The sequence below is a fragment of the Chlorocebus sabaeus genome, chromosome 9 (assembly GCF_047675955.1).
Source record: "Chlorocebus sabaeus isolate Y175 chromosome 9, mChlSab1.0.hap1, whole genome shotgun sequence".
In the NCBI taxonomy this organism is placed as follows: Eukaryota; Metazoa; Chordata; class Mammalia; order Primates; family Cercopithecidae; genus Chlorocebus; species Chlorocebus sabaeus.
The window spans coordinates 51,128,438-51,613,014 of NC_132912.1; the positions used below are offsets into that span (position 1 = coordinate 51,128,438).

The window sequence follows — 484,577 nt, forward strand, 5'->3', positions numbered from 1 at the left end:
CACACTCAGGATTAAGGAGAAAGTTTGGGATAAATTTTTTTTTTTTTTCAGAGATGGAGTCTCACTCTGTCACCCAGGCTGCACCCAGGGTTCAAGCAATTCTCGTGCAGGTTCATGCCACCACTCCCAGCTAATTTTTGTATTTTTAGTAGAGAGGGGGTTTCATCATGTTGGCCAGGCAGACCTCAAGTGATCCGCCTGCCTCGGCCTCCCAAAGTGCTGGGATTAGAGGTATGAGCCACTGTGCCCAACCAGTGATAAGATGTTTCAGGCACATAGGGAAATTGGACTGCAGGGCAGATATACACAACAGTAGCTGTTAGTTTGGCCCTGTAATTAATTGATGCTTAGTAGACAAATACAGAATCTAAGAAAACATAGAACAACTAAACATCAACACTCTTCAAAGGAAGATAACAGAATCCAGAGTTTCTATAATATATCATCCTCAATGTTTAAAGGAACAATACCAGGCAATCAAAGAAGCAGGAAAACATGATTCTTAACAAGAGAAAACAGACAATAGAAGTAAACTCATGATAATCCAGATGCTGAAATTAGCAGTCAAGGACTTAAACAATTATTATAAATATATATATTTTTTCAGGTAAAATTAACAGAAAGGTGAATAGGCAAATGGAAAGTATAAAAGAGTCACATGGAATTATTAGACTTTAAAAATGCCATATCTAGCCCAGGTCTTTGCACTTGCTGTTTCTGCTAACTGGAAAGCTTTTTCTCCAGATTCTCAAATGACAGATCACTCTCTCCACTCAATGTTCTTCCCCAACATCATTCTGCAGGGAGACCTCCCCTGAGAACACTTCTTTAGTAGTATATTCACTTACCACGCTGTATTTATCATGAGGGCACTTATTGCCACTGGCATTATGTTACGTATTTATGCTTCTATCCATCTATTTTTTTTCATCCTCCACAGTAATGCCAGCTTCTTTAGGACAAGGATTTTGTCTTTTTCACTGTCAGGACAGTGCTGGGCAGAAAGTAGGTGCTTAGTAAACATTTGTTGCTATTCCATTAAAAATATCCAAATAGTATAAGCAACTATAAAAATATTTTTATAGAAATAATTTGAACATCCAGATAAAATGCATTATTTTCTTCCCAAATTTAAATGATTATGTTTGCTCAAAAAGAAGTTGGGCCTGGATGTGGTGGCTCACACCTGTAATCCTAGCACTTTGGGAGGCCGAAGAGGGCAGATGACCTGAGGTCAGGAGTTTGAGACCAGCCTGGCCAACATGGTGAAACCCTGTCTCTACTAAAAATACAAAATTAGCTGGGCATGGTGGTGTGCACCTGTAATCCTAGCTACTTGGGAAGCTGAGGCAGGAGAATCACTTGAACCCAGGAGGCAGAGGTTGCAGTCAGCTGAGATTGCACCACTGCACTCCAGCCTGGGCAACAAGAGCAAAACTCCATCTCAAACAAAAACAAAAACAAAAACAAAAACAAACAAACAAACAAAAAAACCCCCAAAAAACGAAAAAAAGAGATTGGGAAACTAGTTAGGATAATTACCATAGGTAGTTAGCGCCTAAATCTTCATCACTGAATCTCTATCAATTCACTGTCCCGCTAACAGTCTAAAGCAATATGCTTTCCCGCATGCTCACCAATGCTTTTTGCCTTTTAAACATTTTGCTATTTTTTTCTTAATTGAAATCATTTCCAGTGATTTACTCAGTCTTTTGTTGCATGCCATTTCTAGTTTTTTGTTACTGTAAAACACATGTAACAAAAATTCTTGTGTATATTATTTTGGCACAGACATAAGAATTTTTCTAGGGGCAGATAGAATTTTTACTACTAAAACTGCAGTTTGCATGTGGCATGCCCAGTGTGAAAGAAGTCTGAGCATTAGTGTTACTGGGGAGCCTGGTCTCCAGGGCTTCTGGAGCACTGGCATTGGAACGGAAGCACATTCCTCTCTGGCCTCTTTGAGTTTACACCTCAGGTTTGGCTCTGATTGTGCCAAGCTGGTCTTGGAGACAGAGAGGTCAGAGCTGCTTCTGCTGCTTCTATGGGTGAACTTGGTTGAGAGAGCCCCCAGATAGGAAAGCAACATGGACAGAATGAACTGTGAGACCAGAAAGGCAAACAGGGTAGCAAGGTGGTGAAAACAAGCTAAGATTAGAGATCAAAGCCAGCCCAGTGTCTGAGTGAAGTGAAGGTGGGGATGCTGCGACCACAGCCATAGGCACAGGCATATGTTAGGCTCAGGGGTCTGTGGGTATTGAGAGAGTCAGCGGGGGAGAGCCAAGGTGTATTCATTGCTCTTCTCTTTCTTGGGAATAGCTCGCTTAGAGATGGCTTTTATCCCCACTACCTGGGTGAACAGATATGGAACCAGCCTTCAGTCAGGATAGGAATCTCTAGGAGCAACAGCAGGCACTGCATCCAGAAACTCTTAGCTCTCCATGGTGGTCATGGATCTACTATGGCTCAGCCCTGAGGAGTGAGCAAAGCTGTAGACAAACACATGCAGGGTTTTATGCCCCTGAACCCTAGGGCGCTCCTCCTTAAAAAAAAAGCCCAACACCACTGACACCACTTCCTAGGGAAGGAATTGGGCAGAAGAGCTGCTTGGCAGGAAGGGGATCTGCCTTCAAAAAGAGTTTCCATAAGTTCCAAGGGAGTGAAGCTTTGTAGAAAGAAAATAATGTCCAAAGAGGGATTGTTTGGGGAAGTTTTGCCACTTAAAACCCTCAATAGCCCTTCAAGGAAAGATAGATTCCAGCCAGGAAGGGCATGAGATGATCTTAGGCAAGCTAAATGTACTTTCTTTCAGTGACTTTCTAAATGGGCATGGTAATGACTCACTCAACATTAGAGAAGAGATGGTAAAAAGGGGAGGAAGAAAAGAACAAAATCAGAGGGTGGTGACAGGAGGTGACTTTGACACCTGGAACCTGCAGGCGGGGGCAGGTCACATTCTCAGACATCACCTGGGGGCTCAAAGGGAGCCCCTCTTCCACTACTCCATTCTGAGTGGGGAGCCTGTGCTGTCATCTGAAAGCCATGAGGGAGAACATTGCAAGGTCATATTTAGGCCCAGGCCAGTTGAGAAAACTTGTGGGTGTACTGTAACTTCTAAGCTTCAGCAATTGTCTACAGAACCAGTGAGGCATTCTGTCCCCCAAGAGGAAACATCTCCTCAATTAATGATAATTTACAATATGTGCTTAGCATTTCCCTGGCATAGTTTGAAATAACCACTGTAGACGTGCATTCACCTTTGCAGGATGGAGACATGGTAATACCAAGTCTGGGCTCACACTGGTTCTTTATGGGGCTCTGCTGCTCAGAGGAATTGATGGATGGTGGTGACTGGAAGAGCTGTGGGCTGGGGCAGGTGTCCTGGGCTGGGGAGGGCAGAAGAAGGCATTGGGAGGGCTCAGGTGGGAACAAATGAGGATCTGGCTTGCTGGGATGGAAAAAGCCTGCACTCTGTAGATGGACATGGGCCTTTGGCTTCGACGTCTGCTGCACAACTCAGCAGCTCTGTGACCTTTGAGCAAATTCACCCAGAAAATGGGAAAGAGGGGTTCAAAAATCATCTGCTTCAGGACTGTCATACTTGATGATGTAATGAAATTACCACCCCATTTAGAAAGTCACTGAAAGGGAATGGTTTAGCCTGCCTGTGGCAAGTCATGTCCATCCTGGCTGGAATCCATGTATTCTTGAAAGCATATGTGCTCTGCACCTGGTTGGTGGTAGGTAAATGTGACTGTTTTCTGTTCTACAACCATGGGGCTAAGAAGACAGTTCTGGATGGGCCATCCCTCCCAGCAGCTGGAACAGCTAATTCAGGTCTCAAGTGTCTGAAGCGTCAGTCATACCCAACTTTCCCCAAAAGGGTTGGAATTCTTGGCCACACTCCCTGGGGCAGTCCCCATAGCTGGAGACTCTGCCCTGGCTTCCCCCACAGACCCTCTCCAGCCAAGCCCACTCCTAGGGTATCTCATCCTGAAGCCAGGCCTGGAGCTTGCTTGCCCAGCTGGCTTTGATCAGGCTCACTTTGAGCCACATGTCACTGTCTTCATCTGTTATTGTTTATGTTTCCTTGCAAACAAATGTCACATCTTTCCCAGGAGCCTCTTCTCAGCCAGTTAGGTTTTAACCCCTTGTGGTCAGAGGCAGGTTTCCACTCCTCAACCTAGCCCCTTTTCTGCACCCAGTGAACGGAATGCTCTGGGACTCAAAGGCTAATGTCCATTCAAGGGATCCAGGCTGAGAGACCTGTCCAGGGGACTGGCGTGGAGCATCTTAGGACAGAGTGGCCAGGAGTCATGGGGCTTTGTAAAATCTTGCTGTGGGCCTATACGTTTTTTTCCAGCCTCATTTAACCTTTAAATAAACCCAGAAGTAATTTATTGCTTCTTTGCTTACGCAATTATCATAGAAACATATTAACAAAAGGATGGGAATCTCTTTTTCGTACAAAGAAATGTTTCTAAGGCTTGTCATGTAAAATGTCAGACTTTACGTGTGTGTATGTATACATGCATGCATCTTCTAGGTTTTATATAACTGGGCTTATTTGGTACATGCTTTTAATCATAATATTGTGAACAGATTTTCCCATGTGCTTTATTCACTACATTGCATTCCATTGTTTAGTTGTTCCATAATTTACTTAACCTAGGAGTTCTCAAACTCTAGCAGGCACCAGAATCAATCCAGGGAAGGCTGATTGAAACACACATTACCAGGCCTCACTGCAGAGTTTCCCAACCAGCAGGTCTGCCTGCTGTGGGGACTGGGAATTTGCATCTGTAACAAGTTTCCAGGTGAGGATGATGCAACCAAATCAACTTAGCCCAACCTCCACCTCAGGCACTTAGGTTGCCTCTGAGTTCACTCTCATACACAATGCTGTGTTGAACATGGCTGATGAAAACGGGCTAAGAAAGGCACACTTTTAATTTACTAAGGGGTCAATTTCTAGAGGTAAGATTGTCAAGACAGATGGTACCATAGGTTTAAAGTTTTTGCCACCTATTGCCAGAACATTAGTTTCAATTTATTTTTCCAACAGGGGGCACCAGTTCTTGACCTCATGTTGATTTAATTCTTGTTTTTCTAATGAGAAGTGCCCACCACATCTAGCTAATGTCACTGAGAAAGCTAGGTTCCCACTCTTAGAGCTGTGTGAACCCAGGAAGCCCCCTCATCTGTTTGAGGCTCAGTTTCTTCATTTATTAAAGGGGAAAGAACACTGCTTTGCCTGCCTGTCTGGGCTATAGTGAGAACCATGAAATGATGATGGAGCACCCTTCCTAAATTGCGACTTGTATTCTGAAAGATCAAAATAAACACTGCTATATCAACTAAGACAGACACCAAGGTTAAGGAAACAAAGTTGCCTCAGGTTAGGGTTCAGGGCCTGGCTGGCATGGGTAACGTCTATATTCCTATGGCTCCAAATTCCCTAACAATGGCACTATCAGACCCCTCCCAAGTCTGATTTACAACCCAGTCACTACAACTCTGATTGCGCAGAGGATGCCCTTACCAACATTCTTTCTTGATAAACAATTTTCAGCAGCTTACAGAGGCTGTGCGCAAATTGTCTTTGTGTCCTATGGTTCACCTTTTGTCTTAAAAAGCCAAATTCTACCTTCTTTTAATGCTAAAACCCTGCCCCAAAGTGAACATGGGATGTATGTGACATAGATGTTTACCCACTGTGCATGCACTTGACTCTCCTCATAAATATGTACAGTTATCTCCCCAAACCTGCTGCATACATAGGATACCAGCCTTGTGAGCCGTAAAACCCAAACTACCCTTCCCCTCTTCGAAGAGACAGCATCTTGGTACTTGCCAGAGACCGTCTCTTTACAGTTCACCAACTGCTATCACCAATAATGATCTCCTTTTCACTATTTAGTGATCCTGGTGGTCTTTTAGATGACAGACTCATGTACAGGTGGGAGGGTTCTGAGCATTTCCCTGACCAATTAATATGAAGCCCATATGATGGGAACTGTTCTAGAAAGTTAGCATTATTGGGGAAAAGGTTGCTTGAGGGCTTATCTGCACAGCCACAACTGTTGGCTCAGGTCATCGCCTATGGGAACTCCCAGTAATGTGATGGTAAGTATTCAACCACTTGCTCCTGGTCGGGGAGGGGTAAGCCCTTGGTTTTAGCCTTTGCTTATTACCATGGGGTAAATACTCCCACCAAGACCTCTAACAAGCTGCCACTGTGTCTTAAAATATAGTAAAATAATTAAGAATTGGAGTGTTTGAGTTTTTATTACTTTCATGTTTAATATAATTTATTTAATTATAAGTTTATACTATTTTTAATTTTGATAATGGCTGTGTTTAACAACTGGCTTGCAAAGTTCTTGAAAGATTTAACAACTGGTTCTCATTAGCAAGTACCAGCTGGCCCCAGCACACTACTAGATGCCCCTCTTGGCCATAAACTCATTAAAAATGTAAGTCACTATGTCATTCTTGTGGAGGAAAGGTTACACTGGTTATATTGACTTTCATTTTTTACATGTGACTGAGGGCTACACATTGATAATCTGAGTTAGTTGGATTCCAAATGTTTGACACTTATATTTTAAAATAGTCCTAGGCTTCCCAAGGATTGAACTTTGGGGTCCTGCTAAGACATCTGGTGCTCACACCACGCAGCCAAACTCTCCAACACACATCTCCCGTCGAGACAGGCCTTGCAACATGGGGGAAGCAGGCTTTGTTTCCAGAAGCTCATCAATGAGGTCTTGAGAGATCAGTTTCCAGTTGCTGCTATTCTGCCTTTTAATTTTCTTGGTTTGGCTTTATTGTGATCGATTTAATTTGCTGTGGGTTGGGTGGTGGAACCTACTGTGTTGCTGCTCCTGATCACGTCACTGCCATTTGTGGCCTGAAATTTCCCAAGAAGCCAACTTGAATATGTGAATTCATTGTGGTTCAGATAAGAGCAATTTACATCGCTTTCACTAAGGCAGGTAAATAATAGAAAAAAATAACCTTTTGGTTTGTTTGGTGATATTTTACTGTAATGTATCATGACCTGTGAATTTGTGCTATATAAATAGCTTAATAGATGCTGTTTCCAATAAAGTAAGAAGCATTTGCTGAGTTATCTTCAAAACAGGAAATTATTTCAAAAACATGAATCCAAATTTAAATATGCAGATGCTTATAGTCCTGTCTTGCAAAAATAATTCATATTTTCTCCCTTCTCATTTTTGTCATATTTGTTGAATTCCTGAGAGCCAGGGTGGATTTGGGAGAGTTTCTGAGGAGAGCTGCCTTTCCCTTAGAAGGGAGTCCCGGCTGACTGCCTGTTTCACACCATGGCTGGCAGGTCCCTTTCCTCCCTGGACATGGATGGCCATGGTGCTTGCTAGTCAGGTGGGAGCTACACTGCTCGGCCATCTCTGGCCACTCCCTGTTGTGCTGCGGATGTGCCAGCTCAGTTCTGCTCCACTAAAGTTATTGCCTCTGAATGTGAGATAGTCACGTAAACATGCTGGTACTTGGAGCAGTGGAGGACTGTTTGAACCAGTAGAGCAAAGCTCACAGGCCTAGAGCAAATCTTACAGGCCTAGGGTGTGGTGTGTGTGTGTGTTTGTGTATTTGTGTGTGTTGGGGGTAGGGAGGTGTGGTGGGGGTGACCGATGGGGTGTTGGAAACCAATGCCCCAGCCAATGTTCAGTCAGTCTCACTGCACTGCAGAGAGCATGACTGAATGGACTGCTTCCCCTCTGGCTGCTAAACCTTGGCCTGGGGCCGTTCTTGGAAAGTTTCCTGTGGGAATTTGATATGGCCGGATCCAACCTTCCCAGAAGCTCTCCACCCTATGCATACTTTATTCCAGGAGGGCCAGGGATCCATTCAAGACTTTGGGTGTTGTGCGGGAGAAGGGACAGTTGCTGGCCTCCTCGGGACACTGGGATCATTCATTAAACAATTGCATCATCTCTCTGCAGGACAGGCTGGGAAGAAGTATCTTCAACCATGCCTTTGAAATAGCTATTCCAATTGTGGGGATTAAAATAAATCATCCCAGCTCTGCTCAGGAGTTATCTGTGAACGTATTTGCTGCTTTCCAGTCACAGACATCCATTCGTCTTGGATGTGGGCTAAAAGGAACATGGAATCAAGCACAGCACACTTTGACATCAACATGACTCACTGTTGGCCTCTGGGTCCTGGGGTCTCACCCTCACACACTTAGACATCAAGGTGACTCACTGCCGGCCTCTGGGTCCCAGAGTCTCACCCTCCAAGTCAGAGCTGTGGGCCATACTGCAGGAAAGTTGGCTCAGTAGAAGACAGGAATGGTTCCTGAGGGCTGTGTCCAGCGTGGCCTGTGGTCAGCCCATTTTGGACATAGACGGAAGACCCCTTTCCCTAGAGCTCCCACCGTGGTTCTCCAAGAACACACACAAGATGTGGCCAGTGCTGGAATCCTGTGGGATTCTGGGCTCCTGAGTCACGTGCATGGCATCCAGCAAGGAGTCTTTCCTCTCAGCTGAAGCTGCCTTTCCAAGGGAGTGTGCATTGGAAGAAGACGCTTCTGCGTTCAGCAACCGTGTTGAACATTCACAGCCCTGCTGGGCCAGAGCTGAGCAAAATGCAGCAGGCTCTGGGCCAGGTGGGGCTCTGGGGCCTGGAGTACAGCCATGCCACACCTGAGGACCCAGCCCCAGGGACCGGCTCCCTCCTGGTTCCCTGATGAGAGGGAAGGCCTAGGCTATTTGTGTGGGCACCCTGAGGTGAAGGCCAAAGCCCAAGACAGCGCCAAACAAACCCGCCAAACGATCAGCCTGTTATTATGTCTAAAGAAAAACAAAAGCAAAACTGCCTTTCCCATTTGCTTGGGGGAGCTGAAGAAGAGTCCTCTGGATTACATTTCCCTGTGCCTGAGCTGAGCCTTCTGTGGTCCACTGACTCACTTCTTTTAAAATAGTTACAAGAAGCAACAGAAAATGAACTCAAAAGATAGTACTTCCCTACTCCACTTCTCAGTTTGTCTGATAGCTTTTGGCACTTTCTCTGCAGCCCAAGCACAGGATGAGGTCATCCCTAAGCCCTGAGGACTGACCTTCACAGGGAAAAATTCCCACTCTGAACACCACCAACCTCACTCCATGCAAACCTGCTGCGCAGCGTCCGGGCAGCTTCCCGCTTCTCCCCGGCCTTGGGTGTTAAATCTGATAATAGGAGAACTTTGGGAGGGTGGCAAGGCACCTGCCCCACTAGAGCGGCCCCACTTTCGGTGTGGAGAGAAGAGCAGGAGCGGTGCCCACTTGCAACACCTTTACACAGTGGCTCTAGCCACAGAAATGCCACCATTAAGACCGAAGCACCACCCCTTGGCAGGGTGGACAGACTATTTCTGGACTCCCAAGGACCCCAGAATGAATGATGTGATTCTCCCCACAGCCCAGATCGGGACGCAAGCCAAGCTCTGGAATTAGAAGTGAAGAGAGACACGGCCTCTCTGCTTCCTGCTGTGGCTGTGGCCGCTTTGTTTCCTGTTAGCCTCCTCAGCTGGGAAAAACAGAGGCTGGGAAGAGTAGGTTTTGGAATAAAAGACTAGAAAATATTCCAGGCCTCTTGGATGAGGTTTAGGACTCGCATGCAATGTGTGCAAAGAACTGGCCAGGAGTCAGAGCTCCAAGAAAGTGCTGCGTTGGTCCTTTTGGGGTTTGCACACCAGCCCTGTTGGCTGCAGCAGTGAGGTGTGGAGGTTCCTGGCAAGGATGGAAAACCCACTGGAGAGCTGCAGGGGGATGGGTGGGAGCCATGTGTGGGTGGTCTCAGCTGAGTATCTGCATGGAGCAAGCAGAGCGGCTGGGGCAGAGGCTCTTCCCATAGATGGAAGCAGCCCAGAGGCCACGTGAGTGAGGAGGACAATCGCTCACCATCGGAGGGTCTTCACTCCAAGCTAGCCCCAGGGAAGTAGCCCACAGGAAACATCAGAGCAACCTGGCCATGCAGCCCTGCCCCCAGGCCTGAGATGGAGGCCGCTTCTCCCCTAGCTCTCCCACCCAAGGCTCATCGAACCCCTCTGAATTGCCAAGCTCCCTATCTCTAAGGGGAGTTCACAGTGTATAATTTTTCAGAGGATTAGGAAGAACGTTTATAGATTGTGGGGAAAGAAAAACCTGACTCAGGGACTTTGGAAAACATTGGGCCCCAAATTGTAAAGCTTTTGTCTTTACAAAAGCAACTGTATGTAAACATTGCAATCTAATAAATTGTTTCCTATGGGGTAAGGATGGGAACCATCCTCCCAAGTTGTCCTGGGAAAACCACAGGGCTCGCCTGGCCCCCAGGTTTCCCTGACTGGGCCAGGAAGATGCACAGAGCACAGATACTGGTCAACCAACTAGCTCATTAGAACATATTTACACATTAAAGGGAAAATCAAAGTCCATTGAATTACCATGGCCTGTAACAAATTGCCCCAGAAACTAGTGTGTAAAACACCTTTTTTTACACTCACAGTTTCTGTGGGTGGGGAATTCCAACAGTGCACAGAGGGGAGGGCTTGTCTCTGCCTTGTGATGTCTTGGACCCAGCCGGAAGACTTGATGTCTGGGAAGCAAAATTATCTGAAGGTGTCTTCACTCACACACTGGTGGTTGATTGAGACCTTTGCTGGGGCTGCTGCCTGGAATACATCTATGTGGCCCCTCCATGGGGCCTAGGCTTCCTCACAACATAGTGGCTGAGTCCAAAGGAGAGGGGAGACGGAACCAGGAGGAAATCACATCTTTTATGACTTGGCACTGACAGTCACAAAACATCACTCTTGTGCATTCTGTTGATAGAGGCAGTTACCAAATCCACCCTAGTTTAGGAAGAGGGACCCTGTCGTGCTATCAGAAAAGCATGTGGGTTGTGATATAGACTGGTGTGGCCATGTTTGGAAAATTCGGTTTCACACAGCCCCACCTAATCTTTCTCCTCTTTCTTGAGGTCAATGTTGTTTTCTCTTGGGTGTGATTATTTTCAGATCTCCTCTGTGCCTTTTGATACATAGACAATATAGATTTGGTCAGTGCTTTTGGGAGAGTGTGTTTAATTTTTACACAAGTGAGGCCATCTATGTATTCCATGTATCTTGTGTTTTCATTTAACATGAATTCACTTATCAGTATGTATAGATCTCTTTCTTTTTATTGTGGTGTAGTATTCCACAGTTCGGTTATGTTGTAGTTTGTTTATTTTGATGGATCTTAGGAGTGTCTCCTGTCTTTATTTCTATTATACACAGTGCTGCAATAAATATTTCTCTAGGTGCTGTTTTATGCACATAGCACATAATATGACTGTTCCCTAGGAAAGAGATGATAGATGATAGTAAACTGCCTAGGAAGCACCTGCCTACTTTTAATTTTAATGGGTACCACCAAACTTTTTGAGAAAGGTAAGGTACACTGTTCCAATAGAGAATAAAAGTGTTCATTTCCTTATGTCCTCACCAGCACTGGGTATTGTCCATCTTTTTAACTCTTGCCTATCTCATGGGTGAAAAATGCTATACTGTATACCACACAGTATACCACACAGTTTTAAGTTGTAGCTCCCTTATTACAGTGGGACTCAACATCTTCTTAAATGTTTATCAGCCATCTGTATTTCTTCCCCTGGAAACTGCTTGCTCATTTGCTTTTTTTTCCAGTTCCACTGAAAAGCAGAGGGATGCAAATTAAAACAGTGCGTTTTTTAAAGCAGTGAAATTAGAAAAGATGACAAAGATTCTCAATGCTTGTGAAGATTAATATTGTTTAAGTTGAGAAAAACCACCTTATAATTACAAATGTTAACATATTTTCTTTCTACACATTTTTCATTAAAACATAAGCTCTGAACCATTATGAAAATATTCTTAATTGTTTTACATGAAGTGAGGCCAAAGTTGATTAAAAAAATAGCAAATATAATTTTTCAGCATCATTTGTTGGCTGAGTCTCCTTTCCTCTCAGACTTGCTGTTTACTTTGCTGCTTAACAGTTCTCCATGATGTCATCTCTCTCTGAACTGCCTTCCATCCCCCAATGACCTACTTATTTTCTGTGCTGGCTGCCTCCTCTTGTTTTTGTAAGTCAAGTCTTTGTATTTATTTGTTAAAAAAGGATGCACTTACACTATTTCCTCTTTTAGCCAGGGGACATAGTCTCCTGTTTAGGTCAGGTGTGACTTTCATGGCTCAGTAGAGCACCCTGGTGTCTTCCTCCACACAGTGGCCTCACATTCTAGACGGGAGGATATTCCTAGGTGCTGGGTGTGTGTGGGGATGTTGGTGTTGCTTGTGGAATATTGGGATTATTTTTAATCCATCACCTATTTGAACTGTTTAGTATTTGGGATTCAAAGGAATAGAGTTGATGAGACTGACCAAGGGTGGGAAAAGATTAGCCACAGAGGGAAGTGGTAAGAAGCTTGTTGGAGGAAATGAGTGAAGTGCTAGGGTGTTACAGAGCAGAGAGATGGCAGGTGAACATTTTATCAGGCTGATTGGGGCTGAAGTATGGTTTGTGCAAATGGAGAAGTAAGAGGCAACTCCCAGAGCCCTAGCTGGAGAGAACCAGCCACCTTGGAATGGCAGAGATCCAGGGAGCACAGAGGAGGCAGCTCCCAGAGGGAGTAACGCCTTTGTCAGCCCAACGTGTTCATCAGCTGTTTACTCATTATTTCCTGAGTGTTTGTTAATATGTAAAACATTGTTCTAGACACTAGAGATATAATGAGATGGAAGGAAGCTTACATCTAAGGAGGAGAAGACAGATACAGGTAAACCCATGAGATACACACACAGACATTATATAGAGCCTAGGGTGGTAAATGCTTTCGTGGAAAAATAAAGCAGGGTAAGGTGACAGAGAGCTGTGGGGCCAAAGAAGGCTCTTTTCCTGGGGGTGCCAGGCAGGCTCCTCTGACCAGGTGATGTTTCAGAGGAGACCAGAAGGAGTGGGAACCACACAGGAACCTAGGGGAGAGCCTGGAACAGGCACAAGGAAGAGCAAGTGTGAGAGCCCAGAGCCCATGAAGGGAGGATGCCGGACGTGTCCAGGAGCAGTGAAATGTCTGGAGTCACAGGAACTGAGCAAGGGAGTGAGTAGAGGAGATTGGAGGGGTGGGGTTGTGGAGGGCTGAGGAGCCTAAACAAAGTCAGTGTGGGGACTTGAGACAGGGGAGAGAAGGAAAGGTTTTCCACATTGGGAAGCAGGGTCATTTGATGTTGGCTGATGACTGTATGTATGTGAGCCTATGTATGGTTAATTAATCTGGCATGAGTTTGTGTGCATGTATGTGTGTGTGGTTAAGTAAATACGTGTGTGAATTTGTATGTGTGAGCATGTTATGTGTCTATGTGAACACATGTACATATGTTTATGTTACTGTGTGTGCCACATGTATTACAGTGTATATGTCTATCTGAGTGACCACGTATGTGTTTCTTTGTGTGTGAGTGACATAGTTTGGACATGTGTCCACTTCAAATCTCATGTTGAAATTTGATATCCAATGTGAGAGGTGGGTCTAGTGGGAGGTGTTTGGGTCACGGGGACAAATCCCTCATGAAGGGCTCAGTGCCATCCTCATGGTAATGAGTTCTCAATCTTAGTTCTGTCAGAACTGAGTGTTGAAAAGAGTCTGCCACTTCCTCTACTCTCTCTTCCTTCCTCTCTTACCCATGTGATCTAAACACACCTGCTCCCCTTCCCCATTTGCTGAGAATGGAAGCTTCCTAAGGCCCTCACCAGAAGCAGATGCTGGCACTATGCTTCATGTACAGGCTGCAGAAACATGAGCCCAACACACTTCTTTCTTTCATAAATCACCCAGCATCAGGTATCCCTTTGTAAGTCACACAAGTGGACCAAGTCAGCGGTTCCATGCATGCTTAAGTGTGTACAAGTGTCTCTGTGTCTCTGTGTTTGTGTTTTTATGTGTGTCTAAGTAGTTAAGAGTATGTGTGTTTTGTGTTTGTGCATGTCCATGATAATACACAAGACAGAAAAGGTCCCATGGGGAAATGAGAACATGTTGGGAAGCCTCTCCTGGTATCCAGGCTCAGCCTCTGCCCTTGCCATGGGTCACAGAACAGACCAGTGCCATCGATGAGGTCACACAATAGAGCTAGGATCTTAGCGACCATGGGGAGCTCAGTGTCCACTCTGGCTGGGGCCAGCTGGAGGGCTTCAGTACAGCCCCAGCCAACTCTCGTTGAACAGCTGGAGCACTGAGACCCTGGGCACTCATTTCAAATCATGAAACGCCACTTCACGGACCACAGGGGAGAACAGTCACCCACCGATGGGACCACCCTCAACTTGACCAGCCCTGAGTCCACTGAGGAGAGTGTGGAAGTGTTCTGGCCAGGTAGGTCAAAAGAAAGGCCTGGAAGGTCAGCCAGCTGTGCTCCCTGGGAAGGAAGCCCTGATGGGAAGGGACAGTGCCAGGTCGCCTCCTGATACTGTTATCAAATGGTTGTGTTGACCATAAACGTAGATGTGGAGGGAAAGGAAATTGATATTTATGGGACACTTGGTATGACTGAGGCTGTTGTGAGTACATAAGGTGTTTTCAGGGGATATGAGGATGAAAATGTAAAATATTTATAATTATGTATTTATTTTAATGTGTATTTGAGAAAATAACACGTCAAATTTAGCAGCGAAATAAAAAATTCCTTTATAACAAAATGATGAAAGTTAATCTAGATCATCAATTTGAAGACCACTGGGATGTGCCTGTGGGCAGCATCTAAGTGTCACACCAGCTCTGGGGGCCCAATGGCTCCACCACTCATTCAAACTCCGTGCCTCTGTTTCCTACTCTGTTGAATGGGAATCCTAACAATATAATTTCTTAGGGTTGTTTTGAATATTAGAGGAGCTAACACTTGGCAAGCACTTCCATGGCGAGAGGGACACAGTAAGTGTTGAAGGAGATGGTGAGATGGTCCCCTCTGGGGAAGGTGAAGACAGGTCACAAATGTTGAAGAGGACGGTGGGTCTGGGTGGCTTGGCCACATTTAAAAAACATTGTTTCTTAAATGGGCTTTATTGAGGTGTCTTTTATGCACACAGACTTCAGCAATTTTAAATGCACAATTTAAAGAAGTTTGACACATGTACATTTGTGGAACCATCAACACAATCATGATAAAGAAGATTTTCAGAACTCCTAAAAGTCCCCTTGTGCCTTATTATGGTCAGTCTCCCCTCGACCCATCCCCAGCTCTGGGCAACCACTGAGCTGTTCTCTGTTTCTAAAAATTTGCCTTTTCTAGAATGTCATCTGAATAAAATCATATACTACGTGGCCTCTTTTTTTTCTTTTTGTTCACATTCTCTCATGACTACACAGCCTTTTTAATTGGCTTCTTTTATTTAGCATAATGCATTCAGGATTCATCTGTATTGTTGCATGTCTCAGTGGTTCATGGATTTAACAGGTTGTATCATGTGGATGCACCTCAGTCTGCTTACCTATTCCCCAGCGGATGGTCCTTTGCTTGGTGATTAACACATTATTTGATCCTTATCATCATATCCCTAATGTGTATATAACTGTTATTCACCGTTTAATGGTCTTTCTCAGTTGAGTCAAGGATTTGGTGATTGCATTCATACATTATTCAATCATTACCGCACCCTATGAGGTAGGTATTATCACCATCTTCATTTTATCAGAATATGGGCAGAGGGGGTGGTGTTTGCCCAAGAGCTCCCAGAGCCTGTACCCTTTCAGAGTCTGTGGCTCCTGAAGGTAGATGTGGCATTGATCCCTTGGGGGGCACTGATGATAATGTCCTTCTGCTTCTCAGGGACTATACAGAGAGAAGCGTCGTCCCCACGGCCACGGCCTGCCATTCCGCGGGAGGAGGGCCTCTACTTCTCTGCCAGGGCCCAGGGGATGCTGGTGTGGAGCAGCTCCCCATCCTCAGAGTCCTCCGAGTACCAGTCCTACTCCCAGTACCAGTCGTGCTGCTCCTGCATGTGCGACGAGGACAGCGCTGCTCCGCAGAGTGTGTGTGCCTTCTACACGCACGTGCAGACCGTGCAGGGTGTGGCGGTGGCCTGGGAGACCGAGACCGGCTTCGAGCCGGTCAGCCGGAAGCCCCGCATCCATGAAGCCCAGTTCATCAAGAGGCAGAGGCGGAATGGCTCCTCCTTCGAGATGGCTTCCAACACCGATCTGCGCTGGGACCTGGAAGCCTGCAAGAGCAACTGCAGCCCTGAGCCCGCGGACACAGAGCTGCTGGAATGCTGCCTGCAGGAGTTGCGATCGCCCCCGGACTGGCTGGTCACCACCAACTACGGGCTGCGCTGCGTGGCCTGCTGCCGGGTCTTCCCCTCCCTGGACGCTCTGCTGGAGCACGCCCAGCATGGCATCCGGGAGGGCTTCAGCTGCCAGATCTTTTTTGAGGAGATGCTGGAGAGAAGGCGGGCTCAGGGCCAAGCACATGACCAACAGCTGGAGGAGGAGCAGAGTCCTTCAGACAACAGTGAATGTTCCCGGCCCCAGGGTGAGGTGCTCCCAGCACAGCAGCAGGAGAAGCAGTGAGATGGAGGGGAGATACTCACCCATGCCCTCACCTCCAGTGCCTGGGACTGCTCCTTCCCCAGCCAGCAGTATCAGAGCCACTAGGGCAGTGAGAGAGGACCAGGATCCGGAGGAAGGAAAGGCATGGGGTGTAGAGCAGGGAGGGCCAGGAGACTGGAAGGAGCCCCCTTCCTGTCCTGGGCACAGCATCTCCACCAGGGTCCATTTCAAAATCCAAACCCAAACAAGAGGGCTTTGAGTGTTTCTGATGGTGGGCACAGCATCTGAAACCCGCAAACGCATGGCCAGAGGGATTTCTATTTTTGCCGGTGCAACAGGCAGGTCCACACTTGCTAAGTAGATGTGGGTCACAGGACAGCCAACTGCAAAAGACTCTTCAGCCCTATTTTTTTCACTGTTATGAATCTGTCATATGCCCTAGTTCTATGTCTTATGTTATTGGGATTAAACTTGAATAACACGAAATTGAATGCAGTGAATAATTGAGTGAACACGCTGTCATATTGGACACGTGGGAAGTTGCCATTTCCATAGGTTACAAACTAGCACAAACACCTGGAGATAGGCAGCTTCTCAAGGTAGAGCAGGAGGCTGGGGATGTCCTTCCTACCTATGAGTTCATCTATGTCAACTACACATTTTTAAGAGTTGCCACGAAATTCATCTTCACCCTTCTCCCTGTCTCGGGGGTCTGCATTCATTCAAGAAAAATTAATCGTGGTCCACTGTGTGTGTGACATGCTGATGGAAGACATGCTCCAGCCTCTGTTGCTTCCGGTGAGAGACAGTTAGAAGGGGCAATTGCAAGGCAAAGGGATGAATGCCATCAAGGAGGTTTGGGGAGCCTAGATGAGGGGCCCCAAGTTCAAGCTGTTTGATCAGGAGAAAGAACTTTCCAAAAAAGATGATGCTCCCAGGGGCTTAAAGGAAAGGCTAGACCAGGGTTCCTCAATCAGCACTGTTGATCCTGCATGCTAATTATTTGTTGCGGGGGCTGTCCTGTCTGCTGCAAGATGTTTACTGGCCTCCCTGGCCTCTACCCATCCGAAGCCAGCAGCATTCCCTGCCCCACAGTTGTGACAATCACAAATGTCTTCAGACATTAACAGATATTCCCTAGGGACAAAATCACCCCAGGTTGAGAACCACTGAGCTAGACAAGAACAAGGCCACGAGGAGAAAAAACAAACATGATACATTTGGGGAACTGCTAGCCACTTGATCTGGCTGGAATGCTGGGGCTATTTGTCTCTCATATAGTTTATAAAGATGTGCCAGGCACTGAAGTAGACATGGGGAATAAGTGAACAAAGGGAACAAGGCAAACATGGATGCTGCTCCGTGGAGCTTATAGCCTGAAGGCATGCATATAAAATAATTATGAAAGTTTCCATTTCATGACCTAAAGTGTCCTGTGTGGCTGGGCCTTTGCTACTTTCTCCACACCATCTCTTAGCATTCTGTGTCTCACTCACTGTGCTCCAACCACATGGGCCCCTTTCTTTCCTTAAAGGATTCAGGTGTTCGTGCTTCAGGGCCTTTGCCCTTGCTGTCTCCCCTAAGTGGAATGCACCCTTGTCTGTCTCTTTTCTGGCTGTCCCCTTGCTCATCTCTGAGGTTGCAGCTTAAATATCTCTTTTTCAGAGGGTCTTTTCCCAATCATGCTGCTGTAGCATATGCCTCATTCTAAGTGTGGATGGTTTTAAGAAGTGACATGGTCAGATTTATGTTTTAAAAATCTCACTCCATGGTGTGTGGGATATAGATTGGGATAGCAGCAAAAGAAGAAAATGAGAAGTGGAGAGATCAATTAGGAGGCTGTTGAGGAAGTCCAGGCCAGGAATGGTGGTGACTTGGACCAGGCTGTCCCAAGCCAAGAGGGAGAAGAGTGGATGCCTTCAAGACTTATTTGGGGAATAGAATCCAAAGGCCTTGGGGAAGGGTGCATGTCAGGGTAGAAGAAAGGGGTTTGTCATGGTGGATTCCCAGGTTCCTAGGAGGAGCAAATGTGGGTGGCTGTGCATTAACTGATATGGGGAAATTTGGAGGGTGGTTTCAGTATGAGTGTGTGTGTGAGTGTGTTTGTGTGTGAGCATGCATGTCTGTGTGGGACATGCATATCAGCATGTGTCTGCTTGTAGACATACAGGCATAAGTGCTGGGAGGCAAGTGACAGAGGTGAGTTGAGACATAGTCAGTTCTAAATGCTAATGGCACATCTGAGCAGAGATGTTGAGTGGGAAGTTCATGTTATTTAGAAGATAAATCTAGATTGGAAATGTAAATGAGAAAGTTAACTGCAAATAAATGGTACCATACTGAAAAACCACAACAGTGGATGGATGACACTAACTAGGGTGCAGGGGTAGAGTTAGGGTGTGCCCTGTGAAGTAGGGAGGAATGGAGTGAGAGCATTTCTTAGGAATTTTCTTCAAAGTCAACAAAAATAAGAAAAGATAATTTTCAGGAGGGTAAGCAGTGTCAGATGCTAGGGAGAGTTGGAGTGAGCTGAGGACACAGTATATTTCATTTGACGCACGAGCTTGCTGACAGTTCTGATGAGAGCAGTCTCAGCAGCTGAGAAGGGCAGAGGTCAGACAGGCACTGGTCAGCAGCAGACACAAAATAAACTGCTGGAGGTAAGCATTGGACATCTCTGCAGGCAAGTCTGTTTAGAAAGGAAAGCAACAATGGCTGTAGCTGGACAAAGATGGGGGAGAGAGCAAGTGTATGCCAATGGAAATGATCCAACAGAAAGGAAGAGACAGATAAGGTGGAAAAATGGGGAAATCTAAGGTGAGGAGCCAAACAGGAGAGAAGGGGCTGAGCTGACATGGAGAAACCGACCTTGAAAAGGGTGGCTCTGAGCTCCTTGTTGCATGCAGATGGGCAGTTAGTCACATAGAGCTTTGGAGTCAAAATTAGGGAACTTGACCATCCACCCTGAAAACTACAAGGAGCCCTGGAGAAATCTGAAGTCAGATTTGCATTTGTGAAGATCACTGTGGTGAAAAGGGTCAAGAGTGGATGAGAGCCAGCATGGTTGGTGACAAGGGGTTCAGCTAAAGTGTGGGTGGCAGGGTGAGTTCAGGGGAAATTTAGAAGACTGAACCATAAAGTGTGGCTAGTGTGTGATGAGGATGGTGAGAGGAAGGAATTCGGAATGACCTCTAGGGTTTTTTCTGGGTGGCAAAATGTCGGAGCCATTTGCAGACAATGGAGAAGGAGGAGGTTTGCTTGGGATGCTGGTAAACCCACTTTTGACTAAGCTGAGTTTGAGACAGAAACATTCAGAAGGGGGCTAGTCATAAGGGTATGGAGCTGAGAAGAGTGGTCGTCCACCTGTGTGTGGTGAGCTGTGGCCATGGTGCTTTGCAAGAGCTTCATGTGGGATGCATTCCTTCTGCTGGTGCAAGTGCAGCAGGAAGCCATGAGGTCATCTTAGAAAGGGCATAAGCGGTGGGGATGATACCTTATCAGCCTTTTAAAGGTGCAGCAGAGGCCACAAACCTTTTAAATTTGGTGTCAAAGGAGCTTGAGGATCAGCAGGAAGTAAAAAGAGCCCCAGCCTCATGAAACTCTTCTCGGAAGAGCTATCTGGTATTTACGGGGGCTTCATAGGCAGGTAGAGTCCAAGGGACACTGTACGGGAAGGAGAGGCTGCTAAGCCAGAAATAGTGAGTACTAAGGAGGAGAATAGTTTTATCTTAAAAAAATCAGTATGGGAGGGAATTGAAATGAGGCATGATATCTAAGCTCTGAAATTTCAGAATTTAAGAGACAAGTGTTTTTAAGTGCTAAATTCTGTATTCTAAGGGCAAAGCATCGTTTTAAACTCTTTATGAATATTAAATCATGTAGTGCTCTCCACAGTCCAATGAGGTGGATCCTATTATTGTCCGTGTTTTGTTGGTGAGTAAGCAAAGACCCTACAAAGGTCATATGGCTGGTGTACACCAGCCTGGCTCCAAGCCTATGTTCTAATTGTCACACAGAGATGCAAACTTCAGTGTAAGGACAGATGCAAGGTATTTAGGAAAACAAATATGTCAACTGCACAGGCTGCATTTTCTTTAGATTAAGTAGCAGCAGCTGCAGATCAAGGGAAACATGATGAGTGTTCAGGAGAAATGAAATACGACAGCAACCTCGGGTAAGCAAACTATTCATGTAAAGGATAACTTCAGCTGACATGGATGGGGAAGAAGAGAATAACATTATTCTTAAGGTAATGACTTGTTCTTAAATTATAACTGAAACTCAACTGAGTTAAACGTTCATTTGTGGTTTAGACACATAATTTTGCAGATACCTGGGACTTCATCGACAAGAGTAAGGGAAATCTTTCCAGAGGTGTCAGATCTCAAACTTTTAAAATTATGAACCATTTTAAACCCTTTATTTTCCCAAACCATAGAAGATGGAGCTCATGTTATAAAACCTACATAAACCTCATAACAAAGCCTGAAAAAGATGGCACTAAAAAGGTAGGCAATATGTCGATCTCACTTATTAACACAAAATAATAACTAATCTAATTTAACAGACTACAAAAACAGTAATTCACCATGACTGGCCTGGTGTGGTGGGCTCATTCCTGTAATCCCAGCACTTTGGGAGGCCAAGGCAAGTGGATCGCTTGAGCCTAGCAGTTTGAGACAAGCCTGGGCAAAATGGCAAAATCCCATCTCTACAAAAAACAAAAAATACAAAAATTAGCCAGGCATGGTGGTGTGCATCTGTAGTCCCAGCTACTTAGGATGAGGTGGAAGACGACTTGAGCCTTGGAGATTGAGGCTACAGTGAGCCATGATTATGCCACTGCACAATCATAGTCAAAACTATAGTCAAAGAGTTCTATAGTCAAAACTGTAAAACTCTTAGAGAAAACATGGGTGTAAATTCTGAGAATTGAAAACATATGTCCACATAAAAATTTGTACATGAATATTCACAGCAACGTTATTCATAATACACCTAATTAACCTAATACAGAAAGTAAAAACAATCATGTTTATCAAATGATGAAAGAATAAACAATATATAGTATGTCCATACAATGGAATATAATTCAGCCATAAAATGAAGAACTGATTCCGTGTTATATACAGATGAACCTTGAAAACCTGTGAAGTGAAAGAAGCCAGACACAAAAGGCAACATAACGTATAATTCTATGTCAATGAAATATTCAAATAGGCAAATTTATAGAGACAAAAAGCAGATTAGTGGTTGCCAGGGATTCAGGAGAAGGGGAGGAACGGGAGTGACTGCTAACAGGTATGGGATTTCTTCTTAGGGTGATGAAAACATTCTGGAATTATTGGCAATTGTTACACAACTTTGTGAATATGCCATAAACCACTGAATTGTAGTATGTGAATTGTATCTCAATTTAAAAGACATATAATAACTGTAACAACCATTCCTGTAATAAGTTCCTTAGAAACTAAGAATAAGATTTTTTTCAGATAATATAGACTATCTCAAACCAAAGAGCAAAATATCTACATGTACTTCCATTAAAATCAGATAAAAGATGTCATGTATTACAATTTTTATTTGACATTGTTCTGGAAGTTACAACCAATGCATAAGATATGAAACAAAAATGTTATATACAGTAGACAGAAAATAATTTTCAGAAAAAGATAATACACTTCGAAAGTGCAAATGAATTAACTAAAATTATTGAAAAGATAATCAAAGGATCGATATATAAGATGGAGTTCAAGAACTTCCTTTTATATTAGACATGACTAATTAGGAAATAACATGGAAAATATTCCATCCACTAGATAAACAGCTATTAATGGAAATATTGCAAGAGTGATGAAATGTCTAAGTCATTATTTCTAGTTGGTAATTGTTGATACATTTTATTTCTTCTGTAGTTTTTATTATTTTGTATTTTCTGTATTGATCAAGTACAGCTTTTAGAATAAAAAGGCAATAAAACATCTAATCAAGCATTACTTTGTGTGGACCTATACTCTTAGCTACTGGGGAGGCTGAGGTGGGAGGATGGCTAGTACCAAAGCAGTAGAGGCTGTAGTGAGCTATGATTGCAACACTGCACTTCAGCCTGGGTGAAAGAGCAAGACCCTCTCTCTAAAAAAAAAAAACAAACAAAATATTACCTTAGTAAGAAGTGACTTTGGGGACTTCCTCAGTTCACACTTGTAGTCTGCAAGACATATTGTGAGAACCCCAGCTCTTAACTTCTTAATCCTTAGTTCTTCAGAATTAAATTAGCTTTAATTTTAAGAGCACTTTATAATAAATGATAGCCCAGCCAACTCAAGGCAATTAAATTACATCGTTCTTTTTGAGATGTGTCCGCATTGTTTACCAAGGTTGAAAGCCATGAGAGGAAGATCTTGAGAGAGAACCAGGGTGGGAACTCAGTTGAGAGAGGGTAAAGATAATTAGTCTGGGGATGGGAATAAGATGGCATCAACAGGACCATACAGGAAGAAGTGGAAGCTGAAGTACAATGAAGGAAAGATGAAGTTCAATAAGGCAGATAGAGGTGGGAAAAGAGAAGCGGCAGATGTTAAGAATAACATGCAATGCTTTGACCTGAAATGTGACATCACAATGGGGTCCTGGAAGAGGGATTGTGGGGGAAAATGAGGGTCATGTCAAAGATGGTGGAGTCCTGACAGACCTTTCATGACAGTTTCTGTGGTGCTCAGTAATAGGTTAAATTGTGTCCTCTCAAAATTTGTATGTTGACGGCTGGGCATGGTGGCTCAAGCCTGTAATCCCAGCACTTTGGGAGGCTGAGGTGGGCGGATCACTTGAGGTCAGGAGTTCGAGACTAGCCCTGCCAACGTGTTGAAACCCCATCTCTACTAAAAATACAAAAATTAGCTGGGCATGGTGGTGGGTGCCTGTAGTCCCAGCTACTCAGGAGGCTGAGGTGGGAGAATCACTTGAACCTGGGAGGCGGAGTTTTCTGTGAGTTGAGATCGCACCACTGCACTCCAGCCTGGGCAGCTGAGTGAGACTCTGTCTCAAAAAAAAAAAAAAAAAAAAAAAAAAAAAGAAAAGAAAAAATTCATATGTTGAATCCTAATCCCTGGCACCTCAAAATGTGACTGTATTTGGAGTTAAGGCTTTTAAAGAGGTAAATTCATATCAGGGGGCCTAAACCAATATGACCAGAGTCTTTATAAGAAGAGGAGATTAGGACCCAGGCACATATAGAGGGAAGACTGCATGAAGACACAGGGAAGAAGACGGCATCTGCAAGTGGAAAAAAGAGACTCAGAAGAAACCAACCCAGTGACGCCTTGATCTCCGACTGTGTCACAAAACTGTGAGACAATACATTTTTTATAGTTTAAGCCACCTGGCCTGTGGATTATGGCAACCTGAAAAACTGAATATAGATTCTGAAGAGCAGGAGACAGAGACAGGAAGACAGCAGCCACAAAGGCTCAGGAAGGTCCATGTTCCAGGTAAGGGAGCCTTCCCAGGCGGGGTCCTTAGGGGCACAAGCACATGGTGAGCAGTCTGTCCACATTTGTTGATGTAAATGCTGGTAACAGCATAAATGCATATGGGAGCAAGCAACTAACTTTTGGCAAACACAGGGTGGTCTCTGGCCTGAGCACAGAGGGTGATGTGGGCCCCTGTCAGAGGGTTTTGCAGAAGGAGCCAGGTGTGTGGGCATGTGGTGCTACTTTCAGCCTCAAATGCTTCCCTCCCTGTGACCAGGTCTGACCAGAAGGTCCCACAGAAAAATGAGCCGGGTACAGGGACAAAGGGGATGTGCTGAGCTGTAGAAAAGACAGAGTAAGGAGATTCATGAAAATGTCGGGTCTACAGCTCACAGCCTGGGTACCAGGAGCCAGAGCCCATGTGTGCACGTGTGTGTGTACATTTTTATGTGTGTGTGTGTGTGTGTGTGTGTGTGTGTGTTACCTGCTGCTCTGCACTGGGCCATGCTGACATCTAGACTGGGCCAAGCACAAGGATCCTGTGAAGAGGCTCACAAATGACTCCTGACTCCTGATGATTTATGTACCGTCTGCTGCTGGACTTGCTGCAGCCCTTCCGAGCACACCCTCAAGGACTACTGAGCCGGGATGCCATTAGTCTTGGGAAAAGAGAGTGAGAATTTCCTAAAGCAATGTTTGGCAAACTTGACTACTATTATTTTGAAAGGCCAAGAAACATTCCTATGGAGCCTGCCTTGACTTCAGTTATTGATGTGGAAATAAAGCAGCACAAACACAAACAGCTAAGCTTATAGTTACTTTACAAGTGCAAAACAAAAACCAAATGTGTAAATTAAACACAATTACAAACAGCAATAAAACTCAAACTAACAACATTAGTTTAATGTGACTGTGGGTGTTTGTGAAACCAGTTTGCCTCTTCTGTGAATAGGGAACTGAATGCCATTCAGATTCTCCTGTGGGGTGATAGGCTCTCACGCCAAGTGCTGGGAAGTGAGTCAGAGCCTCACAGCAGTCGCATGCTGATAGAGCTTGATGCCTTTACTTCCACGGACGTCAAACTGCCACCTGTGTCAGACTAGCTCATCCTAGACTTCGGTTACAATCCATTGCTTCTGTAACACTTTTAGTCTAGACTTGCTCTAAGCTGGGAATCTTTATGTCTCTGTAGAGGACTTACAGAGGTCTTATTCCCTTGTTTCTAAGTTATTAAGAATGCAGAATGGGAATTTCCTGAAGCCTAAGTCTTCTGCTTGGATTCATAAAACATCAGAACTGTATTTACTATAACATCTTTGACATGGGAAGGAAGCACTTTAAAATTAATAGTACCTTACAACAGATGAAATAATGTAATATGTATGATATTGATCAATAATTATATGATGCTTATGAGCAGCATACATGTAAAAACATTGAGATATCATAAAAGTCATAAACAAGCTTTTACTTTTAGGTTTTACTTTGAAAAAAAATGAAAATTTACAGACGTTGCGAGAATAGTACAATGAATTCCATATGCTCTTTATCTAGATCTACCAACTCTTCCCATTTGCCTCTTTCTCCCTGTGTCTCTGTCTCTCTTTCCATATATATATTATACAATGCATATTATAGATAAACTTATTGTTACTTTTGCTGAACCATTTAAGAGTAATTTACATTCTATTAACACCAGACACTTCAGTGTGGATCACCTAAGAACAAGTGTAAAGGCATTCTCTTTCAAAATCACCCCAGGAAATGTATTGTATGTAGTATACAATATAGTCCATTTGCCAGTCAAACCAATAACGTCCTTTTTAGCATTTTTTTCCTGATCTCACATCAAGGATCTAGGATCATACATTTCATTTAGTTGGTAAGTCTTTTTAACCTCTTTTACTCTGAACAGTTCTTCAGCCTGTTTTTCGCTCATTGAATGTTCAATGAAAGTAGCAGGTATGGACTGAGATTTTAATCTTGTATATCAGTGGTCAGTTCTAAGATGTTTTCCTTGTGGTCAATTTTATAGACATCTGTTCAGTTCCTAGTCTCTCCCTCATTCCAATCCCCTCCTTCTGGAACCTTCTAGGAAACTGGGGCCATGTCTTTCCGTCTCCTGGGAACTCATCCAGGTTGCTGAATCCAGCCAGCCTGCAGAGCCCTTGGCATCAGCTCACAATCACCTCTATCTATTGGGGTCACCAATGGGGTTGTTTAGAAGCTATTTCTATCTAGACATCCTGTCAGGCCTGTAGCTTCACATTTCCGTACACTTCGGGAAAAACACTGCATTCCGTATCCATACTCCTTCCCCAGTTGTGCAGGGGGAAGACAGTGGTGCAGGTTTCATGTAAACTCTGCCCCAGGGGCTTTAGGCCTATGTTTCTGATTGGATGGGTGCATTGTCTGTAACCACGATTTTTCCTCTTTCTTATCCTTTCCCTGCTCTCTCAGTCACAGCTGAAAACCTCTTTTGTCTAGAGTGAACTCTCTTTCAGTGGCAATTCAAGCATGTAGCTGACTGCTTTTAGCTGTAAAATGCTTGTGGGAGGAGCAAATATTCAAAATTACTTTTAGAAATCTAGACTGAAAACGTAACACATGGAAATCTGCTAAACACCTTGGAAGAGGGGGGGTTGCTTTTGCTTAGTGTTCTTAGTTTAGGGATATATTTGCTCTATGTAAGGTCCATTACAAAACCATGCCGTATTCTTCCATCTCTGACCCAGGTTCTAACAATTGGATAATGAAAGAGGAAACCCCCCAGCCTGCCAGGTGATAGCAGAATGCACTTGTTTGAGAAAATCTGGATTTCTAAGATTCTTTCAGGGGCAATTGGTAGAATCCAGGATTAGTTGAGTAGGCTTTCCACATAGCTGAGTGTCCACAGGAATCTGGATCAACTTTAGAATGGTTTGAACGCCTGTCTTTTTACGAGGTAAATAAAAAATATAATTGGATTGTATTATTCTTCCGATTCAGTACAAAGTAAGACCTGATAGAGCCAAGGTATGGACAAAGAAGTCTGTGGAGGATTTTCAAATGGTCCTAAGCTTGTGAATGAGTGAGCAGGCAGCAGAGCTAAGAAAACTATCTGGAAGGCCTTTGCCAATGTAGTCCAGAACAGCTGAAAGGCCAAGTCTTATCCGGGTCACTGACTCTGTCTCCCATGAGGGCTAAGTATATTCCTTTGTTCCTGTGTTCATGTAGCAAAGGTTTTACCAGGATGATCAGTTAAATTATATGGGAAGCTAAAAAGTACCAGCAGCGCACACAGCTGTAAAATCAGCACAATGTTACCTGTAGCAGAAGTGCAAGAAAAGCACTTTCTAGCCTCAAATCTCTGGCACAACCCAGTTTTGGCAAAGACGAAGCAAGTCAAGGGTGGCAGGTTGAATTTCTGCTTCGTTTTGCAATAAGAGTTGGATATTTAGCAATATACAATGACCAAAGCAGGAGTTGCCCCCTCCAAGGGTGGCCTACACATCTAACAGGTCCCTTCTGCTTTCCACCAACTGGGAGAGTAAATTGAGACTGGCAGGTTGAGGTGGGAGGTTACCAAGGACACCACATGACCCTGCCACTTCTCTAGCTGCTCTTAGTACAGCCATGTCAAGATGCCATTTTACATGTGTCACCTTCCCTTGACAAATGAAATTCAGAGAGGTTATGCTGCTCCAGACCCAAGGCTGTTGCCCAGCCAGAGCGGGTCACAGGTCCACTTTCAGAACCAGTGCTCCTCTTCAGACATCCTTCCTCAGTCTACCAAGCACTGCCCCAGGCTCCAGGACTGAGTCAACAGTCTGCAGTCAGAGTCCAAGTTCCCAGTTCAGACATTTGGTGCCCCACAGAACCTTGTATGGATCCCTGGTCTTCTCTGAGCCTGAATTTACTAATTTGTAAAATGAGGCCTAGGACATCATGCGGTGGGACGTGAGGCTTGTTTGCTCATGCATGCAAATTGGTTTCCAAACTCCGGTCTGGAAGCCTCATAGGAATGTTTGCATTCCTGGGCTGTAGGAGTCCATCTGACCCCAGTTCTAGTCCTCACTTCTTGTCTTTGGCATCACAGCCAAGAACCTTTGTTGCCAACTCACTATCAGGTCCTCAGGCCCTTCCACCAACCCAAATGATAGATGGGGATGCTTTCTCCAGCCTGGCTGCCTTGATGGTCAGTTCAGTCGCTGCAGGGCCTGGTCCACAGATGAGTCTCCCAGATGGAAGATCCCATAGGGCCCGGAGACCTCTGGAAGTGCCTGGGGTTCAGAGATGTCACAGAGCCTTTGCACCCACTGGCCTGGGGTGCCTGAAGGGGATGGTCCGTCTGGGGAATGCCCTGGGGCTCACACTAGTGGGCTGCACACTCTTTCCATGCCACCCACACCTCCTCATTCCCTTAGAGGGAAGGAGATGAGGGCCCTGTCTCCTCCTCCTCCTCCAGGGATCCACTCCCAACCAGGGCCCACCTGCTAGCTGCTGCTACCCCTCACTGGAACTCCACAAAGACCTCTCCTGATAGACACACACAGAATAGACCTAACAAGCACTTTTCTTGCTTGGAGATGGGATAGGCTCAGACCCTTAGTTTAGAACAGTGCCAAAGAGACCAGGCATTGGCTCAGAGTGACGGGACTCGGTGGCCGTGTGACCTGGGTCTCCTTCATGTGGCTGCTTCTGCTTCCTTATCTATAGTAACAATAGTAGTGGTCACTGACATTCGTGAATCGGGTGCTGGGGCAATGCCTTAATGGGAATGGTTTCACTTGGTCTTCCTAAACACCCCACGAGGGGTGGGCCCATTTCCCTATTGTACAGGTGCAGGAAACTGAGGCACATGGAGATTACGGAACTGTCCCAGGGCCTGACCCTGGCGGGGTTCAGTAGCATCGGGAAAATCACTTTAGCCTAGGTCTGGCTGAGGGCACCGTAAATAGGCACTTCTGTTAACAGTTTCCACATATTATGGGCTGGTCTGTGTGGACCCTTTCAGTTTTCCAAGGGTCAACACCTCGGACCTCGCCTTCCATTTCAGGGCAGCAGAAGGGGCTTCTCCCCACTCAGCGTCTTCTTGGCTCCCAAGGGTCCTGTGGAGTAAGCGCTGGAGGCCCAGGGCCAGCGGGTGAGTCTCAGGCCAGAGGTTCCCTAGACGCGCCCCCACCCCTTGGCTCCCAGATCCCGCCTTCCCTTAGGAATAACTGCATCTGTGGGCAGGGGACCAACGGTTGCCTTGCAGCAGTGTGTTCTCCGAGTCACCAGCGATCACCTTGCAGAACCTCAGTGTTCTCATCTGAGAAATGGGGCTGGTGAAGGGAGACGCCACAGATACTGGAGCTAACCAATCGCGCGGCTGCTCCCGCGCCCGGTGCGGGCCTCGGGACCCAGCAGCCCCGGCCCTGCGTGGCAGGCGGCCCAAGGGGCGGGCCGGGGGCGGGCGCGGGCGCGGGCGCCGGGCGGGCTGGCGGCTGCCGGGCCAGGCGGCGGCGCTCTCCCGCGTCACAGCGCCGGGCGGCGGCGGGGAGATGCGGCTGCTGGCTCTGGCGGCGGCCGCGCTGCTGGCGCGGGCTCCGGCCCCGGGTAAGCGCAGCGGGGCCAGGCGGGCGCGGGGAGGGTGGGGGCCGGGTGGCCGCGCCGGGGAGGCCGGGGCTCCAGGCCTGGTGGGGAGGCCCCTCCGGGCGCGGGCGAGGGGCTGCGCTGTCACTGTAGCCGGCGCGCTCCGGTGGGCTCGCCGCGGTCTGGCGGGCGCGGCGGCGCCTCCCCAAGGTTCAGAGGACGCTTCCCGGGAGCGCGGTCCCCGTCCCGACCTCGCTTGGGGCTGGGCACTCTCGCAGCAGCCGCGATCTTCCCAGCGGCAGGCCCCGAGGGGAGATGCAGCAGGAGTGCAGCCGAAGTTGGTCGTTCGCTTTCCTTTTTTCCACAGCAGTCAGGACACACAACTCTTGGCAGGTTCCTCAGAGCAGCAACTTCCCTTTCATTCTCTTTGGAGAGTTACTCCGAAGACAAGTCAGGAGCGGCTGGATCTGCCTTGGCCAGGAGGTGGGGAACGGGGACTTGCTCATGGGCCTTTTGAAGTGACCAGGCCTGATGAGAGGGGCATCCACGGCTGGATGCAGCGACGCCTCTCCCACCAGCACCTTTCTTTGAGGACAACTTCTTGGTCCACACTAGTGGCTTTCTTTCGGGTTTTACTGCTGCCACTTGTAAGTGGCTTAAGAATTTTCCCTCTTTTTTCCCCAGAGCCCTGTCCGGCTGCCTCAGGACAGTAGGGGCCGTACTGGCTGGAATAATAGTAATAATACAGGCATCGATGGTCACTTTTCCTGGGTGCCTATCTGGGCCTATCTCATTTAATCACAACAGCACTTCCAAGTAATCATGACTACAGCACGTTTATATATCCAAGTATTAAAAAAACAAAAACAAACAAACAAAAAAAACAAAAAAACCCCATGAACTTGATTAATCTCACCAGTAACCTCTGAAAAAGATGCTATTATTATCCCCATTTTATAGATGAGGAAACTGAGGCTCAGGCCCATGAACGGACTTGCCTTAAGTCACTAGGCTTGTAAGTGGTGGAGCTGGGATTTGAACCCAGGAAGCCTGGCTCTGTGCTCTGTTGATAACCACTAAACTGTGTTGCCATTGTTTTGAAAATTAGGAAACTGATTCTCAGAAGTAAGTTTCCAAGAGTGATCTGGGTACCAAGTGGTAGAGCTGGCATTTGAGCCAGCATTAATCCATAGATCCTAGTCTGAGGAGGAGGCACTTGGATAACAGTGGGAAGAAATCCATCCACTGTCCCCCAGCTATGAAGTGCAGCCAGGCTCCCAGTGAACCTGAAATCCTTGCTGCAGGAAATGTACTTCTTCCCGGTTGTCACTGTCTTGGCTGGAAAAATGAGAAGTTTGCCTTGGGTCGTGGGCAGGGCCAGTTCTCGTGGTCTCTGTGGCGTAGCCAGCAGTCAGTGGTCCTTCCTCTCCCAGGCTCCATGACCACCTTCCTAATTGCAGGAGCTGTCAGAGTGGATGTCCCAGAGCTTGGCTTCTGCTGGGGATCAAGGGCATTCTCACATTTCCAGGGACCCTTGGGAGCCTTGAGAGCTGGAATTCAGGATCCTTTAGAGTCTGGCCTGGCTGTGCCCAGGGTCAGCCCTGAGGAATGAAAAGAGCTCCTGCTTGTGGGACGCTCACCGTGTGCCACCCATTCTTCTAAGTGCTTCGTTCATGACTCCTCACCATGATCCTGCTGGGAGGGGCTGGCAGACCCATTTTATGCATAAGTACAGCTTCTTAACTGCTGCACTTTTCTAACTCTATTTTGGGACTGAGCAGGACCCTAGTGGTCACCTAGTCCCATGTCTCATTTTACAGGAAAGTAAACTGACAGACAATACATTTACTATAGCAAATCTGTAGGCTTGAGTGCTGGCTGAGCTGTCTTTGAAGCAAGATGGCCTAGGTTCGAATTTCAGCTCTGCCACTTACCATGTGAGCTTGAACAAGGGCTTAGCCTCTCTGTATGTCAGTCCTCTTGTCTATAAAATGGGAATAAACAGAGTATCAGGATAAATTGAGAAAATACATATAAAGGGCATCGAGTTTGTACCTGGCAGGTATTAGCCTCTATCATTGGGCAAGGTGATATTTTTATCCTGGATGGAGCTATTTTCAGGTGATAGGCTAATGTGAGTGAATAAGTCTTCATGGGCTAGGTCTGGTATCACCTCTGCTTAGTGCTCAGTAAATACTGGCTCCTGGTGCCAAAGACTGTTAAGTAATACAATTGTATTTCTTTCAGAGATTTAGCTGTATGAATTCAGACTATCCTTTTAATAAGAAAGCTCACTGTTGCTGATCAGTACTGATAGTTTGCATTCCTTATAAACTTAGAGGCTCTGGTCTCCCTGAAGTGAGTGGGTGCAGTTTCTTCAGGCAGAGAGGAAGTGGGAGGCACAGAGCCACCAACACATCCCTCACCTGCTCAGAACTGAGGGACTGTGCCCACCTCTGTATCCCAGATGAGGCTGGTGCCTTGTTGTGTTAGCTGTCCTTGCTCCTCTGCACCTGGAAGTGGCCATCTCCCACTTCACAATGAGCAGGTTGTCCTATTCAGCTACAAGGGTGTCCTAGGCTGTTTTCAGAGTTGTGTTAGTCCTTTTCATGACATTATTCAAATATAAACAAGGGAGTTAGACACCTTAACTTTTATCCACAGGAATTTGAGATTCATCTACAAACATAACCAGCTACATCGCTTGTGGGATCCAGTGTCAAATGAAAATGTGAGGCTCCTTGTTAAAATGTATTAAAATTTCAAGATAGTAACAGCAGAGATTAAACCATGCTGGGGGAGTGAGGCCTTCCAAGCATGGGGTACTGTGTGCCTGCAGGTCATGGGCCCACGAAGCCCACTGTACTCGCAGGACAGTGTGCATGTCACTTTCTATTGCTCCCACCTCCCCAGTCTCAAGGCATGCAAACTCTATCTGTATTTTAAACGTGCTTTTGCATTGGCACCTATGCTTACAGTGAAAGGCATTATTTTCCCATTTTTCAGATGAGGAAACTGAAACTCCAGGAGGCTCACACCTAACAGAATCAGGTTTCCAGCCTGGCTCTGTCAGATGCCAGCCTCTGGCTCTCTACCCAGCCCTTGGCTCTCTGCCCAGCCCCACCAAGCTGCTGCTTCTGTGTCTCATCGTTTCAGCTACCTGAGAAGGCCTGGGACCATGAACATCCCAGTGCTCAGCGCATGTGGTGCCCAGGACTACCAAGTCCCAGAGCATGTGCTTATTGGAGACATGGGATTCGCTGCAGCAGGAATCCTGTCCCTCTGTTTGTATCAGTCTCTTCCCTATCAGTTTTGTTATGTTCCTCCTTTAAAAAGTGGCCTTGGGGAACCTGATTGGGGTAGGGAATACCTTCTGAGGACCATGTGTTGGCAAGGGTGTCTGTCAGGCCACAGTCGGGTACAGTTCACCAGGATGAACTGACCTTTCCATTTCTAGCCTGTACGGGGTCCCTCCTGCCTCATGACCTTTGCAGAGGTGGGGGTCCCTCTTTGGAAGATCGCTCCTTGTTGCTGCCTTGAACTTTATTTTATTAGTTCCAACTGAGTCTTCAGCTCAAGCTCACATCCCCAGAGTCCCTTCCCCTGACTCCGAAGTCTAGATCAGGATTTTGCCATGATTTTCTTAAACCCTGCACTTTTCTCTGTGGCACGTGACACTGTAGTTATATTCTCCCATGTCTTTTCCCTAATGAGTGACTGCCTTACCCACTGGACTCTCCACTGCACAAGGTCAGGAATGTTGTCTTCTTCTTTACAACATGCCTGCTGCATGAGGCTTAAGCTGGAGGAAGCAGGAACTGTAAGAGGTACAATGGGGAGGGGGACGATGGGTCTACCTCCCACCTCAATTCTCCACAACACAGGGTCACAAAACAAGAAGTTAATTTCTTCTTGGGCCACAGTGACTTTGGCAATCTTTCCTAGGCCAAGAGAGGGAGGATCTGCCCTGCCTGGCTGCTCCTTCATCTACCTGGTGGAGAAGGGGGCGAGTGACACCATCGGGTCCTGCCCCTCTGACATGCCAGGCATGCGTGGACTGTCATTGAGACTGAGATCCAGAGGGAAGAGCCTGGGCTCCTGGGGGCCCTGCACCCTTTCTCCTGCCTCTGGATACTGGTGCACCTACTTCCCCTTGTCCTGTCCTCTGATTGCCATTGGTGTTCCCTCTGCTGAGCCCTATGGTCCTGATGACTGTAGGGGGAGATAACGGACTACCTCTCTCTTAGTATTGAAATGAACACCCAACTGGCTCACATTTGCCAGCCCCTGGGTGCCCTAACTGCATTCACTGTCCTCCCTCCTGCCTTGCCCCATCTCACAGTTGCCTGGATACATGTGCCACCCTTGCTGGGTTTAAGGCAGCCACGTCCAGGGCTGGGGAGGAGAAGAATGTTACTTAAGGCACCCAGCTTTGCTGAGAAGGCTTATCACAGGCACAGGGACCCCACAACCTGAACAGCTTGTGTCCTCCAGAAAAGCTTTCAGACTTGGCAGGGGCCTGTGGCCATCAGAGTTCTAACCACACCACCCACCTCCTGGCGCTGAAGGTGGCAGGTAGAGTGCTGGAATGAAGCTTGCTGTGAACAGGGCTGGATTAGTGTGCTTAGACTCATAACAAAGTACCATAGGCTGGGGTACTTACACAACAGAAATGTCACATTTTGGAGTCTGGAAATCTGATCAAGGTGCTGGCAGGGTTGGTTTCTCCTGAGGCCTCTCTCCTTGGCTTGCAGATGCCACCTTCTCCCTGTGTCTTCACATGGTCTTCCCTCTGTGTGTCTGTGTGCTCATCTCCTCTTCTTATAAAGACCATTGATACTAGATTAGGGCCCAGCTTAATGACTTTATTTTAATTTCATTACTCCTTTAAAGACCCTATCTGCAAATACAGTGCCATTCTTAGGTCTTGGGGCTAAGGCTTCAACATATGAATTTTGGGAGGACACAATTCACCCATAACGAAGGTCTTTGCACTTTGGTTGAAGAAACAGATGCTTGTGCCATTTGTAAGAGAATATGGGGCAGAATGAAGGCAGGGAGGTGCACCAATAGAAAAAGAGGGTTCATCCTGGGAGGCTAGAGCATAGTCCTTTCCCTTTCCTGGGAGCCCCTGACCCTGTCCTGAGCCGCAGAAGTGGAAGGTTTACTAGCTTGCCTCCAGGATGGAATCTGGTCTCCCTTGGGGACTGGAGCACTTGGCACATCCTTCTGGTTTCAGTCACTATAAATAATCCCTCTTCCATGTAGCGTTAATAGGAGGATCCTGGGGCGTGGAGTCCCGGCTGCACTCTCATCCCACCCATCTTGTTTCAATTTCCTGCCTTCCTCAGCTCTCCTGGCCTCTACTGGGAAGCTCTCGAGGGTGGGGTGGGGCTGGACTTCAGTTCTGGAAGCCAGCTGCTGCATCATTGCTGGTCTCTTTGCCTGCCCAGCCCCTGGCAGCTGTTGGAGCTGGGTCAGCCAGTGTCCCCCAGCTGCTGCATTCCTCACCAGGGAGCTCCTGCTGTGGAAGCTGTGTGGACTTCACACAGGGTTTCAGCAGTGAGGAAGAAATGTCTTCTGACTAATTTAACATGACCCATGGGCCAGCTGCCTGCCAGGTGGGCGAGAGGCAGGGGGACTGGTGGGGCCAATTCCTCTTCATTTGCCTTGCAGGAGGGGCTTCTGATGACAGCGGGATTGCTACCAGAGTGGGTCCCTCCTTTGGCTACACGTTAATCTGCAGCCCTAAGTATCTCCCAGGCTGGCTTTGTCCTGCATCCCTGTAGACATAGAAGACCTCATACCCATCCCGCGGAGAGTCCAGCTGAGCCTTAACCCTTTTTTTCCTGAGCTCACTTCCATATATATCAAAGACTTTGGCGTTTTAATCCCTGGGGAACTGTGAATGGAACCTTGAATGACAAAAGGGACTTTATGGGTGTGATGAAGTCAAGGCTCAAGGAATTACCCTTGAATATACTGTGGGCTAGTGCTTGTCTTCTGAGAGATGAGAAAGAAAATTAAGAGAAATGATCCTCAAATCATCTTTCTTGAGGTGTTCAGTTATTAAATCAATAGTTGAAACTATATAGGAGGACAACCTATTGCCTGGATTTTTACGATGAAGAATAGTTTGTATCTACCATCGCTCCCCCAGCCCACCGCAGGGCCGCCTGCTTGCTGTCCCACAGCCTCCTTGTCAAATGTTCAGATCTTGCTTGATTTGTTTCTCCTCTTTCCTTCTTGCTTCCCTGCAGCACTGCCCAGGGGTCAAAGCTTTTGGTGACTGTGACATCTGGGGCCCAAGCCCTCTTCTGTTACCAGATGGTGGCATTTGGGGACTGAAAGCTGTGCTTTGGGATGACGGTGGGATCACCTGCTTGTGTGGAAGGGTAGAGGCGAATGGCTTCCTGGAGTGATACATGGGGCAGTACAGGGGTGGGGACATGGAGCTTGGTGAGAAGACAGCCCTGACTGGGCAGAAAGAGGTTCCAGGCATCCTGTGCAAAGCGTCTTTTCTTGGGCCCTGCCTGCCAGAGTGCTGTGCCATGAGCACCGGGCAGCTTGGTCACACTGGGTATTCCAGGGTGCACCATGAATCATGGCTCCTGGGAGAAGATTTCAGCACTCAGCCTCTCTGAGGTCTGCTGGTCTGGGTGGTGGAGTGGGCGCTGGGGTGGCTCCATCACAGGTCAGCTCAGGGGCAGAACAGTGGCTGGGAGTGGGCAGTCCTCAGACTGGTTTTAACTGAGGAACCAAAGGACAGGAGGTTGTGGATGGGGCCTGGAATTCCAAAGTGTCTTTTGGAGTATTGGGAGAATCTCTCATCCCTCCTCTTCCTGGGGTTCAATCATTCTTTACTCTTGCTCTTCAACTCTGAGAAGATGGATCCTTCAAATCGGAAATCAAGCAACCCCTGTTGTCCCAGCTCATACCCGACCTTACTACTCATCTGCCCTGGGTACAGCTGAAATAGCGGAGGCGGGGAAAAGAGCCCAGCTTCCTGGTGGACAGGCCACCAGAGAGGGGGCCCTACCCTGTCCTGCTCCAGGGTGGCTCCCCACCCACAGCATGGCTGACATCAGGCCAGGGACAAAACTGATAAAGGCAGGCCTTGGGGAGGAGCAGGGGTCAGGTGGTGAGGTGTGGAAAGTGGTGGGGGGTCAGATGTGGGCTACACATTTTTAAGAAATTCCAAAAATCTAAATCTTTTATGTGAAATTTGAATTTTAAATGTCAGCAACTAATTACAAAATTTTGAAAAATACTTCCGGGTCAGGAAGTCATTGTTTAGCATCCCACATGGACAGGGTGGTCCCATAGATGAGACAGTGGGGGCCCACAAAGGCTCACCCCCAGAACAGCCCCTCCGCTAGAGAGGTGAGGGGTCGTCTGCTTCTCTGGCTAGGCAGAGCACCAGGATGTCCAGTGTGTGGAGGCATTCCCCGGCTCCTCGACTGTGGACTGCCCACAGAGGGACTTGGGGCCCTCCTCATCCTCTCTTTTCCCCTTTTTCTCTGCAGAGGTCTGTGCGGCCCTCAATGTCACTGTGTCTCCGGGGCCCGTGGTTGACTACCTGGAGGGACAGAATGCCACTCTCCTCTGCCACGTCTCCCAGAAGAGGCGGAAGGACAGCTTGCTGGCTGTGCGCTGGTTCTTTGCACACTCCTCCAGCTCCCAGGAGGCCTTGATGGTGAAGATGACCAAGCTCCGGATGGTGCAGTACTATGGGAATTTCAGCCGCAGCGCCAAACGGCAGAGGCTGCGCCTGCTGGAGGAGCAGCGGGGGACGCTTTACAGGCTCTCTGTCTTGACACTGCAGCCCTCTGATCAAGGGCATTACGTCTGCAAAGTCCAGGAAATCAGCAGGCACAGGAACAAGTGGACGGCCTGGTCCAACGGCTCCTCAGCCACAGAAATGAGAGGTGAGGGTCTTGGTCTCCCTGGGTAGAGACGATGGCAGGACAGGTCAGTGAGCCCCCCTTTGCAGCCACCACCCAGGGGTTCCCGGGTTGGCTCTGTTGCACTAGAACATATCTTGTGGGCCTCTGTTGGTCACAGACATGAATCATGCCGTGGGATGAGGGTAGATCTTTACCTGGACACTGGCTAATGCGCTGTGTAGACACAGAAGTGAGAACAGAAAGGACCAAGTGCCTGCCCCAACATGGCCCAGCCCCCACTCTGGGCAAAGCCTTTTATGTATCTGAAGTTGGACTGCTGTGTGCTGTCAAAGGTAAACAAAGCTGGACCTTGGTTAAAGGGGTCAGGACAGATTTTATTCAGCAGTAGCTACTGCAGTAGAGAAGAGAGCCTGGCCTGAACTGGACTCAACTCTGATTTGTGCAGACGTGACTACTTGTTTTAAAAGGAGAATGAGTGAGTGGGGGGTAAGTGGGGACTCAGTAGAGTCAACGAGGTGTGAAAATTGCGAAAAGCAGTAGGGAGGGTTTTGGCTCATATGGAGCCATCTGGGTTTGCTAATGTGCTTATCGAAGTTTGGCTTCTACCTTCTCACAGAGATGGGGAGATGGGGGTTTTGTTTTCAGGTATTGGCTGGAACAAGCAGTAAATGCTTTCGGCAGCCTTGAGTTTTCTCAGGCAGGCACTTTCAGGAGGTCATTGTAGGCAAAGGCATGTGGCCTTGAGCCATTAGAAACTATGTTAGTGTTTATTGGAGTCTTTAGGCCAAGATTGAGGCTTAGTCGAGAAGGAGCACCGAGGAGCCTGGCTGGAATTTGGCTAAGGAGGGCATCTTTGCCAGTGCTCAGCCTCCCATCCAGGTCTGTGCAGGCTTGATGGCTTTGGCTGAGGGGTGCCAGGCACCCATGGAGGAGGCACGCGTTGGGAGGTCTTGCTGTGAGTCGTCAGGCCTGGGAGCAGGGCAGGCTGGTTGCCCAGTGGAACTGATCCAAGCTTAGGCAACAGCTAGCCAAGAAATTCATGAGGAAGTGGGCAGAGGACCAGGGGTAGCCCTCTCTTCCTGAAGGCAGATAGGAGGGATGGGCAGCATTTCTGCAATGTCTCAGCTACCAAGTGCCATATTTTGGGGTTGTCATTTTTTTTATCACCAGTGTTTCTATTCAGGAAGACACCTCTCACAGTTTTAGTAAGACTTTCTATTGTGCACTAAATTATACCTTTGATTGATTTGAAATTGAATTTAGTTTGGCACAAGATCAAGAGGATCACAAAGTACAGCTGATCGTCTCAAATACGAAAAAGCATCTAATTTTATTGTACACATATAACAAAATATTCAAGGTCTTAAGTGATGTTGTTTTGATAAGCCTTTTTAAAGGACAAAACTTAGTTGTGTAAAGTATTTTTAATGTCCTATATGAATAAGGGACATAGAGTAAAATAATTTATATACAGAGTCTTTACAGTAGTTCAATTTTACTTGTCTTTGGAGTTTGCTTGTTGTAATGTTTATAGGTACAGAATGATGTATTAAATAGAATGTGCAATTTTTTTCCTTGAGCAAATTAATTCAAGAAAACCAGTGACTATTGGCTTATTATTTTCACATAGAAAACAAGACATCAGATCATCAAGGGCTGGGCCAAGAACCCACTACAAATACCACTTGGCTCTGAAACACAAGATCTTATATATATATAAGATATATATATGATATATATGATATATATATATACACACACATATGATATATATATGGTGTGTGTGTGTGAATTGTGTTGTTTTTGGTCTTTGTGTCACAGTGTATTCTGGAGTCATAGATGAAATCTCTTGGCAGTGATGACATTCTACCACATAAAACATATAAAAATTTTGCTACCTTCAAGTAAGCAGAGTTATCTAGCTAGTTGGTTAATGTGAATCTCATTTCAGTAAGTGAAGCTGGGTTCAGTCTAGAACATTTGTTTGTTCCAAAAGCATGACGTAGTTTTTAAGACTTCACTGGAAATAAGAATCTCTTTTCCCCCTTCTTCTCTTGCTCCCCACTTTCCTGCCCTGGTCCTCTGGTTTCTCTTTTTTCCCCTCCTCAGCTCCCCTTCCCTTCACTTCCCACCTCTTTTCTTCTTCCTCTTTCCTCTCTCTCTGTCTGTCACTCTTTCTCTCTCTGTCTCTCCCTCTCTGTCTCTCTCTCTCTTTCTCTCTTTGTCTCTCTCTCCCTCTGTGTCTCTTGTTTCTGCCTGTTTTTCTATCTCTCTCCGTCTCTGTGTCTCTCTCTCTTTGCCTGTCTCTCCCTCTCTGTCTCTGTCTCTCTCTCCTTCTGTCTCTCTCTTTGTCTTTCAGTCTCTCTGTCTTTCCATCTGTCTCTGTCTCTCTCTCCCTCTGTGTCTCTCTGTCTCTCTGTGTCTCGGTCTCTCCCTCTCTCTCTGTCTCCCTCTGTCTCTCTCCCTCCGTTATCTCTCTGTCTGTCTCTGTCTTTCTGTGTCTCTGTCTCCCTCTGTGTCTCTCTGCCTCTCTCACTGTTTCTCTGTCTTTCCTTCTCCTCTCTGTGTCTCTCTGTCTTTGTATCTCTGTCTCTCTCTCTCTGTCTCTTTCTCTCTCTGCGCGTGTCTCTGTCCCCCTCTCTCTCACTGTGTCTCTATCACTGTATCTCTCTAGCTCTCTGTGTCTCTCCACTTCTCTCGCCCACTCCCCTCTGACCTCTCACCCAGAAGTAGTTCTACCCTCTCAACAGAGCTCAGCCTCCCTTGCCATGTCTGCTCTGTCTCAACCCCTGGGCAGGGCCATGATTTGCTGATGGAAAGATTCAAAACCTTAGGAAGCAATGACCATATCTTCTAGAACATTCTATTTAGGCTTCCAGGGCACTGTTCCAAGGCAGTTAAGGAAAGACAACCCCAAGCAATGGCCTGAAACCAGGCAGGCTGTTTGGTTTGGAGCGTTTCCGCACCAGGCCGGGGCTGTTCAGAGCCTTGGCTGCCTGTTCTTCCTGGGCAGGGCCAGGAGAGGCCCACGACTCTAGCCTCCCAGAGCACTTTTCCCGGGGCCCTGGGCCTTGCTCCTCTCCAAGGGCCTTATTTTCCTAAATCTCCACCTCATGTTCATTGTTGTTGTTGTTGTTGTTGTTGTTTTTGAGATAGTCTCCTTGCTCTGTCACCCAGGCTGGAGTGCAGTGGTGTGATCTTGGTTCACTGCAACCTTTGCCTCCTGGATTCAAGCAATTCTCCTGTCTCAGCCTCCCAAGTAGCTGGGATTATAGGCATGCGCCACCACACCCAGCTCATTTTTGTATTTTCAGTAGAGGTGGGGTTTCTCCATGTTGGCCAGGCTGGTCTTGAACTTGTGACCTCAGGTGATCCACCCACCTCGGCCTCCCAAAGTGCTGAGATTACAGGTGTGAGCCACCTTAAATGGAAAACAAAAATACAGAACAACAAGGATGAGAGGTTCTGTGGGTTAGAATATCAAACAGGAACTCTCGGGGGGTTTGAGTGCCCCTGACCTCAGCCCCGGGGTCTCTCTTGTCTAATCTGCTCATGTCACCTCCCCTCTTTCAACAGGAGTCTCCAGCCATCCAGTGGAGAGGGGAGCTTTTCTTGGGATTTCCTTTCTAATACTACCCCACTCTTTGCCCTTCACCACAGACTTAATCATCGTCTCCTTCCTGCACAGTTCTTGATGTGAGATACAATTGCTTGTCTTTCACTGGAAACTCCCAGAAAGAAAGGCTGGTGCCCGGTCTCTCCTCATTTCTGTCGTGAGCACCTCACCCAGCACATGGAGGGTGATTCGTGATGATATATTTAAAGAATGATTCCCAGTGCAGAGAAGAGCCATAGGAATGTTGGCTTTTATTATCTGTCCTGATTTCCATATGTTGGTTGTTTTCTATTGCAAAAGTAATATAGTGTAATATAGTTCAATTATAGAAAACATGGAAAAATACTGAAAGGGTTTAAACAAGAAAATAAAAATGCCTTACCATATCTCTACTCAACTTAACATTTCAGTGCAAATCTTTCCTGTCATTTTATGCAAACAAAAATTTAAAACCTAATTTCAGTCTTACTGTAAAGAGTGTTCTGTGACTGGCTTTTCTGATATTACTAAATAGTGTGCACATTTTCCCTTGTTAAATATGCTTCCAAAACATTATGTTAATGGTGGAATAATGTTCCATCATGCAGATGGACCACAATTTAGCTTCCTACTTATTGTTACTGGACATTTAAAACTGCTGTAAATCTTTGTCAATAAATCTCCATGAATATCCCTGACCTCAGCATAAAGTCCTGGAAATAAGATTGCTGGGTCCAAAGATTGACCCAATTTAAAGATGGACACAATTTCAAGAAGTGAATTGACCTCTAAGATAGTTTATAAATTTATATTCCCACCAGCACTGAAAATGCCTTTTCCCCATGGATTGGTCTACCTAAGAGTGTTGGTTAATTTTATGTGTTGACTTGACTAGGCTGAACGATGCCCAGATAGCAGATAAAACCTTATTTCTGGGTGTGTTGGTTCTATTTCTCTGGGATCCCAGACTAATACAATCATATATACTTTTTGAGGAGGATGATGATAACAATGAATGCCTGCAACAGTGCCTGGCACACAATTGATCCTCAATAATACTTGATGAATGCATAAAATGTTCTTTGTCAAGTGTCATTAGCACGTGTTGCTGTGGATGACTTTGAAGTAGGCATGACTTGGTGGATGTAGTCACCCTCTCTGGGATGCCTCACTTCTCTTTCCCTTGACCTATTCCAATCATACATATTTTTTGGGGTCCCACATCCATCTTTCCTCTTCCGTCAATGCCTTCTTTGGGCATGCCAGCCCATGGAGTGCTCTCCCACTGGCAGCATCTTGTAGCTTCTGTTTTTAGCACTGTAGACACAACATTATGTGGTCATGCCACTGTTTTTTAGGCTGCTGCGGCACAAGGATGATGTCAAAAATATTATACATAAAAGAGTTGGCCAGGCACGGTGGCTCATGCCTGTAATCCCAGCACTTTGGGAGGCTGAGGTGGGTGGATCACTAAGTCAAGAGTTCAAGACCAGCCTGGCCAACATGGTGAAACCCCATCTCTACAAAAGTATAAAAATTAGCCAGGTGCAGTGGAATGTGCCTCTAATCCCAGCTACTGGGGAGGCTGAGAAGAAAGAATCGCTTAAACCCAGGAGGCGGAGGTTGTAGTGAGCTGAGATCGTGCCATTGCACTCCAGCCTGGGTGACAGAGCGAGATTCCATCTCACACACACAAAAAAAGTCAAACAGCACAAAAACTAAAATGTGCAAATATCTTTCTCCCACCCACAACCTAATATCCCCAGTTCCACTCCCATCCCCAGAGATAATCATTGTCAATAATTTGGTTTAAATCTTTCAAATCTCTCTCCTACTGACATTCATACACACACACACACACACACACACAAACACACACACATGCAAACACACATGTATTTTAACAATAGTGCATGTATTGTTTTTTAAGTTGTTGATGATATTACATGTATTCTTTTGTAACTGGTATTGTATAGTGATACAATACCAAACTGTACCCAATCATTCCCTCAGTGATAGACACTTAGGAATCTTCCAGTGTTTCACCAACATAAACAGTGCTTCAGTGAAATCCTTGTACATCTTTCCAAGTATATCTCTTAGTTAGATTCCTGGAAAGGGAATTGTTGGGCCTAAGGCTAAGCATATTTAAAATTTTTGTAGACGATGCCAAAATGCTATTGCTGAAAAGACTTTACAGATTTATACTCTGACCATCGTTGCATGATAATGTCTATTTCCCTGAAGCCTCTTTAACAATCAATATTATTAATCTTTTCCATTATTTATCACAATAATGGGAAAAACATTTCATTGTTTTAATTTAGATGATTATATTCAATACAATACAGTGCAATTTAATTTCTGTTTTTGTATCCAATTATTAGCGAGGTTGAGCATCTCTTCACATGGTTATTCATAGTTCATTTATTTATTCTGTGAATTGCCTGGCCATAACCTTAATAATTGGGTTGCTGTCTTTTTTATATATGTGTACGTGTGTGTGTGTAGATCTGATCATTAATTTTTCAGCTGTAACATATGGTGCAAAATTTTCTTCCTGTTTGTTACTTTTCTTTCCACTTTGTTTACGTTTTCTTTTACCATATAGATATTTCACATTTCTGGGTACTTATGTAGTCAAATTTGATACTTTTTCCTTTGTGGCATTGTTTTCTAGTGGAATTTTTTATTGAAGTGTAATCTACATTTCAATACATTGTACATGATACTTTGGTTCTGTATCGAATCTTGGAAAGGATTCCCTGCCCCAAGCTTATAAAAGTGTTTTCCATATTTTTCTTTAATATTTTTAGATGATTAAAAGAAAGGTTTACTCCTTTATCTCTTTGGAATCTGTTTTTTTAATATAAGATACATAGTAGCTAATTTATTTTTTCTTTACAAAAGGGTAAAATGTTATCCCTACACTGTCTGTTGAAGAAATATTTTTCTAGCTTGAAATGTCACATTTTTCATAAGCTAAATCCCTATATTTAAATGAAAACTTTGTACACTTCACCAATATAGCACTATTATAATTATTATAGAATAGGGTAAATATCCTCATTATTTTTAAAATTGTCTTAGCTATTCTTATATATTTTGTTTTTCTTTAAGATGATCTTGAAGATCAAACTTACCCAGTTTTGTAAAAATTATGTTGGGGTTTGATTGGGATTTCATTGGCTTCTGAAGTTACTTTGTTATGGGCATATTCATCTTAGACATCTTTATGATTTTAAATGTTCCTATCCAGGAACTTGTTGTATTCCTTCCTGTAGTCAGGTTTTTTTTTTTTTTTTTAAGTCTTTCAATACAATTTTTTTTCACATGACTCTTGAACATTTTTATTATGTTTACTTCTAGGTATTTTATAATTGTAATTAGGGTATACCATCTCCTGCTATGCAGACACATATATGTGAAGCTTTTAAATTGGTATTGCTGGTATATAGAAAGTTTGACTTTTGTTGAGTCATATTTGGCAACATAACAAGTTAACTTATTATTTCAGATGTGGTGTTTCTCAGTTGCATTTCAGTGGTATCTGTGAATTAGTATCTGATTATTTTCCTAACCATATTGCATTGGCCAGTACTACCTGTACCCTTTTTGTATGACACTACTGTGAGTTTTAACCTACCATTTGGGTTTTTATCTTGACCACATCTTTCCATCTAGCCTATATAGCTACTCTTAGAGACTGTCAGTTGCCTTATTAAAAGCCAGCTTTGAGGCAACCATGGCTTTTTCATGATCCTTACTGGTTAACCTATCACAAAAACAATTGGGATTGCCCTAATAATATCTCTTAGGCTCCTTTCCCTTTCCCTTCTTTTCCTTTTCCTTTTCCTTCCTTCCTTTTTCTTTTTCTTTTTCTTTTTGATGGAGTCTGGCTCTGTCTCCCAGACTGGAGTGCAGTGGCACAATCTTGGCTCACTGCAACCTCCTCCTCCTGGGTTCAAGCGATTCTCCTGTCTCAGCCTCCCGAGTAGCTGTGATTACAGGCACCAGCCATCACACCCAGCTAATTTTTGTATTTTTAGTAGAGATGGGGTTTCGCCATGTTGGCCAGGCTGGACTCGAACTCCTGACCCCAGATCATCCGCCTGCCTTGGCCTCCCAAAGTGTTGGGATTACAGGCATGAGCCACCACGCCTGGCCTTCTTTTTTAATTTCTTAAAACCCTCATTGAAAAATCCATTCCAGAAACCTGTCAGAGACAGATGAAAAGTCCACTAACCTATAGCTTTTAGAACTTATTTGTCTCTCTCTCTTTTTTTTTTTTTTTTTTTTTTAGCAAAACACTTGCATGCCTCTAGCCATGTGACTCCTTTTCCATTTTCCAGGTTTCTTGCTTTTCCTTAACTGGAGTTTTTTTTCTAACCTGTGAATGGTCATCACTTAAGAAAGGTGAAGGGGTTCTTCTCTGAGGAGGGAAGGGATGGGAATGTGGTGAGGGAGCCCACTGGCTGCAGAAGGTCATTACTGGAAACACTCACCTGTGGGGATGTTGAATAGAGTAAACCTGTGGTTATTACTGGGGTGCTACAGCCATACTGCCATGAACACTGATTAAAATCTCTCAGTTTGGGGGTTGAAATTGTTTATCCATATTACAGTGGAGTCAAGTCTGTGATCACAACACCAGTCCATATCACTGGGACTGTGAGTTACTTCTTTGAGTAGGAAAGAAAGGGGTGTAGGCACAGGAGTGCTGGGGGATTGCCTATAACCTGGAGCCTGTGGCATTCATGCTGCACCCCTAAGATGGTTGCCCCTTATGAAGTCAGCCCGTGAGCCGCGTGCTTGCAAAATGCTTTATGAATATCATGCAAAATAAAAAATCAGAAGGAAAAAAACCAAGATCAGTCCAAATAAGCAGCCCACCCTAATATCTGCAGTGGTCGCTGCTTTGCTTTGCTATATGTTTCATTTTACCCAAAATCTGGGTATGTCCTCGAGTATTCATGCATGGTAATAAAAAAATAAGTACAAATTGTTTGAAAAAATATACATGAATAAATGAACTCCTGGAGGGACTTCTGAAAGTGTTTGGCTAAGACGTACACACTGTGTTAATTTTGAGCAGGGCATAAGCTGCTTTTATGTTTTGTTGTGCAAATTGTTAAAATATGGTATAGAATTGGGGATTTTGAAGCATTGGGAAGTATTAAATTGGGGTTTATCTGCAAACCAGGTATGTGGAAGATCTGAGGGTGGTGCTCCTGGGTGCACCAAGGGTTGTTGGTGTCATCATGGGGCACAAAATCATACAACAGAAATGAAGAATGAAAGGGACAGAATCTCTGGAGAACAGTGGAGCCATGCCTGGCTTTTTCACAGAATCTCATGCCAGATGAACTTGCTGATGTCGTTTTTATTACCCAACAGTAAAAGGAAAGGCAAAGAAAAAGATGCAGTTTCTTCAATTGCCTGTGCCATGTGACGATTTCACTGGGTGAGAAATCCAGCTTAGAGAGAAAATGGATTCAGAAGTCCTAAGTGACACATGGCATCGGAAACCCCTGAAAAGGTTTCTAGTGGAAATCATGAGGGTCAATGTTAGGTTTGATTTCCTTTGATTGTTTTATCAATGACATTGAAAAAGAAGTCCACATCACCCTAATGAACTTTATAGAAAATGCAAAATTGGAAAATGTTCTCAACGTCAGCGAGAAATAACACATAATAAAAATGATTCCAGAGCGGTAAGAAATATAGGCAGGAAATAACAAAATGAAATTCAATTTGAAAAATGTCACAGCAATACATGTGGGGAAAACAAATCTCAAGCATTGCTGGATAGGCACAGGCTGGGGGGCAAGGTGGGGGCGGGGCTGCAGGGAGGCTCTCTCTGTGAAAGGATTCGTAGTAGTAACAGCAGCAAATCAGCCGTGCATTTGCAACATGAGACTGCATCTCAACAGCTGGAGTCGTTTCCATCCACGTACAAATCGACCTGGAGCCCCTGAGAAGGAGGCAATTGTGTCGTAGGTACTACACTCGTGAGACCCTACACAGTCAGCTTTGGGAAGCTCATTTCCAGACAGATAGATTTAAGCGAGAGAAGAGAAGCAAATGTGATGAGGAAGTGAGCAACCCCCTTCAGAGACAGCATCCATTCTATCGAGGAAGCTTTGCTCGGCTTAGTGAAGAAATACCATCGGAAAATAGTATTGATGATGTCCAGCAGCGCTAGGTGGATTCATTTATCCCTTCACTCAGTGTGCGTGTTATCAAACACCTACTGCGTGCCAGGCTGTTGGAATAATGGAGATCCAGAAACACATGGGTGGATCCATCTATAGGGGTGGCAGACACACAAACACATGGGGTTTTGCAGTGTGAGTGCAGGGGACAGGGCACTGTGGGAACACACTGGAGGGTCCCTGAAGAGTTGAGGGAGAGGGCAATGTTAGAGATGACCTTGGTGGTTTATGTGGCGGCGGCGGCTTTGGGGACTCTGCATTAGGCCTGGAAGCTTACAAAGCATTCCAAGCCTCTTGAATGTTGGCTCCCTGGTGCATGAATCTGGGGGGAATCAGATTAGAGGAGAAGGAGGAAGTGGGGTCTTTTGTGGTTGCATGAGCTTGAAATGATGGAGGACTAACTCTGGCAGTAGGAATGGGGAGACATTGAGAGGTCAGATGTGAAGTCTTTACTGACTGACTGGATGTGAATGATGGAGCGAGCTTTGGGATGACACCGAGGGGTCTAACTCAGTAAATATGTGTAGCAGCTTTCTTATTTATTTATTTATTTATTATTTATTTTTATTTTTTATTTTTTTTTGAGACGGAGTCTCGCTCTGTCGCCCAGGCTGGAGTGCGGTGGCCGGATCTCAGCTCACTGCAAGCTCTGCCTCCCGGGTTCACGCCATTCTCCTGCCTCAGCCTCCCGAGTAGCTGGGACTACAGGCGCCCGCCACCTTGCCCGGCTAGTTTTTTTTGTATTTTTTAGTAGAGACGGGGTTTCACTGTGTTAGCCAGGATGGTCTCAATCTCCTGACCTCGTGATCCGCCCATCTCGGCCTCCCAAAGTGCTGGGATTACAGGCTTGAGCCACCATGCCCGGCCCTAGCAGCTTTCACTCATTCATCACCAGCAGGCCAGATGCAGGTGTAGCTTCACTGCAGGTGAAATGTGATGAAGTGGAGTGCATAATAATGCCCTGCCCAGCCCCAAGGCTGGTGAGGAAGAACAAGGCCTGAGGGCTGTGTGCCCAGCACTGTGGGGGCATGTAAGGCTGAAGGAGGTGGCACAAGGAAAATGGGATGAGAATTGAGGGAGCATGAGCAGGGGGTTGGGGTGATTTCAACAGGAAGGTGCACTGCTCAGCCATGTCTCCTTCTCTCCAAGGTGTGGCTTATTTACATTGAAAGTGTCCAGGGCATACTGAATTGGAACTTGTTTCATACCTGGCAGGCATCATAGCCTAGTGTTGGGATTCCCAAATGCTCTTGTTTCTCTATGCCCTTAGGCCAGAGAACAAAACAAAAACAAGAACCCATGCAAACAAACAAAGACCAGTTAACAGTTTTGCTGAAGTAGTTGAGTCACAATTTTAGGTAAGTATTGATATGCAGACAGCTTGTTCTTGTCCTCTTTAGGGTAAACTCCAAGGACACTTTTGAAATGAGGTGATGATTTCTTATTTTAGGGGGCCAAAATGTCTCATATAAGTAAAAAATAATATATAGCTAGTTATGGTAAATATCTTTTCAAATAATGATACTTCCTGAAGAAAAGCACTTTGCTTTGCTCTGTGTTGCACAGGCTGTGTCCGCCCATGTCCGCCCTGCACGCTCAGTGCTGCCGGGCCATGTGCTGAGTCTCAGGCCTGCCCTTGATAACTTCAGCTGCTGTCTTCTTGTTTCTGGCAGGTCTAGGGCCTGATTGCCCCTCTACTCACCCTTGACCCTTTGTCACCAAGTCTAAGACGTTGCGATTTGTTTTCTGTCCTTTTTTTTTTTTAACCTTCCTTTACTCCCCAAACTTTGGGAGTCTCTCGACCTTTGTCCCTCCTCCATTGTGCTTGACATCCCATCACCTCTAGACGTTTCTCCCTTGGGGACAGATCTGGCTTGGTCCCTCTGGAAGCACAGATTCTGTAGACTTGCTTAGCAGGAGGAGGCCCCTGGTGGGCATGGGGCAGGGCGAACCCTTAAGCTTGCTTCCTTCTTCAGGTGCTACCTGGAGAGATTCCAAGATGAACCATAAGTGTCCAAGGGGCTCCTGGTGAAAGATGGGCCCCAGCTGTAGCCCCGAGTGCCACGTGTCCTAAGGTTCCTGTGGAAAACGTTGAGACAGGTTTGCAGGGCCATAGCCTGAGTACACTTCATGGGCCTTCACCCCAGGGCGTGTGTGCTGCTGTTGTTCACAGGAGTGATGTAGTCATTCGTTTGAGGCTCCTGCTCTTAGGGAGGCCATAGCTTTGATCCCCACGACCTCAAAAAACATGATCTTTAGCCGGGCACTGTGGCTCATACCTGTAATCCCAGCACTTTGAGAGGCTGAGGCAGGTGGATCATGAGGTCAGGAGTTCAAGACCAGCCTGGCTAACACGGTGAAACCCTGTCTCTACTAAAAATATAACTATTAGCCGGGCATGGTGGCAGGTGCCTGTAATCCCAGCTACTCAGGAGGCTGAGGCAGGAGAATCACTTGGACCTGGGAGGCGGAGGTTGCAGTGAGCCGAGATGGTGCCATTGCACTCCAGCCTGGGCAACAAGAGCAAAACTCCATCTCAACACACATACACACACACACACACACACACACACACACACACACACAGACACACGGTCTTCAATGGCTTTTCAACCCAATCCTACAACCCACAGATTCAGAAGCACTCTTAACATTCTGAGCCAAAATAAATCTTCCTGCTTTTAGATCGAGTGGTCTTTATCAGCAGTGAAAATGCTAATAATAGAAGCAGTTTGCAAGAGATATCTCCTGCAGTTTAATTGTAATTCACTCTAAACCCAAATAGTGTATTTTAACAAGCCAAATTGTTATTTCACTTAAGATTATGTAAGTAAGGTTTAAATATGGAGAGTGGACAAAGCAAATGGAAAAAACTCTGCCACCCTAAAAGTATCTGGGGGCAAAGATGAAATTATAATATGATTTCTCATCTGACTGTTTAACCCCAAAATGTGAGAGGAAATTTAATGATTAGATCTGAAGTTACTACCACAGGGAACTGATACTTCAAGTTTTAGTGGAAGAAATTAACGAAATAATTCCTTTTTCTCTGGAGACACGGAACAGATAATTAGGAATGAGATTTACTAAACATTTAGGGCTTCTGCTTAATTAAGCAAGCACACATCATGGTGTTTAAAGTGTCAACAGGTCCAGACACTCAAAGGGATCAAATTGACAACTAGAGTGTAATTTAAACACCACTTTAAACAATTCTTCATCATACCTACCCTCATTCCAACTGCCATCATCTTGGAAGAGTCTAGATGAAACATTTAATCTCACAAACATGCAGGAAGCCCCAGTTTATGAGCCTGTCATCACTGTGCCTTGCCCAAAGAGAGGTACAGATGGAGATGTTTGATGCCTGCCCTCCTGGGGCCCCAGACTCAAAATGTATGGGAGAAGTCATGGTATAGATATGGTTATAGATTTAATAAACATTATGGAGGTAGCAAGCAGGAAGAGTGTGAAAGGGCCAGATGAGGGGGTGAGGCTGACATAGGAGTAAGGGAGATGAGGACATATTGCTGGGCCATAGGAGAAGGTCACATGGAGGATGTGGGACTTCGCTTGGGGCACAGGAGAGCTTCAGCAGACAGGCGTGGCTGTGCTGTTTCAGTAGAGAGGACAGCCTGCTCAAAAGTGTTGCAAGAGGCCAGAGAGGCATGCAAAAGTAACTCAATGAACTTAGATATGTTTGCAGTTGGTGGGGGACAGGGGTTGGCAGCAACAAGAGGAATGGTTAGAAGGATGGACCCGGTCAGGGAACTTGGTACCAGGGACCCTGCCAGAGTCTTCTGAAGTGCACCCTCACATGTTACGTGGTGCATGTACACAGAAGGGGCCCAATGATGGCTTTTTAGACGGAGGAGTGAATGAGCGATCCAAACTCTGGTACCAATGAAAATGGCAACTAGGAATGGAAAGTAGTAGCAAGTGCATATGTAGCCCTATCCTGGACTTGTGTGTGTAGAGGACCAGTGACCAAGCCCTAGGTTTCAGTATTTCCTAGCTTCTCACTGGGGACATAAAGATGGCCTTTGTGCTCTGTAGCTCCTTCACTTTCAGGATGTGGACTTCTTTTCCAACCACCTTCCCATGGGAAGTCTATTTGATTTTTTTGTTTGTTTGTTTGCCCTTTTGCTTGGTTTGCTGGAATTTGTCTTGGACTGAATGCGTTAGGAAAGGGCGGCATCCACTAGACAAAGCTGGAGCTTCATTGTTTCTCATCAGCTGCTGCCTGTAGGTCACTCAGAGGTCCTACTGACATATATGGCTTTATTCGAGCCCCAGGGGAGACTGCCTTTGACCTCAATCTTGGAGAGGTAAGGGAGAAAGGAAGCAATAGGCCAGCGCCTGAGAGCGGGAACAGAGAAGGTCTCTGTGTCTCTCTGGGGCTGCAGTTGCACGCCCCCTGCCCCCCAACCCCCTAGAATGTTGCTCCAGTTATAAACAGTAAGGACACAGCTACATTTTAAGAGCTGTTTCCTTGGGAACCATCCCATCTATCGTTGAATAAGAAAGGAGTATGAACTGAATACATTGCATTTGAATTTGGGACAAAGGTGTTGGCTCATCTTTGTTTTACTTAAGAATCTTTTCTTCTGCATACTTCACATCACCATCCTCTTCCAGCCCCTTTACATTTTCCTGTCCTATCAACCTGTGTAAAATGCTGCCTGAGGGAACTGGGGTGGGGTGGTGCTTGCTCTCTCCTGGTGCAAATTAGCAAGGCCTACTTGCCTGGGATCAGGCTCCTAAACTTCTGCCACTTCCTTTCAACTTGAGGGAACTTAATAATCATCTTCTGTTTAAGAAGAATCACCTTCTGGTTAGGAATCATCTTCGGACTTTCTGCTTCCATCCTGTAGGAAACTAAACTCCCAGAGCCCATAAAATAAATCATGACAGACACAAAGCCTGCAGCTCCAAGGCCAGAACTTTATGGAGAAGTTAACCTCTGCAGCCAGGTGTGCTGGTGCAGCCCCACTGCTTCTGAGGCTCCAGGGGAAGGACTGTTGCTGGACAGCGTAGGACCCCCTGACCCTGGCCCCTCTCCTAGCCTTCCGGAAAGTAACGATGTCATAGTCCTGGTAAGGTGGCCTTACCCCGCTACATAACATTCTTTTCATTCATTCATTAAGAGTAACTATGACTTGAACTATGGGCCAAGGAGGATTCTAGAAAGTGAAGAAAACAGACACAGATAATGAACAAGGTAGAATAAGGCATGCTCTGGTGCACAGTGATGGATTTTAAAGCCACACATTCCATAGAGGAAGGGTGTGAAACAGATCACCACTGGAGGAAAGCTTCAATTCAAATTGTCTCCAGTTTCCAAGACAGGCAGGTGACACCTTGGGAAGACACATCCATCCTTACACATGTTCTGTTCTTTTCAAAATCATTGTTTCTTGAAAGCTCTGTTCTGCACATCATTTTCCACATTGAGACATGCTATTTAAAGGTGCTCTTTCAGGGTCCTTTTGAAATGGGAAAAGTTCCCTTATCCCCTAGCAGTGCATGAGATGGGGTGTGGCTGGCTTCTTGGGTGCCCCACTGCTCAAACTCTTAGGGGACCATACAGATGGGCAGGAGCTGTGGGGCTCCGACCCCACTGGCAGGGTCCAGGGGTGAATGTTTATAGCTCCTGAAGCCCTAGTAGGCATGTGTTATGGTGCGCTCTCTTACTTTCCCGACTATAGGTGGCTTGTAGCTCAATTAGACCCTCCACCTTGTGTCAAGGACAGAGGGCTTTCTGTATCCCAGGTTCTTGCCTTGGTGTACTGGAAGAATCAGATCACATGTGAGCTTGGAGAGTAAGTGCAGTTTTATTGAGTGCAAGTAGCTCCCAGCTGATGGGGAGGTAGAAGGGAGACGTTTTTCCCCTGGAGTTGGGCTGCTCTGTGACCCCAGCTCTCTTCTGACTGCCTCGGCCAAACTCTGCCTGGTGCCTCGTCCCACTGGTTGATGACCTGCCTGCATGCGATGCCTGTCTGTGTGCTCTTCTGCCGGTATGCTCTGCTTCATGTTCTCTGGACTACCAAGCTGCTTGCGTCTTCTTCCGGTGATGTGCTCCTCTTGATGTCTGACCGCATCTGTCTCTGCCTTGCTAGGGTCTCAGGTTTTATAGGCCCAGGATTGGGGCGTGGCAGGGCAGAGTGGTCTTGGGAAATGTAACATTTGGACAGGAAATGCCTGTCCGCACCTAGGTCCGTAGGGGTGCAGCCCTAGCCAGGGACCACGCCCTCCTCTACCCAGCATGCTCCTTCCCCCTTTCCATGTTATTCAAAGGGACTACACTCTTCCTTTCCCAGCACTCCGGTATCACTTAGTAGATAACACTTCTGTGGCAGGGTCACTCCTTATCCTTATTACTCTTGTTTTCCCTGGATTAAATAGAAGAGACATTGGTTTAGTTTAGAGTTCTAGACCCTCTCCTGGATTGGACAGGACACTGAGGCCCAGGGCCTGGTTTCTCAGAGCAGGAATCTCCTCTCCCACATCTCCTTGTACTCACTTCCCATCTTTCTTCTAGGAGTGCACATGACAGAGACTCTCCAAGTAGGGTCCTCTGGCCTGGAGCCTCAGAATTTCCTGAGAGGTGAACTCCCTCGTCAGGCAGAGTCCCAAACCCTCCCAGAAACTCAGGGGCAATGCCTGGGAGTCTTCATTTTAACAAGAGCCCAGTTGATTCTTCTGCTCAGTAAAGTTTAAAACTATGGCTTTAGGGCACTAATGAAGGCAGCACCTGCTAAGATCAAGATCTGTAGAGTCAGGGAGAAGGCTTCAGCTAGCCTGGCCAGTGTGGGCACGGAAAGGGAAGGCACATTTCCTGAGCCCAGCTGCCCGCCTTCCCGGTACCCTGGCTCCTGCTCCCTGCTGCCTCCTTCTTCCCCTTGGCCCGCCAGGGACCCACCACTTTCCTCTCAATCGAATCCTGCATTCTGGAAGGCTTTCCGTCTCAGAAATGTGCACCCGACTTTGGATATAGCCTACAGTTGCAATTTAAGCTTTGTTAATTGTAAGATTCTTTGTTAAGGGAATTAGAGGCACCAGTGGGAGAGAATTTCAGGAGAAATGGAGCCTTCCCAGGACCTCTTGGAATTTTTGACCATCGCTTTCGTGGATGAGTGAGGTCAGTCTAGACAAAGCATGTCAGCATCCTCAGTGAATGGAGGACCCCAAAAGAACCAGAGGCCCCTTGGCACCCAGAGGGCATTGTCACACGGTCTTGATGTGAACTCACCTGTGAAACATGCCCTCCCCAGGGAAGTTGGCAGGGTGTTCTTTCCAAGGCAGGAATTAGGACTCTCGGTTTTCACACCTCTCTGAGTGATGGTTTCCCCCCAGGTCCCATCAAAGGGGACTTGACTGAGGCTCTTTCTTTCCAGTCTGGTTCCTCTAGACATGTGACTGATAGAATTGGTTTGTCTCAGTACCTCTGGGCTACATTCTTCCAGACTGTTTGATCCTGTGGCCACTATCTTCAACAGAGGGGCAGTGACATGATGGATTTCATAACTTGTCCCTTGTTAGATTTCATCCTATTCTGCACTCCTGGGGAGGCCCTTGAGTGGCCCGTAGCTCTGTCATCAGGGCCACTGCCTCCCTGGAAACTCTCATGGACTCTGCCCATTGGGTGCTAGAGTCCCAAGGCAATGACAAAGCAGTCAGTAGGTTAGCTGACAATTTAGCTTCTGAGCACGCATCACACCTCCCTCCACTGTGAGACCTGAACCATCAGACAGACATAAAAACCCACTTTAGCTCCAATACAGCTGGACTGAGATAGGTGGCTTGGCACTGAGGGGTTCCTTCTGCTTCCCTGGACAGTTTTCCTGCCTGTTCCCCTCTCCCCACCCCCTACCCCAGCATGGGGACTAGAGGCCTGCACACTGTGGTCCTTGCACTGCCCCCATCATGGTCTTCCTGGACACAGGACGGATGGGAGAGGAGTGTGCGCAGGAGTGGTCATAGGCAGGGTTCTGTGAAAGGCAGGGCTGGTGTCACTCCCAGCAACTGGGGTGATGCGACTGTCCCAAGGGGCCCCACATCATTTGCCCCCATGCCAGCTATTTGCTGGGAGACCAGTCTCAGAGCACAGGGTGGGACAGAGGCTACTTGGAAGAAGTTCTTTACCATGTTTCTCTCACCCAGAGAGGAACTGTGGTCAGAAGCTCCTGAATCAGGAGCTTTTCCTTTCCCACCGGGGGTGAGGGAGGTGGTGAATGCAGACGAGAGGGCAGAGAGAGGCAGCATCATTCCAGTCCTGCTCCTTCCCAGGAAGGGATGGAAGTTCCATTTTTCCTCCCCATCATGAAAACCTGAGCACAGAGCAGCAGAGGACCCTGTAGGACCACTGGCTCGTTCACCAGCTGACTGTCATGCGCTTGCTTTCCTCTTTGGGGGATTAGGCTGGGCACTCCTTTAACCACAAGCAACTGTCAGGAGGGCAGGACCTCCATTCCTCTGAGCTGGTATGTAGGAAGAGTCAGCAAATTGGTACAAGAGGCTGTTGTCATCTTCTTTCCAATTGTCTGGGAGTCCAGCTGGATCCCAAGGTGAGCCCCGTACGGCAGAATGGGATAGATTGATTGACTCTTGCTTAAGGCTCCAGCCTTCTGATTGCTGAACTCATTGGAAACTGTTACAAAAATGCTGTTCCATCAAGAGATTTGCATTTTTACTTCCACAAGCCTTTGAGCAACATTAGTAATCTATGGTTGGAACATTTGCCACTTGTTCCTTAGTCTTGCAAATTTTTTTCTCAAAGCATTCCATCCTCTTCAAGCCCGTCTACCCTACTGGGGCCTCTTCCACTCTGCACCTGAAGGTTGACCAAGGTGAATTTATATTAGCTGCTCACAGCTGTGCTGAGGAGGGCAGCGTGTGTGTGGAGTCAGGAGACCTGCTGATTGTCCACTGCACAGCCCTTGCTGTTGGCCTGGCTGCATCTCACAGCTTTGTTTCCTTATAGTCTGTGGACTCAGACCCCTGGTTTGACAATGTATCAAATTCACTTTGAGATAGCATAGGATTAGCAGCTGCAACAAGATACTTATGGGAGAACCTTGGGAAAATTCCCGAAGCTCTGGCAGGGTCCGTGTAAAAATTTTTCTTTCTTGTAGGAACAAGTAAGATTAGGACTGGTGCTGCTAATCATCAGATGCCAAAATTGCTGCACGGTCCTGTGAAAATATCTGCACTGCCGGGGAATGAGGAGCATCCAGTGATTCCCTGCATAGGGTTAGTTTAGAATCCCAGTTTGTTAGCTGTTTCAACACATGTGTCCATAAATAGATTAGGGAGAGCTTGTTGCTTTCTATCCTAAATAAGGGAAAGGGAACTGTAATTGGATTAAATCAAGAACCCACAATTTCTGACCCTGAAAGGTACATAAAAAATGACCCGAAGGCACCTGTTGGTTAGAATGGCAGCAGCTCATTCAAGCTGTAGAGATTTAGACGCAAGAACAGGGAACACTTTCTTGTTGGTCATTTGGACAATTGAAGAGTCACCCCCTGAGGCAAAGGACTGACAACAAAGGACCATTCTGAGGTTGGGGGGAGGGGTGGAGGTTAGAGCAGTGAATAAAACAGGTGAAAGTCCTTGTACTTAGACAGCTAGTGTCCTTGTGGATATGGGCTCACTAGGTCTCAGGCACTGTTCTTAGCACTTCACACACATGAACCCCTTTATCCCCTGCATCTACTCTGACATGGGCATTTCTCATCATCCCCATTTTACAAATGGGTAAAATAAGGCACAGGAAAATTAAGTGACTTATCCAAGGACATACAACTAGCAAGTAGCAACTGAGTCTTTCAACCCTGTGAGCATGTGTGTGCCAAATTTTAAAAGGCATACGTTTCACCCAGGGGATCTGGGCTTAAAAACAGATTCTGATTCAGTAGATCCGGCGTGGGGCCTGCCATTCTGCATTTCTGAGAAGCTCCCGGGTGACACTGACATTGCTGGCCCGTGGACCACATGTGTGATAGTAAGGGTCCAGGCCATGATGGGCATCCTTGGTCTCCTGGAAACCAAGCTCCTTGGAGATATATGTGTATTGTTCATCTCCATATTGTCTTCATCAGGACCTTCTTATCCTTATCTAGGCTTGATTAGCTGAAGCCGTGGAAACCCAGCCAAGCTTTTTCAGGAGAGAAGCGGGCACAGTCTAAGGATGCAGAGCTCATGGAATGCAAGGAGAGTAAACACAACACGCCAGGCCTTGTGGGGCCTAGAGTGCCATTGAGCCTTTGGTCTCTCATCTTTCCTCTGCTGTGCGGGTTCTAGCCTCTGCTCCATTCTGCTCACCTGTTTTCCAACATAACCACCCACAAAATCCACTGGCTCTTTCAATCTCAGGGCTCACAATAACCACATGCACTCTGTTTCTTATTTTAAGTGCTTGAAGGGGGAATCTGGCAGTCAGTAGATTACAGGGGCTATGGGTATTAAGCAGGTCGGGGAGGTTGGGCTTGATGGACAAATTGTCTGATATATCTTAGATCACATGCAAGGTCAGATATTCACTAAGAGCTCCTTCCTGGAAATCTAGGTTGCTTTCTTTGGGAGGAAGTCAGAAAGAAATAGATAATTCATATATTTTACCAAGCACCTATCAGCTACCCGGCAATGTACCCAGTGATAAGGATACAGAGGTAGAAGATATAGCCACCACTTTTTAAATAATTTAAGTTCTGATGGCAAAGGAGTTCTATGATCAAGGCAAACTCTCAGCAGAGCAAAGCCCTCCTTCTGAGAACAATTAGGAAAGCTGAAAATAAAATCTATCAGCACTTCTGCTTTCTGATTCACATATCTGCATTTCATAAATATATTTATATTATATAATTACATAGTTATATATGTGCATATATATCTAGCTATCTTAATTGTTCTCTGAAGGAGTAGATAGGTAATTAGATCACAGAGAAAAACAGCAAAGTGAGCTCAGTTGCTGGAGATGTTTAACTCTGAGAAACTCACTCTTACTTAAGCAGTGCTAGTTGAAAGAAGCTATGGAGAAACTGACAACCAGGATGTTTAGGAGGTGAGTGAGTTTTTGGCAATTCTTAACTCTAAGAAACTCACTCATACTTAAGCAGCGCTAGTTGACAGAAGCTATGCAGAAAGTGACAACCAGAATGTTTAGGAGGTGAGCTAGTTTTTGGCAATTCTAACAGTGAGATAAAAATTAGGAGGTTGTGGTAAATACCCCAGGATTTTTACTGGGGAACCCTGAAGGACCAAATGAACCCTGAGTAAGGGCAAACCAGAAATAGACCAGACTCTATAAAAACTGAAAGCCTCTCAACAGTTCAAACCCTGATTAGATTAAAGTGACCATTCCCCCTACTCTAACTTCCTATCAGGGAACCAAAATTTTATCTAGAGCCTCCATGATTTTCTATATACAATGTCTGGCATTCAATTAGAAAAAAGTTATTAGGCATTCCAACAGACAAGACCCAAAGCAAAAACAGATAATAGAAAGGACTCTATGGGAAGTGCAAATATGAAAGTTTATCAGGCATAAACATTAAAATAATATGATTGATATGGTTACAGAATTAGATGAAAAGCTAGAGAAATTCGTTAGAGAACTGAGATATCTACAAAAGAATTAAACAAATAATATAGAACTGAATAAAAATAATAAATGCAATTAAGAACTTAATAGAAGGGTTGTACAGAAGGTTAAACACAGATGAAGAGAAAATTCTTGATTTGGAAGTTATATCAATAGCAAATGTCCAGTGCAAGGCCCAGAGAGACAAAAGGAAGGAAAATTCAGAGTTGAAATCATGACAATAATAATACAAAAGTTTATGGGAGAGGCAGCAAATTGAATTTAAGTTCTAGGCCATCTTTGCCATATTTCTTGCCTCTTGTAGTGATTCTATGTCCATTCAATTCTGGTCCTAGATTCTCTGTCTAGAGCTCTTCATTGTGGTAACCCCTGAGCACATGCAGCTGTGTAAATTAATTAAACTTAAATAAAAGTAAAAATTCAGTTATATTTGGTAAGACTGGCTATGTTTCAAGTATTCAGTAGCCACATGTGTCCAGTGGCTGCTGTATTGGACAGTACACATATAGAATGTTTCAATAACTTCACAAGGTTCTATTGAACAATAATCTTATTCCCTGATTTTTTACATCATAGGTAAAGATCATTCTAGATCTTTACCTATGATGATGTTACCCCTGTGCATGGAACCTTTCCATGGGTCCAGACTCCTTTAATGTGATGTTCAAAGTTTCACACAGTGTAACTCAATTCTGTTTCCCTGCCTGTTGAAAGCAGGCAACGTGAATTCAGTGATCTACCATTACCTGAAAGAAGACAAAATGTTCTCACAATCAGATGCCTGTGGCTCTGTGGGACTGTCTTGCATGGAGAATGGTGCTCAGAGCACTAACTTTGAGTCATCCGATGACTTCAGGCTTCTCTATCCAGGAATACTGGGACAAGTATGCTACATTTTAGAAAGACTCCCACTAAAATGGTAAAATAAATCATGTATTAATTCTTGGGTTTCCCACTGGGAACTTCTTATTCTTCAAGTCTATGGGGCAAGTGGGGCTTTTACTGAACTGCATCCTGAGCTTGCCATTTACTGGCTTTTAAACATGGACAACTTACTTCACCTCTCCTGTGCCCCGGGTTTCCCGGCTGTTAGGTAAAGTCCTTGCACCCGTCCCTAACATGTGAGTTTTGACAACTAAATGTGGTTTTGCAAATGTAGAAATTGCTTTATAAATGTAAGTGCCATGTGTACATGTAGCATTATTTTGTCATACTGTGCTGTTTCTTTTTTGTCTTTCAGTCATTTCCCTCAAAGCTTCTGAAGAGTCATCCTTTGAGAAAACGAAAGAGACTTGGGCATTTTTTGAAGGTAAAGCTTGTGTATTTCTTTATGATAAGATGCAGCCTCACTTTTAGACAATAGGAAGGAAATAGAATATCAAGAAAGGATCCTAACTTCTTAGTTTTTAAGTTGTTTTCTTGGTCTAAACTTACTTAAAGTAAGATGGAAATCCCTGACAGTATCAGCCCACAGTTTTGAAAGAGTAGAAGTTAAAGCACCAGTCCACATAATTTTTGTTTGTTTGTTTTGTTTTGTTTTGCTCCAAAATTCCTACTGCCAGGTGGTATTAGGGAGGAATCCTCAAGTGATATAAAAATGATAAATACCTCTACTGTGACTGCATTTTATTTCAGGTTGCTTAAGGAATTTGGGGTTCTAGAGACAGTTTGCAATCCTTAACCAAGTAATTTTCAACCCATGCTAGAATCGCTCATGGAATGTTAAGAACATGAATGCCTGGACCACATCTCTAGAGATTCTGATTTACTTTGAAGTTGTTAAAAGCACCAGATGATTGCAGCATGCAGCCAGGCTGAGAACCATGGCCTTGGAACAGTGGTTCCCAAAGTGTGATTGCAGACCAGCAGCATATGCATCACCTGGGAGCTTGTTCCAAACGCACCTGGCTGTGCCCTGCCCCAACTTACAGAATCAGAAGCTCTAGGGATGGTGCCTAAGAAATCCGGGGTTTAACAAGACATCCAGGCATTTCTGATGCACATTCAGGTTTGGGCCTTAGGGCAGGGGTTGTCAACAGTGGGTGACTTTTGCTACTCCAGGGGACAGTTGCCAATGTCTGACTGTATCTTTGGTTGCCACAGCTGTTGGTGGTGCTCCTGGCATCAGTGATAGGGGCCAAGGATGAAGCCAATCCTACAATGCACAAGATAGTCCCCATGACAAAGAATTTTGCCTCCAAATATCCAGAGTGCTGAGGTTGGAAAACCCTGTCTTGGAGTAAGGAAAGTTCAGAGAAATTATTGTCATAAAGTGGGTGAGGATTATGATCATAAGAAATGGAAGAATACACTTTGTGAGTTCTCTGGCAGAGCCTTGGATCAGTGAAAGGCTGATTAACGTTCAAAGGTGGTCAGGAACTTTGTAAAGATTATGTCTAGTGACGGCACAGCATTTATTGATGAGGAATGATCTAGCCAAAAGGCTCTAAGGAGATGCACATGTCTCGGGGCCTCACCTTCACCTTTTGTTAACCCACTGTATGGTCTGACAGGAGGGCCAGCCTTAGGGGAAAGGTACTTGCTTTCAAGCCCACCCCTTCCAATACCTAGTTATAAAGCAGTAGTCTGAAACACATTCTGTCTTAGGAAAATGTAACTTTTATTGTGAACATCGTTTGCAAACCATAAGGTGTCACCCACATAGGCCTCTAGGATTAGTTGTTTAGTTTTGTAGTCATAAATATTTTGTTTATGAGATTGCACTCATGAGAATCCAACAATGATTCTTTGTATTTCCTGATGTTTCTCTGCATTTTTCTAGTTGCCTTTTTCTTTATTTGATGACTGTCTCCTAGTAAAATAATCCCCATTTCCCCCACTCAGCCTCTCATTAAGAGAATGCCTACTCATTGACAAAAAGATGAAAATGACTTTACTTCTCATAGAGTGAAGCAGTAGTAAGGGCAAGATTTACCTTTCTAGGTTACTATTTAGTAAAATTGAGGCAACCCCATTGATGTTTTGCCCCATGTCTCTGGATATCTGCTCTGTGACCAGGCACTGTGATGGGTTGGGGTATGGAGAGGGCCTGGCTGTGGCAAGGGTAGATCATTAGGGATGTGACAGCTGGACCCTATATATCATCAGATGCATCAGAATCTCCCAGGGAGACTTCAGGCTCCAGCCTCTGAGGTTCTGGTTATAACATTAGGAAGGGATCAGAGAACTTTCAGGGCCACAGGTGATTCCTATGCAAAGTGGTCTGAGGACCATCCTTTGAAAATACTATAGTACAAAAACAAGACCATATATTTGGAAAGATTGTGACGTTTAGACCCAACATACCCCAGAGCATAATCAGCATTTCTAAAACCCTTTGTGCAATTAACAATATCTCATAATTCATGTGCAGCTATATAATGTCAGGGTTACATCCGACCTAACTCTCTACATGAAATCTGTAGCCCAATATGTGCTCTCTTCTCAACAGAATCAGGCCTCACCAAAAGCAGAACTGGCATTCTCACTATGTGTAGCGCCTGCCTCAGAGCAGCTGTTTACAGAGCAATCTTTTCCTATGATTTCGGCAGCAGCAGCATCTCCATACTTTGCTTTTTTAAACCCAGCTGTAGCTTTGGCGAGGTTAGAGGCACAGTTGAAACTCCCTGGCGCATGATCCCAGGCCTTTTGCCCTTTTGTTCCTGGACGGGAGAGCTACAGTAGGGGTTGTGGATGGATATCCATCCTCCTGGGGCTTAGTTTGTCCTGGCTGTGAGCCCACTGCACAAAAGAGGCATTGATTGTCAGGCCTCTTTGTGAGATTCTGGAGTGAGTTAAAAGCCTTTGGGGCTATCACTCAGGTGTTTCACCTTGAGCAAGATGGTATTACAGGCTGGATTAAAAAATAGAAGTACAGAGCCTTCTGTCTCAAACTGTCATCTCCTGACTTTCCCATTTGCCCTGAAAATGTACAAGACTGAAACTGACTTTCTTGATTCAGAAGGCAGGGGGAGAATGGGGTTCCTGGACTCTGCTGAGGAGCACTGGGGTCACTCTTTTTCAAAGGAGCACTGAATACCCCTGCCGGTATCAGGGTTGCTGGGCAACAGGTGCCATCTGCCTGGCCCTGGCTTGGTGGGACTGTTTGGGAGGGCGGGAGCTGGCACACTGACATTGTGCACCCCAGTCTTGGCCTCTCTCTGCATGGGCAGCTGCTCCAGCCTGCCAGCCCTGCCATCTGCTTCAGGGAGGCCTGGGCATTTTCTGCATGGCAGCTTGCAGTTGAGTCTAAAAATGGCAGTGATGCCTTTGGAAGTTCAATGGCAAAAGACAAAACTGTAAATGATTTCAGAGAAAGGGAATATAGCATGATTTTTAGAATTATTGTTGGCGTGCAGGTATATGTGGTATTTTTTTTCTTTTTCTTTTCCTTTTTTTTTGAGACGGAGTTTTGCTGTTGTTGCCCAGGCTGGAGTGCAATGGCACGATTTCGGCTCACCGCAACCTCCGCCTCCTGGGTTCAAGCAGTTTTTCTGCCTCAGCCTCCCGAGTAGCTGGGATTACAGGCATGTGCCTGGCTAATTTTTGTATTTTTAGTACAAAAATTTGTACTAATTTGTTTCACCATGTTGACCAGGCTGGTCTCGAACTCCCGACCCAAGTGATAGGCCTGCCTTGGCCTCCCAAATTGCTGGGATTACGGTCATGAGCCACCATGCCCGACCATATGTGGTATTTTAAAAGTGAACTCCAGATTTGATTAATTGCAGATATTTTGTTAAGCCTTTGTTGAAAGGTCTGGCTTCAACCTTTCAGTGAGCATTATTTGGCCTAGTCTGAGTTTTAAAACTTTTGAGCCAATATTTTATAGAGAGATTTTTACATAAAAAGGTAAAGGATGAATTGGAAGATCTGGCACCACTGGGCGGGCATTCCAGCCTGAGAGCAGTGCCCTGGAGCTGAGTACGGAAGGGCTTTGCATTAGCTGACATGGCAGGAAGGCGACTGCAGTCGTAGGAGTTTGTGACCCTGGCTTCAATGGCTCAGAGTTTAACGTTGTTTGCAGAGAACACCCAGGGAGGGGGTTTTTCATGTTTTGAGTGGACACAGCAGGGTGGTTGTCTTTATGCAACAAAAGGAATGCTTGTAACAGAAGGAGAAAAAAATCCAACATAGGCATACTGGTTGCTGCTCCATCAAGGGGAAGTCAGGTGGTCTTTCTGAGCTTTTCTTCTCCTGCAAGGCAACACTTTTTACAGCTCTGTAGCTTCAAGAGCAAAACAGAGAGTGGCTATGACCAGTCCTGTGTGTATGGGGAGCCACACGCAGGCAGGAGGTGCCCGCTGGAGGGTGTCCATAACTGGACGCCTATGTGTTTGGCGGCCAGCTGAGCCTTCTGGAGTAGCCAGATGTTTTCTGATTCTGTAGCTCTGGCTGCCTGTGGGGAGCCCCCTTTGAGCCATGTTGAGGAAGCTGTGATCTGAAACTGTAGCTTGGGCCTTTTGAAGCCCCTCACCTCCTGCCAGGGCAGAGTGGGCCCCAGATGTCTGCAGCATGCTGTTAGGGACGCTTGGGGAGAGATGACTGCCGTGGTTCTCACGTGCAACCTTGTCCCTCCTGGGTTCCTGCCGTACTGAAGGGAAGGAAAGAGCTCAGATGAAGAGGTGAGCTTGTGGATCAGCTGCTGTGCTCCATATCATGGAAGCTTTTGTAAGACAGTTTTTCTCTCCATTCCGTGAATAAGACTAAAGGCAAGTTTTCCTGCCTTTGGGTCTGGGGACCATATTTGCATAGTCCCTTCCAGGCAGATGCTGTGTTCACCTGCCTGAGGTTCTGTCTGCCTGGTAGCATGACTGTGTTGTTCACCATCCTTTCCTGCCAGCAAGGGCTCTGCTATCTTGTTCTGGAGTAGTTTGCTCACCAGTGTGGAAAGGCAGGACTGGCCATGGGTTTGCTGTGTTGTGGCCATCCTGTGCCCTGGGATCCTGTGACAAATCCTGGTCTGTGAACTTTGCTCTGTCCCCGAGTTCGTCATGAAGTGTCTTGTCCAGAATCCAAGAGTCCTGTTGCTGAGTTTCACGCTGTTTAAATGGATGCTGCAGCCTCTCTCCTAACTCTGACCCCTCACAGAGTTCTCCACCCTATTAATCTACAGAGCCCACACATCAGAGACACAGGCATTTACTAGAAAAGCAGTTTTGATTTTTAGATATGTGAGAGCTTTCTCAAGCTCCTCACATCCCATCAGCTTCTGGACCTCTCTAACCTGACTCTGCCCCCACCAGCCTACTGACAGGGCTTTCCTCCAAGACTTTCCCAGTAACTTCCTAGGGGCAAAACCCAGTGGATGTTTTCCAGCAGTTGATGCTATTAAGTCATCCTTCTTACAATGCTTTCTTCTGGGCTTCCAGAACTCTCGCCTCAGCCCTCCTCTGCATCCATGACTAGCTCTGGTCCTTTGTAGGAGACTTCCTTCCACACACCTGCCCCTCTCCCTTAAATATTAGTGCAGATGCACCCTTCACCTGCTACCTTGCCCTAAGGCACTTTCTACTTATTTTATTTTTAGTCCAGACATCTAAATTGCCAAGAGCAGAAATCTATTCAAACTAGCTTATGCAAAAATCCTGACTGCCTTAAGAACACGGGAAGATCTCATGGACTCCAGGGGCAGAGGTTGTGCTGGGCCTCCCTGGGGCCCAGGCCAGGGAGGGGAGAGTCAAAAGGAACCTGAATGTCTGATTCCATTTCATGACTCCTTCCCTCTCATTAACCATAAGCCTGACCTGCTTCTCCAGGCTCTCCCTGGGAGCCAGCCACTTGCCACTCCCAGTAGGCTTGCTTTTTCAGCTTAAGCACTTAACTAACTGTTTCTCCATGCCCCAAGGGCTTTACAAATGTGCTTTTCTGTTGACTCAGCTATTCCACTTCTAGGAACTTAATCTTGAGAACATATTGTGAGAGTTGTACTAAGGTTTAAGTTCATGAGTGCTCACCATAGAATTATTTATGATGGGGAACAGGTAGAAACACTTTGAGTAGCCAATAGAAAGAGGTTGTTAAATCACTGCTGATATATTGATATGATAAACTTTCATCATATTTTTCAAAATGATTCTGAATCCTTTTTGAAAATAATTTATTGAGAAAATGGGGTAAATTGAAAAAAAGATATGAAAGTGTATGATCTCAATTTTTAAAAGTTATGCATATTCATCATAAAGTATACCAAATATTTATTAATAGTAGTTATCTCAGGGTGACAGGATGGCTGATGACTTTTTTTCTATATATTTTTGTATTTTTTGTTATTTTAAATACAACTCAATGCAGAACTCTAGTCCTCTTGGAAGCTTCTCTCAGCCTTCTGAGGCTGGGCTGGGTCCCCCTGAGTGTTCCTGGTATTGGACACATGTTCTTATTGTTACACTTACTAAGTGGTCCTCTATTTCTTGAAGAGAAAGACTTTGTATGTGCATTTTTATCTTTCTTGTACTCAGGAAAGTACTGACCATGATTGATAGTAAATATCTGTTGGTTGTAGAAATTTAAGTCAACAGAGAAACATTTTTGCTAAGTTCAAACATTTGTTAAGTTCAAATAAATATCTGCGTCATTTTTATTCAAAGATAGTTAGAATAATGTTTTGGCTTCCCTTTTCACTTTCTGAGCAGCTTGGCGTGTATTGATCAGATTAGTGATAAAGTTGACTATTAAAGTTTAAGAAATGTAAGTATACGTAGCTGGGCACTGAGGCTCATGCCTGTAATTTTAGCAACTCAGCAGGCTGAGGCGAGAAAGTCCCCTGAGCCCAGGAGTTCAAGGCTGCAGTGAGCAGTGAGCTGTGCATCACTGCACTCCACCCTGGGTGATGGAGTGAGACCTTATTTCTAAAAGAGATGTATGTATGTGAACATGGTTTAACTGTTGAGATTTATACAACTTTTTATTTTGAAATTATTGTAGATTAACATCCATTTCTGGCCAGGCATGGTGGCTCACGTCTCTAATCCCAGCACTTTGGGAGGCAGAGGTGGGTGGATCACCTGAGGTCAGGAGTTCAAGACCAACCTGGCCAACATGGTGAAACCCTGTCTCTACCGAAAATACAAAAATTAGCTGGGTGTGGTGGCATGGACCTGTAGCCCCAGCTACTCAGGAGGCTGAGGCTGGAGAATTGCTTGAACCTGGGAGGAGGAGGTTGCAGTGAGCCGAAATCATGCTACTGTGCTCCAGCCTGGGCCACAGAGCAAGCAAGAAAAAATCAATTTCTAAAAAATCATACACAGAGATCCCTTGTACCAGTTTGTGTCCTTTACCTAATGTCTCCCAATGATAACATTTTGCAAAACCGTGAAGCAGTATCACAAACAGGATATTAACATCCATATAGTCAAGATACAGTCATAATTAGTGGCCCTTGTAGCCAAACCCATTTTCCTCCTACCACCACCCCCTTCTTAACTTCTGGCAACCACTCCTCTGTTCTCTATTTCTATAATTTTGTCATACCAAGAATGTTACATTGATGAAATCATACAGTATGTAACCTTTTGGGATCTTTTTTCCTCTCAGCATACTTCTCTGGAGATTCATCCAGGTTGGTGTGTATGTCGGTAGTTTGTTCTTTTTATTGCTGAGGATGCTGTGGTGTGGATGTACCACACTTTGTTTAACTATTCACTTGCTGAAGGATATCTGGGCTGTTTCCAGTTTTTGGCTACCCGACATACATGTACAGTTTTCCATGTGAGCTTAAGCTGTCATTTTTCTGGGACAAATGCAAGGAATACAGTTTCTGGGTTGAATGGTTGTTACAGGTGTCTCCTTTGAGAAAGTGTCAAGCTCTATTATAGAGTGGCTGGGCTGCTCTACGTTCCCACCAGCCATGTCTGAGTGACCCCGTTTATCTGTATCCTTGTCAGCATTTGGGGGTGTCACTGGTTTTTATTTTAGTCACCCTGAAAGGCATGAGGGATATTTTATTGTAGTTGCATTTTGCATTTCTCTAATGGCAATAGAAGTCAAACATTTTCTCATGGGATTGTTTGCCACCTGTACATTCTCTTTAGTGAAATGTCTGTAAGTTTTTTGTTTTTTGTTTTTTTTTCATTTTTCTAACAGGATTGTGTGTTTTTTGCTGTTGAGTTTCAAAGTTCTTTAGAGTCTGGATACCAGTCCTTTGTTGGATATGTGGTTTACAAAAATTTTCTCCCAGTCTGTTTGACTTTTCATCCTCTTCATATTGTTGTTTACAGAACATAAGTTTTTAATTTTGGTAAAGTCAAGTATAGTATATCAAGTTTTACTAATATAGATGGTACCTCTGGTGTCAAGTCTAAGAACTTTGTCTATTCTTAGATCCCAAAGATTTTTCTTGTGGGTTTTTCTAAAGTCTTCTAGCTTACATTTTACGTTTGGGTTTGTGGTTCATGTTGAGTTAATTTTTGAATAAAAGGTGAGGTTTGTGTTATTTTTATTTTCTGCTAGTGGAAGTCCCATTGACCCAGCACCATTGATTGAAGAAACTGTCCTTCTGCCATTGAATTACTTTTGCACTTTTGTCAAAAATCAACTGAGCATGCCTGTGTGGGTCTATTTCTGGGCTCTCTGTTCTGTTGCATTGATCTGCGTCTGTCCTTGCACCAATACCACACTACCTTGATGACTGTAGCACTGATATTTCGAACATTCCAATTCTGATTGTTCTCTTGCCAGCGCACTTCTCCTGCTGCGACCCTCGGGAGGCTGACTCCTGTGTCTGTCCTTGCCTTTCAGATATCTACGTGTATGCTGTCCTCGTGTGCTGCGTGGGGATCCTCAGCATTCTGCTCTTCATGCTGGTCATCGTTTGGCAGTCTGTGTTTAACAAGCGGAAATCCAGAGGTAAGAAAACAGATAAGGTCATGTCTGGGATGGGAGCACACCCTGACCACAGACAGGCGGAAGATGCTAGGCAAAGTACCACCTTGGTGGAAAAGTGCATTGTGAGTCAGGGATTATTTATCTGTGATTGTGGGCAAAGTGAGCAAGCTATGTTTCCCCTGGACTCTGCTGAAATACATTGTGGCCATCATTGACATCACTGAATTTCCCCTTTCTTGGTTTCTGAGGCCCCTTCCTGCTGTCAATCTCCCTGAAGAGTCTGTGGTGTCAGATGAGCCTAGGGTTGGATTTTGACTCTGCTGTTTGAGGCTGAGGTTTGGGGCAAGTTCCTGAGCCATTCTGAACGTGAGTTTCCTCATTTATGAAAGGGGATTGATACCTGCTTCTCTCAGTGGAATGTTCTTATGAGCGTTCACTTTCAGGCAGGTGGCACTTGGGAAGTCTTCCCCATTTTTTTTTTTTTTTGAGACGGAGTCTTGCTCTGTCGCCCAGGCTGGAATGCAGTGGCCGGATCTCAGCTCACTGCAAGCTCCGCCTCCTGGGTTTTCGCCATTCTCCTGCCTCAGCCTCCCGAGTAGCTGGGACTACAGGCGCCCGCCACCTCGCCCGGCTATTTTTTTTTTGTATTTTTTAGTAGAGACGGGGTTTCACTGTGTTAGCCAGGATGGTCTCGATCTCCTGACCTCGTGATCCGCCCGTCTCGGCCTCCCAAAGTGCTGGGATTACAGGCTTGAGCCACCGCGCCCGGCCTTCCTGACCGGTCTGAGAGTTCCCTTCCATCTCCTTTCACTTTGGTGTCCCTGTTTCCCTGCACTCTGCCCTCAGCCCCTTCCTGCCTTCTGCCTTGCTTCTCAGGAAAGCGTAGTTCTCCTGACTCTTGTATCTCTATGAACACTGCCTGCTTTCTCGAGAGTCCCTGATGCTCCTCAAGCCCCAATTTCACTTGCCCAGCAGCTCCTGCTGGAGGTCTCCTTTGAGAGCCTCTCCCTGTATCCCACTTCAGAATCTCCAAAACAGCTGGGGACACTGTGACTCCCAGAGATGACCAGGGTAAGAACAGAGCTCTGGAATTGCACCAACTCCGGTACCAGTGGCTCCCTCACTTACAGGCTGACAACCTCCCTCTGTGCCTGCCTTCCTCATCTGCGACATGGAGGAGGCAGGAGTGCAACAGTCTCAGGCTCATGGTGAGGACTAAGTTACCAAAAGAAAGATACTAAAACCCGTAACACAGGCTCCAGCAAATGTCCTGCTTTTACGTTGACATACAGCTCTAACTATACACAATAATTGTCACTATTAGCTTAAGGTCATAGAGCTTAGAAATGTTAGATTCAGTTGTCACGGCTTGAGGGGCCACTCCAACAGTGACTCTGTGCAGCATTAATGCAGGGTGTGGGCAAGGCTAAGGGACAATGAGAGAGGTGACACATACAACGACAAGTACCCATGGGATGCTGTTTCCATCTTAGACCTTAAGGGACAAGGGGAGGGGAGATTCCTGGAATGGACCATGCAATAGCTGCTGCTTTGGGAGAGGTGTCGCCATCAGGGGCCTGCAGAGAGGAACTAAGCTCCTGACAAACCAGGAGGCAGCTGGGAGGGAGCCAGGATGGTACACTTCTCAGGCCCTCTCCCCTCCCCACTTGGATCTCCTGTTGCTATTGCCCTTGGTGCTACCCACCAGAAGCCAGGGGGCCAGGAGCAGGAAGGTGCCTTCAGGGCTGAGCAGGGTAGACAAAGGTGGACGGGGATCCAGAGGACAGTGGAGAACTCCAGCACACTCAGCAATCGGCGATGGGGCAGAGGCTGTAGCATGGGTGTCTTTCTTCTGGAGCCTGTGCTCTTCCACCAGCCTCTGCATGTGTCTCTGTGCTGTCCTTCAAAGCCAACTCCAGGGCCTTCCCCTAAATCCCACATCAGTGGCAACGCAGCCTTTTTTCCTGTTCTCAACCCCTGAATACTCTTGTGAGCTTGTGGCATGTTGCACTTGTGCCTTGGCATGGGCCTCCCTTCCGGAGGACAGTGTGTGAGGCAGGCACCACACATTCAATTCATTCTCCTGGAATTTGGCTCAGGACAGATGCTCAGCACATGGTGGACAAATGGGTTTATTTCCCACCTGCCTTGCTCCCAACTCTTGGAGGGTGGAAGCCATATAGGCAGTTTCCAAGCTGGGTATGCTCTGAAGGCACTTTTGCCTGGGTTCAGGAGCATGATCGAGAGTCTTCATGGGCTACGGGCCCTGCTAGACCCTAGACAGGGTCAGGGAAACAAAGCAAGGCCAAGAAGGGCACACCGCGACATGTGGGAGCACCTGGCATCCTCCTCCAAGCCTCACAGAGAGGCTTCAGAGAAGGGGGATCCCAACTGCCTCATCCCCACTGAAGTGGGCCTCAGATGGTCCCATGTGTACCTGTGCACAGTGCCTGAAAGCCCTCCCCAAACCCTAGCTGTCCAGAGCGTTGTCTGAGTACCCATTATGGGCCAGGAACCTCATGTGGCCTCTCCATGTGCTTATGTGACCCTGGATGAGAGCCATACCGCACTTATCTGACAGCACAGCTGAGGAGCTTGAGAAGGCCCTGAAACCAAGGAGTGGTAGGGTGAAGTTGGGCCCCAGTCTCTCAACTGTTGGAGTGTGGAAGCCACATGGGCAGTTTCCAAGCTGGGTTCCCAAGCCTCCCATGTTTCTAGTCAAGAAAACCTTAGCTATTAGGGGGCTGACCTTGCCAGGGGAATTTTTCTTTAGCCTTCCGTGGGAGTTGTTGCTGAGGCTCTTCCAAGATAGCTCTAGCTGGTGCCTGCAGCTCCCAGGAGTTTGGTTTTGGTTGATTGCAACTCCCATTGGCAGACCCAGTAGCCTTGGTAGGGCAGGTCTTGCCCTATGTACCTCTAGGACCAGGCATCTTTCAACTCACTGTGGGGCTCAGGATGGAGGACAATGCATGATGGGCCTGGGCAGTCTCCTTCAGCTGGGCCCAGGAGTCTTAGAACAGCCCTGCCCAAAACTTCAGGAGCAGACCATTCATCTGGGAACCTGCTCAAATGCAGATTCTGATTCAGGGTGTTTGGGGCAGGCCTGCAATCCTGCATTTCCAGCCAGCTCTGCTGCTGGTGTGGGGCCACGTTTGGAGTAGCAAAGCCTTAGAGCTATTCTTCTTACCTCTCTCCCACCAAGCATCCTGCTTTTACAACATGCATTTTGGAATGATCTCTACTATTTTAAAATGAAATTCATAGATGAGCTATACTATCTGTACCCCCTCAAATCAACTTAATGCTTTATAATTAAAGGAGAAATAAGAGGAAAGTAATTTATAACACACTGAGACAAATTCTAGTATTACACCTCTTCTTTTAATCAGTGTGAATTTCGGAGAAGATAATAATCCTTTATATTTGACGCTTGAAATGAATGCAAGGTAAGCACCTGTCTGTATATGCTAAGACTCAACATGCAGGGGACAGGGGTCAGCATAGACAGACACAGATGGGCCCTAATATCCAGGAGAGGCACTGCCCATGGTGATGGGATTCTTAACATCCCAACTGTTGGTAGGATTTTTAATGAAAAAAGACACTCTTTGGCCAATTTGCAAACCCTTTAAACATTCATTGTGCATTAACATGGAGAAAATACATACCTCGTGTTTCTATGTAAATTGGACTTAGCTTCCAGGCTCTCATAAACAAGTTTCCTCTTTTTTTTTTTTTTTTTTTTTGGAGACAGAGTCTCGCTCTGCCGCCCAGGCTGGAGTGCAGTGGCCGGATCTCAGCTCACTGCAAGCTCCGCCTCCTGGGTTTACGCCATTCTCCTGCCTCAGCCTCCCAAGTAGCTGGGACTACAGGCGCCCGCCATGTCGCCCGGCTATTTTTTTTTTTTTGTATTTTTAGTAGAGACGGGATTTCACCTGTTAGCCAGGATGGTCTCAATCTCCTGACCTCGTGATCCGCCCGTCTCGGCCTCCCAAAGTGCTGGAATTACAGGCGTGAGCCACCGCGCCCGGCCAAGTTTCCTCTTTTCTATGTGAATGTCAGGAGGGTTATTCAAAGTCTATAGGAGAAATCTTCATTTGTGGACTTTCCTATGTATCACAGATGTCAAGCTTCCCTGCCACTGCCTATCAATGGTCAAGGATTGTCCCCAATCAGTGCTATAATCAGAAACATCCCCTGAGCATTCCAAGTTGTCCTGTGGTTGGGGGAAGGGCAGGATTTTTCCCCCTGGAAACCATGGGCTTTGAACTGATTATTCCCAGATCCACTGAACTAGAGGAAACAAGGCCTCTGGGACCCCGTGGGACAGGCTCAGCAGATGGACTCATGGTGCAAATGGGACACTGTCTGTGAGTGAGTCTGCTTCTGCCATGCTCTGTCTGGGGTGTAAGTGGTCACATCAAGTCCCTGTGTCCTAGCTGAGAAGGTGGGGACATGCAGAACAGTGGCGAATTGCTCAGATATTGCTCAGGACCCATACCCCACTTCCTCTGAATCTAAGCCCTGTGCCTTCCACTGCAGGGCCACAGCAGAAGCTGTTCTCCCAGAGTCATGGCACCACCACAAGGGTTTCGAGGGTGTTCCTTCCCCTAAATGGTGCCTAAGAAAGTGGCTCAGGCTCAGGTGGTGTTCCAGAAGCAGATTGGCTGGTAGATTTGCAGGTAGATCTGCATGGATCTGTAGATCCATGAGGCCTGGACTCTTCCTAACTTTTTTCTCTATGAAATTTAATAACAAACATGATATGATAGGACAGAAAAGATGGTAAATATGGCCTTGTTTTAAGATGGTCAAAGACTTATTTCCTGACTTTGAAGGTGTAGCTAAGAATAATTACCTTTGCTGTCAACACACACTGGTAATCCCAAAATGTTCAAGGTATCTCTTGCTGAGTAACAAATCACCCAGGAAGTAGTGGCTTAACACAACATTTATTTGTTCAAGATTCTGCACTGGGCTGGGCTCAACTGGGTGGTTCTTTTGGCAATGTCACCTGGGTCATCTGTGTGCCTTCAGTCACCTGAAGTTGACCAGGACTGGAGATCCAAGGTAGTACCACTTTCAGCCCTGGGACCAATCTCTGAGACAAATAGGACAGCAGGGCTGGTGACATTTCTCTCCCTGTGGTGTCACCAGCAAGGTAGCCATACCCCCCGATTTGCTCCAGGCTCCAAGGACATACCTAGACTGCACACTGGCACTGTGTCACTCTCCCACATTCTATCAATTACAGCAAGTTATGAGGACAGGACAGATTTAGGAAGAGCAATAGTGGTGAGGAATGTGTGGCTGTCTTTAAATCACCACTCAAAGAAGACTTTATTGCTGTCTCTTCTCACTGCCAAGCTCAGTGGGAAGCAAGGGAGGCCAAGCAAGCAAGGAACAAGTTTGAGGAGGAATAAGGGATACTGCCCAATCATTCCTGGTGGCTGGGCCATAATTGCGACCACCTGTGGGGCCTGAGGATTGGTGGTGCTGAGCTGTTACCCCAGCAACCAGCTGGTTCCTGAGGAGCATGGTCTATTTGCATCTAAGCAGGTTTAGAAGGGGTTTGGGTCGTGGGGCTGACAGTGATTCCAAAGTCTCAGGCTCTAGCACATGCCAGAGCTACAGCAGGCACAGGGCACATCCCCCCTTGTCAGGCTGCACCCCAGGATGCTGCTCCTTTTATGGATTATCTGAAGGTGGCCATGGCTCTCATTGCAAGCAATCAAGCATTTGTAGACCAAGCCATGTGTGTCCAAAGAACCCACTGATCCTCAGAAATGACATCACTAAAACCTGCAACACTCTTAACTTTCAAATATAACATTCTGTCATTTAATGCACTGCACTATAACAAACTTTGCATTACCTCAATTAAAATTAGTAATACAGCTATACGCTACTGAGAACAGTGCTTGGTTTGAGGAAGATACAGGCCCTTGTTCTGTTGATGGTTTCCAAGCTCTCTATGCAGTTGTATGTTTGTTGGGCTTCCTTCATTCTGATCACATGCAGGAGACCCAACCCCTGCTGCATGTGTGGGAGCTGAGGGCATCAAGGTATGCAGGGGTGCTCACACACATGTGGACAGGAGAGCTGAGCCCAGTACCTGCTCTCCAGCACCCACAGCAATATCTAGCTGGAAAGAGGACATCAGAGTAGCTGGTTCCACTCCGGATGCAACCCCCAGTGGAACCTTGAGATAAACACAGCCCATCCCAGGAGCAGGAGGCCATAGGCCAGCCCCTCTTCACTCTCAGCCTTGCTGCTTCTCTGCCCTCACCCCAAACCTGACACTGCTTTGCCTCTAAGGGCTCTCAACATTCACGTGAGCTGGAGCTGATTGCACACATATGTTGCTTGCCAAACACAAACATGCTTTCCCCTTTCCTCCCGAGCTGTGAGTCTCCGCCCTTGCCCTTTGTTGTGCCCGCAGTGCCAGGCACCTCCTCCCAGAGCCTTGACAGCACTGAGTCACCCTGGAAAACACCAATCCTGGTGGCCCAGGGCCCAGCCTGGAATTATTCTGCTGGTTCCTCAATCATACTGGTTTCCAAAGGCTTTTGCTTCTTCACGAATTAGTCCTGACCTGCTGCCTTGGAGTGGCTCCAGCAATCCAACCTTCTGTGTCTGAGCTTTTAAATGTGCAGTTTTTAAGGCACCAACTTGAACTAGATAGGAAAGAGGAGTGGCCTGGCTTCTTTCTCTGTACTCTTCAGTGTGAGCTGTGACACTGGTTGGTTTGCACAGATTGTGCTAGAACTGGAAACAGAACCTCCCAAGGCTTGTTAAGCACCCATGCCTTCCCTGTCCCAGGTACACTCTGCTTCTCCATGAGGATGAAGCTAAGAGCCTGTGGCCGTTCCTTCCAGAGATGCAAGAAAAGGGAGCTAGGGGTTGCATCCCACTCACAGCCAGACTCAGGTGGGGAGGAGGCCTCCAAGCACAGAATGGGGTGGCTATGGATGAGGACCCGAGGATGACCTGGGGCCTTGGAGAGGAGGAAGGACTCACTCATCTGGAGTCAGATACCTGCACAGCTGGAGTGAGATCTCTCTGGTTCTTCAGTGGGTGCTGGGAGGCTCGGTTGGCTGTCTCGTCAGGCCCCCTGAGCACCCATCTTTCCTTTGTGGGGGTTGGTTAGCCTCCCCGGAGCACTGGACTTGGAGCCTAGATTCAATGTCGCTTATTTACATAGTGGGTCTTCTGAACTCCCACTCTTCTCTAACATTGGAATGAAGGTTCCTCTTACCTCTTGGGGCTGTGGGAGTTACTTTCTCTGTGCTGAGTGACTGCCCTTTCTGGCATGGGCAGCTGCAGGGGCACCTTCTCATGTGCAGGGCTCATCCTTCCTGGGGTGCCCCTTCACCATTGTCAGCCCAGCTGCTCAGAGAAGTGAAGGCCCTTTGCCTGCTGCCCCCTAGAAATATGTCAGTCATAGAGGTGATCTGACCATTTTTTAGTAGTCACATTCAAAAAGGTAAAAAGAAACAGGTAAAATTAATTTTAATATTTTCACTTAACCCACTATATCCAGAATATCATTCCAACAGTATCTATAAATAAAGGTGATGAATGAGATGTGTGATATTTCCTTTTTTATGCTCAGGTGTAGCTTCATCATCTGGTGTGATCTCATACTCCAGCACATCTCATTTTGGATTCATCACATTTTGGAACTTGATAGCCACTTGGAGCTCATGGCTGCCATGTGGGACTATGGGACCCTGGACAGACAGCTGTGCATGCTGGTCCTTTGCATGTAAGAAATGTGACCTCTAAGTGGCTTTTTGTGCCAAAGGGGCAGGAGATGGAGGACTTGCTCCTCCTTCTCAGCTTCCCACTTGGTGATAGAGGTGGTCCTGTCCTTATAACTGTAGGCCTGGAAGGTTGTCTGGGCAGGACTAATTCCTGGAGGGGGTTGGGCTCTGGGGCCTGACATGGTGGAGACAGGGCTGTGTGTAGTAAGGGGTGCACCCTGGTCCTTTCTCTCCCACTGGGGAAATGCAGGCAGGGGATGTGGGTTGAACCCTGAATGAGGGAGGTGCTTTCTCAGGCTGCAGGGCTCCCTGCCTGTGCTGGGCTGCAGGAGATAGGGAGAGTACTGTGGTCCTTCACTCTGAAAATGCTCCTAGGTTCTCACTGTGCATGACCCCTTGCAATGCCGGGGTTGCCACCACATTCCTTGCCTCGAGTGCAGACACTTGAGGGATAGAGCAGAAACATCTATGGGTCCTATTGCAGGGCCTGTGCAAAGCCTGGAGGTCAGAAGATGTAGCCAGGGCATAGGGGTAAGATGGGTAAATATCAACCGTGCCTTGGAGGTCCCGACACTGCTACAGGGCCTGATAAAATGAGAGTAAGACTGCCTCCACCTCAAATCACCCAGCTTGGGGTAGCAGTGGTGATAGGGACAGGTCTAGATGGGGAAGACAGAGCCTTCAGGCTGGACATGCCATCTGGGAGGTTTGCCTTGGGGTGAGAGTGTGAGCAGCATTGTCCTAGCTGAAAAGAAGAAGAAAGGGTGGGATGGTACGGAGTGCCCCAGGGCCTGCTTCTTCTTATCAGGAGAGGTTGCAAAAATAAACCTTCCTTTTAGAGTCTTCAGAGTCCTAAAGATCCTGAAATCACCATCTGAGAACACATCCTGAGTGTTCACCTCTGTGCAGGAGGGTTGCATGGAGCCGGAGCTTCTAGGTCAAGTGCCTGGGTGCCAGGCCACAGCCCACGGGATGTATTGGCTCCATTATGCACCTTTTTTCAGCTGTTTGTCTTCTTGGTCTCCCCCACTTTCTAGTGGGTCTCCTAGGATTGCCTCCCACATGAACTCTTGACACTTGAATCTTTTTCTTACGATTTCTGCTTCTGAGGGAGGCTAAGCTGGGTTGGCACACTTAGGTAAGTATTGATAGCACTAATTATGCAATGCATATTTAAGGGTGACTCTGGGTGGAGTCTATTTTTCAGTTGCCTGTGAACCTCATCTTTGATATCCAGAATCACTTTTGGTCGTATGGGCAGTCCCTCTTAATGGGACCATCAACCCCACATACATGCCACCGAGACCTCACAATGGTGCCTCAGCAAGCACTGGCAGGGGTGCATCTCCTGTACCCTGGCACTGTCTGGCCTCATCAGGCTCCTCGCCCTTCTTAGTCAGCTTCCTGCCTCCGGGGAATGCTGCAGCTACTCTACTATTCACTGCATTCCTGATCTCCAGGCTGCTCACCTTGCTACCCCAAGCACTGGACTTGCCAAAACACTGGTCAGCTTATGGGATTATCTTGCGTCCCAGTCCCGTCTCTGCTTGGCTCCAGCTGTGGCACAGTGGTCTGGCCATTTCTTCTGTGAGACTCTATTTCCCCACCTGCAGGACCCCTGACGCCAACTGCCCAGTGTCTCTGAGAATGGTGCCGAGTACAATCGGTCCTCCCTATCCACAGGTTCTGCACTGAGGATTCAGCTAAACTCCAATAAAAAATATTTGATTAAAAAAATTAAAAATAACAATACAACAATACAAATAACGATGAAAAAGACAGTGTATCAACAGTTTACATAGCATTTACCTTGTATTATGTATTACAAGTAATCTAGAGATGATTAAAAGTGTACAGGAGGATGTGTGTAGGTTATATGGAAATACTACTCCATTTTGTGTAAGGGTCTTGAGCATCTTTGGATTTTGGTATCCTTGGGAGGTTCTGGAATCAATGCCGCAAAGATATGAGGGATGACTGTAGTTACAAGAGGGCTCTGGAGTCAGGCTGCCCAACTTTGGCCCTTCCCAGGTGTATTAGGTTGCTAAGGCCGCCACAGCAAAGCACCACATACTGTGTGGTTTTGACAGCAGAAATTTATTATCTCACGGTTTTGAAGGCCAGAAGTCTTGAGATCAAAGTGTCAGTGGGATTCATTTCTCCTAAAGCCTCCCTCCTGGGCTGTACAGACTGCTGCTCTCCCTGTGTCTTCACATGGTCTTCGCTCTGTGCCTGTCTTTGTTGCAGTCTCCTTCACTTTTAAGGACACTAGTCAAATTAGATAAGGGCCAGCCTAATGGCCTCATTTTAACTTAATTACTTCTTTAAAGACCCTATCTCCAAATACAGTCACGTTCTGAAGTGCTGGGGATTAGGCTTCAGTTAGGCTTAGTGGAGGAGACGTGATTCAGCCCATAACATCACCTGAGTGACTTTGGACAAGTTTATTAACCTCTCTGTGCTTCAGTGTCCTCCGCTGTAAGATAGAAATAATGACAAGGCTACTGTGAAGATTGAATTAGAATACAGAGCTGTAGTCTTCAAACTTTTTTGCTTGCATAGTTCCTAAAATAATTTCAAAAACTATGCACTCAATCATTTTTTTGTTGACATCTAAACTTTTTCATCATAAATGTAAATTGTTGCGAAAAATGTAATTTCCATCTTTGACATCTTAAAAACGAAATGATTGATCCATCTTTCTTTTACATCTAAATGTCTTAAATTTAATGATTGTCTTCATATATTTAAAGCCATCATGAGAAAAAAAGACCTACCCAAACAAGCTTTAACTGTTAAAAATTTTGTATCGTTCCTTCTCCTTGAATTCTTATCTTCAATACACTTCCCCACAAAATTTCATCCTACTGTAATACATCTTTTGTTTTGAAGGTTCTTTATTTATTACCCTATTATACTTATCTTTAAGATAATATGTGTGTACAAATTTAAATTAATAATTTTTTAATTTCCTCATTTCATAAGTGTTAAAATATTTTTTAGATTGACTTATCAATATTGCACAATTAGTGAACTTTGGAAAATTAGCATAAGATTAATCAAAATGACATAAACATATCACAAATTTAGATACATAATTAATAACCATAAGAAGCAAAATTCATTGGGAATGCATTTTTTATTGAAATTGATTTTTATTTTTACTTTGTATCCCTTGTATGAATTTTTTAGCAATAAAATTTGCTATCAATTTTGTTAATAGATGTTAGCTCTGAAATACTTCAATATCAAGAGAGTGTGAATGAATGAATGAAATTTTCTTTTACTCCTCAATTTTTAGAACTGCTTCAAAGGTATATGTCAAAAGTCACATCATGATTTATCATCCAAAATGATTTTTAATACTCTACCAGATGACAACTGGATTAGGTCATTATTCAATCCTTGTTGAAAGCAAAGTATTAGAAACATCCCCACCTTGTGAAAGATTTAGTTGCCTAGTTAATAATTTGCTTTCTTGACCCAGATATTAGTATTTTACATCAATTCTTGTTTGATGCCCCGTTTACTTTTCAATCTGGGACAAGTCTCTAGGATGCTGTGCTTTGATTTTATGAATAGAAAAGGGTGATGTTAAAAGTGGGGAAGGGAAATGAATACAGCCAGACCTCAGGCATGTTCTAAGAGAATACATTCTTAGGAAAGAATACCATGTGAGTTGAGCATGTGGAAACTGATTCCTTAAAACTGTTTTTCTGAAGAGTACCCAAGGGTATGCAGACCATAGACTGAAGACCACTGATCCATATAATAAACTTAGAATAGTGCCAGGGACACATGAAATGTTCAATAAATACTAACTATGGTTGTTATTATCGTTGTATCTATTGATTATCTAGTATACAGTAGGTGCTCAGTAAATGGAATACAGAAAGAGTTTAGGTATTCATAGAAGGTTAAACCAGATAAACCTGTAAAGCTCCATTTGAAGCTGAGATTCTCTTGTCTTACTTTGGAACCTGCATAACAGATCACCCCATATGTAATAGCTTAAAGCAACTATTATTTGCTCTCGATTCCACAGGTCACCAATTTGGGCTGGGCTTAGCTGAGCATTTCTTCCGCTGGTCTCAGCTGGAGTCATTCATGCAGCTACAGTCTCTTGGTGCATCACCTGGGACCTGGTTGTTTTGGTCCTTTGGTGGAATAGCTGGTGTCTGCTCTGTGTAGACTCATCTTCCAGTAGGCTAGCCAGACTTCCTCATGTGGTGGCAGAAGAATTCCCTGCAACAAGAGAGAGAGGGCAAACCCCATAGCACTGGTGTCTTTTACACGTCTGATTGTGACACATTGGCTAATGTTCTCTTGACCAAAGAAAGTTCGTGTGGCCATGCCCAGAGTCAGTTTGGGAGGGGGTACACATGGGTGTGGACACATACAAGGAGGTGTGATTCACTTGATCCACTGTTGTAACAATCTACCACACAATGCAAGGGTGCCCCTGGTTGTTTCAGCTTTACCTCTATTTGAAGTAAATTCAGCTGTGAACCTCAGAGTGGACACTTGCTGGATTATATGTCCGGGTATTCTTACTTTTCCTCTGCAGCCAGAATCATTTGGTTTTCCTCAAAGGGACCCACTGTAGAAGGAGGTTTTGGTCCAAGACTGTTTTCGCGAGGGCCTCTTTTTAGTCCTGGGAGAGCATTAATCAGAGAATTCAAAATCATTTTACAAGAAGGAGCTTCTAAATGGACAGATTATTCCATCTGGCCTCAAGAGGGCTTTCTTATGACTCAGGCAGAGCTTAGAGGCTGGGTGACTGTATCACTCCAGGACCCCAACACAACCTGCCTTGGCCCAAAATGAATGCCCAGGAAGTCTGGGGTGTATGGCTTAATGCCTGTCTAGATCCCTGGCTGGGACATATCCAGTCACTGTGGTGTCCATGTGATGGCTCTGCTGTGCTCTTCCAAACAGAAGTATGCAAGTCTTGAGAGTTGGCTGGTATAGCACCAATACCTGAACAACACCTGGCTCCCTGCATTTCCTGGTGATTCCTGGAGCATGTGTATCTGAAGTAGCATTGGTTTACCATCTCCTATTATTTTTCCTTTCACAGTGAGACATTATTTGGTGAAATGCCCTCAGAACAGGTAAGAATATTTCCTTCCTTTTTTCAAACAACAATTTTTTTCTCTTTGCCATTTAACTTTCTTTTGATATTACCAAGAAATTGATTCAATTTGTAGTTTTACCTAAAGGTCTGCATATTTGTCCACAAATATGCCTACAAATGTGTATCCTGCATGCATTTGCATGTTTCCAAGGTCTATAGTCTGGTTGTCACCCCCAGGGATCCAGAGAGCATGTAGCCTTTGCTGGCCCAGCAGGCTTGCTGGAGGAGGCTTGGTGTGTGGTCCTGCAGAACTGCTCCCCAGTTTAGGAAGGGACTCACACCTGGTCTGAACCACTTTGATACATTTTGACCGCACACACCCCTAATTTTCTTCACCAATGCTGACTTATTGTATACCCTGCTTTTAGCTGGTGAGACACACCTTATAGGAAACATAATAGTTGTAAGAGATACTGCTAGATTCAAAGTGTTTAAAAATTTGGAACTTCTGATCCAGACAAGATGGCATAGGTCAATTTCTTCCTTCTCTTCCTTGCTGAGTAAAGCTTTAAACTTTGGAAATAACATAAGAGATAACCAAATGAAGACTTTGAAAGGTGGTGAAAAGAAGGTAAACTGGTTTGGGATCCCAGGACTGGAGGAGTAACACAACTGTAAGACATCTTATGTTTTCCCATCCAATAGCAGAAGGTCACCCAGACTTGCTTTTTTCCTACTCCAATCTAGCAACAGAAAACATTCAGGTAAGCTCATTCCTCCCCTGGATCGAAGGGGAGTTCCTCTGAAAACCTCAAGTGACCCCAGCATCAGCTGCAAAGAGGATGGCTCAGGAGCTCCCCCCACAATGTGCGACAGAGGAAGAGCTCACTTTTTCTTCCAGGCTGACTCCCTGCCTCAACCAGGTGACACCAAGGCTTCAGGGAAGAGCCAGCGAGAGGCACCTAGACACAAAAGTGGCCCAGCAAGGAAGCTTCTTCATCTCCATGGGTGTGAGGCTTCTCTCCCCTACTGAAAAACATCCAGCTTCCAAATCTGAGGAAACTCTCTCTGTCTCCTCTGGCAGCACTGACAGGGCCCAGTGGCACCATATAAACCAAACAGACCAAAATAATACTGTAAAGGCTCTGAAAATGAAAATGCCGTTGGAACTATAGCCCATAGAAGCAGACCAGGATTACATGATAAACCTACAAAAATAAGAGATTTAAATAGGACCTGGGACCTTCTGACAAGATACTATAAAAAACCAACCATCATTTTAAAAACCACAAAAATCACAACTTGAATGAGAAGAGATAATTGATCATATCAACACTGAGATGAATCAGGTATTGGAATTATCTGACAAAAATTTTAAAGCAGTTTTTTTTTTCTTTTTATGAGATGGAGTTTCACTCTTGTTGCCTAGGCTGGAGTGCAATAGCGTGATCTCAGCTCACTGCAACCCTCCTGGATTCAAATGATCCTCCTGCCTCAGCCTCTCAAGTAACTAGGATTATAGGCACCCACTACCATCCCCAGCTATTTTTTTGAATGTTTAGGAGAGATGAGGTTTCACCATGTTGGCTAGGTTGGTCTGAAACTCCTGACCTCAGGTGATCCACCCACCTCGGCCTCCAAAAGTGTTGGGATTGCAGGCATGAGGCACCACGTGCAGCCTTAAAGCAGTTTTTATATAAAAAAAGATTCAATGATAATTCAAATTATCTTAAAACAACTGACAAAATTAAAAATCTCAGCCAGTAAAGAGAAGTTATTTTTTTTAGAAAAAAACAAACATATGGAAATTATAGAACTAAAAAGTACAAAAACAGAAATGAGAAACTCACTGTTTGGGCTTAATAAGAGAGTGGAGATGTCAGTGGGTAGTTTGTGAAGTGGTGAACAGAGCAATAGAATTTGTCTAATCTGAACAACAGAGAAAATAGACTAAAAACAAACAAAAAATGAACAGATCTCAAGGACCTACAAGACAAAAGATCCAACATTCTATCATCAGAGTTCCAGAAGAAGAGGATAAACAGAGTAAATCTAAAAAAGTATTAGAGAAATAATGCCTGAAAACTCCCCAAATCTGGCAAAAGACCAAACCCTATAGGTTTCAGAAACTGAGTGAATGTCAGGCATGATAATCTCAACAAAATCCACTTGAAAACACATGATAATTGAACACAAAACAAAGTTGAATGACAGTGCATTTCTGCTCTGAATCCATGGAGGGCAGAAGGAAATGGCACATTTTTAAATACTGAAATAAAAGAACTGCCAACCCCAAATTTTATATCCAGCAAAACTATCCTCCAGGAATGAAAGGGTAATAAAGACATTCTCAGAAGAAGGAAAGCTAAAAGAGGTTGCCACTAGCAGACCTACTTTAATGACTAAAATACAATCTTGAAACAGAAAAAAATGCTGGAGTCTTGGGAAGGAAGAAGGAATAATGGAAAGAGCAGGAATAGCAGTACATATGGTAGACTGTTCTTTCCATGAATAGTTGTGAGTTTTAAAAATCACATTTGAGGATTTAAATAAAAATTATAGAATTGTCTGATGCTCAAGACAACACTGTTTAAAAGTGAGTGAGGTAAAATGACCTAAATAGAAGTCAAAAGTCCATTCAAAGCAATGGAATGTTGGTGCCAGTAGACCGTGTAAAGTCACATATGTATATTGTAATGCCCAAAACAATCACTAAAATAACTTTGTAAAAACAATACACTCAGAATCGCTATAGATAGATCTTAAAATATGTGCAAGTAACATAAAGAAACAGAAGAATGAGAACTATAGGAAATAACCAGAAAACAAACAATAATATGGTAGCCTTAGTTGCTGAAATACTATTTATTTTAAATGTAAATTGTCTAAATACATCAATCAAATTGCAGAGACTGGCAGGGTGGATTAAAAAAATGACTGAACTGGTATGCTTTTTATAGGAAATTCACTTTATACCAGTGACATAAGTAGATTGAAAGTAAAAGAATGGAAAAAGATATAACATGCAAACAATAAAATAAATCAGGTGTGGATATACTATAGCTGATAAATTGGACTTCAGGGCAAAAAACCTTACTAGAGGCGAAGACTGACATTAGATGATGAAGGCTCAATCCATCAGAAAGACAAGTTTCCACATGAGTACACATCAAACAACAGAACTGCAAAATTTAAACAGCAAAAACTGAAAGAGCAGAGAGAAGAAATAGCTAAATCTATAGTTTTAGTTAGGGCCTTCAATTACTTCCCCTTGTCTACTGATTGACCTGCTGTAGATAGAAAATTAGCATGGGTACTGAAGATCTAAACAACACAATCAACCAATGGTGCCCAATTGAGACAGATCAAGCACTCTAACCAACAGTTAAAAAAACACATATTTTTCAAGGCTACATGGGACATTCATCAAAATAGACCATATCCTGGGCTGAAAAACAACCCTCAACAAATTTAAAATAATTGAAATAATAGAGAATGTGTACTCTGAGCACAGTGAAATCAAACTTGAAATTAGCAACAAAACGACTGCAGGAAAATCTCTAAATGTGGAAACAGTTTTTTGTTGAAAGTGACAAGCTGATTCTAGATAATATATGTACATTTAAAAAAATAACAAAGTTGGAGGACTTACAGTTCTTCTGTCCAAAACTTATTCTAATGGTAGAGTACTGGAGACACTGAAGTATCGATATAAAGTATATAGATCAATGTAGCATAATTGAGAGTCCAGAAATAAATTCTTATATTTATGGCCAACTGACTTTTGACAGAGATGGCAGGACAGTTCTAAAGGGAAAGCTTTGTCCTTTTGACAGACAGTGCTGGGTCACATGGGTATCCATATACAGAAACATGAACTGAGACCCTTGCCTCACATTGCCTCCAAAATTAACTAAAAATGGATCTTAGACCTAAGCATAAAAGCTAAAATTACAACATTTCTAGAAGAAAGCAGGAGAAACTCTCTGTGACCTTGGGTTGGGCAAAGTGACACTAAACACAGGATCCATAAATGAAAGAACTGATGTAATTAAAAACCTTTGCATTTCCAAAGACACCATTAAGAAAATAAAAAGATAAGTAAGCCCCATACTTGCAAATCAGATAAACCAATAAAGAACTTGTTCCTAAAATATATAAAGACCTCTCACAACTCAATAATGAGGTGACAGATAACACAATTAAAAACGGGCACAAAATATTTCAATAGATATTTTCCTATAGAAGATATCCAAATGGTGAGCAAGTACCTGAAAGATGTTCAGTGTCATTAATTGTTAGGGAAGTGCAAATTAAAACCACAATGTGATATCACTATACTCCCACTACGATGGCTATAATCCAAAAGACAGACAATACCAATTTCTGGCAAAGATGTGGAGAAATTGGATCTTTGTACATTGTTGGTGGGAATATAAAATGTTGCCACCACTTGGGGAAAAAACTTGGTGGTTTCTTAAAACCTTTAAGTTACCCTATGACCTAGCAATTCCGCTCATAGGAATCTACCCAAGAGAAAGCATATGTCTCACAAAAACATATATGCAGTTGTTCATAGCTGCTGTGTTCATGATAACCAGAAACCAGAGACAATCTAGATATATCCATCAACTCATGAATTGGAAAACAAAATTAATATATCCACCCAGTGAGGTACCACTTAGTAATAGAAAGGAACACACTGTGTATGGACCAAAGCATGGATGAGCCCCAACAATACTAAGCGGAAAAAGTCAGATGCAAAAAATTATGTATATATGATTCCATTTTTATGAAATGCCTAGAAAAGGTAAATTTATGGAGACAGAAAGTGGATTAGTGGTTTCCTAGAGCTGAGGGTGGGAGTGGGGATTAGCTATAAATATACAAGATGGAACCTTTAGGGGTGATAGAAATGTTTTAAAACTGTATTGTAGTGATGCATGAATCTAAAAGCTATTGAATGGTACACTTGTGATCAGTACATTTTATGGTACATCAACTATGCCTCAATAAAACCATTTGTTTCTTTTTTAAAGCATATGTCCCAATAAGGTCCCCAAGACTAGGGTGATTCTGGCATTTCAGACTTGGGTAATGGCTAGAGATGGTCAGAGCTGTGGATGATCAGCCTGCCAACATGCTCAGAATTTGCTTTCTGTGATGATTTTATCTGCCCTTTTGTGTCTAGCAAGCAGCCTCTGGTGACTGGGGCCCCTCTTTTTTTCCTTACAGTTGCCCGAGTCTGAGCTGGGGCTGACTGAGGCTAGAAGTACAGCAAGGGTGTCATCCCAGCCTGGTGGACGTTAGAGTTTGATCTCCCCTCAGCCCTGGGATAACTGAGGTCAAGATGACCACAGAATCTTGTTCAAAGGCTGCCTCCTTCTCTGCCAGTCATGCTGGGCACTGTCAGGTTGGTTGGGTGTCTGAGTGGCAGTTCTCCCTATGAGCAGTCTCCTGTTGGGTCAGCCAACAGATTTGCCTCTAGAAAGCCTGCATTTACTCTACCTCCATCCCAGGACCCTGCTAGGGCCAGGCCTTGACCCATAAACCTGGTAGTCAGCTCCTGGCCAACTTTGCATTCATTTTTCCCGATTAGAACTTCATGCCTGTTGGACTTAGTGCAACCCAGACTGGCTGCCAGTGCTACTGAATTGGTCAATTCTTGCCTTTATGCCTGGCTTTAGCGTGAATTGTGCTCTGCCTATGTAGCCCAGGCAGCTCCTCCTGTCCCTGTTGTGCCAGGAACTCCCAGGTCCCAGCACCCTCATCTGTTTGCCTGCTCTGTGCTGCTGCCATGGGCAAATGGGGCCCTGGAGTCTTAAGCTGTGATCAGGAAGAATCCCCTTCTCTGGCTTCTGACCATTTCATCCTAAGGGGGAACAGACAAAAAGCACAGGGTCAGGATAAGAAGCCTGGGTTGAAAGCTCTCAGGCAGGGGAGGGGAAGGGCCTTCAGAAGAGACCATGTGCTGACTTTGAGGCTGTGGTCACTGAATGAGGGGCCTTGCCAAGTGACCGGGCCAGAACCTGGAGACTCAAGGGAATTCCATGACTTGCTAAGAAAAGTTCAAACGGAAGGAAAATAAATCTCATCTTGAATGTTTATTGTCCCTGAAGTTGTAAATTGCAGTCTCTTGGAGGGGTGGCCCTGACCTTCAGGAGTGGAGACTGTTCCTTTCCCAGGGCAGAGTGCTCTGAGGATGCAGAGCAGAGAGCAGGGCCTGAGTAAACGTCTCAAGGATCTATGAGGTTAAATGTGCCCTTCCCGGGGAGGACAGCCCTGAGAGCAGCTCAGCTGGAGGATATAAAATTGCTCTAAAATTCCTGGAAACCCAGAGTGAAAATGAACTGCCCCCAGTTGCACAGAGCTGTGATGCAGTCCATTCTGCAATACCTCTTCAGTGGACCCAGATGCCTTCCTTCCTGCAGGGGCAAGTTAAAGAAAGTTGTGGAGAGGACTGAAGAGGCACCACAATGGCAATTCCCAACCAGGATGTCTCCTGGCCTTTTGCTTCACCTCTCCTTATGGGGTTGAGACAATAAAGTACTTGCCAATGAGGGAAAGTATAGTGCAGCAATGAATGGGACAGAAAGTCAAGGCAATGGAAGGAGAAGCAGCAGGTATAGTTATGGAAGCTGAGGATGACTGCAGAGACATTGCAGACCCCTGACTTCTAGAGGTCCAATGGCCTCTTATTAGAGGCATCTATTTGTGAATGCAAACCTCACCAAAATGAACAGGCTTTACTGTGATCAGTTGTAGGGTCAGATTAATCAGTTGTTTCCGGAGCTTTTCTGGGACACATGTCAGAGTCAGGTCATTCTCCTCCTGAGTGAACCTTCAGTCTCAAAGAACACCAGAACTCTAAACAGACTTTTGCTGTGCCCCAGCCATTTCTCATTGTTGCTTGCTTGGATTTTAACCCACATGCATGCTTGTGCCCTCCCTCTGCCCACATTCACCTGAGCAAGCACGGTGGTAAGGATGGGGGCAGTAGACTCAGGGATGGGGTCTGCCTGGCCACCTCTCTCCCATGCCCCCCCAGTCATTACTACCTTGTCATGTCCCCACTGAACCCCAGCACTCAGGCCCAGTGTCCTTCTTCCACAGCCCTCCAGGCAGCGGTGGGAGTGGGCAGGGCAGGCCTATGAGATGGAGTTGGTTCCTGGCATAAAGAACATGCACCTGGATTCTGACAGCTTAAGTGTCAGGTCAGGTTGTGCCACTTGGCAGCTTTGTGACCTTGGGCCACTTACTCGGCCTTTCTGGGAATGTTTCATCCTCCACAGACAGGCACAGATTTGCCTGTTGTCACTGTCACTAAGGGTTTCCATAGGAATTCGATGAGAGAACAGTGGTCTTGGACTGGTGCAGCCCAGCTCTACCAGATTTATTTCTCATTCTCAGGAAAACTCTGCAAGGCACAATTGGTTCCCCCAGACTAAGAGCATGGATGAAACTGCCAATGATTAGACCAATGACTAGCCCTCTGTCATTTACAAACCTTCTGAATCCAGGTTATGGCTTGGTTGTTTGTCCCCTTCAAATCTCATGTGGAAATGTAATTTCCAGGTTGGAGGTAGGCTTGGTGGGAGATGTTTGGGTCATGGGGGTGGATCCCTCATGAATGGCTTGGTCTGTCCTTATAATGAATGAGTTCTCTCACCTGATGAATTCACACAAGATCTAGTTGTTTAAAAGAGCCTGGCCCCTCCTTCCTCTTTCTCTTGCTCCCTCTCTCGCTGGGTGATAAGCAGGCCCCTCCTTTGCCTTCCACCATGATTGGAAGCTTCTGAGGCTCTCACCAGAGGCCCAGAGGCAGATGCCAGCACCATGCTTCCTGCACAGCTTGCAGAACCATGAGCCAATATAAACCTCTTTTCTTGATAAATTACCCAGTTTCAGATATTCCTTTATAGCAACACAAATGAACTAATATACCAGGCGACAGAAAAGCTGGCTCAGATGGTTTTGTCCAGGAAGGAATCTTGCAGGCTCACCTAACTAGTGATGCTACAGTGGGCAGATCTCAGGGCAACTCTAGCCAGAGGGACAAAGGGTCATCAGGGTGGTGGCTTCCAGCCCCTGCCCTTCTCTGGGAAGTGCTGTGTCCAGGTGGTGATGAGAATCCAGGCCAGGCAGGCTCCCCTGAGCAGGGACAGGTGCCAGCAGGGGTCAGCCCACATCCATCCATCCATGGCCTTTGTGAATGAGTCATCTCTCTTCCTAACCAGCAAGCACAACCCGGCCATTAGTGGAGCAGCCTCCAGCATGGACTGAGGCTGAGCAGGCAGTGGGGTCTCCCACTCAAACACAGCCTTACCCCTGGCTGGGCAGATGCTGAGGAGTCACCTCTCCCTGACATTATTACTAGGACACAAACCTGCGATCCTGTAGAGCACCACTAAATTATCTGCTGATCTCACCAGCTAGTGTACAAAAATGTTAGCTCAAACAAAAATGCCAGCCTGGCAAAGTCTCTGCTGTGGACTTCATGAAGCCAGCAGGGAAATGCAAAGGAAGAGCTTCCCTCGCAGCTGCAGGAGCTTTTTGTGGCTCTAAGGATGAGCTTCTTGGGTGATGTAAACCATTTATTGTAAAGGTCATGGGGACACTGTGGACAGGGAGATGGCTTGGCAAATACCTCACAAAGGAGCAGCATTTATTCTAATGCTGTGCAGAGGATGCTTGCGGAAATATCATGGAGCAGATGCAGCAGAGAGCGCAGCTTTGTGATTCACAAGGATCTGGCGTCCTTTCCCAGTGCATCGGCACTCACTTAGGTTGTGGAGAATACTGCCTTGTCCTGCTTCCGAGTCAAGGACTCAGAAAGCAGTTTCTGTGGTAATAATGATGTATAATAATGCTGATAAGGTCATGATAGGTGACTCCCTATAAGCACTTAGTATGCTCTAGACACAATTCTATGTGCTTGGAACATGTCACCCACTTGATGGAAAAGAATCATTTCAAAGGGTCCCTGTGAGTGGGTGGCACCATTCATCCATCTTGAAAGTGAAGTTCTGCAACTTTTAAGCAGCTCTTGGCATATGGCACCAATTGACTGTGTGTTTCTGTGGCAGGGAAAGCTGCTGGAGCAAGTTCAAAAAGCCTAAGGTGAGACATTGGGGAACTCGCCCTGTTTGCATGAGTTCTTGGCCTTTATCAATGGCAGCTGACCCTGGGGAGAAGGGGTACCTACAGTTGTTACTATTATTCATTTTCCTTTAAAAGATGACAACAAATTGGCACCATAGTTGTGGAGACCAATTCCCCTCCTTCAAGATTCTGCACATAATGTTCCGGGCATGGGGTTATGGGGTGGTGAGTGTGTTGTGTGAAATCTTGGAAGGAGGCCATAGAGCTGCTTGGAAAGGAACTGATGGATCCCTCCCTCCATCTGTGTCAGGCATCTTTCTTGTCAGAACCGAGATAGACAGGCAGGAAGACAGGAAACACATGGACGTTTCTGGAAGTAAAATAATCAGCTGAGTGACACCTTTCAAAGACGTGTGGAACAAGAAGAGCTCAGGGTGCCTGGAAGGATGTTGGGCGGACTGGAGCCAACACAGCTCCATTAGCTCCATGCACTAAGGGTTTCTGAATGGGGTATTTGGCTTGACAGCGCCTGTTCACTCAATCCAGCTGCTGTGTGTCATAGAGCAGAACTGCCACGCCTTTGTGGGACAGAAGCTTCTTTTGGGAGGTGGCCAGGCCGGAACCCGGTACATCTTACAGCAAGGCTTCTGCACGTGCGACGTCCTGCCTGCCCCTGTTGGAGACAGAAAAATAGCCTTGCTCTACAACGAGCTCCCACAAATAGCACTTCTCTCTAATCAAACAGCTCTCTAATTTAGAGGGAGTTTCCGGGCGGGCCTGTTTTCTGTCTTTCTTGGTTTGACTCACTCCAACAAGGCTTGCTCTGTTGTGTCAGAGACAAAATATAGCCCTGTTCCAACCTGAGATGTCGAATAACTTTTCTTGTAAGTTAATCATAAGGTGGACTTTCTTAGCCAAAAATTCCGACCAGTTCTGCTGGCTCAAAGGGAGAAACAAGATTCTGAGAGAGTGTCTACCCTATGTCAATGTGGTGATTCATTGTCTAAATGAGATCAAATTGTCAAAATATGAATTAAAATTAAATTTAGTGCAGTTTTACTGTTTCGAAGGAAAATTATGATGACAAAGCAGGTGTTTTCCAGCTTAAGGAAATCCTTGAACATGATGTTACAAGTACATAAAAATGATGTTCCGGAAACTTCCATTTTATATTAAAGAGTTAAAAAAATAAATCCAGCCGGGCGTGGTGGCTCATGCCTGTAATCCCAGCACTTTGGGAGGCCGAGGCAGGAGAATCACGAGGTCAGGAGATCGAGACCATCCTGGTTAACACAGTGAAACCCTGTCTCTACTAAAAATCCAAAAAAAAAAAAAAAAAAAAAAAAAATTAGCCGGGCGTGGTGGCGGGTACCTGTAGTCCCAGCTACATGGGAGGCTGAGGCAGGAGAATGGCGTGAACCTGGGGGGCGGAGCTTGCAGTGAGCCGAGATTGCACCACTGCACTCCAGCCTGGGCGACAGAGCAAGACTCTGTCTCAAAAAAAAAAAAAAAAAAAAAAAGAATCCAAAAAGAGAATAGGAAGTGGAAATACTATTTGATTCTACACTGTGCAAGGTATAGTTGGGGAGACTACCCAAGTTTTCAGGCAAAGGAAGAAAGGAAAATGTCAAAAGATTTTAGCAAAAACAAATTTAAAAACTGTACATTGAACAAAAAGCCAGAATTCAAAGGGAATTGGGAAAACTATTTACAATAAATATGTCCAAATGGTGTAAAAGTTGCTTGCAAACATGTAAGAAAAGCTCAAGATCCTAAATCAAGAGTAGAAATCAAGAAAATCCTAAATCAAGATCCAAAAAAAAAAAAAAAAAACAAAACCTAAATCAAGAGAAGGAGCTATCCTTACATCATAAATGAGAAGACTGCTTAGACAAACATGGGAAGTGTTCATTCTCACTAGAAATCAGAGAAATGCAAATCAAAAAGGGATCAGCTTTTTCTTCATTAAATGAGTCATTTTTTAAAAATTGACAAATGGTGTTAAAGAGGGTGACGTAGGTATTCTCATTTGTTGAGTGGCATAGCTGTGCTGTAGTACTAACTTGTCAAAAATCATTTTGACAGTAAGTATTAAATAGCCTTGAGAATAGTCCTTTTCCATGACCTAGTAATTCCAGCTTTAGAAATTCAACCCCAAAATGAAAGTCTAAGAATAAAAAACCATTATGCACAAATACATTTTTAGCAGTGTCATTTCTATATTAAACGGAGAAAGAAATGAGATGTTTAGATGTTAGGGAAATGGCTAAGTAAACATCGGCTTATTTCCTCACTGGAATAGTATGAGACTATAACAATATGAAAAATTTAGATTAAGTAAAAATAAAAATACAAAATTATAATATGATTAAAAAACACTATATATGAACAAGGAAGGGTTGAAAATTTGTATCTACACACAAAAAACTGCACATGGGTGTTTATAGCAGCTTTATTAATAATTGCTAAAACTTAGAAGCAGCTGAGACGCCTTTTAGCGGGTGAATGCATAAACTGTGGTACATCCAGATGACAGAATATTACTCAGCGCCCAAAAGAAATGAGCTGTCAGGCTGGGAGCAGTGGCTCATGCCTGTAGTCCCAGCACTTTGGGAGGCCAAGGCGGGTGGATCACCTGAGGTCAAGAGTTCGAGACTAGCCTGACCAACATGGTGAAACCCCATCTCTACTAAAAATACAAAAATTAGCTGGGCATGGTGGCAGGCACCTGTACTTGGGAGGCTAAGGCAGGAGAATTGCTTGAACCTGGGAGGCGGAGGTTGCAGTGAGCTGAGATCATGCCATTGCACTCCAGCCTGGGTGACAGAGAGCAACTATCACAAAAAAAAAAAAAAAAAAAGAAAGAAAGAAAGAAAATGAGCTGTCAATCCATGAGAAGACATGGAGGAAGGGTAATTGCATATTGCTAAGTGAAAGAGGTCAATCTGAAAAGGCTGTATAGTGTATCATTCCAATTCTGTGATATCCTGGAAAAGACAAAACTGTAGAGACATTGAAAGATGGCTGGTTGCCAAGGGTGAGGGTGGTGGGAGGGATGAGTAGGCAGAGCACAGAGGATACTTAGGGAGCAAAACTACTCTGTATGATGCTATGATGCTGGGTTCATGCCAGTATAAATTTGTCCAAACCCATAGAATATGCTGTACATCAAGAGTGAACCCTAAGGTGACCTGTGGACTTTTGAGGGATACTGATGTCTAATGTAGATTCCTTAGTTGTAGCAAATGCACTACTCTAGTACAGGATGTTGATCATGGGAGAGGCTGTGCATGTGTGGGAGTGGGGACTATATGGGAAATCTATCTTCCACTCAATGTTTCTGTGAATGTAAAACTTACTTAAAAGCAAAAGCGAGGAAGAGGAAAAAGAGTGAAAATATTTATGAAGGTTGTGTTTTGGTTATGACAGTCTTATTTTCTTTGGTTTCCATGCCTGTAATTACTCCTTTTAAACATGAGCATGCATTATTTTATATTGGAAATAAGAAAATAGGCATTTCAAGAGTTTATGAAACTACAGAGTGAAGCTGAACACATGGTTGTATATGTAAACAGTTCTGAGAATTTCGGATCCCTTGTTTGCTTTTGTTGGTCAAAGTTTTGTAAATTCACATTCTTTTTGGCTATTTGTGCATTTACACAATTGACCCTATACTCTAAAACTATGACCAGTTAGAATCTCCGTTCACAATAAAAATAAGGCATCTTTGGGGACTCTCAGTGGGAATTGTATTCTTGGAATTTTTCCCACAACGTGTGATTCAATTTTTATTTATTTTTAAATATCTAGGACTATTATTAGAATAGCCTATCTCTTATTACCCGTGTGTATATTTATTTGCATTTAATTATAAACATATCCAGTAATGATTCTCCCTGTCCTGTCTCACATCTGTTTAGTTCCTTAGCACCCCCATTCTAGGGAACCACTATTTTTAAGTTCTTGTGAATATTTCTGGAGCTTCTTTAAGCTTGTGTAAGCAAATACTAATATATATTCTTATTTCCCCTTATTTTTATGTAGAAGTGACACATTTTATACCTTGTCCAACACCTAGCTTTTCCACTGAACCAATGCATCTTTCCTTATCAGGACACATGTAGCTTCTTCGTCTTTATACAGATGACCCCATGCACGGATTCACCATAATCTACTCAACTAGTCCCCTGCTGATGGAAGATGGGCTGTTTCTAATCCATTGCTATTATAAACAGTGCTGTAATGACTGATCTTATGCACACAACATTTCCTACATGTGCAAGGATATCCATAGAACGAATTCCTGGAAATGAAATTGCCAGGTCAGAGTCTAAGCGCCTGTAATTTTGATAGATGTTACGAAATCATTCTCCATCGGGAAGGGTCACACTGCTGCCAGCGATATTTTTGAGTGCCAGATTCCCTGCACCCTTACCAAGACTGCTTTGCCTCACATTTGACTGCAGGCATTTTGATTTGGGGAAAAAAAAAAAAAAGTCAATGTATTTTTACTGGAATTCCTCTCTCCTGAGGGAGCTTTAGTGTGTTTTCATGTATAAATGAGTCTTTCCTTATGTGTAAAAACTGCCTGTTTCCCCCCTTCTTTTATTTTGTTGATTGGGTCATATTTTTATGGATTTCTAGAAATTCTGTTTGTATTAGGGAGATAGCCTGTCTTGAGACCTGGACTTACCTAGCTGGGACATGTACCTGAGGACAAGAGATTATAAAAGGTACTTCCTTCCCTCTGGATTACTGGAGTGAATAGGAAGCATTTGAAAGAAGATGAATGGTCATTCAAGAAAGTTTGCGAACTCCAGCCCATGAGTAGCACCGAGAACAAGTTTCATATCGGAGCATTGTATGTTTGCAGCTTTCCTATTTGCTGCTTACTAACAGTGTCACTTAGAGCAATCATGTAGCCTATTTAAGCCTTGTCCTCCTTACCTGTAATGTAAAAGGCTTATCTTCCCGTCCCTTTGGGTTATGGCTAACACATATTAAGAAGCTGATACTGCAGTAATTACACAGGGTCAAGGTAGTTGGAAACACTCCCAGCACTCCTCAAGGTGAGCTCCCTTCAACTGTCCTAAAGGTAAAGGTGCAGCAGGAGAAGAAATCTCCGGCAGTTGCAGGGGACCCCAGACACGTCCAGGTGCAGTTCCCCAGAACACTTTCCCAGTTGCTGGGGAGATGTTTGCCTTTGGATTATGAACCACAGAGATGTGTGCAAGGAACTTTGGTTTTAGGGAGCTCAAGCAGAAGCTTCTAGTGGCATAAATAATACCGCACTGGTGATGGAACCAAGCCAACCTATGTAATCAGTTAAACCAGGTGTCAGCCTTCAACCCATGCATCCCTAGGCAATGTACACAAGCTAGCCCTGGGTCCCTCCAAGGAATTTGGAACTGTAAACAGCACATTCATTATAAATCACCAACTGGCTCAACTCATTCTTTTTATCTTGGCCAAAGATCAGTACCAGACTTCCAGACCCCCCTGGAGATGAGCACAGAATGCTTCTAGTCTACCCATATGATAACCTTACCTTACACAGGTACACAGGGAGCACTCAGAAACTATTGGAAGCTATTGTGGGTTTTTTTCCCTTTCTCTTTTGCAACAAATCTGCCTTTGGTTTCACTGGAAACTTTTTCTTCTACAGCTCAGGGGAGACTGTCACTAGCGTGACCAGCTTGGCCCCACTACAGCCCAAGAAGGGCAAGAGGCAGAAGGAGAAGCCTGACATTCCTCCTGCAGTCCCTGCCAAAGGTAAGGAGCTGGCCTGCAGTTTTTTACTTGGAAACTATCATTATTGATCCATGTGGGTCTGGGGTTCCGTGTTGGATTACGACAGGGAGCATAGGCAGATGGGGAATATGACATGACATTTAATGATTGTATAGTCTGGACCCCCACCTAGATTCTGGGCATAACTGGTGCTCAACCACTTCAGCCCTTAACCCAGTACTTGTGTTGGGGGTGGAGGTGGAGGAGGAAGCAAGGGCCTAGCATAGCTTTAGCAGGGGGAAGATCAACATCCACAGATAATTCCAGATTGTGTTTCACTTTGAACTATTAAAATGTACCACACATGAGGTGGGGTGGTGGGGTGGGATGAGGAAGTCTTCTTGGTTCGTTCAAGGGAAGAAAGGCTCTCTGAATTTTTAAAGATATCGACCAGGTGTGCAATTTATTTCACATTTGCTCTGGGTATAAAATGAGGGCTATCCTGTGATTCCAGTTATGATTTAGAGCAATGTAAGTGAGAAAAATAGGTGTTTCTGGAGGAAAGAACTGCAAGAGTATTAGGAGAACCAAGACTGATTATAGATAGTTCCTAAAATAACTGGTCAATTTAGGAGATATTCATACCTCAGCAAATTTGAAATATAGTTGGGGGAATACAAGGGTTGCCTAAATGAACAATTCTATCCCTCAACTGTGACTTTGCAGGCTGTCCCCTAGGTACACATCAAGCTCTGTGGGGAAGCCAGTGGTGGTGAGGCTGAGCACACATGGAGTGGAAAGAGGGCTGGAGGGTGTGTTCGTACTGTAGGGGAATGAAAAGCATGGACCTGGGAGGGAAGGGAGTAGAGAATGCCTGCCTAGGCCAGGCATCATACTGCTTGATGTAATTCATTCCACAGTAGCTATTATCCACCCTTACAAAAGTTGAAAGTGAGACTTAGGTAAGTGGTAGAGCCTTACTTTCAATGCCAAGTTCAAATCCTAAATGGTTCAAGACTAGTGACTTGACACAGTGGGAAGGGCCTCACTTTCTTTTTCTGTCAAGTGGGGACAATAAGACCCTCCCTGATGACCTCACAGGGCTGCTATGAGGATCAAGAGTCACTGTGATCAGCGCTAGTGTGTGGCTAGGACAGAGTCTCCCAGGGAAGGTCCCGGCTTCAGGCTTCACTGGATGCATCTGGTTCTCACCTGCACACCTGACATCCATGTGGCTGGCAGAGTTTTATCCAGAGTTCTTTTGTTAACCTTGCTGAGTGAGATGACGACATGTTCAAAGACTAGGGGAGGATCACCCCCACTGAGGGGAACCTGCTGACACCTAGATCTGAAAGTTCTTCCATGGGACCAGGAAAGGGTCTGAGACCTCTCAGAATATGTCCCTGATGCTCATGATGTGTGGCCACTAAGTATTCTGGGAGGAACCGCAAGCTAAACCCTTGACCTACTTCCACAGCTCCGATAGCCCCCACGTTCCATAAACCGAAGTTGCTGAAACCACAGAGAAAAGTCACCCTGGTAAGTAACCATCTTCTGTATTCCTTGTGTAAACCTCAGACACAATTCAGATTCCAAAACGGTGCCTTTATTAACTCAAAACATGCAGAAAGTTTTAGAAACTTTTGTCCCCAAACAAAAGCATTCTCTCTTCTCGGGTGTCAGCTTTTGAGTCAGCCTTTCTCCATACTTAGTTCCCAGAGTAACTCTTTAAAAATTCAAATATTTTCTATTATAAATGCTCTGTTTTAAAAGGGAGAAAATCCATATTCAGAAATGTATAAAATAGAAAGTGGACCTGCTTGCATACATGTACCTGATAATTACTCCAAAGAGACTGCTGCGTATGTTTTCCATAAAATATGTCTTAGCTTTTGATTTTGAACAATTTTAGATTTATGGAAAAGTTATAAAGCTAGCACAGAGAGGTCCCATGTATCTTCATCCACCTTCTCTTAGTGTTGGCTTCTTACATAGCCATGGTACATGTATCAAACTAAGAAATTAACATCGGTTCATTGCTATTAACTACACTTTGGACTTAACCAGATTTTGGTCTACCTGCTAATGTTCCTTTTCCGGTGTAGGATCCAAATCCAGGATCTCACATTGCATTTAGTTGTTACATCTCCTTGCTTTCCAACAATCCAAGACAGCTCTGCAGGCTGTCTTTTTCTTTCATGGCCTTGACACTTTTGAAGAGTAGTGGCCAGTGATTTTTTGGAATGTCCCTCAATTTGGTACTCTCTGAGGTTTTCTGAGCATCAGAAATGGGGTGTATTAGTCAGTTCTCACACTGCTATAAAGATACTACCCAAGACTGGGTAATTTGTAAACAGGTTTATAAAAAGGTTTCATTGACTCATAGTTCCTCATGGCTGGGGAGTCCTCAGGAAACTTACAGTCATAGTGGAAGGGGAAGCAGACACATCTTACATGGAGGCAGATGAGAGAGGGTGTGTGTGAGCACAGTAAAAACTACCATTTATAAAACCATCACATTTCATGATAATTCACTCACTTGTCATGAGAACAACAGGGAGGAAACCACCCCCTAACCCAATCACTTCCGTCCCTTGACACGTGGGGTTTACAATTCGAGATAAGATTTGGGTGAGGACACAGAGCCAAACCATATTATGGAGTTACGGATTTTGGGGACAAACAGCACAGAGGTGGAGCTCCCTTCTCATTGCATGGTGTCGGGGTGCATGACATCAATATATCTTGCTAATGGTGATGCCCATCTCGATCACTTGGTTAAGGTGGTGTCTGCCAGGTTTCTTTACTATGAAGTTACTATTTTCTCCTTTCCAGACTCTATTTGTTAGAGGCCAGTCCCTGAGTCCAGTTCACATTCAAGGTGAGGAGAGTTAAGCTCCACCTTAAGGGAGGCGTGTCATGAATTTGTGGATATGTTAAATCCACCACAGTAATTCATAAGAATCTTAGGGGAGATATGTTAAGGCTTGCAAATATCTTGTTTTTCCTTGAACTTTTGTCCACTAATTTTGCATTCATCAGTGGATTTTGCTTGCAGCAGATTTTACTATGGTGCGCTAAGGATGATTTTCTATTTCCCTTAATCTTTCTAGATGTATTATTTGGAATTCTTCTATAAGGAAGAGTGGCCCCCTTTTCTCATTTGTTTATTATTCAGTAATTCCTTGATATCAGTATGGATGCATGGATATTTATTTTTTAGTTTTTAACTACATTATTATTTATTTTGTTGTTAATATTGTTCAGCAGTTAGTTGTGTGTGTGTGCATGAGAGAGAGAGAGAGACTGTCAAAGCTATGTTAAAGTGTGTATGTACTGCAAAGGGCCAAGACAATCTTGAGAGGGGAGTGCAAGGTGGAGGATTTATATGCCAATTCTCGATATCTACATTAAAGCAAGTGTTAGTAATATAATGGGGTATTAACACAAGGGCAGACAAGTAGACAAAAGAACAGAATAAGGAGCTCCAAACACAACTGCATAGGATTGTCATTTGATTTATGACAACAGTGACATTGCAGTGCAGTGAAAAAGATATTATCTTTTCAATGTTTGGTGACGCGTTTGTTGGATATCCATATGAAAAAAAGATCTATAGCCCCTACTCTACACCACACACAAAAGTTAACAGGAGATGGATCATACACATAAGTATGAAAGGTACAAACAAAGTAAAGCTTCCTGAAGATAGCATTTCTTCCTAATTTCAGAGTAAACAAAGATGTTTTTAAACAAGACACATAAAGCACCAACCATAAAGGAATGGATAAAGAAATCTGGGATATATTAACATTTAGAACTTCTGTTCTAATTAACGATACCGCTAAAATAATGAAAAGGCAAGCTGCAGATTGGGAGAACATATCTCTATGCATATATCTACCAAAGGTTTCCCTCCCACTCTCCCTCCTTTCTTTTCTTTTCTCTAATTTTCCTTCCTTCCTTCCTTCCTTCCTTCCTTCCTTCCTTCCTTCCTTCCTTCCTTCCTTCCTTCCTTCCTTCCTCCCTCCCTCCCTCCCTCTCTCCCTCCCTCCCTCCCTTCCTCCCTCCCTCCTTCCCTCCCTCTCTCCCTCCCTCTTTCTTTCTTTCTCTCTCTCTCCCTCTCTTTCCTTCCTTCCTTCTTTTCTTGTCATGATTTTCTTTTCTTTTCTTTTCTTTTCTTTCTTCTTTCTTTTCTGAGACAGAGTCTTGTTCTGTCACCCAAGCTAGAGTGCAGTGGTACTACCTCGGCTCACTGTGGCCTCCACCTCCTGGGTTCAAGTGATTCTTGTGCCTCAGCCTCTCAAGTAGCTGGGATTGCAGGTGCATGCCACTATGCTAGGCTAGTTTTTGTATTGTTAGTATAGTTAGGGTTTCACCATGCTGTCCAGGCTGGTTTCAAACTCACGGCCTCAAGTGTTCCTCCCACCTCGGCCTCCAAAAGTGTTGGGTTTGCAGGCATGAGCCACTGCACCTGGCTGGCCTGACAAAGGTTTCTTACCTAGAACACATGAACATCTACCAATGAATAATAAAAAGACAGCACTACCAAAAAATGGGCAGAAGGTTTAAATGCGCACCTAACAAAAGAAGATATGCAAATAGCCAGTAAACTCATAAAAAGTCCGTAACCTCATAGGCATCATGACAGTGCGACTTAAAAGCATAAAGCCAGTTCACATCCACCAGGATAGTTAAAATGAAGTACTTGTGCAGTTTCTTTTTTGCCTGTATTTCTCTGATCCATTTGGAGTTTAGAAATGGATCCAATCTTATCTGTTTGTCAGACTCTTTTTTATTTTACCTTATGCCTTCTATTTCAACAATCATTATTTGCTAATTTCATCACCGTATTCTAAACAATTATATGAACTTATTTATTCCTCTTTTTTTGAGTCCAGTGTCTTTCCCTTCATGACCTTTACTTGCCTTTCCATTTGAGCAATTTGCCTGTGAATGGAATTCTAGATTCATAAACCTTTTCCACTAGGTGCAGAGAAGTAGGATAAGCACTTCATAATGCATTTCTCTGAACTTCCTGTATTGCTGAACATAAATGCCAAACTCATGACTGTCACCTATTATTCCCTATATTATTCGAGCCACATAGGTAATTTAAACTTTCTAGTAGCCACATTAAAGGAGTGAAAAGTAACAGATGAAACAGATTTTAATGATACAGTTTATTTAACTTAACATATCAAAAATATTATCATTTAGTCATGTAATCAATACAGCAATTTTTAATTACATATTTTCTATTATTTTTATTGTGCTAAGTCTTCAGAATCCAGTGTCTATTTGACACTTACTGCACATCTTAATTCACAGGCACAGTTCCAGTGCTTAGTAAACACATTTGACTAGTGGCTACCACATTGGACAGTGCATCCCAGAATGATCTAGTCCCCACTGCTTCTTTGACATAATTTTTACTACCATCCCTCTCTCTTGTTTCCCTTCAGCCACACTAGCCTCCTTGCTAATCCTTAAATATACCAAACATGCTCCTGTGTCAGGGCCCATGTACCCACTCTCCCCTTTTCCTGGAACGTCCTCCCCAGGATCTGCCCATGGCTTATTCCTCACCCCCTGTGATCTCTGATCAAACATCATGTAATGAAGGAGCTGTCCTGATAGCCTATATAAAACACTACCCACCTTGACATATTTTGTGTTTATATCTATTAATCATCCATCTCTTCTACCAGGCTACAAGATCCATGAAGGCAGGGAGCTTGCCTGCTCTGGTTCCTGCTGTATTCTTCATGTTTAGAAATGTGTTTAGAGCAATTGATATTTGTTTATGATTCTGCACACCAGCCCTGTTGAGTAGGTTCTGTAATATTACATCCATAGTTGGGTGCATGAGCCTCTGAGAGTCAGTAAAGTGAGAGATGGGTGACTTATCCAAGGTCACACGGCTGTGGGTTGCAGTCAGGGCTTAATCCGAAATCTAAGGTTTTCACCAGCACGTTGGAAGCTTTGCCTCAGTGCGGAGTCTGGGCCTGGCTGCTCTCTATGCATGATCCTGAATGCCTGTGTGGCTTAGCCTTGCTCCTGTCCTTGCTGTTCTGTGCTTCACCTGCTTTTTAAAGAGAGTCTTCTTTTGCCTGCAGTAAACTGTGGGTTCTAGTAGACTTTTCATATAGTGGGTTCCATTTGGTTCGTGTTATAAAAAAATCCTCATCAATTCTACTCTGTTGACTGTACCATATGGTTCTTAAATGTAGCAGCAAGCCTTTTGGCTTATTGACCATTGGCACTCAGTGGGCTTTTGGAAACTGTGGAGCATAAAGGCTAAAACAATCAATTTCCCTTGGCCTTGGAGCATCCCGGTTCTCACCTCTGACATTCAGTCTCCTGCAGATAGACAGGCTAAGTTCACTGTCCTCTAGACTGTGTGCAGCACTGCACATCTGGGTGTGTGTGTTTGTTTATGTAGCTCTTTTAGATATTTTCTTTCTAATTCTGATATTTAACAACTACCTCAAGAGTGACTACAGAGTGACTACATTTAATTTCCCCACCTTATGTTCTCTCTAAGTTGCTCAGGACTTATTGTTTCTAATCCAGTCTCTTACCCCTGCTAATAACAGAAACAACTGTATATTGAAGTTTCATTGATGTGTCCCAGGGATAGATCAAAAAAGTGCTTTTGGCATGTGATCGTATTGAATTCTCACAATTAGATTTTTCCATTGCCCCCTACAAGCTTTGCATGTGAGAACAAACAACATTCAGTTTAAGAAACATGATCCATACCCATAAGGTGTAATGTCATCAGTCTTCAGGAAACAACTTTCCCCAGTGCATAGCCTGGGTGGACCCACCTCTAATTTATCCATTAAACATGAAAATCCTTTGTGTACCTCTTGGGTGCAAAATGCTATCTTAAGCAATTTTTTGCAACTTATAAAAATATCAGATGCAACAGAGGTTTCAAATATAGTTCTGGTCCTGACTACAAGTTTTTTGTTTTTGACTTGTGTGTTTGAGCTGATGTGCTTCTCTGGGTGGGGACTTATCATAGGAAATTCTCAATTTTCACAGATAATTGATTGGGGCGGTTATATGCATTTCAGAAGGATTCTTTATTTTATGGAAGTATTCTCAATAAAAGTTCTTTAAATAACAGGTTTTCCCTTGATCATTTAAAATATGAAGAAATTGGAAGTTTTTATACCAAATTTTCCAGAAACAAGGTCAATCTGGAAACTAGTTTACACCTATAACAATTCATAATAAAGACAAGAGCTGACCTCAGCTGGGCCTCTATCTGACCATTAGTTTAGAGTCAAAAATATCAGGCCTAGCATCTGCAGGTTTTGATGAATATCAAGATTTATTTTCCCAGGAGGCCAGCATTGACCTCAGTCTGAGTTTGGTCGATATTTATCTCTTAGATCAATAAGTCTTGATGGTAGCTAAAACAAAAGTCAATAGCCGCCTGTTGACTCACACAAAGTTAGTGGATAATTTAGAAAATAACTTGGAGACATCTTATTTTGGGGGGCCTGGTACCAATATAGGTGTCTAATTCTGTAATGGTTCCATGTTGCCCCAATCTCTGTAACACAGTGCTTCCTGCTGTGGTCCTAGGCCACAGAGCTCCCCAGCCCCTCTGTCTAGAAACCAATCTGACCACCTCCACTGACTCATTGACAAGAAGTGGGAAGACTCACAGGGAGAATCTCCATTTATCGGGCACCTATTGTGTGCCACCTGCCACATTAGATGATTTATAGGCTCTGGGTGAAAAGCATGTATCTTTGTGCCTGCAATCTCCAGACCATTAACAAGTGGGAATCTTTTCTTAGGTTTCCAAGACAACATTGCATTTTGTAAGAAGTGTGTACTGTAGACATTAACAGTAGTCAGAAGTTTTTTAAAAATGGTAGGACAAAAGAAGAAAAAGGTGAGTCCAGGCATGGTGGCTCATGCCTGTAATCCCAGCACTTTGGGAGGCTGAGGCGGGCCGATCACCTGAAGTCAGGCGTTTGAGACTAGCCTGGCCAATATCGTGAAACCTCGTCTCCACAAAAATTACAAAAAAATTAGCCGGGCGTGGTGGCACGTGCCTGTAATCCCACCTACTTAGGAGGCTGAGGCAGGAGAATTGCTTGAACCCAGGAAATGGAGGTTGCAATGAGCCTAGATCATACCACTGCACTCCAGCCTAGGTGACAGAGTGAGACTCTGTCTCAAAAAAAAAAAAAAAAAATGAAGAAGAAGAAAGTCATTTTAGACATTTTAAAATCAAGGTATCAAAACTGCTTTTCCTTTTTTTAAAAATAAAACAATCAAACATAAAAACCTGCTTTCAAAGTTCTGCTAATCAGATAATGAGGCCACGTGGATCACACAGGCACTTTCTATCTGACAGTGTGACCAGCTTGTCTAATAAACATTTGCAGTTCCCATATGTCAGTGCTCCCTCATCCCTTTGGGGTGAGGCATTGGCCCAAGCATCCCTTGAAGCCTCCTGGGGCTGTAGGAGCTAAACCCTCCCCAGCGAAACTTCGGAAGCCTTGGAGCTGATTCACACACATCCAGGAAAAGCTGTCATTGCTTCCTTGTTTCAGAAGACACTGAGAAAGTCAGAAGTACATTTGATCTATTTTTATTGCTTTCGGTCAGTTATTGATTCAGAGGCCAAGTAGGGGAACTTTTCTGTGATGCGGAAGCAAAACCTCAGAGTTAAAGGAAAAACAGCCACAGGACACAGGACTCTTACCTGAGTTGGGAAGGAGGGCAGTCAGCATCTCAACATTAACTGGAAAGTGGCAAGTGTCAATCTAGGGGTCGAATGAACTTGGATAGGCTCTTCCATGCCTCGTCATCAACCATGCCCTCCTCCACAAAGGGTCACCCACACCTCACCTGCAAGTCCTCCCTCTCCATAATTAAGCCCTAGGGTAGCTGAGGGGGTCAGGCCACACCTGTTCTTTAGGGAGAAAATGATCTCTGTGAGCCAGAGACGAAAGACATGGAAAACCAGGAGCGCCACAGGCTTAATCACTGCACATTTCCCAGGGGAGCGCTTGCATCCTGTCTTCCCACTCTGATCCATCCTCTGCATGGCTGCTGGGGGATTTTTCTAAAACACAGCTTCATCCGTATCATTTCCCGTTGTAAATGGCTCCCTCTCGCCTCCAGGATGAGGCGGCTTCCTGTGAGTAGTGGCTGGCCCTCGTCATAATCTGCCTGCGCTCCCTCAGGCCAGCCCACCCAGGACCCTCGTCCTGCTGAGACCCCAAGCAGTCTAGGTCCTCTGTTCTCACCCACGCCCACCTAATCCTCCCGTGGAGCTGCTCCTCAGCTCCAAGATGTGGCTCACTCACCCCTTCTTTTTGAGGCCTCCTCACCTCTGCCTCCCACTTCTCTGGAATCTAGGTTGGTCTCAGCATCCGAGTGAGTTGTGCCTGTTCATGTCAGTGACCTGCTTGTAGATAGTTCTTGGGGTACTTTTCAGTTCCTCTGTCCTGGGTGCCCCCTCATGGTCCACCCACCTCTGTACTTGCAGGTGGTCGTGAGAGGCCTGGCCCCCTGGTTGACTGATTTTACCCCTGGCTGTTGCTTCTCCCCAGGTGGTCAGGCTGCCTCCCCCTCCTCCACTGCCCTAGAGTGTTGGCTTCTCTCAGGCTGTCTTCTCCTTGAACACATTCACAGGCACAGCAGCCATCTGTGCAGCCCATTGGTCCCCTAACTGGGGTCCTCAAGCCAATTCCAGAACAACTCTTCTGACTGTTGACCAGACACTCCCCTGGAGGGCCCGTGGGCACCTCAAATCCACCATGACACAGGCACACACGGAGCTCATGGCCTGCCCCACACCTCAGTGTGCATGGGATATCCCACCTTAGCCCATGGCATTCCCAACCAGCAGCTAAATTATGGTAAAATACACCTAACAGCAAATGTACCATCTTCATCATTTTTAAGTGTACAATTCAGTCATGTGAAACACACTCCCATTGTGGTGTGGCCAATCTCCAATGTTCTTTTCATCTTGCAAAACTGAAACTCTGCACTGAAGAAACACCCCCAGCCCCACCCACCCAGCCCCTGGCTTCCACCATTCTACTTTCCGTCTCTATGAATTTGACTGCTTTGGCGACCTCATAGAAGTGGAATCCTGCAGTATTTGTCCTTTTGTGACTGGCTTATTTTGGTTAGCATAATGTCCTTATTCATTCACGTTGCTGTGTGTGTGAGAATTTTCATTCTTCTTAAGGCCTAATAATATTCTATTGTATGTATACACCACATTTTTTGTGTCCATTTATCCCTTGGTGGACAGTGGAGTTGCTTCCATCCTTTGGCTGTTGTGACTAATGCTGCCATGACCATGGTGTACAAATACCTGTTTGAGTTCTTGCTTTTAAATCTTTTGGTTATATACCCAGAAGAGGGATTGCTAGATCAGATGGTAATGGCATTTTTAGTTTTTTGAGAAACTGCCACGCTGTTTTCCAAAACAGCTGCACCATTTTACATTCCTACAAATAGCACACAGGGTTTCAATTTCCTCATATCCTCACCAACACTTGTTAGTTTCCTTTTTTTTTTTTTTTTTTTGATAGTAGCTATTCCTACTGGATGTGAGGTGGTATCTCATTGTGGTTTTGATTTGCATTTCCCTAAAGAGTGATGTCGAGCATCTTTTTATGTTCTTGTTGGCCATTTGTCTATCTTTGGAGAAATGGCTATTGGAGTCCATTGCCCATTAAAAAAAATGAGGTTATTTGATTTTTTGTTGTTGAATTGTAGGAGTTCTTTATATATTGTGAATTTTAATTCCACATCAGTTACATAATTTGCCAAAATTTTCACCTGTCCTGTAGTGACTTTTTCATTCTGTTAATTGTGTCCCTTGATTTCCAGAAGCTTCAAATTTACTTGGGAACTGGTTTTAAGTCAGGGAGAACCAGTCCTACCCCTAATGATGTCCTCAGCAGGGAACCTGGAATCACTAGAGTGCCCCTTTGGCCAGTGTATATGGAATGAATGATGAATAATGTTTGCATGGGAGAATCTGTGGATTGAACTTAGTCTGAGTTCTCCCTGCTCCAATTGTGGGCCAGAAGGCCAGGCACCGCCTGGGAGCTTGTTGGAAAAGTAGAATCTCCAGCCCTGACTCAGACCTACTGAAGTGGAACCTGCAGTTTACAAGGTCCCAGATGAGTATGATAAACAGTAAAGTTTGAGAAGTGTGGCTCTGAATAACTTTTCAAACTAAGTAGGCACCTCTGGTAGGGTCAAAGCTGTCAGAATCCAGAGTCGCTTCCACCCACCTCCAGAGAAGACTGTGCTTTCACTTTAGTAAGACAGGTCAGGCCCCTGGGGAGAAAGGGAGTTGTCTTATCTGTCAACAAAGAGAAAACTAAATATGATAACTCTAAAAGTCCTTGTGACTCTCTAATTCCTGCAGACCTTTCCAGAACAGCTCATCCGTACGTCAGCCAGGTATATGTAGCCTTGCCCCATGATCTCCTACTGTAGCACTTGACCAGATGACCAAGATTTACTTACCTGTGATTCTCTCCAGCTTACAGTCCACAGTAAACCTCCCTCTTCTCACGGAAACCCAAAGATTAGAGCGCTCAAAATGGACAGAAAGGAAGTAGTTCATTCATCCTAGTTCAGAGAGACCCTGCCGTAGGAACCTGCCTCCTCTGTAGCGCTGTTGAAAACCACAGCATGGCCAGCCCAGGGCTGAGATGCCCTGCCTTGTTCCACATCTGCCAGGTGTTGGGAAGAAGTTTCCTCCTCCAGCCCCAGTTTTCACCATTGAGAATGTACTGCCAGGGCCAAAAAAGAATTTGTCTCTTATCAGTAGCAGAAAAAGACTTTGAAGCACATTAGAAAGCAGTGATAGAATTCTGAGAGGATTTTAATAATAACCCAAGTCCCAGCAAAATTATTTCCAGAGGACATGCATTTCAGGTTTCTTGAAGGATGTTTATAATAAGCCAGAGAATTTCTCTTGTTGTCGTTAATGTGCTAGAACTGGTTTCAGTTAAATTTTACATGAAAAGGATATATTAACCTGCATAAAATATGTTCATAATCTCAATTTAAAATTAAAAAGAAGAAAAAAAGCCACAACCATATGTACAATATATTGCCCCAAGTAAAACCTTGGGAAAAAAATACAAACTTTGCTTGTATCACATTAGTACCATTTTTGCAGAGATAAAATTTCTATGCTCCCCTAGGTACACATGCACAGCCCATTATTGTCACGGGGAGTTATGTATGTCAGCTGGAGGAAAGAACGGATGTTGAGGCTTCAGAAGGGATGGGCATGCGGAAAACAGAAGCCATTTGCTTTCATGGCTTCCTCCAGTCTAGAGAGAGCAGGTGTCTCAGCCTTCGGTAAGCCGGATGTGATCAAGATCATACCTCCCCAACATTGAAAGTGAGAATATCCTGTATCAGGAAGTCTGTTAACCTTGACAGAGGGCTGTCTTCCCTGCAGGCCACACAGTTAGTGCCAAGGCCCCTCTACTGCCTGCCCCTGCCAACACTTGCCTGGCAAGAACCAGGTCACATGCTTCTCGCTGTGTCAGAGACCAGTAGAAATTCACCGGGGCTCCAATTTTGTTGAAGATGGGCTAAGTGACACAGTTACTTTCAAGGAGTCCTTTTTTTTTTTTTTTAGGCAGAGTCTTGCTCTATTGCCCCGGCTGGAGTGCAATGGCCATCATTACTCACTGTAGCCTCAAACTCCTCAGCTCAACTGATCCTTCTGCCTCACCTCCCAAGTAGCTGAGACCACAGGCACGTGCCACCACATCTGGTTTTTTTTTTTTTTTTTTGTAGAGCTGGGGTCTCGCTATGTGCACAGGCTGGTCTCAAACTCCTGGTCTCAAGCGATCCTCTCACCTTGGCCTCCCAAAGTTCTAGGATTACAGGTGTGAGCCAGTGCCTGGCCTCAAGAAATGTTTTAAGACTGGGTAGCTCCTTAAGCTCTCCTTAGGCCTCCCTTTTGGGAGACAAAGGGAATCCTACTGCATATTGCTACCAACAGAGTTTGCCCCACTTTGTTCTAGAAGGGTAATGTGGCTTTGTGCTTTGAGAAGGAAGGTGACTTTGGAATTGGCCCCCTCAGGACCATGTGCTTCTCCTGTTTAATGCATCATTGATTCATTCATATTGCTTTCCCAGTCTTCTATTTATTAATTCCTCAATAATTGTTGAGCACTGACAGGCAGGGGCCAAGGTGCCAGAGAGGCAGGAGCATGAGCCTGGGAGCCACCTGACCAAGATGAGCAGGTACAGGGAGATACGCTGGGCTGGAGGATGGCCTAGGCAGGAGGCAGGCCTGCACATCCAGCAGGCCAGCCCATGGGTGGCCTTTCCTGGTTGTGCAGCCCACCCTGGTCCCAGGCGTCATGGTGGGGCTCCACTCTGGGGCAGGCTGTCCCCATGTGCCTGCAGGGACTGTCCCTCCCTGCAGAGCAGTATCTTGTTTTCCATCTCAGTATAGCTGATTTGCTGCCGTTATTGGGCACTTCATTTCTGAGATCATTGCACTGCTGGGAAATATTTTTTAAAACTTTTTCTCTGCGTTTTATTTTTGAAATCTCATGAAACAATATCATTTCTGCTCACATTTTCAAGCCTATTTCATTTAAAACTTCAGTTTTGAGCACAGAGTACCTCAGAGTTACTAAAAGACTTTTTCAATCCCACATGGAGAATACTAGAAATGAAGTGCCATTTTGGAAAGACAGATAAACATCATCAACATATCTGTAATATCAAGCTAGGCACCCAAAATATCAGGAAGAAAATTTCTACGTGAAATTCTGAGTTCACAACAAACTGATGGTGCATTTAAGGAGATTTTTTTTTCTAGCCAGAATCAATTCTAATTTATTATTATAACTTCTTAAAATTAAATTTATGAATTTCCAAAGAGCACATGTGGTCTCCAAAAGATAATAAGACACAGCCTCATAAATTTACCGTGTGTTCATAGAAAGATGAAGAATAAAAATTAATTCAGTCATAAGTGCCCATTGCCAACATTGCGTTCAACATGAATTTAACAAATAAGCAGGCATGCCTACTGCTATTTTAGATTTGGTTTTAATGCTTGGTTTGTGCCCTCTACATCATGTCTATGACCTAAAACTACTGTGATGGTGATGATGGTATTGATGATGGTACTGATTATGGTGATGGTGATGATAGTGGCGATGATGATAGCGATAGAGATGGTGATGATGGTGATGATGGTGGCAGTGATGATAATAATGGTGATGATAATGGTAATAATGATAGTGATGACAGTGATGGTATTAATAATGGTAATACTGATGATGATAGTGATGATGATGGTGTTGGTAATAATGGTGGTAATGATGATGGTACTGGTGATGATGGTGACAATGATGTGATTATGGTGGTGATAATGGTAATGGTGATGGTGGGAATGATGGTAGTGATGATGAAGAGGATGGTGATGATGATGGTGGCGATGGCGGTGGTAATGATGATGATAATGATGATGATAATGATAATGCTCACCCTTCCATGGCACTTCCCACATGCAGACACTGTTCCAGTGCTTACCAGGAGAAGCACCCCTTTAACTTTGAGACAACTCTTATTGTCTCCACTTCACAGATGAGTTAGAGGATGCACAGGAAGGTAAATACTAATACAAGGTCTCCCACTAGGACATGACAGAGCTGCTCCAACCAGGCACTTGGCCACAGATCCCTGTTCTGCCCCACTGCACTCTGAGCTCTGATGCCTTTTGTCAGAAGTACTCAGTAAAGTCTGAGTCTTTGGGTTTTCAGGGTGTTTTCTGTCTTGACCTCATTGGACAGTGGTAGAGAAGTAGGCTGGCAATCAGAATCTCCTTTTGTTAAAATAGAAAGTGAAATTATTCCTCTAAGTGGTCTCTGTGAGGAGTTTGGCATATATTATTCTATTTTTTTTTGTATATACAAGTGTAGATCCATATTTATGTATATATTCCCAATAGGTATATACAGTCCACCCACATTTAGTGTGGGTCATGGCTACAGATTCTGACAAATCCATTTCTGTGTACCAAGTTTGCTAAAAATGGGAATGATTCTTTACACAACATTCACAGGTTGAATTGTTTTCTTATTAACAATATCTCAGGCACATCTTTCTACATCAGTACATATAGATCTACCTCGTTCTTTAATTACTGCAAAGTGTTACAGTATCATCATTTCTTTAACCAGTATCCAACTCTTAGCCATTTAGGTTGTTCTAATTTTTCACTCTTAGAATGTATGCTTTGGTAAATATCCTTTCACATATAACTTTATGTGAGTATTTCTGTAGGAGAGTTTTTTTTTTTTTTTTTGAGACAGAGTCTCGCTCTGTCACCTAGGCTGGAGTGCAGTGGCGTGATCTTGGCTCACTGCAAGCTTCGCCTCCCAGGTTCACGCCATTCTCCCACCTCAGCCTCCCGAGTAGCTGGGACTACAGGCACCCGCCACCACGCCCGGCTAATTTTTTGTATTTTTAGTAGAGACAGGGTTTCACCATTCACAGGATGGTCTCGATCTCCTGACCTCGTGATCCGCCCCCCTCAGCCTCCCAAAGTGCTGAGATTACAGGCATGAGCCACCGCGCCCGGCCAGGAGAGATTTTTAGAAGTGGGATCATTACATGAAAGTATAGCCTTATTTTAAATTTTGATAGAGTCTGCCCAATTAACTTCCAGAAGTATTTTCCTATTTTATTCTCCCACGGAAAAAGAAAAAAAGAAAAAAAAAAGAATCAGTAGCCACTTTCTCACACCCTACCCAATGGAAGATTGGAAGATATCCTCTCTCTCTTTCTCTCTCTCTCTCTCTAGTGATCAATCATCTATCTATATCTACCTATATTTTAAACTAATAAGTTAAAAGCCATGTGGAGATTTTAGATGACTCCAAGCAGTAGAACCCAGGTGTTCTACTTCTTGGTAGAGTGTTGTCATGGACCCCCTAGAGAAGCTAAAAGAAAGAAGAGTTTCACTGGAAAGAGGAAAGTGTCCCTGTCTACATTCCTGAGGCCAGGCAGATTGGGGTGGGGGTGCTAAAAGACAGTATCAGACTAGTTTTCTTTCATTTTGTCTTTTTCATTCCTTCATTCAAAAATGGCTGCCTGAGTCAGGTGTCTTTCTAGGAGCTGAAGTTGCAGCCAGCAGCATCCTCAACCTCTCTCATCCACTAAAGGGGGCACATACATTGGCACCTTGAAATTAGCTGTGGTAAGGGTAGTCACACACGAAAATTGGAAAATATTGCTCACATCAGAGCTTCCTTTCCTGTCAAACCTGTTGTCTACACTTATCCACACGGCCCTGGTTGCAGCAGTAAATAAGCGACAGTCACTGCCTTTGGGGAGCCCAGTGGTGTGGTCAGAGGCCAGCTCTACACCAGCCCTGCTGCTCACTAGCTGCTAGCTGCATGCTCGCCACTTCACCTTCGTCTCGGTACATGTCGAATGAGGGTGATAATAAGGGTACCTTCCACATAGACTAGTTGTTGTACTAAGTAAATATTAGGTGCTATTGTCACATTCTTTAGTGGAGGAAGACAGAGGCTACCAAATGGATGATACCTTATAATGCCAAGGAGTGATCTGTGCTCTGAGGGCAGCAGAACAGGGCAAGGGGAGCTGGGGGTGGGGGGCTGCATTCAATGGGGAGGACATCACAGTTGAGCAGAGACCTGAGAGTGAGAGAATGAGACACATGGCTCTGTGGGGAGAACATCTCAGGTTGGGTTGAGAACACAGCCTGGGCAAAGGTCCTGAAGTGGACCCTGAATGAACAGTGCCATCTGAGGTGTGTCCAGGAAACACACAGAAATCCATGCAACTGGAGCCCTGGTCAGCAAGAGGGATATGTGGAGCAAGCCAAGGTCAGAGGCAGGCACAGGACAAGGTCATGAAGGATCAAGACCCTTATCCATGCTGATGTCCTGATAAGAATTCTGGATTCAGAATGTGATGAGAAACAACTGGAGAACTGTGTGCAGAGCAGTGAGTGACATGATTTGACTTATTATTTAGAAGGATTGTCTTTCCTACCAAAAAAAAATATAAAATAGCCAGATGTGTTTGACCCTGCTCTGAGACACAGTGGTGTTCCTTAGCGTTTAGCACATAATACTTTCCAAAATGTCTCAAAATGTTTTCTTCTTTCTACCTCTAAATATTTCAAAGCAATGGACTGTTTAAACAATACTTGCTCATCATCTATAATGCAAATAGTAACAACAGTAATAATCAAACACTTGTATAGCATTTCTCCAAGCACATTACATGTTTTAATGCATTTAATCCTCAAAATAACTCTATAGGATAGTTACTATTATGAGTCCCACTTTGTAGATAAGGAAATGGAGGAACAAAGAGGTTAAGTACCTGTCACAGCTAGTGAATGGCAGTCTTCCTGTCTCTGAGAGCACATGTTCCTAAGCAGGCCCTGGCACAATTAGATGGGTCTAGGAGAGTGTTAAAGACTGTGGTTGATCAGAATATTGAGTGTGTTCAAGTTTGCAAATTCTCAGCATGAACATCTATGTTGAAGTAGATAACCAAAGGCTCCCTTTTTTCTAAGCAAAAGCATCTTCTTGAACAGTACTGCCAGTAACAGTACTTTGAAAGTCAGCTGGGAATTCAAACATCTATGGTCCACAGGGGAGAAGAAATGAATGACCATGTTAGACCATGGAGCGGTTGCTGTGAGACTTTGAAAGTTCCAGGTATTAGGACTCTCCCCAAGAGCACTGTCTATAATCACATTTTAGCTTCCAAAACATATGTTGGTGAAATTGACAGGCATCTATCTGTCTGATAACTTGTAGAAACTTGAACCAATAAGATTTGGCCTTGGGCCTTTCTATGCCAGACTTAGCAGGCTCCCAAAAGGGTCACCTCTGCCTGTCCTCAGAGCAGTTAGGTGGTGACTTTCTGTCATGTCACATCCATTCTGAGGACGCACTTTGCTGAACATCCTGTGTACTTTTTTTTTTTTTTTTTTTTTTTTTTTTTTTTTGAGACGGAGTCTCGCTCTGTAGCCCAGGCTGGAGTGCAGTGGCCGGATCTCAGCTCACTGCAAGCTCTGCCTCCCAGGCTTACGCCATTCTCCAGCCTCAGCCTCCCAAGTAGCTGGGACTACAGGCGCCCGCCACCTTGCCCGGCTAGGTTTTTTTTTTTTGTATTTTTTAGTAGAGACGGGGTTTCACCGTATTATCCAGGATGGTCTCGATCTCTTGACCTCGTGATCCGCCCGTCTCGGCCTCCCAAAGTGCTGGGATTACAGGCTTGAGCCACCGAGCCCGGCCCATCCTGTGTACTTTTTAGACTCAAGGACTTGAGGTGAATTTGCTCTGCTCATGATTTCTGAGTGAGTTTATCCCAAAGTGTCACCGAACGTGGAGAGGACGTGCACATCTTCATATCCATCCAGGACTTCTCTCCTGAGCTCCAGACCTTTTCCAGTCCTCCCACTGTCCTAGAGCATGCTGGGTGACTGGCCCTCAGTCCCTGGGTGACCATGCAGAGGTGGGGTAGAGGGGGAATCTGGCCAGATATGATCTCAAGGCTCATTTGTACCTGAAGCTGCAGAGTAGATGGGGCATTTGGTGTCTCCAAGAGTGCCTAGGCCCCATGTGTCTCTGGACCCTGGGTCAAGGCACACCTAAGTCAACAGTCACAACAGAATGCTAGATTTGGGAGTGCAACTGGATTCCAACCCTCACCTCTGAGTGAAGATCTACTATGAGTTATGCTGCTAGACCCAGAGGTCCCAGTGGACCAGTGGCCTCCACTCCAAGGAGATGGTGAGAGTAGACCTGGTGATGGCTCTAACGATTACCTCTGAAAATGCCCCTGGATGTCTCCAGTAGCCCTTGGACACTCAGCCTCATATTTTCACGTATCCAGCAGACAGCTCCGCCCAGGGGTCTGCTGCCACCGCACACACAGCCTGGCCCAAACAGAGCCTTGCAGCCTTGTGGCCTGCATCCCATGCCACCCAGAGGTGCACTGGGAACCTGGGGGTGAGGCTGTGGAGAGGGGTGCAGGGTCCCCTGGAGGCATTCCAGTGAAATTCTTTCCTTCCCCTCCATCACTCTCTCCCACCAGGGACAGCTCCATGTTTCTATCTTTGGGAAGTCTTGGGTTCTGTGGCCTCAAGTCCTCTGTTTCTCCACACCAAGCCAGGGCTCCTGCCTCTGATAAGGATGGGGTCAGTTCGCTTCTACCCCAGCTTCCCCTTTAGTTGGAGCTCATACTGCCTGCTGAGTGGTGAGGGACTGTTCCAAAACCTCAAATATTTTATGCCAAGGGATGTTCACTATTTTCCCTGTTGGCATCCCAGGCCTACTTCTTGGGAAGGGACTGCTGTCTGCCTGTCTGCTCACCTGGATTCAAGGCATTCACATCAGAGCATAGACACTGCCTCTGAACGTGCACTTGCAATGCCTGGGACTGCCCACGAGCATCTGGGAAGGACTGACTGCCTCTGAATCCAGACACCACCTGTAATCCAAACTCCATAATCACCAGCCCCGCCTCACAGGGCTGGTATGAGGATGGAGTGAGATGGTGAAAATTAGTTAGCGTTTTCTGAGTTCTGTTCTCAGAAGAACCGATTCTCAGCCACCACATTCTGCTACCTCCCAAAGCCACTTCTGGATTATGTCCTTTGTCTTGGAAAGGCATTTCTTTTGTTTCTTTATTTTTATTTGACATATACATCATAAAACTCTATATTCTCTTTTCATAATAGGTTTAAATAAATTTGCCAATCAACACCCATGATCCTTGAGATTGAGTCAAGCTCATATCCAAGGCATGTTGGTGATAGTAGGACTGATAGGCTTCACAGCATACTTTTCTCTCCTGAGTTGGGTCCTATGGAGACCCATTGAGGACCCTCTGTCGAATTGAACTTTATGAATGCACAGCCTCAAGCTCCTTGGTGGCTGTAGTTATGTGTGCAGTGGTTGCTGTTAGGGGAGAGTTTGTTTTACCAGTTACTCTGTTGAATAAAAAATGAGCACTTATCTTGTAGGGAGAAGAGGAAGTCTGCTCCTGACAATTTGTAATTCTCTCATGGGTAAATAGATTCCTGATAGTGCAGCTCTGTGGAGCTGCAGTCACATTTTTAAACTCTAAGGTGACGTTAGCATAAACATTCCATGTCCCAGTTATTGATCTGTTGCTGTGATAATGGTATTACCCAATTGAACTTTTGACATTGAGAGAACTTGCAGAGGCTGCAATTGCATTTTTCTTTTATTCCTGTGACTTAATTCAAGTTACACATCTAACTGTGGATCTCTGTGAAAAAGTGTTGTTTTGCAGGAGTCTGCATAAGAGAATACTAAACCTCTCTCTCTTAGTAAGAATGTTAACTTCCAGCTTGAATTATGGAAAGACACCTACAAAATGAAATACTCAGAAACTACCCATTAAGAACTTAAAGTGTGTTATCTTCCAGAAAGGTGCACAACCTCAGAATTCCTTGAGGTTGACTTTTTTCACATTAGCCAAATAAGATTGTTCTTCCCCATGATTATCACCCTCAAACTGGGGGAAAGGGGGTTTGTATTAGAGGTGGGAGATTCAGCCCAGAGGCTGCTACCTGCTGTTATAGTACCTCATCGTTAGCAGAACAGAAGGCTAGATAGGCCATTGCAAGCTCTGAAACTTGCAAACTCACTTTGTGATGACCAGAGTCCAGGAAGTTTCATCACTGCATTTCCTAATGCTTCTGAGAGGAAGCTGTGCTATGTGAGAATTTAATTTAGCTCAGCAGCCATCCAGGAGCAGTTGAGTTCAAGTCTAGGACTGGAAAGTTCCTTAAGCATCAGGAAAAGGTAATTACCACGCCACTGACACCTAGAACAATGGCTACAAGAAAAAAAAGTGCTGACAAGGGTGTGGAGCAATGGAAACACTCATGCTTTGCAGGTGGGAGGGCAAAATGGTCCAGCCTAGACAAATAGGCAGTTTCTTACAAAGTTAAACATAACTTACCATGTGGCCTAGCAAACCCACTCCTGGGTATTTACTCTAGAGGCATGAAAACATCACACAAAAACCTATATGTGAATGTTTCTAACAACTCTATAACCACTAAAAACTTGGAAAAACCCACAAGTCATCCAGCAGGTGAGTGGATGGCTGGCTGCTGCATGTGGAATACTCTACCAACAGAGAGGAGCAGACAGTCATTGCTCGCAGCAACTGGGATAGATCTCCAGGGAATTATGCTCAGTGAAAAAAAGCCAATCCTAGAAGGTAACACACTGTATGATTCTTTGTACGTCACCTTGTCTAAGAGACAAAACCATAGTGGCAGAAAACAGATCTGTGGTTGCCAGGGGTCAGGGCTGGAGGGAAGGTGGGACTGCAGTGGGGTGGCATGCAGGGGTGATGGAACTGTCCTGAGACCTGACTGTGGCAGTGGTTACAGACATCTATACCTGTGCTACAATTCTTAGAACTGAACACCTAAAAAGTCCATTTTACCCATGGCATTTAAAACAAATAAAATGAAACTTTGAGAAACCTCCATTATGTCACTAGAGACACTGCAGGAGGTGTGAGTGGAGCTGTAATCCTAGGACTGAGTCTGTGGACATACGTTGGTGAACATGCCTGCAGTGTGGGGGGTCTGGCACACATTTGAGAACATAGCTTAGGAACATGCATGCTTAGAACATTCTTAGATGTTACTTATATAAATGAATGAGTTCGTCATTAGTTTGTTGTAAAATGCCTTCCTTCACTGGCCAGTGAGCAGTTCTGTGATGGAGATCATGGTCATGAGAGAGGGTGAGACAGAATCCAAGTAGCTCACTGTACAGGGTCAGAGGACATCACAGGTACAATGAGCAAGGAGAATGTGGCTGCCAATGGCATCAGTGTCAAGGCCTTCAGAGGGCCTGGTGGGTTTTGAAGGAGTAGGGGTCCACCTTGTGTGTGACGGGCAAGAGTTTCATGCGGAGGGGATCAGCTTAAACAAACCTATACTCTCCTTCCTTGTTAGAGAAGTTTCAGGGAGGAGCCTGGAAGGAGGACTGAGCGGATCACGTGGCTCTTTTGCATCCATAGCGTAACCCTTGGTACTTTCAGCAGTCACAGGATGTGCAATGTAAAGAAACCCCTTCCCTCAGGGCTTTGCAACCTATGGCATTCATTGCTAGAGAACCTCTGATATTCAAAGGACAGGTCAGAAACATCTGAGGCAGGTAGCAGCGGGTTCCTCTGCTATGAGGGAATAAATCTTCTGGCCCAGTCCTGCCCCTGTCAATACCCACATCCTGAGCCTCACCATCCTCTCCCACCATGGGCTGGGCTCTCTTTTTCCACACGGAGGGCAGCAGGCAGCAGGCTGCCACCATGGCTGAGTGGGACCCAGAGATGAAACGCCACCACCTCCCAACATCTGATCACTCTGCTTAGCCCTGGGAGTGTGAATTCCCAAAGCCTTGGTTTATTTTATGTATTTCACTTTATCTTGAAACAGATTGGTTTTTATTTGTGTTTTAGAGCAAGATATCTAGACATAGGACAGGTCCCTTGCCCGTCTATATGGCACCTTTAGGTAGGTTACAAAAAGGCACCCATCTTAATAGACATATTAAAGAAGAGCTCCCCATCATGGTGGGAACAACTCTGGCTCCACAGAATGTCTTGGGAGAGCTGAGCATGGGGTGAATTTCAACCCTCAGTCACTTAAACCTGGAGACCCTGGGTAGGCCCAGGGCCAGTCCAGTGGTTCATTGAGGCAGCAGAGACTAGGCTCCTCGGTCTGTTTTCTCTGCCATCTTGAGCAGGTTGGCTTGGTTTTCATTCATGTTCCTGCTCTGTCTTAAGATCTAGTTTGTTTTTCCCTGGAAGAAGTGAGGCTGTGCCCAGGGAAGTCCGAGCATGCAGACCTAGTATGATCACTTCCCTAGGGCAAGGAGCCCTTTCCTGTGGGATTTTTCTGTCTTCTACCTCGAAACCTCAGCCCAGTCTCTTCCTGAGGTGGGGCTGCTTCTGCATGCCATTTTGTTTCTCCTTACATTCCCAGCATGAAACATGCTAACAAAAGAAAAGTGGCTTCAGAGAGAGCTGCAGAATGGCAGGTGGCACACAGGGCTTGGGGACAGAAACGACCTGACTCTCGGCACTCACAGCCTCTGTGTGCTCAGCTGACTGCAGGATCTGTCTCGGCCCCAGGTTCAGTTCAGAGGGCAGGAATGTCCTGCAGCTGGCCTGTGTGCCAGTCACCTGGCAGCCAGGTGCATTGCTCAGATGGAGGCAACCACACCTGACTGGTTTCCCTCTGTTAGCTTCCCTCCCCTGCTGGAGCCAGGTGCCCTTCATACCAGTCAGCATGGCAGCACCTGAGTCCCCATTGCACCCTTTCCAGAAAGCTGGAGGTGGGCATGGGCTGCCAGCACCCCAGCTAGATCTGTTGCGGCCCAGGGTCAAGGCCAAGGCCTGGCCATGGCGGGCCAGGCAACTGGGGATGGGAGGTGTGTAGGGGGGCAGGGTACCATGTGAGGAAGTCCTAGAGCCTCTCTCCTCCAGTCCTGCTCCTCACTGAACCAGGGATAAATGTATCAGACCTTTGTCCCCTGCCTTGCCTCGGGGAGGGTGCTCTGCTGCTGACATAAATGCCTTAATCTCTTATATCTTCCCACCCCATCAGGTAGTTCTTCTCATCTCCCCTTCAGGAAGGCTATTTTCTCTTCTTCCATTCTCTTCTGTCCTCACCTTGACTTATGTTTTCATTTGCTAGGGCTGCCATAAGAAAATACTGCAGTCACACAGTCAGGGCGGCTTAAACAACAGACTTTATTCTCTCACAGTTGTGGAGGCTGGATGTCTGAGCTCAAGGTGCTGGCAGGGTTGGTTTCTCCCAAGGTCTCTCTCTCTCCTTGGCTTGAAGATGCCGCCGTCTCCCTGTGTGGTCTTCCCTCTGTGTGTGTCTGTGTCCTCATCTTCTTAGAAGGACACCAATCAAATTGGATCAGGGCCCATCCTAATGGCCTCATTTTAAGTTAGTTACCTCTTTAAAAACCCCATCTGCAAATAGAATCACCTTCTGAGGTCTTGGGAGTTAGGGCTTCAACACGGGAAATTTGGTGAACGTGATTCAGTCCATAACAAGTAATTTCCTAGAATCTGTTCCTTACCTGTCAAAAGATATCCAGGGCTACTTAGTTCACAAATTCTTGTTAACTTATGAAGCATTCAGAATGTGCACATATGCATGCTATTTTAGTTGACCCTAGAGAGGAGGTGATGCCACTGAAACACTGATTTGTTCAGCACACACATGTTTAGCACCTTTTATGGGGCAGCCACTGGGCCAAAACATTACGTAGACCTAATTTCAATCCTCATAATTGTCCAACAAAGTAGGTATTATTATCTCTGAGCTCCAGTGATGGAACCGGCCCAAGGTCACACAGCTGACCTTTAAACTAAGATCCAAATTCCTCCTGCACCCATGATCTGCAGTCAGTCCCAGGACGATAGCCTCAGTCACTCTCCTCGCCTCTTCTCCATGAACACTTCCATTGATCTGAGAGTTAGGAGAATTTCCCTTTATTGTAGACTTCCTTTGATGCATCAGTACTTGCCTGTATCTGACCCCCCATCCCCTCTTGCTCATAGAATGCCCCTCCAGACTTACTTATGGTTTCTCACTGGCTGGTAGTTTTCTCCCTGGCTGGTAGTTTTCTAATATAAAAAGTGAGACTAAGGGTCCATGAAACAATGGGTTTTAGACACACAAGATACCAAGCAGCTGAATACAACAAATGCCAGGCCTTTATTTGAGGAATAGAAAGAGAATCTGACCAGGAGTCACCGCAGGTTAGGTGAAAGGGAAAATAAAGTAAAACCAAACAGCCCCAGGAGAGAGGAAATGGCCAAGTTGCTTCTCACATATGCAGAAAGTTCTAGGGCTTTTTCTAAAGGATTCTGCGAGGACTTCCCAGCAGCAGTTGGTTCACTCTTGCTGCCTCTTTTCCAGTGATTACAACATCCAGATATAAATGTAAAGCTCCGTCCCGGTCTGAGGCCTGGAACTCCTCCTTCAGGCAGTTTCCTTGAGGTTTTCACTGGAATTTACAGTTGTAAGAGTGTTCGTGAATAGACAGTTCAACACTGTTGAAGCTTCTATCCTAAGTTCCACAATTTGTACTAACACTCCACAACGTTCTGTACTTCCTGCATCCCCCAGAGTAGGGTAGGGACTTGAAGAGAGTTATTTTGAGGGCCAGTGGCTACAAGGAAGTTAACAGAAGTGCTTCCTCATTCATTTTCAGAGGCGCTGGGAGTGATTCCCTAGCTTCAATCCAGGTTGGGTTTGTCTACTGAAGATAGCAATAAACTTGTATCATCTGAAATAAAGGTGGGGCTTTGCAGCAGGCTCCTCGTCAGGCTGTGCCCCATTGCAACCACCTGCTTTAACCACTGCTTTCTGCTCCTGGTTCTTGGTTTTACCACCAGTTTTTTAGTTTACCTAGTCTTACTGATGTGCCAGAAATTTTCTCTAAGCTTCTCCTCAGATGCACCTTAAACCTTCCACTGAAACTTTAGTGCAAAGAAAGGTAGTTTGGTGAAAACCAGTGAGGAATATACATTTGCCCCTTTCATTGGCCATTAAGAATTTATTTCCAGTTAAACAAGCTGGGAAATGTAATTAGGCACATGGCTGATGTGATAGCCAAGTCTGCATGCCAGAAAAACAATAGGTTCTTTAAAGATGCCAAGGACTGATATTATGCATCTTATCTTGGAAACTATACACTTCACAGTTCTGAGCCTCCTGTGAGCTGCCTCATATCTTCAATCAAATTATTATATTCCAGAAATATGCATAAGGGAAATGATTCTACACATTTTATGGTGGGTTGTTGCTTGTAGCAGTAATTGAAGTACCTTTTCCACTTATGAAAGTACTAATTTTATTTGTTTTTATTGCTTTTCTAGATGCAATTATTTATTTAGTGTGCTTTGGCTTTATTAAATTATGTTTACTATAGGAACATCATAAAAATGTATGAAAACAACACATCAGCCAAGCCAGCCTGGTGACCTGTATTGAGAGAGCTAGTGTTATTTTTCATATCCAAACGTAATGGAATAACTTAAGAATAAACAGATAATCTACACTAGAAAACAATGCAATTTCAAGGTAATGTAATAAAACACCTGGACAATATGATTTCATAAATCTTGGTGCTAAAATTTACATGAGTTGAGTTTTGTGGGCTTATTTGAGGACACATGGCATTTCTAAATGGAATCATTATAGTGGGAAATGTAATTAAACCAAAAAGCGAGAACGTAAACAGGGTTTTTGTTGCTTGTAAGATATGGATGACTAAGAAGCAATGTAAAGACTTTTGGTGTCAAAAGGCAAGCAGAAGGCTCTCATCCCTATAAATGATCTTAACTTTGAAATTGAAAAATTGCTAGACGATTTGTTTAGGTCACTTGGTGGTCGCCTCCAGCAGAGGTGCTGGCTTAAGGAATTCTTTGTAATTCTCCTTGTGTATTACTTCCTGTGCCTTTTAGGGTGTATCATCTCAAAAGAAAAGAAGTGTTTTTGCTTTTGGCATTCTTTTTAAGAAACTTAAATTGAATGAAGATGGTTTAGTTGTTTGGAATTTCCACCAGATAACCAGGAAATAGGCATACAAACTTTTTTAAAAAAGTAAATCAAACAACAACAAAACCAAAGCCAAAACCAAAAAACCCTAAGTCTGACATCCTTATAAAAAGCAGAGGTGCTTAAATGAAAATGATTGTGTGACTTTAAATTCATGACCAACTTTTATTTTTCTAATTACGGATTAAAATTAATTAATGCACTGTTTAAATACGTGTGCCTACTACAAAATCCAAAAGGTAGCAACAAATGTACACAGTGAAGGCTCAGTCTCCCTGCAGCTGTTCAGGTTACTTCCCTAGAAAGAGCTATGGTTAACGTGCTCTCCATTTTCTGAATGAGTGCCAAGAGTTCCCAGGATTTTCTAAGTATGTAAAATATGTACCCACATATTTACTTACATACCTGCATACACACGTATTTACACAGGATATGATAGTGAAATATAAAGTACACATATAGCTCCTCCTTCATTCTTAAAGACTGCACTTAAAGTATTGTGTTATACGAATGCCACCATCTCCTACTGATACCTATTTAAGTGTTTACAGTTATTTGCTTGTACCAAGAAAGATTCCCACTCATAGTAAAGGAGAGAACCTCTATGTTTTGTCAACCTTTTTTTTTTTTTTTTTTTTTTTTTTAATGTTTGGCAACTTGAAAGACAAATAAATGATGTCTAAGTGTGACTTTAAGTCTCGGTTTTCTGATTATGAGAGGGTGAGTATCATTTCATCTGTGTCCGAGATGCTTGCATTTTTCTTTCCCATGAACTGCTGGTCCTGTCTGTTGTCCTTTGCTGAATTTGCTAGTGGAAACTTGCTTATTATCTTTGTTGAATTGCAAAGCCCTTTGATATGAGCTGTAAATATTTTCCTCATGTTTTCAGTTGTTTTTTGATTTTTAGAGACGGTTTTGCCATGTGTAGCATGAAAATATACACACATCTTTTTTTCCATTGCTCCTGGATTTTGTGTCATATGTTAAAATAATTTCCATACTTGGAGGCTATTTTTAAAAAAAATCCCCACCTATTTTCTAGTACTTTTATAGGTTTATTTTCCACATTAAAATTTTTAATTCATTTGGAATTAACCTGGGGTGAAGAATGATATAAGGATGTGATTTTATTTTTTTTTCTTAAATGGCTTTCCAAGTATTCTAACAGCATCTATTGAAAAATAACTTTTAGGTTTAATTTTTAATATTGCTAGATTTGAATAACCAATTTTTCTTTATTTTAATAATGTTCCTTAATCATATTAAGAAAATATATGTCTACACCTACTTCATTCAAAAATTGTTTTAAACAAAAATATGTTTTTAATTGTATTAAGTACCTTTCTAGCATTTATAATCATATGCCTTTTCTCTTTTGATCTATCACTATTATGAATTATATTAATAGACTTTTTGATATCAAACCATCTTTGCATTTCTGGAATAAAATAAACTTGAATATGATTATCTATCTTTTAATGTACTTCATTCTCTCTGAGTAAATTTAACTTAAAATTTGTGTTAATAAATGATATCCTCCCTCCCTCCCTCCCTCCCTCCCTTTATTCCTTCCTTCCTTCCTTCATTCCTTCTTCGCTCCTTCTTCCCTTCCTTCCTTCTTTTTGACAGTACATTCAGATTTCCTGGAGTTAATGTTTATAATTTCTATTTCTCTGGAACATTATGCATTTTATCCTGTATTTAGAAGTTTTTTCAGTATATTCAGCAAACTAGTCTTGTTTAAAAAAATTTAAACTTCCTTCATTTAGTTTATATCTCTTATTTTTTATTTTATTCACTTATGCTTTTTTTGTTTTTATCTTGATTAATTTATTTTTCAGTTTATCTGTTTTACTGGTGATTTATGCAGTCTGAGTTTATTTCTATGAAGTTCTTCCTTCTGCTGTTCTTTATTTTGTTCCTCTTTTTCTAACTCCTTGAGTTGGAGGCCTGACCCACTTAATTCATGTTGTTTAGCAGAAGTATTTCAGGCCATGGTTTTCTCCCAGCACTGCTTCAAATGTAGGCTTTAGGTTCTGGCAAGGAATAATTTCCTTAGCATTATTTTCAAGATATTTTGAAATTATAGTTTTATACTAAGTCATTTATAAAAATTTCTAGGTGGTGGCATTCTAGTTTTGTTATTAATTTTTAGAATATTTTTTGTTTCCATCTCCACCTTTTTATTTCCCTTTTGGTCAGAAACCATTAGATACATTGTTTTTACTCTTCAGCATTAGCTTTGTGTTTAGTCATTTTTTTGTGAGTGTTTCATGTTAACTTGAAAGCAAATCACAGGATATCACTGCAGGACATAGTGCTCTATAGAAGACAATGAGATCTATCTTATTAATTATGTTATTGGATACTATGTAGCCTCTTAAATTTCTTGTGCACTTACCCTTCTCTGAATCCCAAGATGCTATGAACATGCATGCTTGATGAATGAATGTGTGATGTAGAACTCCTGTGGTCAGCTAGAATTGTGTTTTGTTTTCTTTTCTTTTCTTTTCTTTTATAGCCAAAGATTGCTGAGGAAAACTTAACCTATGCTGAGCTGGAGCTGATCAAACCCCACCAGGCTGCCAAAGGCGCCCCCACCAGCACTGTCTACGCCCAGATCCTCTTCGAGGAGAACAAGCTGTAGCACCGCATCCTCCTCCAAGGTTCTATTTAATGCCTGCCACCCAGTGATTTATGAAGCCTTGGAGACAAAGCCCTTATTTCTGTATTTTCACTCGTGCCTTCTGAGTGGTGGGGAACCCCCTTTTCAGCCGCATTCTGGGTGCCTTCGAAGAGGTACAAGGCTGCTCTCCCCAAAAGAATAGGGGCCACAGATCTTGACAGATCTCCCAGGACAAGATGTGCCCGGGCCTGAGCCCTGAGTGTAAGGACTCTGATCCTGAGAGCAGCCAAAGAGATTTTCTGCTGAGCCAAACCCCTTCACATTTTCCTCCTCTTTCCCCAGGTTTTCTTTAAAATCGTTTTTAAATCTTAATTTTACTCTCTACTCTTCCTGTATCCGTGATACAAGCTCATAGTATATAGCTAGAGGAAATGCCATTATGGACCCAACTGTAAGATGGCACATATGTTGGTTTTCCAAGGATCAGATGGCATTGCCAGCGCTGCCTGATTGCCAGCACCGCCTGAGATGACATCTCTTGTTTTAAATAGATGCACTGACCCTGAAGATTAAGGCCAGAGGGGCAGACTGACTAGAAGTATAAGGTCTGTCTCTGAATGCCATGGTGCCCACCTATGAGACCCTGAGGTCGCAGGACAAGAAGAACACCATTCTAGAGGGCTTTCATCCCTTTGGCAAAGTGGACCTGTAGTGATAGAGAAATGTACTCTCTGAGAAGTGCTTACTCACCCTTTTCCAAAGGAGCAGAGGTGTTGGCCATCAGGAGCCACACTGGAGTGCATGGGCCTCTTCACTGTGTGCCAAGCTCAGTCACCTCTGATTCAGCGCTTGAGGGTGTCTGCTGCCGGGTGCCCTCAGGGTAGGGGAGTGGGAAGTACACGCCAAGCTGAAAAGCGTATTCTGAAGACCTTCCTCTTGCCAAGTGCCTTGCCCATTGCAACCTTGTGTGTGAATTCTAATGGGTTTGAATGGGGGTCAGGGGTGCATGGGGAAGTTGTTCTGTGGACCTGTGGGACACAGGCATCTTGGACTCACTGGCAGAGAATCCATTCTGGAAGCATCATCCTGTCAACTGCGTTATTGAGGACATTTCTTGATGTGTGAGTGTAGTCTGGGTGGCTATTTACTGCACACTATAGGAATCGTTTGACTATGTAGTGGACCATTTGTATATGATAAATTATCTATTTTAAACACAGCTGGGATATGAGTTGTGCCCTCTATATAGCTGTGTGAACTTGACTGAGTTTCTTATCACCTAATGATCTCAGACTCCATGTTTGTGTAAAGATGACTTAACTTCCCATAGAATTCTTGAGGGTAAATTGGGGTAATGAATCTTGCCAGGTTCTAGAAACTGTAAATTGCTACATAAATGCTCTGTGTTGACATTCATGCTAAAGCCAGTCTGCATTTTCAAAATGAAAATTTCTTCACTATTTAAGGCTTTCATTGCAATAACTTTAAAAAGCAAATATTTGTCCACCAACTTAGCCCTACAGTAATGCTCCCAAAGACTCATGAAAGTTTATGGTTTATTGGAAAGAATCCAAATTGGAAGCAGATATTGATTTTCTGGGAGCGAACCAGTCTGCCTTTACAAAGTGGAAGTTCACCCTCTCTGGATGACACCTGCGTCTCTTTCCTCCCTCTCTGCCAGATCTCAAAGGCAGTGTATAAACCATGCAGCTTTTGAGGAAGAAAGACCAATTTGGAAGAACTCACTAGAACTTCTTTGAGCATCTCTTTGGGAGGGGAGGATATATGGTTAGCACACCATTTATATCATAATTATCACTGGGATTTTTAATTTTATCATGGCAGTGTTCTGACAGATTTATAGTGTTTTGAGGGCAGAGGATGATCTCTTAATTTGCCCAAAGAGCCTTATGGGTTAGTGGGGCCCTGGGGGTACCAAATGGGAAGGAGAGGGGGCACATGAAAAGGAAATGGTGGGAAGAGGACAACGGGCCAGGAGGTAATATCTTGCCAGGCCCCTTAGGCCTCTGCAGAATGGAAATGGACTTCAGTCACCCCCAAACCCACTCACTTAAATCCAAGGAGAACTTAGGGTTATTATACATGGACAGGAACACATTCTACCAAGAACACGGCTCTTGAGAGCTGGTAGCTCCCAGTTAGAGTCGAACCAATCACTGTTATAGATTGAATCCAGCCTCTTTCTCCCAAACTGTGGTCATCACTGCACAAATCCACACTAAGGTATGTGAATGGGGACCTGTAGTTTATCTTCTCCTACTGAAAATGCTGCCCAGGGGAATCTTGGAAGCTATGGACAGCATCCAGGCAGAGCTTGTCCCACTGTCATCTCCCGAAGCAAACACCCAAGCTGTGCTCAGAACTAGAGGCCATGGATGACTTGTATCTGGTGCTTGTTTGAGAGGATACATTGACATTATTGCCATAGTAAGCTTAAAAAATGTGCCCACTCATTCATTCTTTATCCGTGGACCACTAATCATGCATTGTCATTTCCAAAGATAACACATATCGTTGAAATAGAAATTAGGGAAAGTTCGTCAAATTTGTTTTTACTATAAGGCATCAACGGTGGAAACTATATATGAGTAATTTTCAAAATGGACCATTGCTTATATGTTTAAATGAAGCTAAAACAAGTATGAACCCATTGCTGAGTGCAGTGGCTTCTTTCAGGCAGAGAGCAGATGCTCTCAGATTTGGTGGTGAGTTTTGGCCTTGGCATGGTTGGCATGGAGTTATCACAGGAAGCCGGGAGGTATAAAGGGGCATCCACCTGGGTGAAACTGTCCTGCCAAGCCAAAGCCCCGAGGCCTGCCCTGAAGCAGCTCTAGTGGAGCAGAGACCTGGGATTCCTTAGATTCACCTCTTTATGAATGTACCGCCACTCTGTTAGCTCACGGGGAAAATAAGGAAAAACCAGGCCTCCCACCTCCTGACTCTTGTGAGAGTGAAGACAACATGGGGCATTTAGAAAATACATTTTTAATGTATGATAATATGGGCTGGCCCACACAGCAATAAGCCCAAAGACCCCCTCGCTTTGGGGATTATTCATGGCCCTGCTCATCACAACCTCTGATATGCATGACTGTAACCTAGGCTGAACCAACAATGGAACTCATGCCAGAAATGGTCCCAAGCATGCATGTGGCCCTCTAGGATAATCAAAATCCTGGGGAGAAAGAAATCATCTTTGCCTTGGGCAGTGAAGCTGGAATGACACAAATCTATCTGTTGCCACATCTCCTGCCTAGTGGAGAAGCCTTGGAAGGCAACAGACACTGAGCAAGAAGCAGGGAGGAGAATGTCCTGGAAGGGCAGGACTCCACCCCGAGTCCCTAACATCCCCAGACTCTTCTCTTCCATAAACTCTCTAATTACCCTGCTGTTTAAATCCTGGTTTTGGTCAAGCCAGTCAGGTTGCATACAGAATTTGAATACAGTATGCATCAAAGTTGCTTCCCAGAACAGGAAGCAAAACAAACAAAAAAAACACACTGATGTCAGTACCCAGGGTGCCCAATTAGGGCACACCCAGTGGCTGCATTGCAGCCTGTGAGCTCCTGCTGAACTGTGCACCCTGCTGCCTGAGTGGGCCCCACCCTGGGCTTCTCAATGGAGAGCTTTCGATGGGGGACTCCAGGACTGATGCTCTCCCTAAAGAAGGGAGGCCTCAGGTTTGGAGAGGGACACCGTCAGGACCAGAGGAGGACTGAGGGGCGCTGGCACCAACAGGTGGAAGGGAACAGTGTAGTAACACAGAAGAGCCATGCCACATGCATGCTGGAGGAAGTCTTTTTGTGTCAACCTAAAGCTTAGGCTGGCTTCCATGTGGAACATGACATCTTTCCAGTATCTCTTATCCTGGAGACTGCAGTAAGACCCAGGTGACCCAGCTCTGTGTCATTTGGAGCCCATTACAAGGTGAGGCAGCCACATGGTGGGGACATTGACCCCACCCCAGACCACACTCCCATCTCCATACATAGGATAGAAACTGTTCATCAGGAAGGAAAACCAAACAGAAATTCATGGTCTAGGGGCGGGGTCTGCATTGCGCATGGCCATGCTGGGTTGGAGTGGCCGTGGGGTGTCCAGATAGATGGGCACGTAGACTAGTGCTTTCTAAACCTTAATGCATGCACAAATCATCGCGATCTTATTAAAATGTAGACCCTGGCTGGGCACGGTGGCTCACGCCTGTAATTGCAGCACTTTGGAAGGTTGAGGCGGGTGGATCACGAGGTCAGGAGATTGAGACCATCCTGGCTAACACAGTGAAACCCCATCTCTACTAAAAATACAAAAAAAAAAATGAGCCAGGCGTAGTGGCGGGCGCCTGTAGTCCCAGCTACTCGAGAGGCTGAGGCAGGAGAATGGTGTGAACCCAGGAAGTGGAGCTTGCAGTGAGCCGAGATCGCGCCACTACACTCCAGTTGGGGAACAGGGCGAGACTCCTTCTCAAAAAAAAAAAAAAAAGGAAGATCCTGGCTCAGGAGGTCTGGGATAGGACCTGGGATTCTGATTTGCTAACAAGCTCCCAGGGATGTTCATGCTTCTGGTCCCTGAACCACACTTTGAGTGGCAAGGATGTAAACTGTTAGAAATATGGATCTGGTGCTCATTGCAGGAAAGGGGGTGTCCTCAGGGCATAGGTCACAACCGAAGCCCTGACAGTGGGCAAGATTCCCAGGGAGAGGCTGCCCACGCACTGAAGAGGGGAAGGGCTGGGCCTGAGTGTTGGGGAGCACCCATGCTGGCAGGGATGCAGCAGGTGAGGAGATCCAGGTGGAGATCAGAGGACAGTGACAGTCACAGCAGCAGGGGAGAGCCAGGAGAAAGCTGCGCTTGGGGGTCTCTCAAAGGAAGAAGGGCTCTGCGGTGTGAACTCTGCAGAGGGCAGGGAGAATAGAGGTTGAGCCTTTGCTCATTCTGAATTAATTGATTACTCATTTTTAAAAGTGCTTTCTTTGGGAAAAAAGCATTCCCCAGTGCACAGGGCTAACAGACATGGGCGCTGAGCTGTGTCTGGTCTGCTGAGTATATTTTCCCCAAAGTAATCCTCATCTTCTCAAGGGGTGGGGATTTGGACAAGACTCTTCCTGAACACACAGCGTGGTGGGGAAGGGTGGCTGTGGAAGTTTTCTGTTCCTTCTGTTGTCACGGGTGAAAGACGACTTGGTGCCCAATTTCTAATAAACACAACGCTATTAGCGTCACTCCAATTTAGTGTCTGATTGTTAAATGTTAATGTACTGCACTCTACAGTCTTAAATATAATTAGAGATGTTTACAGCTTTGGTTAAATGCACATTGTTCTTCCACATTAAACTTTATTACAAGTGTCCTCCATCAGCAACGAGGAGAAAGCTCATTAGTAGGTGGTCTGTATCGGGTTCTGGACCGTGCTAAAGGGATCAGCCTTCTGTTTTCCCTTATGACAGCTTTCTAGATGCTGGGAGCAGCCAGGGTGATTACTTCCTGTATATGTGTACAATTAGTATCTCAGACTCCTGGGTCTATGGATGGATCTCAGAGAAGCCAACATCACCCAGGAATTTTTATGCAGACGTTTGTGTTGTGTGTGTGAGGGTCTGATGTTCTCTTCAGTTTTCTAAAAGGGGTCTGTGGTCCACAAAAGATGGAGACTTTAGAGAGGGTCCTAAACCACTGTCCTGCCCACGATGGACCCAGAGAACATCATGAGGAAGCTGGGCAAACTATGGAGATGGAAAGGTACCTGCCAGCCTGGCGACCTCCCAGCCTGGCAACCTTCCAGGCATTCTAATCCTAAAACTGCTCCTTGCACTAAGCTCTGGCTCCAGGAAGCCTCTCTGCTCCCACCCTCACTCCTGTTGGCTGGAGGAACCCTGACCTCTTGCAGGGCTGATCTTTGGCTCAGCTAAGGATTGGGGCTACCCAATCCTCCCCTTTTTGGGATCTCCTCCATCTCTTTTCTCCCTCAGTCCATGTGTGGGTTCCCAGGTTCTCACAGTACCCCAGTTCTGAGTGCCCTGTGACTGCACCCCAGCCCATTTCAGAGTCAGTTTGGAATCCCTTAAAATGTTGTAACTGAAATCGGGTTCTTCTGCTCACTGCTTGGAAGCCAAACTTGAGAGACAAGATTTGGTGGAAGGAAAAGCAGGCTTATTCAAGAGCTGGCAGCCTGAGGAGCTGGCGGACTAGTGTTGCAGAGACCATCTCAAGTCAGTACAAATTCTAGGCTCTTTTTATGTTAAAAACATGACCAACAACTGCTAACATCTGGGCACCAGCGAGGGTCGAGGAAGTTGGAAACTCCTTTGTCCTTGGTCAGATCACAAAGCTCCTATACCTTCAACGAAACATAGTTGTTACATACTTCTCCTTTAATCTCAGAGTTAGTTTCAAAAACTACATGATTACTGTTTTTGCGTTTTATCTCAGTGCCCTAAAATTATCCTCGCCTACGTGCAGGAATGGGTAAGGGCTTCCTTAATTGAAAATGGAGTTAGTCGTGTTAGTTCCTTTGCTCTTCCATTCTTACAATGTCTTGTTTCTGCTTCTCCTCATTCTTCCACCTCATCAGGATTCATTTCTAGTTTCCTTGGGGTTCTCCTTCACCATGTAAGCCCTCATCTTTTTTGCATCTTCAACTTCTCCTTCCATCTGCAAAATGACAAGCATTTCTCAACCTGCACAGACCCCTCGCAAGCCACCATTCTCCTCTCGTTCCTTCTCTCCACAGCCTGAAGTCTACACTGTCTGCTCCCTGCTGTCTGCCTCTTGCCTCTCACCCTCTGCTGGCTACCTTTGCTCCCCCTCCCCTGAACTCAGCTCTGCCTAAGCCCTCTGGGGTTCACTGCTGAGCATGTGTTCTCTTGCAGAGAATGTCTTATTTCTGATCACCGTTCAGCTGTATCCTGAGGACCCCACCTCCACAGCCCCTGTGCAGCCCTCTCCTGAGCTCCACATCCATCCATGACCTCCCCTCTTGCAGCTGCCTCATGACTTTTGGAAGTACACACCCAATACTGAATGCATCAGAGCACCCTGCACCCCTCGATACCCAGCTATCCTGGTTAGGGTTCTGCCGCTCACCCCATGGCTAAAGCTGCAAATCTAGCATTGGAGATATGGGCCACCAGCAGCAGCAGCAGAATCACTGCTGACTTGTTGAAAATATCAGGTGCCTGGCACCATGCCAAGTACATTTTCTGTCTTATCTCATTAAGCCAACGGTACTCTACCCCAGTTTGCAGATGAAGAAGCAGAAGAGCTCAGCTAGTGGGCCCAGGATGGCAGAGCTGGACCCCTCCTCTCTCCTGTCCATCTCCCCTGCATTCCGGCACCTCCCCATCGTCTCCATTCGCACAGCTCCTGCTTCCTGTCAACGCTGATCACCTCTCTCATGGACCACCACTCTGACCCCTGACCTGTTCCCTGCCATTTAACCCACGCTCTGACATGCAGACTGGCTGAATCACCCCTGCCCGACATCCTGCCCTGACTGCCCTCAGGATGCCCAGCACCTCAAGGAGTATCAATGCCCCTCATACCTGGTTCCTGCCTACCTTTCTGGTTGCACCTCTTGCGGTTTCCCCTCTGTGCTGTTGACCCAGGCCTTGGTGGCTGTGAGCTGCCACCTTGGAAGCCCAGCCCAGTGTGGTGTGGAGCTTCATGGTTGCAAGAGTAGGCCTGTGCTGGGCGTGGGCGTGTCCCATGGCAGTGGCAACAGTGGCCATGATCACAGCCCATGGTGCTCTGCGAGCAGGCCTTGGGACTGGTGAGATCCCCACGGGCAGCCAGCCACCCAGCCCTGTCTTCAGCAGCATCTGGAACTAGAAGAGCAGGAAGCCCAGGTGGGGTCCCATGCTCTCCCAACCCCCATCACCACCGACACAGCTGCTGGCTGTGATGGCAGCCCCTGTGGCAGCACAGAGCTGGCAAGTTCAATGGGAAGTGCCTCAGCCCTCAAGAGGCAAGCAGCAGGTGAGCATAACAAGGACTGACCCCAGGGATACCTAGGAAGACACCTTCTGGGCATTCTTTGACATGTTAATGGAGGGACAATCAAAGAAAGGGCAGGGCCAGCTTTGGTGAGGGAGTGGGACTCAGGAGACTCTCTGCAGTGGCAGATATTATCTCTGCCCCAAGGTAGCAGTGCAGGCCTTCCCAGGTGCCAGAAGATGGTGACTTGGTTTCCAGGAACATGGCCTCTCTATGGAGTGTCCTCACTAAAAGAGACACTAGAGGTTGTCTACTTAAACTCCCCTTCTGTTCCCCACCATTTACACAAAAGACCACGATTTAAAGGAGAGTTTAGGTCACAGAGATCCAGGGTGGACATCAGGATCTGGACTCAGGCTTTCTCTGCCCCTTCCATAGCTCCTCATGCCCTGGCTCTTGTCTGTGGCCTCCTCGGCCAACCCTGGAGGACAGCCGAGGCCCAGCCTTCTCCAGCAGGGCTGGATGGGAGGATTCAGTGGCAGGTGGCAGCTGGGCGCCTCCCGCCGAAAGAAGCAGGCTCAGCCATTCCGGGGGTGGGAACTGTCTCCTAGATAAGCTTAGCTTGCTCAAGGGACGTTTCAGAGCTCAATGTCAGTTCCATAAATCTTTGCTGAGCTCCTACTATGTCAGACACTGAATTTACACAGTATTCATGTGTTCACCTAGAAGCAGTAGGCAAAACATCCTATGATGGTTACTGTTGCCGGAGTATCTTCTGTTTGCCAGACATGGTGCCAGGGACTGCATGGCAGCCTTGAAAGGCAGGTGGCATCATTGCTACTGGATAGCTCTGAGAAATGAGGTTCAGGGTCATCATAAGAGATTTGCCAAAGGCCACACTCTTAGTTGCAGAGTTGGATTCAAACTCAGAGTTTCCCGGTACCAGTCCTGTGTTCTTCCTATTATGGCATAGGAAAAATGAGTTATATCAGAACCAAAAGAGATTCTGGTATAAGAACCTAATGAGAATTAATCCCAAGGTGCCCAGGAAACTAAAAGGAGGAAGTGTCTGTCTGAGTTGAGCACTGGTGGAGGGGCAAGAATCTGCCAGGAGGCAGAGGGCAGGGACTTTCCTGGACTATGAAGACCAGCCAGCCCTGATCAGGGAGTGGGACTCTTCTGGGAAAGCAGGCCTCTTCTGGGGAAGTGCTAGGTCCCAAAGAGCAGGAGCATCTGGCCCCTTGGTGGCCAGCCCACCTCGGGGACTGTAATAAATAGTGGACCCAGAAGCTACCTGGGAACTGAGATGGACCAAAGGGATTTCAAGTAGTGAACAAGCGAAGAGGGCTCCGGTGGCTTCACACTGTCTCTCCCAACCAGCTCACAAGGTAGTCTTGTCCCAGGATGAAGAAACTGAGGCCATTTGGAAGTTAGAATACATGCTACAGTGAAAAAGGATACTCTGGTATGCCTATGGTGCAGCAAAAAGAACAAAAAGATTTATTGCAGAGAAAAGTTCTGTACCTTAAGACCTCACTAAATCCAGGCATTCTTCACACACTCATCCCCAGTGAAGGGGGCTGGAGGGCCCAGTTACTTCTAGCTTCTATTTGTTTTATTTTGACAGATTGGGCATCTATATGCAAATTATTGTCCCCACGGTTGATTCCAGATATCTGAGTAAAGATGGAGACAGTTGCTAATATACAATCTCCTGTTTATTTCCAGCTGACCATTGACAGCATGTGACTGGCTGGAAGAGATGTCAATGAGGTTATTCACCCAGAGTTTGGAACTTCTTGAGTTAACAGACATGGGTGTGCAGAGACGCACTGTTTTCTTGACCCCTCAATCCTGGAGGCTTCTCCTGTCTATCTCAATCTGGACAGCAACCATGCTACTTGGGGCTGACACCACCTTCTGGGGGCATTTCCTGAAAACCTGCAGAGAGCCTTGGCTTCCACCTGTTCTTCACATGCACCTGCCCTCCATCATAGCTCTGTCATAGCTCAGCTGGGTTTGTTGTTGTTGTTGTTGTTTTGTGTCTCCTCTGCATTCTTGCACATTCTCTTCCTAATCCAACCTTGCTCCAATCTCTCTCTGTTTTCATTTCATTCTCTGCCTCTCCCTCTCTCCCTGTCTCATTATTCTATTTGCAAGTAAGACGATAATGTGTGTCACATGCAGGTTGTAAACTAACCGAGCGTTCCAAGCTGTGCTCTCTGGCTTGGGCACCAGGCTCAGGACTGGATTTCCCAGAAGGGGCTTGGTATCTGGAGTTGTCACGCCATTTGCTTTCTCTTGCTGCAGCTATGGCTTTTCTCACTGTAGTGTGAGCATCGGCTTTAGGGTCAGAAGCTCTGGTCCAAGACTCGAGTCTGTTTTCCATGGCTCTGTGTCTTTGAGAAGCCATTTGAGCTCTCTGACCTGCAGTGTCCTCATTTGAAAAGTGGGTAGGGCCAACAGGACTTAAACAGTCACCTTCCCATCTGGAACAAATCCGTATCCAGGGCAGAGGGCAGGGTTGGGTGAGGATGTTGCAGGGACATGGAGGGCTGCACCCCAGAGCCGAGCTGTCGCATAGTCCTGGAGCTGGGAGTGGTCATGCTGGGAGGTAGAGAGCCCAGGGTTGGCTCCCTCATCAGCTTGCTCTCGCCATGGCTTGGAGATAAAGCCCTCTGCTAATGTCATATGACCTATGTGAACACACGGAGCACTGTGCCCGTCACAGAAGCCGTTCCACAAGGGTCAGCTCCCATCATTGCCGGGGACCTTCCCTGACACTGGCGATCAGTCCCCAGCTCCTAGCAGGGCTTATCTGGCAGGGTCTTCCTTCCTTAGACTGTTCTTGCCTTTGGAGAACAAGGTCATTAACGGATGGCTTTCTTCTCTCCTGGGGACAGTGAGGGCAGGCCCTGCCAGCTGGGTCACCACACTATCCCTGCTGCCTGTCAGAGCTACTACCTCACATTGCTTGCGGAGAAGGACTGGGAAGGTGCTTTGAAAACTAAAAAAAAAAAAAAAACCACAACCCGCAAGGCAGGAATTTCTTTTTTTTTCCCCTACAGATTTTTCTAACTAAAGGCATCCAAATTCTCTACCCCAAACCACCACATTGTCCAGAGCTTCCACAACTCAGCAAAACACACACACACACACACCCCACACGGCTATATTTATCCTGTTGGCAGCCCCCTCTGCCAGTTTCCATCAAAGACCAGCCTGAAATAACATGCTTGTCTGGGGGTGGTGACATGGCTGAGGTGGCTGGCGGCACCCTCTGCTGTGGTGGGGCTAGGGTGGCCTTGATGGGAATTCTGAGTGTTCACACCTTGGGGCCCTGCAGAGGCTCCTTCTCTGTGAAACAAGAAAGCTGGTACATTTTTACAGAGAAACACTGGACCACTGTGGACCAGGGAGCCAGCTCAGGGCTAGTCCCATACACTCAGTTCAGCTATCCCCAGCAGCATCTAAAGGTACCCCAGGCCAGGCGTGGTGGCTCACACCTATAATCTCAGCACTTTGGGAGGCCAAGGTGGGTGGTTCGCCTGAGGTCAGGAGTTCGAGACCAGCCTGACCAATATGGTGAAACCACATCTCTACTAAAAACACAAAAATTAGCCGTGCATGGTGGCATGTGCCTGTAGTCCCAGATACTCAGGAGGCTGAGGCAAGATAATTGCTTGAACCCAGGAGGTGGAGGCTGCAGTGAGCCAAGTTCACCTCACTGCACTCCAGCCTGGGCAACAGAAAGAAAGAAGAAAAATCAATAAATCAATAAATCAATCAATAAAGGCACCCCAGTCAGAAAACCACAGCTAAAATCTTGAATCTGGAGGAAATGTCCTCAACTTCCTAAGAATAAGCCTGGCCTCAGTATCTAGATAGTTTCAGGCTACTGTGTACAGGCTTGAATTGAGTTTTAAAAAGCAAAAGACAAAATGTTATTTCCCCAGATGCAATCCCAGCTCTGGAGCAAGGTGTGAGAGTCACTTATGTTTGTAAGTTGCTTATAGTTTGCAAAGTGTGTTCCTGGTATATTTATTTTTCCCCTGAATTCAACACATACGTATTTTAAGTACTCTCTCTGAGGAAGGGCCAGGAGTTGGTCTAATTTCAGCCCACTCTAGGACTTCCTAGCTATTTAACGAAGGCAGTGGCGTCTCCTGCTGTCTCCTTATACCCAGACAGGCTCACCCCCTCAGGCTGTTCATCCATATCAAGTTGCCTTTCATCCTCCAGTGACGCCACATCACTGTCTGCCCTGCAATCTGTGATGTTCAGACAGGCTCCGTGTTTTCTTCTGAGTAACTGTGTGGCTCTGCAGCTCACACACTGACATCTCGAAACAGAGAGAAGTGGAGCTTTTAAACATGCACAAGCCCAAGTCAAACCCATGCAGAACAGATGACCTTGCATCCATCCTCTGAGCGCTCCAGTACACTGCATGTGCCCCTGCAGGGTTGCCCCCGCTAGGATGCATTCCTGGGTTGCCCCCGCTAGGATGCATTCCTGATTTTTATTTTTTGTTTTTGGGATTGTGGTAAAACTTACATAACATTTACCATTTTAACTGTTTTCAAGTGTACAGTTCAGTGGCATTAAGTGCATCACATTGCTGTGCAACCACCTCTGCCATCCATCCCAGAATCTCTCCATCATCCCAAACTGAAACTCTGTCCCCATTAATAACTCCTCATCCCCCTCTACTCACCAGCCTCTAGGAACCACCACTCTGCTTTCTGATTCTTTTTAATTTATTTTAAGTTTCAGGATGCATGTTCAGGGTGTGCAGGTTTGTTATACAGGTAAACAAGTGCCATGGTGCTTTGCTGCACCGATCAACCCATCACCTAGGTATTAAGCCCTGCATGCATTAGCTATTTATCCTGATGTTCTCCCTCCCCTACCCCACTGACAGGCCTCATTGTGTGTTCTCCTCCCTGTGTCCATGTGTTCTCATTGTTCAACTCCCACTTATGACTGACAACATGTGGTGTTTGGTTTTCTGTTCCTGTGTTAGTTTGCTGAGGATAATGGCTTCCAGCTTCATCCACATCCCTGCAAAAGACATGGTCTTGTTCCTTTTTATGACTGCATAGTATTCCAGTGGTGTATGTGTGCCACATTTTCTTTATCCAGTTTATCATTGACAGGCATTTGGGTTGATTCCATGTCTTTGCTATTGTGAATAGTGCTGCAATGAACATATGCGTGTATGTATCTCTATAATAGAATGATTTTGTTTCTATACATTTGCCTATTCTAAGTGCCTCATGGTAGTGAAATCATATGGGATTTATCTTTTTGTGCCTGGCTTATTATTTCACTTAGTATAATGTCCTCCAGGTTCATCCATGTTGTAACATGCATCAGAATTTCCTTCCTGTATAAGGCTAAATAATATTCCATTGGATGTATAACCACATTTTGTGCATCCATTTATTTGTGGATGGACGCTTGGGTTATTTCTGCTTTTGGCTATTGTGAATAGTGAGGCTATGAACATGGGTGTGTAAGGACCTTTTTGAGTCCCTGCTTTCAAAGGGTGCGTGTTTCCTAAGAGTCATTTTGTCATCATGCAGCACATGGCCTCTCATAGACCCAGTGCCCTATAAATGCAAGGGGACTTCAAAAAGTTCATGGGAAAATTGAATATATATATATGTTTTTCTTTTATTTTTCAAAATAAACTTTATTTTTCAAAATAAACTTCATCAACATCAAGATACTTTTGTAAATGGTGATACCAGCCATTTAGTCCATCCCTAAAGAAATGAAGATCCCAGGAGTTTAGCCATGTCAGTGCAGTCTTTTTTACCTTATTAAATGAAAATAAATGGATGCACTTTACATATGTTTTAAGATTAGGAAAGAAAAAGAAATCAGAAGGAGCCCAATCACGGCCTAATGATTTCCATCGAAGCTGTCACAAAATTGCTTTTGTTTGATGAGAGGAATGAGCAGGAGGTCTGCCGTGGTGGCAAAGGACTCCCTGGTAAGCTTTCCCGGGTGTTTTTCTGCCAAAGTTTCATCTAACTTTCTCGAAACACTCTCATAATCAGCAGATGTTATTGTTCTTTGGCCCTCTAGAAAGTCAACAAGCAAAATGCCTTGAGCAGCCCACAGAACTGTTGCCATGACCTTTCCTCCTGACCCGTCCACTGTTGCTGTGACTGGTCCACTTCCACTTCTTGGTAGGTGTTGCTTTGATCATGCTTTGTCTTCAGGATCATACTGGTAAGGTCATGTTTCATCTCCTGTTATGATTCTTCAAAGAAATGCTTCAGGATCTTGATCCCACTTGTTTAAAATGTTCATTGAAAGCTCTGTTCTTGTCTGCTGATCACAACGGTTTTGACAGCATGGAGTGGAGTGTGCTCAATTTTAATTTTTCTCAGAGTTGTATTAGCTGAGACAGTGGAGATGTCTATGATGTTGGCTCTTGTTTCTGCTGTTAATCGTTTGTCCTCTTCAATGAAGGCCCAAACGAGATGGATTTTTTTCCTCACAAACTGATGCGGATGGTCTCCTGCTGCAGGCTTCATCCTCAACATCGTCTCATCCTTTCTCAACACAAGTTACTCATTTATTAACTGCTGATTTCCTTGGGGCACTGTCCTCATAAACTTTTGGTAAAGCATCAATAATCTCACCATTCTTTTACCCAAAGTTCACTATAAATTTGATGTTTGTTCTTCTTCAATTTTAGCAAAATTCATGTTGTTCTCAAAGGGACTTTTTTCAAACCGATGTCTGATCCTTCTTAGTGTCTCAAACTAGATGCTGTTCAAAAATATTATAATGAGTTATTATGACTTTATTTTGATACAAAAAATTTAAAATGCATCATAGTTTTTTCATCATAAGCATTTTCCACGAGCTTTGTGAAGACCCCTCATGTGCCCGGGCTACGTCATTGCCATTTCTCGCCTTTCAGGAGCATGGGGTCCCACACTGTGGCAATGAAGACGTCTTTGGAAGTCAATGTTCTCTTTGAGGGACATTTAGAAATTGTGATATATTAAATTAATGATAACCAAGGATAAAATTTAGTGACTAAATTAGTCACCAAATTATGTATCTAATTTGTAATTAAGGCCATTCTATTTATCTAACTCAATGATTAGGGGGAATTGAAGTGGCTTGAATGAGAATTGGAAAAAAGCTGCAATATTTGGTTTTCATAGTAGAACATCCTAGTAGTCGTTTGAGGTCTGAACCTGATTTGGATCCTTGAAGCAATGCCATGTGAGCCCTGAGCAGGGAGGGGCTCAGGGGTCTAGTGAAAGTGACCAGCACGTGTCAGGCCCCTGCCTGCTCGGTACAGCTGTCCCAGCATTCTTACCCAGCTGAGCCTCTATCCCAGGAGCCATTGGCCTAAATCTATCCATCCCGATTAGCCCAGCAGGGGTGCTCTTGTTTAGTTCATTGAGAGGGACCCTAAAAACCCAAGGATTTAATAGGCTGCTGGAGTTCAGGATATGGCAGAAGGAGGCCAGGGGCTGGTTAGCTACAGTGCGGGGCTTAGACACCGTGTGATATTCTTAGAATATCATCTTGAAGCATTTCAGCCACTTTCTCGCTGTTTCCATCTTCTTACCACTCTGAGTCTTATTCTCACCTATGAAATGAAGAGGTTTCCTCTTGGGCTGTGACTAGGCTCAAAGAAGCTTGCACAGCAAAGGGCCACGCAGCCTGCCGGGGGCCCACTCCGTGCTCAGGGCACAGCCTTAGGTGCAGATCTCCCTTCCCAGGTCTGCTAGCCGCACCCCTGCTGCTTCACTGCATGTGGCCAACCTAGGGCCTCAGTTTCCTCACCCACAATGCTCTGACAATGATGACATCCTTGAAGACTTTTCTGAGGATGAGGCAGAACTGCACAGTAAGCCCCTGCCCAGGGACCAGTCCACAGCCGGTGTGGGCTGGGCAGTGGTGGCTCTCCCTAGGCAGCCGGGATTCTGGGTGTTGGAGGCTTTCCTCTGCTTCCCTGTGCTCCCTGGGTCTTAATGGCTGCCTGGGGCCTCTGGCGGGGGCTGCCGGGTGGGAGTCTCCCCAGTAGACTTCTGCTCAAGCGATGCTAATTGTGCCTGAGAGAACGGCTCACTAGAGTGGAAAATAGTCCTCATATATCTAGCTGAAGACGATAATGACCTTTTAAATAACAGAAGCAATTTTATTTCAATACCTCAATTACTCTGAACTCTCAAATGTCAAAGTGCTCGGCACTTTCAAAAGAGCTTAATATAGACATTTATAGCACTTAGACACAGCTAGTTTCTTATCTAACCTAATTATGTGTTGTACAGGAAATGGCGAAGCTCACCATCTGTGTTATTTTTCATAGTGATCCCCACGCACGGCCCTGGGCTCTGCCTGGAGTCGGCCAGGAGAGTTTCTCCCCGGCAGAGAGTGCTGCTGCTCTGGGAAGAGGTGTGGTTGGGGCTCTGCCAGGGGCATGACCTCCAGCTACAAGAGGAGAGGAGGTTAAAAGTGGCCCTCCCAGTTCAGTGAATATCAACAGCACTGCGCCCTGACTCAGGAGAGCTCTCACTTGTGTGGGGTGTGAGGGCCCCTGGGACCAGAGGAATGGCCAGGGAGGAGGGCCAGGGTAAGCTGAGGTGGGGTGGGTGGGGGTACTTCTGCCTTGTTGGGAAAAGCCAGGAGCCACCTTCCCAGGATGCGAGATGGAGCGAGGCCAGGATCACCTGGCATGGCCGGCAGCACCTTCTGCTCCTGCATCCCACTGCTGTCTGCCTTTCTCCATGTCTGCACCAGAGGCCACCTGGGTGAATGGCCCTCTGTGTCCCCACCATTTCCTCTCTGATCTGGTTCCTGACACTCTCCATCACTGTCTCGAATTGCAGCCGCCTCCCTGCTGCTTCTCAGAATGGCCCCTGCCCCAGGACAGGCACTGCTCACTTCAGCGCCTGGAATCTTCTCCCAGGACTCCCACATGGCCATGCCCTCTTTTCTCCAGCTCCCAGATGCCACCTGTTGGGGAGGCCGTCTCTGACCACCCTACCACATTTTCTCTCCCCAGGGCTTCCTCGCCCCTTCCCTGCTAGTTTAGCGTTTTGTTTTTCTTCCTTAGAGTGGCGCCTCACATACAAGGTTTGATGCCTCTGTAATTTTTGTCTGTCTCTCTAAGCAGAATGCAAGCAGATTGCAGGCTAGTGCTTTTGCTTATTACTCACTTCGGTATCTCCAGTGCCAAGGCATAGTAACCACTTAATGAATACATGTTGAGTATATGGTGTATGTGTGAAGGGAGGGAGGGAAGGAAAGAGGCCACCACTCCAGGTTGTGATATCTGTGAAGGGGCTGGGCAGCCCAGCACTCCAGCCTGACCATGGTGGGTAGCTGGGTGACAAGCATGCTCTGCAAGGCCACTTTCACCACTTACTGGCTGGGCCAGGCACCCAGCTGGGGAAATGCATGCATTTCACACTACACATTGTCATCTTCTGACAGGACTGGGTATGCTCACTGACATTTTACAGATACAGAAACTGACGCTTGGAGAGGTCACATAGGGTTCCACGAGTTCCTCAGCTAGAGATAGGCAAAGCAAAGCTGGGACATGATCCACAGTCTGTCCTGCTCCAAAAGCTACATCTTAGCCAGGCTGCGTGCTCCTGGCTGGTGTAGCTGCCGTGAGGTTGCCCATCTTGGCAAGGCCCCCTCTGGACCTCCTGACTTCCAGGCCTCCTGTGCCCTGCCCAGGCCTTGTCTCAAAAGCCCCCCGACACCGCAGCAGGCAGGCAGCAGCCCCCTGCTCCCAGCACGCTGCCTACTCTGTCTCTTGGCATCTCTGTCCTTCTCTGCCTGGCTTCTGCTTGCTCACCCATGTCCAGCTCATAGGAGCTGTCCCCTGGCATATGGCACAGCACAGGGCTGGAGACGCCCCTGCTGAAATCGGCCACGGCAGAACTGTCTGCAATGACCGTTACCCTGCCCTTGGCAACATGCTTTGTAGTGCTGTGGAGGCCTCCTTTCAGTTTGTCGTTCATTCATTCTTCATTCATTTATTCGATCTGCCTTATGGAGTACCCTCATGGGGCCAAGCCTCGCTAGGCAGAACAGGCAGAGAGATGTAAACAGGACGTGATTTCTGATCTTGAGGCCCTCACAGACGCATTGGGGAGTTGGAGAGCATATGGACATGGTCAGTTAGTGCCATGGTGCAGACCTTCCTTTCCCTGAATCCTCTTCCCCCACAACTCAGGTGGGATGAGGAGCCTTCCTTGGGCAGATTATGGGAAGAGGTAGGGCAAATTCTTATGCCCCCTGTGGAGAAGATGCCACCTCCGCACACCCAGGCCCCTCCTGAGGGAGCCGGGCCCCTCCGCTGGTCCATGACCCCTCTGACCCTGCAGCAGGCTGGGCCTGGCACTGGCACTGCAGCAGGAGGCAGGCAGGATCCCCCATGTTGGTGGTCAGACTGTCCAGGGGGAAGCACACACAAAGTACCACCCCACTCCTTACCCCTGCTAGGCCATGTCCTATTCAGGTGGCCTGTGTGAGGGCAGTGGGAGCACAGGTGAGAAAGGGGCAGGGGAGGAAGAGGGAGGGCCATGTCTCAGAGCCAAGGAAAGGACCCTGGAGCTGAGTGTCCCACCTGGAGGCTCAGCACTGTTGGAATTCCTGACCAGGACTTGGAGCTCTTCGCGGCAATACGGTGTCAGCGGGGGAGACAGACTCCCTGAATCCAGGCCCTCTCAGCTTGGACTTGGCACTCAGCATCTCTGAGCATCAGTTTCACTGGCTGCAATGCATGAAGATGAGATGAGATAGCATGCATCTGCACCCTTCTGCCCTGCAGCTCCCAGTCCTCTGATGGGCACCCCTCACCACCTTCCTGGTATGTCCCACATGTCCCATCTCACGGGGCACCAGTTCTTGCACAGCACTCCTCATTAGCTGTGAGCTTTTCATTTTATCCTGGTCTGCCTCTAGGACTAGATTGTAAAATCTTGTGAGCTGGGGCCTTATCTGCCTCATTCACCCTTGTATCTTGGCACCTAGAAGACTAGATGTTTAATAAATAATTATGAATAAATGTAGAACGAATGGTGGAGTAGGTTGCTCCTGCAAATTATTTAGAAATGTGTGCAGATCAAAGCTCCAAGGAGCCTAGGTCAGGGAAATACCGTGAGTGTTCTCTTTTTACACCCACAAAGTGAGGCTCACAGGGAGACGAGGGCTTCTGTACAGTTCCCAAGCCCCAAATCTCCCTGAGGTGTTGCCCAGGTTTGTCAGTTAAAACAGGATCTGGGGCCAGTCTAATATTGTCCACACTTGAAGCAGCCTGCAAAAACAAAGCAGTAGGAAATGACAGGCTCTGTTGCAAACCGGAAAGGCTATCTAAGCCTCTCCAAGGCTTTCACCCCTCAAGTAATGACTCTCACTGTGTAGCCCAAACAGAAGACACTTGCAGGCTCTGCCTGGTCCCCCAAACCACCAGTTTGTGACCCTGCTGTGGTTCTGGGGCCCCAAGAGACTGGGAGGCTGGGTGCCTCTGCCCCAGCTGCTGGGGGTTGTCACCATTGACCACCGAGACTAAAAGGACCAGGTGAACAATTGGCCAATCCCTTGCTCACCACAGGCATCTTAAGAACTGAGACCCTGCAGCGCTGGTGAGAAGGATTCTGCTAACTCTCACCATGTGATCCCAAAGTCCCCAGGCTCTGCCAGGGAGCCTTGAGGGAGGGATGGGAATGTCCCTCCTCTGTGAGCTGTATTCCCTACTGTAAAAGGGCAGGTTGTCCAGCTAGGACCCTGCAGTTCTAGGACATTGTCTGGGGGTGTCCCATGCCCTCAGGATGCGGTTTTCAGGATCCTGGAGGATGCTCCATCTTCCTTGTGAATGTCATGTACCTCCAGCCCCTTGAGGACCCCACTTTTGCACTGGGCCTGCTGCTTGAGCCCTCTCTGACTGCTCTGCATGTGCCCTTCAGTCTTGTTGAGCCCCAATCACACTGTGTTTCCAATGTGGAGAAGGCGCCTCTCCCCACCTGGAGCTGACTTTGCTGCTTTGGTCCCTGAGCTTGTCCCTGAGCCTGTGCCCAAGGCTTTCCATGCTCTTCGCAGGATTGCTCTGGGAACTTATCTGAGAACAGGGGCTAGAAACCACAGTCACATTTCAATATAGCCCCAAAGCTAAGAATGGCTTTTGTATTTTTAAATCTTTGGAAACACATCAAAAGAAGAATGATATTTTGTGACGCGGAAATGATGCAAAACTCTAAGCTCGGTGTCCGCAGTAAATAGTGGCATCAGGACACAACCGCCCTCCTTCACATATGCATTCAAGTGTTGTCTCTGGCTGTTTTCATGCTCTAAGGGCAGTGTTGATCTTTCTGGAAACTGCCAAACTGTTTTGCAAAGTGTGTGTATCATTTCACATTCTCATCTGCAGTAAAAAAGAGTTTCAGTTTCCCCATATCCTTGCAAACAGGATGGTCAGTCTTTTTCATTTTAGCCCTTTTTATAGAGTTGTAGCATGTCATTTGGTTTTAATTTGCATTTGTCTGGAGATAATTATATTGAGTAGCTTTTCATGTGCCTGTTTGCCGTCTGGATATCTTCTTTAGGAAGTATCCGTTCAGATCTTTTGCATATTTCTTCTACTGTGTTGTTTTCTTGTTACTACATTTGAGAGGTTTTCAATATAATCTGCATACAAGTCTTTGGTTAGAGAAATAATTTACAAATATTTTCTCTCTGTCCATGCTCAACTTTTTCTTTTGTTAGCAGTGTCTGTGATGTAAAATATTCAGTGTCAACTTGATTGGATTGAAGGATACAAAGTATTGATCCTGGGTGTGTCTGTGAGGGTGTTGGCAAAGGAGATTAACGTTTGAGTCAGTGGGCTGGGAAAGGCAGACCCACCTTAATCTGGGTGGGCACAATCTAATCAGCTGCCAGAAAATACAAAGCAGGCAGGAAAACATGATAGGAGAGACTGGTCTAGCCTCCCAGCCTACGTCTTTTTCCTGTGCTGGATGCTTCCTGCCCTCGAGTCTCAGACTTCAATTCTCCAGTTTTGGGACTTGGACTGGCTCTCTTTGCTCTTCACCTTGCCGACAGCCTATTGTGAGACCTTGTGATTGTGTACGTTAATACATAATAAACTCCTATATGTGTGTGTATATATATAGATATATATAATAGTTTATTATTTATACATATCCTATTAGCTCTGTCCCTCTAAAGAACCCTGACAAATACAGATTTTGGTACCAGGAGTGGTTCTAGAGGAACAGAATATTAAGGATGGAGTTCTTTTGTGGCTTTGGGATTTCTGGAGTTGGCTGCTTAATATGAGTAGACCCAAAAATGCTAAGGACTCTACTTGTAATAGTGTGGAGAACACTGATAGTCCTTGGCTTGAACTGTTTAGAGAGTTATGCAAAATAAATGTATTTGACACTCCTGATTCACTGCTCATGAGAGCCAAGGAGTTTAGTGACTCTATACATAATACATTTGACTATATGTGGAAAACCAAGGAACGTAATTAAGCTGGTTGGTTGCTCCTAAGTCCAGAGGATAAAGTGATGAATGCAAATGAATTCAGGGATTCTGCCTCCTGGCTTCAGAAGCAGATACTGAGCCTCAAATCTGTTAAGATTGCCCTGAGTGAAAGTCTTATCTCTTGCAGAGAAAGAGCTGAAATTATTGAAAAACAGGAACAAGCTCTTCTTATGCAAGTGGGTGACCTGCAACGAAAGGTGCATGCACAGCCTCACCAGGCATCTACTGTTAAAGCAAGGGCATTGATTGGAAAATAATGGGACCCTGCAACTTGGAATGGGGACATGTGTAAGGACCCTGATGAAGCTGGGGTCACTGAGTTTGTAAACTCTGATGAATGTTTCTTGTCAGAAGAAATGGCTTCCCCATCCACAGTAGTGGCAACATCCCCTCTGACCCATGCTGCCATCAGCCTTTCACCTTTGTCTAAGTAGATAAACCATGCACTGCTTGAGGCAACAATGAGGCCTCCCATGAAGCTGTTGCCAGACAAAAGAATGTTGATTTCCCTCAGGAACCACCTGCAACACCCTTGTTTGCTTCTAGACCTATAGCTAGACTAAAGTCCTGGTGGACCCCCAGAGGTAAGGTTGAGAGTGTGACCCTTGAGGAGGTGCACTACCCTGGAAAAGAATTGCTTGAGTTTTCTAACTTATATAAACAGAAATCTGGAAGGAGGCATCAAAATGGATATTAAGGGTATGGGATAATGGTGGAAGGAGCACGGAGTTGAATCAGGCTGAATTTATTGATTTGGGCCCACTAAGTAGGGACTCTGGTTTTAATGTTGCAACTTGGGGAGTTAAAAAAAGGTTCTAATCGTTTATTTGCTTGGTTAGCTGAAATATGGATTGAAAGATGGCCTACTGTGAATGAGCTGGAAATGCCTGATCTCCGTTGGTTTAATGTAGAGGAAGGGATCCAAAGGCTTAGGAAGATTGGGATGGTGGAGTGGATTAGTCACTTTAGATCTACTGATCTAAGCTGGGAGGGTTCAGAAGATATACCCTTGACCCATGCCTTGCAAGATAGATTTGCAAGGACAGCACCTGCATCTTTGAAGAGCCCTGTAATTGCTCTCCTATGCAAGTCAGATCTAATGGTGGGAACCACAGTCACTCAACTACAAAATTTAAATACAATGGGAATAGTTGCATCCCGAGGTGGTGGAGGCCAAGTGGCGGCACTCAACCGTCAAAGGCAAGGTGGGTGTAGCTACCATAATGGACAGCAGAGGCAAAGCAACAATCAGAATAGCCTGACTCGTGTAGAACTCTGGCACTGGCTAATTAATCACAGTGTTCCTGGAAGTGAAATTGACAGGAAGTGTACTGTATTCCTACTTAATTTATACAAGCAGAAAACTTCTATGGACAAAGGACTAATATGAGTTACAGAAACAAAGAATCTGCCTCTCAATCAATTTCCAGACTTAAGCCAGTTTACAGACCCATAACCCCTTGAATGAAGGGAGGCTGAGTCCCCTTGAGGAAAGACCCCACTACGTTACTGACAATTTATGCAATAAGTCTTTCTCCCATCCTTCCCCAAGGAGACCCCTGGCCTTTTACCAGGGTAACTGTGCACTGGAGAAAGGGAAATGATCATATGTTTGGGGGACTACTGGATATTGGCTCTGAGCTGACACTGATTCCAGGGGACCCAAAAGATATTGTGGTCCTCTAGTTAAAGTAGGGTCTTATGGAGGTCAGGTAATTAATGGAGTTTTAGCTCAGGTCCGACTTACAGTGGGTCCAGTGGGTCCCCAGACTCATCCTGTGGTCATTTCCCCAGTGCCAGAATGCATAATTGGCATAGACATACTTAGCAGCTGGCAGAACCCCCACATTGGCTCTCTGACTGGTAGGGTAGGGCTATTGTGGTGGGAAACGCCAAATGGAAGCCATTAGAGCTTCCTCTACCTAGAAAAATAATGAGAAAAATAGTAAGTCAGAAACAATATTGCATCCCTGGAGGGATTGCAGAGATTAGTGCCGCCATCAAGGACTTGAAAGATGCAGGGGTAGCGATTCCCACCGCATCACTATTCAATTCTCCCATTTGGCCTGTGCAGAAGACAGATGGATCTTGGAGAATGACAGTGACAGTGGATTATTGTAAGCTTAACCAAGTGGTGACTCCAGTTGCAGCTGCTGTACTAGATGTGGTTTCATTGCTTGAGCAAATTAATACATCTCCTGGTACCTGCTATACAGCCATTGACTTGGCAAATGCCTTTTTCTCCATTCCTGTCCATAAGGCCCACCAGAAGCAATTTGCCGTCAGTTGGCAAGGCCAGCAGTATACCTTTACTGTCCTATCTCAGAGGTATAACAACTTTACAGCTTTGTGTCATAATCTTATTAGGAGAGACCTTGATGGCTTTTCACTTCTGCAAGATATCACTTTGGTCTATTACATTGATGACATTATGTTGATTGGATCCAAAAAGCAGGAAGTAGCAAACACACTGGATTTATTGGTGAGACATTTGCATGCCAGAGGATGGGAAATAAATCTGACTAAAATTCCGGGACCTTCTACCTGAGTAAAATTTCTAGGGTTCCAGTGGTGTGGGGCCTGTTGAGATATTCCTTCAAAGGTAAAGGGTAAGTTGCTGCATTTGGCCTCTCTTATAATCAAGAAAGAGGCACAATGCCTAGTGGGCCTATTTGGGTTTCGGAGGCAACACATTCCTCATTTGGGTGTGTTACTCTTGCCCATTTATCTAGTGACCTGAAAGGCTGCCAGTTTTGAGTGAGGTTCAGAACAGGAGAAGGCTCTGCAACAGGTCCAGGCTGCTGTGAAAGCTGCTCTGCCACTTAAGCCATATGATCCAGTGATCCAGTGGTGTGTGAGGTGTCAGTGGCAGATAGGGATGCTGTTTGGAGCCTTTGGCAGGCCCCTGTAGATAAATCATAGAGGAGGCCTCTAGGATTTTGGAGCAAGGTTCTACCATCTTCTGGAGATAACTACTCTCCTTTTGAGAAACAGCTCTTGGTCTGTTACCGAGCTTTGGTGGAAACTGAACTTTTGACTATGGGTCATCAAGTCACCATGCGACCTGAACTACCTATTATGAACTGAGTGCTTTCTGATCCATCTAGCCATAAAGTGGGTCGTGCACAGCAGCATTCCATCATCAAATGGAAGTGGCATATATGTGATCAGGCTCCAGTGGGTCCTGAAGGCACAAGTAAGTTACATGAGGAAGTGACTCAAATGCCCATGGTCTACACTCCTGCTACCCTGCCTTCTCTCCCCTAGCCTGCACCCATGGCCTCATGGGGAGTTCCTTACGATCAGCTGACAGAGGAAGGAAGAGAACCATCACAGATGGTTCTGCATGATATGCAGGCACCACCCAAAAGTGGACAGCTGCAGCACTATAGCCCCTTTCTAGGACATCCCTGAAAGACAGTGGTGAAGGAAAATCTTCCCAGTGGGCAGAACTTTGAGCAGTGCACCTGGTTGTGTACTTTGCATGGAAGAGAAATGGCCAGAGGTGCAATTATATGCTGATTCATGGGCTGTAGCCAATGGTTTGGCTTGATGATCAGGTACTTGAAAGAAGCATGATTAGAAAAATGGTGACAAAGAAATTTGGGGAAGAGGTATGTGGACAGACCTCTTGGAGTAGTCAAAAACCGTGAAGATGCTTGTATCCCATGTGAGCACTCACCAACGAGTGACCTCAGCGAGGAAGATTTTAATAATCAAGTGGATATGATGACCCATTCTGTTTCTGTGGACGCCACTCAGCCTCTTTCCCCAGCCACCCCTGTCATCCCCCAAAGGGCACATGAACAAAGTGGCCATGGTGGCAGGGATGGAGGTTACACATGGACTCAGCAACATGGACTTCCACTCACCAAGGCTGACCTGGCTATGGCCACTGCTGAGTGACCAATTTGCCAGCAGCAGAGACCAACATTGAGCCCTGTATATGGCACCATTCTTCGGGGTGATTAGTCAGCTACCTGGTGGCTGGTTGATTTTATTGGACCTCTTCCATCATGGAAATGGCAGAGGTTTTTCCTCACTGGAATAGATACTTACTCTGGATATGGGTTTGCCTATCCTATATGCAATGCTTCTGCCAAGACTACCATCCGTGGATTCACAGAGTGCCTTGTCCGCCATCATGGTATTCCACACAGCATTGCCTCTGACCAAGGCACTCACTTTGTGGCTAAAGAAGTGCAGCAGCGGGCTCATGCTTATGGAATTCACTGGTCTTACCATGTTCCCCATCATCCTACAGCAGCTGGATTGATAAAACGGTAGAAATGGACTTTTGAAGTCACAATTACAACACCAGCTAGGTGACAATAAATTTCAGGGCTGGGACAAAGTTCTCCAGAAAGCTGTGTATGCTCTGAATCAGTGTCCAATATATGACACTGTTTGTCTCATACCCAGGATTCACGGGTAAAAAAATCAAGGCGTGGAAGTGGAAGTGGAAGTGGCACCACTCGCCATCACCCCTAGTGACCCACTAACAAAATTTTTCCTTCCTGTTCCCATGATATTACGTTCTGCTGGCCTAGAGGTCTTAGTTCCAGAGAGAGGAGCACTGCCACCAGAAACACAACAACAATTCCATTAAACTGAAAGTTAAGATTATCACCTGGACACTTTGGGCTCCTTCAATAGGTTAAGAAAGGAGTTATAGTATTGACTGGGGTGATTGACCTGGACTATCAAGATGGAATCAGTCTACTACTCCATAATGGAGGTAAGGAAGAGTATGTATGGAATACGGGAGATCCACTTGGGTGTCTCCTAGTATTAGCATGCCCTGTGATTAAGGTCAATGGGAAACTACAACAGCCCAATTCAGGCAGGACTACAAATGACCTAGACCCCTCAGGAATGAAGGTTTGGGTCACTCCACCAGGAAAAAAACATAACCTGCTGAGGTGCTTGCTGAAGGCAGAGGGAATCCAGAATGGGTAGTTGAAGAAGGTAGTCATAGATACCAGCTACAACTACATGACCAGCTGCAGAAACGAGGACTGCACCTGTCATGAATGTTTCCTCCTTCTTTTGTTAAAAACAAGTTTGTGCATGTATACACTTGTACTAAGAAAATATCTTCATTCTATTTCCTTTTTCTTTAACATGTGACATAAGATTTATTGACTTCATATCAGCATTTAAGTATTGTTAACTTCATGTAGTAGTATTTGGGTTGGGGATTAGTGTGTTTCTGATTGTACAAAGGATAGTTGTATTATGTTAGGTGTAATTATGAGCTTATTGTTCTTTGTATTTGAAGATTATGTGTGATATCAGGAGATGTGTGTGGGTTCAAGTTGACAAGGGGTGGACTTGTGATGGTTAATAATGAGCGTCAACTTAATTGGATTGAAAAAAGTATTGATCCTGTGTATGTCTGTAAGGGTGTTGCCAAAGGAGATTAATATTCGAGTCAGTGGGGTGGGGAAGGCAGACCCACCCTTAATCTGGTGGGCACAATCTATCAGCTGCCAGAAAATATAAAGCAGTCAGAAAAATGTGAAAGGCAAGACTGGCCTAGCCTCCCAGCCTATGTCTGTCTCCCGTGCTGGATACTTCCTGTCCTCAAACACTGGACCCCAAATTCTTCAGTTTTGGGACTCAGACTGGCTCACCTTGCACCTCAGCTTGCAGACGGCCTATTGTGAGACTTCGTGATCATGTAAGTTAATACTTAATAAACTCCCCTTTATATATATACACACACACATACACACACATATATGTATGTGTGTGTGTGTATAGATGCATATATGTATGGATATGTATACATATATGTATGTATGTGTATATATACACATATGTGTGTGTGTGTGTGTATACATATCTCATTAGTTCTGTCCCTTTAAAGAACCCTGACTAATACAGTGTCTTTCAATGACCTGGAGATCTTAAGTCTGACAAAGTTCAATTCATCATTTTTTTTTCTTAATTGATGATTTGAATAACTCCAGTTTACAAAGAAGTTTTCCTAGGTTTTCTTCTAGAAGTTTTACAATTTTAGGTTTCACTTTTAAGTCTACAATTTATTTAAAATTAATTTTTCTTGATGGCATGAGGTGTCAGTCACAGTTCTGTTTTTGTCATTGCACATGGATACTCACTGTTCCTACGCTGTTTGATGAAAGGGCTCTGTCTTCCACTGTATTTCCTTGGCACATATTTCAAAGTCAGTTAACCACACGTGGGTTTGTTTCTGGACTCCATTCTGTTCCATTAATTTCTCTGTCCTCAACATCAACAGCACACTGTCTTGATTACTGAAGCTTTCTAATAAGTTGAAATCATGTAATGTAAATCCTCTAACTTTGTTCTTCATTCAGTGTTTTTAGGCTCTAACTTATTCTAGGCCCTTTGCATTTCCATATGAATTTCAGAATCAGTTTGTCAGTTTCTACAAAATAGCCCATTGTAATTTTCACTGGGATTAGGTTGAATCTGTAGCTCAATTTGGGGAGAACTGACATCTCAACAATATTGGGTCTCTTAATCTATGGTTACGGTGTAGCTCTCCATTTATTTAGGTCTTTGATTTCCCTCAACAATGTTTTTTTAGTTTTCAGATTATATGTATTTTGGTCATATTAGTCCTAAGTAGTTCATATTTCTGATGTGTTTCTAAGTGATATCAAGAGTTTAGTTTCAATTTCTGACAGTTTTTTGGGGCTGAGATGTCCTGTGAGCTTAGACGTGGGGCATGAGGGAGGGGCATACTCAGAGATGTCTCGGAGGTTTTCGGCCTGAGCAACTAGTAGAAAGATACTTCCTTCCTGATGCTGACCACACGGAGACTGGACATACATGATCTTATAATAATGGTTATGATACCTTTCATTGTCATTATTGCATAACTGAGCACGTTCCAAGTTCCAGGCACCGGATTCCCACCTCACATGTAATTTCTCCTCAGATCCTCACAAAAACTCTATGAAATTGTTCTCTGATTACTGTTTTGCAGAAGACACTGACGAGCTAGTAGATCAGCCAATTTCCCCCAAAGTTACCTAGCTCTTGAAAGAAAGGCAGGCCTGGAACCCAGGGGTCAGCCTGTAGACGTGCACCACAGCCTCGTGCCTCTTTCTCCCGGGTGCAATGGAAGGCATGGCGTGACAGGTGGGATCAGTGGGTCCTTTTTCCACTCTGGCTGAGCTCACCTAGCTCAGGTGGACATACCTGGAGTCTCTTCTAGGCCATCTGCTTTCCAACAAAACACATGCCTGCCCCAGGATCTTGGGTTAGGACAGATCTCCCAGAGTATGGCTCAGGGACCCCCTAAAGTACTATGAGATGGTTGTAAGGCAGGCATAGACAAGCATTTTTTCTATCCAAAAGACTGAAGTTAATGACAAATACTAAGAATATTGTTGAGCAGATGATGTCAAAAAATCCTGAAGGTGGTATGGGAATGAGAAATATTTGGTGAACATTTGAATGACGAGGCAATGCCTCTGAGAGGGGAGAGAAGAAATGAGAAGGAAGTCACTATTCTCTTACCAGGCCCCGTACCATAAACTACATGTATACTAATAACCATCATCATCATTACCTCCTGAGCTCCTGCCCTGTACTAAGAACTTGACACAGAGTTATCTCATTTTAACTTTCCAAGCAACTTATAAAGTCAGTAATTATTACTTCTATTTTATGAAACAACAAGCATAGGAAAAGGCAGCTGAGGCTGAGGGTGTGCAAAGCCCCAAGAGCCTGGAGGTGCAGCAGAGGGTACTGTGAGAGCAACTGGCCTCCTGATGCTCTCTGCAAGAGGAGGAGGAGGAGGAGGAGGAGGAGGAAGGCTCTGCCTTGAGGGGCTCTGAGGCTGAGGCTGCCTCATGGAGGGGCCTAGTGGCCTGTGCTCCCAGCAAGAATGAGCCTTGCTGTCGTGGGGGGCTGTTTCCTATAGTAGTGAGCTCCTTGTTGCAGGAGGATTTCAAGCTGGCCTCTATGACACAAAGATTCTGGTGCATTTTGTTCTATTTTTCAAAAGCATATGAACCTTTTCTTCTTCCTTTGTGTTTCATTGTGAGGTGGGGAGAGCCAGCTGTTCTTGACATCCAAGGCTCCAGGCAGAGGCAGGCTGTTTGGATTTCATTCTGCCAGTGGCCCACCCTAAGGAACACAAGGCCTTAGGTACTTGGTACTGCAGCTTCGGGATGGGGAGTAAACCTGGAGCCTTGACCAGGGTCTGCCACTGACCTGCTACGTGACCTTAGACAAGTCCCTTCCTTTCTCTGGACCCTGGCCTCCACATGTGCAAAGTGGCAGTGTTAGAGGGTCTGTGTGTCTCCTGATGGCCAGAGACTCTGGAAAGTTATGTTTCAGGCATCTGTGTCCAGACAGCCTCTCCCCATCAGGCTCACAGCCTGGCTGGGAACAGGTATGCAGTGAATCCTTGTTAAATACTAGTGGATACATGAATGAAGAATGAATGAATGAATGAATGAATGAATGAATGAATGAATGAATGAACGAAAGAATGAATGAACAACCACTTGGATGGATAGTTAAGATAAAGTCACCACACTGATTTTAGTGAAAATCCATTGGTGCTTAAAGCCTGGGCAAAGGCCACAGGGATGCAAAGTGTGTGCTGCATGATTTGGTGGCACATTCCACTTCCAAGTCATCATAGAGTTGTGTATTTATGGTGGTGCATTTCTGGCAAAAGGCAGTAAAATGTCGTGGACAAGTGGGGTCTCCATAGCAACCAGTTTTGGGGCAGAGATCTCAAATCAGGATACAACAGTGTTCTTTGAGCCTTCAGGGTCTCGGGGGAAGGACGCAATTTGGAGGGTCTTCCTGTTTACTAAGAAAGTCATGAAGGTGCTTCAGGCAGCATCCAATAAGAGAACAATTGGAAACAACACAATCACATGTGAGCTTGCCCACACACACACACACACACACACCCTGATCCGGGTATGGGATGTGGATGTGCACCCAAGAACTTACTAAAGCAAAACTGATTTTAGCTTAGAGAGATTTGATTTTATGCTAAACAAATTTCATCAGGATTTTCATATGAAGAGCCTATTCCTCCCCATATGTGCCCTGCTTGGCTGCATTTTAATGTGGTTAAATCCAATCTTTGAGTTCTCTGTAGGCCCCATGACTGGGTTCTCAGGATACGACTCTCAGCTGCTGACTGAGTTTGGGGGAGGAAGTTGCTGTCACAGGGGCTTCCAGAGGACTGAACTTCTCTCCCAGGATCCCTGAGCTCAAAGGAATGGAAGAAGAAGACCCGTGTGGGGTAGGGGCTGTGGTTCCCATGGGGTTGTCATGGAGGTACACAGAAAGCCCTGGAAACTTTGTCAGTGGCACAGAGAGCCCCACATGGTCCCTCCAAGAGCTTCTGCTGTTGAATTTCAGTTCATTGAATACAAGCAATTCGTGGGTCACACACTGAGTACTTATGCGAATCCCAGGCCTGCTGACAAGGCACCATCCTTCCTGCGCCTAAGAGGTCCAGGGAGCAGGACGGCCAGACTTAGCAAACGCAAATGCAAGACACCTGGGAAAAGTTGAATCTCTGATGAGCAACGACTACTTTGTTAGCATCAGTATGACCCAGTCTGACCAGGCCTGTCCAGGTGGAGAGATGGGCACAGCTTTAGTGTGCGGCCCGCCTTGTGGGTGAACTCACCTCCCAGAGGGACTCCAGCATGCCTGGATGCTGGTCTCAGGCAAGCACAGTGGTGCCTGAGATCCCTGATTTCCTGGGTACCCGCAGTGGGAAGGATGCCCATCAGTCACCCTGGGCTGCCCTTCCCTGGCCTCTTAGAGGACGTGAAAAATGCAGAGAGGCCCGAGGTGGGTGTTCCATGAGGGGACTTCTGCTGGGGGAGAGCGGGGCATGGCTGTTGTCTAGGAGCTGAGCTCAGAAGTGAAAAGTGAGTGGGCTATGGGGGTCTCTGACCCCAGAGGCTGGGGAAGCCCCTCACAGGCCATTTGTCCTAAGACTACAGGGTGGACAGCAATGCCTGCCTCCATCCTCACCCCAGCCTGCTGCTGTCAGTGCTGGAGTTCCTCCAAACCCAGTGGGGACTCTGGGACCTGTGCTCCCTGGGAGAGGGTGACACGTGCAGCCTGAGGCTTCTGCTCCCCGTGAGCAGGCACAAAGTCTGTGGGCCTGGGGGAGCCTGAGAGCTGGGCCTCCTTTCCTGGACATTTCTGAAGAAGCACAATTGAAGCATGCCTGCCCTGCTCCAGCCTGGTTAGCCCTGGGTGCAGGGCCTGCCGGGTCTTGCGCCTGCTGTCCCGTGTTCTCTGTGTCCCAGGCTCAGGGTTCCTCCATCCCCAGCGCTCTGGCACAGGGACTGGCTGAGCAAGAAAAACACTGGTGAGTGAAGCAGCCAAGAGCTTGTGTCACAGCAGAATAGGCAGTCTTGTTTGCCTCATCCACTGTTATTTTATTTTATTATAAAATAAGAAGATATGATGTTACTCTCCCGAGGAGCCCCGAGGTAGATACCAGGATCCCATTTCACAGATGCAGAAGCTGCAGCCAAGGCTGGCAGAAGTGTGGAGCTGGGCCTGACGCTCAGGCGGCCTGGCCTCCTTCTTACCCACTCACTGTGCATATGCCTGTCCTCCTGTCTCGGCCTCTAGATACCATGCGGTGCTGGGATGGGTTCCCCAGTCCCCACTGGACTTGATGTGCTGGTGAGGCTGGTGTCAGCATGGTCCTGCTCCTGGGCCCCAGGCCGGCTGTGCCCCTGGCTTCTTCCTTGGCTACCTCAGCTGTGGGCCTGGGCACTGAGCCTGTTCTCTCCTCTCCCTGCACTCCAGGCCTCTGCCTGGGCTCCCTCAACCACTGACAGCTGTCAGGAGCCCCAACCCTGCTGGCCAGACATCGTAGACCACTTGGGCCAGCAGGGGACTCCTGTCATTGGAGTCGGCCAGAGCTTTTGGAGCCTGGGCCTCACTTGCCCCCGGCGCTTTCCTCTGCAGCTGCATCCATGCTTCACTGCCCCCTGCCCTCGCCTCCAGCAGTGGACTCTGCTTCCGACGCCTCGGGATTCTACAGCAGGGCCACGTCTGTGTGGGCCAAAGGGTGCATGTGCTGTCTCCCGGGTTTCGGGGCAGAGCGGCTTCCCTCCTCCCTGCAATGTGAGCTAATCCTGGAGGACCCCACCGGAGCAGCCCAGCATGGAGCCGTCTCCTGCAGCCTCCCCAGCTCCTCCATGGGCGTTCTCACCCACAGCCTGCCCCTGATTCACAGATGGCCTCTAAAGCTTCCAGCTTCTGACAACGGCGTTCACGGTTTCACCACAAACTCCCAAGCTCCTGGCTTCGTCCCCTGTCATTTCCTGGGCCTGGGGCATGACATTTACAGTTTCCTCTCATTAGTCTCACCTCTTCACTCCATTTTGCTTCACCCTGCCCGTGGAGGGGCTGCTGCTTGACCTTGCCATCCCAGGACCACCTGTTCTGACACATCTGCCACCAAGACTCATTCATTCGTCTACATGTCTGTTTACTTGTCCGACTCTTGTGGGGCACCTTCTGGGAGCTGGCATGAGGAATGCAGCTCTGTGGGTGGGCGGCCATGTCTTCCAGCCTCACTTGCACTCACTCCATCCAGTAACCAGAGTCTACCCCACAGCCAGGAGCAGCAGCCCCTCCACCTCTCAGCCTCATCCCTTGTGCCCTTGTCCATTCTTCTTCACACCCCCAGCCTGACTTACCCTGCACCTTTGCCGATGCAGCCTAGTCTTCCTGCAAACCCATTTGTCTGTCTCAGCAGGTTCCAGGCCTGGCTCCAGGGCTACCTCCTTCAGCCAGTGCCATAGGCAGCTGAATTGTGTCCCTGGAGCGGTTCTGTGTTGACATCCTAACCCCCAGTACCTCCAAATGTGACTGTACTTGGAGACAGTTGAAATGGGGTCATATGGGTGGGCCCTAATCCTGTATGACTGGCATCCTTATAAGCGGAGATGAGGACACAGACGTGCAGAGGACAGTAGAGGTGAGGACGCAGGGAGAAGGTGGTCATCTGCAAACCAAGAGAAAGGCCTCAAAAGAAACCAACCCTGTGACACCTTGATCTTGGACTTCCAGCTTCCAGAACTGTGAAGAAATGAATTTCTGTTTAATATTGTTATGGCAGCCCCACCCGACTGATATAGCTGAATGTCCCCTCTGCCTTCCCTAGGGCCTGAGATGTCCATTTTCGCCCTTTCACCTCAAGTCACATTTGTTTGCAGACACCGCATCCCTAGGACCCCAGCAATAGGACCCAACACTGTCTCCTCATTTTCCCTGTGATTTGAGGGGAACAAGAGGCAAAAACACTTAAATGAAGGAGTTGAAGACAGCCTTTTGGCCAGCAGACCTTGTCAGCCCTGGGTAATGCTGTGATGTATTTTGAAAAATGCCAGCAGACTCAGCCTTGATATTTATGACCCTGCTTCTTGGCCTTCGTGGGGAGTGGTGTGCTCTGCTCTTAAATTTATGGTCCTTCAGTGCAGTCCCAGACCAACCAGGGGATTGCAAATGGGCTGTCTGCTAATAGTGTGTGCGGACGGTGTGGGAGGTGGTGTGATCCTTGGCACTGGGGTCAGACACAAGCGTTTCTCACCCAGGGAGGGTTGCTCTGGACCTGAGAAGGATCTCCTTCATCTTCTCCTTTGCAGAGCCTCAGAGTTTACAGAGGAATCAGAGTATCCTAACCATCTCTCACTATTTTTGACATGGCTGCACACCAGTTCTACTTTCTTAATATTTATCTTTTGATCAACTTGTTGTCCCCTGGAGGCCAGATGACCCACAGGGCATAAGACATGAAGTGCACATTCCTGCTATCCCTAGGCCTGGGCTAAATTAGGTGAGGACCCCCTTCAGGGCCTTTGCAGAGTTTGGAGACATGGGAAGATCAGGATCCCCACCTGGCCCCTGGAAGGGAGATCTCTGAAAGAGGAGTTGAAGCTTGCAAGCTGAATCTCCCCAAGTCCCTGTGTGCCCACCTGAGCTTGACTTTATTAAAAAGGCAGCTGGATTTCCTTTTGAGGAGCTCTGCAAATCTTGGAGTGAGGAGGAGACATTAGAGTGAGGGTGAGACCTCTGATGCCCAATGACCAATCCCAGAATAACCCAGGCACTAGAAGGTACTGGAATTCCTCAGAGGGGCACGAGTAACTAACCCACCTGCCATACATTTTCAGGTGGAAAACAAAAGTCACACAGCAGTGCAGGTTTCTCCAGGAAGAACTGCAGCTCAGGAGCTGAGTGTGGACCAGGGCCCTGGGAAGAGACTGCTGAGCCAGGAGCTGGCTGGAACCCCTGTCTGTTGCAGGCTGTGGAGATGGGGGTGGGTGTGGCACCAAAGCGGGTGTATCACCCCAGGCCATCCTCCCTGAGTCTGCCATGGGCAGCACCCACAGCCATGTCCTGTGGCTCAGTCACAGAGGCTGAGCCTTCTTCACAGTGGCCCCTCACTTCTCAGGCCCCTACACTATGGGCAAGTGGGGGAAGAGCCAGTGTCCAAGATGGAAGACGGGCAGGGGCTGGGTGAGGCTGTGCAGGCGGATGTGCTTCCTTGAAGCCTTCCTGCCTTTCTCAGGACAGAAACACAAACACTTAGAAAGGCAGCATTGTAAGTGAAATAGAGTGGCAATTTAAAACTCAAGAGCCCTTCTGCATTTAGAACATAGTTGCTTTAATAAAATAAAGACAATACAATAATTTCCAGTAAGCAACCCCATCTTTTTTTTTTCTCAGTGCAATAGCCCTTAATAAGGTGAGTCATGTGTAATTTCGTGTGCAGCTGGGCATCACCAAGTCATAGTTTCCAGAGTGCTGCTCAGCCCTCCAAGTGTGTGCGCTCATCTTTTTCATAGAATTCCCATGGGCCGTGGAGAAGGTTGGGGTGCAGAGCTCTGATTGCCAGAGGCCCTTCCTTGAGAGTTGTGGTGAGGGAGGCCCTGGGGGTTTCCTCTGTAGGCAGAGCTCAGGCCCCAGTCACCTCTGCCGCCCTCAGCCTGGCACTGCAGTGCCAGAGCCTCTGCTGCCTCTCTCTTCCTATCCATCTGCAGACCAGCAGAATATTCTCCCCTTCTCATCACCAACCAGGAGTTTAGTCTGGTTTCTTGGGAAGAGAAAGAAAAGACAAGAACGTTAGAGGGACAGGACGACTTGTCCTTGCCAGTACGCGGGATATTGCAACTCTGGGGCTCTATCCGGGGCCCAGCAGAGCTTGCCCCTGGCCTAATTTCTCCTGAGGCAGGGGAGGTAGTGGGAGGAATGGAGAAGATTTCCACTTTGGGGAGGGGAGAGCATTTGAGCTGTGAGGGTGGTGGCTCCCACAGCACTGTGGGGAAGCTCAGGCCCCAGGGAGCAGGACGAGGCCCTGCCTCTCTCCAGTGCCTCCAGATGAGTCTCCTGTCCCGCCAGATATAGCCAGGACCAGGGCAGAACAAATGGCAAATTATCTACAAAAAGTGCGGCTCTGGCCCTACCACCATGCCCACCCCACCCCACTCTACCCCACCCAGCATCTAAAACACTGTGTAGTGCCCCCACGGAGAACGCCGGAACAGCCCACACCATGCCAGGAAGGGAAGAAGGAAGGCCAGCTCTGCAAGGTCAGCGACCCCTGAGGCTGCACCTCCCAGTGTGTACAAGGATGTTAATGACAGTAACCACCTCCGTGGGTTACTGCGAGTCAAATAACGGGTATGAAGTGTCGGGACTGACGCTTGGCTATGCTACAGCAGCTAAGAGCCCTCAGAAGGCACTTTCTGTTAATGAAGGATAATCATCACACCAAATGTTACAGTCAGCAGTGGAACTCAGGGGAAAAGGCTCTCTTTAGGATAAAATTACAAAACAATAGACTTCTACCTCTTGGATTTCTTAATGAATGTATGGATATTCAAGAGCAAGAGAGCAAGGGCATGTGTGAGTTAAAAGCAAAACAAACAACAACAAAACCCTGCAAAACATTTCCTGGGGCTCTACACGGCCACGCGGGCTGCATCCTGTGCTTGGTGGGGCCCGTCCTGGAGTGAGGTGGCCTCCTTGGCCAGGTGGCCTGGACTCAGAGCCACTGGGGCTTTCCTAGAGGTGGCTGCAGTGCCCTCTGCTGGAGACACAGAGAAACAAGTCCACGCTTACCTGGACACGGCCAGAGCCGTCACCGCGGGGCTGGTTTTGCTGGGCTTCCCTGTCAAAACAATGCTGACGTCCAGCTCTCGACTCAAGGCCAGGTTCTTCTCCCACTTGTGGCCTGTGTGGAGCATGGGAGAGAAGAGTTAGAACACCAGATCGGCTTCCCACATACAGTGTGCATCTGCAACACAGGGCCACAAACACATACGCACATATTTATATTTGTGGTCAGCAACTTGTTAAATTGAGGGGGAAATATATTTAATCTTGGCCTGTGCTGTTGCAAAAAGGGCCGTCCCAATTTAATTTGCAGGCGGTGATAGTTACATGTGCTGACGTGCTGCGGTATCCATTGTGTACCAAATTGGATTTGTGTATTATTGCTTTCTAAATTGCATGCCTAGTTCAGCAAAATTGTTCATCAGTGTTTACTGGCTTTATGCTTAATAAGATGCCCCACAATACCTTGCTGCCAGGATGTAATGCAGCCAGTAATTGCCTAGTAAAAATAAATTACATAAAGTCGGCATTATCAACTTATCTTAATCCTCTCATGCCACAACCAATAATTAAATGCTGAGAACGTTTTTTCAAAAAATATAACTCAATGATTGTTACTTCACTCATTTTAATGACTGCATTTGGGGACAGACAGTAATTCCTTCAATGTGAAGCGTGAGATGGAGAGACGCCAGCTGGGTACATCCCTGTCAGGCCACTTCCTTGGACTTAGGGCAGGAGAGATGATACAGCCCCCACTGTCCTGGGGTGACCACCCATGTGTGCACACAGGCCAAGTGCCAGGAAACGCATGAGGGGTCCAGGTGGGAGAAACCACCTCAAAGCACACCAGGCATTTGTACATTTGTGTACAAATCTAAACAACAAGCTTCTCCCAAGTATTTTTTGTGTACCAGATTGAGTCCAAATCTTTGAGGCAATTCCTGAAATAAATTGTACTCAACTGGGCTGGACCTTGCTGCAAATGGCAAACAAATGAATTCCAAGCAGAAATTAGATTACATCTTCCCACAAATGCAGTATGCTTAATATCTTCACAGATCTCCTTTCTTGCCCCTTAAGACATTTGAGGGATGCAGTAATATACATGCCAAGAGGACACATATGCAAATATTCACGTGTCATGCCCAATACAGGTCCCTTTCCAACAAAGCAGTTTTGAGCAATATAAGAACAACATGCCTTTTTATTAAAGACCTCCAGCAGTTTAGGCTTGTAAATCTGCACATCTTTCAGATTTGTTAACTCTAAACTTCAGCCCAACGTGATTATTTGAATATGTCCATGTCATCCTGTCATTTCACGTTAATCTTCCCTTGAACCGTAATCACAATCTTGGCAGTCAATCCAATGGGGTGGCAGTGACTTCGGGGTAGACAGAGAGGAAGGATGTGGATCTGGGGCTCCCTGGCAGTCTTAGACCCCCTTAAGTAAGTTTTCTAATGCCATCAGCTGCTGTGTCCAGAGAGAAAAATCTCTCAAAAGTCTGCAAAAATGGCAACAATGACCTGCATTTGGGGTAGATTCTTGTCTGTGGCTACTATTATTCTCTCATCAGTATTCTACTAGTTAGGATGCACAGGAAGTGTCTCCATTTGACAGAAGACCAGAGAAGTTGCTGTGACAGAGTTGGGTGTAGAACCTCGTTTCCTGCTTTTCACCCTGCTTCTCATTCACTAGACCCCATGACCAATGAGTGCAACCTCACCACAACCTGCAAATCCAATGGCACTGCCAGAACCAACTGAATGGCTCTGAGGTGACTTTCATCTATCCATCCATCCATCCATCCATCCATCCATCCATCCATCCATCCATTCACCCATCCATCCAGCATTCTTTCTCAGACATCCATTTATCAACCATAGGCTTAGCTAATGCCATTAGCTTACTGGGCCCCAGTAGCTTCAAAAGTGGGCATTTGAGTCCAAAACTAAAATGGTGTGCAGTCTCATGCAGGTGTACTAGAAAACTGCTTTGTAAGCAGGCTGGGGAATAAGAGCCTTTCCAAGTGGGAGCAGATATGGGAGGGAGCTTGGCCTCTGCTTTCCAAAGATGTGCTGAGTTCCTTAGAATGCACACACTTCTGTCCTTTCACACTGAGATAGGCTGACTCCTTGTGGTGGTCTCCAAGTACCCTAGAGAAACAGGACCTGCGAACTGATGCAGTTCTTAATCTGCATCTTTGTGATGTTATTGATCTTTTTGATGTTATTGTCCTGGCCCAGCCCAGATTGTCGACAAGGGTCCCCAGGTGTTTTTATCTTGAAGGAAAGGACCCCTAATATAGAGCCTAGGACACAGTAGCGGCTGAGCAAATGCCTATGTGTGCTTGCATGAAGAAGAATCCACAAATGGGTGACTACATGAATCAAAGAGGTGTGGACTGTATTTTAGAAATCAATGAATTGCAAACCTCTACTGTCTTCAGAAGGCAGCCCTCTGAAATCTGGGAAATTCTCTCCTGTGGATGATCACAGGTTCTGGGATGCAGAGCAAACAGGGAGCTAACAGAAGCACTCAGGATGATAGAATTCTCACTTCATGAAAGCGTGTTTGATTGTGGGTCCCAATAAAGATGTACCAGTTCTGAGCCACAATCTTTTCTGAAGACTGAGCTGGAGGAGGTAATGATGGGGGCGGGGACTAGACAGCTGTGATGGACATGATGCAGTGACAGCTTTGATGGGGAGGTTTTCACCTGTGTTCATTATGGAGGGGTTAGTGATGGTGGTTACATTCCAGTATCTATGGTTAGGTTATTCTGAGGCCGTTGTGGCTGTGATGGCGGCAGATGTGAGGATAGTCTGCTTGCTGGGTGACTTCAGGCAAGTCACTGAACCTCTCTGTGCCTCCCTAGGCCTCCCTAGGCTCTGCAGACCTGGGAGGAGCTGCAGCCCTTGGGCTGAGGTGGAGAGAGGGGAGGTGAGGAGGGCAGGGCAAGGCCAGGAAAGCCACATCCCTAGCAGGTCAGGTACCTCTTGGGCTTGGAGGCTGAGCCGAGGGTTCCTCTCCTGCTGGCTGTCCAGGAACAGACATCTTCACATCTTCAGTCTTCCAAACCTGCCCCAAAAAAGCAAATGTCATGGGCTGGGGAGATGATCCTGTCTGCAAGCTCAGAGTGGCCTAGTCAATTTCCTCACACCTAGGGGGGCCCTCAGGGAAGGGATGAAGACATGGCCCCCCTTTCACTTCTGATGTTAATTTACTACCAGGTAAAAGGTTATTTAGGCTCTAGCTTCCTCATGCGGAGGTTTGGCCGATCACAGTTGCACCTTGAATGAGTTTACCCCACCCATGTCCCGAAGTGCATCTCATCTATCCCCCCACCACCCTTCACTTGCAGGGATGTGACTCTGCAACCAGTTTATTACCATTTTGCTCAACCAATGCCTTTTTGCCCATAATGCCACCACCTCTAGAGTCCTCCCTCACCCCTGGGTGGCTGGGCACCCCCATCTTGTGTCTGGCCCTTGGTGCTAAGCCTGCTTGTGGGAGCCCTGAGGCCAACTCACTCAAAATGGCTTCTCACTCACCGGGTCTGGATTTTATATCACCAAAGGGCAAGGACCAGCCTCCTCTCAAATGATTCCGTGAGCCCCATACCAGGCTTAGCACGGCACTGGGCCAGTCTAGGAACTCAGTGACCACACTGAATGAATGAGCGCTAAGTGTACAGAAGACCCTCACTCATGCTTTGGGCGGGCCCAGGAGAGTAATATACCTGCAGCTTAGCCACCCCAGGCTCCTCTGGCTGTCCCACCGATGTGGGCCACACCCCACCAAGCCCAGACCAGCCCAGAATGCCCTGCTTTCTGCAGAGGCCACAGACAAAGTCCTGTGAGGGGACTGCCTGGGTGCCTCAGCTTGCATGGATGGATGGATGGATGGATGGATACATGGATGGATGGATGGATGGATGGATGGATGGATGGATGGATGAGTGGATGGGTGGATAGGGAGATGGATGGGTAGATGGATAGGTGGGTAGATGAGTAGAGAGATAAATGGGTTGGTAGGTAGATAAATTAGTGGATAGGTGGGCAAGTTCTGTTTGAATGGATGACACAAATATCTCCTTTTAGCACTGGAATATAATCTTTTGCATTTAACCATTCAACTTTTATATGTTGTAACAGTGTTTATTTTAGTGTGTGTGTCTGTGTATGTGTGTGTGCATGTGTGTGTGTGTCTGTGTGTGTAATACTACATATATAATTTTATTTATTTACTCTTTCCCTGGAAAAAACCTACAGCTTCATTTGCTGTAGGTACCTGTTCTGGAATGGTCTCAAATGCAACCTGCAGGTTTTGCCCCCTGGAGGAAGTCAGAAGAATGGAGATGAACACATTTCTTGTGTCATGTCCTCAATCAGCCCAAGACACACCTACCCGGACCATGCCGTCTTGACTCCCGGTGATGATGATCTGGCTTATGTCCCAAGCTGGGCCCTCTATCAGGCAGCAGCAGGTTATGGCTCCTTCTGGGCCCCAGGCTGTGGTGATGCTGGCCAGGGGCTGTCCATTGACATTCCACAGGGACAAGTGTGCTCCCGCACAGGAGACAATGGTGCCCTGTGCAGTGAGAGCTGGTATCACTCTAAGCTAGAGTCACTGCCTGCCCATCAGCCACATACTCAGCTACCCAGTTGGTACACCCAAGTACCCTCAATTTGCCATGCTCTGAAGACCCCCAAGGTACCCCAAGACTTCTTTCCAGCTGACTTATAGGTCTGCTGTGTTTTCACACAGTTGTAAATTCTTGGTTCTTTTCATACTGCAGTCATGTGCTTGGATACTTCTTTCCTGGCAGAAGGCACCTGGCTCACCCTCAGGCTCCTCCCAGATCCCACTCCCCAGCCACACCCTGACTGCCACAGAAGATCCAGCCTGAAAGGCAGCCCTGGCTTTGGACACACAACTTACACCTGGTTGGCCAGCCCTGCCCCATAAAGAAGTTTTGGATGCCACCTGGTGGAGGGCAGGGTACAGAGGTTCCAATGACTGCACGTGGCTCATAAGCTTGTGCAATGTCCCTGAAGAGGGAATTTCTGAGGAGAAATTTCCCCATTGTATCTCCTGATATGCTCACATTTGAGTCTTTGCTCCTCAAGTCCTGTCTATTCTGTAGTGGCCACTGTCACCGAGGCCCTGGGGCCATCCCTTTGAGCCTTGCCCTAATCACAGAATGGATGTATGGGGCTCAGTACCCCTCCATATCCCCCTGGGCTGGGATCCATTGTAGAATTTCCAGAATTGTTAGGGATGGTCTGTCTGAGGCCAGGGACCATGTCTGATACCTCTCTGCCCCACACCCAGCAAGCACAGACTGAAATCAGTTGGCTGCAGGACAACTTGTCCTGGTACCAGGCTTCTCTGGGGTCTAGAGACACAATTCCTGATGGGTTTTATATTCTCCCAGGTGACGGCTTCATGCCTTCTTCTATACATCAACCCATCCATCCATTCACCCACCATCTACCAATCCATTATCCATTTCATCCATCTTTCCATCCCTTTATCTGCTCATTTATCCATCCATCCATCCACCCACTCATCTATCCACCCATCCATCCATCTCTTCATCCATCCACCCTTGCATCCACTGAGCTACCTCTCCATCCACCCACCCATTCACACTCCATCTACTCATCTAACATTGAATCCAGTTTTGAATTCAAGCCCACCTGGAGCACCACTTTCAGCAAAAATTGGAACCAGGAAGCTCCTATATCATCCTTCCTCTTTTGAGCCCTCTGCCCATTTTATTTATGCCCTGGGCCCCTTAGGTTTTCTGTGAGCAGATGCAGAAACCTCTGCATCCTCAGGGAACCCCATATCCCATGACAGGGCTTTGGTCTGGAAGAAATTTCAAACCGATAAATTGATCTCCCTCATCTTTGTTAGCCAGTATGGAAGGACAGGCAGATAAGCTTGCACTGCCATGAAGACCAAACACCTGCCAAGTCAACACTGATTTGAAGGTAAAGAGCTAAATGAGTCAGCCACGTCTAGCAAAACCCTCACTAAAAACCAGTCTTTCTGCTGCAGCACCCTGGTGCCTGCAGCAAAGCAGACACCTCCCACTGTCCCCATCACCAGAGGGAGGAAAGTAAAGAAGCGGACATTGAAGCTAGACCTGGGTGCTGCACATGAGATCTACAACGACTGTTCCACACACGTGGGGCCCTCTCAACATTCTGGGGTGGCCAGAGTCTCTGTGTCTCTGGGCTTTCTCCTGAGTGTTGTACTCCATGCTACTGCGAAGGTGAGGACACGGACACTGAGAAACGGGAGCCTTACCGAGACATCACTGATGGCGACGGCTGAGATGCCCTCCCGATGCATGGGCAGGCGGGTCACATGGGTGAGGTGGTCCAGGTCCCACAGGATACAGGTGCAGTCCTGGGAGCCGCTCACCAGGAGGCTGAAGGTGACTGACGCTGCCAGGCATGTGACAGCCTGTGTGTGTCCATACAAGGCCTGGGGACAGAGACTCGCAGGTTAGGAGAAGGACCCTCAATTCAGCTACTTTGGAGAATTCTTCACCCTCCCTATACAGCTGGGCCCTAGATAAGGAAATGGAGATTCTGAGTGAGTCAGTGATTCCCAAGTCTGTTGTCTGTGCGGCAGTGGGTGTGTGCATGTGCGTGTCCATGACTAGCCTCTTCATTTCATTCATCTCAGGGGTAGAGGCTCTGCTGGGGAGAAACAACAATTTTTTTACTTATAATTCAACCACAGACTAGCCACATCTGGATGTTTTGTGCTGCCCTACATCTGTCTTGAACCTGGGAGCAGTTCATGTCACTATTTTTTTTTGAGATGGAGTCTTGCTCTGTCGCCTAGGTTGGAGTGCAATGGCATGATCTCGGCTCACTGCAACCTTTGCCTCCCAGGTACAAGCAATTCTTTTGCCTCAGCCTCTCAAGTAGCTGGGATTACAGGTGCCTGCCACCACGCCTGGCTAATGTTTTGTATTTTTAGTGGAGATGGGGTTTCACCATGTTGGCCAGGCTGGTCTTGAACTCCTGACCTCAAGTGATCCACCTGCCTTGGCCTCCCAAAGTGCTGGGATTACAAGTGTGAGCCACCACACCTGGCCAATTCATGTTGCAATCAACATACAAAGCACTGTTGGCAAACTGTGGTGCCCACACCAGCAGGTTCAGTAGCAGCAGGTAGCCTGTTAGAATGCAAATTGTTGGGTTCTACCCCAAGTCTTCTGAATCAGAAACACTGGGGATGGGGCCCTGACATCTGAATTTTCACAAGCCTTCAGGGGATTCTCACATGTGCCCAACTTTGAGAGCCATCTCGGTAAGGGAACCTCAGAGGCACGTGCACTCTTGAACTAAACTGGGAAGAAGAAAAGGGGAGGTCACGTGGTCACCAAAAAGATGGGGCTTTTCAAGTCTGATAGGTCTGGATTCATAGCCACTGGGACACTTAGACTTCCTTGGTCTTGGCCCTCAGGTTTGGCTTTTGTGGAACCTGGCCTGACTCATGGATGGCTGTGTGTCCAGATCTGGCTGGAGGCTTTGTTCTCTGTGGACACTTTCCCAAGGGACTGAAATGGCCCACCACGTATGCTGGTACCCCCTGGCCAACTGCTGCAGGCAATGGTGTGGATTCCATCACCAGCACCCCAGAGCCTGGTGAGGCCCTGATCTGATCAGGCCCTGATCTGAGGTCCTCTGCTCACACGTGCTTGCCATCCCCTGGACTCAGCTGGAGGGGCACGGAGGTGGCATTCTGAAGCATAATTGGCCTGGTTTACCAAGTGGTAAACCTCCACCTTCAGAACAGAGACAATCGCTCACTCATTTGGGTCAATGAGGCTAAGCGTCATTTTTCAAAGCTGTCACTTTGCCTGGTCATAGCAATGAAAGGTTCTACCACAGGCTCCCGTTTGTCCTTAATGGATCCTAACGTGACGCCAACCAGATGGTGCTGGCAAGTTAATGGGTATGACCCACAGAAGAGTTGGGTCATCCTAGGAAAATGGCAACTGCCCAAGTGAACAGGGGAAAGCAGAGGAGTTGACAGGAACCTTCTGAATCTCCTGCCAGAATGAACTAAGTCTGATGACTCAGTTCTGACCGCAGGGGGACACAGCAATGCCAAAGAGCGCAGAGAAGGGAACCCAGGCGTAAGGCTCAGGATGTAAAGACAGGATCTCTGAGCCCCAGTGCCGGCACGTGTTGTTTACGAGTGGAACCAAGTCTGCCTGATCTTCCCAGGAAACAGCCTGGGTGCCTGGCACTGCCCACTTAGGTTAGGCTGGCTGCCTTCTGACCAGCCTGGAAACTCCAGCACCACAAGGCATCCAGCACCCACCATCTGCAAGAGTCGAAGAAATCAAGGAAGGAAACAGCAGCTTCAAATGTATGCTCAAGGGGGGTTTGTTTTCTCAGAATAATACTTCTCTAAAAGGCCAATTAAAATAAGTTCATTATATCATCTCATACCTAACTATAGCAGCAAAAAATGACAGCAACAAGAAAACCCCTGAAAATTATTCCCCATGCTGGTTACATTGCCATGAGACGGGTGCTCTTGATTGCTGGTGGTTATGATTAAGTCATAGAACTATTTTGGAAGGCACCGTGTCACTGCTCATAACTCTCCTCCCTGAAGTTTATCGTAAGAAAACAATCAGAAGCAAACAGCAACCTAGATATTTTCTGCAGCACTATTTAAAATAGTTAAAACTTGGAAACAACTTAATTGTCTAGTTTTAGAAGAAATGGTTTATTAAACTCTAGTGCACTGACATAACAAAACAATTGAAATGCAATTTTATGGAAATGGAATGATATGGAATGATTGAAATGTAAATTATAGAGAATGTAGAAAAATGGAAACAATTGGATAGACTGGGTGAAAATAGAATAAAATATCTACACACTGATCAGAAAGATATAAATATGTAATATCTGGGGATGAAAGTATGCAAAAATGAAAACTTTTATAGGGGTGGTAGAGAATTGTCTTTGAAGCAAATTTAAAATTTCTCCTTAATGTTGCAATATCTTTACAAATAAAATACTTTTTGAACTGCCTATGAAGCTCATCAGTGATGACTTTCCTGTTCACAGGTCAGGAATGGATCCCTTCACTGAGCAGCCGTGGTTTGGGGAACCTGCAAGGCCACATTAGCCTTTACAAGTAAGTGATAAAGTGTTTTATTTTTAGAAAATAAGAGCATGTGGGATTCCCATATATTTTCCTGTTGATTTGGAAGTAGGAGAGGATGATAAATTACATTTTTATGGGGTCGATACGAGGGTGTTTCTGTGCATTTTCACTGTTAAATGGGAGCTCGGAGTATGGCAGAAAAATCACCGCCCCAGTACCCGAAGGCCAGGCCCAGGGTCAGGTGGAACTGTGTACAGTCCCCAGGGCAAGCTGTAAATGGGCAACGGGGATACTGGGGAGAGAGGTCTCCAGTCTTTCATTTCCAGTCCCTTTGCTGAGATCAGGAATCACACTCAGCCGACTGATAACAGCAGTTGGTGAAGGTCACCTGCCTGTCGCCTGTATAGTTGCCTCTCAGTGGGTGCGGTGCCCCTGCATATATGTCAGCGCCCTCTCGCACTGCCCTATTCGTTCCTTCACCTCACATTTGTTGAGTGCTCATGCAGCACCCTTCATGCCCTGCATGGCACCAGGAGACAAGGACATGGTCTAGGGTGACAAAAGTGGCTTGAAAATTATCCAGAGAAACCCAGGGTCAGTTTCAGTGAAACATGTTCAATTTAGTAAATTTGGTGAGTGGTGATTTTATTTTATTTATTTATTTTTTTTGAGATGGAGTCTCGCTCTGTCACCCAGGCTGGGGTGCAGTAGCATGATCTCTGCTCACTGCAAGCTCTGCCTCCCTGGTTCACGCCATTCTCCTGCCTCAACTTACTGAGTAGGGACTACAGGCACCCATCACCACGCCCAACTAATTTTTTGTATTTATAGTAGAGATAGGGTTTCACCGTGTTAGCCAGGATGGTCTCGATCTCCTGACCTCATGATCCACCCGCCTCGGCCTCCCAAAGTGCTGGGATTACAAGCGTGATTGATTTTATACAGCTTATTTTTGTTTCTGTTACTTTAGGGCTCTGTGGCCAACCAAAAAACAGACACAGAAATGAATTGGATTTTAGAGTTGAAAGTGTCCCCTAGTGATATTCTAGGGCAAGTTCCAGAGTATGCAGGAGAGCGCATGGGGTTTACAGTTAGACAAACCTAGATTCAAATGCAAGCTGTTATGAGCCTCAATTTCCTTGTCTGAATGTGGAAATAATAGTTCCTTCTTCATGGAAAAAAATTAGTATACAGAAGGAACTTGGTGCATTTGGAATGTTAAGCAAACATTAAGTGCCACTATGATTAGCATTCCCTATGAGGTCTGGTGGTACACATCTTCAGCCTCCTGGCTTGTGGTTCCTCTTCCTCCCACCTCAACCACTTCCCTTCAGAAAGTCTTTCATTTGACCTTGGATGCACCACTTATACTTCTTTACATCTCATTTTTCCTTCACCAATAAAGTAGGGGTGATCAAGGCGCCTATTTTACAGGGCTGTCAAGAAGCTAAAATGAGGCAATCCATGTAAAAATGCTTGGCATAAAGGCCAACTTGTGGCAAAATGCTCAAAAAATACTATCTGGTATAAGGAAACTGGTTTCCCCAGACCTGCCATGTGCATGAAGTGGCTGTGTATGGCCCGGCATCTCTCGCTAAGGTGTGGGCCTCTGTGGAGGCACCTGCCCTGTGTACCTGTCAAATGCACCATGGGAATAAAATGATACCTGAATGACGCTGAGCTGTGGGCCACCCTCTGCACCTCACTTCGCTCATTCCCAGCTTCTGAGGGTGGCAGGACACTCAGTGAGCAGAGTTAGGGTGTGTTCCGGCACCACACCTGCCCAGGTGCCATGCTGGCCAGAGGTTTTGTCCCTACATGAGGTACTGTTCCCACTTGAGGACCGCACCTGCATGAGCAGAACCATACCTGCCGGAGGCGCAAGCCCCTCGGGCGGCCTTTGGTCATGCTGAGCTCCCACACACACACCACGGTGCTGGTCCCAGAGGTGACGATCATTGTTGGGGATGGGCACACGGCGCACAGACAGCGGCCCCAAGCAGCCAAGTTCTCGAATGTCATCAGGATCTATGGGAGATAAGGGGGATTAGTGCTGCTGTGGAGACAGCAGGGACAGGAGCCCAGGATAGAGCCACAGGGGGATGTGGGCCAGTCTGAGTGCCTTGGGAACTGGGGACATGCCATGTGTTCAGGAGCCAGTCCCTGGTGACAAAATCCAGACCATCCCTGGTCCCCAAGGAGGAGCTCCTCCTCCAGCAGGTGGGAAGAGACAAGTCTGGGATGCTGGGAAGACCCCATGAGCACCAGCAGGGGGTGGCTGAGCTTGGGGATCAGGAGGGAGGACATGTGGGGCTGAGTTCCATGGCTGCCTCAAGAAGTTGTTGGGGCAAGGCTAGGGAGGGGCTGGGGAGAGCTTGCAGGGTAGGGAATTCATTGGAAGTGATGGAATTAGGGGAGGGGAGCTAGAGTAGGAATGGGGCTTGGGGAGGAGGGCAGGGGCTGCATCAAGAAGGCAGAGGTGACTGCATGGCTTACACAGAGGCTGGGAGGACCAGTAGGGAAACAGCTTGCTCTTGCCAACCCCCTGAATGCTCAGTGTGTGCCCTTTGAGTCTAAGTCATGACTGGAACCAGAGGAGCCCCCAGGACTTCCCTCCTACACTCAGTGCCAGTGTGAGTGGGCTCAATGTGGCCACGTGTTCAGCCAGTCTCTGCTCTGGAGGTGACAGTGTGCACTGCCAACTTGCAAGCCTTGGAAGGAGGGTTTGAGGCCCAGCCCAAGGAGGGCTTTGCACAGTCACTGAGTCCTCTCCCTCCCAGGCTGGCAGCACGCCTTGTAGGGAAAGTGGGCGAGGTTGCTTTGGGCTCACTTATCTCTGGACCATCTCTGCCTCCAGCTGGAGGAAGGGTGAGGTCCTGAGGCTGCCCCTGCTCCCTGCAGCCCGCTCACCTTGTCGGAGCCATAGCTTCCCAGGCAGCAGCTGAAGTCATCAAAGCCCCAGCTGAAGGTCCTGTTCCAGAGAGGAGGCAGCAGCAATTTGTTCCTCTCTACAGCTAGAATGGTCTTCTCAGTAGGGACAATGTGGCCGATGGCCCCTTTGGGGGACTCTGAGCCTAGAGAAAAGAGGTACATATCTACACCCCAGTTAGTATGGAGAACTTATGCATGGAAGAACAGCACCCATTACAGTCGGGCCCCCGGGCAGAAGTCACAGGTAGACACACTGGACTCGAACTTATACGTGGAAGGACAGCACCCACTGCAGCTGGGCCCCAGGTAGGAATGACAGGCAGACACACTGGACTTGAAGTTACGCACAGAAGGACAGCACCCACTGTAGCTGGGCCCTGGGGCAGGAGTCACAGCAGGCACACTTCCCACCCTCCCTCAGCTCCACTCTGGGAACCATCCCCAGCCCCAGCTGGAATATGACTCAGAGCACGGGATTTGGAGCTGCCCAGACCTCATTCCAAGCCTGGTTATGCTGGTCAAGTCATTCCATCTCTTCAGACCCAGCCCCTTCCCATGGAGTAGAGACAACCATGCCCCTTTCAATGTGTGTCCCCTGGCACAGAGCCTGGTGTAGCTTGTCAACTCAAAACACTGAGGCCAGCCTAGTTTCTGAGACTGTGCACACCACACCCACCATGTAGGGGCCTTTCCTTCCTCCTGGTGGGGGCCACTCCCTTCCTTGCCCTGTGCTGGGTCAAGTGGGAGAACCACCCTCTTCCTGACCCTACCACCCAGGAGGAAGAGAGGCAGCAAGATTCAGGAAAGGCTTCAGGATAAGACTGTGAGATGTCTCTCCCTGTAGGGAAGGGACTGCAGCATCAATGGCCCTTACCCTCTGGGACTGCTCAGATGAAAAGGAGAGAGTAAAGCCAGGCCCCTTAAAGCAAGGCCCAGTGTGTGCTCGGAGTGGCATCAGCATCTGCCAGGACTCCTGTCTCAGCACTGGCTTGTTGCCTGCCTGTGTGGTAGACACCACTTCATGGCACTGTCACAAGCCTGAGGGCAGGGCCATTGTCTTCCCTACCTTACACATGAGGAAACTGAACCTCAGGAAGGCCCCCAAGGACCTGTGGCTGGTAAGATCTGCATCAGTCTCCTGGAGCCCACATGGGAGATCTGAGCTCCTTTGTTACTGTTGGTGTGGTTTGCACCTCATGTCCCTCTCTATGAGGGCAGGGGTTGTGCCTGACTGCCCAGGGACTTCAATGCAGCAGCAGATCCCCAGTCCTGGGGCAAATGGAGGCATGGTCCCCAGAGCCAAGAGCAGCAGCACCTTATCTACCAGGGTGGGGTGTGCCAACAACACTGTTCTTGGACTTCAAGGATAAAAAAGGACACCATTAAAACCCCTGAAAACTTAACTTCATACTCCTTGGGACCTGCATGTTGTTCAATGTAGTGGGATTTTCCCAAGGCAGTGCATGTCCTCAGATGGCACACGCACCCGACTTCATACATACACGGCCCTAGGAACCCAGCCTCACCCTCTCTTCTGCTTCCATCTGGGTGATCCTCCCTCCTGGACTGGGTGGGACCACCCCCACCCCAGTGGACTCCTGCTTCTATAGAGCCTCTCTGAGCCTTGGTGGCAGCTGAGGAAGCCACTGAACTGTGGTCAGATGAGAGGGACTAATAATCACCCTACGTGCTGGGCACTGAAGGTGGCCCATGTCATCGCACTCTCACTAACTGGCCTTGTTGAGGAGCCCCTGGTCCCTGGAAGAACTGTTTCTCAATCATGGGGCCAGAGTGACCCTCTTCCTTCCCTAGATCACATGGCTCCCTTCATTGGCTCAACTTATTTCTCATGTTTTTCATCCTTTCCTTACCAACTCTCTGTGGGCTCATTTATCTAAGCATCAATACAATTCTGTAATAGCATCCATTCAACCCTATTCAAATCCCCATAGGACCATGGAGGTTCAGTGTCTTGCCCAAGGTCACACAGGGAGGAAGCTGTAGGGCTGGAATTCACTCCTGGGCCATCTGACCCAGAGCACATGTTCTTAGCTACTGGCTGCCTGCCTATCCTGCCCTGCTTAGGAGGACCAGTGGCCAAGGCACAGAGGCTGTAACCCTTCCTTGGGAAACTTGGAACTCTCCACTGGTCTCTTGAGGAGAGGAGGTGTGTGTGTGTGTGTACATGTGTGTGTGCATGTATAAAAGAGAGGAAGAGAGATGTGTGTGTGTGTGCCTGAAAGAGGGGTGTGTATGTGTGTGTGTGTGTTAGAAAGAGAAATAGAGAGAGAGAGAGACAGACAGAGAGAGAGACGTGGGTCTTCAGAAGTCAAGGTCTAACAGAGGAGCCCCTAGACACTTCCAAGAGACGACGCCCCCCTAGAATCTGGCTGTGATTGGAGATGCAACCATTTAAAGTCAGTCCCCAATACTTTGCCTAGGTATGTGGTGCTGGACCTCCAGAGGAACCCAGCCACTGAAGGGACAACCCTGGGACAGGACACCAAACAGTGCAGGGCCAGGGAATCACCTTTGACCGTGACCTGGGAGGGCCTCAGTGACTGCAGGCTGTAGAAAAAGGGCTGTGGGTGGCCAGGCAGGCTCACGGGGGTAGAGACATCCTTTCCAGGCAGAGCCTTCCCTGCTGCAGTCCTGGCTGGGTGGGGTTTGGTAAAGAGCTGGAAAGACAGGGAACAGACACACATGAGGGGAGAGATGCCCAGAGGAGGGGTCATCCCTGTGCACACTGCAGCTGCACCCTGACTCTGGGGGTTGCCACAGCTGGGCTTGCTCCTGACAGAGCTGAACATGAACAGAACCTCTGGTCCAGCCCTCAGACGCTGCAGGTGAGGGGCCTGGGGCTCAGAGAGGGACAGCTACTTTTTCAAGGTCATAAAGGCAGCCCTTCTGCCTGCCAAATCTCTCCTTTCCCAAGCTGCTTGGGAAAAGACTAGCCTCACTGAAGAGCCCCTGGTCCCCGGAAGAACTGTCTCTCAATCATGAGGCCAGAGTGACCCTCTTCCTTCCCTAGATCATGTGGCTTCCTTCATTGACTCAACCTATTTCTCATAGTTTTCATCCTTCCCTCACAAACTCTCTGCAGGCTCATTAATCTAAGCATCAACACAATTCTTTAACAGTGTCCATTCAAATATTCCAAAGAACACGGGCAAATCCCATCAGCGGCCTCTTTCTTATTTTTCTCCAATCTCTGCCATCAGATTGTGCCTAATGCCAAATTTTCTGCATAACTGAGCCAAGCCCTGAGCATGAGCCATGCTGTCTGGCTGAGTCCTTGCTTCTGGACCAGGGTGTGCAGCTGTGGCCAGATCCAGCTCTGTACCCTGCAGTCCCTCCCAGACTGCACCCCCGCTGGGCTGCTCTTCCCAGCCAGCAGCACATTCCTGCAAGTCATCCACCAGGCACACATTGGAGGGAGAAGAAGTGGACATTGGTCCAGGCTGTGGACATGGGCAGAGTTGGGGCTCCAGCTCGATAGGCAGCTGGTGGGGCATGGCGGGGGGTCTCAGAGAAACCTCAGCTCAGTTACAGTCCTGGATCAGATGCTCACCTATTTAGAAAAACTGGTTGGGCAATCAATGCAAACAGAAATCAGAATGATGAGTTTTCAATGAGTGTTTAATAATGAGCACTCTTCCTCGCTCAAGGTGACTGGGAGTAGCGGACACAGCCTCTGTTAGGAGTGACATGGGGCCTGAGTGCTGCAATCCTGTCTTTAGACTGGGACACTTGGGATTCTCATTCTGATGGCTACCTTAGAAATACTTGTCAAAGCTCATATGACACATTGTTGAGTAGTCAGAATCTGAACTTGTGTGTACCCCGTAACTACACTGATGGGAAAAGATCTGTGCTGTGGACAAGGGCTGTGAGTACATGAGGCAGGATATGGCTGGATGGTGGTGGCTACTACTTTGAATTATTTTCTTGCTTTGTATCATTATATATTTTTTAAATTCAGGAAATGAAACCATTAGGCTAACAGGCTTCTTTCCTGAAATTCTTTCTTTCCTACAAAGCCTCCCAGCAAACCCACACTGGATGTGCCATCCAATCTCCAAGTCAACCTCACACCCTCCTCACATTCCCTTTACCTGGCAGCTGAGCAAATCTCAGCATGTCATGTGAGACCAGACAGAAAGATGTTAGTTTAGCACTAAAGGAGCCCTCTCCGTACCCCGAGTCCTCATGGTTGCACGTGGGGAAGGCTGGAACAAAACAGCTCCACACAGAACCACAGTTCAAGGATCAACAGGGCCAGAATCAATTAAATAACCACCTAACTTGTGCTTTCATCAGTATGTCAACAGGGGAATGCACAACCTTATATTGCTAAGTGACTATCTTGACAGGAGACAGAGCCAGCAGAACAGAAGGTCCAGGTGAGACTTCGCAATTTCACCTGAGGCCTGGCAGGTAGAAGGCAGATGCTCTCACACTGGCGACAACATGTATTAGGACCAGAGCTCTACCTCTGTTGACTGCTATTAGTGTAATTCTAGGCAAGGTATTTATTTAGCCTCTCTGAGCCTCATTTTCCTGGTCCGTAAAAGAATACTCTCTATACTCAGAGCTTACAAGAGATTTCAATGACATAATCACACTAATAGCTAACATTTGTTAAGTGCTGGTCATATTTCAGACACTTTCAAACACTGGATATGTCTTAAGTCATTGGATACAACAAACCTGTAGGGTAGATATGAACACAAGTAATTAGTTACCACATATCTATTGTAGTGTCTAAAAATCAGATCAGTCACAGATAAACACCAGCTTTCACCAGTTTCACTAATGATGTCATCATCTGCATCAACATCAGGTGGTAACTGAGGGTTAAGCCTGATATTGAAAGCACAGGAAGATGATGGGGGACCATTTCACTTCTTCAGCCCTCTCCTTCACTCTTACCCCAGGAGAGAATGTCCTCACACTGCACACACTCTTTTGAGAAAGCAAGGCAAATGACAAGGCATGTTGTACCTGTTTGGGCACCTGTCCAAAGTTGCTGACAAACCCCAGGATGGTGCTCTTGATGAGGGGGTCAGTAATGCTGCTGAGGTCCACTCTGTCACCGTAGAAGTAGGGGTGGAAGATATTAACAGCGTCCACTGCGGCTGGACCCTGCTGCTTGTACCCGAAAATAAGGTCTATCCAATGGTGGAGGTTGGCACTGACAAAGTCACTTTCCAGGGCCTGAAACAAAAACCCAAAGAGCACTAAAACCCAGGCCACTCATGGACTCATGCACTCTCTGTAAGGGGCACGTGCTTCAGGGTGTTGGCCCTGCACAGAGGAGATAATTGATAGGCCCCTGGGCTTGATGAGCACAAAGCAGCAGGATGAGCCAGCCACCTGAGGGCCAACCTAGTCCTGCCTCCAGCCAGCAGCAAACCAGATCTGATTGTTTTCACCACCCCAGCTCAACCATGTCATAAAACCACCATGGTGTCCACAGCATCTATGAGATGCAGGCCTGGGAAAGACATCTAAATGGAAGAGACAAGGCTGAAAATAAAAGTATTGGGGTCTTGCTGAGATGTGACATATGAAACAGGGTGAGCTGGTTCTGATCAGAGAATGTCAGAAGGTTGAGGCTAAGTGCAGTGATCAGGAGAGCATGCTCTGGAGGACAGGGGGTGTGGGTGCTGCCATGTACACATTCCTTAACATCTCTGTTCCTTGGTTTCTTCATCTGTAAAACAAACAACTGTACCTTCTTAGCTGGTTCCTGGAAGAATTAAGTTGTGTCTACGGCTGACACACAGAGAGCTCCAGGAGTTAGGTGATTTCACTGAGCACATACGGTGCCAGGTACCAGCTGTTTCACAGGTGTTGTTTCCTCCCATGAACACCGCCTTTGGTGGCAGGTATAATTAACTCACTTCTAGGGCAGGCTCATGTGATCCTAACACTCCAGCCGCCAGTTTTCATTCCTCAGAACCCCACAGGGGGCATCCAGTCTCACTGAGTAGATCCCACATCATTCAGGTACTGGAAAATTCTGGACATGGGTGTGGGCATCTTCTAAATCATCCCTGGCACAGAAATGATAGAACCTGCTTCTGAGGTGCAGCTTAGCCCCCAGGAATGTGAACTTCCTTCACTGGGGCAGTTGTGTCTAGCTGGGGGCATGCAGCAGGCAAGGAGTTTCTCACCCATGCACTCACAGACCTGAGGAATATTCTGTCCATGCTCAGGCTCACTGTCCCCAGATGGGAGGACAGGAGACATTCTCAACTCAAACATGGAGCCTGGATCTGAGTTTACAACCTTTAAATGAGAAGTAAACCTCACCCCGTTCAGGACCACAGCTCGCACTGGAAGTCAACAACATCTGCCCCTCATGAAAGGTGACATCCAACAGGAAACAAAGAATTTAGCACAAGAACCAAGCATGCTGGATCTTTCATGCATACAGCCCAGATGGGTGGCACTGGCTCAGAATGGGGGACCCAGGTTGGCAATAATTATCATCAGGTGTCACACATGAGCAAGAGAAAGTATGCCCAGGGTCTGGATATCACAGTCTATCTGAGAGGTGGCACCTGTCTCTACTGAATAGAACCCAGCTTCAGGGCTAGGTCCCCAGAGCCTCAAGATGTTCATTCGGGGTTGTCTGGGCTCCCCTTATTGGTCCTCTGGGAGGACAAGTTGCCCTACACACCTGGATCTGGAGAAGCCAGGTCACCTGTGCTAAGTTAGCTTTTCTGAGGTCTATGATTAAAGTGGCTTTGAGGGCAAGAAGGCCACACTTGAGTCATGTCATACGAGGGGTAATGAAAGGTATGGCTCTCCCAAGTCTACCACCTGACTTGGGGCATACCTCATGGCCTTCTGGAGATGTTTGCATGAAAGCATTTGTTGGTGTTTGCCACAGAACCACTAAAGGCATAGCCGGGTGAGGGCAGATCACAGGCCAGGACAGTTGACCCTTTTGCTGGCCCTTCTTCCTACCTCTTGCTAACTAACACATATCCCACATCCTCAAGCTCTTCCCAAACATTCCTCCACCTCCTTTCCTTAGATGAAGCCTGGCTTTCCCCAGGGCCACCAGTTCCCCTTCAGCAAGTTCAAGTGGTGGCCACTTGCTGGACACAACCCATATGTCTGGGGCCAGGACATGGGACTGGTGTCTCCTCAGTCCTTATTGCCACCTCCAGAGTATTGGTCCTCTGTCCTCTTGTAAAAAAAATCACAAAACATCTGCTTCTCTGTGCTGCATGAGATCTAGCTTTACCCACTCCTCATCCTCACTACTGTCTTCCAACAACTTCTCTCTGTTCTCCTCATTCATCAAAGATGGTGATTCTTGGCCATATTTTCCCTTCTTCTCCATGATCTGCCATCATCCTCAGTGATTGCGATCTCTGGCCTCTTGGTTCCTTGAGCTCCACATCTCCAAAGACTTTTGCCTTCCTTCCACCTAAAGTCACCATTCCCACGGCCACACCTTAACCCATGTCAGTATCCATAACTGTCTCATCTTCTAAAGCACTCATTCAAACATCCACTTGGTGAAAGTCACGTCCTCCTCACCTTGCTGGATGTTTAAGTACTTCCTAAGGCTCTTCTACCTTGTCACAACCTCAGGTCCCCTTGTCCCTTTTCTTCTTTGCAGTATATATATCAGCACCCACCTGTCTTTGACTGCATCTTTATCCAGCTTAGATGTAGTGGCCCATCATTCCAGTAACACTCTGGTCAATTGAATCATGTGTACCTCTTTTATTAGACTATGGCTGCTGCTGCCTACAGGTTACATTCATCTCTGGCCCAAGTACTCAAGACAGTGGGCTCTGAGAGGGATGACTCTTATCACTGAGTTTCCAGAGGCAAGAATAAAACAAGAACTTTCTCTTTGCAGAAAAGGACAGGAAAAGGCATAGGTTTGTTGCCACTAGTCAGACCTGCCTCCAGTTATTTTTACTTTTTAGGTGTAATTTACATACAATAAAACTTGCCCTTTTAAAATGCCCAGTTCAAAGTGTTCTTGTAAATTCATGCAGTCATGTAACCATCACCACAGTAAAGAAATAGAACATTTCCTTTGGTTCAAAAAGTCCCCCTGTGTGTTCCTTTGTGGTCACTCTCCTACTTCAGAGCTTAGGAACCACTAATTTGTTTTCTGTCCCTATAGTTTGCCTCTAAGTGTCACATTTCATGCCTGCATATAAAAATCACATGATATGTAGCCCTGGGTTATGGCTTCTTTCATGTAGGATAATGCATTAAAACTCATCCATGTTGTTCTGTGTAAACTGATTCAGTAAATCTGCTCCTTTTTACTGCTGAGTAGCATTCTGTTGTGTGTGCATGGACATACAATTTGTTTATCCATTTAGCAGCTGATGGACATTTGAGTTTTGTTTTTGACTAGTTTGAATAAACCTGGTAAAGATTCATGCACATTTTGTGTGGACGTGCTTTCAGTTTTCAAGTGAAAATGCTGGGTGATATGGCAAATGCACCTGCAAATTTGTAAAAAAATTACCAAGCTTTTGTACAAAGTGGGTGTACCATTTTGCTTTTCCCACCATTGATGTCTCACGCATTCTAGTTGCTCCACGTTTTCATCAACTATTGGTTTCACTGGTCTTTTCAATTTTAGCCACTCCTGTGGGTATGTCACAGCATCTCATCTCATGGTGGTTTTAATTTATTTCTCCCTGGTGACCAATGATGCTGAACATCTTTCATGTGCTTAGACTAACCCAGAAATTTGATTCACCTTGTGTCCCTAATGACCTCTGGTCTCTACCCATGTCCAGTTTTTTGGGTGATAAGCCAAGTTCTCCCCAGTCCTGGAAAATCTTTGGCCAGTGGGAGCCCCTGGGAGACTCCAAACCCTCTCTGAACTATGCCGAGCAGTAAGGCCCAGGGAGTGGACATTCTTGTAGGGCTGGCTGAGGACACTGACCTGCCCTCCAGGGCACTAAGCTCACTTCCTCCAGTGAAACCCTCACCAAGCTGACACCTGGGCAGGGTCTAATGGAGCTCCTGAAACAGCCCAGAGCCCAAGCCTTTCCTTGCCAACCCAAGGCATACACCCCACCCCTTCTCTAGGTTTTCCAGACATAAGCCTCACAGTGCTGGTGGCCCTCCACTTGGACAGAAAGCCTTGGTGGAACTTGAGGGGATGTTGAGGTCCCCAGCAGGATACCAGGGATCCTGGCCTGACTCACCTGTCTGTGCAGGCTGATGAATTTCCGAGGGTCCCCATCAGCCCAGGGAGGGAGCTGCACGTCTCCTAGCGCAGTCCCGTCCTGCATGCAGCCTGCATGGGATGAGAAGCAGCAGGGATTTGGGTAACTGGGGACTCAAACCAGGCTAGGAACTGGGGGATGTAAAATACATGCTGCCTAGGATCACTGATTTTGTGTAGGTCAGAACGTGAGTTATGTTCTCTGTGGACCATGCTGCTTTCAACTTTTTCTGCCTGGAATGACCCCTCAGCATGACCTCTAGACCTTCGCCTCCTCCAGGAGGTCCTCCTTGCTTCCCAGACAGCGCTAGTGCTTGCTTTACAAGTTGTCTGAAATGATTTCAGTGTCATCATTGTGGTACATCTTTCTCTCCACTGTACCGTGCCTTTCTCTGGGTGCTTTTTACACAGCATTAAACAATCAGGAGACACAGTGATAGTGGTGCAAGCTGGCAAATTCTAAGCATCTGAGTCCACGCCAGGAGCTAGGCTAGGCCCTGGCCACACATCACCTCACTGAATCTTCATTCTAACTCGATAATTTATGCATTTTCTCTCCATTTTTAAGAAGAGAACAGCAAGGTTTTTAGACAGATTCCCCTGACAGTAGAAAGAGGAAGCTGGACTTGACCCAAGTCTCCCTCCTCTCCATTAGCTGCCCAACCTTGCACAAGCCACTTCACTTCTTTGAGATTCATTTTCCACCTGTAAAATTTAAGGTGATGACAGGAATTATCTCATAGGGCTGGCATAATGATTAAAGGAGAAAATACATATCACATGCTTAGAACGATGTCAGGCATATGATGGCTACTCCATAAACATGAGCTACAGTCTTGCTTGACCTCCTCAGAGCCTGCAAGAAGCAGCTGGATAAAAGCTCCCCTGCTCTCTCTGGGCTACAGAGCTGCCTGGCCTGGCCCTTCTCATCACTCATCTCAGCCTGGCACCTCCTCAACAGGTCCTTCCTGAGGACCAGAGAAACCCAGGTCTTGCTGAATCATCCTCAAAGCATTTTCCTACCTATTTTCCTCATAGGACTTCTCAGCATCCAACAATGTTTCACTTACAATATAGAAATTGTCTATATTTTCTCTTCCCTTTTTCCTACCCTCACACAGAATGTAAGCATCTTCAGGGTATGCCATCCCAGGAGACTCAACTAAATCCCCAGTGCCTAAAGAAAAAAAGGTCCCTGTATACAGTAGGTGCTCAATAACCACTTGTTCTCCTGACTTCTCTGAGGACATTTGCTCTCTTGGCCTCCATTGCTGGTAGGAGCCATCGTTTCTGCAGCTGAGCCCATCATGCCTCCTGCAGAAGAGTCTGGCTTCATTTCCAAGGCAGAGTGGGTACTCTGGTCAGTGCTCTAACCCCAGGCTGGTCAGCCATCTCCTCCTGGCTGCCACCCTCCCTGAGTGACTCCTCTGTGGGACTCCTCACGCTTTGGGGGATCCATCCTTTGTATTTGTTCACTTCTCACCCCTGACGCATGTAAGGTGTCTAACGATTTGAACACCACCAAGGTCCCCAGGTTCCACAGGTCAGACTCATGGGGCCTGGCTCACTGTCTGGCCTGCTCCTCATGGATATGGGCTGCATATCTAAGGCTGAAAACCCCTGCACAAGGTTTTGCAAGGACTAATCTCCTCCCCTGTACCCTGTGCTGGGGCTGCATCTGGCCTGGCTCAGGTGCATGCCCTTATGTGCTGTCTGGAGGCAGAAGGAGAACACTGAAGAAGGGGGGCTCTAGAGCCTGAGGTATGCATTGCTGATGGCTCATGCATGTTGTCTGCAGAAGATGATTCCCAGCCAGGCCGGCATCCACAGCTGTCCACACCCTGCCTAGGCTGTGACCACTCATCCACTCTGCAAATTGCCCTGACTCAGCCTCCCAACTGTTTGCAGTGGAGGCTCCAAGACGTACACACAGTCCCCAGGGGACCTGCCCACTAGGGCCTCCTGGATTGTTTGTTCCACCTCTGTAGCAGCAAGAAGCCCTGCTGCGTCCTAGGCTGGGGCCTGCAGTTCAGGAAGGAGCTGCCGTAAGTACCCGTCCAGCTGCCCTGGGATCCCACCCAGCAGAATACTCCAGGAGACCCAGCATCTCTGGGTCCTGCCCTTGGAGTCCACATGAACCCATTTGTGGGACATGGAGGAAATGGGACTGGTTGGGGGAAGGAGCTTGTCCAAGGTCTTGAGGCAGCAAGGCAGTGCCAGACCTGGGCTACACAGAAGAGCCCCTGGTCTCAGCCATGGCCTCACTGCCAATTGAGGCCTGGGACCATCGGAGGAAAAGTCACGGGTCAGGTGGTGGCTCAGCGCTGTCCTGGCAGCCTGGGGCCAGCGCCCTTCCTCAGCAACCACCTTTCCTTCTGGGCACTGCTGCCCAGTGGAGACCTCACCCGAAGTGCATGTGTCCTGGGGAGGACCTAGCAAAGGTCCAGATGATGTTGGTCATCACCCAGGGGCTGTGGGAAAGAGCACCCTGCAACACCACTCACCCAACCTCACCAGGCCTCCACTCACCGAACTCCACCCCATTGCAGTTGGTTAAGAACTCAGGCAGGTAGAAGAACTCTGGGGTCAGCTCCCTGACGTCACTCATGTTCTCTCTGGAGGCTGACTCCCATGTGCTCTTCACACTGTGGAACATTCTGTCTGCCACATCGAAGCCTCCACCCTGGGGGAAATGGAGCCAACATGACCATCTGCTCTCACTGGCACCCTCCTGCTGGCCAGGCACCATCCATTCTGCCTTGGAGGCACAGGTTCCACCATTAGCACCTCTCATTCACTCTCCCCACACACGTGTACCCGTCAGCCCAGATGTGTGTGCCGTGGTTCTCCAGCCACCGATTCCTTCATTACTCTCTGGAACCTTGCTCCAGAGCTTCAAGGCAGAATGCATAATCCGTGGTAATCAATCTATGTTTCCCTGCCATGGAAATCTCAGTTCATATCAGAAACAGGAAAACCACATCTGAGCATTTCCAAGACTGCAGAGGGCCAGCTCTGAATTAGGTGCTCCACACGAGGCAGCAAGAGTGTCAGTGACTGGGACTCGGCTCCTGGGAGGCTCATGGTCGAGTGCCACAGGCGGGAAATAAAGAACCAACCATAGGACAAAGAAGTGGGTGAATATTCTATGTGGGAGGTCAGCAGGAGTTTCCTGGAGTGGCGCCCCAGAAGTGAGTCCGGAAGCCTGCTGATGGGGAAGATGGCAGTCTTCTGAGCAGAGGACAAGGCTTGGGTGAGCAGCAGGGGTGGGAGGAGAGCAAGAAGCAGAGGAGGAAGGAGGAGGGAGGAGACCTCGCTAGGGCAGGGCCCTGGTGACATCCAACACACAGCTTATGGCATTTGGTGGGGGCGAGAGGTGGGTAGGAAGGATACTCTGGGACCAAGGGTCTTGGCTTCGATAAGAGAGAATGGATCTGAGAGTGGAGAGATGGAGAAATTTCAGGTTCAAGGGGCAGGAGGCTGGTCCCCAAAGGACACGATGTCCACAGCCTCTGCCAGGGCCAGTCCTGGTCCCAAGGCCCACGGCCACAGGTGGCCTGGTACGGCCCCAGGCCTGGCTGTCGAGGTTGGGCCATGTAAGAATTCAGGCACTTTCTTTCCCTAGATGCCCTGATTCTCTCATCTGAATTGTCAAACTCTTCAGTTGATGGTACCCTTATTCACCACGTGGTCTTGGGGGTTGGGAGGAGGCAGAGAAGCGCATCCCTCCAGGTCCTGGTTGGAGAAATGAAGGCGCTGGGGGGTGGAGGGACTTCAGGAGAGAGTTTCTGAAATTGGGCCTTGGGTCTATGTAAGTTGTGGGATATCCTTCTGCCTGGGATTCAATAGTTCACTTGTCCCCATCAAGGCTGGGCCTTTGTATAACAAAAACGTGTCCTCCTTCTGCCATCTTCTACAAAGTACACATGTGGAACAAGGGGCAGGGCCACAGCAGTGCCTACTCTATGCCCGTCACTCCTTTCCCTGCTCAGAGGGCTGAGGGTCTCCATCTGTATTTACCCAAGGAAGCCTTGGGGGCAGCTGCAGGGGTGGATGGAGGTGAAAAAGGGCAGGGGCCTTCTCTTGGCAAGCCTGGTCCATGCTCAGATGCTCTCTCCTAATCCTCACAGTAGCTGCATGAGGAAGGAATTGGTGTTTCTATTTTGCAGACCAGAAAACGGAAGCTCCCCAAAGTGCACTGATTTTTCCCAAGGCAGTAAATGGCAGGACTGGGGCAAACCCATGGATGCAACTCCACAGGGCATGCTTTGTCCCATGCCAGATTCCTGGGGGAATCCCTGGACCTGGGACCAACTTGATCCACTACGTGTGGGCCAAGGGGGAACTCAGCTCTTTCTGAGAGGGGGGAACCTACCACACACCCAAGGTGGCCACACCTGGACATCTTGAGGGTCATGGTCTGGCTGGTCCATTTACTGAGTCAGACTTGATCAAGTGAGATATGCCATTCTCACTTGATGTGTGGGTCATTCCTCACACAGGGACAGGGACACTGACTCAAGCAAACAGTGCATGGGCAGCTTTAAACATGTGGCTTTTCCCCAAGGTCGCTTTGCTCTCGGTTGAAATTAGGGAATGACGTCCACCATCAAATTTAAATTGGAATGGAAATAAAATGGGGGTGGGGTGTCGAAATAAATCTTCACCTAATGAGTCACTCATTGAAATGTATTAGGAGCATTGTGTATTTAATCTGCAGCCCAAGCCTTACATCTGCGGGAGATTGATGCCTTCTCCTTGTCCCGTTTCCCTTTTGCAGCTTTTATGAGTGCTGATGGTAGTCTCCTGAGAAACAATATGATTTGGTAATAAAAAGATTACCTGTATTAAATAAAAATAATATATACATACGAAATATTGTTAGTGCTACAAATCTGGTTAAAGATATTACCACAAAGAAAACTGTTATTTTTTTCACAGCTGTCTAATGCATTTTAGCAAAAGTAATATCTTTAAAACTTAAGCCTGTATTATTTATAAAGGAAGCAATAACTGATTTTCCTATTTCCTATATTAATAAATGTATTTGCATACATTTGTTTCAAAATTAATGGGTTTTCTCACTTCTGCAATACAAAAGAAAACATCAAATTCCCTAGCAGAAAAAGTGGAGTTGCTTTGTTACTTGTATTATAAGTCTGTGGTTTGATGTAAACTCTGGTGGCTGCCAGCGAGGAGTCCCAGCTAGGATTAAATTCTCAGAAAGGAAGGAAGGAGAAAAGAAAGAGAAGAGGAAAAAATGGGGCAAGAAGGTAAGAGGCAGAGAGACCTAGTTAAGGTTTTTTTTTTTTTTTGAGACAGAGTCTGGCTCTGTCGCCCAGGCTGGAGTGCAGTGGCCGGATCTCAGCTCACTGCAAGCTCCGCCTCCCGGGTTCACGCCATTCTCCTGCCTCAGCCTCCCGAGTAGCTGGGACTACAGGCGCCGCCACCACGCCCGGCTAGTTTTTTGTATTTTTTAGTAGAGACGGGGTTTCACCGTGTTAGCCAGGATGGTCTCGATCTCCTGACCTCGTGATCCGCCTGTCTCGGCCTCCCAAAGTGCTGGGATTACAGGCTTGAGCCACCGCGCCCGGCGAGACCTAGTTAAGGTTTAAAGAGCACCTATCTAAGGCAAATCCAGACCCAAATGAAAGAAACCAACACAATTACGTCTAGAACTTGGAAGGGAACAAAGTGATCAGAGAGGATTCCTGAACCAAGAGCTGCTCTGGAATCTGTTCTGCAACAAATCCGACCTGTATCCAAATGAACTGTAAAAAATAATAGCAAGGTTATTATTGTCAATAAAGGAACAATTTCTTATTGGCAGAAGGTTTTCCCATGTGACATTTAGGCCAGAAGACAATGGAGCCAGCCAAGCCTAGAGGATTCTGAGGCAAAAGGTTACAGTTGTTGGATTTTGGGCTCAGTTGAGACATCACTCACATGTAAAGATGCAGGAACATTTTGAATATTGAAGAGTCCAGAAACAATATAATCCTAGGTACCTCTTCTCAATTAAAATCCTTTAGGAGGTGCTAAATATTGCTAAGAGATGAAGCAAAACTGAGGGCAAAATAATAGAAAAAGACGTGGCTAGCAAGGACTATTCTTGGACATTGATCCAAGTTAAAATCAGGGGATAGTCTATAATTATGGTATGATGGTTAAAGCTGAAAAACCTGAAAAGAAATGTTCTATATTAAAGGAAGTACTCCTTTCATTAGAGGACACAAAGTCTATGTATACCATTGTCTCTGGATGAGCATTTCAGTCACTATTAGACATTCTTAACCTCCTCTCCAATGTGGCTTCAATTCTTGACCCGAATTCACAGGAAATTCAGTAACTGCACATGGTGAAGGACACCGAGATGCACAGATATTTCTATAATATATGCCAGAAAGTCTATTCTTCCTTCCTGATGACACTGATCCAAATCAACCCGCCGCCACATCTGGATATGGAATTGGTTTTATCAACAGGCTAACAACCCATTCTTACTGCAGATATTCTTTCCAGTAATTTAAAAGTACCCATGCAAACGACTCACTTACGGGACCCCATTGATATATCAGTTGATCTAACCTGCTGTCTTTAGCCCATCAAAGAGGCAGTGTGCAATGGTGGAAAGCACATTGGCTTCAGAAGCAGGTTGGCTTGGGCAGGAATTTCAGTGCCCACTTACTTGCAGGATGAACTCGAGTGAGTTTCTTAATCTCTTCAACTGCCCATGCCTTTGTCTGTGAACCTTGGATGATAGCTCTTGGTGTGAAAGCAATTGTGTGTGTGCATGCATGTGTGTGTGTGTGTGTGTGTGAGAAAGAGAGACAGAGGGAGACATATCTCATGCAGTGCAGTAGACACATAGAAAGAGGTGTCAAATGAACCCAGCCCCTATGTCCTTTTCTCTGCACAGACTAGGATTAGAACTAGGGAGCAATCCTCGGCTTGGGCCCTGATCTCAGTGTGCCTGGGGAAGGCAACCAGGAGCTCTAAAGGAGGAGGGGATGGAAGTTATGGAAGGTAGGAGGTAGGGTACAGGGGGAAGTGAGGAGAGGCGGGATCCTCCAGTGCTGGGGACAGGGGTAGGAGGGTGGGAATCTGAAGGACTGAGCGACGACAACAGGAAGGAGAGCCTGCACTGTCAGTGTAGCTTTTGGCAGCAAGAGCACTTCAGAAGTAACGGGGCAAACGTGTGAGGGGAAAGGAAAGCTGGACCCAGCATTCTCTGAGCCTCTGCAGGAAAAAAGCCAGGCCCTGACACGCTACTGAATAAACTAACGGTGTAGGACCCTCGTGGCATTGGGAAGCCCACGCACTGGTCCAGCTGCCTCCTTGGTCTTGCTCTCTCGGAGGACGGGATGACCCCAGAGTGGCCATTAGCTTTCCTTCCTGTGGGTCGTGGCTCTTTTCTAAATGAGTGAACCCACCAAGGCTTGCTGAAACCATGCTGCCTGCATTAGGAGGAGGAGGGTGGGCATGTAGGGGACACTCAGGTCAGCCAAAACGGCTCATACCATATCTCCTTTAGTCCTCACCACCCACCCAGCTAGGGGCTATTTTAAAGGATGAAGAAACCAAGGCTCCGTTGTCCAATAATGCCAGTTAGAAAGTTGTAGAGCCAGGAGTTTATCCCAGGATTGTCTGTCCCTATTGCGTGTGCTTTTCCAACACTCCTCCTCAAGTCTGTATGATAAAAACCACACAGCGTTGGAGATCCTGAATGATTCTCCTCAAGTCACAGTTTGGGCCCTTACAGACCCCACATCCTCACGCTGTAATCAGAGGGAGGCTGGCAGTTTCTGTCTAGCCCCGCAGCCCTGGCTGCATGGGGCGGGCTGGTCCTGTGTGAGGTTTAGGGTACCAGGAGGTGGGCTGCTTGCCTCAGAGGCAGGGGCTGAGCTGCAGGCAGCAAGTGAAGAGGCAGGCATGGTCCACCTCGGTGTGAGCACAGACACAGACTCCTCGCCTTCCCTGGCACACACTCCACCAGGACTCCTGGCACTGATCCCTCCAGGAGCTTCTAAGTCAACAGCCAGGACGGGCCAAGTGCTGCCCCACGGTTCTCCGTTCTCTCTGCAGTTAGCATCTGTCTTGTACAAAAACCAGCCATCTTGCCTCAGGTGGTTGAGAAAACCCTTCCCCACTGCTGGTAACAGCTGACTTCACATGGGCTGCGACTTAATTAACACAGCACTTTATTTCTGTTTCTTATTAAATGCAGCAGCAGCCACCGCTGCTGTGTCTTTGGTGGGCGCCGGCTGCCTTGCTGGGCCCCACCTCAGCTGGGTCTGATCTCAGGCCTGAGAGCAACTGGTGCTTTTACTGGGGCAGAAACAGGTGCTTGGGCTGGGACCCCAGCAGGGGCCTGACCTCCTGGTGACTCAACTTTCTGGAGGCTCACAGATACTTGCTCTAAGCAGGCAAGACTCCTAAGAACTATAACATTTTCCAGCCTGGGCAACATAATAAGACCCCATCTTTACAAAATGTGTTTTTTTTGTTTGTTTGTTTATTTATTTATTTATTTTGGTTTATTTGTTTATCCAAGAACGGTGGTGCACATCTATAGTCCTAGCTACTCAGGAGGCTGAAGCAGGAAAATTGCTCAAGCCCTGGAGTTCCAGGCTGCTATGAACTATGATCATGCCACTGTGCTCTAGCCTGGGTGACAGAGCAAGATCCTGTCTCAAAAAACAAATGAACAAAAGAACTACAGCATCCTGGGGCTGCTGCTGAGGGAGACAAGCCCTCTGCCCTGGCAGACAGATGAGTTCACACCTCCAAGAAAGTGGGGAAAACAGAGCACAAAGCTGACCCACGCCTGGTCACAGTGCCTGCATGTGCCACCTGCTCAGATCACACAGTACGTACATATACCATATTTTCTGGATTGTAAAAATCTTATAGTAATAACAGGCTTGGAAAGAAAAACAAATGAACACATCAAGGACATAAGTATGCATCAATTCTAAGACCAGCTCAAACTTAAGAACACTTAAACCTGAAGGGAATAAAACACTCCTTATGCAGCCGGCACACTGCATGTGTGCTGCAGCACCAGGTGACTGCCTACATGTCACACCACATGCATGTGTGCCTGTGCTTGATGCTGCACGAGGGACTCCCCATTGTTCTACTGAAAATGTGGCCTTGAAAATGGCACATGTCCCTTTCCTCTGAGCACTGTGTCCCCTCTGGACAACCTCTGTAGATCCCACCTTGCTTTATTTACCATGAGTGTTTTAGGTTTGGTATCCCCAGGGCTAGAACCCATCTCATCTCCCTTATCATTTCCTGAGGGACGTGACGTCCCAGAGACTCAGTATCCTGAGATGAATCACAGCAGCCTCTCACAAGCTTGTGAGGGTCCAGTGAGGCACAGCAGTATTCACAGCAGCCCCCTTCATTGTCATCAGAAGGAGGAAGCACCCCAGCCATGAACAAATGATAAACAACATGTGGCCTACAAATACAGAGGTGCAGGATTCAGCCGTAGGAAACTGATACATGCTGCAACAATGGATGAACCTCGAGGACATTATGCTAAGTGCAAGAAGCCAGTCACCAAAGGACAAACATTGCATAATTCCACTTATAATAAGCTTAGTGTAGTCATTCATAGAGACAGAAAGTAGAACAGTGGTTGCTGGGTGCTGTGGGGAGGGGCGACTGGAGAGTTACTGTTTCACGGTTTCAGAGGTTGAGTTTGGGAAGACGAAAAAGTTCTGGAGACAGATGGCAGCGATGGCTGCACAGTCATGTATATGCACTTAATGACACTGAGCTGTGCACTTCAAAATGGTTAAAAGGGTAAATTTCTTATTATGTGTATTTTTCCACAATGAATAAGTATAAAATATTTTAAATAACAGTTGTAAGGTACTTAGCACCATCCAGGTGCATAGTAGGTGCTTAATGAGCAATCAGAAGTTGGAGCTGTTACGGAAAGGCCTTCAGGGGCGATCCTCCCATCTGCCTCCTTGATCTCACCAACAAGGAGACTGAACCCTAAGAAAGAAAGCGATCTAAACAAAGTCAAACACAGCAGCCCTGGGGATGCTGGAACGTGATTCCCTAAGCTCACCACATGTTTCCACTCTGGCTTATCTGTGGTAATAGGTGGGTGGTAGCATTTGCTCAAAGCAGAATGGAGACACGTGCTTTCCCACGCTGACTCCTACACGTCCACTGGCTCTGGCTTCCCTGCCTGGGTTCCACAGCCTCCCCATATCTCTCGCTCTTCCCCACTCCTTCGTCCACCCCAGGTTGGGAGTAGTGCCTTGGGCTGCTGAGACTATGGGAGGCTCCTTTCCAGCCACCACAGGGGTGAAGCAAAGGTCTCTGGAGAAGATACAGGCCTCCCCCTAGCAGGTGGGGTAGGATGGAGGGAAGAGCCTGACTTCAGGAAGATGCCAGAATATTCTTAAGGAGGTCTGCCAAGGCCCCACCACTCTCAAAGGGGAGCCTGGTGTGTCCCCTCACAGAGGAAGCCTATATAGCCTTTATACTCATTCCCTCGAGAGCTAAAATTCTTTTTTTCCTAAGGAAAAAGTGGAAGGTGGCTGGTTCTTTTGCTGATTCAAAGGCTCAGGCCAGGTGTGACCCACTAGAGGAGTCATTTAAAAGTAGGAAAGTGAGACCCAATTCAGAAGCACGTGGAGACAGCCCGAGTGATTCCAACTTGGATGGGTCAAACTACCCAAGACAGATCTGAGCCCCAAAACTCAGTTAGATCAGGGACTTCAACATGGGAGTCAAAAGGCCTAGGTCACCAATGGGCCAAACTGGCTAAAATAAGCCTTAACCAGTGATTAGCTTCAAAGTGGCCATAGCCCAGATATCCCGTTGGTTCACAACACACCTGTTAGGTCTGGTTCATGCTAAGTTGGAATACTTTGCTGCAGTCCAGACTGCCTTAAATTATCTTAAACCAGAGGAGACCAGCCTGGACAAGTTCAGACCTGCTCAGATTAGATCTAGCTGATTGCAGAGGGAAGAAGGGAACTAACAGTGATTGATCACCTATGCAGCGTCAAGCCCCGAGCTGGGGGTTCTCTCCACATTTTCTCATTTAATCTTCTCGACAGCCCTCAGCCCAGTGAGATGTGCATAATTAACCCTCATTTCCAGAGGTAAAATAACTTGCAGAAGATTTTGTATCTATTAAGTGGCAGAGCTGTGATGTAAATCTCACAGCCGAGGCTGTTTTTATTTCACTCTGTTTCCTCCCGATGTGAAAAGATCCTTAGCAACAGGTAGAGCTGCGGTTTTGGGCTGTAATGCAGCCTCCTGAAGGGGCAAGAGGGAACTCCGAAAGCATCCTGAACATTTAAACACTTAAATTCCCAGGATAGAAACCAGTGGCGGAATCCATCACTATCATCGTCAACGGTGATCATCATTTCTTGTGGATTAATGAGCAACATCTGGATGGGATTCCTGGCATGGGGCGCAGCTCTGGGACCATTTGTTCTCCAAACCAAACTTACTTAAAATGCTTGTTGCCTGAGAAAGGCTCAGGGGAAGCACACTTATTATTTTTGAGTGAATTTCCAGGGAGAGAGGGTTATACAATGTCTAGACGAGTTATGCCGTCAAGGAGGCAGAAGGCTGTGCCAAGAAACAGAAGACAGGAGGACATTTGCTCCTCATTTGGAGAAAATGCCTTGACCTTGCCTACCCATTCCTGCCCCAGGGCTCAGAGTTGGCTTTAGTGCTAATGCAGGGTGGCCTTTGGTCTCTCAGGGTCAAGGTCCTCTGAGTGACCATAAAGAGTGACGTCACTGGTAAGGTCAGACCCAAACGCACAGTTCTTGGGATATCCAGGCTTTTCTGAGATGAGGCTTAGGTGTCAGAGCAAGTCTGTATGTTCAGTGACCTGTTGCCCACCCCAGCTCATGCTTTTCTCTCCATTGGACAATTGCAGGGTCTGGATTGGGGCAGCCCATACACCCTGTGCTATATTTACTTTAGAGTCAGGCGAGCCAGCTGGCCTATCTGAGAATTTTCTCCCATTCAAAAGCTGTGCCCTGGGATAAAGGGGTTCCTTGGAAGCAGGATCCCAGTGACAGGGTTGTGAGGGGAAGAGGAGAAAGGAGCTTCTCAGCACCCTCACAGCACTGCCCATGAAAGACTGTGTCCCAGAAATCCCCCATGCCTTGGACACCAACCCGGCAACACTTGGACACCAGACTGGTCATGTACAATACAGGAGGCCCAGCTAAATTTAAATTTCATATAAACAACCAATAATTTATAGTTTACCTGGAATTCAAGTTTAACTAGGCATCATGTATTTTTATTTTAAACCTGGCGACCCTAAGCTGGTCTGTTAGTGTATGGGTAGGTAAGTTGGTTTTGTCCTTCGAAGCCTTGCAGTTTGTCATTGGTACAGATTTATGCATTCCAATGTCTTGAGTCATATTCTTTTCATTGTTCCTTCTCGTATTTATTTTTCTAATCCTTGACCGCCTGCCTTTCTAGTCTCCAAGCTTCCTGCTTTTTCTTTTTCCACTAAATCTTATTTATGTTAAATCATTTTTTTCATGTCTCATTTCTTATTTTTTAGAATCATTTTGCAAGACTTTGTTGGGCAGATGTGCAGGTGTAACTGAGAAGAACAGTCTGCCTTGGCTGGGGAACCAGAATCCTGGAGCCAATGTCAACTGGGAATCACTGGCTAATGATAGAGTTTTTAGCAGAGGCATCCCATCTTTGTTCAAGCCCAAGTCTTGGGGGGTGTGTGTGTGTGTGTGTGTGTGTGTGTGTGTGTTTACAGAAAGTGGCAGCAGCTCACCTGCAGAGCACAGAAGGCCTGGGTGAAGGGTGGCATCCGGACCAGGTAGGAGGCCACGATGATGGCCGAGGAGTAATGGGTGTAGTAGTGGCACTGGACGGTCATGTCTCCTGCAACAAAAACATATGCTTGAGGGTGGCTTCCCTACCTGTGCCCACGTGTGGCAGATAGGCGTGCTACACGGTGTTCATGAACAGTGTTAAAAACATACATTCACTGACGTTTAGGAAGTGAACAGACCTAAAGAAAAACATTCAGGCAATAAGGTCACAGGTGGCACATGAATGTGGCAAAACGTCTAAAGATGACATGTAGATGGACAAACTTTGGGAACTAGAGTCACACGAATGCAGGCTCTGCTGTTTAGAGGCTGTGATCTTGAGCAAGTTGCTTAAACTCTCTAAGTTTCATTTTCCTTCTCTGTGAAATGGACTACTGTAATATATGAACACAGGTTGACCTGCCCCTGGCAGAGAGAAAATGCTGAATAAATGTTAGTTTCTTTTGCCATTGCCTGTCCCTAGGCATGGAGTCATTACCTCTTAGCATTATATTTCTCCAGCCAGGTTGCATGTTAGAATCCCCTGGGCTGTGCCACACCAAATTTCTAGAGGTGAGGCCTGGACATCAGTATTTTCTAGAAGCTCCCCAGGCACTTCCTACCACCAGATTAGAGTCCTCTGTTCAAATACAATCACTTGTAGGCTAGGTGACCACCTTAATTGTTGTCAACTATCATTTCAGGGCATCCAGAAGAATAACACTGCACAAAAAATCAAGCTGGATCTACTCACCTTCAGTTTTCTCAACTTCTTTAAACCTCTGGATAAATTTCAGCTTCCTTTCCTTGGTCTGAGCCCCCATGGGCTTTGAAAGATCCCGGAAAGTCTTCGGATTCGCCAAGTTCAATGTCTAGAAGGCAGATGTGCAGCTGGAGTTAACTCCCCGGACCCGCTTGTGCCCTAGGAGTCATGCTCTTGAGTTTTATGGTTCTCTTTATTGGTTTACTGTCATTTGGTCTGACCTGCCTCTGGTGGTTAGCTGGCAGGCTGGGGTTTTATGGCCCCAGAGCCAGTGATCCACAAAGACTTAAAAAGGGAGAGATGAAAAATAAGAGGAGGGGAAGATTGAGTTCACACTCAACCTGTTCCAAGTTGACCCAAATCAGAACATGGCCTCCAGCTACTGAAAAGATACTTTTAAAAGAATTTGTGTTATCTATGAGGCACTTGGCTCCTAAACTGCATTATGTACTCCAATAGTTCAGGGTCCTTGCTTAGAATCAAACTGATTTTACAGGAAATTAGAAGTCATCTGTTCAGGGAGGAAATGAGAGGGACTTGCTCATTTTTCCTGGAGGTCCACTCCTTTCTTGGCAGTGAAAGCATGCTGTGAGCACCCCTTCCCTCTCTTGGAATATACCACAGAGAAAACAGGACCAGTTTCAGGGCCACGTGCTCTGGGAAACTTTTTCTTTTGATGTTCTGCATGTTAGGAGAGGAGCCAAGAATTGCTGGGGTTTGCATTTCTTTATAGGGGGAGGTACCTGTGTATCTCTCTTTTCTTTTTTTTTGAGACAGGGTTTCACTGTTGCGCAGGCTGATGTGGAGTGGAGTGGTCATGGCTCACTGCAGCCTCGACTTCCTGAGCTCAAGTGATCCTCCCACCTCAGCCTCCCAAGTATCTGGGACTACAGGTGCGTGTCACCATGCTTCACTAATTTTTGTATTTTTGATAGAGATGGGGTCTCACTATGTTGGCCAGGCTGGTCTTGAACTCCTGGACTCAAGCAATCCTCCTGCTTTGGCCTCCCAAAGTGCCAGGATTACAGGCATAAGCCACTGTGCCTGGCTCATAACCCTTTCTTTCCACTAGCAGTGAATCCTCAATGTTCCACTGGGGGCCAAGGGTGTCACTATCTCAAATGCCTGCAAAAGCCAGGGGGAAGCAGGGCCAAGAGTGAAACGGCCCCTCTTAAGATCCCAGTGAGTGCTGGAGGGGACACACAGAGACCCACACTCAGCTTTCACAATCTTGCCAGTTCAGAAAAATTCCTAGTTGCCAGATCTCATGGTTTTCCAAAAGATAATGGAAATCCAGATTTTTTTAAAGGAGAAATCTCATTTTTAAGTTGATAAATAATAAAGATTTTAAATACCTAGTATGACCTAAACAAAAAAGACTTGCAAACCACCACTTTGCAACATGTGAGTAGGTTTTGTGTTTGAAATGCCTCAGCCTCCGATGGACCATTAGTGCAATAAGCAGCAGCCAGTGCTAGTGAGAAATGTTTTGCTGCATTAAATGTCTTAAGAGGGGACGAGAGGTCACCAAGGACTGAGTCTCCCTCTCCCAAATCCTGAGGGTCTGCCATCCAAGCAGCCCTAGGCAGGACTGGCCAGGCTCATCTGAACAAGTGGCTCAGCCACCTTATGTGCTTTACATACAGTCCAGCACCTCTCCAGATGGCCAGAGCCCAGGTGGCCAGGACACTGCTCCATAGCTTGGTTATCCCCATAGGAGCACAGACATCACCCTGGTCCAGCTGTGGAGTTTTTCTCCCTATCCTTTCCCTGCCTGATGGGGCACAGGGGTGGAGGCTAAAAGAGATGAAGGATCTGTTCTTGTCATCTCACTATCAGCCTCCCCTGTCACTACACATCTCAGTCCAGATACCAGATGAGGCCCAGACACCATCATCTCTGTTGCTGAACTCAAGTTCCAGGAAGAGTAGCTTGTCCTTTCTGTGTGTCTGTATCCCTGTATCTCTCTCTCTCCTTTCCTCCCCAGACCCCTATCCTGCACACATTGATTTTAGGAACAAATTCCACGGCCTACCTCGCTTGTGACTGCCTCTCCCCACAAGGGCTGACCCATGGCACCATCTTGGCAGATGGTATCAGGTGCCTTCACTGCAGAGAGTAAGCCAGGAGGCCCCCTGGGGCTCATGTTAGCAACTATGCTAGTTGTGTTGATCATTCCACAGGGGGAGCCAGGACAGGAACCCAGGCAGCCAAATACCAAAGGCCACGATGGGTTTAAGAGATCTAAGGCCAGGTGCAGTGGCTCATGTCTGTAATCCCAGCACTTTGGAGGCTGAGGCAGGAGAATCATTTGAGGTCAGGAGTTCGAGACCAGCCTGGACAACATGGTGAAACTCCATCTCTACTAAAAATACAAAAAAAAAAAAAAAAAAAAAATTAGCCAGTTATGGTGGTGCACACTGGTAATCTCAGCTACTTGGGAGGCTGAGGCAGGAGAATCGTTTGAACCCAGGAGGAAGAAGTTGCGGTGAGCAGAGATGGCGTCACTGCACTCCAGCCTGGGTGATGAAGTGAGACTCCATCTCAAAAAAAAAAAAAAAAAAAAAAAGAGATCTGAACTTCAGCAGCAGTTAGGCCCAGGTACCCATGTTCTGTCATGTGAACATGACAGAAGCTCCTAGCAAAGGCTCTGCATACTGACTTAGGGTCTCTGTTATCACGGTCTGAATGCCTGAGGGCAGCTGTGGGTTCCACATGAGGACCTTACCTCTGAGGTGTAGTCTGCGAGGACCCAAGGGAACACTGGGTACTGCATGTAGTCATTGCAGGTTCTCCCAGCCGCGGTGTTGAGGTACATGAGATACTCAAAATTGCTGATGTCCCTTTTCTACCAGAAGAGACAGAAAGGGGATAAACCAAACACATTTGATGCTCCCACAAGGCCAGGGGTCCCACCCTCAGGCCTCATCAGCAGGCCCTGGCTCTGTGAGTGAGGACAGGCAGCCAGCCCCTCGGTCACTTTGTGCACATCTCATGCAGGAACCAGCACCAACTCAGGGACCCACACACAAATTTCAGTATGAACAGAGGCAAGTATATTCGGGAAGCAAAGTCAGCAAGGAAAAAAAACTCAGTGCAGTTCAGTATCCAACGTCAAGGATAAGACATGCTTTGGTGTTAACGGTTGGATGCAGTACTCAGAAGTTGACTAAAATCATAGCACAAATGCTGGGGGTGAACTGACCGCTGACCTACTGATGGTTAGAAAATAAGCAGAGGGGTCATGGCAGTCCCAGAGACAGAGGCCCTCACTCCTGGGCTTGATGGTCTGGCTTCCTCTGGGACTTTGGGAACTGTCTATTCCCTGTCCCTGCCTGTTGGGGTGATGCTCACTCTTAAGGGCCCTCTGCCTCCAGATGAACAGTTGCAAATGGAGGCAGGGTCCGTATTGGGAATAAAATCCACCAAGGCCGCTGAATGAGTGAGCAATCCAACATAGTCATCGTCTCTGACGTGGGGCCTGTATGCTCAGGGGCTCTCCCTTCCTCAGCCTGCCCCTTGGGAGAGGATTTTGGACCTGAGTGACTAAGACCTACTTTCTCATTGTCCCCCAATCTCTACAACTGCCTCTCTTAGGGTCTCTTCCTTTCTTTGAGATCCCTGGGCTGAATGTCAACTTGTCCAGGCTGGGAGCCACGTGTGTCTTCCAGGAACAAGAATTGACACCCATGCCCCGCCCCCTATGTGGCTGTATACATGTGTATCTTCACAAATGGGGTGTGTGTACCCACTGGGAGGCATCCACAGTGTACAAGTGTGCGCACACACACACATGCACACGCATTCCCCAGCTCTGACTCCAATGTGCAAGATTTGTCCTCCATCACCAAGATCTGGTCAGGGAAATATCTGAGACATTTTGGTAAATTAGAAAAATAAGATCCCGGCCAGGCACCGTGGCTCACGCCTGTAATCCCAGCACTTTGGGTGGCTGAGGCAGGTGGATCGCCTGAGGTCAGGAGTTCAAGACCAGCCTGGCCAACATGGTGAAACCCTGTCTCTAATAAAAACACAAAAATTTACTGGGCCTGGTGGCGGATGCCTGTAATCCCAGCTACTTGGGAGGCTGAGGCAGGAGAATCACCTGAACCAAGGAGACAGAGGTTGTTGTGAGCTGAGATCACGCCACTGCACTCCAGCTTGGGCAACAAGAGTGAAACTCCATCTCAAAAAAAAATAAAAAAATAATAAATAATAAGATCCCTTCTTGGTTGATCCACACACTTCCTCTCCATCTCTGGGGCCTGGGTCATTCTCTGGTTTGCATTCCCAGAGGGCTTCCCTCTGGAGGAGCCACTGTACCTGCCACTTCTGCAGCATGGTCCTGTCGGAGCCGGGGTATCTCCTGTGGGACAGAAAACCATGGTGGTGACCAAATATACCAAGGCTAGAACACAAACAGGGGAGAGGTGGGGCTTGCCTGGGCTTCGTGGGGCCAGGGTGTTGAGGAAAGCTGCAGACTTTCCACATCCCACAGCGGCTCTCAGCGGGCAGCACAGGGAGACTGTCATCCAGCTCTTCCTGGCCCACCCCGGCCTGCTGAAGGTTAGGGTCTTGCAGTCAGTGTCCCTCCGCTGTGATACCAGAACAAGCTGCTGCCTCAAGAATTCCAGGGGACATGCAGCCTCAGGCTTGGGGGCCTCCTTCACAACCCACACAGAATTCCCCTGCCACATCTTGGCCTTCTTTGTCCCTGCCCTGACCCCCTCTTTTGCTTGTGGATAAAATGTAAACAACACGGAAGGCCATGAGATATGACCTAAGAGTCTCCCAAGAAGTGTCCACAGTCACCAGTTTCTAGTGTATGTTCCAGAAAATGTTTTACCCATATGCCTGCCTATACGCCTACATAGGTTTTTTTGTTTGTTTGTTTCTAAAAAGCTTCAATCATACATGGGATCACATCGTACACCCGGTTCTCCACCCAGCCTCCCTTGTGCTGCAGCAGCCCTGGAGACCGGCTCACACTGCCCTTTCGCATTCATCTCTGTAGTCGCGGGGCAGTTTTGCACAGCTGGATCCTAACTGATTCACCGCCCCCATGACAGGCTTTGTTCTCACAAGTGACATTTCCAGGAGCACCTTTTGGCACATGTCTCTGGGTACTTTTGTGAGTGTATCCACGAGAGGTTTCTAGCTGTGGTGCCACTAGGTTAAAAAGTGTGAGTATTTACCATTTTGCTACCTATGGCCAAATGGTTCCTTTAAAAGACCATACTAAGGTACATGGCTAAAATTAAGACTTACATATCAAACCAATGAAGGCCCATTGTAGACTGCCCTGGTAGGAAAAAGGGTAACAAAAGGCAATATTGGGGAGGGTGTGGGGAGGAGCCCTCCTCCTCCACCCGAAACGTCTCTTCTGTTCGGCAGGGATTATAGAGCCCGGCTCCTCAGCCTCCGAGGTGCCCCTCTGCTCCTTTTCCAGCCGTTTCTTCCCCAACTTCATGAGTTCTCCTCTACCCCCAAGACTAGGTCTTTGCTCAAGATGCTCCACCACACCAAGCCAAATCATACCCCTTGGCTCCATCCATCTCCTCTGCCACAGTTCTATTCAGGTGCCCACAGACATCTGAATGCCCACAGACCCAGTCCCCATATATGCTCTGCTCCACTTGCACGGTCTGTGTCAGGACCCTGCCGGGCTCAGTCTGGACAAGGCCTGGCTGCCAGTGTGTCCCAGAGGGACAGTGCCGCTTCACCTTCCCATCGTAGCCCCACCGTCACATCTTCTGTCCTGGGCTCTCCGTCCCTCTGCATTCAATTCTTTATTTGGCAGATTTTCCATAAGCAGAAAGCAACCCCCAGGCTGGGATTTACCTCTTCATCCCTAATAGAGAAATCATCTATTTGGGCCATGTATCCAGGCAAGCAACACCCAACAATAAGCAGAGGCAAAACGTGCTCCAATGTATTGCTTTAGCTTGCAAAGCATCAAGTGAAGATTTGGTTCTCCTGTTGTGTCTGTGACTCTGCCACCCACCCAGTTCTGGAGGGGTAGGCTGCTCTTAAGGCCATAGGCAAGGGCAGAGCCCAGGCTGGAGACAGTGAGGGTCGTCGCCTTGAAAAGGACCTGTGCTGAGCCCTCCAGAGCCATGAGCATGTGGAGCTGGCATGCCACAGCCTGCTGATCTAGCTACTCTGTTTTATAAGTTGACAGGGGAGTGAGGATAGAGGAGTGAAAGCAGGTGAGCTAAATGTGCCTGTTAGGATCCAGGAAATAAGATTCAGTTTCTGCTCTCCTCCCTTTCAGACAGGGTTCTAGAATTTTGCCTGTGGTCATTTGTGATGTTACTATCAGGTGGAATGGTATACAGAAGAAAAAGGCATTTCACCATCCAACTCCTCATTTCATTGGCTATCAGCTCCAAGGAAGTTCCATTATTTCTGGTACCGTCAGAGAAAGACGCCATTACCAGCAGTTCCAGGACACCTAACCAAAGGTGAGTTCTATTTTTTTAAAATATTGTTTTAAAATCATATTAATCTGAAGGCGATTACAGAACTCTCAAAATGATCTATGTGAATTTTATTGGTAACTGGTGATTAGTTGAAAGTATTGCTTTAAGAGTTAATAAACTGCATCGTCCATCATCCATCATTATCATGTAAGTTTTAGATTAAACAAGATGTTGCAAATGGTTCTTGGCTTTCTAATGTGCTCTTGAGATCTGTGGGAGGCAGCCTGAGAAAGAGCTCTGGCTGTGAAGTCAGGGATACCTGGATCTAAATTCTACCTCCACCACTTAAATGGGGGGCCCCGAGCAAGACAGCAAGCCTCTCTGATCTGCCATATCATCCTTGCAACACACTGGCCACACTGGTCACACAGGGGCATGGGAGAGCCAGTGAGACCATGGGTCTGGAGAAGGCTAGCATTGGTGTGGGCATGGAGCTGCTCAACAAGCATGGTCCTGGCTATGCTGACATTGTTCAGGAGCAGGGGAGATTCTTTTCTACTCTGGGAGGAAGGAGAGTGTGGTGGCAGAGTGGGGCCTGCTTCTGGTCAAGACCTGCTTGGTTCTGCCAGTCCTGCTCTGGGTGACCTTAGGATTGTGCGACCTGGGAACCTGTGCACCTGCTCGTTCAGTCCAGCAAACACAATCCTCAGGGTTTGCTGGGGGCCTGCACTGAGCTTCAGGACAAGACTGGGGCCTGTGGGCAACTTGGGGTGGAGCAGAGAAGAACAGAAGAACTCAAACGAAGTCAGTGAGGATTGTGGCGGTTACCCGGCCTGGCCTTATTGGGTTTAGCACGGGCGGACATACAGAGGACATCACATCAACCCCTTTATCCCCTTCCCGCCCAGGACAGGTGTCCACCTCTACTGGATGACTTCAAAGATGGAAAGATTATCTCTGAATCAGGACATCGTGGGTAGTTCAAGTTCTTCCTTATTTCCAGGGGTCATTTACACCCATTCTGCTTCATTTTTAACCAAATCTCTGTCCTTTACCCCCTAGAGGAGTTTCAGAAGCTTGAGCACTACTGCCAGGTGGCCTAGGGCCTTCCCTACCCCATGCTGCACAGCATCAGCACCTTGAGTTGCCTCATAGTCCTGCTTTGACTCTTCTGCCTTGGGCCAGCTCCACCCTACCCTGAAACCAGGTCCCCAGAGCAGGTGGCAGAGAGGAGAGAGCCAGACGCATGTTCCAAGAGCTCACCCTCCATCGGGGGCTGGCAGAACAGCCTGCGGCTGGGCCTCCGGATATGGTGGGTTAGCCCCCAGACCAAAGGCTCTCAGCCAAGGGACTCATCTGGCTAAAGGCTGCACCCTCTCAGCCCTGGAAGGAGACTGGGGTCTTTGCCCATCCTCTTCTTCACCTGGCACTGGGAGGCCAGGTGTAGCCCTAACATGCCAGACATCTACGGAGGGCCTGTAGGTTAACCTGGGCCCCCGAGCTAATGCAGACACATCTCAAAATCCTGCTGCCTCTCCAAATTATCCCATGTGTTGCCTATTTGCAAAAACAGTTTTGAGGACATGGTAAAATGGGTTAGTGAGTGACTGAGGGATTTGATTCTTCAGTTAAGAAGCACTAGGCATACACAAGCCACAATGAGAAGAAAAATCACTTACCTGGGCAAGCTGGAAACACAGGCCTGCTGAAGGGTATGGGCTATTTCTCAGGACAGGAGAAAATAGTCTTGCTTAGCCATTGCCAGGGGAGGCTCCCTGTGTAGGGAATGTGTGAGCTGAGGAGATGTTGGGGGCAGAGTGTGGCAGGGGCAGAGCGGTTCAGTGAGAAGCCAAACACACTCCCTCTCTCCCCATTTATTTCTCCTAAGAAGCAAATCTGTATCAACCTGGACTCTACTTTTCAGACCCAGGTAGGGCATTAGAAATCCATGCAGAGACAGATGTACCCTTTTAAACCAGAGACACCCTGCTGGACTAACAGCTCATTAAACCTCTCTGTCATAACTTCCTATCACTCTTCATTTCCCTAACATGTGGAAATTCTGCATACAGTTCTAGACCTAATAATAACACTTAATTGTTTAACCTATTAAAAAGTGTGAAGACTTTTTGCCTATTGTCTAATTTCCACAAAGGCCCAACGAAGTTACCATGATTTCCATTAACAGACGAAGATATGGAGGTGTGGGGCAAGGAGGTGGTGTACAGGCCAGGGAGGTGTAAAATTCATTGTTGGTGTCTACCCTCGGCCTGGTACAGAGCGGCCGGCATAAACACCGATATACTGACTGTTCAGAGCACCTGCCAGGATCAGACTTTGCTCCAGGGCCCTGACACTGAAGAAAACAAATGCAAACAAACAAAAATCTTCATCCTAGTGTATGAAAAGACAGCTACCTGACAAACTGATCAGTGGCATATATTTGGCAGCATGACATTAAAAAATGAGCATTTGTAAATTGACCAGATTGTTATTGTACAACCATGCCATAATGTGAGGCTGTATATACGTTAAAAATCTGAAAGTTGGCTGGGCACAGTGGCTCACGTCTGTAATCCCAGCACTTTGGGAGGCCGAGGTGGGCGGATCACCTGAGATCAGGAGTTCGAGACTAGCCTAGCCAACATGGCAAAACCCCATCTCTACTAAAAATACAAATATTAGCCAGGCGTGGTGGTGGGCGCCTATAATCCCAGCTACTCAAACCTGGGAGGTGGAGGTTGCAGTGAGTCAAGATCGTGCCACTGCACTCTAGCCTGGGTGTCAAGAGTGAGACTATATCTCAAAAAAAAAAAACAAAAAAAACCTGAAATGTATATAATACAAAGTTACTGCCAGTTGCCAAAATTATGAGTCCTTTTAATTTTCGTTTTGTTTTTTCTTTTTCTTTTTTTGAGATGGAGTCTCACTCTGTTGCCCAGGCTGGAGTGCAGTGGCGGGATTTCAGCTCACTGCAACTTCCGTCTCCCGGGTTCAAGCGATTCTCCTGCATCAGCTTCCCGAGTAACTGGGACTACAGGCGCGTGCCACCACACACGACTAATGTTTTCGTATTTTCAGAGAGATGGGGTTTCACTGTGTTAGCCAGGATGGTCTCGCTCTCCTGACCTCATGATCCACCCCCCTTGGCCTCCCAAAGTGCTGAAATTACAGGTATGAGCCACCACGCCTGGTCTGAGTGCTTTTAATTTTCATAAGGTTTTATGTACCTATATTTTAAAATGTATTTATCTTGTATATTTTCCTCTTTCAAATATTGATTTTATTCTTAGGTGCTTTATGATTTTTATATTATTTAATTTCAATTTTAAATTACGTATTATATATTCTAATTAGAAGTATACTAGGTAGTAGAATTTGAGGTAATTTTAAATTTTCTAGTCATCTTCATTCAGAAATTTATTTAAATCCATTTGCTGTCTAAATTAAATTATGTATTTTATTTTTTGGACTTAAAATGTAATATGGTGATGGTTAATGTATTCAAAAATGTTATAGTTAGCGTTCATTTAATGATCTGTTTTGTTTTCATTTCTAAATTGAAGTCATTTTATTTTGCTTTTTTTGTACTTTCCAAAATTTTTACCACTTAAATTTAATTTTGGATTCGAAATTACTTATTTCACTTATTTGCTAATTAATTTATTTTCTAATTTATGACTAGGTGGAAAAATTTAGAGCATTTTAATTTCTTATTTCTGCATATACATTTTCTAATTTTTCTTCAATGCTTTATCATCTGCATAATAATTTTCATACTTAACTTGTTTTCCTCATTTTCTCAATTTTTGGAAATTTAATGTAACAAAAAAAAAAAAAACTGAAAAAAAAAAAGACCATAGATGCACAAATAGATAATTGCAGCCTTATTCACGATAATGCCAGGCTGGAAACAGCAGGAAAAGCAAAGCACAAGGCTCACTGCTGTATGTTCATTCAGGATGCAGATTTCAGAAACTACACATCAGCATTTAATGACATACAATCAAGTGAGAGAATATGATTACAGGGCTGTATGATTTTATGAGTACTGTAGCTACTCTGATTTAACAGTGGAAAAAGGGTGCAAAGAGAAACGAAAGAGTGAGAAATAATTAAATTCAAATAAATAGATGAAAGACAGCCCTCTCAAAAACCAAAGAGCAGAAAAAAAAAATACTTGCACAAATTCAAAGAAAGGGGAGTGATGTTTCATGAATGCTATTAAAGTGAGATATGTGTCTCTTTCAAGAGAAATGTGTGGCTTCTTCCCTGTGTAGCCACATCCGCCTGGCCGTTGCCATGGACAGGGGCTCTGCCTTGATCCTCTCCCACTGACTGCTGGGTGAACCGGAGGAAAAGCCCAACTGCAGGAATCACAGTGGGTGAGCCCTGGGGTTCCCTCCTTGTGGCAGGCAAGCCAGCCTGTTGGGAAATTTGAGTGTCTTAGAGACTGTTTCAGCCTTGTGTCCTCTCACGTTGCAGGCTGGTGTCAAGACTGCTAATGACCTCCAGGTCCCAAGTCTCTTGTTGCTTGGTGACAAAGTTTCACAGTTGAGAAGGAGAAGCTGGGACTAGCAGGGTAAGTTTTGCTCGGGTGTCGGCCCTGCACTTATCAATTTACTTTAACTGTGCCAAACAACTGCTTGGATCTCTACTTTTTCTCTTTCTCCCCTTCTTTGAGTAAGCAGCTTTGGAAATGCCTGTTCTCTGAGTATGCTTTATTTACAAAGCCCAGACACCACCTAATGCATTATTTAGGAGAGGAGGAAGCTTGCCTGAGCCCCAGCCAGGAAGGGCAGCTAGCTGGGGCACAGTGGGCGTCCTCGGAGGCCAGAGCACAGGCGAGCCTGGGGAGGCAGGTGTGCGAGTCATTGGCGCTTTGGGGATCACACGGGATCCTGTCTCCAATGTCTGGATCTCCGTGGTGTTTTTGCTGCTCTACAGGCAGGTGGAGACGTTTTTGAACTGTTTGCTTTCACCCGACCAGTCACCCCTCTAAGGAAACTAAACTGTGACTGCTTGTTCGTTCACGAGGGTCCAGCCCAGCAGAACAAATCTGATTATTGTTTACTGTAATGGGGTTTGGAGAGCAATCCATGTTTTAAGAAGTCTAGTGGTAAACGTTTTCTACAAGTTATCCTGAACACTAGAACCCATTATAAGTGGTTAAGCCCTAGGCTGAGCTGGGCCTTGCAAAGGGGGATTCTTCATGGGACACACGGGAACACACTCCTCAAGTCCTAACTTTTATGACAGGTATAATGGGAAAAGACAGGCCCTCTACTTAGAATCTTTGTGACTCCACACAAGTTTCTCAGCCTCTCTGAGCCTCAATTGCTGTATCCCTCCAGTGGAGATGAAAATCGACATGCCAGGCAGTTGTGACTCAATTGTAATGTCTATAAAATGCCTGGTCTGTAGTGGGTGGTCCACAGAATCCATACAAAGGGAGGAACCTCATTTTGATGTGCTAAAAATTAGGTAGTGTCTTTGCTTTGCAAAGGGTCCAGCACATAATAAATTCTCCATGCATTTATCAACAACATGGATGCTATGTGAACCAAGTATGAAATAACACTCCCGGCCAATGAAATGGGGACTCAGAAGGGTTAAGAAACTTGTGCAAAGTCACACGTCTAGGAGGACAGGGCTGTGACAGGCCTGCAAGCTGGAGTGATCACATGCCTTCTGGGTTTAAGCCTCAGCCTCCAGGGGAGATGGGAGGCACTGAGACAGCTTCTGTCCACCCTGCAGGGCCCCGAGCCCTGTGGTTGTCTGCAGATTGGTTTGTTAGTGCCTGGTGCTTGGTGCCTCCAGCTTCCGCTTGGGCCTCCAAAGCTCTCTCACTGTTGCCCAGCATCAAGGGTGACTTCAGGCCCTTTCTCCCTTCCTATCAGTAGAGAGATGAGAGAGTGAAAGCTAGGTGATGTTTCCAGGCCCCTGAAACCCTAGAACACAAGGTGTGCAACTGAACCACGCCTATGTGTACTCTGCTGTCAGCCCCATTGCCAACTCTCAGCCCATTGCCAATGCAATTCACTGCCAATTTTTCAGTTTCTGAGCTCCCTACTGGTCTCATATAATGGAACTCATCTCAGCCCCTAGAACTGGGTCTAATAACACATGCATGCTTCTTTTTCGGGGAGGGATGAGCCATAAAGATGGGGCTTGACCTGACTAGGAAGAAAGTTTCCCACAGGATCTAGCTCAGCTCCTGCCAGCATCTGCAGAACATGATGAGTCAGGAGCTTCCTGGGCGGCCAAGAGAGCCATTGGCGGCCAAGAGAGCCATCCGACATTGTAAAGCCAAGCTTGCATGGAAAAGCCAGATGGCGGCTAAGTCCATGGGAAAGGGCACCAAAGAGATTCTGGCTCCAGTTGAGGCATGTGCCTTTGACTAGGCCCTGGGTGTTTTGTCTGTTAAGTGGAATGACCAGATTAAATGAGATGACACACATGAGGTACTTAGACTTTGTGCTGAGCAAAAGGAAGAAAAAGATACAGGAAGTGCTAGGCCCCTCTAGCAGTTCCAGCCTGCTCTTGAGTTTTCTCTTTGCCTGGTCCACATATACAATCTAGAAGAATGTTCCATCTACTCTGCTTCCACCACAGAGCCTGGATCCATATGGTTCCTCCTCCGCCATGCCCCTCAGCACAGACTCCCATCCTCTCTTGCCTGCAGCTGGCCTGTCTCCATCACTCTCCTTCCCTGCCTCTGCTACTTCCCTACAGCCAACGTCATCCTTCTAGAGGGCCTTATGTTGTCCCCTACCCATGAGCACACAGCCCACCTTGCGCTGCCCCAGCCCAGCTCTTCGCCCTCCCCTCCTTGACCTCCAGCTTACACCCTCTTCCTGTCAATTCTTTCCAAAATCCTTCAGTGTGGCTTCTTCTTAGTATTCTAGTTACAGCTCAGATGTCACCTTCTCAGAAAGGACCTCCTCACCTACCTCAGTCTGAGTTAGCAACATCCCCACCAATATGCCCTGTCTGACTTCGGCATTCTCTGTCACATCATCAGCTATTATTATTTGCAGAGCATTTACACCAACTGCAATGCTCCTTGTGTTTTTTTTTTTTTCTCTCTCTCCCTCTTTTTTTTTTCTCTGTCTCCCTCTTTTTTTTGTTTTGCTTTATTTGCTGTCTCTTGAAACAGTAGATTCATGACAAACACAAAGGTATAGCCTTGCTCACTGCATATCCACTGACCTGACCCATAGTACAACTCCAGTAGGAATTGCTGGACAGACAAATGAATGGGGAGACTGGACTCTAGCCAGCTCTAGAGATTAAAAGTGAGTATAGGGATAATTATATCTGTAAGTAGCTATTATTATATTTCTTTTTCTGTAATTACTAGTAATGTTATTATTAATAATTTGTCAGTGCTTGAAAGGTTGCAAAGACTTCATATTTGGGAATCAGCAAAGATTGTTCTCCAACTCCTCCATCTGAGATTCCTGACCAGTGGGGAGTGGCCCAGAGCAGCTGGTTTGAGGGAGGTGATGGAGACGGTGCAGTCTGGTGACTCCACCAGCATTCCCCACCAGCATCCACCTCTGGTGGTAGAAGCCAGATGACTGTTTATTGAGTGCACACTGAACACTGGTCACCTAACATTTTTATCACCTCATTCACTCTTCAAACAATGAGCAATTGACTAATCCATTTTGCACAGCAATAAACTGGGCTCAGGCATGTTACGGGACTAAACCTGGGTTGGCAATGAAGGGGAGCGGGGCTCACTTCTATTTGCCTCACAGCTCCCATGCTCCCTGCAGCCTACTCACCTGCCTTTTCAAGCACAGCAGGAAAAAAAGGGATAGCTGGCATGACTAATGTGTGGGTGGCCATCCTATCTGGAAGCTGCCAGGGTGCTGCCCTGTCCTGACCACATCATTCTCAGCTCTCCTGGCAATAGTTATGCCTGTTTGCACAAAGTCCTAAGGAAAGCTATCTCTCTTATTGGGGGCAATGCCAAGTGCTTCAGTCATGATTTCAAATAAACCTGATAAAGATTCAAGGAGGGAAAGGAAATCTGAATTTAGGAAAAGTTTCTGCAGAAGAAATTTAGGATGAGACGTTGCAGCATTTTCTGAAAGACAAGGGTCTTCCATGCAAGCAGTGAGCCCAAACTACCCTTTTTCTCCACTAATCTGAAGCATTCTTTCAAAAAGTAGGCCAGTTTTCCCACAGTTCTTCACCTCTGGTTGGAGGTTGCAGGGAGAAAGTACAGCTTCTGCTTGACGTTTCCTCCCTACATTGCACCATAATACGGGCCATCCGCTCATAAGAGGCCACGTGTTGTTTATAGCACAGCCCTCCGTGGCTGGCTGAGGGTGGGCTGTCCCTGATAGAGTAACTCTGGAGGGAAACAGGAACAGCTGCCCTGGGCTGCCTGCTCCTCCTCCACTCTTAGTGGCCACCTCTTGCATTCCACTCTGTGACAGCATAAAGTGCCCACAGATGACCTAGGACAGCACTGGCTGCCTCAGGCAACCAGACTGTCAACCTGCTGCCCAATTCCTGTGTCTGCAGAGGTAGGGACACCTCTCAGGTATCTTTTATCTGCAACTGCCCTAGGCAAATCCAGCTCCAGTGAATAACCCCCACCACCACCCTGTCCTCTCCTGAATTCAGGTAATAGGAAAGGAAACAGAATCGTGTGTGTGTGTGTGTGTGTGTGTTTGGAGTGTGAGTGTGCGTGCATGTGTGTGAATGTGTGTTTGTAACTTTCTTTTCTGGTTAGAAACAGATTTTATATCTGTTGCAGAGCATTTAAAAACTATGTAGACGTATAAGAAGAAAAGTAAAAAGAACCCAGGACCATCACCTCCAGAGAGCAGTGTTGCTGATATTCTTGGCGCTCTTTCTCTCCTCTTTTCTGGGTGTGGGGGTGCATGTGCGCCGGAGAACACAGGGCTCACACGGACAGATGTTTTTTCACTAACATGACATCTTCAGCATTTTGCCTTTTGACACTTTTGGAAAATAATGTTTTGTTTTGTTTTAGTTTCTGTTTATTATTTATTTCATTCTATGATTACACGGTAATTATTTCATCACTCGTCTATTGTTAGATATTTGGGTTGTTTCTAATTTCTTTTTACTATTTTAAATGGCACCATCATAAGCATGTTTCTATCAAAAGTCTTATTCTTATTTCCTGAAGGGAGATTCTTAGAAGTGTCCTCTATGTGTTCTCCATAGCCTGGTCCCACCTCTTCTCAGAGTACCAGCCGTTTCCTTGCTTCATCTCGTCTCTTTGCCTTGGCTCCCATCCTTCTCCCCTTGGCCTAACCCAGTTAAGGTGGCTTCAAGTGCGATGCTACTGACCACTCTCCAGCCCCCTAGTGCACTTGTTCTCATGGTCAAACAATCCATCATGCCATCATCTGCGTCTATTTGGAAAGCATCCCTGTCTCCAAGAGGGTACACACTCAGTGACCAACGAATATTTTGTGTGCAAATGACAACCTGAGTTTTCCAGAGGGACCTCTCCCTTAAAACATATTCATGTACTGGAACTCCTTTAACAGTACATGTAAAAACAGTGAGTCAAGTTGATTATGCAGCAGCTGACTCTCAGCTATGAATCTGGGACAAAGCTGAGAGCTGAGACCCTTTCTGAGGGCATAGGAATCGGGATTGACCTTGGAAGCACCTAGAATGTGTCTATTAAACTAGTATTGACCAAGGGCCTACTCTGTGCTAGGAACTGAGATGGACAAGTGGACAAGACAGGCCATGTGTCCTGGGGTAGGTGGGGGAGGAGAACGAGGGATAGATAGTAAATGCAAGATTAACAAGTAATGCATCATAAACTACATTTAGATGCCAGATACTATGGAGGAGAAGTGCAGAGAAATAAGGGGCATCAGTGTGTGGGGGAAGGTCAGTCTGCATTATTAATTGGGGATGGATGGAAGAAGAGGTGTCGAGTCTGATGCCACAGTTTGGGCCCTGAGTGTCCACAGGAGGCCAAGGCTGTCAGCCCAGCCGGAAGAGGCTGTGGTGGAGCAGCTGGCCGGGAGCTGGGTTTGGGACAGGCAGGGTTTGAGATGCTTATCATCATCCAAGGAGAAATGCTAAGTAGACAGTAGGCTAAGTGAGTCCAGAATTGGGGAGCAAGGTCCAGGCAAGAACCAAACACTGGGGAATTGTTAGTGTATAGATCATATTCAAAGCAATGAGACTAGGTGGGCTCACCCCAAGGCAGTGAGTGTAGACCAGCACGATGAGTGTAGGCAGAGAGGAGGAGCAAGGGGTTTGGCCATGGCTCTCAGGGGGCGCATGGCAGAGGCAGCCTCTAACCCACTCAATCAACTCCCTCCCATGCCTGGGCTATTTCCACTGCCCCCTGATACCTACACTCACTGGCCTGGAGTATGGGGTCCAGGACATGGTAGCTTCCTGCTAGAGCCCAGAGGCTATGAGATCAGTCCAGTGCAACCCCATGCCTGGTACCAGCCTCAGGGCTGGGTTTCTCCTGTTTATTTACTTACCTTTTATTGTGCCTCCTCCCACCCTCCCTTCCTTTCCTCCTTCCTTCTTTCTTCCTCTGTCCTCCTCCTCTCCTTCCTCTTGTTGTCCATCCCCTCCTCTCTGCAATGAGGCCTTTCCACTGGATGTTTCCTCCATCTGAAATCCTCTGCCTGAATTCTCACTTTCTCTGATCTCTGCTCAGGTATCATCTGCTCAGGCCCCAAAGAGGGCCCTCCTGGCCTCCCCTTTCTAACAAAGCACATCTTCCAAGTCTTCTCTTCTACTCTATGTCTCTATCCTGACTCTTTCTTTTTTTTTTTTTGAGATGGAGTCTTGCTCTGTTGCCCAGGCTGGAGTGCAGTGGCGTGATCTCCGCTCACTGCAAGCTCTGCCTCCCGGGTTCATGCCATTCTCCTGCCTCAGCCTCTCCGAGTAGCTGGGACTACAGGCGCCCGCCACCAAGCCTGGCTAATTTTTTTTGTATTTTTAGTAGAGATGGGGTTTCACCGTGGTCTCGATCTCTTGACCTTGTGATCTGCCCGCCTTGGCCTCCCAAAGTGCTGGGATTACAAGCATGAGCCACCACGCCCGGCCTATCCTGACTCTTTCTAACATCCATCATCTTATTTTTGCTTGATTCTTCTTCTAGAATGTGAGCAGGACGTTCACTTTGTTTGCTGCCTGGAACAGTGCCTCGTTCATAGCAGGTTTTCAACAAATACTGTTGATGAGTGAATGACTTCAAAGGACCATGGGAAGTTCAACTGTGTCCTTAGAGTTGACCCTCAGCATTCTCCTTCGCAGTCATTTCACACTTCCCAGGTGGTAGGTGGTCAGCAAAGCTGCCGCAGAGCTGCGAGCTGTCCTGCAGCAGACAGGGTGCTACAGTGGACTCTGGGCTGTGTCGCTAGTGGGCTCTCATCAGAACTAGAGGGTGTGCAGTGCAGAAATAATTCCACATGAGGAGATGCCCCAGTATGATACGAGGGGGCCTGTGCAGCTCAAAGGAGCAATGTGTCCTCTTGGCTCCCCAGGATAAATTAACTGAAGCCTGCACTCAGGAAGGCGGGGGTCACGGTCCATAAGGACACTGGGCTGCAGGGTCTGAATGGGGTTTCTACTGGGCTGGCACGTGGAGTCCGGGATCCCCAGTTGGTCAGTCGTGTGGTCCCATCCATGCTGCTGCCTCCTGTGCCAACCCCCGCCAACACATACACACACACACACACACGTCAAAACCAAAGCCTCCAAGGGCCATGCATTGCCCTCCCCTGACCTTGGGGAAGCAGCCACTTTTACATCCTCTTTACAGGAGTTCAGGCTGAAGCTTGTGGGATTCAGGAGACCATCCAGGGTCATGGGAAAGGTAAACGGGGGGCTGGGCACACCCACCACAGCCAAAGCCCTGGCACATTTCCCCTGCCAAGCTGCTTCTCTGAGGCCCAGTTTCCTAATCTGCGGGAGGAGAGGAGCTGTGAGGAGAAAACAGAATAACACCTGGCTGGCAATGGCAGCACTTAAAGCACATTGGGTGGAATGGAATCACTGCTCACCTCATGGGCTTCAAAGGGGCCGGGTCTGCCTTTGGTTCTTTGACTTTTGCTTCTGTTGAAGTTGGTCTGTGTATTTTGAATGTAGGGTGGATGAACAAGGCATTTCTAGTCTGTTACACTAATCATCTTAATATTTTATTTTAATTGTAAGCCACCTATTCCCTTTTGTTCCTTTAACAAATCCAATTAAAACAGAGTACATCCAGAATTACAAAATAGATGCTATTAAACCAATAAGAAATCATAATCTTTTGTTATTGGGCCATGTGACCTCCTGGGAACTTTTGCTCCAAATAAAAGTTGAATTCTTATTATCCGCTAGGGGAAAGGGGGCAGTTTGACAGCTAACGGCTTTCCAGGCAGCACATGTACAGAGCCACGCTGGTGCTAAGGATAGAGAAGTAAATAATACTAGGGGCAGACAAAGCTATAAATGCATAATATCCCAGTAAGACACTTAGAGCTGGGTTGATCAAATTAACCAGATAATTGCCAAATGAAGTGAACCTGAGAAATTTTTATACAGACACTCCATTTGCTACTTTATAGGCATGGGGATGGAAGTTTTGTTGTAATGGGAAGAACATACCCCACAGAAGTGCTGGAATAAGGTGGCTGTGTGTGCCTGGACAAACTCCTCATACAACTTCCCTCCCCACACCACCCAGAATAGGAGGAATATTCCTACTACAAAGGAGAGTGATATGGATGACTGAAATGGCAAAGGAGAGGTCACTTTATGAAGACACAGGCATGATGTACCTCTTAGCGTGGTTCTGAGGATGTGTAGAGGCAGCGGGGAGGGTGCTGGGGGGCATCATTTGACCAGCACATAGAGACAGCTGCTGTGTGGCAATAGCAGAAGTACCTTATGAGAGGTTAGACTTTCAAGTGAGCTCACATGGTAAAAATCAAACTTCTGGTGGTCTGCATACAGCCACCCCTGATACAGGGGCACTACAGCAGCCTGCAGCCCTCCAGGGCAAAGAGGTCACTGCCTTTCTGGTGAGCACCAGGGAATGCAGTTGACTGATGTCCCTGGGCGATGCTACATGAAAATCCTGTGTCTTTGCACTCTTGACTCACACTCCATGTGGCAAGGCGTTTACACTGCATTGGGCCTGCAGGGACTGGAGAAACTGAGAAACAGCCAGGTTCTGCCTCCATTGCCACCCACTTGGGGACACATGCCTATGAAGTGAACTGGCTCATGGCATTATGTGTGCCCCATAAACTGTTTCTCTTTCTTTCATTGTCAATTGCTAAGCTCTTACAGTTAAATGACTCTATTAATGCTATTAAAATATCAGTAACATTCATACTATTTGTACATATTTAGATATACACCCACATATATATGGTACATCTATGAAAATGAATATCCTGCATATGGGCCCCTGGACAGTGAAGTGAGCAGGCAATGGGTCACACTGAAGCGATTTCTTCAGGGACCTTATTTGCCTGTGGTCAGTTCCTCCAAAAGGCCAGTGGAACGTCTGCATTACTGAACCTCTGCAGGGATTTTGGCTAAGGCTGCCTCTCTGTCTCCTCACTCTGTTGAGTTGGCTGGCTGCTTCAGCCAGAGTGCACACCATTCTTCATTTAGCAGACTCTCTAGGGGGTGACATTGCAGTTCCCAGGCCAATCCACGCCAAATTAGAATGGACTTGAGCAAGTGTCTCATCACCCAGAGCTCTGGGGACTCTGACATTCCTTGGTTCCAATGTCAGAGATTCCAGCAAAACAGGAACACCCTTCCTGAGGCCTGGGGCCATGGTGGCGGGGGGCAGTGGCCTTCCTTAATCTCCTGTGCAGAAGTGGGTGTGGCTTTCAGCCTGAGAGTCATAGGATTCCAGGATGGCTTCCTCCCCTTGGAGGCAGTGGGGGCCAGCAATGTACCCCCAGGATGAGGCATTTGCTACTGCTAGAGCACAGGCAGCAGAGGGAGGAGAGAGAGAGGTGGCACTGTGTATAGAACGATTGTACACCAGTTTGCGTATCAGACACATCAAGGTTTGACTTTGACTGTACTCTTTGCTGCCTGTGTGACCTTGGGGAAGTCACTTAACTTCTCTGATCTCAATTCTCTTATTGTAAAAATAAGGTTGATATTTTGCATAGTTGCTCTGGAGATTAAACATACATGAAGGGCCTAGCAGCACGTTTGAGGCAATTACTTTGATACCATGAGTGAATGATAGAGAGGGGCTCTTGACATTGGCAGTATTTCCAAAATTAATGTCAGAAGTCCCCCCAAACCGTGGAGTCCCTTTAAGATTCCAGCCCCTGCTTCTGCATCTCTCCTTCCATCATCCCTCCATCAGCTCTGCCCAGAGTGTGGTGGAGCTATTGCTGTGAGCTGCACTGTCATCTCTGTACCTCTAATCTGTCCCTTTCTAGCAATCTGTCCTTCTGCCCACAGGGAAGCAGGGCTCACATTGGGGCAGTTAGTGGAAAAAACAAAAACACTTTATGTTTATACCCCTAAGGAAGCTATATTCCTAAATCCCGGTAACACTGCAGAGCAAGTAGCACAGTACACAGTTTCTGGCCCAGAATGATCTTTGGACAAGGGGTAATTCTTTAAGCTATGCCCAAGTCAAAAGTTCGTGCTGATTTCAGAGGCCTTGCCCAGAGGTTCTCAACACACCCATTACAGACACAGGACCCAGAATGACAGTGCAGGTCTCCACCTCCCATGGATTTCATCTGTGAAGATACAACTCCGCCTCTCTTTAGAGGGAGCATGACCATCCTGGGAAGGGGCAGAGGACACAGAGAGTGATCTGAAGCCACTCAGGAGGTCACAGTTACGTCAGCTGGCCTGTTACATGCCCAGTAAATATAAGGGTTGGGAGAGAGGACAAATGCAGTTACTTTTGAATGAGTGAGTTGTTGAGGGAAGTTTGTATCATTTCCTCTTAAGAGATGACCCACAAGCAAAAGATATTTCTCATCCGCATGACATGAAACTTCCTATAAAGCTAGTCCCAAACACTGGCTGTGAAACGTCAGTGTCTTTGGGGGTTTCAGTTCCATGTGTCTATCCTGTATCTCAATGGATCAGTTGAAAGAATGAAATTATTATTGTGAGATTGTGTTAGCAAGCTATTTAGGGATGTCAGATATATAGAAACAAAGTCAGTCTTACTTAAAATTGTAGTCAAAGATACGTGAGTGTGAAGCACCAGACAAATTCTAGTATCATAATGACAAGGGTCTTACAACTGGAAACGTTTGCAAATATTTGGATGACATTAATATATTGGTTGCCATTACTTTTTTAATTTAGATATCCATGGGGTGTCCCACCATGCTGTTTGATTCACAATGACTAGAGAGAAAAAATTAATTAGAAATTAAAGTCAAACAAACTGGTCCACTTTTTCCAAAGTATAAAAACCAATTGTACAAGAACAAAAAGACACAGTACATTTAGAAACCTCTTATATTTGAGCTGCCAAGCTGTTCATGTGGAATGAAATCTATTATCCATCAAACCACACATAAATACATCCATTCATCTGTCTATTCACCCATCTATCTGCTTATCCACTTACATCTTTCTCTCTATAACTATCAGCTTCCCTTGTGTGGCTTGATCCCACTCTGACATTTCAAGAATTCTATGAAATGATAATAGGCCATCTAGCCAGTTTGAAACAGATGATCAAAAGATCATCTGTTTCTCCCTTCTTTTGCCAACTCTTACCCTGGGCAGGAAGTGGCTACATAGAGTTGGATAACACAAGGCACATCCCTGGTCTCTGGGGGCTCTGAGACGGGGCTTCTGGCACTGGGTCTGCTTCTAGTGGTACTGGGCAGCTTAGGGGGTCAGGATGGACCCTGAGCCACACAACACACTCCGCCTTCTATAACTGAGAGCAAGGGTCCCTGCCAGGGTCGGGTGGCCCCAGGGAGAAGAGCAGAGAGGGTGGAAGTTCACCATGCCCCATCTGTCCCCAGGGCTGCCTAGGGACCCAGACTCCCTGGGGAGGTGAAGTACATTATCCCAGCCAGCCCTCACTTTACCTTGAGGTGATTAATGGGCAGGCTTGGAGCCAAAGGGCCCTTTGGAGAGAGGCTCCTTAATGGAGGAGTTCTCTGTAGCCAGCGCCGCGCTGCTCATCACCATTCATCAGAGCTGGGAGGGCTTCTTCTCACAGTGTGGGTGGGCTATGGGCAGCAGGCACAGCTGGGCCCAACTGGCTGGATCTCCCGTTTGCTGGAAACACCCCTTCCTGTCCAGGATTCTTGCTAACCCATGCTCAGTGTGTTTGGACTCCCTGAGCTGAATTTTATCTTACATAGTAGAAGAAAACCAAAAGGCAGCCCGGGTTTTCAGTGTTTAGGGGATTCTGGTGGCCAGAATCAGTGAGGATCTAGATTTGAACTATTTCAACTTGAGGACTGGGCCTGTTTACTGTTTATCTGTGTTGCTCAGAGGCTTGATAAATGGTAGGCACTCAATATGCTCATACAGTGAGTGAACAAATGAATGAATGCTTGAGTAAGCACATGGACTTAGCTTAAATCAGTCCCAAAGGACTAATAACAACCACAGAGAAATGAAAATTTACTGATTGTTTAGGCCCATGGGATAGGGTTGCCAAATAAAATACAGAACTATGCAATTATTGGGACATACATATATATATACTAAAACTATTTGTTGTTTATCTGGAGCTCAAATTTTACTGGGGATTCTGCAATTTTATTTGCTAAATCTGGCAAATCTACCATGAGGAGAAGCCATTGATAAACATCAGATGAGTGCATAGACTTCCCTGATCTCAATTCATCTCTTTTTAATGAAGATTTCAACTCAAGCACAGCAGACAGTTTTTCTGACATGCCAGCTTGTGAACAGCTGTTCCCTGTGGAACACATCCCCCTGGTGCATACATCAGGGAGACATACACATTGGACCACAGTGGTGCCCAGATGGTACCTATTTGGATGCCTTTTCAGGGGCAGAACTGGGTTGTGTGGGGCTGTAACAAAATCACAGACTTCCAACGTGGGACGAGCCAGCAGGCACAGTGAGAGGAACAGAAGTAGAATATGGAGTCCCAACCATTTTGTAAAGTTTTTTTAAAAACAATTTACTGTGTAGACACAGTAAAATTGCCTCTTTGGGCACAGTTCTCTAAGCTTTAACAGAGGTACAGATTCATGTAACCACCATCACTGTGGGGGTGCAGGCAGTGACACCAACTCAGAAAACTCACTTGTGCCTTTCCCTTCTAGTCAAGCCTTTCCCCAACCCCTAATCCCTGCAACCACAGATTTGTTCTGCACCTAAAGTTATGGCTTTTTCAGAAGGTCACATAAATGGAATCATTCCATTCATGTAGACTTTTGAGACTTTTTTTGTTAGGCAAAATGCTTTAGGGTTCATCCAAGTGGTTGCATGTATCAGTAGACTTTGTGTTTAGTAGTATTCCATTACCACAGTCCTCGCTTACCTGCAGGTTGTATGTTCTAAGACCCCCATTGAATACCTGAAACCACTATAGTATACTATGTTTTTCCTATAGGAAAACTATGATAAAGTTTAAGTTATGAGTTAGGCACCGTAAGAGATGAACAACGATAATTCATCATAAAATAGAACAATTTTAACAATATACTGTTCTCAACTTCACAGATAGAAGATTCATTCTTGCTGTAGATGTTAGCAACCTCAGCATATGATTTGTTTTTTTCCCCAAGTCAAGAACTTTCACCTTTTCACTTAAAGGAAGCACTTTAAGGCTTCTCTCTCTTTGGCATATCTGAGCTACCAGCATCACTAATCACTACTAGGACAGCTACTGAGTGATGAACAGGCAGCTAGCATTTACTGAGTGAATCCACTGGAAAAAGAGATGATTCAAGTCTGGGTGGGATGTAGCAGGATAGCCTGAGATTTCCTCATACTACTCAGAAGAGTGAGCAATTCAAAATGTATGAATTTCTTATTTCTGGGGTTTTCCATTTAATATTTCCAATCTAGGGAACTAAAAATGTGGAAATGGAAACAGCACATAAGGGGGACTACTGTACAGTATTAGGAATCCACCCATTGAAGGACATTTATTATTTTTCTGTTTGGGGCAATTATGAATAGAGCATCTATAAACACATGTGAACAGGTTTCAGTGTGAACATGGAATTTTACTTTTCTAGGGTAAATACTTCGTCGGGGAAATGCCAGATGATATAATAACTATATGGTTTTGTAAGAAATTTCCAAAGTGTTTTCCAAGAAGCTGTACCATTTTGCATTCCCATCAGCAAGGAATTAGAACTCTAGTTATAGTATCTCCTTGCCAAAACTTTGCACTATCGATTTTTGTGTTTGTACATTTCTATATTGAAATGTATCTTTAAATCTTCTGGACATTAAAAAAAAATGTATTGCTTGCTTTCTTACTGTTAAGTTGAAAAGATCTTTATAGATTTTGGATACCAGATATCTATGATATATATGATTTGCACTGTTTTCTTCCAGTCTGTAGCTTGTCTTTTCATGCTCAACATTTTTTTTCACAGAGCTCTTAATTTTGTTCAACTTGTTAATACCATCTTTTGTAAATTGTGCTTTTGCATTTACTCAAAGTCATGAAGATTTTCTCCTTCATTTTCTTTTCAAAGTTTTATAGTTTTACATTTTACATTCAAATCTATGATCCATTTTGAGTTAATGTGAGTTAATTAGGCCAAGGTTTAATTTTTTGCATATAAATAATCAATTTCAACACCATTTGTTGAAGAGTTCATTGTTTCTCCATGGAACATCCTTTGACCTTTTGTCAAAAATCAATTGACCATTTGGCCATGTTTGTGTAGATCTATTTCTGGACTCTATTTTTTGTTCCATTGAACTATCTACCTGTCCCATCACCAGTAATACCACATGCTGTAACTATATGGTAAATTTTAAAATTAGGACGCATAATCCTCCAACTCTATTATTCTTTTTCAAAATTATTTTCCATTTCTAGTTTCTTTTCCTTTCATATAAATTTTAAAATCTATTCATCCATATATGTAAATAATCCTGCTGTAATTTTGATTAGACCAATTTGGGGAGAGTTGACATTAAGTCATCCAATTCATGAGCATGGTATGTTTCTCCATTTATTTAGATCTTCTTTGCTTTCTTACATCAGCATTTTATAATTTTCATTATAAAAATCCTGCAAATTTTGGTTACTTATGTGAAATATAGAAGTATTTTATTGTTTGGAGCATTATTATTTTTCATAATTCAGTTTCCAATCATTAATGGCTTGTATATGGAAATGCAATGGGGGTTTTGTGTGCTAACCTTGTATCCTATGACCTTGCTAAACTCATTTATTAGTTTCAAGACTGTTTTTTAAATTCTGTGGGATTCTCTATGTGGACAATCATGACATCTGTGCATAAGAACAGTTTTATTTCATTCTTTTCTGTCTGTATGCCTTTATTCTTTGCATTCTTGCACTGGTTAGAATTTCCAAAGTAATATTGAACAGACATAGTGAGAGTGTGCTGTCTTGTCTTATTCCCAAACTTCAGACGAGAACCTTCAGTCCTTCACCAAGTATGATATTAGCTCTAGCTTTTTAATGTATGTCCTTTAGCCAGATAAGGAAGGGCCTTTTTGTTACCAGTTTGCTGAGAGTTTTTAATCACTAGCAGATGTTAAATTTGTCAAATGTTTTTTCTGCATCAATTGATAAGATTTTTTTTTCTTTTTAGTCTGTTAATATGGTATGTTACATTACCTGACCCCCAAGTATTGAGTAATTTTGGGTTGTCATTTATATTCTTTTTACATGTTACTGAATTCAATTTGCTAATACTATGTTGAGGATTTTTGTAACTATGTTCATGAAGAATATTGATCTGAAGATCTCTTTCTTATATTGTTTTTGTGTGATTTTAGCATCACGGTAATGCTGACATCAGAAGATAAGTTGAGAATTGCTCTCTACTCTATTTTTTTTTTGAAAGCGATCATATCAAATTGCTAGTATGTCTTTGCAATTGATCGAATGTTTGTGTCCCCCGAAAATCTGTATTGAAACTGTAATCTCCAGTGTGATGGTATCAGAAAGTGAGGCATTTAGATCATGAGGAAATTAGATCATGAGGGTGGAGACTTCATAAATGGATTTATGCCCTTACCAAAAGGGACCTCAGATAATTGTTTTACTCTCTTTCTACCATGTGAGGACACAGCAAGAAAACATCTATGAACCAGGTAACATGCTCTCACCAGATGGCAAATCTGTCAATGACTTGATTTGGACTTCCCAGCCTCTGGAACAGTGAAAAATAAATTTATGTTGCTTACAAGCCAAATAGTCTATGGTACTTTGTTTTAGTATCCTGAGTGGACCAAGACAGTCTTCTTTAAATGTTTGATAGAATTTAACGATAAGACCACTGGGCTTCGGGTTTTCTTTTTTGAAATGTTTTCAACCATGAATTCCATTTCTTCAATAAATGGAGGTCTATTTGGGTTTTCATTCCTTCACAAATATTTAGTAATTTTTAGTTGATCTTATCCAGGTTCCTTTTTTTTTTTTTTTTTTTTTTAAGAGTTGTTTGTACTGTTCTCTTACTATCCCTTTAATGCCTGTGGGATTTAGTAAATCCTCCCTTTAACTTATGATATTTGTAATTTGGCTTCTCTTTCTTTTTTAAAAAAATTGTCAGTCTGGCTATCTGTTTCATTAATCTTTTCAAAGAACCGGCTTATACTTTTTTGTACAATTTCAACTCTTCAAATTTGTTAAGACTTTTTTCATGACCCAAAATATAGTCTGTATTAGTGGATATTCCATATGTACTTGAAAAGAGTTTGTATTCTGCATTTGCTGGCTAGAGTGCTTTATACATGTCAGGTTCAGTTGGTCGGTGGTAATAGTGAGTTATTCTATACTAGCAATTCTCATATCCAGGCAATTTTGCTCCTCGGTGGACATTTGGCAATGTCAAGAGACATTATTGATTGTTACAACTAGTGGGCAGCTACTGGCAACCAGTGGGTAGAATCTTCCGGCCTTACTCTGCTAAACATTCTACAATGCACAAGACAGGTCTTCCCCCAAGCCCCGTCGCCATCTCACCCCTGCTGACAACAAATAATTATCTGGTCTAAAATTTAAATAGAGCCAAGGTTGAGAAAACCTTTTCCTTGCTGATTTTCTCTCTACCTGTTCTATTGACTGCTGAGAGACAAGTATTGATGTCTCCAATTCTAATGGTAAATTTATCCATTCTTCCTTTCAATTTTATGTCTTTGCTTCATTTAAATTGAAGTTCTGCTATTAGGTACATACACATTTAGGATTTTTTTGTTTTATTGGTTAAATGCTCATTTTATTAATAAGTAATGGTCTTACTTCAGGTAAATTTTCTTATTCTGAAATATGCTTTATCTGACATTAATAAAGTCACTACATCCTTCCTTTAGTGTTTGCATGGTATGTCTTTTTACATTCTTTTAGTTCAACTCACTGTTGCTTATTTAAAGTATATCTTCTTTATAGACAACATACAATTGGGTCTTTCTATTTTGTAATCTATCCTGATAATTGTGTCTTTTAATTGGTGCGTGTAGGTCACTTTCATTTAATGTAAGTATTGCTTTGTTTGGATTTCAGTCTATCATTTTAATAGTTGTTTTCTGTTTGCCCCTCTGTTCCCTTTTCCTGCCTTCTTTTGTATTATTTGAATTTTTAAACTCGGTTTTATTCTCATTTATATATTTAGTTTTTTACTATTTACTGTATCTTTTTATATATTGCCTTAGTGATTGCTCTGAGGATTAAAATACACACACTTAACTTTACAGCCTACTTAGAATTAATCTTTCACCACTTCAAAAGCAGTGTAAAACACTTACCACCATATAGGTCTCGCTAACTTCCCCATTATGTAGTAGTTGTCTTATGTATGACATCTACATACTTTGACAACTCCATCACACAGTGTTACTTTTATTTCAATCACATACATATTTTAGGGGTATTTAGAAGAGAAAAATCCTCCACATTTACTCAGATATTTAGCATTTTCATTGCACTTCCTTTATCCTCAAAGTTCTGAGTTCCTCTCTAGCACAGTTTCCCTTTCACCTGAAGAACTTCCTTGGGCATTTCTTTTACAGCAGCTTAGTTAGTGGCAAAAACTTTTATTTTTCACTCATCTGATAATATCTTTATTTTGCCTTCATTTATAAAGCATACTGTCACAGTCTGGGTTGACAGTTCTTTTCTTTCAGCACTTTAAAAAAGATGTTTCCAGCACCTCTGGCCCCTGTGGTTTCTGATGAGAAACCTGCAGTCATTTCTATTGCTGTTCCCCTGTGGGTGATGTGTCATTGTTCTCTGACAGCGTTCATGTTTTTTCTTTAATTTGGAGCAGGTTGATTATGTGTCTGAGTGTGAATTTCTTTATCTTGTTTGGAGTTTGCTGAGCTTCCTTCCTGTGTTTGTAATTTTTATGTTTTTCATCACTGTTGGAAGTTTTCAGCCATTTTTCCTTTAAATGTTTTTCTGTACCACAACTGTTTTTCCACTCTCTTTGAGATACAGGTGTAAGTACAGGTATCAGCAGAGATAGAGATAGAGGCATGCGTCACTTCCTGCTGTGAATACCTTCTGAGAAATGCATCCTTGGGTGATTTCATCATTGGGTGAACATCAAAGGGTGCAAACCTAGATGGCATAGCCTACTATAGACCTAGGTAGACTACGTGGTCTAGTCTATTGCTTCCAGGCTACAAACCTGTACAGCATGTTACTGTACTAAACACTATAGGCAATTGTAACACAACGGTAAGTATTTATGTATCTAAACCTGGAAGAGGTAAAGTAAAATTATAGGATCATAATCTTATGGGACAATTGTCATATATGCAATCTGTCATTGACCAAAACATCATTATGCAGCACATGGCTATATACACACATGCACATACACACATACACACACACACACACACACACATTTTTAAAGCAGGACTTTTTACTTTTAAAAAGCACCTAGGTCTATAGTAGGCTATTCCCTTTAGGTTTGTGTAAATGTACTCTTTGATCACTCAATGAAGAAATCACCTCTGCCTTTAAACAGAGGCAGCTCAGGGCAAGTCCAGAGTTGCTATACAACTTTCGGAATCACTTTTCCTGAATTTCTTCCCTGTTGCAATCTCTCTGAACTCTGTGGCTCTCAGGAGCATCTCTTCTCCCCCCACTTCTTGGTCTTCTGGCTGGATTTTGTTTTCTAAATCTGTTGCACACTTCTTGCAACTGTTTCTGCCTCTAGGGCCAAGTGGCAGTAGGGTAGAGAAAACAAAGCAAGCTCCCCAGCTCTGAGGACCACAGTTTAGTCAAAGACAATGCTTCTCTTCTTTCAACTTCTAGGTGCCTGCCTGGGTGACTCCAGGGACACAGGGTGGCCTGGGATGAGACAGGAGAGAAGCAAGCAAGCAAACAAACAAAAAACAGACCACAAAACAGATTTCCCTTACTGTCTCTGACCCTTAAAAATCCATTTCCTGTTCCTTGGACCAGAAAGAGAGGTTCTTGTTGGAAATCAGAAATCTTTCTGTCCTTATCTGGTGCAAAGTTTTATGTTCTGGGCTGCCCTTGAGTCCAAAACAAGAGAAATGGTTGACGGGAGAAAAGGGAGTTCAGGAAACTTGCGGCCAGATTGGTCTTCCCTTTGAGTTGTGGATTTCTTCTCCAATCTGCCTGATATCACTTATCTCAGAGTCCCCAGAGTGTCTCTGTGCATTGTGCCCTAGGCTTTACTTGCTTTCAGGAGTCTGGTGGGACCAAGTGAGCATATCCAATCTTAACTGGACTTGGATTCCACTTTGTTTTTTAAGCTGCTTTATCCCATCTGGTTTCTCAGAGCTGAATGATATAGACAGCTCCATATTGGTGAACATGGTGCTGGCTCTGGAAACCAGCCAATTATGCCCGAAAATAGGGAGTCCACCATTTTTAGAAACTAGGGTGAGCTTACAAGGCCTGTGTAAATGAACATCAATGCTGCCAAGAGCTAAGAACTGTCATTGGTTTACTGTGGAGACCACCATCTATTCCAAGGGGCTGTGATCCATCAGGCCTTTCACAGGGTAGGACCCTCTGACCCTTCGGCTGTGAGTGGTGACAGTGGGATTTACAGTAGGTGTGAGACAGGCTTGCACACATTTCCCTTTGACACTGGGTGATGAAAACATATAACTATATCCCCACACAGCCTGATTGCTCAATATTCATGTGCTGTATCAACTTGGGTTCTAATAAAAGGTATAGGTGATGAAGTACAGAGACTGTAGAGCACCTCTCCCTGCCCATCTCTACAGGGAACAGAGGCAATGCAAGTTTGTGTCGCCCAAGGGCATACTTCTGCCTGGTTTGGAAATCTTGGTCCAAAAGAAAAAAAAAATCAGCAAGCAGGAGGCACTGAGTTGTTAAAAAGAAAAGGGGGTCCCAGAACCAAACAGAACAAGAGTTGCATCCTCTTCCTGGCTGCAGACCTTCCTCACTTCTGAGCCTTGGTCTCGCTACAATAGGGGTAATGCTGTGGATCTTGTTGTTGAGGATTAGAAACAACATGTGTAGCAATTTTTAATAACTAACATTAATCAAGCTATTACTATGCACCAGGCACTGTTATAAGTGCTTTATAGTAGATAATTTACGCTCCCTCAGAGCTCTGTAAAGGCGTCTGTTTTCACAAATAAGAAAACACAAGCACAGAGAATTTAAGAAGATTGTGAGTAGAGTAGAGTTGGACGTCTAAGTCAAGCATGCAGAAGATAGAATCCCCATCACATCATATTGACATTCTGCTTCCCTGCACTACGGCAGTCACGGCCATTTATCAAGTTTCTGTGCAGAGGAGTTGAAGTCCAGTGTGAAGGATGTGAGAGGAGGAGAGAAGGGGCAGGAGATGGAAAAGGCAGCATTCTCCATGAGCTTTGCCAGCACCCTTCATTCCCCTGTGTGCTCATGATGGGGAGCTGTGGTGCTGCTGGGCCCAGCAATAGCACACCTTGATACCCCTGGGCTGAGAAACAGGCTTTTCTGCATGGCTACTGTTGCACTGTAGCCAAGGCCTCACTAGTTCCTCTGGGTCCATGAGGAGAAGAGGGATGGGAGCAGTCGGTCTTAGTACCCACCTTATTCTCTAAGATCCAGGCTTATGTTGGCTTGAAAACTCAGTCCCTCCCCAAGAACCTGTATGATAACTTAAGGAAATCCTAGCTTTAAGCAGGGGTCTAGGAAGGGACAGATATCCAAGAACACACACACACACACATGGCCCTGGGTGGGGGATACGTGACAGTCTGGGACAGTGGAGAGGATTTATAAGTCAGGGCATGGCACAGCTACAGGGACATTTAGTATCCTTCAGGCTGATCCTACACCTCCTATTTTAACATCCAAGAAAATCAAAGTCTGAAGAAGGCACACAGTTTGCTGACAATCTATGGCTGGGCTGGGTCCACTTTGCCCTGACTTCTCTCCGCAATCCTCTTTCTTGCTTTTTAAACCACTGAGAGCAAAGCATCATGACTTGGGGGAGCCCAGTGCCCTCTGGCATCTCCTAACCAGATGTTTTCTTATCTTTCAGCAGTTTTTCATGATTTTTCCTCACACTGGTCACTATCCAATCAGAACAACCAACTTCTAACACTCCCTCACTAAAAGAACATGGCTAAGGGCGAGAAAGGCCCCAAGGGCAAGAAGATCACCCTCAAGGTGGCCAAGAATTGCATCAAAATCACTTTAGATGGGAAAAAGCGCCTTGACTTGAGCAAGATGGGAATTACCACCTTCCCCAAGTGTATTCTGCGCCTCAATGACGTGGACGAGCTGGACCTTAGCCGGAATCTGATCAGGAAGATCCCTGACTCCATCTCCAAGTTCCAGAACCTCCGGTGGCTGGACCTGCACAGCAACTACATAGACAAGCTGCCTGAGTCCATTGGCCAGATGACCAGCCTGCTCTACCTCAACGTCAGCAACAACCGGCTGACCAGCAACGGGCTGCCCATGGAGCTGAAGCAACTAAAGAACATCCGCACTGTGAACCTAGGCTTGAACCACCTGGACAGTGTGCCCACCACACTGGGGGCCCTGAAGGAGCTCCATGAGGTAGGGCTCCATGACAACCTACTGAACAACATCCCCGTGAGCATCTCTAAGCTCCCCAAGCTGAAAAAGCTCAACATAAAGCGGAACCCCTTTCCAAAGCCAGACGAGTCGGAAACGTTCATAGACTCCATCAGGAGGCTGGAGAACTTGTATGTGGTGGAGGAGAAGGATCTGTGTGCGGCTTGCCTGAGAAAATGCCAAAACGCCCGGGACAAGCTGAATAGAATCAAGAACATGGCCATGACGACACCGAGAAAGACTATCTTTCCCAATCTGATCTCACCCAATTCAATGGCCAAGGACTCCTGGGAAGACTGGAGGTGACTTGGACCCTGACCCTGAGGCAGAAGGGAAGGAGAGAGGGAGGGAAGAGGGCAGTGGGCTGCATCCACAGGAAACCAAGGGCTCTCCTGTGGCTGCAGCAGCTCTTTCAGCCAAGCCCATAAAACTCCTTTCTTTACTTCCTCAGCACGTGATTGTATTGATTGAAGGGCTTTTGGTTCCTTGCCATTCCACACATTTCTCCCTCCTCTGCACACACACTCACAAGTACAGGCACAGTGAGTCAGGAAGGGGCTGTCCATGTCCATCCTACTCTTACCCCCAGATCTCTCTTGTTTACCACTGTGGCCTAGGCAGTTAATGCCCCCACACACTCACTATCGCTGGCATTTCAGAACCCACCGCCAGCTCCCAAATGTGAAGTTTATTCAGTGCAAATGTTTTGGGTCTGGGCTTCAAAGGCAAGGAATCTCAGAGCATGAGTTTGTAAGAAAGTAGATGAGCACTTTGTGTTGGGTAGGAGACAGAGGTGGGCCACAGAAATGGGCAGGTTTTATTATTAAGGCATCAACAGGCAGATAGCTTCCTGGGCCCAAAGCAATGTTTTCTCTCTGAACTGAGCTTGCACAACTTGCTCTAGGAGCTTTCTTGGCCAAATCTGCAGACTTCTGACTGGCTGTGAATGAATGAAGTTGTACTACCATCCTATTACATTCAGTGTTCTTTCAGACCCTCATGGGAGGAAGGAAAGAATGGTGGCAAGTATGGATTGCTGCATTCAATAAATCAACACCTTACTCGGCACTGTGCTAGGTGCAGGGGCCGTGTCCCTTTGGAGAAAGCTTGGCTTGCCTGGTGCAAGCTGGTGGAGAGAGTAACTGAAATGAGATGGGGCAGAGCACCATTGTCTGAGGCATTCAGGAGATCCCGGTCGTGGATGTGCAGGGCTGGCCTGGCAGAGAGAAAAGGCAAAGATTCTGAGGTTGGACAGATCTAGGTCCATGGCAACTCTGCTTCTGACTTGGCATCCCCTTGGGCACCTAACATAGCTTTGGTTCCCTCACTTGTGAAGTGGAAATAATGCTATACCTAACTCCAAGGGTTCTGTGCCTCTAAAACAGGCAGCACATGGAGAACATACTCAGCAGAAGCCAGTTCTCTTCTAGAGCCATAACTTGGTTCATTGCAAAGCTGAAATACTACTTTGAACAGTGGTGCCAGTTGTGCTATATCTTTTGGTAGAAAATGACAGCAACCAAGTCAATCCTCACAATAGCTGAGAACCTTCTCTGGCCTCACTGTGTACCACACTCTCACACCTTCATGTGCATAAAAGAAATGAATCAAGGATGATACCTTGAGGGAGGCTTTTCTCCCCCAGGACTTTCCTATGTTGGTGGCAAGTTTGCTGACTGGATGATGAGAAGCACCAAGAGGCATCCATCAGTGAAGTGGTATTAACTTCTTTCCTCCTCACATTGTTAACCACAGTACACAGCACACTTCATTTCTTCACACCTTGCTGCTTATTTCCTCTCGTAATGCTTAGCTACGACAACCCTATCATGTTTCTAAAACCTTGGGACAGCTAGATTCAAAATTTTCATTTTAGTTTTTCCCTTTATTAAATGTTTTTCATTGTAGAAGTAACAGAACCACAACATACTACTAAATATAGTAGCTTAAAGCATCCATCATTCTACAGTATAAGTCAGCTGCAATGCTGGCAGAGTTCCTTACTAGTTATTTTTCTGTATATATTTTTATACATAGTTAAAATTACAGCATTCCTGTCATTTCTGTCCTGCTTTGAAACCCATGCTGTCACCTGGTATAATAACCACACTTTAAAACGTCTGCAAGATAGTTATTCTTGTAGATATACATAACTATAAGTTACTGTTGTACCTTTATTTTCAGGTTTCACTAATGGGAATAGTCTTGTGATGAGAGCCTATATAACTAAAACATTTTTAAAAATTTTTAATTATTTTCTTGGCATAGCCTCATTATTGGAAATATTGTGTTAAAGGGTGTGTTTTAACAATAATGTTGATACCTGCCATCAAGTAGCTCATAAAAGGTTTACACACATTTATATGCCTACCAGTAATGTAGTAGAGAACCCATTTCACGGCATCCTTGTCTGTACTGAGCCCTGTCCTTCACATTTTTCTCTTCACCTAATGTCCGAAATGACTCATGAGAACCCCTTCTGAAGCTGAGGGGAGCAACCGTGTCTGAGACATGTGTGATGAGACACCATGCTGTAGGTATAGGAGCCACCACTAGCCTGCCAGGTCTTGGACATGTCCACAAGGGAGGCAATCTGCTATTTCAGTCACTTCATCTCTGACCCAAAAGGTATAGAGTCCATGCAGAGACATATGATCGAGACAGAGTGCTGGATAGCTACATGAAGACTTTCCATTTCAGTTTCTCCCCCTTCAGACACTTTTTCTTTAGAATTAATTTTCCCTCCTTAGGTATTCAAAAGGTTCAGCAAAGGAGAGAAGTTAAGAGAAACATCAAGGTTATAGATCCCACCTGGTGCCTTAGGGTTTGCCCGTCCACATCCTCCTTTCCCCACTGCAGCACTCTCCTTGCCATGCTTGGTCCTCAACACCCTTACTTGCTGCCAACTGCTTGGCTGGCCTGACACTCATCCAGCCTTGCTCTGGGGCTTTATCATGCTTTCCCTCTTATCACACATCTCAGGAAGGAGTTTCAGGTGCATTTAACTTTACCAGGATTGAGACATACCCAGGCAGTGGGCTGGGTTTGCCTCAATGTGTTCAAGTCAGACACCTCTTTAGCCAAGAAATGCTGGCAGCAGGACAAAGCAGACTGGAGATAGAGACCAGTTAGGAGGCATCTTCTGCATCCTATTTCTTTTTCTGCCAAGGAAAAGGTTTGATGTTGGTGTTCCTTCATGCTCTAAAATACCTCAGTCAGCTTTACTTCTTATAAATTGAATTAAGCATAAAGATACTTCATAGGAAAGCCTTGGGGGTTCTCTTTCCTCAAATGCAAAAAAAAAAAAAAAAATACAAAAACAAAAACAAAAAAAACCACCCTATTCACACTAACCTGACCATCCTGACCTTGGTGAGCTGGTGTGACCTCTGTCTTTGCTGTGTTTGCCTCTGTGGTCTGGAGCAATTGCCTCACCCTCTTTTGTCTCCATCCCCAGAATACGCTCAACATCTTCCTAAAGTAGCTGTGGCAAAAACTTGAAGACTACTCAGCTAACAGAATAAACGACTCTGAAGAGAAGAAGCCCCCAGTTAGGAGAAGACAGAGTGTCAAGTGAGATGTTCTGGAAACCAGGCTCGCCGGAGCTAGCCAAGTATCCGACTTGCTTCTCAAATTCACTTCACCTCCCTTAGCTTTAGCTCACCTGCATGTGAAAATGACTTTGGGAAATATTTGATGTGGTTTTAAAAATGTATATAGAGGAAAAAATTTAAGAAAATTACAGATTATATATTATAGACGACTAAATATTCAAGACTTTAAGACTTAAAAGGCTTACTGCCTCTACATTTCACTCAGACTAGTACATCTCGATGCCAGTAGACTGTGATGTTTGTGTAGGTATGACATACTGACATGGTTTGCACATTTGTCCCCTCCAAACCTCATGTTGAGATTTGATCCCCAGTGTTACAGGTGCAGCCTAATGGAAGGTCATGGGGGTGGATCCCTCATGAATGGCCTGGTGCCATCCTCTTGGTAATGAGTGAGTTCTCACTGTATTAGATCCTGTTGAAAATTGATTGTTAAAAAGAGCTTGGCACATCCCTCTTCTCTCTCTCTCTCTTCCTCTCACCAAGTGATGCCTGCTCCCCTTCGCCTTCCACCATACCTATACCTTAAAGCCCTCACCAGGAGGCGCTGGCACCTGTACAGCTTGCAAGAACCATGACCCAAATAAATTTTCTTTATAAATAGCCTTAAATATTCCTTTATAGCAATGCTAAGACACCTCAAGCAACTCCAATTTATACAAAAAGTTATATAGAAAAATATTCTAAAAAATACTATAGATAAGGTAGAATTTTAACAAATCTTTTAGTGGTGCATAGGTAGGCAGGAAAAAGAAAACAGAGAAATGAACAGGAAAAAACAAAAAATAAAAATAAAATGGCAGACTTGTATTCTAACATTTTGATAATTACAATAAATGTAAATGATCTGCTTTATTTATAATGACCACAAAATAGAAACAACCAAATGTTGCTCAATGCACAAATTGTTAAACGAACTCTGGTATATTTCTCTCATGCAATACTACTCAGCAATAAAGAGGAACAGACCATTGATACATGCAACAACTTGAACGTATCTCAATGGCACTATTTTCAGCTAAAACAAAAATGCCCATCTCCAAAAGTCACATACTCTATGATTCCATGTATAGAACAGTCTCTAAATGAAAAAATAATAGATATGAAAAACAGATTCATGATTCCCAGGATTTAAGGATGGTGGGGGAAGACAGGGAGGCAGGCATAACTATAAAGTGGTAGCACAGAGATATCTTTGTGGTGATAAAATAACTGTGTATGTCGACCGGGCGCGGTGGCTCAAGTCTGTAATCCCAGCACTTTGGGAGGCCGAGACAGGTGGATCATGAGGTCAAGAGATCGAGACCATCCTGGCTCACACGGTGAAACCCCGTCTCTACTAAAAAATACAAAAACTAGCCGGGCGAGGTGGCGGACGCCTGTAGTCCCAGCTACTTGGGAGGCTGAGGCAGGAGAATGGTGGGAACCCGGGAGGTGGAGCTTGCAGTGAGCTGAGATCCGGCCACTGCAGTCCAGCCTGGGTGACAGAGCGAGACTCCGTCTCAAAAAAAAAAAGAAAAAAAAAAAAACAAAAAAACTGTGTATGTGGATTCTGCAGGTGGTTACCCAAATCTACATATGATACAATGACAAAGGACTATGCATACACATGTACCAGTGTCAATGTCCTGGTTCTGAAATTGTGCTGTAGTTATATAAAATGTAACCATGGTGGGGGGGATATTAAGTGAAAGGTGCACAGAGTCTCTCTGTACTATTTTTGCAGCTGTGAATCAATATTTTGAAATAAAAACAAAAAACAAAAATCTTACAGCCTAGATGCAACAATCAATAGATCCTTATACGTCTGCCCAGTGCTGATTTATGAGGCATTATGGCAAGCTTAAAGTGAGAATCTAAAACACCGAGTCAGCCTAGAGATGCAATTGAGGCACACAGTAAGGCAATTCAGGCACCTTAACCTCGGCTCAGCCGGCTAATCTAAAATTACCCATTGTCGATCTTAGTCTTGCAGATTCCTGAAAAAGTTGCTAAAATAAATAGAAACTGCATGAATTCTCTATGCCCCAGGTTTTCTGGAGGTAGCTGGGCACAGATGGCAACTAGGATGGGAGAAACCTTGAACCAGTGGGTTGCTCATCGCTATTCCTGGGCATTTGCACACCTGTTCCCCACCCCTGGTGGTGTGGGAGTATAAGGTTGTGGAAGCAATGTGGCTGGGTAGAGTTGGAAGGAAAAAGGGCAGGCTTGCTGCAGTGACTGGGGCTTGCATCAGGCTTTTGCCCTGGGAGGGATCTGAGGTTATGGCTAAGGATACAGTAGAGATGAGGCATGAACCGAGTGCAGCCAGACAAAGATGAACATGGAATGCGGTCAGGGCCAAGGTCTGAGCATGACCTAGGCAGAATGGCCAGGGCTCGGATGCTCATGGCCCACGAAGCCAACCGTGTGAACAAGCTCCTAGACACTGCAGCACTGGCTGTCACTCTCATTTTGAGTCTGCAGCCAGGTACCATTCGCCTCTGGTCCCAGTGACTCCGGTACAGACACAGGGTATGAGTAGTTTGGTCTCCACAGTTGGCTTCCAGGGCTTCAGTTCGACAAGAAACCCAAGGACATGCTTCTCTACTCCATGGTGGAGCCGGCACTACCTTTACCAGTTAAGCAATTGTGTATCTTACAGATCTGTAACCAACAGCATGAATCTCTAGGGGGCAGGATTGAAGGAGGAGAAATGCTAGGAAGGGGAACTTGAACTTTAGCCTCCTCCCCCCAGCTAACTGTGGTTCCTCTGGGGTGTGGTTAATTTTTCATGGAAGCTCATATTCTCATGGGAATCGCATAGGTTCTTATGGTTGTTTTTCTAAATTATTTTCGTTATTTTTCAGAGAGAATCTCTAAAGGAAACAATAAACAAAACGTTCAACTGTAAAACTTTGCACCCTCAAAATAAATTTCATTCTAAACATTATATATAAAAAATTTATAGAATTAAGAAATGATTTCAGAAACTGCAAATACCCAGGTACAATCAGGCCCTGAATGTAAGTGCCATCTCACACCCAAAAGCTTTCTCCAGCCCGGGGACGCTTTTGCCTCAATGACATGGTGGATGCTCCAGTTTAGCCAAAAATATGTGCTGAGCCCAAGAGAGATTTGAGAGAAAGAGAATCAGATAGGCATCCTAGCCTTGTATTTCTCTGAGTTTTCTAAACTCTGGGCTCAATATGAACTGAGGTCATTAGAAAGCAATGTAACTGAGCCAGGTAATGTTAGCTTCCCAAAGGAATGCCTGTACAAAAATAAGTGTGAATGTTAGGCTCCCATTCCTGCAGAGAACTGATGCAGAGAATTAGGTTCCCCAGCACTCTTTTTGTATGTTTTATTAAAAAGGAATTGTCACCTTTGGTACCCATGATCCTTTAGAGAAGAACCAAATTTGATATTCAGCACCAAGAGAAAATATGTTCCAGAAATTAAAAAAAAAGTTGCAAAAGCCTGTTTCTTATTATATATCCCTGGAAAATAATATAAGCCAACATGATTGTTTGTTTTAGTTTTCTTAGTCTCAGTACAATTAGAGTAACTAAATCACTCCACATGATCACATCTATATTTTTCCCCTTTAAAGGAGTGTTGGGTAATTGTTAAAGGATGGTTGTACCCTGTGTTTAATTTTGAAGCTGTCTGTAGCCCTTTCTGGAAGGGCATGAGTACATTTAAGTGTGAGGATGTGTGTTTATCCACAAGAGCATTCCAGCTAGCTGCCCCCTTTCCCTGCAATTCCTGCCATCATTTCTTCTTTTCTGATTCATCTTTTTACATCTCAAAGATCCTGCCGGTATTCAACACCGCAGAACAGGACTCATCCAACAGCTCTAGCTGGCATATGTTAGAAGGCCCTGTCAGCTTGCAGAACCTTGCACCCCACAGAAGTCTGAAAAGGCTGCCATGCTGTCTTCAAAAGGTTCAGTCCTGTACCATGGGGACAGGATTCATGCAGGCTTTACAAGTATTTTCCACTTGGAATTCAGGCCCAGAGAGCCTCCTTAGTGTGTGTATATATATAGTTATGGAGGCAACCATTGTCACTGAAAGCCTCAGCCAAACTCTAGTACCAAAAGCTCTGATTTCCTGTGCTTGTGGGATAGTGTCCAAAGGAGCCACAAGAGTCATCGAAAGCTGAAGGTTTAGGACGTGAAAATCTGTAGCCTAGGCCAAGGGTCATGGGCCAGTTGAAAACCCTCAGAACGGCACACACACCCCCTTAATAGGTAAGAAGTCCACATTCATTAGAGTGACTAACAAGCAGCTAGGCATTTTTCAAGATTCATTCTGTGATTATGGCCTCCAGTGATCCAAAAGAAAAATCATCAGCTTCATTCCAGGCATATGTCAGTGGCCAGTCAAGCCTTCCTAAGGCTGAGGACCACCACTGCCTTCCCACCCTGGAACTCCTGAAGTCACAATTGAGCTGGCAAGAGAAGGGCTGGAGAGGGGGCCACTCCAATGAGCTGAGAACAAGGAGAGCCACCTGCTTTTAATCAATTGTTCTGTTAACATGCCCAAACACACATCAGGTGATTCTAAAACTAGGCAGAAGGATTACAATTTACTGGGCACCTACTATGAGCCCAAGTCAGCTTGATCCTGAAGCCGGGGCTGTTTATTTAGCACAGTCTTGCCACAAGCCCTCCCTGCGTGGGTGGCCTCAGAGCCGAGGGTCATCACTCTGCGGGGTGTCCGCATGTTGCTGAGGCTCTCCTTCCATGAGCTGAGATGAGCATTCCTCTGGAGCACCATGCACTGTTCCTAGTTGACCCCAGAAGCTTCACCAATGGTCTCCAACCTGGAGCTGTGCTGAGACTGTGCCAGGCATGACCCAGCATAACTCTGGAAGACCCTGCTCCAGTGGGATCAGGTAGCCATGATGGCAAAAATAATCACATTGGAAATAAAATCAGAATGGGGCTCAGCTGTACCACAGAAGCAAGGTGGTACACAGGTTGGCATTGCAGGTCATCATCAACCTGGGGATGAGTAAAGAGTAATCTCCAGACATTTGACTCATCCACAGAGCATCATCTTCCTCCAACCTGGCAATCATTTCTGAGGGGCCTCTAACTGAGTGGGCACAGCTGGGGGTCAGCTCCTCTTCTGCATTCCTCCCTCTGCCCCTCCTCTACCTGCCCCTCTCTATTTGGAGTAGAAGGTATGTGGAGGAAGGTATGTGTTTCCAGGCAAGGCACCACTAAGATTCTGAGGACAAAAGACAAAAAATGGACAAAGAGCTACCCACAGTCATAGGGACAACTATGTTGTCACTGAGTGACATTACAGAATAGGTTCATCTAAGGGTGAGCTGCAGAGACAATGAGGCTCAGCGAAGTGATGTGTGCCACGGTTGATGCAGCATTGCTCCAGGGAGAGAGAAAATCATCTGTAGCCCATGAGCACTGCGGCTCAGAACTTCCCTCTGCGTGGAACTGTGAGTGGCCACCTGCTTTTGCTGACACCCTCAGTGCTCACCCCCTTGTGGATAACAGAACCCTGATTCTCCCAAGGAATCATACTCCCCTCAATTTGGTCTATGTAGTTGGGTGGGACTGACCCTATCCCCAGAAGCTGGGTGGGTGCATCCCTCTGATCCAGCCAATGAAAACATTTGATTGGTTCTGGTATGGGCATGTAATTAACCTAACTGGGGAAAATGACAGTTCGGGAAGTTTTGCTAAAGTTACCGGGATAGAGCATGTGGTGGGATTCCTGCGTGATTGACTGTCGGTCTGGAGCTGTTGGGGGCATCAGTGCCCCTGTGATGAGAATGTCTACTGAGAAATGGAGCCAGACCAAGCAAAATCATCCCTGAGAGAGGGAGAGCCGCCACTTCCTGCAGACTTACTTGTGCCTAGTGTTCCAGCCATGTCTGGAGCAAGACCATTTTTGACCTTCAGGTAGATGTGATCATGAATCCTCTTTTTTTGCTTCAATTAGTTTGAAATAGCTTTTTACCTTGCTATTTTGAAATAGCTATTTACCTTGCTGAAACACTGCTAAGAGATCCAAGTATGAACATAAAGGCTTATACGAAACATAAACAATATGAGATCAGCAGGGCTGAGATTCAGCAGATATGCACAGTTAGGACTATCCTGTTGTTGAACTATTAAATTATACCCATTACAGTTGGTGAACAGCCACCCCAACTCCAGTGACCCACTGCTGCCTGGGTCCCCTGGACCATACCCTGGTATGCCTTGCACTTCACTGCAATCTATAAAGGGTAAGTGCCTGACACAATAAGAGCCTCCACTAGCAGCCACTATAATTAGTCTATTGAAGGTCACCAATGACTCTCATGTTACAAAGCTCAATGGTCATTTCTCAGTTCTTATCCCATTTGGCCTATCAACAACACATGACCACTCCCCCTTGAATCACTCTACCTGGCTTCCAGGACGTCTTCCACACCTATAGTTTCTGCTACCTTTCTGGTTACTCCTTCCCCATCTCTTCAGCTGGCCCTGCCCATGTCCTTATCCTCTAAAGGTTGGTGTGCCCAGGGCACAGTCCTCTGATCTCTTTTCCATGTGCATGCATTCTCATAATCTTGCCCATTCTCATGACTTTAAACACTATTCTAAATTTATGTCTCACTTGAACCTCTCTCTTGAACTCCAAATTCATATGCCCAATAGCTCCACAATGCCTTTGAGATGTATGATAAGCATCACAAAATTCACATGTCTAAATCCGAGCTTCAGATAGCCACAGTGGGCCTACAGCCACTCTTCCTGTGATCATCCCCATTTAATTTTCCAATTGCTGAAGGCTAAATCTTCTGTCTTATCCGTAAGTCCTCTCTCACATGCATGCACTTCCCACACTTGATTTGTCATCAGATCCCATCAAATATACCTTTAAACATGTCCAAAATGTGATCACATCACATCATCTTTGCTGTCATGTTCCTGATCCAAGCCACCATCGTCTCTCACCTGGATTACTCCAGTGGCCTCCAGCAACAGCTTCCTAACTAGTCTCAGCTTCTGCCTTTGACCCACTCCAGTCTATTTTTGGCACAGCAGCCAGAGTGAGTCTTATCAATATGTCAGTTCACATCATCCCTCTGCTTAAACTCCTCCAGTGCTTCCCATCTATTTGGAATAAAAGCCGACATGATAATCTTGCACCAACTATCCCCTGTGACATCCCTCACCTCCACCCCAACTAACTCCCTGCACTCCAATTTTACAGGTCTCAGCCATGCCCTGCTCTTCCCTGGGTCTGACACACTTTTCTCAGTTAATTGCATAACATGTTTCTCCACTTTTTTTTTTTTTAGATGGAGTCTTGCTCTGTTGCCTAGGCTGGAGTGTAGCGGCGCGATCTCGGCTCACTGCAACTTCCGCCTCCTGGGTTCAAGCTTTTCTCCCACCTCAGTCTCCCAAGTAGCTGGGATTACAGGCGCCCACCATCGTGCTTGGCTAATTTTTTGTATTTTTGTAGAAACAGGGTTTCACCATGTTGGCCAGGCTGGTCTTGAACTCCTGGCCTCAGGTGATCTGCCCACGTTGGCCTCCCAAAGTGCTGAGATTACAGGAGTGAGCCACCACACCCGGCCAAGTCTTAATTCACAGATTGTTTTCTTGATAAGGGCTTTGCTTGCCACCTCATCTAAGATTTCAATGCCCACCTCTATCTGCTTGGTTTTTTACACTTACACTTATAATTATCTAATATGCTTTATAGTTCACTCATTTATATTGGTTTTTGTCTGTCCTCCTCATGAGAATGTGAACTCAATAAGGACAGGGGATTTTTTTTTTCTATTTGCTTGTTGCTCTGTCAAGAAGCAAACACCATGTATCACAAGCTATTGATAAATAATTTTGAAGGAATTAGTGAGACCCATTTTATGCTGATTATAAATATCTTGAATGTCATTCCTGGGGACACCCTCTTGCTTGGTCCCCACACATTCCTGGAGAAAACTAGCAGCCACCTTCTTCTATTCTCACCCCTGATTGAAATAAAAACATCTACTGATCCCTAAGTGGCCTTCCAGAGAACTGGGTAGCTGGAAAGGGGACCTGGGGGAGGGACTGCAAGCAAATCATTCACTGGGAGAGACGCCCCACAGCGCAGATTCCTAAGTTAACGTCTGATTCGCACACCATCATGTATGAATTTAGCTTCTAAGTGTTCAGAAACCCTCATCACAGAAGGGACAGCATGGGATTGCTCACACACACCCATGGGAGGGCCTGACTCCACACCTCTGTGCCACCTGTCCAGTCACCAAAGGCAGAGGATGGCTTCTTGCCATTTGGGTCTGAAAAAGTGGGACTTCAAGTCTATTCATAGAGGTTTAATTGGCAGAAGGAATTTCAGGAGTAGGATGAAGGATGAACAAGAATAGGAGAAAGAAAAATGAGGGAACCAGTCGGGCATGCTCTCTGCAGGACTTCTTTAGAGCGGGATGAGGCAGAGGAGGAACATCAAAGCCAGGGCAGTGCCATGCCCAGAGAGCATGGCTACTCGCCATTACCTTAGATTGAGGGGGTCCTCCGAGGCAGCTTTCCCCTTCAGGCTGGGTTGGAAAGAGCAGAAGCTACATGAAAAGGGAAGGGATAATTCCATCAGCAGAGTCAAGACCCTTCCACCTGCTGCAGAGGCATTTCCAGAGCCAGGCAGGAAGCTGGGCTCATTACTGCTCCCCCAGGCTCCATCCTGCCTCCAGGTCATGAACACCAGGCCTGGGTGTACCTCTGAGGCAACCCTCAGCACTCTCTGGCATTATACACTATTGCCTTAATACCAACAATGACAACAATAAAACAATGATTACTTAGGCAGTGTGTGTGAGGTACTGCCTCTGGGCCAGGCACTTGACAACATTGCCAATGTCAACAACCCTGCTGTACATTCTAGTGTGTTGCTGTGGGGACAAATGCCATCTTAATGCCAGGCTCCTTGAGCCGAGTGGGTAGTGGTTGTGGAGTTTGCATTAGGCCACCTTCACATCCTGAGTTGTGGAGGTGTAAGATTTCTAGATCAACTGTGAAAAACTTTGTTTAATGAACAGAAACCATAGGGGGAAATGAATCAAGTTTAATGGGTTGCATGTCTGCTTGTTTGGTTTGGTCTAAACTAGGCCTTGAAGATAATTTTAGGGGGCAGTCTAGCAGCAGTGTGGAAGAACCGCATGGGCAGGCTCACCTCAGTCCAAGGAGGTACGCCTAGAACTAACACAAAAGCCTCTCTACAGTTGTTTTTCTCCACCCTAGCCCTGCCTCTTGGATGCAGTAGCGGACCCTGGGTGCCAGTTCCACAGGGCCACTAGGAAGGCAGGGCTTGAATTTCTGAGCACAAAATAGGTTCCTAGGCAAGGGGATGTCAAGTCTCACCTCAGAACTTTCAGCCCATGGGGAGCAGCACATAACCACTCCCTCTGTTAATCAGCCTCTCTGTGGTCTATCATGATGAGGAACTGATCTTCCTTTCTGTTCTTTCTAGATTCACTACAAACCAATCTACTGATCTATAACTTTAATGGTAATAAAAACAAATAACCATGGTATTAAGAACTTGCACACTGGCTTAGATTTCTTAAATTGATCCATCTGGAGAAAGATAAGTTAACTAAAACAGCAGGCTTCTCTCTTTAAGAAAAAACATGTTCAGTGCACATGTGGGAAATCAGTTGTTTGGAATTCCTTCCAATGAAATACGAAATTGGAGCCACTAAAATTGGCAACTGGGATCAGAAAGAAAGATTAAGCCAAAAAAGTTACTTAGAAAATAAAGCCAGAACATTCTGGAAGGCCCATTAAACAGCCAGTTCCTTAACTCTGTTGTAGCTGTGTAATTTTTTTTCTCACTTCCTGTTCTATGCCACTTCAGTTCAGGAAAACGGAGCCTGCTTCCTAGGACTGAAGGAAGGGCCTTCTCTGCCTGTTCCCGTACCTCGTTTCATGACTTGGCAGTTCTGCGGGCCAGCAGTGCCTCCCTGGGCCCAGCCTGAGTGGCGCTCACTGTGGGTTGAGAGCACTTTTCCTGAGCACAGAGCTAAGTGTTCTCTGCCCCTCTGCTCTCAGTTCAGGATCAGTTTTCTCAAAAGGAGGATTTTCAAGCTCTTACCTTTTAAAGGCCTTACTCCGATCACTGTTGTAGAATACAAGAAACTTGGAATATCCATTGTGGAAGAAGATCTCCAGGGCCATGTCCTATGAAGAGAAGCCCCTTTTAATGCTCCTGATATTTTGTGGACTAGAGACGCCCCAGGGTGACAGAGCTGCTGGAAATGGGTCACTGGGGGTTTCTGTGTCAGAAGACCCTTCCTGGATGGTCCTTTTGAGTTCCCATAGTGGGAAGACCTTGGTGGGAGGGCAGGGGGCCTGACCACAGCTCTGAGTTCCATTGAAGCAGGAAGTAAAAGGCCCACTCCCAGGGCAAGCATGAGGCAGATAGGAGAGAAAGCACCCATGCCATCCTCAGACATTTTCATTTCTGAGTTACAGCATGGGTGAGCCAGGAGGTCACCTTACCAGACATACTAGGGAAGCTAGTTCAGTGGGTGCAGCTGGGCAGCATCATGGGTTGACCTACAGACTTAAGCAGCGCAGGGCACCCTGCCCAGGCCATTTTGATGTGGCCCCACTAGCATAGTAAGGTTTTTGTCAGGGGTACTTTCTTAATTCCTAAATCAAATTCACATAGTTATCTTTTCTTTTTTTCCCTCCCATCCTTGTTTCCTTTCTAACTCCCTTCTATTCCAAGCTATGTAAATAATAAACTTGGAATAAGAGATAGAGTGAGTCCCCTATAAGATAAGCCTCAGGGACGAGATGAGACCAAAGAGAGGGAATATCCAGGGCTGAAGAGAGAGTTAGGGAGAGGTGAGACCTGTACATGGAGGGAAGGATGGGGTGGGGTAAGGTTCAGACTCAGAGGTGGGTACTGCACCCAATAACAGAGTCCTGTCCTGCATCCACCTGACTGGAAGTGAGTTCTCAAAGTCCATTCGTTAACTCTCTTCTCTCAGAGAGAGAAGGTATCTGCAAGGATGTTGCATACCTCCTCTCCTCTGCTAGTGGACAGGAGACCCTTGGATTTTTTTTCTACAAATAGAAATATAAATAATGTGCAAAACAGGAAGTGAATGCAGAATTTGTGGAGGATACAGCTTGCCCTGGATACCTTGATTGCCAAGCTCTGCCTTTCTCCTGGGAGAATCCAGGGATGGACAAATGGTGGCCTTGCTCAAAAAGCTCTCCCTTTGGCTTCCATCACTTCAGGTGAGCCAACGCTCTGGAAACAATCACCATGTACTGGGGGAAAAAGTCCCACTGACTGATACCTATCTGCTACTGTACATAACATGTAGGGTAGACATATAATCATAGAACCATCAGGGCTGGGCTGCTGCTTCCACTATGCTCTTTCAGCTCCCTCACCCTGCAAAGGCCCTCAGGAAGCCCACGCAAAACGAGAACTAACTGTGTTGTAGGCAAAAGCAGCAGAGGGAGGACGAGTGCTCATTAGAGGGCTAGAGCAGAGCTGCTGGCAAACCCTTGACAGGAGGGCAGCTGCGGCCTTTCAGAAATTCCCCTACCTTAAAGGCCTCCCTGAGCTTCAGTTTTGGAGAATGATAATGAGACCTCTTGCAGGAGGGGTCACTGGATGAATCAATGACCCACCTACAGAAAATAGATTTACAAACGAAAAATATCTAGTTCATCTAGACCAAGCACTGCTCTCGTGCTGGCCTTTGGAACTAACAGTGACCCTGCAGAGAGGGTGGGAAGAGAGCCTGCCCCCCCTGTCACGTGGTCCCCAGATCCTCTTTTCTGCCAGCTGCCCTGGAGGCCCACGGGATGGGGATGCAGCTTTGCTATTGCTGAGCTTGGGGTAATGAAGGCAAGATGTGTTTGAGGTCGCTGGGGGCCCCTGAAGTTTACCCTACTCCCTTTGCTGCTCAGGTGATGTTTCTAGAAAGTGTGATCCATCTGTGAGGTGGGATGAGAAGTGGAAGATTATGACCAGCTTCTGGCTGAGCTCTTCCTCTGAAAGGAGCCACCATCTCTGTCGCATGCTCTACTAAGCCCTTGAAGGCATGGGTGAGGCACTGAAAGACCCTGGTTGGAGGGGGCAGCTGGGATATCCCTAAACCACTTGGCCCCAGAAACAGGGCCAAGCAGGAGCTTGGCAACAGGTGAGCACCTTGGGGAGAGAGGGGGAGAGTATGTCAGCAAGGGAGATATTACACCTGCGGGAAGGCAGGGCAGAGGGTACTCTACTCCCAGTCATCAGCTCTACTGGGAGGCAATGCATCTGTCCTGCCATGTATTCCTAAATCTCCAAGGCAGCTCTAGGCTATGTCAAGAGCAAAGCAGCGAAGTAGCTGAATCCTAAAAGACACAGTGAAAGGCCCAACAGCCAATAGCAGGGACTGGAGAGAGTGGAGCAGAAGTCAGATCTCCCACCTAGGACCATAAGCCCAGGGAACTCGTGGGTGTCTCCTTAAGGGCACTGGGCTGTGCATAAGCACAAAGACGGATCACAGTGATGTGTCTCTGGATGGCTCCTGGACCACCTGTCCCATGGCCCTGCCTCTTGCAGGCACCAGGTGTGCCAGCACCCAGTGTGCTTACCTGCAGGAGGAAGCGAGCCTGCCGTAGCTCCCGCATGTCAGCATAGCTGTGGCGCTGGCACGAGTAATGGTCAGTGGACCTGTCTTTGCTGCACAGGTTGAAAATGAACGGATCGCTGATGCTGAAAAGGAAACAGGCACGCAGGGCACATGTTCAGACATCACAATGAGGACATGTGCAGGCTTCTTCCTCTTCCTGCCCTCCACCAGCCCCACCCACATTTCCAAGGACACATCAGAAAGGTGCAGGGGTCACTGCCAACCAGTGTGCTAGCCCTACTCATCTGAGAAATCCTTGTTGAGTGCTTTTCCATGTCAGCTCTGGCACTGGCCACTGACACATGAAAGCTGCCCTGCCCTGGAGGACCAGGGTAGGGTGTCAGCCTCACCAGGCCAGGGGACAGCAAGAAGATGGCACAGTTTCCAGGATGATGCTGACAAAGGGTATGAGGGTGGGGGTGAGAAGTCCCCTGGGTGAGAGTGGGGGCTGGCAGGGAGGGCTTCATGGGTGCTGGGCATGACCCTAAACCATGCGCAGGAGCCCTGGTGGGTTCCTGTGGCCTCTCTTCCCTGGCTGCCCCTTTGCCCAGCCTGGCCCTGTGCCAGCTACCTCTGCCCAGGCATGACAGTCTCAGCGCCAGGATGCCTGCTCTGCCACATGCTTTAGTCCCTCTGCCCAGGTGTTCTTGTTTTGTATTGAATGACCTATTTCCCTGGCAGGGCTGAGAGGCTGGATGAGGTAACTGAGTCAGGTGTGGCCTGTGGCTGCCACAGGGACTGGCAGGACTTAGACCCTTCATGGCAGGATTGGGGAGTACAGAGCACTTAGCAGGGAGGTTCAATGGAAGCCAGGTGACTGTAAGACTGAATGCAAACCAGTGTTAGGAGGGGTCAGGCACCACAGGGAAGAGGAGGGAGGAGAGCAGAGGAAAGCAGAGAGGATGCTGGCGAGGCATGAGGACAGCAGCCGGAGCTCATCTGCACAGCTCCTGCATCCTGAGAGGCTGTCCAGCCTGGCCTGGGTCCTGGGAACCTTCAGGATGAGTTCTCTCCAGAGGTGAGTGAGGCTGTCACTGAGACTGCAGAATGATATCTGGTGTTAAACCAGGAAGCTCTTCAGGACCCTTGGCCTGCCTCGCCCACATCTTTGGCAGCCCTGAGAGCTATCTGACTCTCAGCTGACCTTCCCCTAAACATATCTGACTCCCAGTGGGGCCATAGTGGTAATTTTCCTTCCTACCCTTGGCTTAGGTCAAACCACATCCCAGGTCAAAGTACTAGTGGGGATGACACTGCCACTCATCTGTGCTCCCAGCATCCATGCTAACAGGAACCACAGCAAATATTCTTTGCCCTTTGGCTGTATGTCTGACTGGTCTCTCTCCCTTGCAGACCATACAAAGGCACAAGCCTGAGTTGCTGGGTACACCCTGCCCAGGACAAAGGGGTGCACTGAATTCTGAAGCAATTGCTCAGTCACACAGCACAAACAACTTCCTGAAAGCCAGAGCTCATTCTGTTTGCAAGACCCAGGCTGGAGACAGAAAGTGTAGCGGGTGCATCCTAAAATTCCCAGGCCAGGCCTTGAGTAGTGAGAAGCAATCTTGGAGAGCTGGTAAGAGACTCACTCAAAAGGCAGAGAAGGGACCCACGTGTGATGTGCGACCCACCTCCCGGGCACCTGGAGAAACAGAGGTATGCCTCCAGCAGGCATCAGGCAGTCCTGAGATGAGGCCCCTTGGAGAGTTATGAGGGGTGTGCAGGAGGCTTTCCCAGAAAGATCCCAGAGTGACCCCTCCTCCTGGAGAAGCAGAAGAGAGGAGGGGAAAGGGAGGATAATAAATTTGTCCAAATATTTATTCCCAAAGAGAACAATTTGTACACTGGAGATAACTGAAATGCCTTGAGCTAATCATATGAAGCTTTTCATCATCTGGACACATGGGAGCTTGAGAAATAAAGTTGATTTCAGTTATAGACAGTTACATTTCTGAACATCTGGGGCATGCAGTCATCTTAAATTGTGTATACAACCACAACCATTCTGATAAGATGCCAGGACTGAGAAACGAAGGCCTCCCAAGCACGTCAGCCCTCAAGAAGCCTGTGCGCCAACCACAGGCCCAGAGAGCCAAGGGCTGCAAGGGCCCCTGCCCCAAGGTGGTCCTGCCAGCCCCAGCCCAAGGTGGTAGGGAGTGGGTGAGGAAATTGTTTCAGCTTCTCCCATTCCAGCTCCCAGTGTGGTCCCCATGGCCCAGTCTACAATGCAGCCCATGGAACCTCTGTGCCCCACTTCCTGGGGAAGTCAGGAGAGGTCCAGTAGTCACAGAGGCCCAGAGGGAATTCTCTAGTCTATGGTCAGTGGCAGTCCAGCATGTGCAACCCTAAGAGCTTGGACTTGTGCTGGGCAGCAGGGAAGCCTGCCCAAGTGAAACACAGCCTGAGCGCCTTGGTTAGGCCCCTGAACAGCTGGACTTTGAGGCTGCAAACTCAGGCTTTCTGCAGCCCCTTCTCAGAACAACCCTCCCAGGCCCTCTCCTCTAAGCCACGTCATGGTAGGATGGATCAAACACAAAATGCAGCTTTGGTTCTGAATGCTTCTGCCGGGATGCTATAATACAAACCTGCTGCTGGCTGAGGTCCTTTGTCCATTATTAATGCCTCTATATGGATCTCAGCTGAGCTGCCCTTACATATCTCTGACTCCCAGCAAGGCCATAGAGACAATTCTCCTTCCTACCTTTGGCTTAGGTCTAGCAGCATCCCAGGTCAGGGTACCGGTGGGGATTGCATGGCCACTCCTCTGTGCTCCCATCATCCCATGCTTGTGGGAACCACAGAAAATATTCTCCATAGCTTAGCTGCATGTCTGCCTGGTCTCTCTCCCCTGCAGACCCTGCAAGGCCCAGGTCTTTGCTCATGGCTCTCTGTCCTCTGTATCTTCCCCTGAGCTCGGGGCATGTTTGCTAAGTGACTGTCATGCTCTCTGGCCTGCCAAGCATCTCTATTCATTATTTAATTGGATCCTCATAAGGAAACCTTATACTGAGCATGACATTTTTATTCCCATATCATAAATGAGGAAACTGCATTCCAGAGAGGTGAGAATTTTCCAAGGTCATGTGGTCCTTAAAAGAGGTGGAACTTAGTTTCAAATCCAGGTCCTCCAACTCTAACACCCATGCTCTTTCAGCAGTGCCTTTTCTCCCTGGAGGCAGAAATGCTCCCTAGCTTTTACAGAACTCTCCAACTGGCTCCCTGCTTTGTGGGGAGCACAGTTTGCTCTGTGCTGACTGTTTCTGCAACTCAGGACTCTGAAACACAGATGACATACAGAAGAATGCTCTGAAAAATGGTAACGAGCTTTTAGGGGAAAGGATGGTCATTTTCTTCCTGCTTGTAGAAACTGAATAAACATCTAGGGCATGGATCCTCAGATAGACCCAAAGTCTCAGAAAAGCTAAATTATGTACATTATTGAGTCCCCTGATTGACCTCCAAATTGAGGTCTATTATATGTAGTATTATTCATACAGCTGTGATTGGGAGTCTCCGACAGTACTACACCCTATATGTTCTACAAAATGAATCGAAGTTCAGGCAGCCAAGGGTACCAGATAGAAGGGGCAGCTGATCCATACCCTTTGGGTAGAGCCATTGCCATAGTTCAGAGGCTGCCATTCACATTTCCGCAGCATAACAGCCAGCAGGATCTGCAAAAACTGTCCAAGTGTGCATAGGATCACTGTCAATATTCTGACTCGATAAATCACAATGAGATAAATGGTAGTTATGATATTGGTTGACCTGCTCTTTGATAGTAGAAGTGGATTTCAGGATAAAACACACTTCGATTTGGCCCACATTTGAAGTTACCTGACTATTGCCAGAATTATACCTGGAATTTATACCCAGAACCATTTACTAGATTGTAAACCCTCTACCAGATTTAGTCCACATCTAATTACTCTTTCCATCTACGGAATCAACTACGGTGCTGAGCATAAGATAGATTTTCAATAAACACTTGTTGAACTGAATAAAACAGAAATGACTATTTAAAACTGCTCACTGATGGGAAGAATTATCTGATTTAAAATACTCTATCACAAAGAGCCAGTTGGATGACTTGGGTTCCCACCAAGTTAATCAAATTCTCTGCCTTGTGAGCTTAATTGCCCTTGTCATGGGTAGAACCGTGTCCCCCAAAAGAGATATGTTGAAATCCTAAGCCCCAGTACCTCAGACTGTGATTGTATTTGAAAAGAGCCTATTTACAGAGGTAATCAAGTTAAAATGAAGGGTGGGTCCAAATCCAACCTGACTGGTGTCCTTATAAAAAGGGAAAATTTGGACATGGAGATAGACACACAGAGGGAAGATGATGTGAAGACACAGGGACACGACAACCAGGTGCCTGAAGCAATGCATCTCCAAGCCAAGGGATACAAGCGATTGTCTGCAAACACAAGAAGCTGAAAGAGGCAAGTAAGGAGGCTTCCCTAGAGCAGTCAGAGGAAGCATGGCCTTGCCTTGGTTTCGTACTGCCAGCCTCTAGGACTATGAAACAACACGTTTCTGTTTTGTTTTGTTTTTTTTAAGCCACCCAGTTTTTGACTGCCCTAGCAAATGAATACAGCCACCCGAATCAGCTAAGAAATGGACTTACTACAAGCAAAAGCTAACCTTCCCAGAAGGCTGTTCGTTTCTGAGGAAATTTCCAAAGTGCAAAGTCCAATCACTGTCAAGGAGTCTGCAGTGTTCTTGAGTCTGATTTAGGATATTTTTATGCTACATCGGAGAGGCTCTTTCAAGGTCTAATGTGCAACTGACTCCATTTCATAGCAGTCTTTTACAGAAACATTGCACTTAGCTTTATTTTTACCAAGCTTATTTATGTATCTTCTTTAATCTCCATGGTCAAAATAAGACTTAATCCCCATTGATCTGGCATGATCTAATAGTCTGTCTCAGAACTGCATCTCCAGGAGTGCTAGTAGTTTCTTAGGGCAGTAGACAAGACCCCAGAGAGAAAGCACTGTCTGAATAACAAATGCTTCTTTGAGGTATGGTGACTTAAACTACCTGGGCACTTCCCCAGTGTAATTCCAGGGTACTGATTTGTTCTCACTCTACTCTTGCTTGCATTCTAGAAAAGTACACTTTCAGACACGAGAAGTCTCCCTTGTCCGTCATTGCAAATCAAGTGAGTACATAAAATCTGACCACTGGGTTTCTGTTAAAAGTGCAGATATAGTGAATTTGATCATGATTAGATGCACCTCATAAACACAATTTACCTAATCAATAAGATCTTATCTAACACTAAGTCTATGTAAACCAGAGGTGAAGAGCATAGCAGTGGATTATGTGAGTCATCACAGGGGCACGCCGGGCATACGGATAGAGTAGAAAGCTTTCATCAGCTCTCAGAGAGGCACGGCTGCAGGCCTATTGTCCATATTGATCAGTATCAATAAAACATGAGCAATAAGATGGGATGAGGATGCCAAGTATTAATTATGCTTCTCCTGCCTTGGAGAAGCACAGAAGACTCACAGCAATCGGTGAACATTTGGTATGAATAAAATATGGAAATTAGCAGACAGAAAAATGCCAAGCATTTTAGAGCAGTTTGATCTAAATCAACCAAGGTGGGCTGACATCTACTCTTCCGCACTCCTTCAACTCTTGCTTCCCGACATAGGCTGGAAGTGATAGGACAATTGGAAGTTAAAGTTCTTGGTTATTGGCAGATAAGACTTGGACTCCTCTGTCAGCAGCCTAAAACAGTGGCTCTCAAAGTGTGGTCCCAGACCAGCGATAGAATCAGCATCAGCTAGGAACTTATTAAGCCTCAGGCCTTGCCCCAGACCTTCTGAATTAGAAACTAGGGTGGGGCAGGACCCAGGGATCTGTGTGCTAACAAGCCCTCCAGGTGATGCTGGTGTCAGCTAGTTTGAGAGCCACTAGGCTAAGAGGTCATCTTGTCATTATCTGAAACTGGGTCAACTGGAAAAGGCAAGGCCTATCACTGCACGAAGAAATCTTCATCCAAATATCTTTGAAGACAGTGATCAAGTGAAAACATACACTTGACAATTGGACTTTTGGCAAAAGTTCAGTCAATTTGATTTTTGAATGGCCTTACTTCATAAACACAGGAGAATTGTACAACAAGGGCTGACCGTACCCAAATAGACCAATTGCACTAGATCCTAAAGAACTCGGTATTTCCTGCCAAAGGCCTCTGGTATTTGTTGGTGTAAAAATGACTTCAAGTTTCTTCCCAAGTCTCACCCATTCTGCAAGACTCAGATCTTGGTCCCTTCCTCAGGTAGCTCTTCCCCACCACTCCAGTCCCAGGCCATCCCTCCAATCCTGAACCCTGAAGAGCCCTCTCATAACACATATTTTGTCCCAGGATCATAGTATGCGGCCAACAGTTTCCAAAAGGCACTGTGCACGCTGCCGATTGCATTAAGTCCCTCGGAAGAGAGGGGTGGTGCCTGTTTTCTTATGCAGAATGAGCAACCAACATGTTGTTGAGTGAGTAAGTTGATGGTGACTGAATTCAGCCACACAAATAACTGAAGGACTGATCCCTGAGTCCTGACATTCCACATTAGGGGAGACCTGAGGAGCTGCCACATTGGTACCCAGTCCTGATCACTGCTTAGGGGAACCGTGGCCATGGATGGCCTATGCCTGCAGATTCTTCTATTTTATCTCATGGCTCAGTTTTAGGCCCAAACCTAAGCCCACTGTAAGAACAAGGTGAGAAGGGGAAGAGTAGGGCAGGCTGGTAAGGATGAATGGGGCTCAGGGAAGAATCTGCTGGGAGAAGTGGATAACTCACTTGGATAAGCAGTGACGGGTACAATAGACATCACCCGTGGGAGACAGTGTGAAGTTCTCGCAGATGTAGAAGTGTTGGTGGCCAAAGAGCAGGACCCCTTCTGACACCAGGTGGCCCTGCACAATCACCAGGGAGAACTTCTGCGTCACCTGGAAGGAGAGAGTGCCAGAGTCAGGTGGTGCACAGGAAGCATGCCCATGATTCTTGGTGGAAACAGGAGGGCAGTGATCAGCCACCCCCAGGGCACTTGGAGGTGAGAGCAGTGCCTTGTATGAATGGCAGTCCTGCTGGCCCAGAGCTGTACTAGTCTTCACAGCCTACGTGGCAGTACCGCATCCCACCTGGGCTGGTGTTTATTCTACCCAAGCCCACCCCTGCTCCCACCAAGCTGTGTGGGTGAGTATTTACTGCTATATTCAGCACATCGAAGTCCTTTCTCTCACTTTAAGGCCCTCTACAAACATGCAAAGCATCCCACAGTTAACTGTGAGGAAAGTTCACCAGGTACAAGACATCCCTCAGTTACAGAGGAGAGGGAGCTTGTCTAGGGATCAGCTGGTACATGGTTGAGCCAGGACTAGAACTCAAATGTGCCTAGAACCACAAGTGCAAGACAGGTACTGCCATCCCTGCAAGGCCAAGGAAACATGTGCAGAAGAGGCACAGTGCTCTGCCCAGATCCCTCCTCTTGGACTGAGGTGAGCATTTCCCCTGTTGCTGGAAATGTTGGTGGTTCTCCAGAGTTGCCTTAGCTGAATACAGCCCCTGGCCCAAGGTCACATCCTCTTCCCAGGGGCAGTCTGTACCCAACAACTGGACAATGTGGAGTAGGAAGGCTTAGCCCCTCTGGCTCAATTCAAGAAAACTCTAAACAACCATCCCAAACCTATAGCTGCTCTGGAATCAGCTGAAGTCTTTGCTGAGACTACACATTGTGGTTGTACTTCTTCATCGGCCCAGTCTTGCAATCCTCATTCCCAATCAACTTTCTCCATGCAGAACCTGACCTGTGACAATGTCTTGGTATGACCCAGAGTTCTGCATGTAGTAAGGACCAAGTGGGTCCTTACATAGTAAACCCTAAAAGAACAAGTGAGTGAATCAATAAATTCCAGAACATGAGAGCCTAAAGGGACCAAGAATAAGGCCAAGGCCAGCATTTTCTCATGGTAATTTTGTGCTAATTTCAGTTATACAAAAGCAGAATAGATATGCTTGGGAGAAAAAATACAAAAGGTTCCAGGAGATAAGACTCTCACTAAAGATCAGCTACCTACTAAGTGACACAGCCTGGGACTGAAGCAAAGCTCCCTGCTCACCTTTGGGAGCAATGACAAGGCCACAGTGGTGACACCTGGAGAGCAGACCCCAAAGACCAGTTCTCCAACTCTTGCACCAAATGGGATTAGTGAAAGCCAGAGCCAAGGGCAGAAAGCAAAGGTTCACTGAGGGTTTTGTTCCAAGATAAGTATTAATCACTACGATCCAGGACAAGTCAGGGCTGAGCTGTTTTTCCTAAGCTAGGACCAGCCGAGAGCCTCTGTTTCTGTAACCAAGGTTAGTGCAGGTAGGTGGCTTTCTTGGTCTATCCCGAATCTACTTTGTCAGGGGAGCTAGCCCTCCAGCCACCTTCCAGGCCAGGGTCCAAAGTGGACTCATTTCCAATTTCATTCATTCATCCAGGTGGTCATCTATTCAACAGTTACAGATTCAGCCTCTGTTTCATGGCAGGAACTGAACCAGGCTTTGAGAATAAGGTGGACAAGATATACAAGAATCCTACCCTCATAGGGCTTACAATCCAGTAGTGGGATTTTAACCAACAGACTATTACAACCTGTGATACATGCTGAGAGAGAGAAACCAGAGTGATCATGACAAAGGCAGGGAGAAACTTGGCGAGAACACTATTCTGTTCTTGGACACTATTCTTGGCGAGGACACAGACCCTGAAACTTGAAGGATGGAAACATGTAAGTTCTGGAAAAGCTTGGAGAAGAACATTTCAAGGAACAGGGACATCCAGTTAAGAGTCTAGAGGCAGGAAGGGCTGATTTGGAGAACAGAAAAGTGGTCAGTATGGCTGAGATGAAGTTGGAAAGTAGGAGTATCTCCATCATAGATGGTCTTAGGTACCTTAGCATGGCCATTGGGTTTTATTGTCGTAGCAACAGAAAGTTGCAAGAGAGCTTGTTTCCAAAAGATGACACTGACTGCTGGGTGGAAATAGCATTAGAAAGGGTCAAGACTGAAAGGAGGGTGCCCTGTCATGTTGCTATTTCAGTGGTCTGGGATAGATGGCAGAATGCGGAAGGAAGGAAGTGGGTGTATCTAAACAAGAAGATGGAGAATTGACAGGAGCTGCTACTGGACTAACTGAAAAAGAAAAAGAAGAAAAATAAAAGAAAAGAGAAGAGAAGAGAAGAGAAGGACAGAAGGAAGGAAGGAAGGAAGGAAGGAAGGAAGGAAGGAAGGAAGGAAGGAAGGAAGGAAGGAAGGAAGGAAGGAAGGGAGGAAAGAAGGAAGGGAAGGAAGGAAAGGGGGGAGGGGAGGGGAGGGGAGGAGAGGGGAGGGGAGGAGAAGGGAGGGGAGGAGAGGGAGGATGGATTAAGGATAAATGATAAATGTCTACTTTGGGACTTGAGTAACTGTGTGGCATTCCCAGTTTCTCTAGTAGTCTTCCCCAGGGGCAACCACCATTACCACTTTATCGTATATTCATATAAAGAGATTGTATGAATACATTAGTATGTTTATACAGATTCTTTTTTATACAAAGAATATACTTATATGCTTACTGCTCTGCATCTAGACTTTTCTCTTAACAATTCATCTTAGATAATTTTCCAAATCATTTATTATAGAGCTGTCTAATTCTTATTAATAGTTGCAGACAATTCCCTTGAATGGATGTACTACAGTTTATTTGACCAGTCAGTCCTCTTTTGATCCAGGTTGCTTTAAAATGTTTTGATATAACAGGCAATGCTACAATTACCATCCTTGTAGGTAAGTCATTTTGAATATACAAGTAAATCTGAAGCATAAATTTCTATAAGGAGAATTGCAGGTCAAGGGTGTGGGCATTTTAAATTTAGGTAGCCATTGCTAGATTACCCTCCTGCAAGGTAACACTAATTTATACTCCCACCAGGACTATTAGGAAGATTATGTCAGGCTGCTTAAACTTTTTCTCCTGTTGTACCTTTTCCCAGATGAGACTCAGAGACCTCATCCTCAGGTTCACATGATGAGATGATGTGACTCTGCAGTGCCAGTCCTGGCCTATGTGCCTCCAAATCCTCTCTCCTCCCCGTGACACCAGGCCCCCACCACAGCCTCCATGGTGCCTGCACCAGGGTCTCAGAGCAGATGCCTATGATCTGGTGCTTCCCTTTGGGAAGACTTAAGTATCAACCAGAATAAGCCAAACCACAAGAAAAATGTCTGGTGAGACCTGGGTTAATAGCTTAAACATTGATTCTGCTAGAAAAGAAATGGCATTTTAAAAACTAGAAAATGAACCCAAGTGAACTATTACCTGCTTTTCCATTTAAATTAGCCCTAGGAGGGCTCCATTCCTAAGTTTACTCATGATTAAGAAATCCCTTATGCCATGATTCTATTGATCACTTTAAAGAGTAGAACTTTTGCCTCATAAGTAGAGCTTTTTTAAGATCAGCTGAATGATATATTAGCACTCTTGATGGGTAAAATAACTAAGAAAGTAGCCACAACTAGCTCTGTGTATGATGACAAACAGGTTGTCCAGAAAACAACAAAATGCTGGAGCTAAAGTTAGAGGGTATCTTAGTTCATTTTCTGCTGCGATAACAGAATACCCCAGACTGGGTAATTTATAAACAGAAATGTTTATTTGGGTATTGGTTCTGGTGGCTAGGAAGTCCCAGAGCATGGCACTGGCATCTGGTGAGGGTCACCACATGGTGGAAGGGCGGAAGCTGGAAGTGAGCATGCAAGACAGAGAGAGAAATGGGGCCAAACTTATCTTTTTTATCAGGATCCCACTCCCATAATAACGAACCCATTCCTGCAATAATGGCATTAATCTATTCATGGGGTCATGCTCTCATGGCTTAATCATTTCTTAAAGACCCCATCTCTTAATACTGTTACATGGCAATTAAGTTTCCATCACAAGAATTTTGGGGGACATTCAAACCATAGCAGAGAGACAACAATCTACTGGGACATTCAGTGGTAGCACACACCAGCACATTCTTCTAAAGTCAGGCCTCAGCGGTGCATCTATAAAGGGCAAGGTCAACTGGATGCTCTTTAAAGTTTTCTCTATCATTAGCAGTCTACAACTTAGTGAAATACCCTGATTTTATAGGTAGGAAAACTGAGGTCCAGAGAAGTGACTGAAGGTACCCAGTAACAGAGCTGTCAATATATGCATTCCCTTATTTTTGTGTGTACGGTGAGTGAGTCTGCTGCAACGAAAGCTTTAGCCCTGCTTCCATTTATCATCTGCCCTCTTCCTACATCACTGCTTGCCTCAACCTTGTTCTGAATACATTCTAATAGTATTAGCATATGGAATAAGTATTCTCATTTTTTAGAAAAACACAGGTTGCTGAGAAAAAGTCAAGTATCAAAAAGGCAAAAGGCTACATAAATTACATTCTTTTGGCCACCTATGAGCTCTGGTATCTACTTTTTCATTCTTAAATGTGTTTAGATGGAGAATTCATACTAATATCAAATAAATGTATATTAATAATGCCATATATTAAAATGCCATGCTAATAATCAAAGAAATGTATATTAAAACAATAAGGAGATGCTATCTATCTATATATATACATATATGTAGAGAGAAATATCATCTTATTGTTTCATATTATATATATATACACATATATATTAATTTGGGAAATATGGAAAGGAATGTAATGATGTATGGATCTTTTTATGTAAGTACATCTCAGGTTGAGACGAGGAGCAGGGATGCCCCCTGCCTGCTTGCATGTGTCACTTCCACAGAGAGCCTGCAGACAGCCATACCTCCCATCTTTGCAGACTCAGAGCAGACCAGGTGGAAATGGCAATACCTTTGCTCTTGTTTGGTTGCACCAGAGAAATGTGAAACATATTACAAGTCCCAAGGACTGTTCAAAGCACAATACTCACCATAACCTGTGTTCACTAAGGACTGCTCATTGGCAACTGATTAAAATTGGAGCATATTTTTAGCTAGGATAGCTCTGAATATTGTAAAACTTGGACTCATGGATTTGGGCATTTATTTGAAAAGTTAGTCTGTATGAGAATCACCTGCACAGCTTGAAAAAATTCATATTCCCAGGCTACATTCCCAGAAGTTTCAATTCAACAGGTGCAGAGTAGGGCCCTAGAACGTGAATTTTAATAAGCAACCCAGCAGATTCTGATGCAGATGATCTGAAGCCCATACACGAAGAAACTGACTGTTGGGCAACAGCTAGGCTAAGAAGAAAAAAAAGGTTTCATCTGGTGTCAGCATATTGCCCATAATTCACTCATCTACTTGTTCATTCATTTATTTAACAGGTACATATTAAATGTTAGCATATGTCCCACACCCTGGGAGGCACAAAGGAAAATAAAACATGCCTTTAAGATGTTTACAACCTAACAGGAAAGAGAGAGAGCAGGATATCAGCTCTCCCAGCACAGGGTGGGAGGAAAAGCACAGGTGCTCTGGGAGCACACAGGAGTGTGCCTCACTCAGACTGAGACGGAAGAGGGGGCAGCGGTGACACCAGAGAAGTGGTTCCTGAGGAGGTGACTCCAAGGCTGGGGTTAGGAGTTACAAAGATAAAAACAGGGGAGAAGCATTCCAAGGCACAAAGTCTTGAACCAGCTGGACATTTTGGAGATTATAGGTAGCTCTGTATAAGTAAAAAGTCAGAAGCATGTGTATGTGTATGTGTGCATGCATCAGGTGTGTGTGTGTGTGCATGTGACTATGCACACATGTATGTGTATGTGCATGTGGTTGCACATGTGAGTCTGTGCATACGTGTGTGTGTTCATGTTTATGTGTAAGGATAAGGGAAGTTAGTCCAGGGAAACCACAAGGTCAGCTCTGGAATGGCCTTGTATATGAAGAATTCTAACCAGCATCTCAGAAATATTAAGTAGGAATGACATGTGTTGTTTGCATTTCAGAAAGTCATGGAGATTCAGGAATACAGGAAGTTACTGCATAGAAAGGTTAACACCCACCCTCACCTTCTACAAACAGCCTCAGCTAAAGATATCTGGGAGGAGCTTATAGAAGATGCCACTCTCTGCAGTCCAGAGGAAAATATCTCTTCCTTCGAATGGATCATTTCTACCAAGGTCAAATTCATATTTTATATTGAGTTTGTAAAAAAAAAATCAGATGTTTAATTTTTCATGTAATCAAAGAACAATAAAAGAAACCCTCACTTGAGGACTGACTCTGGACTGGTTCTGGAAGCTGTACAAGGGACATCCCCAGCCACATGGTAACTGACATGGGCCCATAATTAATATGCATTAAATCAGTCACTCCTCAAGTCAAACAGAGCTGTTTACAGAGAAATGTGTCTGTGGTCCTGGGAATCATTAATCAATGATGCAGAGGTGGCACAGAATAATTGAATAATTACCATCCCAGGTATTGCTGGAGGCAACCAGAACTCCAACGTTCACACAAAGAAACGAGTTAAGCTTCTGCCACCCTAGCCTCGGCACCACCAGCATCCCCCAGGGCCAGGACAGTGCCTGCAGCTCCAGAGGCTTCTGCCAGAGGCATGCCTACCAGACGCCTGGAAAGCAGTCATGCCCTGGAAAGTCTCCTGTGCCATGTGTCCAGCAAAGGCCATATAAGCAAGCACTTCTGAGATGATAGGGGGAGCAGGAGTGGGGACTGTGCTGTAGGAGCATGCACACAGTCCTGCCACGCTCCTATTGTGGGTATGTTTCACTTAGAAATTTAGAAAAAGCGCAAGGCCCACAAAGTCTCACAATGACATCTAAATTACGGGAAGTCCCAGCTTACGAGACCAACACTTGCTACAAAATGCCTCAACATAGGCTAATCGTACCAGCCCGGGGAATGTAGAGGGTAACATACACACACACATCCCTTGCACAAACTTTCTGTATATTTGCTTGAACATGTTCATGGGTCAACAATCAGTGCACTCATCCTCCTTTCCTTGGCCTCAAGTTCTTGTCCTTGATATAAAACCATAGTGGTCCAGGGGTAAGGCCACAGTGGACCACTGGCTAAGGCACATGCAGGAGGGCAGGGAGGTACCTGCTTGGCATGTTGCATCCCAGGCAGAGACACCATGTTGGTGAGAGACCTGAAGGCCTGCCTGCACCAGCTTTAACCGGAACAGTTATAGAGAAAGCACATGGGGCCTGGAGCCACAACTCCAAGCCCAATCAGAGCCGGCTGCTGAGGGATAGGGTGCTGGAAAGGTTATGTAACTTGTTCAACACAGTGAGCTGGGAAGCAGCAGAGAGGGGACAAAAACACATGAACTGACAGTAAGAGATCTGAGGTCAACTCCTAGCAATTCCAATGAGTAACCACCCTGGGCTCTGTTTTTGCCATCTTTATAATGGAAAGAATAAAGCCTCCTGATACAGTCTGGATGTTTTGTTCCAAATCTCATGTGGCCTTAAGTGTTGGAAGTGTGAGCTAGTGGGAGGTGTTTGAATGATGGAGGCAGATCCCTCGTGAATGTCTTGGTGCTGTCCTCGCTGTAATGAATGAGTTCTCTGAGAGTTCAGCTGAGATCTGGTTATTTGAAGGAGCCTGGCCCCTCCTCCCTCTCTCTCTTGCTGCGTCTCTCACTATGTGATGCGCTGGTTCTCATTTACCTTCCACCATTATTGGAATCTTCCTGAGGCCTCACCAGAAGCAGATGCCAGCACCATGTTTTGTGTACAGCCTGCGGACTGTGAGCAAACTAAACCTCTTTTCATTATAAATTACCCCATCTCAGGAATTCCTTTATAGCAACTCAAATGGACTCACACACCTGCCTCACAGGGCCATGGTGAGGCTGAATGAGACAGTGCATGAAGATCGCACCAAGCAAGGGCTTCTGACATCTAGCTGTTGACATTTTGCTAAAATAATATTAATAGCAACAAGCAAATAGCAGAATGAGGTTCTCAATCCAGCCTATGCACTTTGCCCTGTGCCAAGCTGCCCTCCTGGGCACAAATGACTGGTTGCTGCCTCCATGGTGGTGGTGATGTAGCAGCCTGCTCCAGTCCAGTCAAGCCCCTCCCTACCCCAGAGTGGGCTCTCCCATGACCCAGGTGCCCCTAGGACATGTCCTCCCTCAAGCTGGGTCCTGAGGCACGTGAGCAGACCCAGGCCTGGCTGCAGGTTGGCTCCGGTGGAGGACCTCCTGATTCCTGCTGCCCCATCAGGCTGAGCTCACCTGGTCTGCAGACTGTTCCCAAGCACTCACCCAATGTGTCAGGGAAGGAAGGGATGAGGAGGAAGCTAAGTCTCTCCCTGCCTTCAGAGAAACCATAGGCAGGCTCAGAAATCATCAGTCAGGCAATAAGAGGGGGCTGGGGTAGGCCTAGGGCATAGAGCCACCAGCTGTGCTCTGGGGTGGGAGTGTGCTGGGGACGGGTGCACCAGGACAGGCTCACCCAGGAGGCCTCCAGGCTGGGAGCCATGAGCGAATGGTCATGGGACTGCGTGGACCTGGCTGGTGGAGGTGTGAGGAGGAGGAGGAGGAGTGCCAGGCCACAGAGAGGCCCCATATGTCTCACCAGACAGCCAAGACCCCACTCCACAGAGCTCTCTAGTCTAGAGCAGAAGGGCGCTCCTCTGGTTCGAGGATTTTTCTGATTCATGTGAATTCCTGGGGCCTGCTTTCTCATGTTCTTCCCTGCCTTGCACTTTCAGTTTAGGGACCTCCTCGATTTCACCACACATCAGTCCAGGTCTCAACCCAGCAACTTCCCTCTTTCTCCCAAAACCTGGCATTTGGTTTGAGTGTTGGCACTCTGCAGGAACCCCATTCCAGCTAGTCAGGCCTCTCATGGGCTTCACTCTGACTCTCTGTCTCATCCTCCACCATCTCAGCGGGACAACCAGACCCATGGAGACCCCCAGAGTTTCCCATCTATCCAAGAACTCCCCACAGCATTTTCCCGAGACACATAGTTCCTTGCCTCACAGGAGCCTCAATCTTAACAGGATCCTTCATCCTTCCCTTGACAGGGCCCTTGGGTCATGCCATAGGTACCGGGGTTCTTCCAACACCTCTTCTTACTTCTAGGAGAGTGAGAACAAATCCTGTGGGACTATGAAAGGAACAGCAACAGCCGCAGCAGTAACAGCAGATGCCAGTGGCTGAGAGCTGCCTCCTCACAGGGTGCAGTCTTGGACAGAGACACAGCCCCACATCGATCTTTGCCACAAACTAGTGAGACCAGGAGTAGAACCCCATTCTAAAGATAATGGAAAGGAGGCTGCGGAATGGTTCTCTTACTCATTCAGTCACTAGGTCTGTAAGTGGGGGCAAGAGAATTAGAACTGGGCAGGGTTTGTACCCCTACCCCTGCTGGTAGCCTCTACCCTCCCCTCATCAGGGACTCTGCCCTGCCCCCACCTCTCCAGGCCTGCATCTCTGTGCCTGGCGATGACTGTCCACCAGGTGACATTTTCCTCAGGAGCAGGTGTGCCTGGTGGTTTGGCTTCACTGACCCTGGGGAAACTCAACTTGGGAGCCAGCTTTTCCCACAATTCCCCAAGAAGCCAGAGGCAGCAAGCATAGCCCTATAAAAAGCATTGAGACAACTCAGGCAAGGACGGATGCCCAGATAATGGCAAGGGTCACCCTGCCCAGTCCTCTGGGCCAGGAGCCGACACTCACACAAGGTCCCCTGGTTGGCCCCTCCCTTCTGAAGGTACTGGCCACCGGGTGCTAAGTGGAAACAGGACAGCTCCTGCTCTCTCCCCTCCCCACAGCCCGCTGGGTTCCACATGCTCCTGCCTGCACAGCCTGGGGATCCACACTGCCTCAGCAAATAGTGTGTGGCATTTCTGACAGCTTCCTACTGAGCCACGGGAAGGCCAAGGAAGACTGAAGCTTAAACAAAAGGCAGGGAGGGGCAGATGGGAGAGGATCACCTTCCTGGCTCTATCCTGCTTCATAGGCTGGAAAGTCAGTCACCTGGGAGCTTCAGACCTTTCCCGCTCCCCCAGCAAGACTCCTGAGGAAAATGTCACCTGGTGAACAGTCAACAAAAACAAGACTCCCAGAGACAGGACAAGTGTCAAAGGCACCTGCGGGCTGCAAGAGGCCGGGCTGGGACTCGCTCGGGTCCCTGACCACAAACTTCAGCTTAGCCAGGGTGAAAACTCTCAGGCCAGCCTTGGATGACTGAGGGAGTCAGGCCACCTGCAGAGGCTCTCCTGGGAGGCCAAGGACCCGCCCTGGGGGGCAGCAGCCTGAATGGTGCCAAAGTGGCAGGCTGTATTCCAGAGAAGTACCCAGGAGGCTGTCCCAACCAACACCCACACTGCTCTGAAGGGACTTTGCAGATAAAATCAAGGTTACGAATCAGCTGACCTTAACACAAGGATGTGATCCTGGTTATCTGTGAGTTAGTGCCATCCCCTGTGCCCTAGGCAGCAGCAGCAGAGTTGGTCAGAGAGGTGATGTGGGGGGAGTGGGAGGCAGAGGAGGCAAGAAGGATATGAAGGGTGAGAAGGATACCACCCATTGCAGGAAATGAAAGAAGGAAGGGCCACAGAGCAAGGAAGTTGGGCACCCTGAGAAACAGATGAACCCCGGCAACCAGCGGGCAGGGAACAGGAGCTCGGACCTACAGAAGCGGGAACATGGATTCTGCCAGCACTGGAACGAGCTTGGAAAGGATGCCTTCCCAGAGCCTCCGGAAAGACATGCAAATGTCTTGGCTGCAGCCCTGTGAGCCTCTAGCAGAGAACCAGCTGAGCCCCGTTGTGCCCAGACTTTTGAGATAGTAAATGTGTGTTATGTTAAAATCACTACGTTTATGATAATTTCTTCTGGCAAAGATAGAAAGTGAATATAAAGTACTGCCATGGTTCTCTTATCAAAGCAATGACAAGAACCAATATGGAGGCACCACATGATCAGGAAAGCAGGCAGGTGTAGCTGGGGCGTGATATCTGTTTACTATGGATTCTTTCCGACACAGTTCTCAGCCTTGCCACCGTAGACAATGTATAATGCCCGGCAGTAGCCCTGGCCTCTGCCCACTAGACACCAGGAGCATCCTCTCGCCCTGGCCATGGTAATTAAAAATGTCTCCAGACATTGGTAAGGGTTCCTTGTGGGGTAAAGTTCACCCCAGTTGAGAACTGCTGCTCCTTTAAGGGCATAAAGCAAAGAAAAGCTTTTATGGAAAGAAAGCATTGATGTCTTAGCTGTTTTTTCAATGGACAAGGTATTTACTAAATATCCATTTATCTATATGAGCATATTAATATATTGATATATCCCAACTGTTGTGATCTGCTGTTAGTCCTCAGCAACTGGATATTATGAATACACACTTATGTATACATGTGTGTTACATATTTTACTATCCATTTATAAAAATTTCACATAGTAGAGATATAATACTTCCGTTATCAAAATGAAATGCACATGAATTCATCATGTCATTCATCAATGTTGACTTACTGGCTGCTCCAGGCATGCCTGTGGTCAGGCACCAGGGTTCCCTCCTGTATGGAGGATCCATAGTGACAGAGGCAGACAGGTGAAGCACTGAGGTCACTCTGTGTGCCAACAGCAAGGCAGGAGGTGATGCAGGGGGTGACACAGACAGTAACAAGGGAGAGGCCCGTTCTCCAGGTCTCAGAGCAGGGAGCAGTCAAGATCAGGTTCAGAGAGTCAGTTGCAGGGATCAAGTGGGCAGGGCACTGCAGGTAGGCAAACCTTCATGAGGAGGCATCGTGGCTAGGTGTGATGCAGAGCTGGAAATGTGCTCTGTGTCTGGAAGCTTTGGTTATGCAGGTGTAAGGACAGCATTGTTACAGGACTACATTGCTTGAACTGTGACCCAAATCTGAAAGCAGCAAAGCAATTTGCTGAAAGTTCTGCAGCCGTCATTTGCTGATACCCCTCCCAGGTTTTCTGAGCTTAGGACCTACTCCTGGAGGTCCAGGCTCTCCCTCAGTCCCTGGGTCTTGGTTCAGATCCAGTCTCATTCACCCTGGGGCCAGACTAGCCTCCAGCTCTCATGCATTTGTCTCTGTGTGTCTCCTGTGGCCCATCAGTCCCAGCCTGCTTACACCTCTGTGGGTATCTCCTTCACTTATATTCCTACGGAAAAGACCGATTCACCCAGAGACTCTGGGGTCCACCATGCCTTCAACCACCCAACCCTCAGAAAGAGAAAAGAACTCACCATTGATGAGCACCTCTCCTATGCCCGGCTCTGAGCTAGTCCCTGTATTTCCATTGGCCCATTTAAGCCTGAGCAGAATGTTATCAGATGGTGGCCACAACTCCACATTAAAGATAACAAAACTGAGACTGACAATGGTTAGGTGACATGCGGTTTAATATGTGGCCAAGTTGGGACTAGAACTCAGGCCGGTTCTACTCTAAGACATGTGCTTAGTCTTCCATTGCATTCTTAGACTTGGGGAAGAGGGTCCTTCTCTGGGGCCTCCCCAGCCAGGCCAAGAGGACACGCACATGAAGAGTGGGGCTCCACCAACCCAGCTCCAGGCACCCAGGATCTCGGGTTTCTCTGCTACCTCATCCCCAGCCTGCCTCCTGTGCCTGTACACTTCAACCCCAGGGCCACCCTTTTGAAGGTTAATGGTGCCACAGTATGCTTACTCCTAGGCTTGAGTGGTGGCCAAGGTGAGGCATAGGGACAGTGTGGACATATAGGTTGGGGTGTCCAAACACATGCACCCAAGACCCCTCAAGGTGTGGAACCTCTCAGGGTGGTCAGGCCACAGGGGACCAAGATGCTGAACTGCAAGAAGGTCAAGAATTCTCAACTTGAAACTTGCCTCTCAGGTTGTTACGAAGGTCAAAGTAGGAAGTTAGAGTACTTTTCGTTGAACAGTTTGTTAGCTTGAGGTATACCTTTTAAATATTTTGATGCAGGATGTATAGACTTCCCTTTGCACCCTTTCTCTGGGCCAGCATATTTAGGAATCTATCCCTTTTTCTCACTGATTATCTTGTTGAAAGTTTTCATAGCAAATGGAGATCTCATTCTCCACGTAAGAGACGAAAGCTTGGTTTTCTCCTGTCTGACAATCTTAACAAGCAACTTAAAAATCTTAAAGGATATTGCAAAGGGGTATATTACCTTTTCTTTATCAAGAAGCTCTTGTAAAATAATTTGTCTTTCCCGACACAGTTCCAAGAAGTCTTCTGAGTGCAGACTTTCATGTAAGGCTGGGAAGAAGGTCAGCTGGGTGCAGTCCACCCCCACCTCATCAGGCTCGCCCTCAGCCTCCCTCAGTGTCAGTTCATCTGCAGCAGCAAAAAGGGACACATGGTGTTGACAGGGGCTACCTGACATGGTAAGGGCTGGTATACAGCATGTGCCTACATCACTGAGGAGTAGCAAGGCTCCAGGGCTGAAATGAAGAGCGTGGATCTCTCACCGTGCCCCTCCGCTGCTTCTGGAAATGGACACCACACACCTGGGGCACCCCGGGATGTGGTCAAAATACCTTCCAGTTGACTTATCCTGGAGGACCCAGCTATGCCCAGGCCTAGCTGTTCTGCCACTTCCAGTGGCCACAGGGCAACATTTCCAAATTCACCCTTGTTAGTCAGTAAAGCAACTCCCTAGAGGCTCAGCCAGGATTTGCTTTCTCTGAATTTCACTCCATTCACTCTTTGAATATTGCTATTTTTTCTCATGATAGAAACAATATCTTTTTATTGTAAAAAAAAAATCTTGGAAAAGACATGAAGCTGTAAGAAATAAAACAAATCTCACCCATGCACCCAGAGATAGTGCTAATAATAATAGCTCCCTTTCTCTGTGCCAGATACTTCTGATGACATTTTAAAATGTTGTCCCATCTAGGCTGGAGATATTTCATCCTCACTTGACAAATGGAAAAGCTGAAGCAGGCTGTACAAATTACTTTGTACAAGATCATATGGCTTCTAAGAACTAGAGGTAGAATCTGAATAAAGTCTCTCTGAGACAAGGGTCTAGTCTTTTCATCTCTAGTCTGTTTGGCTCCACTGTTTACAATTTGGTCCATTTACTTCCATTATCTTTTCTGTACTGGATGAATGAAAGTGTCTGCTGCTCACGCAAACCCTCACAGCTTTCCCCCATGCAGGGAGAGGTGCGTAGGAGAGGCATGGTGGAAAACCACAGGGCCTTTCTTTTCCTTTGGCTGAGCTCCCTACTCAGAGTGCATACTGGAAACACCACGGAGGCCCAGAGTCACGGAGGCCCAGGGGCTCTGCATGCCAAGAATGAGAGGACACTGCAGCCCATGGCCATCGTCCACAAAAAATCAGTTCATGCTTTCCACCACTGCACTCTCTGCAACCCCCACCTCTGAGAGGTGGAGCAGGCAGGCAATCATTCCATGTGAGAGTTGTAGGGCTTGGGGTGGAGAGACGAGAGGCAAACAGGTATCACAATGTCATCCCACGCTCTGTGCCACAGTAAGACCCCAAATCACTTGGGGATCACAGCCCAAGATCCTCACTTCTGGGCTTGTGTTACTGCAGACAGGCAAGGTAGCAAGCTCAATACAAATCCATTAGTCAGGAAATGAGACGAGTTTGATCAGCACTAAGAAGTAGTCATTGGCCAGGTGTGCTGGCTCACGTCTGTAATCCTCGCACTCTGGGAGGCCAAGGCAGGCAGATCACTTGAGCTTGGGAGTTGGAGACCAGCCTGGGCAATGTGGCAAAACCCCATCTCTACAAAAATTACAAACATGATCTGGGCATTGTGGTGTGTACCTGCAGTCCCAGCTACTCTGGAGGCTGAGGCAGGAGGATTGTGTGAGCCCAGGAGGTCGAGGCTGCAGTGAGTTGTGATTATGCCACTGCACCCCAGCCTAGGTGACAGTGCAAGACCCTGTCTCAAAAATTGTTTGGGAACACTTTTAAGATCCCCCTGATATAGCAAATTGACAAGACTGTTTCTCCCCCAAAATTGTTATTGTTGCAACCTTAATAGAAAATGCTTCCCCTAACAAATGTCTAGGGCTAATATTGACTTATCTTCTTTCTGGAAGCACAGTAACCATAAGTCCCAGTGCTGGCTACAATAGCATTTTCCTTTTCTAAAATATTCATTTAATATATTTAATAACATATTAAATAAAACCAATAATTAGCTTAATTATTAAAGGAAAAAATAGATAAACTGAATACCTTGGTTTTCAGCATTTGTTTGAGAAATATTTTTGTCTTGGCTTTCCTGAAATAAGAATGGAACAAAGAAAAATTAAATCCCGGATACTACATACATGCTTCACCCGCCCCCAGTTCCACAGATTCACAAACACACACATGCATGTGACCCCTTCAAATTATGCAAGACTCAGATGCAAAGGGAGAGAAACACTAAATCCTAAAGGACCACAATAAAATGCAAGTATTAATGTTCCTGAGTCAAAGGGGAAAAAACCCACAATCTTCCATTAAGTAGGACTTACAGTAATTACCAAAGAAGAGGCCAAGATGGGATTAGATAGCATCCTGGATGTCTCTGTGTGGGATACCCTGGAGAGGGGACCAGGGGAGGTTCCAGGGCTGGACAGCCCCAGAGACCAGGCTTCATAGCCAGCCTTTGACTTTGGCACCAGCACAGTGAACAGGCTACTTATTTTATTTTATTTTATTTTTGCTTCTTATTCCTAAAAAATGTAGTGAGGGAAAATACTACAAACCACCAAGTGTTTATTGACAATACTTGGAAACTTTAAGTGTCTACTGAATAAATGAAATATAATTTTTTTCATTAGGTTTTACAAAGGATTTTTAGCATGAGTAAAAGATGCTAAGGTTACAGACCAGAGACTAAACTCAACATTGTTACTTGTGATGCATGCAGAAGAAAAAAATCCAGCATTCTGGTGTTTGGAAGGCTGCCTTTGAGGATATTTTAAATTATGATCATTCAATAAAGACATGAAAAACTATTGATAGATTTTCTGTATCTACTACCAAATGAATCCAACTGGCTTCCTGTCTTCTAAAAGGCAAAATAGGAGTTTGGCGACACAGTTCAAGCTTCATTACAGCAAACTCCCAGGGACTACCCAGATTCTGTTGCTTGGGAAGTCAGTGTTGTTTGGAATGAGTGGATCACTGGCTCAAAATTGCAGAAACAGTCAAGTTTGTGAGATTTTCATTGTAAAACTTGTTATGGGATTTGAAGTAATGCTCACAGTAGTACGGGTTACAACTGCCCAATAACAAGTAACTTGTGCTAGCAGACAATAGTCATTCCCTGGCCCGTTCCAAACACTGGCATCCAGATGTTTCCACAGGACTTGTGTGGACTGCAGCACAGGGCTGTGTCTGTGGCATAGGTAAGAACCACTCACCCACTCAACACTCACTATTTATCCATTCTTTCAGGCTGTAGTTACAGTGTCCCTGCTATGTACCTAGGAAGGTTAGTGATGCTTTTCTCCTCTTAAATGACATTGAGAATAAATGTTGGGACTCTCCTACATTTAACTGCATGTGTTATCTTAGCCTGATATAAACAACATGTGATGGGGAAGCTCAGGAGCTGCTTTCCTATCAGGCCCTACCCGGAACCAGCACTGTCCCACTGCACCTGACTCCTACCTTGTGCCTTCCTGAGTTCAGGGCCTCCAGTGGAGACAAGCGTTTGATGCGTTTCCTCATTCGAGCTGGTCCTTCTCTCCAGTCGAGTTCCCATGGGGAACAGTGCGTGGTTTCTTCCCCCTGGCTCCACAAGCCCAGCTCCCCAAAAAGCTGCTCCTGGATGCTGGCCCAGGCTTTGGCTGCCTTGATGTGGCCACATTTTCGCCTCTGGGGAGCAGAAACAGAGTCACCCTGGATACATTTGCCTTATGGGCTTCATAGGCCTGGCCCCAAACCTCCTGGGGTGAATAGGCCATGTCTCCCATGAATGTTTGAGAAAGATACCTTCTCTCTACACCCTCAGAATGTGTAGGGTACCCACTGCAGCCAGGACTAGGAGGAAACAGTTGCTCAGCTTTAAGATCTCTTAATCCAAGTTAGGGGAGGAGAAAGCTGCCCGCCCTTTGGCCTTCAGAGCCATGAGGCTACTGGTGATGGGCAGAAAGCAACAGGTCTGGAAGGTCCTGTAGCTGCTCATCAGCATGGACTGGACAGCTATTTTACCAAACGGACATGAATCTCACTACAGTCCCACCCCTCAAAACTGAGGCTGAATGTACTCGTTTTCCAGTTGCCTGGACTGGAATGGAGTGAGAATAAGAAGCCCTCAAGACAATTGGTTGATTTGAGCAAGTCACTCCCATCTCTGGATCTCAGAATCTCCAATGAAATGACAGACCTGGCCCGAATGATGTCTAAGGGCCTTTCCATGTTAATATCATAGATTCCAGAATGCTCAGAGATTCTAGAATATTAACAGGAGCTAAAACCTTTCATAGTAATGCAAACAATCTCATTTAATAGCTATGAGATCCTCACAGTTTGCATCTGTGGTCTCTGACTGCCACACCTGCTACTAGAGTATGACTCAAACCTTTCTAACATTGATATTGCCAACCTGCATTTATAGATCACATTAAAGTTACATACATCACCTGTTAAAGAAACAGTTCAGTTCAGTTTGGACAGTAGAGTCAACTTTGCGGGATACACTTTTGCAATTATTCAAATATTTTATGGAATTTGTCCCACATTTAATCTTTTCAGAAAATGAAAAGGTGAAATGCTAATGACAAGAAGCATAACATCATGAACAGAAAAGACACTCATTATCATGTGTTAGGCTGAGCCCTGCACCTGCTTTATCTCATTTCCTCTACCCAGTGGTACCACAAGTATTTTTGATCATCCCCATGATGATGCTAAGTCTGCAAAGGAGAAGTGCCTTCTCCAAAGCTAACAGGTGGCCAAACAGAGATTTAAACCTGGTCTGTTGGATTCCAAAGACTTCCTTGAGCATGGGAGCTAGATTCCTTTGCTGAGGAGCTATTATTTTATGAGCTCATGGTTTCTGCTAGCATTTCTAGAAAACTGGAAGACTTATAGATGTAGGCCTTGCAAATCTTGGCCGTTTTAAATGAGTAAATTGTTCTCAGAACTTGTTGGAGGCATTCCCATTAAAGTATGGCTTTGGGGTGGGGGATAGTGCCCAGCAGGTGGTTTCTGGCATCTGATGGACCTGATCATCCATCATGTTTCTGTGAATCACCAGCAGTTCAATCTGGAGGATCTTCAACTTCCTCATCAGTCAACTGTGGTTAATAATAGCACCATAATAATAATCATGGGCTTCTAGAATGATTAAGCGGGACAATATTTTCAAGAGCTTAATATGGTACCTTACTCAGCTTAAGTAGTCAGTGTTATCACTGTGAATGAACCTAATCCTATTTCAAAACAAGATCATTTTGTTTCTCTACAGTTCTTGAATTCATATCCCAAACAGTGCTAGTATTTTATGTAGTACTCCAATTGGTTAATAAGAAACTCCAAGATGTACATTGCAGTGCATGCCTCTAATCCCAGCGCTTTCAGAGGCGAAGGTGGGAGAATTTCTTGAGGTCAGAAGTTCAAGACCAGCCTGGGCAACATAGCAAGACCCAGTCTCTACAAAAAATTAAAGAAATAACTGGGCATGTTAGTGCACGACTGTACTCTCAGCTATTTGGGAGGCTGAGGCAGGGGGATCTCTTGAGCCCAGGAGTTCAAGGCTTCCGTGGGCTATGCTACATGACTGTACTCCAGCCTGGGCAACAAAATAAGACTCTCCCTGTCCCCCCCAAAAAAAAGAAAGAAAAAAGGCCGCCAGAAAAAGAATGATTATCCAAAGCTTTTTACAGAGACTTGGTCACATGGAATGAACACTTGTTTGGCAGAAATATTTCAGTTTCCTGGAGATTGCGGTGACATTTGTACATTTGCATTTGTAGTAACATACGGAGCGTCATGGAGGATGAATAATCCCAAGCTATTGGGTTGTCCAGCCTTGGATTCAACTTAGATTTTTAGGAACACATATCCACGCCAAGTCTCCACATATGCAACCTGGAGATGCACAGCTGCCTGGGTCTTCTGCACAGAGCACACATGTTGTTTTGAATATCTATAGTCCGACAACGGTGTGATCCCTGAGAGAGATGTGATTATTTAGTCCGTGATAACAAGTTACATGTGACCCAGGGCAGAGGATGTCAGATGACTAAATAGCAAAAGTCCTGAGTTTCCACATCTGCAAAGGTGCTCTGAAATGCCCATGTTTCTGCATAGTGTAAGGCCTTCTTTCTATTCAAACTGCAAGTGGGCCAAATGACACATTTAATGCCCACAGACTCACAGGCAGGGATTGTGTTATGCTGGGGGACAACTACAATTTCTTTTTTTTTTTTTTTTTCCAGAGACAAGATCTTTTTCTGTCACACAGGCTAGAAGGCTAGAAAGCAGTGGCATGGTCATAGCTCACTGTAACCTGTAACCTCCAGCTCCTGGGATGAAGCAATCTTCCCACCCCAGCATCCTGAGTACCTGGGACTAAAGGTGTCACTATACTTGGCTAATGTCTTTTCAACTACTTTTTTTTTAGAGATGGGATCTTGCAATGTCGCCTAGTCTGGCCTTGAACTCCTGGAATCAAACAATCCTCCTGCCTAGCATCCCAAAGCACTGGGATTACAGGCATGAGCCACCGTACTTGCCCAGTTATGATTTTCAAATCACAGCAACCCTTGGGTAGCAACACTTAGATTAACCTTTGAAAACCCAGCCCTTCCCTACTTTCAGTCCCTGCTACTTCAGTGGGGTTTGCTGGGCTTCGAAAATGAACACTTCACCCTAGTCTCTTTAATTCAAGTTGTTATGAATGGTTATCGGATGGGCCAACTGGCACCATCCCCTAGGGCTGGGAATGGCACCCTCAGGAGCCCACACAGAGGAAGCAGAGCACGGAACTTGATCCAGTGCTGCTTGAAGCCTGCGTTTCCCTGCATTCTTCAGTAAAACAAAACTTTTTTTGTTGCCTAAGGCAGTCTGAGTTGAGTTTCCAATATTTGTATCTGAGAGAGCTGTGATAAATACACAATGAGTAGATAGAGACCAAACAAGAAAAGGAAACTAGAGGCCCTAGAAGAAAGTGGAACAGAAGACAGTGGCCATTTCTGGGTTGTCAGGCATCTCACAAGGAACTCCAACCAGTAAAGACTGTGTAGGCAGGATAAGTCATTTCTGCAAATTATAATGAAGATTCAACATAAGAACTGGATGGCCTAAGTATGTAACAGACAGAGCAAGAGAGGCTGGGCCACAGAGAAGAGAACACAACTAACGTGGACAAGGCAAAGGGGAGTCTGAACAGGGCCAGACTGTAGAGGCAACTTTTTGCCAGAACTTCTGGATCAAAAAAAAATTTGGCTGATTAACTATTTGAATTGCAAGGTTTGCTGTTGATATAATAATGGGATATAATGATGCTGGGGTTAACTTTCAGGGCACTAGGCAATGATGCCTTGTTATGCTGGGGGCTGCTGCCATCTCCAGTCACCTCTCAGTTGTGGGTAAAGTGCCTGTTTAGAAAAGTCTGGCATGATGTGCTACTGGCCACCCTGTGGGCAGGGGCCCCTGAATCTCCCCTTCTTAGGAGGGCCTCATTGGGTGCACCTGGGAGAAGCTGTCCTCAAAGGACGTGGCAGATTTTTAAAGCCTAATCTCTATCCAGAGTTTGGATGTGACTTTTCTGGAAGTGGAATGGGCCTTTGTTGGGAAAGCATACTACCCCTTAAAAAAGCAGGGCAATGGTCCACATCCCATTATCTATGGCAGATGTTATTATATCTGCATTCTTTCAAATATCAAAACAACCTGTCTTAAATATTTAAATACTTGGAAAGTATCTTTGTGGATTAGCTTCCAAATGCTGATTTTCTGAAAAATACCTCAATGAACAGGAAAATTGCACAATTTATTCAAGTCCTTTCTGAACTCCAGTCAGGCCCTGCTGCTGAAGATGAGACAGGCTAACCTTCCAGGTGGCTAGATCCCTTCCTTCTGGGCTTGAAGCCTCTGCTGAGGGAGTCCCATCCTTCCCACATGAGCCTATAATCTCACAAATTTCAACAGAATTTCACAAAGTACCCCAGGGCACCTCTCCTGGCCATAACTGTATCTCCCAGACTCTTCTAACCATTGGAGCAGAAATGGTTGCACTCTAGACCAGATGCAGATTAGGAAGTTTAGATAAACCACATCCTCTGTCTCAAAATGGTGCAGTGGTGATGAGGATGTCCACCAATAAAGGATGCAATCTTACAAGATTCATCTTATTTCTGCCTCAGTGGCAATTAAATTTATCAGCCATATTGCTAGTTCTGAGTGAAACCTGCCAATCCATGTGGTGAGTCATTCATGTGCAGTGGTCTGTCCAGTAGGCACAGATGACACCCAAATAAGCCAGCAAGGCACCCTACCCAGTTGTGCAGCACAGTCAGCACTGTTGGAGTGAGGTAGATGCCCACAGAGAAAACCCTTGTCCAACCAGAGAGTCTGTGAAAGACCAGCTTGTGCACTCAGAAAAACTAGACATGCCTGCTGATCCCTCTGACTATCACAGCCATGATCATGTCCTGTACACACCAAACCTCCTTTCTCACAAGTGTCGTGTCTGATAAGCTGCTGCTCCCATCACTCAGGAGAGCCTGGGAGGCTACATTGCTAAGCTGTGTGCTTCTCGGGTTCAGGCTGCACATCTGTGAATGGGGCATGTTGTGGGCTTCTATGGGGGAAGTTAGACAAGGCAACTCAGCTTCAGATGATTAGTGCCTCTTCTGTTTCCTGGCACTGGGCACCACGTTTAAGCCTTCCTGATCCGCATCCCACCCAGGGCACACTAATGGCTCCTTACACCCCATCGCTACTTTCCCCATAGTAGAACATCCTATCATTGAGCTCATTACCATGTTTTGTGGGCATTTCTTTACTCTGGGTTTCATCTATAAGTTTCAAAAACCTTAAAGACACAGAAGTATCATAATCTGTGCATTTTTTTTTTTATACCTCACACTGACTCTGGGACAAAGAAATTGCTCGGTAAATAATATTTCAACAGGGTTTTAAGACTGTATGTTGTGTTCTATTTTTAGCAATATGTTAAATTTTTATTAATAACAGTAACACTAAATAAAAATAAACTTCTTAGCTATTCTATAACCACACATGGAGTATCCATTCTCTATCAGCCACAGTCTGGGTGCATCACACTTGCTCTTACATCTTCACAGGTAGGAAGACTTATTCCAGCTTAGAGATGAGCACACAGAGGCTCAGATCCCCAGCGTAGAAAGGGACAGATTTAAAATTCAAATAAGTCTCTGACTGGCATGAGAGCCAGTGTTCTTTGCCTAGATTGTACAGCAGTCAGGCCTAGATAGCTACTTTAAATATCCAAGCCTGCCCTTGTCAGGGGCAACCCATTGCATTTAGGATAAAATGCAAAACCCCAATGTGGTGCAAGCCTGGTGGGCAATCCAGAACTTAAACCAAAGCCCCTTCTGATTATTTTTCAGGTCAAGGTGGATTCCAGCTTACTGTATAGAGAAAGCCTATGTTTGGTTTCTTACTTGCACATGGTCTTTGTATAAAGATGCATATAGCTCTTGTCCTCTTCTTCTGTAGTTCTCTATACATGACACAAAATCCTGGAGAAAGGAGAAAACAAGTCACAGCTTAATGATAGTTGTGATTTTATTTTATTTTATTTTTATTTTTTGAGACAGTCTCACTCTGTCACCTAGGATGGAGTGCAGCGGCATAATCTTGGCTCACTACAACCTCTGCCTCACAGGTTCAAGCGATTCTCCTGCCTCAGCCTCCAGGTAGCTGGGATTTCAGGTGCCCACCACCATGCCTGGCTAATTTTTGTATTTTTAGTAGAGACAGGTTTCACCATGTTGGCCAGGCTGGTCCTGAACTCCTGCCCTCAGGTGATCCACCTGCCTCAGCCTCCCAAAGTGCTGGGATTACAAGCGTGAGTGATAGCTGTGATTTTAGATAAGAACTTCTCTATACTGACCAATCGACAGAGGAAATAGTGGTTACAGAATTTGTTGGTCAAATGAGATTAATATAAATACAGATGTCACCTATGCTGACACACTCACATAGGAATACATTCACATACGTGTTTATGAGTTGCTTTCTATCTCCACCTATGATGAACTAGCTTGCAGTAGCTCAACCTTCCTCCTAAGAATGACTGAAAAGACCTAGATTTGAACAATCTGCTTTAAGACAGCAGAGAGCTACCAAGAGAGCTGAGATTTGAGGAGCCAAGATTCTGAAGAGGAATTCACTGAGGTGTGCCTAACGTTTATGCTTTTTTATATATTTTTGGACCTTGAGATATATGCAAATTTTCAAATAGCTCAAGAGGCTGAGAAGCTGAGGCCACAAAACAAACTTCAGTAAATTTAAAAGGATAGACATAATACAAAGCATGTCTTTTAATCACAATGGAACAAAATTTGAAATCAATTAGCAGAAAGAAATTTGGCAAAGTCAAAAATAAGTGTAAATTAAAAAGCACATTCCTAAATAACTAATGGGTCAAAGAGGAAATCAAAAGGGAACTTTTTGAGATGAATAAAAATAAAGACACAACATACCAAAACACATAGGCTATAACTAAAGCAGAGCATAAGGGAAAACTTATAGTTGTAAATGCCAATATTAAGAAAAAAAGAAATACCTTAAATCAATATCTGAAACTTCCATCTGAAGACACTGGGAAAAAAAGAGCAAACTAAATCTAAAGCAAGCAGAAGGAAGGGGAAAATAAATATTAATGCAGAAAGTAATGAATTACAGAATATAAAAAACAATAAATAAAATAATTGAAACTAAAATCTGGTACTTTGGAAAGATCGATAAAATTAGCAGTCTTTAGCTAGGTTGACCAAGAAAAAAGAGAAAAGGCTTAAGTTGTTATACTTGGATCAGAAACGAAGGAGGAGACATTACTACTGACCTTACTGAATTTTTTCAAAGGATTATAAAAAAATACTATGAACAATTGTATGCCAATAAATTAAATAGCTTAGGTTAGATGAACAAATTCCTAGAAAGACACAAATTGCCAAAACTTACTCAAGAAGAAATAGACAATTGGAATAGGTCAATAACAAGAATATAAATTGAATTAATAAAACAACAACAACAACAAAAAGACCTACCCACAAGGAAAAGCCCAGTCCAGGCCCAGATGGCTTCACTGCTGAATCCTAACCACCACTTAGTGAAGAATTAATGGTAGTTTTTCAAAAACTCTTCCAAGAATTAGAAGACGAAGGGACACTTCCCAACACATTCTATGGGACCAGTTATTACCCTGATACAGAAAACAGACAAAGGCTTCACAAGAGAACTACAGACCAATATCTCATGTAAATATGAATGTAGAAATCCTCAACAAAATATCAGCAAACTGAATTCACCAACATATAAAAAATTATATACCATGACCAAGTGAGATTTAGCCTAGTAATGCAGAGTTGGCTTAACAACTGAAAATAATTAACGTAATACACCATGTAATAGATCAAATAACAGAAACCACGTAATCATTTCAACAGACATTAAAAAAAAATGACAACAATTTAAAACCCTTTCATTACAAGACAAAATGTCAACCAACTGCCAGGGTGGGGAAAGAATTTTCTCAATCTCATAAAGGGTAACTACAAAAAGTCCCCAACCAACGTTATACAACATTATAATTGGTGGTGAAGGACTGAATGTTTCTTAACATCAGGAACAAGACAAGGATGTCCACTCTCAACACTTCCAGACAGCAATCTACTGAAGGTTCTAGACAGCACAACCAGGCAAGGAAAAGAAATAAAAGGCATCCAAATTGAAACAGAAAAAAACACCTCTGTTCATAGATGGCAGGATTCTATATTTAGAAAATCCCAAATAATCCATAAAAGAATTACTAGAACTAATAAATGAATTAAGCAAAGTTTCAGTGTACAAGATCAAAACACGTAAATCAGCTGTGTTCCTATCTACTACTAATGAACAACCCAAAAAATAAATTAAGAAAGCAATGCCTCTTATAACATTATCAAAAGAATAAAATGCCTAGGAATACATTTAACCAAGGTGAAAAACTTGTACACTGAAACCTGTAAAATATCACTGAAAGAAATTTTTAAAGACCTAAATTCATAGAAGATATCCCATGTTTATGGTAACAAGTCCTCATATTGTTAAAATGTCAATACTACCTAACATAATCTACAGAATTAACAATCCCTATCAAATTCCAATGACTACTCCTTTTTTGCAAAAATTGAAAAGCCAATCTTCAAGATCATATGAAATTACAAGAGATCCCCAAAACCAAAACAATCTTTAACAACATAAAGAATGTATGAAGACTTATAGCTCCTGATTTCAAAACTTACTGTAAAGCAATGGCAAACAAGGCAGTGCAGCACTGGCACAAGAATAGATATATAGATCGATGGAATAAAATTAAGAGTCCAAACTTAAAACAATTTGTCTATATTCAATTAATTATTTTACAAAGGTGCCAAAACTATACAATGGGGAACAAATAGTCTTTTTAACAAATGGTGATGGAAAACTAAATAGCCATATGCAAAATAATGAAGTTAAACCTTTACGGCATAACATATAAAAATTAACTTAAAATGAAACAAAAACCTGAATATGAGAGCTAAAACTATAAAACTCTTAGAAGAAAACTTAAAAGTACATCTGCATGATCTCAGATTTGGCATTTGTCAGATTTAGATTTGACACCAAAAATAAAAGCAACAATGAAAAGTGATATGGTTAGCTTTTGTGTGCCCACTCAAATCTCATCTTGAATTATAATCCCCCAAATCCCCATAATTTCCACGTGTCAAGGGGGAAACCAGGTGGAGGCAAACAAATCATGGAGTGGTTTCCCCCATGTTGTTCTTGTGATAGTGAGTGAGTTCTAATGAGATCTGATGGTTTATAAGGAGCTCTTTCCCACTTCGCTCAGCACTTCTTCCCGCCACCTTGTAAAGAAGGTGCCTTGGTTCCTTTTTGCCTTTTGCCATGATTGTAAGTTTCCTGAGGCCTCCCTAGCCATGCTGAATTGTGAGTCAATTAAACCTCTTTTCTTTATAAATTACTCAGTCTTGGGCAGTTCTTTTTAGCGTTATGAAAACAGGCTAATACAAAAAGGATAAATTAGACTTCACCAAAAGTAAAAATTTGTGCTTCGAAAGACACTATTATGAAAGTAAAAAGAAGACGCAGAGAATGAAAGAAAATATTTATAAATTACACCTCTGATAAGGGACTCCTATCTAGGATATATAAAAAATACTTAGAAATCAAGAATAAAAAGAAAAATAACCCAATTTAAAAATGGACACTAGATCCAAAAAGACTGCTCTTCAAGGAAGATATTCAAATGACTAATAAGCAGGTGAAAAGGTGCTTAGTGTTATTTGTCATCAGAGAAATGCAAAATAAAACTCACAATGAGACCAATGAGAGAGTCAACCAAGTAAGATGGTTAGAATCAAAACTTTAGATAATAACAAGTTTTATTGAGAATATGGTTATATCGAAACTCTCATACATTGTTGCTAGGAATGTAAAATGGTGTAGAACTTTAGAAAATATTCTGAAAGTTATTCAAATGATTAAATAAAGCACTGCCATTGACTCAGCAATTCCATTCTCAGGTATATACCCAAGATAAAAATTGCATCCAACTGCAAACTTATACATGAATGTTTATTGCAATATTATTCATAATAGCCAAAAGTTGGAAATAACCTAAACATCCACCAACTGATGAACAAAAAAACAAAATATGATCTGTTTACATGACAGCATATTATTTAGTCATAAAAAAGAATGATGTATTGACACATGCTATAACATGCATGAGTCTTAAAAACAACATCCTAAGTGAAAGAAACTAATTTCAAAAGCCCAAATATTATATGATTCCGTTTCTATGAAATGTTAATAGAGAAAGGATATTAGTGATTGCTTAGGACTAGAGGGATAGGGGATAGAAGAGTGATAGTTAAAGAGTATGGAGTATCTTTCTGAGGTCATAAAATGTTATAAAATTGATTACAGTGATAGTGGCACATATTTGGGAATATACTATAAACCAGCAGTTCTCAACTTTTTTGGCACCAGGGCTGGTTTTGTGGGAGACAATTTTTCCATGAACCAGAGGTGAGGGGTTGGAGGAGGATGGTTTCAGGATGATTCAAGTGCATTACATTTATTGTGCACTTTATTTCTATTATTATTACACTGTAACATATAATGAAATAATTATACAACTCACAATAACAAAGAATCAGTGGTAGCCTTGAGCTGTTTCCCTGTAACTATATGTTCCCATCTGAGGGTGATGGGAGACAGTAACAGATCATCAGGCATTAGATTCTCGTAAGGAGAACACAACCTAGATCCCGGGCATGCGTCGTTCACAATAGGCTTTGTGCTCCTATGAGAATCTAATGTCACCACTGATCTGACAGGAGGCAGGGCTCAGATACCAGTCCATGGCCTGGGGGTTGGGGATCCCTGCTATAAACCATTTAATTGTTTACTTGAAATAGGTGAATTGTATGTTATATGAATTATATATAAATAAATCTGCTTAATAAAAAATATTTAAGGAAAAATAAAATCCAGAGTCTCATAACATAGACTCACATCAACAACCAGGAAAACCTCAAACTGAATAAAGGAAGACAATCAACAGATGTGTACAGTGAGATAACAGAAATGTTAGAAATATTTGACAAAGATTTTAAAGCAGCCATCATAAAAATGCTTAACAACTACAAATTTAAAACATTCAGAAACAATTTTTAAAAAATTAGGGAGCCTCTGTTAATAAATAGAACATCTCATCAGATAAATAGAAGATATAAAGAGGAACCCAGTGTAAAACAGTAGAATTCAAGGGACAAAGGGAAGAATCAGTGAACTGGACAATAGAACAATAGCAAGTAGCTATTCTGAACAACAGTGAGAAAGCAGAATGGAAAAAATGAACAAAGTCTTAGCAACCTATAGGACTATAACAAAAGATTTAATCTTTGTGTCATCAGAATCCCAAAAAGAATGGATAAAGTGGGTGGTGCCTAAAACTTACTAAAAAAAATAATGGCTGAAAAAATCCCCCAAATGGCAAAAGATATAAACCTACAGGCTTCAGAAGCTAAGCAAATTCCAAACAAGACAGACCCATAGAAATCCATGTCAAGACATATTATAGTCAGACTTCTGAAAACTAACACAAAGAAAAAAATCTTAAACCCAGGAAGAGAGAAACAACACCTTACCTAGAGGGGAAAATATTTAAGTAACAGTGATTTTTTTCATCAGAAGCCATGGAGGCCGAAAGGAAGTGGCACAGTATTTCTCAAGTGCTGAAAATAAAGAACTGTCAACACAGTATCCTATATCCAGCAAAAATATCCCTTTGAATTAAAGGGTAAATTAACACATTCTAAGACAAAGGAAAATTAAGAGAATTTGTCACCACCAAAGCTACCCTGTAAAAATAGTTAAAGGAAGCTCTTTAAACAGAAGATAAATGGTAAAAGAAGGAATCGTGAAACACCAGGAAGAAAAAAGGAATAGAGCAAGCAACAGAAATATGGTAGATACAATACATATCCTTTTCCTCTTGAGACTTTTAAATTATTAGTGATGGTTAAAACAAAAATTATAACACTGTCTGATTTTATAACACTGTGTGATTTTAAATGAGTGTAGAGAAAATATTTAAGACTATTACATTATAAATGGAGAGTAATACCTAGAGCAACAACTAAAAAAGCTACACAGAGAGATAACTCAAAACACAATAAATAAATCAAAATTTAATTCCAAAAAATGTTCAAGTAACCCACCTTGGTAGACAACTTCACCTAACAACAAGACAACACACATTCTTCTCAATTGCTCACAAAACATACACAAAACATCTTGGGCTATAAAAAAATCCAAAAAATTAAAATACATAAAAACATACAGGATGTGCCCTCTACACATAATTGAATAAAACTAGAAATTAGTAACAAAAGGATAACAAGAAATCCTCAAACTCTTAGGAACTAACAATATTTTAACTTTAAAATAATCTGTGTCAAAAAAGAAGTCTCAAAATAAATTTTTAAAAAAATACACTACATTTAATGAAATTGAAAATAGAAAATATCATAATGTATATTATGTAGCTAAATCACTATTGAGAGGAAAATACATGGCAAAATGCATAATTAGAAAAGAGTAAAATTATGCTATAAACTGAATGTTTCTGTTCCCCCCAAATTCATATGTTGAAGTCCTAACTCCCAACATAATGGTATTAAGAGGTGGGGCATTTGGGAAGTGATTAGGTTTGATGCTGCCATGGGGTAGACCCCCATGACGGTATTAGTGCCCTCAAAAGAAAAGAAAAAGACACCAGAGCTTTCTCTCTCCACCATGTGAGGATACAGCAAGAAGGCAGCCTTTAGTAAGCCAGGAGGGGAGCCTTCAACAGAGAAAAAATTAGCCGGCACCTAGCTCTTGGACTTCCCAGCCTGTAGAACTGTCAGAAATAAGCCAGCCTGTGGGTAGTAACTTGTAATAGCAGCCAGAGCTGATAAGACAAATTCTCAAATAAATACTCTAAATTCCTCCTCAAGGAACTAGAAAAAAGTGAAAAATAAACCCAAAGCAAACAGAAGGAAGGTCATAATAAAGAGCAGAAATCAATGAAATTAAAAACAGAAAAATGATTGGAACAAAAACCTGCACTTTGAAGAGATAAAATTTACAAACCTTTAGAAACACTAACATAGATGAAAAAAGAAATGACACAAACTGCAATTCTAAAAAATGAAACAGGGGCTATTGCTACCGACCTGGCAGGCATAAAAATTAAGGTAATACCATGAACTGTACACACATCAGTGTGACAATTTAGATGAAACGGATAAATTCTTTGCCAAACACAAACTACCATGACTCATCCAATATATGATAGATCACTGGCATAGCCTTATAGCTGCTATAAAAACTGAATTCATAATTTTTAAAGTCTCCAAAAATAAATTGCCAAATCCACATATTTTCACTTGAGGATTTTATTAAAAATTTAAGACAGAATTAAAATCGAATTTACGAAATATCATCTAGAAAATAGAGGAGATGATATTTTCCAATTAGTTTTATGAGGCTAGCAATAGTCTGATAACAAAACCAGACAAACAGTATGAAAAAACAGAAAACTATTTTTTCACGAATAGGTGCAACATTTCTCATATTAGCAAACAGAATTCAAGAATACCCCAAAACACTAATAAATGATGGCCAAGTGGGATTTATTCCAGGAATGCAAATCTGACAAATATCCAAAAAGTAATCCATCAATCTAATTCACCATTTTAGCAGGTGAAAGAAGAAAATCACATGGTCATATCAAGTGATATAGGATAACATTTGACAAAATTTAACACCTATTCATGATAAAACTCAGTAAACTAGGAATAGGTATAAATGTTTTTAAATTAATAAAGGGCATCTACAAAAACTCTACAGCTAACATCTTATTTAGTGATAAATAATGAATACTTTTCCTCCAAAACTGGAATAAAGATGCCTACTTTCACTGCTTTTATTCAATATAGTGCTAGAAGTTCTATTCAGTGCAATAAGGCAAGAAAACAAGTAAACGCCATACAGATTGAAAAGAAAGAAATAAAAATGTCCCCATTTGTAGCTGTCCTGATTCTGTTGAATTCCTAAGGTATTTACAACAAAGCAAAACAAAACAAAATCCAGTAAGGTAAACACACAAGGTATTTACAAAAAAAAATGCAGTCACGGGATATAAGATCAACATATACATAATAAATGTATTTCAAAATATTAGCAATGAACACATGGATGCTGAAATAAAAAACAATATCATTGTCAATTTCTCAAAAATAATGAAAAACTTAAGTGTAAATCTAATAAAACACTTATAGGATACATATGTCAAAAACTATGAAATGCAGATGAAAGAAATAAAAGAAGATCTGAATAAAGGGAAAAACATATCATGTTCAGGAATTGGAAGACTCAACCTACAAATACGTCATTTATTCTCAAATTGCTAAGCATGTTTAATAAAATTCTTATTAAAATACCAGCAAGGCTTTTTCTGGATACAGACAAGATTATTTCTAAAACTGGTATGAATTGGAAAAGGGACTAAGAGAGTTAAAACAACTTTGAAAACTAAGAGTAAAATGAGAGGAATCATTCCACCTGATTTCAAGACTTATTATACTCATAGTTACAGTAATTGAGAATGTGTGGTACTGAGAGAGGAATAGACACATAGATCACTGGAACAGAAGAGAGAATCCAGAAATAATCCACAGATGAATGCCCAATTAATTTTTGACAAAGTTGCAAAAGCTATTCAACAGATAGCTTTTCAGCAAATGGTGTTGGAGCAATTAGATGTCCATTGCCCAAACAATGAACCTAAGTCTCATACCTCATACAAAATTTAATTCAAAATGGACCACGATTTAATGAAAAACATAAAACTATACATATTTTAGGAGAAAATCTTTCACATCTAGGGATAAGCAAAGAGTTCTTAGATTTTATATTAAGATTGCCATTCGTAAAAAGAAAAATTAATGAATTGGACATCAATATTAAAATTTTGCTGTGCAAAACCATGCGAACAGAACGCTATAACAATCTACACTCTGGGAGAAAATATTTGTAAGACACATATCCATCAAAGGATTAACATCTAAAATATATGAAGAACTCTTAAAATTCAACAAGTAGGCTGGGCGCGGTGGCTCACACCTATAATCTCAGCACTTTGGGAGGCTGAGGCGGGTGGATCACCTGAGGTCAGTAGTTCGAGACCAGCCTGGCTAACATGGTGAAACCTCGTCTCTATTAAAAATACAAAAAAATTAGCCGGGTGTGGTGGCAGGTGCCAGTAATCCCAGCTACTCGGGAGGCTGAGGCAGGAGAATCGCTTGTACCTGGCAGCGGAGGTTGCAGTGAGCCAAGACTGTACTGTTGCACTTCAGCCTGGGCAACAAGAGCAAAAAAAAACAAAAACAAACAAACAAACAAACAAAAAACAAGTAAAAAAGAAAAAATACCATCCAAAAATGTACAAAAGATGTGAGCAGACATTTTACTAAAGAAGGTATAAAGACCTTAGTACATTTTGTTCCATCCATGTTACCCATCTAGATGGATATAGAGACTTTAATGTTAATACCTTTTTATAATAGACTGGCTAAATAACTTATATTTATATATTGAACATACTAATGTTTCTCAAAATGTGGTCAATAAATTTCTAGGGATTCCTGAGACCTTTTCAGAGGCCCTGTGAAGTCAAAACTACTTTCAAAATACTATGACATTTTTGCCTTTTTTTCCCTTCCGTTGAAATTGCATTGATGGCCCCAAAGCAATAGTAAATAAAACTAATGCCTTGGCACAAACCAAGACATTGGCACCAACTGTATAAAAATCACCATGTGTGTTCCCCACCACCAAGAGCTTATAGGAGGAAAAAAATAAAAGTTATTTTCATTTAAGAACGTCTTTGATGAAGCAGTACAAGTTATTAATTTTATTAAACCTCAACCCTGAATACACTTCTTTTAATAATTTGTGTGATAAAATGGGAAGTCTGCATAAAGCATTTCTGAATACCAAAAAAAAAAACTGTCATGGTTGTCTCAAGGAAAAGTACGTGCATAATTGTTAGTTCTGTGAGCCGAACTAGCTGCTTCTCTCAGAGAACATCATTTCTATCTGAACGAATGACTGGGAGACAAAATTACAGTTATTGGCATGAGTATTTGGCAGCTATTTTCTTGAAAGTGAACAAAGTAAACCTGTCATCTCAAATGAAACAACTGACAGTATTTACTACCAAAGATAAAATTTAAGCAAATTTTAGAAAAACTGAGCAAATACTAGAATTTTGAAAAATTTGTATCTGTGTGCCTCTGTGAGCTTGACAGTGTCCCAGTAGCTAAGAATTTTTCTGGTGTTAACTTCAGCATAACTTTTCCATATTGCATAATAAAATGTGTCAACAATTGGGAGATCTACATAAGTCAGGGAGCCAATATTTTCCATATATACTACCTGTATGTTCTAATGCATGTTACAAAATAACGTATGGGTTAAAATATTCACTCAAAGTACAAGATAGATCAACACATTTGAATGTAACAGACTACAAAAATTTTACTGATAGAGTTCAAGTGTCCTTTAATAAATTACAACTTGTTGAGTTTTGGTATAGTATCAAAGAAGAATATAATTTCCTTAAACCACCATGGCACGTGTATACCTATGTAACAAACCTGCACATACTGCACATGTACCCCAGAACTTAAAGTATAATTTTTAAAAGATGAAAAAAAAGAATCAGAAGAAAATTGAGCCTCACATAGATATGTAGTTGAAAAAGAGAGGAGTATTTTAGTAGTCTTTTCAGATAAGTGTGGATATTTTTCTTGAATACTCTTATCAATCTGACAGGTAGTATCTGGTAAGTTGGGTAAGTTGAGATGTGGAATCTGAAACAATATCAACCAACTTTTCATATTCTGTTGTATTAAAATACAGTGGCTATCTTGCAAAAAAAAAAAAAAACTGAAATACTACTTTCTTTTCTAACTGCATATCTGTGGGAAGCCAGATATTCTTCATCTACTTCAAAACATGCTACAACAGATTGAATAAAGAAACAGATATTAGAATTCGACAATTTTTCACTAAGTCCTACTGGTACTAAAAAGATTTTCAAAAATATAAAACAGTACCACTTTTCTTACATTTTTTGTTTTGAAAATGTAGTTAAAATAGTCTCCCCTTACCTTCAGGGCACATGTTCCAAGATGTTTCAAGAATGCCTGAAACCACAGATAGTACCGAAACCTATATATACTGTTTTTCTATACGTACATACCTATGATAAAGTTTAATCTATAAATTAGGCACAGAAAGAGATTAGTAACAATAATTAATAATGAATGGAGTAATTATAATAATATACTGTAACAAAAGTTATTTAACATTATAAGTTATTTCTGAGATTTTTCTACTTAATATTTTTGGACCATGATTAACCATGGATAACTGAAACTGCAGAAAACAAAACTGTGAATAAGAGAGGACTACTGTACTCATTCAAAATATTACGTTTACACATAATGGATCTATTATTTCTATTATTATTTTAAAATAAATTAACACAGGCATCATTTAAAAAATTGTTCTAATTTATAATATAGTAAATATGAGTAGATAAAATATACATAAGCCAAAGCTCTTTGGAGTCCTTAAATAATTTTTAAGAAAGTGAATGGGTCTTGAGACCAAAAAGTTTGAGAACTGTTGCCCTACCACTGCGAAAACGAATGAACCACTACTGTGGCTAAATCCTACAAACATAATTTGCAGCGAAATAATCCAGACCAATGAGTATATACTATGTTATTTCATTTATATAAAATTTAAAATATGGAAAACTAATTTATGATATTAGATACTAAAAGAGGGACTACTTTGGGGGAAGAAGGTGCTAGAGACTGGAAGGAGGCATGGAATCAGGGATGCTACTGGGGTATCATTAATGGTGATTACATGTTCGCTTTGTCAAAATTCTTAAATCTGTATATTTATGTTCTGCTTTTTCCCTATGTATATAGGGAAATAAAATTAAAAATAATTTTAAAAATAAAATTAAAAAATGTTTATTGGCAAACACTAAAAAATATAAACACAGTATCATTTTAAAATCCCAGTTACTGTTTTGGAATAAAGGAAATAGGGTGATTTCATTCTTTTTCTTTTCTTTCATTTTTTTTTGTTTGCAATTTCTTTTCAATATTGCTGTTATATTGTTTATACACATTTAAAAGTAAAACAATCATTATGAGCATTACAAGTGACATAAAATGCTGAAAAGTTTGACTAATTCTACATTTAAGGCAAAAGCCCAGACTTTTTTCTATTATGGTACTTTGGAGACATGCAGCAGAAATACAGAACGCCTAGGGGACCTTGGACGCAAAGCAGCTGCCTTCAAATAAATGGACTGCCTTGCAGCAGAGGGATAGGCCTTGCCATGATGACACCCGCGGGTTAAGTGGGCCCGAGGTAAGGAAGTTCAGTCAGGCCAACTTGAGTGTGATAACACGAAAAGACCTTCACGTTCTGAGCACTACAGAATAACAGTATGGGAGGTAGAAAGCGCAGAAGTCCAGACACCTTAGTTTTTGGTTCTTAGCAGTCACATTACAGGGGACGTCACTTAATCTTTCTGAAACTTTATTTATCGTCAATAAAATGAGGTTACTAGGACCTCTCTTGTCTATTGTGCAGAGATGTTATGAAGCTAGGATGAGACAGTAGAATGAAAATATTTTGTAAACTGCAAATGATCTCCTAGCGAGACTGTTGGGGTATAAAATATTGAAGTCATTAATAAGGTCAGTTGAAAAAAATTACTTAGGGCTACGTGCAGTGGCTCAAGCCTGTAATCCCAGCACTTTGGGAGGCTGAGGTGGGTGGATCGCTGGAGCTCACGAGTTCGAGACCAGCCTAGGCAAAAAGGCAAAACCCCGTCTCTACAAAAAATACAAAAATTAGCTGGGCATGGTGCTGTGCACCTGTGGTCCCAGCTACTCAGGAGACTGAGGTGGGAGGGTGACTTGAACCCCGGAGGTAGAGTTGCAGTGAGCCGGACTGTACCACCGTACTCCAGCCTGACAAAGCCAGACCTTGTCTAAAGAAACAAACAAACAAACAAACAAACAAAAGACTTAGACTGTCTCCTCAAAATTAAAATTAGCACTTAAAGAAAATGTTCTATGAGTTCGGTTATAAACATCTTCACACTTCAAATAAATACCTTGTCTACAATAACTGCAGTCCAGAATTGGTTATACTCTGGCTCAGATTCTCCATTCCAGGGTTCAAAGCTACTCCCTTTGAAAAAAAGGATGGGACACACAGTCCATGCAGTGGCTGAGTTGAGTGATGGGGAGGGGAGAGGCTGTTCAGGCCAGGAGCTTGTAGGGAGGGCTTGAAGATGGCTACAGATGGGGATAAGGTTGTAGCTGGTGCACGGAGAGTGAGGCAGTTCACACCTCACGGCTTCTGTTTCCAGAGTGGAGTAGGAGGCAAAATGATTGCTTCTCCTGAGAGCTGAGCAGCTCTTAAACAGAGTAGTGAATGCTTGGCAGAATGGGACAGGGAATGCACCACGAGCATATCAGTGGATTATCTAAGAGTATTGATAACCCAAATATGTATCATCCCTTGGTCTGTTCTCTCAACATTACTTTCAATTAACTAACATGCACAGGGCACTTTACGACTGAGAAAGGAGTTACGCATGTGCACGTTTAAAATTTATCCTCCTGACAAATTTATATGATTACTCTCATTTTACAGAAGAAGATATCGAGGCCAAGTGAGAATAAGTGACTCTGTCAATACAGGAAGTGGCAGAGTCGGAAGATGAGTCTTTGGACTCTGTCACTATGGGCATCTGTCTCTGTGCATTTCCACCCAGTGTATCTCCACCTTCCCACTGACCTTTGAGCCCTTTATGCCCTGGAAAGTTGTCATACTCAGGGAGGTGGAGACAGGAGGAAGGATATTTGGGTCAGGTCAAGGGCAGAGGCCCATCTGCCTAGACAGCAGTGATTGTAGCACATCGAACAGGGACAGATTCAGAGCAGAGTGCTGCATTGGTTATTAGAACTAAATAGCATTTGCTTAGCAACTGCCAGCACATTAAAGAGTTCAAGAACCTTTGGAGTAGAACAAAGGGCCTCTAAGAGCTGTCTGGAGATTTGAGAGGCAAAGTGGGTCTGGGTCCTGCTCTCCCAGTGCCTCTTCAGGGCTTTGGCTGCAGGACACAAGTCAGAAGTTGGAATGGGAAATTGGGCACATTTCCATGGAGGGTCACTTCCAAGTGGGCTCACCAAAGCTTGGTGGTACCCACCTTTGCCAGGGGCACCCTTAGGGCTGGCCAGCTGCTGGTGACACTATTGACCAAGCTGTCCCGCAGGAAACACCCGCTAACCACTGATGACAGTCATTATGCTTGTTTGTTTAAAGCATCATTAGTCCTGTAATCAGAGTTGTGTGGCCTCACAAAAATGAGAAAGGCTGATATCTGAAGGCAGCAGCTCAGATCCTGCTCAGCAACTTGGTGCTAAGATGATAGTTATGGGTCCTGGCCACTTCAGCCACACACTACATGTCAGGTCTGGGACTAAACTCAGAAGGGAGGGATGCCGAGTCCTCACCTGCACTGCACTGGCCATGAATGGACATGTGATTACCATTTCATCCTTCAACTCGCCTTTCTCACTGCCATTAATTTATCCCAAAGAAATCATAAGATATTTGCACAAATAGTGGACGTTTTTCACCATCCCATTGATAGCAGCACAAAATGAAACAATTTAAGCATCCACACATGGAGGAGGGTCCATCCTGTGACAGAATGCTATGCAGTCAGCACAAATCAAGCTCTCACCAATGGCTGCCCCCAGTCTTGCAGCACCTTGACATCCCCTTTGGGTGAACACCATCCTGACCGTAGATGGATGACTTGAATAGTGGGGCAAAGTCTGGATTTCAGTCTCCTTTTGCTCTTTTGGCCAGATGCCCTTCCATACAACCTACATAATCATTCACAGCAGCCCTGGTATCAAAAAGGACCTACTGATGGGCACCAGGTTCTTGCTATATCAATATTTTAAAATTGATAGAATAGAAAACAGTATGCTTTCAAGAACAAGAATTAAATCTGTGTATATTTGCCTAGGAAAGAAAAACTAACATAATATACAAGTGCTGGCCATTTGTGTTGTTCATCAAATATTTCCAGGTCTTTATTCCTATAGGTAGTGGCGTGATGAAACTTCCTGCTACCTTTGATCTTGGTGAGGCCAGGGAGAGATGTGCAGAAGCTTGACAGCAATTTGCTAATCTCTCTTTTTCAGCTCTGTGTGGCAACACTCAACGTTCCAGATAGTGGCCGCACCATAAGCCAGTGTCGCTGAGTGAGAATAAGGTATACAGAGTCTCAGGCCAACACTCAGGGTACTCATAGCACAAGTGAGAAATAAGCATTTGCTATTTTAGGCCAGTTAGACTTGGGAGTTTTTGTTACTGTAACATAACCTAATACTTTCTGAGTAATACACACACCAAAAATGTTAGAAAGGGTGATAGTGGAATTGCATTAAAACATAATTGTGAGCAGAAAAAAAGAGAGCAAGAGAGTTACAGGGAAAGCACGTATGAGACCAGTTAAATACTATGAGAAAAAAGCTGGAACCATTTGAACAACAAGATAAGTAACAATGGGCTTCATGGATTACAGCCCAAATTCCAAAATAAATGTGAATGACTCTCTACTGACATAAATAAGATTGAAGAAATAAATAGAGAAGAAGAGACAAAACTTTCTTACAGAAGAATTTTAAATTATATATGTAGATAATCCCCTTCCAGTCATTAGAGCTGAATTGCTCGCACCCCTTGAGGGTGTTATGGACTTAGTGACTTGATTCCAAAGAATCAGGTATGGAAAGGCAGAAACAGTAACTTTACCATAGAGGAATGTGACAGACACCACCTTAACTCCATGATAAGAGTTAACATCAGCAGTGATGACATTATATGGACATCGTGTATCCCCTGATATCATGTGGAGAGAAGGGCATATCACCTCTGTGGACCCATAACCCCAGGCTAATCATGAAAAAAAAACATGAGGCAAACCAAAACTGAGGGACATTCTACAAAATATCTGACCATACTCAAAGCTGTCAAAGTCACAAAAAATAAGGAATATCTGAGAAATTGTCACAAACCAGAGAGGACTAAGGAGACAAGACAACTGTACGTAATGTGGTACCCTGGATTGAATTCCAAGTTAGCAGAAAAAATGATAAAATCAAAATAAAGTCTGATGTTTAGTTAATAGTAATGTAACAATGTCAATTTCTTACCTTTGACAAATATGTCATGAATAAGATGTTAACAGGGAAAACTGGGTGGGGTGGACATGGAAGTAGTGAATGTGAATATGAAAAGTATCGCAAAATTAAAAATGATTTTCTAAGTCACAATGGGAATTCACCCAACCCTCTATCCTAACCCCCACTGAGAACCTGGGATGGAGAATGTGAGTCTCTTCTCCCTCAGGGAGACACCAATCCACAGGTTCTCTTGGCTGTCAACAGCTCATTGTATTAAATGTAATTCTCCTGTTACAAACAATTATTTTGGGGGTAAATCTTGTCTGCTGAAATTGCACAAGCCAGTCACTTCATCTAGTACTTAACAAAGAAAGACTGATTGGTGTACAAAATGGTGGAAAAGCTGCTTGGTGGATGTGCAGGATGGTGCAGAATTCACCAAACTGCAGATGGTTGTGCATTCTGTGGATAGTTTGAGGGAATGTTGAGTATTGCTGACAACTTAATTTCCATTTTATAAATAGACTTTAGAACTTAACCCCATATAATATGTTACTCCATAGTCTGTCTTCTTTATTATTTTTTAAAGTTTCTGTGTATTCATTAACCAAAAAATCCATAAAGGAAATCAGTGGTCATGCTGCTTTACTTTAGTGTCAACTCCAGATTCCTTTAGCATCGGACTCTCCCCAACAAAAGACAGATTTCAGTTGAACTCAGGGGATCCCCCATCCATGGAGGGCAGAGTGAAACTGCTGCCGAGGTAGATACTACTCCCAGAGAGCCCAAGTTCTCATTGATCATTCTCATTGGACGCAATGGTCCCCCACTTGTCACCTGTCCTGCACCAGTGCTGATTGAGAGGATGAGGGATTTGGTCATCACGTAGTCATAGCAGTGAGGAACAGAGGAGCCACACCTGTGCGAGCACTCTGTGGTTATCGTGTAAACTGATTGTTATGAACACTCTTTCCCGGCACGCCTTCTCGAGGTGCCACAGCAGTAGGTAAACTCTGCAGGAGCAGCGTTCTGTGTCACCGTGAGGGGGTTCCCCACCAGCCCACCAGAATCAGCTCCTCAAGGTCATGATTCAGGGCTTCCCAAGTGGAGGCAATGATCAAACTTTGAGGGATTAAAAAGAACCTCACAGACCTTCCTCACTCACTCGGGCCGAAATCTCCACAGCTGGTCACCCCCTGCCTGGAGTAAGACACCCCAGGGGTCAGGATTAAAGAGACCCAGCAGGACCTGCTGATGACATCTACCAAGAGCAGGGTCAGGGTGGGCAGCTCCCGCTCTTACTCCCACCCCTTGTTTAAGTTAATGTGCAATGCAGTCTTTTACTAGTTGCAAAGGATCCAGTGAACAGGTGACCTAAACACTTCTATTATGTGTCTTCCACAGAAGGCTGACATATCCACCTTGGAATACAAGTTCTTAGTGGAGGTCTGGTTTTAGTTGAGTGATAGAAGCAATTAATGAGAACACCATGAAATGAAATGCTGTCCCTGTTTGTTGGTAAATCATGTGTATACTATCCTTATGTGAGCCCAGAAAACGCTGGCAGCCCTTGAGGAAGAAGGCACAGTGTGTACTGAATCATGGGACAGCCTGGGCTCTGCAGCAAGCTATGGTCGGGGCCCAGGGGTCTTTGGGGGATGTCTATTTGGATGACTCAGGCCAGAAAAGGCTCTTTCCTTTGAGTGCCCAGGTAATTGCACTTTTCTCTGCTATGGAGATGCAGCCCCCGGATCCTTAATAAATGTCAAGCAATACCAGAGTAATAATCATATTTCCAGCTATAATGACAAACAACTGGTGCTCCGAGCGGGTGAAGAGGGACCAGAACACCACAGCGCAATTCATCTCTTGTTAAATTCACTCACATATTAATTTCTGAGATGAATGGTGGTTTCTAATTTGTCTTTTTTGAACTGTGATGTTTTTATTAAATTCAATCATCATGAGTACATGAAGAAGGACTACTTAAAAACAAATCCACTCTGGTATAGCAAAAGATGAATCCTTTAAAATTGCAGGCACCATGCCTTCTCAAGGAAGCCATGCTCTCTCCTCTCTGCTTTCCTCTGTGGGTGTCAGGGCCTCTGCGAGTCTGAGACAGGCGGGAGGTGTCGCCACTGGCCTTCCCTGAACTCGCCTATTCTCACCCTGTCTCTGTGGGCCTCATCCTCACAGGTTAATGTTCTTAAAGACTCACACCTCCTCAGGCAGGGCAAGAAGGTTAGGGATTACTGGAGGGGGTTTGGATGAGAGATGAATGAGAAGATCTACCCTGGGGGCAGAGGAGTTTCAGTCCATGCAAACATCTTTCCCTGAATATGTATTGAGAAGTGAGGCACTGATAAGGACTAAATTGTGTTCCCCCCAAATCACATGTTGAAGCCCTAACCCCTACTACCTCAGAATGTGACCGTATTTGGAGACAGGGCCTTTAAAGAGGTGATAAAGTTAAAGTGAAGAGGGTGGGCCCTAATCCTACATGACTGGTGTCCTTATAATAGATGAGGACATGGTCATGTACAGAGGACAGACTATGTGAGGACACGGGGAAGGCAGCATCTCTGAGCTGGAAAAGAGGCCTCGGGAGAAACCAGCCCCTCCAACACTTTCCTCTTGGACTTCCAGCCTCCAGGACTGCGAGACAATAAATGTCTGTAGTTTAAGCCACCCTGGCCGGGATACTTTGTTATGGCTGTCCCAGGAAACTAATATAGGAACTTTCACTCCAAATAATTCTCCCCTAGCACTGAGACACCTGGACCCCAAAACTGACATATTTCAAAGACGGATCACAACCAGGGCTGGAGTCTATGAGGAGATCTCTTCTTTGGGCTTTATGAAGAGCAAAAAGGTCACCCTGGTCAGGACTGCCCCATTGCTGAGGCTCCAGAGTAGAGCCGTTGGCAGCACTGGCTGCAAGCTGCACCCACTCCAGGAGCTTCCTAAGGCCACCCGACCACATGCCAGCTCCAGGATGCTGCACAGCCACTATTCCTTATGTTCTTGGAAGCCACACTGTGACTAGCCAATATGTTAGTCCTACTGTGTGATTCACCACTGGGCTGCCTGAGGGTCATAGGTAGACTGGTCAATACCAACCTTTCCCCCTCCTTTAGGCTGGGTTCCCATAGATGTAGTCATTGTGCATAAAAAAAATAGGTAAGCCTGAAATAGATGAACCTGGCTTCTTCCTAGAAGTCTCTTTTCAGCCAATGATTCGCAGCACCTGCTCTAGTGTAGGCCCTGTGCAAACCTGAAGGCCTTCAAGATGGGCAGGGAACAGGGTTTGCCCACCAGGAACTTAAAACTCTTGCGAGGGAGTAAATGAGAAAATGACTTGCCCACAGAGGGGGCCACACCGACTCACAGCCAGGCTGGAGAGGGCTTGGTGGGCTTCCAGAAAGGATAGTATCCCTGCAGGCCTCCTCTAAGCAGAGAGGACCACATTTTCCTAAGGGTAGAGATGGGAGAAAATAGCCTGCACTATTACAAAATATGGAAGTGGGTCTACCTGGAGCAAAGATGCCATGCGGGAATGTGACAGGACATGAACTTGGATAAGCAGTGGGGTCAGCTACACGAGGCTTCTTAATTCCATCGGTACAAGTCTGAGTCTGCACAGCTTGGGAACTAAGGATGGTTTTTGATCAGGGGCATGACATCGTCAGCTCAGATCTTTAGAAACTCACAGTGGGGGTGACATGATGGCAGGATGGGGCAGAGTCAGCTGTGAGGTAGAGGTCATCTGCTTTGCTCACCCTGTGTCCCTATTCTCCAGCGCTGAACCTGGCTCTTGGCAGAAGCAGTTGATGGATGAGAAATGGATGCGTGAACCCTCTTGCCTCCCACTCCACAGTGGCGTTCAGGAAGCTGGAGCACAGCGCTGGTATGTGAGGGTGAGTCTTTATAGACTGTATATTCAAGATCTGAATTTCCTAGGAATTGACTTTCTTCTATGATTATTTTCTTTCCTGATCTCATTTCCTTATTTTATCGCACACACCCTCATCTAGAGGTACCATAAAGCCTTTGGGGAGAGAGTCAGAATATAAATAAATACATAAGATGAACTGGATAGGATACCCCAGTAATGCCAAACCAGCACCCGACCCACAAGGCGGATGACCACGAGGGTCCATCCTTTGCATCTGGAGGGTGCTCTTCCTCACCATCAACCTGCCCTCACATCTTTCCTCTTCCACCTCCTTCTCCAAGTCTCAGATCAAGCTCCTCCAAATCAGACTTGCACCCCCCTTTTTACAGCATAATTATTTCACTAGCCTAGGAGCAGGACGACCTCCTGGGTCAGGGACTGTGCCCTTTTCGTCAGTATTCCCTGGCTTTAATCCAAGGGCCTGGAACATGGCAGGAAATCATGAGTGTGTGTGGGAGGTTGAAGGAAGACCTCTCAGAGTGGGGACAGGGGGTTTGGTAGAGGAGAAGGAGAGCTAGAGCCAGATGGAAATACAGATACAGAGGCCACAGATACAGAGTTATAGATACAGACAAGTTTCCCTATTCCCTGAAGAACTTGGAATCATGCTTGGTGGCCGGCTCCTGCCACCTCCTCTGGGCCACTTCCACTCCCCCAAGGGGTGTCTGTGCCCAACCACATGGGCCTCTCTCTGCTCTCAAATATACAAGCCCATTTGTACCCCGGAGCTTTGACATTCACTGGGTCCTTTCCCAAGCTCTTCTCCCCTAGATGTTGGAGGGCTGCTCCTTCATCTCAACTCATTATCACCTCCGTGGAGAAACCTTCTTGGACCTTCCAACCTACAGCCATCACAAGGCAAGTCTCTGGCACGTCATCTAGGTCCTTCAGATTACTTTATGTACTTAGTATTATCTCATCCGTTCCCTTTTGCTTGCCGTCTGCTTTCCCTCAAACAGAGTGTGGGAACCTTATCTGTTTTACTCACTGCCACCTGAGCTGCACAGCAGGCCCTAGGCTTGAAGAATCCCTTAAATCCAGAGTGGATCCGACTCAGGCTTATTCAATTGCTCTTTCGTTTGACTCAAAGAAAGATCTTAACGATTGCCACCATTACTCCCTGGGATAGTGGATACATGAGCACCTGGGAGCCCCGAACCTCACTCTCAGGCCAGGGCTAGACTTGGTGCTTTCTTGTTTTTTGTTTGTTTGTTTGTTTTTGAGATGGAGTTCTGTTCCTGTCACCTAGGCTGGAGTGCAATGCCACAATCCGGCTCACTGCAACCTCTGCCTCCTGGGTTCAAGCAATTCTCCAGCCTCAGCCTCCCGAGTAGCTGGGATTACAGATGTGCACCACCACGCCCCGCTAAATTTTGTATTATTAGTAGAGACAGCGTTTCAACATATTGGCCAGGCCAGTCTCGAACTCCTGACCTCAGGTGATCCACTCGCCTCCCACAGTGCTGGGATTACAAGTGTGAGCCACTGCACCCAGCCTGGACTCAGTGTTTTCTTCTGCTGTCTCCCCTCTCTCCTCCACATTCCATCTCTCTTTCCTTCTTTGCCAGGCCCAAAAGCCAAGTTTACATCAACCCCCATCAACAACAGCGAAGAAAAGAAAATTTCAGAACTTCCTGTTCTGAGACTTTGAAAGACTTTTTTAATTAACCAAAATGGTTTCTTATAATAGATGGGTCCCAGGGCGGGACAGCGGCTGTAACTCATGCGACAGCGCCAGGCGGCCCGGCTGTGAGTGGGGGCCTAGCGGATTATGAATGGCAGCAGTGCCTCAGGAGGGCCCCAGACTGATTCTCCCCACCATGGCCATCTGCCGTTTTATCTTTTATACAGCTTGGGACACTTCTGTCTTTGGAATGCTAGAGCATTTTTGCCTTGATGAGTATGTTTTTGAAAATACTTAAATTTAGATAAATACACAAAAATGTGTTTCCTTATAACTCATAATTTAAAAAAATTAAAAACATCTCCTGGGATGGTGATACCTTTCCCCCCAACCACTACTCTAATTTTCAGAATGCAGGTATACCTTACATTGTGAAGTCCAGTATATCTAAATCTGAACCTCAAAATAGATGTCTGCATGTAAGTATCCTTTAAAGAACTACATTTGATTTTCAAAAGGATTCAACCCAGGATTCCTTTCAGTTGCCAGATTCCTAAATTAATTTCACATCTGTTTTACTTTACAAAACCTTGATACATGCAGTATACTTTTTTTTTCTGAAATCCATCTACTGTTATTTATTTATTTTTGGATGTCATCTAACTAGGGAGATAAACAGCCAGGCTATAAGGACTCCTTAAATATTAAGGACCATGTATCATCTCTGCACTCATAGAAATGAGTGCTATGCCTACTCAAAACTTCATGTATTGTTGAATTGCAAATGGTATTTAAGTAAATTAAAATATTGCGAGTTGACCTGCAGATGTGGACTCTGTATTACTCAATTTTTTCCTCAATCACAGCCTCATATTTGGCATATAAACACAGCCTGACTATGTAATAAAATAAGTCACTATAGAGGAGAAAGAAACAAGAATATCAGTAAATACCTAGCAGATGGAGGTGAGATCTGGTTAATCTTTCCAAGCTAGATGTTTCTGTTCAGGTTGAAGTTGTTGGGGAAGGAACTGAGTATCTGTCCTTCAGGACTTTTCGGCATCATTTAGATACAATGCACCTTTAAACAGGCAGTGGTTGTTACCTCGGATGGAGAACATTCCATTGATTCATGGAGCTTGCAAAACCTCAGTGCCTTCCTTGTTGGAAGGGTTTTCAGACCATAGTCTTGTTGCCAAAAGCAAACCAAATTTAATCCCATTTTTTTGGGAGGCCGCGTGGCCAAAAGAACAGTCAAAGAGATGGCATTTGGTCACTCTCAGGTTGCAGAACCCACAGTAGAGAGATAGACTTCTTCAGTGACAGTTGTAGACCAGGAAGAGTGTGACTGGCAGGAGATAACACTGCAAGCAAGCCATGGACAAAGCAAGTCACTGTAGCTACTGATTATTCACTAAGTGTGTGGACTTTGCACTTAAGTCACAACATGGCAGACTACATGGCAGAGTTATAGCTGCCTTCTCGCCCTGGGACCCAAGGTTTAAAAACAAGAATAAACATTTCTGGTACAGGAAATTTTTATCAAGTAGCTGAGGTAGAAGCTTGCTGCACATTAGGAGAAGATCAGCATCATCTGGTTGAAGCATCAGGGTCCCTTTGTTAGTTTGGGGTCTCTGCTAGCCCAGCCATTGTCCTTCACGTGAACTTGCAGGAGGAAGCCCCTCTGGATAGTCAAATGAGAACAAGGCGTCCTCCTCTGGGCAGCCATGGACCACACCACAGCTCAGGGCCTGCTGCGGAGCTCAGAAGTTGGGGTACACCTGGTGACTGCTGTCTCTGGGGTGCCCTGGTCTGGTATAGGCGAGCATTCCCTGCAGTGAGGACACTGCTTGCTGCAGACCAGCTGGTTTCACATCTACCACCAGCGGCTGTGCAATGATGATGCCTGCCTATCTTTGCTTGGGCCCTCAGGATAGCTGCCTGCACCCACATTGATGGGCTGTTAGTGGTTCTGCCAGTTCTATACAGAGCCAGGCCCTAACACCGATCCTTTTAAGGGGACAAAGGATAGTCTCTCTTAGGCCTCTGTATTTGCTTTGCATTTATGTGAAATCTTCTCCACACAAAACCAAAGGGCCTGGATCCAGTACCAATTATTCCTGGAAAAATCATCCAAGAAGTTGAGTGGGTTTGATGTCATGAATAGAGACTTTCTCTTCTCAGCTGCATCAGGTGACATCAGCTTGATGCTCAAGTGGTCCAGCATCTTCATGTACAAAGATACCAGAGTGGGCATCCTATCCACTGAACTAGCTGCTTTATTAAAAGACAGGTATTCAGGATTCAATCAGAATTGTTTTAAAAATGAAAGCTATGGAGACTTGAACCTGCTGGCTTCTATCTTGGGTAGCCTGTTTTCCTGTTTTCCAGCAGGTGTGCAGTGACTCTGTGATGTTTCAGGAAGACCCCTAATCTAAGAAGGTTACTGCATTTAGCACTACAGTCTGCCCATTCCATTTACAATATTTTATCAGAAGCCATCATGATCTCAGATGGAGAATATTCCATTGATTCACAGGACTTGCACAAGCTCTGTGTCTGCTCTCTGCCCTAAGAAATCAGGAAAATGTGAACTTACAACTAAGGATGGCTGGACTTGAAGTTTGATATGTGCAGTTTCTCTTTCCTGCATAGGTAGGGGAATGTGTGTAACCTATTTTCAGCAAGTCGTGGATGATATTCCCTGAACCTAACCTGAAAGAAAACATACATTAGAAGATTTGCCCTAAAATACCTTTAAAGGGAAAGCTCAGCTACAGAATTTAAGGCAGAAATTGCAGAAATTTTTCCGGAAAAAAAAAAAATCAGTTGTGATATATTTAAACATGAAGGACACAAATATAAACAAAGTGCAGTAACAAATATATCAACGGAACAGTCTGTGCCCTATAGTACTATTACCTTGCTACCACTCCAGCGTGAACAGCCCAATGGAAACTTTTATACCACTAGCAGCAAAATGACTAGTTTTATTGAAGAAGAAACAAACAAAAACTATGTTGCTCTAAGCAGTTTTGAAATGACTATCTGATTCAAAACTTCCCCTGTGCATATAATTGCATGCTAATTTACATTTTAATTACTTCCTAAGAAATCAAAAGCATTTGTTGACAGTAGAACATAATGTCAACTTCACGGTGCTCTGTTGGTGGATGCTTAATGAACTTAATTAGATAATTAGTGATGTTAATTATCCTTCTATTATGAAGATAAAGATGTCTCACAAATGAAGCACCCAGTAAAGAAACATCATTAAAGGTATCAGTGTTTGCTTTGTTCATTTACATGTATTTTTCAAACTCCTGTAACAGATACTTGTGATAGACCAGAGACACTTAAAATGGAAAAAGAAAAACCACTGTCTTTCTTTATCCAGCTCTTGTCCTTTCCCCTTATTCTGGATACTAATGCTATACTGGTGATGTTGCCACTTTTTCAAAATCTGGGCTGTAGGGAACTCTCGTCCTTGTTCAGTTCTGCTGCTAAGTTTCCAGTACAATTGATCAGACTCCTTCCCACTTCCTTCTCTCTGGTGTGATAGGTGAATTCTAACACAAATTGCTTGCACAATGAGATGTGTCTATGTGTATGTGTAGGGGGGATATGCATGTACACATGTGTGTGTGAGAGAGACAAAGAGTGTGTGCGTGTCTGTGCATGTGTGTGTGTGAGAGAGAGTGTGTGTGTGGGTGTGTGTGTATGTGTGTGTCAAGGCAAGAGCAAAAATGAGAGAGAAGGCTCTGGTTGAGTGTCCAGAAAACCTAAAAGGATAACGGAGCCCCTCCCCACCACCCCAGCCTGGCTGCATTTCCCTGATGCTACAGTGTGTCCCCACCTCCATCACCAGACTCTGTCCCTCTTGGGGAGGTCATTCTGGGTGTGGTGTAGGAAGCACAGCTGCCTGCAAAACTGAGGGCAATGATACAGGCCACATAGACTTTACTTTCAGTTGAAATGAAAACAGAAATTTTGAGGTTTAAAAAATAGAACACTAGACTTCATTACTTTTTTGTTCCTTCCTTGCCCCCAAATACCACTATAATCAGAGCATAATGGATATCCTGTCTGGAAATAGTCCTCACCCTGACAGTACGATGAAGAGCTCTCAGACCAGGCTGGGGAGAGAGGCATTATTTTTAGGGTCAGTTATCTCAGGAAAAGCACCAAGAGCAAAGAGGTCCTTGGCAGCATTGCCTACCACAATTAAGAAAACCAATATTCCATTTAGCAGAAGGTCTTAGAACATCACTCACGCCAGTAGAGCAGTTTATACTTTTCAAAGTGTTTTTTAAATTATACTTTCCTTTGTTTCTGAGTGGTTTTATTTCTCTAACAGATAGTCCTATTTAATTACTTATTCAAAAGACTCTTCCTACCACTGAACACGACTGGGTTTTCCAACAATACAGCATTGTGATTTATTATAAACACTGTTTTCAGGTTTTCTGAGTCTCCCTTGTCTTTTCTGTGGTTTTCAATAATTTATCCCTCCAACCTGCTTTCTCTTGATATGTGAATACAAGCTGGCCTTTCTGCTCTCCTGCCACGCCAGCAAGAACCTGTCTCAAGATCTCGCCTCTCTCTGGGTCCTCTGACCCTTCCATTTTAGAAATCCTCATGTGTCTTTATTCTCCTTGAGGTTTAGGCCACCTACCTCCAAATCCCTCTCTTAAAGTCATATTCATCTCCTGGGGAAGACGTTTCTCTCTTGCCCACAAACATTATGTGAATCTACTGCAACTTTAAGTAAAAAATATTTCACATGATGACCTTCTGAATATCAGATTTTAAAAATGTCCTGCAACCTCTTAAAGATCTTGAACTCTTTTTCAGAAGAATTTCTCTGAGAATTCTGACTTCTGTTTGCACAACTGCATTTTGACATCCTCAGCTCAGCTCTGTTGTACCACTTACTCCCCCTGTATTTCAAAGCCAATTCTTTCTATTTTCAAAAATCTATTCTCACTCGCAGTACTCTCTGGTCCCATGAGCTTTTTATCCCAGGGAAGTGAAATCTGAGGCCTGCGCCTGGAGTGCTGCTCAGTTCCTGAACATGGAGCGCCCAAGCATTCAACTAGAAAGCAGCTGTGTCATCAGCAGAGCTTACTGCCCTTCTTCCTGAAACTGCAGCGTGGGATTCTCCAAGACTCAACGTGCCCTCTGCCTCAGCAAGACCCTCCTCTCATCAGCAGGAGACAAACACAAACATGCCAGCAAGCAAGACCAGGTGCTACTTGATCACTCCCGCAACGATGGCTAAAGCCCTCCAGTTCTGCACATTTGCTTTCCCCTCTGCAATCTTAATTTGGGTCCCATGATTTCTTTGAAGAGAAAATAAGTATACGAAACAGTAATGCATGAAATAATATGACGTCTGGGATGTTGCTTCAGAATTATTCAGTGCAGAAGGGGAAAGTGGGAAGTGATAAGGAGAGCAAATTGGCCATGAGTTGAAAATTGTTGAAGTCAAGTGATGGATAGATACATGGGGATTCATCACATTATTTTCCTACTTATGTATATGTTTGAAAATTTCCACAGTGATGTTTTATAAAGATAATGGGTGAAGTGCTCAGAGGGGATAGTCAAAAACATCATTTCCCTCACTAAGGACCTCAGCCAGAGCTGCCCTTAACAGAGGTGTCACCAAGTTGCTGGCCTCAGTCAGCAACTTGTCCTCTGCCAGGGCAGAGCTGCTCCATGCTAGGGTGGGTGATGGTGGGTCTGGCACCTGGTCAGGGAAGGAGCTGATGGCAGACCCCAGGCACCCTGCCCACACAAGTGCCCTGCCTCTGAAGTCTTCAAGGCCCCCAATGGTGGGCCTCATAGGGCGGCCTTTAGGGGACCCTCAAGAAAGGTGTGGGGCAAACTTCTAACGTTCCCCTGTCCTTGCCAGGGCAGATGTAGAATTCCTATGGAAAGCTTTTACATATTTTAGCAACTCCAGCGGATCATCCTCAGGCTTCTGGTGCCCTCTCATCCCCTTCTGTTAATTCTTACACAGCCCTGACTTCCCTAGGTGGTCTTCCCTAGGTAGGCCATTTCAGTTTGCTAATACATGGCTTTGAAAACAGCTACTGGATGCTTGCTCAGCTATCTCCTAAAGCCATGGAATTGTGGGGAACAAAGGGCTTTGCCTTCCTCCATGTGAATCCTGCTCTTCTGTAAGTCCCCCAATCTTTGCTGGCAGGCTGGTGGGTGGGTCTCCCTCCTGTGGTGGGGCCTGCCTGGCTCACTGCCTGGGATAGCTGTCCACATGTGTACAGTTGATCCCAGGAGGAAAGTGGGCTGAAATCTAGCTCATGCTCTATGTACACAGGTCGGGGGCTGCCCAGAGAGGCTCCTACCCCTTTAAGGGCTGAAAGTCGCCTTGCACTCTCAGCCCCTTCCTCTGGTTCTTATTTCTCCCCATTCTCTGCAGAATCCCACAGAGCCATCTGAATGCCAGACCTCCTACCCCCAGGTGCCGTCTCTTCTCAGAGCCAGGCCTGTCCTGGGTGGCCCTCTTTTCTCACCTGTCCCAGCCTCAGTTGAACAGAATTTTCTGTGTGTTATTGATGTTCACTACTCCAACTACAGCTACTGCAGTCCCCACTATCTCCCACCTGAATCACCCTACAGCCCCCCGCCACCCCCAGTTCGGCTCCCCACTAGGGGCCCTCACCTGTAATCTCACCTATAGGAGCAGATGCCATGCCTCTCTTTAACCTCCCACCTACAAGTAAATGTGAGTGTCTAGGCTGGCCTGTGGTGCCCCCTGACCTGGCTTTTACCCACTGCCTTGGCCCCTTTCTTACCACCTGTTACGCCTCTGGCCTTCTCCCTGCCTGAGAGCTTTCCTCTGCACAGGCTTTGACCCTGCTGCTCCTCCCAGACTCAGGTCTAGGCGTCACCTCCTCCATGGCCCCTTCCTTACCAGCTTCCAGCCCCCTGACTCCTGTGCACATTTGCTGATTACTAATGCTTTTATATAAACAGATGATGACACACATTGTATTTTGGAATATTTTCAATTTTCATAAAAGTTATAAAGATAGTAGAGAGTTTTCATCTACCTTTCAGCTGTTTTCCCATAAAGTTATTAACATCCCACATTGCCATGGTGTACTTGTCAAAATAAGAAACCAACATTGGTTGTTGATGTCTTTTCAGCTTGTCTTTAAACAAGGAAGTCTGGAATTGAATAGGTAATCAAAGCTGAGTCCACAGCTGTGAAGAGGGGAGCTGGCCAGCCTGTGCAGTCTGGATTCTCCAGGCAGACAGTGGACATGAGAAAGTGGCCTGAGTTGCCCTTTGGTGGCCTCAAGGGAGTCCAAGTTCCCAATCTCTGTCCAACAAGCTGACACCCGCAGCCTTCTAGGGATGGTGGGTGATGTCACAATTTGCTCCCACAAGGGACTGTGATGGGGTCAGGGGGAGAAGAAGAAGAAATAACATCTATCAAATCAACCCTGCCTCAAAGTTCAGCTCACCCACCAGGAATAAAACGTTTTCTACTAAAAATGAAGATAGGTAAGAGGAATTAAGAATTCTGTATCATATGTCTCACTCCGAGGAACAATTTATCAGTGCTATAGGGTTGTCAGCTGCTGACATGATAAGGAATAACACCAAATGAATAATGTTTCCTCTAATACCAACTCCTTTAATTACAAGCCTCTTCTTTCCAGAAGAGAGACAGAAGATGCAGAAACCCCAATTTCATGCACTTGTGCCTGAATAATGTCTCCGTGCTGCTTTTTCCAGATGGCGACCTTCTCACTGGAGGGACTAATGATGTGGGTATATTTAGGGAAAAACCAATAACGGAGTCTTTAACCTTCAACAACAAAAAGCATGTTGTACAAAATGTTCCTTGGGATACATTAGAAAATATCAATTACATTGCTCACTGAGGTGTAATCAGCTGTAATAATCAAAATTAATTTTTAAAAATAATTAAACAGACCCCAGGGCAAATAGTTGATGCTCTTATCCTATGACATCACAGTGTACATATGTACCTGAGAAGTTGTGCCTTCTGTTAGCGACAAAGACATCTCACGGAGTTGAGTGATGGATGCAGTGTCTGAAAGCTGGCGAGTTTCATCTCAGCAAAAGGAGGGGGAGCGTCTACTCCCTTGCTCCAAGCACTTCCATCTGCATTCTTTAAGGGCCTACCGTGTAGCAGGCACTGTGCCCATCCAAGACTGAGTTACCAGTACAAGATGTTGCTAAGCAAAGATGCAGTTAATTTTAAAGATTAAAACACAGTTCTTTTTGTTTCAAAAATAATTTGTCTTTTAATATCTACAAGATAATTTAAAGTGTAGAAAGAATAAATCAAACTCAAGGGAAAGTGGGGGTCAATGGAGAACGAAGCCAGGGAGAAGGTATATATGTACACATTTACATGCATAGGTGGCTCAAAAATTTATCCCACTAGTTGTGTGCAATTACAAAAGCTGAACCATGCTTATCTCTCTGAATTTCTGAGTGTCCAGATCAAAGACAGAAACATAATCTGTTGCAAAATTTCTGCTCTTCTTGAGTTGCTGAAAGTAGTTCTTCCTGGTGCTAAACGGTGAGGGAGACATTCCCCATGGCTGCCTGGAAGCTGGGGTGGCTCCAGGTGAATCCCTCTACTTCAGTCCAGTCACACTGGCCTTTGCTGCCCAGCACACCCATACCTCAGTGCCATTGCCCAACTGTCCTCTCTGCCTGACCCTCTTTCCCAGAGCATCTCAAAGCTCATGTTATTCATAAATTCTCTCCTCTGCTCCAATGCATCCTTGCCAAAGACGGCTTTGCTGACCTTCTCCATCTAAACAGCCCAGGCCATCTCTTGCCACCCTCCCTGCCTTACCCTGCATGGTTTTTCCTCGTTGCCATTAGTTCTCCCAATATTTACAAATGTATTTGCTTATTGTCTATCTTTACTCCTTAGACTGCAGCTCCTTGAGAGAAGAGAATATTCAGTTTTGTTCTCTGCTGTAACCTCAATGTTGAGAGCAGGGTGCAGAGTAAGTGCTCAATAAATATTTGTTGAATGAACAAGTGAATAAGACCTCAATGGATGTAGAAGACAAAATCTTCAACAGCCTGCCCTCACCCAAGACAGAGCCAGCTTTGGATATTCTTTCTCCCGGATCTCTCAATGTGAGCCAAGAGCAAACTGTTAAAAGCCACTTAGGACACCTATGTGGCCCCAAACGTGGCGGTCTACTCAGGCTTCTTTCATGTGAGCTGTTGCTCAACGCATGTCCCCAGGACTTGGAGGCAGCTGACCTGTGTCAATGACAGTGACTAGAGGGGAAGGGAGAGGGGCACTGGCAAGAGGCAGCATCAATAGGTGTGAGGTGATGAGATGAATACCCATGCCCAGCACCCTAACATCTCTTCCCTAGCTCCCAGCCAGGCTGCCCTGACCTCCTGGGGACACTGGTCAAGGAAGAGAAGCTCCAGGATGAAGCCAAGGAAAGCGGGGCTGGGCCCCTTCTGTCTCAAGTGACATTGGTCAGGAGCAGGTAGCTGGGCACAAGTGGGAGTGCTCCAAGTTTTAGGGCTTGGTACACATATCACCTATAGGATGATCTTGACCTTGGCAGAGAGAGCTAGAAGGCCAAATGGAATTTGTAAACAGTCTCCTATTTCTAAAGCATTTACAGCTTCCCAGGGCTCCACATGCTCTACTATAAACAGAGCATATTCCCAGTTGTACGTTCAGGAATGAAAGCTCTGAGAGGTTCTATAAATTCCCTAAGGTCCTCCTCAGCAGCACAAAGATGGGATCCCATCTTCTCTGACATTTAATGGCTGAAAAGTCCTTAACTTTCTTTTTTTTTTTTTCAGGTTCAGTTTCCACATCTTTATCCACAAGTCTATAATACCTGTCTGATGCAGCTATTATAAAATCTGAGTGAGTTACTCACACATTAATGTATTCAATCAGTGAGTCTATCGATGAACTTACCAAACAGTGCCTTTAACAAGTCAATTTCCTGAGAATACAGCCTGAATAAGACGTGTGCTTTGCCCTTAGTTCTTAGCATCAGGTAGCTGGTCAGCCAGTCATTCATTTCTGGACTTCCCTTCTATGTCTGGACTCTTTCCAGGCCCTGAAGCCTATGATTCCCAAAGGCTGGAAAAAGAAAGCCCTTTTCCTCATCTGCCTGGGCACTTACAGGCAGTTACAGATTATGAGCTGGTGGGATTTGGGCTCCACCTCATTTCCCAAAGTTCATGGGCCAAGAGCTGGGATTATGTTAATGTGTCTGTCAGCTGTCTACTTTAACTCCCCAGGGAACTTTCCTGGGTTCCCACAGTTATTTATCCCACTGGGGAGTTAAATAAACTGCTCAAAGTCTCCTGACCCTACAGCCATGTTTAGCAACAACCACAGTCCACCTCTGAAGTCAGTGTCCCTGGCATTATAATATATCACTGGTATTAGAATATATCACAGATCATGCATTTCTAAAAGAGCCTCAGCAACATTTCCAGTCCCACATGTTCCTGCAGAACCTCGTCACTCCCCCATGAGAAGGTGGAGTCTATTTCCCTTCCCTTGAACTTGGGCAGAATTTTTTGCCCATCTTGTTGGAGGTGACACTGCATAGCTCTTGAAGCTAGGTCATAAAAGGTAATGCAGTTTCTGCCTGGTGAGCTCTCTCTCTCCATTATCCTTTGAAACCCTGCTACCATGCTATAAGGAAGCCCAGTTCACATGAGGAGGCCATGTGTAGGTGTTCCAGCCAATAGCCCCTGTTAAGATCTCAGACTAAAGCCAGCAGCAACCACCAGATATATGAGTAACTCAGCCTTCTAATGATCCCAGCTGAGGCCCCAGACACTGTGGGTCAGAGATAACCTGTTCCCCTACCTACTGTACTCCCAATACCTTACAACAACGTTCCTGATCTCACACACACACACACACACACACACACACACACATACACACAAACCTTGTTGGAGCCAATGAGTTTTAGGAAGACTTGTTTTGCAGTTTTGAGAAATTGATCAGAAAACTCCAACAGGTCTGCCCCACACAGTAAAGAGGGCTCACCCAACACAGTCAAAGTGGCCCATCCCTGTGTCTCCTGGCAATGAAGTGAATGTTTCTGTCCACCTCTGCCGGGCTCACACCCCTAGCTGCTGCTGAGTGGTGGGCTAGTGCCCTCTGAATATGTCTGACTCCAGCTGAGAATGGGAACAAGGAGCCAGCCTAACACAGCCTAAACCTAGCCTCAACTGGGGAGCTACATGCATACCCTCAAATGCTCATAAGGACATGGAGTTAGATCATGTCTAGTAACAGGCAGTGGAGAGGAGATACGACTTGTGGGGTTTGAAGCAAATGCCTGATACTTTTCTAAGGAAAAGGGATCTGGGCTCACCTCTGTCTTGCACTCAGGGTCCTTGGCCTGCCGCCCGGGCATCAGCTTCATGGCTGAGGACAGGCTTCCGCTCCACAAAGTGACTTTGCTGTGGTGTGCAACATTTGAACGACTTGCCAGTGACTTCTTCTCAGATGCTGAGGGCAGGGAAGCAAAGAATGTCAGAGGTGAAGTGAGAGCACACACTATTTTTCATAGCTAGCTTGGCTTTCAAAGGGCCAACCAGGGGCATGAGCCCCCTGTGGTTGCCTCCAAAAACAGAAACAACCCAGGCTACAAGCTTACACTGCCGTCTTCTGACCTTCCTTTGTCTAACAAACACTGTGGGCTTTGAGGTCACCAGACTTAGCCTAAACTCCTAGCTCCACAGCTTGTTGACCCACAGTGAGATGTTGAGTAGGTTAACTAAAGTTGCTGAGTCTCAGTTTTCTCATTCTGTGAAACGGGGATAACAAGATCTAAACTAATTGAGGCGTCATGAAGATTATATAAGATATGTGTTTAAAGACCCTGGAACATGGAAAGTGTTCAATATAGGATTGTCGGCAAAAAGAGAGTCATTTGTAAGCTTTACAGTTTTACTACTTTATTCCACTGTATGTGCATGGATATGTATATCCTATTTTATTTTACTCTTCTCTGAAATAGAATCTGACCATTTTGACTTTAAAAGTACATGAAAGTAGATAGGTATTGCTATTGTTTGAATGTGTGTTCCCTCCATAATTCATGTTGAAACGTAATCCCAATTGTGGTGGTACTAAGAAGTGGGACCTTTTGGGAGGTGATTAAAATATGAGGGTTCTACCCTCATGAATGAATTAGTGTCTTATAAAAGGGCTGAAGGGGACCATCCCAGGCCATTTTTGCCCTTCTGTCTGTTTCAACATGGGAGGACACAGCATTTCTCCCTTCCAGAGGATACAGCAACAAGGTACCATCTTAGAAGCAGATGCCAGACACAGCCCTCTGCAGACACCAGATCTACTGGCACCTTGATCTTGAACTTCCCAGCCTCCAGAACTGAGCAAATAATTTTCTATTATTTGTAAATCACTCAGTCTGTGGTATTTTGTTATGGCAGCATAAGTGGACAAAACCAGGTATGTATATACACATCTGCCAGGACTAATTTAGAAAGCCAATTAGAAGGAGATTCTGGACCACTGGACAGTCTGGGACAATACACATGGAAATAACTAACTCCTGAATCACTGCAAATTTTGTGATTCTGGAAGATGTACAAGTATAGGAGGTATAAGTTGAAAACAGTGATCACCTTGAAAACAAAATTAAAACTTCATTCTTGCAGCTGCATTGACTAATATGCAAAAATGTTGTTTATTAGTACCAAATATTAATATGGTAAAAATGTTGAAGTCACTAACAGAATGCAAGAGACATTAATATTTTGGGGATGAAAACTTTCACTTCATGAAGTGACAGGACATGAGGAACCTAAGCTCAAGGTAACTGCATGACTTAGTGAAAGGTTTCAAAGCTGGTAGGTGGATATCAGGGGTAGGACATAGAACCTCAAGTTCCTGAGTCCAGGCCACAGCCTCCACATAGGCCTCTTCCTCTAAGAAATTACTGGAATCTTCTTGCTTGGTTGGCCCCTCTGGCCTTGCTTTCACCTAAGGTACCATGTGATATTCATTCTTTGTAAGGAAAGATACATAAGATTTCAGTGATAGAAATCCTATCCACTTAAGGGATGAGACAGAGGGTCCAGGTGGAAAAGGCTCTGGACCCTGAGTAGAACCTTGGGGGAGTTTGGCTCTGTGAGACCCAGGAGTTCCCATTCCCTTGGGCCGAGTGGATAGAGACCTAAGTAATGCTGCCAGGCCTTGAGCATCGTCTCCTCCCAGAGCGGTGTGACCTCTTCAATCTTCACTTCCCTCTCTCCAGATTTCACAGAGAGATCGATCTTGAAGGCATCCTCCAGGGTCTGCTGCCTCTGCGCCACCAGCTGCTGCCAGAGAGTCTGCACTGTCTTCTGGATGTTGTGTTGGACTAGCAGAGAGAGCACATGGCACACTCAGGATGGCCTCAGTGACCCTCCCAGAGAGGGCTGGGAGATGGTGTGTCATGAGTGGTTTTACCCACACCCTTCTCTCTTAAGGTCTTGAACATCACCCCAGCTTTGCAAGCTTCAGCCAGAAGCAATCAGTATGGAGATCCACAAGCCTGACAACAACGCTACCAACACCCATGTAAGCTGGCCTTCCTCCACCTCCACCTGCCTGTCACCAATTCCTGCCTGCCTCACATGTCTAGGACTGGGAAATATCATTTATGAATTCAGAGACCCCCACTCCCCACCCTGTAATTCTGTTGGATACCAGAGGAACACCTTGTGTGAGCTCTAGGTAGTCAAATAGCTCCACTCAAACAGCTCCTTCCAACCTTCCCTTACATGTTGACCACTCAGGGGAATGGACACCAAGCTCAAGGCTATCCTGTGGCTCAGAGCTCAGGAAACAGCCAGTCCTCTTTCCTGGACCTTGCTTCTCACTACCCACCCATTTCAGTCCCCTGAAATTCTTCAGGTATAAGCAGATCTAACAAGCCAACTGTGTCTGCTGTGCCCCACATCTGTAATACCCTGAACCACGCCTAAATTTCTTCTGATCTTGGACCAATGAGTCCCGTCTCTGGACCAATGAGCCCCTGGAGACCGTTTCTCTCACCCTAAGGGAATGGACAGTGCCCAGCCCAGCTCTACCAGCCAAGTCCCAAAGTGTGTACATCCATGTTGTAATCAACACCATGTCCAATAAACTTTAAAGTCACGAGATTTTTGAGCTTGGCAGCTACCTGACAGAACACAGAGGCCCTGTGTGTACAATCTTCTATTTTTGAGATGAAGTTTCACTCTTGTTGCCTAGGCTGGAGTACAGTGGCGTGATCTTGGCTCACTGCAACCTCCGCCTCCCAGGTTCAAGTGATTCTTCTGCCTCAGCCTCCCGCATACTTGGGATTGCAGGTGCCCACCACTATGCCCCTATGCCCCTATGCCCAGCTAATATTTTTGTATTTTTAGTAGTGACAAGGTTTCAGCATGTTGGCCAGGCTGGCTTGAACTCCTGACCTTAAGTAATCCACCTGCCTTGGCCTCCCAAAGTGCTGGGGTACATAAGCCACTGCACCTGGTTGTGTGTACAATCTTGTATCACAACATATCACCAGGTAAGTGGAACAGTCTGCAAACAAGACTGGCAGAAGGAGTGGCAGAGCTTCTGCTTCCTGGACCAAGGGAGAGCATAATCTCTCAAACACATAGAACGGGCTGCTAGAAAAATAACTGCTAATCCCTTTAACTTGATTTGAGATTAGTAAATTCAAGAATAAACTCTATTAAGCGAAAAGTCTTATAGATAGTAATGGGTTTATTTAATCCCTTCTCATTTACTAGGGAATGAAGCTGAGCAGCAACTAGGTAATGACTTGAACTAAATTAGGTGAGATGGGGCATGACAGTTTTAATTTACAGTACAGTATCCTGGGATTAAGCTTCTAGTCAAACCAAGTCCGACAGAGCTTTCTCTTCACCTATCCATCCATTCATTCCTTTCCATTTCATTTCTAATATACAAAGACCAATCCAGTATTACTTTCTACCAGCTTGCCTTGCTATATACTAATACATGATTAATCTGGGAATTTGTAAGTATTCTGACTTTTTGAAAATGTCCTTAATAGTATCTGCTTTCTTATTTTGGGAAGGACAAACTGAAGAATGCAACCCTAGCAGGTACCACTATCCAGTCACCACCCCTCTCTCTCTCTCTCTCTCACACACACACACACAAAATGACAAATAAAATGTACCATCACTCAAACTTGGCAAGTCTTCTTTTTTTTCTTTCACATCTTCATTTGGGGAAAGGAAGACTTGATGATAAGTAGACATTCTAGGCTTGGGCTCCAATCCAAATCCTTCTGGGTAACTAGTGGATAAGAGATTTTTCACTAAATTCCCATAAACTCCAGTTTCCTTGAGACCATTCCATTGCTCTTTATTACAAATAATCATCCTCCAATAATTATCTATATCAATATGGAAAAAAACCTTGTCTAATCAAATTAAAGCAAACACTTTATAAGAAATTCCACAACAGATATTTTAGAGTGGCATTCTGAATAGTAGGAGAAACACCTTCTCTTTATGAGAAATCTTGTGAAATCCCACCTGTGCTGCCAGCAGGCCCCCTCTGCCTGCTCCTGGTTCCCCACCATCAGAACTAGTCATTTATTTCAGTGCATTCCCAAAGCATTAAACCCTGCCTTTGTTTGGCATTGATTTCATCCTGCCCGAAGTGGGGCCAGGGTTGGCTTCATGGGCATGCAACCTGTGCAATTACACAGGGCCCTGCACTAAGAAGAACCCTTTTTGGGGCTCTGCTGTCATCATCTTGAAATTTTGGGTATTTTTGGACACAAGCCTCGCATTTTAATTTTGCTGGAGGCCCCTCACATATGATGTAGCCAGTTCTAAGTAGGGACACAGTGGTTTATACATTAGGTTTCCCATGAACCATGTGCTCTGGGGGTCCCCATTGTGTTAATGTCCACATGGCCATTATGACACAAACCAAATAGACACTCAGTAAATGTTCATGGATTGAACTGAAAATGACAAACATGGAAAGGAAAATAACCTGACATATGAGAATGCCCATTTTTGAAATTTCTAGAATAAAGTCAATCTTGCTAAACAGAGGGAACTGAGGAAGGTATCATCTCAAGCACATAATTCAGTTGTCATTCTGCTCCTCTTTACCTATGCTTCCAGGATGGATGAGGCCTAACTCCTGAAACAGGAAGAAAAAAAAGAAAAAGAAAAAGAAAGAAAAAGAAAAACCTCCCCAAATTAAACCACATACTGAAAATGGATTATTTTATTTCATTCAAACACAAGTGCCTCCTCTGGGTTAGGAGGGTTCCCCAAGGCTTCCCAGAGAGTTTTATGAGAAGTCAATGCTAGTGTTTTGTACTGTTCAGTGGTCAGCACTACAGGACATGGGGGACTGTTTTTTTTTTTTTCAAGTGATCAAACATAATTTTTGTTAGGATGACTATAATGAAGGAAAAGGACAAGAGCAAAGTGTGACATCCCATAGTCCTCTCTCCCTCTACACTCTCAAGCTCTAGTCATAGGACATCATATTCACAGGCAGCAGGATGCTGAGATGCTGGAGAATGTGGTTCATGCACGCTGACACAGAGAGAGAGAGAGATGGGAAGTATGTTCACTTTCCGTCTCTCTCTCTGTGTCAGTGTGCATGAACTACATTCAGTTTTGGAAATCTGATGTATTTCCAAACTTGGGGCTTCAAGAAAAGGACTTAAATAAGTTTAATTTAATAGCTTTTTAACTAGCATTTTTATGGATGTCATTTTGTGTCATATATTGCATGCATATGTAATTTTTTTCCTGAAAGCAAAATTATTCCTGCATTGCACAATACATTATATTTTTGCATTCTAAGATTGTAATTATCAAATGATAATGTTTCTAGAATCTGGCTACATCATAAAATCAATGTGTACATCTAATGGTGGCACTTTCTGCCTCAAAAATTAAATCAATGAGGTATCTTACAATCTTAGAATTGTAGAAATAGGATAAATTATTATTTCATGATGATTCTAGCTGCTGTCACATGGACAAGTTTGGGGATTACTTACCATGTTATCAAACATTTCAAAAAATATGGAAGACCAGATAAACAAAAGGATGATATCATTTATACAGACCTCAGTCCTCAATCAAGCTTCCCTCTAAATCTCTCCTTTCTGCATGGACCACCAGCAGGCAAGGAAACCAGTGGGCAGCTCTTACCTTCTCTCATTGAGTAGCAAAAGGCAATGCATGAGACACAGGAGGAAGCTGACGTTGGAATTGTAGGTGGCAAAGACAACATCCCAGTGCTCCTGCAGAAAGCCCAGGATGCTGAGAAGGCTGAGGCATTCAGAGAGGGACTGCTGGGGCTTGGATAGGCAATAAAGAATGACTTTATTTAAACTGCTGTATAAAGTGCTGAGGACAGTGTCCCTTTGAGAAGAGGCAGTCTCAATTACCTGTGTCATTAAAAAAAAAACACACATACACATACTTGTGAGTGCTTTGCAATTTTAGTTACAGATCCAGTTTACCACAAAAGTAATATAATCAAAAAGTGACATGGCTTATTGCCCAAAGTAATTTATAGATTCAATGCTATTCCCATTCAGCTACCATTGATATGCTTCACAGAATTAGAAGAAACGATTTTAAAATTCATATGGAGCCAAAAAAGAGCTCATATAGCCAAGACAATCCAAAGCAAAAAGAACAAAGCTGGAGGCATCATGTTACCTGACTTCAAAGTATACTACAAGGCTGCAGTAACCAATCGGTGTACTGTTTTTGTACAGAACTGGTACAAAAAGAGACACATAGACCAATAGAACAGAATAGAGAACTCAGAAACAAGACCACATGTCTACAACCATCTGATCTTTGACAAACCTGACAAAAACAAGCAATGGGGAAAGAATTCCCTATTTAATAAATGGTGCTGGAAGAACTGGCTAGACATATGCAGAAAATTGAAACTGGACCCCTTCCTTATACCTTACATGAAAATTAACTCAAGATGGATTAAAGACTTAAATATAAAACCCAAAACTATAAAACTTCTAGAAGAAAATCTAGGCAACACCATTCAGGACACAGGCATGGGCAAAGATTTCATGACGAAGTCAAAAGCAGTTGCAACAAAAGCAAAAATTCACAATGAGATCTAGTTAAACTAAAGAGCTTCTGCACAATAAAATAAACTATCATCAGAGCAAACAGGCAACCTATAGAGTCGGAGAAAATTTTTGCAATCTATCCATCTGTCAAAGGTCTAATATACAGAATCTACAAGGAAATTAACAATTTTATAAGAAAAAAACAAACAACCCCATTAATAAATGGGCAAAGGACATGAACAGACACTTCTCCAAAGAAGACATTCTTGTGGCCAAAAAATATATGAAAAAAAATGCAACATCACTCATCATTAGAGAAATGCAAATCAAAACCACAATGAGATACTATCTCATGCCAGTCACAATGGCGATTATTAAAAAGTCAAGAAACAACAGATGGGGTGAAGTTGCAGAGCAATAGGAACACTTTTACCCTGTTGGGAACGTAAATTTGTTCAACCATCACGGAAGGCAGTGTGGTGACTCCTTAAAGATCTAGAACTAGAAACACCATTTGACCCAGCAATCCCATTACTGGGTATATATCCAAAGGAATATAAATTATTATGTTACAAAGATACATGCACGCGTATGTTCCTTGCAGCACTATTCACAATAGCAAAGACATGGAATCAACCCAAATGTCCATCAATGATAGACTGGATAAAGAAAATATGGTACATATATACCATGGGATACTATGAGCCATAAAAACAAATGAGCTCATGTCCTTAGAAGGGACATGGATGGAGATGGAAGCCATTATCCTCAGCAAACTAACACAAGAACAAAAAACTAAATACCACATGTTCTTACTTGTAAGTGTGAGTTGAACAATGAGAACACATGGACACAGGGAGAGGAAGAACACACACTGGGGCCTGTCAGTGGGTGGGGTGGGGAGAGGGAGAGCATTAGGAAAAATAGCTAATTCATGCTGGGCTTAATACCTAGGTGATGGGTTGATAGGTGCAGCAAACCACCATAGCACACATTTACCTATGTAACAAACCTACACATTTTGCAATGTACCCTGGAACTTGAAATAAAAATAAAAGTGGCATGGTTGGGTATGGTGGCTCACATCTGTACTGCTAGCACTTTAGGAGGCCAAGATAAGAAGATCTCTTGAGGACAGGTGTTCAAGACCAGCCTAGGCAGCAACATAGTAAGACCCTATCTTTCCAAAAAGTTAAAAAAAAAAAATTTATCCAGGCAAGGTAGTACATGTCTATAGTCCTAGCTACTCAGGAGGCTGAGATGGGAGGATTGCTTGAGCCCAGGATTTCGAGGCTGAGGAGAACTAGGATCCTGCCACTGCACTCCAACCTGGATGACAGGGCAGGACCTTGTCTCTTAAAAAAAAAAATTGACATGACCTGAAATTCAAATAGGACTAGTTTCTTCTACTTTCAGGTGTTTATTTAAGGACATGATCAATCAAGGCTATGCAGAATTTGGGTGAAAAGTTATGTTAAAAAAGGTTGAAAGTTTGTTGTAGTCATATTACAGAAAATAGATTTGGTGACCCAAGATTTCTGAAACACTGGTAACAAGATTGACATTCAATGTATGAGAACATGCTATTAGTAGTATCTAATTTAAAAAATAGTCATGTGTCATTATTAATAGTTATCATAGAATTCTTACAGTATTCCAGGTATTATGCTAAGCATTTTGCATAGATTTGCACATACTGCCTGTTTGTCATAAAAACACCATAGATGCTAAGTTACCCCACTGTAGGGATAAGAAGCTAAGGGTCAGAGAGGCTGGGTGGTTGAGCAAGGGTCAAACATACACTGGACACTTGAGCCAAGCTCTTAACCACTGTATCATCTACTGGAGATGGAGTCCAGAAGATTTTAGTTCAAAAGAAACTTAGAGGGAGAAGCAGAAGACCCTGATTTGTAGCCTTAGCATGGACTAGTCCATACATCTCCAAACATTTGTTTGGCTTCCATGAAAAGAATCTATAATACAAAGAGTATGCACAAAGTTTTTCAGTCCGATAGAAAATGAATTTGTTATAGGCTACTCCCTTAGAATTTCACGGGTAACGCACTGTTTCTACTCATGAAGTGAAGGTCTGTGTAAACTTGTTGGGGTTTGGGATTCATTTCTTTATCATGGTCCTCTCCTGCTCCTCAGATGGGTCTCGAACTGAGGTTAAGAGGGGCAGACATCACAGACAGCCAGCAGGAGAGGAGGCCGGTGGATATGTGGGGAGCTGAGCCCTCGGGCCCAGTCCCCCTGAAGGCACCATGGCCCCCACTGGCACCTATGTTTGGAATACTAGCTGGGAGTCCATGCTTTAGCCACAGGGAGCTCAGCAACTTCTTTTCATTTACAACACAACTTGCCAGGAATCTGATTTTAACCCTCACAGAGCTGACAAGGGCAGGGCTATTTCTCCTCTCTTGGAGTTGTTCCTTAACAAGCCTTTGAATTCAAGTCTTTCCAGGTTTACCTGGACCTGCTCATCAGACAAGTGAAGATGACTCTAGAAACTGTGCAGAGGCCCAGTCCTGGGGTCTGTGGGTGACTCTGCAGTCAGAAGGGTGCTGGAAGCCAATTTCACTCTCTATGAGATGTGAACAGGAAGGAGAGTAGTCCTCCTAGTTCTGCTGCAGAGAGCACACCCAGGACTGCTGGCAGGAGCTGCTGGAGGTAGATCCCAGCTTGATAAGAGAAAGTTCTTTCTAAGAATCACAGACGTCCCCCTGGGTGGGACAACGTGAACTTTAGTGGGTTCCCCATTATAGGGAGGGTTTGAGCAAAGGTTGTATGGAGGCTTGTCAGGAAGTCTCCAGCTTGTAATGGGGCTGAGATCTAAAAAATAGGGTCTCTTTTGATGCTAGAATTTTGAGATTGTACAATTCTCTCTGTGTGTATATGCGTGCACATACACCCACCTACATTCAATAGTGGCCCTACAGGCATGCATTTGTACAGGTAGGTATGTAGTTATACCTTTTATCTGGAAAAAAAAAGGGGGCACAGGCAAGAATAAAAAGACAAGGTTAAAATAGATGCCTGTCTCCACTGCAGGAAGGCACAAATACACCAGACAGAGTTAGTACTAAGGAAGAAAATAAAATAGGTCTCGCGGAGACAAAGGCCTTTGTGGCCCTTTCTTAGTTGAGGAGGAATAACAACAATTAAGGTCGAACCAACAATCCCAATACAAATGCAAAGGGAAGGAAGCAGGTTTTAGGAGTTTACAGAGCTCAGGTGCAAGTGCAGGGAGCTGAGGCTTCCAATCCCTGGGACTGGGCTCAGGTGGCCTGAGGTAAGAACCCTGCAGGACTTGCAGTAGTCTCCAGGTACTACCTGGGCCTAAAGGGCCTCCCACTTCCTCCCACCTGGCTCAGATTCTACTCCAGGGAAGGAGGGCAGATCCAGTTGGACCAACTGGACAACAGCCAGGAGCACATCATTCAGATCCACATGAACACCTGGTCAGTGAACAGCTCTTACCACCATGATGTGCTCCAGGATGAAGAGGAGGATATGCCTGGGGTCTGCTGAGAACATCCCGCTGTACAGCTTCTCCACCAGCTTCTGGGTGAAGCAGGAGATGTTGGCAAGTGAAGGGGCAGCAGCAGCTTCTGCACTTGGCTGAGGCTCTCTGCTGTCTGTGGAGTGAGGGGACAGGTGGAGGTGAGAGTCTAAATGGACTTCTCTCCATGACAGTCTCCAAGCCCCTTGTGGTGACCAACTGCATCTTATTTACCTCCGTTTACCCCATGGCTCCAAAGATGGAGTCTTGTACTGAGGAGGTGTCCAACATACACACATTTAATCAAAGTGAACAGATCTTGAGTAATCTGGTCAGTGACATAAACCAAGTGGTGAGAAAGCAAGCAAGGGGAAACATTTCTTCCTGTGGCTTTTTGGAGGAGGACGGGGAAGAATGTGCTGCCTGAGACAAATGAGCAGGCATCATGATGACCAGGGGCCCTGCTGCTACACTGGGCAGAGGATAAAGCCATACTGTCAATATCCGTTTATGCTCACCAACACAGCAGGCACTGTGCTCAGCCATGTGTGTGATGATCTTAGCTAACCCCTAGCACAACCCTGTGAGTTCACGACTGTCGTCCTCACTCACGGGTCCAGACACCTGACTAGAGTCGCATGACTGTCCAGTGGCAGAGCCAAGTCCAGAACTGGGGTTGCCAAAACCACAATTCACCACCCTGCTACTCTCCTGCATTCCAGTCTCTCCATGAGAAAGATCATGAAGTCAGGGCTTCTGAGTGGGAGGCAAGGAGAAGTCCAGGGGAGAACTCATGTTCCTAGGGATTCCTGTGGCTTGGGAACCACAGAAAAGGCTTTTGTTTAGGCTTGTCAAAAAGGTACAGCTGTCCTGGAACCAAGTTTTTTGAATGAAACTTCAATTTTAAGCTCTGAAGGGGCATGGCAGCGTCTTCATCCAAGTTCATTGTTTAAGAAACATCAACTGTGCTCCTATCCTGTACCCAGGCAGGATGCTGAGCACGGAAGGTTAAATTCCGGTATCTTGGCTTCCATTATGGGAAGAGGCTGCGTTTCTACTGAGGCTATAGGAGAGCCAATTTTTGCTCAGAGGACAAGAGGGCTTTTTGTCTGTAAGTGGCATGGACAAGGGTGTCATGGAAAGTAGCAAGTACCTCTCCACTGAGCCCCAAGGCAAGAGCCAGGGAGTTATTGTTGATGATGCCTGGAGGGACTGATGCCAGGGGGAGGCAGCATCCCACAGCTAGGGTCAGCTCCCGGCCAGCATGCTGGTTTCCCCTCCACTGTCAGCAGCCTCATGTCATGAATGGGGCGGACCAGTTGCCCCACTCACCTCTGAGCATCACTGCGTCACCTCTACTTGTCATGTGGAATATTTCCATAGCAGAAAGCAGGATCTTGGACTGGAAGTCTCGCTTCTGTTGGCTGGTGGCGTGGTCTGGAGAAGCCTGGAAGCACAGCCCGGGACTGAGACAACAACCACAGGGCCATCGTGTCCACCCAGTGCCCACTGCCTCCCTAGCCTGGCTGGGGCATTTAGGCCACATCTGCCACCAGTGTGGGCTGCTTACAATTGCCCCTTCTCTGGGGGACCACCCTCTGTGACCAGGCTGCCTCGTCCAGGAAGCAACGCCCATTTCCGAGGGTAAGGAGGCAAGTCAGGGGAGCCCATAGCCCACGGCTACCTGTCAGGTGCTGCAGGTGGGGCCAGCCCTGGGAGGCAGAGAGCAACCCAGAACCCCCGTTGGGCCAGGCTCCAGCTGGGACCACCTCTGGGCTAGCTTCACCTCCTGCCCCTCTGTCTCTCTCCCCGCTTCTCCTGAGAACACCCCCTCCAACCCACTGGCCAATAACTCACTTACACAAAACTTCCACCTCTGGCTCTGCTTCTAGGGACCCTGCGCTCACTCCTCTATCACCTGTTGCTCTTTTGGGGCCCATGGTTCACAGATTCCCCTTCGCTCGCTGTGACCCCCAGACCCTCTGTCTCCCTGGGTGCATCCTGCCCTTGCAGTGCCTGTATCCCAGCAGCCTCCACAGCACAGAGCCCAACGTCACCTTTTCCAACCCACCTCCAAGAGCACCTCCAGGGGCAGCCACTGCTTGGGGCTGGGGGCTTCAAGCAGAAGCTCCCTCAAGAGGAGCTGCGTGAACTCCCTTAGCTGCCTCCGGGCGGGATGTGTCTCGGTGGGAGCCTGGAGACCCTCCACTGTGCTGTCGCCTTCAGCTGCAGCCTCAGGACTGCTGGTGTTCCGGGTGGACTCAGTCCCAGCCCCCTCAAAGACAAGAGAACCCCAACATGAGTGGCCTGCCCTGCCTCAAGCTCTTTCCCACCAACCTGTGCCATGTGCATGGGAGGATTATTGTCATGCCCAGTGACATGTATGGAAATCGAGGCTCTGCACAGGAAAGCGATTTGCCCAGGGTCCAGCTGCTCATAAGGTGGCCTGCTGCAGTTTGAGAACATGAGATGCCAAGTGTTGTGCAAACAAGCTAAACCATAGAGTCAGAGAGGCCTGCAGTGTTCATGATGAACTCCGGAATGTGCCAGGAGCAAGCTGCTTCACATCTCCAAGCCACAGCTCCCCATTGGTTAAACAGAGACAATAAAAACCATCTGACACCAGATCTGGGAGAATGGCATGAGAGAATAACGAACGTGGCAATGCCCAGCCCCTGGTAGACAGTCAGAGAGAGTCAGTGCCCATCTTGTGATGGGGAGCTCACCTCTACTTCCTGCCCAGTCTCTGCTGATGCCCACAGACAGGCTCCCCAGGCAAGAACGGTGGAGAAGTGGGACTACAAAGAGTTCTTTCCTCTAATTCCTGAAGTGCTTTGGCATCCACTCCTTTGTTTTATATTTATAAAATGTTGGGAGATCAATAAGACAGGGGTCATTACCCCAGATACGTCCAGGAGGACACAAAGATGCTGGAGGCCGAATGACACGCCCAAGGACACGCGGCCCGGGACTTCTGACTCCCAGCCCATGAACTTCTCCTGCGCATTCATCTGCTAGCACCTCCCTTTGCTCATTCATAAAATTAATGCGGCCATTCTTAATTAAGCCATAAAATGAATTTAATGGCACCTAGGGAGGTAGTGACTGCATTAATTAGCTCCGTGCGGCCTTGATTGGAAAGATGCCATATAAATTCACAGCAAATCCAAGCCTTTGGCCACCAGCCTTCTGCATGAAGAGGGTCTGGTATGTTTTCTATACAACAAAAGCCTTGGCAGAGCTGACTTTGAGCTGCAAAAGGCAAAGATGGCTGGGAGGTGCACCTTGGAATTAGAGCCAGAAGCCCCAAGGCAAAAGCCTGACCTCGCCTGCGGTCAGCTGGGGATGTGACTCTGGGCCAGACCCTCCCCTGGGCAGGAACTGCTGACCATGGGGAGCAGGAGCCCTGGGCCAGAGTGTGCACCTGGGCTGCTGGCGGGGGCACTCGGCTGGAACCCCAACTCAGCAGATGGCGAGCCTGACCCTTGGGCATGGAGGCTGAGCTGGGTATCTGCGTAGAGAATGTTAGGCCTCTGGACCCCTGCAGAAAACCTGCACAGGGAAGTGTCAAGGGGCAGCCTGTAGGCTTGCTCTTGTTCCCTCCCTGGCCAGGCTGCCTGCACCTCTGGCTGCGGATCCTATCCCCCTCTCTCCTACAACCAGCGCTGCATTCCTTCACTACTGTTTGCTTTGTTTTTTATCTTACTTTTTAGTAAGTTACTTGATATACACTCATAAAACTATTTCAAAATTATGTTATCTTTTTATGAAACTTCTGGTCTTTATATTTAGTCTTTTTATTAAAACCACTTACTTTTAAAGTCTATTTGGCCATTTAATTTTATTTTAAACTGACTGTAATGAAAAGGACAAGGCTTTAGGGTAAGAGTGAGATTTAAACCCTGGCTCTGTCACTTGTTAATCGCATGAAGTTCAGTACATTTCACTCTTGCAATCAATCTGGGAGATGGGTTTTGTGACCCTCAGTAAGCCTGGAGGAAACTGGTGAGCACCGCTTTGCCTCTCTGAATCTCAGCTTCCCCTCTCAGACACCACCTTCATCAGGTGGCAGTTCAGGTTCTCTAAAGCACCGGTTTCAGGAGATGGAGGCTGTCACCATGGGTATGCTTCTGGAAAAGGTTAGCTAAGAGAGCATGTTGATCATTCATTTGGGCATTTAGCAAATGTTTGTGGAGCAACCACTCCAGGCCCAGCATTGCACTTGGCATGGATTATAAACCCCCCTATGTAGCATTGTTCACCTTTCAAATATGCTCCTTTAGCTACAGTTGGCAACTTGCAGGAAGACACAGTTAGCTTGCTTGCCCTCACTGGGTCTCCACTTCCTAATCCACCAGAGTGGAGGTGGTATGTGTGAATTTCTGCCCTTCCTTCTTCCGTACCTGACCTTCTTCTTTAGTCCTCACCTGCTTCTTGCCTCTCAGCTCCCAGGAGCTCTTAGCTTACCTGAGTCCCACATGGCCCTGACTCAGCCAACCCTTGACCAGCTGGGCCTAGCTGGAGGCCCCAAACTCACATGTCTTCCCATAGCCCCTTCTCTAACCACCAGAGCATAAGACTCAAGACTTTATCCTTAAATCAGGCTCTGCCCTCCCCTTGACTTGCCTGGCTCTAAGCTGGGCCTCTGCAAACCCACTGCCTAGAAGGGCACACAAGTCATGGCCCAGGGGACTGCAAGTGGGACGAGGGTCCCGAGAGCAAAAGTTCTTGCAGGATGCCCTCCCAGGACTGCCCTCCCCCATATGGTGCACAGTAGCAGGCTTCCTGGAATGAGATTCACTGTCTCCCCTTGTCAGTGCCTATGTATGGCACAGAGAATGGACTTTATCTGCCATTAGACTTCTCGTTACTGAGATTCTTAACAGCTCAAAAAAAGTATTGAATCTCAGAGCTGAAAATGACCTCGAGGTGTATCTCACCCAAAAAAGGAAGATTACCCAAGCTGCTTATTCAATGTTCCCCTCAAGTTGCCTTAAAATGTATTTTAATTTTAGGGGGGTGGGGAGGGATTTTGCCCTTTGCCCTTGAAGGATAATGATGCTTACACCTGCTCTCTCTGGGTAGGGCAGCAACATGTCCTACCTTTTGGGCTCCGAGGGGGAAGGTGGCTATGGCCAAGGTCTGGAGGAACTCCGGGGCTCGCCACGCCGGGTCCTGGGGGTAGGTGTGGTGCACGAAGCTGAGGAACTGCAGCACGCTGGTTGGGAACGTCTGTGCCCAGGCGCCATCCTCAGAACCTGCCAGGGGCTGAGGCACACTTGGTGAGAGGTGGTGCAGGGCAGCATGATGGGGGCTGCCTCCCTAACCAGAGGAGCTGAGGTCTAGGGAGAAGACTCCTTCCTGAGACTTTCAACAAGACACATTAAGACTTCAGATCAGCACCAGACACTAACGTCAATTGAGGAAGGGTTTAATATGTGCAGATGTTGTAAGGGCTTCATACATATGCCTCTTCTCACCCCACAACAACCCTCTGAAGTAGGTTCTATGTTTACCTCTAGCCTTTTTCTCTTATCTTTTAAGTTCCTGCGTTTTACTTTTGATACTTGTCTAATGTATTGGGTAGATGATGCTTTCCTGACACAGATCTTGATTGTACCAAATTCACTAAGTAACTTTGTTATTGTTGTATATACATACATGTTAGATGTTAGAAGGCTGAGTCTTGTTTTTCACCAAGTCTAAAATTCACATCTTTAATATAGAAATTTAATCTTTTTATGTTTGCTGTTAAGATGTACATGTTTGGTCTTATATCTTTACTTCTCTCAGCATATTACATATTTTCTTTGTTTTAAATGCTTGCATGTGATTTCTTTTGTTTGCTTTATTTTGAATAACATTACTTGATTAAATAGGTAACAGATTCCTTATGCTCCATAAGAAAATATACATCTTTTCAGACACTCCTAAATTAATTGCTCATTAGGCCTACAATAAAACCATGAATAAATTTCTCAAAGATGAAAAATATACAGATCACATGATCTCAGCAGGGCAAAAACATAACTAGAAATAGAGAACAAAAGTTTACAACCCAAAAATCTCCACCACATGGACATTAACAAATGTGAATCAAAGAGATCTTTAAAATTGCAATCACAGAAATTCCAGAACATAACAAAAAATGAAGATGCCAAAATCAAAATCTTAGAAATCGACAGAAATAAAATCAGGAGACTGATAAATGTACCCAAGAGCTGGTTATTTATTTAAGTCCACAAGCCTTCAACTCCTAAGTCACAAGAGAGGCCGAGAAGGAGAGAGCAGGACACAAACTGAGAATACAAAGGGAGAAACAATCACACAGAAAATGACACAAGTTAAAGGAGACCATTTGTGCAAATTAAATGAATGGGAAATTATTTTAAAATGTCAATTAAACTAGGTCAAGAAGACATTTAAAAGCCTAAACAAGCCAATAATAATGGGACAAATTTAGGTCCAGGCAATTTCATAGGAACAATTAAAATAAGACAAAAATCATGGATTTAACATCTCGCTGAATACAAAGAAAGAAGTCTTTTTTATATAATATTAGCATAATACTGATGTCAAAACCTGAAAAATATATAACAAAAAGTAAACTGCAGGCTAATATCATTTATAAGGATGCATGTAATCATAAAGAAAATACAAACAGAGGCTGGGCATGGTGGCTCACGCCTGTAATCTCAGCACTTTGGGAGGCTGAGGTGGGTGGATCATGAGGTCAGGAGTTCGAGACCAGCCTGACCAACAGGGCGAAACCTCGTCTCTACTAAAAATACAAAAATTAGCCAGGCGTGGTGGTGGTGCGTGCCTGTAATCCCAGCTACTCAGGAGGCTGAGGCAGGAGAATCGTTTGAACCCAGGAGGCAGAGGTTGCAGTGAGCCAAGATAGTGCCACTATACTCCAGTCAGAGCGACAGAGCGAGACTCCGTCAAAAAAAAAAGAAAGAAAGAAAATACAAACAGAATAAAGACAGAGTGACTAAATGAGGTCTTCGCAAGAATGCAAAGAAATCTATTGATGTAATTCATCATAGGAAACTGGCTACAAGAAAACAAAAGCATAGGATGATCGAATTGTGTACTAAAAGGGTATCTAATAATAGCAATAAAAACACTTCTGAGCCTGGCCAACATGATGAAATCCCGTCTCTACAAAAATACAAAAATTAGCTGGGCATGGTGGTGCACGCCTGTGGTGTCAGCTACTCGGGTGGCTGAAGTGGGAGGATCATTCGAGCCTGAGAAGCGGAGGCTACAGTGAGCTGAAATCACACCACTGCACTCCAGCCTGGGCAACAGAGCAACACTGTCTCAAAAAAGAAAAAAAAACTTGTTTCAAAAAGGGCAAAAAGTGGGATCTCTACTTTCTCAGCATAATCCCACACACCCAGAAAAACTGGCAAAAGATATAATCAGGCAATTGACAGCAAAATAGAGAGACAGGAAAATAAATAAAGATAACTAATAAACATATGAAAAATGGTTTCAACCTCACTAATAATAAATGCAAAAGAACTCAACTATGAAGCCATCATCAGTTTGGCCATGAGGTTGAGGCTGTGAGGATGGGGTGAGCCCTTCTGTACAAGATGAGTTAGATATTCACTGGTGGGATATGTGTGCATAATGATTAATTCAATCTTTCTGAGAAGCACATCCAAAAGAAAAAGCATGAAGGCACATTTTGACCTGCTATACCACATCCCAGAATACACACTAAGGAGGTCATCAAGATAGAAAGATATTTGTTTAAGCAAGTTCATTACAAACAACACTCTGTAAAACAACATAAACTTCTATTACAAACACAAATGATCTCCATGTTTTTTTAATTTCATTTGCATGAGAAGAGGTCCATAAATACTGAGGAAAAAAGGCAAAAGGGTTGCATGTGGTCTCATCCTCTGTGAGGATATGGTTGAATCTTGGAGAAGCGTCTGGAAAGATTCTACCAAATTCACAGTGCTCATTTTTGGGTGGATGTATGTCAGGTGGGTGTTGTTTACTTTCTGTTTTTCCCTTTTGTTTACTTTCTGTTTTTCCTTTTTGTTTAAATGTTAAAGGTAATCATGTATCATTTTACAAAAGCAGTAAGTTTCCCCATACAATTAAGCCTCCAACTGCCTTTGATGCCTACAGGATGAGGTCAGAATTTTTCCGCCTCTTCTGGAAACCCTTCCTGACCTGGCTCACCATTAATTATTCCTGTTCACAAGTCACATGGCCTCTACTCCATGTGTAAAATAACTCTTCTACTCACCACCCACCTCTACTGGACCTTGAAGGCTCAAATTAAAAGCTTCTCACTCCAGAAGCCTCTCCATGCCCTGCCTGCAGCTGGTGGCCATCTGCCTTCACTAAGTCAGGTCCCTTCCCCAGGTCACTCATGAGCAAGGAGATGGACTCATTGAGAAGAGAGGCCCCTCCTCCTCCTAAGAAATGTTCCCTTTGACTGAAGGCAATAAATCTCCCAGTGAAGAAACCCAATGCTTAAACAAATGATAAACAGGTATTACCTGCAAGAGCACATAAAGCTCAGAGACTTATAGGCTAGGTTTCCAGTTGTGCCCCTGAGTCACCTCTAGGAACCTACCTCACCTCTTCTACAGGATCTAGCTAATTACTGGCATTAGTGGGAAGATGCTAAGAGAAAAGTCAAGGTGACCCTTCCAAACTGGCCTTTCCATCAGAAACTCCTTGAGGTAGCATGTGGGGAATGGGTCTCACCTGGCTCATGGTGGCTTTCAGCATTTCCAGGAGCAGCAAGGCACCTTCTGTGCACAGCCCAGCCTGGAGGACTTCTTCCTGGTGGTGCCTCTGCAGGAGCCACTGAAGCATGGCATCAAGGCTGTCCTGGAAGAGGAGGCAGGGGCTGTAAGCAGACCTACTGCTACTCACCAAGAGAACCAGCTTTGCAGCCAGTTCACATGTTTCCAGGGGGATCCCCAGTGGGAAAAGCAAAAAAGCACAGTAGCAGCCTAGGTGGTTGATCCATAGGAACAATTTCACCCCACTAGATGGTGCATAAGGGAAAAAGCACCTCTAAGAAGGTGCTGAAGACCCCCTAGAGACTGGCATCTAGTTCAGTTATTTTGGTCTGACATCATAAGTCAATATGCTAATTAACTTTAATTAACTTTTGTAAATTAGATTATATAAGATGTATAAAGAATTCAAAGGTTTCAGGGGAAACTTCGGCACGTAGAGGTTTAGAGAGATTCTAAACCCAGGGTTTAGAATCAAGATGGCCTGACTCTCACTTTTTAATAGCTGAGCTCAGGCAAGCTATTGAGCTTCTTGGCAGTTCAGTTTCCTTCTCTGCGAAATGAGAATTACATTATCTACCCCATGGGATTGTTTAAATATCAAGCAAAATAAAATATGTAAAACATCTATCACAGGTTCCAACACTTAGCAGACATCTGTTTCCTGAGATATGTTAGCGAAATAAAAACTCAGGGTCTCAATGACCTTAGTAAAGCATATTAAAAACTTTATTTTGAAGTGTAATCTACAATGCCATTAGCATACGTCAAGATTTAGATTTGTCAACTATAAAGATATTCAAAAGGAGTAGATTTTTTAACCTGCTCTTTGCAAAGCCACGCCCCTCCCATATTTCAATTAAGTTCAGTTCAACTCAACTCGATTAAGACCAAGAAACAGTTTCCAACTTGGCTATTTGTCAGGTTCCAGGAAGTTGAGTGAAAGGTGGGCCCGTTCTTCAGGGGCTCAGTTTCTAAGAAGGCAGGCACACATTTGTGTTGGTGCCACCCATATAGGGTAAACTACACTGAGGCACAAAGGAGGAAATGGTCTCCTCTCTCTGGGGGTCTAAGTAGGAAGTAGCATCTAAGCTGAGTGCTAAGGGAGGACACTCCCCCCAGGCAGACGATGGTGGGAAAGAGGAGTGAGTAAGGGCAGCAGTGCAGGTGAGCACAGAGCAGCTGGTCTTACTGGAGATGATTTAGGAGAGTCACAGCTGAGGGCAGGTGAATTGCAGCTGGGTTGGAAAGATACATCAGGCAGTCAGAGATGAGGGAGCTTGGTGCCAGCTATGAAGTCTGACCCTGATGCTGCAGGTGTGAAAGTCACCTGAATTTAGTGCAAGGGAGAAGGTGCATATGGTGAGTACAGAGTCCTCTTTGGAGAAATGTGGCCAAGGAAGGACAGGAAAGTGACCAATAGGCAGCAGTTGGTCAGGAGTGTTATCAAGGGGCAGCCTCTGGTTTTAGGTGGGATGCAGCTGAGCATAATTATGGCTTATGAGGAACGGATTGATAGAAAAGGAAAAACTGAAAATACAAAAGGAAGAAAGGGGGCTGGGTGCAGTGGCTCACACCTGTAATCCCAGCTCTTTGGGAGGCCAAGGTGGGAGGATCACCTGAGGTCAGGAGTTTGAGACCAGCCTGGCCAACTTGGCAAAACTACATCTCTACTAAAAACACAAAAATTTACCAGGCAAGGTGGTGGGTGCCTGTAATCCCAGCTACTTGGGAGGCTGAGGCAAGAGAATCGCTTGAATCCAGAAGGCAGCGGTTGTAGTGAACCGAGATCACACCACTGCACTTTCCCAAGGTGACACAGTGAGACTCTGTCTCAAAAAACAAAAAAAGGAAGGAAGGAAGGAAGGAAAACTACGGGGTGAGGTCACCCAAGGAAGAAGCTGAAGGAATCCATGACCAGCCTTGAAAAATCTCCCTGTCCTAGCAACAGGGGCAAGAAGGTGATGACCTAAGTGGGTGGTTGAGGATCAGGGGCTGGAGTGCTGGGGCAGGGCCACCCCAGCATCATGTCATTCCCCTAGCTGTGCCCAAAAGGAAGGTTTTAAAATAGAACTGATCCAAATCAGAGACTTGCTGGGAGGAAGGATGGGAGCAGAGGCCGAGGAAGTCAAGGGCCTGGAAGGAGAGCATTTGAAGGGCTGTCCAAGGGTGTGGGCTGCTAGGGAGGGAAGCAGGCCAGCACCCCATCTGAGCTGGAAGAAGCAGAGGGAGATAAGTGCAGGGGGTCTTGGCGACCAGCCTTAGTCATGTGAAATCAGAAAACCAAGTGTGTCACTCCGTGGGTGCTCTGAACACCTACTTTGGGCCCGTCCGTCAGCTCTGTGAGTGGTGTCTGCAAGAAGAAGGTGGACACGATGAGGTAGACCTCTGGAATGTGGACGTGGTGGGCCAGAAAGTCATTCAGGACACGGAACCCAGGAAGCAGGCACGGGCTCTGCTCAGGCAGTGGCGGGTGGCTCTTCAGGTTGTCTATTGATCAGGCAAAGGGGGCACAAAAGTCAGCTGAGAACAGCTGCTGGTCAAGGTGGGGCCTGGACACACAAGGGAACACCTGGCCACCCACCCATCCCATAGAAATGCTGGATGATAAAATATATTCACACACAGATGTGAGCAAGAAAGCGTTCAACAGTAATTCCCTTCCCTCTTCCTGACATGCTCATTCACTCACTCAAGAACATACTTGCTGCCCACCATGTAGGAGGCAACAGGGCAGCTTTGAATTAGGCAACAAGCATGTAGGGTTTCAACCAAATATACAGAATTCCAGGCACTCATGAAGCTTGCATTGTAGTGACAGGGACAGACATTAAGCAATTAAATACTCAAATACTTATGAATTTTGTTAAGCACTACAGAGAAAAATAATAAGGGCAGAGATCATATAACAGAGGTGCCCAATTCAGGGAGACCCCTCATCTCCCGGAGGAAGTGGCATTTGAACTGAGATCTGAAGATGAATCCACATCAGAAGAACAGGCATCCCCGCAGGAAGAGGAAGTAGAGTATACAGTGCCCAGGAGAACAGGGCTAAGCAGGTGGGAGGAATGAAGGCAGCCTCCAGTGTCTGTGCAGTGAGGCTGTGGTGGATCCTGCAAAGGATGTCAGTGGGGCTGGGCTCATTTGGATGTAGGCCTTGGAGTCAGGGCTCAAGGTGATCCTGCTGCACAGAGCTGTGATGGTCTCAAATAAGAAGGGGCCTGGCTTGGTCCTCATACGCATCCCACGACTAGGTGGTGCCCCACTTCCTGGCGACAGCCACGTGCTCACCCATTACAATGTCCACGCCCTCAGTGCTGTGTTCTACCCAGGATCCTGCACACAGGCCATCTCTAAACCGTGTGCGGAGGGAGGGGCTTGCCAGAAAGTGCAGCAGCAGCTTCAATGCCAGCACAGTGGTGCTGGCATGCAGGTGGCCCTGGAGAAGCAGCAGGAACCAGTCGGGCCCCAGTTTCAGAAACATCTCTTCCTTTGACCTGGGGGATTAATAAATGCAATCAATGATCTCTCAGTCCATGAGCGAGTGACATGTCCGGAAAATATGAAATGTCCAGCCTTACAAGTCACCAAGGAGAGGCAAGTTAAGGTTAACATCACTTATTATTTATTACATTTAACAAGAATGGTAAAATGAAATGCTGGCAAGATTGTTGTGCAAGTGAAACATTTGTCTATTAATGGTTGCAGTGTAAGCTGGCCACAGCATTTTGAAGCAATTGGAAACTGTATTAATATATGTAAAAATGTGCATGCCCCTTAATAGCCCTACATAACTACCATTCATACTTACACAGTAGGTGACTAGCCACCCATCTAATTTAATTACCATCAATGTAGTCACATAAAACACATAATGAATATTCATCTTCCTTTTTAGACACACTGGTCAAAATTTACCTAAATGGAATAGTCCAATATTTGTGCATTTTTTATCAGTTTTAGCACCAAAAAAACCCCATGATTAACTGTCACTTTCAAAAATGATGCGTCTGGAGAATACAGACTTGCTGATGGGAACTGGATGAAACAGGAGGGCAGGGAGATGGGTGACCAATCCAGCAAAGACAATGGACTCAGTGAAGGACCCAGACTTCTGGGAGCCAGTGAAGGCTCCACCTGTGTTCTCAGCTGACACACTAGGCATAGTGAGAATCTGGCTGGTATCCACTGAAATGAGCACTGGACTAGGAGTGAAGAGAAGAGACTATCCTCTTTTCTAGCCCTGCCTCTGATGTTTAGCAACTGGATGACTTTGGCAGAGCTCTTGATGTGCTCTGATCATTTTCCTCAGTGATTATGATGATTATGATGGTGATGATATTGATGGTGGTGGTGGTAATGGTGATTAATGTTGTGGTGATGGTGGTGGCGATGGTGATGATGTTGATGGTGGTGGTGGTGATGATGGTGGTGGTGACAGTGATAATGTTGATGATGGTGGTGATGATGTTGATGGTGGTGGTGGTGACAGTGATGATGTTGATGATGCTGGTGGTGGTGATGATGATGGTGGTGATGATGTTGATTGTGGTGGTGGTGATAGTGATTAATGTTGTGGTGATGGTAGTGATGATGGTGGTGGTGGTGATGGTGATGATGTTGATGGTGGCGGTGGTGACAGTGATGATGATGATGGTGGTGCTGATGATGATGGTGGTGATGATGTTGATGGTGGTGGTGGTGATTAATGTTGTGGTGATGATGGTGATGATGGTGGTGATGGTGGTGATGTTGATGGTGGTGGTGGTGATTAATGTTGTGGTGATGATGGTGATGATGGTAGTGGTGATAATGATGATGGTGATGGTGATGATGAAGGAGATGGCCATAATAGCAGTTAGTTTACAGAGAATTTACAGTATTCCAGGCACCGTTCTCAGGATTATCCATATATTAATTCATTTCACCCTCACTATAGTCATCTATTGAAAGTATTAGGTCAATGCAAAAATATTGGTGGTTTTTGGCATTAAAAGTAATAAAAAAACACAATTACATTTTCACCAACATAATACAATTTTTATTGTCATGCAGATGAGTAGAGAGAGGCATACAGAGCTTAAGTAACCTCCCCTGGGTCCCTGGGGACAGGGCTAGGATTCGAACCCAGAAGGCATAGACGCCAGAGCCAACTGTTAGGCACTGCACTACATTCCCTTTCAAAAAGATGGAAAAGAAAGAGGCTGGACTATCTCATTTCCAAGGCATCTTCCAGTTCTACTGTGTTTTGATTCTAAGAAAGAAAAGACTTGTAGGCTGGTAAATTATTAAACACTATTTATAAAGCTGCTTTACTGAGAGGTAACTCCTTACTCCCAACCCCAGATGCACATACACACTAGGCTGAGCAAGGATCCAGGTTGACTTGCTCAGCACTGCATCCTAGGAGCTCAGAACAGTGTCTGGCATCCAGTAGATGCTCAACAAATTAGGTGTCAAATGAATGACTCCAAGGTTGGAGGTAAAGCAGGCAGGCAGTGGGGAGAGTTAATGGAATCAGCTTTATGATTACACATGATTTTAGAAGTTAATTGAAGGTAGATGATTCTTTTTCCAACTTGGAAAAATAACAAACTCACTAACAGTAAATAGCAGAAGAATTTGGCAGGACTTTTCCTCGATAGATGTTATTTAGGCTCACGAGTTCTTCACTCTATTGTCTGCCAAGTACAGGACATCAAAATCAGTAATTGTCACGACTGCCAAAACAATAACAATTACACTATAGCGATGGTGACAAAAGGAGTTTATTGTAATTATACCAAATCTGTTTCTAGTTACTCATGTCCACTTAACATTTGCATCAGAATATCTTAGGGCAAGGTCTGGTTCATTGGGTAGAGAGAATATAATTTTCTTTCTGACTAGTGCAGGAAACACATTGCAGAAAACAGACTCAGAGATGCTAAACTTTTCATTAAGAAAAGGTTTAATGCCACACCCTCTATGAGGCAACCTCCTGCCAAATTGCTCTTTCTGGAGCTACTTACTCAGAGGACAGATGAAGTTGGGGGGAAGATATTACACTGAGCAGCATTTCCAGCAACTGGTTTCTGAGCCAGATTGTCTTTCCAGATGTTTGGCTTCCAGCTACAAAAAGGAATTCAGATTTGAGAGAAAACGGATGTAAAGAGACATAATATTTGCTGCAGTAAGCAATCATTATTCACCAAATGCTTATTTCACCCAGGAATTGTGGCATGGCTGGGACTCAAAATTTTGGCATTTTATTCTAGCCTCCACACAATGCTTTAAAAGAATTTCAGAAAATGTTACTAAAGTTTCCTTTAATTAGAGATGTCTGCAATGCTGCACATCCTCCAAAAAACAAAAATCCTAAAAATAATAAGGGAAAATATACCTTTCAGTAGAAGAATTGTTTAAATTATCATAGGCTGCAGTATTTCATAATCACCTACTATGCACTGATATCATGCAAGTAATCAGGAACGGAGTGCTGAAGACCATGGTCTTTGTTCTCTTTGTTCCTGCTTTCAACTTGCTCCCAGGCTAGGCTTTTGGATGTCTATGCTACAGTAAAAACAGAACTCAAATCATAGCAAAGGTATAGGGAGCAAGGGGAAGAAGAAACTTTACTTCTGAAGAGTCATTAAAGCCTGAAAGGACATACTAACAATGCTTTAATATGTTGGTTAGGTAAAAGTTTCAGAATGCAGTCCATACGAGAAGGAAGGTTGACTACATAAGTTCACTCTTGGCCCATTATCCATTTGTTCATTCCCTCGGTTGCCAGTAATTTCACAACCAATGCACGGCACACACCCCATGCTGCAGAAATAGAATTGATGAGGCAGCTTGGAGAAATGGAGTCATATTTCTCTCTATTTAGATTTTGGCCCCATCTTCAATTAGCTCCTAATCTCACTGAACCTGTTTCTTAGTCTGCAAAATGGGAATAGTAATTTATTGCGGCTTGATCTAAGGATAAGAGATAATAATTTATCTAGATTAAATAGTGCTATTCAGGAGACTCTTCTGTGATGATAAAACTGTTTTATATCTACCTTGTCCAACAGAGTAGCCACTAGCCTCAGGTAGCTAGTGAGCAGTTAGAATGTGGCTACAGTGAGTGAGGAATTAAGTTTTTAATTGCATTTAATTTAATTCGTTAAAATTTGAATTTAAATGGCCATATGTGGCTTAGGAGCTGTCATCTTGGACAATGCAGAGCTGCAGGGCCCAGGACAAAGTGGTCATGATTGTTGCCATCGCACTGCCCTAGCAGAGGGAACAAGTTGAACGAGACACAGCTGCAGTTCTACACCTGGCTAGGCGAAAAGGGAGACTCACATAAACAAATTACAAATCTGTCCACTAGGGTAACCCCAAGAGGCTTTGGAAACACAGAGAAAGTGACTTAATCTTGTTTGGTGAGTCTGGGGACAGCTAGGCTAGTGGGGGAGGGGTGGCATTTTCCTCGAGTGAAGAGCACGTGCCAAGCAGAGACAGAGGGCAGGCCGTCACCTGGGGGGCCTGCAAGTGCTTCAGTACTGGAGTTGGGGCTCATCAGGAAAGTAAGGGTTAGTGGGGGTTCAACTAGGAAGTGAGGCAGGACCCTGGATCCCAAGTGCTGGTCTACAGGGAACTGATTTTATTCTGGAGGCCTGGAACACCAGTCCCACATTTCAAAGCAGGAATCCATAATTTTATTTCATTTCTGGCTCTCATCATAAAATGACAGCCTCACACGCCACTGCTTGGGAACCACGGCCAGGCTGTGGGTGCCTTCCCCTTCCTTGCTCAACCCCTCCCTCTGCACAATGTGGGCCTCTCAGGGGTTCCGTGAGGGCTGTTCTACTGCCTTCGAACTGGCAAAGGTCTTCTCACCAGGCAGGGAAGGGTCCAGGGCTCCGTCCACGCAGATCTGCCTCTCATTCACTGACGAAGGCTTGAGGGTATACACAACGAACAGCCCAATCCTTTACACACAGGGAGAGAAGGACAGGCTCACAGGCGGGCTCACCTGTGTCCACTGAGTATATGCCAGTGTTTTCACCCAGACCCACCCACATGCAGCTGCAAGTAAGAAATCATCATGGCATGCTGTGTATTTCCAGAGACTTCTACAATCAGTCAGGATTCACCAGAGATGCTAACTCTGGCTCTGCCAGATCAATCAGATAGTGACAAGGAAAGAGAAGGGGAAACACACTGGTGGCTGGGACTGCCCTTCAGGAGTCTGCAGGAGCCAGGCATTTGGGTCATTGGCAGGCAAGGATGGCAGTGCTTATGGAAATTCCTGAGTATTTGGCTGCAGTGGGGGAGTCTGAGAAGTAGGGACAGTAAACACATAGCCCTGCTGGGGAAACGAGCCTGTCCCATCCTGACTTCAGCAAACCATCCTTTCCCCAACTCTCAGCCCTGAACAAAAATTCCTAGAAGGTTCCAAGTGATGCAAGGTTGAGCACAATGGGGAGAGAGCTGGGGCCTGTCCTCCCTTTTTAAACAGCCCCGGGGCCCTGCTCTTCCCCCGGGCAGGTTGGTGTGGTACCTGAGCAAGTCCTGGGTGCTGAAGTGGCCCCTTAGCTGACAGGCCAGGATGCCAATGATGGTGGGGATCTTGGAGGGGATGAGGCTTGGTTCATTGAATAGGAAGACAAGCTTGGGTATAAGCTGCGCCTGGTGGGCAGCTTCAGCATTCCTGGGTCCTTCCCTGGTGAGTACAGGAGAGAGATAGTAAAAGCTTTTACTGGAATGAACCAAATTTGCTGTGTTTCTGCTAAAAATGTTTTTCAAGCCAGTCTTGTTCCATGGCCCCTTAACTCCAATGCTCTCTGGGCAATTTGTCAAGATGCCGTCTGACACCCATCGAATATGTGTCTGCCAAGTGCCAGACTCACTCGCGTGTGCACTGCCTGTCCCCTTCGCCCCCCGGAAACCACCTTCAAAGAAAAACCCCAATTATTGACTTTTAAATTCTGAGCCCCAGAGAAAACTAGTGCTGGCCTCAGAAATTCCGAACAAAGAGAGCAGACACTCATGTGACCAGGGAGTACTTCCCATCAGCCAGGAGTGCAGGGCCCTTCACTAGCTTGTCTGGATGTGTGATCTTCCTGCCTGCCCCAAACCACAAAGTGGAGAGACACACCACTGAAAGTCAAAGGAGAAAAAGAAAGAATCCACCTATCCATACCCCCTCCCTCAGATACTCACAAATCCAATTTCCAGTAAATTCTACTCCCCCAAAGAAAACAGGTCCCAGGGTAAATGTCTGTTTCTTAGAAAACAACTGGTACAGGTACAGGAAGAAAGTGGAAGAGAAAAAATGATGGAGAAAAATGTGGCGGAGGGTGACTTTGGGCAGATTCCTCACCTTGAACTGTCTTTTTTTTTTTTTTGTATTAACACATTAAATTCTGCTGAGCTCCACTTCCCTGAAACACAAAAGAGGCAGGACCAACCCAGTTCTGTGTGTGATTTATAGTCATGGACTCAGCAAGGAAGACAGATGCTCCTCTACCCAGAAGTCTCGGCTGCCTTTGGTTCTGTTTCCTCTGACAGCACTGAACAGCATGTTTTTCTGTACTCTTTTCATCAGACTATGGCTTATTCTTCTCCAAATTTTACCTCTAAGCATAGGGTGTGAAATGTAGTAAGTTTATAATAGATGTTCATTAACTGGCTGAGTGGAAAGCTATTGACAAATACATTCAAAATGCTGAAGGCACCAATGAGCTCTGTACCAGCCTGAGCCAGGAGGAGGCAGATGGGGTGATACGTGGATTTCCTTGCCTTCCTTCTCCCTTATTCTGGTCACAGCCCCTGGCTCCCTTTGGGAACTACCACTTTCTAACTCCAGAGGGGAAGCCATGTTCCCAGCCTGGTCATGGGACCCGAGTTGGCTCAATGAGACTTAGTCCAATAGCTAGACTATTACATGTTTAAAAAGCTATCTCTCTGCCAATGGTGCTAAGCTGAGGACGTGCTCTGAGGAGCCGCCCAGGAGCCACCTTGCTGCCACAGAAGAAAGAAAGGCAAGAAAGAAAGGCAACCTGAAGACTGCGTGGAAGAGGCAGGGGCAAGAGTGGTAACAGAGCTCAGAGAAAAGGATGTGAGTCTCACCCAGCTATGGGATAAGATCAGCTCTTTTCAGTTGTAAGAGCCAATGAATTCCTTCTTTATTGGTCTTTTCTTCCTCTATTATTTTTTCCCTCCTCCCTTCCTTCTTTCCTCCTCTTTTACCTTCCTTAAGCTTGTTTGAGTTGCATTTCTACCACTTAAAGGGTAAAAGAACCCTGACCAATTCCAAAAGTGCCTTAGAGAAGTCAGTTAGAGGGAGAGTGAGCCTTCGCTGGTCACATTTGCTGAGCCCCCAGTATGTGCTAGTCCCCGGGGCTAGAGAGGCCTCTAAGCCCCCAGCACCTGCCCTCCTGAGGCCCAAGACCATCAGAAGAGACTGCCCCACAAACATGAGCCAGTGGGAAGCATGTGCTCCCAGCTGGGGACCCAGTGTTCTGGTAGCAGGGAAGAGCCACTGGCCACCCTGCCCTCTCTGTCTCTGTTCTGGATATTCAGCCTTCAGTTCTAACCCCCAGGGTGCCAAGACCCAGCCTACCTTGGTGATTGAAGGATTTCCAAAAGATGGGAAAAGAGGCTGAGCTCCAGATTGTCTGCAGTATTCATCCAAAGCTGGAAGACAGATCAAAACATATGCTAAAACGAAGGTGTGGGAGAAGGATTTGCAGGAAGCATGAGAAGATCAGTGCTGGACATGTGATCCTCTGACTTGGAATTACCAACATGATGTACCAGCTCTGGAATCAGATCAGCTCTCCTGACACTCCAAGCAGAGAGGCGCCTCCCCTAAAGGAAGGCCTTCTCTCCCCACCTCTGCTGCTACTTGGCACTTCACTGTGGGCCTGGTTCCAACCAAGGATACCTGCACTAACCATCTGCCCCATCTGCTCAGCCTTGGGCCCACAGCCCAAGTGTCCATATTGCAAACTCATGTCATCCTCCCTGGATCCTGCAAGACAAATGATGAAGTTCCCACTTTACAGAGGAGAAAATAGAGGCTGAGACAGACCAGCTTAGTGACAGACTCCACTCACCACCAGCAAGTGGCAGGACTGGAAATAGAAGCCAGGTACAGATTTTCAGGTTTTACACTGCATTGACTACATACCCAATTTGTGCATGCAACACATTCTTCAGCCCAAACCACAGTGTCATCTTCTGCATGACAAAATTGTAAGCGACACATAGATATGAAATTCACTGAGATTCTGAAAGCGAAGTGGATCACTCAGGTTGTTTTCATTCATAGTAAACAAATGTAGCTGCTGGTGATCCTTCTGGGGCAGAACTGATGGGTGCCATCATGTCTTATGTCTACGTCCCTTTAGAGAACTCTAATAGTTTTCTTCTCTAAATACTGACACTTCCTAAGGCTCAGAATATACAAGGTTCAGGTGTGGGATTATAAGCATGTGCTCATATAGCAGCAAAAAGAGCTTGCACTTAACAACTGATACATTTCCTGGTGGCAAGATGTGCCATAAAAAGACCCAAAATATTATTAGCCGTATTTATTTATTTATTTATTTATTTATTTTTGAGAGACCTAAGCTGGAGTGCAGTGGCCCAAATATGACTGACTGCAGCTTTGACCTCTTGGGCTCAAGCAATTCTCCCACCTCAGCTTCACAAGTAGCTAGTACTACAGGTGTGCACCACTATGCCTAGCTAGTTGTTAAAAATTTTTTGTAGAGATGGGGTGTTGTTTTGTTGCCCAGGCTAGTCTCTAACTCTTGGGCTCAAGTGTTCCTCCCACCTCCACCTCCCAAAGTGCTAGAATTACAGGTGTGAGCCACTGTACCCTGCCTATTATCTGCATCTAGTAGCTAGAAAGAGTGGGACTCAGGGAGACTACGTAACTTTTCTGGCACCAGACTTTTTTTAATTGCCAGAGACTGTTTTCAAAGTCAATCCACTTGACCATGAAGCCCATTCCCTTGCCTCCACACTGGGTCCCCATGGGCATCACCTACAGATAGTGACCCATAGGGTCAATACTCAACCTTGCTTAAAGTTAAGCAATTGCCCATGACTGCTTACTCTTGCTGAAGAGGAAATGCAAAAGAACCCCAGTGAACACAAGTTTATCTGGAGGCCTGTGAAGGTAGGGATTGTCCCTCTTTAATCCCTGGAGCCTAGCATCATACATGCCACTATCTTTTGTAAAGATACATTAAATTTTTTAAAAGAATGAGTGGATACAAAGTAAAACAAGGTAAAATGGGTGGATTGTTCTTCAGTCAGGAAAAGAGTGACAGATTTCCTGCTTTTGTAAGCACAGCCACTGCCCAAAGGCACACACAGAGGTTGGGCAGCTGCCATTTGGGATAGCTGGTATTGATGAAGGCAGCTCTAGTGAAAACATGGGTATCCAGCATGGTACCCCAACAAAAATGTCTGAAGGGCTCCAAGAGCCCTGCACACTTAGGATATTGATTCGTGAATGCAGTCATTCAACAAATGATATGCCAGGCCCGGGGCTAAGGGCTGACAGAACTAAGAAAGTCAGATGTGAACGCACTAATACAATAAGGTGCACCCTTTACGCTTCCCACAAAAGTTCCAGCCTCTCCCATTTCCATTCCAGAACACAGCAACAATAATAAGTTGCCACACCCATTTGAGGCTGCCTAGCTCATCAGGAAATTACATAAAACCAAATGTCAGAATTTTGGGAAACATGAATAATTGAATCTTTTGATTGTTATTCTGTGTCACATAAGCCTGTACTAAGGATTATATTAAGATGTCTGGATTAGATTTGTTTGAATATCAGGTGGATAATGTGTCAGGTGTTGCTCTCTCCCCAACCGTGAGATGACTGTATTCTCAGAAATGAACTAGCCAGTTCCCTCTTTAAGAAACCAGAGGCTGGGTATGGTGACTCACGCCTATAATCCCAGAACTTTGGGAGATTGAGGTGGGTGGATCACCTGAGGTCAGGAGTTCAAGAAGCCTGACCAATATGGTGAAATCCCATCTCTACTAAAAACAAAAAAACTAGCCACATGTGGTGGCGCATGCCTGTAATCCCAGCTACTCAGGGGGCTGAGGCAGGAGAATTACCTGAATGTGGGAGTCAGAGGTTGCAGTGAGCTGAGATCGCACCACTGCCCACCACTGCCCTCTGGGCAACAGAATGAGACTCCATCTCAGGAAAGGGAAGGGAAGGGAAGGGAAGGGGAGGGGAGTGGAGGGGAGGGGAGGGGAAGGGAGGGAAGGGAAGGAAATGAAAACCTAAGACTTAGAAGCCCACAACTTCCTGTTCCTCCCTGATTCTCAACTTCCTGTCCAACCCTGCCTTACAACTTCCTATCCAACTCTGTCTTACAACTTCCTGTCCAACCCTGCCTCAACAGCTTCCTGTCCCTCCTTCCCTCACAACCTCCTGTCCCTCCTTCCCTCACAAATTTTTGCCCCTCCCTGCTTCAACAACCTCCTGTACCCGCCTCCCTCATAGCTTCCTGTCAATTCCCTTCTCAACGACTTCCTGTCTCTCCCTTCCTCAGAACTTCCTCCTCCTGTCTGCTTCACACCAGTCATCATGGATCCCACCCTTTCTCCTGTGATCCACTCTCTTGTTTTCAAACTCTTCGTCTCCTCTGAGGATGTGTCTCATTAGCAGTTTCTTCTCCCACTAGTATTTTAACTGTCTGGTTTTCCTTCAACCTACAAACAGACTTAAGTCTCTCCCATCTTAAAACACAAAACCGGCTGGACATAGTGGCTCACACCTGTAATTCCAGTGCTTTGGGAGGCCAAGGCAGGTGGATCATGAGATTAAGAGACAAAGACCATCCTGGCCAACATGGTGAAACCCCATCTCTACTATAAATACAAAAATTAGCTGGGTGTGGTGGCGCGTGCCTGTAGTCCCAGTTACTCGGGAGGCTGAGGCAAGAGAATCACTTGAACCCATGAGACAAAAGTTGCAGTGAGTCGAGATTGTGCCACTGCACTCCAGTCTGGCAACAGAGTGAGAGTCCGTCTCAAAAAAAACAAAAAAACAAATAAAAAAACCCAAAAGTTCTGAAACTTCCTCTCTGCTATTTTCCAAAATCCACTGACTGCCTCCACTTTCAGTCTCCCCACACTTCCCCTTACTTCTTTTTTAGTTTGTGTGTTTGAAACGAAGTCTTGCTCTTGTCACCCAGGCTGGAATGCAATGGCAAGACCTAGGCTCACTGCAACCTCTGCCTCATGGGTTCAAGTGATTCTCCTGCCTCTGCCTCCAGCGTAGCCGGGATTACAGGCGTCCGCCACCACGCCCAGCTAATTTTTGTGTTTTTAGTAGAGATAGCATTTCACCATGTTGGCCAGGCTGGTACCGAACTCCTGACCTCAGGTGATCTACCCGCCTTGGCCTCCCCATGCTGGGATTACAGCCATGAGCCACCAAGCCTGGCCGCTTCTCCTTACTTCTGAGTGGCTTCTGACCCCACAACTTGTCAGTAAGCCTGTCAGTGACCTCCAATGGGCACGTACACATCCTTCACCTCACTTTACTTGGTGTAGGCAGAACATGACATTTGGGAAACATTTTTCCCTTTTTGAAATTCTCTCCTCTCAATCTTTAAATTTTATTTTGTTTCATTTCATTTTGTTTCACTTTGCTTTGCTTTTTAGCATCTGGTTATTATTGGTGGTTTGTTTTCTTAAATCCAGCTTTAAAAGCACCAGGTCTCCTGAGGGGGGTAGTTTTATTCAGGGTAGGGTGGGGCAGGGTGGTGTCCATGGCCATGCTAGTAGCAGGCAATGGAGCATGATGGGTTCCTGCATTGGTAATTCCTGGGCCATGCTGGTGGCCAGGACGTCTTGGAGCCAGACTGCCTGAGCATGGCCACAGCATTTCAGAAGGGGCAGCAGCAGTTGCAGTCAAGATACACTATCTTATTTAGTGGGGTTTTATGGACGTTTATATACATCTCCTTTTCCCTTGCGTACAGGGAGCCCATTCTCCAGGCCATGCTGGCTTCCTCCACAATCCTCTTTTCCAGATTCAGATCCAGGACCAGGACATTTATCTTGGCCTGGTTCAACTGGCTAATCTCATATTTAGGGCTCTTATGCCTATATTTACAAATAAGATTAGCCTGTACTTTTTCATTTTCTGTACTGTCCTTTTGTGTTCTGCCATCAAGATTAGTTCATTGAAGAAGCTAGAAAGAACCTATTTCCCAACTGGTGGAATTTCCCTATGAGTGCCCGGCCTGGCGTTCCCTTCTGGTTGTTGTTTGTTTCAACAGATTTTAAACCAGTGACTCACTTTACTTGATGGTTCTAGGATCATTGGGGTTTTTTATTTATTTTAGAGTGCGCTCTGAAAACTTCTGTTTTCAATGAGATTGTTCAAATAAGCTAAGTTTTCTAATTTATTGGCACAAAGTTACTAATCCAATTGTCTTGTTTCCTTTCTAATTGTTCATTCTTCTGTGGTATTCTCCCATTTTCCTTCCTAATATTATTCATTTGTGCCTTCTGTCTTCTTTTCTTGGCCAATCTTAACAGAGGTTTGTCTGTTTTAGGAGAAACATTAATTGTCCTTGTTGATCCTTTGTATGTTTTTTCTTCCTATTTTATTAATTTATGTTCTCATTTATATGTTTCCTTCCTTCTTTCTCTGAGTTTTGATTTTGTTTGGTCATTCTAACTTCTTGATCTGAAGTTAGAAGTTAGAAGTTGAATTGAATCTTGCTCTATATTATACAAAGAATATTCTCTTTTTATAATATATGCATTGATGACTGTCACTCTCCCTCTTGTCCTGCCTTCAGTAGCAGCCCTGTGGTGTTTTGGTACATAGTATTTCCCCTGTCATTTGGCTCTAAGTCACTTCTGGTTCAAGTTATGGCTTTTTCACCTGCTGCCCTCATTTTCCCACTACCCTTGCCTCAGTTTAGGTTTCAAAATCTTCTACCCGGAGTTCTTCAATCATCTCATGACCCATCTCCCTGGTTCAGGGCTCTTCTCACCTGTCATGCTACAGTTAACATCCCTAGATATCAGAAGTTTGGTAAAACTTATCAACAATCTAAAAATTGTTCATAACTCCTTTATTCTCATTATTCAATTTTGATAATTTATTCTAAGAAAATGTTTTTAAAAGTGGGTAAATATCTGCACAAAAGTGCCATCTATAACACAGTGTGTAACAAAATATAGAAAGAATCTAAAAATTTAACTATAGAGAAATGATGAAGAAACCAGGAACTCTCCAGCATAACAGAATATTATTCTGATCTCAGAACAGTGCTTGTAAGTGTTCGTAATGAAAATGTTTAAATGTTTTTGGTATACGAGAAAAGATTAGACTCAAAATAATACCTACAGCATAATCATGACTATGATTTTTAAAATGTATTATGCATAGAAAATACTACAAGAGAATGCATCCAGGTGTGACAAGAATTAACTAGGTCTTGGAAACAGGAATTTCCCTCTCACACTTTTCTGTAATTTAAAAATATTCTATAATAAACATATATCAATTTTTTAATAAACAAAGAAAGAATTTTGAAACTTCTCTTGAGGACCTCCGCATGCCCAGGCTAAAGCGTAGTCTGGGCAGTCTAACCCCCTGGGCCTGCCTTCTGTCTCTCCTGCTCTTGCAACCAACACAGACCTGTAGGCCCCCAACAAGCCACTTGCTCTCAAGTCCCCATAACTGCTCTCACTCTGATGTACAGTGTTTGCAAATAGCATATACCCTCCACCTGGAAGGTTTTTTTCCCCTGAATTCTGACTGTCTGCTCACTCCAACTAACCAGATGCCCTGTGCCTGCCTCACTGTGGCACCTAACATTTTCAGTGTCACCTTGGCTGTGTCCCAGGCACATCTGGCTGTGGGGAAGGACTGGGTTCTAGTTTTCACTGTGTCTCCAGGACACGGCCAGTACCTGACCCAGCAGGTGCTCAGGAAATGATGCTTTGTGAATGGGTTGATTCGCCCAAAGCAGTTCTGTGCGATGCTCCTCAGTTAGCCTCAGGCGTTTCCTTCTGCATCCCTCAACTCACCCCTTTCAAGAATCATTTGGAAACAGCAAAACACCACCCAAAGGAACTGAGATCATTTTCTTTACCCTCATATGTATATGCTAATTTACAGTTTAAAAGTCCTTTCCCAGATACTATCTGGCTTAACCCTCATGACAGCCTGCAAGGAAATGAAGGTCTCCACTTCACCCAAGAAAAAGAGTGGGGCTCAGAGAAGTCAAAAGATTTGTCCGAAGCCACACAGTCCATAGGTGGCAGGATGTCATTACAAACTAGGGCCTCTGGGCAGGCTTGTTTGGTTTTCCCTCTTCCTATCATCATGACTATGAGGGAAGCTGATGTGCTGGGTTTAAGGGAAAGCCCAGACTTAGCATATTTACCATCACACACACTCCTGAAGGGCTAAGGGCCAATCTCTGATTTACCTCGAAATTGCAGAGGATGTGCTGGAAGACACCAGTGTTGGTGATAGCAGATGACCTGAAGCCCAGCTCCACAGTGCCAGCCACTGAGAGGATCAGCTGAAAAATTCGATGGTTCAGGAGAGAGGCTTTCTTCCTCAGGAGGAACGCCATTATCTGAAAAGGTTAACACAAAGCAGTTTGCTCATGAATGCATCATTAAAGCTTCCCCCTTCACCCACTTGTTTCAGTCCAGTCTGCAACCTTCTGCTCCCTGCTACTACCATCCTTCATTCCCATGTTCTCAGAAGAAAAATACACATCAACTTCTGTGGCCACTTTTCTGTGCCGTGACCTGACTTCTCACTGGGGCCCTCCCTTTTCCCTGCATCTATTCCATGTTTCCAGAATGCTACTCTCTCCTGGTTTCCTCCCACACTTCTCAAGCCTCCTTCTAATTTTCTGTTCCTGGGTCCTTTACATGCATAACCATCCCATAAATGCTGCATTTACGGGAAGCTACCACCTGCCCATGAGCCTGGCTGCAGCCAGCCAGATGTGCCGGTCAGTTGCACCAGCCCCTGGGAAGCCAGCAGCGTGCAGCATCGATCCCAGCATGGAGGCACTTGGGTCCCAGCATACATTTGGTGACCCAGTTTGTCTCAGATTAAGAAGATGGGTCCTACCAAGCCTCACATCTCTGTTGACTCCACCTCCACACGAGTCAGTCTGCCCAGCCATCCATTGGCAGATGAGTCTTGAGTCACCTCGTCTGGAGTCTAAGCTCCTTCCATCCATGGCTCCATTCCCCATCCATGGCTCCAACACAGCCCTCTCTCCCTGTCCTCCCAGACATGTTCTTGCAACGTGCCCTTGGGAAGCCTTGTTTGTGATCAGAAAAGACTCAATATCTTTCCGGACTATTCAATATATATGAAATCCCACAGCAAGACATAATTGGATGGCTAAAAGTTGCATGAGAAAACATTCAGTCTGACTGACTTCACTTTACATCAAATAGTGTCAAATGTCAAACTGACACTCAGTTGGATTGCCAGCAATCCAACTCTGTCTTTCTAATAAGCTGTATTTTCTTATCCTAAAGATCATGGTTTCATTGCTTCTCCTCTCTCTTCTAACCTCTCTTCCTCTCCCCGACCTGACCTCATACTTTCCTGAGAAGACAGAACCCATCAGATACTAATACTCTGTCTTCCCACCACCAAATTCACAAATACATATGTTGGATTCCTTCCTGTCGCAAGCAGAGTCTCCCATCTATCTGGTCTCTGGATCCCACTGGTCACCATCTCAAGTACACTGCTCTTTGAGATAACTGTTCTCTCCAAGATTCCGCTGCCCAACCCTGGATCTCCTCCTCCTATGTACAAATATATTCTAGTATTTGTCATTGTAAAAATAACCCTCCCTCCATCCCTAATCCCTGTAGCTCTTACGCAGCTCCTCCTGCTCATAGGCAAACTTCTAGAAAGCATTATCAACATGCCCTGGCTTCATATCCTCACCTCATGTTCTCTTTTCAACCCGCATCAGACAGCCACTGCCTCCACCTGGCCACCTCCCTCAGAAAGGCCACCAGGGACTTTCAGGTGGCCAAATCCAAAGAAGACACCACATCCTTAGTTTGTGCTATTCTTTACCAGCATTTAGCATGGTTTGACCATACCCACCTTCCCAAAACACATTCTTTTTTCAGATTCCTTGACATAACTGTCTTTGGTTTCTCTTCCCTCTTGCTTCTCAATCTCCTTTACTGGATTTTGATTACATTCCCAGTTCTATGTGGTTAGCTCCTCTTTGTTTCCCCCTCAACCCTATTCTCTCTCTACAGCTTCTTTTTGGCTATTTCATCAACTTCCTTAGATTAAATATCATCATTGTGGCGATGACCCTCATATTTACCCCTCCAGCACAGCCCGCCCCTGAGCTCCAGAGCCTTTTCTCCCACTTGATACTTTATCTTCAATGTCTCACAAACATTTCCCACTGAGCATGTCCCAGCATCTCCCCTCCTTCCTGTCGGCAGCCTGCTGGACCGCCCTGGTTCCTTTCCAGCGCCACCTGCCCTGGCTGCTCACAGATCCTGAGACTCCCCAGGTCAGGAACACAGGCTCCTATTATGTCAGACTCTATTTCAGCACCTGTTTGAACCTCATTCCCATGCCTCATCTTCTCCACTGATGCCAAGGGGTGTTCTAACACCTCGGTCAGTCCGTTCCCCTGTCCCAGCCTTCCTGCGATTGCCCATCACCTGTGAGGCAGAACCTACAATCCCCACAGTGGCAGGGTTATGGCTCCCTACCCTCCATTCGGTATGCCATGCACAGCTCCACAACCATCCTCTCCTCCTAGCCTTGTGGAGGAACCCAGACCAGATCCTGCGAGTGTTTTAATGTTAGTCTGGAACAGTATCCTCCTCCTTCCCCATATTAAGAACATCCATCCTGTCAAACTCAGCTGGCTATTATTTAGTTTGAGAAGAGGCTGATAAATCAAGTTGACAGAAATAACAGATAGGAATGTTTATGCTCTCCCACCCAACCGATAAACCAGCAGATGAGCCTAGAGTAAAACCTAAAAACCGATGAAATCCACTCCTGAGCAAGAGCAAGCCACTTAATTGAAGACCCCTGTTTTCATTCACTGAGTCATTCGCAAATCCTAACTGAGCACCTACTATCTATGGCATGTTCTTAGGGTACAGTAATAAACAAGCAGGACACACGCCTTATGAAGCATGTGTCTGGGGGTGAAACAGACACAAACGTGGTGATACAGAAGCAGACATAATGCAAATGCACATGCAGGTTACAAAGAAACACAAAGCAAGAAAACGTGCCTAGAAAAGGATGAGGGAGGATGGAGGTATATTTTATAAAGAGTGGGCAAGGAAGTTTAAAAAAACAAAAATAAAATAATACGATTTCTTCACTCAAACCTGCCATTTATCACCTCTCTTGCCACCCAGCTTTTCCTTCTGATTTTCCCCAAAGACATAAATATTTGAAATGTTTCCTTTTTAAAGACAGAATAACAGTTTTAAAATTTCCTTCTTCTGCCTTCATGTGTAAATGTACAATAAACCTCTGAATCTGATGAGTTCTTTACTCAAAGGAGGTATCTGAGAGACTCTCCTTCATGCTAACAGTATTTTTCTGTCCACCTTCTTGGATGGTAAGTACCATGAAGACAGGGACTAAACCCAACTTGTTCACCTCACATCCCTAGTGCCTGGCAGAGTGCCTGGTCTTAGGAAGCATTTGATCAATTAAGTTGAGTAAAGAGATTCCATCCATGGGCCACTCCTTGTCTCTACCATCTCTTCCTGGAAAGCTCAGCCAGCTCAGTCTCCAGGGAACCTCTTGATGAGCTTCTTTTTTAACAAAATGCTTTTTGACCCCTCTACCTACATGTGACAACAGGTGCTATGTACCTCTGTGGTGGGTAGTTCCTTCTCTCAAGACGATGTTCTCATTTCTGAACCCTCACTGAGAGCTCACTGCGCCCACCACCCATCCCCAGGACTGGGAAATGAGAATACAGTGAGCCTGAGGTAGTCTGAGCTTTCTAAGAAGCTCAGAGTTTCTGGGAAGGTAGCCAGGTAGCCAGTGACTCACAAAGATTAGTAGTTCTTGATATGAATCTTGGACACTGATTGCATTTTTATGTCTTCATGGTGTCAGTAATACACCAGCAAAGAGTAAAAAATACTAGGATCTTTAGAAAGATTCCAGTAGAGATGTGTAGACCGATCATCCCAGTGTGGGTGCAAGAGCAGTTAAAATGGGGTGTGCCCACAGTGCCAAGGGGACCAGGAGATGGCCACATGCTTACTTGGGGGAAGAGAATGCTACCTTTGCTATTTGAGCTTGATCTGGAAAAACAGAAGGAGAGTGCTTGAGGGAGAAAAAAAGAGGTGCTCCAAGCAGAGGCCACAGGCACACAAAGTCATACGCTGTTTAATGATCAGAGAAGGTACAGGATTTGGGGAGGTGAGAGCATGGACTGAAATGTTGGCTGGATTGGAGGGGGGGCTGGAAGGAAAGGTCCGTGGCCAGTTTTGAATGGCTTTGAAAACCTGTCTAAGGAGTTTGGGATATGGTATCAGCAATCAGATGCCTTTGCAGGTTTTACACACAGGAGGGGCACCATCAGATCTGTGATGTGGGGCTACAGCTGGCATCACTGGGCTACGAGGGACTGGCTGGGGGAAGGGGTTACTGTCCAGCTGTGGCAGTAGTCCAGACAGAGACAGTGAGTGCCCGGAAGGCCATCACACAGCTTTCTTCTGCTCAAACCCTGACCCAGTATCCAGAGACACAGGAGGCTTTGCCCCAATCACCCAGCAGCCCCCACACCAGAGGAAGCCTCCACTGCCTGTGAGACCCATGACATGGCCCAGACTCCGACCCTGGCCCTGCCCTCCTAATTCTTCACCTGGCCACCTCCCAGCCATGTGAGAAGTTACTTGAGTGCAGTGGTCATGTCTCATCTAACTTTACCAATTCTAAGTAGCAATGACAATCACAGTAAACATGTGCAAAGCAGGTCCCCTGTGCAGGTGCTTCTCTAAGCTCTCAACACACATAAACACAGTCCTCACAACCCTGCAAAACAGGTGCTCTCACATTCCCACTTTACACATGAGGGAACTGACGCACAAAAATATTAAGAACTGGAAATGACTAATATTTACTCAGCACTTATTCTGGGCCTGACGTAATTCTAACCTCTTCACTTGTGTGAAATCATCTAATCCTCACAGCAACCCTATTACAGTCCTTATCTTACAGGTGGGGAAACAGGCAGAGGATAAGTAACTCATCTAAGGTTAAACAGCGAATTAGAAGAGATGCGATTTAAACTCTGGCAGTCTGCTCTGCAGCCTGGGCTCTCAGCCACCATGCTAGAGACAAGGTGGGGAGACCACCACAAATGACACTGGAATTTTTCAGTGAAAAGGGCCAGAAGCCACAGCCAGGTGAACATCCTCATCCTGAGCAGAGTTCTTGGGCTGGCTGTCACCTGCCCCTCCTCTGCTGCGAAGTTGCTGGTCTCAGAACCCAAGGGCTTTCGGCTCCCCTTCTTTAGAAGTCACCCTGGAGGGAATGCTACTGAGGCAAGCAACGCTTGTCCCTGTTCCCTGGGGATGACAGCCCTTTGGGGAGTCTCAGTCCCAGGTGGGAGGATGGGATTACCTGGTACCCACAGATGTGTTGCATCAGGAAGTCACACATGGCATTACTGGTCAGGACTGAGTGCAGAACTTTCACAGCCGCATACATGGTATGATCATCTGTCGCTAAGGAGATGAGGCCCAGGAGGATGGCAGGCCCGCCAATGAAGTCCAGGCTGCTGGCAGCAGGGCTGGAGTGGAACACCCTCACCCCTATGTGACATAAAGTGGGCATTTCATCAACATATCACAGCTTCATTGCAATGGGAAATGCCTCAACAGCACAGGAGGACCAATGAGCTACCAGTGCTACCATCCACCCACAGCCAGGGGGGCCTGTGCACCTGGGACAGGCTGGGAGGAAGAGCAGGAGGCTCTGAAAGTCTTATGTGGCTGGGAGATACTGTACTGTGCTAAGTCCTTTCTTTGCCATCAGAAGGCTGAACAGCCCAGAGTATTTCAGATTGCCACCCTCTGCCTTCACTCCAGAGTGCTGGATGAGCCAGATCCCTGAGCCTCAGTATCCCTTTTATTCTATCAACCCATTGCTCTTGCCTGTCCTCTAGATCCTGCTGGGCAGGGCACTTGCACCAATTTGTTGCCTTGCTATTGCTCAACTGAATGGTGACCAGCAGTTTTCACTCAAACAACCACAATCAGTGCTTCTACTCAAAAGCCCCACTCTGCTCACTAGACAGACAGGTTCCTGCTGTCACAGACAGCAGCCTGGTTAGTAGCTGAGCTCCCTACTGATTGTCAGATGTGGCCAGGTGAACAGATCCTCATGCTTTCTGGGAGGCTCTCTTGCTAGATTCACTCCCAACTCTGGTCCTCCCCATCCTGGTTCTCCAGCACACTCCATCCTGCACATCACTCCAGAACCCCAGGGTGCACAAGCCATGACAGCACAAACCTTGCTTTCCAAATAGCAGCAAAGCTTCCCAGCTGAACATACCTAATTGACCCACAGCAACAGCTCCAATGGTCCGCAGAGACCCTGACAGGTGGCCAGCACAATTCCTCAGCAAGAAAATGGGCATGGCATTGTCACGGGATGAAATGTTCATCTAGAGAAATGAGCAGCAATTAGTCCTAAGAAACTCCTGCAAAAGAAGAAGCGTTGTCCACGAGCTCCTGGAGGGCAGGCCCTCTGGGGCCTGGCCCAGTGCTGACACTCCATCAGCAATGATCAGTGAATGAATAGCAATTGAACCAATGTCAGGGGATTGAAGCCAAAATTCAGGCTTATGCATTCTGCCCCCAGGCTGTGGCCGAATTTAAGTGAGCAGCTTCAGTTATGCAGTCTGAGCCACCAGTGTCCCACATGCTTACACTGAGGTGCTAAGAAGAGCAAGAGGGACCCAAGAACACTTTCAGATGGAACAGCACTACCAAGATGAGGGCTGCCACCTTCTCAGACTAGGTTTGTTCAGGCTCTGGGAGCCCAATCTCTACAGGTGTCAAAGGGGCAAGAAGATAGGAATCCTAGCCTCCTATATCAGAAAGCAGTGTGTTGCTGCTAAGCCACAACTTTCATGATCAACAGGACCTAGTTCCTGACTCCCCATCCTCTGGGGGTAGCCTCTGTCCATGAGAGTGAAGAGAATATAACAAATCAGCAAGTTTTCATCAGTGCTAAGCAAAAGAGCTCTTTATGCAAAATTTAGAAGTAAATTTAATGGCATCCCCATCTATAAACACATCTCCTTGTTATTTTGAAAATTTACTGTTTTTTGTTTGTTTGTTGTTTTAATCACAGCAATACTGGGTGCTATGACTCACACCTGTAATCCCAACTACTCAGGAGGCTGAAGCAAGAGGATCACTTGAGCCTAGGAGTTTAAGACCAGCCTGGGCAACACAGAGAGATCCCATCTGTAAAAAAATAAAAAAATTAAAATTAAAAAAATCACAACAACTCAAAGAATATCTCAGTGTAGTGGGTCATTAATACCCAGGACTAGGGAAGCTCAATAGTGTTTTCAATGCTGCAAAGGTATTTAAAACCTGTCATTTGTTCTTGTTCTTTTATTTATGATTTTTCTTCTCTGAATAATTATAAGTGAAAGGCTTAGTCTTGGAGGACACCAGTGGGTGAGGAGGCATAGGATATTTTAACAAATGAAGTGGGAAACATGTATATGTGTATCCATCTATACATGTGCAAACATGAACTAGTCTCTACTTAAGCACTGAAAGCTAAAGCAAGCCATGAAACCAAGATTCCAACAGAGATTAGCCATGAAGTTAGAAGATGTACTTCTTTGGCGATCAGACGGCTGTCCACCTCATTGTAAGCATTTCTGATGTCCGCTACACTGGTGATAGAGGAGCTGGCTATGTGAAGTCCAAAAGAAACTCTTTCTTCTGCAACAAGGAGTGTGGCTTCACTGTCCAGGTCCTCCCCTGTAACAATACATGTTTATTGGTTTCTAGTCTCACTTTACAGAGAAGGAAATTACTCCTCATACAATTTAATATCTATGTCACACAGCAAAGTAATCACTGAGAGGATGTTTGTATGTTGTCACATTGCATGTTTTTGCACATTGTATGTTTGCATGTCATTTGTTTTACCCTCTTCTCTGATGCTTACAGAAAACTCTGGGCTGGGCGTGGTGGCTCATGCCTGTAATCCCAGCACTTTGGGAGGCCGAGGCAGGCAGATCACTTGAGGTCAGGAGTTCGAGACCAGCCTGGCCAACATGGTGAAACCTCATCTCTACTAAAAGTACAAAAAATCAGCCTGGCATGGTGGCACATGTCTGTAGTCCCAGCTACTCAGGAGGCTGGGACAGGAGAGTGGCTTGAACCGGGGAGGCAGAGGTTTCAGTGAGCCCAGATAGCGCCATTGCACTCTAGTCTGGGTGACAGAGTGAGACTCTGTCAAAAAGAAGAAGAAAAAGAAGAAGAGGAGGAGGAGGAGAAGGAGAAGGAGAAGAAGAAGAAGAAGAAGAAGAAGAAGAAGAAGAAGAAGAAGAAGAAGAAGAAGAAGAAGTAGGAGGAGGGTGAGGAGGAGGAGGAGGAGGGAGGAGGAGGAGGAAGGAGGAGAAGGAGAAGGAGAAGGAGAAGAAAGAAGAAGAAGAAGAAAAGAAGAAGAAGAAGAAGAAGAAGAAGGAGGAGGAGGAGAAGAAAGAAGAAGAAGAAGAAGAAGGAGGAGGAGGAGGAGGAGGAGGAAGAAGAAGAAGAAGAAGAAGAAGAAGAAGAAGAAGAAGAAGAAGACGACACTGTGGTGAACTCTCCCAAGATTTGTCTTACCATGAAATAGATGCACTCCAGGTGTAAAACTACCAGAGCTTAAAACATCTGTCAAGTATATAACCTCACTCCCTAAAACCAAACTGCTAAGTGACAAGAAACCTGACCTGAAATAGGCTGAACTGAAATGTTTAATTTTCAATAAGCTGCACAGCCACGGCAAACATCCCAGTTTGAATTAACATACTGGTCTCTAAGTCAATGAGACCCACTGTGCTAGTAGAGAAGGGTGGCATGAATATAGAATTGGTAAGACTTTGGCTCTAGACCTGACCTCATCCCATTGCTCTGGCCAGTGCCATTTGCCACAGGAAATGAAATTCAAAGACATCATGGGCCTGGAGACAGAAATGCTCTACAGCACTCAATCGCCCTTCAGCACATACAGGCCGCTGACATAGATTCATTTATCATTCTTTCCAGATGGGAGCTGACCCCTTTGACTTGACGGAGCACAGAGAGCAATGCTCCCTGCTTGAATAACGACAATCAATAATGAAAATGTGGATGTTTCGTCCGCCTGTTTAATAATTGAAGACAACAGTATACTTTAGTTAAAAAGCTTCTTCATTAAAAGCATTGTAACTTATTTGTCTCAATCTCTTCTTTCTTTCTTTGCTGATGGTATTACCCAACCCACCTCTTCCCCATTAGGGACTTTGGAGTTGAAATCTAAAGATATTGTCATTTCCTTCTCTGTGACATTTTTTCTTGGGTTGTAAATATATAATGATACAATTACAGAGGTCTTCCCTAATGACTGACCTTAACGCTGAGCTTATTCTCTGCAAATATGCTATAAATAACCAGATGTCCATTTAAAAACTACTATCAGCAAGAACATTGTAAATCAAAACACTCCATACCTGGGACATGCACAGCTTGGAAGTTACCACAATATCTTGGGCCAAGTTTGTTAATAACTTCCAGAGTTTCCATTGAAATGGCTTCTTCAAAGAGGTATGTGGGGCCAAGACGCCAGATTAATGAAGATTTTTGTTTCCAAACTTGAGGGGTAGCAATATATCCATAAACATCCACAAACGCGGATGGATCCATAGAAAGGAAAGGCCCTGGTAGAGCCTGGATGTATAACATCTGTTAAAATAAAAAGGACAAAAGTGAGTAGTGTTTGATCTCAGAGTTAATTAAGTAAATACAAAGTGATATAACATGATGCATCTTATTCTCATCTCATAGTAAAAATGTGTTTTATCTAAAAAATTAAAATATAATTCACAAACCTCAGAAGTATGCAGCAAAACAAGTTATTAAATGTGGAGTAAAAAACTGACACTGTCCTTCTGAAAATAAATTTGATAAAAAATACTAAGAAACAAAAAAAGTCCACCTTTTTTATCTCAGTCAATCTGCTAAGAACCTAAATGCCTAGTATTGGCAAATTAATAAAGTTTTATGTATGAACAATAATTAAATACATACAGAGTGGAAAGGAAGAAACAAAACTGTTTCTATTTTCAGATGACATGTCCATGTAGAAAGTTCCAAGGAATTTTTTTTTATATCCTAGAACTAATAAGTGAATTCAGCAAGGTCACAGGATACATGATCAATACACAAAAATCAATTTTATTTTTGTAGGCTAACAATAAACAAACAGAAACTAAAATTAAACACAATACCACTTACAATTATGTACAAGAAAATGAAATAGTAACACAAGTACAGGATCTGTATACTGAAAATTCCTAAGTGATGATGGAAAAAGTTAAAGATGACCTATATAAATGGAGAGACATACCAGGTTCATGGATAGAAAGGTTGACTATAGTAAAGATGTTATTTCCCCTCAAGTTGATCAGTAGGTATAATGCAATTCCAGAAAGGTTTTTTGTAGACTATCAGAATTCCAGCAAGGTATTTTGTAGTCATAAACAAGCTAATGCTAAACTGTGTATGGGAAGGCACAGGCCCTAGAACAGCTTAAACAATTCTGAAAAAGAAGAATTAATTTGGGGGAGGAACTACTCTAATAATGACTTATTATATAGCTATAAAATCAATATAGTGTGACATTGGTATAAAGATAATCACATAGATTGTCACATAGATCAATGCAACAGAATAGAGAACCCAGAAATAAACTTATAAGTAGGCTCACCTGATTTTTGACAAAGATACAAAAGCAATTCAATTGAGAAATGATAGACTCTTCAACAAATGGTACTGGAGCAATTGAACATCCATAGGCAAAGAAATGAACTTAAACCTTACATCTTATACAACAATTAATTCATAATTGATCACAAACTCAAGTGTAAAATGTAAAACTAGAAAATTTTTAGGAAAAAAAAATAGGAGAAAATCTTCAGGACCTAGGGCTGGGCAAAATAGTCTCAAACGACACCAAAAGTATGAATCATATAAGGAAAAACTAATGAATTATACTTCAGCAAAACCAGAAATTTCACCCATGTGAAAGAGGATTAAAAGACATGCTACAGACTAGGAGAAATTATTTCAAATCACGTATCTAACAAAGGACTAGTATCTAGAATACATATATATGTGTGTATGTATAGACACACACACATACATGTATATATTTTAAAACCCTTAAAACTTAACAGTTTAAAAAAGTAAACAATGCGACCAGGTGCGGTGGCTCACACCTGTAATCCCAGCACTTTGGGAGGCCTAGGTGGGCAGATCACGAGGTCAGGAGATCGAGACCATCCTGGCCAACGTAGTGAAAAACCCATCTCTACTAAAAATACAAAAATTAGCTGGGCATGGCGGCGGGCACCTGTAGTCCCAGCTACTCTGGAGGCTGAAGCAGGAGAATCGCTTGAACCTGGGAGGTGGAGGTTGCAGTGAGCCGAGATTGCACCACTTCACTCCAGTCTGCCAACAGAGCGAGACTCCATCTCAAAAAAAAAAAAAAAAAAAAAAAAAACCAACAACAAAACAAACAAACAATGCAATTAGAAAGTGGGCAAAAAAATAAGGATGGACACCACTGAGGAGAATATACAGATGGCAAATAAGCACATGAAAAGGTGATGTTCAACCTCATTAGCCATTAAGGAAATGCAAATTAAAAACACAGTGAGCTATCACTACACAACTATCATAATGGCTAATATAAAAATACTGACAACGCTAAGTGCAGAAAAACTGCCTCACTCATTCATTGTTAGCGGAAATGTCAAATGATGAAATCATTTTCAAAATAGTTTGGCAGTTTCTTATAAAACTAAACATTCAATTACCATAGAAACCAGCAATTGAACTCTTGGAATTCATCCCAGATAAATGACGACTTAAATTCACACAAAAACCCATACACAAATGCTCACGAAGCTTTATTTGTAATGGCCCAAACCTGAAACATCCCAGATGTCCTTCAATGGATAAATGACTAAACAAACTATGGCACATCCATACCTTGAAATACTACTCAGAAATAAAAAAGGACGAAGTGTGGATACAGGCAAAAGTTTGGATGAATTTCCAAGTATACTTTCATATATTGCTGTGTGCTACATTACAATGTTCCAAGTCAGTGTCATAGCACATATGCAATGGTGGTCCATAAGATAATAATATCATATTTTTACTGTACTTTTTCCATGTTTAGAGTGTTTAGATACACAAATACTCACCACTGTGTTAAAGCTGCCTACAGTATTCAATATAGCAACATGCTGTCTAGGTTTGTAGCCTAGAAGCAATAGGCTATACCATATAACCTAAGTGTTAGGTTAAACGAGAGGTTAAATGAACTAAGCAGTATACAAGATTTTCTATACATTGAAGCCACACTATTTTTTTAAAGGGATAAAACTGAAATTACAAAATATGATAAAGTAGCAGGAGGGTAGCAAATCTTCTTTTCTCTATTTTTGAGCTATTTCAAAATGCATTTATATTATTCTTATAATTACTATAAAATCACTAAATATAAGAATATGTTTATAAATATGCACAATTGGTCCTGCATATCTGGGGGTTCCATATCCTTGGATTCAACCAACTTTGGATCAAAAATATTCAGGAAAAAGGAGAATAAAAATAGTGCTATAACAATAAAAAATACAGAATGACAACTATTTAGCATTCACATTGTATTAGGTATTATAAATCATCTAGAGCTTAGTTAAGTATGCAGGAGGGTATGCATCTGTTATTTGCAAATACTACACCATTTTATTTAAGGGACTTGAGTATCTATGCAGTTTGGTATCCAAGAAGGGCCCTGGAGCCAATCCCCTGAGGAAACTGAGGGATGACTGCATTTTTCTAAATGAGAGTTTACAAAATTTCAGAAATATTCTTTTTCACCCTACCAATTAAATGGGATTTTCAAATAAAAACAAACCAATTGTTCAACCACCAAGCCTTGCCAGGAGTATGGTCTTCTGTGCTCTCTTCTCTCTCTGTTCTCGCAGGCTCAGAGTCCTCCTCTCTCTCCCACACGGAAGCACCACCCACCCCTCCAACCCACCTTGCCCCTCTCTTCCCAAATTCCCAGTGTATGCACACTGCCCTGTTCAGGTTGACTAATAAATGTCTAATGTCTCAGATCGTTCCCAAATCATTTTGCCCAATTCAAGCTGTTAAAACGCTCTATATCGTTCCAAATTTATCTAAGTTTCCTTTGGCAATAAAAACAAAGGCTCAGCATTTTGAGAAGGGCTGTTAAACTAGTCAGACTAAGCTAGATTTTTCACATCTTACTCTTGCCCAACAGATGTCAGCATCAAAACACAGTCCTTTATGTTTATCCTGATTGAGTTTCACTTGCTGGTCCTGACCCAACTTGTTGAGATTATTTTGGAAAGAGGACTCTGTCAGTCTTGGCTTTGGCCATTCCATATAGCAACACACCACTCCTGGCCTCCCTGCTGATGGCTCTAGGTTTAGCAAGTCCCTCAGAGAGGATGTTAATGCCTATACCACTTCACCCAACCACACTACCAGCCAGTCATGTTCCTCCTGTGGCTGCACATTCAATTCAGTTCATCAAGTGTTTATTGCACGCTCACTGTGTGTCAGCCCCTGTGCCAAGTTCAAGAAAGGTACAAACATCAATAAGACATGCCTCAAGGTATATGAGGTATTTCACCAAAATATCAACATGTTCTGCGAAAGAAGACAGGAACAAGTGAACTCAGTAATCAAGCCTAAACAGATAAAAACAAAGACATTGCAACCACAAAAGACACCACACATCGCATCCCAACTAACGTGAGGGACTTCTGCTTCCTCTCTAACGACAAGTCCAGCCCTTTTCCATGTCTCTACCTTCTGGATAGAAGTTATTAACATTCACAGTCACCAAATTGCACCTCTTTCCGACAGCACCCAATTCAGAACAGATGGACCTCCACTTCTTTAAACCCTCTTAAAAATCACCTAAAATAAGCACAGTTTCTGTAACAAACCACTCCTAACTCCTTACTACCCCATGGGGTAGGGAATCTGTCACTACAGTCAGTTTAAATCTAATTTTTATTTTATACTATATGTATGTTCCTGGAGGTCTTTGGCTTATAAGTATAAATAATTCTTAGAACCTAAAACAATTCTTAGCACTTTATACTATATGTATGTTCCTGGAGGTCTTTAGCTTATAGGCATAAACAATTCTTAGTACCTAAAATATTAGCTAACATATAATAGGTGCTCAATAAATATTTAATGAGGAAAAGAAGAAAGACAGAAAGGGAAAGAAGGGGGACTGATATTGTTAATAATTGGAGTAAAGGCCAACTATGTTTTGAAGGATCTGTTTTTTTCAATATCCCTATCAAAATCTTTCTGTTTGGCCAGGCATGGTGGCTCACGACTGTAATCCCAGAACTCTGGGAGGGCCTGAAGTCAGGAGTTTGAGACCAGCATGGTGAAACCTCGTCGCTAGTAAAAGTACAAAAATTAGTGGGCATGGTGGTGGGCGCTTGTAATCCCAGCTAGTCAGGAGGCTGAGACAGGAGAATTGCTTGAACTTGGGAGGCGGAGGTTGCAGAGAGCCGAAATCACACCATTGCACTCCAGCCTGAGTGACAAGAGCGAAATTCCATCTCAAAAAAAAAAAAAAAAAACGTCTTTCTGGTCACCACTGCCTTTTTCTGATAACAGAACTTTACCAGAAGATGGTATCAAATTCACCTATATGGGTCCCACATAACTTGGGACTAAGAATTTGTTCTCACCTAATGACTCTTAACCTGGAACAACTTTGACTCCCAGGGGATATTTGGCAATGTCTAGAGATGTTATTGGTGGTCACAACTGGACAGGGTTGGGGGAGGAACACTATGGCATTTAGCGGGAATCAAGAAACCCTGTGTATGTAAGGTTCTCCATTCTGGCTGCATATTAGAATCACCTAGAAAATTTTATAAACATTAGTAAATTGTCAAATTACCTGACCCACAGAGATTCTGATGTAATTATTCTGGGTGCAGCCTGTGCAAGAGAACTTTAAAAAGCCTTTGCAGGTGATTCTAAAATGCAGCCAGATTGGGATGCTCTCCCTGGAACCTGTGTGAAAATCCAACTGTACCTGCCCTCTGTGGTCTTCTGGGCTCTCTCCTCTCTGACAATGGCTGCTGGCTCCTGCCAGCTCCACCTTTTCCCAGCTTCCTCTTGTATCTGGAGTGTCTCTAAATGACAGCCATGAGATGCTTCCTTCAGCTATACATCTGCATTCCATTACCTTCCTCATGGTTTTTGCTCTAAATCTGGCGACATGTGTTGGTGTCTGCACACTCTAGTGCCCTGCTCCTCTGTGTGGTACAAAGATGAGCTGCATTGGCCTCACCTGGGAGCTTCTTGGAAAAGTCATACCTTAGGCCCTGCCCAGACCTCCCTGAGGAGTTTGCCCCTTAAAATGAGAAGCTTTGCTTTGTTCATTTTGGAGTTTTCTATTTTCATGAACATGACTATTCTTAGAGATCTGGATGCACATCTTGCCTTCTGTCCTGTTTGTGTGACCTTCAGTGCATTTTCTAAAAATGTCCTTTTCATGTCTGAGCTCACTCAAGTTTCCTGAACAGTAAGCAGGATTTCATTAGATGCCAGCCCTACCAGTAATAAACAAACAAAAGCAACAACAACAAAAAACATAGAATGAAACCGAGGTCACTTCAGGGTAGCAGCAGGCAGTACGGTTGTGGGGCAATTGCAGCTTGGAGGAGCCATCTCACCTTGGCGGAGCCAATGACCTGTCCATCCAGACAGGTGGAAACTGTACAATGTCTTTTCATTTCCTTGGTGACAACCACAGCCAAGTGATGCCACTGACCACAAGCCAGGAGCTGGCCACACCTGACCTGAAGCTGGCGTCCTGCAGAAGGCTCAGAGTCATCCTCAGGTTCCATGACATCTGGAAGACAGCATTAACACTGAGTCTCATGTGTGGTGCTACGCTGCAGGAACCCAGGAGAATGGAGAGGGCACAGAGAGACGTCAACCACTGTGGGCCTTGTACCATGGAGCCCTAGCCCCTCCTCTCATGAAAAATGACAATGGCATCAGCAATCATTCCTTGAGCTCTTCCTTTGTGCCAGTTTTAAGCATGTTACAAAGATCAACTCATGTCACAGTCCTGTGAGGTAGGCGCTCACACATACCCAATTTACCATCCTGAGGCACAGGGACGTTGGGTGACTTGCCCAAGGTCATGCAGCCAAGATTCAAACCCAGAAACTACGCTTCAGGTCTACCCCAAGGTAGACTACCTCCACAGAGACTCCATTGCAGGCCGAGTCCCAGAGAGTTGGATAGGCAGTTGTGCTGTGTACAAGGGCGTCAGCCACTCCCACTGTTTCATAGGGCCTCCCACTGTTTTTCCTTATGAAACAGTGACACTCCCAGGACACAGGAGAAGAACAAGTGACCAGAATCCACTGGACTTGACCATCTCAGGCAAATGGGCCTGGAGGACAAGGCTGGGCTCCAAAGGGCAGAGCCAGGGCTGGCCTCTAGCACTGCCAAAGGAGGGGTGGCCCTGGGCGCCATGCTAAGCACAGGCCAGCCTTCTGGGTTTGGGGTTAAGCATATGTGGGAGTGTCTGTAGCTGCTTTGGCTCCAGCTAAATTGTGTGTGTTCTTCACAAACCTCACCCAAGAGAGGATCCAGCATGTGTCCCAGCGAGGCAAAGCCCTGGGTCCCATTGTGACTGTTCTGCCAGGGTGAAGTTTCTGGAAAGCCACTGAGCATCATCTCTGAAGCTGTGCCAAGGGCTGGGGACTCATCTGCCTGACACTTACAAGCCTAGAGTCCAGGCCACAGTGAACCACAACAAATATTGTAGACCTTTCACTAGGTGTGGAATCCAAGGGAGCAATTTCAAAGGATGAGGAGAAACAGAAGGTCACCAGGTTTCTAACCACACCTGTGTTGAGAGCTTCTGACTTAGCCCCATTTCCCTGACATGTGGATGAAACTGGCTTTGGATCCCAGCACCTTACCCAGAGGCTGAAACTCCTTCTCTTCTGTAGAAACAACCAAGGAGAGGTCGTCTGGGCAGAGACTGACAGAGAAGCAAACAAAGGGCTGCTCGGTCCTGGCCAGGTGGCGCACCAGTGTCAGGAAGCGCAGCGGGTGGCTCTCGGTGGCAGCTCCGTGCCGGCTGATCAGGAACCAACAGGAGAAGGTCAGGCCTCCGGGAGGAGGGAATGGTCTGGTGGCACCTGGGTTGGGAACACAGGCATGCCCTCAGGCTTTGCTCTGCCCTGCTGAGCAAGTATGTTCAGATTCACTGTGGTGCTGATTTAGCCTGGGTGCAGCACCTACTGGGTGCCTTGCCTAATCACCAGTTGTCTCCTCCCCATTGTGACACGCTGCCTTGCCAAAGGAGCAGAGAAGACCTCGATCTCCCTGAGGTCCATCACATGTGGGCCCTTGATCAGCTGATCTACAGCCAGGCAGTGTGCTCTGTGGGGCAGAGGACCTTGGCCTAGCTCAGCTGAACCTTGGATAGGAAAGGGCACCAGTTTAAGAATGCCATGTGCCCTCCCATCCCATAACAGGGTTGGCGATACAGACAGATCCATTGTCCTCACGGAACAGGCAGGACCAGCTGCTGTGTCCTCAGACTTGGTGCCAACTCACGTGGAAAAAGGTTATGAAAGCAATGGCTTCCCAGCACCCATGATCCCATAGAAACCCCAAACTCAATTCTCCTAACAGAGTGTGTGACTCTGGCAGCATCAGGCACTTGCACTGTTCCACCCAGTGGTTTTTCAGCTGAGTGCAGTGCTGTGCACAGGAGCCACCTGCCAAAGATTGGTCTGTTCCTGATGGCTATCAGCCCAACTCATATTTCTCTCTAGAGAGGGATCTAAGGCGGGTAATGTGTCCATCTCAGCCTACATCAGTCACCAGCAAAATGAGCCAAACCCAGGCTCAGTCCATCAATGTCAATTGAGTCCCTAGCTATGGGCTGGACCCCTGGGAGGCGCAATGAACCGAACACCTTGCTCTAAAAGAGGAGGAAAGTTGAAGAACAACTCATCTGCAGATACTCAGGACCAAAGGCAAGACTCATGTTTGCTTTTCTCTTTTTGAAACTGGGTCTTACACTGTAGCCCAGTTGGAGTGCAGTGGTTCAATCATAGCTCACTGCAGCCTGGAACTCCTGGCCTCAAACGATCCTCCTGCCTTGGCCTCCCAAATTACAGGTATTACAGCTGTAAGCCACCATGTATAGTGCAGCTCACACTTTCCTGAAACACCAAGTAAAAATCTGCAATCAAGGATATCTGAAGACTCATACTTGGGAAGGGATGGAGAGCTAAACGACCTGGGAAAAACACCTACCTGTCCCAATTCCTCCAGAGACAGAGTACTCAGTGCTGGTTCCCATAACCGTAGACAGGGTCGGAATAAACAAACAGCTGGAAACAGAAAATTGTCTCAGATCACTGGACTGCAAGCCAACCTCTTGCACTGACACAGCTAGCCTGGGCCATGACATCTTCCCGCTTTACCCTCCTGCCAGCACTGTAACCCTCCTTAGACCACAAGGTCTCAAGGACGGACTGCAGCTGGTGCTGGTAGGATGCCAAAGTGAAGGAACTGCACTGGAGGCAGGATGCGAGGGTGTTCCAGAATGCAGCCACACCAGGGGAAAGAGGGTCTTTGCCCTCCATAGCTGGGGACACAGCCCCTGGGAGGCCACTGAGTAGGCAGGTGTCCATGACCCAGACATTTTCCTCTGCCGAGTGGTGAGATTCAATGGGAACTACAAGTTTGTAATCAATATTATAATTCATTAGAGGCACTGCAAAATTAATAAAGTGCATTTTAAATATGTAAAAGCCTGTCATACCCATAACCTTCCACGGACATGTCAAATTCCACAAACGATGGGGCCAGGGCTGCCCTCTGAGGCTGCAGGTTGCGTGGGGAAGTCATGGAGATGAGGCTCAGCGCCGTCTGAAGGGCAGTAGTTGAATCCTGGGATTCCCCCAAGGGCTGCAGGGCCTGTGTGACTCCAGGGTGCAGGCCAGCATCTGGGGCAGCTCGCCAGGGCCCCTCAGCCAAGCCCTGTGTAGTCTGTGACCCTAGGGCAGCAAACAGAAGAGATGTGTCTCTACTCAAAGCATTTCTGCCCCACTTCTGACAATAACCCCAAAGTATCTGCCACAGCCTAGAAAGAGCATTCCACAGAGTCATCAGGTACTTCCTAAGCACCAGTGAGGGCGGCTCCCCTGCCCCCTTGCTGAGTCCGATAACAAGGAATGGTGTTGCTAACCTACTCCTTCTAGAAACTTTTCTCTTTCATTCCAGCACACATCCCTTTTCCAGTATAGCACATTCTACTGCTGCCATCTCTGTCTCTGGCTTGCCCCACTGGAGTTACTCACTGGAGCTTTGTGTCTGCTCACCAGGCCCACACTTTCCTTCACAGCAGCCTCTCCTTGAAAGCTCCAGGCTCCCATCACGGCTGTCAGTCCCAAGCCTGATCTTGCACCCTTGCTTCTCCACTGGACCTGCCTGTTACCTTAAGGTCTTACGTGATCTTACATTCAAGTTGTCCACGACTTTCTTTTCTCTAAGCTGGTCCCCTGGGCCAGCATTCCATAGGTATTAGGCCTGACACAGGGGTACCACCTGCATCTTGGGCCTCCAAGGCTCTGACATGCCCTTGAGCTGAGAGCCGTACAGAAGCCTTCCCTGCACACCTCTGCCTAGTGCAGCGCCAGGTACTGCTGTGTCATGAAGGAAACTCTGTCCCTGCTTCCATGATCTGGAACCCAAAGGGGTCATCTGTCTTATATGGCTGGGTGGGGGGGTCATCTTTCTCCATCCTGATATGGTCTTTCTCCAGAGACCAGGAATTTTCTTTGCTTTTTCCTCAGTTGCTCCATTGAGCTGCAGACAAAACCATGTTTAAACCTGTTTGCTTTCCCACCTGCTGTAAAGGATCCCCCTCAGCAGGAATGCATATCATCTTTTAATTCCCATTAACCTGCCCTATTCTTGCCTCTGTCCTCACCTGAGCACCCAGGGTTGCCTCTGTGTGCATGAGATGAATCAAGGAGTTTCGTTGTGGCCGACAGAGGTGAGGGAATTCGAAGACCTAGAAACTGTCTGAACATAACACACAAGAGGACCAAATGAAGACATTTTATGGGCAACAGTGTTCTCCAACTTTATCCTGACCACAGTCCTAGATGCCCGGAGCTCCCTGACCTCCCAGCCCCTCTGGAACACCCTTTCTGAAAGCAGTGTGGAGACATGTCTCTGCCCTTCCAGACAGACCAGACCAGACAGCTGGTAAGTTTAGGAGCCTCAAGATGGATGTCATAACAAAAAATAATGTCACAAAATAAATTTGTTGTAATTGCTTATAAATTTCTAACAGAATTTCCCATGCAGCACTATAACCAGCAGCCTCCTCTGGCAGCCATCGTGCCCGCCCCTGGGTGCCATGTCTGCTGGCTGGAAAGGCTGTCTGTGTGCCCTCTACACTTGCTCCTGTGTATAAGGAGCAGGGCCCCCTGCCCTGTGCATGGCCCTCGGCACGGCACTCCAGGTAGCGTAGGAGACTCCTGCCCTCCCCAGCAGCTTCCCTTCCCTCTATTCTCTTGTCTTCCATGTCTGCTCCCTGCCTCCCACCCTGTGCACCTTTGCACTTCCTCTCCCTGCCATGGCTCTCCAGGAATGTGGCTTCATGCAGAGGATGACAGCACGAAAGCCCCCTGCAGGATCCAGGGGGCTTCTGCCCCATCCCCCTCCATGTCTGCAGTCCCTACATGCTTACTGCCCAACTCCCTACAGGGCACAGTCAGGCCCTCCCAGCCCCACCCCTCCTGGCAGAGCCTTCCAGGCCAGGTTCCCTCCTCTCTTTGTCTAGTGAACTCCACAGGCCTCAGAATGCAGCTCCACTTCCTCAGAGCCCCCTCCAGCCCCCACGTGCTCCATGAGAGGTGATTATGTCTGCTTTGTGGGCACCTGCACACTGCCTGGCACAGACCGAAGGCTCATCCATGGATTTCCAGCCTTGAATGCTGGGACAGAGCCATGCCCTGCATCTGTCCCTGCAGTCTCTCCACTGCCTGTTGTGCAACCCCTGCCCTGCAAAAAACATGGCTGCCCAGCTTGGCAGCGTTGAAAATGCAGCATGTGGTACCTTAGCACATCCGGTTCAATGGCCTGGGAAGCGAGCTTCTCAAAGATCCTGATGAGGCGCGAGTGGAGGGGGCTGCCGCTGGTGGCCAGGGCCCTGTGGCAGGAGGCCATGAGGGTCCCAAGCATGCCCGCCTCACACATGACCTGGCGGTTCTTCTCTGACTTCACCAGGGACTGGATGTGACTGGCCAGGGAGCACTGGATCTCCTCGGAAAGCTAAGAGGTGACCAAAGCAAGCTGTGAGCCCTCCAGGGCAGAACATCTTGTGGGCAGCTTTGATAGGCTCCAACTTGGGCTGGGGTGAGTTGCGGAACGAGGAGACTGCACCTACCTTACCCCACCCGCACTGCACCCACGCCTGTCTCAGGGTTCTTCCAGTGGCCTCCTCACCTGCAGGGGCAAGACTGTGGGAGGCAGCCTCTGGCAGGACACAATCTGCCCAGGTCAGTGTGGGGAGAGGTCAATGGCTAAAGATGGAGGCCACACACCAGCAGGCAGGAGGCTGGGTCTGCCCCTTAGACATGCTGTGTTTGACCCGCACAATGTTTAAGCAGTTTCTGAATTAATTGTTAGCATTGAAAAGTCTGAAGATGTCACATAAAAATCCAGACTTGTAGTCTCTCTCAAAAGATGGGAGGATCTGGCCAAGCTGGCTTGCACCTCTGCAGGGGGATGTGGCTGGTGCTGGGTGGGAGCTGTACCCTCCAGGGGTCCCACATCCCCCCAGCAGGCTTCCCTCCCCTAACAGTTCCTGTATTGGAGTTCGCATCCCCGGAGTAAAAGGTGGAATCTGCCTGGAAGTACAAGCCTAAAAGAAGTACCACCTACCAAACATACACACTCTGTCTTGACAGACACAGACCCCACCCCAGACATTTCGAACCACACTCAAAGTCTGCAGGCCAGCTAAAGTGTCTGGGGAAAAGCCTTTGCTGAAGCCACTCTCATCCCCTGAGTGCCATCTCCTTCCACCCACCCTCCCACCATCCTGTGTCTGTCCCTCAGTCCTAAGCACATGCTGCCACACGAACAGCTGTGCTCTTACCTTACCCTGAACTAGGTTTCCAGCTACTTCCCTCGCTTATGTCCCTTGAAGCAAATGGAAAAGAGTGCACAGAGCGGGCTCGGTAATTATTTGACCCCAATACCACACATTGCTTTTGCAATCATTCTTTCATTGTAAAAAGATAAATCCTTGGAATTATCCTTCCCAGGCTGGATAAATGGTTTGGACTGGGTGGGATGTTCCTTTACAGAAACTCTTAGGACTGTCCACATTCTCTTTTGTTGCTGGATAAGAATGTTGTATCAAGTGAGAGGGATGCAGGTTAGATCTTAATGGAATTTTCCTGTCCCAGTGGATGCTACTGTGCCCCATGCAGACCTCCTTCTCCAAGTGAGAGGTGTACCTGTCACGGCTTCCCCTTCTCTGCAGAACTGCCCTCCGCTAGGTAGGAGCTGCTCTGCTCAGGGGCCATGGAGCCCTACCCACTCAAATACACGTACAAACACACTTACATGCCCACTACCTACATACACACACACATGCATCCACACACACATGCACATGCACCATACATACCTGTGTGCACACACATACATACTCCAGCCTAGAGCCAATGAGGCCAGTGCCCTTGGGACTGTGTTATGCAATTCAAGCCTCAGAACCCCAGGAGCCCCGGCTGAGACAAGACTTTTGCTGTGAATGCATCCTCCTTCAGCTCCTTCCCTCCCCGGCCTCCCTCACTCTCCTTCTCTCCTGAGTCCTTCCCTCGACAATCCCATATACCTGGACCCCTGTCTCAGGCTCCACTCTGAGGGAACCCTACCTGAGGCACCAGCATTCTTTCCACATTTTACGCCTGTGCTGCAGTTTGTAGTTTCAAGAAAGGAGATCAAGGACCATGTAAATGAGGTCTAGTTCACCAAAGTGAAGCCAGGAGAAGCTGTGAATGCACTACTTGAATAATCTCTCTCTAAGGAGTCTGGTCTCTTCACATCACAGACCACCTGTTACACCCTCCAGTAAGAGCTTTCTTGGAGTCCTCCCTGCTTCCACTCTTCCTCTTCTTTCTCAAACAAGAATGAAGTGGCTCTCAGCACCGTCTTCTGGGTAAAGCTCTAGGCATTTAAAGATGAATAAGACACTGTCCCTGCTTTCAAGGGATTCACAGATTAAAGGTGAGACAGGTGGGCAGATACATTGTCCCAGCACAGTGTGAGACGTGCTCCAGCAGAGAATTTACCACATCTGAGCACAGCGGGTGGGGTGGTCCCTGCAGCCTCTCACATATTTCACAAGGCTCTTGAAGTTAGAAGGGACTCCAGGCCTGGCATCTACTGTGAGGGCCAAATTTTATCCTGGGATGAGATATTTCCTGGGTATTTAAGCTGCAGCAGGCCCTTTTCTAAGCATTTTGACACGTATGGATTACGCAATCACTGTGAGAAGCCTATGAGGGAGGCACTATTATCATATCCATTTTACAGATGGGGAAGCTGAGCCCAGAGAGGGAAATTGCCAGGGGCACATGGTAAGGCTAGAACCTGAATGATCCCAAACCTCAAGCTCAGAGTCACCTCATTCCATCATCTCCTCTCCACACGGGCAGTCACTTGAGGGGTTGCCTGTCCAAAGATGGTCAAGAGTATGTTTCTAGCACTAAGTGACAGAAATAAATAAGATAGTGTTCTTCCATATGTAGCTAACACAGTTTTGTAGCACACGTGGTTCAAGGATTAAAATGTATGAAGAAAAATATTTACACTGTTCATTAACAATTTCTAGATTGTTTTAAAAACTGGATGGCTCACCCAGGCCCCTTTCACAGCCTCCCACCCGCCTTCCAAACACATGGGCCATGTAGCTCCTGTATCACACTGATGGCATTCAGGGAAGCCCCTATCTCTAAGACATCTTCAACAACATTTCTGGTTTAAAAGGTGAGCACTGGGGGAAGAGGGATAAAACTACATTAGATTGACTTTCCAGGGGGACATCCTTCCCAGGTTGGACTTTGCCATTCTGAAATATGACCATTTGCCAGCATTGCTATTTTCCTGAGCACATGATGTCACTGATGTGGAGGAGCAGTCTTGCCTGGAAGACAGAGTCCCCTTCCCCAGAATGTGGCGTCTGCACAGCCAGCCTGAACTGGCAGATGGACATGTGTAGCCCAGCAAGGACCAGAAACCAAAAGCAGAAATGCCAAAGCTAATTCGTTATGAACTATTCCATCACTTTCACTCTTCCCCATGGAAATCCACCCAAAGTCCTTGACTCCCTTCCCCAGGTCTTTTTTCTGAGACTCCAACTCTCTCTTCCTTCGTCCACCCAAGCCCAGCTCCTGCTTCTCTTCTCAAAACAGAAAAGTAACATCCACCCTCTTGCCTTGAATATCTTATGTCCCAAAACTCGGATTATTTTATTTGGTAACTGCATTATTTCAATTTAGGGTGAGAGTTGGGATGCAGTCTGTATGAACCAAAAGGCAAAAATAACATCACAATGTATTATTCAAAAGGATTAAAAAGAAATGTCTATGATCTCCAGTTTTTATTACCAGCACTTCACTTATTGCTTTGGGGACTTCTGGGTTTGTTCTGGTTTGTTTTGGCTTTGCTTCTTTTCCCCCACCATAGCAGGAATACTTAAAATCTAAATATGCAAAAAAGAAAAACAGAAAGTTTTCAAAAGGGAGAAATGCTGATCTTGTCTAATGATGCCGCAAGTTTACTCCAAAATTGCTCAATACCCCATAATGGAGGAGGGAAAATTGATCGTCCTCATTATCACTGCAGCTCTGTCAATACCAATATTGCCTTGTTTTGAATAAAATGCGCTGTTTTTTTAATGTTGGTTCCAGTAAAACGGGGTTTTAGTGAAAATATGAGCAGTAGCAGGAAACCAGTGTGGTTTCTTCCCCTACAAATGGATTGATTTTCCTAACACATATTACTTCCAATGCAGGAGAGGGGATGGAGGTGCAATTAGGACTCAATGGTAAGAGTGCAGGGTCACCAGGTTGGCCAGCGGGCTGGGCCCGCAAGGCAAATTAGCACAGGGTGATTTGCGGGGCAGTCTTAAGAAATTTTCTGCATTCTCCACTTAACGGTCTAGCCTTTAAGTACACGCGGTCCGGCTGTGGATGTTCAATCTTATGTACCGCTCTCTCTGTTCTCCACTTTCTCTCTTGGTGCAGATTAATATGGTCCCCAAAGCCCAGTGAGGGCTGGGTCCTGGAGCAATGGGTCCCTCTAAAGAGGCATGGGTGTTGGGTTCAGCATTCCAAGATATATGCATCTTCTGCACATGAACCACGTCATCCTCACACAGAAATAAAAACCACCAGAGAGGCCAAGTGCCTGCTGCCCCAGACACTCCAAAAAGCACTAGAGACTTTACTGAGCTACTCAAACTTGGATTAATCACTTGTTCCAATTTGGTCAAAATGTTCTTTTCTTGATGATTTTGAAGAGAGATGATAGACTTTAAGTGACTTCAGCTCTTTAAGTTATCAAAGACTGTAAATGACAGCAATAAATGGGGCCTACAGATGTGCTTTACTTGACAAGTTATTGCTTTTACCACTGCGTACTTAGAATTAGGTCTCTCTTTATATAAGCATGAACTTTCCATTTTGCCATGGTCCCTCAACCTGATATGCTGCTTCACGGTACCCATATGGCCTGGTAGGCTTGGGAGTTTATGATCGTGGTTTAGGTGTAAGAGATTCCAACCCCAAGGAGCTAGCAGAATCCACATGTAAAGGGCCTGGCTTCCTCAACATAATTAGGCAGATCTGTAACCAAGTGAGTGGGTGGGTGCCTGCTCCAAACTTGTTGTTTCTTTTCCAAATTACATGCAGATGATGGGCAATGCGTCCTGTAAACGGAAGACCAGGATCTCACATCTACAACATATTTCTCTCTTTCCCATTTTTCTTCCTATCCTCCACTTTTGTCCCCTCTGTACTGCAGCCATAGTGACAGTCTCAGCTTCTGCTAAACACCATGCCCTTTTCCACTAATGCCTGAAGTTGGGAATGTCCTTTCCAATCCCATCCCTTTGCTGAGCTCCTGCTTACTACTCAAGAGACAATTCATGTGTCCCCTCACCCAAGAAACTTTTTCTGACTTTCCCAGCCAGCACTGTGTCTATACTTCAATCATGATAAATTCCACACTATGGCTAGTTCTTTCTCTCTCTCTCTCTCTTCTTCTCTCCCACCCCCACAACACCGTGAGCTGCTGCTCGACCCATGACTCTTCACCTTGTTTTCCCTAGTGGCCATCTCTGCCTTACTAGGCTATTCTCTGCCTTAGAATAGCCGCCTAGTAAGCACAGGCTACTCTAAAACACAATAGGCACACCTAATCCAGAGGGCTGACAGAGAGTCAGAAATAGTGATGTGCCAATGAAGTGTTGAAGGATAATGAAGAGAGAGTAAGCAGGTGAGGAAAATGGGCTTTCAGGGAAAGGAAACAGCACATATGAAGGCGGGGCAGGTGAGAGTAAGCACAGCCTTTCAAAGGGTTGGGGGGTCATTAGGCAGAGTTGCAACATTCGGACCCTTGGGTGTCCTGCAAAGGGGCTCACTGTGCTGCTGGCCATACCCTGCCCCACGCCAGCACATGGAGCAAGGCAAACACTGTGCATGGAGCCCTGAACTCCTGAGACTGCCAGTCCTGGAGGACTGGGAAGCCTGGAGACCGAGTGCTGCCCTTCCTCTTGAGAACTGCCTGGAGATTCACCCACTTCTGCTGCAGCTGATCTGAGAAGCCCCCAAGTCTCTGAAGCAGCCTCCACCAGATGCTCCAGATGACAGGACTACCCTCCATTTTTTGGCCCCATTCTAAGCTCTGGTCCTAGGCCCAGCCTAACCCAAATCCTGCCCACTCCAGGCCTTGGTACAACAGTCTCCAATGTGGTCCCCAGCATGGAAGTAAGGACCTGTTGCTTGTTGCTCTAGAAGGTCCCCATCTGTAGAGAGCCTGCCTGCCCAGGACCTTCCAGCTTGGTCCTGACTTTCTGGGGGTCCTAGAAGTGGACATGTCTGTGCCCTAGCTCAGAGCCTGCCCACCCAGCTGGACGCTAAGCTCACCCACCCCCAGAAGGTGAAATTCGTTATATCATGTCCTCACTTCACCTGGGACTATTACTGACCTTGCCATGAAACTGCTAGGACTTACACTCTTCTGTCCTTCCCCACCCAGCGTAGACATGCATTCGGACGTGGCACAGGCCTCATTGTCACTGCTGAATTTTGATCCCATGGATTCTGATCCCTCGCTCAAGCTGGTAGGGACTCTTCTCCTCCCCATTTTGACATCTGATGACTAACTCCCTTCCCTGCCTTAAGCCAGCCACATTCAGCTTCATGTAGATCACTGATAAAGTGCAAAACCAGCCAGAGAAAGTACCGAGTCTTCTGATTCATCGGCAGATACATTAACATACAGTTCAATATCAACTTCCTGTTACCCATTTACCAATAGTGTAATGTCAGTCGGAAATATACCTAAAATGTATTATCTTCTACTTAATAGTTTCAGAATTTTATACACCATGACCCAGAACACAGACTGTCAGAGCTAGAAGGGAAGGGAGTGGGCGTGGGGAGCCAGCCTCTGATGCACACATACACAGGGCAGGAAGTGTACTAAGGACTTTACAACTATGTTCTCTTCCACTCTTCTCAATAGGAAAATATCATCACACCCATTTTGCAGATGAGAACACTAAGACTTAAAAGGGTTCCATCAATCTCCTCAGGCCACATAGCTAGTGGGTAGCAGCTCTGACATGCCAACACAAGCCTTACTCCAAGGCTCATGATTTTGATAGTGCATCATGCACTGATTATAGAAAGCTGGAATTTAGTATCTCATATGGGTCATAAGTTGATGGCCTAGAGAAGTGTTTCATTTGGTGGGCTTCATTTGGGTGGGCTTCTGTTTCTGTTTCATGTCCCCTTAATTAAATGTAGACACCTTTAGACAGAGCAAGTGCTCTCCTTTGGCCACACTCTCCACCCCTGACTACTGCTTTCACCTGGTTTCACTTATGCATGTTCATTACCTCTCTGGACCCAAGATGTTGAGTCTGTGATCTCTGTGATCCAGGCCAAATCTGAGTAGTTGAAATTGAGATACAGAGAAACAAAGTAGCCTATGTATGTCATGGAAAAGGAACATTATCAAGGTCATCTGATAATTAGACCAGGGCTGATTCCATCTGACTTTAACTTACACCATCATTCCACATCCATGGCAGCTTGCTTTTCATCCTTTCTTCTCTATGTGAGATTACATCTGTTTGCTTTTTTATTTTATTTTATTTTTGAGACAAGGTCTCACTCTGTCACCCAGGCTGGAGTTCAATGGCACGATCATGGCTCACTGCAGCATCAATCTCTTGGGCTCAAGCAATCCTCCTGTTTCACCCTCCCAAGTAGCTGGGATTACAGGTGCACACCACCATGACTGGCTAATTTTTTAAAAAATTTTTTGTAGAGATGGAGTTTGCTATGTTGTCTAGGCTGGTTTCAAACTCCTGGCTTCAAACAATCCTCCTGCCTTGGTCTCCCAAAGTGCTGAAATTACAGACATGAGCCACCATACCTGGGCATATTTGCTCTATTTATAGAGACTACTGTGAGAAGTCACCTAGATTTTGACCAGAATTTGAGATTTTCCACTGAGGAACAATAGAAATACTTTGCGTAAGGGGCTGAGTGGGAAAGAGCATAGGAAACAGATTTTGAATGTATTTGGAATGTCTAATGTGTTATAATTTAACAAAGCAAGAGTCCTACTTTACCAATTTCCTTGTTGGTGGAAATGGCTCTTTTCAAATAGCCTACCCTTATGCAATGCTATCCAGGGCTATTAATGTTGTCAATATTTTAGTTATTTGAAACTCATACAATTAGTTCAGTGTTTGAAATAAAGACTAATTCCAGAAAATGGCACCCTTTCTAAATTTAAATTTAGGCATAAATGAGTTGATAGATACATGCAGCCCTGAACCCAATCTTCTCTGTGTCTTGCCAGGCTATTCTGGAGGCTTCCATGGTAGCAGTGTCTTCACCGTAGCCTTTAGATCTCTGGAATTCACCCAAAAATGACTCGAGATGCAGACTGAGGATGATAATACTCTCTAATGCCCTGGCCTGACTGTGCCATTGCCTTTCCATAACCTCCCACTTCCCTATGAGAAAGGCAACTTGTTGGGCGGCAGGAGGTCCAGTCCTCATGTCAGGCATGTATACTCACTATTGCAGCAATGTTGATTCTATCGCTTAATTCCTGCAAGTTTCAATTCTTTATCTGCAAAATGGGTCTACTGATATCCACCTTGCATGGTTATTATAATGATTAAATGATAAAATGCTTGTAAAGCTTTTAGCAACTGATGATAGTAGCTGCACCATTTAGCAAGTTCTTCCTTCCTGTGTCCCTGTGCGTGTTCTGCTCACCATGCTAAGCTTCACACATTGCTTCATGTAATCCTCATAATAATATTTCAGAGAAGATGTCATTATCCCCACACTACAAAAGGAAGCTAAGAATCAAAGAAGTTAAATAATTTCCCCACGGCTCCGTGACTGCTTGGTGACCCAACTGAGACTTGACCACAATCTACTGTTTTCAGAGCCTGAAGTCTGCCCTCTATAGTAAGTGTTCAGTAAACATAGTGATAATGACAATGATGACATTGACAGTGATGTCAATGAATGGCAGCGCAATAAAGTTCAATTCTCTTAGCTCGGCATTTAACGTCCTCCACAATGTGACTTCAAGTGACCTTTCTAGCCCCACTGATCCATATGTTCCATTAATGTGTTCTATTTTAGCCTTTTCATCCATGTGTTCTATTCTAGCCCAGCTTAACTATTCAAAGTCCCCAAATAGGCATCTTTGTGCTTCTTTCTGTGTCTGAGCTTCTCTTCCCTCCCTCTTCTACCTGATCTGGCATAAACATCCCTTTCCTTTAAAGCCTAGCTCTGGTGTTCCACCTCTCTGAGTCTTTCCCTCTCCTGTGTCCCAAGGCCCTGTAGGCAAACCTCTGTTATAGCCATCAGGATGTTGTTTTACTGTCTTCTACTCTTCCCTGCCTCCCCTCCTCAAACCCCGATTACAGGTCCTGTGACATTTGTCTCTGAATCCCCAGAGGCACATAGTAGTTGTTCTGTAATTATTCACAAAAGCAAACATACCACATGGGCAGCTACACAGTCTGCTAAACTAGACCTGGCTTTCCACTCTCTGCATTGTGATTGTCTGGTGCACAGCAAACACCCTCAGTTAAGACCTGATTAGATGCCGTAGACCTCAAGGAAGTGGAATGGCATTTGGGACTGGAAAGCCCTTCCAGTACTGGTCAGAGTTCTAGCCCATGACCACATCTCTTATGACAGACCCTCATGGCTGCTAAGCCTGCTAGAAAGGGAAATTATCTTTATTCCCAATTAGTTAATTTTTTCTGGAGCCAACTCAGCTCCAAGAGAACTGAGCTGGACTCCGTTTTTGCATTGTGCATAGTAGAAATCTGGCCACCCAATTTCTAATATTGATGATGATGCCAGAAGCAGAAAAACAGCTGGAATATCTGTTTCCAAAAGCAGCTCATAGAGCTATCATTTTGGAAGGGAAAAGAACCTCCACAACAAAAGAACCACAGAACAAATGTAACATAGCCACCACTGGAAATAAACTAGAAGAGAACACCCATAAGTTTAAGTCACGGCCTCCAAGATGACATGTGCACCTTGGAAAGTCATCAATTTCTCATCCATAGGGGAGAGAGAGCAAGCGAATAATGTAAAGGAGGTATGGGTGTAGGGAGTATTAGGAACCACCAAGCTGACCTAAAGGAAGATGACAGGAATCACACTTTCCATCTTGCTGGTAACACTGCCATCTACTGAAACTCTCCGCTCCATTTCCTACACCAAAACCTGTGGAGGCCTGCAGTCCGTTTTGTTTCAGCATTTTCTTGTGTGGTCTCATTTCTCATTTGATTTACTATTCTATTTGTTGTTGTGAGGTTTCCCCCACTCCCTTTCAGAAATTAATTACTGTAATTATCCAACTTTAATAGCTGCTGATTTGGCATCTGCAGAAAATACTGGAGAAAATGCACTACATTTCATTTGCATATTTGAGAGACAGTGAGGGAGAATTAGACTTTTCCTAAATTACTTATTGTGACCTGGATATACAAAATGTAACTTGTTCCAAATGGAATTCTCATTTGCATACTTCATTTGTCCAATTACCGTCATAGAATAAGCAAAGAGCAGAGGTTCTTCCCCATATGGTGACATGATGACTCAGGGAGTTCATCTAAAACTGAGGCTTATCCACGGAGATTCCAGGCCTGTAAGAGGCAGCAGGAAAGGCCACCATCCACTCTGTGTCACTTCATCAGATGTTGCTGCAGTGGATTTTTGCAGAATACATCCATCAGCAACTCTCTGACTGCTAAGACCACCCAGGCCACTGGCTGGGTCTTTCCAATTGCAAGTACAATGCATTGTATGAAATATAGCTAAGGAAGCCAGATGCCCTCATGATAAGGCCGTTGTACCTGGAAAGCTGTGCCATGCCCAGAATGCATGACCCTGCATTCTGTGAGAACTGCAAAGTTCGGGGACCCATTCATCCAACATATCTTAAGCTTGGGCCAGAGGTGTTTCAGATCTTCCCCTCACCATCACCACAATCTTAGGAAGTCAAACAACTTTCCTGAGCCCCAAGTACCTGCAGAATGGGGAGCAGCTCATGGACTTCAAAAGGTTGCTGTGAAGATTGGGGAAATAGCATTTCTGGCACAGAGGTGATCCCTAATGTGTAAGAGTCTCCATGTTGTCCCAGGTAGGTCCTGGCTTAAATATTAAGCCAGAGAATGTAAAATCCCAGACTCTAGGTCATTCATGGGCTACAAGATGGGATTTAGGGGTCAAATGTTTTTGCCCATTTGTTAGATGAGTAAGGTAATGAGAGCAGCTGATCTTTAAAGACATTTCCCCACAGGCCTCTCTCACCTGCACACACCTGTCACCCCTCACAGAAGAGGAAGCTTATGTTCCCTCCCCCTGAGTCTAAGCCGAGTCCCTGACTAACTTTGACCAATGCTGGCTTTTCCTGGGCCTAAGCCCTCGGCAGGCCTGGCAGCTTCTGGTTTTGTGCCTGTGGGCACCAGGAGCCACTGTGTGCCCTGTTGAAGAGTCTGCCTGGAGGGACACAGGCAGAGGCCAGATGGAGAGGGCTGTGTAGAGGAGACTCCAGGATCCCACTGACCGCTTCAACCAAGGCCCCAGGTATGCCACTCAGCTAAGCCAGCTTAGAAGCCCCCTGCCAGGGAGCCAGCCTTGCTGAGGTGCCACAGCTGCAGAGATCATCCTGGGACGTTCAACCCTACCAGCACCATATGGAGCAGACAGGCCATGCCTGCTGTGCCCTTCTGAATCCCTGACTCACAGAACCATGAGAAATGACATGGATATTGTTAACTGCCTATCCCAGTTTATATCAGCCTACCCCTTTCCCAACTCTCACTGTTATGTGTATCTCTGCCATTGGCTTCACAGCACTTTTCCATCACTCTCCAGCAGGGGAACAGGAGTAGGAACAAGAAGTCCATTCCCTAAGGAAGGGACGTGGAGACATGAAACCGGGTCAGGCCTTTTCTTAACTCCTGTGCTGAACACTACAGATTCCCTTCCTGGAAACAGTTGCTGTCTCAGAGCTTCTGCTCCACCACTCCACTTTTCTCACTGATCTTAGAGGACTTGCAATATTTTTATGAGGTCACTGTCATTTTTAGGCTGTGACTAATAATGTCAACTAGTAGCCATTTCTTCCCCAAACATGTTGCTTCCTTCGGAACTCCTGGACAAAGCAAAGCTGGACCCCTCATTGCTTCCTGGGAGTGCTAGGTCCTGCTATTCATCCTCCGGAAGCCACTTCTGTGTATAGGGAAGACCAGGAGGCCTGCCCCAAGGTAAGGTCACTTTAAATACCAGGTCCACAAATAGGTATCCTTGAGACTCATGTGCATTGTCTGAATTCACATTTCTCCATTGGTTAAAATACAGGCAATGATGCCCTCGACAAAACTGCAAGAGGAATAAATAAGCCAAGAAAGGGCCAAGAATCAGTCCGGGACAGAGTAGCTGCTCAAGCCAATGAATCCTCTTCCTTGGCTGCTGATAAACATAACGTGGTGCATTTTCCAGGCCTTCCTCAATTCTGCCTGGCTCTTTCTTGGAACTTCTAAAATATTTATTCTTTATCTTGAGACTGCTGACTCCAACTTCATCTTGTTCTGTTACTCCACGCCCTCACCCATACCGGTTTTTCTCCCCATAATGGCGCTGTTAGTTCTGCCAGGACAGACACTTGAGAGTCGCCTTGGCTCTTTGTCTTCTCATTACCTGTAGCCTCCTCTTCTCGGAAGCCTGTGGTTCTGCCTCCGAACAGGTCTCTTAATTCCTTTCTTCACACCTTCCCACAGACACCACCCTAATCCAGCTATCACCACACATCACCTGGACTGCAGGCAGAGCCTCGTAACTCTTGCCCCTTGCCTCTTCCCCTCAACCCTCATCCCCTGTCCATTCTCCACCAAGCAGCCAATGCAATGTCTTTAATACAAAATCTGATCATGTCACCTTCCACTCACGTGAGAGAGGCTTCTTGTTATCATGTGCATTGTCAAGGCTCCCAGAAGCCTGCATGCCCCATCATCCCCATCATCGCCTGACCAGGGAGCCCTTGCTCCTGGCTCTCCCAATTTGCTCCTGCCCTAGCCACCAACAGCAGGCCCCTTCCCACCCAGCTCGTACTAGCTACTCACCCTTCAGGGCTCTGCTTACATGTCACCATCTAGAGACGGCTTCCCTGACCTCCAATCCTTTATCTAAATTAGACTGAATGAGGTCTGTTCCTGCCTCCATTCTCATTCTTCTCCCTCAGCACCCTGTTTTTTCCCTGTAATATCACTTGTCACAATTCATAATTACATATTCATTTGTGAACTCATTTATTTAGTCTGTCTGCACTATCACTACCTCCTTCTCCCCATCATAGAGGCAGGCTCTGTGGATAGTGTCTATGCTCATCTTGCTAGCTGTGCATGAACTGCACAGAGCACAGGGCCAGAATCTCAGCCAGCATCCAGGAGAGAGATGAACATGCCAGGAAGCAAAGGACTTCCCACCAATGCCAGGTGCTGAGCTTAGCACCTGGGACTTGCCTCATGATGGTTCAATTACTTTCAGTTGTTTTTTTTGTTTGTTTGGTTGTTGTTCTTAGAAGGTAGCTTTTTCAACAGAAGTGATCTGTTTTGGATGGCCTTGCAAGGGTGGGCACAACTCAGTCAAGTGTCCAGGACACCCTGGTACTTTCCCACTATAGGTGTTTCCCATGGGGAGCTCTACTAACACAGGGCACTGAAGGCACAGACAAAAGGAAAAAAGCTGTATTGGGTTAGAAGGCGTTTGAGAAATCAGTCATATGAAGATGACAAAACACGTATATTCAACACCAGGTACCTGTGGGTGATCTTCGTGGTACAACCGAGGCAGCAGCCTCACCATGATGCACACGACCCCGGGATGCATGATTGCAGCATCCCCCTCCTCCATCCTGCAGAGACAGGGAGAGCCAGACATCAGACCCGGACCTACCAGTTTTTTTCTCTTTTCACTGAGCTTCCTGGATCTTTCTTTCTGAGACAGACCATGGTACACACCCTGTCTACTACTTATTACCTAGATGATGTTGAACTACGCTATCGAGCCTAATTTCCCCCACTGTAAATGGCATTGACAATACCACACTTTCCCCCTACAGTCATAGAACAACACATTTGTGCTCCAAGGCACAGTGCCTGATCCATAGTTGATGCTCAGCGAAGTTAGTTTCTTGGTTTTCTTCCCTTCTCTCTAGATATGTGGGAGATTGAGAAGCTCTGATTTCATATTGAACACACACACACACACACACACACACACACACACATATGGGCTTCTGGATCCCTTCAAAGTGGTATAAGCACACTACGCTGTGTCCCACCCCTTGAATACTGAATGTGACTAAAACACATAGAATTCATGGAGCAGCTCTTGGAGGACTCTAGGAAGTAAATGGTAGCAGAAAAGGTAACCAAATTCAAGCACCATGAAGTGGCAATGAGTTTCCTGGCCTTCCCTTCTGTATCATCCCCTGGTGTGAACTCACAGGTAGCCTTAAACTTGCAACTGTGCACAAGGTGTAGCATGATGGAAAGAGCTCCAACAGAAGTCCTCTGTTTCTGGTCTGAGGAGCAGGAAAGGAAGTTCTACAGGTCAATGTGCATGGAGGAAATCCCCTGGGATTTTCTTTGTTTGGTTCTCACATTCTTTCTCAACCCTTCTTTCAGGCAATTCCCTCAGCAGCAGCAACAGCAGCAGCAGCCAGGCAGGCTCTAAAACTCTCAGTGAGGAGAAACTTTCTGTCCAGCCAGAGGAACTGTAGCCCCAAGAGTGTAGGTAAAATCCCCATAGCTGTTTTCCCCCATTCTCCCCTCACTATGTGGCCCCAGAGACAGATACTAGTGACACAGGGAAGAACAGAGAAATGAAAGCCCCGACTTTCTAGACAGAGCAGGAAGGGACCCCCTGAGAACGAGCAAGTGTTAAGAAGAGGATAAAGAAGAGGAAGCTGAGGAAAGCATAACCAGAAAGTTGTATATTAACCTCTGGGCTCAGTTCTGACTGTGCATGTGCATCTGTCCCTAACTAGGAGGTAAAACACCACACACAACCAGCTACTGCATGAGGCAAGTGAGGGCACATTAAATCTCCCTGCAAAGTCTTTGAAAACTGAACTGATACTGGAACCAGAGAGTCCAGGGAAGGTGGGCAGAAACTTGCAACCTAAACCTAAGTGGGCTAGTTCTGTGCCTTAAATATATATATATATATATATATATATATATATATATATATATATATTCCTTAACATTCTCTATAAGATGACAACAAGGACCAGAGTTCATAAGATAAGATTCAAAATGTCCAGAATACAACCTGAAATTGCTCAACATAGAATGAACCAGGGAAGTCTCAACATCTCATGTGGAAAAAGACAACCAACAGATGCCAAGGCTGAGATGTCACAGACGTTGGAACTATCAGACGAAACCCTTAAAGCAGTTATTAACCCAATTCCAAGAAGTAAGAGTGAACATTTTTCAAGTAAGTGAAAAATAGAAAGTTTCAGTAAAGAAATGGAAGCAATAAAAAAGAATCAAATAAAAGCAAAAGCTGAAATTTGTTTAAACTCACTGACTGAGAATAACAGGAGAATGAGATGAGAGTCCATGAATATGAAGATGGAGCAACACAAGTTGCCTAATCTGAACAACAAAAATGAAAAAGATTACTAAAAATAAAGACAGACTCGAGGTCATCTGTAACAAAGGATCTAACATTTCTGTCATTAGAATCCTCCAAGGAGAAGAGAAAGAGTATGGTATGAAAGAAAAAATGTTTGAGAAGTTTTTAGTGATTCTTTCTTCAAAGCTGGTGAAATACATAATTTTAAAGATTCCAGAAGCTTAGCAAAACCCAAATAAAATAAACAAAAAAATTATATCCAGACACAACATAATCAAACTGCTGGACACAAAAGAAAATTTTAAAAATCTTGAAAGCAGCCAGAGAAAAACAACACATTACATTTAGGGGAATGACAATTCGAATGACTGTGGATTTTCTCATAAGAAAGCATAAGTCGGGGAACCTTTTTTAAAGTGCTACAAAAATACACACAGAATTCCATATCCACATGCTTCCAGAATGAAGGCAAAGTAAATGCATTCCCAGAGGAAGGAAGACAGATTCTTGCCATCAGACTTGTTCTAAGAATAATACTTTAAAAATTTCTTCAGATGGTAGGAAAATAATAACAAAATATGAAAGCAAACTTCAGGGATGAAGAAAGAGCAACAGAAATGGTAAATATTTGGATAAATATAATACACTATTATCGTTCTCCTCTTAAGTTCTTAAATGTAGGTATGATGCTTGAAAGTGACATTGTATTAGATGTAATACATAAGACAACTGCAACAAAAATAGGGAAGGATAGAGGGAACTGCATAGAGGTAAGCTTTCCATAATCCATTTGAAGTAGTAAAATGTTAATTCTAAGTAGACTGTTAAAAGTTAAGTAAGTATACTGCAGTCCCTATTGAAAGCACAAAAAAAAAAAGAAAAAAAAAACCTAGACAAAAAAGGAGAGTCAAAAAATTCAGTAGATAAATTCAAATTGAATAGTAAAATATATTCAAATTGTCCACAAAAAGGCAAGCAAAGAGAAGTGGAGGAACAAAAAGAAAGAGTAAAAGAAGAGAAAACAAATAATAAAGTCCTGAACCTAAATTCAAGCACATCAATAATTCAAACACATTAAAAATTGATAGACACATATTGTCAGAATGGAAAGAAATAAAAACAAAGCTATATGCCATCATTAAATATTGTGATATAGATAGGTTAAAAGTAACAGGATAGAAAAGTGTATACCATGCTAACAGTAATCAAAAGAAAGCTGGTGTGACTCTATTCATATCAGGGAAAACAGACTTTACAGCAAGGAAATGACTCGGAATAAACAGATTACATGATACGATGATTAAAAGAGACATAATGATTCAAAATGTGTTTGCACTTTACAACAGAGCATCACAGTTCATAAAGAAAAGCTCATAGATCTGAAAGGACAAATGGCCAAATCCACAATTATAGTTAGAGAGCTCAACACTCTTCTCTCAGTAATTAATAAAGCAGACAGAAAATCGTGAAATGTATAGAACTGAACAGCACCATCAACCAACTGGTGTAATTGGCATTTATAACAGATTCCTCCCAACAACTACAGAATATATATTCTTCTCAAGTATTTCCCAAAGAACATTTGTCAAAATAGGCTATACAACAAACTTGGATCATGAAACAAACTTTAAAACATTTCAAACATATAAAGTCATACAAAGTATATTCTCTGGCCATACAGAATTAATTTAAAGAAAATAACAGAAAGATAACTTTAAATTCGCCAAGTACTTGGGAATTAAAATAACTTATGGGTCGAAGAGAAAGTTTCAAGAAAAATTTTTAAAAATTTCTTAAATTTAAAAGAATACATAGAAAAATGTGTAGAATGCTGCCATAGCAGTGCTTAGAGGGACATTTATAGGATTAAATGCTTACATTACAAAAGAAAAAAGGTCTCATATCAACAATCTAAGCTTCCACACTAATATACTATTTTTAAAAAGAGAAAAATAAGCCCAAAGCAAGCAGAAGAAATGCAATAATAAAGAAAAATCAATTAAATTAAAAACCAAAAAATAATAGCAAAAATAACAAATAAAAATCCAGTCCTTTGAAGACATTTTAAAAATTGAAAAGTCACTAGCTACGCTAATAAAGAAAACAATGGAAGAAGACACAGATAATCAATATCAGGAATGAAAGAGAAAATGCTGCTACAGACCCCACAGACATTAAAAGGATAATAAGATAAGAAAATACTGCAAATAACTCTGTACACATACATTTGACAACTTTGATTAAATGGCCAAATTCACAATTGTAGTTGGAGACTTCAACACTCTCCTCTCAGTAATTGTTCCTTCAAAGTCACAAACTACCTTCAAATAGTTTTCTTCAAAGCCACGAATTACCAAACTGAACAAGAAGAAATAAGTTACCTAAATCATTTATAGCTATTACAAAAACTGAATATGTAGCTAAAAACCTTTCCACAAAGAAAACTTGAGGCTCAGTGTTTTCACCAGCAAATTCTACCACACATTTAAGAGAAATAACACCAATTCTACACAACTTCTTTCAAAAACACAAGAGAAGGGAACACTTCCCAATTCATTTTATAAAGCCAGAATTACCCTGATATTGAAAACAGAAAAACACAGTATAAAAAAACTACATGTCAGTACCCCTAATGAACATAGGTGCAAAAATCCTCAACAATCAGCAATACCCAGATATATATAAAACGACGAGGATACTATGGCCAATTGGACTACCCATAAATGCAAGGCAAGTTCAATATTCAAAAATCAGTCAACATGATCCATATTAATAAAATCACATGACAGTATCATTTAATATAAAAAGCATTTTATAGATTCAAAATCTGCTCATGACAAAAAAAAAAAAAAAACCTCAGTAAATTCAAAGGGATTGTTTACAACCTAATAATGGGCATCTACAAAAATCCCATAGCTGATGTTATATTCAATAGCAAAGACTGAAGAATTTCTCCCTAAGGTTAAGAACAAGGCAAGGATGTCTCCATTTCTATTGGATTTAATATTCCATTTCTATTGGATGGAACATATGGATTGGAAAGGAGTATCAAAAACTGGCACTAGTCACAGACGATGAGATTATCTTCATAGAAAATCCCAAGGAATCCATTTAAAAAAGAAAACTTCTAGAACTAATAATTAAATTTAACGGTCTTGAATAATAGTCAACATATAAAAGTCAGTATTCCTAATGAACATAGGTGCAAAAATCCTCAACAATCAGCAAATAATACCTAGCTACATATAAAATAATGAGGTTCTATCAGGACAGCCAAATGTATAGAACTGAAATCACCACAGCAAATTTGAGAAGGAAGAATAACTTTGGAGAGCTCCCATTTGATATCTTACAAAGTCACAGTAATCAAGACAGTATTGGTGAAAAGCTAGACACATAAGTCAATGAAATCAAATAGTGTCCAAAGACCTACACAAATATGGCTAAGCAGTTTTTACAAAGTTATAAAGACATTTCAATGGAAAAAAGATAATATTTTCAACTAATGGCATTGGAAAAATTGGACATCCATAAGCAAAAACAAACAAACAAAAAATGAATCACAACCTAAACTTCACACATTGTACAAAAAGTAGCTCAAAATGGATTACAGACCTGTAAAACTTTTGGAAGAAAACATAAGAGAAAATCTTCATCACCATCAGTTAGGCAAAAGGATCTTAGATATGACTTAAAAGCGTTATCCATAAAAGTAGAGACAAATGACGATTTGGACTTCATCAAAATTTAAAACCTTAATCTGAGAAAGACCCTGTTTAAAGATGAATAGATAAGCTATAGGCTGAGAGAAAACATTTGCATCCCTACAATGGAAAACTACTCAGCAACAGAAATGTATGAACCACTGATACACACAAAATGAGTGAATCTCAAAGGTCTTATGCTGAGTGAAAGAAGCCAGGCTCAAAAGATTACACTTGTATGCTTCCATGTATATGGTATTCTGGAAAGACAAACTACAGAGAAAGATCCATGGTTGCAGGGATGGGGTGGAGAAAAGGTTTTACTATGTGGGGCAATAGCTGGGAACTATTCGAGGTGAAGGGATTGTTCTGTTTCTTTATTGTGGTGGTAGTCATGTGACTCTACACATGAATTAAAACCCATAGAACTGTAGGCCAAAAAAAGAAACTTTTACTTTGTGTGAATTGAAATAATAATAATAAACTACAGGCTAATCCCAAATTACCAGCATCCGATTTGATTTTCCAACACCTTGCCCATCTTGCTGCTTTCACATGCAAAGTGAGATTGTTTTTAGTCCTCAGAGTAGCTAAGGCACTCAGGAGTGTTTCTTGTGCTTGGGGGTAATTTATTCAAATCAACTGAGCAAATACTTATTGACCTTTTATTATTTTCCAGGCACTATTCAGGCACTCTGGATATATCTGTAAACTAAACAAACTAAAATCCATGACCTGGGTGTGAGGGGAAGAGTGTAGACACAAAGATAAACATAATAAATAAGTAAATTAAAATTAATAATTATTATATATAATGTATCAATATATAACAATATCATAATGAATAAGAAATGATAAGTGCTATTGAGAAAAAAAGAGCCAAGAAAGGAGAATTGAGAGTGCTTATATGGAGAAGGAGAGTAATCTGCAATTTTAATTTGAGTGGCAGGTTTGGCCTCTTTAAGAAGGGCAAAACCGAAAGAGGGAATGCAGACATCCATGGGAAAAGCATTTCAAGCAAAGGGAAGAGCCATTGCAAAAGCCCTGAAGTAGGAGTACATCTGGCATATTCCAGGAACAGCAAGGAAGCCTGTATTTTTACTCTGATACTGAAGCCACACAAAGACAATACAGAAAAACAAAACAACAACAACAAAAAAAAAACTACCAATATCCAAGGGATCAATGTCCCTTATGAACATACATGCAAAATCCTAAGCAAAATGCTAGCAAACTAAATTCAACAGCATATTAAAAGGATTATATGCCATGACCAAGTATGATTTATACTAGAAATTCAAGAGTGGTTCAACATAAGAAAACCAATCAACAAAATATACCACATTAATAAACAAAGGCAAAAAAACAGATGATCATCTGATTTGACTCATAAAGAGCATTTGACAAAATCTCAAACTCTTTCATGATAAAAACTCTCCAAAAACTAGAAATAGATAGTAACTTCCTCAGCATGACAAAGGGCATTTATGAAAAGCCCACAGCTAGCAGCATGTCAAATGGTGACAGCTGACCTTCAAATTCACGTGGAATTGTAGGAAACCCTAAGAAGCCAAAACAATATTTTAAAAGATAAAGTTGGAGAACTCACATTTCCAGAGTTTAAAACCTACTACAAAGCTACATAATCAAAACAGAGTGGAACTGACATAAGGATAAATATAGAGACCAATGAAATAGGATTGAGAATCCACAAATAAACTCATGTGTCTATGGTCCCTTGATTTTCAACAAGGGTACAAGGACAATTTAAGAAGGGACTCTTCAACTAGTGGTATCAGAGCAATTGAACAGTTATAAGCAAAAGAATGAAGCTGAACCCTGATCCCTTGTCATATACAAAAATTAACTCAAAATGAATTAATGATCTAAACATAAGAGCCAAAACAAAATTTTTAGCAGAAAACACAGTGGTACATTTTTATAACCTTGGATTTGGCAATAGATTTTTACATATAATGCCAAAAGCACAAGTAACAGAAGAAAAAATGGATAAATTGGACTTCATCAAAACTGAAAATTTTGGGCCATCAAAGGACATTATTAAGAAAATGAAAGGAGAATCTACGGAATGAGAGAAAATATTTGCAAATCATATTTCTTATAAAAGTCTAGTACCCACATTATATACAGAATTCATACAACTTAGCAACAAAAAGAGAAACAACCCAATTAAAAAATGGGCCAAGCCCTTGAATAGACATTTCCCCAAAAAAGATGTACAAATGGCCAACAAGCACATAAAAACAATCAACATTATTAGCCATTAGAGAAATGAAAATCAAAACCACAATGAGATAACACTCCATATCCATTAGAATGTCTAAAAAATTTTTTAAAAAGGAAAATAAATATTGGCAAGCCTGAAATTCTCTTATGTTGCTGTTGGGTATGTAAAATTGGTTCAGCTGCTGTGAAAATAGGCAGTTTGACAGTTCCTACAACTCTATTGAATTGAGCTAAATTCTACTCCTAGGCATATAATCTGAAGAATTCAAAACAAGTACTCAAATAAATACATGAACATGAATGTTCATAGCAACACTATTTACAAGAACCAAAGGAAATAACCCAAATGTTCATCAACAAATGAATGGATAAACAAATTATGGTGTGTACCCATATGATGGAATATTATTTTATCGCAAAAAGGAAAGAAGTACTGATATAAGTTACAATGTAAGTGAACCTCAAAAATATTAAGCTACCTGAAAGAAGTCAAACGTCAAAGGAAACCAATTATATGATTCCATTTATACATGATTTATCCAGAATAGGTTAATCCCCAAAGCAGATTGGTAGTAGCCTAGGGATTGGGGAAAAGAATGAGAATGAGTATAACTTTTCCTTTTGGGGTGATAAAAATGTTTTGAATTAGACAGAGGTGTTCTTTGCACAACACTGTGAATGCATTAAATTCTATGGAATTGTTTGCTTTAAGATTATTAATTTTATGTTCTGTGAATCTCACCTCGGTGAAAAAAGCTAAGATTTTTTTTTTTTTTACTATTTTTTCAAGAAAAAGATGTCTAGCAACTGGAGTAGTTCTCAAACTTTAATGTGCTTACACATAACAAGAGAACCTTTTTAAAAACAGAACCGTAAATTTCAACCCCAGGGATTTGTGATTCAGGAAATCTAGTTTACACAACTGTATTTTTGTGCAACTCTACAACGGATTCTGATGCAGGTGGTCTATAGGCCACACTATGAGAAGCATTGCTGTATGGTAGGGATTGACAGAGCAGGAATGGAGACAAGGTTCTGAATCCCAAGGATGGCAGACACTGATCCCCCACCTGACCTGGTGTTCCCAGATGGCTTGTATCTCACAAGGGACCTGTGGGTACAATAGAAAGTTGTAATCAAAAGTACGAATCCCAAAGCACCTGTATCTTTGGGAGCCAGTGGATGTGTGAGGCATGCTTGGCCAAATTTTGCATCTCATTTGAAGAAGCCTAGGGGCCTTTGCAGGATGTGAACCAGTGAAGCCTCATCATGTCACACAGCCCCTGAGCTTGGCTATAAAATCCTGCCACCCACAGCAGCTGCACATCAGAGAGGATGACTGCTCCAATCCTGGTATTTGTCCTGCTTAGATATGAAAGTCAGAGAGACTGTCCACTATATGGACTCTATCAAACTTCAGGGTGCAAGATTAATACCTATCTCCTGTTACTAAGGCCTGTGGATACTTGAGGGATGCATTAGAAAACTAAAAGCAAAGTGGTCTCATTTGCACAGTCCATGCTGATTACTCCAGACAGCCACCATCCTCTTCCAAACCTCCAAGGCTCCTCTCTCAGGGGCTGGCACCAACCAGTCTCTCTCACACTCTCATCAAATCGATTACCAAGGCCAGGTAAAGTTATGTCCTAAATAGTTCTCAAAATGTTCTCCTGTTCAAGCTACTGCCATCGCTGGAAGGAGGGACTGACAGCTCCTTTGTTCCTCTCCTTTCCGGCCATCATCTCTGCCCATCCATCCCTATAGCTTAAAGCCCTACTAGAGCTTGAAGTCCGAGCAATGCCTACAGAAGGAAGGAACAAACCTTACTCCAGACAGCTGATTTTGCATCTCACCTTTATGCCTCCTCAACCCATCTCAGACCAGATAACTCTCATCTTTAAATGTTTAGCTCAGTGGTCTCCTCATCCAGGAAAACCTCGCTGACCTCCTCCCCAGACCTCATTAGGTGCACTTCTCTACGTCCTCTCAATTTCTGGGGCTGCCCTTGCCAGGGCACCCACCATACAAGTATAATGCTCCATTCATGTCTCTAATAGTGGGAGCCCAGAAGAGGAGCAGGCAGGAGCAGCCATATCTGAAGCAGTTGCAAGACCACTGCACATCAGGTTTCTTCAGGACACCAGGCACGAGAGCCCAAGACTATCTGCCTTGCCAACCCTCCTTGCCTTTTCTCCTGTCCTGCCCATCTTCTCAATTCATTCATGCCCATATTCGACTCAGTGACCGTTCATGGGGGTCCCTGATGCAGACCAGGAGCTGCAGACCCAGTCCATGCTCACATGGGCCTCACTATTGAAGCAGAAGAAAGAAATGTGAACACCATCTTATCTCCACAGTGGTAAGAAGCCAAAAATCGATAGATGTACAGTGGCTTTATTAGCAGATGGGGAAGAGACAACTTAAGTGGCTGATGTCCTTGGCATCCATTTTAATGCATATCCTGGTTTCAGATATGCTCAAGTGTGCAAACATGCACCAAAGAAAAAAGTAACCAAGGAAGTTTACACAATTAATCATTGATTTGCACTGTGATCAGTGCTGATGGTGCTGAGGAGATATGAGGCAGTGGGATCTGATTTGGCCCACAGGATGGGATGGGGCAGCCGGGGGAGGCTTCTTGGAAGAAGTGACATCTAAACCGAGACAAAAGCGTAAGAAGCAACTGTCCAGGCAGAATGAAGACAGGAAAGGCATCCCAGGTTGAGTAAAGGGCATATACAAAATCTGAGTCTGAAACATGGTTGCAAGGTGCTAGGTTAGTGATGCCATGGGCAGGTGGGACCCCCAGGACTGTGTGCCCCACACTTCCAATGTCTGACTCCCTCCTGGGAACCATGGGGAAGCACTGGAGGCTTCCAAGTGGGAATAACAGGGTCACAACTGTGCCTTCCAAAGGCTAGTGTGGCCTTCATGTGAACTGCTCAGGAACTACACTGTCCCCCACCCTTCCTCAATGGTCTGGCTCAACCATCAAACTCACAACAATTACCTCTAACAAACTTAAGTGACAGATACAACTCATACCCACAGGGGACATTGTTTCAACAGGAAAGATTAGGATGAAGCTGCAGGACGCCCAGCAGCAGAGCCAGAGGAGTGAGTGTTTAAGGCTGTGGCCTGCAGAGTGCCCCCTGAAACCTTAACCATTGCCTGGAGCATACCGCATTCCTGTTGAAATGACGTCTCCTTAGGGCTATAAGTTATAGCCACAACTTAAGCTCAAGGTAAAGGTGACTGGGGTTGCTCCTTCGGCTGACATAAGGAATAAATGTCAACTCACAAGGACTAGCAGGGGCTGGGAGAAGGCATATGCTAAGGTAGAAGCAAGAAGGAGCAGAGATGCCCTGCTTTGGAGGGGGCTTTTCTCAGAGCTATACACAGACCCAATTGTAGAGCAGTCCTCACAACCCATAACTCCATGATGCCACAGCCCTGCACAGAGACCACCCTAGCTCCACATTACCTATGGGGTAAAAGTGAAATGGTCTTGTATAGGATTTATGCAAGGCGCACCACAGTCTGACCCTGCTTCCACTCCACTTTCACCTCCAGACCTGCACTGTGGATGATGTGCTGCTGAGGGGTAAGCACTACATTCTATGGTGTGTGTATGTAGGGTGGATATGTGGTATGTATGTATGTGTGGTGTTTGTGTGTGCTGTGTGGTGTCTGTATGTAGTGTATATAGGTGGTATGTGTGGTATGTATTCATGTGTGCGTGCTAGGTGCTGTGTGGTGTGTAGGTGTGGTGTGTGGGTGTGTGTGATATGCTAGTATGTGTAAGGTGTATGTTTAGTGTGGTGTATGTGTGCTTTGTGTACATGTGGTGTATGTATATTTGTGTGTGATGTGTATATAGTGTGTTTGGTGTGGGGGTGTTTGTTTGGTATGGTGTATGTTTCACAGAGACATATGATGTATTTTGGACACCATAGATATATTTGGGAATTACATAACATGTCACCTCTGTGTTATGAAAAATGTTCCTTAAATTATAGTTATCATAAAGATTAAATGAATTGAAGAATAGTCCATTGTAAAAAGCTGAGCATGGTGTCCGGCACACACATGCTTAGGAAGCAGCTGTGATCACTCTAACTACCACCATTACCATCTGCAATCCTTGCCTCACAGCATCCCTCAATGTAGATACTATTATTATGTCTGCCTTCAAATCAGGAGATGGAAGATTAGAGAAATAAAGTAGCAGGGCCAAAGAACACAGCCACCAAGGCATAGAACAAGCCGGCCTGACTCCAACGCCCAGGGCCTCTTTCTCTCCTCCCTGGAGACTGGGGACCTACTTTGCAGAAGGCAGGGCTAAGGGAAGCCACCTGCCCAAGGACATACAGGTGTGGTGGGGTGGAGATGAGCATCCTGTCTTTGATTCCCAGCCCACTGCCATGCCCTTTACTCTGCAGACTCCCTGGAGGGAGTAGAGTTTCACTTCCTATTCTCTAACCATTAAGGAAGGCCAAGGGCCATATATCTCTTTTAGGGAGGAAAAAAATGCTCTATTTATGAAACATGGCTCTTATAAATGTAAAAATTACTCATTACAAAACCAGGATGACATTTAGACTCACTTCTAAAACATCAGGACTGATGCAGTCCATAGGTTAGAACCCGATCTTCAAACTGCAGGCTGTCGTGTCTGACGTTTGGAAAACTATCACTATTATTGTGGGAGTATCAGGAAAAAAACAGGAAGAACACACACATGTGTGTACACATACAAGCACACACAGACAAACGTATGCAGGCTTTGGAGGTAGCCCTGGGTTCAAATTCTAGCTTTATTAATTACTAAATGTGTGACTGTTGGCCATGTTTTTTATCCTTTTTCAGCCTTTGTTTCCTTATTGATAAAATTCCAAAGTTTGGGAGGGAAATAAAAATAAATAGATATTTAGTACTCAGCCTCCAGAGACATTCAACTAATTACTATTGCTTTTTTTCACCTGATATCACTTACTAAATGTCCTTTGGTACTGACAAATATTCCCCTGCTCCTGAGAGTTGATAGAATAAGTCGAACAAGTTTCCATACCAAGATCCTAAGTTAACCTGTATATTATCAGGGTGCCCAAGAAAAAGGTCTCCTCATGGATTGCCCCTGAAATATACAGAATAGGGAACCCAGAGAAGGAATTCTTCCCAAGACAAGCAAGAAAATCAGGACCTGGGAATCTGGTCAAGGCCTGGCTTGGAAACTGCAGCTAAGACCCCATGGAGGCATTCCCGTATCTACAGAAAGGCAGGATGGTCAGAATGAGGATGGTTTCCATGGAATCCAAGAAAAGGAAAATCTTGGGGCAAGATTCACAATCAAAAATTAGACATCACACAAGGAACCTTCCATGATTGTCACAGAAACAATAGACTCTCAAAAAACACAAGAAGAAATAATTATGATTCCTATGTTTGAAGAAATAAAAATGACAGACAGATATGAACAAGCAAAAGGGCTATTAAACCAAGTTAGTTTGAAAAACAACCAAACAGTATATCTAGAAATATAAAATACTGTCATTGAAATTTTAAAAAGAAAACCTAAATGGCTAGATTATATATCAGATTAGACACATCTAGTAGGAGATTCAGTGGGTTTAAGAAAGATCAAAAGAAACTGTGTGGAACAGAGCACAGAGAGACAAAGAGATGGAAAATGTAAAAGAAAGATTAAGAGACATGGAGGATAGAATGAAAAAGTAAAGCATACATCTAATTGTGTTAGTTCCAAAAAGCATAGGAAAAGGGATGGAGAAGAGGTCATAATTTTAAAATTCATATTTTATAAAAGGCATCAGTTGGGATTCAGGAAGCCCAATGGATATGAAGCAAAATGAATGTTTAAGATAATGTACATTGAGATATATGACAGTAAAGCAACAGAATGAGAATGGCGATCTTAAAAGCCACCAGAGAAAAATGACAAATTACCTTCAAAGGAAGAGAAATAAAAATGATTTTTAAAGGGCAACAATGGAAGGCAATAGCTGGGGAGACCTTCCATTTACTGTGAGAAAATAACTGTCAACAAATAAATGTATACCCAGCAAAACTATCTTTCAGCAATTAGGGAGAAAATATATTTTCACACAAATAAAATCCAAGGGAGTTTATCACAAATAGACCCACACTACAGGAAAGTTTAATGGATGTACTAGAGTAGATAAAAAAGAATCCCAGATGGAAGAACAGAGATGCAAGAAAGAATAGTGAGCACAGACATTGAAAGCATGTAAGTAAATCCAAAGAATATTTTATAAAACAACAACAATAACTGTCATATCTGATGGATTTACTAACAGGAGACAAATTTAAAATATTAGCTAACAGTAATGTATAAGTTAGAAAAGGGCAAAAATATTTAAGAGTTTTAAGGTCTTGATGTCTTAATTGGATGGATAAAGATACTGTTTAACTAAAAACATGAGTATGCCTGTTAAATCACTCTAGGGTAACTACTATAAAATTAATCATAGAGAGTTTAAATTTCATACTAGTAGGAAACACAATTTTTAAAAATCAAACAATTCAAAAACAGGACCAAAAATGTTTTTTAAAAGTGGAATAAATGTAAAAAGCTAAGTAAAAATCATTCCAAATATATTAATAATTATGAAAGTGTAAACAAATGACATTCTCCAGTTAAATGACAAATAATACCACACTAGATTGAAAAACAAAGTAAAACCAACAAAAATGGTTCCTTGTTGTTTACAAGAAAAACACCTAAAAATGTAAGGACAGTACACAGAAAGGTTAAAACCAAAGGATGAAGAAAAAGCCCAGGCACAGACTAACCAAAATAAATCTGATAATAATAATAATCCTATTATTATTAAGGCAAAATGTACTACTAGGCATAAAAAGGTCACCATATAATGATAAAAATTTAGACTCCATAAGAATATAAAAATTCTAAATAGGTATGATTCTTATAACCTCAAATGTATGTAAGGGAAAATTCAACAGAAATTGACACATCCACTTTATCACGAGAGATTTTGAATGCATCGTTCTCAAGAACTTATACTCCATTTCCCAGGCCACTGCTGCAGGTGGCGGAGGGGCAGGTCCCGGTGATGGAGGTCGAGGCCACCTCCTGGGCCACCTGGCGGCCGTTGTGGCGAAGCAGGTACTGCTGGGCTGGAAGGTGGTGGTGCGCTGCGAGGGCGTCAACATTTCTGACAATTTCTACAGAAATTAGCTGAAGTAGCCGGCCTTCCTCCGCAGGCGGATGAACACCAACCCTGACGAGGGGCCCATTATTTCCTGGCCCCCAGCAGCTTCTTCTAGCAGACAGTGCAGGGCCTGCTGCCCGCAAGACCCAGCGAGGCCAGGCTGCCCTGGACCCTGAGGTGTTCGATGGAATCCCACCGCCCTACAACAGGAAAACCAGATGGGGGTTCCTGCTGCACGCAAGGCTGTGCATCTGAAGCCCACGAGAGAGTTTGCCTACGTGGGGCGCCTGGCTCAAGAGGCTGGCTGGAAGTACCAGGCAGTGACAGCTACCCTGGAGGAGAAGAAAGAGAAGGCCGAGACCTACTACCTGAAGAAGAAATAGCTCATGAGACTGCAGAAACAGGCTGAAAAGAACGTGGAGAGGCCCTCAAGACCCATGAGCCCAATAAAGCCTGTTTATTCCAAAAACAAAAAAACTGATATTTCAAGCCGACTTTTAAAATTAATGATAAAGGATATTTGAATGAAACAATTGACAAATTCGATCCAAGGGACATAAATAGAACATCAAATCTAACACTCTGAGAATATGCATTATTTTCAAGCACATGTAGAATATTTATGAGAAGGGACTACATTGAGGGCCATGAAGTCAACCTCAACTAATTTTGAAGGATAAGAACCCAGACGGTCACCTTGATAGAGTGAGAAGTAAATAGCAAAGATGACCAGAAACACTATAACAATGGAAATTCAAAATTCAAACACTTAGGAGTCAACTATAATTTATAAGGGAAATTAGAAAAATATTTCATACTAAATGAAACTCAAAACTTACAAATTACAGAAAAATTTATGTGTAAAAGAAGAAGGAAACAGACATCCAAGTTAAGCAAAAGAACACCAGAATAAGCCCAAAGGTAGAAGGAAATGATAACCAAAAAAAAAAGGAGAAACAGGAAAAGTCGAAAGTTGGTTCATAGGACACACTGAAAAGTAAACATCTGTGAATAGTGCTGAAGCAGAAAAAGCAAGGAAGATGCAGGTAAATAGTGTTAGAAATGAGTCACAGAACTCACAAGGGCTGCTCAGAAGAGCATGAGGGAGCCATCGTGAGCAGCTGGATGCCCACAAATGGAAACTTGGATGAAATGGGAAAATCAGCTTGCAAAATAACAAACCAAGAATAATTCAAGAACAAATAGAAGTGCATTCTCATGAGAATAAATTTTCTCACAAGAAAAAACCGGGCTCACAGGATTTAGTGGCAAGTTCTGTCACATTAGCTAGGGAACGGAAATAATCCCTACATAAACTCTTCCATAGCATAGAAGAGAAGCACTATCCAACTCATGCTATGATGCTAGCATAAATTTGACAAGAAAAATAGCCAGGAAAGGAGTATGAAAGGCCAAACTCATGAGCATCAGTGCAAAAATCCTTTTTAAACATTAGTACATGAAATTCAGCAGTACACAGATTATGAATGAGTTGGTTTATACAGGAATGCAAGATTAGGAAACCAATTAATTAGCCAGATTAACCCCCCAAAATCATATTTATCTCAGTGTGTGGAGATTTAACATGCATCCTTCTCTACTATCCCCAACACTGAAGTCTGGCAAATGGGGCACTCTGGATAAAAATGCAGTGTCTTTCAGAAGGATAACTTACTGCAGTAGTAATAGGTGTTCTGTCATTTATGCTTTAGAGGAATGGAAAAAGATACCAACTCTTGCTGTTGTGTTCTTTCATTTTCCATCCCACCCCAAGAGGGGTGGGGTAGGGATAGTTCTTTGTGCTCTCTTGCTTTAGTGGAATTCTCTGTTACAGACATGAGAGGAAAAAGTTGTTTACTAAAGTCTGAACCCATTGAGGTGTTTGGCCTGAGGAAGCAAGGAGAGCAATTGTCTTTGTTAGGGGGTGTAGAAGCAGCAAGAAAGAACAGAAAGAGTTCCATAATTGGGGTGGACACTGTGGTTTGTGTACTGCAGATCAAAGGATCTCACCCCACCCCTGGCAGCGCCCTGGGGAGGAGATAAAACCTGAGAAGACCAAGGCTGCCTGGCACACCCAGGGACGCCAGGCCCAGGCACCAGGGCTCCCTAGGACAGTAAAGATCCCAAAGGAGAAGGTGAGTATATCAGCAGGGTCCTGCCCTCCCTGGTTCTTATGTGACTCGACAGCATCCAGTCCAATCTGTACGGACTCAGATTGAATTTTCTGTCAGCTCCCAAGGTAGAAGAGTGTAGAGTCAGAGATAACTTGATTTGAGGAAGTGGAGGTCACATGACATTTCTGCACACCCATTCTGTAGCTGAGCCTTCCTACCGACTACACATGCGCAAGACATTAGAGTGAGAATGGGAGACAGAGACGCACTGATAACACACTGGCAGAAGAAGCTACCTCTCCTCCAGGTCTGGCCACTGCTTGAAGTTGCGTTGGGGGTCACTGCCAGCTTCTCCCTTCTGAGCATCCACAACTGGCCCCTGCTTGGCCCTCAGGGACTCCTTCAGGTCCCCACGCAAGTGGAGGGTGCCGCTGGCCATGCTGTCCAGAAAGCCAAGGATCTGGAGGCAGCTCTGTATCCGGGGTGGGAGTGAGCCGCTGGAGGAAAAGGCAGTGCCCAGCAAATCCGCAAATGGCCTGGCCTTTGTGTCTGCCCAAGAGCGCAGCAGGGCACCCTCTTCCTCCAGGGCTCCAAAACAGCCCAGCAGGCAGAGGTCCTCAGCCAGCTTCTCAAAGAGCCCATTCCTCCTGAAGAAGTCGTCGTTGACAGGGTCCCAGTGCAGCGCTGCGGACACAGCACAAAGAGTGTACAAAACCAGCTCCAGCGTCTGCCTGGGGGACACTACTCCCCATGCCTGCAGCGGGGGCTCCTGGAGGGAGCCTTCCAGGTCAGAGAGCAGAGACAGCAGCCCGTTGAACCCGCTGGAGACTCTGAAGGCAGCACGGCCCTTGGGGGTCTCCAGGATCCGGAGCAGAGACTGAAACACCAAGCAAATCAAAATGAGTACACTCCAGGAGGTAGATTAACCCTGAGCCCACACACATGCCTGCCAGAGCATCCCACTAGCTCTTCCCTCAACGCCTTCAGACCAACAAGCTACAGGAAGGATGATTCTGAAACATTGGGATCTCCATATTGTTCCTCTTACGGTTCAGGTTTTCCATGTGTGCCTACTACACTAATCTATAGGGTTGATTTAACTGTCCTGTATTTTGACTTGAATGCATATCCTTCCAGAAAGCTTCTGTCCTGTAGTTCATACTCATCCCAGATCAAGTGCTCACACATCCCCATCTCATTCCCTGATCAAAACTCTCGTCTTGCTCTACTGCAGCTACTTGAAAATCATCTCAGCTCTCCACCAGACTGAAGCTCCACGAGATGGGAACCATATCTGGCTTCCTTACTACTGTGGAACACAGCATACACTTAATAACAATTTGCTAAATGAGTGGGATGAACCATCTCTTATACTGTACAGGAGACACATAATGAAATCCTTATAGAAGCAGCTTGTTATTCCTTATCTCCCTCTCTGTGCAAGCACGGCTTCATCTGTTCTATTAGATGAGGGGAAACAGTAAAATGAATCAACTTAAAATGTGGTGTGAAGAGTGTGTCAGAAAGACAAGAGAAATCTGCAATTGAATGAAATGCATAGGTATAACACATAGCATAGGCCAAGTGTGCAGAAAGTAATTAGGTCACTGATAGGATACATCATGGAATCCACCACCCTCCAGATCACTGTGAGTTTTACTGGCCAGCCAAACTTTTATTTCCTTCTAAAATCAAACCTTTCTTGAGCACTTACTTACTTGAGCCCAGTGCATGGTATATACTCTAGGTAATCAATATGTGCTATTGGAAGGAAGGAAGGAGGAAGAGAGAGAGGGAGGTGGGGGCTACATTTAAGCAGTTCTCATACTGTGCTTCATCGAAATGTGAAAAACACATGGAAGATTTTAAATAAGTATTAAAAGCCTGTTATTTTTGGTACATATTTATTGATCAGATAAATTGCACTGGACTCCATCTAAAATTCAGGCATTTGGTGTGTTTCCTAGAGAGCGGACAACCTTGAGGGTTCGTTAGTAAACTGCGGAGAGAGGTGTGAATTATTTTATCTTTTCAGATATTTAATTCTCTAGTGTGACAGGCAAGGGGATTGTCTGAGAAGGTACAGTTTGGCATCAGTTTCAGGAGGCCTGAGACAAGGTTCAAAGAGAAAAAATAAAAGAGAAACTCCCTATTTGGGGGAGGGGTGGTGCTGTGACTTAAATGCCTGGTTTAGGTGACAGTCTATAATATGACACATGGAAGTTAGTGAAAAAGAGAAAACTGGGAGCTCAGAAAAACAGGTGGGAAGGGACTAGATATTTAAATTCGTTTTAGTTAATAGAAACTTAGTAAAGTTATAGGTCACTATCAAACATGAAGTCATGCACTTTGGGAGCTCCATCTTTTTTGTTTTGTTTTGTTTTTTGTTTTTTTGAGATGGAGTCTTGCTCTGTTGCCCAGGCTGGAGTGCAGTGGCGAGATCTCGGCTCAATGCCTCCCCAGTTCAAGTGATTCTCCTGCCTCAGTTTTCTGAGTATCCAGCTGCATCTCTTAACTGCTGGCACCCTAACCTAACAGTGGTGTTTATTTGAAACAGTAGAATGTGTTTCGACCACTTGGATTTTGTTCTCTAATGTTATATTCCACTACAGGAAACCTGAGCTGCTGGGCGAGTAGTCAGTCTCACATTCCAGGTCAGAGAACATAAGAGGAGCCTGAACTCTTTTAGTGCACACGTGAGGATTCTTTCAAAGATGAAGAAAAGCAGCAGCCAAGGATCTGCGTAAAGGGCTTCCAGGGCCCCATCTATGACATTTCCAGAAATTTAAAAAACAAAACAGATTGCAGTTACTAGGATAATCTATGAAAGACCAAAGTCCATAGTTATATTCAAAATGGACAAATAACATAAAGCGAGGTAGAAAGATTCATCCTTACCAATACAGGTCAATTGATCTTTTCCCAGTTATAGAAAATGCACTACTTACAGTGGTTAGATCAATGATACCCCACCACATCTCAGAGGGACACTGCGGGGAAATAAACTGTCATTTTGCTCTTTGAAAGAAACCCAGCATCAGGGCCACCCACTAAAGGGGACGGTCAAGTCTGAATCGTGGGAAAGACTTCAGGGAAATTAACTTCCCAGGCCCCTGAAAGACGGGGGCAATGATACTGCTTTCTCCTCCCGAGTGAGGATGTGGCCTAATTCTTTCTGAATTTGGCTGAAAACCCAGGAAAGTTGAACATTTGTAGATTCACCCTCAAAGCGAAGCATGCGGATTGTTGGAGTGGGTTTCTCCAGGATGGTGATACTCAGTGTGCGTTTGTGAAAGCTCATGGCTTAGGCTGGGCAAGGCCTTTCCCTGTATAGACAGAGTCATAGCAGCTGCCTGTCCCTGCCCCACCCAGGAGGCCCTGGGGCCAGGAAAGGCTAAGGCAGCTACGCTGCATCTGTGCCTGCCTTGTGTGAGCAACTCACTCCCAATAAAATGTTATTTTTATGGCTGAGTTGGAAACTCACTCCAACCTTGACATGTGTGTGTGGTTTCAGTCCCTCCTTTCTAACTGATAAACCATACCAAAGGCTGTTCACTGCAATGTGGTACAGCACGAGTCTGAACCTGACCTATGCCTGGTCACGTGACACATGCCATGAAAAGTCAATCAGTCACAAAGACATCAGGAAATCTTAAGCTCTACAATGTTAAACAGATTAAATTTATGTGAGTGCTTTCAATGGCTCTAAGACCTCTAGGAGCTTTGTTTAAGGCAAATGGAATGAATAAGCACTTCTGTTTGTCACATAACACATGACAAAACAAATATCGGGAAGGGAGAATCATTAAAAAACAAAACTGATCAGATTACAGACAATTGCCTGAGTGCTGGTGATCACTATAAACCCCTCTTCCCCCCAAGGAACTCCCTCCCAATTTAATTGTCCAATTTGATGCCAAATATTGCTCAAAAGAACTCCATCACTCAAAGAGTGTTGAAGCAGATATTTTAAAAAGCAAAGCAACCCAATAATCGCCCTCATTATGATCTGTGTCTCTCAGCGGGTTTGTCACCTATAATTCCTAGATGGTTATTTTCTTTTCCTCCTCTTGGGAGGGAGAGGAGGAAGGAATGGCTGTCCTTAATTGTTGCTTTGTTTGATTTATTAAATTCAGAGTCATTATCTAAAATGGGGGTAATCTCATTAGAACTTAGACCCCGCTATTATTTCTTGGGATGGGGTTAATTTCATATTTGCAGAGTCATAAAGTAAAGAGTCCAAAATCCAATTACAAAGGTTTAATTTCATAGCAACTAAAGAGAAACATTTCTATCATAAAGGAAAATAAATACTTCGCTACTTCGGGAAATGATTTGTCAGGAATGGGGAGTCTAGGAGGAGGGTCTCCATTACTGTCATTCAACTTTGCATGATAATGCATCACATAGGGTTTCCAGTCTGCAGAAGGGAGTAAATTTAATCAGTTGAAGTCAAAGTAATCAGGCTGGGGTTGACACATTTCAAGAAAGGTCAGCGTTAAGCACATTTTCTCATCCTAACTCAGTTACCATGTCATCGTCTCTGAGTTAGTATTCCTCCAGCTTGAATCTATAAAATGGATGTCTGCTGCAAAGCGCTAACTATGTTAGGACTAACAGGATTTATTTCACATTCTATTATTTGTTATTCCTCATAATTTTCCATGTGTCATGCTGGAAGACCGGTGAGGTAATGCAATTAAGCTCAGAGTTGAACAGCTAAATGTATATTAGCAAATCAATCTGAATTTGTGCATAACCCAATCACAGTCCCACCGGCCAAGGAGAGGAAATTCATTTGCTTACATTATTCTTTAACTCAGTTATCATTTGCCAGAATTAGGTGGTGAAGTCACATGTGCTTCAGTGTTGGTATGGAAGCGCCACTGGTATTTGAAGTAACTGCCCGAAGTTGCTTCTCCAGAGTGGCTGGCACACAGGCCACAGGGAAGGGATGCAGAGTGATGGCATGCTGTGAATGCACGTTGGAGATGGGAAACCTTTACAAGAAGGGGCACCCTCTCATCCTACTCAGACACACTTTGTAGAAACAGTCCCTATGGGCAGAGTTGACTCTTACCTTCTAAAGAGAGAGATCCAGTGAGAAACAATTCACTTAACATCTTCGTTCCAAAGTTTCAGGGGATTCCCATGATGATTTAGAAACAAATGTAGATCTCACATCTGATTCCAGCAAGCCTTCACCACTTGCTCATGTGACTCAGTGGTGGGCAAGTCTGGAAGAGGCACGAGTCCTCCCAACTGCCCCCTAGAGCAGCAGTGTAACAGCCCTAGCCCTTGGAAAACAATGCCAGCTCCTGGGGCCTCCAACTGCCCAGCAGTGACTTGGCACCCAGGAGGAAGACGGCACATTGAGTGCAGGCTATGATTTCGTTAAATAAGCTCACCAGTGTTCTTCCCTTATGTGCTCTCTTGAAAACTGATTCTGAAATGATATTGAATCTGTAAAACACCATAACGACTTTACATTACTAATTCTAGAAATTTAGTCCTATTGCCCAAGGACTGACACTCTAATACGATGACTCTGGGCTGCAGAGTAAACAAAAGGAACTTTCTATGAGCAAAGCAGATCACTCTTTTCTACATTGGACAGAAAAATACTTTTACCTTCCAAGCAAAGTAAAAGCAAAACTTTCCTCTCTGTGGATCTGTTTGGCTTTTGATACAGCACTGTCAGAAACAATTATTCACCCAATAGGAAACCACAATATGACTGGTTAAGACATGCCTTCCCTGTTCCTATCCTATCAGAACATGCCAGTCAAGCTGAACATGGACATATGAAGGAAAATGTACCAAACAGCACAGTGAAGTGGAATGATCTATCAGTTTTCAGTTGCTCGCCTTAGATTCAAACTCAACTTCACCATTTAGCAGTTGTGCAATATTAATTTAGTCAATGAAGCTCTCTGGATGTCTCTCTGCCTTTAACATTAAGAGATTGGACCACATGAATCTGAGGTAATTCCTAGCTCCCGTATTTTCTTTATTTTTGATATATCTCTCCCTTACCCTACTCTCTGCTTCACCCATCCCTCTCAATCTCCTTACCTCAAGTAATCATGGGATTCAAGTGTCTTTCAAAAGGTATTTAACTTTCCTTTTTTTGTTTCGTACAAATCACTTTCACTGATTCTATGGCCCTGCAATTAAATCACTGTCTGGGCTCTTGTCATCTGTGAAGCATGATGATTATGGTCATGATACCATTTTGGATGGACCACGCAATGCTTTGGCCACACCAATCACTGCTGGCTTAGGCTACATAATAACTGGAACAACTCACATCAATGTCTAACATCGAATGTGCAGAAAAATTAAGTATGATGAACCAAACACCATTCTTTAAATGTTAGAAAGGTTTTGCATAGAGATAGGCTTAAGTAAGTTAGATTGATGATTGACCTAATTTTGGAAATCAGAGCAACTTCACTTTTTAAAAAATTCACCAACAATCAAATATGTCATGTTAATGAAACATGGGCATGTTGGCCAGGCACAGTGGCCCACACCTACGATCCTAACACTTTGGGAGGCTGAGGTGAGAGAACTGCTTGAGGTCAGAAGTTGAAGACCAGACTAGATAACATAACAAGACACCCTCTGTACAAAGAATACAAAAATTAGCCAAGTGTGATGGCACATGCCTTTAGTTCTAGTTAGCTGGGAGGCTGAGGTGGGAAGATCACTCAAGCAATCCTTTTAAAAGTCATAAACTCAAAGACAAAAGCAGTGTAAAAAAAGGAACAGCAACAAAACTGTGAAAGTTGTAAGGCAGAACAGATGGCAAGAATGATATTTGTTATATGTATTTAACTATTTTAAGATAACTCCATGAATGTTAACAATATTACAAAAACATACACTTACATCTCTGTTGCCCAAACATGATAACCCTGCCTCAATTGTCCCTTTGTGTCCACTGTTTCCACACCTCTGACTGCCTTTTGCTTCTTTTTCACAGCTCACAGGTTCTCTCCCCAGTGAGCCTTCCTCAACCAGGTAAGGCAGCATTGGGCTCTCCTACTTCTGTGTTCCCGTAGCAACCTGCACTCGGTGTCTAACCAATGCATTCATTACACTGCAATGTAACTATTGCTTACTTATTAGCACCAGGCTATGAGCTCCCAGAGGGCAAGGGTTGTATCATAATTGACTATAAGTCCCAGGCACCCTTCATCAGCCCTGGTAATAATGGGTTAGATGCTCAATAAATGCTGATCAAATCAACAAGGCAGCTACTTGGCCATTGCTGATTTGAGTTGCAATTCCATAGTTTACAGTGTTGTGGGAAGTAGCTGCCTAGCCAGGAAAAACATTTCCTAGCATCCCTTGCATCCACATGAGTCCTGCCCAAAGTTCTTCCTAAAGAAAATCGGACAGAAAATAACGCGTGCCAGTTCTAGGCCTGAATAAAAATGCATTGTGCATTTCCCCATGGTCTCTCTTCCCTTGTCTGCTGCCCAAGTTAGATGCCCAGGTGATGGTAGTTCCTGAATGACAGTCACCAATCATTTGACTGGACTGTATGTTGGAAAGAAATTTCAAATGTACCAGGCTACTGAGGATGTGGAATTTATTTGTTACAGCACCTGACACTAATACAGGGTACTGCCTACTACATACAGTGGCAAACTGAATTACATGAATACAAATGCCTAAGCAAATGTGGATCACTTGGTCCATATCCACAGGAAAACCAATCTCAAAGGAGGACTTGAAATCACCTTCAGGAGATCCAGTTTCAGCTGCAGCTCCCCCTGAGTGGATGAGCACAGAGCACCCACAATGATGCTCATGTACTCCTCGGCGTTGATGGCTGAGAGCTGCTCCAAGATGCTGAGCGAGGCCTCCCGGTAGCACTCCTCGTCCAGGAAGATCTTGATGAAGGGCACCATGCCGTGGTCCTTCAGGACAACTAAGGACCAGACAGACAGAATGGGGTTAGCGCCAGGGGGAACCTTGCCACTTCAGTTTCAATCAAAAGAAAAAGCTTTTTCCTATAATTTTCAAAGTTCATTTTGCTATTTTTTTATGATTCTCTTTTGCTCACTGGTAAATTTTTTGGTAATCCATACCCACCGTTGAAGTGAGAAGCAGAAAAAAGAAACTGTAGAACTGTGGATTTGATGAAAAACAAACAAACAAACAAACAAACAAACAAAAACCAAAAAAACTTCTTTCTTCTCCAGTGAGAACCTTATTTAAAAAAAAAAAAAAAAAATGACTAACATCTCCCCATAGGAGATACATTCAAGAAAGGAGAAATAAGTTTAAGAGGTCTATTGTAAGACATGGTGACTAAAGTTAATAAGAGTGTCATGAATTCTTGGGGTAAAAAAAGAAAAAAAATAGAAATCTAAGTAATAAAAGCTTTAACTAGATCTACCTCTCCCTTGATTTCCTCCCCAGGGCCAATGACAATTTCTGTCTTCTCTCTGCCAAAATTCATATAGAAAGCAAACCACAATTTAAGCTAAGAACATATTTAATTTCTAGATAGTTCCTTGGGGAGAAAATTAAAGAAATCTGACTGGCGGTACATTTTTGTTTAAAAATAATTCCAAGCATTTTTTCCCCAGGATTGATATTGGAGTAATTCATGTGGGAAAAAAAAAAAAAAAACTAGGAGGCAACTGGATCCTTCAAATGGTTTGATGGGGATTTGAGCAGACAAGATTTTTCCAATTACAGGCTAGGTACCTCTGACATGGAAATCACCTTGAAAGCCTGTTTAAAAGTGGATTCCTGGCCAGGCGCGGTGGCTCATGCCTGTAATCCTAGCACATTGGGAGGCCGAGGTGGGCAGATTGCCTGAGCTCAGGAGTTCGAGACCAGCCTGGGCAACATGGTAAAGCCCCGTCTCTACTAAAATACAAAATAATAATAATAATAATAATAAATTTGCCAGGCATGGCGGCATGCGCCTGTAGTCCCAGCTACTTGGGAGGCTAAGGCAGGAGAATTGCTTGAACCCAGAGGGTGGAGGGTATAGTGAGCTAAGACCATGCCATTGCACTACAGCTTGGTGACAAAGCGAGATTTCATCTCAAAAAAAAAAAAAAAATGTAGATTCCTGAACTCCACCTTGACTGACTATTAATTAAAGGTCTGGATGTGAGCCTAGGAATACACATTTAGCCAGCACCTCCGGGGAACCTTTTACAGGCTAAAATGTTAAAGACTCTCTCTCTCTGCCATAGTGAAATAATTTTTTACATTAGGTATAGTTACTCTACGAAGACCTCAGATAAAGATGCCTAAATCACCAAACCCACTGATATGATGTTGGATGTTGGTGTGTCTATGTCATTATATATATATATATGCTCATATTATTTTTAAAACCCAGAAGCCAAATGATCTTAGAACACTAAAAGAAAATTTGAATGGATTAAATTGCTAAGTCCATCATGTCTGAGAGCACAACAAATTGCATTTCTTTAAAATGGCTAGCTTTCTTTGCCCGTATTTTACTCTTTGGATCTAAAAAAATTAAAAATCATCTATAGTCAGTGCAGCAGGACACTAACAAATTTCACTTGAAAAGAGGAGAGGGGGCTCTGTGGTCTCATAAATTTAGAAAATGCTAGATTGAGCATAGTCTTTTTGTCATCAACTTTATTTAGCAATCTTAGAGGTAAAAAGTGTCAACAGAGGTACACTATCTACGAACTTATTGATGATCACTGAACATCGGCCAGGAGAGGGACATTAGCCACAGCTAACGCTGTGTATTGGTTATTCCTTGAGTATAACCTGTGAACACTGCCATAAATAACCAGGAAAGAGTTCATGTTTTACCAAGCAGTGATGAGGCAAACTTGGCACCATCCTTACCTGCATTCCTCACCGAGCCTTTCAGAAGTGTGACTACAGTCTTCAGCATCACACATGTGAGTTCTCTTTCTGGATCCTGAACACCAGGAGTGGACAGTTTGTTTCCTGCCATATTGAAGAAGCAGCAACAACAGAAAAATAAGTACTTGTGGTATGACCCCAAATCTCTGACTCCAGGTTTCTACCCTCTTAAGGAGATGTGAATGTAATGCCTTCATCATAAGGGAATGTGTATCCCAATTGGTAAGATAGAAGGCTATTATCCCCTACAGCAGAGTTCTCCATCTTGAGCGCATCAGCATTCCCTGCAGAGCTTATTTTGTTAAAACCCAGAGCCCCATGCTGGGTCCCATCCCGAGAATTTCTGATGTAGTAGTTCTTGGATGGGCTTCTACAATTTGCATTTCTGAGAAGTTCCCAAGCAATGGTGATGGGGCTGGTCCAGGGACTGCTCTTTGAGAAGCATTGCCCCAGATGATACACAGAGCCCTGCCTTCTTGATTTTCCTTTGGCCACTTTTACAGTTTGCCATTCATCCTTGGGAGGGTTGACTGCCCACTCATTCCTGAGCCATGGGGAAGCTCAAGAGAAACTGGAGTAAAGAGGTGATCCCAGTAGACCCATGAGGGCAAAACTAGATCTCTTTATTCACCTTGAATCTCCGTGCCAGAAAAGTGCCTGACACAAATTGGAAGCTCAAAACTTATTTGGGGGAATGAATGAATGAATGAATGAATGAATGAATGAATCAGTCAATCAATCAATCAAAATAGAGTTTATAAACCAGGAGAAAGAGTATCTAAGAAATAACAAGACACATTTAACAATGCAAAGTACAAAGTAAGACTAATGCATGAGTTCACAAAAAAAGTTCAAATTCTCCTAGGAATGGTCATGGGTCTGGAATTGGATTTAAAAGCAAATTCAATGTTAGGCTGCTAAAAAGAAATACCAGCTAAGATAAGACAGAACCAACAAACAAAGAAACTGTGCAGAGACTTCTCATTTAAACACCAAGGAAAGCAGAGGAAGCAATACATTAACTTCATTCATGATAGGATTTAAGGACAGAAGTTACTAAGCAATAGAAACTAGCTCATAAAATATTGTCCAGGGCTTGGCCCAGAGGACCAGATGCACAAACCATCCCTTGGGCTCATCCTCCGCAGTCCTGATCCTATTTGCAAACACTCCCAGGGAGAAGCTGGGTCCGTCCTGGCCTCTATAAGATGCCTGAGCTCCTCCCTAGGTGTCTATCTCAGTCTATGGCAGTAGCACTGGAACTATAGGGACAAAGTGACTGATGTTTCTTGAGCCCCTGTTATGTACCAGGCACAGCAGTGGCTCCTCTTCAGAGATTCCATCATTAAAATCTCACAGCATTCCAATGATGTCCATCATTACCCTGTTTTACCAAGGAAGACACAGTCCATAGGGGTTAAGTCACTTTCTCAGGATCGCTCAGTTTGTCAGTAGCATGGCCAGGATTCCAGCCCTAAGCTCCTTTCCCTCAGAGAGGCCCAGGAAACAGATAGACTGGTGACCTTGGCTTAAGTCTGAAGCAGAATTACAGAAGCAACCAAAGGCTAGAGAGCTCCCTGACCCTTCCAGCCAGTACAGTGGGAGAAGGAGAATTAAAGGAGGGAAGGTAGGCAGAGTAAGCATCCAGATTCTTGTGTCCCAGTGTTCCTCCTCCAGGGTGATTCCCCAGAGCAGCAGGTGTAGAGAGACTGAGGGAAAGACCAGAGGAGCTGGGGAAGGAGTTTCCACACTTCGCTTCCTATTGGAAAGTCAATGGAGATGGGAGTTAAAGACCACCACATAGAGTGACTCCAGCAGGATATATGGTGGGGAGCACAGTGAGGCAATGCAAAAGCCCAACCCCTGAGCCACTGTGCACCCTCGTGAGACCCTGAAGCCCCAGGGGAGCAGCAGAGGCTATTGGGTTTGAGACTTCAGGGTGCAAGGGCCAAGTAGGGGCAAGGGGACGTTGCCAAAGAGCCACAGGTATACAGCCCAGCAGGGCACCAAGACTCAGAGGGGCGTGCTGGGTCAGTAAGACCCCAGGGAGCTCTCTCCCAGTGGGAGACCACTGAGCCAACAGTGTAAAGTGAACAGAGTGAGCTAGGAAGCCATATAGCAGCAGACCCCAGAAGGGCCCCCAAACCCAAGGCCTCTCCGAGCTCCCATTCCTGAGGAGCTGTCAGACCCCTGCAGTCTCCCTGTCTGTACACCCACACAACATCTAGGGCAAGATATATCTAAAACCTTGGAATTCACAAGGCCTGAGTTAGCACCAAGTTCACCCATCCCTTTCACTTCTTCATGGGGAAGACTGGGAGGCTGCCTATCTTTTGTGAAGCTGTGTGTCCCAAGCATACCTCCCCAGTGACATGGGCATGTTGACTTTCTGTTACATTTGATGGGCAGCCAGGTTGGCCCAAAGACCAGACCTGGCTGACACTGACCCCTGCCCATCCCCCCGGATGCGCCCAGTGGCACCTGACTTCCTCATGATCTTGGCTTGCTTCCGAAGTTGTGCCAGCAGCAGGCCCAGGAGCCCTGAGTCCCGGAAGATGTCGGTGAAGAGCGGGTCCCCACCAGCGATGCTGAGGATGCTCTGCAGGGCCATGAGAGTGCAGGATGGCCCAGGGCTCTCCTTGATCAGATGCTGCACCTTTCGCAGAATCTCATGAGGCACGTAGTGCAGCTCGAACACCAGGGCCTCTAGGAGCTGGAAGAAGTGTGCCTGCACTGGGGCCGGCTTCAGGGGCATGATCTCTACAAACTGTGAGATGGGCTGCAGGGTCCACTCCAGCAGGAAGAAGTTTCGAGCATTCCAGGCCCACATGGTCCTGATGGCCGATAAGACTTGTATGCAGAGGACAGAGTCACTGGCTTTGTGGAAAACATTCTGTAGGACCTGGAAGGCCTGAAGATTCTTAACAGTCACCCCTGAGGAGGAAAACAAGAAAGATCTTGCAAGTCATTTCTCCTGCCTGTGTCTACAAATAGATATTTTCATTACTAAGAGAACATGCCATTTGAAGTTTCTGTGTTCTAACTCCTATGGGCACATGTCCACCAGAAGTCCAGAAAAGTCAGCCACCTGGGGTGTGAAGAAGGCTGGTGCAGCGTGGTCCCAGATGCACTCAAACTGTGGCCACTCTGAACTGATGTGTGCCATAAAGGTCAAGTACGCATTAGATTTCAAAAAGATAATACAAAGGAAACGATGCAAAACATCTTGTTTACAATTATTTGTGTTGACCATATATTGAGATGGTAATATTTGGGATATATTGAGTTAAATAAAATATATTATAAAAAATAATTTAACTTGTTTCTTCTTGTTTAAAGTTAAAAATTACATTTAAAATGATATAATGTGCCTTGCATTGTATTTCCATTGGACAGCATTGGGCTAGGAGGATTGGTTTCAGTGATTAAAATCAAAAGATGTTGGAGATTACTAGCAAAGTCAGTTTTGTTTCTAGACAAGCTGATAAATAACTACACTTTCCTGACCCACCCCCACCTTTTCCTCCAGCTTGAAGGTTAAGCCTCATTCTCTCTCCCCCAGGAGACACTTTGTCAGAAAGCTCCCTGCCTCCAGCCTTCTCTGCCTCAGATACCAGAGATGTTTGTGAAACTCCTCTCTGATTCAGGCACTCCCCTAAACCATGTCTGTGCCCCTATGTTTACTGCATCCCGTCCAATGGCCCTTCTTAACCTGAACCCTACAGCACTGCAGCCTCCCTGCCTGTATTCTGCAGAAGCTCTCACTGCCCAGACTCACCCAGCCATCCAGGCCACCATTTATTCCCCAGACTGTCATTTCTGCCTTTAAACTTTCTCCCTTCATTTCAACCTAGACAACCCACACTTAGCCTTGAAAACTCCCTCTGGCAGGCCCTCTGTTCGAGGTTTCCTGTCTGAGCTGGGTCATGGCTGTGCCTGATGCATTTCTTAGCCGATTCTCCAGCAGACTAGGGTTCAGGGACATATGACAGTCTCTACAGAGGACTTTTAAGGAGCAGACAACTGGCTTGTTCACACTGGCACCCAGCGTGGGGCAGAGTGCCTGCCACACAGAAACTATCCGTGCCTGCTAAATGAGTTCGTCAATCAATCAATGTCTCAGAGTACTGAGAAGTCACTGACTCTGAGCCCGGATGGCTGCTTTAGGGCCATCAGTCCCCATTATATAAGCAAATGTTGCAGAGGAAATCACACCAGGGGTGAGGGAGAGAACTAGAGGCTGCCTCCATTATTTGAGAGAGTCTTTGCCTTTATTAAGCAATATTTCCACTAAGTCTCACGGAAGACATTCATTATCTCCCCAAAGGTTGTGACAGAATCAGAGCTTACTGCACCATTGAAAGGTATGCAAAGAATCAGGAGAAGACCCTCTGTAGCCTTCTCAGGGCTCAGTACTGACTCTTCTGGTCACCCAGACACAAGAAGGACCCACCAGATGCCTCATGATGAAACTTGAAGCCTTCAAGCTGAGGGTAGGTGACGCTGTCAAACACCTTCAGCTCTGACCTGCCGCAGGTCGTCAGCCACACCACCAGCCCAAGGAGCTCCTCCAACTGTGGGTCCACTTCGCTCTGGGTCAGCCCATCATACCTGGGGGACAGACGAGGCCAGCTCCCTGTACTTCCTGGATGGAGCAGCCACATGCATGCATGGTGCTCTCGAGGAGACAGAGGCAATGGGGATCTACAAGCTGGGGAAGACCCCACAGGTCTGCACCTGAGGCAATTCAGAGGCAAGGGAGCGCCCTGGATAAACACCACTCTGCAGATGTCAGTCTTAGATCCAAAGAAGTGCATTTGAAACCTGTGAAAAGCTATGCCATCTGCTCACAGGAAGGTCACTTCCCATGACTGAACCCCCAAAAGACATGTGCTTAGGGCATCAGCAGATCAGGGCACCTCCCAAATGAGAGATGTAATACAATAGTTCAACATTGCAACAAAACGGTGTGGGAAATAGTCGGACTTCCTTGTGCTTATTTAAAGGTTGAGTGTGGCTTTCGTATTTTAATTATGGGCGGGTAGGCTGTCCTGCTCCTCTTATGGAGAAGGGCATCTCAAGTCTTATCCCCGCCCTGCCATTTCCAGAGGAAAAGTGTTTGCAGTGTGACTTCAGTTAAGGCAGAAAGGAAAGCCGATGAGCCCACATGAGACCTTCTTGGCACTCCCTGGAACAGGTTCCTGTGCCTTCTCCTGCCTTCCACAAGAAGTCTGGGGAAAACTCAACACCCAATGAATCAAAAATTTGTTCAGGAAATGCTATGACACAGACCTCCGTGGGGATCATAGTCAGCTGGTCACAGCCCAGACCAATGCAAAACGTGAGGTGCCCAGAGGGGCATTTACGCTTAGTGTTCCTTTAGAGGAAGGCGCTAGGGTGTTGCCATTTAATCACATCCTTCTGGAAACTCGGTGGACCAAGGGACTTTGGCCCCCTTATCCAAGTCACCACATGCAGGCTCAAAGCCTGGCTCTGTAGCAAAGTGCGTGAAGTGCGGTAGTAGATGTACCCCTCAGAGGAGAAGGGTGTCCCATACTCGCCCAGCAAAGCCCAAGGGAACGTACATGGCCTTGCCCTGAAGCAGCTTCCCCAAGATCAGTGGAGGAGCTTGGGCCATCAAGGCATTTCTTTACATCCCTTGCTCTCTCTAATCCCTGGACCCCACTCGAAGATGATACAGGAAGGCAGAATGGAAGGCAAGGAGGAGCCAGCCCAGCCCCTGCTGAACGGTGTCTGAGCTTGGGTTTCCCATCTTTCAAGGATTTGAGAAAGAGGTAGTTCACTTAGGAGTTGATCCCAGAAAACACCAGTAGGAGACAGGCCACGTGAGACAGGGAAGGGAAGGAAACCAGTCCAAGAGCATTAGCAAGCAAGCACCTCATGGGGCCACTGGAGATAATCCGTCTGGGGAGCTCTGGAGGTCACGCAGAGCAAGCCCACCCAAAGGCAGCTGTGCCAGGTATGCACCCGTTGGCTCCTTCAGCCATTGGTGAACAGCTGGTCCTGAGGGTGATTCATTTCCAGACCTTTCCAGTCCTCCAAGCACACAGGCAGGGCAGCTTACAGCAGTGCCAGAAGCCCTCCAACAGACGGGGCTTCTGTTTGGGTTCTGACTGGGGAAAATCAGGCCAACAAGCATGCAGGTGACAGGTGCCTACAAGTAAACTTTGTAAAACTACTGATTGTCTAAAGAAGTGGTCCCCATGCCTGTCTGCACAACGAATCACTTTTTCAAATAAGAGGTCTCTCTGGCCATGCTCTGTGGAGCTCTATCTATTTTTCTCCAAAGCACCCCAGTGATTCCGAAGACTGAGGCTTTGGTGGTCCTGTGCTCTCCCCGTACCAAACACAGCCACTTACCGAAGTAACACTTTGAGCAGCAGAGGATAGCCCTCTGAATTCTCAAACTCCAGGAACAGAGCCGAGGAGATGGGGTAGGAGTCCTTCACAAATCCCAGGATCAGGCTTACAGCCTCGCTCACCTCAGGGGCGGGGAGAGTGTCCGTGAGCCTGGAGAGGTTCTGGAGGGACAGCCTGACACAGTCTGTCACTGGAGGAGGGAAGCACAGAAGAGACCTGCTGAGCTTGGAAGCAAGAGCTTTCCTGCCATGGTCCACCTACCTCCCCTACTCCAAAAAATATGCCAAGACAGGTATGGGAATTAATCCAAAACATGTTCTGCTGGCTCTTGGATCAAGAAGACTGCCCCAGAGAAAGTGCTACCCTGACAGCCACACTCTGCAAGCCCAGAAGGTGGCACAGGAGAGGAAGGCACTCCCTTAGCCCTCTGTCCCTAATTCTCAGCAAGAGGGGAGAGTCCAGGTCCATTAGGTAGTGAGATGTAAAATGCAAGACCTGAGCTCATCTCAGATCTTAACAAGGTAATGCTGGAGCTGAGCAGAAATCAGCTTGATGAAAAGTGCAGGGGAGGATGTATGAACATGTGAGGAGGCAGCGGGTGAAAAGATGGGGTGCTTTGGATACTGAAGAAGCCAGAAGATTGGAACACTGAAGTGTGGCCCACAGAGAGGAAGGAGGTTGTGGCCCATTCCTAGGAGGCAGGCCATGGGGCTTACTGGCTACCCCACCAGAGTGGTGTGGAGCCAGGGTAAGATTTGAGTCTGAAAAGAGAGGTCCTCAGATTTGCATTTGGATGGGTCACTGTTTTTAGAAATCTCTCATTGAGAGAAACCTCCTCTGAGTGCTGGGGAAGCCAATCCAGTGGATCAGAAAAAGTACCTATGAGAACTCGAGATCATGCAAGCTCAACTTCTCAGCTGCGAGGACTCAGAAGAGCCGCAAAGAATCACAACAACCCAGTAAGATCAGCAGTATTATTATCCCCATTTTACAGATGAGAGAACTGAGGCACCCCAGTGGTTAAGTGCCTGAGATCACTCAGCTATGAGGACAGAGCTGGAGTCCAGTCCTGGCTGTCTGGCTCCAGAGTCTTTGGCCTTAACCCCTACACATAGTTCCCAGGGTATAAATGAGGGTGCTGGAATCAGGCATTTTTAAGTTTGAAAGTGCATTCTCTTCCTCACTAGCTGAATAGCCTTGAAAAATTCTTCTACTGCTCTGGCTATTTTTCCCATTCCAAAATGGCATTAATAGCTATCTCAAAGAAACAAGCAAGATAGTGTACAAACAGGCCCAGCACAGTGTCTGATGGGTAGTATGTGCACAGTGAGATCCTCTTTCCCTCCTCCCTCCAATGGAGCAGCAAAACGAACAAGAAAAGCACTTTCATGAAGGGAGCCAAGCCACGTAGAATTATCTACTGGACATGGCTGCTCATTCTTCTCTTCTTTGGTCCCAAAATTCTATACAGAGGCTGCAAGAGCATCCCAGGTCTCATTGTAGAAAGTGGGCCCTCAGCCTTTGCTCTGAGTTCAAGGGAAGCCCTTGCGTGGCCCACAGCCCACATCTAGTCTCCCGGGCCATACCCTGCAGGTACTGGATGATGCTGAGGTTCTGGGCCTTGGAGATTGCCCTTAGCACGCAGAAGGTGGGTTCCTTCCAGAAGCAGCAGCTGTGCTCCCGAAGGCAGGTCGTGGCAATCAGCAGAGACTGCAGCTCACTCCCTGAGAGGAGTCCCTCCAGGCCCTGAGAGTCACTGCAAATATTGAGCAACATCTGAAAAATAAGAAGATAAACAGCCAATGAGACCTGGATAGGAAGTCTCCTTCCTCGGATGGATTTGTTCCCTACTTCTCTGGAGCACTGATGGGCATGTCTCAGTGGGAAGGACAGGATTGAATGGGGTCACCCTCTATCCCAGACCAGTAGAGTCAACAGAGCCCCCTACGAAAGGGTGGCAGGACCTGGGGCTCAAATCTGACGGCATCAACCCTCTACAAATAATTGTTATCCCTTCCAAATCAGAATAATAAAGAAGTAATTGACTTTGTGTGTTTTTAATGGGGATACCAAAAAGTGTCACCCACAATTAAGGTATAGAATTAACAGGACCCTGTGCTATTTAAAAAGGGAAGTGTTTCAGAATTATTTGTTGACACTCAGACTCTACTTCTCCATGAGACCACGAGGGTGAGCATACAACCTCCTAACTGGGTTCCTTGTTCCTGCCAATCCCTTTTCCTAATGGCTAACAGAGGGACTTGCAAAACCTCCCTCTCCACTTGGGATAAAATCCCAGCACCATAGCAGGGCCCATAGCATCCTGCATGGACTAGCATTGCCTTCTCACTCACTTTATCCACTGCAGCTCTTGCCTGGGCTTTTGGTGGTCCAACAGGACCTGCTGCCAGTGTGGCAAATATCACAAGCTCCTTCCATGAGAATGAAGGCATTTGCCCCTTCTAGTCTGATACATAGAGAAGCTGGGCATCATGGACCACAGCTGCAGGTCCCATTTCCCTGCCTCCCTTGCAGGTAGGTGTGGCCATGTGACCAAGGTCTAACCTGTCCCTGGGCTTGCATGGCCATTTCTCTGCTCCTCTACACTTCCTCCACCCCACCAGGCCAGGCTACCTCCTCGGACCCTGACAACCCTCAGCTCTCTGGTTAAATGCCATGCCCTCAGAATAGACTCCACTGATTCTCTCATACAAATCAGGGCCTCTTGCCATCATTGCCCAACACACCTTTGGCTTTACCGACATAGCACTTAAAAACTTGCTGACTGCTGCTCTGCTCCTTGGGCAACAGAGCAAAGCCTCATCTCTATTTTTTTACTTGCTAACTACACACTTATTCCTGGATTGTTTACCCCTTGTTTGGCCTCTTCACCCTTCTGTCACCTTTCAAAGTGAAGCCCTATGCTTGCTGCAGTAACCGTCTGTCTGGCATAGAGCTGCGCACAGTAGGGGCTCCATGTATTTTTGTGAAATGAAGTAACAGAAACCCTTGAGCAATGCAGGTATGGTCTATTCCCTGTGGCACACATTCTGTCCAATACCCAGAAGACCTTAAAGACAGACCCTGCACTACTTCCCTTCAGGGCACCTAAAAGCCACACAGTAAACATTTGTGAAAGTGCCTGGTGCAGCGCCCTGGCCTCCACTTAGAATATGATTGACATAAAAGCAGATGACTCCTACATTTCCACAAAAGCAACTCAGAGGGTAACCCACCGTTAATGGAACCTGCCAGAACTCATGCACTACCCTCTGGAAATGAGGAATGGGCTTGGGAATTCGTCTAATGTGGATGCCAATGTGGACATGTGTGTACCATGGACAGCTGCATTTGGGACTTCACTGAACAGTCACAAGCACCTGCTCTGTGTGAGACACTGCAGACACTGGACACACAGCAATGGCCCCCACAGTCCTCCGTATCCTCCTGGGCCACACGGTCCTCCGTACCCTCCCCTGCAAGCTCAGGGAGCAGGAAGGGTTATCTGGAGAGTTCAGCATGTCAGAAGCTGAGAAAGCAGAAACTGCCCGGAAGTGGGCAGGGGAAAGAAGTGAGAAGTTAGTCAGTCAAACAGAAGAGGAAAGATGGGGAATGAGAGAAGGAAATTGCATTTGATGCTTAGAGGCCTGAGACGTCTTCTGAGAGGAGGGAAGAGGCACCAAGAACACATAAACTCAAGTTTACTCAAGGGTGCCAATCCCAGCCCCATCCAAGACCTCTATGACCCCAGACCCCATGCTCACTCACCATGCCTCAATTTGTATGGGCCCAGGATTACAGCGCTACTCACATTCTGGGATGGCAGAGAGTACTCCTGGAGGTGACCCTTGTGAGACCGTGGCACAGGGGTGGATACAAAACTTACACTTAGAAAATTTTGGCTACTGTTTTGCTACTGGGGCAGACGGTGCTTGTTAACAAAAGAGAAGGGGCTGGAGAGGAGGTTCCAGATCCCAGGGAGGATGGGCAGGACTCGAGAATACAGACTGGAGGAGGGGAGCTGGATGGGTGCAGGGAAGCCAAGTGCAGGGGCAGGGGACCACGTTTCTGGGAGACAGCAAGGGAGGGGACGGTGCTATAGGGACACGATGAGGTGCAGAGAAGAGGAGGCAATTTATTTTCCAACCATGCAGGCCATGCAGAGCATGAGGGAGGTGAGGGGGAGGGGAAGGGAAGCTTAGACCCTCTGGAAGAACAGAGGAGTTCACGAACCAGGGCTGAGAAAGATAAAAGCATCTCCGGGAAGCATTGAAGAGTCTGTCCCCGAAATGAGGTTTTGACCCAGGGAGTTGGAGACCCTCTTCGAACTCACCTGCACAAACATCCTTTGAACTTGAAGATCACTCTCAAAAAGCTCGTCTTTGTCCAGAGGAAAGACAAAGAAGAGGTAAAGGCACTGTAGGAGCAGGGCTGGAAGCCCAGACTCAGCAACCCTGCCCAGCGTCTCCTGCAAGAGAAGAGCACACGTGAACCCAGGCAGCAAGGCAGCAGAAGGAGGTCAGCCTAGACCCAGGATCAGGCCCCTGCAGCCATTTCAGTGAGGCCGTGGGACAGTCCCTCTGGGCTCCAATCCTCAGGTGTGAAATGCTGACAACCAGAGGATGCACCTAGGGTGGCTGTGAAGATTAAGTTTATATAAAGTGCCTACTATGTGCTCCATAGCTCCTTTATAAGATTCACAGAGGAAGGAAGGAAGGAAGGAAGGAAGGAAGGAAGGAAGGAAGGAAGGAAGGAAGGAAGGAAGGAAGGAAGGAAGGAAGGAAGGAAGGAAGGAAGGGTGGAAAGGAGGGAAAAGGGGAGGGACTGTATAAATTAGAATATAACGGTTTCCTAGCAAATCATACTGGGTGACTGTGGCCCAGGGCCTCATGATTAGGAAGGGAAAGCAGTCCAGAGGTGAAGTTGATAATATGTGTGTGAAAAACAGTGGTGAGGACCTAATCAGGCCCCTCCCCACCCTCTCATCTAGATCCCAGACAGATCTCGTCAAGGTCCAAATAGCGCAATAGGTGATGACTGACAATCAGACAGCCAGCAACTCAACTAAACAGCTCAGGGCTGCCAGACAGAGGCCAAGAGGACAGGAAGTCTGCAGAGATGGAGACCAGCCTGCCAGGAGCTTCCTGGGATCTTTCTTCCTGGGGCTTTGCGTGCAGCTCCACCAGGATTACTGCAGCTGCACCCTCTGTGTGTGCATGTGCGTGCATGTGTGCGTGTGTGTGTGTGCATGTGCGTGCATGTGTGCGTGTGTGTGTGTGCACATTTGTGTGTGCATGCGCACATGTGAGCACCTGTGGGGTCAACCTATGGAATGCTGTCCATGCAGCTTCCCACTCCATTGGTTAACCTGACAGACATGATAGGGAAGTCAGAGAAAGAGAAGGACGAATGTATAATCTGGGCCAGGATCAGGACTAGATGCAGGCTGCTAGTCCTAGCCTTGGCCGGAAAGGTTTACAGTGCAAGATACTGTCCTCCATGTATTTGACATCTTGTTAACCTTGACCCCCTCAGGGCAGCTCTCCCTGTCCTTCCCCTACCTCACTCCCAATGCATCATGCACAGGCAATGAAAAGCAAGCCCTTAGGTTGATGTGTCACCACTTAGACTGCAGAGAGTCCTTCCTCAGGGGCAGATGTGATGAGCCCTCGTGCTATGCTTCAGGCCGCTGTGCCTGACAGTGGTGCAGGCAGTTTACCTGAAGAAGAGTTAGGAGGTCCCCCCTTCAGTTAACTTCCCAGATCAGGTACCACCCCCTGGCCCCAGACAAGGGCTGTGTGATATGCTCCTATCACCCCTCCAAGCATGGCTGCAAATGCCCGTCTCATGTCTGGGTTCATCTAGTGAAGCAGCTTTGGAACTGGGTAGCAGGTAGAAACTGGAAGAATTTGGAGAAGTTACACTGAGTGCAGCAGCCACCCTGGTTCCCTGCTGTGTTCCTGGCACACGGTGGGTATGGGTGGGAAAGGAAGAAAGAGGACAGCCCTTATCTCTGGGCGAGGGCAGGACAGGTACCTACAGGGCACATCGTTCAGGCTGACTGTAACAGGAAGAAATAAAGAACAGTGGCTCAGAGCATGGCTTCTGGAATCAGACAGACTGCAGGTGCACAGCGTAGGTAAGCCCACATTCTCATCACTCACTGGTATCACCGTGATCTGACTCATAGGGTCCTTGGGAGGATTAACTGATGATGTCTGGGACACACCCAGCCTTGCCCCACAGGTAAGAAATAGTCAATAAACATCAGCCATTATCAATCCCACACTAACCCCAGAAAAGAGGCGTTATTACCCCCAATCCTAAAATTAGAAATGCAACCAAGGGGCAGAAAGGGAAAGCAATCTGGCCACGGTTACATACAGCTTGTCAAGTGGGAAGGTGGAAATTTCAGACTCTGAAGTCCATGTTCTACACCAGAAAGGGAGGAGGGAGGAGAAATAATAAATCTGTTTTATGAAACGAATGACCCTTTTGGGACATGCCACCACTCTGTGCTGGACCTCCCTCTGCACCTGGATGAGTAGTGCCCAGGGCAGAGGCCGATGGCCTGAAACTCACCGAGTCTGTCCCCGTGAGCACGTACACTGACTTCAGGAGCAAGTGGCCATCCTGATCCACGTCCCCCTTCCACCACAGCAACTGTCCAGCTGCCAACCGAGCTTGCTCTGGAAGAAAGTGTCACCAGCAGGGCATACAACCACCTGCCCACCCAGCTTCCCCTCCATCCAGGGACCCCTCTTCCCAGGAGATGTGCCTGAGCATCTGTAGAGGACTTCGGCATCTTTCCTGCACATCCCCAAGGCCACCTGCGTCTCTACCAAACGTTCCACACCTTGCCAGACTAATCTCCTTGGAAGACAGCCTATTTTGTGCCACCGTCCCTGTTTAGCAACCATCAGTGGTTTCTGATTGTCAATGAGTGAGAACAAGCTCCTTGGCTATCAGACTCCCCACAATCCAGAATCTTCCCCTACTTCCTGGATCACACAGTACCTTATGTTGCAAGAATTCCCGAAATCTATACCATGCTGAGTAATTTCTTCCCCTTAGAATTTCCTCCTGACCCTCAGCCCTCAGCCACTGTGAAATTCTGCCCTGCCTCCAGGGATCAGTGCACATGAGGGGAAGAATGCAAGTCAGGAGGCCTCACAAGAGATGCATGCTTTGGCCTCTGTCTCTTTTCAGGACCAAGAGCTCCACTGAACACACAGGTGCATCTTCAATCCTAGCACTTCCTCTGAGACTCCATGGTCCCCTGTGTGTTGTGTGTGTGTGTCTGTGTTGCAGTGTGTCTGTGTGTGTGTGCCTATATGTATCTCTGTGTGTAGCGTGTTTCTGGGTGTGTCTGCATGTGTAGAGTGTGTGTCTGTGTGTAGTTTCTGTGTGTGGCCTCTGTATGTGTCTGTGTGTGTAGTATATGTGTATGTGTCTCTGTATCTCTGTGTGTCTGTGTGTATCTGTGTATAACATCTGTGTGTAAGTGTCTGTGCATGTGTAACATCTGTGTGTAGTGTGTCTGTGTGTCCGTGTATAATGTATTGTGTGCAGTGTGTGTGTGTGTTTGTCTATGTCTGTGTCCCAGAAGTAGCAGAGCTCCCTGACCCCTCTTCCCTCCTCCTGCGTTTCCCTTGGTCCCCAAGGCACTCAGTGGCAAAGTGGGGCCCACTTCTCTTTGGCAGGCAACACTGTAGCTCCACGTGAAAGCAGAGAGGGGCCAGAGAGACCAGGGAGGGTGTGCAGGGCTGCACTGCTCTCTGTAGAGGATCTACCAGAACCTCCGTACTCTTACCCGCAGGCTTCCCAACAAGGGCCTTCTGGAGTTGCTGGGCAAGCTGGTCAGACACATCTTCAGCCAGCCTCTGGAGACTGGGAAAGCAGATGATCCCCACGGAGTGTTCCCAAGCCTGAAGCAACAGATGGGACTTGGTCAGAGATGGCAATGCCACAAGAAGGGCATGAGCACCACCTGCCATGCTGCCCTTCGCCGGCCCAAGCTGACAGCTCGACTTCCTTTACCAGGTGCATGCAAAAGGCCACCACGACACTCACCCTCACAGCCTCAACCACCATCCCTACACCAATACGTCCAGATTCTCTAACTGCCCAGACATCCCCTTCAACACGAGCCCCTAAGACGTCAAACACACAGAGCCCAGTCCACCGCCTTCCCCACAGCTTGCTGCATCTGGTATCGGTGGATGGCCCTGCCAGGCGCCCCCTGTCCCTGTGGGAGAACCAGGACTGCCTCTCCAGATTTCTCCCTTCCTCGGCCCTCATCCAGCCCCCCCTGTTGTTCCTCATATACAGTTTCAAATCCTGTATAGATATCCCAGTTTTAGTCATTCAATTACTTCCTTTAGATAAATTCCAAAAAGTGGGCTTGCAAGTTAAAGGGTGTGCTTTTTTTTTTTTTTTTTTTTTTTTTTGAGAGGGAGTCTCGTGCTGTCGCCCAGACTGGAGGGTGTGCTTTTATTTTCTAGTACTTTGGTACATATTACTAACTCGGCTTCCAGACATAGTTAACCAGATGAGACTCTCCAGGCCTCCTGTGAGCGGACAGGTTTCTCCACACCCTCGGCAACACTGAGCATCGCTGTGCTCGTTCATCCTTAATGAAAAACTTCAGAAGCGAAAAAATATCTCATCTCAGTGGCAACCTTTTGATTCCTAGGGTGGATAACCTTTTTTCAGGTTTCTTGATTGCCTGTTTCTTTTCTTACCCTATAACTTTATTAGGGATTTTACCATTATTTATTTAAAAGAGTTCTTTGTACCTAAAAAATGTTAGATGGGCCATAATATAACTTCAGTTATTTTGAGTTTGTCATTTTGTCTTTTAATTTGCTGTTATTTGGTTTTGCTATACACAAATCTGAAATTCCTATGAAATCAAATTTCTCAATCTATTCTTAAAATTTCTGGCTTAGTTCCAGGCTTAAAAGATTCTTCTCTAGTCCAGCTTATTGTTTTTAATCCCCTCTTTTTCAATTTCCTTAAAATTCTTTCTTATCTGCCCTTTCTGTATTTCTATCTCACCTAATAACCTTTTTCTGCAGACTTTTCCCCTTATTATGTAGGATACTATTTAGTAAAAGTCAGGAGTTTTAAAATTCTGTTTGGAATGCCAGACTCATTTCAGAATTTCCTCCCTATTTCTGTAGTAGCCCTGTTCATAAGTCTGCTTTTCAGCCAAGTCGTTGGGCAGATGGCCTTTTCTCTTTGTTCTACTGTGTTGTAGAACTGGCTAAGTAGGACTAGCTAAGTTTCCTAGTCCTGCGATGAGAAGGGCTCGTTCCAGACCAATGGTCAGAGTGGAGGGACTGCCCTTGGTCCAGGACTTGAGTTCTTGAGAGATTCCCTGTCCCTGCTTCCCACCAGGAAGGTCAGCTGCTGCGCACATTCCGGGCATCCATGGCCTCTATGGAAGGCAGTTTTCTGCCCTGCTTCTACTCAGCACCACCCACCACCCACTTTCACTTAAGCTCCTGCTCGAAGACCTGAATGAGTTCTTTTTAAATCTGAGCTCTTCCATCTAGGAAAGATAAGGAGGGCTTCAAAACCCAAGAGGAAAAACATTTTTAATGTGTGTCTTGCTGTGGCATTATGTTTGCTAAAAACAAAAGCCTTTTAAAATCTTCCCTTTATTGAAAGATACTATAAACAAAGTGAAAAGGCAAGCCACAAATTGGGAGAAAATATTCACAATGCATGCCACTGACAGAGGATTAGTATCCAGACCACTAAAAATAGATAAGACAAAAACAACCTGCTTTTTAAAAAAGAACAGAATAGACAACTGAAAAAACAGGTCATTTATGTAAGATGAAATAAATAACAAATTATTAATGATCCATAAAGTGCACATTGAAACCTCAACATTTTATACTTTTCGGGTGGACAAAAATGAAATACCTGACAATACCAAATGTAGGAGAATGGGAGGGATCCTGGAACCCCCATGTGCTACTTACGGAGTATCAGTTGGAAGAATCTTTTGAAGAAGGGTTTGCCCTGATCCAACAAAGTTACAGGGGCACACACTCTACCACCTGGCAATTTCACTCCTAGGTGTATTCCCTATAGAAATGTTGGCACATGTACTGAATAGGAAACATTTGTGTGGCATTATTTGTGGCTGAAAAACTGGGGAAAAAAACTACTGAATATACATTGATAAGACAATGAATAATTTGTGGTATATTTATATAACAGGATACTATATAGTACTGAAGAAGAAATAGAGCTAGATGCATCAACATAGATGAATCCCAGAGATAGAATGTTGAGTGGAAAAAGCAAGTTGTCAAAGTATATTACAGTATGAGTCTATAAAAACCTGTAAGACTAGATTGAGCGTTACTGATGGCTGTGTATGTAACTAATAGAAGTGAACATCCACCCAGGGAATGAGGCATCCCAAATTCAAGAGAGAGAACCCCATTGGAGGAAAAGGGAGGGAAACAATCTATAGAATGTGTACACAGGGAGCTTAGTTTATCTGAAATGTTTTATTTGTTATATACTGGTTTGTGAGTACTCATGTGTTTTGAGCAAAATTTTACGTGGATCTGAATTTTTTTTCTACCCTATAAATAGACTTGGTTGGCGTTTGCTTATGTAAATTTTTTTAAAGTAGTGGGTTAGAACTTTGCTAAAACAACCAAAATGCTAGATTACTGTTAAACACTGTTGGACATAGCAGACCTCCAACACATACTTGATAAATGAATAAAACGAATATGAAACCCATGATACACAGTAACAATGACTAAATGTTTTGGGCCTCGGTGCCATGCCAAACACTTATACTATGCATTAGCTCCACTAATCCTCACAACAAGCCTTTGAGGTTTGTACTATTATTATGCCCACTTTACAGAAACTGAGGCTTAGCCGGAGTTTAAGAGAAATCAGTTAAGTGGCAGAGTCAAGGTTTGAATTATTTCACACACACATGCACATACCCAAAGTAGCATTAGCACGTCTACGAAACTTATGGCTGCCACCTGCAAGCCAGCTGCCACTCAGACATGTTAATCCCTGGAGAGAAAAAGTCCATCCTTTTGGCTTGGAATTTCTGTGGCAAGATAATTTCCTTCCCTAGAAATGAGAACTCTGCTACGATGTATTTCTAACAAATCCCTGCAACTCCTCCCTGCACTGACAAACCCCTCAAAGACCAATTTGCAGGCAGTTGACTCAGAAGCATCTATATCGTCTCTGGAGCAGTGGGACTCCAGGAGGCACTCCACAATAAAGCAAATTGGGCCACTGTGAGCTGAACAGTAATTGTACTCTGAGCCAGATCTCCCAAGGCCCAGATTCCTTCCTGGGACCTCAGTGGGCACTTCTGGAAGCTGCATTAACTCTTTCAGGCCACCGGGGTGCTGTTTGATGCACAGAGCCAATCATTTACTGAATGGCACCATGGGGACCCCAAAGAGTTAAGGCAGCTTCCAAAAGGCCCTAATTTTTTCCCAAACTGGGATTTACATGCTGGGAGAATATTGCTCAATATTTTTAAAAACTTTTATTTGCTAACATTATCTAAGCTGCACCATCATGCCTCATGGCTATCCCTTCACATGGAAGAAAGAGAAAGAAAATGATGCTCTGGTCTCCAAAGGAAAATGAAGAATGGCAAAGCTCTAGGGGAGATGAGAGGAAAAACCCAGCTTTTGAATGACAAAGAGAACATGGTTGGTATTCCAGCAAGAACAAAATGTCATTATTCCTCCATGACTGCGGAGTTTGTCAGGTTTGTCTTTAAGTGAGCTCAAAGCATTTCTGAGACTTTGCATGAAGTTTCCCTGCGAGTGTGATGCAGTGGACCCTCTCCTCTGTTAAAAACAAAAACAAAAACAAAAACAAAAAACAGTGCATCAAAACTTTGCTAAAATAACAAAACAGCAAAAGTGTTATTTCCCCAAGATTGGAATAAACCATGTTGCAGGTCCCACTCCAAGATGGGGTAGAGTGAGGAGTGGATAAAGAGGGGTATTTACCCTTACTCTCCCCTCTGGACACCACACTTAAAAATAATTGTTGGTCATCTTTGCTATTTTATTTAACAGTGTTTATCTTTCTTCAATTATCAGTTAGATCCACACTTGGTTTTTACAAGAATGATCAATCATACTCAACATCATAAACTCTGCACCATTGGCTGACTAGTCAGCCTAGGAATGTGCACATATGCACACACACAAACACCAAAATACACTCACCTCTAAATACAACTAAGTTAGTGTTCATTTCAATCCCTCCGTACTAGGAAATGGATGTATTCCTTCTTGTGTTACCCACTTTTCCAGTTACCTGTTGTGCATGACAAACCACCCCTAAATTCAGTGGCTTAAAATAATAACAATCATTTATTTTGCTCATGGATCTGCAATGTGGGCAGGGCTCAGCAGGGACACATTTTCTGTGCTCCACTCTGCTAGGACAGCTAATGGGAGCTAAGAGATCCACTTCCAAGATGGTGGGTGTGCTCACAGGGCTGGCCAGATGGCGCTGGCAGTCAGCAGCAAGTGCAGCCTCAAGGTCAGGGCCTTGGATCCTCTCCACACAGGTGTTCACTCAGAACTACTTGGGTTTCCTCACAACATGGCAGCTAGACTCTAGGAGTGAGTATGCCAAGTGAGAGGCAGAAGAAGCTGTGAGCCTCTTGAGGCCGATGTCTGGAAATATCTCTTCTGCCCTGTTCCATTAGCCCAGTCGATACAAATCCATCTAGATTCAAGGGGAAGGGATGAAGATCTCACCTCTTGAAGGGAAGAGTGTGAGCCCATTAACAGCACCTCTAATCTACCACATCCACATAATTCCCTTTTCTCCAATGTGGCCCCACCTCCCAGGTTGTCTATCTCAGACATTGATAGATTTTACATTAATTGCTGAGGATTCTCTATTTTACTTTCTGCTTTCTCTCAAAGTCCACATTCTATGAATAAACCTTAGTGGCTACTTCTGTAGCTCTAGATTTCCCTATTTCTATTATTATAGGATATCTCCGTGCAATATGAGGACCTCAAGTGCTTTTCTTCCCCCAAAACTAGCACCTTCCCATGATTGCTAGAAGAATACCTTCTTCACTTGGTGTGAGATCATACGATGGGAAAGGTTCTGAAAAGACCAAACCCCAAGGCTCTTGGCAGGAAAAGAACAACAGTCTATTGAATCTTTCTTAACACTACCCTGCACACCACAGAAGTCATTGGCTCTGTGTTGCTTCCATGTGATGAAATAAAACTTCCTCCTTATCTGCAACATCCTAGAGTCAGCAATCTAAACATCTTATGTGTGGGGGTGACATTCTTTCTGAGCCCAAGGGAAAGGTAAGGACTTAACCAGGCAAAGCCATTGTCCAGTGAGTCATGAAATAAGGAAAGAAAAACCAGATCTGCCCCATCCTAGGAACCCCAGCACTGAGCAAGGACATCCAGTGGTTAATAACGCAGAGCTACAGCAGACTGCCCTGGTAACGTTCTGCTCCCAGCTGACAACTGGGGGACTTTGGCCAAGTTATGCAACATCCCTAAACCTCTCTTTCCTCATTTATAAAGCTGGGATAAAAATACTACCTACATCACAGCGTTATTGTGAGGACATGTAAACACTGAACGGAATGTCTGGCTAGCTAGTTAGAACCTGTAGGATATTACCTAGCTATTATCAGTGAAAGCAACTGCTCACCTGGGCATCAGGGTGCCTGAGTTTAAGTCTTGGCTCTGCCCCTTGCTAGTGTTGGAACCTAAGGCATCATTTTATCTCTTAGCTTCATTTCTAATATACAGGTTGGTTAGTACAGGTCAAAGAAAGAATAGGGTGATATTAAAAAGAAATAAAAGAAAAGGGGAAAAAGCTAGGTTGGAAGGAGCTGACCCTAAATCAGGACTGAAACACCTTTCAACATGCCTTGGCTAAGAATTCCTTGACCTAACAAGAAGAGTGAAGAACCCTAGGTGAGAAGGGAACCTGCTGTTCTGGGTGAGAATCCCATTTCTCACTCTTCCCCTCAGGGCAGCTCCCTTTTTGGGTTCCAGTTTGTTGAGATTCCATTAGGTTCTTCCTTATTACCTAGACAGTAGCCAAAATGTTGAGTAGGTTAGCACTCCTGCAGCCACTCTTCACCTCAAGAGGCCATGGGGCTGGGATTCACTGTACCACGAACCAAGCCCACCTTTGTGCTTGCCTAGCAGTTACTGCAGATTCAAGTATAAACAATGACAGGGATAGGGGAAAGTTCAGTGCTCTGTGTTTGGAGGAGTCAGATATGAGACAAAACCAAACAGGCTAATGGGAAGTTCTTCTCTGGGAAGAAGATGCCAAAGAAGTAGCTCTGAGGGAGTCTGATGCACAAGACAATGCCCATTGTCAAATCTCAAGACTCACAAGGCTGAAGCTACCAGGTGACAGCAACTTAGGAGAGGCACACATAGCTGTCAACCTGATTCACCCAGCCCCAGCTACAACATAGATCACCCCTTCCAATCAGAGTCTAACTAATAAAGAGGCTGAGGGTCAGTAAGACAAGACCCCACACCACAGGGACATGGCCTTTCTCAGTAGAAGTGACAATTCAAAATCCCTTTTGTGCATTGCTTTGGAACAAAGAATATTCCAAATCATCTTAATTAATTTTCTTTGGGCCAAAAATGAAGAGAGTCAGGCATAGAGTTGAGCTCCATCACACATGGGAGTTCGGGACTCTTTTGTTTGTACTCAGGAGTCTCAGAGCCCAGGCAGGGTATGATTTCAATGACAACCAATACATGCATAAGGCTTTGATGTTAACAGCCACATTCCAGAAGTGGCATAACATTTTAGATTCTGTTATCTCGAAGGGGGAACTTCGTGGAAAACCTTAAAGAACACTGTTTTATAGTTATAAAATTCAGAACAGAGTGGTTACAAGCTTATCTTCTTACACAAGGGCCTATATTCCAGTAAATGTTCTCAAGCTTCATCTCAGGTTAGATTTGATCTGCACTACACCTGAGAAGAATCTCCCATCTTCCCCATCTTTCTTTCCACCACCAATTCTGAATTAAGAAGGCTGAGCACTCTGGCTCTGGCAAGGTTTTATTAGTCAGAACGTAATAGAAACAATGTTTTGTAGGCATGTAGGACTTAATAAAATAATATTAATATTAAGGAAATTATGAGAAGCCTATAATATTCTGCCTCTACAGGGTTTGCCAGAGGTGGACTCCAGGGATCCAGAGTAGCAGATTGTGTCAGCAGTTTGGGGAATCGTGGTGACAGGAATCTCAAATGCTTCAGTCCATGTGCAGTAAGTACCCTGGATGCTGGTGGAAAAGTAATGGGAATAATGTCTACTTTCCATGAGCTGTGGACTTTATAATCATTGTCTTGTCTTACCCTCATGGTTTCTCCTCGAAATGCTATTAACTCTACTTTATGGATAACTGAGGTTCAGCAATAGTTGGTAACTTGCTCAACAGCACACAACTAATAAATAAGTGATGCAGCCAGGACTTGAGCCTTGATCTGTTTGACTTGAAAGCCCACATGTTCAACAACAGGGTCATTATGCCTCCATTATCGGGAACAGGACAGGGTTCGGGAAACAAAGACGAGTATCAAGGTTCACTTATAATAGTAACACTTAAATATGGAGTCACAAGCTCACATGCCTGTATGGTGACATAATATTCATTAGTAATATGGGCTGAGTAAAATATGTTGGAGTAAGCTCTGAGGTTACCTGGGGAACCCCATAACCCTTCCCATATAACTGTCAGTATTAGGTCTACCAAAATTTTCAAGATAAATTAGAAATCTGATTTTCATATGAAAGCTTTCCATTTTGGAAAAAAAAAAAAAATGGCCACTAGTTCATTCTGAACCCCTGCAGGCCAAATGAAACACACAGTGTGCTATTCGATGCCCTCTGCTCTGGGCCACACTCACCATGAAGGCAAACCTCTGTCTTCTTCACTCCTATAGCCCAGGCTTAGAACAGAGTATAGGAGCTTAATAAATATTAGTACAGCAAACAAACGAATTCCCAAATAAACAACAGGGAGGTGAAGAAGAATCAAGTCCTGGCTCTTGGGTGCAGAGTCCTTTCATCAGAGCCCGGGCTGCCCATGTGGGTGGGAACGGTGCCACTGAGAACCAGCAGCTCAGTAATGGCTGAACTCATCCCCATCACCAGTGACTTGCACTGGGGGCTGGGGACTGCTCATATTGTCCCTTCCATAAGACAAATTTGACCTGGGAACTGGAGTAAGACTGTCCCACCTCCCAGAATCTGGGGTTGTCAGGGCAGGCAGGGCTAGGGCTGAGAAACTTTAGCTGTCTCCTAAACTAGCCCGAGTTATGCAGTCTGTGAAATGAGATGAATGAGACTACAAGTCCAAAACATGACGAAATGATGAATTAATGGAAAGTGAGTTATTTGGCAACTTTTTAATGCTAAGTATGGAATGCATCCTATAAATGTGTTTCCAAGAAGATTCTAAGTCATCTTTGGAAACCCTTAAATATTACTGATGAATAAGTTAGAGGAAATACATTCACACAGGCATTTACCAATGAAAACATGCCAAAGCCTCCATCTGCCATAGTCTACTTTTAAACGTGAGAGGCAGCTCATGTTCTCTCTGCTTTGAGTATTTTGTAGGTATACGCTTTTCAAAAATAACCCCAAATCCATAGTCAAGTAAACACTAAGTCCTCATAAAAAGTGCTTTCAATGCTACAACTAGACTTCAACTATAAGGCAGACCTCACTGGCAGGAGTATTGCTCCCAGACAACAAAGGAAATCCCTTGCGGCCAACCTGTCACCAGCTGCCACTAGCTAGAGTGCAGACCTAGTAGATACACTGGTTTCCCTAGTGGAGCTGTGACCGGGATGTGAGTGAAGCTCTGGTGCTCTCCACTCATTTTATCTCACTTTGCATTATTGTTACTATTTGATGTAAGATATTCTGGCTCTCCCAGGCCTTGGTGTTGGCATCCCTGGGGTGCGAGGTTGCCAGCCACCTGTGTGACTCTTGTGTCAGGACATACCATCCTCTCTTCCCTCCAAAAGAAGCTGGCCTTATTTCTAGCTCCCAAACTGGGTTTGTGGTTGAACAATGTAATATTTTTTAACTAAAGAGACAGTATTACTCAGAAGCTAACTGTCTGTCCTTTCTAAGTCCCTCTCCACCCTAGAAATGAGCCTCACTTGTCATCTTTGGCATGTCACTCTTGCTAGGGTCTTCCCAAAATTCATATAGTGACATTTTAATCTCTAAGGTAATGGTCTCAGGAGGTAGGACCTTTGGAAAATGATTTGGCTCTGCCCCTTATGAATGGGATTAGTGCCCTTATAAAATAAGCCTGAGAGAGGCCCCTCACCCCTTCCACCACATAAGGCCATGGCAAGAAGACACCTTCCATGAGCCAGAAAGTAAGTTCTTACCAGACACTTAATGTGCCTTAATGTTGGACTTCCCAGGCTGCAAACTATGAGAAATAAAAGTCCGTTGTGTCTAAGCTACCCAGTTTATGTCATTTTGTTATAGTGGCCCTAGCAGGCTAAGATAACTTTCCCCTGAGCAACCAATCAGAGTCCACTTGTGATGACATTAAAACCACCAACTTCACTATGCAATCATCCCAGAAGTGTCCCAGAGCACCTATCACCTTACTGTTTCAAAAATAAGAACACTAACCTTCAGGAACAGGGGGAGAAGACTCAACAGGCTCTTCTCACGCTCAGTGGGGCTCTTGTGAGTCAATTGCTGGTATTCCAGAAACTTCCTTTCCAGCATGTCCCAGAGAGCTGTGGGACCAGGGGACTGCCCTCCACGTGGGACATCAGGCTGCACAGCAGCAAGCTGCCCTTCACTTTTGGAACCTGGATCTTCATTTCTGTCTTCAGCCTTTGAAAGATCTTCTGCCTCCATGCCGTGGCAAAGCAGATCTGAATTCAGAACAAATAGAAGTGAACACTCCTGTCACATCACTTCCTGATGATTCTGGCTGTGGATAAGGTACTGTACTCACTCAGCCCAGTTCCTATTGAAGATGGTTCCCCTAAGAATCTGAAACAGACTAAAATAAGGAAGACTTTTTAAAAAGGAGATTCAGATTTAGATGTGATTAATACAAATTCACAATCTAGTGTGTGCCCAGCACTGTGGGATCTTATACACAGGACTCAGACAGACTCTCTTACAGCTACACAGACAGATGGGTGCCCTTATTCTCCCTAGGTAAGTAAGGAAACTGGGCCAAAGACATATAGGCAGCTAGACATCAAGTTGAAATGCAGACTTTCACACTAAAGCCTGTTTGTTTGTTTGTTTGTTTTTTGGAGGGTGGGTTGTTTGTCTTTTCACTTGTTGCTGCTTCTCTTTTAAAAGGCTGCATACGTAAAAGAGATGTAAATAGTTCACTGGTATTTGTAGAGGCACATAATTCTATACCTAGAAGTTCCTTCTATGATGGGTCTGTAAGGATAGATTCCTCATTCTAAGCATTATTTGGTTTATACTTGACATTTTTAGAGTATTTTGTTCTCAAAATGACCCTGTAAGTCTCCAAGCTTACAGGAGCTCATCCCTAAGTGCACACAGGAGCAGTGTTTGCAAATCGGGAACCTCAAGTCAGTAGGCACAAGAGCAAAAACTTACGTGATGAAAACAGCCAAGGGCCAATTCACCAATAAGTTACCTCCCAAAGGTACACACCTTCAAAAGTTGTCATTCAATTATGACTTACACCATAACATAGGATAGTTTGTTGTTTGTTTGTCTGGAGTTCAGTAAACTCTAAGAAGGGACAAAAATGTTCAGGCTCCCTGAATAAAAGCCCTCACCAAACTCAACATTACCACGTAGGAAGCCATCCAGGAGCCCAGCAGGCATTCAACAATCACAAGGAAGCAACCAGAGTGACATAAAGAAGTGGGTCCAGCAGTAGTGGGGTTACGTTGTGCTTTGTTTTTAGCCCAAACACACATTCCTTGCAGGCTAAAATGGGGTTTAGCCACACGTCACTAGCAAGGCTAACCGGCCCCTCTGAAACCTTCTCACTCTTTATGTGCAGAACCCAGCCTGCCCCGACTCCTCTTCGAGCACACAGACTGCTTACTCTCTGAATTCATTTTCAGAAATCATTTTCTTATTACAGAAGCCATGTCAGTTCATTTTCAAAAACCAGGAGGAAACAAAAATCAGGAAGAACATAATGCTTGCCCATACCCAGAAAACATGACTGCTGACATTCCAGCTTCTATCTGTGAATATATAGTTTAGTAAGAACACGATCATAATAGTGTTGAAGCAAACGTTATTTATACTTTAGATTTTGTTGGGCACTGGGATGGGCTTTTGTGGGGGATTAAGTTGTTTCCTTTGAGGGGCGACTCTAAGGGGCAGGCAGTGGGCGGAGTTGCTCACATCCCTCAGCCTCTTCCCTGATCTGGGCGGGCTCCTCTCTGGCTGTGTTCATTTATTCCTTTATCACCAGGACCTCCATTCTCCATTCGCATTTGTTGTGTCCCCACCCCACCCACACTCGCGCTTGGTGAGTATGAGTCCACCAGCATGGAACTTAGGAGTATGACACACGGCACCTGATTTCCATCCGCATACACTTAAGTTAGCGAATGCTCTTCTGCATCTTTTCTGCTCTTACTCTTTCACCCAGCATTATGTCTTCAGACTCCACCACGTGACTCTGTGTTTGTCAAGTTCATTTCCTCTAACTGCTGCCTTGTGTTCCAAAGTGGATATCACATGCCTATTTTACTTGTTGGCTTTCTCAGTGATAGATGGCTGGATTAGCCACAACATCCCGTCCTGCACACAGGGCTGGGGTGGACATTCCTGCGTGGGTCCCTTCACTGGGCTCTCATGACTGACTCTGGGTATGAAGGCGGGGGCAGCAGAACTGAGTCAAGGGAGTATGCCTGCTCAGTGCAACTAAGTTCCACCAACTAAGACGCCTCCAGAAAGCTGGCATCAGGCCATCTCCCACACAGCATCTGAAGGCTCCTCAGTGACCTCATTACCACCCTGCTTGGCATCACCCAGCTTTCCAGTGTTTGCAATCTGATTGAAGGAAAGAGATCTCGCATTGTCATTTTAATTTCCATTTCTCTAAGTTACTAATGAGTATGAGCACCCCTTAACATGCCTGATAGCCTTTTGGCATTTCTCCTCTGTGAATTAACTACTCATAACCTTTGCTTATTTTTTCCTTGCTTGTCTTTCTCTTGCTGCTTTGTGAGACTATATCTAGAAGCCGATCCTTTGTTAGTTTTAAAAATTGCAGACATTTTCTCTCAATCCATTTTTTAATAAATTAGTCCACAACTTTCTTTGTAGTCAAAACAGCACATCATGAATATTTTCCACATTATTTAAGATCCTCAACACCTTCATTCTTAATGGCTACATGGTGGCCATAGAGTAATGTTGCTTGTTTATTGAATAAGCCCTTACACTTCGGCACTTAAATGATAACAAATTATTCAATACTATAAAAAAATACTGTAATGACAATTCTCATGTCTCAGTCTTTTATATATATTCATGATAAAATAACAAATCCTAATCCATTCCTGAATTTCTAAAAGGAAATAGTTGGATCTAAAGGTAAATAAACTTTCCAGCCTCTTGATCCATATTTCCAAACAGCTGCTCCTGAAACACCAATCCTATCAAGGGACAGAGAGTCCTTCTACATAAGCATACAAGAGCTCAAGCTTCCCTATGTGCAATCTTTTTTGTTATCATTTTTTTAACCCTGATGATTTGACAGGTAAAATAAAATCAAAAGAAAGTGCATCTCTGTTGTTTCTCACTGCTCACTTGCTGCAGAGTGAGGAGCAGAGCATGTTTCCATCTGAGGCTCGGTCTCCTTCAGAGCTCCCTGCAGCTGGTGTTCTGGAGGCAGATTCCAGTGAGTTCTCATTTCATGGGTTCCTTGTAAGGAGGTCTCAGCTATTCCCAAGGTTCTAATTACCCCTGAGAGCCACATATCCACTAAACATTAGATCTGTGAAGGCAAGGATATTGTGTCCATAGCAGGGGCTGGCACAGAGTAGATTCTCAATAAAATGTTATTGAATAAATGAATGAAAATACAAATGAATCCGTGAATAAATTAACTTATGTGCTGATGGCACCCAAATCTCAATATTTCTCTCTCTAGCCTAGACTCCTCTTTGGAACAAGTTCATTTTTCCCACTCCAAGATTTCTACTAGGATTTCCCCAGGACTCTGAAAGCCACTATGTCCAACCAAACTGCCATTCTTAGCACCAATAGAGTCAGCCCCAAACCATGGTAACAGCAAGCTTAGTGTTGTCTCTACCGTATAAAGTTCATTTTGTGGCCACATCTGCAGGTTCTACTAACTGACTCCATCAGTAAACCGTGTCTGAGGACCTGCTAACATGCCCCGTCTTTAGGACCAGCAAGTGGCAAGTCAAGTGAGTATCAGGTCAGAATATGAAACTGCGATGGGTCGCGACTTAGCTGGAGATCCAGAGGAAGGATCAGAAACCTCCCAGCTCTCCTCTGAAGTGTGCAGAAGTTACATTTACTGAAGTGAAACACTTGACTCACCTTCACTTGAATCGACAGAGATTTTTGATAAACAAGAATTTCTAACAAATGCGGACCTGTGAAATTGTGTGGCAGCAGTATCTGACTCAAATGCTAAGTTGCAGCTGCCCCACCTCCTGCTCATCTGCTGATCATGCCACACCTGCTCCAGTTTTATTTGAAAAGAGAAGGAAACAGGGAGTAGCCTTGCAGGCCATGTGGAGAACAGCAAGAAGAAACCACTCTAATACGTCTCATTCTCAAGAAGTGCCCCACCTACAAGCCAGCAGCCTCTTCTTTCTTTTTTTTTCTTTTTTTTATGTGGTCACTGGAACTTTTATTTTGTTTATTATACTTTAAGTTCTAGGGTACATGTACACAACTGCAGGTTTGTTACATATTTCTACCAGGATTTCCCCAGGACTGCTGTACCCATTAACTCATCATTTACATTAGGTATATCTTCTAATGCTATCTCTTTCCCCTCCCCGCTTCCCCCACCCCACTACAGGCCCCGGTGTGTGATGTTCCCCATCCTGTGTCCAAGTGTTCTCATTGTTCTGCTCCCACCTATGAGTGAGAACATGCAGTGTTTGGTTTTCTGTCCTTGCGATAGTTTGCTCAGAATGATGGTTTCCACCTTCATCCATGTCCCTACAAAGGACATGAACTCATCCTTTTTTATGGCGCCAGCAGCCTCTTCTTATCCAGAGTGAAAAGGGACCCACTGGGGTTTACGTTCACTGTGGGAGTCCCAGCAAGGCCAGGGTGAGGGTAGGACAGTAAAGGAGGCACTCACCTCTGCACAAGATTTAAGGAGGTGCCAAAAATGATAATTTAATGCAACAGTTATAGAGATCAGTTAATGCCAAAAAATCCATGATGAACAAAATATCAAAAATTTAAATAAAAATAAAAACAGGATCCAAATCTGTACTTCCCAACCATCCCCCAACTTCACTCCCCACTGTGGGAACTTGAGCTCAGGGCACTTTTCACAAAAATCAACCTGCTAAACAGACACCACGTCTGGGCCTTGGCTCCTGGGGATTCTACTCTCAGCCGTGTATGGCTCCCAGCACAGACTCTGGGACCAGATTGCTGGGGTTTCAACACAGTGGGCTTAGACCAAGTGACAAGACTCATCCCTGCCTCTATGTCCTCATTTGTAAAGTGGGGATGACAACAGGTCCTCTCACAGGGCCCCTCTAGCATGAGTCAGCTCGGCACAGGTTACTGTTAGGACTGGGGAAATATGTATTTTCTGGCACCTACTTAGTGCAGGCATTTACATGCATCTCTTCATGTCATCCTCCTAATATCCAGTGACAGCAAAACTAGCAGCCTGTATCCACAGCTGGTACTGAGGTGGGAGCAGAGAGGTGACTTGGCCAGGGTCCCTTTGCCAGTTGGTGGCCGGAGCAGAAGCCCCCAGGTCTGTGGATAGCCCAGGCTTTGCTGCCCAGCACACTCCCAGCAGTGCACACAGGCAGCTGGGCTCACACTGTGGTTGCTTGGGGCCAAGGATGGGGAGAGGGACTTGGCAAACTACTACACACGGTCACACAGGCTTGGGGAAGACTTGCTACCCTGGAAAGGTTCTTGGACAGGTGGGCTTTTAGGGGAAAGGTTCAGGAAAATGTGGCCTTGGCAGGGCAAGAGACCAGGAGGCTGCAGGGGAGTCCCAGAGCCTCCAGGAAAAGACAAGACCACTGCTCCCTGCCGGCTGTGCTGTGTCCTAGCTTGGATGGGGTCAGGGCACACAGCATTCCAGCCCTCCACATCCGTGACCAGCCAGGTTGGAAGCTCTGCTCTCGTGAGGCAGAAACTTGCCTTCTCACATAGCCACGAGGCAGAGGGGGCAGTGGGGCCAGGATGGGAGTGTTAGGCAGGGGTCCAGGTCTAACTTGGCCCCTGTGGTGTCTTAACCAAGTCACTTCCCCTCTCTGGGACTTGGCTTCTCCTCATCCACATGGTCCTGGTGATTCCAGTCCCTCTCTGCCCTTCATGCATGACCAATGGAAAGAGGTCCAGCATAGTGAGGCACTGAAGGGCTGCAAGGGCCTCCACAGGGGCCCAGAGTCTATGGGTTATGTGTATGTAATGGAGTCTCCCCTTCCTCTGTGTCATGTTCAGGGAACCAGATGGTAAGCCTGCAGGCACCCGAGAGGAAGGGATTCCCTGTGACCTCAGCAGCACCAGTGCTGGGATTGGCCATGCATGCCCCCAGGTCTCTGGGTGTCACTGTCCACCCTCACCCTGCACCCCACCCACCCTCAGGGATACATAGCATCATCAGAGCTTGCTCTGCATTGTAACAACCCACACCAGGCATTCTGCGCATAGCTGCCCCAGTGAAGGGTAACATCTGGAGCATGAAGCAACTGCTGGGTTGCTGATAAGGGCTGCTAAGTAAACATTTTGATGACTGTTTTCATCCCTGACATTCTACTGAGTGATTTGCAGAGTTGGGAGTCTCAGAATGTGAGATGTGATCTAGCAGCCCTTGGAGCTAAGATGCCAAGAAGCTGTTCCCAGGAAAAGCTGCCCCGGAGCAAGAAGACATGTGGAATGACCCAAAGGAGTAGCTTGGGACTCAGTGCCTTCTGCAGAAAAGCTGGGTCCTGCAGACAGAGTTGCTTTGAAAAATTAAAGATTAAAATTCTTTCCCCATTTCTTGTCAGCCTCTGCAACTATTCTCATTTCCAGATTATAAACTCCAGGTGCAGAAACTGCCTGTTTGCCATTTCCGTAATGGGCCATGGCCCTCAGGCCTTGGAGCTGGGGAAGCCTCTAAACCAGATGATACAGAATAGAATAGCAGCTTAGCATGCATGGCCGTAAATGATCTGTTTTCCTCTCCATGCAAAAGCCAGTGCCTCACTGCATGTCAGCAGATCCAAACACTCTTGCCCCTGTTTTCAGCAGAGTCTTGGCCTCAATCTGGAGCACTCCAAAATAAATAAATAAATAAATAGATAAATAAATAAATAACAAAGCCATTCTTGTTCCTAAAACACGTTCAGGGTGGGGCTAGTCCTTGCTTCCCTCTTCCGCGTGGTTTCATGTCAACAAGGAGACCTTACAATCTAAAACCAAATTAAAAGGGGTAGGGAGACAGAGGTGATGTACTGTGAACAGTGTTCACATCTACCTGCACAGCTGACACTGTCAGAAATACTGAGGATGGACAACAGCATCATCATTAGGAAAACGATGATTAAAACAAGATGCCAGGACACACCAATTAGTATGTCTTCAACAAGCAAACAAAACTTGACAATGGCAAGGGTACAGAGCAACCACCACTCTCACCCTTGCTGATGGGAATGCAAACATGGCACTGCCACTTTGGAAGGAAGTTTGGCAGTTTCTGGGAAAGTTAAACATACCCCAGGAATTCCGCCCCTAGCTATTCACCCTAGAGAAATGAAAATTTATGCTCCTACAAAAACCTGTACATGAATGTTTGCAGAAGCTCTATTCATTGCTGCCAAAACCTGGAAAAAACATAAATACCCCTCACAGAATGAATGAATATACAAACTCAGGTCCATCCATACAGCAGAATCCCTCTCCACAGCACAAAGGAACACACGGCTGACATCCACAGCACTCCGGATGCATCTCAAAGGCCTTCTGTCTGCTGATAGGAACCAATCCCAAAAGGCTACCTACTGTCATATTCAACTTAGATGACATTTTGGAAAAAGCAAAATTGTTAAGGACAGAAAATAAGATCAGTGGTTGCCAGGGATGGGGGATAAGGGGATGACTACAAAGGCAGGACGGAACTTTGCGGGGGACAGAAATGTTCTGAATCTTGAAAGTGGTCAAGGAGGAGTGTGTGGGCTTTGGAGTCAGCTGCACAGAACTTGCTATTTAGTAGCAGTTCTGAGCTATGGAGCTGCTCTGAGGCTCTTTTCAGCAGCCATCAAATACTGCTAGTATTTGCTGCCTCATGCGGTGTTGCTGTGAAGATAAAGAGAGATGATACAGAGATGAAAACGCAGAGCCACAGTGAAGTACGCTCTCAGGAGGAGGAGTTACTTGGTGGTGGTCACGTGACTGTCTACATTTGTCCAAAGTGTGCACCAAAAAAAGTAAATTATTTTTATGTAAATTATATTTCAGTAAACCTGACTTTAAGAAAACATGTACCGAGGTTGAAAGAAAACTAATGGAAAAGCCAGAGGTGGGGATTTTAGTCCCTTGGCTACAGCTTTTATCATGTACAGTGGGGCTAGAAATCTCTATTTAATCAAAGTAGTGACTTCCCTCCCTGAGAGCTCACTTTATAGTGGCTCTGCATTTTCATCTCTGTATCATCTCTATCTCCACAGCAACATCCCACGAGGTGGTAAATAGTAGTATTTCACAGGTGCTAGAAAGAGCCTCAGAGTGGTTCCATAGGTTCCCATGGGGCCGCCAGTCAAGTTCTGTGCATCTGATTCCAAAGCCCACACGCTCCACCTTAACCATGCTTCCTCTTTCTTCAGGATGCCACCGGCTGGGGACAGGTCGAGGCTCCTGTCCACAAAAGCCACCCTCAGATAAGAACTCACTCAGGGCCCTTCCCTAGTCTCTGCCTCCACTTGTTGGTCAAGTGGGGAGACTGCCCTCTAAGTTCTCATCCACTTTTGCATCCAATTAAAAAGACTATGTTTATAATTGATTGTTACATCAAATTGGTTGAACTAATAGACAAGGTAGGTCAATTATAAAAAGTAAAGTCATACCCCCAAAGAATTGAAAGCGGGGACACAAGCAGACACGTGTACACCCGTGTTCCTAGTAGCATTATTCTCAATGGCCAGAGGGTGGAGACAAGCCAATGTCCAATGATAGATGAATGTGTAATCAATGAAATGGAATATTATTCAACCTTTAAAAGGAAGACAATTCTGGCACCTGCTACAAAATGGATGAACCCTGAGAGAATTATACGAAGTCAACTAACCAGTCACGAAAGAACAAATGCTGTATGATCCATTGATACGAGGTCCCTAGAGCAGACAAATTCATAGCCAGAAAGGAGAACCATGGTTCCCAGGGACTGGGGAGAGGGGTGCATGGGGAGGTAGTGTTTAATGGGCACAGAGTTTCAGTTTTGCAAGATGAAAAGGTAATGGAGCTGGATAGTGCTGATGGTTGTACAACATCATGAATGTATTCAGTGCCACTGAACTATACATTTAAAAATGGTTATGATGGTGAATTTTATGTTATGTTAGTTATAGATTGTGGTATGTACTACAATTGTAAATTTATAAATAAAATTGATAGATAAATAGATAAAAGCTAAAGGAAGAGGAAATAACTCATCCTGTTTAATGACCACGGTAAAATCAACAATAGTAGCATCTACGGAGTGCTAGCTCCATACTAGGTCCCCTGCTGAGGGCTTTGCCTGCCTAACCTGATTTAATTCTCCCAAAAGCCCATGGCCCAGGAACTGTCATGAGCCCACACACTCCCAGCCCCAGGTGGAGATGAGATGGAGGCACGGTGCATTTACGCAGCATCCCTGGGCACGCTCACGCAGCTGGTGCTCTCAGGAGTGAGAATTCCCTTCTGGGCCAAGGCTTCAGTAAACATTTGCCACACAATGGCATTGTGTTGGAGGGATTATGAAAAGCCAATTACAGAAGCTCTGTGTTCCACACCTGGGTTAGTTCCGGGCAGGGAGGAACACCATTGTAAACAAAGGGGACACAGATGAGACCCAGCGACAAGATCAGAGAAATTAAGAGACAGAAGTAGCTTGGAGGACACAAGGCCCTGAGAATTTGCGGAAACTGGACAAGAGCATTGGAGCTCCTGCAGGATGTGGTAAAGGGCCCCCAAAGCACAGTGTATATAACATACAACGCAAAGGAGGGACGTGTAGGTGAGGTGACTCGTGTCAATGGAATGACAGCCCCCAGGCTTTCCTGTGGGCCCCTGGGGAAAGAACTGATCTAAGACCCAGTGCTCTGAAGCTCCCTTTGGGATGCTTCGCCTGCTGATGGCCAGCCTTGGGGTGGTGCTTGGAGGTGAACCTTCAGCCTAAAACCTGCCCTCCTGGAGAATCTGTTCTGAAAGCAGTGGTTCTAAAACTTCAGCATGCATCAGCATCACCTGAAGAGATTGTTAAAACCAAATTTCTGGACCCCAGCCCCAGAGTTTATAATTCAGTAAGTCTGGGGTGGGTCCCAGAAATTTGTATCTCTAAAGAGTTCCCAGGAGGTGCAGAGGCAGCTGGTTCAGGGACCACACCTAGAGGACCACCACCTGAGGATTAGCCTTGGAGAGGGACTTTGGAAGCAGAAGAATCCTATCATCTAGATTTTACCTAGCATTACTGCAAGCCCTGATCACCCCTCACCCTCAGCCCAGACAGTGGACCAAGAGGATGAAAACAAAAAGCGCAATGTGAGAGGCTAAAGTGTCTCAGGCGAAGCTGGAGTTTAGCCTTGCTGGGGGTTTAGTGTGTGGCAGGCCAGCTGCACACTTGCACTGTTCAGCCTGCATGATGACTCCATGACGTGGATATTAGGGATACCATTTTCAGATGAGGAAACTGAGGCTGGGAGCAGGAGCCTGCAGCTCACTGAGGTCCAGATCTGTCTGCCTCCAAAACCTCCCCACCACTCTCCCTCTGAGGTTGTCTAACTCCTCCAAAACAGGAGGCCCTCCTTTCCCAACTCTCCACTGTGGGGAAAGTCCTTGCCCACGTCAGTGATGTATTAACTGACAGCAGGAGCCCTGGTGTGTACACGTGTGGGGTGTGAAGGGGATAGGAGGGACACTGGATGTTACAATAGGTCCCTGTGCCTCTGCCCCTGCTAGCTCCAAAGTCCCCATGCTTCAAGCCCCAACACTGAAAGCTCTGAACACTGAGTGTGTGATCTCCTTCTCTGCCTGCTGTCTCAGAGTAGCTATGACCAGGCCCCACCCTCTTCCCCACGGTCACCCTGAGAGCCCTGTCTACAGACATTCTGCTCCCTCCACCTCCCACTTCCCTCTCCTCACCTCCCAGACCTCACTTGCCCCTGGGGCAAAAACCAGGTGAGCGTGGCTGTCTGTGGAGGAGGAAATGGAGACGTGGCAGGGCCTGTGAGCCCGACAGCATGTGCTCTCTGGGGCCGCACGGGCCTGCTGGGTCTACAGCACATTTCATGAGAGACCTCTGATCTCCCTTCAGAGTTGCCATGGACTGACTTCCAACTCACAGCAACCCTTCCCTGAGTCTCCAGTCGGCTCTGAATATTTCAAACTTGCCAGCCGCCACAATTGTGTGAACCAGTATCTTAAAATAAATCTCTCTCTGCCGACACACATGCACACATCCTATTGTTCTGTTTCTCTGGAGAGCCTCGGCAGATACAGCATGGCTGTCCCGGATAAAGCCTCCCCCATGAGACCTATCCACATTTCCCATCAGCGTTTATGGAACCAGTACCACTTGGCATGCACAGTGTTAAATTTTGCCTTCTTAGAAGCATGAGGCAAAGCAGGAGCCATATCTGGGGTTGTGGATAAACCCCACACCTCCAATTCATCTCCCCCACTGAGAACAGATTGCGCAAAGACCGAGCATGATAGAGTTGACAGACGGCCCCCGAGAGAAAGAGGTCTTCAGTGTCTCGCCAGAAGTGGGGTGAAGGCCTCTTGCCCCTCGCTGCTCCCCTGAGAGGCCACTGCTGCTCAGAAAGAGTGTTTCATGGAAATCTTGATCTGATCTGCACAGGCGAGGCCCACCTGCTAGAAAGCTGGGACAGGACTGTCACAGGGGCCTTGTCACTGCCACAGCCACAAGTCTCCAGCCCTGGCACCCTTGGGGGCAGGAGAGTGACACCAGAGTGCTTCAAATGTGCAGGAGATTGGTGTGATGTCCCAGGCTAGAAGACAGACATCGTGGGCAGGCAAAATTGGAACCCGGCGTCAAGTCCTGAGTTCCGGCTCCTGCTCCTCATGCCGTGAGCTGTGGAGCCTCAGAAGTGACTCTCCACAGTGCCAATCCTCGTCTGAAAAATGTGCTGTGGGAGACACCACGAGATGGCCTGTCGAGAAGCAGGTTACAGGAAGGGTGCTGTAATGGACAGCACATCCCCTCCTCGGAGGCCGTCTCAAAGCCGGGGCACAGGACTGTAGCAGAACAAATGTGCGTGGGGCCATGGAGGACAGGAGCACCCGTGGGGATGGAAGGGTTGCTCAGAGAAGGCCAGGCAGGAAGCAAGTTGGAGGCAGACATGCAGCAAACAGGCCAAGGTGACCTGGGGACCATGGGACATGATGCCACCAGGAGTCATGAGGGACCAAGAAAGGGAGGTCAGCACGGTTAGACCTGGCGTTCTGGGTAATGGGGAGACCCTGGAAGTACTGAGCAGGAAAATGGCCCGGGAAACACTATTCTAGAAAGGTTGTCCTGGCTGGCAGTAAACCAAGCCTGGAACAGGAAAGAGAAGAAGAAAGAACAGCCAGGAGGTACAGGGCCGTGATCACTCTGATTAGAGCGATTGCCTTGGAAACGGAAGTAAGGTGGGACCTTATTGGAGATAACCCACCAAGATGTGTATCTGACTCCAAAGAGTCACACGTGCATCTTTGCCAGATGCACACCTGCACATCAGATGCCCGGTGAGCTTGGAAACAGAGCAGCCATCGCCCACTCAAGCCACTCACCAGACCACCTGGGAGGCCGTGTTCCCCAACCTTGTGACTTACTTCTGGGTGGGCGCCACGTGTAAGTGTTGGCTACAAGGTCTAAGGTGATTACAACATGTCCCCAGGTGAGGCCAGGGGCCAGGAAGACATGGGAGGCTGAGACCACCAGAGCTCTGTGATGCCCAGAGATGTGGGTGGCTCATAGAATGTCACAAAGCAGGTCAGGAAGGGAGCTGGGAGCCCCTGCTAGGTCTCTACTGCTTCATGGCAGGGCCTGCTGTCCAGAGCCCTGACACTAGCTCCTAGGTTACCTGTGAACTGGGTGAGACCTGAGTGTTCCAGGCCCACCCTCAAGTAGTTCCATGCATCTAGGAGTGGGCCTGGTAGCCTGGGCTGTGTGACAGCCTCTGGCCTTGACTCATTGGTAAGCACCACCGCCTCCCTGAACCTAGTCCCTCTGGCCAGGCTGGCCCCTCCTGAGTTCCAAGGCCAGGCCAACCCACAGCAGCATCACACAGATCAGATTCAAATCCCAGCTCCACCTCTTCCTAACCTGTAACCTTAGCAACTCAGGCTCCCTCAACCTCGATGTCTCCAGCTGCAAAATGGGAAGAATATCGTCCTTGCAACATTGCAGAAAGAATTAAGCAAGCCAACATACGTGAGAGGGTGTCCAGTACACATTAGATGCCCACAGAGTGCCCACTGCAAGGCCTCTTCTGTGTTCTGCACCTTGCTGCCTCGAAATCCTTAAAATCTGCACTTCCCCAGAGAGCCTGAGCCCCACAGGGCCTTTGTAAGTGTGCTCTGGGGCCTCCATTCATCTTTGGGGTTCAGGCCCGAGGTCTGAGTCAGCTGCCCCAGTCTCAGCCTAGACCCTTCTTTTTGCCTTCATCACCTCCCCCTGGGCCAGCCACTGAGTGTGTCCAATATCGGGTCTCCTCACAAGGAGTTGGTTTGTTGGACGTCAGGACAGGGCCTTAGAGACATGGGCCTGAGCATGGCCAGACAGGGCTGCATATGAGGATTTGGCCACGGTGAGGACACAATGTGGAGACACAAGCAGGAGGGCTGCCTCCAAGACCAAGCCTGTGTTGGGGGATGCCACATCAGGGCCAGGTGGAGTCAGGGGCAGCCATGTAGATAGCAGATGGGAGAGCAAGGAGTGGGCCACTCAGGAGGTTCCCTGTGGGCCCTATGTGGCCAGCTCCTCCTCAAGGGAGTGCCAGGAGCAGGCGCAACTGCTGGACTCATGGATAACTCCAGCAATCACCTCAGTGCTGCCCTAGGCATCATCAGTTAAAGAGTGTCCCCACTTCTTTTTTTTTTTTTTTTTTTTGAGATGGAGTCTTGCTCCGTGCCCCAGGCTGGAGTGCAGTGGTGCGATCTCGGCTCACTGCAAGCTCCGCCCCCCCGGGTTCACGCCATTCTCCTGCCTCAGACTCCCGAGTAGCTGGGACTACAGGCACCCGCCACCTCGCCCGGCTAATTTTCTTGTATTTTTTAGTAGAGACGGGGTTTCACCGTGTTAGCCAGGATGGTCTCGATCTCCTGACCTCATGATCCGCCCGCTGCGGCCTCCCAAAGTGCTGGGATTACAGGCTTGAGCCACCGCACCCGGCAAGTGTCCCCACTTCTTACCTGGGCCAAGGGCTGAGTGTGCCTGCAGGCAGAGAATGGTAAGGCCCAGGGCCCTACACCTGCTTCAAAGGACTCATGAGGAGATGGAGGCAATGCAGGTGTTTTCCAGAAGTTCAGGGGATCCCCTGAAGACTAAAATGGAGACTCCCACTGGAAGGAACTAGGCAGGTCAGCAAAGCTTCCATGGCTCTCAAAACTTCCTTTTTTCTGATTCCAGTCCACACTGGGCTCCTGGCCAGCACACACCTCTATGGTTTTTGCAACAACGGAATACAGGAACTCACAGCGTTCTGCGGAAGGGGCTCGTTCTGTATCTCGGTATGTGTACCTACTTCCACATTGCCAAAAATGGCCAGGGAGCAGTTCCCCTGGCTGGCCCCTACCATTTGGCTATGGTTGAGCTATCATGATGGGGACAAAGACCTGAGCTGGAGACAGCACAGGTTACAAGAAGCCCCAGCCCCTGTGGAAAGGTGGTGAACCTCTCTAACCTGGGAGCCAATCGGGGCTTGGTCTCCACTGAAATGTAAGAAAATATTCCCTTAGGTAAGAACGGCCATGGAAGAGTGACCATCTACTAACAGAGACATCAAGTTCTCTACTCTCAGAAAACCAATAAGGTAGGCATTACTATTCCCACTGTACAGATGGGTAAAGCGAGACTCAGAAAACAAGTAATTTATCTGAAATCAAAGAGCTGACAAGCATCAGAATCAAGGTCAAACCCCGGTCCTCTCTTCCAGCACTCAAGGCTGGTTTCAGGCAGTGGTCAGTGGTGGTGAAATATGCCATGGGGGCACCTCAGGTACTAGCTGAAGCCTGCAGTGTTGCAGGGAGTCCCTGGCTGGACTTGCATAGTTGTTGCTGACCCCCAGCCATAGGAGATCCAAGCCAGACCCACTGTCTGTCCGCAGCTACACAACAAGCTGGGAGGCCCAAAACAAGACTCTGTGATGGCACTCTTGCCCCAGAGAAAAGCAAATCCTTGGGAGCCTCAAGGAAAAGGGTTCATTAGCCTTGGACAACATGGACACTCCTTGGCCAACATTCCCTCCACAGATACCAGCACACTCAGTGTCAGTCAGTTGTCCACCAGGCAAAGCCACTGGTCTACTTGGTGTGTTCTGTGTAGTGGGTCTCTGGATTATTAAACATACAAGAAGCAGGATAACCCTCTGTCCACACCCTGGACTTCAAAGATTAGGGAGAGCAGGGGTCCAGCAAGGAAGCAGATGCAGTGGGACAGTCATTGGGCAGGGTGGTGGTGACTGTGGGGCAAGAGGGGGCTTGTGGCCCAGCCTGGAAAGGGTGGAGAAGTCTGGGAGAGCTTCTTAGAATATATGGCACTGTTGGTGGACACTGAAGAGTAAGGACGGACCCTGGCAGTAAGTGGACAGGAACTCTGGGCAGCCTGAGTGAGTGTCTGGCAAATTGCACAGGTGTCCACGAAAAAGCAGGGACAGGGGCTCAGGGATTGAGTGAGTGCATGGTGAGAGGGCCCTGCAGAGAGCCCGGAGTGGCAGGCCGATGGACATGGACATGGTGCTGTCTCACGGAACAGTCCTGGGAGTCACTGTGGGGCTCCCAGAAGAGAGTGACAGGAGCACCTGGCAGCTGCCTGTCACTGGTGATTCTGCCACCAGGAGCTCACAGCCTGCTAGGAGAGGAGACAGGGAAAGGGATGCTCTAATACATGGGGGTGGAGGAGGCTAGGAGGTGGTGGAAGAGGTGACACAGGAGCAGTGGCTTTGGAGAGGGAGTCTGAGGGAGGTAGAAAGAAGCTATGAAACAGGCAGGTTAGAGAGAAGAGGAGGGAGAAGCAAAGCCACAGGACAGGCCGGGCTTAACTAGACCTGGCTTTGTTCAACTGGGAGGGATGTGAGCAGGAATAGGGCAGAAAGCTTGGGCAGGGACTCCATTAAGAATGTCTCCAGACTCTGAGCAACCCCCATCCAATTCCTCACCCTCCAAACTCCCAGAGAGGAAAATCACAGGGGAATTTTGCAGGATCGTTTATACCTCACGTGCTAAGGTAAGAAAGATTTTGACACATTTCCAGATGGCTTGGTTTGCTCACACAATCATCCCATTTAGCTTATTAAATTTCAAGAATAATTTGGTCAGAATAAGCACACAAAAATCACAAGCGAAGCTTTGAAACATATCTGGAAGTACGCATGCCTGGCTCCTCAGGAATTAAAGATCTCTTAGTTCTCCGGAATCATCAAAGCACAAAATGTGAGGGCACAAACCACCTACGTCACAGATAGAGTGACTCATTCTCTTGGGTTCCCTGTCCTCTCCTGTGCCAGGCCAACCTGGACCCAGAAAACTCTGCTTTTAGGTTAAAGAGAAAAAGAGACACTATGAGGTGCAGCTTGGCTCCTGATGCTTTTCACCTAAGAGAAAAGAAAGGAAATATACTGCTAGCCACTGGAAGTAGGGGCTTCAACTCCAAGCTGAGTCTCTTTGCTTCTCTGTGACTCAGTTTCCCCACCTGTAACATGAAGCATTTAGAGTAGATGCTGCTTAAGGATCTGTCTGCCAGTGAAGTTCTGCTGTTCAAATTCGCCCAGGTTCACAAGCTTCAGATTTCTCCTCTGAGAGCTGAATATTTGTTTAACCAGAATGAGTCTCCCACAAGCTGGCAGACCTCTTAATGTGCCAGGAATAATTTTCTTAATTATTCTATGTGCCGAGGAGGTGGGAGGATGGCATCTGAATAGAACAGAAAGGGCTCAAGGGACCTGAGAATGCCACTTGTGTGGGTGGCACAGGTCCTCTGGGTCTGCCTTCTATGAGGCTGGTAGCCCAGGGTGGGCCCGGCACTAACCCCTTTGCTTGCTCATCTGTTCCCTGGCTGCACCATGATAATGCTCCGCCTCCAGGCTCCCCTCCACCTCCAACCCACTCCACACTGTCAGACTTTACAGCACAACTCCAGATGTCCCTCCCCTGAGCAAACGTCCTCCACAGCTCCCATGTTCTCTGGGAACCTTCCCAAGCTTGTGGCCCTGATGATAGGACCCAACCCCCTCCTTACCTAATTTCTCCCTGCACCCCCAATAGGGTTAAGCTGAATCCACTGATCACTCACACCCTAACCCCTCTGCCTGGAAAGCTCCTCCTTCAGCACCACAGTCCAAATCTGCCACCTTCCAGACACAGCTCTTGGCTTCCCCCCTCAACACAAGAAGCAACCCTGCCCCTCTCCACTTCCAAATTGCTCCTACTATTGGGCCATCCTGCCATTAGAAGGCACTAGCAGGCGACAGCCCCTTCCAGTTTTCAAGGCTGCATCAAGATATGATCTCGGTAATTACAGCAGGACAGTAAGGAAGACGGTGGGCAGCAGGGTTTTGATCGTCCCATGTACAGGAGAAAAGGGAAGCTTGGCAGTAAAAGCCCTTGGCTGGCACAGTCAGGCAGGCCACACAAAGGTTGGCCTGCATTAATTCCCAAATCAATCATTTTCCCCGGTGCCTACTGCCTATAACAACTGTGGCTCCCCTCCCGTTCCTCCTTATGTCATCGTTATTCATGAATACTCTCTCTTTCTCACTCTTGTATTTCCTCAATTCAAAGTCTCTATCGATTATAAAATGCCACAGTCATTTAATTAAAGCACTTTGGGAGAGAAAATCATCACATTAAATACACACTTCAAAAGTGAGATGATTCAGACACTTGCAATTTTGTGAGGAAGGAAGCATTTTGTAGAACAAAGGCAGTCTTCCACGGGGGTGATTGTGAGGGTCTCACCCACTTCCAGAGGTGTAGACTCACCTGGGGGCACTGCCCCTCCCTTCTGTCCATGTCACTCTGATAGAGTTAAGGTGTCCTGGCCCACAGGCCCACAGGCGTGTGAGGCTAAAAGGAAATACAAGAATCTGTGATCTGACAGCAGGGCAGTGCCCTGGGCTTTTCCCCTTTTGAACATCTGGGCATTTGCCACCCTGATCCACCTGGTTCTTCGATCGCCCTTCACACCCCTCGAAGGCTGAGACCACGTGGAGCTGCTGTGCATACACCGGACATGCAGGCTTGGTTCCTGGGTGGGCTTAGGAGCCTGTGCCCTGTGACTCACACTCTTCATCCCGGGCTTCGTCACCCTTTTAATTGTTACCCTCCTTCCTCTCCTAAAGAACAGGCATTCTCAGGGCAGAAATACTGGGGACAAACAGCTGCAGGGGTGCTCGACCCTGCCTCTGTTATAGCATCTGCCACCCTGCAGCCTTTTGCATGCAGGGCCACTCTACCTGGATTCTGTCCACAGTTGCTCGGTGGGTTCCTGGCAGCGTGTTGCAACATTGCTAATTGCTCACATGTTGTAGCCAACCTCCACACAGTTTCTTTATGTGTACATGCATTTATCTTTGACTACATTTCTCTTTCTAGTTTGTGCTTATCCTTTTAAAAGCCGACATTAGAGCGCTACTGAGAAATGTTCTTATTATTACATGGAAAACACAAAAATCAACAAACATTTCTCTTTATGCCTACTAATTTTCACATCCAAGTGATGGCAGCAGCAGGCAGTCTGGTACAGCCACTGCCATCATGCTGGCCACTGCAGGGAGAGCAAGGGGAGGAGGCAGACAGCCCCCCAACTCCAGCAGCCCACTACCCTGGGGGCTGCCATGATGGAGCCAGGCTGGGTTGCCAGCTGGCCGGCAGGGGAGTAGCGTGATGGGAGCAGCATGGTCAGGCAGAGAAGGGTGCCAGTGTGGAGCTAGGGCCAGGCTTTGGGGCCAGGGTGGAAAGTGGGAGTGGTGGCCACTTCGGAGACGCAGCCAGTGGTACAGCCACGGCACCCACCCCGCCAAGGGTGCTGGGCTCCTGGGCCTTGGGAGGAGGCTCTCCACGGGCCACCCAGGGCAGTATCTCAGAGTCTGCCACCCTAAGTCAGAGTGACCACCTAGCCTGCCACTTCCTACATCCAGCCTGGGCCCTTGATTAGCTCTGCCCCAGTGGCTCCTGACAGCCTTGGCAACAGGGGGAGCTCCTGGTGATGTTGCCCTTGTCCCATATTCTGGCCTGGACCCAGTGAGGATCAGGAGCCCCTGCCTCAGGCTGTGATGAGGGGAAGGGGTTGAGGGCCACTTGCACTGGCCTTCAGATGCCCCTTGGCATGAACAGCTAGGGCACCATGGAAGGCAGCAGAGGGTAGACAGGCTCCTGGGTGGAGGGTGGCGGGTCCCCAGTAAGGTCCCACTTTCAAACCAGGGAGGGCCTGAAGGCTAGGGGCTGGGTTACCAGACCCAGGAACCAGAGTCGGGACTTGTGTTGCCTTTTTCAGGCTGCTCATGGCCACACATGGCCCAATTGGCTCTCATTTCCTCCCCTCTGAGGTCCATAAAAACCCTGGATTCAGCCAGAGCAGAGCAGAGGATGGGGAGACAACTGGATGACCAGCTGCAGGGAGGAGCTACTCTCTGCTGAGAGCTGGGAAGATTATAGGAGGACCAGCTACAGAGAAGAGCTACCTTATCCAGGGCCTCCTCTCTGCTGAGAGCTGCAGACGTAGGGACAACCAGCTGCAGAGAGGAGATACCCTCTCTGCTGAGAGCTGAGCATTCATCAGGACAACCTGCCTATAAAGAGAAGCTACCCACTGCGGGTCTCCCCTTAGCTGTTCTAACACTTAATAAAGCTCCTCTTCATCTTGCTCGCCCTCCACATGTCTGCGTCCCTCATTCTTCCTGGATGCAGGACAAGAACTCAGGCAAAGGTGCCACTGGCCACATAGGTTTCTGGCCAGAAAAACCAACACCCCAAACATCCCATATCACAAGTATATTTTGCTTGTAATTAATGTGAAAAATGATTTAGTTGCATTAATCATCCATCATATCATAAACATGTTCTACATTGCCCTTTTCCTTAAAGTATCAGACCTAGTGACCAAGGAGCATCCTCTCGATGGATCACCCATAATTGACTCTCCCTCTGTAACAACTGGATGCTCAGATTGTCTCCACTGCTGTCATGGGCAATGCTGAGGGGAAGGATCCCTGCTGCAATGATTTTGTTTCCTATGAATTCTCAAAAGAAGAATTAATCATTCAGCCAAAAGGGAGGAACCACTGTCATACTTCTGCCAAATATTCACTATTCCTCTCTAGAAGTGTAGCTTCTTCAGCCTTAGTGGTAGTCTGGTCTAATGCAAGTGCACAGGCTTTAAAATCAGGTGGAACTAGGGTCAAATCCCAACTCAGCCACTCACTATTCGAGGGCAAAGAACCTTACGTCTCTGAGCCTCCATTTTCTCATCTGTAAAATGGGAATAATGAAACTTATCTCATCTTGAGGATTGAGTTTAAAGTACAAGTGCCTGGTTTATTTAGGTACTAAATCCATTATTCTTAGCTTGTATATTTTCTTTCTTCTTGGAATTATTTGGTTCAAGTGACTTTTCACTTCTCCTACTTCTCATCCATCTTGAACTGTGTTCCCATGAAAGCCTCTGGCCAAAGAATAAGAAGTATCATCCCTCTAAAGGCTGCTGTCCAACAGAAATATTAGAAATAGAAAGCCAGGCACAAATTCCAGCCACATGTGTAATTTCAAATTTTCTGGTAGACACATTTTTAAAATAAAAATAAATAGGTTAAATTAATGTTTAAAGTATATTTCATTTAACCCAATACATCCAAAATATTTTCACTATGTAATCAATATTTTTAGGTACTGAGGTATTTTATAAATTTTGTTGGTAGTTTGTAACTTCTTTGAAATCTGGTGTATATTTCATACTTACAGTGCATCTCAATTCACTTCAGCTACATTTCAAGTATGGCTAGTGGCTTCTGTATTGGATAACAAAGGTCTAGACTTTGATATTTAAGCTTTTAAGGAGTGCGGATACCTCAAAGGGGACTGGCAGCCAAGGGTTTAGGAGATATCATCTATCTGCATTTTGATGGTTTATAGCACTTGGAGGGAGATTACAAATGCAAGCCCCTAATTGTAAATAAAATGGGTAGCAGCTCTAAGGTGTGGCTCTAGGAACTCTGAGAATTTCATTTTCCTTACCCTCCTACACAAGATATCTTCCTTCTTTCTCCCAGTTGGTCAAGTTGCCTTGCTTGTCTACCATGAAGGTCACTGGGGTGGGGGTGGAGAGTGCAAAGACTTCCTTTCTTCACATATTGTCTAACAGGCAACTCTACCTTTATATGACCAAACTCATATTTCTGAATCACCATCACCTTCTAAATCTGCTTCTACTGCCCTCAAGCCAGCTCAGTAGGCAACAATCTCATTCGTCCTGCTGCTCTCGAGTCATCTTTAGCTTCTCTCTTTCTTCCATCCTCTATACCCTAAATGTCATCAAATCCTACCCTCAAAAAATTATCTAGAATCTGACCACTCTGACCACCTCTCATTATCTCAACTATTATCACTCTGGGCCAAGCCACCACCACCTCTAGCCTGGGTTATTGCAAAAGCCTCTGAACTGGTAGTCTTGCTTCTTCCTTTGGTCTCCTACAATCTTCACACAACACCCAAAAAGATTCTTGTTTAAAATGCAAGCATTTTTAACAAGAATCAGTCCAAACAGTCCAAAAATGTATTTTAATGACAATTGACACAATATAAAAATATAAACCACTTAGGGATATATCTAGTCAAAATATGCACTACTGCTATAAAGAAAATAATAACATTGTATTTAAATACTTTAGAGAAGATCTAAATAAATGGAGAGACAGACCACATTCATGAATTGGGAAAGTCATTTTCATAAAGATATCACTTCTTTCCAAATTATATTACCAGTCAAATCTGAATATAGTTTTTTTTTTCTGTTGAAAGCTAATTCTGAAATTTATATGAAGGAGTAAAATACCAAGATTTTCAAGACAGAAAGGAAGAAGAAAAGAATGGGGAGGCTCTTTCTAGATATCGGAATTTATTATAAACCTGTGGTTAACAGTATTGTCTAGTATTGGCAAAGGGTTAAACAAATTGGCAGAATAGAGAACCAGGAAAGACCCCCATGCACATGACGACTCAACTCACAACAGAGCCACCATGGATCAGTGAATAAAGAATGGCCTATTAGGCTGGGTGCGGTGGCTCACGCCTGTAATCCCAGCACTGTGGGAGGCCAAGGTGGGCGGATCACCAAAGGTCAGGAATTCAAGGCCAGCCTGACTAACACAGAGAAACCCCATCTCTACTAAAAAATCCAAAAATTAGCCAGGTGCGGTGGTGCACGCCAGTAGTCCCAGCTACTGGGGAGGCTGAGGCAGAAGAATCGCTTGAACCCAGGAGGTGGAGGTTGCAGTGAGCCAAGATCATACCACTGCACTCCAGCCTGGGCGACAGAGCAAGGGTGGCAGGTATCTGTAATCTCAGCTACTAGGGAGGCTGAGGCAGGAGAATTGCTTGAACCTGGGAGGTAAAGGTTGCAGTGAGCTGAGATCATGCCATTGCACTCCAGCCTCGGTGACAGAGCAAGACTCTATCTCAAAAAAAAAGAAAAAAAAAATGGCCTGTTAAATAAATGGTGCCAAGACTCTTGGTTATCCATATGGGAAAAGTAAAATAAAATGAGGTTTCTTCCCACCTCATGCCATACAGAAAAGCCATTTCCAGGCAGACTAGAGACTTAAGTGTAAAAAGTAATATTATAAAATTATTTGAAAAAATATGAGAATAAATTTACAACCTTACAGTGGAGAATTTCCTAGATAACACGTAACAAGTATAAATCATAAAGCGACAGATGGATAAACTTGTTTGAAACTAAGAAATTCAGTCATTAATAAAAACCACAGGAATATAAGGAGACAAGGCACCAACCAATGGAAAATATTTGTTATATATATAAATGATAAAAAGTAGTACCCAGAACATGTATTGAATTATGGCAAATCAATAGGATAAAAGACAGGTAACCCCATGAGAAATGGACAAAAAATGTGAACAGGAAAAGGGACCCCAAATGGCCAATAAACATATGAAAAAGATGCCCAACCTTAGTAATTTGGGCAATGCAAATTAAAAACATGCTAAGACAACTTTTCATTTCTACCAGATTGGCAGAAATACAGTACCTGACAATACCAAATGTTGGTGAAGATGTGGAGCAACCGAAACTTTGGTGCATTGCTGAGGGTTGGGTAAAATGAGCAAAAACTTTGGAAAACAATGTGGTGACAGCAGTAAGGCTGAAAATATGTATAACCTATGACCCACCAATTCTATTTCTAGAGTATATACCCTAGAGAAATTCTTGCACACACGCCCAAAGATGCATGTACAAAAATAGTTCTAGCAGCACTGCTTATAATAGAAAAAAAAAAAACAACTCTTGAAATATCTCAAGTGCCCATCAGTAGCATCTCAGATAAATATATTGAGGTATATTCATCTAATAGAACACTATACTGCAGAAAACATGAGTTATTTACAGGTACATGCAACAATATGAAGGAATTTCAGAAACATACTTTTGAACCAATTAGGCAAATTTTAAAAGAATATTTAATTCCATGTTTACGGAGTTCAACAGCTTGCAATCATACATATATAGCAATTTAAATAGGGGATGTAAAACTAGAAAAAAAAGCAAGGGAACAATAAACCCAAAATTCTGGACAGCTGCTGCTTCTGAAAAGGGAGAGAGAAGGATGGGTATGAAGAGGACTTCAAAGATGATGCTCAGCTTTAAAAAATCTAAGGTATCAGCACACAGGGTTTATGCTACTTTTATTACTTTTATCTTATTATGGTCTTTCTAAATTTTCTTTTCTTTCTTTTTTTTTTTTTTTTTTTTTTTTTTTTAGAGATGGAGTTTCATCATGTTGTCCAGACTGGTCTCAAACTCCTGACCTCAGGTGATCTGCCCGTTAGCCTCCCAAAGTGCTGGGATTACAGGCGTGAGCCACTGTGCCTGGCTGAACTTTTCTTTTCTTTCAACACTGAAAATCTTCCCAAGTTCATGGGCCCAGGTGCTCAGGATGGACAGACAGGAAGGGCCTCCCTGACCTGACCCTGTTCCCTACCTCGCTGGCCAGGGCCCCAGACATGCCCCTTACCCTACTCTACCACACCAACCTCCACCAGGTCTCCTCCTTCAGACCCTTGTCAAGAACACTTCTCAGAAACCCACAGGGCTCGGCCTCCCTCAGACAGGTCCCCTCTCAGAAGACTAGAGCCATCCCCACCCTCCCAAGACCCCCACCCTACCTGCCACTCTCCCACAGGCTGAGCACCACAGACCCCTGTCCGCTTTGACCAGAGCCTGGCAGGGTGTGGCTTCTCAACACCTATATGTTAAATAACTAAATGAATGACTATACACAAACTCATATTAAAATTAGTGTGCTCCGTGGAAAGAGTAATACATAGCGCCCTTAGTTACCAAATCAGCTCCTCCCTCACTTTAGATAGGTTGGGACAAAGGATCGTTTTAGTGTTTTAGAAGTTGCGTTTCAGAGGAAATGAAGAATCAGTCCTTACTGAGCAGGTGGCCCTGCTTAGGCAGAAAATGCCGGCGTTTCAACGTTTTGCTGTAACAATTCAGATGAGGGAAGTGAGCCCAGGGAGGCACCTACTTACCAGAATCCAGTGAGTAATGGCAGGGCCAGGACAGACCAGCTCCCTCTGAGGCTCGTTGGAAAAGGCCCTCCGGCTCTGCACTCCTCAGAGACCTATGCGGGGTCTTGGAGGGCGAGTCTTACTGTCGGCCTATTCTCTCCGCCCCCTTGACAACCAGGAAAGCCGGTGTCAGCCCTTCCCAGGAATTCCTTCATAGCAGGACCCCGAGAAAAGACTTGACCTGACGTTGGAGGTCAAGGAGTGCTGCTGGAGCTCAGCCTGACTCCCAAACCTCAGCGGTGACACACACTTCGGCAGACCCAGGCCCTGGAATGGCCCTGACCACATGGGCCGCCCACGCCACACACACTTCCTGCTCCCCAGCTCACCTCCTCTCCCACATCCACAAACCCGAACCAGGCGCTGGGTCACATGTGCCCCCATACTCAGCCTCCCAGGAGGCAGCCAGTAGGCCCCAGGCTGACAGGCGGGGCCCACATGCCCACCTCTAGGCTGGCCTGGCTTGGCCAAGAGCAAGGTGGCCTACCTGGAGGGGTGGCCGTCAGCGCCTGCAGATATCAGATGGCATGGAACCCCTCATCCCCAGCCGCAGCCCCTCAGGCTAGGGGGAAGAGGACCCGGCCCCGCATCGTCAATCTTCAGCGCCGTTTCACTCTGAATCACTCGCGCTGGGTCTCTGCTCATTTCCTGGAGAAAGCAGAAGTGGAGAGCAGGCAGATGCGTGACTCTGCCCGCTCTCCAGCCGACCACGGAGCTGCTGGAGTTCTGGCGGGTGACTTGGGTTCTGCACAAGGCCCCTTGGGTCTGTGCACTCTCCGTGGTCAAGCGGTGCTGGGTGGGGCCAAGGACAAAATGGAAAGTACAGCTCGGCCCTAGAAGAGTAGGTCTGGATTCTGTGTTCCCTCTTCACTAGCCTTGTGACCACTGGTGTACATCTCTCCTCTCTGGGCCTCTGGCAAAATGAGAACAATGATCGTGTTAGGTGAATCTAATCAGAGGTGCGTTTCGGGTGCACCCCTGGACATGGCATGGGTTCGGCAGCCCTCGCCCCACAAAGCTCAGGGTTGCCCACTTGGATTCCTTCCTCCCCTATCCTCAGATCGAACTTGAACCACCAATCAGGGGAGTCCTCCTGCGGCCAACACTGAGGCAAGGATGAGAGGACATCTAAAACCATAGAACGGAAGTCTCCGAAACTCAGACTCCAAATTCTCATTCCTCTGAGTATATTAACTAGGCTGAGTTATCCATGTCACCTATCCATAACGGCATCTGCACAGGATGAACAAGCATGTCCTTTCACACACAATCCTGCTTGTGCTCTGTAAAAGGAGAATTTTGCCACAGAGCAAGGGCACTTGTTAGCGCTAATGCCTGATCCTTGACCCTCAGTGCAGCGCATCGCCTGTCTCTAGCTCACAAAACCAGTGGACCATGCATGACTGACTGAGAGGCAGCAGCAACGTCACTTGTTATGAGATGGAGTAAGGCTCCAAGATTGGTTTAAAGAGGAAAATAACGTTTGTCATAAAACTTCACCCTCCACCAATGCAAACTTGTCAGTAGACAGCAGCCAAAATAGTAGCTCTGTCCAGCTGCACTCCAGCCTGGGTGACAAGGGTGAAACTCTGTCTCAAAAAACAAGAAAAGAAAAAAAAAAAGAAATTGAAAGGATACATGCAGTGCCAGCCAGGGGAAAGAGAAAACCTTAGAGAATTTGTGGTGAAGTGTTTGTCGTATATGATGAAAATACCTCCCTCATTGTCACCAATGAAATCATAAAATCTACAACAAGGTATTGCCTGAAATCAGAGGCCTATGGTAAGAGCAGATTAGACACAAGACCTTCCACAGAGGCAGGAAGGGCGGCCAGCATGGGACAGGCCAGGACCCCATGCCTGTGAATGCCCAAAGGAAGCACGGAGAGTCTGTCATAGTGGGAGCTCGCAAAGTCTGTCGGAGGGCCCTCATGCACCCGGGTCTCCCACCTTCTGCCCTCCCCAGCACCTTGCTGGGTAGCCAACAGCAGGCAGGTAAAAGAGCACTAAATTCAGAGCTAGAAACTCAAGGTTGAAATTCTCACTATCTTAACTGAGATAATTGACATCTTTAAGTCTGTTTCTTATTTGCAGAATGAAAGAATGCAATTTGACCTTGTTATTTGACCTTGTTAGAAGGAACAGGTCAAATAACATTTGCAAGAGAGTTTTTAAACACTAAAAAGGGCTGTGCAAATGCAAGCTTTTATTAGTGAGAGAGTTGCCCAAGCTAAGACATTGAAGCAGCCAGGGCAACTATGAACTGCCCATGTAAATGTGTATTTTTGTTGATAGGCAATGTGAGATTCTCTGATTTTTAAACAATTGCCCCAAAATGGCAGTTTTACTTCTGCATCCAGTTATGATGATGTGACTGATACAGGACATACCCTCCTATTGAAAGCAACTACAAAATAGTTCAAATACATAAGATAATTGTTTTCAGGCATTGAATAGCAAGACTGATCCTTGAGATAAGGAAAACACACAAGGTGAACCCCACAATTGCCCTGGAGTTTTTTCTAGGGATGCTTTTTCTGCTGTGATGCAGGTAGGTGGGGCCCCAGAGACAGTAGTCTCCCTGAACTAAAAAGGTTTAAGTCAGAGTTCAAAGCTGCTGAAGGTGCTGGAATGTTCAGGGCAGGTTCCTGAGGAGAGTGTGCCTTTTGGGAACTCATTGTGTGTGCCCTTGGCCAAGGATTCCTATGTGTGCACAGAGTGAGACTCCAAGAGACCCAGCAGGGGTCACTTACCCCAAGACCAAGCGCTAAAGGAGGTAACAGAGAATGTGCAGAGCTTGGAATGTTGCAATTGCATCCCATGGAGAGTGGAGAGACTTCACTGAGCATTGTGGGACTTCACTTTGCACCTCAGAGCCCTCACCCCACCAAGCTCAGAGCTGCCCTGTTGTATTCCTTGCTCCCCAATCCTCAGATCAAACTTGAAACATCAATCAGGGGAGTCCTCCTGCAGACTAACATGAAGGTAATGATGAGAGGAAATTTAAAACCGTAAAACTCTGAAGCTCAGACTCCACACTGGAGAAGACCCAGACCCTAGAATAAAAGCCATGAAGTTGGAACAAGTTCAAAATTGAAATAAAATAGCTCTATGTGATAAGTTACTTTTGTCAGTTAACTTGACTGGGCCATGAGGTGCCCAAACATTTGGCGAGACATTATTCTGGGCATGTCAGTAAGGGTATTTTTGGATGAGATAAACATTTGAATCAGTAGACTGAGTCAAGCAGACTGTTCTCCCTAATATGCATGGGTGGCTTCCAATCAGTTGAAGACCTGAATAGAACAGAAGGCTGAGTAAGAGGACACTTTGGCTGCCTGACTCCTTGAGCTGGAACATCAGTCATCTCCTGCCTTTGGACTGGAACACTTACACCACTGGCTCTTCCGATTCTCAGGCCTTTGAACTCAGACTGCACCTTAAGCCATTGGTTCTTCTGGGTCTCCAGTTTGTTGACTGAAGATCTTAAGACTTCTCATCCTCTATAATCATGTGAGCCAATTCCTTATAATAAATAAAGAAATAAACAAACAAGAGCATGCATGCATGTACATATATAGATATATATGTATATATGCTTATATATGTATATCCAATTGGTTCTGTCTCTCTGGAGAACCCTAATATAACCAAACAAAGCATAAAAGAAGCAAGACTGACAGAATTAAAAGGATAGTCCAGTAATTTTTTTTTTTGAGACAGTCTGACTCTGTCCCCCAGGATGGAGTGCAATGGGGTGATCTCGGCTCACTGCAACCTTCACCTCCTGGGTTCAAGCGATTCTCGTGTCTCAGCCTCCCAAGTAGCTGGGATTATAAGCACGTGCCACCATGCCCAGCTGATTTTTTGTATTTTTAATAGAGACACTGTTTCACCGTGTTGGCCAGGCAGATCTCAAACTCATGAGCTCAAGCGAGCCCATCACCTCACCCTCACAAAGTGCTGGGATTACAGGTGTGAGCCACTGCAGCCAAGGAATTTAACTGCCAACCAGAACAAAACTCAACATACTTTAAAGGAAGAAAACGTAATGCAGCCTCCTTTCAATTTAACATCCATACTATCTAGCACACAGTTAAAATTAGTAGAAATCTGAAAAAGCAGAAGAATGTAACCCATAACAAGAAATAAAAAACTCTCAGTAGAAATGAACCCCAAGGTGAACCAGACGTTGGAATTATTTCACAAGAACTTTAAAGCAGCTATCAGAAACATATTTAGGAACTTAAAAAAAAAAGCTGGCAAATTTCAGCAAAAAAAAAAAAAAAATAGAAAATATAAGAAGATTCAAATGTAAATTCTAGAACTGAGAAGTATATCTGAAGTAAAAAATTTATACTGATGGACCAACGACAAATTGGTGACCACAGAAAAAAAGGGTTAATGAACTTGAAGACTTATTAATAAAAATTATACAATTTGAAGGACAGAGGGGAAAAATATTGAAGAGAAAACACAAACTCAGCTGCTCTTGGGACAATATGAAACGGTATAATATATGTGTACATGGGGTCTCAGAGAGAGAGGAGAGCAGAAAAGCACATCTGAAGAAATGATGTTTGAAATTTCCCAGATTTATTGAAAAACAGCAAGTTGCAGACATGATAAATTTAGTGAAACTCAAGCATCACCAAGTGCAAAGAAAAACCATACTTAGCACATCATAGTCAAGCATCAGAAACAAAAGTATTATCTTAAAACAGTCAGAGAGCAAGAAAGCAGTCAGAAAGAAAAAAATATTACATAAAGAGAAACAAAAATACTATTTAAGGCTGATGTTTTATCAGAAGCAATGAATGCCATAAGAGAATAGAAAGACATCTTTAACATGCTAAAGGAAAACAACAAAAATTGTTAACCAGTAATTCAATAGCCAATGAATGTCTCTGTAAAAATGAGAATAAAATACATTCATTTCAGGTAAATGAAGCTTAGATCATTCATCTCCAGCATCCTTGCACTATAAGAAATTCTAAAGGCAGTTTTTGAAGCTGAAGGGAAAAGACGCCAAATGGAAACTTGGATCTATAGGAAGAAAAGAAAAGCACTCTTAATAGCAAATATGTGAGTAAATAAAAACAAACCATGTACTATTCATTGTTTTAACTTCTTTAACAGACTATGACAGCTTAAAGTGAAAATTGCAGTTCTGTACTTTGGAGTTGATAGCATATGTGAATAGAATGTATTTCACAACTACAGCACCAAAGAGTGAGAAATCAATGGAAGCATATTGTTGCAATCTCACATTTTACATAAAAATAGTATGTAATTTCTTCATGGCTTTGTGACAAAGATGTCAGAAAAGTAAAAGTTTAGTTTCAATCAACAAACACACACTGAGCATCTTCTCTGTGCCAGGTCCCAGGTAGGCCCTGAAGAAACAATGATGAACAGGGCAGAGCTGCTATGAAGGTTACTTCCTTGCTGCAGAGCAGTCTACACCAGTCGTTCAAGTTGGCAGGTAGTTCTCCCCCATATAGCAATTTAGGAATATTGCTCCATTGTCCCTTAGAGTCTTGTCATCTGCATCCAGTCTGTAAAAAAGGAAAGGGAGTGGACAAGACAAGACATACCTGTGCCAATAAAGACCCAACCTCTGAGTGGTCTACATCACTTTGGCTCACATGACATTGTAACCACATGGCCATATCAAGCTGCAAGGAAGACTGGGAAGTGTAGATCAGCCATGGGCCAGCCTCAGTCCTGTTATAAGAGAGAATGCACTTTGGTAGACTGTCGGTCTCCACTATGATCTCTTCAGAGCACTTACCATCACTTATCAGGGCAATATACTAAAAAGTTAATAATTTTAAAATAAATATTTTTCTGACTTTTAAAATAAAGCATGTTAATTCTAAATAGTATGTAAAAATGAAAAGAAGGAATAAAATAAAACTCACTAATACCCTCTGCTGAGCAATAGCATTTCAGTCTTTTTTTTCCATGTTTACCAAAGTATATTTCTTTGGTCTTATTTTTTGTTCTTAACAAATTGGAATCATGCCATATATTTCCCCTCATAATTTGTTGGGTTTTTCTTTCACTTAATTCATCACAAGCACTCCCCCACTTCATTACTAGAATATATTTTCTATACCATCTTGGGAGAAAAAAAGAAAACTATTTACACAGCAACAGGACATGTTTAACAGACCTGGAGAGAAAGCAGCTTCCTGGGTGCTGGTTGCATTTCCATATTCCCCAAGAGAATCATAATTAACTCCAGAAAAAGAGAGAGGATCCCACCATCAGACTGTACTTTCAGGGAGATGTGAGTACTGGTGCAAATGGAAGATAAACCCACAGAACACCTGGAGCCTGCAAGAGAAATAGTCAGTACCACTGTTAACATCCCATGAAACTTGGAGAAAGGAGGGAGGATTGGAAAACTACAAATGAGTGAATTCTGTCATAATTTTCGAAGCTGGCCTGAAGATCCAACTCCATATTGGTAGAGTTAACATAAAACTCAAAAGGAGCCCACTGAGAAGATGAAGAACCATGAGCCATCACCAGGTGAATACAGGCCATTCAACCCATTTCAATTGGCATTAGGATTTTCCAGGACCAAGTCCTAAGCTGGGTTTTGGAGGCACAAATAATAAATAAGAATGCTTTCCCCAAGGAGCTTTCAAGCTAAGAACAAGTCCTTTAGGCTAAGCACATTTATCTTTGGTGTGTGAGATCAAGAGTGCTGGCATCACTTTGGGTATAAGCTGCAATAAGGTGCTGGATAAGGCCTCGCATGATTTATGCATCCATGTATTCCTCTGCCATCTCCACACCACCATATGCCTGGTACTATGCAAGATGCCTAGTGTGGCGAGATCCAGTCTGTCTTTGGGGGAGTTCATAGACACCACACATAGCATACAGGTCTCACCCACCACACACAGACTCACACCTGTCATGCCAAAATGGTTTAATTTTAGGGAAGTAGGAATAAAGAGTTGAAACTTCAGTTTAACTCTGAGTGCTGTATTTCTTCACATCAGTGATGCAGCATTGTCAGAAATGAGGTACTATCTACAGAGTTTCCACTTTGAGGAAGGTCCTGTGGGACCAGAGGGAGGATGTCAGTGAGCAGCAGCCTTGGAAGGGGAAGGGGAATGGCAGTATGGAAGGTGAGGGAATGCTTTGAAAAGACATTCATGGGAAACAAAAGCCTTTTCAACAAGTGATGCTGAAACGACATGGTTACCCGTAATGAAAACAAATCAAGGCACTTTTGTTGAAAATCAATTGACCATAAATGCATGGTTTTATTTCTGGGTTCTCTCTCCTGTTCCATTGGTCGATGTGTCTGTTTTTATGGCAGAACAGTGCTGTTTTGATTGCTATAGCTTTGTAATATATTTTGAAACCAGATGGTGATGCCTCCAGCCTTGTTCTCTTCTTTTAGCTCAAAATTTGGTGTATTTTGTGGCTCCATATGAATTTCAGAAATTTTTTCTGTTTCTATCAAGAATGACTTTAGAATTTTGGTGGGGATTACATTATTTCTTAGACACAAATGTTAAAAACTAAAGTTGCCATGCTCCTAGGAGAAAACATAGGAGAATATCTGTGCAATTTGAAAGGAGACAAAGTTTTTCTTGGATAGGATACAGAAAGCAATAACCAAAATAGAATAGATTGATAAATTAGACTTCATCTAAATTTAAAACTTCTTTTAATCAAAGACACTGTTAGTAAATGAAAGGCAAGTCATGGACAGGGAGAAAATATTACTGACCAAGGAAGTTACCAGAGTATATAAACAACTCTGACAAATCAATAATCAAAAGATGAACAGCCCAATAAAAAGCAGAAAAACAGACTTGAAGAGACACTTTATCAAATATATATATACATGTATATATATCTCCAAATGGCCAAAAAGCACATGAAAAGGTGCTCAACATTGTTAATTATTAAGGAAGTGCAAACTAAAATGACATTGAGACACCTCAGCACATTCGTTTACAATGGCTAAAATTTTAGAGACCATCAACATTAAATGTTGCAACTGGAGCAACTAGAATGCTCCTACATGCTGATAGGAATATATAATGGTGCAAACATTTTCATAAACAATTTAACAGTTTCTTAGAAAGTAAAATATACACTTATCATGAGACCCACCCACCAATTTCACCACCAGACACTTAGCCAAGAAAAATGGAAACACATGTCCACACAAAGATTATGCATAAATATTCACAATGGCTTTATTCATAATAACTAAAAACCAGAAACAACCCACGAGTTCATTAATGGGTAATCAATAAATGATCCATGATATATTCATACAGTGAAATTCTACTCTACAGTTAAAAAAAAAATCCATCTATCGATACACTGTTCAACATGGATTCCTTTCACAGGCACTAAGCTTGACTACAGGAGGTTGTACACAAAAGAGTCCATACTGTGATTCCATTCATATAAAATTCTCCAGCAGGCAAAACTAACCTATGGTCAAAAAAATCAACAGCAGTTGCCCTGGGAAGGGGCTATTGATTGAATAAAAGCATAAACTTTATGAGGTGATGAAAATATTTAATATTTTCATAGGAATGTGTGTTACAATTGTGGAACAAATTTGTCAAAACCGTACAGATAAGATTTGTGCATTTCAACACGCATAAAATTGTACATTGAAAAACTATGAAAATAATTAAGTGGGATAAGGAGTGGGTATAAATGAAACAAAAACGGCAAAATGTTAATCCAGGTTGAGGCTGGATGTTGAATATATAGTGGTTCATTATATTATTATACTCAGTTTATAGATGTTCAATTTTTTTCCATAATAAAAGTTTTTTAGAAAACTGCGAGAGAGGCTGGGCACAGTGGCTCATGCCTGTAATCCTAACACTGAGGATTAGGAGGATGAGGGAAGTGGGTTACTTGAGATTAGGAGTTCAAGGCCAGCTTGACCAAATTGATGACACCCCATCTCTACTAAAAATACAAAAATTAGCTGGGTGTGGTGGCATGCACCTGTAATCCCAGTTACTCAGGAGGCTGAGGCAGGAGAATCACTTGAACCCAGGAGTCAAGGTTGCAGTGAGCCGAAATCACCAGCCTGGGCGGCAGGGTGAGACTCTATCTCAAAAATAAAAAACAAAAAATTTAAAAAAAGAATGAAAAAAGAGAGAGAATTAGAGCAAAGAGGGAAGGCTAGGTATTTCAGAAATTAAAATATGCTCTACTTTTTTTTTTTTTTTTTTTGAAACACAGTTTCACTCTTATTGCCCAGGCTGGAGTACAGTGGCATGATCTGGGCTCACTGCAACCTCCACCTTCCGGTTTCAAGTGTTTCTCCTGCCTCAGCCTCCGAAGTAGCTGGGATTAGAGGTGCCCTTCACCACGCTCAGCTAATTTTTGTATTTTTAGTAGAAATAGGTTTTCACCATGTTGGACAGGCTGGTCTTGAACTCCTAACCTCGTGATCTGCCCGCCTTGGCCTCCCAAAGTGCTGGGATTACAGGTGTGAGCCATCATGCCTGGCCCTAAATCTTTTATCACGGAAACAGTGTGTCATGGGAATAAACAGAGAACAACGAAACGGAATAGAAAATCCAGAAATAGCCTCAACTGCCTCAACTGTGAAAATGTATCATACAGAAAGGTGGCATCTCAAATCAGTGGGGAAAGATGGACAGTTAATAAATGATGTTGGGGATAACCAGGTAGACATACACCAAAAAATAAAATTAGATCCATTTACATGACTTGATAAAAGTCAAATGAATTCATTGTTTACAAGTAACAAACAAAATCATACAAACCCCCAAAGATAAATAAATAAAGAGGATTCACAAGGCATCTAGCAGGTAATAGTGAGTAGGTGGCTCTGGAGGAGTGGCCACCCAGCAGGTCAGTCCCAAGTAGATGCCAGGTTCAAGGCTGATGAGCATGGGGAGCCTGGGTCTGGATAGTTCCAGCAGGAAAGGACACAGCTGGCCAGCAGGGAAGGTGGCCCCAGAGGCTGCTTGGAGGCCTGGAAAACCAGGGGAGACCAAAGTAAAACGCGAGTTCATTTCAGAGGTATATCTGTGAAATGAAGTTAATGACGTTGCTGCTGACAGCTTGTTGAGGGATTCAATGTGGTGGGGTGAGTAAGGAGCATAGCCAAGCCTCCGGCTGTGAGATAGATTCTGTCCATATCATTCTCTCCTTGGAGCTCGGTTTTCTCATCTATAAAGTGGGTACATCGATCCATACCTGGCAGAATCATGAAAAGCAAGTGCACAGGGCACCTGGCCCAAAGCCTGGCACGCAAGTGGGCACACGGCAAACGTAGCTGCTGCATCACGGTCATGTTTATTCCTTGTCATTATTATCTTTTGTGCCTCTCCTCTCTGGGCTGTCTGTGGAATGGGGAGGAATCTGTTGAACTAGAGGGCCCATCAGGTATCTTCCCCCTAGCACTCTGCAAGGAATCCATCTGCACTTCTGAAGGTGGCCTGGAGATTCTTCTATTTCTCTCCCTGCTGTGCAGTCCGTTAAGAGAGGATTAACCTGGGAAAACCCCGCCCACCCATATTTGAATATCTCACCTCAGCGGCCAGGGGGCGGAAGCCCCAGAGCAGCCTCCAGCACTCCCGGGCCTCTTGCTGAGCGAGGTTTCTCACCAACAGCCCCAGGGGTCAGTGCTGGCGTCCACCCCAGCCCCGCCGAGAGAGACGCTTTCTGCTCGCGCACCTCAGTTTGGCCCAGTGAACACCTGCACCACCTAAGTGCGGCGGGGTGGGATCTGGCCGGTGATGGTGATGAGGTGACTGGGTCAGTGGGGGGTCAGCCCCCTAGTCAGAGAAATCGCCCAAGGCCAGGACACCAGCTCCCAGTGAACAAACCTGGCTGTTCCCGCCACAACCAGGGAGGCACCTGGGAGAGGCACGGCGGGGGGCAGCCTAAACAGGTCTTCTCAGCCAGGGACCGGAGCCAGACGCTCCTGCCCCTAAGAGGGCGCCTTACAGCGGGTCATTGAGAGACTGCCCAGGGACACACAGGAGGGGGCACGCAGAGTGAGAAGACGCCAAGGGGACTATGGGCCACGTTCTCTGGGCCTAGGAGGCTGGAGCTGGTGGGGACAGAGTGCTGCGTGAGGTCGAGGTCGGCAGCCTCCCGAGAGCAGCGCGGGAAGGCGGGGTGGGGGCTTCGCTCGTGGACCTGCGAGCTTGGGCAAGGTTGGACACTTTTCCGTGGAGGAGTTTCCTTCCCGGCTCCTGCGGAGGTAAGTGCAGGAAACGCCTGCCTCCTTTCCTTGGGGTGCAGATCCCTCGCCCGGGCCTCTCTGCTGCTTTACAGCCCCTCCTGACAGCAGCTTTTGTCAGAGGGGAAGCCCGGGCCCTGCAGGTGGGGCCGGCTCCACGCTCCAGTGGCTGCCTCGCCCCAGCCCCTGTGGCCTCCGCTGACGCCCAACCCTGGACACGCCCCGCCAGAGCCTGTGCCCTGTGCCTTGAGCTTGGCCTCAGCCTCCACGGTGGAGAGGAGCCTTGGGGATCCTGCCCCAGGGCACCGTCCCCAGGCGGAAGGGGCAGTTCCTGGTCCTGCCACCCCTTGCTGGGGCGGGGACAAGAGGAAAAACCTTTGGAGTCAGACCAGTGATCTCAGGGGCACTGAGGCTCTGTTCCCTCATCAGAAAATGAAGATCACAGCTGTTTCACAGATTTTGTTTTCATGATAATTCAATAGAGTAAGGGTGTGAAGCTGGCAGACCTGGAACAGCCGCCTTCCCGCCAGGGTCCTGCCTGAGGGCACGTCAGTGACTGCACAGTGCATTTCCAGGGCCGTTGGGGCCAGAAGAGAGGGGAAGCCTTCTCCGCCCCTGCCCTGTCCTCAGTCACTGGGGAACAAAATACCCTCTCAGACTACAATTCCTCCTTTTTGAAGGGGATTATGCGACAAGATGGGAACCTTAGACATTGACTTCTTTTTGTCGGGGGAGCACCACCCACATTTCCTGTGGGAGGATACGCTGGGGTTATTGGATTCTCTGTCTTAATTCTCTGCTACAAGAGAGAAGGAACCCGCCAGTATAAGCCACTAAACTGCAGGACTCTGAGCAAGGCACTGAACTTCCCGAAGCCTTGTTTGTTTGTTTGTTTATAAATGTGAGGTAATGAGAATTGAAAAATAAGAATGTACTATATGACAAAGTGCAATGTTTAGCGCATTGTGAATTACTGTGATGTAGACAGGCACAAAATGTGGCAGCTCCCCAGTGTAACAGGAGAATTCCGCTCCCCCACCCCCCCCCCCACCCCTAACCCCCAGCTGGTGGAGAGGAAGGTAGTGGGCCGTGAGGACTGGAGACAGGGATTATGTGTGACTTCAGGCCTTCTGGGATGTTTCTACATGTAGTGGAAATTAAAATATACTGTAAAAGGTATTACTGCAAAGTAAATAAGGTCTGGGCTGGAGGAAGCAAAAGTTGCATTTTTAATAGTAGATATGGGGGGGTTACTTATAAAATAATACCCACACCTGGAAAACAAAAGTCAGTTTATAAGAACATAAAAATAAGTTTCCCTTTTGCCCCTGAGCATTTTCCATTTGCCCAAATAATCACCAAGAGTAGTTGTTTTTAGATATTCTGATCTTCATTATAACTTCAACTAATAAACTTCGTTAGGATTTATGAATTTTTGACAATATCTTTGGGCCTTCAGACATAAAAAATAAGAAAATAGAGTGCTTACCCTATCTCCTTCTTACTCTCTTCTACTACTGATTTGTAATTGTATTTTTATTTTATCCTTCTAAATGTTGCCTTTTCAACTCTGTTCATTGTATTTTACATACCTTTCAATAATTTCCTTCATGACCTTAAATAGTATGTTCACTCTTTTATGTATCAAATTAGGATGGCATTCGCAGCTATGAAAGACAAGAATAGAGGTTGAGTATCCCTAATCCAAAATGAAAATCTGAAATGCTTCAAAATCCAAAACTTTTTGAGCCCTACGATAATATTCACATGAAAAATTCACTGGGCTGTGTCAAATTTCAGATTCTCAGATTAGGGATGCTCAAACAGTAAGCATAATGCAAATATCCCCAAATCTAAAACAATCCAAAATCCAAAACATTTCTGGTTCCAAGCATTTTGTTTTGTTTCATTTTCTTTATTTTTAATTTTTGAGGGTACATAGTAGGTACATATAATTATGGGATACCTGAGGTGTTTTGATATAGGCATGCAATGTGAAATAATCACATCATGGAGAATTTGGTACCAATTCCCTCAAGCATTTATCCTTTGTGTTACAAACCCAAGCATTTTGAATAAGGGACACTCAGTCTGTACTGATGTAGTTATTCTTCCTCCCTTGCTCCTCCCCCTCTTTTGTTTTCTATATTATTATTTTTATATCATCATGGTTTAAAATACTTGTATTAGCTAACTAAAAGTATCTTACTTGCTTTGTTTTTAGGTCAACTCTAAAAATTAGAAAGCAAACATATAGCATTGACAATATTGTGATTTCAAAGATAATATTCATGGTAGAATTGAAATTCTATGTGGTTGATCCAGAAAGAAGAAAGATACTTCTGTGCCATTAAAACTAAAATTAAATTATATAAACATATAATTTAATAAATTATGTTAAAAACAAAAGTAATTAATACTCAAAATGCACCACTCTGTTACATTTTGCTATTACCTAAATAGGCGAGGCACACCTGTTGTTCTGAGTGGTGGAAACCCTCTATCCCGCTGGCTACTGCAGGTTCCTCCCCAACTCTGCATGTATGGATTTCATGTTGGTAGCTTCCAATTGTCCACAGAGGGAGTGTTTACACCATGGAAATTGGAAAACGCTATAAACAAGGGCTTGGTTTGTTGTTATGTTCATTAGACTTCAGAAAATGGTGAAGGAGGTTAATAATGTAGATTAAACTTAAATTGCACTATGTCTATAGCCCTTGTATTGCAAACAGTGCAAAGAATTGAGATAATATTTTCCCGTCTTTAAAAACTATTATCCAAGTAAACAAAGTCACTCACACCATTGACAAATGAGTGAAGTTTCAATATAAGATACTGCTGAATCTGAAAGTGGCTGCAATATAATCAATATAGTTTGTATGGGAAGGAGACATCACTTAACAGTAGATAACACATCAGATTTCATGACTATAAATGTATTGGATAAAGCACTGTGGATTGGAATACAACTCCATTTGTCAAATAATGTTTAAATTGAGACCATAGATCGGCTAGGGATGCCAAAGTTTGGCAAAAATCAGTGAAAGCATTCTGTTAGAATCAATCAACTATATGGAATTTACAACATAGAGTATTGCCTATTTTATTATTATTATTTGTAAAGTGTTCATTACACATCCTTTATAGCAGTAAAATTTATAATAATCATATATATGTGTGTGTGTGTGTGTATATATATATATATATTCATTTTTTTAGGGCTTGGGTTAAGCATTTACCAGCACACCATTGTATCAGAGGTTTGTCTGATCTTACCACTACCTCACATAAGAGAGTAGGAGGAAGTGAAGAGGAATGCTTCTTCCTCCCTGGCTCTGGGGTCAGTGGGGTCCCAGGGATTATCATACTCATCGGTAACATAAGAAGGACTCATCACCAGAGAAGCAGGGTGAGAAGCAGCTGGCAGGGCAGGTTATTCCCAGAGCCTCTGCATCTATAAATAGGGGCTATAGGACCCTTCCTGCCTGCCTCATGAGCAGTTGTGACATTTGGGATGACATCAGGCCCAGGGAAGGCAAAACAGTGACAATATTTCCTCCTTAAGGAGGTGTCCCCATCCCCACCACCAATTACCAAGAAGACATGTGGCTCAAACGACCCATGCCACCCACCCGCAGCAGGGCTTACCAAAGGCTAGCCCAATTCTGAAGTATGGGGAAGGGCAGGGAGGTGAAGCCACTTCTGCTTTTTGCCCTCATCCGCTGAAGGACCAGCCCAGGGGCCACATTTGAATTCTCAAACCTTAGCCGCAGGTTCACTTCAAGTTTTGAGAAGAAATTTACAGGCAGTTTCATTATAACTGGCTGGGTCCTCTGCAGAAGTGGCGCTCTGTGTTTCCGGAGAAACTATGAAATGTGGGGATAATTGCTGTAAATATGGATGGGCATAACTTTGTCAACCACCAAGATTGATTGCTTTTTACTGCTAGAAATTTCTTGTGGAAAACCCCCAAATTAAAATACTTATTTACCTTTCTGTGAATTCATCCTAAGAAAATAATTCAATATTGAGAAGGCTTCTTATACATTTGCTTCAAACTTTTTTTTTTTTTTTTTTTTTTTTTTTGAGACTGAGTTTTGCTCAGTCACCTAGACTGAAGTGCAGTGGCGCAATCTTGGCTCACTGCAAGCTCTGCCTCTGGGGTTCATGCCATTATCCTGCCTCAGCTTCCCGAGTAGCTGGGACTACAGGCGCCCACCTCCCCGCCTGGCTAATTTTTTGTATTTTTAGTAGAGACGGGGTTTCACCATGTTAGGCAGGATGGTCTCGATCTCCTGACCTCGTGATCCATCCTCCTCGGCCTCCCGAAGTGCTGGGATTACAAGAGTGAGCCACCGCACCTGACCTTCAAACCATTTTTTAAATGATCAAAGAGTATGGGACTGTAAATAAACACAAAAGTAACTCTTTATGTGGAAAGGTGCTGTCTGCATATTGGAAATAATCTGAAGTGTTCAATCTTAGACTTTAAAGTAACATAGTATACAGTGAGTAATATGCTGTTTCAGACATCACTTTTAATACCATAAGGATATGCTTAATTTATAATGTTAAGTTAGAAAGCAGGTGAGCAGTCTGGCTGCAGGCACCGGCTCTGGGGTTGAAGCACCTGGGTGGGAGTCCTGCCTCTGTGCCTCATTGGCTGTCTGACCTTCAGTTCTGTAAGCCTCGGCTTCCTCATCTATACAATGGGTACCATAGCGGTAGCCTTATTTCTGAGTGGTTTCAAGGGAAGCAATGGAATGGCTCCCAGCATCCAGCACATAGTGAGCCTTCAACATTATTTATAATGAGCATTGTCATTGCATCCATGGCAAATCAATCCACTGACAAAATGCTAGAGAGAAATGTTACAAACTGCTGCCAGTAGTAGTTGCTGGGTGGTGGCACTGGGGTAGATGTCAGTCCTTGATCATGCCTTTGTGCAATAGGATTCTCCCTCCCCCCTAGTCCTCAATAGTCCCCTACACTTTTCCTATTGCTCATCCATTCTGCAAATTGCTCTGTTATAATTTCCTCTTTGCTGTTTTGATTAGTGAGCTCTTGAGTCAGGGAATTTTTCTTGTTTATCTCCATAGCCATAGCCCCTAGCATACACCTAAGAAACAGTAGGTGCTCAAACATTTAACGTCAAGTTTTCCCAAACTTTATTGAGGAGTGTTTCAGATATCTGCTGCTACATGACAAAATGTGATGGCTTGACATAACAGCTCCTTATTATTTCTCATGATTCTGTGGGACAGAAAGCAGGTAGGGTTTGGCTGGGGGGTTCTTCTGCTCCACACTGCATGGACTCAGAGCTACCTGGCTGCATTTGCTAGGGGGCTGGGAGCTGGAAGATCCAAAGAAAGCTTTATTCACAAGACTGGTGCCTCAGTGCTCTTCCTTTGCAGCCTCTTTCCCTCCATGCCCTCTCATCATTCATTAGACAGTGCAAATCTTATAAAATATGGCAGCTTGGCTTCCAGAGAGAAAGACAGTGGAGTTTCCAGGCTTCTTAGGGTCTACATGCAGAACTACTGCAGCATCATTTCCACCTCTTGATGGGAGGAAGGGCAAGAGCACACTGAGAGGCAAGGAATTTGGAGGGCCATCTCTAAAGAAACTAATACTTGATGAATTTTTTAAAAAACAAGAAGAAAGCATTTTCCAAAAGTAACACTAGGATAAGCAGGTCTGGAAGCAGCATTGGTTGAAGTCTTTGCCCTTGCGTTTCAGAGTGGCATGGAATCCAAGGCATAACTGCAGCAGCACCTCCCTGGCCCAGGAGCAGCAAACCCCGAAGCCTCCCTGTAGCAAGATTGTGCTCTACTTCACAGGGAAAGACCACAGAGCTGGGTTCCCAGTGGACCCACAGAGAATCCTGTCCAGCTCATTGCCCCCAAAGCTTCTGAGCCCCAGCACTTGTGTGCTATTCCTGAGTGGAAAGACCAAGGAGCAGGGCAGCCTCCACATGCTCTGACAGCTCAGCCTGCTGGAGGGGAAGGTGTAAACCTGGTGACACATGACCATGGAGTCAGCAGTGACTTCATAGCCACATAAGCACTAAGATGCTACCTGTCCAGGAAACCAAGAAGGACCCTGTCTTGGACTCTACACTTTGAGGATCCATAAGAACCCAAAAACACAGCGCACATCTATTCATGGATGTATGGAATGGGCACCTCTGTTCCTCTAGAGGTGTGCCCAGTGCTGCCCTGCATGACCCATGGCCCTGACCCTGTACACCTGCTCACTGAACTGGCATTGTCCAGGCACCTCATCTCTTGCCCTATGTACGTCCTCAAAAGAAAATGTGACTGGATTCAAATGTTATAGATTTGGCTTGTAGGATCAGCTTAGGTGTATGGGTTGTGCTATTGCCAGCAGGAACATTGCTTCCATGTCTGGGAGGAATTGAATGTGGAAGCAATAGGAAAAAATATAAACTTCCAGACATTTCCTCTCAGATCACCTAAATGTAGTAGGTTCTCCGTAAGAAATCTCACCTCTGAATAGTGCCAGGTATGTATGTTTTTCCTTCTCTTTGAGTTCAAATTCACAGTTTCATAGGTACTTATATATCGGTGCAAAATTCACAATGGTTCTTCATTGCAGCCTGGAAATATTTCATGCTATTAAACAGTTCACTCACTCTTAGATGCAAATGTGTTGTTCTGGATGCATAATGTCACATATGTAAAGTATGACATAGATTCTTCATACCACCCGCTAGATGCAAAACAAACACCAGAAATGCTAACAGTTTAATTTTTACATTTATTTTTTATTTTTAAAATCACAATAAGAATTTAATTTTATTCAAATAATGTTTTTAATTTTTTGTATTCTTTAATTATCACATACATTTCGCTTCTTGATTTTTTAGAGAAATCTTTAAAAGTATAGTAACAATAACATGCATTGGCACAGTTTTAACAAGACCTTTCTGAGTGTACACATGTTAGACTGGTAATGTATATTGTTGCCACTAGGGAGTACCCACTCTTTTGTATTCTGTGTTAAGCTTTCCATTTTGAAATGATTATAAATTCACAGGAATTTGCAAAAATAATCAGAGAGGTCCTAGGTCCCCTTGATCCAGTGTCTCTCAATTATTCTGTCTTACATAACTTAGTACAATATCAAAACCAGGGAACTGGCATTGATGCAATGTCTATCACTCCAGTTGTATTACATGCAGATTTATGTAACCACCAGGGTGCAGAACTATCCTGCAACTGTAAGCTATCCCTCATGCTGTGCCTTATAGTCACACCTACCTTCTGCCCCATTTGTCCCTAACCCCTGGCCACCTCTCATCTGCTCTCCATCTCATTTAGAGAATGTTATATAAATGAAATAATGCAGCCTATGTCATTCTGGGACTGGCTCTTTTCACCAAACATAATGTCCTTGAGATTCACCCAAGTGGCTGGAAGCATTCATAGTTCTTTCCTTTTCATTGCTAGGTAGAATCCATGGCACGACTGTCCGCAGTGTGTTTAACCATTCACCTGTTTAACCATCTTGACGGTTTCTAGTCTGAGGCTATTACAAATAAAGCTGCTTTAGGAGCCTCCCCTCACTCATCCTCACACCATGTGTGTTGGTTGGAGCTGATTCCACCCTCAGTAGTGGGGTGGACGCATGACCAAGGCCCATCAGATGAGACTATTCCCTGCCCCAGTTGCAGCAATGGGTTCAGGTCTGTACACATGATCCATAATATTCCATTCAGAGGTCATCTCAAGGGTTTTGCTAAAACCATTAAGTTTATTTTTTTTAACCAAAAATGTCCTGAAAAATTACACTCAGCCCGTCTGGGCCTTGCAGTCCTCAGCTATGAAATAAGAATAAGAATCCCTATGCTAACAGGTTAGTATGTATTTGTTCATTCAACAAACTAAAAAGTGTTTACTGAAGAGGTGTGGGGGAGTATTTCAAGAAGTGGGAAGCAGGTATAAAAGCCCTGGGGCAAGAAAGGAGTTGAGTGGCCAGTATGCTGAAAGCACAATGCCAACAAGGTGGCAGTGGCAGGTTAGGGGTATTGAGCATGAACAGGACCAAGATAAACTACAGAAACAGGAAAGGACCTCTCAGGGAGGGCCTTCTAAGATCCAGCAGGAAGTTTGGACTTGAGGCTCAACATGATGAGAAGCCATTGAGGTGTTTTAAGCAGGGAAATGGCATGCTCCAATTTACATTTTACTGCTGTGTGGAGAATAGCCTGGGGACAATAGAGCATGCATGGAAGCCAGTGCAGAGGCTCTTGAATGAGGCCAAGCAAGAATGGCAGTGGCACATCTAGGGTGATAATAGTGGAATGGGAGATAAAAGGGTGGATTTGGGGTGTATCTCGGAAATAGAAATGACTACAAGGCTTACAGAATGAGTCATCAGATAAACTCAAGAACGACTCCTACATCTTTTGCTTGAAGTTAGTGTGGGTGGCAACATTTATTGGCATGGAGAGGAGAAACAAGCTTGGGACAGGTTGAAGCACATGTTTCAAACGTGTTAGGTGTGAGATGCCAGAGGGGGAGGGTAACAGAGCAGTCAGAAAAGGATGCCTGTAGCTTAGAGGTGAGCTCTAGTCTGGAGACTGGGACTCATCAGTACAGATTATATTTTAAAACTGTAGGAATGGATAAGATTACCTGGGAGAGAAAAGGCTCAAGCCTAAGACCTAGGAACCCTCAACAGTTAGAAATTGTGTAGAACATTGAGAACACAATTCCCCTTCAAAGCTAAACTTAGGAAAGAAAAAAAAAGACTGAACTGTCATCACATGCAATCTTTTCCTTAATTTTTAGTTAATTTTTCAGTTCATTAATTTACAACCTTTCTTATTTTCCAATATACACATTTAATGCCATAAATTTCCTTCAAAGTACCATGTTAGCCGTATATAGTAAGTCTTAAAATTGTGGTTCAATGTTGCATTTGATTCCAAATATTTTGTAATTTCTACTCCAATATCTCCTTTTAGACATAAATTAACAATTTTTTTCAGTGCTTAGAAGTATGATTTTTAGATGTATGTTTTTCAGTCTTCTTATTGTTGTCTAATTTTATTATATCAAGATTAGAGAACATTGAATACTGTTGATTCTTTAGTGTTTATTTATTGAACCCTCTTGTGAAGTGATACATGGTCAATTTCTATAAATATTCCATGGGTACAGACTTCTACATATATCTATTATATTAGGTTTTCTTAATTCATTGTTCAAAGTCTCTTTCTCTACTAATTTGTTGCTAGTGTTCTACTTGGTCTATCAGTTTCTGAGAGTGTTGTCATAAAATTGTCACTAAGATGGTGAATTTTCAAATTCTTCACATTATGTCACAGATTTTTGTTGGTTTTCTTTCCTCCCAGGCTATGTTGTTAGGTGTATGTAGGCTCAAGATTTTTGTGTCTCTGTGAATTGTTTCTTTTATAATCTTGCAATGACAATCTTCATCCCTAATAAAGATTTTCCTTAGTCTGTCTTGCCCACATTAATATTACTTCACTACACTAGTTTTATTTTTTTTTCAAGCCTATAAAGCTCTATCGACATTTTTAAAAGAAGACTGATATGGAGAAGCATAATATGTTTCCAGACTTAATATTATCAATAAAACATTTCTCCAAAACCAATTTATATATTCAGTGCAATCACAATTGGAATTCCAAAAGGCTTTTTGTGAAGGTTTGCAAGCTGATTCTTTTATATATATATATATATACTTTAAGTTCTAGGGTACATGTGCACAATGTGCAGGTTTGTTATATATGTATACATGTGCCATGTTGGTGTACTGCACTCATTAACTCGTCATTTACATTAGGTATATCTCCTAAGGCTATCGCTCTCCCCTCCCCCCACCCCACGACAGGCCCTGGTGTGTGATGTTCCCCTTCCTGCATCCAAGTGCTCTCATTGTTCAATTCCCACCCACGAGTGAGAACATGCAGTGTTTAGTTTTTTGTCCTTGCAATAGTTTGCTGAGAATGATGGTTTCCAGCTTCATCCACGTCCCTACAAAGGACATGAATTCATCCTTTTTTATGGATGCATAGTATTCCATGGTGTATATGTGCCACATTTTCTTAATCCAGTCTATCATTGGTGGACATTTGGGTTGGTTACAAGTCTTTGCTATTGTGAATAGTACCGCAGTAAACATATGTGTGCATGTGTCTTTATAGCAACATGATTTATAATCCCTTGGGCATATACCCAGTAATGGGATGACTGGGTCAAATGGTACTTCTAGTTCTGGGTCCTTAAGGAATTGCCACACTGTCTTCCCCAATGGTTGAACTAGTTTACAGTCCTACCAGCAGTGAAAAAGTGTTCCTATTTCTCCACATCCTCTCCAGCACCTGTTGTTTCCTGACTTTTAATGATCACCATTCTAACTGGTGTGAGATGGTATCTCACTGTGGTTTTGATTTGCATTTCTCTGATGGTCTGTTCATATCCTTCACTCACTTTTTGATGGGGTTGTTTGTTTCTTTCTTGTAAATTTGTTTGAGTTCTTTGTAGATTCTGGATATTAGCCCTTTGTCAGATGAGTAGATAGAAAAATTTTCTCTCATTCTGTAGCTTGCCTGTTCACTCTGATAGTAGTTTCTTTTGCTGTGCAGCAGCTCTTTAGTTTAATTAGATCTCATTTGTCAATTTGGGCTTTTATTTCCATTGCTTTTGGTGTTTTACACATGAAGTCCTTGCCCATGCCTATGCCCTGAATGGTATTGCCTAGGTTTTCTTCTAGGGTTTTTATGGTTTTAGGTCTAACATTTAAGTCTTTAATCCATCTTGAATTAATTTTTGTATAACGTGTAAGAAAGGGATCCAGTTTCAGCTTTCTACATAAGGTTAGCCAGTTTTCCCAGCACCATTTATTAAATAGGGAATCCTTTCCCCATTTCTTGTTTTTGTAAGGTTTGTCAAAGATCACATGGCTGTACATATGTTATTATGAGGTGTTATTTCTGAGGGCTCTGTTCTGTTCCATTGGTCTATATCTCTGTTTTGGTACCAGTACCATGCTGTTTTGGTTACTGTAGCCTTGTAGGATAGTTTGAAGTCAGGTAGCGTGATGCCGCCAGCTTCGTTCTTTTGACTTAGGATTGACTTGGCAATGCAGGCTCTTTTTTGATTCCATATGAACTTTAAAGTAGTTTTTTCCAATTCTGTGAAGAAAGTCATTGGTAGCTTGATGGATGGCATTGAATCTATGAATTACCTTGGGCAGTATGGCCATTTTCACAATATTGATTCTTTTCACAATATTCTATTCATTTTCACAATATTGATTCTTCCTATCCATGATCATGGAATGTTCTTCCATTTGTTTGTTTCCTCTTTTATTTCGTTGAGCAGTCGTTTGTAGTTCTCCTTGAAGAGGTCCTTCACATCCCTTGTAAGTTGGATTCCTAGGTATTTTATTCTCTTTGAAGCAATTGTGAATGGGAGTTCATTCATGATTTGGCTCTCTGTTTGTCTGTTACTGGTGTATAAGAATGCTTGTGATTTTTGCACATTAATTTTGTATCCTGAGACTTTGCTGAAGTTGCTTATCAGCTTAAGGAGATTTTGGGCTGAGACGATGGGGTTTTCTAAATATACAATCATGTCATCTGCAAACAGGGACAATTTGACTTCCTCTTTTCCTAGTTGAATACCCTTTATTTCTTTCTCCTGTCTGATTGCCCTGGCCAGAACTTCCAACACTATGTTGAATAGGAGTGGTGAGAGAGGGCATCCCTGTCTTGTGCCAGTTTTCAAAGGGAATGCTTCCAGTTTTTGCCCATTCAGTATGATATTGGCTGTGGGTTTGTCATAAATAGCTCTTGTTATTTTGAGATACGTTCCATCAATACCGAATTTATTGAGAGTTTTTAGCATGAAGGCTGTTGAATTTTGTCAAAGGTCTTTTCTGCATCTATTGAGATAATCATGTGGTTTTTGTCTTTGGTTCTGTTTATATGCTGGATTACATTTATTGATTTGTGTATGTTGAACCAGCCTTGCTTCGCAGGGATGAAGCCCACTTGATGATGGTGGATAAGCTTTTTGATGTGCTTGCTGGATTCAGTTTGTCAGTATTTTATTGAGGATTTTTGCATCAGTGTTCATCAGGGATATTGGTCTAAAATTCTCTTTTTCTGTTATGTCTCTGCCAGGCTTTGGTATCAGGATGATGCTGGCCTCATAAAATGAGTTAGGGAGGATTCCCTCTTTTTCTATTGTTTGGAATAGTTTCTGAAGGAGTGGTACCAGCTCCTCCTTGTACCTCTGGTAGAATTCAGCTGTGAATCCATCTGGTCATGGACTTTTTTTGGTTGGTAGGCTATTAATTATTGCCTCAATTTCAGAGCCTGTTATTGGTCTATTCAAGGATTCAACTTCTTCCTGGTTTAGTTGGGAGGGTGTATGTGTCCAGGAATTTATCCATTTCTTCTAGATTTTCTAGTTTATTTGCGTAGAGGTGTTTATAGTATTCTCTGATGGTAGTTTGTATTTCTGTGGGGTCAGTGGTGATATCCCCTTTATTATTTTTTATTGCATCTATTTGATTCTTCTCTTTTTTCTTCTTTATTAGTCTTGCTAGTGGTCTGTCAATTTTGTTGATCTTTTCAAAAAACCAGCTCCTGGATTCATTGACTTTTTGTATCTCCATCTCCTTCAATTCTACTCTGATCTTAGTTATTTCTTGCCTGCTGCTAGCTTTTCAGTGTGTTTGCTCTTGCTTGTCTAGTTCTTTTAATTGTGATGTTAGGTTGTCAATTTTATATCTTTCCTGCTTTCTTTTGTGGGCATTTACTGCTATAAATTTCCCTCTACACACTCTTTAAATGTGTCCCAGAGATTCTGGTATGTTGTGTCTTTGTTCTCATTGGTTTCGAAGAACATCTTTATTTCTGCCTTCATTTTGTTATGTACCCAGTAGTCATTCAGGAGCAGGCCATTCAGTTTCCATGTAGTTGAGCGGTTTTGAGTGAGTTTCTTAATCCTGAGTTCTAGTTTGATTGCACTGTGGTCTGAGAGACAGTTTGTTATAATTTCTGTTCTTTTACATTTGCTGAGGAGTGCTTGACTTCCAACTATGTGATCAATTTTGGAATAAGTGTGATGTGGTGGTGAGATGAATGTATATTTTGTTAATTTGAGGTGGAGAGTTCTTAGATGTCTATTAGGTCTGCTTGGTGCAGAGCTCCAAGCAGAGCTCCATCCCTTTATTTTGAGTCTATGTATGTCTCTGCATGTGAGATGGGTCTTCTGAATACAGCACGCTGATGGGTCTTGACTCTTTATCCAATTTGCCAGTCTGTGTCTTTTAATTGGAGCATTTAGCCCATTTACATTTAAAGTTAATATTGTTATGTGTGAATTTGATCCTGTCATTATGATGTTAGCCAGTTATTTTGCTCATTAGTTGATGCAGTTTCTTCCTAGCATCGATAGTCTTTACAATTTGGCATGTTTTTGCAGTGGCTGATATCAGTTTTTCCTTTCTATGTTTGCTGCTTCCTTCAGGAGCTCTTGTAGGGCAGGCCTGGTGGTGACAAAATCTCTCAGCATTTGCTTGTCTGTAAAGGATTTTACTTCTCCTTCACTTATGAAGCTTAGTTTGGCTGGATATGAAATGCTGGGTTGAAAATTCTTTTCTTTAAGAATGTTGAATATTGGCCCCCACTCTCTTTCGGCCTGCGGAGTTTCTGCTGGGAGATTCACTGTTAGACTGATGGGCTTCCCTTTGTAGGTAACCTGACCTTTCTCTCTGGCTGCCCTTAACATTTTTTCCTTCATTTCAACTTTGGTGAATCTGAAAATCATGTGTCTTGGAGTTGCTCTTCTTGAGGAGTGTCTTTGTGGCATTCTCTGTATTTACTTAATTTGAATGTTGTCCTGCCTCGCTAGGTTGGGAAAGTTCTCCTGGATAATATCCTGCGGAGTGTTTTCCAACTTGGTTCCATTCTCCCTGTCACTTTCAGGTACACCAGTCAGACGTAGATTTGGTCTTTTCACATAGTCCCATATTTCTTGGGGGGTTTGTTCATTTCTTTTTACTCTTTTTTCTCTAAACTTCTCTTCTCACTTCATTTCATTCATTTGATCTTCAATCACTGATACCCTTCCACTTGATCGCATCAGCTACTGAAGCTTGTGCATTTGTCACATAGTTCTTGTGCCATGGTTTTCAGCTCCATCAGGTCATTTAAGGACTTTTCTACACTGGTTATTCTAGTTAGCCATTCGTCTAATCTTTTTTCAAGGTTTTTAGCTTCTTTGTGATGGGTTTGAACTTCCTCCTTTAGCTCGGAGAAGTTTGATCGTCTGAAGCCTTCTTCTGTCAATTCGTCAAAGTCATTCTCCATCCAGCTTTGTTCTGCTGCTGGCAAGAAGCTGTGTTCCTTTGGCCGGGGAGAGGCGTTCGGATTTTTAGAATTTTCAGCTTTTCTGCTCTGTTTTCTCCCCATCTTTGTGGTTTTTATCTACCTTTGATCTTTGGTGATGGTGACGTATAGATGGGGTTTTGGTGTGGATATCTCTTCTGTTTGATAGTTTTCCTTTTAGCAGTCAGGACCCTCAGCTGCAGGTCTGTTGGGGTTTGCTGGAGGTCCACTCCAGACCCTGTTTGCCTGGGTATCAGCAGCAGAGGCTGCAGAACAGCAAATATTACTGAACAGCAAATGTTGCTGCCTGATTGTTCCTCTGGAAGCTTCATCTCAGAGGGGTACCCTGCCGTGTGAGATGTCAGTCTGCCCCTACTGGGTGGTGCCTCCCAGTTAGGCTACTCAGGGGTCAGGGACCCACTTGAGGAGGCAGTCTGTCCATTCTCAGATCTCCAACTCCGTGCTGGGAGAACCACTACTCTCTTCAAAGCTGTCAGACAGGGACATTTAAGTCTGCAGAGGTTTCTGCTGCCATTTGTTTGACTATGCCCTGCCCCCAGAGGTGGAGTCTACCGAGGCAGGCAGGCCTCCTTGAGTTGCAGTGGGCTCCACCCTGTTCGAGCTTCTCATGGCTTTGTTTACCTACTCAAGCTTCAGCAATGGCGGGTGCCCCTCCCCCAGCCTCACTGCTGCCTTGCAGTTTGATCTCAGATTGCTGTATTAGCAATGAGCGAGGCTCCCTGGGCATGGGACCCTCTGAGCCAGGCGCAGGATATAATCTCCTGGTGTGCCATTTGCTAAGACCATTGGAAAAGCACACTATTAGGGTGATAGTGACCCAATTTTCCAGGTGCTGTGTGTCACAGCTTCCCTTGGCTAGGAAAGGGAATTCCCTGACTCCTTGTGCTTCCTGGGTGAGGCGATGCCTTGCACTGCTTTGGCTCACGCTTGGTGGGCTGCACCCATTGTCCTGTCCCCACTGTCGAACAGGCCCTAGTGAGATGAACCCGGTACCTCAACTGGAAATGCAGAAATCGCCTGTCTTCTGTGTCACTTACGCGGGGAGCTGTAGACTGGAGCTGTTCCTATTTGACCATCTTGGAAATGCCCCTCTACACTAGTTTTATTTTAATTCCTATTTGTCTCACGCATCTTTTTCCATTCATTTATTTTCAACATTTCTGTGTTCTAATGTTTTAGATATGTGTCTTCACAAACAGCTACCATTGGATTTTTAAAAATTCCAGCCTAAGTACTTCTGTCTTTTAATGTGTGAGATTAGTCTGTTTACATTTACTATGATTACTGATAAATTTATGGTATTTATACCTATTTTTATCTTCTCCTTTTGTGTTTCTATTTATCGTAATTTTTATTTTATTGTTTTCTCCCTTTCTTCTTCTGTTGAATTGATTGGGATTTTTTTGTATATAGCCCCCTCTACTGGTTTAGAAGTTATACATTCTACTTCTACTCTTTACTTATTCTTAACATTTTTGACATGAATATTTGACTTTTAAATGCCTACCACTGCACTGTCCAATAGAGTAGGGCCACTAACCACATTTGAAATTAGATCAATTGAGCACTTAAATGTTTAATTTTAATTAATCTTAATTTAGAAATTGATACACACTCCAATTACTAAAAAGCTTTTACGTATGTTTAGAACAATTTGAAAATCATTTTTTCAACTCTAAATTTTGTAAACTCTAAATACAGATAAAATATTTGTAGCAGAAATTTAGCATCCAAATTGGAATATGCTATAAATGTAAAATACACACCAGATTTGGAAGAGTTGGTATAAAAAAAATACAAAATGTTTCAATAAATAATATTTATAAATGATTACATGTGGAAATGATAGCATTTTGCATATATTGCCCTAAATAAAATGTTATTAAACTAATTTCACCTGTTTCTTTTTTAATATGGCTACCAGAAAACGTGTAATTATAGATGTGGTTCAAACTATATCCCTGTTGGACAGCGCTGATCCGGAGTAAAACCCGCAAGTGCCCAGCAGACTTAATGTCCCGATTCTCCCCAGTCTTCTCTTCCAGGTGACTGTGTTCAGTGTTAGTTACTGCATTGTATGAATATTCGTTCCACCTCATCCTTAACACTCCCACCTTTTTTACTCCTCGCTCATGCAGTATGATGCTCTGGTTTACCAAAATGTTTGCCTGTTCCTCAGTCGTCTCTGCACCCAGCTTCCCTTGCCTCCTTCACAGTTCAACTCTCTTCTTCCAGTTTCCGAGGCCACTTTGCAGGCTGCATTCTCTCCCAGTGTCACCGAGTACCCAGACCCCGGACAGAGACCCCCTGCCATGGCGCCATGGCCTCCACACCTGCTCCACGGTGGCTTCTCCAGCTCAGGGGGGCTGCCATGTGCAGGAGCCACAAGAGGCTGGCCCAGCCTGAGTGCAGACAGGAAAGGGCACTCCAGGGAGGCACTGGACTCAGCCCCACACCCTCCATGTCCCTGCGGCTCCAATTAATAGTAGGAATAAGGATGAGCAGCACCTTGTCCGTTCCCTTAATCCCCTCCCAGAAAGTACTTCCGATTATCCCGGCCACAGCCTCTGGATCAGAACAGGGGCTTTAGTGTCCCCGTCGTATAGGCCCCACCTGAGCAGGGCTGAGGTCAAAGCATCATCCTCTCTCCTGGAGTCTCAGGGAACCGCTCTCCAGCTCCGCTCCTCACAGACCCGTCCCAGTCCAGTGACCCA

At 45.1% G+C, this 484,577-nt stretch overlaps 4 protein-coding genes and 1 pseudogene across 12 annotated transcripts; 4 read left to right on the top strand and 1 right to left on the bottom strand.

Annotated features, from left to right (window-relative positions):
• Positions 1–14,182: 14,182 nt before the first annotated feature.
• Positions 14,183–17,052, top strand: FAM170B (family with sequence similarity 170 member B). The gene is made up of 2 exons (XM_007962600.3): positions 14,183–14,397; positions 15,848–17,052. Exons 1-2 carry the CDS (start codon positions 14,286–14,288, stop codon positions 16,585–16,587), a joined length of 852 nt encoding a protein of 283 aa, XP_007960791.1. The 5' UTR covers positions 14,183–14,285; the 3' UTR covers positions 16,588–17,052.
• Positions 17,053–29,505: 12,453 nt separating this feature from the next.
• On the top strand, positions 29,506–171,532 carry VSTM4 (V-set and transmembrane domain containing 4). 3 transcript variants are annotated; one of them, XM_073018987.1, is made up of 8 exons: positions 29,506–29,615; positions 37,118–37,519; positions 60,154–60,222; positions 68,652–68,759; positions 81,585–81,618; positions 96,349–96,455; positions 97,891–97,952; positions 171,463–171,532. In XM_073018987.1, exons 1-8 carry the CDS (start codon positions 29,561–29,563, stop codon positions 171,484–171,486), a joined length of 861 nt encoding a protein of 286 aa, XP_072875088.1. In that variant the 5' UTR covers positions 29,506–29,560; the 3' UTR covers positions 171,487–171,532. The 3 variants fall into 3 exon arrangements, with proteins under 3 accessions (XP_072875088.1, XP_007960801.3, XP_007960803.3); XM_007962610.3 differs by lacking the exon at positions 171,463–171,532 and adding an exon at positions 125,618–130,965; XM_007962612.3 differs by lacking the exons at positions 60,154–60,222; positions 68,652–68,759; positions 81,585–81,618; ... (1 more) ...; positions 97,891–97,952; positions 171,463–171,532 and adding an exon at positions 41,075–43,892.
• WDFY4 (WDFY family member 4) lies at positions 160,866–456,952 on the bottom strand. Of its 4 annotated transcripts, XM_073018985.1 has the most exons (63): positions 456,709–456,952; positions 456,183–456,327; positions 431,436–431,686; positions 421,530–421,644; positions 420,299–420,405; positions 418,050–418,184; positions 415,303–415,492; positions 413,717–413,906; positions 411,789–411,946; positions 409,817–410,269; positions 407,315–407,419; positions 405,202–405,392; positions 397,747–398,327; positions 380,348–380,441; positions 366,787–367,001; positions 365,650–365,744; positions 364,480–364,714; positions 363,969–364,045; positions 362,618–362,839; positions 361,352–361,530; positions 355,046–355,277; positions 353,182–353,327; positions 351,877–351,988; positions 350,944–351,134; positions 345,749–345,901; positions 338,869–338,942; positions 336,805–336,966; positions 336,141–336,232; positions 334,283–334,382; positions 331,563–331,768; positions 330,592–330,761; positions 328,234–328,359; positions 324,595–324,759; positions 321,563–321,766; positions 320,824–320,938; positions 319,470–319,627; positions 315,094–315,332; positions 313,080–313,198; positions 311,076–311,261; positions 309,246–309,382; positions 275,798–275,875; positions 269,814–270,020; positions 268,386–268,431; positions 266,335–266,501; positions 252,988–253,136; positions 246,130–246,250; positions 243,617–243,702; positions 242,025–242,087; positions 201,588–201,630; positions 199,993–200,112; positions 197,256–197,373; positions 196,462–196,571; positions 186,189–186,342; positions 183,640–183,731; positions 179,438–179,650; positions 176,964–177,111; positions 174,413–174,597; positions 173,372–173,530; positions 168,665–168,844; positions 166,754–166,936; positions 165,340–165,424; positions 162,347–162,458; positions 160,866–161,318 (listed from the first exon to the last, which is right to left on the bottom strand). In XM_073018985.1, exons 3-63 carry the CDS (start codon positions 431,667–431,669, stop codon positions 161,252–161,254), a joined length of 9,549 nt encoding a protein of 3,182 aa, XP_072875086.1. In that variant the 5' UTR covers positions 431,670–431,686; positions 456,183–456,327; positions 456,709–456,952; the 3' UTR covers positions 160,866–161,251. The 4 variants fall into 4 exon arrangements, with proteins under 4 accessions (XP_072875086.1, XP_007960797.3, XP_007960796.3 ...); XM_007962606.3 differs by lacking the exon at positions 456,183–456,327; XM_007962605.3 differs by lacking the exon at positions 456,709–456,952 and having other exon boundaries at positions 456,183–456,701.
• Positions 197,381–242,017, top strand: LRRC18 (leucine rich repeat containing 18). Of its 4 annotated transcripts, none has more exons than XM_073018988.1 (3): positions 197,381–198,157; positions 203,539–230,200; positions 233,356–242,017. In XM_073018988.1, the coding sequence occupies exons 2-3, from the start codon at positions 229,437–229,439 to the stop codon at positions 233,375–233,377; spliced, it is 786 nt and encodes a 261-aa protein (XP_072875089.1). In that variant the 5' UTR covers positions 197,381–198,157; positions 203,539–229,436; the 3' UTR covers positions 233,378–242,017. The 4 variants fall into 4 exon arrangements, with proteins under 4 accessions (XP_072875089.1, XP_072875091.1, XP_072875092.1 ...); XM_073018990.1 differs by lacking the exon at positions 197,381–198,157 and having other exon boundaries at positions 201,644–208,268; positions 229,357–230,200; XM_073018991.1 differs by lacking the exon at positions 197,381–198,157 and having other exon boundaries at positions 201,644–208,268; positions 229,360–230,200.
• Positions 389,174–397,740, top strand: LOC103216756 (large ribosomal subunit protein uL13-like; annotated as a pseudogene).
• Positions 456,953–484,577: the final 27,625 nt, after the last annotated feature.

What these genes read in the sequence shown, in the direction of transcription:
- VSTM4 (XM_007962610.3), top strand. Translation starts at nt 29,561, where the DNA reads ATGCGGCTGCTGGCTCTGGCGGCGGCCGCGCTGCTGGCGCGGGCTCCG. An exon ending in CTCAGCCACAGAAATGAGAG is followed by an intron (nt 37,520 to 60,153) that starts GTGAGGGTCTTG and finishes TTTGTCTTTCAG; the next exon opens with TCATTTCCCTCAAAGCTTCT. An exon ending in TCCTGCAGTCCCTGCCAAAG is followed by an intron (nt 96,456 to 97,890) that starts GTAAGGAGCTGG and finishes CTACTTCCACAG; the next exon opens with CTCCGATAGCCCCCACGTTC.
- LRRC18 (XM_073018988.1), top strand. Translation starts at nt 229,437, where the DNA reads ATGGCTAAGGGCGAGAAAGGCCCCAAGGGCAAGAAGATCACCCTCAAG. An exon ending in GACTCCTGGGAAGACTGGAG is followed by an intron (nt 230,201 to 233,355) that starts GTGACTTGGACC and finishes CTCCATCCCCAG; the next exon opens with AATACGCTCAACATCTTCCT.
- FAM170B (XM_007962600.3), top strand. Translation starts at nt 14,286, where the DNA reads ATGAAACGCCACTTCACGGACCACAGGGGAGAACAGTCACCCACCGAT. An exon ending in TGTGGAAGTGTTCTGGCCAG is followed by an intron (nt 14,398 to 15,847) that starts GTAGGTCAAAAG and finishes TCTGCTTCTCAG; the next exon opens with GGACTATACAGAGAGAAGCG.
- WDFY4 (XM_007962606.3), bottom strand. Translation starts at nt 431,669, where the DNA reads ATGGAGGCAGAAGATCTTTCAAAGGCTGAAGACAGAAATGAAGATCCA. An exon ending in TTCAAAGGATGTTTGTGCAG is followed by an intron (nt 415,493 to 418,049) that starts GTGAGTTCGAAG and finishes CTTATTTTTCAG; the next exon opens with ATGTTGCTCAATATTTGCAG. An exon ending in AGAAGTTGAGAAAACTGAAG is followed by an intron (nt 196,572 to 197,255) that starts GTGAGTAGATCC and finishes TTTTTGTTGCAG; the next exon opens with GAGACATGACCGTCCAGTGC.